The 486,492-nt window shown below is 40.8% G+C and overlaps 2 protein-coding genes across 2 annotated transcripts; both read left to right on the top strand.

The window, feature by feature from the left end:
* The first annotated feature begins 2,258 nt into the window (after positions 1 to 2,258).
* On the top strand, positions 2,259 to 350,148 carry CLSTN2 (calsyntenin 2). The gene is made up of 17 exons (XM_082221771.1): positions 2,259 to 2,580; positions 121,400 to 121,522; positions 241,795 to 241,990; positions 244,095 to 244,303; positions 253,620 to 253,769; positions 263,408 to 263,593; positions 267,111 to 267,359; positions 267,601 to 267,722; positions 298,707 to 298,869; positions 312,498 to 312,664; positions 316,344 to 316,492; positions 317,214 to 317,440; positions 323,320 to 323,490; positions 324,678 to 324,823; positions 328,420 to 328,543; positions 329,581 to 329,765; positions 332,871 to 350,148. Exons 1-17 carry the CDS (start codon positions 2,517 to 2,519, stop codon positions 333,075 to 333,077), a joined length of 2,838 nt encoding a protein of 945 aa, XP_082077897.1. The 5' UTR covers positions 2,259 to 2,516; the 3' UTR covers positions 333,078 to 350,148.
* Positions 350,149 to 428,284: 78,136 nt separating this feature from the next.
* TRIM42 (tripartite motif containing 42) lies at positions 428,285 to 443,003 on the top strand. The gene is made up of 5 exons (XM_082221790.1): positions 428,285 to 428,741; positions 430,314 to 430,996; positions 434,829 to 435,643; positions 437,447 to 437,677; positions 442,746 to 443,003. The coding sequence occupies exons 1-5, from the start codon at positions 428,359 to 428,361 to the stop codon at positions 442,830 to 442,832; spliced, it is 2,199 nt and encodes a 732-aa protein (XP_082077916.1). The 5' UTR covers positions 428,285 to 428,358; the 3' UTR covers positions 442,833 to 443,003.
* Positions 443,004 to 486,492: the final 43,489 nt, after the last annotated feature.

Raw genomic sequence — 486,492 nt, 5'->3', positions numbered from 1 at the left:
CATATGTGAAAAGTATATGCACAATTCGCCCCAGTTCCTCAGTGCTTCAGAAGGGGGTGAAAGAAAACTAGCAATGAGGCAAATTCTACACACATGTGAATGTATCCCCATGTGCATATGAGAACATAAAGATCTCTACTGTATCACACTGTACCAAGTGTTGAGTTATCAGGTTACATGTACAAACATATGTGAACCAGTTCCCATGGAAGTTCTACTTCTATTTCATATGTGTAAAGTATGAAGAACACACAAAAGAAGCTTGAAATATCCCTGTTCCATTGTTCTGGAGCAATAGATTGTGAATGTTTGGCACATTGCTCTCCACACCATCTGGACAAACTACAGTTGCCAGTCTTTTTAAGTCCATGTACACATTTCGATTTTTGAGTGAGTACTGTGAGTTCCATCCCTTTGGGTCACGTCTCTCCCATCCCCCAATCCCCCCCCCCAAGACAGACAGAAAGTACACCTGCACTTAAACAAAAAACCCCAAAGGATTTAGGTCATATTCAACAGAATTAACTGGAATCTTGAAAAGCACATAGAACTGAAAGGGGAAGTGTTCTTATTCTAAATCCCTCCTTCAACTCTATGTACTTTTCAGAAGAGAACAAGGAACACCACATGACCAAGGGTTCAGTGAATGGAAGGCTTAGAGGTTTCATGGGCACCAGGGGAAGATTTCGGGGCATCACTGCACCCATAGGTATCACATTGGTGACTCCTACATTAAGTTAAGCACCTACATTAAATTAAGCATATTTTGGGTTTTATTAAAGTGTGTTTAATAATGCCACTTCTATTTTGAAAGTCAAACAGCCACTTAGCACTGTTACTGGTTAGTGAAGGTGGTCAAATAGTAAATAGCAGCCATCCCTTCTTCTGCCCTGCAGCAGAGAGTGGATAAGGAGGGATGTCACAAGCTAGGGAGCACCCTAGAACCATTGGCAACACCTCCTGCTCTTGGGGGTGGGTGGGAATGGAATGCAAACAACAACAACAACCAAAAAACAACAACAACCAACCACCCACAAAAAACCACAGGGTAGCTATCTCTTATGCTTTCTAGGTAACAGCAGAAAACCTTAAGAGTCAGCACAAGCAGCTGCCTCTGTCCACTTGTCCACCTTCCCTCTCTGGGCATTACATCACACAGGGTCACCTCCAGTCTGTCAGTATTTTGCAGGAGGGATTCAAGTGTATACTGGCAATTTAGGTTTGCACAATTTAAGTGATTAAACTGCTCTGTCACCCTATTGCAACAAACCCACTTTTAAAAAAAGACTTTTTGCAGCCAGGAAAGTGACACGGGAATGCAATGATAAGTGTGGTGTGAACAAATGGGTAACAGGAAATGCAAACACAGTGCAAGTAAGGATAAATGTTTATTGTCCTACAGCATTCCTGCAACCATGATCTAGCATCTTGTGTAAGCTTTGTGCAAACAAATCTGGATGGATACTCAGTAAAGAGGTTGCTTAGGGAGTGGTCACGGAAGAAGCAGTCACCTCAACTTCATCTGCCCACCTGTGCTCTCCTGCTGGGTGGCAGCACAGCAGTGGAGAGTGAGCCCAGGGAAAACCCAACCCCTCGCCAACATGATGTTCAGAGAGAGCGGGTGAGTGGGCAGGCAGTCCCTGCCCCTTATTTCCTCTGCATAACTGGGCTCCATCCTTTCTATTGCTCTTCCGTAAGAAAGGGGACATATGAGCGGCAAGAGCTTAATTTCAGAGGGAGGGAAAGAGGAGGTAGGGAATCAAAGGCAGTGGCAACCATTAATGCCGAGAAGGGTGCGAGATTGTGCAAGGAGCAGCCACTGGGATTTGACTAGCTGAGCTGCAGTCTTCTCCTCCAAGAGAGAGAGCGCGAACTCAGGTGAGCAAGTGAGAAGATGAAGTGGCTGCTCTGTAGCCACCTTTCCGCGCTGCACCAACCCGAGATAGCAGGTGCGCAGCAGGAAGAGGTGGCTGCCCACACCTTCGCCCGGGGCAGCCAGCACCCGATCCTTCTGGCTGCAACATCCCGAGAAGGCAGAAGAGGTTAAAGCCCCCAACTCCGAGGCTATTCCTGCGGAATGAAAGTGGCAGCCTTCTGCAAGCGTGCTTTCCTTCGCCGTAGTTTGCGCGCGCCGAACCTCCTTCCAGCCGCGTCTCTTCTCCCCCCCCCCGCGCCCCGCCCCTCCTCCTCATGAATATTCACGCTTCTCCTCCCCGTGACGTTGCAGCAGTCCCGCGCTGAAAGCCCGAGAGCTGCTTTGGTCCTGGCAGTAAAGGCTGCGAATGCCTGAGCAGTAGCCGTCATCCTCCTCTAGCAGACGCCGCGGCTGCTCCAGCTTCTCCTGGCTTCCCTTTCCCTCCGCTGCCACAGCCCAGCGAGGCGAGCGGTCTGAGGGAGCGCGCGGCGCAGCCCGGAGCCTCCTCCGCCTCGACGAAGGGAGACGGCTGTGGCAGCAGCTGTGAGAAAAGCCGAGGAGGAGAAGGAAGCGCGTCCTGCTCGACCCGGTCGCCGAGAGGATGAGGCAGTGCTGGGAGTGGGCGCTGCTCCTGTGCGGGCTCGCCAGTCTCCTCGCCGCCAAAGGTAAGTGAAGTTTCCCTGCCTCCTTCCCAGCAGAGCCAGGCTGCGCGCAGGTGTGAGGGGCGCCGCCTCGCCGCCCGCGCTTCCTTCCCGGGGCGATTCCGAGGGCGCCGGCGGCAGCGTTTGTTGTGTCTGGCGGGCTTGTGGCGCTTGACGAGGCTGTGGCGGCGCGCCGGAGGAGTTTCCTTCGCTTGGTCTTGGCGCGGGTGAGGGAAGCGGGGAAGCTTCGTTGGCTGCACCTGGAAACGGCAGGTGGAGACGGGGAAGCTCGCTGGCCTCGCGGAGCGAAGAGGGGGTGGGGTGGGAGGCGGCGAGGAAGAGGGACTCCCTCACCGTTACGCATCCCGGAGGGAAAGAAGAGCCGGGGAAAGTTTGAGGCGTCGCGAGGGGAAGGGCGAGGGGAAGCTGCTGGAGTTGGGGGGCACTTGGGCAGGCGCGGTTGGGCCAGGAGCGAAGTCTCCGGGAAGGTGAAGTGCCTCGAACGCATCGCTCTTCGCCGACGGGCGCTCTGACCCTGGCGGGGCTGAAACGGATTGCTTGGCTGAGCGAAAGGCAGCCAGTGGCTGCAAAGGAGGAGGCGACACGGGGGCGGAATGTTTATTCGCCTGATGGAGCTCCAGTCTAGAAAGGAGTCTGTTTTGCGTGGACCTCTGGCCAAAGGGCTTCTTTGAAGGGGGTATTCGAATCGGTAGGGAAGATCGGTTGTGGGTACAGTAGTACACACTGAAACTTGGTATTTCGGTTCTTACATCAGCAAAGTTGAATACACCAAAACATTGACGTAGCCTTCCCAGCACAGAAAATACTCGTTTTTCATTTTAGCTGGGGGAGCCCACTTGGCCCTGGAGTTTCCATTCATTCCACTTTGCAATACTCCTCCTTGGTTCAGTATGAAACACATTTAAGACTTTTCACCCTTACTATGGTGTTGCTCCAATGGAAAGCAATGTTGTCAGAGAGAAAGGAAAACTTGGCAGGGAAAATAATAATAGTCTCTGTAGCATTAAACTGCCTAGATAACCCCAGGTGGCTTTTGGTATTCCCTCTATGATGAAACATGTTATTCATAGATTTATTTTGATAGTATGCATTAGTAATTTCTGTTTTTAACCCAACTAGTTTTGCTGGTGACATCTGTGGTTCACCTTGGCTCTCAAAAAGTAAATGATTTCCCTTTCTCTGTTTTGCGTTTCTGCTGTGAATCTTTCTCTAGGATGCCAACTGTTCAGTGTTAAGCAGAAGTGGTGAGAACTTTACTAAGCACTGCTTTGAAAATGTCACGGTTTCTGAAAGACAGTAAATACCATAGTTATGATTTGAAAGTTTGTTCATTGCTGTTTGTGTATTCTTAGGACAAAACATTAACATTAATTCACAGGAACTTGGAGGACTATACTCTGAGAACCAGCAGAAATATAGATTATTTGAGCACAAGGCACTGAGGTCATCAGCCCAATTACTATAATCTTTGTGTTTTACATACAGTTTGATTGCAATATAGATTACAAGCAATGGACAGAAATAGAGCAGCTGGCAGTTGTCCCTCTATTTATCTCCTTTAAAATAACCCCCATATGATTTCCTTCTGGCAAATGTGAGAGTTTTGTATGTAGGTGTTTGAGGAGTGCTATTCTATAAAAACTGGTACATATGAATTCTGTCAAAGTTACGAATTCTACTTTACCACTGGGGGGCTGCAAAGTGCATTGTTAGACTTCTACAATTTTACATGATGTTTAGTGCTTGATATGAGAAGACTTTTTAATGACCATTATAGAGACATAAAAAGATGTCAACAGGGTATTATGCTTTCATTCTTGATGACGTATTTAAATATGGAGAATCGCTGCAGTTTCCACCAGTTACTTTCCCATTGTGATTTTGTTTTCATTTGTGTAAATACGTGTGAGAATTTCAAGTTTTGGTTTCTTTATAAAGAGCAGCTGTAGAACATCTAGATGAAAGGTACTATGATCGCAAAGAATGCTTGATATGTTTAATTGATTTCCCCCCTCAAATATGCTATGTTTGGGGTCGCACATGTAAAGTGAGTTGCTTGGTAGCTTGAAGGAGGATATTGCCTACTTTGAGGTCTTTGTACAGCTGACTTACTGTTTGGTTTACCTAGCAAGAGAGAGCTGAAAGTCAGTCCACCTCTTGTTATTTCCTGCTGAAAAACACAGAGGCTTCAGTGTCAAAGAAGACATAAGTAACTGAGCAACTCACGTGCTCACTACCTGTACTGGCTACTGAAGAGAACTATCAGACTCTTTGGTTTGTTCTGTGTATGAACAAACACATCTCTATCTGCTGTGGTTCTGGGATGGTACCAGTTGCCACAAAGGTGCTCTGCCCCACTGCCATTCTGAGAATATCCTCTTAGCACCTAGCCTGCTAAAGTTTTGCGCTTTGTGTGATTCTGTCGGGATGATGCAGGAAGCAAACAGTAGCATGAACTGGCTATTGTTCCCAATTGTAGTTTGACTTACCCTCTTTATCTGTAAAGTGTAAGGACTCGGGATGTATGAAAATACATACTCTATACCTGAATCCTTTTGCTTGGAGACATCACAAGCATGTCTGCTTGCACATTCTGTGGCCTTGGAAAGAGCAATAACACCTTTCCAAAAAACAACTCTGTGTCTACAAGTAAATTTTGGTATTCTGAATTTTATGACATGGGTTATATTAATTTAAGTTATTGTGAATCAAGCTTTGAATGTTTGTTGTCTGGTGCCCTAGAACCCTTTGGGTGAAGGGCAGATCACAAATATCTCAAACTGTCCATAACAGCTGCAACCAAAAGGGAGCCAGTATAACTTTGAGATATATATTCACATTTCGGTCTGTATAATCAGATACATTTATTACAAATATTTTATTTGTCACCACCAATGTACTTGGCATTTCTCTGAGTAATACGGACAAAAATACACCTCTCTCCTTCAATGAAGTTGCAGTCTATATATCAATAAACTAGAATATGTCTACAGCCATCTTCCTTCTTCCTTATGCCTTGCAATAAATCTGTATGCAGGGCACTTCACTGACATTAGAGTAAATTGTTCACAGTAGAGAAATGTTTTGCTATCACACCAGTTGCTGTGATAGATGTTGCTAGTTGTCGCCATTAGATGAGGCTAATAAACTGGCGTTACCAAGACTTTTTGCCCTACTTTAATGTGATAAGTCTCATTGTTTGTAGATATTTAGCTTAACGCAGGCCTACTTGATTGCAGGATACTTCAAGAAGCCCCTATACTCCTACGATATAGGTTAGTGGGTGTTTTGGATATAATATCCTTAAAATAATAATGGAAATAAGAACAAAGCTTGAGGAGCTTAAAGCTTATTGCCTGGTTCATGAATGAATGTCTGTTTAATCCAGGGAATGTCTCCTGGTTTACCATGTCATAGGAACCAGACCACTGATTGTCTGTATTAGGATATAGTCTAGTATTGAGAACATAGGAAGCTGTCTCATATCTAGTCAGCCCACCTGATACATCTAGCTCAGTAATTTCTACAAACTGGCTGGCAGCCACTCTATAGAGTCACAGGTTCAAGGACCACCACCCCGTTCTAGCTGGAGGTGCCAATGGTTGATCCTGGGAACTTAGGCATTCAAAGCAGATCTACCACCACTGAGCCGTGGCTCTTCAGTATTACTGGAAATACTTAAAGTTGCTACAGTGTTTGGATTTCTTGAAAGTTAAGTTGCTGTACATCATGGGCTTGCAGTCATTGGCTATTTTTATATAAGACATTCTTACAGCAGCTCTTTTTGTATGGTAGATGTGTGACCTTGCACTATGAATCTTTTCCCTTGCTTTGTAAGCTATGCAAAAAGAAAACTCCTGGCGGGAGTTACTCAGCACTAGAGAACATCTGATATGAAGTGTCAGTCCCTAAGGCAGCTTACGATATTTTGTATCAGATACTGAAGAAAATACTTAGATTTGCTAAATCCTCATTTCAGTCTCTTTAAATTGCAACTTTGCCCTTGCCCTCTTTCTCAAAGTGCATAATTCAAGGTCTCTTGAACAGTAACCTCAATTTTGCCTTACTTGCCTCAAAGAAGATCCCCTCTTACTTTTAAGAGGATTATATTAAGAAAATATATAATTTTAGCTAGCCCAGTGCAGGGGTGATAGGAAATAGCTACCCTTAATAGCAAATTGTCCTTAATGCTATTTAATAAGATATCTGTGAGAAAAATGGACAAAAAATCAGTAGCAAACTGATTGGAACTGCAACTTGTTTCTTCATCTGGTAAAATAATTGGCTAAACTGTGAAATATTAATACAGCCTAAGGTTATACAATTTTAAAGAAAGTAGTACCTTTTAAAATAATGAGGTTTGATGTAGATGAAAATCAACTATATGTATTTCTCCCCACCAACACCACACAGATAGATTATGATGTGTCTGTTTTAATGACATTTTAAAATATATACCTAATCTTTCATGCAAAATGTTCCTGAAGCTACTTGGTCAGGCTGACATAGAATGCACACTGATGTCCTAAATACTGATCCTTTCTTGTGCTCATTAATGTATTTCTTGCTGAGCTTTTTTTTAATCTCAAAGGTAAATCTGACTTTCCCCAATGTTTAGAGAGCAATTTTGATCTATTGCCCAAGAGTAGATTTAGATAATATGTTGTAGGTGCAGGTTCTAAACTGGAGTAACAGGCACTCCAGATCAGTGGAAAAACCTCTTCAGTTGAACTATGGAAGATTGGAATGCTAACATCATCACACTGGGAATGAATCTATTTCACCTGAACTACGATAGTGGTGGCTCTTTGTGCCTAACAGAAGTTGCAGTGAAATTTTCATTTAGTGCACCATGCACACCTGTCCTATGGTAGCTTAGGTGTGATCCAACTTGTGCTTGTGGTGGGGCAGTGATGTTGCTCTAGCACAGTTCAGTTCAAACAAGCCATGTCAACTTGTGAATTGGTTCTTACTGGAATGATGGCTATGTGGAAATATGGGTATTATTAGAAATGTGAAAAGCAGGAATAACACAACAAATCATGGAGGATTCTATAAGTATACAAGGGATGTCTGAATCTGTAAGCACTAATGAAATATACTCAGAGTTGCAAAGTGATTTCATGCTCTTTATTCAGCTCATAGTCAGGTTGTGGATTCACTTCTATCTGGAGCAGGATTGGGTGGTTCCTGCCAACCAATCATACTATACTGCTGTATTGTTCTAGGACCAATCAGACTGCTGCAGTTTGGATCCTATTCAACTCAGTACATAACAACTAATAAATGTATACAGAATGTAGGATGAGAAATACCACTCTTGGGGAGAGATAATGGAGACTTTCTGATATTCAAAGAGTCTAGCAAGAGCAGCCTTTCCTGACTTGACTCTCTCCTGATGTTGAAGTGCAACTGTTCAGACTAGCCAGAATGGTCAATAATCAGGGAAGACTATGAGTTTGATCTGGAAGGCCGTGCTTGAGGAAGGCTGTGCTACAGGAATTAAACCAAATAATATTTGTGAACTGTTTTGTTCCTCTTGCTTTGTCTCCCTCATTAAATAACAATAATGCTTATATCTTGCTTCTCCTCATGAGTAGCTATGATATTGTGTCATGGATGTTTAAAAAATAATCCAAATATAAATATTACAAAATTTGTGTTTGTTTTTAAGAATTTGCTGTAGGGTGCCACAGAATGCTGTTGAACCTACAGCAGAGTCTGCACATTGCAATGCTTTTCAGTTAGTGGATGAAATATAAATCACTCCATCTCAGTTTTGTTATTATCACCTGTTACCTTGATACTTTTTAATCTTGGAGAAGCATTTGTATTAATATAAAACCAGAGCCATGAACCAGCAGCATTCTGAGTTGATGGTCTTCTTTCTTCCTTCTGGCAAGCCATACACTATGACTTGTGTAATCTTGTTTTCAGACACCATCTGTTGCAGTACTGGTATAATGTGAGTGTTCAGTCTGCATTGGTTGGAAACTATGATCCCATAGTGTTGGACCCAGACTTTCCTCTTGGCCAGTGGTAGCATTTCCTGAGAGGAGTTCAGCACCACCTCCCACAATACCCTAGAGGTTTGTTGGGTGCTATATTGAGAAATGGAATTGGCAAAATATCATTTCTGTCCTCCCAGCCAATGTGCTGTATGTGGGGCTTTCCTTGAAGACGACAACTCAGAATGTTGAAAGAAGTGGAGAAGGCAACTAGACTACTGACAGGTTTGGCTGGAAGAATTTGTATTACACTGCTTCCAAGAGAATTGCATTTTCTACCTATCCTAGTCCCAATTCAAGGTCTTATCTTTGACATACAAAACCCTAAACAACTGGGATTGCAAATACTTGAAAGTGCCTTGTCCTCTTGACTGAAGTAAGAGTTAAGCTTGGCAGAGGAGGTTATTGCCTTGTTAGCAATTCCATCACCCTCAGAAATCTGTGGGGTGGTGGCGTGTGAGAGGGCATTCTCTGCAGTAGCCCCCAGACTTTGTAACTTTTACTTTGTAGATGTGTGCCTAGTGCCAACTCTGCATGTATTTAGAAGGCATGCAAGTCACCTTTCCTCTAAAGCTTGTGGGGATATTTGATTGTTCATTCTGCTTTTAGTGATATTATATTGGTTGTGCTGTTGTTTAAAAGGTAAAGGTAAAGGTACCCCTGCCCGTACGGGCCAGTCTTGACAGACTCTAGGGTTGTGCGCCCATCTCACTCAAGAGGCCGGGGGCCAGCGCTGTCCGGAGACACTTCCGGGTCACATGGCCAGCGTGACAAGCTGCATCTGGCGAGCCAGCACAGCACACGGAAACGCCGTTTACCTTCCCGCTAGTAAGCGGTCCCTATTTATCTACTTGCACCCGGGGGTGCTTTCGAACTGCTAGGTTGGCAGGCGCTGGGACCGAGCAGCGGGAGCGCACCCCGCCGCAGGGATTCGAACCGCCGACCTTTCGATCGGCAAGCCCTAGGCGCTGAGGCTTTTACCCACAGCACCACCCGCGTCCCTTGTGCTGTTGTTTACTATTTGATTATTTATGTACTGTGTTGTAATGTGCTGCACCCTAACACTTAAGGGAGAAGGAAGGTTAATTAATGCAATAAATAAATAAATAAATAAATGGAAGGAGCCTTTGTATAGATGGAGCCCATTATCCTCTGCATTCTCTCACAGTAACAACTGCAATTCAAAAAGCAGTATGTGTGTGTGTGCGCATGCGCAGGATTCAGTTAGATCTGCCATGGAGCTGTATTTGTTCATCCATACTGCTCACTACATAGGAGAAACCTGATTATTTGGCAAGATTGCAGGCTCCTTCACACAACTTTTTGGTTTTTGAGATAAGCTCTGGATTATTCTCCAAACATGCATTTAAACAGCAGTGTTATGGAAATAGCAATCTACTTTGCCTATTAAATTGCCGTTAAAATAATAATAATAAATAGCCACACTATTTTCTTTCCAGTTCTCATGTTGAGGTTTTTCCAATCACAGCTTAAGTGCAGGCTGCTTACCTTTGCCTCAATGAATCCATTAGGTCTAACAAAATATTAAGTAAAAGTACAGCAGTTTAATTATGATTTTAATTATGTTTATGTTGTAGTATGTCTATAGTAGCATGATGAACATGCAATGTGGGCGTATGCAGTGCCCTCAGAAATCTCAAACAGACACTGTTTTAGCAATAGATATTTCAGGAATTGTAGCCAAGATAAAGACTATAAAGTATGTCGGTAGCAGGCTGCACTGAAGACCTAAACCTGACTGCTAATAACAACCTGACAGTTTTATGCACATTGGTCATGTATTGATAAATGCACATTTGACAAATGATTTTAGGTGTATAAATAATGAAAAATAATACGTGCAGTTGCTCTTAGCAGGCACACGAATGATGCTTGCTCTAATTATAAATGTACTGGAAACAAGCTCTGGGAACTTGTTGGAAGAGATACCACTGTATGTTGTGTCAGCAGGACTGTACAATGTACTCTAGTTAAATGAAATGGTGACTTCAACTTATAGATAGGTAGAACAAGTTAAGATGGCTTGCAGAAAAGGTTGATTTACTGTCCCCAGCTAAGCTTTTCAAAAATACTGCCAAAGATAAATATAGGTTAGAAGGCACTGATATTTATGAGGCAGCTGAATAGCAATCTTATTTAGAGTAAGGCTTTTTAAAAAAGACAAAGTTAACATATCCTAGCAACTGAAATTGAATAGTAACTTATCTACTATAGTTATTCATTTAAGAAATAAATAAATTGTAAAGGTCTTTGTTAACTTCACCCAGTTCTTTCACAGCTAGCTAAAATGTAAGAGATTCTCTATACTGCTTTGACATACTCTGGGCTGTTTATAGCTGTCTGTATTGTCTAAATGGTCCATGGAAACTAGTGAAGGGAAGGCCGAATATGAAAGCTTTAGTAGAGAAAGGAATATGCGGGTTTATGCTTGAACTGTTCCTTTTTCAATTAAAAATTCAACATAATAAACACCAAAAGACAACAATGTAACTGAAATTCACATTAAAGGTAAAGGTAAAGGTACCCCTGCCCGAACGGGCCAGTCTTGACAGACTGTGGGGTTTGTGCGCCCATCTCACATCTATTGGCCGGGGGCCAGCGCTGTCCGGGGACACTTCCGGGTCACGTGGCCAGCGTGACATCGCTGCTCTGGCGAGCCAGAGCCGCACACACGGAACGCCGTTTACCTTCCCGCTGGTAAGCGGTACCTATTTATCTACTTGCCCCCGGGGGTGCTTTCGAACTGCTAGGTGGGCAGGCGCTGGGACCGAGCAGCGGGAGCGCACCCCGCCGCGGGGATTCGAACCGCCGACCTTTCGATCGGCAAGCCCTAGGCGTTGAGGCTTTAGCCCACAGCGCCACCCGCGTCCCTGAAATTCACATTACGGATAGGAATTATTCTGATGAACTAAATTCCTATCTGCAATGTACAATGAAACATGTGAATGACCTGGGCCCTGAATGTTTTAAGGAACATCTTGCTCTGTGTTTTTATGTGTAATGTATAAATGCATTTAGATCCCACATTTGTAGTGGTGATACAGCACTAGAAAGTGGCTAACAACAATTAAAACCAGACATAAAATATAATAACATTCATAAAATAAAAATGAATGCAAAGGAATATGCAAACTATTTTAATTGAGGAAAAACGGACCATACAAAATGTGGATTTATGCTAGCATGTCACCAAACAATCATGCATTCTCGATCAAAAGCTTATATCAGCTTAAAAAATTGAAATAAACCAGTACCCTAGATATACCTTGAATATGACCTTGCTTACAATAGATGAATGAATGCCTGTGTTCATCTTGTTTTATCATTTGAAAAGGATGAATTGTGACCAGATGGTTAATATAATTTTAACAACACGGACTGCAGACCAGGAAAGGCTAAACCTATTTGGATGAATTCAAATCAGCAGGATTTGATGAAATTCACTCCAGGGTGCTAAATCTCCAAACAATTAGATATTTTATCTGGGAAGTCGTGGATAACAGATGAGATGGTTGTAGAGGAAAACATGGTGCCCCTTTGCTCAGAAACAGTAAACAGAATCATCCCTGATTCTTTAACATGTTGTTGGCAAAACATGTATCATTTTCTAATGTTTTTACTGTTTAACTTTTGAATGGTGTATACTGCCTTGTTGCATTTTTATGGAAGTGCAGTTATAAATATTTAAATAAGTAAATAAATGTGTGAGCGCTCGGAATGTCTAAATAGTAAACCAGCAAGGGCTGCTTCTTCTTTTTTAGTAGGCTCCTATTTGTAATGAACAGTTTAGGAGACCCAGTTTGGAGATGGTCATTTTAGGAATAAAGGGTAGAATCAAATCCATCCTCCTGTTCTGTGAAGTGCTGCTGCTCTAGGCTAAGAAGTCATATCTAGTAAGTAGAGAGAGAGAGCTCAACACAAGCATCTTTTTGAAGTTCCCACTAGCTATAGTTAGTTTATTTATATAACACATTTTCCACAAATACATTATGCTCAGAGCAGTTCACAGAAGGCAATTTAAGTTCACTAGAGTGAGTTCTTAGAGCAGGTAGTGAGTAAATCCCCTGTTTAATGCAACAAGGAAGCAGTTTCAGATCCTGGCATTGTTGTTACTATGTATTCAATTTCTATCCTGCCCTTCCTCCCGAAACTCTTTAAACATTTTAAAAACACGCCAAATATTTTCACAACTACTTTCAATGTTGCTTTAAACAATATATTTCAACCACCAAATACCTGGGTGAACAACAATTTTTCTAAATTCTTTTGATTCATTAATAATGGGGGAGAATTTGCCTCTCACCAGAGAGGACATTCTGTAAGTGAGCATCACAATACCTGGTCATGGGTCAGTGCCAGCTGGGCACAACCACCAACATGACCTTACCTGCCAGTAGTAAAACCTGAAGTGGTTGATGTTGGGGTGGGGGCAGTCACTACTTTAGGTACTTGGACCCAAAGTCATTTACAGCTTTGCATGTTAGTACTAATGCATTTAGTTCACTGGCAGCAAGTTGCAGCACTTCCAAGACTAGCGATTCATTGGGCTGCCTACTCTCTAGCCCAGGGGTCTGCAACCTTTAAGAAAAAAGAGCCACTTAGACCCATTTCCGAAGGAAAAAAAACTGGGAGCCGCAAAACTCGTCATTATAAAAATAACTTTTTTGTCACTTTTTAAAATTATTTCTTTGTTTGACCCCTCAGAATTACTCCTCCTCATAGAAATAAACGTTAAATTAACAAGTTACCTTTGTGTGTGTGTGTGTTCTTCACTCCCCTTCAAAACAGTGACCAGCGTACATGCCCCCTTTCAATGCAGTGACCAGCGTACATGCCCCTTACAATGTAGCGGGCGGGCGGGAAGGTGACGTTGGGACGGTGCGTGACTAACGCACGCACCGCCCCCATGCGACATCACAGCCAGTACAGTGCCCGCCACAGTGGGGAGTGTCGGGGCGCACAATGTGCCTCCTCCCCTCGCTAGTATCCGCCCCGGAGCCGCAGCAAAGGTGTAAAAGAGCCACATGCGGCTCCGGAGCCGCGGGTTGCTGACCCCTGCTCTAGCCTGACAGCTGCTTCCTGACCATCTTCCGCAGTAGGTTATTAGACCAGGCTATTCTGGTCCAGAAGTGGTTTTGGCTGGCCAAGCAGCCTAAGCCAGGAATAAGTGCTCAGAGGCCACTTGGGACTCCAGTGGAACAATGAGGAGTCCCAGCTATGAACTTGTTCTTTCATCTAGTCCATTGCTGCCTCCAATCACTTATCCAACACCTTCATAGCTGCTTCTGATTCAATTGGAATTTAGTTAATCATGTTTTTTTTCCCTTTCCCAGTAACACCTTGTCGGCACTGGAGATATCCCAAAATGCAGAACTCTTTAGTCCCATTGACATAAATGGGCCTTAAGTTTATAATTACTAATTTTTCCATTTATTTTGTTGGGAACAACTAAAGCATAACTAGCTTTGTCTGAATCCAAACCATTCAACTGAAATTTTTTTAGTTGTTTCTTTTTTGCATATATACAGTATTGAAACCAGCATACGCTGCAGTTTCTGGAATCCTGTGAAAACATGTATGAAAACACGAAGGTAAGGAGTGAGTATAGGAACAGTGGGGAAGGAACCAGACAACTAGTTAAACTGAGAATCTATGCAATGATTGTGCCATGGGACAGTGGGAGCACAGTAGGTAGGAGCCTTGCCATATCAGAGACTATTCGATTGGAGCTGTTCCATGTTGTAAACGTCCTACTGAGTCTTGGCCAGATCACTTCAATACCTATTTGCAGACAATTCATGTTGTGCAATCAAATAATTGAGATAGTTTGTACACATCACTATAGATTCTACTATATCCTCAACTATGTGGACTTTTTACAGTTACCTTTTCAATAATTCACCTCTATAAATCCCAAGATTCTTTTAAAACTCCTGGCACAACATCTGATGTACATTTCAGGTTTATTGAAAGCAGTATACTTACGCATGCTAACTCTATATTTGGATTTCGACCCCAAAGTTGAAAGCCTTTGAGAGAAAAAGTAGGGGCTAGTAAACATGATATATTTGTGCACGCTACAGCTTGGTGGATCCTAGTCTTTTACTTGATCTGCTGCTCAGAGCAGATGAGTTATCAAGGAAAAGCAACAGGTTTGCAGTCATCTGTCCTCTTCCATCAGGATGTCAAGGGCAATAAAGCTCATCCATCAAGGCAACCAAGGGCGATTCAGTCCTGAATCCAGATTGGAATGTGCCCAGATCTCTTCCAAGTGTGATTAAAGCTGAACAGCATCTTCCCTAAAAAGGGAATATTTATGTCCAGAGTTATTTTTTGATTTTTTTTTTGAGAAGTGGCCTTCTAAGGACTAGCTCTTCTAAGTGTAGCTGGTGCCACTCCTTCCCAAAGAGTTAGTCACACAGCCTGGTTAAACAAGCTCACTCAAATCAGACATGATGGATAAGGTTCAATGGAGGATGTAGCTTACTGAATGGCCACAAGTGCCCTGCCTGCATCACTAGGCCTTAGAAGCTGAAACTGATCTTATAATACTATACCAGATAATATACACCTCATTCAGACCTGCCACAGAAATGGCACCTGAGTTTCTATTGAGATGAGCAGCTTAAAGTGTCTTTCAGAATTGTCACAGCAGCCTTCTAAGGACACAGCATCCTGTTAACCAGGCTAGATATTAAAAAGCCTTATACCACCCAAAATAGCCTTTCTGGATGTATACTTTAAGATGAAAGTAGCTCTATTTTATTTACAGTGGTACCTCGGGTTACATATGCTTGAGGTTACATACGCTTCAGGTTACTGACTCCGCTAACCCCGAAATAGTGCTTCAGGTTAAGAACTTTGCTTCAGGATGAGAACAGAAATCGTACTCCAGCGGCGCGGCAGCAGCAGGAGGCCCCATTAGCTAAAGTGGTGCTTCATGTTAAGAACAAACCTCCGGAATGAATTTAAGTACTTAACTCGAAGTAAAGATAAAGGTAAAGGGACCCCTGACCATTAGGTCCAGTCGTGACCGACTCTGGGGTTGCGGCGCTCATCTCGCTTTATTGGCCGAGTGAGCCGGCGTACAGCTTCCGGGTCATGTGGGCAGCATGACTAAGCCACTTCTGGCGAACCAGAGCAGCGCACGGAAATGCCGTTTACCTTCTCGCCAGAGCGGTTCCTATTTATCTACTTGCCCTTTGACGTGCTTTCAAACTCCTAGGTTGGCAGCAGCAGGGACCGAGCAACGGGAGCTCACCCTGTGGCGGGGATTCGAACTGCCGACCTTCTGATCAGAGTCCTAGGCTCTGTGATTTACACCTGAGGTAACCTGAGGTACCACTGTACAATAAAACCTTAAGAGAAGCATTCTATATACAAACCACCACACCAGAAGAAAAGATATATAGAAAGTGAAACTCTGGCTCCTTCTGGCCTGTTCTTATAGTCAGCATGACCTTGACAGGAAGAGATAACAGAACCAGTTTGAACCGGCTGTTCAGCTTCTCTGAAGGAATAACCAAAACTTCAGGAACCTTCTGCTTGTTTCTAGGCAGAATAGAATCTTGCTTGTCAGCTGGAAACTTCCAGCTTGTATCACACAGAGAAGCTTCCAGAACCTTCTTGAATTGATTAGAATAGAAAAAAACTCTACAAATTAGATCAATACTTTCTGTAGCAAAACAAATGCATACCTAACATTGCAGAACATTTTTTTGTCTGCACATTTGTTCATGTACTCAAAAAGAATTCTAAGTATTTGGCAGTGTCTTCCTTTTTCAGAAGCCATGTTGACTTTCCTCAGCTTAGGTTTTGTTTGCTCTTGTTCTCTTTCCATGTTTGTACCCAGCAATTCTTTCACTTCATTAAAACAGACTATATTTTCCTAGCAATATTTCTGGACAAGCAGATTATTTCTGCTGAGATGGACTTCATACTCCCTGCTGCAAAGCAAAAACATACACAGCAGGTCATGCTCAGCAGCTAATCTTATTCCTTTAACTCTTATGTATGGTCTGCATAATGTTTAAGTTCTATAGCTCATATGAAAGATTCATTGGGTACAATTCAGTATCTAAAGTGCTTTGGGGAAGCAAAAAATATGAAAAATTATTGAAAATGAGTTAAGATACTGATTTCTTAAAACTGGTGTCCTCCCTACAGTTAATTAAGTTGTCTTTGTTTTTAAGATTTAACATAAGATAGTTATACACAATCCTTTTTTTCTAGAAAAATAGGTGTTGGTACTCACCATGAAGTTGTTACACTATGTGTCACACTTTTTAACCACAGCAAAAAAGAGGTGCTGGTGCTGCGTATCATTGAGAACCCCCCGAAAAAAGCACTGGTTATACACCTGGTAGACTTCCTTCCTTCCTTCCTTCCTTCCTTCCTTGCCTTTCACTATTCTCTCTTGTGATCTCATTAATAGAAAGCAGAATCCTGCCCAATCCCGTGAAGCAGAACCCCCCCCCCCCATAGCTATTTGTAAATTTCACCTACTTTTCACCGGTGTGGTGTAGTTGGTTGGCCCAGTGTGGAGAGTGCTGGTGTTCTTGCACATAGATGTAAAGCTGAATCATAGTTTGCTTGGTTTAACTCTGGGTTATATTTGTATGTCTGAACCTGGCTCGGCTCACTAACCAAAGTTTGTTTGATGTCAACGAACCAGAATCTGAAACCATGGTTTGGTTTGTGAATTGCAGTTTGTGCTACATGTGCTTTGCCACTATGTTCAAGTTTGGTAGTCTCGTTTAATCCTCGTTCTCTGTGTCACCCTGTCCTTGTTTCCTGCTGGGCTACAAAGACATGAGAAAATATATCAAATGAAACTGTTCATGTGACTGTTGTTGGTGTTTTCACAGACCTCTTCCTCACTTTGTCTGGCAACAGTGTTTTCACCTACCTCTTCACTAAAAAGTCATTCTCCAGTTTGGCTGCTTAGCAGTGCAGCAAGCCATGCAAATAATGTTTTTCAGAAGTATCATGGTATTTTTTTTTAACCAATTACCTAACAATGGATAAATGTTAAAATCACACTTCTGCTCTTATCACGCTATACCAACTGTTCAACAGATGCACTTGTACTTAAAAGCCTCCACAAATATTGCCACCACATCCACCACCTCACTCAGTCCCCACTAAGCTCTGTTTCTGCATCGATCTATTCACATAAACACATTTTTAATATATTTTAACTGGGGACACAAATTTGTGTTCAGAATCCTGTGGCTCTTGGAAATAAGAATCTGGATTTGCACTGCTCTTGGTATAATTTTACTTTAGAGTTCTTGCTTTGCATACAGTTACGTGCAGACCAATGTTCTTCCTTGCAGAATTCCCTTTGTCCTGCTTGCCCACAGAAAGTCCTGGAGTGGATTAGTCTGTACTTGACCCATGGCTTTCTGAAATTCTGATGTGGATGAAGAAATGGGTCTGCTATAAATACTATGCCAAATTATTGATAGTAGCTGTTTTTCCGTTTGTTTAGCACTAAAGTTTTAGTATGGAAAAATACCTGTGGAAAAAGGCTGCTGCAAGAAGAACTATTATTCAGGAGCGCTAGAAGGAAATGATTAACAAAGAGGGCTAAGGAAAGGCAAAATATTTATGTGATCTGAAGAGGAAACAAAAAAACCTCAAAGAGGACTAATGGAAGGAGGGAGAGATGCTTTAAGACTGAATTTACCTCAGCGGTGTTTTGAGAGCATTCAACGATCTGCTACTGCCCTTGTGTTTCTTCACACCTACATATGAACTTCTAACATACACGTTTGTTCATGGAGCAGTTTACAGATGACTGCACACAGCACATGCAACTATTACATGGTTTATCTTTGGGAAATTTAGCAATGCCCATTAACTGCAAATATTATCTTTGTGCTTGGGGAATTAGCAGTAATCACAGTTCATTATAATTATAATGTTTGCACAAAATGGCTGACAAGGAATAAAAGAACAATGCAACTTGAAAAGCTGCTACAGAAATCAGAGGAAATTGTAAGTGACTACCTATCCCACATTGCCTAGAAACCATGGAGATACAGAGAGTTCTGGGACAGGTGTTAAGTCCATCAGAACCAAAAGGAGATTAAGACTGCATACACACTATTGTGTGCAGTTTGGATTTAAAGCACTCTACCAAAGAATCCTGGGAACTATAGTTTAAGAGTGCTAGAAATTGTAACTCTGTGACAGGTAAACTGTAGTTCCTAGGATTCTTTGGGGGAGGGTGTTAGATTCCTGAAATTTATGGTCTGTATGCAGCCTAAATAAACCAGGAGTGGGAAAAGTTCACCTAGAAATAGTTTTGTGCTCAGGGCTTCCAAGAGGTAAAGGTAAGTAAAACTAATGAAATACAAAAAGGTAGGGAGAAGTGGTTACCTGTCCTGATTGTAGGGTGAACGCAGAGAAGCAAAAAGCACTTCTCACTGTAATGTGCTAGTATCCAGTCACGGCTAGATTTAGATGCTTGGCAGGATCCCAATTCCTTCCATCTTTTCTTCTCCCTATCCAAATTAGTGGTCCTGAAGGAGTGGCTGACAAACTGACCCCAGACTCAGACCATTTTCTCTGGGCTATTTTGGAACCCTCCTCACAGTATAGTGATACCTTGGTTTACAACCATAATCCATTCCGGAGGTCTGGTTGTAAACCAAAACAGGTTGTAACCCAAGGCACGCTTTCGCCAATGGGGCCTCAAAGAAAAGAAAGAAACGGCTGTAATCCAAAAAAAGAGAAGAAAAGAAAAGGTTGTAATCCAAAAAAGGGACACACACTTCTGGGTTTGACATAGCTGTAATCCAAAACGGTTGCAAACCAAGGTACCAGTGTGCTCAAAAATTCCATTGGACATTGGCTTGCGCCTTCCTATGACATGTCCTGGCTATTCCAAAGACTATAGCAAAAAGAGATAAGAGGCAAGGGAATGGGGCTGAGAGGCAAGGGAGAGATACTGGTGAATGCTAAAGAAAAAGTAAAGTCTGATGGGCTTCTCAGCAGTGGGTCACCATTGAATGCTTGCTCTGATGTGATGTGTCTGTCTGCCCCATTACCGACTTACAATGTAAGCCATCCCTGTTTACCCAGGCATTTAATGGCTGAAAGATCCTGGTAATGGGACTCTTGAAATTAGTAATTGTGAGCTTTATGATTGATTTAGGTGTCTCCAGATGGTTTTCAGTTGTTTTAAACATATTTTTATTTTATTTTAAATTGTATTGTAATATTTTGATGTTTGTCACCCTTGGTGCCTTTTGGATGAAGGGCAGGATAAAAAGATAATTATTTATTCATTCAGTTAATGATGATGATGACATGTGTTGGATTTTTTTCATTATGGTAATGATTTTCAGACAACTGTATATAGAAGCAGAGTGTATCTCTGTGGCACTGAATGTTTTTATCATGTCTGATATGCCGTATTTATTTACAGTTGCTCAACTTTTCATAAAGCTAGACCTGAAGAATTGGGTTTAGACTTGCTTGCAGTATTGGCTTGTCTGACTGGATCATTAAGGCTGCTGCTTAATTACAGTATCAGTTGCATGAATCTGGATGTGAAGCTTAGTGTAGTCTTTCAGGATGATGGATGGGAATTGATCCAGTCTTGACAACTTGGTGAGATAATGAGACTTTAGTGACATTCAATATTAACTGATTGCTTAATCAACAAAGCTTTGCATATGAGTGACTTTTTTTTAAGGCAGGTGCTGAGAAATCATGTTAATCATAGCAGGAATGCTTACATCAAATGCAGGCAGAAATATATTGAGGGGTTTTTTTGGGGGGGCAGTTTTAATTGATTCTTGGCTTTCAAAGATTTCGCTCAAATGCCATGCAACTAATTACTTGGGGCAAAGTTTCATCCCTGTTCTGCTCATCTGGCACCTTCTACTTTCTACAACTGTGACCCCATTGTTGGCATGAAAAGTGAATGGTGAATTTTGCATGTGCAGTGAAGCTTCTGCTATTTCAATTCATACACCCCTTGCTCTAAATAGCAGTTCACTGTGCTGCTTTACAGACTTGTGAAATTTTGGGGAATTCTAAATGGCACTTAGAATCATAGAACTTTAAGTCGGAAGGGACACAAAGAGTAACCTAGTCCAACCCCCTGCAATGCCGGAATATCAACTAGATCATACATCACAGGTGGCTTGCATCCAACCTCTGCTCAAAAACCTCAGAGGAAAGAGAGTCCACCACATCTCATGGGAGTCTGTTCAGCTGCCACAATTATTTAGTCGAAATCTCCTTTTTTGTAGCTTGAATTCATTGGTTCTGGTCCTCGCTTCCGGACAGTGGCATAGCGTGGGTTCTCAGCACCCGGGGCAAGGCAAGTAATTTGCGCCCCCTAACCTGTGGATTTTAGCACTCGAGTCTCTTCCGCGCCCCCCCAGATGTTGCGCCAGGTGCACCCCCCATGCTACGCCACTGCTCCCACCACAAGTCTTCAGGACAGCCATCCGAAGGCTGGTGCAGGGAGAAGGTCTCTCCGCCCCACCGCCAGGCTTCGGAGGAGGTCCGAGGACAGTGGGGAAGACGCGCTGCACTTCCCCACTGTCCCGGAGATTTCCCTATGGACTTTCGTCTTGCGAAGGGCCGGCCAAACGCGCGCCCCCCCCATGTTGCGCCCGGTGCGGCCGGCACCCCTGGCACCCCCCACGCTACGCCACTGCTTCCGGAGCAGTAGAAAACAGGCTTGCTCCATCCTCCATATGACAGCCCTTTAGTTATCTGAAAATGGCTATCATATCTCCTTGCAATCTTCTCTTTACTAGGCTAAACATACCCAGCTTGCATCTTGCAACCTTAAGTAAACTTGAAACGGCCAGGAAGCTTTTTAACCAATGCATCAGCAGCTGTAATTTGTAAGAGCTAGGCATTTCTTATGGACGTAATTGATGTAGTAGAAGGGAAGTGCAGTATAATTCTGATTTTAAATTAGATTCTGTATCAGACTCTAGTAAATTAATGTAATCTGTTATGATTTATGCTGCATTATTTTTTCAAACAGGTATCCACTGGATTCCTTCAGTTTATTCAATACAGCCCAAGGATGAAGCCATTGTTTCTCTGATGCTAAAGCAATATCATGGATAAACAGCTACTTTGCTCTGCCCCAGAGTTTTTAGGTCAGTGGAGTGAAGCAGCCAAGCCAAGGTTTAGCATGTCATGTGAACTTAGGATCATGGTTAAGGTTTCTCCTCTTCAAAGAAAATTTGTAGCCAAAGATTGTCCTATGGTTAAAGGTCCTGCTTAAGGAGGAGAGACCAGGTTCATAAGATATGCTAATCCAAACCTTAGGTTAACTGCTGTCCTGCTCTAAAAAGCTGAGGACCAAAGTAGGTACCAGCTCGCCACTGGAAGCCATTGTTTTCATGTGGTGATGGTAATCCATATTATGGCTTGCCCAGGCAGGCAGATTATGTGACCCATGAGAGCAACAAATTACCCCTTTCGGTAATTTAATTTATCAAGGTTAAGTGCAAGCTTGTGTTGTGTGTGTTCTATACATATAGGGAGCGGGTGGCGCTGTGGTCTAAACCACTGAGCCTCCTGGGCTTGCTGATAAGAAGGTCAATGTTTCAAATCTTCACGATGCAGTGAGCTCCTGTTGCTTTGTCCCAGCTTTCTGCCAACCTAGCAGTTCAAAAGAACACCAGTGCAAGTAGATAACTAGGTACCACTGCAGCAGCTGGTGTTTCTGTGCACTCTGGCTTCTATCATGGTGTTCTGGTGTCTTCTAGGTTGGCAGAAGCTGGGACAGAGCAACAGGAGCTCACCCCATTGTGTAGATTCGAACCGCTGACCTTCCGATCGGCAAGAGTGCAACTTTGCTCATGGTAACTCCACTTGGAGAGAGGCAATTTTTGCCAACCCTTCCTTCCCCTGGTGTCTCTTCAAAAGCTATTGTTTAGGAATAGAAAATCTTCTGGAACAGTAGGGGATATGGCATTGGGGGCTGCACTGAAACACCTCTGCATTTCCCCAGCAAAACCCTCTGCTGGATCTGAGTCTTTCTCTGAAACCAAGGTTCTTAAAAGATAGGAAATACTCCATACAACTAATATCATAATGTTTATTGTGGTATTTAATATCTAAGATGATACCTTAAAATTTAAATAATAGCTTTGATGTTTCCTTGGGCACATTTTAGATCCTTTTCTAAATGACTTCTATATCTTCCCCTCTATGTCCCCCTCCCCTTTACTCCCAGTACTTATTATTTCTGAGTAATGAAAGATTTAACAGAGGTGAAAAGATTAATGTCCCTGTAAGGAATTTTATTAGCAGTCATATGATGGCAAAATGTCCTCTTCATAATGTTATCCCTGTCTAAAGAGTTGAGTTAATGTTGAGTGTCCACTCATTAGGTTTTATTAAAAAAAAGTTATAAAGTCATAGTAACTGGAATCTGAGATTTCTATGAAGCTGCTGTGCGAAACAGAATAGCTGTTCTTGTCCTTCAAAAGTCATTTAACCCCATTATTCATACTATATTTTTTTGCTCCATTGATTTCACCAACATATGTGAATTTTTAACCAGCTGCAATAGGACTGTTTTAATTTTTTTTAAATTATCAAATGTAAATCGGGAAGAGAGATTTACAAAGCAGATCATCCGGCATTAATGGATGTTCAAATTACCTAGCCCAATGTCAACCATTAAGTCAGCCATTTAGTCCCATTCTACACACACACACACACACACACACACACTAAACTACAGAAAGCGGAATATAGCATGCCAATAGCAGGAGCAAACAATGTGTCCATTAACTGAGAGGCACCCCTAGTATTGATTACTAATACTGTATTGTTTTTCTTATGGGTACCAGAGTACATTTTATTTTCAGTAGCATCTCCCAAATACTATCTACAAGATGAATGATGAAAATAAGCCACACTGAACACAGTGGAGACTTACAAGAAGAAATTGCACTGTAAAGCAGAGTTTGAGGGTTGTGGGAACTGGGGAAGAATACTATTACTTCTCTTGGATGAGGGGAAATAAGCAAGGATTTAGAATGCATTCTAGGTTTTTAATATAGAGCTTATCATGAGGTTTGCTCTTGGATTAGGTGCCTAGAAATACATGAAGCAAACTTGCTGAATTCAATTAGGTCTTGCATGATGATTCCTTTTCAATAGTATATGAAGTATTTAGGTCTTCAAATTTCAGGACTATTTCGCTTTTATTCAAACAGTTCTGAAGATGGGGAGTTCAGACACAAATACCTGTTTATTACGGTATTGAGATAGTGATGCTCAGTTGTATTCCGTATGGGGAAATGTCTGAATATATACATATACATAGTTTAGATCAAGCATCCTGGAAGTTTTACCACTTGGCATCCTTTTCAAAAACACTTTAACTGCATTTAATAGCTCATTTAAATGTTCAAGGAAGGTATGGACTAAGTGCTATTACTTTGGGTTTTTCCTACAGCTTAATGGAACACCAGACATTAATGAAATGTCAATGACTCTTCCTGCCAGTTCAGTTTTCTGGTTCTATCTAATTAGAATTAAATGCTTTGGGAGGTTAGGCAGACTAAATAAAAGAACAAAGAGTCCATTCTCTGAAACTATGCTCTTGCATTTGCCAAATCAATTTTAATTAGCATCATAAAGATGTCCAGGTTGTTCTTTGAAGTACAGTTTTGATTTTTCTTCCTTTCAGTAGAGTAAGATGTTATGCTGCATTTTTCTTTTGTAATGAAGCATCTCTTGGTTGATTAGTTTCAAATACAAACCCTCCCTTCCAGAAAACAACACCCTTTCTCTGTGGAAATCAGTTTCTGTTCAGTACATCTTTTTGATAAACAATTAGATTTTAATTTATTCTAAGGCCTTAGAATCATTTTTAATAAAAGAAGTCTCTGTGTATAGTTTTGTTCATTTTGGAACAGTGGCTGTGAGTTTTCACCATCAAGTTATGCATTGTCCTTTTGTTATCAACTTTAGTGCTCGGCTTTATATTTTTTTTGTATTCTGAATAATTTTTTACTTGACACACATTCATTTTTTCTTTAAACCTCACACTTTATCCTTAGCCACTTCCTTCCTTCCTTCCTTCCCTCCCCCCACCCACCCACAGCTGCTAGAAGGTATTAATTATTTAAGTCTTTCTTTATAGGAACAAACTCTCACCTTTTTTTCCTTTTTAGCTTTTCTACTCTTTTGAAAGGTAAGATTGTCCAGTTGAATAAATACCCTTAACATGAATACATCATAGCTTATGTGTTTCATCTCTCTTCGTTTACATCATCACACAGTCAATCACTCTGATTACCTTACCTGGAATCTGCTTAATACAGAGAAATACTCACATGACACGAGAGATTTACCTTCCCTTCTGCAACATGACTGACTGCATCATACTTCCACTCTTTAGGGGAGTGCTGCTGTTCAGAACTCTGGCTAGTCTGGAACAGAAGCCTTGTAGTAGTGACCACAATTTGTGTGTGTATGTGTGTGTTGCTGGGTGGATTTCAATTCCAAACTGATAGCAAACTTTGGAAGTGCAATCTACACATGGGAACATGCGCACAGTTGTGACCACAGCTACAAGACTTCTCTTCCAACTGATAGCAGTCTTGGTTGCTTCAGTAGTGCCTGTTGGGGTGAGTTACATCTAAGTGAGTTACATCTGCTGCATTTTGTATTCCCATTACTCAAAATCTGTTTTGGTATTTGCTGCACTAGATACACAAACCTTTTCATTTCTGTTTCTAGTGTACCATTAGAAATGCAGCAGACTATTGGATATATTTCTCTGCCTTACTGAGCCAACTTCAAAATCTGTTTGGTGTTGGCAATTCTGACAAAGTCTTTCAGTTGCCTACATTGTCTCATGAGGTAACAGAGACAAGACATAATTAAAAGCAGAAGAATATAATGTATGCTTTGCCATTTTGTATTTCTTCAGGCCTGCACATTTACTTGTCAGCTTTATTTTGTGAATTTCTGACTGACAAGATTAATAAGTGATAATCCTAAATGTTTGTCTCTTGCTGCTTGTAAAAGCGTACAAATCTGTGAACTCCAATGTTTATCTAAAATGACCCAGTAGCTTTTCAATTTGATTGTGGTTTTGGAGAGAACATGTTCTTATTTTAAAGTGGTGTTTTTCTGTCATTCATTCCTGTTAATGCTTGGAGTCTGAAAGAGATAATTTGCTATTTGTCACAGAGTTGTTCGCTATAATTAGTTGAGTCCAATTGACAGCATCGTAACCATGGTAGACAGGCAAATGCATAACAGGAGGCTAACAATCAATTTGCAAGGTGTCCAATAGGGCTAGCCCAAAGTGACATGAAGCAATTCATTACTGTTTCACCCACCTTGAAATTTCCTAATTTTTTTACAACTGTTGAAATGGAGCCCTAAAAGAATGGCTGCTGAAATGCAAAAATGTATTTGCCACTCACTGGTTGGTCACTAGTTTGGTTTTTATGTGGATTACCCAGTGCCTATTTGCATCATTAAAATAATAGGAATACAAGTGGGATCTGCCACAGAAAGTGGGCGCTCCTGCTCAGGGTTCTAGCCAGTCATGCCCTCTTACACAAGATTCCGTAATATTTCCTTATCAAATATTTCCTCTCCACCCCGTGACAGCAGTCATTTGGCATTCCATCACCACTGGCTTTAGAGCAGGGGTGGAAAACCTCTCATTTGGGTATAAACCTTCACTCCTCAGGAAGTAGAAAAGCCCACAGTGATCATGTTGCAGGGAATGCCCAGAGAAGTGTAAATGCAATACTCGGGTACTTCAGGACTAAAGGCGGACAATATATACCTGCAGCCCTCAAACTGACTGAGGTCAAATCCATTGTGCAGCATGTGTATGGTGCCCAACTAGGCTCCCTTACCAACTGCGCACCAATGACAAACCTAGACAGCATCTTAAAAAGCAGAGACATCACCTTGCCAACAAAGGTCCGTATAGTTAAAGCTAATGGTTTTCCCAGTAGTGATGTATGGAAGTGAGAGCTGGACCATAAAGATGACTGATCGCCAAAGAATTGATGCTTTTGAATTATGGTGCTGAAGGAGACTCTGGAGAGTCCTATGGACTGCAAGAAGATGAAACGTATCCATTCTTAAGGAAATCAGCCCTGAGTGCTCACTGGAAGGACAGATTGTGAAGCTGAGGCTCCAATACTTTGGCCACCTCATGAGAAGAGAAGACTCCCTGGAAAAGACCCTGATGTTGGGAAAGATTGAGGGCACAAGGAGAAGGGGACGACAAAGGGCGAGATGGTTGGACAGTGTTCTTGAAGCTACCAGCATGAGTTTGACCAAACTGTGGGAGGCAGTGGAAGACAGGAGTGCCTGGCGTGCTCTGGTCCATGGGGTCACGAAGAGTCGGATACGACTAAACAACTAAACAACAAGAAGAACTGGTATGATCTAAATTCTTAAGATAAGCCCTACAAATGCCTGAACACATCTCCATTGCTACCATATGTCTCAAAACTGGATTTGTAAAAATTGAGGCTAGAGTATGCCTTGCCACACTAAATTACTGGCTGAGACTATCCTTAATTTCGTGTGGCCTTTATCCCTTAACTATTAAGAGCAGTTTCTAGACGACATAGTAACGTGCAGTGTTAGACATAATAACTCTAGGCTTCACCCCGCAGATCTTACTCAACGTGGCGTGTGTGTGTGTGTGAACAAGCCAAAAAAAACAATCAAACAGCATGTGGAAGATAGCGAACACCAAGCAGATTTAGCCAGGTCACCAAAAATTTTAATCAGTGAAACCAGAACACACTTCACCTACCAATTGCCATATATAACCAACCTTGAAATTCCGAAGCAGCAAAGGGCTTTCACTCTGGCCCACTGCCAGGCCCTCCCTTCAGCCATCCAGGAAGGCCACTTTCAGAAGACATTGTATGAGGAGAGGAAATGCCCATGTTGCTCTGGGCAACTGGAAACAACAGAACATGTCCCACCCCACCCCCCGCCAATACTATACAGATATACAAGCTAGGTTCATCTTGCCTATACTATATAATTTCCCAGGTCACACAGAACAGCTTTATACCTCCCTGCTACCTCAAGATGAAAACCCAGATGCCATGATGGATATTCATTGAAGGATGGTTTGCGCCACAAACTAGGCCCAAAATGCAAGACGTGTGCTCCTTCATGCTCCCTCCCGTATAGTCTCTTTTAACTGTTTGTCCCTGTTTCTATATTTTTAAGTATGTATGATATAATCACCTTTTAGTTTTTATTCCTTACTTGTTTTAAGCCTTATGTGTTCAGTTTATCCATATGTTTTATCTTATGCTGGTCTGTGACCGAAATACAGTTTGATACAGATACTATGGCTCCCATCAGCCCCAGCCAGCAGGGTGAATGGTCGGGGAAGATTAATTTGTTTTCAAAATGCAAAAATGTAACAGGCAGTAACAAGAACAGGATAAACCAAACATAATCCTCAAACCTTCCCAAAACAAAGGTAAAGTAAAGGACCCCTGGACAGTTAAGTCCAGTCAAAGGCGGCTATGGGGTTGCGGCACTCATCTCGCTTTCAGGCCTAGGGAGCCAGTGTTTGTCCACAGCTTTCTGGGTCATGTGGCCAACATGACTAAACTGCTTCTGGCGCAATGGGACAACGTGACAGAAACCAGAGCGCACGGAAACACCGTTTACCTTCCTGCCACAGCACTACTTATTTATCTACTTGCGCTGGCGTGCTTTCAAACTGCTAGGTTGGCAGGAGCTGGGACACAGCAACGGGAGCTCACCCCGTTGTGGGGATTTGAACCACTGACCTTCTGATCAGCAAGCCCAAGAGGCTCAGTGGTTTAGACCACAGTGCCACCTGCATCCCATAATATACATACAAATTAATCGTATCCAATCCGATGGGAGTTGTAATCCAACAACATTTAGAGGGACACATGTTCTCATCTGTCCTTTGAAGGGTGACATTCTTCAGTGACCTCCTACTTATTCTGCCCAAAAGAATAAATTTCTGCCACTTAGAATAACTCCTCTAGTATGGCACCCAGGATTCACATAAGGCCACGTTTACCAACACGTCTAGCAGTTGTCAATATGTTGTTTGAATTTTCTAGAACATGCAAAAGGTTCTACGGGAATAGGAGCCATTATGAATAGGAATGAATGGTCCAGGGGAGCTGGGATTTGAAAATCTTGTAATAAAATTCTGTTAAGATCACTTAGCATTATATTTGGTTGTACTCTGTCGTTGTGAGTATATTTCTGGCTTGAAGAATAGGTTATGTGTTCTTCCTGAGGATTCTTTGAATGTGTTATAAGTTCTACTTTCATACTGTGGCATCTGGCCTGCTCCAGTTTAATTAGTTGCTAAATGTAATAGATTTATTTAAGGAACAGAACATCATTCTTTTACGGGTTTTAAAAATTGCTTTGTAGTCTTTATTGTGCAGTAGGTGTTACACTGTGACAGTCACCTGTAGAGTTGTTATAAATATTTATATCCTGTGTTGTGTACAAAGCTTTGCTCTTACACAGTCAGTGTCTTCAAGAACCTTAATGACAACACATCTGGTGGCATGAGAGCCAGAGGTCAGTTCTTTTAATATGAAAACAATTCAAGGAATAAAAACAAATTTAAAAAAAAAAACAATTTCTGCATTACATGACTTTCATCTTTATGAATAGCTTGGTTGAGCTGACAAACTAGTAGTTAAGTTTGGTTGTGAGTTGGTATGGGCAAGATAAAGTGACTAACAAATTTAATAAATAATAAAACAATCAGTTATTGGATGCCCTAAGCATTAAGAAATACATGACAATTTTCATGACATCATTTTGTTTTTAGAGGAACATAAAAGTAAAAAGCTTAACATGAAGGACTTGTATGAAACGTGGCATAGAAATAAAATCAATCACATTGGAGATCTATGAAATTAATTGTTGCATTTTAAAATCAAAGTTGCATGATGCAATACTTCCTTGGTGTTATGTACTGAAGTTCTCACCCTGGGCCAGCAGGGGGATACTGTAGATAGTTTTCACTCAGGTCCACGTCAGTTATTTTAGGCGGGAAACCCTGGGTTGTTGTTGCTACAATGTTGACAGCCGGCTGCCTATAAAAGCAGGCCGGCTGAGCTGTTTGCTGTTCAGTTCTGTTCAGCTTACAAATAAAGAGGTGCTCTGGAGAAATCGCTGTGTCGTCTGCTATGTTCGCCCACAACTTAACACTTGGTAATATGTTGTTTTATATCAATGGAATACCCAACAGAAGGAACTGGATCTGAAATGAATGTGACATTGGAACTCAACCAAACTTTGAAGATTTAGGACAGAGATGACATGTTGAATTTGTACTGCAAATTAAATTTTATTCACAAACCTAGGCTCTTTCTGGAAGTTTTTAGTTTCCTGGATAGTTTTTGAATTTATGCTTCCAAATAAACCCTTACTGTAGCTTGTGGTTTGGATAAAATGCTAAAGCAAAACATGGTTTAGCTCACACTAGCATAGTATCTTCTTCCAAAACCCAATCATTTGTGCTAACCCATGGTTTGGCTTAACACAATGCAACCCAGCTCTGTGTAATGAAGTATATTGCTCATAAGTTCAAGATGGCAAAAATGATGCATTTCCTCATACTATAGTATTCACTGCCCCAAGATGTGACGTTTACCACTGGGTGGATGATTTCTTTTAAAAAGTTAGATGAACTCATAAAATGTATTGATAGTCACCCCCTGTTCCCAGTATCTGGTTATCTATATGACAACTCTATTCAGAGGAGTTCCATTGACTTACAATGGCTATCAGCTGCTCATAGTCATGCTTGAGAACTGCTAGAGACAAGATGCAAGATGGACATTTGCTTGGATCGGTATGGCAGATCTTGTGATCTTATATCCCAGAGAAGTTGCTGAGAAGGCAAACTGTTATTTTTGGAGTGATGCTCATTTTAAAATGCAGCATTCAGCATTTTTGCACCTTCTTTGATGATCATGCTGACTATACAATAGTTGTAGTATGTTGATGCAAGACATTTGTGACACACTCCAATATATAAGGATGCTGTTGAGTAATTCGGAGAATCCATTGACAAGCGTTTTGGCATGTGATACTAAGATTGCCAGCTGTCTCTTTTGATAGATGTGTACCAACCACAGCACTTTTTGCCATTTAATGCAAGAAGCACCACTGTCTCTTTTTTGAACTCTTATTGTAATCAATTAACACAGAGTACATTAAGAATTTCTGGAAATTGGGTTGGGGGCAGAGCAATAGATGAATCTGTTAATTTCTTAGCCTTGATAAGAAATTGCAAGCCAGCAGTTGAAGATTGTATTGTCACTCCAGCTCTGAGGTCGTCCAAAGGAATTGCAAAAGGCAAAGCATTCCTACTTTCTAATCTCTTACACCTCACAGAACCATACAGTTGAACACAGGCTAACTGGGATATAGGAGCCAAATCCCAAGGGCTGAGGTGCCTTCACCACCTCCCGATAAAATGCTTGAGGCCACCCCAAAAAAGTTGATAGGCATTGCCATTCAGATTGCGTGTGTACCGCGTCATGGTTGCAGATCTGGGCCATAGCTCTGGATTCATCTTCTCTAAATTATTCGTAAGTGTTCAGCTTCGTTAGTTTGAAGTATAATATGCATTACTGAAACCTAATTTAATTTGCTAGATATACTTTTATTTTTTAATGTAGCATTAAAAAAATCATGCTGTTGGACAATGATTACAATATTTTTATGGCTCTGTGTGCAAAGGGGCGTGGATCTTTAGAGGCTGGGGCCGGGATGGTGGGTGTGATCTTGTCTCCTCCATTCATTGATTATACACAGTTTCAGGCCAAGTATTGCACTTGAAATGAAAAATGATTTTATTTTTCTTTCTTTAGAAAGCAGGAATGATCTCTAAAGATTTTTGCAAATGTGTAATGGCAAATTGCTTTCAGCCTTCATTCTTCAAGCAGTCTTTTAAAGTTTTCTGTTGTAGTATGATGAGAGACAGACCTTAGGCCAGTTGAAAAGGACCAGACAGCATGCATCTTAAGCACAGAAACTCTGAATTTATAGGGAAAAGGTTTGATTTTGTTGTGCTGCACAGAATATTAAAATATTTCTGGAATACGTGTAATGGAATATGTACATTCTGTTTACCATAATTCATGAAATGAAAGTATTTTAAAGCTGTAGTACTTAAAACTTTACTGCTGCATAGAAAAAATCAAAACTGTTGCAATAAATTCTAAATCATAAAACAGCATAACGTGACCCTGACGTCTTTGAAAAAACCCAAATGTTTACATGCCATTTTGTCAGAACCAGAACAAATTGTGATTTGTTTAAAATCAAAGATAATGTTTCCAGTTGTTTAGTATTAAAAACAATTAAAATGTGCTAGAAGTGACCATAGAGTTATATGCAAACAATGCAACACTTTATTCATGTGGTGTCCGGGCGTGAAACTGATTTGCATACTCATCATCATTTTTTATTTGTATGCCACTTTTCCACAGTTAAAAACAATGCTCAAGGCAGCTTACAACATGACAAGATTTACATAATTACAAAAGTAATAAACAATAAATAAACCACATAAAAAAACCCAAAACCAAATGGAAAACAATTTCCACATAAATCAAAATCTAAAACTGAGAATACAGCATTAATAACACAGTTTAAAATGACACAGGTAAAAAATAACAGCAATTTTAAAAACAACAACAAACAAAACAGAGCCCTCTCTGCCCAGCAACAACAGCAGCCCTTTATGGAGCCCATCAGCCCCTGCCCCAGGCCAGGTGGTGAGTGGCAGAACTGGGGCCCTCAGGTGCTCAGCAGGGAAGTCTGCATACTAAAATAATCCAGCAGACCCGTTCCACAGAGGTTTCTGCTCCTACCATGAAATAATGTTGGTGAACTAATTTGATGTATCTTCTAATTTTTGATGTATCTTCTAATGTTTCCTGCTTGGCAGGGGGTTGGACTCGATGGCCCTTGTAGTCTATTCCAACTCTATGATTCTATGATTTTTGTTAATTTTTTTCCAAGTAAAGATGATGTGTAGCAGCTTGTATATTTGCCAACTGGAGCCTGTGTTTGTACTATGTAGCTCTGTATGTATTTAAAAGCAGTCAAGCATTTATCCCTGTTTCTGATACGTAGTGCACCTGACACCAATTTAGGGTAATTGAACATGTACATTAATTAACTCGTGGTCCTCCTGTTTATTCACAGAAAAAGGTAATTAATCAGCAGGCATTTGGATATCTCAATTTAAGCAGATGTCTGATAAGACCCCTGATGTCAGCATATGACAACTCTAGCCCAAGGAACTGTACTGTTGCAAACAGTAGAGATGGTGAGTGGAATGGGCTGTGCTTATTGAGAGCGTCATTGAATCATAACAAATTGATCCCTCCAGCCATCTGGAAAGTGACAAATAAAAAAGGAGAGAAATTGGAGGCAAGCATGGGCAGCAGGCAGGGATAGCCAGAACACAGCAGCATGATTCAAAGACATTTCAAAGTCCTTCACTAATAACAGCTTTGCACAACAATAGAAAGCGTAATTCTTTTTACCTAGTTTGTAGATTGTCGTGTTCATTTTTAATTTATTTATTTTTAGATAACAGTCTTGGACTGGCATTATGCTTTAATACTTTTCTATACCAGATTGCAGTGGCTCATGCAAATCCATTTCTCTTATCTATCATCTATGCAAATTATTAAATTTAACATTTATATAAAACAGTAGAAAAAATAATAAAATAATCATGAAGAATAAGAGAGAGAATAGAGAATTAAACTGATGTAAATAAACTACAAGGATACATCACCTGCTACTTTAACATTCAAAAAATGAATAAACATGGGCCATCTTTCAATAAATTTACATTGATAATTGTTATATTTTGTTTGTCGATTATGTGGCTCCTTTATCTGCATGAGTCTCCCGATTTTCCTTAGCCATTCTGTCATTGTGGGGTGTTTTTACTTTTCCAAAATTGAGCAATACAGACTCTTGTCAATAAACCTGAAGATCAACATTTGTTATGTCAGACAGGATCATTCTGGGTATAAAATAGCCTGTTGTTTCCCATATTGTGTTCAGTATTATGGACCAGAATTGTTTTCCTTTGTTTCTACTCCAAAAATCTGTATGAAACCTCTTTTTGTTCTTCTACCCTACTAGCAATACATACCTGAACTGTAAATTTCGCTCAGTCAATGTGGAGTTAAGTGCCATTGAAATGGAACCTTGAAGTAGTTTTCTTTAAGGTTTGCCCTTGGTAATAACGATGGAATATTTTGAAACATACAATCCCATTCTACTAGTGAGATTGTTAGATTAAATTCTGAGAGTTTTCTCTTGTATTGATTCTCTTTTTATGCCATCTGTGCCAAATTCTGAGTTTAATAAATAACAGCCTTGAGAAATGGCACAGTTCTTCTCAGTACTATTCAATGTGATATCTGATCTTGGCAATTTCTTGGCAAGAAATGCAGTTTCTTGGCTTCCAGTAGGGGAGTTCTGTTAAGCTTGGTGCAGAAGAGGCGAGGGGTCAGGTAGACTGGCTGTGTAGTACGCAGCAATTCTGTGCTTCCTCTAGTGGCTTCAAAGGTGCAAAACTAAGATACAGTGGTACCTCGGGTTACATACACTTCAGGTTATGTACGCTTCAGGTTACAGACTCCGCTAAACCAGAAATATTACCTCGGGTTAAGAACTTTGCTTCAGGATGAGAACAGAAATCGTGCTCTGGCGGCACAGTGGCAGCAGGAGGCCCCATTAGCTAAAGTGATGCTTCAGGTTAAGAACAGACCTCCGGAATGAATTAAGTACTTAACCCAAGGTACCACTGTATCTCTACTTATAGGGTATTTGGGATATTCTGCCGTGCAGACTTTTTGATATGTAAAATTAAATCTTATAAAATCTTTGGTGCTCTAGCACCATACAAAAGGGGATACAAAGATTATACTTTTCAACTCCTAAGTGTTTGGGGGTAAGAGATCCCATCAGCCCTGACCATAAGCCATTTTGATTGGAGGCTTATGGGAATTGTAGTCCAAAATATCTGGAGAACATCCTGTAGGTTATCTCTGAATTAGATATTCTGGCAAAAAGGAATATCTTAGTGTTGCTCTTTTAAATCCAACAGATTCAAATTTTATTAATTTACTGTATTGTGTTTGTTGTAACAGACATTTCCCATGTTGACTATCAGGGCAAAAAGATAAATGTTCCTTGTCAATCAAACCTAATTTTACTTGCAAATTATACCATAGTAATGTTAAAGTGAAAGAGAGAATAGCCTTATAATTTTTTTCCAAGAAAAATGCTCTGATACTTTTGTAAATTATAGTTTAGAAATTTGCAGTGTAGAAGAAAGTAAACACATGTGTGTTGGTAAAATATAGTAAAATTATGGGAGAGAAGTGAATTTAGAAGTGGTATAAAATCTAACCTTTAAAATGTGTTTCAACCGTACTTCAGTCTTGGGTTAAGGGTTTCAGTCATACTGAAAAATAGATGTGGCCCTCTGAATGTATGTATATATGGATCCAGGCCTCCTCAATATTCAGAGGACATTATTCAATGTCCCATCTGGCCCCCAAATCCTCTGAAGAAGCTTGCAGTTCTGGATGGCTAGGTTTTTCTTGAGCACTTGCTACTTGCTTCTTGGCTTCCATGATGAACAGCAGGACTGTGGAGCACTCAGTTTTGACTCCCAGTTTATATCAAGCAATTGCTCAATGGGACTTAATATTGATTTAAGATTTCATTACGTTAGTTATATTTATTTGTTTTAATTACAAGATAAGACTTAGTTCCGAAGAAGATAAGGTGAGAGGTAGCTCACCTAAAGATGATCTCCATTTAATTATTTGTAAGTGCATATGTAATGTTATAGCTAATGTTTTAACATTGTTACAGCTGAATACCTTCCTCCAGAGATTGAGGGTAGATTAGCAATGCCCTTTGCTTTAGAGTGCCTCTTGGCTGCACATCAAGAGCAACTGCCATAATGTCCCAGCTATGGTGATTGTACTCAAAGAAATTCATGAACCTGTATCAATCAGGAACACATTCAATCTGTATTTTGTATACCAACCTCTCATAAAATATCAAGGCAGTGTTCAACAATATGTAAATGGTAAAACATGAAAAACTATTTCAAGTCAATACAAAGCAATCATTAAGATGCCTAGCTAATCAAGATTTTAAGCAGCCTGCGAGCAATTTTTTTTAAAGCCATCAGAAGCAAGGATGCCTGTCAAATATGTGCTGGAATGGTGTTTCACAGCATGTGTTCAACAATGCCTTTTGGTTGAGGCCGCTCAGGCCTCTGTAACATGAGGGACAACTAGCGGCACTCCTCCAGGTGATCCCAGAGGTTGAGATGGGATGTAAGGACTCAGACAGGCCTTAAGGCATCTGGGGCCCACAATGTTCAGGACCTCAGATATCAATGCAAGAGTTTTTAACCTGGCCCAGTAGCAATATGGACAGCCAATGCAGATGTTTTAGCAGAGGTGTGGTGACACATGTGGCCAGCCGTCTGCTCCCACCAGCAACCTAAGTGCCAAATTATGCACTATCTGGAGCAGGCCTGCATTTATTTAGTTAGCTAAAGAATTATATCCCACTTTTCACCATGTAGATCTCAAAGGGGTGCACAACAATAAAATACAGTGGTACCTCAGATTAAGTACTTAATTCGTTCCGGAGGTCCGTTCTTGACCTGAAACTGTTCTTAACCTGAAGCATCACTTTAGCTAATGGGGCCTCCTGCTGCCACTGTGCCGCCAGAGCACGATTTCTGTTCTCATCCTGAAGCAAAGTTCTTAACCCGAGGTAGTATTTCTGGGTTAGCGGAGTCTGTAACCTGAAGTGTATGTAACCCGAGGTACCACTGTACACAAGGTTTAAAATGTTAGTTAACCAGCAAAATTTAGAAGCTCAAGAGCTCATTAAAAAGAAAGAGAATGCATTACAATAATTCAGTCTTAATATTGATTATATGCACCCGACTTTATATTTTCTTTGTCTTTGTGAGCGACTGTCCTACACACACACCCATTATAAGAAACAAAAACCAAACCCAAGCAGCTTGCAAGAAAAACTAGTTTTTATATTAATATACTAAACGAGTAAAAATCAGTTTAAATGATGGGGGGAAAGACTGTCATATCTGCTCAAAGTAAAATGCTAAGGGTTTTTTAAAAATAAAAATAGACTTTCCATTGTCTACAAATTCTTGTGAAATTGGGGTTAGTTATGTGTTGGCTCTGTACATTAACCGTTCCCTGGATTTGGTTCCTGTTCCTCCTTCTTCCTCCGCCTTATACTTCTATATCAGTTTCTGTCATACAGCTGTTGTGTGCATCAATAGTGATGGTCGCAGTTCCTGCTGTGAGGGCACTGAGTCCCCCAGCAGTGATTTACTGGATTGTTTGCAGAGAGAGGAGATGTGGGAGTTCTCTTCTGCACCCAGGCATCCAGATGTGCTTGTGGTGGAGCCACATCTGTTTGACAAAGTGGGGCATAGCCCTCCCCAAGAATATGACCCTCCCAGATCTCCAAAGTCATAGTTCAGTCTTTCTCCAGGACTGGCAGGCTTCCACTCATCTCTTCTGGTCAGCTAGTCAAAATAATCATTACCAGCATGTCACACCCCTGACTCTGGCATCTCTGTCCCATAGAAACAGCTTGTGTAGGGCGATAGATTCTGTTGTCTTTTTTTCCTCTGTTGTTGAAGTTGTTTTGTTATCTTTAATAACAGTTTGATGTATTTAGTTGTATTTATTCTGGAAGCTTCCTTGAAACACAGCCAGAAAACATTTAAGTAAACAACAGCACAGTCTAAAAATGGTCTAGTTTAAATTCTTGATTGTTAAAATGTTGCAGTATTCCTTTTATTCTTTTGAATAAGCAAATACGTTGACCCAGAGCTCACAGCATACTCAGTGAAGGACTATTCATGACAGGGTCCATTGTATTTTGTTTTAAGCATTTAATACCATACTTGTGGCTTTTTGCACCCTATTTTAAAAGAATGATGTATTGGTCATATAAATACTGCTGGGCCATGTATTTGATTGCTGCCTATTGTGCCCAGTAGTTATAGTACTTCTAGTTCAAATATACAATGTGGGTAAAAAATAGCTATTTGCCTTTTGATGCAAAGAATTGCAAGGGACTGCTGATCTGGATGTAAACTGTGTCCATACAGAGAGAATTGTTCTTGTCACTAGCATACCCTTGTCAAGGGGTGTCAACAATTATTAAAGCAAGTGGAAACTTGCAGAACACTTGCACAGTTTTGTGAGAGCTATTAGTCCTAGTGAATTGCCTGTCAGGTTATGGTTGACAGCTCTTTGTCAATGGCTTGCAAAGAATACTTGTTGAGCTGAGAGTAACTATTGTTCAAAGGCATTTCCCCCCAGAAAGGCTTTAAATGAGATCTACAGTGAATGGATTTAAAGAGGATAAGGCTATGCTTTGTACTTGATAGTAGCTTAGTTGTATTTGATATTTTGCAAAAAAATGATGATTTTGTAGCTTGCCTGCCCACTAGAAAAAAGTGCCTGCTCACAGGAGCTATGCCATATTCTCAATGAAGAAACAATGTACCAGGAAAGGAACTAATATATGTGTTTGCATGAAAGTTTGTGATTGGAGTTCTCTACAGGAAGTACTTTCCATGTTAACTGGATATACAGTACCTGGTTTGTAGACTTCTGCCTAGACGCCACTATTGTCAAAATGTGATCAGCATAGCTAAACTTCTACAAGAGCTGTAGCTCAACTTTCAAGCAACTCACTTTGATAGATTTGAGTGTGGATGCATCAGTGGTCCTTTATTACATAGATTTCAAGATTCCCTGCTGGCTAGTTCAGGAAATCAGGTTTTCCTGGCCAGTGCAATAATCTCTGTCTTTGTATCTACTATCGTTTGAATTACCCCATTGAAGTAAGTTTCAAATACTAATGTGGTCGGCTTCTGTTGGTAGGAGAGACACAACAAAATGTCTACAGCCAAGCTTATATATGGTGCTGAAGCAAGGCCAGGTTGGGAGGGCTCCACTCTTAGGCCTGGTTTTTTCTTTTTTCTTTTTAGGCAGCCCTACCACTATGCAGATTGGGACGCGGGTGGCACTGTGGGTTAGCCACAGAGCCTAGGACTTGCCGATCAGAAGGTCGGCGGTTCGAATCCCTGCAATGGGGTAAGCACCTGTTGCTCGGTCCCTGCTCCTGCCAACCTAGCACTTTGAAAGCACGTCCGGCAGGAAGGTAAACGACGTTTCCGTGTGCTGCTCTGGTTCACCAGAAGCGGCTTAGTCAGGCTAGCCACATGACCCGGAAGCTGTATGCCGGCTCCCTCGGCCAATAAAGCGAGATGAGTGCCGCAACCCCAGAGTCGGCCACGACTGGACCTAATGGTCAGGGGTCCCTTTACCTTTACTGCTATGCAGAGCATAGACATTGCCTTAAGCAAATTATTTTGTATGTAAAGACAGAGCAACTCCCCCCCCCCCGTTATTTATTATTGTATTCTTACTGCTGGGCAGAGGCACTCATGGGCTTTTCTGTCTCAGGTGCCAGAATAATTTTGCCATTTTTGGGAACTGTAGACTTTGACGTAGTGGGGGGGGGAGGCATTTGCTGATTTCACCAGGCAACTTAAAAAACTTGTATCTGAACTAAGGTGTGTTGTGTTGCAGATTGAAGATTATAGTTGTGTAGTGCATGGGTAGCCAAAATGGTGCTCTCCAGATTTTTTAGATTACAGCTCTCATAATCCCTGACCACTGACCATGCTACGTGGGGTTGGTGGTGATCCCTTTGAAATAGAGGGGAGAGGTGGTATATCGGAAAGATTGATGAAAGTTGGAAATATATAAATATGTCTGGAAGGTAATCTGATTTTCTACAATGATGCTGGGACTGTCTTTTTTTGCTCATGCCAGTAAAATAGCCAGGGTTGGCTCTGACAACTGAATTGTATGTGGCACTAGTAGGAAGCAATGCATTTGAATTCTGAGAAATGGATAATAAATCTTTTGAGTTGCATTTTGAAAGTGGCTTTGATTTATAGACCTTTTGCTCTACAGCCATTGTGTCTCTAAGAATTGCCTCATAGCACATTGCACATAATCAAATGATCCTGCCATCATTGGTACTAACACTGCAATAAACACAGTAACAAGAATCAAGAAGAGGAAGTAAGGTCCAATGAGGCAACAAACTAGCAGAGAAAATGTAAAAGCTTGGATGCGTTTAAGTAGATTTCAGGACTACTGTAGTATTATTTTTTTCTAATTTGCTACCAGGTACAGAGATGTACATATCTGCAGATCAGAAATAAGTTTAGAGCTGTATTTCAGATTCAGAGGATGTTTATAAGTCTCTCTCCCCCCCCCCCCATTTTATCAATACGGGTGGTATTGAACAAAAAAAAATTGCACTCAGAATTCTTTGGAACCAATGTTTTCATAATGCCTTAAAGTTTTAGACTCTAGTGCCAAATTAGTAAGGGTTTATTTTTTAAATATGACAACTTTGTGAGAGATCTGGCCCCAGCTTACTCCAATCCTCCTAATGAACTTTTAAGATCTCTCCATCCAGACCACACTAGCCACTGTAGCAAACCACTGTACCACATTTGTTCTACGGATTTACCATCACTGATTAATTATACAGAATTCTGCTTTGAATTGATAAATGTATGCCTTAAAAATAATAATTAAAAAATCCTGACCAGCAGTGCCTCTCCAAATATCTCAGGCAGCATTTTATCCCCCAGCCAGCTCGGCTATTTGAGATCCTTCTGGATGAACCATGGGCATTCTGCATTTAAGGCACATGTCTAACCTATGACTCCTCCCCATTTAAGGGACGGGGATAGTAGATGTTGAGTCAATTGTTGAAAATTATACTATAAACAAGAAGTGGGTCAAGTACTAAGTATTTGGAGTATCCATTCTTTGTAAGGCACTGTCAAATGAACTCTACCCTCTGTAAATGTTCCAAATTATACTGCAATAGTGTTTGGACTAACCGAATCCAGCTAGGCTTCAATTGAAAAGCAGCATGCCTTTTTGTCTCGTAGTTTGATTAATAGTCTTGCCAAATGCACATATCGCTAACTATATTGACTGATATTTGGCAGGGAAAAGAGCATGGTGTTTATTATATAGATAGAAAATGGCCATTTGCTGTAAAATCAAAACATTAGCAATAAACAGCAAAGTGTTTTAATTAGCTGCAAAAATTCTGTTCATGAAAATATGACTCAAGTGTAATGAATTGCCCAACTCATCTACAGTGGACGCTTGAGTTGCGAATGTGATCCATGCGGGAGGCACATTCGCAACCCACAGCGTTCACAACCCACAGTGCTGCGTCTGCACATGTGCGGGTCACAATTTGGTGTTTCTGCGCATGCGCGAACGCCGAAACCCGGAAGTAACCCGTTCCAGTACCTCCAGGTTCGGCACGGTGCGCAACCCGAAAATGCACAACCTGAAGCGTCTGTAACCCAAGGTATGACTGTATAGTATAGTAAATAAAGGAGATTTGGCCCACACATTGTTGACTTCAAACAAATGTAGCATTTTGGGATTTGATATTAAAAATTGTGGCGACATGCCTCAGATAAAGTTACAATTTCTTTTTTTTTCTTAAGTGGTTTGACTTATTGCTCATACTTGGGACTATTGTAGCTGACTTCTGTTTGAGTCATCCATTCATGATAGCCATACTATGCGAGTGGTCAATAAATCCTTTAGATCTTTTAAATGCTGGTTGCTATGATTTATCTTTGTCTCTACAGAGTGTGGTTTGAGAATACAAATCTTGGTTACTTGCTGATAGATCATACATATGTCTGCAAAGTGTGTTGCATGAAAAGGAGCCATCTTCACTTGTTAGAAAGCTGTTTACAAATCGATGTTATCTTTGCCCAGAGTCAGTCTTTAATCTCTGCCTGTCTTGAAACTGTCTAGCTGATATATATCCTGCTTCTCAAAGCCTGCTCAAAATTTTGTGAAATTGCATCACGGTTGAGTGAAATGTAACACAAATCCTATATGCTTTGCATATGTGAGGAGATTTATCTGACATTTTCCTGAAGTAATTTCTTGTGAGCAACGCCGAATTCAAGCAATGACCCGGAGCATACTCCTCTAATGATAAGGAAGAGATTTGGACTTCATGACCATTGAAGACAACCACTAGATCTGCCCAACATGTTACCAACCTGGTACACATAGCAAGTCAAGTTGTGCTCTTGCTTGCTTTTCTCACCTAGATAGAAAAATGGAACCCCTGCTTGTAGGACTTCTCTTCTTTTTTTGTAATCCCTTGTCACCTTCATTTCCTATTGGAGTTAAGACTAGCAAGAGATACCTTGTTTTGCAAGTGGGGCAGCCATTAGAATGATCCATCTTCAGGAGCTAATGGAATTTTTTAAATTATTTATTTATTTATTTATTTATTTATTTATTTATACATACCCCACCCATCTGGCTGGGCTTCCCCAGCCACTCTGGGCGGCTTTCAACAAAATATTAAAATACAGTAATGCATCAAACATTAAAAGTTTCCCTAAACAGGGCTGCCTTCAGAAGTCTTCTAAAAGTCTGGTAGTTGTTGTTCTCTTTGACATCTGGTGGGAGGGCACTCCACAGGGCAGGTGCCACTACCGAGAAGGCCCTCTGTCTGAAAGCTCTTGTGAGTTTCTCATGGAGTTTTTATGTGTGCTCCAACTTGGATCAATAGAAAATAAATATTGTGACTTGTTTTGAAGCATGTAAGGATGGAATTGAATGGTGAATGCAGTAGTCTTGGCTATCTTGAGCTATGCAGCTGCTTCTGAAGAAGGCCTCACTCTTGGATCCATATAGTCTAACATCTGTTGGCCAGTTGCTAATATTTCTTTCCTGGGCCTGGCATATTTCCAGATATTTTAGACAAAACTAAATTATCTTGTTTGATTTCAGGCCTGGCTCTTGCAAAGAGATGGTCTTGGTCAGCTGATAGATGGGAGACAACCTATGTTGGGAGAAAAACAGAAGGAATTCAATTCTACTAATTGTCCTGGAATTCTCTGTGGCTTTTGAAAGCTTTGGTTCTAACATCATTCTAGATCAGCTGTCTGGAAACAGGAGGAGGGACACTGTACTATGGCAGTACACTGGGAGACTATTGCTAATTTCTGTGATATTCATGATACCTAAGGGTTCCATCTTGTATCCCTTGTTCTTAATATGCACAAGAAACCACTGGATGAATAATATTGAAGTGAGATGAAATCACCATGGAGATAAAACCCAACATTGTATCTCATTTTTCATCAATCTCAGGTGAGGTTATGGAAGTGCTATGCACTGACCCTGGTTCAGCAGTGGACTAGATAAGTCACAATAAACTGAAGCCCGATTGTTTTTAGACTGTGTTCATGAGCAAAGTTAGTCTGATTTCAATGTACACTAATGGTGAATAGGAAATCTGGTTTGTCATGAGTCTGCTTTGAGAACAAGCTCAATATGATGTTTCAGTCTTTGAGGTAAGGTACTGGCAAAAACAAAGCAGTTTTGCATCTGGTCAGTGCCTTGATGGGAGATTCTGCCTTGAGTTCCATGATGGATGAAAGGCCAGATGTAAATCAGGAATGGGGAATCTCTGGCCCTCCCAGATGTTGTTGGATTCTAACTCCCATCAGCCCTGTTAACATGTCCAATGGTCAGGGATGATGGGAGTTGGGATCCAGCAACATCCAGAAGGTTGCAGGACTGTACAGGTCCCACAGGAAGTCATAGAGCCCAAATGTGCTCTTTATGAACAAAAATCCTATGACAGCGTCCTTCCCCCGATTCGCCTAGTGGCTCCCAGTAATCCCTGATATGGTTTACCACATCAGCGTAGCTTGAATTACCACATAGAACTCTTACCTGTGGTTTAAGTGATGAAAGGACCAAAATGCTCAAATGCCAAACATTGCACTGTAGAGCAAATGGCCCTTCGGCTTGTTGTCATTACATGCCAACTTATCACCTTTGGCAAACAGAAATTAGTCCCTGGTGGTGATTCAGAGCACTTGCTTTGCAGCCCATCCCCGGAATGAGACTGACCTTTTATTAGAAGAACAGAAATATATTGCTGATGCTCAGTTCTATGCTGCTTGAAATCTTGTCAATCTATTTTGTCCAGAAGAGTGTTTTGCTTAATAAAGAGCTCTAATTAGCTGTTTACATTTGTTGCATCTGCTGTAATAGAAAACAGTAAAGAAAACACAGCTAGCCAGTCCAAAAATATACCAAAATAACTATACTAGCCTATTCTGGTTTCCCAATTACTAATTCAGAGTCGCTTTTCTACACTTAAGTATGATGTTATGGTACACCATAATAATTTTACCGTTATATCCCACCTATCTGGCTGGGTTGCAGTTTATGACTGGCCATAGTCATAAACAAAGCATCCAGGAGCACAGCTGGGTCCGGGAGGACTTTTAATTAGCTAAGAAACTGCTAATATTTTACCTACCCAGCATTTAGCATTTGCTGTTAACTTCCCAAAGCATCTCCCACATCCAACTATTTGTGATGAGCTTCATAAACGCTTGATCAGTAATAAAGAAAATGTGTTTTGGAAAAGGAGTTTATGGGTGGTGGTGGTGGGAACCTTGAGACTGCCAATTGCCATTAGTCTAATGGCTGATGGTGTTGAACTACTTTATCCAATTTGAACATGATTATGATCAGTCAAATGGGAACAGGATAACATAGTGCTACCTATGCATGGCTGATTAGTCAAATAATATCAACAGCGACAGTAATTGTCACTGTAATAATATGTCTCGAACTTACGACAGTCTCTCTGGGGATTGTGTATTTCCCGACTCGCTTCTGTATTTGCATTTGCTTAAAACTGTTATTCTTAAATTGGCATCACATATTCACCTGTTGATTGAGGAAAATCTAATTTTTCAATGTGAGACATTGTGGAGCTTTGCAGCACAGCTTAAGCCTATGGAAAAGGGAAAGCATGCAAGAAGGGCCTTGCATGGCTTAGTTTCAAGTGAACGCTGCCTGATGTCTTGCAGTCTCTGGAGTTGTTCTGAGACCAACAGGAACAGAACACATAAAGCCCCCATTCCCACCTTTCCTAACCACCAGTTGAGGTAGGTAGGTAGTATAGCATGATTGCCTTACTGTGATGAAAAGGTGGTAGTTTCTGTTGGTCACTTTTACATCTTGAGATCCCCTGTCTTCGTAAAGTGAAGCACTCCTCTAAGTGACTGTGTCATGGCCAATTGAATCAGAGCAATTATTTAAGTTTGTATTTGAGTGTGTCATTGCAAAGACACAATGCAGAGGGATGGTTATGATTCCTGGGCAGAACACAGCCAAAATAGATGTGAGGTGCCTTTTTTTTAGCAGATGAAGGTATAGATTTTGGGTGGATAATTGGCTGTGTCACCTGACATTTCTAGAACCAATGGAAACAGAGTACATGTTTTTTCTATGTAGTCTACACACAATCTAGATACATCAAATATTTTTTATCATTACAAAGGAGTTATTGAAAAATAGGTTTCATTCTGGGGCGGGGGAGAGAAAGCTCATTGCAGATTGATTCTACATTACACAGCAGTGTGTCTGATCAAGGTGAAAGTGGTCTTGGCAATGGTGTGTGTGTCCATGCCTGCACAGTGATATTGTGGGTGGATATATCAAGAACACAGTCACCTCTTTCTTCTTCATTCACCTGGGATATTCAGGGAACGAAACTATGGATACCCTAATCAAAGGGAGGGCTTTTACATGTATACATGGTAACCAAAACCACCCATGTATACAGCAGAATCTAAAATCAATCTAGATTGAAAGCAACATGTTAACACTGATGAGCATGAATGATCCTAGATTGAGAAAAAATACAACTTTGTGCTATAAATGAGAGTATGTGCATATCCACTGAGCCATCTGCCGGGTTCTCGTTGTTGTTGTTTAGTCGTTTAGTCGTGTCCGACTCTTCGTGACCCCATGGACCAGAGCATGCCAGGCACTTCTGTCCTCCACTGCCTCCCGCAGTTTGATCAGACTCATGCTGGTAGCTTCAAGAACACCATCCAACCATCTCATTCTCTGTCGTCCCCTTCTCCTTGTGCCCTCCATCTTTCCCAACATCAGGGTCTTTTCCAGGGAGTCTTCTCTTCTCATGAGGTGGCCAAAGTATTGCAGCCTCAGCTTCACAATCTGTCCTTCCAGTGAGCGCTCAGGGCTGATTTCCTTCAGAATGGAGAGGTTTGATCTTCTTGCAGTCCATGGGACTCTCAAGAGTCTCCTCCAGCACCATAATTCAAAAGCATCAATTCTTCGGCGATCAGCCTTCTTTATGGTCCAGCTCTCACTTCCATACATCACTACTGGGAAAACCATGGCTTTTACTATACGGACCTTTGTTGGCAAGGTGATGTCTCTGCTTTTTAAGATGTTGTCTAGGTTTGCCATCGCCTTTCTCCCAAGGAGCAGGCGTCTTTTAATTTCATGACTGCTGTCACCATCTGCACTGATCATGGAGCCCAAGAAAGTAAAATCTCTCACTGCCTCCATTTCTTCCCCTTCTATTTGCCAGGAGGTGATGGGCCCAGTGGCCATGATCTTCGTTTTTTTGATGTTGAGCTTCAGACCATATTTTGCGCTCTCCTCTTTCACCCTCAATAAAAGGTTCTTTAATTCCTCTTCACTTTCTGCCATCAAGGTTGTGTCATCTGCATATCTGAAGTTGTTGATATTTCTTCCGGCAATCTTAATTCCGGCTTGGGATTCATCCAGCCCAGCCTTTCGCATGATGAATTCTGCATATAAGTTAAATAAGCAGGGAGACAATATACAGCCTTGCCGTACTCCTTTCCCAATTTGGAACCAATCAGTTGTTCCATATCCAGTTCTAACTGTAGCTTCTTGTCCCACATAGAGATTTCTCAGGAGACAGATGAGGTGATCAGGCACTCCCATTTCTTTAAGAACTTGCCATAGTTTGCTGTGGTCAACACAGTCAAAGGCTTTTGCATAGTCAATGAAGCAGAAGTAGATGTCTTTCTGGAACTCTCTAGCTTTCTCCATTATCCAGCGCATGTTTGCAATTTGGTCTCTGGTTCCTCTGCCTCTTCTAAATCCAGCTTGCACTTCTGGGAGTTCTCGGTCCATATACTGCTTGAGCCTTCCTTGTAGAATTTTAAGCATAACCTTGCTAGCGTGTGAAATGAGTGCAATTGTGCGGTAGTTGGAGCATTCTTTGGCACTGCCTTTCTTTGGGATTGGGATGTAGACTGATCTTCTCCAATCCTCTGGCCACTGCTGAGTTTTCCAAACTTGCTGGCATATTGAGTGTAGCACCTTAACAGCATCATCTTTTAAAATTGTAAACAGTTCAGCTGGAATACCATCACTTCCACTGGCCTTGTTATTTGCAGTGCTTTCTAAGGCCCATTTGACTTCACTCTCCAGGATGTCTGGCTCAAGGTCAGCAACCACACTACCTGGGGTGTACGAGACATCCATATCTTTCTGGTATAATTCCTCTGTGTATTCTTGCCACCTCTTCTTGATGTCTTCTGCTTCAGTTAGGTCTTTACCACTTTTGTCCTTTATTATGGTAATCTTTGTATGAAATGTTCCTTTCATATTTCCGATTTTCTTGAACAGATCTCTGGTTCTTCCCATTCTGTTGCTTTCCTCTATTTCTTTGCATTGCTCGTTTAAGAAGGCCTTCTTGTCTCTCCTTGCTTTTCTTTGGAAATCTGCATTCAATTTCTTGTATCTTTCATTATCTCCCTCGCATTTTGCTTGCCTTCTCTCCTCCGCTATTTGTAAGGCCTCGTTGGACAGCCACTTTGCTTTCTTGCATTTCTTTTTCATTGGGATGGTTTTAGTTGCTGCCTCCTGTATAATGTTGCGAGCCTCCACCCATAGTTCTTCAGGCACTCTGTCCAGCGAATCTAAATCCTTAAACCTGTTCCTCACTTCCACTGTGTATTCATAAGGGATTTGGTTTAGATTGTATCTTACCTGTCCAGTGGTTTTTCCTACTTTCTTCAGTTTAAGCTTGAATTTTGCTATAAGAAGCTGATGATCTGAGCCACAGTCAGCTCCAGGTCTTGTTTTTGCTGACTGTATAGAGCTTCTCCATCTTTGGCTGCAGAGAATATAATCAATCTGATTTCGATGTTGCCCATCTGGGGATGTCCATGTGTAGAGTCGTCTCTTGTGTTGTTGGAAAAGCGTGTTTGTGATGACCAGCTTGTTCTCTTGGCAGAACTCTATTAGCCTTTGCCCTGCTTCGTTTTGATCTCCAAGGCCAAACTTGCCAGTTGTTCCTTTTATCTCTTGATTCCCTACTTTAGCATTCCAATCCCCTATAATGAGCAGAACATCCTTCTTTGGTGTCACTTCTATAAGGTCTTGTAAGTCTTCATAGAATTGGTCAATTTCAGTTTCTTCAGCACCAGTAGTTGGTGCATAAACTTGGATTACTGTGATGTTAAAAGGTCTGCCTTGGATCCGTATCGAGATCATTCTATCATTTTTGAGACTGCATCCCAGTACAGCTTTCGCCACTCTTTTGTTGACTATGAGGGCCACTCCATTTCTTTTACGAGTTTCTTGCCCACAGTAGTAGATATGATAGTCATCCGAACTGAATTCGCCCATTCCCGTCCATTTTAGCTCACTGATGCCCAGGATGTCAATATTTATTCTTGCCATCTCATTTTTGACCACATCCAACTTACCCAGGTTCATGGTTCTTACATTCCAGGTTCCTATGCAATATTTTTCTTTACAGCATTGGACTTTCCTTTCGCTTCCAGGCATATCCACAACTGAGCGTCCTTTCGGCTTTGGCCCAGCCGCTTCATCAGCTCTGGATCTACTTGTACTTGTCCTCCGCTCTTCCCCAGTAGCATGTTGGACACCTTCCGACCTGAGGGGCTCATCTTCCAGCGTCATAACTTTTATATGCCTGTTGTCTTTGTCCATGGAGTTTTCTTGGCAGGGATACTGGAGTGGCTTGCCGGTTCCTACTCCAGGTGGATCACGTTTCTCCTTAGGAGAGTACTAATGAAGAATCACCTCTCTTTTTAAGAAGAAAAGGAAACTTGAGATTTTATTTATTAAATTTCTATACCACTTTTCATTTGAGGATCGCAGGGCAGTTTACAATATATAAAAACACAAAAATATATAAAAACAAAAGAATATATAACCTAGTAACAAACCAACAAACCCCATCTTATTTTTCCATTTGAATCCCTTAATTATTAATATAGAAGTCAAAACAAAATCTGTATAACAAAGTAATATGACAGGGAAGATTGCAATTGTTAGCTCTTCTTTGGGGTTTGAAATCCTCTAAAGCTATAACTTGAGGTACAGTTATATTTTCTATGTTGGAGTATTAATATACCTCACACTGTAGTGGTTTGTAGTAGGCATAGAACTGATTTATTAACAAAGGATAAAGCAGATTGCACTGGCTATCTCTGAGCAAATGTTTTTTGGTAGTGTTAAATATAAAGCAAATCAGACTGACACATCATGTTTATTGTTGTCCGATATGTCATAAGCTAGACAGACTTTTGCAAATGTCACTTCTGATTTGTAGTCCTACAACCAACACTTGCCATTGATCAAAGTAAACATTTTAAAGAAATATTAAAAGAGCTGTGTGACTATTTTGCACATATATTGATGGGAAAATAGGAGACAGTCAACTTTTCTAGACAGTAGGGCCTAGGGATGTGATTATCTCTTGGTAACCTACTGCATATTAATGAATATTGAACTCATTCTTTTTTTCTGATGACAAATCACAGCTGTCATTAAGCGATTTATTATGGCTTGTTTTACAGAAGTGTGAATAAATATGAAGTTTTGAACTAGTTTTTTTTATTAAAGCAATATAATAGCAAGTCAGTGCTTCTGTCCACTAAAGCTCCCCCCAATATGGTATGGGAGGCCCACTTGTAACTGATATGCTTCTCATCTGTCACTAAACCTAAACACAGATTATTTACACTTCTGAAAACCGCTATGTCTATACTGCATCAAGGTATGTTTTAGTTGGGGGGGGAGTTTGATACACTGTAGGAATTCATAATGATAACCTTAGAGCAGAATGATTAATCAGGGGACATAACGGACTAATTGCACAAATTACACAGGCTACCATTCTTGCAAGAAGCAAGGTGACTTGTGAATTACATTGCCAGATTCTTGTTTCAGGAGAACCAAATGTGCAGAATTATTTCCTCACTGGTTCTCCCAGTGACTTCATCCAAATGATTTTCTCTTCTGAAAAGCAACACCATAGAGAGACAGCTTGATGAGAAAATCCATCCTTTCCCCACATCTTCTGCCTATTTGGTCAGTTTACAAGAAAAGCAGTCTGTCTTGTGGTTCTCTAAAAAGAAAAAAGAAAAAGCTCTTAGGTGGTTGAAATGTAAACTAGTGGGTCTGTGGTGTTTGCAGCAGGAAGAAGGTTGATCCCCAAACATCTAGTGAGCAGTCTTAACACCTGAGGCTTCTTTTTTCATCTACATTTTCCTATCTTATCAGATAATTCTTGCTCCCCAGTATGGGGCAGACTCTTTGTTGTCAGAAGTACACTTACAGGTTAGGAAAACCTGAGAGTCCTATGTCTCTCAGCTACCTGGTGGGGCAGTTGCAGCAACAGAGAGGACCCACCCCCACCCTCAGCTTATGTATTTTATCCATGCAAGCAGGCAAAGACTGTGTTTGCTTGTAACTTGCTTCTGCTACTCCCTCTTCAATTCTTGCTTGGTCCTGGGAGACAGTGGAGCAGGAAAGATTGGGGCTGGAGGAGGAGGAGTCAAGCCCTTGACTCTACACCAGCCTGACCTATCTCTCCCTCCTCCTGCACCTGTTCTTCAATCCTGCAACTTCTCATGTCTCATCTCCAGGCTGTTACAGGCTCTAGCAGATCACCGATCCTTTCTTCCGTCTCCAATCCCACTTCTTCCAGTGCCCACTCATCAGTATCCAGCCACCACTCCTTAGTGTCCAGCCAGTTCCTGACAACAGTCTACTGAAACCAAATGTAAGTGCAGTGGTACCTCAGGTTAAGAACTTAATTCATACCAGAGGTCCGTTCTTAACCTGAAACTGTTCTTAACCTGAGGTAGCACTTTAGCTAATGGGGCCTCCTGCTGCCGCCACACGATTTCTGTTCTGATCCTGAGGTAAAGTTCTTAACCCCCGAGGTACTATTTCTGGGTTAGGGAAGTCTGTAAGCTGAAGCGTCTGTAACCCGAGGTACCACTGTATGTGTAACGGGGTGGGGGGAGCCTTACTCTGTAGTTTCCCCTGTGTAAAATTATAGATACTAAATCCTCTGGGCCAGGAGCTGGCCTCTTGTTCTCTAAATATGGATGGAGCTATATAAATAAATATTTCCCAAAGGCCCCAATAGGCCATTGAATTAACTTCAGCAATAAAGCCCATGTAAATTGCTTACTCTCAGTGCAGGCAGAGGTCTCCGTTGCATTCTGTGAAGTATTGGAAGTCCCTACACTTGTGCAGTAAGTTCTACTATGGATTGAAGATTTATCAGTATCTGTTGACTTGGTTCTTCTTCAGACTTGCAGCTTGTTCCATCTGGGATATGATTATCTGGCATAAATTCTGATCAGGCCAGGATTATTTATCTCTCATTAGAAGTACACTTAATTAAAACGTAAGCCTGAGTGAACCTTTACCATTTTCATATACTGTATGTGATACTCTTATAATGAAAGGTTAGTTGGTAATTTATCAGCTATTCAAGGCTGTGCACATTTCTGTGGATTTTAAAGGTAACCTAAGGGTGAAAATGGTAAACTGAGGAAGGTAACAAATGAGTTGAAGAATAAGTTTTAAGACAATGAAAATTGCGTCTCAAAAAGCTGTTGTATAAAAGCAAGCATCACAAGGCAAAGTTGTAACACTAGGAGGAATCTAAAAACAACAAATCTGTCAGATTTTCCAACATCTGCATTGAGGTATGACTCTTTCCGTTGGATATAGTTTGAATGCTATTGTAATTGAATTTGTATACTTCATAAATTTTTATCATTCAGAATGTAATTTATTATTCTCTGGTTGTTCCTAGTTTAGTACCTTGTAAGTCAAATTAAATGAGGCTGGGACAGATGCACCCACTATAAAGTTCAATTTTGTTCTTCTCATGCTGGATTCCTGTAGTTACTAAAATACAGTGCAATGAATCAAATATTTAGCTGCATCTCTTAGGGTCATGTTGTGGCTCTTGTATGCATCTGTGCATAAGATCAAGAGTAGCCAAGTATAGCAATTTAGTGATTTTTTTTCTCATAGCAGATAATAATAATAATAATAATAATAATAATAATAATAATAATAATAATAATTTATTATTTATACCCCACCCATCTGGCTGGGCCTCCCCAGCCACTCTGGGTGGCTTCCAAAAGAATATTAAAATAAAAGGTGTTAAAAGTCACAATTTCCCCTGTAACCCTCAGTAAATAAAATATATTGTTTGCCTCATTTTGTCATCGCTCAATTTGAATTGAGTTATTGAGTAATTTGAATTGTCCTGCCTACCATGTGGTAGTGATGGCGGTGAAAACAACACAGTTCTGTGAAACATAGCTGAATACCAACCTCTGAAATTTAGTGGAATTATACCTTATCCTGGAATCCTTTGGGATGAAGGATGGTGTAAAAATGTGAGAACTGAATATGAATATTGAACCAAGCCATATGTATAAGGCTGGAGGCAAACAATACATTTTATTTACTGAGGGTAACAGTTTGTATGTTAGGAGGAGTTGCTGTCCTTGATGTGCTCTGTGCAGAAGAACCTCACTGTTGTCTCTTGGGCAAAGTACATATTACATGTATGTGTCTCTTCCTTAAGACTGTGGGCATAGAAACTAAGGGACAGGTAGTTCAACAATACGTTAAATAGTGAAATATGAAACGTATTGTTCCACAGCAGTGAGTTTAAGTAACCCTGGCTTTTAGTCATTGATGAATTAGCTCTTTTTGCTTCTCCTCCTATCTAAACTGCACATTTGCTCATGGTTTCTGCTATTTTTGAGTTGCTAACTGTCCTGCTGAGGCCTTTGGGGATGGCATTAGAAATCACAGTGTTGTCTTTCAAATTAGCTCTTAATGTCTTCTGCAGTAAGTCAGCTATTGCATCCTAAATGCCTGAAACCATTTTTGAAATATGCAATCTTGAAGATGACAAGTGATAACCACCTGATAAAACATTTTTGTTCATATTTTACACCTTTTTATCCTGTGTGGCAGAATGTATACTAAACTGCACACTTTTGAGAACTAAAGAATAAATAAATGTGAAGTCCAATTGTGCAGACAATTTGGCATACAAAATCTTAATGCTTTAAAAAACAAGACACCTCTGAATTGCAGTGGTTCTTTGTAAGTGCCATACTGAAAAGGATCCCTTCAGAGAAGCTCCACATTTTTAATAACCAACTGGTTTATTATAGATTGTGAACAAATACTATTTATGAAAAAGTACCATCATGTATCTTCTTCTTTTTAAAAATTTGACAGCACCTATTTGATGCATTTTACAAACAGCAAATACTATATAGGAGATTGTTAAGGGAGCATATACATCTTGTTCTTCTAATGTAAATGCATTAATTGGAGCAGCTTACAAAATATAAGATTATTATTTCATACCCTTCAACATGTTGAGGCTGAAAACTGGGATGCACGCCTTTCCAGCTGTGATCCCACGTGGGGACCCATGTGAGATCACAGAGCCCAAAAACATGTGTTTGAGGGCTCCATGATCTTGCATGAGCTCATCTTGCACATTTTTTGTGCTGTGTTATCTCCCGATTTAATCAGGGCAGTTGGGGACTCCCTGGAAAAGACCCTGATGGGAAAGATTGAGGGCACAAGGAGAAGGGGACAACAGAGGACGAGATGGTTGGACAGTGTTCTCGAAGCTAGTTTGACCAAACTGCGGGAGGCAGTGGAAGACAGGAGTGCCTGGCGTGCTCTGGTCCATGGGGTCACGAAGTCTCGGACACAACTAAACAACAACAATTTCATAAAAAAGAGGTAGTGTCAACAATTAAAAATTGTCTGCCAAATAAAATAAAGGCCTGTAAGAATAAAAGGTATTCAGCAGTTGGCAAATAGAATGGAATATAATTCTTACATAAAACATACTTTAATGTGTTTTATATTTAGTTTCCCCCTTTTTGGCAGTGAGCAAGGGCTCTTCCAGGTTTGATGGTGGCAATGAAGTTTGTATCTCTCCATTCACATGTAAATGGTGTGTGCATAGTTTTAACATCAAATGGGGCAGGCAGTTGAGAGAAGCAGAACTTCTCCCCTACACATATTCCTCCTGGATCCATCATTGAAACTCATTTCCCCTTCCACATGCCCTCAACGCCAGTTGTAAGTTTTGGACTAAAACTCTTGAGGCTTTCAATAATGTGGGGAAAGAGGGTGGTTTGACTTTGATGTTAGCATTGGAATCCCAGGTTTTATATCAAGGAATCCCAGGTTTTATATCAAGGATGGGGAACCTTTGGCCTTCCAACTGATGTTGGTCTTCAGCTGTCACCATCCCTTCCCACTTGCAATGTTGGCTGGGGCTGATGACCTCTGTAGGCTGAATATTATGTGGAAAGCCACAAGTACCCAACTTCTGCTTTATATAAATAGGACAGGTGTATGGCTGCTGTGGTCAAATAGTTTACTGTTTTGTACAACCAAACATGCCATCAAGTGAGTTACCCAGTTTAAGTTCAGATCTGCTTGCTCAGTTCTTTTCCAATGTCCCACAGTTACTTGATTTTCTAGAGAGTTTCCGTGGCAGCTGCTTTAAGGGATACAGTGGGACCTCGGGTTAAGAACTTAATTCCTTCTTGAGGTCTGTTATTAACCAGAAGCACCACTATAGCTAATGGGGCCTCCTGCTGCTGCTGCGCTGCCAGAGCATGATTTGTGTTCTCATCCTGAAGCAAAGTTCTTAACCTAAAGCACTATTTCTGGGTTAGCGGAGTCTGTAACCTGAAGCGTATGTAACCTGAAGCGTATGTAACTCGAGGTACCACTGTACACAGAACTGATGTGGAGAGTCTGTCCATGTATAAAGGCTATCTTCGTTGTAATAAATGAGATTTAAAATGTTACAACCCCTGTGTGGATTATTGCTATGCATAAATGTTTCTCAAGAGCCTCCACCAGGGAAGTATAACAATGAACTTGCCCTTAATTACCACGTAATGAAGTCATTTTGGCCAACGGGGGATGTTTACGTGCTAGCCAATAAGGCAACAAGACTTTGAGGAGTAGGTACAAATTATACTATTTGTACAAGCCTCCTTAATCTGTAGATGTTGCATTATTTTCCCCTGTAAAGTTCACAACATTAAATTATTTGATCATTAGTGTCTTTCATCCTAATTCCTTTTTGTTCTCCTATATGTTACACTTTTTGTGTGGTAAAAATATCTTTATTACCATGTTATTTATTTTGTCCTTAAAATATCCATTACTATTTGACATGGCTAAACTCGCTAATTCAAGCAAGAAACTAGTGGAGACTAAGAAAGTAACCTAAATGTCATTGCTTTTGACTCTCCACAATGCCTTCTTAGTGCCATCATTAAGTCATTTTAAAATTAAAGGGTTATCTGCTGATATGAGTAGTTGCATCATTCAGTTGCACTAAAAGCAGCCTGAGACAATTTAGGATTTGGTTAATAACTAATTAATAAATGTAATTAAAGAATTATGGTGATTAAGCAGGTTTCCACATATATTTAACTTAATTACTACTTTCTGTAACTGTTAAGGTCCAGTCAGCTATGGCTCAGCACTCACAGGAGATAATGAAATGTTCTTTGTTTCCACCAGAGCTCAATGACCCTGCATAATTCAGATTTTGTGAAAGGTTGTTGACAGGACTTGCCAAATACACCAAGAAAGCAGCTCTCGTACTATTCATTCCTGTGTACACCCATTAGCTTTATTTTATTTTAATCATTTATTTACTATGCTTCTATACTGCCTTTCATCCAAGAATATCACAAGGCTACTTATAATAAGCATCAAAATAATAATAAAACCAGTTATAAAACCAATCAATATAATTGGTCAATTAAAATTGCACAGTGTAAGCAGCAGTATTAAGCTCTTCCAGTTAATTTCTACTGAATAGCAGAGTAAACTTGTAGGTCTTAAGATAGTTGGAAATCCACACCAACAATTTGGCTGTGCACAGTTCACAGGGGAGAGAATTCCAAATGTAGGGTGCCACAACAGAGAAGGCCCTGTTCAGTGTCCCCTCCCAGAGGGCTAAATTCATCAACGGGAGATCAAGAGTGGTCTTACCTGCAAATCTCAAAATCTGGCACTCCCAAATATTTGGGTCCTGAGTTGTTTAGTGAATAAAGTCTGAGATTTGCAGCCCTAGTAATACATTTTAATAAAGTGGATCACAAATGACATTTATTAAGGGGAGCAGTCAGTGGTATTTTGTCTTTGTCTAGAGTGTTACAAAAGTTAAAGATATTGCATGCATATATTAATCCTCTCCCTTCCACCTAGAAAGTTATGGAACTTCTTATACATAGTATTTATGTGTGCCAATATATGCCCTAAGTGAAGTCACCGAGTGCCTTAATTGATACGCGAGGCATAAACAGACTCTCATTGTATGCATGTCTAGAGGTGTAAATGAGAATAATATTTTGCTGATGGACATAATTTAAATATGCTTGCCTTGCAGACATACCAGAGATTGGATTTGTTTTGTGATGACTAAATAGAAGCACATTTCCAAAGGCAAATCCAGCTTTAGAAAATATTTTAGGACTCTGTTTTCATGTGTTAGTCATCAACCACACAGAAATGATGAATTAGTGGGAAATGGACACTTTGCCATTTATCCCCCCAACCAAATTCTGCAAAGGATTCAAAAATCTTGGGTTTGGTGCAAGCTTCAGTTTTTGAAAGGTGTGCTAGCTACTAGTTGTGATAACTGTAATTTCATTCTATTGAATCTCTTTGTATTGTATAGATCCAGTGTGGTATAGTGGTTAAGAGTGGTAGATTTGTAATCTGGTGAACCGGGTTTGCGCCCCTGCTCCTCCACATGCAGCTGCTGGGTGACCTTGGGCTAGTCACACTTCTTTGAAGTCTCCCAGCCTCACTCACCTCACAGAGTGTTTGTTGTGGGGGAGGAAGGGAAAGGAGAACGTTAGCCGCTTTGAGACTCCTTCGGGTAGTGATAAAGCGGGATATCAAATCCAAACTCTTCTTCTTCTTTGTGTGAACTGGCTTCTAGGGTTCCTAGCTGGCAAATAACCCATTATCACAAAATTTGAAAAGGGTTTTGGACCCCATCTAGTCCATAACCTATCATGCTGCTCCTTTGCCTCTATGCTGACCCTGGAATCCTCATACTGTTCATCAGTGGGTGAACCATCAGGGAAATTCAACCCAGGAAGATTCAACTTGGCCCAGATAAAGAGAATCTATTAAAGGAGACTCCGAATATAGCTCTGGACGAACATCAGACAGACTATAACTGTGACATAAAATAACTTACACCACATAGCCACACAGGCTGTGTGGACTATGAAGTAGAACTGTACACGTTATACAGATCTCACCATAGAAGCGAGCAACAGGAATCTGCAAACCTTAAATCTCTGGCACAAGAACTTCTAGAGATTGGTGAGCAAGAAGCTATTTTTCAAATACTTCCTGCTCAGCAAGAATAGCTACATGGCCAGAACCATTCTCAACAGCAATATAATCAGGAACGTCAAAAGGATCAGCTGATTCCTCCAAACAAACAATCCCAGGCATCTGAGCATTTCAAACCCCTTGGAAGATGATTTTCTTAACTCCTTATAGGAACCTCCCTCGGGAAGAGCAACAAACAGTCATGGATAGGCTTGACTCTATGAGGTAGAGTCTGATAATAGAGATCCAGTGTCTGCAACCATTTGACATCTATAGAAGTTCCTCAGGGCCAAGGAATATCAGATGAAGAAACCCAAGAAAGGGAGGGAGGTTTAACTTCTGGTGCTCCAAGAAAGAACCTAGTGGATCTACCAAAATGCCCCCTTACCCCAAGCTGCAGAAAATGGTTGTATTTGTGTAGAACAAAATCCTTCTCTCAATCTAATAACTGAACTTGATTGACTAAATTCCCCTAATCAGTCTCAAACCCAAAAACAGACTGTACACCTACTGTCCTGGAACATTGCTAGGTGGGAAAGCAAAGGCGGTGACCCAGATTTAATGAACTTCTTTGAAGATTTTGATATAATCCCTTTATAAGAAACCTGGTCAACTAGAGACATCAAAATTAATGGTTTTACCCCTTATACGATCTCTGTATCAAAACCTAACTCTAAGGGCTGGCCTAAAGCAGGGCTTTGTTATCTGTTTAAATACACCCTAGGGTTTGAAATCAAACAGTTGGAAAAAGCTCTTTATTTGCACAAGCTCTCCTTTTAACTTCTAAAAATGATTTATTTATTTTTTGCTGCTGTAAATATCTATATCCCCCTTACTACATCAAGCAATATCTCTGTTGAGAACTGGTCACAACTAAACTTTTATATTGAAAATTTTATTGAAAGATACCCAAACGTCTCATTAATAATAGTGGGGGATTTTAATGCTAGGGTGGGTATTGACAACTAACAATTAAGTAGCTTTTTAAATTGGAATGCCATCAATGAAATTGCACATTCACTGAAAATAGGAAGACTCTCTAGAGGTAAGGTTATAAATAGGGAATGCATATGCTTGCTCAAGCTGCGTAATAATTTTAGTTTACAAATTGTGAATGGTTCAATAGATGGGGATAGAAATGTGGAATTTACATATAACCCCCCCTCCCCCCACCGCCACTGAGGATGTAATGTCATCAACTATATGCTAGTCCCTTGCAACATTGTAAATCTGATAGTGGAGTTTAGAGTTGGGATGTGGACCGAAAGCGATCACCAACTATTGTTGATGTCTATAAATGTAAACTTTGATTTAGAAATAGCTAATTGTAACAACACAATATTTGTCAACATGAGCAAATGACCCAACTAAAATTGTCCCAGGAAATGAGTGTAACAGTGGGGCAAAAACTTAGTTGATTTTAGAAACCAGGTACTTTTAATCTAAAAAACATAAATTCTCATAGTGACATTCTGGAGGTCTATAGTGACATTTTCAAAACATTTGAAGAGCTTAGCACTCCACCAAAAGTCAGGACACTCAAAAACAGAACTAGTCCCTGGTTTGACAATGAATGTCTTCCAACTTAAAAGAAAATGGCACCAAATGTTCCAAAGATAACCATACCAAACTAGAACCTTGCTACTCTGATGAAAAAAGAAAATATCACCTTGTTCTGGCAAAAAAACAAAAACAAAAACATGCCACCCCAAAATGGTCCCAATTACTTGACTCCATCCAAAACAAAAACAACTAAGTGTTTTGGTTGATAGTCTATGGAGGTCTGAAAGCTGGCGACCAATCGGCTGTCCCATCAATTGCAGAATCTAAATGGTCTCAGTATTTCATTTCCATATTTAAGGATCTACTAGTAAATTGAATGGAAGGGAGACCAACGATAACAAACTAGATAAACTAAAGGAGTGGCGAAAGGTGAAAGAGGAGGAAATTAGAGAGGTAATTAATAGTTTCAAACCAGGCAAGTTGCCAGGGCTGAGTGGTCTACCAATAGAATTATTTAAGACATTCCTAGATTGGTGGGCAGAACCCCTAGCTCAACTATTTACTCATCGATAAATACAGAATCATCCCTGAAATATGGCTTAGATCAATAATTATTCCAATCCTCAAAAAAGGTGATCTGGGTGAACCAAAGAACTACAGACTAATAAGTCTACTGTCATTGATAAGTAAAATCTATGCTAAGCACCTTTTACTTAAATTACTTACCTGGATGAAAAGTCTAAACTTACCAGGGAAAGAACAAATAGGTTTTTCCAAAGGCTGCTCTATAATTAGACCACTGTCTCATACTTACACATCTGGTTGAAAAATATAGACTTCAAAATCAATCCAAGATTTATACAGCTTTCGTAGATTTTCATGGTGCCTTTGAATCAGTTGATTATGTGATATTGTGAAAGAAGCTTGTAGAGTTAGGAACTAATCAACACTTGCTGATATTAATACAGAATTTATATTCCTTTAACATCTGCCAAAGCAAACTCTGTGCCAAAGGTCACCTCTCTTCCGACATCCCTACAAAAGGTGTAAAACAAGGGTGTATTCTTGCCCCTTTTCTTTTTAATTTATTTTTAAATTAAATCCAGAGCATATTGAGAAAATAGAATCACATGCCCCCAAAATCAATCTAAACCCAGTCCCACTGTTACTGTATGTGGATGATGTGGCCTTGTTATCACTATTGTGAAAGCAATAAACTCTCAGTAAATTATTTTTACATGGCTCTTTATTTGTATATATTTTATAATTTAGTATATGGATGTTTTATGATGGCCTATATTTGTAATGCCTACCTAATAAAGGTTTGGCTAAGTAAATAAGGTTTGTAGAGTAAGAAAACGCAGTTAAAAGGATAGCAGATAGGAAGCCATGGAAAGAGTGGAAGGGGAGTAAAAGTTAAGATATATTAGAGTTAAATAAGTTGGAGGAATAAGTTATGATATCACTAATACTCGTTTATATATGTTCTATACATGTATATGTTCTATACTTATGCTATTCTGTTGTATTATTACCTTTTGTATGTCTGTAACACAGTATGTGTTGATGATGTGATAAAATAGAAAAGAAAAGAAAAAGATATTAATACTGCCATCCAGAGCAACAGAAGAGAAGTGTGCTATATGTGGGACTGCTGCATGCTTGCAACAGGTGTGGCAATCTTGGGGGTCTCCTTTGTTACAGCAATGCCACCCAACCTGCCTCAACAAACAGACTAAACACAAATTGGGGAAAAACAATCAAATAAAGGACAGAATTTTATTAATGTGTTTCTCTAACTTTACAAATATCTACTGTCTAATTCCTAGAAAATTTAACCTTTTTTAATTTCATGATTTCTCTTCCCAGGCCTTGTTTGTCTTCACACCTGGCAATGTGATTAAATCTGTCTGTGAATGAGCTGCGAGCTAAACCAGTTAAGGTTTCTGCAGCATTAATGTTTTTGTCCCTTTTTGATTCTTATATAGTTAGTTCAATCTCTGAGCACAACTGTTTGCCCTACAGCATCTATTCATTTTTAAACTGTTCTTCTTGTGGAGCCAACAAGATAAACAGTGTGAACTTGTTCTTCAAGGATGGTAAAATGTAATGCTCAGCATGGCAGAGGAATCATTTAGGAAAAGATGAATGAAAACAAAATGAAAGTATTTGCTTACAAAAGAGCTTTTTCTGCCTTATGCTTCGTAGCACAGCTTCCAGTGTTTTCACATAGACTGGGTCGTCTTACCTTTCATCGCTGGTCATGTCGGCATATGTTGTCTCCATTGGAAACATTTTGGAGTATGTTTTTTTCCCTTTTTACAAACTCATTGAATTTGTTGTTTTAGATAGATAAAGAATGACAGCTGGTTGAGGCACTAACTTCTTTTCTGATGGATGTTTGATACAGCAATTCCTTCAAAGCATGTACTTCACTTATATACTTGGGGAAAAATACAGTACCATTGCCCACCCCAGCCATTACTTTGTTCAAAGAAACTGGAAGCAGGTTTGCATGTTTAGTTATATTTGGAGAGCATGGCATTTTCTGTCACATGCATTGCTGTGGTTTTGGTCTTGTGAGGTTAGGCTTTTAATGTTTGACTAATGTTTGTGTGGTTTTGTTGTACCGGTATTTATTGTTTTAGCAGTTGTATAGCACCCTGGGGGCTTGACTGATGAAGGGAGGGTAATAAATTGAATGAATAAGTATTCATGGAATATATAATGTATGTATTTATACCGAAAGACTCTCTCTAGGTAATGATACTGGGGTTTATTTGCTATGGCTCAGATCTTAAGAAAAGTGAATAGAAGGAAGTTCCTGGAAGGACTTACAGAGAGATTATGGGGGGTGGGTCAGTAGGAGGTTCAGTTGTTCCCAGGGCTGGTTCCCAGAGGAAGGGCAAAGTGATCACCTCAAGCAGCAGGGTCCACAGGGGCAGCAGATACCAATGTTGATCTCTCTTCCCCACTCCTTGTTCCTGATGTAGATCTTCCTGTTGGGAAACTGCCAGGGAGATATAGTCCATCATGGCCCCAAGCCGGCTGCCGGACGTCCATCGATCTCCCGTAGACAGGCAGATCCAGCAGTTAGCGACACGAAGCCTCAGAAATAGATTGGCTGCATTCCGGGGCTTGTGCACACTGTTCTTTATCAGCAGAAAACACAGCCAGAAAGCTTGCACCGCAGAAGTGCATATTTTACAGACTTTATTTAGTGTTGAACAGAACAAAGAAAAACATGACCGTTCTCAGTCAGCGTCTCTGACCGGCTGGAGAAATCGAAAGGAACAGCAGAACATAAACATCCTGTGAACAGGACATGCACAGACTCTGTTACTCACAAAGCCTGCTCCCTTTTAAGGTGGAACGGAAATATCCTAACACTTCCCTCACCCTTTATTCACAGGTAGGGAGGTATCATTTTGGGATTGATCTCAGGGACCAAAATCTATTGGGCTGGCTCTGGTCCTTCTCTTAAGTCTCCTAGATGCTCCAACAGCAGGTGGTTGTTTAGTGTGTGTGCTGCATGGGCCCAGTGTTGAGGTCATATAAAATGGCTCCTGCACATATTGATCCTTCCCTAGTACTGGTTGACATTACTTAAGAACACAACAGTATCCCTACAGTATCAGAGAGATGCCTCTGGGAAGCCCACAAGGAGGGCATGGGTGCAACAGCTATCTCCTTAGAAATACTAATATTGGCTGTTTCCTTGCAGTATTTTATTGCTGAAAGATATTAACTTTAAATCAAGGAGCATAAAACAGATGGATTCAAGGAACTTTAAAGTACTGTGTTGTCCAGGGTATTTAGCTGTGTATTATCAGAATCTTTTGTAAAACTTATTGAGAATTCTGTTGTTGTTGTTGTTGTTGTTGTTCCATTTGAAATTCTTTCTCTTTTCTCACACTGCATGCAAAGTAACTAGATTCCATGTGTGTTTGTGTTGAAATTTAAGGTTTTTCTCACCAGGCTGCAGCCTGTCTAGTAAAGACAAATAACTGCTTTTTAAATTCAGTGCACTCTCCAAACAGGCATTAGAAACTACCCCGGCAATGCACACCCAATAAACACTAGGGTTTTTTTAGCCTTTGTCCTTCATGGCATGTCATAGTTTCAAGTAGCTGATGCATAAAAACTGGTGAGATTAGTAAGCCTTAACTTGAATTGACAACACATGCTAGAGTGCCAATTTCTGTATTAAGTATTTTTTAAATATTGTCTTCGTGATGCAAAAGTTTAAATTTTCAGTTGTTTTGGTGTGGGTTTGGAATGAAAGTGCTTTCTTCTGCATAATTTTGTATCTGTACATACATACATACATACATACATGGTAATTAGAGCAGTTAACTTATCACCTGTTTTGGGCAGACATATCTCATCAGACATACACTTTCCCTGCAGGACTGAACTCAAGCAAGCCAATTTTGTTATTTCTAGCAGAAGCTGGCTGTGCAGTGTTGATCGATTAGCTCTTGTGACATTACAATGTCACCTCTGTCCTTCTCCCAGAACAATACTTAAAGTTTTAAATGTTTTGGTTGGTTTGTTTTTAATGACCATAAGCCAACATTTGGTTGAATAAAAAGGGAAGGCACTTAGAACAACAAAAACTGGTTATCCTATTCAGCATGGTGTTGCAGGGGAGAGCAAAGAGAATTAGTGTGGTGTAGTGGTTAGCATCAGACACTCACATGGGAGACCAGGGTTCAAATCTCCACTTGGTCATGAAATTATGTGAGTGACCTTAGGCTAGTCACTGCCTCTCAGGCTAACTATGACCTTAGGCTAAAGGGCGGGTAATAAATAGTAATAATAACAACAACCTACCTCAACAGGCATTAAATGGGGAGGGGGAGAACTATATATGCCCTCCATGAACTCATTGGAGGAAAAAAGGTGAAATATAAATTAATTAAAAAAACAAATAAAGCAAATATTGATATTGGATTTTAAGAGATGTCCTATTTGAGAAGTGAATATGTAAGCAATCTGAGATCATCCTACAGCAGAAAAAGTGCTTTGATTCCTGTTTGTCCCTAATGTTGGTGAAAATCCTGAGTGTGTGGTAATGATGCCTGTCTTCAGATTATTAATCTTCTATTTATATGCATTGCTTTATATCAGCTGGAATGTGCAGATACATGTAATGCATTAAATATACTTCAGATCAGGACTGTGTTTGCATGCAGCATTAGAAATTGCTTCTCTCCCGCAACATAAATAGGAATGCATTACTTTTTAAGAATTCAGTTCCTAAGTATTTTTCAAAGTGTGCCTTGCTGTCTAGCTTGAGGTTTCCCTAAGGATGCATCATGATGCAATTCCGCCCCCACCCTCCTAAAATAAGCCTTGCTAGTAAAACTATGCAAGGCTCTCATGAAATTGCAGTAATAATTCCCATGTAGCTGAGATCCTTGGCTCTATGTTTATTTTTATGAGTCTTGCAAATGGAAAGAGCTTATGAATGTGCATTATTAAAAGAATCATTAGAATAAGTGAAAGACACTCAGCTTAGAACTGAAGCAAATTGGTCTCAAATATATTAAATTAGACTCATTCTATATATAGAATGAAGTTTAAATACTTGTTTTAATACCATCATTTCTAGCAGTACCTTTAAAATGCAGGGTATATTTTACCCTGGATTTTAGCCATGCTCAATCGTCTGTTGCCCTACAGCTCATGAGCAGAAATAAATTCCCTACATATATTCTTCTTATCCAACTAACATGCAATTACTTGAATTACATCACGTAGCTCTCTCCTGTTTCTTATCCCCCCCCTTTTTTGTTTTTTAAAGTGCAACAGAAGTGCATATTACATAGGCAGGCTGATATGATTATGGCCGATCTTTATTTAGTTTTTGTGTGTGATATAGCATAAAAATTGCATGCCCAGGTACAGTGAGCCTGCTGCCAGGGATGCTGTGTAAAGAAGCAAGAAGACACTGTAGGAATAACAGAGACGACGGGAGGTTGAATGCAGGTGAGCTGTGCAGAAGCACTATGGTAAGCATGCTCCAAAACAAGCTGCTGGCTAGCTCTGTAGAGGCTCCTTTTATTAACAATTGGAAACAGAGGTGAAACCACCCTGAACATGATGTATTTCCATCTAAGCACATTTCCAGTGTTAGCAAATACACATGTCAGCAGGTGTTTCTCTAAAATATTCCCCGATACTTGATTACGTCTGCATCCTCGGTCATGCTCCAGCCAAGCATTATGTCTAGTAAACAAAAATGTGAGAGGACAAACGGTCAGGGGGAAAACCCTGTTTTCTAGCCAAGAAGGCAAAAGGTCAGGTAGAGCAGGCGCAACGCTCCTTGACACACTGTTGCATGCCTGGTGGGAGGTTTGACTTTGCAAAGCGGAGCGTTACCTCCACAGACACAGTACATCATTTTTGGAATTAAAACAGGCCACAACTTTATTGGTTACAGATGTAGGAGAATTTCAGCTCTGGCATTGGGTAACTCCAGAATCAGCCAATCTGCCTGCTGATTGCTGTTTTAGGATTGGTCCTGTGATAGGACTGTCCTATGACATACATCAACTAGGTGCAGCCCAACAGGATTGCTGCCTTGGGGAGTGTTTTGATCCTTAGTCTATCTGGGCGTTTGGACACAAACACCTTCCCTAGGATCCCTTTAATAGGATACCCTGTTTTCCTTGGAGGTGAGGGCAAGACATACAACCCCACCTCCAATTATGACTAAGGATCACATCCAATGCCCTAACCACCAAAGTTATGCCAGTTGCTAAGTAGGCAAAAACCTTGAAGACTGGCCCAATTTTTCTAGAAACAAAATTCTTTCCTGGGCCTGAATACAGCAACCAATGAATCCATAGTAAGGTCTTCATACCAGTCATCCAGACATTGTGAAGTAGCAAGCCATGAAACGGAGGGAAAGAGAGTGGGAGAAACAAATCTGACTGCAGTACTGGGCGAGGAGCTGGGCATTATTTAAGCCCAGGGAGTGGACCTGAGTGAAAACCCTGACCAGAGTCTCCACCCAGCCTGCCGACTCTGAGCCCACCACCTGCAATTGACCAAATAGGCAGGTGGATCGGGTTCAATTTTCCTGGCCAGCGGTTTAGGCCAGGACATCCCGCACTGGCTGTTGGAAGTCCAGGGGAGCATAGCCATGGCAGCAAGCTGCTCTGCACCAGGCAAGGGGCAATATAAACAAGGTCCAGGCAATGACAGCAGTGTAACAGAATTTATGGGAATGGCCTAAAGCAGAAGCCAACTCTGTTTAAAATGCATTTCATAGGTACGCATCATGAAACTCCATTTCATGGCATTTTGTAACTGCAGATATCTAGATTTTTATTAGAGCAGAGCCAAAAGGCTTTTTACAGGTTTGCCACCACTTTTGCATGCCGCAAAGATTTAAGGTTTATATGAGAGGAGGCAAAGTCTGGAGTGAACATACCAGTTGTGATGGTGACAATGCTTCTTGGAGTACAAGTGGCGGTCGAGCGCAATATTTTTCCTCATGAGAGTAGGAAGTGTTATTTCCACTCTGAAGACAGACCATTGGTCCATCTAGCTCCATATTGTAATCACAGTGGCTCTTTGGTCTTTTGAGAAAGGGTCTCTTCCAGCCCTGTCTGGTGCTTCTGGGGATTGAAGATGGGATCTTCTGAATGCAAAGCAGATGCTGTTCCACTGAGCCACTACCCACATCATTACATTGCACCAGCATGAAGTCAACCAGAATGAGGATGTTTCATGTTCTTGTTCTGGAGTCTCCTAGAAAGAAAGAAAAAATTGGCTGCCAATTGAGGCTTTGAGGATCATCGCTGCCACCACCATGATCACAAAATGCAGCAGGGCCACTAAAATTGGTGAGCAGGGAAAAGGACAGTTTTGTAAAACTTTTCACCCATCCCAGAATCATGCCATTTTGAGCTAGAAAGTGCTTTAAAGGAGGTTTTGGCTGTCTCCTTTTTATTATTAAGTTTTGGATAATGTGCTGCTATCATTATATGCATTAATGATTTCTTAAGGAGATTGCAAGGCCCCTATTCTCCTCCTCTGAATAGGTAAAACAATGAACTAGATAAGGACCCTTTTATCGTAATGCAAAGCTAAATGTTTTACATATAGTATCCCAAGCAGATTATGATGGCTCTGATTAAAATGGTTGCTCTCTGCTGTAACAGGTCAACACCATAAGCTGTTCCCTTGCTTTGAAAAGGTAAGAGATTTATCTAAAGGAATGTTTTAGCTGGATGTGTTCTCTGGCTGAAATGTTATCAGGCAGCCAATCAATACGAGAGTGCTCTTTTAAAAGCCAGTCATGTTCTTGGTGGTCTCTGAAAAGAATCTGACAATAGTTGTTGTCAATATAGTTGTTTTGGTAAGACTAGCTGTCCATGCTGATTTACAAATGACAACAGGACTATGGGCTGGCTCACCTATTTTTCGTTTATGACGAGACTGAATGTATTTAAAAACAAGAAAACACAAGGAAGTATAACAGAAATGATTGATACATTTTGTGCCTTTCCCCAAAAAGCAGGTTGTGAACCTCAAACCCTACATAGGTTTTATACACCCACGCACCCACAAACCCTTATCCAAATTTTGTTTTGTTTCTTGCTCTGTCCTACCCGTATCCCACCCCAAAACACCCTTTTTTCTGTCCTCAGAATTGCAAGTAAACAAGATTAAACATTGCCAAATTTGCCACTTCCCCTCAACAGCCACCCACTGGGTAACTATGTCAATTAAGATGGAGAATGGGTTGGCTGACTCATAAGGCAAGCAGATTCAGATATAGTCACAGCTTCTGCTGAAGCTTATGGTGAAAGGGTGTTGCTGCATTACTTTTATGCATTTGGAAAGAAGGATCAAATGCCTTTCAGTTAAGATACAAGTCTGTAAGAGCTGCATACTTTATGGATCTCTCTCTGCTGCTGTTTCAAGATGCCAAAATAAATAAAACTTCTGCCTGTAACAACATTATGCCTTTGAGTATTGTCACATTACTTCTGTTATGTACCAGGTTTTACATCAGAAAACAGACCCTATGGTTAGACTTGCCATTTCTTGAGAAAGAGGCAGCCAATAAATCTGCATAATGATTATAAATGAGTTGTGTTCCCAAAATAGAAAATAATTTCTTAAAGCATAACTATACTTACAAGTACATTTTATTAGCATAGTTTAATTGTACCACCAGCAATTACAAATATACTTTATGTTAAAAGCAATTGCTGTTAAAAAAACCCCATCCCAAATCCAATTACATGCTGATTGTGCATGTCACTCAAGATGTACATTTTTAATTGATATGTGTGAACATTTAACACTACATTTTTATTTTGAACAAAATAGCACATGCAGATTACAGTATAAAAGCAAAGGGTGATGTGTACTGTCAAGTTTGTTTTTATTCTATTTAAATCAAACGGGTTAGAATTAAAATTTAGGGGGTCGGTACTGAACACAGCTTTCAGCAAGCTGTGAAAATTGTTCTGGTATGTGTGGAGCATCGAAGGCTCCTGTGGGACTTTAACCAAATGGTGAAATGATTAGCAGTTTAAAAATATGGTTCCATTACATAATTGCTAGGAGGAAAGCTGTTGCTGCATGGGCAATAGGTAAGCCTTAACTTTCAAAGATGTTGGAATATAAAATAAAACAGGGAATATGTACAATGCAGTGCAATATTTCCCTTTAATACGGAGATGTCAAAGGGACGCAGGTGGTGCTGTGGTGTAAACCACAGAGCCTAGGGCTTGCCGATCGGAAGGTCAGTGGTTCGAATCCCCGCGATGGGGTGCGCTCCTGTTGCTCGGTCCCAGCTCCTGCCAACCTAGCAGTTCGAAAGCATGTCAAAGTGCAAGCTGATAAATAGGTACCACTCCAGCAGGAAGTGTGCTGCTCTGGTTCACCAGAAGCGGCTTAGTCATGCTGGCCACATGACCTGGAAAGACTGTCTGTGGACGAACGTTGGCTCCCTCGGCCAGTAAACGAGATGAGCGCCGCAACCCCAGAGTTGTTCGCAACTGGACGTAACTGTCAGGGGTCTTTTACTGTCACCTTTTTACTGAGATGTCAAAATGAAAATGTGGCATGCACATTCAGCACACATTAATCTCATGCTTTAAAACCAAGTTCTAATCACATCTGCATACCCTCCAACATATTGAGTCCCAAAACTGGGACACACACCTTTCCATGCTCCCATGCAAGATGATGAAACCCAAAATATATGTTTCTTTTGGTGCTGTGTTTGACAGTGCCCAAAGACACTGCCCCACAAAACCATTTTTTGGGGGGGAAGAGATACCGGTGCCCCAAATGGCTGCCATGTTCTCGTGAGAGAAAATGGGATGCCCCAGTTTTTCCCCAGAAAACTTGTGGGGTATGCATCTGTATGGTCAAAACCTCTCAAAAACACTGTAACTTTAGTAGTATGGAACTTGATTGCTTTATACTTTAGCTAGGAAATTTTAGTGGAGTTAAGAGTTCTGTTATAAGAAACATTAGGTACTAATGTCCATAGGTACTAATATATTTTTGGGAACGTTAACATTAGAAAAAAGGGGGATCAGTGCACATCTTTAACCTGATCTTGTTTCTGCCTGCCAGCTATATTTTTTCTCCTCAGCAGCATCAAATTATATCACACTCTACAAAGCCTGAAAACATCAACCAGACTTCATTAACTTAAAGAGTTTGAGGCAATCCATAACCATTTATGTGTGTCAAGACAACGCATATCTGCAAGAAGCAGAACAATTCTTTGGGGTCTTAGAACATAAATGCATAGTCAGCTGCCTTTATGTTCATGGTTGTTATGTAAGAGGCATTTCACTGGATATTCATAGAATGTGCTTCTAAGTGTAACACTGTAGTAGTTGAGCAGCACACTGTCAGGTTGTAGATAACTTACTTGGGTAAAGTGGTAGTATCTTCCAAGAAAGATACAAATGAAAATGGCAGCCATAGTTAGTGAAAATACTGAGACACACATATTATCTGAAGTTTTGTTTTTGGTATAGTGATAATTTAAATGGTGTGATCAGTATGCACTATGCTTTACAAGAAGGCAAAGATATTTCCAGATCTGCTTGTTTGCCTTTACACATATACACTTGAACAACTTGAACAACTTGTGTCTTACATGCATGTTCATAGAGCTATCACTGAGGAACCTCACTTGAAACAATTGTATGCACCACAGAGGTTATTGCAATGGACCAGATTACTCTAGAAACGTCAGTTATTGCATTTCTTAAAGGAAATTAGCAAGAGCACACACTGATGATTAAAATGTTTATTTACACATAATGGTAGATATACTTTTCTCCATTTCTGTCAAACAATGTTAGATTGCTTTAAAAAATAACTTTTCTTTTACCAAAATTACCTCAAGGTCATTTGTTTAATAGCAGTTTGATATTGGCAATTTTCGATTCAACCCCTGTCCTTATTATCCCTAACATGGAATTCATTTTTTTTATGGCTGCCCCACACTAGGTTCACATTTTTGTTGAGCTATCCACTGACTCTACTGCCAAATCAGGCTCCATTTAGATTTTTTTTTTTTTGCCTTATCTATTCTTAACCTTTTCCGCACCTACCTGCCAACAATGTGACCAGCTTAACCATGAAAACAAATTAACCAAATCAACAGCACCAGCCTCTAAACACCCCTCTGAACCTACTACATACAGAAAAAGTGTTTGACAGAAAACCTTGCTTGCCCAAATGTGCAAGAAAAAATAATCCTCTCAGCCCCAAAGCAACTACTAGAACAGAGGACAGGCTGGGTGCAAGTGAGAAATGTTCCAGAGGCCCTTAGGGTTTCAGCCAAGGCGTATAAAGACTGTACCCACACAGAGAGAGACAGACACCAGTGGTTATGTGCATGTGTGTGTGTGTGGCAGGAATGTGTCTCACCAGAGCATAAGGGAAGAGTCAGAGTCAGAAACTGACCTAAGTGAAAGAGGGAGTGACTCTGCAGATGAGAGCTGGCTAATAGTCGAGACAGGGCACTTCAACTCCCCTTCCCGAGGAAGACACTGTCAGCTCTCAAGAGGAAGGAGAGTTGAAAGGCAGCCAGAGCATTGCTAGGCAATCAGCAGGTAAGCAGAGGACTGAGACTGTGTCAAGTGAAAGTGGAGAGGGTGAAGGCCAGCCTCTTAGTCCCCATTCTAGGAGTCTGGATAAGATCAGAGGGCAATGGAAGGGCAAGAGGGGAAAGGGAGGAATTTGGCATCCTACCTGCTGTGGGAGGGGTGAAGATTGAGACTGACCAACTATCATTAATGCGAGCGGGCGAGAAGCTGTGCTCTGGATGTGTTTGTTTTTTTAAAAAATAAATTTACATAAAACTTCCAGAGGGTCATTACTTCTTATCAGGGCTTGCTTGCCTGCCAGAGGGTCATTACAGTGCGCACACCAAGCAACCACGTCTCCGCACCTTATCCAGGGCATGCCACAATATTGCTCCAGATGCAGTGTTGGCAGGTGCAAGCTAACTGCAAAAGATGCATGGAAGCAAATGCAGAACCTCAGCTTGCATTCAAGGACTGTGCATGAAGTGAGCATCTCTGCCAGCTGAATCTATTACATCCTACTGAGTTCCTTAGAAAGACTGACATCTCAAATGAACACAAATACTATGTATTACTGAAACCTAAGGTCATATTATGGAGAAATTATTATGAATAATATCTTGATTTAATAGTCGTATTTATAGTGATTTAATAAAGCAGTGTTTTAATTTAATTTCTATCACACAGAGTTTCTTATATATTTTCCCCTCCACATTCATAGCGTTAAATCCACTGTATAAAATATTAAAATAAGGATTTAGCTGTAAATTAGCCGCGTTTATAGTTTGTCAAATCCATAGCTTTCTATAGGAAGGAGATTGTTACATTAAACAACGTCTATACTCCCCACCCCACATCAAGGAAACTAGCAGAATGGATGTTGTAAACTAATAAAATCATAGGCTTAGATTATTCCTTTCTAAGAAATACTTTCCATTGGGAATTTTATTTTCTTCCCAACATAATCATAATGATATTTTCAGGGTAGGGATTACTGCTGGATGCTTTGCGTTATTAGATATGCCCCTGCTGTCGTTACATTATTAGCTAAAGCTAACCCATTCAGTGATGAGACTAGTATTGTGGGAGTGGGCAGGCATTAGTTATTTCAGTCACATAGCTGGAATGGAAAACATAATGTGCTGCAGCAAGAGTCAAAATTAAAGGTGACTTTTTAATCAGTGATTTCATTATAGCCATCATATGTATCGGTAACTCAATATAATGAGCCTATCCTTTCAGGTAAGAGGTCCTGATTGCTGATAAATGGCAATTCACAAACATGCTTAGAACAAGAACTTTTAAAATAAATCCTCAGGTAGGTGATCCATTATTACCGCTGCGCATTCAGGATTAATAAGTAGGGAAAAGTAGGTTAGCATATGATGGTTTATCAAACATGGCTTATTTATACTGTATAGGAATTTGGCTTATTTATACTCTATGATATCAAAATAATGGCTGGAATCCAAAGAAGTGGTACAGGTATGAGCTAGTGAATTTGGAGCAGTTTGGAGGAATTCTGATATCTTTAACTTTGAACAGTACACCCTGTGCTGTGTTACACAAAGCTTGTGGAAGTTTCTGCAATTCTAAAAGTGGTTTGTCATGGGAGCTGGAATTCTGTGGTTTGACAATTCTCCAATGGCCCCTGAGCCCTATAGAGCTAGTTTAGTTTTTGGATAATATGCTATATACAAAGCTAGTTTTTTATTTTTGTTTTTATAAAATCACGTGTAGCTTTGTTCTTAGTCAGGAAGCTGTGGTTAGGGGCTAGCTAAACATTATTTATTTAAAAAAATCTTCAAAACCCACCCTATATAAAATTGATCATTTGTAAACAAGGAGTAGATCAATAAATAAATAAGCAACCTTCTTAAAACATAAGCATTTTTATCACCACAGAGTGAACTCAAATGTCTGAGAAAATAACCAGGTCTTAATGGGATGCTGAAACAAGGCCATAATTGGCACCAAATAATCCTTTGAGGAGGATTTGCAGAATTAAGGAATCGCTACTCTCCTGCATCATCATGCGATGTGCAGTTTCCAGTGGTGGAACTCTCAGAAACATCTACTCTGAATATTTTAATACCTGGGCAGGACAATGCTGTGAGGAATGCTCTTTCATGTGCCTAGGTTCCAAATTGCATATGATTTAATATGTCATCAGCACCATCAACATTTTTGGAGATGTTTTGGGACTACAATTCCTACCATCCCTGACTAGTGCTGTTGTTAGCTAGGGATGATGGGAGTTGTAGTCCCAAAACATCTGGAGGGCCAGGTTTGGCCACGCTATGCCTGGTTTAGTTGAATGTAGCCCAATGAACCTGCTGGTTTTTCCTGTTTATAATTAAATTTATTTTCTGCTGTTTTTATTGTACATTGCTTTGATTGTTCAGAAAGGGATTAGAAAATTTATTATTTTTAATTTGTATTCTAATCTTGCTTTAATCAGTGATGGCAATAATTACAGAGCTCCAGGTTTAATATCTGCATGTGTGAAGCAGCCTTAAAGGAACAAGTGAAGGGTGGTGGTCCCAGCCAGATGGTGGCTCAAGTCCGAGCAATGATTCTGGGAGGTTTAAGCAAGGGTTAAGGTTCAAGCAAGACTCTGAACAGCTTTAAAAGGAGCTGAGACAGAAGACATGCACATGAATGTAGCAGGCTCATATGTTGCTTCAGCAGCAGATAACGCTAGAGAGAGGTTTAAGTACAGTCTGTAATTCAGTCTGGGTGGCTAGCTCCACTCCAATTGGAACCAATCTCTTGTGGTTAAATGGGCCTTGTCTGATTGGCTGTAACAGCTTTGTGGGGGCTCTGATTGTGTTGTGATTTCCTTGAACTCTGGGAAAGATGGCAGTGAAACTTCCCCAGACCAGGAAAATGGAAATATGTTATCTTCATGAGCTGAGACTTCTGTGGGAGTGAGGGCATCTGGAGTCAGTGTTGAGGGCAATACCTCATAGTTTGTAGCCTCATCCTTTGGATTTTTTTTCTGTAATGGGAAATAAAGATGTAAGTAATCTTATTTCTTTGATTTCATAATTTTTCTTGCAGCACTACAGACATCAAAATTATATGTAATGGAGTGAAGTGCCAGATTGTAAAAGCGGCCTGGGCTGTTCATGTCATGAAAAGAGGAAGTGCTTAATAGTTGTGAGGATGCAGGGAGAAGTGATCCCAACAAGATTCAAAGTTTCATGTTTTATCATCATATAATGCACATCAGCTTATAAAATAAGATAATATTTTGTTGGTGACTTTATATAAGTGTAGACCTGGCTTTTATTTATTAATATCTACAGAAAGCTGCTTAAAAGTTTTATTTAATAAATGTTAAACAAAACTTTTTTTAAGGAAGCAAAGTACTAGAAATGAAAATTTAAAGCAGCTTTAAGATAGAATCACAGAATTGTAGAGTTGGAAAGGATCCCGAGGGCATCTGGTCCAAAGACAATTTACAGAATTTACCATTAAGAATGATCACAGAAGCAGCAATGTTTTGAATGTTCTACTGTAATTGAACTTCTCAGGTTCATATGAAAAGAGAACTCCTGCAAAACACTGGTTCTATTCCACTTAAGACTTTAAAGACTAAAACTAGTACTTGACTTGAATTCAGAAGTCAATTGGCAACCAGTGAAGTTGACTGAGAATTGGCTTATCTGCAAGCCCCAGACAAAACCCTGGTGGATGCATTATGTACAAATAAGTTTATGAACATTCTTTCAAGAGCAGCCCTATGTATAGCAGTGATCCAGTTTGGAAATGGTAGGACAGCATGTCAGGTGATAAACCCTTGTCAGTCAAGAGGGTCATACACTGCTTTGAATCTTGATTGATCCTGAACCTTTATTTCAGATTTTGAGTGTATAGATTCCCCTACCACATTTTAACATGCACTTTTATTGCATGCTTGGTTTTAATGCCGTGTTGCCCAACTAATATAACTTGTGTGTTCCACTTGCCTTGTATATTAAAATTCAATTGATGGGGCAAAATCAACTCAGATCAATTAGCCTTTCAAACCTTTTCTCAGTTTAGCTTCTTCATTTAAGTTAATTTATGATCTGTGCTCAGCCTGTGGTGGGCTGATTAGTGCAAAATGGCTTCATTTTCTCTCAGTGGACATGGGACTGCATAGCAGGGTGGCATCAGTCTAATTAACATTTCTTACCAGACTTCTCCCTATTGGTTTGGGTGTCTTTGTAGCCTCTCATTCTTTTCCCTCTGAAGAAAACAAAACATGGGTACAATTGCTTTGATAAAATAGGAACGTGATGAGTTTTATAACTGAACAAATGACATTATTAAAATACTGTGTCTCCCTTTGGAAACATTCTACATTCAAAGTGAATATTTAACAGGTAGCCATTAATAAAAGCATAGGATTTGTTTTGATAATAGACAATTAGTTTCAGTACAGTTTCATAATTGGCGTCCTTGCTCTTAAAACTAAAAGCAGCTGTGTTGGCCCATAAGGCAGTTTTATTTCTTTATTTTATTATATCAATAGTATGGAAAGGCTAAAACAGATCAACAAGCAGGAATAAGCTTGCACTACCCCTGTCCTGCTCCCTGCAAAGTGCATCCATCAGGAGGAGGCCCAGTCAAGGTGTTCCAATAATGGTTTCTGAATTATGGCATGTAGAAAAATATATACCAAGATGTGTAATTTCTTATGTGACCCCTGTAGAAGCTGGAGCACGGCCTTAATTGCAATTAAGTTGTTGAAATCTGATTTGTAATGGGCTACAAATGACAACAATTGACCCTTATTTCCTGAAGTACTGAGAACAGTACTTCTATGACCTATAGATAGTATGTGGCTCTTCACAGAAGAGATCTTTCACACACTTCACAGGAGATAAACATCATCATCATCATCATCATCATTAAGGTGAACATTAAGTAGTGAGGCTTCCAGGTAGTGGAATGGAGGGTTCCAAATTGACCTCCCCGCCCCCATTTAGAAATAATGAGCTTCTCACAATCTGAGCCAAAATCCCTTTCAATTCAGTTTCGCTCATCAAAACCAAACTGGCTTCTGCATAAGGGCTTGCTGGATTGGACCAAAGGCCTGTCTAGTTTAGCATTCTGCTCTCGCAGAGGTCAGCAAGTTTCCTGTGAGATGCCTGTAAGCAGGACATGTGCAGAACTGTACTTTCCTCAGTTTTGGTTCCCAGGAACTGGGATTCAGAGGCATGCTGCCTCCAGCACGGGAGGTAATACATAGCTATCATGGTTAGTTGTTGTTGTTGTTTAGTGATTTAGTCGTGTCCGACTCTTCGTGATCCCATGGACCAGAGCGCGCCAGGCACTCCTGTCTTCCACTGACTCCCGCAGTTTGGTCAGACTCATGTTTGTAGCTTCGAGAACACTGTCCAGCCATATCATCCTCTGTTGTCCCCTTCTCCTAGTGCCCTCAATCTTTCCCAACATCAGGGTATTTTCCAGGGTGTCTTCTCTTCTCATGGTTAGTAGCCATATCCTTATGCTCTGTGAATTTTCTGAACCTCTTTTAAAGGCATCTGAGTTGGTGACCATCCCTACATTATGTGGGAATGAATTCTATAATTAAAATACTGTATGCTCTCTGTGAATAAGTTCATCCTTTTGTCTGTCCTGAGTCTTCCAACATTCTGTTTCATTGCATGGCTCCAAGTACTAGAGAATCTCTCTGTCTTTCTCTACACCATGAGTGATTTTATATGGCTCTATCATGTCCCCTAGTTGCTAACTAAAAGTCTCCAAATGTTGTAAGCTCTCTCTATAGGAGCTGCACGCTAAGTTGATATCATCAGGCTCTCCATCACCTAGATCTTTTTCCTGGTCAGTCAGAAGCAGTTGAGAGCCTGTGTGTGTGTGTGTGTGTGTGTGTGTGTGTAGCTAGGACTTTTTTGTGTCAGTGTGCATCACTTCACACTTTTTTAGAATGACATTATTGATGTTCTCAAATAACTCTTAAAGGTTAATAAGACAGGAAACCATTCAGTTGCTCTTTCAGAAAGGCTTAGCCTTTAATATATTTGGTGATTTAATAATGCTTTCCACTTGTGTTCTTGGAACAGACTTTAAGCTAAGCAGCCTGTAGTTTACAGGCACATGCACAGTGATGCAGGGGGGGGGAAGCAGAAGAAGTACAAACATGGTAAATATCTGGAGCATAATAAGACCACAGCTTGATTGAGGAGTGCTGGCCGATACACCATCATTTCAGTATGGGGTTGCCTTATGTTAGGGTCCACCTCAGCATGTATCATTTTAGGCAAACCCTAAATGACAACCTGGTTAAGGGGTGCTATGGCCTGTCAGCCCCAAGCTGCACTTCTGGACAGATTGTTGCACCCTCTAATTTCCCTTAATGGGAACTCCCGTTGGAATGGGGCTGAGTGCCCCTCCCCAATCCCTTCTAAGGATCCAGTCCAATGCCTCTGCTGTCATTACAGAGTGGTGACATAACATGAAAATAAAATAAAAGCAGCAATAAGCATTAGTTATAGGATAGGCAAGCTGTTCCTAGACTATGGCGAATCCATCTGCCATAGTCTGGGAACAAGTTGCCTATCCTATTCCTCCCTTGCTCTGAGAAAAGGCAACTGACTGATGTCCATAGCAATGCTGTGCAGGGAATTTCCCTTTAATAAGGAATTCCACCCAACCCGTATACCAAAGGAGTGAGTGTAGATTAGGTACAATTTGCATATTTTTGTTAAAAGATCAGCACATTTGAGTTCTTTAAGAACAGTTGGGTGGATGCAATTTGGACCCAAATGTTGGTCAGATTTATTTTATCATTATTATTGGCTAATCAGTGTCTGCCAAAAAGAACCGCACGCAGTTACAGTAAAACTATCAGTTCAGTGTATTGTTCACCTGAAACAGAAACAAAGACCAAGCATGCAAATTAATGGGAAGATGAGAAAGCTGTGGGAGGAAAAAACTGCTTATGCCAGTTCCAAAAGCATGTGTAATCTGTTTTGCCTATCATGACATCCTACCACATTTATATGAGGTATGACAGACAGAATAGAAAAAACAGAATTGTAAATCTGGAAAGGACCCCAAGGGTTACCTAGTACCAGAGGCAGCAAGTGGTGCCGAACATGGGGGGGGGGGGGTAGGGAGGCGGCGACGGCAGCGTGTCATGAATGTGCATGAAAGTCACATCAGGAGGAGATCTATAGCGGGAGGAGTCTGAGTGCAAAGCCCGGTCACGTGGCATTTGGCTCCTGACATGCCAGCCATGTCACAGCTGACCCTGCGGAGTAAGTGAGCTTGGTGGAGGGGGCGGAGAGGGATGAGGTGTGATGGGACTGTATCAGGAGGCACAGCAAAGGCAATGATCCATTGGGAGACAGTGCAGCAGCAGGGTTGGAAAGGGGAGCCGCCATTTTGCTGCTGCTCCAGGTGACCTTGCAGGCCTCCCACTCCCTCAGTGAAATACCTGCGGGGCAGTCCTGGCTGCTGTGTTGCGAGAAAGGCTCTGGGCGAGTGGCAGAGGGGCTGTAGTGATGTGGGTCTTCCCTACGGGAGGGGGAGGGTTCACTTAGGAAACAAGGCAGTGCAGTGGGACCGGGGGCTAATTGTCCCACTGGAAGCAGGCTAATCACCCGAATCCTCAAGCTGGGGGGAGGGACTCAGCCCCCTCCCAACATACACTGGGGAGCTGAAGACATCTGAGACCTATAGAGTTGGCACCTATGTTTAGTACAACCCTCTGGAATGAAACTAGATAATACATGACAGAATAGACCATAGACATGCAATGCTTTTTGCACATGCAGTTGTGTATGATAGGCACATACAGTGTATGATAGGCACATACACATGCAGTTGTGTATGATAGGCACATACAGTATGATAGGCACATACAGATAGGCACATACAGATAGGCACATACATGTGTATGATAGGCACATACAGCACATACAGTATCATAGCCACATCTCTGGCTATGAACTTAATTCGTTCTGGAGGTCCGTTCTTAACCTGAGGTACCACTTTAGCTAATGGGGCCTCCCCCAGCCGCCATGCGATTTCGGTTCTCATCCTGAGGTAAAGTTCTTAACCCGAGGTACTATTTCCGGGTTAGTGGAGTCTGTAACCTGAAGTGTCTGTAACCTGAGGTGTTTGTAACCCGAGGTACCACTGTACATTTTCTTCTGCTTAGAAACTTGACATCTTATAGCTAATATTTTAAGATACCTGCTTGCAAATCTTAGATCAACATTAAGCATATTCATTCCATTAAAAAGCTAAGACTTTGAACCTTTCTTTAACATTTTTTTTGAGAAAACAAAGTTGTTCCATGTGTAGCTGCAGCTAAGTTTCTGTGTGTTTCACAAACTTTGGCTGAGATGTTAAAATTGACAAAGCTGGAATGGCTTTTCCAGATCATTAAATTTTAACATTTCACATTTTCGAGTGTTTGGCTACTAACATTGCATTACTTTTAATGAGAAAACTCCAAGGCTGATTCCTCGCCAGCTGTCACAGTTAAATAGCTTGACATTAGAAGGTATCTCAAAGAATGAGAGAAGAGACCCATAAAAGACATTAGTGACTAAATAAGACATGTTTGTTTTGGTGTGTTTTTTTTAACTCTGCCACTTGTAATATGTGTTAAGTGTTTCTAAGGTAACTACATTATCCTCTAGGGTTTTCAGTTTTTCTTGAAATATCTCAAAGTACTTGACACAGTCAAAAATTGTTTCTCTTTTATAATTATAAGTCAGGCATTCATGTTGTAGGAACATAGAACAAATTACCATGAGCACTTACATATATATTTAATATTCCTCTACTAGAACTTTGTGAGAATACTTCCAGATAAGTATTCTGCCCCCTCCCCATTTAAGGTAGATTTAAATTGCCCCCTCCAAAAAATCATTAAAAAAATCTATTTCATATAGGGTTGCCATACGTCTGGGAAAACCTAGACATGTCCTCGTTTGGGGGGGGCCCAACATACACATGGATTTTTACACCCAGGGAATGTTCAGGTTTTTTTTTTGGGGGGGGAGGTGTCCTCTGTTTTCTTGTCAAGATATGGCAACTCTAGTTTTGTATGAGCCATTTGTGAAATCTGAATGGCCAGTTTACAATATTGAGCGCCGTCTAGAAGTACCCTGAGAATGTTTCTGCATAAATGACTTCTACTTGGTATCAGCTTCATAGGCAGTTAGAATAAATTTTTGAACTTACAAACAGAAAATGTGGTTGTTTTTAAGGCTTAAGGTCCTATCTTGTAATAATTGAGTGATGTCATCATAATTTGTGATTTGCTCACCGAGTTATGAATCCAACGTTGTAAACACGGGTGCAAGTTGTATTCTGATATGTTGAAGCATCTTCAAAATAATCTTTCAAAATGGTGCTGGAATTGATCATTGGATTGCACAATGAGATCACAAGTGGTTCCAAGTGTTATATGGCAAGGAAGATGGACAGAATCATGTAGCAACATTTCCAGGAACATTTCTGGCACCATTATAAAGCCAGTCTTTTGGAGAGAGTTTTATTTTAAGTGGTTTAAAGAAAATGAAGCTTTTAGCTGCATTTTTTTTTTAAGGTTTAAATGAGGAAAAGCTACAAGCATATCTGGTTTTAGTTTGGAGCATTATCCATCCTCAAGGTGGCAGAGGGCATGAAGCACATTTAAAGCACATTCTTTCTCTCAAATAATTCTGGGTTTACTCTTCACAGAGTTACTATTCCCACCAGGCCTTAACAAACTACTTACTGGCTCTTTGTGGGAATAAGAAATAACAATGCAATAGAGCTTGTTCCACTCACCAGACTTTAGCAACTAAATCAGGAGTAGGCAACCTAAGGACCATGGGCTGGATGCGGCCCAATCGCCTTCTCAGTCCGGCCCGCGGACGGTCCGGGAATCAGCATGTTTTTACATAAGTAGAATGTGTCCTTTTATTTAAAGTGCATTTCTGGGTTATTTGTGGGGCCTGCCTGGTGTTTTTACATGAGTAGAATGTGTGCTTTTATTTAAAATGCATCTCTAGGTAATTTGTGGGGCATAGGAATTTGTTCTCCCCCCCAAAAAAATATAGTCTGCCCCCCCCACAAGGTCTGAGGTATGGTGGACTGGTCCATGGCTGGAAAAGGTTGCTGACCCCTGAACTAAATGGTTGTCTATAGGGCTGTGACAGATTTCAGATAGTAATAGATTCCACAGGTTAGAATAATGCAAAAACCGAAAAGGCTATGGTGAGAGTGTTGTAAGAAGGTTTTTCTCTTTGTGTTATAGGCAATGAATAGGTTCACATAGGGAAAGATAGTGCCTCAGATTTTCTGAGTAGAGCTAACATTGGATATCACCCACCAGAAACAGTTGAAAAGCATCCCTTGCTTTTAGCTTCAGCTGTTCATTTTGATTTTCCCTCCTATCGAGTTTGTGGAAATGTGGAAGAAGGAAAATTTTCAGAGTGTGCTATGCTATTATGAGCAGAGCTGAACTTTGGAGGGAAATGGTATTGCTTTGTGGATTGTGCACTTTCAAAACAGGAGTATGTCTCCAAAGCCCCTCTGTCACCAAAGTTATTCTTCATCTCTAGTTCCTCTACTTTCAGAAGCAATAGTATCTGTTTAGGAACTTCCCAGATGAGGAATGAATCTTTAGGGTTTTGTAGCTTTCCAGAAATTGCTTGAAAACCAGGAAGTCCTTTTGCAGAAATGAACAGACCTTGATTGAATTTCCATGATAAAAAGCCGTATTTATTTTGTTCTCTTTTTCCTTAGGGTAAACTCTGAAGGAACTTATGGAATTATTCTGCATTTTGCCTTCTGTTTGAGATGAGATATTGGACCTTAGCATTTTGAAATCACTTAATATATTTTTTTTTCCTGGGCAAAGTATAGGCTGTAGGGAGTTTCCAGCTACAAATGATGAAGGAAATGTTCTGAAATAAAATAAATCTTTTTAAATCGATTTTGTCTGGTTGGGGATAGTGCTTCTTTATGTTCTGCTTTGATATTTGTATGTGACTCTTCACCAGTAGACATCAGTATTTCTTTGAATGTCTTCTAATTATGTTTTTTATTGATCACTCTGCTGAAGATAAGGCTAGGTACAGTCAATGAATTATAACCCTCAAAGAAGTCTGTTGTACAGTAGTTTAAAGCTTTTGGAAAATTTAGAAAAAGAAATGGATACAGCCTTAGAATGTTTGTAATAGAATTAATACACTTGATGTTTCAAGCCAGAGGCAAATGCCAGGCTTACTTTGCATTAAGTAGTGGTCGGTATCACCTTAACAGAAGGCTGTAAAATTGCAGTACAGTATATCATATTCAAATGTCCTACTTTGCTATTAAAGCATTGCCTTAGAGACAAAACTACAAAACTGATAAATTGATTTTTCACGTGGTAGTACCTCTGGTGTGGGACACATCGTGCTCCTTCTAGGGTAGTTTGTCCACCTCTGGTCCCCACCCTGCGCTCGGTTGTCACCTGTGGCTTCTAGAAGCTGTCAGTATGTGACAGCAGCCACACCCCAAGAATGACTTTGACTGCCCAGCTAAATCAGGTGAGGGTAGCCAATGGGTCTCAACCCCTCAGTGATTTGGGGACTTCCTTGCATGTGAAGACAGGCTCTGGTAGACTGAGTGGATGAGACCAATAGTGAGTCCAGCAGTCAAGAAGGTAGCTTCTGCACATGCTGTAGAAGGGAGTGAGGGGCAAATAGTGCTTGCCAACCTGGGAAGGTAGCCCATCTAGAAGAAGGAAAACTCTAATCCTAAATCTCTGCTGCCTTGTGTGATATCTGTGGGAGAAGAAAAGGCTAAGGAATAAATCCTACACAAATCTGGAGTAGAGACCCTAAGATGGTTGGATGGTGCCTTTTTCACCTCCTTTTGTCAACTCCTGCAGCCAAGCAGATGCCAAATATATTGCTCTGCTTCCCTTTGGACCATATCAGTTCCTGTTCACAGTTCATGTTCACGGCAATGATATAATTAATTACATAACAATTAAATTAAATTACATAACAATTACTTGGAGTCGGTGGTCTCCAGATGTTGCTGAACAAAGGTCCCAGCTTTTTTTATGATTGACCATGCTGACCGTGGCTGATGGGAGCTGGAGTTCAACAACATCTAGTGAGCCATTGGTTTCCCATCTCTTACACAAATGGGGAGTGTGTGCATGCATGTCTAACCTAGGGGTATTAATTTCAGTGGATCAACTTTGTGTAAAACTTAGTTGAATAATACCCATTGTTTATAGTATCTATTGTGATTTATGCTGTGTGATTGTGTGAGTACTTGTAGTTATCATATTTGCCTTTTCCTGAGACTTATTCGTATGGCCCTGCTTTATATTTTTTTAAGAAGGCTGCAAGTCTAGCATGCTTACCTGAGAAAGTTCCACTGAATATTGTGAGTCTTGCTTCTGAATTAGCTTACGTGAAATACTAGATAATGATTTGTTGTTTAATGTGCTGGTTAGGAAACCTTTTCACTGTATAGGAAGCAAGAAGCACTGAATCTTGAAACAGATTCCTTCTTCTGTATAGGGTTATGAAAGGACTTTTTGTAGGGATAGGATTTTGCCTCATGTTTTCTCCCCCGCCCTCATTTTTCAATTTTTTTATTAGTTCACCATGACTGTCTCTTCAATAAAACTTTGCTTCTTATTCTTTCTACATCACTTGAAATCTTATTTTGAGATGACATTATTTCTCTTTGAGTATTCACATGCATAAATTCCATCTGTAGGACAGAGAGTGAGCCACAGAAAATGCTTCAAAGCTCCATAGAGCGTTGGCTGCTATAGACCTATTACTTCTGACATCTCATTTTGTAAATGTAGGACTCCCATGCCCATCAGTGTGTATGTGTGTGTGCGCGCCCACACCCACACACATAATAAAACACAAAACAACAGATATTTTTGTATTGCCGTGAAGTTTGTTCTCAACTAGCAGGATTTATCCTCTTATATGAAACCATAAAGCTAGAATGATAGAGCTAGGATTAGCTGCACAGAATAAAAGTAAATTAACGTTACAGAGAGTAAAACTAAGACATAAGGAAGAAATATTTCCCCCTTTTTCGTAAAGTAATACCAGCTGCTTCTCCACAGAGAAGCAAGAGAAGATTGGGCAAGAGACTATTGCACATACCAAGTAGAAATATTACACAGAATTTGATTTAAAGAGGTGTTGGAAACCTGGTTCTCTCAAAATGTTGCTGGACTCCCATCCTTGACTATTGGTCATGCTGGTTGGGGCTAATGGAGTTCAACAGCATCTTGAGAGCCACAAGTGCCCCGTCCCAAACTTAAAACTTCTTACAATATAATCAGGATTTTTTTAAAAGAAAAAGATTTCAAGATAGGTACTTGACCTTTTCAGACATTCCCCTGCCTTTGTACACTCAATGTGTGAAACAGAGAACAGGTATTCTGGGGGCCTCCTATCCATGTTATGCACCCTGCTGGCCCTGAACCCTAAGCCTACCTAGAAGGCCCTCTGCCCTGTTCCCTGTAACCTCACTTTTCACAGCAAGGGAACTGCCAGAAGGCCCTCAGAGCTCGATTTCATTGTCCGGGCTGAACTATGGTGGTGGAAATGCTCCTTCAGGTATATAGAGCCAAAGCTGTTTAGGGCTTTAAAGGTCAGAACCAGCACTTTGGATTGTGCTCAGAATCGTACTGCAGAGCTGATGTAGATCCTTTAGAACCAATGTTATATGTTCCCTGCCAGTCACAAGTTTAGCAGCCACATTTTGGATTAGTTGTAGTTTCCAGGTCACTTTCAAATGTACAGTGGTACCTCGCAAGACGAATGCCTCACAAGATGAAAAACGCGCAAGCCGAAAGAGTTTTCCGTTTTTTGAGTCATTCCGCAAGACGAATTTCCCTATGGGCTTGCTTCGCGAGATGAAACGTCTTGCGAGTTCTTGCGAGTTTGTTTCCTTTTTCTTAAAGCCACTAAGCCATTAATAGCCGTGCTTCACAAGACGAAAAAACCGCAAGACGAAGAGACTCGCGGAACGGATTAATTTCGTCTTGCGAGGCACCACTGTAGTTCCACGCAGAGCGCATTGCAGTAGTCCAAGCAGGAGAGATCTAAAGCATGTACCACTGGCAAATAACCCAGTTTTTTTTCTGGGTTATTCTGGTTTTCTACTGAATATATATGGTTGATTCTAGGCCCCAAAGTAATGTCTACAGTAATCACTGGTTACAAAGTTTTGTTTTGTTTCTTTGTAAAAGGAAAAAAAGTGGCAAATCTGCCTAGTTCTGTGGGATATGAATGGTACGATGAAAGTGTACATGGGAGATTTGGCCCAGCCTTAATATCAATATAAGCTTGTTTCCCTAAAACAAGAAAATAGTTCTAATTATTCAGTGCTAGTGGTATGCTAAGACTTAAGAAAAAGCAAATTATTAAAGTAGTAAATGGAGATGACTTTGATTAATTAGTTAACTGCCAAAAAATATTATCTGGTGTTCTTTCAGCACAATAAAATATTATGCCATAAGAGCACAGGCTTCCAAATGGAGATAAATTGCAACAGGTCCTCCTTTGTCAAATCTAAAAATCCTTCAAAAAGGAAGGTGTTCTTTTGGTATAAAAGGGTTTGCAAATGAATTCACTAGGCAGCCCCAGTATAAATACCTTGCATTGTCAATACTGCTATGCCACTGCCCATAAAAGATGCAAGGAAAATATGTATAAATATTTAACTGTTATAGAAGTGTAGGAATTGAACAGAAAGATCCTTTACATTACAACAATAGCTTATTGTCTCTCTCCATAATCTGAAAAGTAAATCAGCTACAACTCTGGATTCAATTTCATGCAGCGACTTTCTGTACTGCATCAATTAGTGATTCCTGAAGCATATATGCATGAAATGGTATAGACAAAAAAACACAAGTCATCTTTTAAAATAATCAAAGCCACATTTGTTAGTACTTAACCATAACACCACCAGAACAGTAAATGAATGAAATTTGGGGTGATTTGAACACAGTGCAAATTCCAAATAAGTGCTAAACTGCTAGTCTTCATTTTGATCATTTTTTAGCAATTTGCCATTCAAGACAAGTTTCAACTGAGCTGGTAGGAAATAACATTGTGTATTCTCTCAAAGATCAGCTGCTGTAAGAATACAATAAAGAGACTCAGACTTACATAACTAGAGTGAAAGTAAATTGCCTGATTCTGCTCAGTGGTGTGAAACAAAGCATAACTGTTGTGTAAATTTTCATTTCAATTTGTTGTTCTGTAAACATGTAATTTAAAGAAATATCCCTAATGTTTAACTAGAATTTGTAAATAATTTTTGTTTTGAACAAAGCAAGACTATGGGCTAAAGATGGAAAGGCTCATGTAACTTCTAAAAAGATTTCCAAATTTTTGGATTTTAGGGACAAGAAAAAACAGTGTCTTCTGTTTTGGAACTTTGCCCTCCATATGAAAGGATATTATTTTGTCACTATGTTGTCAAACCATATGAAGTATTTAATTGTGAAAACTCAAGCTAGTAGTCTGTGAACTCACTGATGGTGTTGTAAGTTTTTCATGCACTAGATTTTTGTGCAAAATCTGATATTAGCTAGTCTTTTTCAGCATTAATTAGTTTGGTATTTATCAGTTTTTCATATTAATATTTTCACTTTCTTTGTCAGTCTTTAATTGTTCCTATGGTTGGTTGTTAGGATAAATCCAATGCATATGCCACAACCTACTTAAATCTGTAATCAATAAAGTTGTGGTCTGCTTTGATCCAAAATCACTGTACTGTGGTTATTGCTTCTACCCAAATCCAGCTCTTTTGGAGGTTGGCCCATTGTTATGCCTGAACATGTGAAGAGGATGTAGTCTACATATGTTATTCATATGAAGGAAACATGAAGTCATATCAGTTCACTTCAGGGCATAGCTTGTAGTATCCCATGGGTTCGAGAAGGTTACTTGCTGTATGAGGAATTAAGAAGGATGCCTCAAATGATTATATTAAATTAGCTACGGTTAATGAAACCCACATTTGAAAACCTAAAATATCACTGTTTTAGTGGACCATTAAGAAGAAGAAGAAGAAGAAGAAGAGTTTGGATTTGATATCCCACCTTTCACTCCCCTTCAGGAGTCTCAAAGCGGCTAACAATCTCCTTTCCCTTCCTCCCCCACAACAAACACTCTGTGAGGTGAGTGGGGCTGAGAGACTTCAAAGAAGTGTGACTGGCCCAAGGTCACCCAGCAGCTGCATGTGGAGGAGCGGAGACGCGAACCCGGTTACCCAGATTACGTGACTACCGCTCTTAACCACACTGGCTCTACAGTCTAAAAAGTTGTAGACTGTAGCTGGGACTGTACAAGAATAGATTAATGAACAACTTCAGTATTTTCTGGTTCATCAAGTTGTCATTCATCACTTTTAGTAGATAATGCTCATTTCCAGAGTCCACATTGAAAGGAAACAAGCACAAACATTTATTGAATTGGTAACACATTTTCAGTTACTTTTGCTGGCTAATGTGACTCAGTATAAGCTTCATCTCTAAGAAGAACGGAACACTGATAGGAAGATTTGGGTCCTCGTAAACACCCATGTGAAATTGCCAAGAAAGGGCTATTTGTATACAGTATGTGCTTTTGGGCACTACGGTGAAACAATTTGAAACAGTGTATTTAATGTGTAACAGGACTGACAGGTATGTTCTTTCCTGTCTTTATGCCAGTGTTTTATGGATATGTGGCCCACACCAGACAGGGTTCGCAACCTATTCCAAGCTCTATTCACAAACAATCTATTCTGGGTATTATAACTCCAATGTGTTCATGTCAGAACTGACATCTGCTGTCACAGCTTCAGAGCAAATGTTCTTTTCTGTGACTTGAAATATACTACAGTTTTGTCAAATATTGATGACCGATTGCTCTGGAGGAAAAAAGCTCCAGTATTTTGGTAATGTTTTTCTTATCTTCCTTATGTAATGATGCAGAAAACACGAAGCTAACAAGTTCAGAGCACTCTTATTTGAAACATAAAAGAAACAATACTAATACAGCATTGTTCACTTTCCATTAAACTGTGAATGAACTATACACAGAAAGGATGATGATTCATTGCTTCCCAGAGTATTAAGATAATACCTGCATAAAAGTTAAGTTAGTATCCCCCTTCCATAGACACATTATGTACCTTTATTTTGTTAAAGGAATCGAGTGAAGTACTACAAGCATAGAATTTAGGATTATTTTCTATAAATATGCAAAATATTGCCCCATGGTGAAAAGCTGTAGAAAAATTGGAGTATATTTTGGGTACATGGGGGTGTTAACCATTTCAGATAGGTTTGATCCTCATACCTTCAGGTTGGTGTCTTCCTTCAAAATGTAAAGTATTAAATCTGAGTGTTTCAGTATTTTTTTTCAGATTATCCACCTCTCGGTACTGTTCTCTAACCATTTCCTATATGGAATCAAACATTTCATGTGTTAAAATATGTTAAATTCAAATCCAGGTAGGATTCAGCTAGATCATTGCCTCCATGATCTCCAGAGGTGTTGGTGGTAAAATAAAATAAAGCACTAAATAATATACGTACGTTAGAATGAGATTACCATTGAAGGCATTCGTAATGAAGTGTCAGGCGTCAGAGGATCCAATCCCACCACAGTAGGTTGCCAGGAATGGATAAGACAAGGAAAGATTTTACCAATGTTGTTTTTCAGTATTCACAGAGAGAGGCTTAGAAATGCAGCTTCTTGGAGTAATGGTGTTGCTCCAAGTAACTCTCCACCCCCCTTCTGTCCTACTTCCTCATTCGTCAACAGCACCACCCACCTTATGGTTGCTGCTTAGGGCCATCTGTCTCCAAGCCCTTTGCTCTCCTACTTTCAATGCTCTCCGGGTTCTGGGGGAAGGGGGGGGTCTGAAATGCATTCTAGTGATAATGTGTCAGTCAGCTGCTCCAGCTCTGCCTTCTCCTTCTCTCCCATTCTTTCCCAACTTTTCCCCTCATCTGCCTCTGAGCTGTGACCTCCCACAAACCACTGTTGTAAATAATGCCTTCCTCTTCTCTGGAAGGGTCAGGCTGGGGAGGTGGTCTTCACCATTCCTCATCTGTCCTGTCCCTGACATCAGGTTTCATCAGAAGCAGACTTTCCTTCCTTCACTATTGTATGCCTGTGTTTACAGGATAAAACGGTAAGAGCCATTATATAATATATACTAAATGATCAATGTCACCTTCATGTGATCTACTTTCTTTAAAGAGTTCACAAGTTTCACAGTGTTTTTACATTTCCATCCAACTGCCACAGATCAGGCTGTATCCAGTGCTTTGCCAGAAGGGTTCTGGTGGTGCAATGAGACGTCTGTTTTTTCAGCCTCCATGTGCTCCAGAAATCTGTTCTGACGGGCCTCTGAACTCCCTGAAGCTGGGTTTTTTTTGCCATTGCTGTTACTTAATACAGTGGTACCTCAGGTTACATATGCTTCAGGTTACATACTCTGCTAACCCAGAAATAGTGCTTCAGGTTAAGAACTTTGCTTCAGGATAAGAACAGAAATCGGGCTCAGGTGGCACGGCAGCAGCAGGAGGCCCCATTAGCTAAAGTGGTGCTTCAGGTTAAGAACAGTTTCAGGTTAAGAACAGACCTCAAGAATGAATTAAGTACTTAACCCGAGGTACCACTGTAGTACAATGTCAAATATACAATATCATTCAAAATAATATCACAATAGGGGTGGGGAAGACAAGTACAGATAATATGATGAGACCAAATGATAAGAATAGCAATGTATTTCTGAAGCATGTGTGAGGTACAGATATACAGTGTTTTAAAGACACTGTTTTTAATATAACTGTGTTTAAAATAACACCACAGATTTCTACATCTCACTCTCTATATAGAACTATTAAAAATTGTTATAAATAAAATATGTTCATATGGTATTCTCTCTTTGGTTTGTTCTTAAAAATAGGATGATAATCTATATTCTAGACAGAAAAGGACATTAAAATATATTTTTTACTATTCTGAAGTGTATTTATTCAGACCATAGTGACAAACAGAATGTTTAATTACCAATTAATTTTTATTTGTTCTGTTTGCAAAATGTTACTTTTCAGACAAGGTTATCATTGTAAGCTCCGTTTCACAAATAATCAGAAACAGTGAAACTTTTGGCGCTAGATTTTAATAAACAAACAGACATGCAGATATAGGATTTTCTGTAATGAATCTGAGTCTCACAATTCATATGTAAAAATATCCTTTTAGGCTAGAATCCCATATCCACTTAAGAGGGAGTGAATCCTATGGAAATCAATGGCACTTACTTTTGAATAGACATACGTTTGTATTGTTAACGTTCTGCTGTTTTCTGCCATGCAGTTCCTAAAGGGTTCTAGATGGGGACACTTTTGCAGGCATGGGGTGAGGAGGTTGCGTAAGAAGCCATTTTATCTCAGGAAGAAGCTAGCAATTGCCAGTAGTGGAGAGGAATCAGGGGAGGCTATAAGTGCCTTGGCTGCCCCCATTGCCTCTCCTTTAAATGAGAAAGGAGAGCTCCGACACCCAGCTGTCCTGTCCTGTATGCAGTCAGAGATCAGCTGGTAATTGTATTTGGGGCAGAGTACGAAACTTTTTATTTCATTCTGTGATTGGTTGGCAAAAGGGGCTTTATTTATTTATTTATTTATTTATTGCCTATGGAAGTTTAATAAATAATAAGACTGTGGGGGTATTGCTTTTGTTTATTATTAACTGTTATTATTAATTGTTATTATTAACCACCCTGTGATCTTTGGGTTAAGGGCGGTATAGATATTTAAACAGAAACATTAGGTCAGCCTTCATAGCACAAAACCCCTTGACATGAATTCCTTATCTTCATCCTCCCTGTGCCAATGTGTTACATCAGATGTTAATAACATGTATAATGTAAACCAGGGATGTGGAACCTTTTGTTAGGGTTTTTATCCACCCGTGCTGCTCAGTAGTAGCACTATGGTTGTTTATACTGTATCATGTGAATGTCTGAGAGCATGAGACAGGAAGTCTCAATACTGTTGGAGTATTGTTGGAGAGTTTAGTTTCACTTGTGTGTGTGATGTTTTTCTGTACTGCTGCTGAGAGAGCACAGACATGCTGATGGATTCTTTGTATACAGACTGTAAATAAAGTAGTTTAGGGCTACTAATTGACTCTTTCTTCTGCTATGAGATGCCTGAAGATGTGTGCTCCTCTCAGGAGGGAGTGGTCACTTATCACCGGTCTCTCTGGACTGAGGAAGATTTACAGCCAGAGAGTGACCATCAGAGAGATGCCCCGGTGTCTTGGGAAGGTGGTGGCCTTCCCAGGCGTTTTCCCAACAAATGGTAGCAGAGGATGGTTGCGTTCCATCGGATCTCTGCTGTTGCTTTGAGATTAAGCACAGTGTGTCTTTCATTCAGGGGAGAAGCTGCATTCCTGCCAGACATGGACGGCACTCACCACGGGGACTGCAACGCACCCGAACCACGCGTCTCGGATGCCCTCAGGCTCCACTATGTCCGCCTGCTAGCTCCCCCCCCAGCTGTAGGGTGGCTGAGGCCCTGGCCCCCATGGTGTGCCCCATCCCTATGGGTGCCGCGTGCCCCCTCCTGTCCCTCCCTAAGGGTGCTGCATGCCGCCCCTATGGGTGCCGCATGCATGTCCCTATGGGCGGTTTGCCCTGTCCCTGGTCACACCTCCCCAGGTGCCTGAGAGGCTTCCTCCGCTGCTGGATGGGAGTTGTGGTTCAGCAAAATCTGGAGGGCCAACGTTGCCCCTGCTCAGAGCCTTTTTTCCAGCCAGAACTCACTCAGTTCTGGCACCCCTCGGGTGGGCTCCACTGCCATTATAAAAAAACAAGGGAGGCATTCATGGCGAGTTCCGGCACCTCTTTTTCTAGAAAGCTAGCACTGCCCATGCCTTATGTAAACAATATACAATTTTACAGAATACTACTCTACCAACATCCTTCAATGAACAATGCAACTTGGACCTGTATAGTGGGCTTGAACTAGGGATGACAACAGGCATTTTGCTGCCTGAGACGAAGCTTCTGGTGCTACTCCTACCTCCTCTTTTTCTTCTTTCTCTCCCCATCTGCAGTAGAGTAGCAACTGACCTGCCACCCACTACCACAACATTCTTTTTTATGAATGCTAAGATGCTTAGGCCAACAGAGATTCTGTGAAACTGGATTTTTGGTTCTTTATTAGAGCTTTCAGCAATCTTCCTGTAGTTCTAAGACACAATATATATATATTGTATATATATGCTTTCGTAGATTTTCACGGGTACAGGAATGCAGGTTTTGGTGTCTTCGGGTGTCTTCCCGTGTAAGAGTCGGGGTGTCTGTGCGACGTTTCGACGAGGTCTCACTCGTCATCTTCAGGCTGGTGCTTTCGGCTTCTTGTTACTGGAACAGAGCAGAGTCTGGTGTTTGAGTTCCTATAAATACTGTTGAGGGGTGTGGTGTATAGCCTCCAACGTTCTGGGCAGAGAGGAAGTTCCTAGATTAGTGTGCCTTTTCTTCTTTTGTTCCTTAATTACTTGAGGGATATCTTGGGTGATTTCATGAGTGATATTCTGAATACCACTGGGTGGGTCATTAAGTGTAGATTAGTTGCTAAAGCTTTCGTGTCTTGACCTCTTGAGCTTGTGAAGAGTTTTTCTGAGAAGATGGCTGTGCTGCATTTAGTTGTGCTCTGGCTTGGCTTCGTGTATAGGGGCGAGCTGTGGTTTTGTGCCTTGTGCCAGCCAGATCTGTGTAGGGATTGCAGGGGGGTGCAGCATCCGGAGGTGCCACTATAGTTTGGCTACTGGATGGAGTCTGTAATATGTCTGTGGAGAGGGTCTGGGTTTGGGTCTGGTGTGGTTGATTGGTGACGGCGTTCTGTGTGCCTCTGGTTCTGGTGTCGGTTTTTGTGGGCACCAGCCTGAAGCACCAGCCTGAAGATGACGAGTGAGACCTCGTCGAAACGTCGCACAGACACCCCGACTCTTACACGGGAAGACACCCGAAGACACCAAAACCTGCATTCCTGTACCCGTGAAAATCTACGAAAGCAAATATATATATATATATATATATTCCAAGACACAAATCCTTGGCCATGCTGAAAATACATGGTTTTTCATTGGTGTATGTTTACCCCAATAAAATATATTTATTTTCCATACCTGTTATGTTAATTCTTTAGTAATAACCTGTGGTTACTAGATAGAGTGCCCTCTTTGCAGCCCTTAATTTCCTGTCCAGTAGACAGAAGCTGTTGGAGGAAGAGGAAAAGGGGTGGAAGATTTGTTTAAATTCCCACAAAAGCCACAATTATGGTGGTGATTTGTTCTTTCCTGTGCTAGGAATTTTCATTTCCTGGTAAACTGCTGAAGAGTAAAGATAAATGTTGGGGTTCAGTCCCAGTATGATGCTTTGAGGGAACCCTAGATTCAGCCTCAGTTAGGATGTTCATACAGTGGTGCCTCGCAAGACGAAATTAATCCGTTCCGCGAGTCTCTTCGTCTTGTGGTTTTTTCGTCTTGCGAAGCATGGCTATTAGCGGCTTAGCGGCTATTAACGGCTTAGCGGCTTAGTGGCTATTAACAGCTTAGCGGCTTTAAGAAAAAGGAAACAAACTCGCAAGAACTCGCAAGACGTTTCGTCTTGCGAAGCAAGCCCATAGGGAAATTCGTCTTGCGGAATGACTCAAAAAACGGAAAACTCTTTCGTCTTGCGAGGCATTCGTCTTGCGAGGCATTCGTCTTGTGAGGTACCACTGTATTTGTTGCTCCTTTTTTATGACATTTCCCCCCTGCCTTTTATCATATTGTCCCAGGGCAGGTTGCAGCAATATGAAAATATAATATTAAAATCATTTAAAACAATTTATAATTTGAAGACTAAGAAGATAATTGGAGACTCTAAAGTTGAAGAATCTTTTGGTGCTTCAACTGTATATATTATTTTCATGGGCATGAATTAAATGTAAAACAAGCAGTTGAAGAACTGCAAACAATTGGGGAAATTGAAAAAGTATAGATCTTTTGTTATATTTCAAATTGTGTTACTAGTTTATTTTGTTTTTCCTTGTTACGAAGGGTAAACTGCTTTGCTTCACTTGTTCCATTACTTTGTTTCTTCCTGTGCTTAACACCCTCCCTATTGTTTAGTAAGCTCAACTTGTCTACCAAGGTCACTGCTAGACACGTTCTGTTCAAATGGATTTTGTAAGTGTGTACTTTGACATTCTTAGTTATGTGCTCACATTTTATGGGGTGTGTGAATTGTTTTAATTACCTAATTGCTAGAGTAATTGGGGCTAAGACTCTTATTTTAATGGAAGCCTGAAGCACAGTGCATCGGCAGCAGCTTACGGGCTGTTGTAGTAAATAACCAGGCAGTGCTGCTGAATATGACAAGCCAATAAAAGTAATTTGTGTCTCTTTCATTTCATAGATCCTAACACCTTTCAGTATGTCCTTCCAAATTCCTCACTGCTGTTATATAGAAGGTCATCTTTAGAAACAGAGCTAAATGAATTTATTTACCAAACCCCAGTTAGATATGTAGAAACAAATTGGGTGCATAAAATTTTACTGAAAATGCATTACTTTAAAAGACCATTATTTCCTTCCAATTATGAACTTGCAAAGGTGGAGAAAACCCTTTTATCTGAATCATGGAGAAAAACAGATAATTAGATAGATGCCACTTGCCATTTGTCTGCTGGTGTTTTGGTTTTTTAAGAATATAACATGCCATAGCCTCCAAAGCCATTAATGGAAGGTAGAAAGTTGCAAAAAAAATTGGGTATTAAAGTGAAATATTGAAAAACACACACACCAAGACCAATAATGTTTTATGCAGTGAATTCAGTTCTAATGATTATACAATTATAGCTCTAATTTCTTTTCTAGTGTGATATTTTAAAAATGATATTTCTGATACATATTTCTTATAGGAAAATGATACAGTAGGGCAGATGCCATGATTCATACCTGCAACTTTATACTTAAATGAATAAATCATAAGAAATAAATATGTAAGAAACAAAGAGTTTTGGCGTATGGGGGAAAGCAATCAAAATCTATATTTTTATTAAGCTGTCAGGTGCTTCCTGGACTAGCCAATAAATCCATTTATTATCATTGATCTAGTGTGCAGAGCCAAGGTGGGTCACTCTGTATGGAGGCCCCATATGCCTCCCCAGTTCTGTATACCATCTTGAATGCAGTTAAATCCATTCTGTTTGCTGCAGATCCTTGTGTGTTGATTCTAGTTAATAGGGAATAGATTTTTTAACCCAAGCTTTTGGTTTTGTGTCTTTCTAGTGAGTGAATTTTGGCCCATCAGCACTGATCATGAGAGCAGGGGCGGGGGGAGGGAAATCACATTCTTTGCACTGAATATTTTATGTGATTTTCCCAACCTTGATCAGTCTATCAATTTATGTTGGGGAAGTCTTGGATTTCCCTGCTTTTAAGAATAGCTGCAAATGGGCACCATTTCATGAAAAAAGATGTAACAAATGAATAAATTAGTGCATGTTGAAATTATGCCATGTATTTGCTTTTTCTTAATGTCTGAATTAAAATTGACTTCAACAGAAAAGCAGAACTGAGTAAGACAAATTATTCATTTACATTTTTTTTTTTAGGAAATGGGAAATATGCAGTAGTAATAATTTTTGTACTACATTTCTTGATGTATTTTTTATCACTCTTGTGTTTTGGATCTTCAGGTAGGAAACGATGCACACTGTGAGGTTATTATTTTTTAATACTATCAACTCATGTCAAACTGAGCTTTAATCCTAAGAAAACTCTAATTTGCTTCTGACTGTGCGTACCCAAATCCTTCTTTTAGCCTTAATAGCATTTTTAGTGATTTTATTATAACACTGTAATCTATCCAAATCTCCTTGTAAAACAGTAGTTAGAAGGAGCAATTGACATAGCATACTAATAAAATAGCAGAATTGTTGATAGAATATATCTCTGGTAGAAAAGACATGGGAATCCACAGCTATTCTTGCCTGATCATATTCAAATAAAAGCAGAATATGTGATCTTATTTCTAGTACAGGTCTGTACTTCCATTTGTTGTTGTTGTTGTTGTTGTTGTTGTTGTTACTACTATTATTATTAAAATCCACAATGCTCTGTAGGGCTGAATCCATTGTTACATGAGCAGAATTCCATTTGTGCAGCAGGGGCTCATCTTCCTCTCCTCCATCCAGTGGCTCCCACTCCAAAAATCTGCTAAAAGGTGTCCCCCAACCTGTCAGAAAATATTTTGAGAGTGCACAGAGCAGCTGTGGGCAACCAGGGCCAATTCATTCATGAACCTAGGTCTGAACCCATATTGGAATAGACTGTAACCCCACTGAACTCAGTGGAAATTGTTTTGAAGTAGGCATGCATATAACAGAGTTGGATGTTACTTTACAACTTACTATATTTTTGTATTGAAGAACTTTCCCGTTTAGCCTCTTTCGTACTCTGTATCCTTTTTTTCTTCTCCGTTTTATATTTTTATTGTTTCCAATGCCTCAAAACACCTAGATGCACAGAAGTGACTGGTGTGTAGTGTGAAGGTGTGCTGGAGCTCAGCTATCTAGATATGTGCCTGAGGTGAACTTTGATGTTGATCTCTTAATGAGTATGATATGCCTGTCCTGATTAGCAGAATGACAGCTCATGCATCTTGTGTGCTGTGTAAATGTTGCTCACCTAACCCCTGCCTGGGAACAGCAGGATGTGAACAGCAGAATTTATTACCTGGTTCTGTCTGTGCTGAGTCAAGAGAAATCCATAATGAAGTAACTCACCAAGTGTCATGTTATCTGCTGGAGAGCTGGATGTCAACTGATAACTATCTCCAAAACATGCTGATTAACTGTGAGTTACTCCTTACCCCAGTATTTGTACAGATACAATTCCTGGGGAAACTATGCATTTATTTATTTTTGAAATAGATTATTTTAACACAAATGTTTGGACAGTTATATTTCATCACTCTCTTTCTGCGCGCGTGCGCGCGTGCGCGCACACACACACATATATAACAAAGCTTTAGCTGAATTTTGATTAAAATAGTTATTTTATTCCACCATTAATTTATTTTTTATTTGGTATTTATTCCCTAATAATATTTAAATTATCAGAATACTTTTATGAGAGTAGGGAACCTGCAAACAACACCTGTAGCTTGTACTGTATAAAGAAATCTACTAAACAAAGACACCTTTTCATGTTTATTTTCCATGCATTTATATATACACATATATACACACAAACACATACAGTATCTTACTGGAACTCAATGGAACTTATTCAGCCTCGACAACTGTTTAATAATTGTCCCATGTAGAGCAGTTTCTCTCTTTCTTTTTTAAGTGCTTGGGCACGCTGTGGAGTAAATCTCCAGACCATCACCCCTGCCATCTTTGTTTCACAGAATGTTATTCTTCTGGGCCTATATTGGATGCTGGATAATGAAGATGATGGGCTATCCACTTAAAGACAAAATTAAAACAGCTTGTTACAACGTTAGAAGATGGCAGAGGGAAGACCAACTAGGAAGCAGGCAGGAATGCAGGAAGGTTCCTGTTGCTTCCTCCAATAGTTTTTACAGGAGGTTTTGGGGGGAAATGGAGCCTGATAACCTCTGTAAAATGTTTAAAACACCAGGACCCCACTTTGTCCTTCCTTTTACCCTGTGACACAGTACAGGGTAAGAACTTAATTCGTTCTGGAGGTCTGTTCTTAACCTGAAACTATTCTTAACCTGAGGTACCACTTTAGCTAATGGGGCCCCCTGTTGCCCCTGCATCCCCAGCGCGCGATTTCTGTTCTCATCCTGAGGTAAATTTCTTAACCCGAGGTACTATTTCTGGGTTAGTGGAGTCTGTAACCTGAAGCATCTGTAACCCGAGGTGCCCCTGTATTGAGATGCTCTGCAAAAGGAAACCTGAAAGCTCTGTGATCCTGGGTGAAACAGGAAATTTGTGAAATGTTTTATGGATTTGCTTCATTTAGTAACATCATTTATATGCCACCCAATAGTGGTATTCTCTGGATGACTTATAAGACTACTGGAATGTGATCATTTTTATTTATGAAGAGTGATAAGGGATACATTTAATGTTTGCTTTTGTTATTAAACATAACTGTTAGAAATTCTTTTTTTGGTCATATGTTGCACCCTCATCTACATCATAAACTTTCTAAAACTCTTCAGGGGTCTTCAGCCACATGCCTTGGAACACTCCCTGGAGATTTTCCTCCTGTATCGTTCACTAAAAAGGCATTCTAAGAAGCTGGGGAAAACAAACTAAAAATAAAAGTAAAAGCAATAACAGACACCACTCAGCCCACTCAATGATTTTAAGGTAGCTGCCACAGGCAAATTTCTGTGCCCCCCCAAAATAATATCTCATTGGACTCCTTTCCTACTTCCATAAAGTGGCAGGAGGGGAAAAAATCCCAGTCTTGTGATGTATCTAGACACTCGTGAATTGGGGGAGGTGAAGACCAGCATACTGAGCTGATGAACCAAGGTTTTGATATGCTGAATTCTAGTCCAAATACTGAAGTTACAGTATGTGTGAACTTGTTAACAGTGTAAAGATGTTCTTTAAATAAAGTGGTTCTTCATTCAATGGTTGAGCAAGATGTAAGACAGATACTTGCTGATACATAATTCTTTTAATAAAGGTAAAGGTAAAGGTACCCCTGCCCGAACGGGCCAGTCTTGACAGACTCTGGGGTTTGTGCGCCCATCTCACATCTATTGGCCGGGGGCCAGCGCTGTCCGGAGACACTTCCGGGTCACGTGGCCAGCGTGACAACGCTGCTCTGGCGAGCCAGAGCCGCACACGGAACGCCGTTTACCTTCCCGCTGGTAAGCGGTACCTATTTATCTACTTGCCCCCGGGGGTGCTTTCGAACTGCTAGGTTGGCAGGCGCTGGGACCGAGCAGCGGGAGCGCACCCCGCCGCGGGGATTCGAACCGCCGACCTTTCGATCGGCAAGCCCTAGGCGCTGAGGCTTTAGCCCACAGCGCCACCCGCGTCCCCAAGTATAATTCTTTTAATATTGGGCCATAAAAAAAATCATTCAAAAATAATTATTTTAAAGCATGAGCAGTGGATGTTAAACTTTCTGTCTTCATAAACATTTTGTGTGAAAACTTTAAAATTTGATAGCTTCAAAACTTCAGAGATAGTTTATTTGCATTATTTGGGTTCTGCGTCATTTTTTTTACATATTAGACTTTCAATCTCTGTCTAACCTCAGAAGTAAATGGGGTAAATGAACTCTTTTCACAAAACAAGCTGTATTAGTAGACCTGACTGATAATGTCATGCTAATATAAACTAGTTTTATCATCATCATGTCAGAGATAAATATTTTATCTGCAGTACTATCTAATCATTAAGAATTTGGCGCTTTGGTTAAAGAGTTGTTCAGAATTCTATGGAGAATGTGGATGTTCACTGAATATTAGGTAGCCTAGCTTAGCAGAAGAGGGCATTGCTGCTGCATGATAAATGAGGATCAAAATACATTTACATGAGGGACTGAAACGCTGCTTTTCAAAGTATGATAAAGGAAATACCAATATATCACTCTGTGTGTACCAGTCATGAATGATAGATTTTGCATTCTGTTCTGATTGTCCGAAGACCTCTCTGCTGTGTGGAAACCTGGAGGCTTAGCTTATCTGTAATTTTTATTATGTGCATGAAAGTAACTGTCAGGCAAAAATTTCTAAAGAAAGATTGCAGTACAAAGTCTCAGTATTTTCCTGAACAGGCATTCTATTTTACTGCCATTGTTTGCTGCTAAATGTTTTCTCTCTGGGGCTGCTCTTCAGAAAATAAGAACCATACTGCTGGATCAGACCAAAAGCACATCTAGACTAGTGCTCTGTATCCAATAGTGGTTACAGAGAGTCTTCCAGGAGACCTACAAGAATGCAACAAAGCAATCTTGGTACTTATAGCCATCTCTGTTGCTGTCTTCCTTCTTCCAACAAATTTCCAAAGCAAAGCGGCAGGAACAAAGCAGATGTCAGGAAAGCCAGGGCATGGTAAAGGACACTTATTTAAATTCCCTTTGGTTTTTTCCTGATGATATAGGATTTTCATGGGAGGTGCTGTTAGTGCTGGAACACAGGGAGCTGTAACTCTTAATTTGGCCTGATTCAAGCAATTGAACCAGAAGGAACTGTAACTGCAAAGCTGAGGATTCCCATTGGCAATGGAGGCTTCTGTGTGCGCTCTAATAAAAAGTTCCCTTGCTCTTATAGTATAACAATAAAAGATGTCACAGATTTGACCTCAAATACTTCAAAAGGTGGCAAAGTTGCAGTTGTAATGCAGACATATTAGGGATGTTCAGAGAGGAGAAGCCTGTGCGTTCCAAGCCTTAACAAAACAGAGTGGCTCTATGCAGACAGTGCCAGGTTTAAGTGGGCCCTTTCTCCTCCCTCAGCGCCAGGGCCGACCCAACACATTTTGGTACCTGAGGCAGACCCTAAATGGTGACCCCCCCTTCCCACCAGGGAAGAAGGGCTGAGGGAAGATCTACATCAGGAACAGGCAGGGAGGGAGGAGAGAAAGAATGATATTGGGATCTTCTCTCCAGGTGGATACTGCTGCCTGAGGCGCTTACCTCACCTGGCCTCATGGGTAAGGCATGCTCAGCATTATGCTGGTGCCCCCTATACGTTCAGCAAGTAGTGGTGCAATGGGGATGGGCAGCAACAATCAGCTCAATGTTGGAAAAAAAGGGAACACCCAGTAAAGTAGCTGCAGCAGATGCTGCCATTTTCATTTCCCCATAATCCCTCTGGGACCTGGACTAGTTTTCACACTGCTCTGCTGAATGCTGCTACAGAATTTATTTTTAAAGTGAAAACATGTAGGCAATCAGCACCAGCGGTGGCCAGTCCTCTGGGAATGGTGAGGGGCACCCCCTTATTCTAGGTGCTGATGGTTGGCCTATCTACAGACCTGACTCCAGTTTTTTGAGGGCCCTGAGAAGCTGTCTGTAGTGCACCTCCAGCACTTACCAGCTGTGGTGCTTTAGCTCCCAATTTTGGACTTTCCCTCATATACAAATGGTCTTATTATCACAGCCCAATGCAGTTGCCATTGGATGAGGTTGGTGGGATGCAGAAACCATCAACCTCCATGAGGGCTTACCAGCAGTACCACCATTGTAGTGGTCTAGGATAAGGAATCAAGTGGCCACTTCATTCCTAATCCATTACAGCATTGTTACCTGGTTAGTCCAATCACAGGTACAAGGAGATGGCTGGTGCTGCCATTGGTGGATTAAAAACGCTGCATTTGGATGCGGCTCCTACATTGTAAACAAGGACTGCAGGAAACCTTTTTTTTTTTTAAAAAAAAAAAACATTTTGTTGAAAGATTATATGCATATATTTTGAATTGGGGCTGGATGGGAAGAAGAGAAGAGAAAAGCATGCATTGTAAATGAAGCATGTGTCATCTCGGACATTGTTGATTTATAGCCAAAATGCACACACTTCCTAGAAATCAGAACATGCTTTTTTATCTTGGATGATGAAATTAAAAAAGTGTGTGACTTCCTTGAAAACACACGACAAAAGAAAACCAAACTAGTTCTATCTATGACAGAGGTTATACAGAGTTTATACCTGTGTATGACAATGAAGCACCAAGCAATGATATCTCATAAAACAACTTCCAGATCTCACAAAATAATCTCTATACATGGGCAAGTGTCATATGTTTCTCCTGAGCATCTTTGATTCATCAAGACAAGCTGACACATAAGATCAAGCCTGTGTGGTGGTGGGGGGGACGCAGCAGCTGTGTACACTTGCCCCGAGCCTTGGAGGGCTAAGCCAGCTTGCGGGGCAGAGGAAGAGACATGTGCCAGCAGCCTACCACATTTACATTGCCATGCCAAGAACTGTCCTTGCCTCCTAGCTGACTGGGGATTTAATGGTTGAAACAGCCATGGGCAAAATGTCCATGCTTGTCTGTATGCACTGCAAGGTTTTAATAGTAAAATCTGGACCCTCATTACTGCATGTTAGCTGTGTAGCATCAAAGTAGGCACCACTGTGGTGGTGTGTGTCAAGGACTGCAAGTCTGTGGAGCCACATGTCTGTTAACAGCATTATCTTGTGTCAGCAAGGCTTGTATAAGAATGAGGAATGCACAAGCATAGTCGAGACCCCCGCCCCAGGCCTCAGACAAACTCTGCACGGGCTTGCATAAGATGATTTGATAGAGTAGACAATAGGGATGTAGGGGTTTTTTTTTGTCAGAATACTAGTAACATTCACTATTACTGTATTTTTAGTCAGTGAACATTATGAAAATAATTATGTCATTTTCTGCATTGTCTTTGATAATTCCCTTCCACTGAGATGCATTCAGATTGATTACCTAATTCGTAAACATGATTGCTCACATTAGTTTTGGCACAGCGGAAAGTGAGATAAACTATGTAGGTTTCAGCAGAAGCTGAACTGTAGCAGAACAGAAACAACTGATTGTTACGAACTCAGGTGATAAGATAAAAAAAACCCCAAACACTTCCTTATATCCTTAGTAGATATATCAGTTTTCCTGTGCTCTTTTAACCTTATCTTGTAAGAACCGCTCACCAGACACTAGTGGAAATCAATGTGAGTGGAATTGGATCAAAAACATCTGCAAGTGAGGCACAGCTGTGGAGGTCAAGGTTAATCAAAATCTGGTATAACAGCTTTTATGAAGGATAACATTTCTGAAAATAAGAAGATCTGATGTTTGTAAGCTTGAGAATGACGAGTTAACTGCATTCTAACATTGATGCAGATGCTTGGGAGTTGTCCTATAAGGTAATGGAAAGAATTCTGTTCAGTGTGAAATTGTGGCACTGGTTAATTCCTCTCACGTTTTATTTAAGAACAACCAGGATTTTACTTGATCTGCCTCAGTTTGACATCACTATTGCCTAATATTGAACAACAAGGTTCTGTTCTATGAAGCCATTTTATTTAACCTAGGAAAATATCCCAATCCATGCTTTAGTTCATCACCATATGAAATTGTGACTTTGACTGTCTTGCTGGTATTACTTTCTGTAAACTGCTTTGAGGGCCTTTTCTAAAATCGAGTGGTATATAAATTTTATTAAATAAAATAAATAAATAAATTACTGTTCTGCCTTTGAATGAAATATGAATTGATTTCTGGGGCAGTCCAACCTAGTTACTAAAGATTCAAGGTTTTCTACTCCCAATCAAAGGCATTAAAAAAAATATATGTTTTGTGACTATCCTTGAGCTGGATAAGTGCATTTATTTGTCACAAAAAACAATATAGCAGGGGCAGAATAATAACAATAACATTTGGAATTCTCTCCTATTGTGTTACAGATAGGTGCTGTCTCTATTTTCTATTGGCACATATTGAAGTCCCTCGTTTTCCAACAAACATTTTATATTCTGATTTTTATCCCATTCTGTATCTGTATTTAACATGAAATTGCCTTTATATATGTGCTCTTCTTGCTGATGTTTTTATCATTAAATCTTTCTGTGGGAAGCAGTAAATGAAATTGAAAATAGTGCCTCTTTATAGGTAATTCTGATCCACTCCCTAGGGCTTTCATGGCTGACGAACGCTCCCACACTCTCACACCCCCATCTGAAAGTTGCAAAAGTGAGAGTACCACTCACAGGGGCTGGCCTCACATTCTCTTTAACTTTTGGCAATAAAGGCTTACCTGGAGCAGTGATGGGAATTCCTTTCTCTTCCATTTTTCTTGACCCACCCAGCTCTGCCACTGCAAGCAGACTTCATAGATCTATACACGGTGGGATTGCATTTGGAGTCAATTGAGATAGTGGGCAGCCACCATGAATGGGGGTCGAGTTTTCCTTCCTTTCAAAAGTGGTACCTCTACTTGCTAAAGCTGTCTGGGGGTTGTCAGGTGAGTGGGATGGTTATGTGAATGTGGCAGTGGCAGAAATTCTGTGTAACCATGGCCCATGGGAAGAGTGTTAGAGGAGGCATTGATGGCATTGTGTCAAGGTACCCCTGAAGTTCACCTCTTGAGTAGGAGTTAACGTACTTGGAATGTGCAGAGGGGTAGCAAGAGACATGGTGAGTGGGGAGAAGTTCTTGCTGGGTTGAGCCTGTCTGCCATAGTCTTACAGCCCTTTCTGGAGCTTCTTGGTGCTGTGATACTGTGAGGCAGCGTAAAAAGACCAGGTATGCTAGCTGGTGCTTGTTTGGGTTAAAATAATCTTAAATTGCTTGATCTGACTACAATAAAAAATAATGCAATACTACTATTGCTACAGCCTGAATCTTACATTATTGCATTGTTTAGCAGGCCAGTCTGTTGCACTTTCGTCTCTTAATTTCTTGCCTGCTCAAGTATAGACCTTAAGCTGTTGTGTCACTAAGGAGCAGTGAGTGATTGCATGCAATTACTGTATCTCGTCTATAGGATCTGCTGTACTTGGTATCATTTACCATATGCTGTAGTGCATCCAGAATTGATTTATTTGACAGCCAAGAGCATGAGGATGTGAGAACAAACTTTAAGTAGTGTTGGTTAAATCTTTTAGCATGGATAACAGCATCCTGCCGGCTCTCCCTTGTCTTATGAAAAATAATGATGATAATATCTGGAGAGAGATATACACTGCATATAAAGTAGTCCCTAAACAGTTAATAAGTGCATTTCACTGGGAGCTCTGTTTTTACCACATTACCTTCCAAATTCAGACAGTATTGAAAGTACAAGGTATTAGCTAACATTTTGTCTGTGTACCCTGTGGGACTCTAATAACCATATTTTGTAAAGCAATTCGGTATATTCTGAAATACTTTTTGTTCATATCTTACCATAATCAATGGCAACTGCAGCCAACATATTGCTAGATGAAAAATAACGGGAATAACTATAAATATGTGAAAAACTTTTGTATTATGTTGATTCAAACTATGCAGTACTGATCATTGTGCTTTGGAAAAGGGAGTTAACACATTGCCGAATTTATTGTGCCCTTAATGTTAGGCGGTGCTGCGAGTGGAGCAAATAAATCAAAAGTTAGTTCAGATCCTTTTCATCCTGCTTTAAGTGCCCAGACACTCTCTAGGACTAAATATACTTCATTTTTGTTTAATTAAGGAGGCAAAACACTAGCTTTATTGCTTCTTCTTTTTTTACATGATCAAATGAGGGAGCAGGGAATGACCTGCTTAGAAGTTTAGTCAGATGCCTCTTCTTATTTCCACAAGAATTTTACACTTGCTGTGGATTAATAGGTCAAAAGGCCTTTCAAAATTTCAAGCTGTCTTGGGAAAATCAGTTTGCATTTTTGCAGATGTTCATTTCCACTAAAGGGCTTTTTTTATGCACTCATTGCCATAGCTGACAAATTCATTGAAGCTACAGCTCAAAGCTGCAAATCTCTTAAGATGTGCCCTCTTGGAACCCAATGCAATATAGTTTCATAGAGATTTCGCTTTCCTGAAGTGTACGAAGAAGAGATTAATGCAAGCTCTCATTTGTGAATTCCAGTTGTGTCTCTAGCAGATTTCCCCTTGGATCAGTAAAAGCACCCAACTGTTTCTTACCGACCCTATAGTCCAGTTCTGGAGAAATTACTGAATGATTGGTATCAATAAGAGACAACCCTGCATACAAGTTGCATTGATTCTTCTTTTTTAAAATATAACCAGGACTTTCTTTCCAACCAGAACTCACTGGAACTCAGTTCTGGCACCTCTCAGGTGGGTGCCATTGCCATTATAAGAGAACAAGTTTCATGGTGAGTTCCGTCGCCTCTTTTTCAAGAGAAATAGCACTGAATATAATGTATACCAAGGACAATATATGTAGAAACAGAAGAGTTTATTTCTACTCTCTATGTTCCTGCCAGATAACCTCAATATTTTACTTAGTTTATGAAAGCTGTTCTTTATAAATTTAAATTCGTTCAAGTCCTAACTAAATCTATACTGACAAGTGGCTATAGTGGTAAAACTGTTTTAAGTTGCTGTCTTAGAACTACAGCTTGTTTATTATGGGACTTTGATGCAGAGTTTTACTATAACAGGAGTGAGGAACTGTGGCTCTCCAGATGATGTTGAACTCCAGCTCCCATCAGCCCCTTGCCAATGGCCAGGGGTGATGGAAATTGAGAAAACACAGCACCCGGGCAGCTACAAGTTCCTCACCCCTATTTTAGAAGCACTGTCACTCAGTTATCTGAAAAGGAAGATGCTGTGGGATGGGCTTGGACTAGATCAACCTCAATGTCCCTTCCACTGTATTATTTTAATTTGATAGTACTGGTTGCGAGTTCAGAACATGAAATGGTAACCTCAGTTGCACGATAGCTTTAGTTGCACGGACTCCCATGTGCCTATTCCAGTAAACAGTCAAATTTGGGGTTGTCACTTTGTTACTGGCAGCCGTCCAGCTTCAAGCTGGTGGTGAAGCTCCACAGAATAGGATACCTCTCATGATTCAGCCCTGTACATATCTTGAACCTCCTTACATGAGGAGCAAGGGAAGCTGGACTCTCCTAATGATTTCAGTAGTGTTATTGATCCTAATATGCCTGTTCGTGACTAGAGATCCCCACATCAGTTGCCTGGGTTCCTGGGGGCTATCAGTCCACCCTCCATCTCCCTTAGAATCATAGGAATAAAGAAGATGATAAGCCAGAGGTGGGAATTTATGAGCCACTGCTGTAGTTCCTGGCTAGCTGCCTGGCAGGCTACTTGAAAGGAAGAGGGAAGCATACGGAAACACATATGTGGATCAGAGCCTGACTGAGAGCAAAGAACGGGTGTAGCCCCCAGTTTCTGTGTAAGTGCATTGCTGTTTTCTGGAGCAAGATCTCTCCTCATAGCTTGAAGTTTCCTGGCCTGGGAAAATGGACTGTACTATACCATATCAATATTATCTTAATATTATATTTGTTAATAGAGTAACCATTAACAGCTGCAGTTTCCCTGCACTTTGGAGCCTGAGTGAAAGCCCTTAACACAATTTGTTACACTGAAAGGTGTTTTTGACAATTGAGTTAGACTTTTAGTACATCTATCTACGTATTGTTTGCATAGTGGATGGCTGGGGTTCTCCGGGATTTCAAACAAGGATCTTTTATAGCTCTATTAGGGACTGAACCTGGGACTTTTTGCATGGAAAGTGTGTGCTCTGCTATTGAGCAGTAGCCCTTTCCCCTTTTTATATGGGGCTTTCCTCCTTCAAGTATTATTGAAGTGTGTTTAGAATAATCAGATCCATTATAAACTGTGGCATGAAAACAATTTTAATTTAACCTCCAGCTTAATTTAAAAGACGTTAAGTTTGCAAAGCAGGGCAAGGAAATTAAATTACCTGTTCCCACACTATTGCCTTGCTCAGTTTATTCTCTCAAAGTGCTTTACTCAATTTTAATATAACTCTTCCCATTACATCCTAGCGCTTAATCAAAAAGTGCAGCTGGGTAGAAAACAGCTCAGTGTTTGTCAGGAACAGGATTTACTGTTGGTGATTTTGAGGAAATGCTTGGGCTTCTAGTTGGTGGAAGCTCTTCTGGTGGGGTTTGCTGCTGAACTGGAGCTCAGTCATCCATCAGCTAAATCTAATTGAGTCCCCGGTAGTTAGGATGGGGGGTGGGAAATAAAACTTCTTCCCTGACAGCTGTGGAGCTGAGCACCATGCTATCTGTAGCTTGTTGATTTCATTTATGTTTTATGTTTTCAGAAATGTTTTAATAATATCCATTTTGCAAATCCCAGGGGGGGGGGAGTGCTTGCTCTATTAATGCAGTAATAGCTTTATACATGAATTTGTAAAATAGTGCTCAAGTATTTATTAGTACTGTGCAACCGATCGGGCTGAATCCTAAATCAGACCTCTAGCATGTAATCTACTGCTAGAATTTCATACAAAACTCCCCAATTACAGGGCTTTGGGGGAAGGATGTGCTTGGAGGGAGAAGTATACAAATGTACAATTGATTGATTGATTGATTGAACTGTTGTCCCACTCTTCCACCCAAAAGAGCCTAGGGCAGAAAACAACATGCAATAAAACTATAAAACTGGTGCTGGTATCGAGAATCTCCATGTGACAGGGTTAATCCATGGGTCAAGCCACTTATGTTGTTGCTGCTGTAGGAAGCTCCTGCTATGCAGACACATTTTTTGTCAGCTTCCACATGATATCTTTAATATAAATTGCTACTTGTAGACAGGGGTACCACGTCCCATTTCACTGCTGCTGCCCCCACCACCTACCTGCTTGCGCCACTGCTGCCTGCTCTGGCACTCATTTTCACACAAAATGGATGCAATCTTGCAAAAAATCAGAGGCAGCGGTGCTCTTCTGCTGGCGGGAGCAGGTGGGGCACCTGGGGGGTGTGCCACCTTGGGGGAGGGGTTCTCCTGCCTGAAGCAGTGGTCTCGTGGGTGAGATTCTCAGCCTGCCTAATGGCTAAGATGGCTTTGCTTGTGGTTTGATAAATGCAGCAGGTTCGAGAATTGGAGCCAAGCCCCACAAGTTCTGTTGGAAATCAGCCTTTTATCATTTTTTCAGAAAAGCAACATAAAAGTAAGTGTCATGTGTACAGAATAGACATCTATAGATCAGGCTACAAGTTAGTAAAGACATAAAATTAATGTTTCTTGCTGTTGAATCTGTTCTTTAACAGGGAAAAGCACACTACTTCTTTTTCCAAAGATGGCTTTATACCCCTTGTGGACCAATTCTGACAGGGAAGGGGATTGCTGGCCACTGTGGACCTAAGGCAGCCCTGTTGTAATTTTTTTACACCCAAGGTTTTTTTTGCTATAGGCCACATTTATTACAATCTATTGGCAAAGCATCACTTATTGTACAACTATCAATTAATCTTATAATTACCTTAGACTTTATTTCTAATATAACACCTCTCTGGAATCCAGTCTGGCAAATCTTTTAGCCCTGGCTCCCAGGAGCATGGGGAAAACAGCCTACACATTCAAATATATTTTTAGTTAGATGTTCTAAGAGACAGCCAGCAAATTCTGGTACTAGCTCTGGTGTGCCTTGTCATATTTTATGCTCTGTGGTAGCTACGCTGATTAGATGAAATTTTGGGATGCTACTGAATGCTGTAATTCCTTGGCGCAGACTGCAAACCTTGGCATCTAATTAAGACCCAGATTACTGCTCTGGCTCAAATTTAATCAAAACTTCGAAAAAGGCCCCCTTTTCTTCCACTCATTTACTTGGCTGCTGTTCCATAAGCTTCAGGGAGATGAGAATTTTTCTCTGCCCTTCTGCCTTGTGCTTGATACCCTAGGGAACATACCTTTTCTAGGGAGGACATTTTAATATTTGAAAAGCATTTATATAACACTTAATATCTGAAAAATAATTGCTAAAAAAACAAAAGCAATGTTGGGTGTCTTTGGGAAACTATATTTTATAGAGACCACAACTTCCTTCCTTGTCATCTGATCAAGAGCAGTTCCTCAACAGCAGGAGAAGGAGGGTGGTGAGAGTGCTTTCTTGCCACCAGAACAGCAGAGATCAGGTAATCAGAGGGGACTAACTTGCGGCCCTCCATATGATACTGGGCATGCCAAGTTTCATCAGCTCCAACCATCAGGGCAGGTGGTCAGGGATGAGGCAAGATGTAATCCTATCAACATTTGGAGGGCCACAGATAATCTGAGGTAAGGGGGTTTCACAGAGACAGAATATTTTACATTCACATTTAGAAATCTTGGAAGGGACAAGATTTCTTCATCAGTGTTTCCCATTTTTTCTTCTAATTGCTAGTCTGAATCAAGACTTGAGGCACTCACCCATCTCTGAAGAAGATGAGGTTCAGGTATACTCCAACAGCACAATAGGTAGTGTCTCATCCATATCATGCTACCCTATTAAACTCTGGAGACAAAGGCAGATATTTACACAGTTCTTTTCCCTTCACAATATCTCCACTGTTCTCCCCATTCATCCCTCATCACTGTCAGTTTCTTTGTACCACAAGTGAGTTACCATTGTAGTTTCCCCCACCCACCCTTCCCAGTTTCTGAACTGGCCTTGTGTGCTCTGTCAATCCCAAGCAAGCAGTTACTGCAGACTTCTGAAGCAAGTGATAGCACGGCTGACAACTTAATAGCTGTTTTCCTGATCAAAGGCATAGCTCTTCTTTTCCCTATAGCTCTTCTCCAGTCCATGTGAAATTAACATGTGTAGTGAAGTTGGTTCAGCTGACATTTAATCTCCCACATCTTGAAGACTGTTCTGCTGTCGAATACAAATGAAAGCTGTTCATATGAAATTAGATTTCAAAGAATTAACATGCTGTAAAGTTAAAAAGTTGAGTGTAATGAATGGTTTGCTTGCATGTACATTACTGTGAATGCCAGAGTAAAGAACTGTGCAGTGCAATGACATTGCAAATGGTTAGGAAAGCCAGGTGAAAGGAAGAAATGAGAACCTCCTGTTTCCAAACTGCCTAAAGATTTGCAGCCCTCGCCGGATTTCTGTTAGACAAATAATAATAATAATAAATAATAATAATAATAATAATAATAATAATAATAATAATATACCCCGCTCTTCTGGCGGGGCCCCCCAAACAATCATGAATTTGACAGGGATTAACATTTTGTATTGGCTCTGGAAGAATACACTTTCTTATGGAGAAGACTGAAGACTTGGAAGAGACATCATGTAGGGACATAAGGAACAGGAAGCCTCATTCATCAGAAACACAGAGATGTTTGAACTTACAGGGAGGAGCTTGCAGTACATTTGATCCTCCCTGGTATTGTTTACTCTCATGCCATGCTAGGTCAGGGTTTGGCTTAGTGTGTTGTTCGCATCCTGGCTCATGGTTTAACTTTCCCCTTGCCAACCATGAGCTGTAGCCAAGAATAAACATTTGGCTTATCACAACAGGGAAACCAGGCAAATCTCTTTCATGATTTTATTTATGAAATTTTAATCCTGTGTTTCCTCTAAAGAGCTGAGAAAATGGGTAGAATGTTCTTTATCCACACACTACCTTTTAATAAATAAATCACAACAACCTCTTGGGAGAGGCTTGAGTGAGTGTGACTGGACCACTGTCACATAGGAAGCTGGCTTTCTCCAAGTTCAACTCTCTGACCAGCACCAAACTGGATTTCCAAATTAACTGTCTAAAACATACCTCATTAAATATTTAATCACTGATTTAGAGGCATCTGAAGGCATACATTTTCCAATCAGGATAGGAATGGGGTAGAACATGTAAATACAAAAGGTGTTGCTTTATGCTGAGATTAAAATAATTTAGGTGGCAAAACTACCATAGGATTGTGCTACACGAGACAACACTGATCATATGCAAATACATACAGCCCACTGGGAACAATTGCATTGAAATTGTTACATGGAACAAGATAACATTTTATTTGAGGAACATATATTCACCACCTTTTTAAAAAGCATGGTTTTGTAGTTCTGTTATGACAGATGCTTCTAGATGAATATTCATGTTCAGATAAGTTTTCAATAAAGGATTTTCCCCCCTTTACCAGCTTTGTTGGCCAGTGGTTTTCAGAACGCATAAAATATTTAGGCCTTCATATAATTGGGCAGAGGGCGTTGGCACATCCTGCAATTCACTAGTAGCAGTAGACATTCCTAAAGTATAAGGAGGAAAATAATGGGGCTCTCGCTTTTCACATTTCTGCTATGACAGAACAAAGCTTCTATTGAGAAGAAAGAAACTATTGTGAAGGAAATATAAATGGCATGAGTTTTGGAGAGGGGGAGAAAGATAGAGAATGGTTGCCCAAACTCTCTTTCTCTCTGTCTCATTTTCCTCCATCTGAATCCAAAATTATTTTGATCTCAACCTATTATTTCCTTCTGAATTTAAATTTCCGTTATCTTTTTTCCTAAATATTTTTTCCAGTGGTATATTGAGATAGTATCAAAGGAGGACAGAAAGAAATGCATTAAAAACTATTTTAAAATGCAGTCTGGGTGTTTGGGGACTTACAGTGGTAGTAGAGGAAAATGTATTCCTCAACCTTGTTGCGGCTCAATATGATAGTAAGTATACACAAGCTCACCATCGCGAGGCACTATAATGTTCATAGGAGAAGGAGGGCCCTGTGCATATGAAGACTTTCACAATGCCACTAAGATTCCAGCTAATACATTTCCATATTTAGTACATTCACTCTTAAGTTTCTAGACCTTGGGTATCTCCGCACTGTCTCTGAGCCTTAGTTCCATACTGTGTGCATAGCATAGCTCGCAGGAAAGCCTTTCCGTGTCATTTGGAATATATGATTCGTGTGGTTTCTGATAGCTGTTACAGCAACACAATGGAGAAGGCATGATGAATATGGGCTGATGAACTAGACATGTAAAGTAGCAAAGGATTCACTTGATTCATTCCTGTTCCTGAACACAGGTGAACACACAGACCACAGCAATTCCTAACCTCATTTTTTAAAAAATTTCATCAAAATTCTCCATCATTCCTGTATGCCAGTATAACAACCTATGAAATAAAACTATGACCTGCATATACAGGGATAGTTTGCACATAACACTAATCCAAATTGGCTTACTGCGAGCATGCAGGTTCCTAGGGAGGAGGTCAAAGCCACTATGGTCCTCCTCTAGAGCTAAGCCATAGCTTCCATTTTGGATGGCCCTTGGATTTAATTACACTATGTTTATGAGCTACCGGCAATCAGCCCAACTCTTGTAACGAATCCTTATTTTAACCTTCCTTGGTTCAAAAACTATTATTAATTCTAGCTAGTATTAATGTTTGAAGTTTTCCAAGTTGGTGGTTTCACTGCACTGCACTTTATAAATGCCCATACTGATTAGAACTTTTATTTTTCATAATGATCCAGTAATGTAATGATAATGCAAGTAATAGCCCATACCTAATGATTTCTTGTCCAAGGACTAAAAGAATTAATGTAATATATTTAGTGCCAAGCTCTGAGAGGATTTTTAAGCTAGAGCATTTACTTGTGCACTTTATTACCCATGTGGTAATAAAAGTGAACCGTTTCTACCCAGCTGTCAAGGAAAAGCCTTGTAAAATGTGTGCAAGATTCTTAATTTTAATACAACCATTTGGCAGTAATACACCATGCAAAGAAAACAGCTGCAAAAACTTGTTCAGTAGATCCAGGGGATACACAGAAATAAATAAATACTTATAAAACAGACAGCAAAGCTCAGATGCAAGACAGGGAAAGAATCAAGCAAATTGTTTGTGCCCTTCATAGATCTGACATAAAGAATATAGCAGAAAAGAAAAGAAAAGACAGTTTCACTACATTGGGGCAACACAGGAATCACATTTTCAAGTGAATTTGAAAATAACAGCAGAACAATCCAATAGCATCTGGATGAACACTGTTTCAAGTGGGATTGCTAAAGAGCAACCCGATTCACAAATTATTTCTTACCAACTTGCATTTTGGTGACATAGTAATGGCCACTTTTCTCCGCTCGTTGCCTGAAAAATGATCTCTTCTGCACAGTAATTAAAAATATGAACTTTATTCAGATATTACTTATTTGCTGGGCATGCTTATTTGGAACAGGACCACATAACTGGTTGTACCACTCACATGGACCATCTATGGTGCCACACAGGACTGTTAACAAGGGACCCTATAAATTCCCCAAATCTTATTGAAATATTATTCATCTCCCTCAGGTTATTCACGTTTGCATCTTTCACCCCCAGAATGAGGTGTGCGCTTTTGCTCATTGTGGGACCCAGACACAGTGAAGCTTCAGGTGGCAGGGTCTAAGCTGGGAAAATTGCAAGAAAAACAGGGCAACCAGTTGGCCAACACTTTATTGATTACATATGTCAGCAGGTTTTCGTGCAGGCCTTGGGTGTGGATCCTGGCACAACTAACCCATCTGCTAGTTAGTTATGTTGGCAGCATTAACCTAGGTTACAGATTGCCCTATGACACAAACCATATCAGGGCTACCTCACCCAGTATCACCTTAATGGAGCTATGGCCCATCAGCCCCCATCTAGGCAGCTGACAGAAGAACCTCCACCATGGATCCCTTTAATGTGATACCCTGATTCTTTACATAGAGCGGGTTGTGACCCTGCTACCCATCTAGGCTCAGCGTACACCTCCAATGCCTTATCTGCTGTCAAGTTTTGACAATTGCTATGTGGTAGGGAAAATCCCCAGACAGTGGGTGGGTGGGGAGGCCAAGATCTGACTGATAGCAGAGCCCAGGAAGCAGACCAGAGGGGAGCCAGGGAGACAAAGTCTCCCCTCTCGTTTGCTCCCCAGGCAGTGCCCCCAAGCTTGCCCATGATTGGCTAGTATCGTGGGATAGACCCAGTGGATGGATGTTCGCTGCCAGAGCTCCCAGCAGACCGCAGACACCGTCCCTCCCAGCAGCCAACATGTCACATAAAGAATAGCAATAATCTATTTTGTGCTGTTTTTATAGTTAGATGTATCATTCTAGGAATGATAAATACACCCTTGATCTGATTTAATATCCAAATTTTGCAACAGTTATCCATGAAGTGCTACATGATAGCAGCATGACCTTCTGAAGTAGCACAAAGAATGATTTCTGCGTTGTAACAAAAGTGCATGGCAACTGCAAACTCAGATATGCTGTGAAAAATTGGAGTCAAAGTTTATTTCTATAAAACTGCATCAAGGTGCTTTTAACCTCTGCTGCCTTTTGTAACAATGATTTATATAGTATATTTATGACTGCATTTCCGGACCAGGTTGTAAGAGAGATGAGAAGTATGATTTTTGTCAATTATTTTTTTTGACAGCAACTACTAAAATTAATATAACATGGTAAGCTTTTTTCTTCTTCATTTTATGCTGATTTTACTTATAAAAATGAAAGTTAGTTGAAAGATGCAACTGGTTCCAAATGTAAAGTATCCCAAATGTAAAGGTAATCCTTTATATCCCTGCCTGATCATGGATCAGTCTTCACGGGAGTCACTGTTATCAGTCCCCCATGCACTGGCAGAGGAACGCGGGTGCAGAGGGAGCAGATCGCCACTGGCACCACTATTCCAGTAGGATGCCATCGCATTCCCCCATATGCCAGGTGCCACGCCCCAATGGGCGGTGCGCCACACCCCCAGAATGTGCGCCACTTCTGCCCAGGTGGCATACCACGCTCCGGGATGCATGCCACGCCCCCACAGGTGGCATGCCATGCCCCCGGATGCACACTACGCCCCTGGGGTGCGTGTCACCCCCCCCCAGGGCAGCAGCCATGCCCTCGGCTGCTCTCTGCCCCTGGTAGCGGAGCATGCAGCTTCACCACTGCCGCCATGGCTCAGGTGCACAGCTTGTATCCATCAGAACCCGTTGGCCCCTTCTAGTTGAGGTCAGGCAGCAACTGAACTTCTGGCACCTACTGAAAACTGTTTTTATTGCATCAGGTATTTTAATAGAAGTTTGATTTTGTAGTTTTAACAAATTTTTACTTTTTCCTATTGTATCCTTGTTGTGAGATTATTGTGGTTATATAAAATGTTTATTCATTTATTAATTATTATTGTTGTTGTATTAAGTCTGGTGAGATATGAGTACCCTACTGGAACTTACAGCTACATCAGTTCTTAATGTGTAGCATGAAAACTGGCCCTAGGAATATATGCAGCAGCATATCATAATGTCTGCATTAGCATTCCAATCAACAAAACTGTATGTGGGCTGCTAGCTCATGGGAGCAAAAAAATATGCAACAAACAAGCATATATACAGGCATCTGTATCTTCCTGGGGGTGTGGTGTTCTGTTTACTGTTAGTGTGCAATTGGATTTTCAACCTAATTAATTGCTCAGCTGTTGAGCCAAATATATACGTATGTGAAAGTAATTAAAGATTATTTTAAAGCAGTCAAGCAAATTATACAAGTTAGATGTTTGCTAGCAGCTCTTATCAGTGTTTTTGCCCCATTTTGGTTTCCACTGGTCAAGTTACTGTGCACATTTAAGAATTGTAAGCATTTGCTGTATGCTAATCCCTAGAGCATTAGTTGTGACTTGTTTGTTGTCTGATTCCTAATTAGCCTTGGATGCTATCTAATATATTAAAGCTTGATGCAGCTTGTAGCAGTAGAATTCCTTCTTAGAAAATGCATATGTCCTTTGTGAAAAGGAGAAAATTACCATATTTTGCGCCCCATAAGACGCTCCGGCCCATAAGACGCACCTAGTTTTTTTGGGGGGAAATAAAGGGAAAAAAATTATTTCCCCCCCCCCCCAGGTGCGGGGCTGGAAGAACCAGGTCGGGGAACAGTGGGAAGGCACGCTCTGCCTCCCTGCTGTCCCCCGAGCTTGTGGGGCTGGCGATGGGGAGAAGTGCACCAGTCCCGGGAGGGCAGGCAGCTCTGCGCCACCATCCCGAGCGGGGCAGGACTTAGCGCCCCGCTCGGGATGGCAGCGCAGAGCTGCACTGGTCCCAGGACCGCAGGCAGCTCTGCACGGCCACCGGGAGCGGGGCGGAGCTTCTCCCGGTGGCCGGGCAGAGCTCCGCTGGTCCCGGGACTGCAGGCAGCTCTGCGCAACCCTCGGAGCCGGTCTCCCGAGGGTTGCGCAGAGCTTCCTGAAGCCTGGAGAGCGAGAGGGGTCGGTGCGCACCGACCCCCCTCGCTCTCCAGGCTTCAGCGAAAGCCTGCATTCGCCCCATAAGACGCAGGCACATTTCCCCTTCATTTTTGATGGGGAAAAAGTGCGTCTTATGGGGCGAAAAATACGGTACAATATAAGGCACAAGCCATTAGGTAATTTCCATGTATTAAGAAAATAAGTGGACTTGCTAATGAGTTATTGTCAAATTGAACTATCAAGGTAAGGAACATCATAGAATAAACAAGCAAGCAAACAAACAAAACTATAGGCAAAATTTCCATTATAAGTACATTGGGAAGCATACTGCAGAATTCAAGGGCAAACATTGATTTTTAAAAATATGACAATAGTATCTTAAACTAAAATCATAAATTGCCATTAATAATTTTGATACGATCAGTCAGGGAGAATTTCTAATTTTTACAAATATTAATTAGTTTATTGTGATGAAAGGTTTGTGCCATTCAACCAAACACTACAGTTTCAGTTTCATGATTACTAAAGTTGCTCAGAAATAAACTTCAAATAATAGTGAAGGGGGAAATGACTTGCCCAGCTATATTCTGCATGACTAAACTGTATAAAACCCTAATTTCTATGCAAATAGACTACATTGTTGAATATTACCCAGAAACTGAGAGGAGCTGAATATGATGGAGAACAAACAGGAGATAAGAAACCATTTTGAAGTGCAGAGCTGGGAGGAATAGGTCACACAATACTGAATAAAGACTAAACCATTTAAGGTGTGTGACAGTTGAGTTCTGAAATTTGTAGATGTACTGTGAGAATGAAAATAGCCTTCAAGAACCTTTTTCTTGGAAAATGGAAGTATGCACAAAAAGAGAAAATTGCATTAAATATCACATTTAAAAGTCAGAACATATTATCATGGAGAAACACATGGTCATGAAGATACTCTGAACTCTGAACAACCTGGTGTGCATTTGCTGTCTGATTACTACAAATGGAACCTTCACTATGATTTTGTTAAAGGGACATCTAATGGGAGCTAGAGCCTTTGACCAGGCATAGGCAAATTTAGCCCTCCAGATGTTTTGGGACTACAACTCCCATCATCCCTGGCCACTGGTTCTGTTAGCTAGGGATGATGGGAGTTGTAGTCCCAAAACATCTGGAGGGCCAAGTTTGCCTATTCCTGGCCTTTGACAAAAGAATGTGAATGTTTCTTAGGCTGCAATTCTTTGCACACTTACCTGGGAATAAGTCCTATTGAACTCAGTGAATAGAGCTGCACAGGATTGCACTGTTAATTGTTGTGGATGATTAAGTTAATGTGAGTTCATCCGTAGGTTTCTTGATTCAGCAACTGGCACACAAAGATAAAGGTCCAAGTTGTCTGAAGATGAAGTTCCTTGGAGTATGGAGGAACTTTCTAGAGATCCAATGTGGGGTAACACATTAGATCTTTATAGGCATACTCATTTGCTTCCACTTATACTCTGCTTGTGCATACGTAAAAAACCCAAGTATTACAAATGGATGATAAGTCTCCAGTTCTGTCTCACTGAAAGGAAACTAAACAGTCACTTTGCCCTTGCAGTTGTCAGTGCTCAAGGAAGTGGAAAATGTGCAGCAGTGTTCTCATGTCACAGTAAACCAGTGTTAATGATTTACCCTGGACATATAGATGGTTCCAGTTTCACCCCTGTCATTGGTTTCACATCAAGATTTGTTTAGAGAAAAACAAACTGTGTTTCCCCAGTTTATGTGTAACAGTAACTCAGGAGTGATGTGTTTTGTTTTTTTGCTCCTGTGCACCCTACAGAAGGAACAGTGTGGGAACCATCTGCACATGCTCAATAGACCATTTAGTAAGGTTTATTGTGATGTGTGAACACAGCTGAAATGTTAAGTATGCTCCATGATTTGAGATGGATATTGATTTTCTGATCAAGCTTAAAATTGACACAGGTATCTGTGTTGTGGGAACAAGAATTCATTGGAAAGTTGATACTTCATTCTTGGTTGCGAATGTAAACTTGCCCTATTTGTGCCTATGTTACAATAAACCTGTAGATTTTTTAAAAAGGATTAGGCATATTGGGATTCTCTACCAGGAGAAAACAACCCCCCTGTAATTGGTTGTAATTCACAAAGCAATGGGCCCAATTCCACTAAGTAGGTGCTCTAGCAGGAGCCAATACAAGGCGTTCTGCTGATGCAACCAGACTTCCCCTCTACTTCTCCTGTGTGTCCCCCAGTGAGCTTGGCGAAAGGTCCAGAGAACCCCCAGAACAGCATGCAAGAGAGGGCAAATTGTTTCATTGTGCAAGATGAAATGCTTGTGCTGATGGAAAAAATGGAGGACCATGATGCTGAATTTCTCCTAATCCTTCCTTTCCCTCTTTTATGCCTGATTTTAATATTCATAGAAAACAATTCAGAAAACCCATGAAATATTCTCATTTTTAATTCAAGATGAGGTCAAACATGTCTCTGGGAGCAAAGAGCTGTGATGCACCCTCTATTTCATCATTGTTTTTGGCAGCTGACTCAAGGCTGATATTATCGGGGCTATAAAGTTCTTATAAAGTTCTTATAATGTCTAACAAGTCCAAGCCCAAGTACTGTTAGAGTTGCTATTAGATTAAAAGTCCACTAAAGATGCACACACAATACATTTTGTGTGTAGAATGGTGGTGGTAGCCGAGCATTCAGACTTCATGGAGTGGCTATTACTTGTAAAACTAGATGGTGTTTCTGCTTTAAAGGTAGCTCTCAGACCACAGTGTGAAATCTTGAAGTGTGGAATATGAAGGTCTACTACATGCTGATGTGCACATTATGGTGTGGTTTGTGAAGTTGATTTCAAAGTGTTCCCCATTTCTCAAACTTCTATATGGCCCTAATCAGGCCACTGGTCGAGCTCTCCAATGTCTCTAGCAGAGGTCTGTTTCATCACTTCTTACCTGGTCATTTATCTGGGAATTTGCAGAGTTGAACCTGGGATCTTTTACGTGCAGGGTATCTGCTCTATCGATGAGTGATGGCTCTTGCTCCCCCCTCCCTTGTAATATATACTCAGAGTCCCTATCCATATCAGCTGCATCATCATCTGCTTGATCAATCACCAAATCACGTTTCTGTACTTTGCAAAATGTTCTCGATTAATGGGCCTGCCTGACAACACAAGGATGGAGATGTTCAGTAAAACACATACTTTAATTACTTCCCAGAATATATGCCGTAAGGATCTCCTATGTGAAACTAACACTATAATACATTCTTAAGTGAGAAACTGCAGGTGCTCTCTTGAAAGTACATCCTATAATCAATTCAGAGGTGAAGGAGATATGGTAGCTGCATTTTTCAATACATTTTCCCCTCCATTTTGTTCCAGAAGGATTTTAATTAATCTTATCAGTAAATGAATTGCCTTTTTTTAAAAAATAGATTGCTGCAGTTTGACATTGATGAGGTTGAAAGATTGTTCTTTGTAGAGAGAGGAAGTAGCTCAGTACTGTACCACATGCTTTGCATGTAAAAGATTCTAGGTTTCATTCCTGTCACTTCAAGGTAGGGCAAGGAAAGACAACTGTCTTGCCTGATATGTCTATCCCATCAGAGCTCTTACCCCCTTGTTTGTTTCCTCCTTATTTCTCCCCCTGGTTTTTTAAATATGCTTTCTCTCTTTGTGTGTCGCTTCAGAATAACTAGAAAGGGAAGTAGTTTATTTGATATCTAATGTTGATTTTTCATTTTAAAAAAACATTTTTTTCTGGTTCTTTAAGTTGGAAGAAAAGACACACACACAGCTCTGCTTGGTAAGCACCTGCTCTCTGTGTGTATGTGTGACAATAATGTCAGAAAGGAGTTAATTTCACTTGGCTTTACAATACAGTAGTTTCAATCTGTTGTACTTACAAAAAATGCCTCTGCAAGATCTGGGTTTGTTTTGTTGTGTTCCAGTCCAATGCTGAATCCCACAGAGAAGGTGGAAAGGCAGGAGGTGAGGCAGGACAGGACTAGGATGGAGGCAAGGCTGGTCAGAAATTTCAGGACCACAGAAAGCTCCAAATGAGCAACTTACTTTGAGAAGGGTTGGGAGCAGACTGAGGCCTTATTCTCTGTTTCCAAACTTCCTCTGTCAGGTTGTACCCCCTTGTGGAGAACTTCAGAGCCTTAAAGGACCAATCCCCTGGTCTGGAGATGGGCATTCTTCCTCCATTCCATAGCCTTCCTCCCTGTGCCACTGGACTGGTGAAGTGGGATGTGAGGCATCTGGTTCCTCAGGCCCAGGGGAAGGTACTTGTGAGGGTCCAGGTTCAAGCTCTGGTGGTCCCCAAGGTCCCTTTGGAGAATCCTGTCTGCCAGCCTCAGTTGCTGTGGTTCCCTGATCTCTAGCAGTCAGCTTATAAGCAGAACTTGGTCCAGCTCCATAGGCGGTGCCTCTGCAGCATCTGACTCTGTGTCTGGATTGCTGCTGGATTCAGGGTTCATGGTGTTGCTGGTGTAATGCTGATGATGGGAATAATAATCATTTCATACCAGTTTCGCTTGCAGCTAAATTTTGGTTGAGGAGGGATTCATTCTATATTTTTCTAGTGATCCCCCCCCCATAAAAATCAAATCACGTAATTAAGCAACTTGAAAAGAGAAAGGGGAGGGAAAACTCTTATACTAATGAAAATTGTTTCCTTTCTTTTCCTAGTAAACAAGCACAAGCCATGGATTGAAACATCTTATCATGGAGTTATTACTGAAAACAATGACACAGTCATTTTGGATCCTCCACTGGTTGCTTTGGACAAAGATGCCCCTGTTCCATATGCAGGTAGGAAATATTTTGTTCAATGTCACCATAAACTTTGTGTGAAGCTCATCAAATGGATTTATACAATTTGTATGCAGTATACTGATAGCACATCACACAAATGCTATGCTTCAATGTTCATTTGCCGAACCATCTAACTTGAAACCTGGGCCCATAGAGCTTGAAATGAAGCGTGTTTATGATTGTTGTGCATTCACTATAAAGACAAAATAGATCATAAGCAATGTAATACAGCAAGTTTTTTGGTTGTGGCTGTTTAGAAACTACTTGTTAGAACATCAATTCGGAGTTTGTTTTATGTAAATTGTGTTTTATGATTGCCTACACTAAGCTCAATTGCTTGCAAGCAGTTGGTGAGCTACATAAAAAATATTTTACAATCACTTGCATTATGTTTAATGGTGTTTTAAGTTATTATAGTCAGAACCAAGATTGGAAGTGTTAATGGAGGGTTTCAAGATTTCTAGTGTCGTTTGTTTATGACAGATGTCTGTCTTCAGAAGTTTACAGTTGCAATTTATTTTCCTATATAGTTAATTATGAACTTCTTGAACAGAAAATAACTACCTTCTTTGTCGCATTAAATGATGTTACAAAAAGATGGGATAAAACTGCTGTCTGGTTAACAGTGCAAGAAATGTAGCATTTTATTTAAACCTTTAAAGCATGAGCATTAAATATGAGATTTGTGCAGATTTAAAGATGTATGGATTTGGAACATCAAGATTTATTTTTCACTTTGGCTTGAGAATCTCTGTCCCTTCCATTTATGTGATACCTCTAGTAGTAGTATTTACTGTAGTTGTTGTGCTTTCATTATCCAATTTTCTCCCCCTGTTGTGTTACAGTAGTTTCCTACGTTTGTAGAAGCTGTTACCAATATAGATGGCATGACTGAACTTCCCCTGGTCCCTCAAATTCTGCCATAAACTAATCAGTTCCTGCAAATGGATGTGCATATTGTTAGCTTTGAAATAGTGTTTTCGTATATTAGGATGAAGCCGGAGAAAACATTTTAAGTCTTGATAGAAGTGAACTTGAACACACATTATGAGTCCTGAAAACAAATGCTTCAGAGTGCAGTGAATGGTGTGTCCAAATTATTTCTGGCACACCTATATTTTTATATCAAAGGAGATTGTCTGGTAAATGCAGTTTCTTGGGCCTTGTATAGAAGATAATAATAGTTCCAGCCTTGATTCCAAGTGCACTTTTCTTTCTTTTTCTTCTTTCCCCTCTTTTTATTTTTATTGTGGAAATCTATTATGACTGCATTCTAGCTTCACATTTTTTTCCTCTTGTGACATTTCTTGTCAACAATTAATTGATGAAGCCACTTAACTTCAATTGCTGTACCTCAAATCTGTTCTGAATTTTATCAACCCTTTTATTGATTCTCTGCTGGATATCTTAATATAGTATTAGTTGGAAAATTGTAAGTATCTCTTTGATATAAACAAATGAAGCATATCTATTTTGGTATTGATTTTTGTCACAGCCACTTTTTATGTAACTACAAAATGTCCCTATTCCAGAAGTATGGTCTATATCGTTAATAAATGATTTAGATTTCCCCCCATGGATTCTTATTATGGAATTTTTGTTTTGTATAATTATATTGAAATATTTACTGAACTGTTGTATCATGAGTTTGCAACAAAGTCAAAAGTCAATCATTTCCTCCAACTAGAGGTTGGTCCATGGTATTCCTCTCACATTCTGGAGATACACGGTATTTTCTGCAGTGGCTTAGATTGTAATCCTAAACACACATACCAGGGAGTGAGCTCCATTGAATACAGTCAAAGCTACTTCTGAGTAAACAAAGAGAGAATTGTGCTGTTAATATATTTTCTTAAAAATCTAGAGCAATGTTTTTCAGTGGTGGTACCATTGGTTGAAAATAAATGGTGTGGACATTAGATGTGGGATAAATATTTATTGATGTGGGATAAATATTCCTCAGTTTTTTTTTATAAACTGTAAACTGATGGCTGGAATATATCTCTGTTGTTGTTGTTTAGTCGTTTAGTCATGTCCGACTCTTCGTGACCCCATGGACCAGAGCACGCCAGGCACTCCTGTGTTCCACTGCCTCCCGCAGCTTGGTAAAACTCATGTTGGTAGCTTCGAGAACACTGTCCAACCATCTCCTCCTCTGTCATCCCCTTCTCCTTGTGCCCTCAATCTTTCCCAACATCAGGGTCTTTTCCAGGGAGTCTTCTCTCCTCATGATGTGGCCAAAGTATTGGAGCCTCAGCTTCATGATCTGTCCTTCCAGTGAGCACTCAGGGCTGATTTCCTTAAGAATGGATAGGTTTGATCTTCTTGCAGTCCATGGGAGTCTCAAGAGTCTCCTCCAGCACCATAATTCAAAAGCATCAATTTTTCGGCGATCAGCCTTCTTTAGGGTCCAGCTTTCACTTCCATACATCACTACTGGGAAAACCATAGCTTTAACTATACGGATCTTTGTCGGCAAGGTGATTTCTCTAAGAAGCAGGAGTCTTTTAATTTTGTGACTGCTGTCACCATCTGCAGTGATCATGGAACGCAAGAAAGTAAAATCTCTCACTGCCTCCATTTCTTCCCCTTCTATTTGCCAGGAGGTGATGGGACCAGTGGCCATGATCTTAGTTTTGTTTTGTTTTTTGATGTTGAGCTTCAGACCATATTTTGTGCTCTCCTCTTTCAGCCTCATTAAAAGGGTCCTCCTCACTTTCTGCCATCAAGGTTGTGTCTTTTGCATACCATACACTTCAGTTATTGACCTGAAAATTTAAATCTTTATTTTGAAATAATGATTTCAGATTATGTTATTTCCAAGTAAGTATGATTAGACATACTATCAAGATTTCTTTTCTTTTTTTATCAAATAGGAAAAACATGTATATAGTCCTTAATGGGTGAGTTTGAATACACCATCATTTTATGATGCTTAGGAGCATTGCTCTTGGATCAAAGTACATTTCTTTTGGTCTTCTATGCTGCTTAAAGCAGGAATAGGGTGTTATCTCCAGAGCTTCGGCAGTGACTTAAACTTGTCCTATAGCTGAGTCTCTTACTTGGCCTCACATTCTTAATTCAAAGGCAGGACAACCACAATTGCTGGTTAACTTGGTTGCAGGTTTGTGGTCTTCACAATTACATATGAATTTTTCAATCCATCATTTCCCCCAAGATTAACACAAAAGTCAGTAAATGCAGTTGACCTATTGTACTTGCTAAATTATATGGACACCTCATTAATATAGTCATGCCATTTAACTAACTTTCTGGTACTTTCACTGTTGGTCAATGACTGCTTATTTGTCAGATGTGTTCTCTTGTTTCACAACTAATTTCCACTGGAGGTGTTTCCATTATCCACTACCTGTGACATACTTGATCTAAATATGGTTGATCAAACTACAGTCTGTGTATCTGAAGAAGTGTGCATGCGCACGAAAGCTCATACCAAGAACTAACTTAGTTGGTCTTTAAGGTGCTACTGGAAGGAATTTTTTTATTCAAACTACAGTTAGTTAGTTAGTTAGTTAGTTAGTTATAAGAAACACATACCAAACAGCAGTTTTGGATCATGATTTCTCAACTAACTGAAGTTTGAAATAAGTACAACTTTCAATATTTGCAATAATGGGAAACTGTAGCTTGTTACAACCATAAATTCAATTTATAAACTTTCTTGTCTGTTTATAGAGAAGTGAAGGCTTGCTCTGGCCCATTCTCTTAACAGAAAATCTTGTTAGTTTCTTGAACTGAACTAATCCTAAGGCTTGAACACAGCTTTGATAGACCTTATAAGGAAGATATTTCCTTGTGAAACAATTAGCAGTGAACAAGCTATGAAAGAGTGACCTCTGTCAAGGACTTATTCTGTTGTATATCCACCAATGCCAGAAATGAAATCACTTGTCAACATTTCCACCACTGCATATATAGTAGGAGATATGTCTGTATGTAGAAGAATAAACTTACCCATATCAGATAATCTGATAAAACATGCAGACCCCAACACTTCTTTTTCCATGCACATTCTGCACATTGAAGGTACACATAGTCTCAAGAACTTTCTCTCATCCTCTATCTCTCCTCTAACCTTTTAAAACTAGAACAAACTTGGCATAAAAACAATGGTGCAAGTTCATTTTGTGAAGCTTTTCACTTGAAACATGTTTCCCGGGACAATATGTTACTAGTGTAAAGCATGTAATTGTGCCCCCTTGTCTAATTTTCATTTGCCCTTAATATAGCAAGGAAAGTCAGTAGCCAAAGCAACAGTTTCAATTTTTCAGAAAGGCTGAATTCTCAGGAACCATATAACCCACTGATGATGTTTAGGAAATGTTCTGGATCACTCAGGTAATATGATTTTGATCATGAAAAATTCAGGTTGGAGTGAGCAGACTTTGGGGGGCTCTTCCAGATGAGGTTTCTGTTTTGTACTTGTCCTGCCTTATTTACTGCCTTATTTTAGAAGGTCATATTCTTAAATTAGTGGTTTGTAAAGGATGCTAAGAGTTGTTACTGCAAGTTGTTAATAATACTACAAGAGCTACAGCTGCCAGAGTTCCCTGGGAAGAGAGACTGACTGTTAAACCGCTCTGGTAATTGTAGCTCTATGATGGCAATAGGGTTCTCCAGACAATTCTCAGCACCCTTAACAAACCACAGTTCTTAGGATTCTGTGGAGGCAGCAATAACTGTTCTTCAAATGAATGGTGCAGACAAGGCCTTAGTGAAAGATACAGTAAATGGAATTGTTGTAGCATGTAGCATATGGGTACTGGACAGGAAGTGTTAAAGAGAAAATTAACACATGATCTATAATAAATATGCTATGCACAATGCTCTTGATATATTGTTCATTTGTTACAGTTGAAATGCTATGGTATGTGGGCAACTTGTTATGAGAAAAATGTGTCCTTTAACTAGATCATCGAATTCGGAGGGAAATAATTAAACTTATCTGGTTTTCATAGGATGGTCTGTTGTTTACTCCACAAGAGTAAATGGCTAACAGTGATAGAAATCAGGTGTGTTATTAGAATTCTTCAATGCCTACTGTTGATGGACTTGCCAGTATATAAACCATTTATTTATTCATTCATTCCAATTCTTTATATACTGCTTAATTACTGATGTTTCTCAGCACTAATAGTCTAAATTACGTCAATGCTCAAAGATAAATAACTGTGCATTTACAAGCATTTTCATGAATTTAAATTTCAACATAGGAGCTGTCAGTCTGTAATGGGAAAGGAAAGCACCTAAAGATATACTGTTGCACTAGACAATGATTCGTTTACAGGCAGCAGCCTACTTCACGATATAAAATTGTGGGATCGCTGCCAATGTTAGTAACACTGCTAAATTGGGTTGAATTAAAGCCTCCTACAGTTAATATTATGCAGGTGCTTGAGGGATTTCTAATGAACTTATGGGTTCACTGTAGGGAGGTGAAACATTTAGAAGGTTTTAAAGGCTTAAAATCTTGAATCAGATGCATTAAGATCTTGGAGATAATGGAGCTATGGTAATCTATGTTCCTTGTGAGCATTCTGTCCTTTTTCAAGGACACAGACTATGGAGAATCTATGGCACAATATAATTAGATTATTATAATATCCCTTCCATGTTGGAAAAATAATCATGACATTAGTATGGTTACAAAAAATTAATCTGAATTTGCACTGAGGATGGCAATTCCATTAGTTTTCATGAACTATGCTTATTACATTTTTCACTAAATCCGGTCTTAGGTTTGCTCCCAAGATTCAGAGGTCCTCAAAAAATAATTAGCCTAGTTCATGTGCTCTTTAATGGTAAAATAAAATTGTTCTGGAAACCTGGACTGATTTTCAACTAAATAAAATGGGAGATTTCCTGCAAATATTCGGTAGTGCAATGCAATCTTTAGATACTATACTGCAGTTATTGATATAGCTGATGAGAGGATTTTTACAGAAATTCTTTTGTTTCCATTTGTTATCTTTCATGTGGGCCATGAGCTGAATACTTGGTGCTCCTTAAGCCTATGTTATAATAAATGGATTATTGTCTCGGGAGAGTTCAGCAGTAAATGCTGCTGGCTTCTAAAGAGCATATTTAAGAGTTAAAATATATAATTCCAAATTTAGACATAAGTTAAAAGGTCAATTGAGGACTAATTAAGAACACAGGAAAGTTATCATAAACAACCAGCTGGCTGTGCCAACATACCTTGCAGCTAGTTTGCTACAGTTTCAGGTTCTTTCCTGGTTTATATAACCTTTTAATTAGATATGTTAGGGAATACTGGGTATTATTATTTATTATATTTTATTTTAAAACACTAGCAGTCTCTTTTTCTTTAGCTAAAGCCAAAATAATTTAAAACCTGTCTGTTGAAAATAACAATTGATATAGACTGTGGCCACCAAAATAAAGTGGCCGCCAGTACTTCCACTTCGTTGATCAGTTCCTCCCTGTTGGTGAGGTCCAGTTCCAAGATAGATTCTTGCAACTTCTGTGAGGGGCAACTCGTCTCTTGCCAGAATTCCTTCCTCAAGGAAGTGGAGACCATGGTCCAGAAGCCCAATCTTTCCTGGTGACGCCACATGTGCAGCTTCCTGGGCCTAAACACTCAACACCTGTGCTCCAAGGAAGTGCCCATAAATCTAACCTCCTGGGTGCTGCTTATGAAAACCTGATGATTCCTGACTTTGGGGGGCTTGTAGCCTAACAGAGTCTTTACTACTTCTCTGTGAGTCTAAAGCTGCAGTGGGACAGGCTATCACAGAGAAGTGCCCTTAACACATAGATCTGTGCAGGCATGTGAACCCTTCGTATGGTCACCAAGTGCATGTGGCTGCTGAGGTGTGTGGACTGTGGTAAGGATGTGCACCCCCTTCAGTGCATGAGAAGCAAATACTCCGATCACCAAACTGCCAAGGAACAATATATCCTTCATAACAAGTGGCATCCACTGTCTGGAAGATCATCGGACCAGGGTGTCAGAAAAAGTATGCCATGATTGGGAAATGCACTGCTCCTAATGTTTGATGGATAAACATGAAGTGTGTGGGGAAATCACACAAGGCTTAGGGCTTTTCAGTTTAGAAAAAAAAGGGAGGAAGAGAGGACATTAAGCGTGCTGTGGAAGAAAGTATTGTTGCATGCCTCCCTAGTCTCTCAACAGTGTGATATTCTAGGGGTTTCAGTCGTTTATCCAGGGTTCATGTTTTTTATTTTGGAAATGATGCACAGCAGAGACTGGTTTATGTACAACCTGAGCCTGCGATGGAGGGGTTCAGAGCATTAATAACCCAAAAGGATCTTGTTTCTCCTGTAGCCACAGCCTTAGATTTTGGCAAAACCTATTGGTGTTTTGCAACTTTCTGACCAGTTGCAAGACCTTAGCCAGACCTAGCAGAGTTAACGCAGAATCCATGGAAGCAATTGGCGACTTGGCTGCAGACAGGATAGATGAAGCAGGAACCAGGAACTTGTAGTTAGGTGTTTATATATATAGTGGACTATATACAGGAACAGAACACGGATCTTTTGCTAGCTCTCTCTGACACGACTCACAACTCCTACACTGACACGGAACTCTGAACTCTAACACATTCCAGTTAGTAGGCCATTAATTATCACTCCCTTGAGAGAGCTTGACCAAACCGGGAGCTGTCTCCATGTCTCTGTTATCACCAGGCAGACTTATTCCTTCAGATTGCCTTCTGGCTGTCTGCCAAACCTTAATCGACTCTGTGTGAGTAGCTGCACGTACTCAGATTCCCAACATTAGATTCAAACAGAAATCACATGTTGTTCTCAAGCATTGCTCTGACTCTCTCTCCAGCTTGCTGCTTTACCTCTAGGTCCCTGTTCTTCAAACTCTGGCTTTTTCTGTTGCTGTCTCACAACCAAACCTTTAACCCCCCTTAATGGCTTATCACCTAGTCCTAGGCTATAACCTCACCAGGAGGCTAGGCTGGCTATCCCAATAATTAGAAGTGGTTTTAACACTTGCTGGATCCAGGGATTAGAGGGATCTGGCATGCGGTTTAACACCCCAAACTCATAACAGTTTCTTGAGGGAGAGTTTTTCTCCTTCTCTTAGAACCCAGAGTCATCCGATGAAATGGATGGAAATTGACAATTCAAGACAGAGAAGAAGTACTTCACACCGTAAAGGAAGAAGATATCCTAGAATAAAAAAGTTTAAACACACTTTCAGATCTTTGGAAAAATCTCATTTAATTTCCTATTGAAACTCAGAATGTTGCTGCTAGGCTGATTTTGAACACTAGATGTAAGTCATACTTTCCCCATTTGATGTTTAATAGGACAGTTGTATTCTAGTATTCTATTTCTGTATTCAAGTATTCTGGGTCTCCCCCCCCAATTAACTGTGTAATAAAATTGTTGCTGCACAGCAGGTCTAGCAATAAAAGATGTGAGATAATGAAGCAAAACTTTTGGGTCAGCTCCTGGTGGATGAACCTATGGGAAGAAAAGTTATCCCTATCAGGTACACGTTCCAATTACTCTTTCTCTGCACTTGCTGAATCTTGCTGTTTGGTCCTCCTTTTTAAATTAGGACCGACAAGCCAGTCTCCCACTTTAGCAAGTGTGAAGGAATGTAATTGCCCCCCTGTTTTATGTTCCCCCCTTTCTTTTTTCTTGTAAAAGGTTGCTTTCTCTTCTAGAAGCTTTTCTGACCAAGAGGTTGAAAAGTTGACAGGAGAGTCAAGAGTTCAACCCAATAACTGACGTAGATTTCACCCTGCTCTTGAAACTGAAAGGGGGGAAAAGAAGCCAAATAAATTACAGTTAAGATAAATTTAATTGTAATGCTAACTCTATAGCTCTTCTTAATTGGGCAAGAGATGGGAGAGGAATAGAAAGAAGTGAAATCTGGCAGAGAGAGAAAGAGAAACATGGAAGAGAAATCTAAATTCAGGGGATAAAAAGGATCTTTCACAGAGATGGTTAGAAATTGCTTGACTGTTAAGTACTGGCTTACGTAGGGAAGGAGCCCAGACCATGCTTAGCTGGGTGCATTTTTCTATACTACATTCAGTTTTCTCTTAGTAAAAGTTAGGTTTGTTTTTGAAAAATCTTTTAGGCTTTCTTATTCATTTCACACCTAATTTCCGTATCACACAACCAGTATAAAGAGTTGGCTGGGCCTGTAAACAAGTTCCAAAGAACACCACCAGAGCAGGGAGAGTGAAGTCTGTAAACTGTGAACTGTTCAAGTGCAGTAGAGCATATTTCCAAGGCCATTTTAAGATGCTAAGAGGCCCAGAGCAAAATGGTCATTTTAGGCCCCTCCCTCAAAGAATCCTGGGTAATGTAGTTTTTTTAAGGGACCTGATAGTTGTTAGGAGACCCTTAACCAACCACCTGTCCCAGGATTGTTTGGAAAAGGCCATGACACTTAAAGTGGAATAAAAATGCTTTAATGTATGGTGTGGATGTCCAGTCATGCCCTACAGAATCTATACACTTACACACACACTATTAGCATTGTCGGTCATGTCCAATGAGAACTGAAATGGTATGATTAACTGTGTTTCTCAATGTAATAAAAGCTGCAAGAAATTAATTAAAACCATAATATTTGGAAAGGTTTCAAGGGGAGTTAAACAAATATCCCCCTACATCAGAATCACCAACTTTAAAAAGCATCTATCCTTTTAACATGGCCTACCACGAATAATTATGAATATCCATTTCTTATGTTGATTGTTTCCATTTTATTTGGCAGCCAATACTTAAATGAAGGTCTTTAAAATGTCTCTGCTCATTTGAAATTCAGTGAGAAGTGCAGTTGGGACAGCTGAGAGGAAATGGACTGTTTTAGTTAACTCTTCTTGGCAAAATGACTAGACTGAGTTGAGTAAGTACTTTGGCACCAGTTCAGAGCCATATTTTATTACCATGTATATGTATATGTATTCTTGATGCTGTCTATAATCACATGAAAATAATCAAAGGCCAGATGTCCTTGGTGAACCTTGAAAATTTATATAAGATAATTAATTTTTATGTGTCATTATCTTGGTTTTGGTGTGTGTGTTTTTGGAGAAGAGTGCATAACAAATAACACTCCAAATATTCACTCACAATGACACTGATATTTGTTTGTTTGTTTAAGCAAGCAGCTTAAATGTTTACTGTTAGCATAAGAATAACCTGTTAATTTGGGGAAAAGCTTAGTTACCAAGTGATCTTAACCATTAATTTCATATTTACTTATTTAGTGTCATGCTTATAGTAGCTCCAAAATAAGCAGGTAGTCTTGTTTCAATCTTTTCTTCTTCTGCCTTAATTAACATCAGTTTTATATATTCAGGCATTGGTTAGTGAGAGTCCATGAGCTTTAGAAAGCTGCATGAAAATAAAAAAGGCAGTTAATTAACATGGGAAACTGCCAGGGCTCTCTTCAGGGTACTTCTCTTCCCTTGAAGCTGTGGAATCAGAGTTGGCAAGGCTGTGAGAGACTGCACTGAAGAACGATGAGTCCAATGACCATAATGGGCTGTGGCAAATGGAGAAGGGAAAGATGGTCCGGGACAGGGGTTGGCAAAGTTTTTTTAGCAGCGGGCTGGTCCACTGTCCCTCAGCCCTTGTGGTGGGCCGGAGAAGCGGCACCGGTGAGGAGGGAGCTGGAAGAAGAGGTGAGGGGGGGCAAATAGTCTTCCTCCCCAGCCACTTCCGCCGCTGCTGCTGCTGCTACTGCTGCTTCTTAATAGGCAGAGCGAGCTTGTCCGCTCTGCTCTCTGGCCCACAGGAGCACCAGGGCGGCAAGGGCGATGGGAGGAAGAGGCCGAGTGGTGATGGGAGGAAGAGGTTGAGTTGTGGTGGCTCTGCCGGTGACAGGAAGAAGAGGCCAAGTGGGGGCAGCTCTGCCGGTGATGGGAGGAAGAGGCTGAGTGGCGGTGGCTCTACCAATCAAACCCCATGCCTGGTTTACCTTAGTGCTGCGCAGAGATGTCTCTGCCAATCAAACGCCGTTGAGGTAAACCAGGTGAGTGTTTGAGTGGTAGAGCCGCTGCTGCTCGGCCTCTTCCTCCCGTCACCATTGCTGGGAGTCTCGGCTTCGCGGTGCAGACTGGATTTAGGACCCTGATGGGCCTGATCCGGCCCGGAGACCGTAATTTGCCGACCCCTGGTCCAGGATATGCACCTTTAAATGGCCCTTTGGAGGGCAAGTTGTAGATGGATATGGAGAAAAGGAAATCACAAACTGAATAAAATTAAATGATGCTGGATAGAAAGCCAGAGAAGATACCTGGGGCATAGTGAGAGATGGTCAAAAAGGAAGTGCTGGCCAGAGGGAAAGATGGAGAGGCAGATAGCTAGACTCTGCAAGCGCCAAAAGAAGCTGCTACCCTTGTTCTGATGCATCTATGTCAGTTATCCATGCAGCAAGGCAGGACAATAATTGCATCCAACAAAGGCTATAGAACAAGAGGCTTTATGAATGTTCTTTTCCAGTTCATTTTTACCAAGTGTCACAATCCCCTGGCTTGCAGGTAAGCACTTCCTCACCTGTAGGGAACTGAATCTGTGACCGTCCTGTGTCAGGCTCTGGACTACTAGTCTTAGGTTCCATGTGCTCAGCATCAAATATAAAGGGATAAAAGATCCAGCTTTTATTTAAGACATATTTCTTGCAATTGGAACATAGTAGTTATATTGTTTTTTAAAATGGATATGATTTATACCAGAATGTCACAATTAATCTGAATGCATTTTTTAAAATAGAAGGGTAAAGGGTATAGAATAATTAATGTCACATAACCGTTCTCTTTGTTGATTTGATGCTATAATTGTTTTTAGACAATTGATGTGGAGTTATAGCTATTTATAGGTTATTTATTAATGTGGTTTTGAAAATAAATATATAGTTGCAATCTGAGGTTGTTCCTCTTGGACTTTGATGGATGATTAAACATTTAAAAGGTTCTATATGGGAGCACATGAATTAGACTCTAATGTGCTTTCAGAAAAGTCAAGTAGGCTTATAAATATCACACAAGTTATTTTTAAAATTGTTATGGATGAAAATATTCAGTGCAAAATAATTTCCTTCTCTAGGTAAATTTATTGGGCTGAATCCAAACCTTAGTAATGTTTAGAATAGACTCACTTGAAATTAACAGGGCTTAAGTGACAACTAACTTGAGTCTCACTTATTTCAGTGGTTCTACTCTTAATGAATAAGAGTAAATGCACTTTGATTTGGAAACTAACTGGCAGCCAGTATAGTCAGGCCAGGATCAATGTAGTATACTCAAACTGTCTTGCTCTGGTGAGCAACCTGGCTGCCAAATTCTACCCCAGCTGAAGTTTCTGCACTATCTTCAGAGGCACCCCCATGTATAAACATGTTGCAGTAATCTAACCTAGAGGTTACAAGACAACAGAAGTTAGGATATCCCTGTCCAGGGGCATAGCTGGGCCACCAGCCAAAGCTGATGGAAGGCAGTCTAGGCCACTGAGGCCACCTGAATCTCAAGTGACAGCAAAGGATCCAGGAGTAGCCCCAAGCTCCTTCAGAGGAAGTTCAACCCCATCAAGAGCAGGCAATCTCCCACCCATTTGGTCCAGGGAACCACCCACTAACAGTGCCTCAGTCTCATCTTGATTGAGTTTCAATTGTTGGCTCTCATCCAGTCCATTATCGAGGCAAGACAGTGCTCTAGCACATCTACTGCAGATATAAAGGAGAAGTAGAACTGCATGTCATCAGCATATTGCTGACAATGTACTCTAAAACTCTGGATTACTCCACTCAGCAGTTTCACGTACATCTTAAACCGCATAAACATTTAAACATGTTTTCTTCATTCATCTCCTTTTAGGCAGTAAGAAGTTTCCTTTTCATCGGTTGTGTGTATATTATATAATATTAAATCCTTACTTCTTCCCATCTTGGGACTAAATTGTGTATCAAATTCTTCACCCCAAATGTGAATTAGAAATAATGTGGTTCTTTTCCTATGCAATGATAAAATGCCACTTGATTTTAAACATTCAAATGTTTAAATGTTAACATTCATGTTTCCAAAAAGAAAAATACTATCCTAATCATGAATGAAATTGCCATGTATTCCAGTTGTCCCTTTGAAGACACACTGGTTATACCTCTAGGAAGCAAAATGTCTAAAATTACTACTGAGTGTTTATTAATAATATTATATCTATCTGGGGTGTGCTATTTTTATATTCATAACTGGTCATTTGATTAAAAACACTGTTTTATTTTATTTTTGGAAATGGGCACTCTACTAAATTATTGATTTGTTAGTGTGCCTGACAGGTGTAATAGGCATTTCTGACAACATTTCTGTTGCTCAGTGACATGGTAGACTTGGAAGACTTCCAATCATTTTAATGAAGAGAAGTTACGAGCCAAGAAAGAAACAGGCAGCATTTTGTTTAATGCTGAATTTGCAGCATAGAAATCAAATGAAGTACATGGCTACAATTGGCAAACTATGATACAAAATGCAGAAATATACTAATACCACGTTCACAACTATTCAGTTGATGATCTGACAATTTAACAGCACAGTAAAGAGAAACTTAAATAGAAGTTTACCTTGGATTAGAAAAAATACAAAATAATCCAAGGAAAAAATACAAAAGATATTAAGACAATTCTAGCATGGTTAATGAGCAGTCAAAGAAGCTATAAAAGACAGGAAGTCTAAGTGGAAGTCCTTCCTAAAATGAAGAAGAATGCAAATTCCAGAAAACCAGGTGTCAGTTATAAGGCATGTGAGAAAGTTTTGAGTATATTGCTAGATTTTTTAAGACAAACAATAAAACCTCTTAATCTATATTAAAAGCAAGAAATTAGCCACAGAGGTGCTTGCACTATATTTAAAATGATGGAGTGAGAAGATTACTTAAGGAGGACAAGGGGGCTGTTGAGGAGAGACTATACTAATTGTTTGCATTAGTTTCCAGAGCAGAATAAATTGGACAGATACTCACACCTGATCTGTACACGTGTCTTTGTGTGTGTGAAGACACTGGATGAATTCTGTCAATAACTAACAGGAGATGAAGTTGTATACAGATTTGTATAATTGAAAGTCGATAGGAATATATTTGAGTTCTAAAGGGACTCATATGTAGAATGATTAATCTTACACAAATATGCAGTGTCCCATATCAGATGTTTGGCTCAAAAGAATGTAGCACTAATATTAAACGAGGTGTGAAAATACTTAACAAAGTCTCTGGAGAAATATGAAAATGTCATATTTTCTAGACTAGAGGGTCAGAGGTAGAGGATCGGGATAAATTGACTGTTTTTACAATTAAGTGAGGTTATTAATTGAGTTTCCTAAGCATCTGCATTGTTATTTAATTTATTCATAACTAAATTAATTATGTAATGGTGTTAGAGTGACTCATGCCATGGACAAGGTTGTGGATGATACATGATTAACCAGGATAGTGAGGCACAAAGCAGTTTTATTTTTCAAAAAAAACCCCACCACTTTATCCAATCCAAAAAGTGATTCATGCTCTTAACTGAGTGCTTATCAAGATTATGGAGATTATGTCATATATTGATTTGTCTTTGTGTTCTCTTTGTGCCTCATACAGCCTGAATCATACCCCTTATGAAGCAGTCACATACTTGTTTTATGTGTATCCTTGATACATTAAATATATGTATACATCAGAGACATGTGTTTGATAGTGGGTTTCAGTCTACAGAACATTATTCCATAATGCATTTGTTAGTGCTGTGGCACGTTTAAATCTCTGTTTTTTGCTGCAGTGGAACAACATGGCTACCAGTGGGAGTTTGTCTCATTTGTTTAATACATTTAGATGCATTAATTTTACATAATATCTTTATTTAACACACTTCAGAACACTTCACCAAACAGACCCAATATACAAATTAATAATTATTAGGAATAACTATAATTCAGTATAACTGGAATGGTTAGCAATGGACAGCACCTTGAAAGTTCTATGAGAATAACTCATTCACTGTCCTGCTCCCACTAGCTATGTGATCATCTGTATTTTGTCACTTAGTTAGCACAATGTCATGGGCCAGGAATTGGCTTCACCTGCTGAGCCAGGTGAATTGGCTTCACCTGCTGCCTGAAGGTGCAGAAAGCAGAGTGTCTCCACCTGCTGCTGATCAACTTTCTTGCTCCTGATGTGAACCAGCTGGCTCCAGCTTTCTTAAGCAGGGTTTCCAGCCTCAGCCAGTTGCTGGAAACAACATTTGTTGTTCCTGGAAAGATCTTGCTGCTTCTTGTTTTTTTGTGAGCTTGGACTCTTGGCTTTCTTGACCATCTGATTGAACTGAGATACTCCTGACCTTAGGACTGGACTGAACCTTGCATTCAGACTCTGCCCCCAGGCAAGTACCCCTCTGAGACTTGGCTGGCCTCGCCCAACACACAACTCTGCCATGGCTGAGCAGCACAAGACTACAACACACTATAGGGGAAGATATTTACAGGTAAGGCATCAGTACAAACACTTCTGGTTACAATCTAATATTGCTTGAGGCTCAAAGCTTTAGGCTTTGCCAGTACATCTGACCTTTTGCAGTTTCTGGAAGAGAGCACATTGTTAGGATATCAGGCTCTTTAGAGGAACATATTCAACTTTAATGCAGTGCAACAATCTTCCTTTGTTGACACACTTGAGACCCTTCTCTGCTGAGTACTAAAACCTGTCTGTATATAAAATCAGTCTATCATCTAGTCATAATGGCAGGGTTATGAATTCTTAAATGTTGGTGTATTGATAATCCTGATAGGCTGAACTGTTTTCATAGACATACCTGTCCAATTACTTGGAATGACAAAGACCAGTTTATTGATTAGTGACAACAAAGCTAGCTTTGTTTTAAATGTTGATGAAATACAGTACTGTACAATATTTGAAGTTAGCTTGTAAATCTAAAATCCAGGGGATGGGGCGGTGAAAATTCAGAAACATTCAGAGAACAAAACAAGTTTCTTTGCACTGTTGATAAATTAGAGAAGGAACATTTGGTCAATAGCAGGTTCATATATTGAGGATGGTTAATAAAGTATGCATTGCTGTTTTTAGTAACGGTTTACTTGAGATAATCAGGCAGCATGCATTGTGAATAGTAGTGCTATGTTGAGAACTTTCTTTCAGTTTCTTGCTACAGCCTGATCAAGCAACAACAGATTTAGGTGCATCTGAATGATGTGTGATTGCTCACGTTACTTTCCAATCCTGGAAACAAAAACATCATAAAGTCATCATGAAAAGGGGCTTTCATTTGCTACTCTTCTAATATAAAGCAAAGGACTGCTTAATGTGACATATGTAAGAATTTATAAGAATGGCTAGGAAAACATGACTACAATTTTAGGGAAGAGTTTGCTGGCTGACATTCAGGAAACTTGGTTACTCTCAAGAGTAATTGCCCTCTCTAAAACAGCAGAGAATTTTAGAAAGGAGAATTCATTGACTTTAAAAAATAAAATGAAAAACCATACAAAATCAAAAGGAAATAATTTAGGAGTTACTTGTCTTCTATATGCATCATCTAATCTGCTCTTATGGCTGGAGGAGACAACCAAAAGTGTTAAATACAGTGTTTTGTCCAGATGCTCAGTTTTTCCCTTCAAAAAGTATGCCACACTGTGTTTTATACTAAGAGAATGAAAAGCCAGCAACCCTTTTGACCACAGTATATTTGTTCAGGTCTGTCTTTCAAGATGGAAAATGACCTCTGGTTCCACTATTACAGGTTGTTGACAGGGGTTTTTTTATTTTACTTTTGCTCTTATTAAATATACATGACTATGCTACAAGGAAACAAAACACACATTAAGCTCCTCAAAGTGCTACTTTCAGAGTGGTCTTAGTTAAGGGCTGTTCAGATGAAGTGTGTCAGGTAATTTGGGGTCACCCAAGGTAGCTTTGCTATTGAAGTGAAACAATTACCACTTTTCTGATGTTGACTGTAGCATGAATTTCAAAAGAGATAATGCATTGGTTTTTTTCCTTGTAAGTAATATAATATATTATAGTTACAGTACACCAGTCACAGAAACAAATTAAATTACATCCTTACAGACTTTCTCAACCTGGAGCCCTTTAGATGTTTTGTACTCCCATTGTCTGCTTAATCTGACAGATTTTAAAATTTATAAGAATGGCTAGGTAAACGTGACTACAATTATTATTGTAGCCATTATTATTCATAAGAGCAAAGGCGCCAATCTCTCTCTCTCTCTCTCTCTCTCTCTCTCTCTCGTGTGTGTGTGTGTGTGTATGGATGGTTAGCACTGGTCAAGAATAAATGAATTTTTTATCAAGCAAACCAAAATAAGTAACTACACAGTTGTGGGCAGTGAGCAAGAATAAACTGAAGACACAGAAATTAATATTTTAGTATTCTGCACTTAGACCATTACATGTTGCTTTTTCAGTGGCATTGAAAACTCCGCTTTCAAGGTGAGAAAAGGGCATGTGTAAGAACTTCTTTTATCCATCAGTACAAAAGAGTTACCTTCCTTATCCTTCTAACCAAGCTCACTTTTCACTCATTTCATTCACCAAGCATGATTGGTCAGCTCTTATTTACCTCATAATTATTTCAAAATTGTTTTTGTTCATATTAGGAGCTAGTGAGCACTGTTATTTTAATGTTATATAACCCTGACATAGTGTAATATGTTGGTCATTGAGGGCAACAAATCATTTTATTTTATTAAATCTACATCCATTTACAATTTGTTACATGTTCCCATTGGAGTTGTGATTTTTGTACAATTATTTGGGTTTTTCCAAAGGGAATTCCTTGTCACTAAGTCTCTCAAGCATGTCTGATACATAGTATCCCTAGGAGAAACTATTGCCTAGGAACTCTCAATCCTTTTATTGCACATTTCACAATGAATCCATCACAAGGAATTTGAAAAATAAATTAATATCCAAGTGCAAAAAAAAATTGCAGTATAACATTGCTTCCTCAGTGGTCTCAGATAGGACATTTAAAACCAGTTACAAAGCTGACCATTTTCTGACAATTTACTAACTACTGTGTCTTTCAGTATTTGGCATTGTCTATATCAGTGTTTTTCAACCTTTTTGGGGCAAAGGCACACTTGTTTCATGAAAAAAATCACGAGGCACACCACCACTGTGTGCGGAGAGGGAGATGTCAGAGCCCCGCTGCTCTCTATGGGGAATCGGATGAGAGCGGACCGCCTGTCCGCTCTCATCCGATCCCATCCGATCTGATCCCCACCCAGGATGGATGGAAAATAGGGTGGACACAGTCCGGTGCCCGCCTAGTGGGTGAAAATTTGACTTTTTAAAAATCTTTTGAATTTTTCAATTTTTCCCACGGCACACCAGGCAACATCTCGCGGCACACTAGTTGAAAAACACTGGTCTATATTACTATCCCAAGACAAAAGATTGTGTGATTCAATAGACAAATCATTTAAGATATATAAATTAGTATGGTTGCCTTCCTGTCGGTTAATATACTTTAATTGATATTTGCTGTATTTATTTTGTTAACATTATTTCCATGTTTGTCTGCGAGCTATTTAGCTTCATTAATTTAATATGAGCTGTAACAACACTGAGTCACGGTCTTACCTGTTCATAAGTCAAGGAGGGCTTTTTACTGTACTTTTTACTGTACGTCATTAGCACTCCTGATTGGAGAGCTGCGTTTGTCACTATCCACTTCTATACAACTATAATTGTATCAATAAACTTGGGAGTCCCTGGATGCATCTCATGCCCTACATGGACAGTTTCATCACACTTTCCAGAGTACTAAAATGCTCACATGCGATAATATTGATAGACAAGTGATACAGCTGTATAATTTAAATAGGACCCAGAAATGTATCTCAGTACAATGAAAACTAGTTTTGGAAAGGCCTTGGGTGCTATTCCAAACAGATTTAGAACCTTTCTGTTTCATAACTAATCTGAGGTCAGATATAAATAACCCCTTTCCAGTAATAAATGAAAAGGCCTTGCACTAGTTTTTAAAAATCAGATCTACCCCTTGGGTTTATGCAGAATAAATTTTGCTATTCTTTTTAAAAAGATGTTGGAGAGATTTCAGTTGTTGCCTATAGAACTTTCAACCAGGGGTGCCAATAAAATATTGGGGTGCCCAGGTAAGCCCCACCCTGCATAATTGATACAAGATGTGGCACATCCACACTATTTGAATGGCAATGCCCATCAACTGGGGATGAGTAGGGTGGCCCCCTCAAATATTTTATGGGTTGGGCTTGAAGGTACATCGGCCACTAGGACTTGACTCCTATGCTTGCAATAAAATATTTCTAATACAATGAACTCAAGGGTATCACAGTTACTGACTACCATGCATAGTTCCACTTGGAATTTTCACACAACGTTGTTAAGAACACTGTTTTACTTTTCAGAGCACTTATCACATATACTTTCACAATTGCTATTTATGGGGAGTACTTGCTATTTAGGCTATTTCCCTTGATTATGTTTTATTAATGATGCTCTCCATTTGAAACAGAGCCTGGCAATACCATTCTCACGCTCTGTCAGATTCCCCTAGCCCTAGTGAAGGAAATTATTTTCTGATCACTAGACCTAATCTGATCCTTTGGATGAAATATAGTCTGCCTTACAGAGGATGAATCCTTGATCATAATTTCTATCTGCCTGCAGTTAAGTTGCAACAACTACTGGAGGGATCTCAGTCAGAAAAGTTATAGCATGCTGTAATTTGAGTTCAGAATTTGAAAATTATTCCTACATCTCCGTCCAAAACCCATTTTGTTGGACTCAAACATAGTCATTTCTTAGAACAGACCCTTAAAACCAACTCATATCCTAAGTCCCATAGGTTTCAAGTAGCACTACCTCACCATCACAGTCTTTGAGAAGGGAAGCTGAACATAGCTTTGAAACATCTGCAAATTATACAGTGGTGCCTCGCAAGACGAAATTAATTCATTCCGTGAGTTTTTTCGTCTAGCGAATTTTTCGTCTTGCGAAGCACGGTGTCAGAAAAGTTTTGGAAAAGCTTCAAAAATCACCAAAAACCTCAAAAAAGGCTACCACACCGCGTTCTATGAGTTGCTCCTCGAAGTCAAGTTACACCTGTATTAACCGTGTTAAGAAAAAGGAAACAAACTTGCAAGACGTTTTCGTCTTGCGAAGCAACCCATAGGGAAATTCGTCTTGCGAAGCAGCTGAAAAACCGCAAAACCCTTTCGTCTAGCAAGTTTTTCGTCTTGCGAGGCATTCGTCTTGCGGGGCACCACTGTAAATCTAAGTGTGGTTGGTTCCGAAATTGCCTGTAGTGAGGAAAGAGTTAATATTATTGGAAAAACAATGTCTTATTAAAGGAATAGCCCAATTCAGTAGTTGTAGTAGTAGTAGTAAAAATAAAAATTCCAGTCCCCCACATTCAAAATAGGCTAACTCAATTTTCCAGAAAAAATATATATACAGGCATGATGTCCCTGCTTATAGCAGAATATTCTTTATACAATGAAGGTAATGTGACTCAAGGGCTACATTTTAACTTTGTTTTCTCTTTATTTTACAGCCTACTACATGGGTTGAAATGGGGCTGGAAACATCCTGGGGAGGACATTTATATTTAAAATATAAATATAAAAAATGAACATTCTCATTTGTTACTTGGGGGTAGCCATTTTTGCCCATACAGTGTCCCAGTGAGCAATGGCATATTCCTTTAATGTGCATTCCCTCACATGAGGGATCCCGCACATCCCTCTGAATTATCACATGGTCATTTCACTTAGTTGTTTTGTTTGTACAGAGTACTCCCTCCGGTGCTAAGCCATGAGCTTCACCATCACCCAAGTACCTATTTCTGTGCTCAATTTTTTTTTAAAAAAAAAAGATATGAAGGCAGAGTGATATAGTCCCTTCCAGCAAGCTTTGATATCCAAGATTTATATAATGCTGCAGCTGGTGTGCCGTGGTGAGCCATGGTTACTTGGAATCCTGTCCTCCATTCTAATGGTGGGTCTGCAAAGGAACAATTGTTGGTAGCCATTTGGGGCCATCCTTTGGTTTGAGTTGCAATTTCCCACCTTCTCCACACACACTGTTGCTCCACTCATTTCATCAGCCACCACAGTTATTATGCACCATTATCATAGATCCATGGCACTGGAACATCTTCATGTCCATTGGAAGAAGCAGACTTAATAACATTCCTGTCCTAGCTCAGCAAGTATTAGTTCCAGGTTGGACTCATTTGATGAGTTACTTTGCCAGATTTTTATGCAGTTCTGGGGACCCTTGACATTCAAAAGTGTGTATATGAAATTGATAAATGAGCAACCAAGTGTTAAATTAGCTTCTGCACAGAAGTATGTATTTTGGGAGACACTCAGCAAGAACAAGAAAGTCTGAGCAGCATCCATTTGCTGTTACTTGCGGAAGGAAATCTCCCATGTTTCATGCCACAGGGACCATATTAATAAATTTACCAGAAACCACACTACAGAGGGTGAGGGTGGGGCATGTTGATATCATTTGTCAAAGTGACTCAAGTCTAATTTCATCTGCATTCCATTTACAGAGTTACAGGGTGTTTAGAACAGTGGAAAAAGCAATTTGCATTAGCTTTTGATAAAAACTTTTCAGGGCTTTTTTATTTTTATAAAAAGCAGGATATCTATACTGTCAGTGTCCTTCACAATGTATTCCTTTGTAGTTGATGAAAACCTAAGGGTCAAATCCGTTTACTTAGAAAATATCTGTTTTCCCCCATTAAGACTCCTTAAAGAGTATAGACTTCAAAATATTAATACAAAACATGATTAGCATCTCTTTCTTCCCTTTGGGTAAAGAAATGCTTTGAATGCCTTAATGAATAAGTTAATTAAGACTAAAAAATAAAGTTAAAAGTTGAAATTTGATTACAGTATTCTACATTTGCTGCTTCATAGTAGTGCTTTAAATGTGGAAAGTTATAAACAATATGAGTATGTGTTCCTTAGGTTAAAACTTCTTATTAAGCCCTGCATTTTATTGTTAACAGTCCAAGTTAAAACTCACCAACTGAAAAACATGAAATTGTAGCTGTGCATTGTGGCTTTACTGTTCATGTGCATACAAAATACATGCTTTTCCCACTGAGAAGTTTAGCTTCTCAAGACCAAGGGAGGGAGCTGAACATTGAGGGATTACAATGTTAGCCTAAACAGGAACAAAAAATCAGGACTGCTCTGGCAAATTGCAATAATCAGAGCCTTAACTCTGTCACAACTGCCTCTCATGTGGTCTGTCCCAGAAAGATTGGATTGATTGTTTCTTGGGAAAGGTTTGCCACATCATTCTGAATCTAGTTTAGTTGCTTTTGTTGTTTATGATGACTATTTTGTTCACCCTTCCACATTAATGTCCCAAGACAGGTTACAACAATTTAAAATTATAACACGTCTTTAGTATAAAACAGAAACTTCAGATGCACCTCTGTGAGAAGGGAATTTCATAGCTTAGTGTAGTCACAGAGTATGCACCTCCCAAACTTCTGAGAGTGGTGGAACTACCCAGACGGCCCTCTCTGCTGATCTTAACACTTGAGGGGGAGGAAGGAGGTAGCCTTTCAGATATTTGAAGTCTAAGTAAGTCAGGACTTTGAATATTATAAAAAGTTGATGTGCAGAGAGTTCAGTCCTCATTTGTTAGGATACACCAGTGGATCCCCAGTAGGAACTGGCTGGCTTGTCAAAACAGAAAGCAGGTTTCAGTCCTGATTGGTTTCAGATTATTGGGTGCCAGATTATTGAAAGGTGAGTGGTCTACATCCACTAACTTGGTTAGAAAGGTTGTAGTGCTGAAGAGTTGATGGAACACTTAACAACTTTCTGGCTCAACACTACAAATAGCCCATCAAACCTAGACACAGCGCAGATTCCTGGCACTGGGTATATTCAATAAACAGTTGTCTGTCCTAGAATGGTGTTGCACCAAGTACCCAGGCTGACAAAGCTGTCTTATCCTAGTGCTATCCAGCTAAATCAATGAGGTCTCTGGTATACACCGCTTTGAGGTTTTCTACATTCAAGTGGGGAAAAAATGTTATGAAACAAATAACATACCCATGTCATGTTGGCCCACTCAACCACAACCAAACTGTGGATGATAAGTGCTTTATTATGGGCAGATCTGCTGACCAACACCCACAGATTCTGAAATACTATGAGTGAAGCAGGGTGTGTGTGTGTGTGTGTGTGTGTGTGTGTGCGTGTGTGTGTGCGCGCGCAAGTGTGTGCAAGAGTTTTGATATAACTAGCCATACCCACTCGGTATACCTTTGCCCAATCTCCATCCCTCCCCTTGCCCACCATCATGACAATGGCAGTTCCCCTCCTTCTCCTACTCCTTTCCCAGACACACAATCCCCCCAACTCACCCCTAATCACAGTAATAGAACACAGACAATAAAATGACAGATTCAACCAACCCAGCCACAGCCCCTCCACTGCTCTGTTGGGGCATTGCACACACTTTCCACCTGTCTCTCACCCATGGAGGTTTCCTTCAACACACCTGTAGACACCACGACAGGCACTCACCCTGAGTGGGTCAGGTGAAATTCCGATAAACAGGAAAACATATATCAAAACAAATATTCCAGCAATAAAAAAGGATGTTATAGGGTTGCAGAATTTTTGTCCGCTGGGTTTGATGTTTCTCTTGCTGTTGTTTTCTTTACTTTAGTTGTATTACAAGTCATTGAAATACATTCAAAGATTGTATTCAAAGTCATAATACATGCAACAAAGCTGAATGTAGAGAAATGTGACCAGAGTTCATAACACCAAGTTTTCAGAGTTATATCTTTTAAGTTATGAATAGTAATAAGACGTACTGATGATCTTTTTTTTTTCAAATGCAACAACTGCAAGCCATAATCCATTGAAAATCTCTTTGCAGAATGAAGCATAAAGTGTTTATTTCTGATTTTCAAGTATAGCTCCTGTCCAACCTGTATTATGACGGGATAATTCAATATCCAAATGTTGCATTACTAAAACTCATTTCCTCCTCCTTTAAGTCCACATCCCCCCCCCCCCCAATGTTAGGCCATCTTGATTGCTTGAACTTCACTTACATCCAACCATGCCCACAGTTAGATGTCATGGGCAAAAATCAATTTGCTTGGTGTCACAGGTTCTTTAACAGTATTAAAGGCTATTTGGCTTATATGATAAAATATGCCTCTAACTCTTAGCAAGCAATTTTTCTAGGATAGCTTAAATATAAGAGTGGAATTGGGCTTTCAGCTGTTAATATTTTTTCCTTAGGATTTAAATGCAGACATATCCAATACATTGGCATAAAACCTTCAGAATGATTGAGTACTAGTTGGCAATTTATTTAGCATATAACTGCCGTTAACGCCCAACTGAAATGTGTTGAAGAGTAGAAGCTTCAAGAAACGACCGTTTAAGGCCCTGACATCTATAAATTACTTTATAGAAATTTATGTAAAATACAGTGTTTGATACTTAAATCTTTTCCTTTTCCTTGGGGAAAATTTCTGTTTCTAAAGTACTTTTTGAAGTAATAGCAAATAATATTTTAGCTTTGCCACTTCATAAAATTTAAAAATACAGAGAATCTGAAGGCTTAGAGCTTTAAAGAATAATGAACAAAAACATGCTGACAATACACTTTCATTGTTGAAGCAGTATTTACTTATTAAATTTACAGACAGGCATTATGAGTGTTGCACATTGCAACAAGCACAAGGGTACACTTTGTGCATCAGGTTACAAACTGGCCTTTGAATAAAGACAATAATTTCCCACGATAAACAAAACTTCCTTAGATTCTAGATTCTTTATAATTAAATATTTGTGCACCTTCTATGGCTACATGTCACATGAAAAACAACAGTATTCTGTAGCATTTTCTCTCTCTAATCCACAGTCCTGCATGCTCTGTTTAAAGAGCTTGTTCTATGTTCCACACATCAGTACCCACAATTTTTACTCCATTTAATGCAATCAGTGGTGGCTCTTCCATGCACATCACCCTTGAATGCACATGGTTATTCTGTTAAGCAGTAGAAGCTGTTTCAATATTTCATTTTCACTATTGATGCCCTGGAATATCATCCTGTTCTCTTCAATATATAGTATAAAATATATTTTTAAAAAGTGATACCAATTTGGAACATCATTAGTTATTTAAAAGACTTAATTATTTTTGCACTAGAGATTGTTTTATCACCTATCTATCATTAAGGAATCTTATATAGCAAATATTGAATGGCATATTTGATCATGTAAGCCAAATAGCTTTTCATATTGTTAAAGCATCTGTGAATCCTAACAAATCCTTTTTTTACCTTTCTCTTACATATAAAATATTGGATGGTATGCTTTAAAAAGTTACTTTGATTACAGTTAAGTAGGATATAATTTGAAGAACCATTTTTTGTAAGTTATAGGTCATAAAGCTTGGCTATAACAGAACAAATGGTACATGTATTTCACTTTATGTGTTTGTAATTACAATATATGCAATCATTTGTTAAATCACTTGATGAGATAAGCTTTCTCTCTGGAGTTTCTGTAGAGCTCCGTTTACTATAACTTCATGATTTAGTATTTTTTGCTTGTGGAGCAGCTAATTTAGGTTGTAATTGTAAATGAGAACCCAGTTTTTTTCAGTCTCATGAGACTCTTGATGGTCAAACTGCCAGCAAAAAATATGCAAAATGGACAACTTTGATGGTAATTAAATTCTTCTTGCCCTTCCTCTCTTGTCCTAATCTATTGTCCCCATGCATATATACAAGCATTGCTGCTGACACTGACATTCAGGCTCTAGGAATACAGTCCTTCCACACTCTAGTTCAGCTTTCTTTAGGTCCCCAAATACTGTGGGACTACAAAGCCCATCATCCCCAGCCAGCATGGCCAGTGGGTGATGGGTGTTATAGTCCAATGACATTTGGAGATAGTAGTGCTGAGAAGGCCACATGTCTTGGACATATGCTGCATCTGCTGTGGAATCAAGTGTGGTTATGCACTTTCATTTCCTGGCCCCATGCAAAGGGGCTAGAATTGTGCCTATAAAAATGCTTTCTTATTTTGTCTTCTTAATTTACTGCTCAGATGTTAGGCAGACTTTATTTAATCAATCCTTTGTTTAAAAGTGATTTCAGTGATCTGTGAGAAATGTGCAGTTCCGAAGTGTCTTGGGACAGGCTTAAAGCAGGTGGTTCTGTAGGCTATCTGACTTGGTACCTGGGGAACTACTCAAACTTCCTTTTCTTTTCATTTTTCTCTAGTCTCTAGCCCACAGAGTGCCATGAATTTCTACTCTTCCATGAAGTGCCTGCCCAAGTTCATGGCTATCTTTCAGCTGTCCTGAGATCCTTTGAGGAAAGGAGAGATGTGATGAGGATAATATAGAATAGCCTTCCCATAAATGATGATCTAGAACAGCAGGACTGGTGGAAGTTGTAGTCCAAAACCATGTTGAAGATCACCATGTTGAGGAAGGCTGGTTTAGAACAATAATAAGAGCCCTTCCTATTGGTCTTCTTCCGTATTAGTTATGGCTGGTCCATAGCATCCTCCTATGAGCAGGTTTGAAATTAGTTCGAATTTGCCTAAGTACCAAATCACCATGTGCCTTTCAGCTTCTGCTCTTTTACCTAAGGGTTCTTCTCTTATGCTACCTGTTCAGAATTTCAGATAGTTCATTCCGTCCCTTGTCCAGTTTTCCATCTTCCACCCCCTAAAACAAAACAAAAAAGAGGGGAGTCAGCATTCCATGGCTTTTTGCATGCACAGTGGTCTATTTTGAGGATTCCCCTAAGGAGTTTTTTCTTCTGAAGGTTGGTGGCTTTTTTTGTTTTTAAAATCTTGCACACTGTCCACCTGTTTCTCTGTCACTCAGATCTCATGTTATCCTAGGGCTAGGAGGATAAAGTTCAAGTGAGAGGTACTATAGGAAAGGGTTATGTGGCTTGCAAAATAAACAAATATGCTTAATGTATTCTAAAGAACTTGATTTTCCCAGCTCTCTTTCTATGGGCTCCAAGTCCTGACCTTACAATTTTTCGTCTGGAAATGTACCAAGCATGAGCCCAAACTTGCAAAATAATAAACAGTATGTGCAGGTAGTTTCAAGTAGCACAAATACAAGTTTACTCTTTTTATATCAGGGTTATGGGTATCCCTGCTTGAAGAGAGATTACATACCGCCCTACAGTTCCAGCCTAAAACTGCTTAGTCAAGATACTCAAAAGCAGACTTCAAGATACTATTTTATGTGAATTTTTAGTGCATTCCGCTTTCAGCTGTTAGCATTCAGTGGGTCACATTTCACTGCCATGTTTCATGGTAATCAAATAGAGAGGCAATGGGAGCCTAACGAAAAAGCTGGTGTTACAATTTTGTTCAAATGCTAATTATGTAATTAAAATGTCCTTAAGATGCATAATACTGTAAAAAGAAGAGCTTTAATATGGCTATATTATAGGCAACAGTTGCTTACAAGAACTCGGTGTCAGCTCCTTTTATGACCTCGTTGCCCTTCTGATGTTGGAGGTAGATGAACGTAGCAAAGTTTAATTGGAGATTTAAGAGGGTCACCATTTCTTTTTATTGGTTGATTAAATTAATACAACTATTATTTAACTGTTTTAAATTGACACAGAAAAATAATAATTCATTAATCAATGTTACAAGTCACTTCAGTAAAACTGATCACTGTGTGGAGGTACCAGCAATAAAAATTAATCTTATTGGGGCTGTTAATGACACTAAGGTGCATTGAATGGCTTATTTGCCATTCAAACATTTTTAGAAGCATCAATTTTTTTTGTCTGATTTGTTTTTGGATCAGCCCAAATCAGGCACGGCTGGCCTAAGGATTTAAAGGAACTGATGATGTTACAGGAATTTGCCCATGTCTGCCTAAAAAACAAAATTGAACTGATTTCCACCACTCCTCATACCCAAAAATGTCTCTTCTTTCCATTTTTATTTCTGTTCTAATAATAATATTAATAATAATTTATTATTATTTATACCCCGCCCATCTGGCTGGGTTTCCCCAGCCACTCTGGGCAGCTTCCAACAAAATATTAAAATACAATGGTCTGTTAAACATTAAAAGCTTCCCTAAACGGGGCTGCCTTCAAATGTCTTCTAAAAATGCTTCAGAAAGAAAGAAAAAAGGTGCTGAGACAAACCTTAGATGCTTTGACCTGGGAAAACTCCCCTCAATGCTTAGTTTAACTCTATTGATCTAAAATTATGCTGCTGTTCTCCTGAACATGCAGAAAGCCTAGCTTTCCTTCTCCAATTTTTGGTAAGGAATATTATGGTGTGCTTGCAGATTGTACCTAGGAAATGTCCTCTATTTCTCCTAATGAAATTTGAATGAATATGGGGTGCTTGACCAGTTTGCAACATAGCTACCCATGTGACAGTCTTTTCTCTTCCCCTCCTAGAACATTGCAGCACCATTCTGTAACTAAGGGAAATGCTAGCCGTCAGCAATATCTGAACAACAACCATTTCTATTGGTGTCTTGTCCTCGGTCTTATAAATACCATGCAAATTTATGGATCATTTTCACACTCTTACCTTCTTTTTCATGATTTATGCTATAGCAAGAGAGCCCAGAGGCAAATGGAAGTGATACCTCTGAACAAGGACTGTAAATGAGTAGAATTCTTATAGAAGCTGAAATAACTTGAAAGGAAATAAGACAATGAGAAACGCCTAACAATAAGTTGCTAGAAGAAGAAATGATTAGCTGAAACTGTGTCAACATTTAATTGACAGAAAGTATGAAGACATTTTACTAGCTTAATAAGTCCAACTGGAATGTTTTAATATTCTATTCATAGAGTTCAAAATGGAATATTCCCAAGGGCAGAATTGTTCAAAGGAGGAAGGACTAGATAAGATACATTAGAAAGTATAGCGTTAAGGTCATTTCACATATATTTCTTCACTGTTTTACAGTTTCACTGGACGATAGAATTACTTCAAAAAACAGTCCTAAATTAGTAAAATTAGTGCCTTTTATTTTCTCTGTTTTGACACTTATGTCACATGCTGCACTGTCACTATCTGATTGTGAGCTACATTTTATTATGTGTCCAGTTAACAGTCTTTAAGAGAACCCACCATTAAACATTTCACTGAAAGATCTGGGTTATAATTTATTCAATGTTTATTAGCAGCTGTTGTATACCACTGAACAAATATTTTTTTGGGGGGTGTACTGGGCAGATTTAACTGGCTTGTTTCATTCTGCATGATTGACTACAATATGCAGGTAGATACCAAAGAATAGGATGCTTAAGTGTCATAACAAAGCAGGTGATTTTTAACTCGCCAAAATTTCTGGGGAAGAGCTGATTCAATTTCATACTCAACCAGGCTTGAGCAGGAAAGTATTATCAAATGGTAGTCAATGAACATAGAATGGCTGAGAATTATTTTCATGTTCTCCCCATTTATATACGTATATAATGGAAACAGAAATATCAGTGCACAAAGACATACAGTTCATATAGTACTACACAGCATAGTGTAAAACACTGTAAAACACAAGGTATGAATGGGTTGTGAAGAGATATCTACTGTGTCATGAAAAAAATAAATCATGAAGATGTCAAATCATTCAGCTAAAGAATATGGATTAGCAATTTTCCAGTACTTTCCTCTTCCTACATTGCTACTTTTCCAGATATCTGTGGTAATAGAAAGCTGTTCTCAATTATCCCTTTCCACCTAAAACTCAGCAGAAAGAGAGAGGTTTTCTTCTATCCAATAGTGAGAGATTAATCCTGACTGAGTTAGAGAGTGCTGTTTTCTCATTTTAGAACACAGCTTGTAAATTGGCCCTTTTCTGTTAAAGGTTTTTACCTGCATAACAATTGGCGTCCCTCCTCTCCAGCACTGTTGTAGATGGGGATTTGTGGTATTCTTTCTTCTTGTCCATCATTACAGAAGAGGAGATCACTGAGATATGGGAAATTACAGAAGGGACAAAGGTGCATGGATAAGAAATTGGGGTCATAGAAGGCATAGAGGTCACACACATCAGGAACCTAGACAAGAACTTTATTATCTCTCTTAAATGAGGACAGAAGAGTACCAGTAAACTCCTGATGCCAGCTAGTGACTAAACTCTATAATGATACTACCTGCATTATGGGAGAGGTCTCAATAGGATAACAAGATAACACAGTGAATAAGGAGGTAGTGGCACTGTGCATAGTATTGGTGCTTTCATTGCACAGTAAGGACCAGTACTCCTACAGGATAACAGATTTTCTGCTTGCTGCTAGGTAATAATAATCCATATACAGTACTGAATAAGCCTGGGTGCATTTTGACACATACATGCAAATGCATTCACATAGATATGCAGACAAACACCCCTTAAATGAATCTAAGCATAATAAACATTTAAATGGTGCAGAATACAGCTCAACTTATTGTCAGAGCCCAGGACCAAAGGAGAGGGCAAACAGTAAGATAGCTTTCATGGACTACTAGGAAGTAGCCACCAAAGTAATCACCCTGCTAGACAAAGGGGACAGTGACGACTCCATTATCTGTTCTTGAGAAGGTTGCCCTACTTAAATCCATTGACTCCACTGACTCTTCCCCAGAACTGCCTGCAGCTGGGGGCAGGGTTGGGGGAAACTTCCATTACCATGCCAGTGTACCATGCCATGTTAACCTCAAATCATTTTCCTTCTGAAGCAGTGGGACTTTGGACAAAACATCCCATAAGAACCACTTAGAAACCACCCACGTTTCTGGCTTGTCTGTTGGTTCTACAGCTGCCTTTACCTTAAATCCAGTCTCACATGATATACCCCTGAAGGCTTTGGCAGGAACAGAATCCAGGTTGGTTGAGTGCTGGTGTGTAGTTGATATTTAGCTAATACACAGATGAGTTCATAAGAATCAGCAATTCAGTATGCATTCTGCAATGTGTGTATAGTTCTGCAGTGTTTGTGTCAGACCTTAAACAATTTTGATGTATTAGAGAAGTAGTTAGAAAACAGTATCTATAATGTAGAGATATTAGAAAGTAGTTCTCCGTATTTTCTTAAATATATTTCCAGAAAGTTAAAACTAATGTGCCAGGCCCACCTGTTCCTGGAGATCTCTGATCTGGCTGTGGTGGCACATGCCTTAGTTGCATCCCTTAGATACATTGGATTGTTGTAATGGGGCATATGTGGGGCTGCCTTTCAAAAGTGCTCAGAAACAGGGCCAAACATCTGCAGTCAGACTGCTGACGGGCTGGTTGCAGAGAACACATGATTGTCTTTTACAATAGCATCACTGGCTATCAGTCTGTTTCCAGACATGTTTCAAAGGGCTGGCTATAATCTACAATGCACAATATGACTTAGGTCCAGGCTATCTGAAGGACTATGTTCTCCTATATGAACTTGCCTGGGCTCTGCAAACTTTGGAGGAGTTGCTTTTCTCAGTCCCAGCACCCTCAAAGGCATGTTTGGTGGGAATGTGGGAGAGGCCTTCTTGGTAGCTGCTCCCAGGCATTGGAACTCTATTCCTAGAAAGGCTAGGGTAGCTCCTTCCTTTTTGCGCTTCCCCCACATATACAATTTAAACTAGGGTTTCCATACGTCTAGATTTTCCCAGACGTGTCCACTTTGGGGGGGTAAAATTTGGGTTGGGGAGTTAAACTTGGCAAAATGTCTGGGTTTTTTTGTTTGGTAGCAGGCAAGCATTGGGAGCATAGGGCCCCCTTTGCACAGCCCAGCTGGGGAGCAGGAAGGCTCCCAATCCCCACTTGAGCCAGCCATATATATACAGTGGTGCCCCGCAAGACGAACGCCTCGCAAGATGGAAAACCCGCTAGACGAAAGGGTTTTCCGTTTTGGAGTTGCTTCGCAAAACGAATTTCCCTATGGGCTTCCTTCGCAAGACGAAAGCCCATAGGGAAATTTCCGGGACAGCGGGGAAGCGCAGCGCGTCTTCCCCACTGTCCTCGGACCTCCTCCGAAGGCTGGCGGTGGGGCGGAAAGCCCTTCTCCCCGCGCCAGCCTTCGGAAGGCTCATCCGAAGGCTGGCGGTGGGGAGAAAAGCCCTTCTCCCTGCGCCAGCCTTCGGAAGGCTCCTCTAAAGGCTGACGGTGGGGCGGAAAGCCCTTCTCCCCGTGCCAGCCTTCGGAAGGCTCCTCCGAAGGCTGGCGGTGGGGCGGAAAGCCCGTCTCCCCGCACCAGCCTTCGGAAGGCTCCTCCGAAGTCTGGCGGTGGGGAGAAAATCCCTTCTCCCCGCGCCAGCCTTCGGAAGGCTGCTCCGAAGGCTGGCGTTGGGGCGGAAGGCCCTTCTCCCCGCGCCAGCCTTCGGATGGCTGTCCTGAAGACTTGCGGTGGGAGGAGGGTTTTCCTTCCCACCGCCAACATTCAGAATGCTGTTCTGAATGTTGGCGGTGGGGAGGAAAAACCCTCCTCCCACCGCAAGCCCCGGGAACAGAGGAGAAGCGCTGCACCCCTTCCCCTCTGTTCCCGTACCTGTCCTGAAGGCTTGCGGTGGGGAGAAAAGCCCTTCTCCACACCGCCAGCCTGGCAAGCGGTTTCCATAGGAACGCATTAATTGATTTTCAGTGCATTCCTATGGGAAACCGTGCTTTGCAAGACGAAAAACTCGCAAGAAGAAAAAACTTGCGGAACGAATTAATTTCGTCTTGCGAGGCACCAGTGTGTGTGTGTGTGTGTGTGTGTGTGTGTATGGCAACCTTAATGTAAATACAATATGTAAACACACACGTGTGTGTGTGTGTGTGTTTACATTGTTTAAATTCCATAGATTGTGGAATTACTTTTTAAGCATAATCTTCTACATGTTTTTAGCCAAGTGTGTTTTATCAGTATTTATTTTATTTATTTTTGTGAGCCACCTTGAGTCTCAGTTCTGAGGGAAAAGTGGGATATAGGTAAATAAATAAAACTGTTTACTTATACTCACTTTCACTAGTTTATGAATACTGCTTCCCTTGGATTTGACAGGTTAAGCTTTCTTTTCTTTTAGAAAACCCCCTGAAAACTTTAGATTTGGTTAATATGATTGAATGCCTTCATCAATAACAGACTGGAATTGATGATAATGCCCTTCTGAATTTTCATATTCAGATGCTCTCACTTCCTCTTTAGCCTAAGTAAAATTACTATTTCCATTGTTTGACATAATTAAATAAGAGGTTTAAACTTTATTTTACTCATAGCATTCACCTACTGTATTTGTACATAAGAAACATTTAGCTAAATGGATGTCAGTCTTAGCTGAGGTTAAATTTCTGTGCCGTTAGAAAATTTGCTACTGTGCCAGCACAAATTATTTTCTGATCATTGTAAATGTTATCACAAGAATGCCTCCCCACAATTAATAAGATTTGTTCATGATTAAACTAGAAACTTGTACAAATAGTTGGAAAGGAATGGTATTTTATATAACTCTTTAATGGGTTCCTTGAACTTCACTGAATATGGAAGAAATTGGAAAACAGTATCACTCAGTTTAGCAATATCACTTCTGTTCTTTATTGCAATCTTACACAAATTGTGTAAAGGGGAGGTGGGTTTTTTAAAGTCTTTGGTGGAAACCGTTTTTCTAGGTACAGGATGTAGCAAAACCAAGAGAATGAAGAACATTCCTAAGCATGGATAAAAGGAAAACAACATTTTAGACTATCACAAGCCATGTGGGTATCATCTAAATGATAATAACACAGAGTTGACTAGCCAACCATACAACTCACCTTAAAGGCCCCACATTGGACACCAGTTTCAACTGAATGCAGCAAGATGCTTCTTAAAGTGCATAGGGAATATCCCAGCTGTTGCTATGCTACTTGTTCTGCATGTTAAGTGGCAAATATATTGAGGAAGAACACTAGCTTCAGTTTTAAAATATGCCTAAAATAAAGAGGGAAGGATGGCACATGTGCTCAAAAATAATAATTTGCAGTTCTGTGAAGCAATTAAAAATACATTTGATGGAAGGCAGTGTAGCCTTACAAGGAAATAAGTCTGAAATCTCTGTGACAAGTATAAGACCTATGGCTTTAACTGAATTATATTGTCTTTTTCTACAAAATATTTGGCTTTTCAGCAAAGATGTAAAGCAGAGATGGGTACCCTCTTATCAGTTTCAGCCCACATGAACAATGGTCAAATTGTTGTTGTTTAGTTGTGTCCGAATATTTGTGACCCCGTGGACCAGAGCATGCCAGGCACTACAGTCTTCCACTGCCTCCCGCAGTTTGGTCAGACTCATGTTTGTAGCTTCGAGAACACTGTCCAACCATCTCGTCCTCTGTCGTCCCCTTCTCCTTGTGCCCTCCATCTTTCCCAACACCAGGGTCTTTTCCAGGGAGTCTTCTCTTCTCATGAGGTGGCCTCATGAGCCTCAGCTGCACGATCTGTCCTTCCAGTGAGCACTCAGGGCTGATTTTCTTAAGAATGGATGGGTTTGATCTTCTTGCAGTCCATGGGACTCTCAAGAGTCTCCTCCAGCACCATAATTCAAAAGCATCAATTCTTCAGCGATCAGCCTTCTTTATGGTCCAGCTCTCACTTCCACACATCACTACTGGGAAAACCATAGCTTTATTTATAAGGACCTTTGTTGGCAAGGTGATGTCTCTGCTTTTTAAGATGCTGTCCAGTAGCTGAAATATGATACAGGCAGCAAACAATAAAATCATATGCAGAAAGTAAGCAATCATTGCACATTCCCAAAAGCATGGGTAAAAAGAACATCTCCAGTGTTGGGGCCAGACACACATCAGGTGAAAGGGAACTGCAAAGCTGGGGCATTACAAATTTGTCCCATGGAGCTCCATCCACCAGAGCCTTGTTGGTGGTGGAAGCACCAACAATATAATATGCTTCTGAATACTGGTTGCTGGGAATTACAGGTTGGCAGAGTGTTATTGCATTCATGCCCTACTTGCAAGCTCCCCACAGGTATCTAGTTCACAACTGAGATGGGCCATGAGCCTGATAAAGCAGACTCTTCTTATGTTCTTTGAATATTCACAACTGGTTAGGGTTGCAGGTAGTAATAATTGAAAGTGTTTCAAAATAATCAGGACAGTGTTCTGAATGTTCCCTCAGGATATCTACAACTTTGGTACCTCATTCTATGGGAATCCGAGCAGCGTTATTCTCAGTTCTTTTTTTTCTGGGGGTACGCAGGGGTACGCATACCCCTAAACATTTTGTGAATCTAAGTTTGGCCTCATTGAGGGGCAGTATTTCAATATGGGTATGAAAATGAGAGTACCCCTAAACATTTTTAAGGGGAAAAAAGCACTTCTTATTCTCATGGTTCTTTATTTATATGAATCTTTTATGCATTATATGAACACTATTCATAATTAGTTCAGGTAAACAAGTTTCATCTCAGTTAAAAGTTGAAGCTGCTCAGCTGGACATTGTTCAAGTATTTCAAGGGGTTGTTTAAGTTTTTCACAGATGGCATGTTATGCCTTCTAAGATAATTCATGATGAAAGCTAGTTGAAATAGTGGTTAGAGTCTTGAACTGGAAATGTTGAACTGTTCTGGGGGTTGCATGTCGAGGTCCCCAGGGCCACCCCAAATAACTCATACATCACACAGAAATTTTGTTTAAGGTTTTTGGCATAATTTTGGCCACAGCTTTATTAAAATACAAAAATGTGAGTGGTTGCTTAGGCATCGGTTGTGACTATCTGCCCCCCCAGTGGGGGACAGACTGACATTCCGCACACCTGCGAAAGTCAGAAAAGGGGAATACAATTGGGGGTAGTGATGGAGCAGGGAACCTGCCCTCAGCCCTCCCCAAATGCAACCAGGGGCTCTTGCGTGGCCCTAGCCCCTTGACAGAGTTGGACAAAAGTAGTGAGCCCCTGTATTCCTTTAACGGAATCACTTGCAGCATCAGCATTAGAGGGGAGGCACAGGCAATCCATGCTCCTCAACCAACCAAACCACAAACCAATGCCTAACCGCAACCTTACATGTTGTGACGATTTGCTACGCAGTAGGCAAAAACCAAATGGTCCCAGCCAATCAGCCAGATGGACAAAATTCCTACCGGGCCCCTGCCCCAAGAGCAGATGACCCCATGACAGGCATAGCAAGGTCAAAGCGAACAACCCTGAAAATAGGGAGGGTGGGCGGGTGATCCGATGCACAGGGCGAAAAGAGGAAGCTCTACTCTTCGTGCAGGGAGTTTTAACATTTCTGGCTGTCAGTCAACAAATGGCAACATTAACTTCTACCCAACAACAAGGGAAGCCCAATCACAACAGTGGCCAACGATCAATTAGCCCGCCCCACAACTTTGGAGTGTCCTGTCAGCCCCACCGCAACAGGTGCTCTCCATGAAGGAGAACACTCTTTCTCCACCAAGCCAATTTTGGGGGCGCACAAGGAGAGAAGAGGGGAAGCCGGTTATACAAGTGGACGTCCTTGTGAAAGATAGGGCTGGTGAGATGATCCCACCCTTTTTAATTATTATGATTGCTGTCATGATTGCTTGTCCTCAAATGATATGGGGACAATATTATAACAATCATTATATTGCATATCTGAATGGACAGGACAGTATGCTTTGTTTCTTTTCCCTTAGTTGCAGAAAGCTCTCAAAATGGCGTATAAGCATTACTTTACAACTGCACTTTGAAATATCAAATTAATAATTACAGGTTATCAAAAGGTTTTTAAAAGGATCCCTCAGGTGAGCTCTTGTGAGATCATAAAGAGTAAGTGACGTGATGACTCTTTCCCTTTGGTTCTTAGCAGCAGGCATTGGAGAGAAAGAAAAAGTTAGGCTGAAAAAACTGCATTGCATTCAAATTCATTCTCTTCAGGAGGTACTTAACTTGGGAGAAGATTGCAGCCCTGGGTAGATGTGGGGAGGAAAGCAATAAAGTAAACAATAAAAATGTATTTGTCACTGGCAGCTTTATTGCAAAGCATTACTGTGCCAAATGATCCAAGCAGAACATTTATGTTAATTAAATTGACCATAAACTAGAGGCTTTGCTAATGTTTTATTTCACCTTTCTGTTGGGACTGACTATTATTATTTTGGCACAGACATTTCTTTCATCAGAATTACACTGCTTTGTTGAAGAACTCACATTTGTTGTTGGTAGAGGTTTTTAATCTATATTAATTACAAGCCAGTATGGAAAATGCAATAATTATTTTTGTACATTTTCTCAGTCATGAAATGAAGCCCTGCCCTGTTCTGAAGTCCGAGTTATGAGTAATATGGGATCATCAAATGGAGGTAACGAGCCTGAAAAAAACAGGAAATGAGGCAAATTTGTGACTCTTCTGTTCATAGGCTTGCTTCCTTTGTCAAAAACAAAGATGAAAACTAAAGCAGTAACAAGGTGACCTGGAACAAAATGTTGTGGTACAGATTGTACAGAGTTTTCCAGGGCACTCCATTCCATCACCACCTATTTCTAGATCTGACCCCAACAATAAGTTAGCACCACCATACCTTTTAGGGGTCTTATTAAAGGGTTTTCTTGTTGTTCTATAAGCCTTGGGGTTTCCCAAGCTTCCTGGTACCCCCTTCTTGCCTGTGTATGGTACTAGAATGCTCCCTAGTAGAAGGGAGCCAATTGAATGGCAGATAGTATTTAAAGATGCTTTTTGCATGGTACTATCAGAGAGACTGTCAAAGTGCTCAGAGACTTGCAGAATGGATGGGTAGTGTTTTAGAAATGTCTCACCTTGAAATATGGGAAGGTTAACAGGGAAAGAGTGTGTTCTATTTATTTCCTTTGTAATTAACATTCTTTTAACAAACAAGTGTTAATGGAATATATAATTGAATTACACTGTTGACTAATTTTATTTTAATTATTTTGTTTGCAACATACTGTTTTTCGAATAACACACTCGGCAACTTAATAAATTGGAATGGTGATAGCAAGTGACAGTGTAAGAAATATAATTTATCTAGAGCAGCTTCATCATTACTATTGATTTTAATGCCTTGCTATTCACCTCACAGACACTGTAAATAATCGGAGTGAAAACTAAGGCAGCTGCGTGGTTGGTTATAAAATGCTTCATTAATGGGAAATAAATATGTGTGCACATGTTATTACTCTATGTCAAACATCTTTAGGGTTGTTTTCCAAAGAATGATTAACATGAGTTGCCAAACAATGAAGTCATGCTAATACCCCTACGTGGGAATCATTGAAAGTCATTAAAAAGTAGAAAGACAGCATGAAGTTCTATTTAAATTTTTAAATTAAGCTCAAGCCTAATTAGTTTTTAAAAGTTCACCACAGTGAAAACTTTCTGGGTTGTGCTTCCTGGGTAGTGGCTTTGCCTTAGTAGAAAGCTTCTGCTGATAGGGCTAGTGAGATGAATTCTAGATTGAAAGTCAGAGCACCCAATTCTACTGCATCCCTCACGTCCCAGGAGTAGCCAATGTTTTCTTCTTCTAGATGCTGTAGGGCTATAATTCTCATCACTGCTAGCTCTTGACCATGCTGCCTAGGGATAAAGGGAGTTGGAGTCCTGGAATAGCTCAGATGGTAGAGCATGAGATTCTTAATCTCAAGGTAATGGGTTTGAGCCCCATGTTGGGCAAATGTTTCCTGTGTTGCAGGGGGCTGGACCAGATGACCCCCTTCCAACCCTACAATTCTATGGTTCTATGAAATCAGCATAGAATCCTTCATACCAGTAATAGACCCATTTAGAGCCAGTGTGGTGTAGTGGTTAAGAGCGGTGGACTCGTAATCTGTGGAACCGGGTTCGCGTCTCCGCTCCTCCACATGCAGCTGCTGGGTGACCTTGGGCCAGTCACACTTCTTTGAAGTCTCTCAGCCCCACTCACCTCACAGAGTGTTTGTTGTGGGGGAGGAAGGGAAAGGAGAATGTTAGCCGCTTTGAGACTCCTTAAAGGGAGTGAAAGGCGGGATATCAAATCCAAACTCTTCTTCTTCTTCTTACCTGAACACAAGCATGGCCCAGACCAAAAATAAAAATAAAAATGAGGCTTTAAGCATTCTTCAAATAAATCTGAGTCTTCTGACAGTTTAATGTTAAGAAATTGCTTAAGTTGATATCAAATATATTTGTTGGCTGTTAATGGACATTCTAGCCTTTGCCTCCTACAAGAAAGTTAGGAGGCAAAGAATTTTAGTGCTGAATTTCATTAAGCAATAATGAGTATACCTTTATTGCAATATAGCTCTATTCAGAGAAAGAAATACTGCAATAGAGAACATACCTTGTGCAATATTCTTAATAAAGAGGCCTAGTATAATTATGACCAAAGAGTTTTGCTGAGACATGGTAGAATAAAAAATATTTATGCCTTTTAGCCGAGGTTCATTGGAACACACTTCTAAAGGTGCAAAGACATCTACCAGCCTTGCAGTATTTCACACTGCAAAGAGGTTTAATGTCTCGTCTTTACTGTGCTACTTGCAGAATGTCACCATATAACCTTATTTCAATCCTAAGTGGTTATGCCAAGCAAGACTGTATATTAGTCCTGTAAAGTGATGCTATCAGAAAGCAAACAAACCCCTAATAAGAGGGTCAAAATTAAAATCAATAGAAAACTATTGGTAACTGTATGAAAGATATCCCTCCCTCCTTACGGTGGTCTACAACCGTAATAAAGTGTTGTTATTGTTGTACGAATGATAACATTATTTGATACACATGTGCACTAGGTGGTAAATGTTGCTACTTCAAGATTTCTGCCTTTAAACTACTCCATGTAAAGAAATATTTACTATGATTTAAAATTTGCAATCCTTTGTATTTACCATGCAATATGGTCTCTTTCTTAAGGAGTATATTCTGCAATCTATTTTACTGATTTGCTTTTAGAAAACATATTTCCATATTTTTAATGAACATTATGACAATCACAATATTAATTTTCAAAAGCCACCCTTCAGATTTTTCTTTACTACTGCCCCCTGCATTACAGGCCACTTGCCATAGTTACTGAGGGACCAAATTGGATAAGCTTATATTACAATCTACAATGCAGAACCAAATATATTTTCACTTTTTAGGACTTTCAGATGAGCTGCATAAGGTCCAACTTGTAAGAAATTTATTTTCCTTCTGAAGATTCTGAGCATTTTAGTGGATTTTTTTTTTACTAAACTCTAAAAAATAAAACTAAATATTCTAGTGTTCAGAAGTACACAGAGAAATAGAATTCTTTAAAATGTCTACCACTGTGCGTGTAGCATTTTACCATATGAGCCTACTGCATACAACAGGACACAGCTAAGCTAAAAATTGGTTCCCTAGTGAAGTGTCTGAGAGTACTCTATTTCTATTTTCAGGTGAGAAAACCATTATGGGCTCATGAAATGGTTTTCAGCACTGAGAAAGTCAGTGAACCAGCACAGCAGTGAAATAAATACTGTACTTTGAAGTTCATGAACTTAAACAGTGAAAAAAGAACCAGAATATCTATGGCTGCACTTGTGAGATGCAAGGATTGCTAATGCAAACCCTAATTTGCTAATGCAAACTCCTGAAGGGGAGTGAAAGGCGGGATATCAAATCCAAACTCTTCTTCTTCTTCTTCTTCTTCTTCTTCTTCTTCTTCTTCTTCTTCTAATTGAGGAAGAAATAGCTTTATGAGAAAAGTTATTAGGTTACTGCTACTGCTACTAACTTACTGTTGAAGCCAACTGAATTAACTGAGGGTCAAACTAGATGAGACATTAATTGTGTGAAGGCAATTATTATATGCATTTTTGTTATGTAAATTTCAGTTATGGATTTGCCTTGGGAGTGGGAAGGGGAAGTTTAAGTTTTTTTTTCTCCTTACCATAACTGCCTGCCTAAGCAACAACAAAACTTTCCCAAGTTTTTGGTGTTTTTTTTTGTATTTCATGATATGTTTACATTTGCACCAATTAACATTGCATCTGATTTGACCCTTAAAGGGAAGTAAGTAGGCATTTGAATGAAGTATGGTTTGCAAACAAGAAGATGTGGAGTCTTTAGCACCTTCTGGGAAATTGTGTCCTCCATCATGGAGAGCACGTGTTGTGGTGAGATCACCTAAACTGCCTCCCTGTTGTGGGGCGGGAACGTTTGGATGGCCACAGCACCCCATTGGTTGCCTCTCGGTTGCTGGGGCAGAAATTTGGCCTGTTGGGTTGTCAATTGGCTACTGAGGGGCTATTTAAGCTGCTGCACGTTGCTGGGAGCTTTCTCTTTCTTGCGACGTGCATCGGATCCCCCGCCCTCCCACCCTATATTTAGGGCTGTTCTTTGGCCTTGCTATGCCTGTCTAGGGGGTCGTCTGTTTTGGAGCAGGGGCCCGGTAGGAATTTTGCCATTTGGCTAATTGGCTGTTGCCATTTGGTTTTTGCCTACTGTGTAGCAAATCGTCACAACTTTGTAAGGTTGGCGGTTAGGCATTGGTCCACTGTTTTGTGGTGGGGAAGTGGTTGGCTGTGCCTGCCCCTCCATTGCTGCTGCTAGGGAATTCCGTTAAAGGAATTCAGGGGCTTGCCTTGCTTTTGTCCAATCACCTTTCAGGGGTTAAGGCCACGCCAGAGTCCCTGGGAACATATGGGGTGAACTGGAGCCTGCACTCAATTCCGTGCTCCCCCAGTATGTTTTCTCTTACTGAACTCTGGTGGAGTCTAGTTGTCAGCCCTGTCCTGCCACGGTGCAGGGTCCGGTAGTCAGGAACCAATGCCTACTCACATGCTGTAATTCAATAAAGTTGTGGCCAAATTATTGCCAAAAACCTTACACTAAAATTCTGTGTCTATTGTGTATTTATTTTGGGGTTCTTCACACTCAAATACCAATATTTACTATTTCAGGTTCCCATGCAATTTTTTATGGGTTGGTTTTTAAATCTGATTTGCATTCTACTTTTTTTTTTACTTACAATGCACAATTAAGTTACAATGCACAATTTCAGGAAGCTTTCAAAACAAATATTGCTGTATCAACTGAGTCTTACCCCTAGACAATAGATGAGGATATGTTACTATTAGCTTAGAAATAATTGGATGATTGATGATTGAAGGCACCGTGACAAGAGGAAAAAACAGTGCTGCAATGCGATACTGGTCGTTCTTTTCTAGATAATATGCAGTGTAGATGTGAAGGCAGTTATCAGAAAGAAACACAGAGGTGAAACTTCATCATTTATTATGGTAATTTGTTCTATCACAAAGTTGTATGTCAGTGTCTTCTTTTCCATTACACTGATGATTAACGTTGGAATGTTTGTAGTTGATTAATGCCGATACAGGCAATAGCAACTACTACATATGTAATTCTTTCTCTCTCTCTCTGTTGCACTCTCTGACTCTTTCTCCCTCTCTCATACACACATATCCAAGCTTCTCATTCTGGTGTAGTCTGTAGCTAGACTGTTAAGTGATTGATTGTAGCTATAATCAGCACAATTAAATATGTTGCATTCTGTGTCATCAACTTAGTAATAAATGTTACTGCTGAGAGATATCTGGTATATTTATGTTTCAAAAGCAATATATAAGAAATGGCTCTTAGCAAAGACATTGCATACACATTCCACAACGTAGTCAAGGATTGTTGTTAACTATTTGTCTATCTAAGCCCCGTATTGTCTGTGACTGTCCTATATCTCACGAAGAGGACTTTCACGTAATCTAATGCCTAACACTTTTATCTATAATTGTCAAAGATTGAACTGTGGACCCTCTTCATGCAAATCACTGAGCTATGGTCCCTCTGTTTGTACCAAAACCAATTATTCATGCAAAATGTTTTCTGTGCAATTTCTGGTTCAGATACAGAATTTCCATTAAGCTTACACAGAGGTTCTTGTGCTTAATATCTAAAATGAGAGATGCTGGAACTCAAACATACCTGGAAATCCCAAAGTGTGTCCTTGAAACTCTTCCTCAAATCCCATATTTATGATTATTTATTGTGGTTTCTTAGTGGCAAGGCTACACTACATGTGTTAAGATGCATTGTCACATTTCCCCATATTTGAATTGTAGCAATGAAACTAGTTTCTTTGTCTAAGCTCTGCTGATACTTTGCAAAAAAATTAAAGCAGAATGTGCTTAGGTTAATATTTGATAATATTTTTAAAGCCACTGCAGAAATGTGTTACATTGAAATGTGGCGTATTTATAAAATACATAAATGGAAATTTGTTTGCATATAAGAAATATTTGCAGTATGGCTCACTTTCAATCTCATTGCTCTATCTACAGTATCTGTTCAAAAGATTAAACAATTAACACTTTTTCAATGCGTTCTGATGTGATTTTGGCACACAAAATTAAAATTAGTAGCATTATGTCATTATGAATTGCATTACATTATATCAGTGTTTTTCAACCACTGTTCCGCGGCACACTAGTGTGCCGCGAGATGATGCCTGGTGTGCCATGGGAAAAATTAAAAAATTCGAAAGATTTTTTTTTTAAAAAAAGTCAAATTTTCGATTGGGGCGTCGTCCCCGGAGGGAGGCGGGCGAGTCGGGCGGTGAGAGGCGGGGCGGCGGTGGCAAGGAGAGGCCGCCCAGCACGGGGCTCTCGCCGTCTGCCTGTCTGGCTGCCTGCGAGCTCGGCGGGCAGCGCCTCCGTCCGCAGCGCCCGCCTCGCGGCTCTCATTCCCTGCCCCTGCCAAAGCTCACCCAGCCAAGCCGCGCTCTCCTTCCTGCCTCGCTTTGCTGCCTCCCCCCCACCCCCAAAGCAAGTTAACCAGGACAGATTTTTTTTGTGTGTGGGGGGGTGTTAGTCATTATCTTTCTTTAACATTATGAGGGCAAGATAAAAAATAAATAAATACGCAAAGTACGTTGCAAATTTATTTTATTTTATAAATTACAGAGGGTCTGTCTTTTAAGCAGTTTGGGTCCAATGCTACCTTTGTCCTGTGTTTTTCTGTTGCAATCTTCATGTAATTTGTCTCTAAAACTTTATGCAGTCTGTTGTTTAGCATATGGGTTGACACTGCACAATTATTTTATCCCTATAGTACCATCTGTGGGGAAGTAGAAGATCATCAGTTCTACTTCTGTACTGTATGTGTTTTAATATTCTTTCTGTCTGGCTGGAATTTTTCTGTCTGAGAAATAACAATTTAAAATTGTTATTTCTTCAATGTCCCATATATATAAACAATATTTTTAACATTCAATATCACTAATTCTCCCTCTGACTGCTCAGATTGCTCTGCAGATGATTTACACAACAGAAATGTGTATATTTATTGCATTCATGCAAGAAGTCATGTCTAGTTTTTCCCAAGTTTTCATATTCTGCAACAAGTTTGTTAATGAAACCTTTAACAAATAAGCATTTCAGTTCCTTCCACTAAATGCACCAAAGGCAAAATATATTTAAGAAATTATTATGTAGGGAGAAACATATGGTACTACTTACCCTCTATTGCTGTTCCTCTAATTAATGTAACTGTAAAAAAGACAATATTGAAATCTAAGACAGTAATTGTTAAAATCCTAATTACAGCCATCTTAACATCAGCGGTAAGGTAATACTATTTTATTATTAGTTCCACATTTGAGGATCAATTAATTCACTGTCAAGGCACTTTTACAGTAATTTCTATGCAAAGCATTGCCAAGTACGCATGTCTAATGGATAATGACTTAGATATAAGCAAGTACACCAAGTCATTGTACCTTTAAAATAGGATACAAAAGAACTACATTTGGGACATATTGGGACTTTCAAATTAGTGAACTGGTCATAAATTCAAGATGTAGAAAACGAGATTTCATTGGGTCTGAGGAAGATCAGACCATAATGATAATGCTATTCTCAACCTTTTGCTGGTGGCACAGTCTTGGTTTTTCATATTTCCAGTCTTATGTATGTGTTTGACTACATTTAAGCATTTTGATAAGCACTCATGATGCCATGGAAGTTTTGTATTACATTATTATATTGGGTAAATGGCCTGAAGTTGGTTAGGAACAATAAAAATGGGTTGAAATGTACTTTTCAGGCTCACAATCTTGTTCCAGAACACAAATTTGCCATGAAATGTTTTTGTTAGCTGTGCATGTGGTACTGATCAAGTCTTACTACCTTTTTATCCAGTTTAATCCTGATCCTTCTGAAATATTGTAAGTATTGTTAATTAGACGACAATATACACTTCTTTGCATTTGTTTGGGAGATAAGATATCAGGACCACAGTGATGGTAATTGATTGATACAGTCACTTAATAAGACAAGTAGCTGTGGTAGTCTCTTTAGTGAGAACAACAAACTTTTGTGGTACCTTGCATATTCACAAAGGTATTATGGCATAATGTTACATGTACTACAGTTCAGTATCAGTAAAGTGTGTGGGTATAAACTGAGCTGTAAAGTGCGTGGGTATAAACTGAGCTGTAATATGTTAAGCAGGTTTAAGTATTATGTTTGCCATTAGTAAATGGACATGTTTTCTTTTCACCATGCTATATGCTGCCAGCAGCATTTCATTTGGGTTGAAAGCATTTCCTGATTAGACCTGTGCCTATTCTAGAAATAGGATGAAATTGGACATTGTGCAGCCTGGGATGTCCACAGAGCTGTGCTGCACTCTGCTTCTATTCTCCAAGGCTTCTGGGCATCAAAGTGAGGTCTAGCATCAACCTGGGAAATGCAATTAGATCCATTTAATAAATAGCATGGGAGATGGGTACAGTGTGGCCTGGATCACCCCTGGATGATTCCATGTCCCTCTCATATGCCTGGGGTTTCAACTGTACTGAGACTGGATGTTAAGCCTCTCTTCCCACATATATTTTGGAATCTATTCCAAAATCTGAAGTCTATCTAGCATTTTACCACAGCAAAACATGTCACAATTTTGCTTTCTGGTCAATGTGCTCTCTACTGGTAGTGGGGAGTTGATATTCTCTGGCAGCTCCCAGCCTCACCTCCCACACTTATCTGGATGCCCCTCCAATTCTCTGGAACTGTGTGTGATGAGATGGCACTGGGGGCCACGGGGAAGGAGAAGGGAATTGCCAGCTGTAGCATTTGCTGAGTGGAGCTTCACTCAGGATGATTCTGCCCATGGACCCTGGAGTCTGGTACTAATCTGTAGTGATGGTACTGGTAGGTACTGTTTTGTGTTCTTATTTTGTCTTTTTTGTGTGAACTGCCCTGTGATCTTCAGTTGAAGGGCGGTATACAAATTTACTATAAATGAAAAATAAAGGTACTGTAAGACTGGTGTAATGTGCACCCATTACTCCAGCTCCATGAAGAGATCATTTGTTTCTTCCTTTTTCAAGCAGTGATATTTGGGAACTTCTCCACCTTGAATACATAAATGCGGTGTTTACTAATTACCATGTCAATGCTCCAGATGTATTTGTATTTGTGACATTTGTATGCTGTCAAATAATATAAAGTTCCCTGGGCCTCTGTTACAGCTTCCAGTGCCATCGAGCAGCGCACAACATTTAATGATCTTCTGCCTGAGCAATTCAGCTTCTGGAAAGTTAAAAATTTATGTTTCACTGGTGTGATAGCGAAAGATCCCAAAAGTTCCCCTTATTTCTGAATTGTGCAGTGGTGGCATCAGCCATCACAGGAAGTGTCAGGAAAGTGACTATTAATGTCACTACACATGTCAGCATCAGACTATAAAACTGGCCATGTATTGCTGAGTCAGTTATCTTGGGAGGCTCAAGATGAAGCTACTTTGTTACCAGCATTAGCAAATATATATTGACAGATATTCTTGATATATTGAGAAGGGTAGAGAGTGCGCTAAGATTAATAATGCTTTGTACTCTGTTTAAAAGATCGCTTCCGTGTTACTGCTTCATATGAGGTGAATCCACTGGTGAAACAGCACACCCTTGCTATAAAGTGGGGTCCTTGTATTGAAGAACCCTGCAGCTTATGGCCAAACTGCACAATATGTTAAAAGTTATTTTTAATTAACATGCAGGCTTTTACAAATAGTATCACTTGGCATCAATAAGGGGGTCCCCGAATGCAAATATCAGCTTCAGATTAAATATTTTTCTGAAGACTGCTGTAGGACAGGAAAAGTTGAATTCCTTCTCCGTGGCCGCTGCAGTCCAAATAATTAATACCCTTTTCCATTTGGTGCCATTTGCATTTTAAAAAAACACACACACAGCAACTGCATATTAAATGCAAGAACACATTTAAAGACAGTTCTTCTTTATTAAAAGCAAAAGGCAGTTATAATGAAAAACTTTCTAATGTAATAGTGAGATAGTGTGATAAAATGTTCGTGTTTGAAGCTTAAAAGTAATTATAATGTATTATAAAACTAAAGAGTTACATCATCATCATTTGCCTGACAAACACTAAAAATTATTAATTTTAGAATTTATTATTGGTTTGGATGCATAGTTTGAAACTGGTGCCATCTCACCATCATTGCCATGCATGTGCAACACACACACACACACTCAATGTCAATGTGATATTATATTCCATGTCAATACATCTATATAAATGCAGAATAGCATCCCTGTTTATAGTTACAGAAGTGTGTCCTGCTTTGGTTTAAAGGTATGGCTGAGCCACATCCAAAGTGTCCACTTTATCTCTCCCAAGATAACTTATTCAGAAAATCTGAGCAGTTTTATAGCATTTCTTATTCATGTATGTTGTAAATTTGGGAGGGAATTGTTGTGGTCACATGTTTCCCCATGCCAAGTAAGACATATTACTCCAGTTTAGTGAGATTACCCTTTAGTGCATGAGTATTACTTCCACTCCTAATTACTTTGCCCTTAGTAATGATGTCATGCAGCTAAATCTGATCCATGATATGATGCTATATGATGGGATAATACCAGCAGTGATGAGAAACAAGCACTGGGAGCAAAACCCCCAGGTTTTTGTAGGAAATACTTTGAAACCCCCAACATAAAAAATAAAAGAAAAAATAAATGAACATCTGGTGTAGCACTGTTTAATAGTCTTTGTACACCATCCCCTCTTTAAATACCATAGAATTAATTTACAGGTATACACAACATTACATTCACCTCTAAGGAATGAATATTTGATCTCAATTACCTTGCTGTGTTCTGTAATAGACTGCTACTTTCAGTTTATTATTTTAGCAGATCAATAGGTACATTAATTCTTACAGAAAGCCCAAGCCCTTAGTTTGAAGCTAAATTTGCCAAGTATTTTTTAATTAGTTGGGTTCTCCCATATGGCTGTATTTCTATAGGAGAATCATAGACAGAAAAGCAATTCACAAGAGCAAAAGCAAATCGTGCAGAAAATGCCAATATCCATTGCTTAAACCGAGTTGTAAGGTGATTGCCAAGAATACATTTTCCAGCACTGAACTTTAATAATGCAAGTAATCATAAACAGTGATCAGGCAGGAGAATTTACAGGTGGATGGTTTAACTTTAAAAAGTGACCATTAACATTAAAACTATCTGAGCTTTAGCTATCATAATATTCTGGAACCACAAGGTCATGTACATAGGTTAAGTACATAGATTTGAAAATGCAGGATTATCATCTGGGAAGGTACCTCAAGAGTATGGAGCTCTTTAGCCTTAATGTAGTGATGCATGAACCACTTTAGGTAAAATCAAATCAAGTTATTTTTAGCTCATGAGTGTTTTATGACTAAAATGTTTTAATGTTCAGATCATGGTTAAAAAAATAGCAATAAAATATGTGTTTTTAGGAAAAAGCAGGGGAAACATAGAAGATGCATTGTACCATTTTCCCCCCTATATAAAATGGAAAAAATCTTTTTCCCATCCCTATCTCCTGAACCAGAGCCTATTCACAACCTTACAAGTTGTGACAATTTGCTATGCTGCAGGTGAAACCCAAATGGCAACAGTCAATCAGCCAAGTGGGGAAAATTACTGCCATACCCCTGTCCCAATGACAGACGACACACGATGGCATAGCAAGGTCAAGCGCAAAACCCTAAAAGTAGGAAGAGGTGGGTGGGTGTTCCAATGCACGAGCTGAAAGCGGAAGCTCTGGGTCCCATGCATGGGTATAAATAGGTCCCTTGAACAGTTTGGACTGCATCCCATTGGCCAGATTGTATTCAGCTACAAGGGACCTACCAATCAGGTGTTATGGCTGACCAGTCGTACCCACCCACAACACAGGGTGTCAGTTTCCAGGTCTCACCGGAATATGTGCCTTCTTTAAGGGAGGACCCAATGTACTTATGAACTATAGCTCCTTCTCTTCTCTTTCTTTGGCTCTGCTAGAGACTTTGGGATCATGGGAACTTCATTCCCCATTATATATTGTGGCCCTGGGCACTACCGCATTACTTCTGGCACCCTTAAGGACACAACAGGGGCGCCACTCAAAATTCACCCTGTACTCTCCTACTCTGTACCAAAAATATGCATCTACCCCAATATTAAAAAAACAAAAACTATATGATTTCTCCACATAGAAAAGCTCAGTATGATTTTATACTTTTAAAAGCAATGCCATTATACTGGATGTATATTTTCAGAATGTAATTACTTAACATATTTTGCTAATTTAATCATTTGATCCAATTACAATTACAAAAGTATAAAAATCTATAAGTTAACTGTAAATCCAGTCAGTGTACTTTCAATGTGCTATTTAGTCTTCTGCTGTTTTCATTTTGCTATGTAATTTTGTTTGAAATTAAATGAGTAAAAACTGAGGGGAAAAAGATTTCTCAACAGAGCCCATTAGGCTCCATTCTTCTCTTCGCACAGGAGTACAATGGATCTTGAATGTAAATGGGTCTAAATTTTTAATGGTTTAATTTCGAGCATCCATTGGACTGTAGTCACTTTAATTCAGAAATTGTGGAAACTTTTTGTACTTAGTAAAATGCAGGGGCAGAAAAAAGATAGGGAGCGTGTGATCCTGTTGATTCTTCTTGATGTCTCACTGGTTAGATTATTCTGGATCTCTCAGCAGCATCAACCATTGCATCCTCTGGACAAAATGTTCAGTGTGGGAGACATTGATGGTGGTTCTGCTTCTACTATGATTGCCATTTTCAGAAGGTGCTTCTGGAATATTGCTGTAGGACCAGGCAGGGAGAGGGCATTTTTGATAGTGGCATCCCAGTTATGGAACAGCCTTCCCAGCACACTTTGTCTGCTGTCATTTTGGCACCAGATAAAGATTTTTCTGTTCACCCAAGCACTTTGAAAACCTCATGTAGTCAGGCACTCTTAGTTTTTAATTGTGGATATTAATTTTGGGGTACCCAAGAGTTTTGTTATCTTCCTTCACCTATACTGCTTTTGATGTTACTGTTTTGTGTCTTTTCTGGTGTTCATGTTATTTTAATATTTATTATAACAGTTACTGTAAGCCATAACATGGAATAACCCAGGGCTTAGCCCTTTAAAACGAAATGCCCAGCAATTAAAAAATAATAATCTCCAAAATATCAAAGCCACACTATTTCCTGTCCCACACATCCTTCCATAATGCATATGAATGTAGAGAGGCTCTGGGAGCAATTTCTGGCATTCTTCCCTTCTCTGTCCAGTCAGCTCTCCACACCACTCAGCCAATCACAGTGCAAAAGTATTGCTATGGTCAGGAGGTCCATTACTTCAGACACTCTATTACTGTTTTACAGTACTGCTTCTTCCACCTCAATTCCTAAATTGAACCCACAAGCAGTTTTAGAATTGGTGGCATTCTTCTTTAAAGCAAAGTGCTGAAATGTACTAGGCAAACTTCTTAAATATAAAAGTGCACTTCATCATCATATATTATTTAAGTTAACTCTAATTTACTTTTATCTTGCCAAGAATACAATGTAAAATATTTATCACAAAAAGCATGTGAAAAATGAATTATAAGGCTCTCCCCCCCGCCCATTCTCTAAATTTCTTTATTCTGCATCTTCTTTTTGTATTCTGGATTAGTGATAAAATCTCCTTAGAACATCAAAATTCAAAAGCTGCATGGAAAGCCTAACTAAACCTATATGAATTACAATTAAATCACCCTTTCTTTCTACTGTTTACATATGACAGCAGCCTTTGAATAAGCCATACCTTCCTTGTCCTTTTGCCTCCCTCTCCAGAATCTCTTTGAGGTTCTGTCTTTTGTTTCTTATTCCTTCAGATCTACATATGTGGTAGAACTGAGTCCAGGCCATGCCTCTGGAAGTGGGGGACTCACAAGCTTCATAACATTTGATCAAAATGTTTAAACAACAACCTCTTCGCAAATCACCAAGTGCTAGGGAGAAGAGTTCTAGCATAGCCTTCTGCCTGAAATGCAGGTTTCCAATGTGCAGGGGAATTTTTACATGGCAAAGCATTCAGTGTTGAGTCCTCACCTGTAATCTGAGCTTGTACATTCCTGTTATATGTCACCACCTCAGTAAAAACTGAGCTTCTTTCAGGTGTGTCTTTTTGCTTAAACATATAATGGAAGTAATGGAAGTAGGGATGCGGGTGGCACTGTGGGTTAAACCACAGAGCCTAGGACTTGCTGATCAGAAGGTCGACGGTTCAAATCCCCACAATGGGGTGAGCTCCCATTGCTCGGTCCTTGCTCCTGCCAACCTAGCAGTTCGAAAGCACGTCAAAGTGCAAGTAGATAAATAGGTACCGCTCCGGCAGGAAGGTAAACGCCGTTTCCATGCACTGCTCTGGTTTGCCAGAAGCGGCTTAGTCATGCTGGCCACATGACCTGGAAGCTGTACACCGGCTCCCTCGGCTAATAAAGCGAGATGCGTGCCGCAACCCCAGAGTCGGCCATGACTGGACCTAATGGTCAGGGGTCCCTTTACTTTTACATTTATAATGGAAGTATCTTCTTCTAGGTTTATAAGCAACCAATCAGCCTGAGTCCCTGTGCTAGTCACTATCATGTGAGCTTCTCATAATGAACCGAGGATGCGGGGGGGGGGCTATACATATTTTGGGGCACACTACAGAAAGGGGCTTTAAATATAGCAATGTTATGTGAGTCATGGCTCTGAGATTATATAGGTCATATATTCTATATATTTTAAGAGAAAAAAGCAATGCACGTACATCCATCATTCCTCGTATATCTAACATGTTTAGATCTGCAAGTCTGTTGGTTGACTTTCTAGCGGATAGTCAATAGACCCAGACAACTGATCTAAAGCAGATAGGCCTCCACTTTAAGTACATGATCAACTGCAACAGTTGATTAAACAACAAATAATTGATTGGTTGTCATCAAAGCTTGGCCACTTATCAGTAGTGGTAACATGTAACAGCTGATCAACACTGTCAATATTGGATTTGCATTCAAAATTGGGTTTATCTTTCTGCCTTGCTGCATTTTTATGATGCACAGGTTTTCATATTCTTACGGCACCAGACTGCTGCAATTTGGGACAATTCAGTTTTCTTCTCCTATTCATCAATAATTTGGGGCCTGATTAAATCTATATTTAATTTGCCATCTTCCTTTTCAGCCACTAGGGCAAAGACAAGATGGCATTTAAACTATTATTATGATTTAATGACATCTTGAGAGCTGAAATATAAATATATTTTATTCTCAAGAGAGGATACCAATATGAAGAATGTTTGTTCTTCTACTGTATATCCTTTGATTTGTTAGATTGGTTTCAACTAGGGCCAGGGCCTTTTCAGCACTAGTCCTGACTTGGTGGAACGATCTGTCGGGATCTGTTGGGATTTGACATCTTTCCGCAGGGCCTGCAAGACGGAGCTGTTCTGCCTGGCCTTTGGCTTCGCCTTTCTCAACCTTGGGTCCCCAGATGTTGTTGAACTATAACTCCAATCACCCCTAGCTAGCAAGGCCAGAGTGAAGGGATGATGGGAGTTCTAGTCCAACAACATCTGGGGACCCAAGGTTGAGAAACACTGCAAGTTACACTCACTCTGACCCCTTATATGGGATTTGGTATATAAATTTTCCCTTGGCTTTTTTGCAGGCCCATGTAGGACCAGCATGGATAGCTGGCTCTGGTGAATATCTGATGCTTCTTCCCTTTATGGTCTTGATTTATGGGCTACTACTAAAATGAGGCTGCATTTTAAGCTGCAGTTTAAGCTGTATTTTAAGCCTTATTTTAATTGTTTGTTTGTTTGTTGTTGTTTTCTCTATTACATTTTATTGTAATTTATATTTGGTGTTAGCAGCCCTGAGCCCGGTCCTGGCTGGGGAGGTGGGGTATAAATGAAAAATTATTATTATTTCTTATTGTTCACTGTCACTTTAGAATTATGTAAGAAAATTATGCAGCTGAAAGAGAGCATAATATATAGACTGGATAAGTTGAAGGTGTTAGAGGAAGGTAGATACCAGATCAATCTATGGATGTGTGTTCGTTCTCTCTCTCTTTCTCTCTCTCTCCCCCTCCACCTCCACCCTTCCCCTTACAAACTGCTTTAATCTCATTTGGTTGTTGTATCCAATAGTGTTCCACATGCTGATGAAAGACTCTTTGATCCAAGAATGGAGGCTTTCATTAGCAGAATAGCATGGAGATGATTTTTGCCAATTCCCGGTGGAGTCCACCCTCCCAAGTTGTTCTGAAAGGCACTACAGATTTGGGAAATGCACAGGAGACTGTAGGGGGAATTGACAAAAATTGTGGCTCTCTCCATTGTGCTGACAAGGACCACTTACCTTCATATAATAGCAAGGGGTGATTGTGGCCTAGCATGATGAGTGTGACCATGATCCAAGCCTGGGCAAACTCCCAGACCCATGTGGCCCTTGGGAGACACTCCATCTTCCTCTGGCTGTGAGGATTGCTGGGAGGCTTGTATTCAAACACACTTATCACAGGCAAGATGCATTTTATGGCAGGCAAGCAGGGGGTGGGGTGGTTCTTTGTGGCAGACTTGGTTGAAGACTTCAGCCCTTGGTCTTCACTCACTAGGCATATAAAGATGCCTCGCCTGGACTCATCATCTCAGTCAAAACTGGATTCCCCCTACCCACAGAGTAACAGCTATGAGATACCTCACCAAAAGATGAGAAACAAGGGGATCAGAGCGCAAAAAAATAAAATAATAGGCAGCAGAAAGGTATATGAGAACAACAGTTTAAGGGAAGTGAAAATAAATCAGAGAAATGTACTAAAGTGAGAACACAGATACAAAATGGAAAGATCCAGGTGTGCTAATAGAATAGAAAAATGCTCAACTCAAGTGTAAAACAGGTGATGCTACCAAAACTAGCACCTGAAGGCAAGAAGAACAATTGTGTTATGAAAGCCGGGCTTTGAAAGGTTTGTCTCTGTCAGAATGTGGGGAATGGAAATGTTTGCTTTGAGTAAATTTGTTGTATGAAGTACCGTACTTTTGTAGAAGATATGAATGTATAAGAAGATCTTACTGCCAAATTGAGCAATTAATAATAGAAAGCTTGCTTTAATATAACTTTCAATTAATCAGTTGCAGTAATATTTTTTAAACAATAATTTTACACTATTAAGGCAGGGGTGTGTTATTTTGGTTGTATTAAAAATCTTTGTCTAGTCTTCGGATTGCACCCCCCCTCCTCCCCCCCAAAATCATATACTTTAATGAATCTAAGCCAATTTGAAACCTGAAGATTTGACGATGAGCAAATTGAGCTATTAAATGTTGGTGGGTCATCAATTTGATTTATGCATCTGTAACCTTTTATTATTATCCCCCTTTTTTTTACACTGACAGAACAAGTTAGTGACTAATGACAAAGTAGTCCGAAAGGGCACATTTTTACAAATGATTAAGATGCAGATTTGTATAAACCACAATTACAGTTTCATTGGCTTACAACTGTCTCTTTTAAACATTCAGAATCATCAGGGCAGAGTACAACTGTACTTGCAGTATTAAATACTTAAACTAGGACCCTTCTGATGCTGTGGGACTCTTTGCAAGCAACTGAAGATATTGTGGTGGATCAATAGAGTGGGTTTGTTGGCACTACTGCAGTATAAGATTTACCATATTTTTCGCTCTATAAGATGCACTTTTCCCCTCCTAAAAAGTAAGCGGAAATGTGTGTGCATCTTATGGAGTGAATCCAGGCGGGAGGCTCTGCTCAGTGCTCCCTTTAAAGAGCCGCATGAAGCGTGTGTGCGGCTCTTGGGGGCTTTCCCCCTTGGGGGCTGCCCTTCTCCCTCCGTGGGGAAAAGCCCCCAAGAACCTCTCGCACACTCCCAGGCAGGGGGAGCCTTCATCCCGCTGCCTGAGAGAGGCTGCATGTGGCTATCCCATAAGCTAGGACAGCCAGCAGGATCACTGCAGAGCGATCCTGCTTGCTGCCCTGACTTCTGGGATTCAGAATATTTTTTTTCTTGTTTTCCTCTTCCAAAAACTGGGTGCGTCTTATGGTCTGGTGCATCTTATGGTCTTATAGAGTGAAAAATACGGTAACTACCAACATATGCATTATTGGGGTAGCTGGAAAGACTGAAGACTGAATAATAATTGCAGTATACTTCTCTCTTTTTTGAACCCATAGCTTTTTTTTTAGAACACATCCTATACATGAACTTTTGAAAGTGCTGTAAATTAAACTGTACACATTTATACTTCATTATGTGTACAAAATAGTTCTAGCTAGCTTTTGAATACTTTGAATAAGCAGGATAATATTTCACACACTTTTTCAAGCATCATAATGCTTTACTAATATCCCATCTAGCTTTGGTAAAATTGAAAAACTTGCCTTCTGTTAAAGGATATCCAAATCATAATTACCTATCATGTTGGCATTGTTTAATTGAATGATGCCATATATCAACAACAATATCTTTCTGCAACCTCAAGTAAATCTGAATCGCAAGCAACTTCCGTTAGGGGTCATTGGACCCCTAGAACTTCAAAGGTTATTTTTTATCATCTTTTCTGGACACTAGCTTAGGCTTTATAGACCCTTTGTTGTTGTTTAGTCGTTTAGTCGTGTTCGACTCTTCGTGACCCCATGGACCAGAGCACGCCAGGCACTCCTGTCTTCCACTGCCTCCCGCAGTTTGGTCAGTTATAGACCCTAGCTTAGGCTATATCCACGACTATGCCTGGTATTTTAGAGCTTATTGCCAGAGTCTAAATCTGGCTTCCTCAACCTCAGCCCTCCAGATGTTTTTGGCCTTGAACTCCCATGATCCCTAGCTAGCAGAACCAGTGGTCATGGGTGATGGGAATTGTAGTCTCAAAACAGCTGGAAGGCTGAGGTTGAGGAAGTCTGGTCTAAATGGGAGGTTACTTGAGTGTGGACACTATGACCTGGTTATCCAGAAATGGCTGTAGCTGGCAGATCAGCTGGAATTTGAAATAAGCACTTCTTACCACTGAAGACATCTGTGCTCCCAGCAACAAAGTGGAATCTAGGAGTATCTCCAGACAATGGGACTGATCCTTCAGGCAGAATGCAATGCCAGCCAGAACAAGTCAGCCATCCAGTTCTAGGATCTGTGAACCACCAATCCAGAGCACCTCCATAATGCCAGGTATTAGCTTCCATTTATTTTCCACAAACCAGCCCATTACAGCCTCCATACTCTGATGCAACCTGCACAGTGGTGTTTCAGATGAAAAGCAGAAGTAGGGCCAGATGTAACCAGTATACTAGTTAGACCTCAACCTAAATCCTTGGGCCACCTTGCCCAACAGTGTCATACAGATATTACTTCTATCAATAGTCCACTAGACATTTTCACTACTGTACCTATTGAAGTGACGAGCAAACTGCACTGAAAGCATTGTCATTCCAAATGCTGAGAGTTCAGCGAAGTTCATTTCAAATGCGAAACCAGTTTCACTTTATGTTTTAAGAGTTTCAAGTTTATATGTTCTCTCTTCTGTTCTCCATTGGTATAGTTGTGAGATTATTGAATCTCATTCTCATTATGTACAAAGATGGATGAATTGTGGTTAGTCTTAACAGTGGTTTATTACAGGGATCAGAACCCTTGAGCCTGAATGTGGCCCTCCTGGACCCTCCATCTGACTGTCATAGCCCTACCCAGGCCACACCTACTCAGACCCTGCTCTTTGCCATAATTTTTGGGTGCTACTTGCCTGTCTAGAATTTGTTGTTGAATTATGATATTTTCTCTTGCTTGCATTGTTGTTTAGTCATTTAGTTGTGTCTGACTCTTCGTGACCCCATGGACCAGAGCACGCCAGGCACTCCTATGTTCCACTGCCTCCCGCAACTTGGTCAAACTCATGTTGGTAGCTTCAAGAATACTGTCCAACCATCTCATGCTCTGTCGTCCCCTTCTTCTTGTGCCCTCCATCTTTCCCAACATAAGGGTCTTTTCCAGGCAGTCTTCTCTTCTCATGAGGTGGCCTCAGCTTCAGGATCTGTCCTTCCAGTGAGCACTCAGGGCTGATTTCCTTAAGAATGGATAGGTTTGATCTTCTTGCAGTCCATGGGACTCTCAAGAGTCTCCTCCAGCACCATAATTCAAAAGCATCAATGCTTCGGCAATCAGCCTTCTTTATGGTCCAGCTCTCACTTCCATACCTCACTACTGGGAAAACCATAGCTTTAACTATATGGACCTTTGTCGGCAAGGTGATGTCTCTGCTTTTTAAGATGCTGTCTAGGTTTGTCATTGCTTTTCTCCCAAGAAGCAGGCGTCCTTTAATTTTGTGACTGCTGTTGCCATCTGCTGTGATCATGGAACCCAAGAAAGTAAAATCTCTCACTGGCTCCATTTCTTCCCTTTCTATTTACCAGGAGGTGATGGGACCAGTGGTCATGATCTTTGTTTTTTTGATGTTGAGCTTCAGACCATATTTTGTGCTCTCCTCTTTCAACTCTAGGGACGCGGGTGGCGCTGTGGGTAAAACCTCAGTGCCTAGGACTTGCCAATCGTATGGTCGGTGGTTCGAATCCCCGCGGCGGGGTGAGCTCCCGTTGTTCGGTCCCAGCTCCTGCCCACCTAGCAGTTCGAAAGCACTCTTAAGTGCAAGTAGATAAATAGGTACCGCTTTATAGCAGGAAGGTAAGTGGCGTTTCCGTGTGTTGCGCTGGTGCAGGCTCGCCAGAGCAGCTTCGTCACGCTGGCCACGTGACCCGGAAGTGTCTCCGGACAGCGCTGGCCCCCGGCCTCTTAAGTGAGATGGGCGCGCAACCCCAGAGTCGGTCACTGACTGGCCCGTATGGGCAGAGGTACCTTTACCTTTACTTTTCACCTCTATTACTGAATAGATATACATGGATAGATGCAGAAAGAAATCTGGGTCTTTGGCATGGTTGGGAATGTGGCCTATTGTTCAATTGTAAGCGTACCATCCATTGCTTCACCTACTTTTGCTTCTGTTTACATCTTTGCCATCTAATCATACCCATTTTTGCTGCCCTTCTTGAATCTTGTTGCACGGATTCCAGTGCCATGACATGAACCACATGTGCAACTCAGAGGATAAAACTCAATTTTCACTTTATTTGCAAAGCAAAATTATCTGTTAGTTGCTTATCTGACATTGCTGCAAACATCTTGAAATTGTGTGGAAAATATTTAAATCAGATTAAAGACTTTAAAGACTAAGCAATTGCTCACCCATTTATACTGTAAGTAGCCTGTAAATTTTCCCTTAAGGCATTTTTGATTATTGAGGCTTGAGGCAGTAAGACTGTAGTGAATCTAAGTTGTATCTTCACACAGTTATGCATGTATTATAGTGCTGTGTACTTCTGAAGGGGTGTCTCTATAATTATATTTTTATTGCACTATAATTTTATTTTATAGTGCTTCTTAGTTTGACTTTTAGTTTAGAGACCATGCCCCTAAAGCAATTTTGCAAAACTTTGTAATACTCATGTTTAATGGGATTCTTTCCAAGATTAGTATTTTGAAGACTGGGCCATGCATATAATTTTAAGAGCACATTTTTAAATGCAGTTCTGAATAAATTATGCAAAATCATCCAATACCTCTGCTTGATTTTGTTTTAATCCCAAATATCAGTAGCTTTCAGATTTTCATAATGAAAAGGGTGGGGGGGGGGAGAATGGTTGCATTTGGGCAACTTCAGAGACTGCAACAGAAAATATGACTGTATTCTTCCATATTTTCTGTTGCAGTCTCTGAAGTTGCCCAAATGCAACCATTCTCTCTCTCTCCCCCCCCCCCGCCCTTTCATTATGAAAATCTGCTTTGGAAGCAATGATTGAGATTCAGGAAGTGTGCTCTACTCTTTTCCCAAATGCCTTGGAAACATTAAAAATAAAATAAAAGGACAAACACTCTGGAAAAAGCAACCAGAAGGGAACATTTAGCCTCCTGGTTTTAACTTCTGTTGCTTTGTTGTTTGCTGTTGTTTTTAATTCTCACTATTGCTGCCTTATCTGAAACTTTAATATTGCCTTATAAATTATTTTGTGTTAGAATTGATGTGGATCTTCTTTCTTTAAGATGGGAAAGCAGCATGTGAAGATCAAAATAAAAATAAGCCTGTTTTTTGACTGTTGTTTCTCAGCTGTAATTGAAACTCTGTCAGTTTTCCCCCTGTGGTCTTCAAAACTGTGGATGAGGCAACAGGGGATGAATTTAGCAAAACTTTTTTTTAAAAAAAAAATCAGCATCAAATAGCACCCCACTGGTTTCCCCCAGGGATTGCTGTGAAAACAATTATGACAGGAGTGGTAGAAATATTTTGCTTCCCCGTCGCTATCCACCCATACTTTTTTCTACACTAAATTGAAATGGTTACATATTTGAATGAGTTGTGAGGACTTGGGTTGATTCCTTTGCCATGAACATGTATTACTTAGTGGAATTTGGACTTATGGAGGCTCTGGAACTTTGTAGAGTGCAGGACCTATTTGGATGTTAGTTCCACAGAGGCTGAGGGATCAAAATAATAATAATAATTGTTGTTGTTCTGAAAGATATTTGTGATGGGACTGGTAGTCCTGCTGAGGCTTGATTAGTTTCTGACACTGGAAGATGACTTGGCCATAGCTGTCAACTTTTCCCTCTTCTTGCGAGGAATCCTATTCAGAATAAGAGAATTTCCCTTAAAAAAAGGGAAATGTTGACAGCTATGCTTGGCTGATTTACAATATCACTCCTTGGTGTCTTCTGCTCCTAGGCAGTATTCTGGTGACATAGTAAAGTCTTTGGCAGGGCACTGAGATCATTTTGCTGTGGACTTGCAGGTGTTCGAACTCCATAGAAAAAGAGATAATGCAAAACATACCTGACATGCTCTGTATACTTTTGCATATGTGCAACCAGAGGACATGGAAAGGATGCTTGGTGGGGTGAGTTTATCACTTGTTCTCTTAATCCTTGCTCTTCCTGGCTGACTAAACCCTCCAGCTGTGGAGCTGACATAGTGTAATGGAAGACATGGACACTATCTTGAGGGAAGGGTTGATCCCAGCAGCCTTTGAAGGAAATGTTCAGATGTCTATTGAAACCAGTTTTTTATCTTAATTATGCAGTTGTGACCTTGAAGCATTTCACTTTTGCAATTTGTATTTATTTTTGTGTGACTTGGACTGTTATGGTTTTCTTGAACTATGCTTCTACAAAATTAATGATAACTGTATATAACAAACAAGAAACAGCTTAAAATAGAAACATTGAATTGATTCCATATGCTTTGAGAACTATTTTTTTAAAAAAATGTAGGCCACGGAAGCCTACTTATATCTTATTTCGGGAGATACTGACAGATCAATCTATTTTGTGTCTCTGTGTTGCATGTGCTGACTTATAATACCTTTCTATCCTAGTTTTTTTATTAATCTGCAATTTAAAAATATCAACGCAAAAATATATGTTTCAAATACACATTTTATTATAATGTACATAATGTAATATAGTCTGGTACATTTCCCCCCTAGAATTATATAGAAACATTATGTGAAATGTGAAATCCAAAAGATAATTATGTTCCAATCTGCCCGTTTATCCGGGAGATGCAGGGCAAGAGAGTTCAAATTAGAATCCACAGAAATTGAACTTGTAGAAAAGGTGTTGTTGCTAATTTCCCATGAATTGTTGTCAGTGTGAATGCCAGTTCATATTATCTTCTTAATTATCACATGATTTGAATCCCCCTCTGCTTATATTAGAATCTAATACAAACTTCCTTCCTTTACTCATAGAAGTTGTAACAGTTTCTACAACTGGCTTACCTTTCTCCTTTCCCTACTCCAGAGTGTTCCTTATTTCCTACTGTTTCATAATATCAAATCAAATCTTTATTACGGTCATAGACCAGCATAAGTAGGGTGGAGCACAATCATTTAGAATCTATAAAACATTTTGGAAAGTTAAACAGTATTAAAACAGAGGGTATATCTAAAGAACTATAAAAATCGAAAAGAAACTAAAATAATCTGGTACTGGTATCAGGACAGAGTTCTGCTTCATGAAAACCATGCTGTCCTTTTCAAGTTTCAAGTTTTATTGCGGCCAAAGCCAGTGACACTAAACCCCACAAGATCAGACAAGAAGAAATCAACAACAACCTCAGAAAAGGAAAATGGTTACGCAAGGGAACTTCACAGTGTGCCATTCAACAGAAGAGATTTACGCTTCCTAATTACTAAAGTGCAAAATTTAGCCACCTCATATGATATTGAGCTTGAGGAATCTTCCAGGAGGTATTTTTGGAGAATTTCAGGGCAGGATTCCAAATAATATTGAAGGGGTATAAATTTTGATAGAAGCGGTAAAATAAGTTGAACTCGTTCTTCACTATAAAATTCGCAGAATAGAAGAGTGTGTGTGACAGATTCTACCTTATTAGACATACAAGGGCAGAGACGCGCATACATTGGAACCCGCGTGAATTTGCCGTACAGCACTGCTGAGGGCATTGTCTCAAAGCGGGCTCTAGAGAAAGCCCATCTATAGGCTTCGTTAGTGATGTTGGTTAAGTAAGGGGCAGCTGCAAAATTAGGCCAAGCTTTTAAACATCTATACGTCTCCGGGAGTAGGGCGCCTTCTTGTTGTAATTCGATATCATAAAGTCTCCGAGTGACAATAGCTTTTGCCTTGTTCAGAGTTCCAATAAAAAGATTTTCAGGGTTTAGACCAATTTGTTTGATCTTGTTAGTTATTTGCATAAGCCAAGGAGGATAGGGAACTGCGGCCAGGAAACAAGGTAATAGACCCTTAGGATTGTAGTGGATTTTCAGCCAGAGGGATATTGCTTGTACCCAGACTTTTAATTCCACTCTGGGCAGTCCTGCCTCTTGCCTCAAGACTGCATTAGGTGTACACTTAGGAGTAGCAAATAATGATCTTAAGAATTTAGATTGTACTGTTTCAAGGGTCTTAAGGTTGGCAGAAGGGTTAATTTGAGAGCCATATAGAAGTTGGGCTAAAGATTTTGCTTGGAAGACTGTTAGGGCCATCGGGAGGAAGCCCGCACCTTTCCTTCTGAATAATCTAAGGATAGCATTTGCACTTCTTTCTGCTGATATAGCTGATGTGGTCAGGTGTGTTGACAATTTGGCATTATAAGAGAAAGTAATGCCTAAGTATTGGAAGGTCTTAGTCTGTTCAATGGCGTTTCCCTTTACGCTCCAATTATCCTTCCTGAAGGAGCGGTTAAAATGTACAATTTTGGTTTTGGCAAAGTTGATTGTTAACAGTTCAGTGTTACATTGGTCGCTAAACTTTCCTAGGGCACGTTTCAGACCCACTTTGGTTTGAGAGAGAAGAACAGCATCATCCGCATACATTAAGACTGGTACTTTTCTGCCGTTAGAGAGCACAGGGGGGTGGGTTTCAATTTCACGGCAGCATGTGGCCAGGGAGTTAACATAGATGTTAAATAGGAGTGGGGCTAATAGGCATCCTTGTCTAACTCCTCTTTGGACTGGGATTTCTCTGGAGAGTCTGCCGTCCTGTGCAAGTCTTATCTGGAGGGTATTGTTCTCATGAAGCTTAATCATCAGAAGTAATAACCTTCTGTTGATACCCATATTGGCCAATTTGGCCCAGAGCCTACTCCTGGATACAGAATCAAATGCTGCCTTTAGGTCCACAAAGGCCGCATATAATGACTTTTTCCAATGTTTCGCATACTTATAGACAAAGTAATCAAGCACTAAGCAGTGATCAATGGTGGAACGTCCGGATGTAAACCCTGCTTGTTCAATTTCTAGCAAGTTGTTATGATCTAACCATTCACATAGTTTTAGGCATAGGTGTTTTGTATAAAGTTTACAGATCACATTCAGGAGACTAATTGGTCTATAATTGGATGGATCAGAGGGGTTGCCCTTTTTAAATATGGGAACAATTATAGCTAGTCCCCAATCTTTAGGGATTTCAGTCGTCTTATCTATATATGAAAATAGATTTGCAAGGACCGGGGCCCACCAGTTTATTTGCGCTTTCAAAAGTTCAGCGACAATGAAATCACTTCCTGGAGCTTTGCCAGATTTCATTTGTAGGATTAGCGAAGTGATTTCAGTTTCTGATGTTGGGGGCCATGGTGTAGCATTATCTAAGGGGATGTTAAGCGGCGCAGAAGGACGATGTTCCCTAAACAGCCCTTTATAGTGCTCTTCCCATGAATTTGCAGGAATTATTGTGCCCTCATTAGGAGCTTTGGTTTGACTGGAGATAATTTTCCAGAAGTTGGAATTATCTTTTTCTATTGACGCTTTTATGAGGGCCTGCCAAATGAGAGAGTCTGCAGTTCTTTTTTTGGTTTTTAATAGCTCTTTGTAGTTCTTTTTTTTAAGTTGTAACTCTAATTTAGTGTTGTTGCTAATTTCCCATGAATTGTTGTCAGTGTGAATGCCAGTTCATATTATCTTCTTAATTATCACATGATTTGAATCCCCCTCTGCTTATATTAGAATCTAATACAAACTTCCTTCCTTTACTCATAGAAGTTGTAACAGTTTCTACAACTGGCTTACCTTTCTCCTTTCCCTACTCCAGAGTGTTCCTTATTTCCTACTGTTTCATAATATAAAACACATGAAGAAGAAATGAAGAGGGGGAGGGCTAGAACCTTGTTCTTTAAAGGTTAGCAGTATCTCACTGGATTTGGCTGAGACCTTCTGCCCCACCCAGTTGTCAATTTTGAAGAGTCAGGGGTGGAATTCTACCTCAAGAAGATGGGTAAAAGGTAAAGGACCCCTGACAGTTAAGTCCAGTCGCGAATGACTCATCTCGCTCATCTTGCTTTACTGGCCAAGGGAGCCGACTTTTGTCCGCAGACAGTTTTTCCGGGTCATGTGGCCAGCATGACTAAGCCACTTCAGGTGAAACCAGAAGCAGTGCACGGAAATGCCGTTTACCTTTCCGCCAGAGCGGTACCTATTTATCTACTTGCACTTTGATGTGCTTTCGAACTGCCAGGTTGGCAAGAGCTGGGACCAAGCAGTGGGGATTCGAACTACTGACCTTACAATAGGCAAGCCCTAGGCTCAGTGGTGTAGACCACAGCGCCACTCATGTCCCATAAAAAGATGGGAGGCATCCTCAAAATATAATGCATAGGGTGTCTCATATATCAAATTGTGACCACCTTCAGGGGTACATTCAGCTTTAAGCACCCAAGTCCAGCAAATATACAAGAAAACAGTTGAGGTGTTCTAAAATTTATAATAATCTAATCCAGGGTGATCTAACATACAGCCTTGAGGCCTTTTGGGGCAGACCTTGGCAACATTTGATACACACACACACACACACACACACACACACACACACACACACACACACACACACCTGCCCTTGTGCTGCCTTGTGCTGGGTAAGCAAGGCTCTGGGCTTGGGAAGGGGGCGTGAGGGCTCTGACAAGGTCCTTAATAATAATGTTAATGATAATGATAATGATAATGATAATAATATACAGTCTGTTTGATTGAAATGGCTTGAACACATACTCACTGCCATGAAGTTGTGTTCAAACTGCTTTTACTACTTTTTTAGTATGTTTTGCCTTCACAGTTGGTTCACAAAGTGTGGAATCTGTATCCTCCAAATCTGGAATGAAATCAGCCATGAATTCAATGAGTGGTCTCTATTCCCTTCACTTCGATTTCCCTCTGTAAAATAAGAAGATTAATGGTGTGCCTTCTAGAGGTACTGTAAAATAAACGACAGAAGATGAGTGATGTAGGGAAAGCTAGGCACATTTAAGCACTGATGTCTCATTGATTTCAATAGGAATTAACTGTGCACTTAAGTCACATTGATTTTATTTTCAGTGGGATTTAGGTAGCCTAACACTAATGCTCTGCCTCCACAGTCAGAGGCCGTATGCTTCTGCATACCAGTTGCTGAAAACTGCAGGAGGGGAGAGTATTCTTGTACTCAAATCCTGCTTACAGGCTTCTGGCTGGCCACTAGGAGAACAGGATGCTGGACTAAATGGGTCAGTGGTGTGATCCAGCAGGCTGTTCTTATGTTCTTACTATGTGCATTGAGTTAAATGATGCATTCCTGAGCCCAGCCAATGCAGAAATGACCCTTATCAATGAAAGTGCATCTATTGTTGTAAAAGGAAGCTCTCTACCAGTTGTGGACATTTCCCTCTCAGGAGCAAGAACACGGAGATCTATGCATGCATGTTGCACTATAAATGGGCTAGAATAGAAAACTGTACGCATTTGGAGTATGAGTTTGTACAAATTCTGGTACTTCCATAGTGGAAAAATAAATTAGGGGTAATAGTAGCTGCGATGTTATAATCTCTCATTAGGATTAATCAATGAAAGCTTCTACATATTGGATTAAATATAATTCTAATTAATTGCCAATAAATCTAAGTGATTATGTGCTTTGAAGTGGAACTGTGGATCAAATTCATATTTGTCTTTTGACTTTGTCAGACCTTCAAACCATGGATAAAATTGTGCTATATTTATTCTATGTGGAAAATACTGAAACCTTTTAATTTTCCTTTTCTTTTTTTAAGTACTGGTGCATTTGCATATATTTTTAGAATAATTGGATACGAACAAGATGCATTAACTTTAAAACATTTAGCATCTGGTTGGTTGAAGTTCAGATGAAACCTGAACTTATGAATTCAAAAATGATACCTTTCCAGTGACCTTCACTATGCTAAAATAACAAACCTCCTCAAGTTCAGTACATTTGTTAGGTTTCATGTTAGGTGTATTAATAGAATACACTTCAGACGGCAGAGGAATTTGCATTCCAGAACTATCTCACCTGACCCATGATGCAAGCCATGTTTTCTTCCCCATAAAAATCCCATGAAAGGACAGGACGCCATCACATCCTAACACTGCAAGAGACATAAACACAGTGAGGGATTATTATAAGGATATCATAAGCAGCTAGTGGTACTAGGAATCCAGTGCCATATAAGGAGGAGTGGGCTAGGAATGAAGGCCCAGATACACTAGGGGAAGCTTGAATGCATTTGGGCCACACAAGGACAGAAAGGATTGAAAGATCTGGGAAATGGAGACAGAAAAAGAGAGAGAGGAAAGAGTTAAAACACTAACAATTACTTGCTTCAAGGAGAAGAAAATGAACAGTATGATAGTATGAGCGGTATGATACCATTTTAAACAGCTGCGGCTTCTCCCAATGAATTGTGAGTTGCATTTTGTCAAGAGACCCTATTCTCTTCACAGATTTACAATTTCCACAGGTAGAAGAAGGAATGGTAAAATTAGGGTGGGGGACTACTGCCTTGTGAACCTTGCTCCAATCCTATGATAGATCAGGAAATGTGATAAAAACAGCTAAGTGCTGGAATAGTAACAAATACTTTCAAGCTGCAGAAGATTTTACTATTTGTGTTTGTATTGGTAGTCTATGGTCATGACAGAACTTTTGCTGGTGGCCACTATCTCTCTTCTCTCCCGCCCCAAATTTCCATATGTAGTATTATTCAGGGATGGTCTTGTGGGGGGAAATTAGCCATAATTATATCTGTTTATTATGATTTTAAAGGCTGATATAGAGATTGGCTGGACAGATGTCTATTACCTCCCCGCCACTCATATTGTGTCATTCTGAATGACCTTGCATTTTGATAGTTAAATTACCACAAGCATACGTCTGCATTCTGTGCTTTGTAGAGCAACTCCCCTGTCCAGTTATTGTGAATTAACTCTTACAGTCTGTAGCCAGCGTGCCATTTCTCTTAAAGACTTTGAGCATGGATTCTCTTTCTTAATAATGGAAATCTAACTGTGATCAATACTCAAAATAAAAAAATTCCTTCCAGTAGCACCTTAAAGACCAACTAAGTTAGTTCTTGGTATGAGCTTTCGTGTGCATGCACACTTCTTCAGATACATTCTTCAGATATATCTGAAGAAGTGTGCATGCACACGAAAGCTCATACCAAGAACGAACTTAGTTGGTCTTTAAGGTGCTACTGGAAGGAATTTTTTTATTTTGACTATGGCAGACCAACACGGCTACCTATCTGTAACTGTGATCAATACTGTTCTTCTATGTCATTTACAAATATCCATTTATTAGGTCTACCCACACATACCTTAAGCATTATCTGAATGTCTGATACCATGCCTCCCATTTTTAGCTCTGCTGTCCTGCAGTTCTTTATGATTAAGCATTGTAGAGTTCTGCCCACAAAAGTTTCTCCCAGGTATTACAGTGTAGTCCTTTTCACAGTTTTCCACAGGTCAACTCTTTTTGGCTGAAATATGCATGATTTTAACAGCATGACACATTTCAATTGTTTTTCCCAGTCTGAGGTCTATAACCTTCAACAGCAGGTCTGTCAGCTTGCAATTTGCATTTCTAGAACTTTATCCATATAATCTCAGACAGCCAGAAAGCTCTGCAGAATTACATGGCAATGTTGCTGAATTTTTGTATGGGGGGGGGAGATTTGTAACTCCCAACCCCTCAATTTTGCAAATACTGTACTTCTTTTGTTTATGATCCAACCTAACATTTCTTTATTATTCCATTCCCAAATATTTCTGTGCCTTCTGCTTGATGCTTCCGCTTTTTCAGCACAAGCCACTTCTCCCCTTCTCCAATGCAAGTTCTTGGACCTGAGAACACCCTTTCCAGGTCTAAAAAGGTAAAGGTAAAGGTACCCCTGCCCGTACGGGCCAGTCTTGACAGACTCTAGGGTTGTGCGCTCATCTCACTCTAGAGGCCGGGAGCCAGCGCTGTCCGCAGACACTTCCGGGTCACGTGGCCAGCGTGACAAGCTGCATCTGGCGAGCCAGCGCAGCACACGGAACGCCGTTTACCTTCCCGCCAGTAAGCAGTCCCTATTTATCTACTTGCACCCGGGGGTGCTTTCGAACTGCTAGGTTGGCAGGCGCTGGGACCGAGCGACGGGAGCGCACCCCGCCACGGGGATTCAAACCGCCGACCATGCGATCGGCAAGTCCTAGGCGCTGAGGTTTTACCCACAGCGCCACACCGCGTCAGGTCTAGGTTGGTACAAATGCACATAACAATTTTGGCACAATTAATATATAAGAGGCCTGAGCAAGGGGATTTCCCATGAAGATAGTGATGGACAGAGTGCAAGCATTCCAAGGGGATGTACTAAGGAAAGTGCATGCAAAGAATAGAGGAGGGCCTCATGTACTGCGTGTTTACATAGAAATGAGTCCCACTGAGCATACTGCCAAATGTGTGCATAGATGTGTGGCCTTAGATTCCCTATGATTAAAGGGCAACACTTCAGCCCTCTTATATTGAATAAATAATAACAATATTCCAGACTCCCCTTAATATTGCAGTCCCTGTTTTCCAATCCTGGCAGAACACTCTCCTGTGATGATAATGCTAGCTGAGCCTTCTTTCTCTTGAGCTATCCAGATGTGGAATCCAAAGGTCATTCAGTTGAAATATTCAAGTTGAGATGTGAATTTGGGGCACATTCCTTTGACCTTTTCCCAAGATAGGCTTGCCTTAAAATATTTAAAAACATTATATGGAACTGCTGTGCCTGCCATGGTCACATGGATTGGCAACATCTTCTAGGGGATTTTTTTTTAAAAAAAGAAAAGTTTAACCTATTGTTTTCCTTTGGATTACACAATGTATTTTAAATTATTTATTGATTTTTTTTATAAGCCATTTCTACTGTTCTGTATGGTTCCTCCAAAGAGCTCAGACTGATACTTCAACCTCATCATAGAACCTCTAGCAAAGTTAGCACAACTGTAACTTGTCCAATGCAACCCATTAAGGACCAGGGTTAATATGGGTACTGCTACCTAGGTATGAGATTAATGCAATATCATGATACTTGTGTGATTCCAGAGGCCTGGAAAGGATTGAGTCTTACTACTGCCAACTGCACCTGAGGCCTGAAATAAATACAGAGACACACAAAGTTGAATAAGGTCTACTTTATTAAATGTTAAACAAAAACCTGCAGATGGAAACAATAGGTGTGGAAACTGAATATAAACTTGGAAATCCTGCATCCATAAGGGTGACTGTTCCTCTGCCAGGCCACAGGCAAGCCAATATGCTTACTCCTTACCTCAGCCACACTCTGAAGGGGAGTAGGGAGGCCCTCCAAACTCTGGGTGAATGATGCAAGTTGGCCTCATATCCTATCTGCCCCTTACAGCTCTGAGTTGCAGGCCTCAGGCACTGCCAGTCACCCCAAGGGAGCCTAAGAAGGGGGTCGCCAAGCAGCCCTATTGAGTTCCTCTTCCCACATCTTCCTGCCAAAGTGACCAGATTAACCTGTTTAAGAAAACAGAACACTCAAATTAACCTATTAACCAGATCAACCTATTGGCTAGCATAGCCAATAATTAAGACACCAACCTGAAAGCCTCTAATCCCCAAATCACCGCATTGAGTAGGAAAAGATCCAACTGCAAACAAGGCAGGAAAATAAAAAAATCCTGCTTGGCCCTAAACTGACCATACCAGTTATGTTGTAATTAAAGGGATGAAGGGGTGGGGTGCCAGCAAAAAACAAAGGATTAGAAGAAGGCAAAGTGGGTTTAAAAATACTCCATCACCCATCCCAGCATGCTGACATGCAATGTTTGTAATGTGCATATGCATATCATCACCCAACATGGTGGCGGCGGCAGCAGCAGCAGCAGCTTCAGTGCTGTCCACAAACTATCCAAAGCAAGCTCAGGGAGCAGAACAAGGATCTTGTAGTAAAATTGGGATATTTATTTATTTATTGAATTTATATACCTCCCTATACCCGGAGGTCTCAGGGCGGTTCACAGAATATCAATATGTACATGCTGTTCTATCCTTACTCACATGTTACTTGCAGGTAGGGCATTACCATATTTAATCTGGAGTGGAGCTACATTTTTATCACAGCCACCAGCATTACATCTCATTCCCCCAACAATTGCAAGTTGCATGTGGCTGTCTCAACTGCTTGCATTTTGGGGTTTCTCTGTAAACAGTGCATGGTTTTTGTAGGAAGGAGAGTACGGTATTGGAATTGGGGTGGGCAAGTAGCAAAGTGAGCAGTGCATGCTTTGTGTTTGCCTTTCTGTGCTTGCAACAGAAGTAATGTCAAGTATGATTTGGCCCTGAACCTCCCAGCCAAGTGGAGATGTGAACATGATCTTCCTTTTTCCACCAGTCATTGTATCACACATGTTCTCTGGCTCACTACTGGATTGCTAAGCACAACAGGTCCTTTCTCATAAATCCTTAGTGTAGTGCAAACCTCATTAATTTCCCTTGTGCTGCCTCTTCCATATTGTTCTTTGTTGCTAGAAGCTATCACTTCTTGTCCTTGCACACAGTAAGCCTAGCCAGTAATTTGTCAGTTCCACTGTACTGAGGTTCCAAGAGCTCCCTTAAGGGTTGACTATCAAGACAAATGCATGCTGCAGTAATGTGATGGAATGATGTTTCTAAGTCATCCCCATACAACTGAACTATGTAGTAGAAGAGAGTATTTTTATCTCTTCCAAACCTGTTTTTGCTCTTGGGCACCATGCAGTGAAAATATACTCTCAACAAATTCTTTCCTTATGATGGGCAGACCCTGGCACAGAGGAAAGTGAATTCAATATTAAACACCTTTCACCAAAGATGCTCCCAGAGCATTCAGCTGCTGTCCCTGGCAGTAGGTAGCTCAACCACTGATTAGTTTAACTTAATGACTACCTGCTTGTGAAATGGTAACATTTGAGATTCAGGCATTCCATTGTGGACCAGTGCGAAACAGCTGCAGTTATGTGACTTTTTAGTGGCTAATGCAATTTTGTATGTCTATGTAAGATACCCTCATGCAAATAAATTTGCTGTTATCTGCTGTGACTAAGAATAAACTGCTTAAACTACTTTTAAAGGGCTTATCAATGCCTTTGGGGTTTGTGGGTGTTAAAAACAAAAACCTGACAACACACCAACAATCTGATTGCCTTTTAGGTTTTCAGTCACATCACAAGTCAATGGCGGTCGTTCCCCGTAGCCCCTCCGTGGGCTGTGAGGAGGTTCAGGCAGGGGAAAGCCAGGATTTATGAGGCACAGAACCTGACAATGTTACCCAGTGGGGTCTGGGGAGCACACTGCATCCCACTGTGCTGTGCAAGCCCATGTCTGCCAACTTGAAAGGTAGAACTGGTGCGACCTGGGAGTGTGTCCTTGCCATGGACGAGCCTCTGTCTCCAGCATGATTTGTGGTTGGTTCCTCTCTAATTTGGACAATTGGGATTAATTAAGAGGTGCTCTTGGACCAGCATATACTAATGAGCTGCAACCAGTCAGCTGCCAAAAGGACTGGGCTTGGCTCTTTCAAGGTATCTGAATGTTTTCTTTGAAGCTTGAGAATCCTTATAACAGCTGGCAAAGGAATGGGAGGACAAGGTGCTTTGTGATTTCTTATGGTTTTCAAATGGTCTTTTTTCTTCTTGTCTTCCCTTTGCATAATGAAAGAGGTGTGTTTGCTGCTGCCGCATTACTCTGTTACTTCAGAAAAGAGGGTGGGGGGGGGCTTTTGACATATGCTCAACAAGGAATTTAAGAAGGCCCTCCTCCCTCGGCCGAAGGTGAATGGACTTTATTTAAAATCATTCCTAGACTGGACAAGGAGTGCTGTTGGAGGAATGCAGTGGGGAAGGGGGAAGAATGAACTGCTGCCAAACAGATGCAGTAAAGAGGCTGAATTTGAGAAAAGATCTTGCTTTTAACTGTGTGCCAAGGAAGAACTCCAGAGTGGAATTTTAATGGCAGAGCTTGGATATGTACTCTGTGTGTTATTTATGGCTACAGCTCGTACACTAATCTGTAAACAGCGGGGGGGAAATGGAGTATGACCTTGTACCATCCAGATAAACACTGCAAAAAACTGAACAATGGAAGATAGTAATTAACTCTCCCAGCACACCAGGTCCAGAACAACAATGTATATGAAGGACTACGCACATGAAATTGATTATTTATTTATAATATGTAAGGGAGGTGATATTTGTAAGGTGAAAAAAGTGGCCAGCTGGACAAATGGTTTAATGACAAGTGAAGGATGTCAACTGGACTCTAAATAAGAAATGATGCTGCTATGCAAGGAAATGGTGATAATCATATGTTTGGAACTGGAGCGTGAAACCTGATTTTAAGAAATTGTATTAATTTAATTTGGTTTGATTTGTAATAATTTGGAAAAAATAATAAAAATAATTTGAAAAAAAACCATCTGATTGTGGGAATAAACACAACAAAATTTTCAGAATCTATTGCAAACAAGAGCTATACTGAGGATTATGGTTGACCTGTTGCATTTGCTGATGTACATGAACATAGGAAGCTGTCTTATACTGAGCTGGGCCCTTGGTCCATTCATCTCAGGTTTGCCTGCACTGTATATAATAGAAGGTCTGTTTATAAGGCCATCTCAACTGATCTGGCTGTTGTTAATAGCCTGATCCAGTGCTTTTTAGTCACACTATATAAAGCCGAAAGGGAAAATCCAATAAGAACAATTATTTGCTGCCCTCAGTTGCTTTACAGTGTTTCAAATGAAAGGTTTTTTTTTTTAAATATTGTTGTTGTTGCTTTGAAAAAGGTCAGTGAATATTGTTGTTATTGCCAGGGCAAATGACAAAGCTAGGTAGGGAACCATGTCCCTGCTACAGTTCACCTTTTGGTGGGGGTGGTACTGAATAGAGCCCTGAGCCTGCACAGCATGCAGATACTGGACAATGTCACCCTGTTAACAGTGCTGCTCCCATCCCCATCCTGGGTGGCGCTGTGGCTTAAACCACAGAGCCTAGGACTTGCTGATCAGAAGGTCGGCAGTTTGAATCCCCGCAACGGGGTGAGCTCCCGTAGTTCGGTCCCTGCTCCTGCCAACCTAGCAGTTCGAAAGCACATCAAGTGCAAGCAGATAAATAGGTACTGCTCCGGCGGGAAGGTAAATGGCGTTTCTGTGCGCTGCTCTGGTTCGCCAGAAGCAGCTAAGTCATGCTGGCCACATGACCCGGAAGCTGTATGCCGGCTCCCTTGGCCAATAAAGCGAGATGAGCCCCGCAACCCCAGAGTCGGTCAGGGGTCCTTTTACCTTTACCTTTTCCACCCCCATTAACAAGGAGGCACTGACCAATACCTGCATGTGGTTTAGGAGCTCTGCTAAGAACCACTGCTGACTTTCCCCTGCCGCCTCCTTACATCATCTATCTGTTATAGTAATCTGATTTGCTGCCATATTATCCTCCAAGCAAATATGACGCTGCCGTTTCTCTTTCACAAGGCCCAGGTTAGCCTGCTTACCCTGACTCTTTCCCCAAATAACTGCATAAATACTGAATTCATGTTTAAGAAGTACCACAGTGTAATAATCCACTTAACTTGCCCCACCCACCCCAAATCTCCACAAGTACATTTTTGCAGTACATTACAATTCCACGATTCTCCCTTCCTCAAGTGACACATATTTTCTCTTGAGGCAACAATATCACCACTTTGCCAGCAGAGGAAACTTTGGGGCATGTGAGTTATTTTATTGCACATGGATTATCTGCTGTCATATGTTGGATGTTTATCAAATTGTCTTCCTGCTTCTTGATGTGATTGTGCCTTTATCTCAATTTCAGCAGGCATGTATCCTGCTGTGATGAATACTGCGTAGTACAATAGGCTCAGCTTCTCATCTCCTAAGGTCAAGGATTTGGTCCTTGGAATTTTTGGCAAGATGCAAATTGGCAACAATTGTGGTGTTCTCTCTAACCCCAGGCTCACATCTGATCATATTAGATCAACGCCGTATTTGTACATATAGGCTTGAATGACAGGAGTCCACTAATTCAGTTAAGGGCAACCCCTGCTTGTAGATGCATTGATAGCACTGGTCAACAATAAATTTGTTGTCTGCATTTTTTCAGCTGATTTAGGATGAATCTGATGCGCTGAATCCAAAAATCACATTGGTTTTGCTCAATCAGGTCAAGTTTTTGAGCTATGGCCATATGTCTTTTTTTACATTTTTGTTCACATGTACGCTTGTGTGGAGCATTTTAGAAGAAGCTGGTGGGGGTAAAATGCCTTGTCAAATAATTGTTTTGATTGGAAATGATTATTTTAATGACTAGAAGTATTCAGGTCCGATAGTTCTGGGTGATTATGTCGAAAAGGGATCAGTTTGAAGTCATAAAACCTTGAAATCTTCCATAAATTGGTCCAGCAAAGCATAAAGTTGGGGGATCAAAACTATGTTAAATGTTGTCCAGTGTAGTCATTATTACTGGATTCTAACACACCTCATTGAAGAAGCAGCAGCCAGTACCTTTCCTTTAGACACTCAGCTTTGAAATACACAGGGAGCAGGATAAAAACTAGTTAGTTAGTTAGTTTTAAAAAGAACTACTACTAAAGCTGGGTTTAAAACAAGTAGGGGGAGAAAGCCAGGGGGGCATGCAGCAACAAAGATAGCTAGGGAAATTGCTGCTGCAAACCTGATCCATAAATTTAAAAGTACTTCAAGAATATGACAATGAAAGAGCTTTGGGAGATGATGAGGAATAGAATTAATGGCCCTGGAAAATAATCATGGCTTTGTTTCTAACCTCCACTTGAAGCCTCAGGGGTGGGAGGATTTTTAAAAATTTTAACATCTATAGGAGGCCATAAAGTGTCTGATGGTTACTTCTTGTGGGGAAAGAGCTTCAGTCTGAAGGGAGCTGGATGGAGATGCTTTCTGAATCTTTCTTTAGTGAGGTTAGTTATAGTGACCTAGTTTTTATTTCTCTGGAGGAAAGATGCCTTTTGAGTTGTAGTAATATGCATGGAGCTATTCCTAACTTGATGCAAGAAGGGATTTGATAGTGATAAGGATTTGGTTTATGGTTTGTTTGGGTTTATTGTTTTTGTTTTTTACAAAACAAATCCAGTTTCAAATTAATTGCTTATCTGAGTCTCTCCTCAGAAGGATTCCGTTTATTTAGTTCTGGTCAGGGAAAACAGTTGAGCATACTTACAGGAATTATATATGTAAAATTAATATATGCTGTCAAAATGGGTCAAACTGTTGTGCCCAGCAAAAACAGAAAAGAAAACTTCACACGATCACATAGATTGGATTCCTAGAATAAAGGGCAAGTATCTCTTACAGATTCAGGTAGCATGAAATCTTTTATCTTAAGTTAATATCCACTACACTCCATATCAGGTATCCTTTAAAGCAAAATTCTTAAATCAGTTTCCATTGAATATTGGAAAATACAAACACACACACACACCGTTTAACGCAACATCAGAGCTGTTATTACTAAATATAGTATATAAATCTATAATTGTGCCTGTTTATGCACCCATATATATTTATATATAACTCAGGAGCATTCAGAACTATTGCGGTTTCTCTTAGCTTTTTATCCATTAGTTTTCTTCATACATTTGGCAACTTGAGCCTTATGAATAACTTAACATACTAGTTCATTTTTGCTTTAAGTGAGTCACTATGGCCTTAAATATAGCCCTAGATTTAACTTAAGAAAATGGAGATACTGTGTGTGTCCAATCTATCCAATATGGTTGTCTGAATTTGTTAATGTCATTTTGTTGCAGACATTTTCATTTTTGGAGAGGTCATATGGAGGCATGTAGAATACAATTTGGTATGTGAGAGATTAGCGAGGATTCTTACAGAAACCTTACTATTTTGGTTTGTTTTAAAAAGTCATTATTGCAGAACTTAACAACATTGGCTTGAGCTTATCTTTATGTGTGCGTTAAGACCAACTATTACAATCCCTTTCCCCCTGCTTGATAACTTCAGTTTCAGCTCCAAGCGCACAGTTAAATATTACATTTTGTTGTAATTCTGACTTCAGTGGCGATCACTGGGCCACAAAGATATTCCTTGGATTGATGCTGCTTGGAATTTGGAACACCAGATATTTAAAATACATTTAAAGTGCATTTAAACTATGGGGACCATAGTTTATCTCTCATAGAGCTACAATTCCCAGCATAGTTACCAAATTACAGTTCCCTGGATTCTTGTGGGAAGCCACATGATTTAAATGTATGGGGTGGGTGGGTTTGTTGGGCTAGTGGACAGGCGGGGTGAGATAATTGAAACGTTGTTTAATTTCTTCCTGAACCCAAGGTAGGGTTTTTTGTGGGGGAGGGGTCTTATTTGGGAATAATTATTTATGGACCAGAACTGGGACTTCAGAAACCCTTGGCGGCAGGAGAGACAGTTCCAGGTTTGAGGAGGCTTTTGGCAAGGTGAATTCTATTGGGTTCCCTACTCTGTTAATGGGGCTGGTACCAGGCAGCAGGCAACAGAATGAAGTGGCATTTATATGTCACAGAATATCCAAAGTGACACTGCATCAGGGACATTGTGGGCAATTAAAATGGCAGATACTGTGCCCCCTGGTGCTGTTCAGATTACTAGGCCTGAAAAATGTAAAGGGTGGGCCCTGACAAGGGCCTAATGAGGACCGGATTCTGGCCTTGTGGGACAGAGATGGAAGGAGGACATACAGAATCCTTTTCTTCCTTTCCTTTGTCTTCTCTGTTTTTCAGATCTACCCATCACAAACAACTGCCAACCCCCAGCTGAAATTCTAGAATCTTAAGTAGCAGATCATTGCATAGTGTTTTGCATTCTTAGGGTATCTTTCAACATGACGCAAATGTCCAAGCTGGTATTTGTGCTGAACTCAGTAGTGCATAAAGAATGTTAGGATTTCACATTTTAGGTTTTAGTTGAGAAGGACGTATCTATGCTGTAAATTCAGCAAAAGAAAGCTGAATTTAATTTCTGACTGAAAAAATAAGTATCAAGTTGTTTTCTTCTTGCACTTCTCAAAAGAGGCTACTAACCTCGAAATCTATAGTGAAGACAGAATTACACAGTGATAATCAACAAGAAGTATCTTATTTGTGTCCCTACCTTTTAGTTCTGTTATTTTCTTGTAAAAATCAGGGTCAAGGTTGTTTCTGGAACCCTTTTTCTAACAGCAGTTGAGTATGCTATGTCACTGATTTTGAAAATGTTGCTAGTCTTGTCTCGTTTAGAAGAAAGAATAAGTGGAATTACTAAGTTTTATGTAAATTCTGTAGTCTAAAATAAAATGGTCTATACTTGTACACAGTGCCTTTTGTTGAGCTACTATTAAGAGTAAAATGGTCATGGGACAAACCCTGCTGCAAATGCTGATCTAACTGCACAGGTCTCTGGAATACGGTCATTTTTAAAAAAGAAAAAGATGTATCTGCAGAGAATCCGATGTGAGATAAGTGAAAAGACTGCTGTTGTGCCAGTAAATGGGTCCGCATCGTATTGTGCATCCAAAGGACTGTTTATCCAAGTATTTTGAATTCATTTAACAAACACCTCAAATCCTTCTAAAGCATTTCTGATGACATGCTTAATTCCGATAAACGTTTCATAGTTGCTGAAATGCATAAGAAGGAGAATCTCCAGGATTCCGCTTCTGACAGACTGCATAAAACCCATTTCATAAACCATAGCACACATCACTCATTAGAATTGTGATTAATTCACATTTTTATATTTGCTATGGGCCTATGGCTGACGTCAGCCCTTTAAAGCGTATTGTATTTGTATAGCTAAAGGTAAATTTAAACTCAAGATGTTTGAATCATTTCTATAGATAAGGGCTATGATAAAGGAGTAAATTTACAAAGACTCAAGTGTCTTATATTCCTCTGTCGTTTCATGGAGAAAGTCCAAAGTTTCATTATCTTGTGCTATAGATCAGCACTCACAATGTAAAGTCCTAAGAACAAAGTTCAATGTCTAAAAAAACATGATTGCTTTTGATGTCTAAAAAAACAAGACAGCTCTGTCGCTTTGGTTATGATGTGGGAGCTAGCCAAGAACTCATTCACAGTCTGTATTCATTATCAACAGGCATACACAACTTCCCTGTGGATTATGACCCTGTAATCAGGATCCAGAGTTGCTCTGCTCAGATCTCTACTAATTCAAAGCTTGTCATGTTTTTGTTTTGTGGAAGGCCATACTCATAAAACTGTTAACAAATTCTTTTTCTGGGTTGTTGCACCTTTCTAATTGTAATGGAGGATGTTAAGAGAGAAAAGACGCTATAAACATGAAAACTTTGTTACAAGACTCCCAAAAGTTTGTAAATTCCATAATATATGTACTGCATGTTGCAGATTGCTGCATGTTGTTCTGCATATTGTGCTAAACATTTTTGTGGAGATACTTTAATAAGATTTCATAAAATGATACGCAGCTATAAATGATTTATGAGAGTAGTAAATACTCTGAGAAGTTGTACATATTAGTTTCCAAGGTTCCATTTTGTGTTTTTTAAAAAAATTATGGATGTTCAAATGCTTTACATTCCTGGTTACTTTTGGCAGAATCTAAGAATTGCTTTGCCTTCCAACTTTAAAAAAAATACTTGAAAAAATAAAACAGATAATACCCATATCAGTTCTCTCTCTTTTGTTGTTGTTAGTTTTGCATTTGTCAGAGTGTTATAACTTACCATCTGCAGAGTCAGCCAGAATTTTTAGCCTTGCAGAGGGTTTTATTTCATTTGAACATTTCATCAAATCCCAACATGGAGCAAGATTTCTTATGCTTGAAATCTGCATTGTTAAACATGCCTTCAGTTTTCACACATCAGTAAGTGTAATCAAATGCCAAAATGTTTTACAGCAGAAACTGAATCTTTTGACTATTTTAAATCATTTATCATTTCAGGATATCTGTGGATTTCTCTGTATATCGCCCTTTCTCTCCTAAGATTTAAGGGCCAGTCACGTGATTTCCTCAAGTCTCATTTCTAGCTGGCTGCCAAATCCAATGTGTGCAGAATTCCTCATTTTTTTTTGAGTTAGCTGTTGTATGATTATCTCAACCCACAGTGAAATCTCACCCCAGGCTTACTATAAACAGCAGGTGCTGTGGCATGAGGTGTTTGTGTGAATAAGTGTGGTGAAATGCAGAAATGCAATATGAATTTTACTCAGGTTTTACTCAGGTGGTGCTGTGGTCTAAACTACTGAGCCTCTTGGGCTTGCTGATTGGAAGGTCGGCGGTTTGAATCCCCGTGACGGGGTGAGCTCCCATTGCTCGGTCCCTGCTCCTGCCAACCTAGCAGTTCAAAAGCACGCAGTGCAAATAGATAAGTAGGTACCGCTCTGGTGGGAAGGTAAACGGCGTTTCCATGCGCTGCTCTGGTTCGCCAGAAGCGGCTTAGTCATGCTGGCCACATGTCTTGGAAGCTGTACGCCGGGTCCCTCAGCCAATAAAGCGAGATGAGCGCTGCATCCCCAGAGTCGTCCGCAACTGGACCTAATGGTCAGGGGTCCCTTTACCTTTAGCTTTACTGCTAAGATAAACATGGATGGAAAAGCAAGTAATTTTTAAGGGCATTGGATCAGACCAAAGGCCCATCTAGTCAAGCAACGTGATCTCAAAGTGGCCAGCTGTCAAATACCAAATGAGAAGCCTGCAAGCATCACTTGAGTGCAGCAGCACTCTCAACTTGTGATTCCCAGTTTCTGGTATTCAGAGTCCTATTCCTCCCAACACCCTAAATGGGCAGTATCTTGTATGTTACGGCAGTGTTGTAAAATGTTGAGTTAGAATCTATTAAATATAAAATTTCAAAATACGACATACTTTTAAACGTAATTAAGTTTACAGTAAGCTGTATGCTAATATTTATTTCATTAATCGCTACCTGTGAGGCATCTCAAAGCATTTCACAAAACAATGACATGTGTGAAATGGTTACCATACATAAAAACAGTTGCATCTGAAATCAATTTATGGGGGGGGGCCCTATAAATACAAAAATGGTTTTAAACACCACCACATGCAAATCAATTCAGATCCAAGAAAGATACCAACTGGGATAAAGCTTTGATAAGGCTTTTTGAAAGCAGTAGGCACCAGAAAGCCAACACAGAGAGCATCTGTCCGATAGGCAATGGGAGGGCGTTTAAAAGGGTAGGTGCTGCCACACTAAAGGCCAGATTCTGATATCTTGTGGAATTAACTTCATGCTAGGATGGCCTCTCCTGCAGAATATAGTGATTGGTTGTGTATGTGGGGAATGAGGCAACTATTTAGGTATACTGGCCCCAAGCTGTTTAAGGCTTTGCATGCCCATACTAGCACATACCCTCCAACATTTCTGAGATGAAAATAGGGACAACTCTTTAAATTGCACAGAACAATTTGCTTTAATTTATTTTTCAGTACATCGAATGGAAAGAAAAACATTGTTAATTGCCTTTAGTTTGCTTTCCCATGGCTTCAGGACTAAACACATGGGTAAAGACCATTTACCGTAATTCTGACAGTGGCGGCTCTTCTAGCCCTGGATGGCTGCTGGGGAGCTGAGGGAGGGAGACAATTAGCTCCTGTCAGTTGATGTCAGGATTGGCCTCGGCCAGCCTCAGGTGGCTGGGGAGATTGCCCGCCAAATAATTTTAAATTTAAATGGGCCAATCACAGGCCTGGAAGGGTGGATGATGCCCAATCGGCAGACCTTACTGAAGCAGTTTTTGGTTGGGTCATCTTGCAGGGCATAGAAGCTGGTTGCGCTGGTATCTGGCTTTAGTTTGATTTCCCATGGCTTCAGGACTAAACACATGGGTAACTGTCATGCTGCAATAAGGCCTTAAATTGCCCATCTTCACCAAGATTACTTCTAAAACTCTGAAACTAAAATTTACAACCAAGAGTCAGTTGTGTTACCAAAAAGCAATGACATTTGTAACAGTAAGAGAACTACTGTTGAAAAAGGCACCCATTTCAGTCTTTCCACTTTTAGGTGTAATTGGTATTAAGTATATCTGAGACCTACTGCTGCAACAAAAATATCCTTTTATTACATTTCCCCCTTTAATTTGTCATCAGTGGCATCATGTTTGGTACTGTGTGCTTAGGAAATAAATGCTATGTGTTGTATATATTGTACTATAGGCAGTTTTATTTTGCTAGAAGTTCTGACGGCTTGGGAATTCTTAAAGCACGATAAAGATTTATTATTCCTCTATTTTGGTATGGTAATAGCTTTCGATGTGCTCTTTGGGTAATTTGTCTTGTGCTGACTACATTTTATGTATATCTGACTGATCTGTTTTATCTTTTAAAGCATTAATCTTAAAACATTTCCTCTTTGATGGACTGAGGGGTTTTTTTTTTAATCAAGCGGGGAGATTATTAGTATCCTCATTCAATTTTCTGGTTTATTAATTGGATCAATCTACTTGTTCTCTCTGTGTTTCTGCTGTGTGGTAATTTCCAAGCTATCTTCAAATGCAATTACCCATTCATAGAAGACATCAAGCAATGGCAACATGACCTCACGTCACCCTGCCTAGTAATACACTGTCTTCACAAAGTACCACCTCCTACCTAAACACATTCCCTGAAACAATGGACAGAAGTGCAATAACACACACAAAACTATAGGTCCTGGCCTCCTATCAGGCACTAGACTGAATCCCCTGAAACAAACATTATTTGAAAAATTATTATCTTGAGGTTTTGTAAAACCTTGGGACATGTCTTATTCTAATAGATTAATACACTATTAGGAGAACTGAGAAACATTGATAGGGGAAGCATTGCACACATTAATGAGAGCTAGCTAGCATTTGCTGCAGCTCCTAGTAACACTAAGGCTCTTCGACCTCACATACACACTATAATTATTCAGAAGAGAAAATGGAATCTGGCCACATTAATCTTTATGGACAAGAAAGCTGAATACCTTAAACTGTACTTGGATGGCTGGCAAAAATCTCACTCATGACTGAATATGTCAAGGTTGCTGCTTAATGCTTCAGATACGGTATACACAGTCTCCCTGCAGATTTTTGTAAATTAAATCAGGAGGGGATATTTTTGTAACATATAATCACTGGTGGAGCAGATTATAGGTTAACCTGCATACTGTATCAGCAAATTGACGTAATTTATTGAGGGCTGCACAATGACAGCAAAGGGAGGCAACAATTAATTTGTCATTACCATGTGTTGCAATTTGTACGTTTCCATGAGTTGTTGGCTTTAGTTTTTGTGCTTTTCACCTGTTTAAATTTATTTCACAAGATTTATATACTGTCTGATTGTAATAAAACCTGAAAGTGGTTACAGAGAGAACCAGGCGTTATTCCCCTCCCCCAAACAATATATTTCCATTAATGTAAACTTGTGGAGCAGACACATTAACTGACTGGATTAACACAACCAGTTCCCCATGCTCCTGGTCACAGAAAGTGCCTCTCAAGTTTTGTTGACCACCCCGTCTTATTTATTTATTAACTTACTGTCCTTCCCTTCCTCCTCTGCCCCCTACTCAACTGTCCTCTGGGCCTTAGGAAATTCTTTTTGCCTTGAGCCCCACAAGGAAGAAGGAGCAGGAAATCACCTTCCACCCACCCCTTTTGCATCTCTGCATGTAGGTGAAATGCCCACACAAGCCATGGTACAGGGCTCATCTCAGAAAGGCTTCAACCACCAGCCGTGGTTCACCAGTTTGTGGTTCACTGATTCTGCCAGTTTCAGTTTCCCTCTTATTCACATTTTTACAATCTTAAATTCATTTTTCCAATTTTCTACATCAGTTTGTGATCTAAAAGAAAAAAGTTCTCATGAAAATTCCTCAGCATTTTAATGCGGATTTTGACACACGCACACACACACACACACACACACACACACACTCTTTTGCAGCACAATTTTCTCTAATATAATGCATTTTGGTTGTTATTTCCACTAATATGTGCATTTCCACACACATTTTACCTCAGAATGCACATATTTGTACTGCACACATTTGGTTGAAGAACTGCATTGCAAAATTCAGAGAAGTGCAAATTTCAAAGGATGGCTGTGTTTCAGTTCCTGTAATGTTTCTGATAGTGTGACATAGCCTTTAAATGTGAACTGAATCAAAGATCTCCCTAGGTCCTGCTGGTTCATATATCAGCCTTGTGACCATGCGACAGTGGGGACTGAAGCCTCTGTCAGAAGAACACCATGCTGCTGCAGGCACAAATGGAGCTTTTTTAAAGACAGAAAATAAAAAGCTCAGAGTGTACTGTTTGCAAAGGTATCCACCACCTGATGTGGCATAGTGATCACAGAAAAGATTTATGGAAGTCTAGATTTACAGTGGAATTCATGACTATAGCACAGATGATATTTTACAAATGTGAATTTCAACCAAGAAGCAGATTGTTGCCATAAAATAAGCGCCAACTCCTCTTAGAAAAGGACTTCAGGATCTACTGGGCTAATAATCTAATCTCCCCCTCCTTTTGAAGCTATTTAAAACAATTAGAGAGGGACGTGGGTGGCGCTGTGGGTAAAACTTCAGTGCCTAGGACTTGCCGATCGTATGGTTGGCGGTTCGAATCCCCACGGCGGGGTGAGCTCCCGTTGCTTGGCCCCTGCTCCTGCCCACCTAGCAGTTCGAAAGCACCCCTAAGTGCAAGTAGATAAATAGGTACCGCTGCGGCAGGAAGGTAAACGGCGTTTCCGTGCGCTGCGCTGGCTCGCCAGAGCAGCTTCGTCACGCTGGCCACGTGACCCGGAAGTGTCTCCGGACAGCGCTGGCCCCCGGCCTCTTAAGTGAGATGAGTGCACAACCCTAGAGTCGCACACGACTGGCCCGTACGGGCAGGGGTACCTTTACCTTTAAAACAATTAGAACTCCTCCCAAGCAATGCCCTCATAATCGTGGGCCGGAAAAAGCAGCTTCAATTATTTCTGAGTCCGAGCATGGTACTCACATGACAGTGCTACAAAGAACTGGGAATTTCCCACACACAACCCATAACAACTCCCCCAAAGAAAAAGCAGGTCAAAATTTCATCCTCCTTTCAGCCTAAAGCAAACGAAGCAAACAATCCATGAGGTCTAAAAGCAAATCATGTGATCTTATGTAAATAAAAGTAAGCTCAAAACAAGGTTCTTGCCATGTTTATCTTAGAGGTAGACTGCAGAGTTCAACACACCCAATAGGAAAGGCTTGTTTGTTTTTTGCTTTGTAGAAATGCATCTTCATTGTATTATCTTCTATTAGAAATGTAGTAAATGAAAAAGAAATGGCCTCATATTGTTATCTTCTGCTTCAAATGGAATAGCACAGTCTTTTAATAGCATACATACACACACAACAAACGTACAAACAAACTACTGAAGTATTAAGATATTAAGAGCGCTGTAAAGGATATGCTGTTCAAACGTTTATGTAGCCTAGACAAGATCAATGTACATAAACCCAGATGGTTATTTTGATAAGTTATCATTGTCATGATTTCAGATAATTCAAAAAGTTGCATGAACTTATTTGAAGGGATGGGAGGGCTGTATGTCTGTTTTCTCCAACATATTCTTTTGATATAGTTATTCAGACATTACAAGCTTTAAGAGCTCAGGAAAATGACTTTATTCTTTGTTAAAAATGTACATTAATAATAAAAAATGTAGTTAACAAGTAAATAACCACATGATTAGGAACATGTAATACAGACTGGAAGGCCCCCATAAGTAGGCATGCCAGAAGAATCTGTCAAAAGTGAACTATCAAGCAGATTTCTTTCTCTCTGTCCATTCAGTCTCCATTGCAGCACAGACTCTGGCTGTCATAGGTATTTTCCTTGGTTTTACACAATTTTTAAAGCATGCACACACTATACACAAATAGCTTTGCAATAAATGTTCTTTACATATTCATTGATGTATACAGGTGCCTATTCCCTGTGATAACTGAAATTACCATTTCCCGTGGCCAGACAATACGACAATCTTCCAACTATTTCCTTTTAAGCACTGGCATTCAGTGGTAGAGATGAGGATGCTGCAGCCAATGTGATACAGTGCATGGAGGGTTGATCTGAAATGGATGCCATTTACTAACATTATTTATGTGATCATCCACTCATCAAACAGGCAGCTCACCACCTGTCATTATACCACAACAACCGTTACTCTTCTAACAGACCATCTCACTGGCTAGCACTATTTCCTAACTTTAAAAATCACTGCTAATCACTAATATTTCTATTTTAAAGAGTGAATGGTTTGCCTAAGCTTACCCAGAATGTGTGTTTTTTGGGGGGTGGGGGGTTCTGTCTTGAGCCTGTGGAGATGTCCTGGCAGGATTCATTTGAAGGGGAAGGAGGATTGAGATGAGATTGCTGAGTATGATGTCAAGGAGGGGCTGAGTAGTGCATTGGGAGAAATCATTGCCCTGCTAGGGCTGGACATCCCAGCAGAGGAGGCAGTGTCACCTGGTCTAGCCCCACACCACCACCTGTCAACATGGTTGCTCACACAACTGGGGAGATGAATGACAGACAGTGAGCTGGCCAAGCGTCCATCACTAAGGATGCACCATCAAATGTGTCAGCCCATGCCTAGGAGCACCAACTTGTTTACCCAGTTCCTTTGCTTGGGACAAGAACTGCATAAATGACTTTGCCTGTCCTGCACTTCAAAAACAAGAGCCCAGGGTGGGTGGGTGTCAAGTACCGAGTCACCACCTTAGCTTGTTCCTAGTCATGCATCATAGAGCTCTGTTCTGGAGCTTATGAACTATGTAGCCTGTAACCTGATCTGTGCTTAAACCATTTACTGACTTGTATAAAAGAGTATTTGGGAATAATCAAGCTGAGAGTGAGTGAGAGCCAGAACAGTTTATCATAGGCCATCTCTCTATCTCTCTGACCACAGTAGTTCTTGTTACTGCCTGCAATGTCATAGCATGATACCGTGCACATTTATTCAGAAATAAAGTTCAGTTTGTTCAATGGGCCTTACTCCCAGGTAAATGTGCAGAGGATTATAGCTTTATTTATTTTTTAGCAGCTTTCCTTCAGAAAAAAATATTTTTGTATGGGCTGAATGCCACTTAGTCTTTGCACACTTATCTTAATTATCTTCTCCTTTTATCTGAACTTGTGATGAGATTTTAAAGAATAATCCAGTAAAATAAAGGTCAGTTCCGAGACCCAACATATCTGCAGAAAGTACACATAGTTAAATTGCAAGTAATAGATTCTTTTAAGTACGGTACATCTTTGAACCTTTCAGTCAAGTATGAGAGTTGTTGCTAAGTTTTCACTAAGCATGAAGTGTAGCTCTTGTTCAAGCAGTCTTTCTCTGGATAATTAAGATTTAATCCAGCTCCTGTTCCACACATTTATCCTTGGGAAAGCTTTTCAACAGATTATGGAATCCTGCTGAAGGCATCTCTTTCAGAGATAGATAAAGGGAGAGAGAAAAAATATCCTCAGTTTGCTATATGTTATTTGCCGGGATTGTTCAAGTTGTTTACAGAATCAGTGATCCTGAAATGACAACTCTCTTCGATCTTTGCTTGACAAGATTAAGGCTAGAATCCTATATATATGTACTAGAGACTACAGGTAGAATTCAGTGCCACACTATGACAGACATTATGTCTTTGCAGGGATTTCAGCAGGGGTGGACTTGGGTAATATGGTGCCCTGTGCGATGGCCAGCCAGCTGCAATGCTGCAATGAGAGGCTGGTGCTATCTTTCCCCTCTTCCTATCCTAGCCTCTCCTTACTTTCTCGCTTTTCCTCCAGCCTGATTTCCCCACCCAGGCAAAAAACAAACAAGCATACACCAAAACCCACAATCTCACAAAGACAGATGGAGGGATCTCCCCCTCCCCCACCTTCTATCCATCTTTTTCAAGGAGAAAGAAAAATCCACAGTTTCAGAAATCCTTCCTTTCCCTTTCCTTCCCCTTTTTGAAAGGAAGGAAGGCTGGCTGGCAGGCCATGGACCTTTTTAAAATTTCCCATCACAAACAATTCCCCATCAGCTTCCCGTTTCCAAACCTGCCTTACTGCCCTCTAAGAAAGGGGTGCAGGGATTTGGAGGGTTGGGGGAGGTAGATCCTGGAATTCAGTCCTCCTACTGGGTGAAGAAACAGCTCTGCTTCTTAAAAAGGGAGGAAGTTGCAATCAGAAGAAAGGGGGAAAGACAGTATGTGAAGGTGGGAGATAGTGAGTCACCCTGCTCATAGCCCAGGAAGAAACACTTTTTGTATTTCCTGGACTTTCTCTTTACCCCTTTCTGTTTAAGACAAATCTCACTGTGACCTCACTGTGCAGGATGTGGGGGAGACTCCCCGATACAGCCAACTGCTGCCCTCTACTCCCCTCGGCTTGGCGCCCTGTGCAGTGAAACGGCCCACAATGCCCTAAATTTAGCTCTGATTTCCGCTTGGCAGATGGAATGGTCTTCTCTCTCCTCCCCACACATGCTGTTCTGGGGGTTCTAATGACCCCTCCTAGCCAATTTTGGGGGTCTTGCACAGGTCTTCTGTTCATGGGGCTCATTTGGTGAATCCTGCCCTAAGCTCTGGTGAACAGTGGGACATACCTATGAGTAAACACATGTATAGGTAAAGGTAAAGGTACCCCTGCCCGAACGGGCCAGTCTTGACAGACTCTGGGGTTTGTGCGCCCATCTCACATCTATTGGCCGGGGGCCAGCGCTGTCCGAAGACACTTCCGGGTCACGTGGCCAGCGTGACAACGCTGCTCTGGCGAGCCAGAGCCGCACACGGAACGCCGTTTACCTTCCCGCTGGTAAGCGGTACCTATTTATCTACTTGCCCCCGGGGGTGCTTTCGAACTGCTAGGTGGGCAGGCGCTGGGACCGAGCAGCGGGAGCGCACCCCGCCGCGGGGATTCGAACCGCCGACCTTTTGATCGGCAAGCCCTAGGCGCTGAGGCTTTAGCCCACAGCGCCACCCGCGTCCAAACACATGTATAGTATTCCTCAGTATGGGATTATATTCAAGGATAACCATATGTCCCTGATGGATCAAGCTATGCCCCCCCCCCCCGATTCCTCTAAACCTAGGCCTTGGTAATAAAATCCACATAACTTCAATGTGCTATATGAAATTATGCATCACCAGAACCACACAAGTCACATCCACTGTGGAAATAAATAGGCTGTTCATCAGAGAGCATTCAGTTGCATTTATTTGAATTGAGAAGCCCCTCCTAGCAGAGAGTTCTGTGTGTGCATTGGAGACCCTAAATGCAACTGGTATTAGTGCTTTGCTCACTGTCACTCACCCACATAAACACCACCATACTTTCGCTGCCTGGGTTGGACCGATGATCCATCAAACCTCAACATCCTGTATGGCATAATGTGTAATTATATAGATGCCTGCATGGTGGTGTCTATCAAACTGCTAATGCCCAGCAAGTTAAAGCATACCACATTTCATTTATTAACCTCAAGGTTAGATTACTGCAGTGAGTTATACGTAGGGCTGCCTTTGAAGACTGTTCGGAAACTTCAGCTGGTTCAGAATTCAGCGATTAGGTTGCTCACCAGAGCAAGACGGTTTGAGCATATTACACCAAACCGCACTGCACTGCACTGCACTGGCTTCCGATTAGTTTCTGCCCCAATTCAAAGTGCTGGTTTTGACCTATAAAGCTTTAAATGGCTCAGGACCACAATACCTCAAGGACTGCCTCTTTCCTAACTGGACCCTGAAATCATCTTCTGAGGCCCTTCTTTGTGTGCCTCCTCAAGAGGTCAGGAGGGTGGCAACACGAGAACACACCTTCTCTGCAGTGGCTCCCCATCTGTGGAATGCTCTCCTCAAGGAAGTTTGCCTGGCGCCTTCACTATACACCTTTAGACACCTGGCAAAACCATTCCTTTTTAACCAGGCCTTTGCCTGACTTGATCTACATCCTATACCCTTTTTAAAATGCTGGCTCTTTTTTGGGGGGGGGGGTATTGGGTTGTTTTTGTTTTGATTTTATGTATTTGATATTTTATGTGAACTGCCCTGAGACCTTCAGGTATAGGGCGGTATAGAAATTAAAATTAAACAAAATATCATCATCACCATCATTATTATATGACTTGGCCTTTGCCGTAAGACCATAGGACAGGCTACAAAAAAATTAAAACAAATGTAGGATCGATCCCTTCACTTTTCAGCTCACTTTCAGAAATGTGACAAATGCTGCCAACAAAAGCTGTTTTCTACTGGTAATGCTTTGAGACATCTGTCTGTACAGATGTATTTTATTTACTGTGACTTGTTTTGAGAATCCTTGATAGAAACCATGCGATGGATATTAACATGATTTTGCAAAGGTGGATGCAGTTCACAATTCGCAGCAAACACATTGACCTTAAATTACTCAACCAAGCAAAGCAATACTGATAAAACCATCCTGAGATTCCTTACAGCACAGGGAAACTATTCTGAATGCTCTAAATACGTTTGAAATGCAATGCAACATATTGACCGTTGGCATCTCTCCTGTATAACAAATGCAGGTTTGTTTACATGACTAGCTAGCTATTCTGAGATGACTGCTTCATAGTTGTGAAGAACTGAGTGAGAAGCTTAAGTAAGGAAATGGAATTAATTGTGGAAAGGGTTAATTGTGGATCCTTGTTTCATTTTGAATTCAGTGATAATGCAAAGTATGGAACACTCAGTGGCCCAGTTTCATACCCTCCACCATTTCTCCAGTGAAAATGGAAGTCTCCCTTCCAACATTTCTCCTATGAAAATAGGGACATCCTAAGGAAGATTGGGACATTCCGGGATCAAATCAGAAACCGGGATGGCTTCTGAAAATCTTGGACTGTCCCTGAAAAATAGGAGCACTTGGAGGGTCTGTGGTCTCCATGATACCATAAACCAAACTGTGACTTATTGCAAATGCACAACTGGATGCCTTCATCTGCCCCAGTTGCAGCAAAACATGTCCCTCCCGAATCAGTCCCCACAACCACAACAGGTACTGCAACCTTCCAACAGCTTGACTTCACCCCCAAATGCACACTCCTCCATTGTCTCCTGAGCCAGATGGATGCCAACCAACAGCTGTGCAGGCTCCTGGAGAGGAAGATGCAGCTATTTTTCTCCTTCTCAGTCTTTTTCTACTCCTGCACCATGCTGAGCATGTCATCTGAACCTGGACTTGTGGTTAAGCTGTCTCTCATCATGAGCTGTAGCCAAGAACAAACCTTCATCTTTTCTCCCAGGCCCTAAAAACCCATATAACTTATCAAACCCATGTTACCAGAATGGAACTGAACTATGCTACAAGGAATGAGCTATGTAATGTAATAATAGCATATCAGGACACAGCCAGGACATGAATAGTAGAATGTTAATATAATGCCACTATAAGATTACAAGCAGCTGATAAATGAGCACAAATACTTTGCTTTCACTGGGAAGGTTTGCTGTTATTTATCCTGTCCTCCTTGCAGCAAGTGACCAGGAAATACGGCCCCCAAACTACTGTAAGACTCTCTGTGCGGTGACCTGAAAGTAGCTGTATCTGATGTATGTAGAATATTGTGTAACAAAAGGGCAATGGAAGGTCTTGTCATCTTCCCTTTTGCCCCCATTCCATCATATGCTTCCCACAGTTTAAAAAAAGAACAAAAAACCTGGGTGCAAAGAAACATTTTTTGTTCTCTAGAGCATAAAGGCAGCTGTGAATGAGTTTTTCCCTTCCTTTGTGCTATGAACTTAGTCATACTGGTTTTCTTTCCTCCTGTTATCAGGAGGACAGTACTGATCTTTGTGTTTTCCAATAGGGAGGCCTAGTTTTAGCATCAACAAAGGATTTGGTTTATGTAACAGATTTTCTTCTTCTTTTGCTGGTTCTTCTGTTACCTACGTGCAATTAGGGAAACCAAAAGACTGCTCACGAATAACTTATGGCAACAATACCTGAAAAGAGGTGGAGTGGGGACAATAACCACGAAAAGATGTACTGAGTGCTGAGTCCCACCATGGATGATCAGACAAAAAGACTACAGTTGTAGTCAAGTCCAATTCTGTCAAGTCTTTGCCCTCCATCCTCCTCCTGGAAACAGTACCTCAAGGTTAGATTACTGCAATGCATTATATGCAGTACTGCCTCTGAAGATGGTTCAGAAACTTCAGCTAGTGCAGGATTCAGCAGCTAGGTTGCTTAGTGGAGCAAGACGGTTTGAGCATATTACACCGATCCTAGTCCGACTACACTGGCTACCAATTAGTTTCCAGGCCTTCTCCCTATCCCAATTTTTTTTTCTAGAAAGCGGCTGGGCCCACTCAATATCCTTTGGTGACAGACACACATCACTAGCACACACTGTGTGATGTGCTTGCATCACGCACACACACCATGCAATGTGTGCACGACACGTCAGCATGGCACGCAATGTGAGCATGTAACTTGAGCACTTTGTGCAGTGTGCACACATGACTTGAGCATGTTGCATGGCGCTGCCCCCTCCATCGCGTGTGGCAAGTTGGGGCACCTGGTATGCACAGTGTAAACTAATAATACTGTGCTGACAGCTACATATATTTTACAGAATAATTCTGACTCACAGAAACAAAACTTGTTTTTAATGTTTCTATATAGAATGCATGCAGAGAGACCAGGAGTATTTCAGTCAAGTGTTGGCTGTTATGACACTTGAATGTGAGCTCAGTGCCATTTTCTAGACAACAACACAGCATAACATGCTTGCCCACTGTGTAACAGTAGATGTCAAATCATTTCCTAGGATCTGAGATTAAAAGAGCTGAACTAATCCTTAAATCCTTATCTACTGGGTTTGTTTCCCTACCGGAAAAAACATGACAGTATGTGTCTTTCTGACAGAAAAATTGGAACATGCTGTCATATATATATTGGAATGTACATGGAACTGGCCTCTTACACCTCTGAGATATAATGGATATTTATCTTGCTGTTGTCACAATAAAGGAAAATAATACTGGCCTACTCATTTTGTTTTCATGCAGCATTAAGGAAATACTGTGTATCTCTGCCTCTTAAAAGTATGTGGTAGAACAGTGGAATTGTAGAGAGAAACTAGTTCTCAAATGCCATTGAAAGAAGCCCTTGTAATAAACAGATTTCCATTTGAGTTAGAGGTTATGAGTTATCCCTAAAATCAGTTTTTGCATTCGACTGTCTAGTGTGTTAAATAAAAAAACATATGATTCTGAGTAGACTTACTGAGTAGACTTGTTTTGTTCTTACAAAACAACCCCACATTTCAGCGATTTGAGAAAAGAGGGTCCACCACAGATGTTGTCACAGGTGTTTTGCATTTAAGAAACTTGAGCGCCAATATCAGCCACCACCATCCAGCAGAAAGCAGACACTACATAAATAAAACAATTTCCCACCAAAAGCATATGACAGAATAGTTCTCATACACCAGTCAGCTACACCTTGATCTTGTTTAAAAATACCTGCTAGAGTGTCTCTCCTTTTTTACCGTATGCTAACACTGCTGTTTTTCATATCTGCCATTCTTTTGTCTAAAGCTAGACAGAGGATCAAAGAAATAGCTGGAGGAAAGAAGCTGAACAGATTTGGTTGATTTCAGACATAGATTTCTTCCAATTACTTCATGCAAGTTACTAAAATAGGTTTAGATTAATGTTCTACAGATATGTCATTTCCCTCAACTGTTTCCACTGATGGAATCCCTTCTCCCTCTCTTTGATTGAACATTTGAAATTGCATACTTCATATTCAAGTCTATGTGTTCCGCCCTGAATAGGAACATTTTTTAAAGAATATGGAATCAGATTATAGAAAATGTATTTTACCGATTTTGTTCACTGTACTGAACTGATTCTTTTCACTGAAATTAATTCAGCAATTGGATCTCCCAATTACTTTTCAATCTGATTTGATGACAGGAGTGAAGGTTTCTAATAAATAAGCATAAATAGGAGAGGGTGCTGGTGAGAAATTGAGGCAGAGATAAAAAGCTCTTGCATGGATTGTCCATTTTCTCCTTCAGCAAACGTTCAATCACAGAAAGAACTCATGTGCATTAGAGCTTTGCACATTTTTTTTTAAAGCTAGTTGTTTCTTTCTGTAAATAATGTTGGGAAATTGGATGGTGGGGGACAATAAAAGACATGTCTTGCTTTAAGAAAATACAATCTCTGGTAGGTATATGAACATTTGTTGCGGTGCGTTTCTCTCAAGCAGCTGTGTTGAACTGTTCATAATACCAAAGTGAAAAGGACAGTTCAAGTTTCACATAGATACATCAAAACATTTTAATGAAACCCAATAGAGGCATATTAATGAAATGATGTAGGATTTTTTTAAGGCATATTTTATTTTTTTATTTTTAAAAGATATTTATTAAAAGTTTAATAGTTGCAGAAAAAAGAAGAAACAGTAAAAAGTTCACAATACATCAAAAATAAAGAGAAAAAAACAAAAAAAACAGCAAAACAACAAGAAAAGCAAAAACATTTAAAAAACACATCCAATATCTCTATATCTCTACCTTTCCTTTACTTGTATCATCGACCTCCTCACACCTCCCTTTTTTGTATTCTTGTTCAATTAGCTATTTCAGCAAATCCTTTCCATCTTTCTCAGTTTTTGTTCTATAATTTATCTTAACACAATCTGACCTTAAATTTTACACTTTGGCCCATTAACAATCTACAGTGGTGCCTCGCAAGACGAAATTAATTCGTTCCACAAGTTTTTTCTTCTTGCGAGTTTTTCGTCTTGCGAAGCACAGTTTCCCATAGGAATGCATTGAAAATCAATCAATGCGTTCCTATGGAAACCGCCTTCAGACCAGGTCCGGGGACAGTCTGTCCCCCGACCTCTTCTGAAGGCTGGGAGGGGGACAAGGGCTTTTCTTCCCACCACCAGCCTTCAGAAGGCTGTTCTGAAGGCTGGCGGTGGGAAGAAAAGCCCTTCTCCCCACCTCCCGCCCCGCAAGCTCCGGGGACAGGAGCGCTTTGCTGCCGACCGCCAGCATTTTAAAAGCCCCCGCTGTCCCAGGGCGATTTTAAAATGCTGGCGGGTGGCAGCGAAGCCTTCGCTGCCGCCCGCCAGCATTTTAAGATCGCCCGGGACAGCGGAGAAGCCTCCGCTGCCCCGGGGGCTTTTAAAATGCTGGGGGTCGGCAGCGAAGGCTTTGCTGCCGCCCGCCAGCATTTTAAGATCGCCCGGGACAGCGGAGAAGCCTCCGCTGTCCCGGGAAGGCAGGCGGGGGAGGGAGCAAAGACTTTTGCCCCCCGCCGGCCTTCAGAAGAGGTCCAGGACCTCTTCTGAAGGCCGGCAGTGGGCGAAAGTCTTTGCTCCCGACTGCCAGCATTTTAAAAGAGGTCCCCGGAGATTTCCCTATGGGCTTTCTTCTTGCAAAGCAAGCCCATAGGGAAATTCGTCTCGCGGAACGACTCAAAAACGGAAAACTCTTTCGCCTTGTGAGTTTTTCGTTTTGCGAGGCGTTCGTCTTGCGAGGCACCACTGTATTTTTACTTAGTTCTTTATAACATTTCTGCTAAAACCATGTAACTTCATTCCAGCATCCTTCTAACATTCATTAATTTTACAATATTTCTGTAAATATACTTTGAATTTTTTCCAATCTTCTTCCACCAACTCTTCTCCCTGGTCTCGGATTTTTTAAGGCATATTTTCAATACAAACCCAATTTTGGCAGAGAAACACTTCATACCCCATACACTCTGATGCTCCAGGCAGTAATTGTAGTTAATGCTTATTCATCACTTGTGATGAATAGTTGCTTTGCAGGAAACAGTGGAACTTTGTCCCTTCCCCCTCCAAGGCTCCAAATAATATGACACAAATAATTATAAAAAAGTTAAATTCTCAGTTCATTTGATCCAGAATCTGAGAGCTCAAACAGTGTTTTGGGATAATGCATAATTAGACATATCAAGCTTCTTAGGTTATGAAATATACACTCTTTGTATTTAAATATTAATTTATAATATGAATATATGAACAAATAATAAACGGGACCTTCCTTGTTGCTTTTTTATATATTGATGCTATGAAGTATGATGGTTGGCAAGAACTAATTCAAATGGAAAAGAATTCGGAATCGAAAAATGGTACATGGGGAAAGGATGATGAACCCTACCCCCACTACATCATTGTTGAAGTTTAATTACTGTATTTCCAAGGCTGCTATTCCTTTAAAAAAAAAAAATCCTTTATTGGACTATTATTTCAAGTGAGATCCAGTGTGGTATAGTGGTTAGAAACCAGAACCTGGAAGACGAGGGATCAATCCTCACAACCATAAAGGTCACTGAGTTACTTTGGGCAATCTCTCAACTTAACCTAATTCGGAGGGTTGTGAGAATAAAATTGGGAGGTTGAGAACCATGTATGCCACTTTGAGCTTCTTGGGGACATATACAGGTTATAGTTATAATTGGGATATAAATTGACAAGCAACGGGGGCAGTGGGATGGTGGAGTGTGTGCCCTATTTGCCCTCCCAAAATGTTGGTGGTATGGAAAAATGGTAAAACAAATGTAATAAAACTAACCATGGAATAAGAATCCATGTGACAAAAGATTTTAAAAAAACAAATGTTCTTATTCCATAAGAAAATACTCCAAAACTGAGCTGGGCAATACCTTTATTATGACCAGACCTTGCCACAATTTTGTGACATATTGGTTGACCCTAATAAAAATATTGCCCAACTGTGGATTCTGAAGTTTCCCCTAAAACATTAAGTGTGTAACAAATATGAACAGTAATGTTAATACTAAAAACATACCAACTATGTTGCTTCTACTGCTACTATACTTTATTCAAACACCAAAATAATTTATTCCTGAAGAATGGTGTCCTACCTTAATCCATTACTCATAGTTGAATAAATATAAGAAGTCTACTGAACTTGTCAATATAAATCAAAGCAATCTCATAAGTTTTCATTCTATGATGTGTCCTGAGGGAGAGAAGGACAAGGGTTTTGTTTTGTTTGCCTTTCTTGACAACAGATTGACTTGCAAATATCCAAGAAGCTGGCATAGCAATTCAAGCCCACCAAATGCACTTTTGGGACGCGGGTGGCGCTGTGGGTTAAACCACAGAGCCTAGGACTTGCCGATCAGAAGGATGGTGGTTCGAATCCCTGTGACGAGGTGAGCTCTCATTGCTCAGTCCCAGCTCCTGCCAACTTAGCAGTTTGAAAGCACGTCAAAGTGCAAGTAGATAAATAGGTACCGTTCCGGCGGGAAGGTAAACAGCGTTTCTGTGTGCTGTTCTCATTCTCCAGAAGCGGCTTAGTCATGCTGGCCACATGACTGAAACTGCCTTGGTCGCACTGGTTGATGATCTCCGGCAGGCTAGGGACAAAGGTGAGAGCTGTTTCCTAGTTCTGCTGGATCTCTCAGCGGCATTTGATACTATCGACCATAGCATCCTTCTGGACCGTCTTGAGGGGCTGGGAGCTGGGGGCACTGATATACAGTGGTTCCGCTCCTTCCTCCTGGGCCATGTTCAGAAAGTGGTGGTGGGGGATGAGTGTTCAGACCCCTGGGCTCTCACTTGTGGGGTGCCTCAGGGTTCTGTCCTCTCCCCCATGCTTTTCAACATTTACATGCAGCCGCTCGGAGAGATCATCAGGAGGTTCGGCTGGGTGTTCATCAGTATGCGGATGATACCCAGCTCTACCTCTCTTTTAAATCAGAACCAGTGAAGGTCCTGCGTGAGTGTCTGGAGGTGGTTGGACGATGGATGGCAGCTAACAGATTGAGGTTGAATCCTGACAAGACAGAAGTACGGGCAGGTGTGGAGGATTCCCTGGTCCTGAATGGGGTAACTGTGCCCCTGAAGGACCAGGTGCGCAGCCTGGGAGTCATTTTGGACTCACAGCTGTCCATGGAGGCACAGGTCAAATCTGTGTCCAGGGCAGCTGTTTACCAGCTCCATCTGGTACGTAGGCTGAGACCCTATCTGCCTGCGGACTGTCTCACCAGAGTGGTGCATGCTCTGGTTATCTCCCGCTTGGACTACTGCAATGCACTCTACGTGGGGCTACCTTTGAAGGTGACTCGGAAACTACAACTAATCCAGAATGCGGCAGCTAGACTGGTGACTGGGGGCGGCCGCCGAGACCATATAACACCAGACCTGCATTGGCTCCCAGTACGTTTCCGAGCACAATTCAAAGTGTTGGTGCTGACCTTTAAAGCCCTAAACGGCCTCAGTCCAGTATACCTGAAGGAGCGTCTCCACCCCCATCATTCTGCCCGGACGCTGATGTCCAGCGCCGAGGGCCTTCTGGCGGTTCCCTCATTGCGAGAAGCAAAGCTACAGGGAACCAGGCAGAGGGCCTTCTCGGTAGTGGCGCCCGCCCTGTGGAACGCCCTTCCAGCATATGTCAAAGCGATAAACAACTACCTGACATTCAGAAGACATCTTAAGGCAGCCCTGTTCAGGGAAGTTTTTAATGTGTGATATTTTACTGTATTTTTGGTTTTTATGGAAGCCGCCCAGAGTGGCTGGGGAGGCCCAGCCAGATGGGCGGGGTGTAAATAATAAATTATTATTATTATTATTATGATTATTATTATTACCCGGAAACTATATGTCAGCTCCCTCAGGCAATAAAGCGAGGTGAGCACCGCAACCCCAGAGTCGGTCACAACTGGACCTAATGGTCAGGGGTCCCTTTACCTTTACAAACCCAAGAACTACAGCTCAGTGTTACAGGGTGCTTTATTTCTTGCAGAAGATCACTGGTTTACTCCCTGGCATGTGCAAGTAGAGCTGGGAAAGGCTCCTGTCTGAAATTCTGGAAAGCCACTGTCAGCTACATGGCACCATGGCAGATTCAATATGAGATAGCTTTCTGTTCTCCTTCCTATTTATTACTACATGACGTAGGTTGTCTGTGTGACAGTGCAGTATGGCACTGTTCCTTCTTAGAATCTGTTCAGACACCTGGGAATTCTGCTCAGTTGTGTAGAGAAAGCTACCTCAAGCATCCTTCTCTTCACCCCTGCACAAGACTGCTAACTAGTATATTGAGTGTGAGACCAAAGACTCCAAGCATAGCATTGACTCAGTCTTGTGGCTCAGCTCTGTGCCCCAACACCACATGCTCATTGTTACTTAGCTCTTTGTACACCCAACTTCTAACTAAGGTCAGGGAATTTACTCCCATCACACTGCTGCTAACAGAAATTACTGACTTTCTGTGGTGCAGCTGGGTGGGAGAGAGGAAAATAAGTGTTTGAATATAAGTTTCAATTCAAATCTGAGAAGAAGATGTGTATTCCAAAACAAGCTTTCAAAGTATCACTCTGTTTGAAAGAGAAATGAAGTGAATTGAATATAGCAGAAAGCAAGGCCATATGGGAAAAATCAATTGGTACACATGACTGGGATCTGTAGTGAAATTAATGAGTCACATTGTCTGACATGCTTTTAAAGTAAGATTTAATCAATGTAGTTATTAATGGAATAATTAATTTTCACAGTAATTGACAGATGCTGCTTGAGTTGTCATTAATTTGCCCATTTATGTGAGAGACTGCTTTTCAGTGAGTGGGGAATGATTTTAATAAGTGTTTGTCCATAAAGTGAACAAAGTGAAAGTTAAAGATCTGGAAGGTTATTTCTAACTAAATTATATGCCCAGAAGCTAGTCAATATTTGTCAAATAGAGATTTTGTTACGTTATGTGACCTCTCAATCTCCTTGTTGGTGGTTATCACAGTCAGGCAGAGTCCTCAGAATAATGATGCTGACATGAGCTCCATCAAACAGCCAAACAATATCTCTTTGTTATTGGCAGGAGATAAGGAGGCACCTTCCCTCATGTTGATAGTTGAAAGAAATTGCTTCTCTTCCTGAGACAGTTAGCATATACAGAGCCCAATTTCAGCTTCAAAGCTACTTTCTGCAATAGAGGACAACATTCTTTATTGCCACATAATATTTGTGGATGCTAGTTCACCTTGCTGACTTGTACTGTACCCTTTTGGAAGTGTTACAAAGCACAGGGAGGAATCCAATGCTTTGCTCTTATGGTTATTCCATCAGTGCAAGCATTTCTGCTCACCAGACAGAACAGTCTCCTTTCTTCTCTCCCCACACTGTTCTAGGGGTTCTCCCAACCCCACACAGTCAATTTGGGACAGGGGTGTGTGGCTCGGGAGATGTGCAGGGGGGAGGGGCAAAAGTCCCATTGTGCTAGTACTAGCAGGACTTAAGCTGGGTCCCACCATTAGTTTTGCTTTCAAACCACACAGGTGACCTGATGTCTAGTGATGTTACTGGACTGACAGGTGCGCAACCTTGCCCACCCATCTAACTTGGTAATGAGGGCAATATAGATCTCTCCTGCATGCCAGATTCAGTTCCATAGCCTAATGTAGAGAACAAGACTCCCACCCTGGGCCTCAGACAAGCTTGGCAGTTGCCTGCCCAGGGTACTTTGGATGATGGAGAAACAGGAGCACCACAAGAATATGAGACATGTTGAATAATGGAATTTTTTTGACACCTTCTGAAATAAAAGCTCAGTTGAATTCATTCTATCAATACCTCCAAATAAGAATGTTTCTAATTAAAAAATCTCCGAGAAAGAAAGAAAATTAATATGGATCTAACGTGATTTGAAAAAGTAATAAATCAAGAAAGTGAGACACTGAAGTTAATGCCTAGTATATATCAATGTTTTATTGCCAAAGATGAAACTAAAGTAAATTACTTTCAATTACGATGGGAGAGGATGTTATAGATAAAGATCATGAAGGAGGTTTGGAAAACACATATTTACTATTAGTTTAATTGTCTCACCATCAATAAGTATGAAGAAGAAGCAATGCAAGATTCTTTATTGCTGATATTTGACTTCAAAGTAATTAGCAAGCATTTACCCAAACCTTCATAGAATTGTAGAGTTGGAAGGGACCCAAGGCTCATCTACTCCATGCTCTGCCAACCTTAGTGACTCTTGTTGGAAACGTAGACAAAATGAAATTCACTTCACATATGTTTGGTGTAGTTGCAGTAAGGTTAGAATTTACTGGGAGAAAATATTAAAGATAATAGAAGATATGGTTATTCCAAACCTTTAAATCTATTACATTTATTATTAAATAATAAAAAAGATGTCTATCCAAAACATTTGATTTTAGTAGGAAATCTATTGAGAGCAGCAGAAATTTTAATAGCCTCTAAATGGGCACTTCAGAACTACCCACAGAATGAGAATGACTCGACAAATATTTTGTGAAGGAGTGATGCAGGTGAGATAAAGGGAGAAGTAGTTTGAAAGTTGACAGCAGATATGATACTAATACAGTTTACTATATACCACTACCCTATAGTCCATAAATAACATATACCACTATATTTTATTTATCAAATATAGGGTAGTTGTATATGATATGTTTTGGTATGTATTTTGCATCTGTATGTTTAATAATAATAATCTCAAGCCACTCAGAGATTTGTGAAATGACAAGCATGGTCCTTCCCTTCTGCTATGCATTCCTGAAAGTGCATGCTGAAGGAGAGGGCATGCTTCTACTTCCCCACCTCCACCATGAGAGCGGACCAAATAACAAAATGACATTGGAAGTGGTGCTGTGTTTTAGTCTCGGACGCTCACTTGTGATAAGCATAATAACATACCCTATATTTCGCCCCATAAGACGCACCGGCCCATAAGACGCACCTAGTTTTTTGGGGGGAAATAAAGGAAAAAATTTTTATTTCCCCCCCCCAGGTGCGCTGCGCTACACCAGGAGCTTGGGGCGTGCGGAGCTCAGCGCGCCCCAAGCTTCTGCGTGCCGGTAAGGTATCTGCTAGCGTGGGAGAGCCGGGCGCCTCTCCCAGGGCTAGCGGACCCCTGCGCTAATCCAGAAGCTTGGGGCGAGCTGAGGTCAGCGCGCCCCAAGCTTCTGCGTGCCGGCAAGCAGTCCGCTAGCCCTGGGAGAGCAGTGGGGCTCTCCCAGGGCTAGCGGACCCCTGCGCTACACCAGAAGCTTGGGGCCTGCTGAGCTCAGCGCGCCCCAAGCTTCTAGGTGCGCGCAAGCAGTCCGCTGCCGCCCCAAGCCTCGTGCACCCGGTGGGACCTCCTGCCGGGTGCGCGAGGCTTGCAGACACTCGCCCGAAGCAGGGGGAGCCCTCCCGAGGTCTCCCCGTGTTTCGGGCGACAGGCTGCCGCCCCAAGCCTCGCGCACCCGGTGGGACCTCCTGCCGGGTGCACGAGGCTTGCAGACACTCGCCCGAAGCAGGGGGAGCCCTCCCGAGGGCTCCACGTGTTTCGGGCGACAGGCTGCCGCCCCAAGCCTCGCGCACCCAGTGGGACCTCCTGCCGGGTGCGCGAGGCTTGCAGACACTCGCCCGAAGCAGGGGGAGCCCTCCCGAGGTCTCCCCGTGTTTCGGGCGACAGGCTGCCGCCCCAAGCCTCGTGCACCCGGTGGGACCTCCTGCCGGGTGCGCGAGGCTTGCAGACACTCGCCCGAAGCAGGGGGAGCCCTCCCGAGGGCTCCCCGTGCTTCGGGCGACAGGCTGCTGCCCCAAGCCTCGCGCACCCGGTGGGACCTCCTGCCGGGCGTGCGAGGCTTGCAGGCATTCGCCCCATAAGACGCACCCCGATTTCCCCTTCATTTTTGGAGGGGGAAAAGTGCGTCTTATGGGGCGAAAAATACGGTACACAGGATGCTTCTGAGGGGGGGATGAGAAAAATAAAATGCTATATGCTATGCACATGCACAATAAGATCTATCTGGTTGTAAATGTAAGAAACTGTCCCTAGAGGAGTCTAGCTTATAGGCTAATTGGACATTAATGAATGGAAGGATGAGAGAGACTGAAGCAATTTTGCCTACCTCTAGCATAAAGCAAATCAGGGGTATAATACAGAATGCAGAGATGAAACAGTTAGTTTGAAACTGACATTGTTTTAAATCCTTTCTCCCTTGTGCTAGCTTTCCACAAGGAGGAACACTTCAAACAAGCAAATTTATTCCCATGCATAGCTGAGGTGAAACAGTATTGTAGGGGGAAGACTGCCCTTCTGACCATGCAAAACCACTCTGAGTTCTTCTTTGGCGATCACTCATAGCCGAGTAAGGTTATCTTCCAGGAACACGGTCTTACCAGTGAGTCCGTAAGTGACTGTGGAGGCCAATTCTGGATCCGCACGTCTTTCCATAGTGGGGACATAGGCTTCCAGGCAGGAGTTGATCATGGTGAGGGTTTGCCAAGCATGCCTTCCTCTCAGCTCGTTTCTCCTTTTCACTCTGAGTTTGTGCTTCTTCAAGGTCCATGACACCTTTGGTAAAGGCTGTTCTTCAGCTGGAGCGCTTGCAGGTGTTTCCCAGTTATCAGTGCTTGCGTTACATCTTTTTTAGATTTATTAGCAGGTGGCTGGCACATCCCTGCAGTCTTATTTTATTTGCCGTTACACTGAAATCACAATGCATCTCCAATAGTTGCAGATTGATTTCACTACATGGGATGTTGTTTATAAGAATCAGTAATCACACAGGAATTGTATGGAAGAATCTGTAAAATTTTATATAAACTGAGCTTGGTCCATGGAGTGTATCCATATAACTTTTTTCAGCTGTTTAGGGGAGGTCTGGGTCCCATTTCTCCCAGCAGAACAAACTCCATTCTTTTCCAACAGGATAGTAATTTTCTCTTGTTTCTGCATCATGGATCCTACTGAGTTATGATTTATGTATCAAGCATCAAGAAGTATGCATATGTATTGCATTCAGAAAGGAAATAATTTACCAAACATAAATGATTTGTGGGAAATGATGCTTTATATTAATGCTTGCATGCTACCTTTATAGCACTGAACAAATTAAGGATTATTTAGTACTGTGGTTATAAAAATGCATATTTTTATGTGGGGTGCCTCAGGGTTCTGTCCCCTCCCCCATGCTTTTCAACATCTACATGCAGCCGCTGGGAGAGATCATCAGGTGGTTTGGGCTAGGTGTTCATCAATATGCGGGTGATACCTAGCTCTGCCTTTCTTTCAAATCGGAACGAGTGAAGGCATTGAAGTGTCTGGAGACGGTTGGAGGATGGATGGCAGCTAACAGATTGAGGCTGAATCCTGACAAGACAGAAGTAATGTTTTGGGGGGATGGGAGGCAGGCAGGTGTGGAGGACTCCCTGGTCCTGAATGGGGTAACTGTGCCCCTGAAGGACCAGGTGCGCAGCCTGGGAGTCATTCTGGACTCACAGCTGTCCATGGAGGCGCAGGTCAATTCTGTGTCCAGGGCAGCCGTTTATCAGCTCCATCTGGTACGTAGGCTGAGACCCTACCTTCCTGCAGACTGTCTCGCCAGAATGGTGCATGCTCTAGTTATCTCTCGCTTGGACTACTGCAATGCGCTCTATGTGGGGCTACCTTTGAAGGTGACCAGGAAACTGCAGCTAATCCAGAATGTGGCAGCTAGACTGGTGACTGGGGGCGGCGGCTGAGACCATATAACACTAGTCTTGAAAGACCTACATTGGCTCCCAGTATGTTTCTGACCACAATTCAAAGTGTTGGTGCTGACCTTTAAAGCCCTAAACGGCCTCAGTCCAGTATACCTGAAGGAGTGTCTCCACCCCCATTCTTCAGCCCGGACACTGAGATCCAATGCCAAGGGCCTTCTGGGGGTTCCCTCCCTGCGAGAAGCCAAGTTACAAGGAACCAGGCAGAGGGCCTTCTCAGTAGTGGCACCTGCCCTGTGGGACGCCCTCCCACCAGATGTCAAAGAGAACAACAACTACCAGACTTTTAGAAGACATCTGAAGGCAGCCCTGTTTAGGGAAGCTTTTAATGTTTAAATGACTATTGTATTTTAATATTCTGTTGGAAGCCGCCCAGAGTGGCTGGGGAAACCCAGCCAGATGGGTGGGGTATAAATAAATTGTTGTTGTTGTTGTTGTTGTTGTTGTTGTTGTTGTTGTTGTATTATGATTGCTCAAATAGAAATGTCAAAACAGACTTCTATGTTTACAGCAACATTTCAGATTTAAAATTCATTAAAAGCTGATATGTAATGCTACTTTGATAATTTGCATCTCTTTTGAGTTATTTATTGTAAGCTTTGAAGGAAGTACACTATGTATATTTTCATTGCCCTTGGTTTGCCGACTGAAACTGAACATGGAAAGTGAATTGAAAATCAGTGCTATTTGGTCGTCTGTTCTGCCTCAGCAGTATGCGGTGTCAAATACCTCTTCAGTACCATTAACGGAACAAAGAATAACCCTTAGAAATGAATCACTTCTAGTTTGTCCAATAATATATTGAAATATGCATCTGTTTTCTGCGCACAGTTGATAGGGTGTTAGCAGAGTGTATGAATTGCTTACTGAATGATAATCTTCTGATTACTTCTGCTGAAAATGATATTGAAACTCTTGTTCTGAAAATGAGAAATCCTATTTCTTGATTCTCTTTATCATGGGGAATTGGTTGGTGACTTTCCCCTGTAGTTTTTGATTCAGTTTAATTGTTGACTCTTTCCTTCCACTTGAGGGGCAATGATTTGGTGGAGGCTAATCAACAGAAACGAAAATAAGAAGAAATATGGATTGAAGCGTAAGAGTGCTTACCTGAGGGCACAGGGCTAAATCTCTGTGAATCACAGTAAGAATTGTGGTGGCCCAGGCTTGGATCCTGTTAACCCAACACCTCACCACTTACTTCCTTGAAAACCTAAATGTATTTTTCTTGCCAGCTAGCAATACATTCATAGCTGTCAACTTACAGATTTGAAAATAAGGGACCAGCAGCCTTGAAAATAAGGGACCAGCAGCCAAAATAAGGGACCTGCAGCCTCACCTGTTCCAGGCACTCCAGTCTTCCTGTCCTCCTGCAGTCTGGTCAAACTCATGCTGGTAGCTTCGAGAACACTGTCCAACCAACTTTGTAACCAGAGGTTCAACTGAATAGAATCTGAATCACGTGCACCACAAGGCCTATGCAGCCTCAACTTAAGATGGCTCCCCGGCCTGGCTTTACTCTGCAGCAGCACGTGCAACAAAATGGCGTCCAGCATTCAAAAAACCCCTCAGCTTGCATTAACTAGCCGCACACAAGGCATGCAAGCTCCACCCCCAGTTGTTCTTAGACTTCTTATTGGGTGAGCAACACAGCCAAGCAACACAGTTGGAGCCTCCCTCCTCCCTGGCCGGAAGGGAGGGAGGGAGAGGAGTTGCTTCCTTTGAAATTTAAAGGACATCATTTAAGGGACATTTAAGGGACATCCATCAATAAGGGACAGCAGCGGGACATGGCGCTGGAATAAGGGACTGTCCCTTCAAATAAGGGACACTTGACAGCTATGTACATTGTGAAGTTTTGTTTGTTTGTTTCCTGCTAACCTCCATTAAAAAAAAAGCCAATTTCCTCTTTGACTAGCCCCTCACTTTGTTTCCACTGTCAGCATATAACTCTAAACCTTTATATTTTCCTATGCTGGTTAAGTTTTCAGTACCTATGCATGAACCCAGGATAAATCAAACCAGAGTACTAAGTTACAGGTCCAAAACAAGGCATTATAAATGTATTGACACTTATTTTATATATTAACAGACTATAAAGGGTTGTTGTTGGTTGTTTTTTTAAAAAAGGCTTACTTGGATGACTTGTGGTATCACTTAGTTACTATTACAATCATACCTCAGGTTGCAAACGTGATCCGTGCGGGAGGCACGTTTGCAACCTGCAGTGTTTGCAACCCGAGGTATGGCTGTACTTTAGAAAGCACTGGATATGTAATAAGATTATTGGCCCTACTCAGAAGGTTGCTCTGTAAGGTTGCAGTTCCACCCTCTAACCAAGTCCTATCACGCTCCTTTTCCAATTAACACACAACTCTAACCACACACAGAGGACTGTATGTGCAGTCTTCAAGGTGGTCCTCACTTTCTTCACTTCAGGCTGCTTTCAAGATTGCAGCTGTGGTCTCCAACAACTTTTGCTTTAGGTTCCAAACAACCACCTGTCACATAGCAGTAGCCCTTTCTTGAAAGCTGCCACAGAGCCTGGCTCCCTTCTTAGCAGACCTCCTTCAGTTCTTTGCCCAAGCTGCTGGGTTGGATCTTCAGCTTCCTTTCAGATTTGCCAGTGCCCATGGCTTCCTTCTGACTTCTGTTGCACTTCAGCTCCACCAGCTACTCTACTCTCCTTGAAAAGTACTGAATATGGCCTTTTATTTACACCAGCCAGGCTCTATCACCATCATCACAATTTGGGTTAAATTCTCCTATTGTTTACAGTTATGAGTCAATAAGATGAAGTAGAATGTCCACAAACAGATTAGTTAAAATAACAGACTTTTGATGCCTTTGATTCTGTATATAAAGTCAAGAACTTCCCCAAAACAGACCCATTCCCCTCTTGATACAATAAAACATTTAGTTTAACTGCCTGCTAGTTTGACTTCCATACAGTATACAATGATACCTCGGGTTAAGTACTTAATTCGTTCCGGAGTTCCGTTCTTAACCTGAAACTGTTCTTAACTGAAGCACCACTTTAGCTAATGGGGCCTCCTGCTGCCGTCACGCCACCGGAGCACAATTTCTGTTCTCATCCTGAAGCAAAGTTCTTAACCTGAAGCACTATTTCTGGGTTAGCGGAGTATGTAACCTGAAGCGTATGTAACCTGAGGTACCACTGTATACCTTTAGCTCCTTGCAGAAACATAAACCAGTTTTCAGTTAACCCTTTACAGACATTGTCTTGTTTGATATGATATAGCATTCTTATAACTTTATGCAGGTGAGCTTACTTCTGTTGCATGTCCTTGACCACACAGTGGACAAACTAAAGCAGGGTAGTGATAACACTGTGTATGTGTTCTTTTCTGAATGCTGAATTTGTTTTTTGTTTTTTAAAAGAGTTTCAGGAAATAAGCCTAAATATTGACGTCATCTTGGGAAACCAAGATACCTCGCATTGTAATCTCAAATACATAAGAAGGGGATTACATGTAGTATCTTGCTAATGTAGGTATATGGATCATTTGCACATACTGTAACATGGTGTTCTCTCTCTCTCTCTCTCTCTCTCTCTCTGTGTGTGTGTGTAAAAGTCCAGATTTTGTTGGAGGGTATATTATTTCTCCCTCAAGTGTGATATTCCATACTGTTTCACTAGTAAGCTCTAGGGTGTTGTCTGTTATCAGAAGATGCCAGTGTATTTGCCTAATACCTTGCATTAGGTGTTTTGTTATGGGACTGAGCTCTCCAAAATAGATTCTGGGGTTGGGTAAGCTTGATAAGCTTTAGTTCAAATTAATCTTTGGATGTGGCTATTTATAGTTTATTTGTTGCATTAACATTTTGAAAGTTGGCTACATATAATGGATGTGAAAGTCTGCTGAACTGTTAAGTTTTCCTTGTATCGTGTAAGAAACCTGACAAGGTTTCTGTTATGTTCAATTAAAACTAATGCATTAGCTAAAACAGTACATGATGCCTGTAAAGTCAACCCATTAAATGATGAGTTGCTGTGTTAAATCAACTGACAAAGGTAAAGAAGTCCACATACAGCTGTGCTATTGATTAAATGACTATCACTGTTATAGAAAATGGATTTTTTCTTTCGCTTTCCTGAGTTTAAATTAATATGTAAACAGGTCTCTCTCCCCTTTAAAGTGTTAGGATTCGCAGCTCAGCTGCCTCTGAAGGCATCTTGACACAGTGCAAGGTCAACACTTTCTGTCATTATTCTTCCTTGCTGCAGAAAGAAGTTTTGTAGCAATCAAGAGAGCATGAGGTGGGATGCATCATACCTGACCGAAACATTTAACACTGAAAAACAAAATGTCAGGAGTCTTAATTGATAAAAGGCATCAGTGAACACATGAACTGAATTCTAAACCAAAGTGAGGTTCTACAAACCAGTTCGTCTGGTCTATTTTAAACCAAATGTGCTGAAGTACATGCATTTGGACAGATTCATAGCCTCATAGGATGCAGCAAATCAAAACAGGTAACTAGTGCAAGTTGCTAAGCATGGCAGATGAAGCAGTCACACACTAAAGAAAATTTCAGTGTCTTCTTTCCTGTTACACCTCATATCTTATCCCTTACTCATCTACTAAAAATTTGCCACCAGCCTTTGGAATCTATTGTTACATGCCACCCCAATTTCTGAGCGATGAAATATTCCAAGGGTGCCAGGTGTGCTTACAGGCACAGCAGAGTCTGTGGTGTCTTTATGATATATGGTTTCTTTACACAGATAGACAACCTGAATCCAATGGAATCCAGCCTTACATTCTAAGAGGTTCTGGCCTCTCTCATAGTCACAGCATTGGATTCAAAACAGACATTAGTATCCTGCTTTTAACTGCCATTCTAAAACACTGGCATTCTAAACACTGGCAGTTGAGAGAGGCTGGAAGCCAACACATCTGCAAATGGGATTTGCCCTTTCATCCTTTGTGTCACCCAAATGGCTCATCCCCAGGCTAATACCTCAAAAGGAAATTTGCTGAGTTTTGTGAATTCACCAATAGCTTAGTTGGTTAAAGCATGGTACTAATAATGCCAAGGTTGCAGGTTCAATCCCTGGAACAGACAGCTGCATATTCCTTCATTGCAGGGGGTTGAACTAGATGATCCTCTGCAATTCTATGATTCTAATTATCTTTAGCTTAATTAACAAAGTCTAGAAGTTAAGATATCCACCCAACGTTTTATACCAAACCCAATGTTTTGATTTCAAAAACCACTGCCTCAAAAGCCAGAGAAATATATTCCCACCCTGGAATAGACAGATAGCTTTGGCTCACTTTTCCTTTGAATGAAGTGTGTGTTGTCTCTTTTTGTTCAGATATAGAAATGAACTACATAAATCATTAGGAATCATTATTTTTGATTTGCTATGAGAGCCAGACTTAAGTTAATAATCACTGGTTCTTGTGTGTTCTGTACTTACCTCAAGTTTTTCTGCCTATGTTGCTTTTGCTTCTACATAGTATTTAACATTCATACTTCTTTTGATGTGACTTCAAAGACTCCACAGCACCTGTTTTCTGTATCAGTTCTTTGATAGACAGTACTATATTGATGGGATTTTGGCAGCAGTTGTGTTTATCTAGATTGGAGGGGATTTACCTTTCAACATATTATATTTCACAAAAAGACTGGCACGTTAATAATTTTGTTATTGTTTTTAGATGACTTTCTGTACAGTGTAATTCTTTTTTGTCTGGAACATTTAACATTCGTTGGCATGTCTCTTGCTCTGCAAATTGCTCAGATGTCAGTCTTGAATCAATTCTTCAGCTTGTGCCAAATATTTTTCTTTTGTTACTTAGTAAGAGGGTATCACATGAGATCAGCATTACATTATGACACATCAGTAATTATGTTAGCACCAGAAGATCCATTACTTTAATTGACTTGACTCTTAACCAGTTTGTAACACCAGTAAATTATGAGCTGCATTGTGCATAACTGGCTGCTGGTTCTTGTTTAAAAGAAGAAGAAAAAATTATTTTGTTATATTTGCAGTGCCATGACTCCAAAGGACAATTTGAAGGATGTTTAGGGGAAAGCTATGGCTCACCTGATTTATATGCCAAAGGTCCCAAAATTGATCCCTGGCTTCTACCAATAGGCATGGGAGTGTCCTTGTTTGAAACTCTCTGGACAGAAAATTCTGAACTGGATGGACCAATGGTCCTCCATTCCATCCCAATCTGTTGCAGCCATGTAACATCATTTGCCCATAGCAGAATAGGTTGGACATGATGTTGGCACAGGAATGTCAACATCATTCCTTCTAATGTAAAACTGCCTAAGGCTCTTGAGTTATTACTTGGTGATAGCTGAGTAAGAGTTGCATGATTTAAGTAAACACCAAAGACATTGAGAAACCTATCACTTTCCTCTTGTAATTTATTCCTTTAAGTTTGTGGCTTCATTACAACTAATTGGGAAATAAGCATGTATATCAAATATATTGTTGTGGCTCTCAACTCTTGAAATTACCCATATTTTAAAATTCATCATGTTCAAGTCAAAGCATCATGCTTTCTGCCTAGAGAGTAAGGTTGGGGATATGAAATGCCTTATTTGAATGTTGCCCGTACACACACACACACACACACACACAGTGCAAACACAAAACAGTGCCTTTAATTAAAAACAGGGTGGCATTTTGGAGGGGGTTGGAAAAAGATAAACCTGAGCTAGTGCATTAACAGTTACTGTTAACAATACGTTTCATTTTGAAACGCATTACCATATTTCTAGTATCAACATGTTTTCCAATTTGAACAACAGATAGCTTCTTAACTTTTAAGAAGATTTAACATAAAATTGTGACTTGGAGAGACATTGTTTTGATGTTCTGGGGGCATTTTATAATGCTCAGCTTGTTTTATTCATCATAATAAAAGCTTATCACTACATTTCAGGAAGCCAGTCATGCTGTCTTGGTTGCTTGTGTTTAGTGGTAGAAGAACCTGAGAACTGAAAATGCACAGCACCAGAATTAATTGCATTTGTCTTTAGTGTCTCTTGTTAAACAAAGTTGATGAAACTGTCAGGCAAAATGATCTTGTAATGTTTGATCACCAGACAGTCTACAAAAGTGGGTAGTTGAAATATACTGTAACATGTAAGGAATAAATGATTACATTTGTAGCAGTAAAGCAAATGACACTTTACCTCCAACAATGACAATGTAACAATGTAAAAAGACATAATGGAAATCTTGACATTATTCCTGTAAAGCTACGCTCTTTGGAGTCTATGGACTTAAAAATAAATAAATAAATAACTAAAAAATTCTAGTACCCTGCCTAAATTCAGACTTGTTAATATAAAAACTGTTGTTCTGGATGTCTACCCATCACTTTGGAACAGATAGACTAGAGAGAGAAGAGGCAGAACTACCATTTTGCAGGTCCTTTCACTAATGAGATGACTTTGTTGGATACAACCCTACGTATTTATATCAAATACTTAAAGTGACACAGCAAAGATAAGATAAAAGGAAGAATAGATCTAAGTATGAAAGCATCATTTAAAAAAACCCTTTGCTGCTTTTTGATATACTAGGAAATGTTACATTCTGTTCATGGTTTTCTTCTAAGTGTTTACATTTCTGCAAATACATTAAGTAGTTAGAGTAGACTGACATTGTGAAAACAGTGCAACAGTGTTAATACAGATGTAAATGTCACCTATTCCTGTTTACTCAGAAGTATTATTCTAGTGGGTTCAGTGAGAATATCTCTAAGGTAAGTGTTTATAGAATCATCAGTGTAAGGTTTGTTTGTTTGGCTAACTATATAAATGCACCTAAATTAATTGTAAAGTGTGATAAAAATGCTTTGTTTGCATTTCCTACCGTTATGGTGGTAATTTATCTCTGAACCTTCAAATGTAATTTGCTACTTTACATTATTGAGGAGTGGTTAATTAAAAACTTTACAGATATGTCTCTTTCTAAACAGTTGGAAGAATTTATTATCATTGTGTCTTTTACACTATTACTTTTTATTGCTTTGTACTGCACATGTTGAGTTTTAATTGTTGTATTCTCCATTCCATTAATTTCAAATTAAATATTAAATTGTAATGAAGATTCAATCATAACGTCTAAAAGGTTGAGAGAGACTGCAGTCTAGAACAATAAGTAGATGAAAATATTGTTCTTTCTTATTTTGATCTTTTATATTTTATATAAAGTTACCTCTTCACAATCACATGCCTTTATCTGCATGTAACACAATTGATGTTTTCAGTGGTTTGCAAACTTCATTCCCAGAACTTTCTTCACCTTATTTCATCTCCCTGCATGTCCACCACCCTGCTGCATGGCAAAGAACTACTGGGAGTTGTCCAGAGCACATGAGTTGTCTCAGTTCACATGAGGCACTTCCCAGGCTTTGGGGCTTAGCTGTCACTTCTTGTAAGCCATCAGTGCATTCATTTACCCTTCCCCCACCTCACATCACTGGATGTCATTTGCAAGGGCTTGGCAAGCCATAGCTCAATAATATCAAGTGATATACAGTGGTACCTCTGGATGCGAATGGGATCCATTCTGCTTCACACAGATCCATTCTGCTTCACTTCATATACAGTGGTACCTTTGGATGCGAACTGGATCCAGCCTGCTTCACACATCACACTAAGCCAAGGCCAGATTAAGGTGGTTGGGGGCCCTGGTGTAATTTCCAAATTAGGGCCCCCTTCTATGGTACCACAAAGTAAGTCAATGTGGCATCTTAAAGACTAACAAATTTATTTTGGTATATGCCTCTGACATACAAAAATTAATAATGCTCTGAGTTGGTGGAGCTTCAGAACTAGGGCTGGGCAATATCAGCTTTTCAACATTGCGATGTATCAGCAGCTAGACATCGTAATATGGTGATACATCACAATGTTGAAAAGGAAGGCACATCATTTGGCCCTGGCCCTGTGAGGCGCTGGGGTGAAACCTCCGCTGCCCTCTCTGCTACCAGCCCCTGGCATGGAGGATGGAGGAAGGAGCATCATCCCAAGCCCTGCTGGGGTGAAACCACCTTAGCTTCCTACATCACCAGTGCCCAACGCAGAGGAAGGAACAAGCAGCATTGGTCGTGTTCCCATGAGGTACCAGTGTGAAACAGCCTCAGCTCTCTCCACTGTGTTCTCTTAGAACGGCACTTGAGAGGTGCTGAACTGAGTTCTAGTGTGAGCTTGCTGAAAAACAACAACCCTGTTTATATCCTTGAAGCTATTCAATCAGTGAACATTCAAAATGCAATTGCTATGAAGAAAGCCTCCCAGACTGAACATAATGGGACTTGATTGTGGGGCCTGAAGCAACAGGGATCTCCTCTCCTGGAGCCCACACATTCACATTTATGCTAAGCCACGATTTGGTTTGGTTTGGTTTGGTTTGGCTTAGCATGACATGCAAACCAGGCCATTGTATAGACAGAACTGTGTGCAATGTGATACCCTTAATATGCGCTTCTAAAACCAAAGCACCAGAGTAGTAGTACAAGAAGCATCTTAGACTGGGAAATGCATATGTATTTTCTTTCCCTTTTTGTATGGACACTGCTGCTATGATCTGGTACTCCAGTTGCCTGTTACTTCACCATTAAATGTCTTTACTTAAGATCCAGCTTAGATGGCTAAATTTACATGCACAACCAAACATTTTAACTAAACATAATATTTAACTAATTGAAACATAAACCTAGATTAACAAAATGCTCTTTGCTAGTACCAAAACTTTTGGATGATTATAGGAACAGCGTCCAATGTTCTTTCTTGCAGTATACATGGTTTTACAATTCCAAGGTTTTCTTGTCACTGTGGTTTTCTTTTTATTTGCTCCTACAAACAAACAAGCAGAAATATACTGAGAACGTGTGCTGCTTGCATCTTGTCTAATCTTTACTAATGTGTTAAAATTTTAGTCACAGAGGCAAAGAATACCTCTGATAAGGCTCTGCTTTTCCTATTGTATCATAAAGCTGTTCAGAACCAAATGCTATTGTGCATTTTAATAAGGGATTTACAGAGAACAACTACTGAAATGCATTATTTCTACTTCAGATGCTAGACATAGATTACTCAGAGCTACAAAGGTGATATAAAAACTTCAAACCTGCAAAAGTTAACTGCCCTTTATTCCCAGGATTTTGAGTGGGAATTATTTATAATTTTGTGTCTGAATCGTCATTTATCAATGAGGGTTAAGCACAAAAAACAAATGAAAAACACTCTGACAGTAGGTACAAAGCTGCCCACTGGAAGCATTTTATGCAGGGTATATGATATGGCATGCATCTACATCATCATCATCATAAACTTTATTGCACTAGCCAAAGGCCATGGCATCATTCACAAAGGAAACAAAAAGAAAAGCAGCAATAACCATAAAAACCATAAAAAACATCAGGCACTGCAAATACAATAAACCACAGTTACATCTCCTAGAAATTATTTGTTGCGTATGATAGAATAGCAGGGTGTTCTCAGAATGTGCCAGCTTAAATGTCTGAATCACCTTTATCATGCATCTACATGCTACTGAGATGAAGGGGTCATGGCTTGGTGGATTCCTTAAGTCTGGGCCCACTTTCCACTTCCTGTGTTTGTGTTCCAGCAGCCACCGAGCCCATCATAGGTTGCAGTGCTGGTCTTGCTGCCAGTCACTGTGGAGCTGAGCAGGAATTTTTTTGCCAGTCTGCAAATTGGCTTCTTCAGGAAAGTGGGGGAAGGGTTGTAAGATGAGCAGATGAGCACCCTTTGGCACCTTCATAAATATATGTATTCAGACTAGCTTATTCTAAACTGTGTGACCTGTGGGGTTGCCTATGGCATGCATTTGGGGGTAGTAGCCAGGAAGTCTCCCTTAAGAGTTGGGCTCGGAAAGAGGTTATGATCAAAGTCATCCCTTTGCCGTAGTCAAGGTGGTTCCTCCAAGTTGAGTTGACTCATAGCATTAAGCCACTGCTTAGACCTCTGTTGAATACGCTGTTCAACCCTCATATTTGTGTCTTGTCTCTCCTTTACATACTCTGGCCGCAAGGTATATACAGTATAGTCTTTTGGAGAAAGTATAGCTGGACCACACCTTGGAAATAGCCAATTTGCTACTAAAACAGATTTTGTTGACATATAAAGACCTATACTTGGATATTTAAAGGAACACCTGGTCCCACATTTGCTGAAATCATTGGAATATCTCCTGATGCTGCTGTTAACTGAGGTATGGCATCATAGTGCAGGGACTTAAGGAAGGTATTTTCTGTTGTGGATTTCTGTTATGGAATTTCTTCCCCTCTGATATAAGGCAAGTGTTGACTGTGGTGAACTTTTGACCTATCTGTTTACCAAACCCTTTGCTGTCTACCGATTCTCAGCTCAGAATAAGATTATTGCTGGCTACAGTGGGTGGAATTTTACAGTGGGTTAATCTTTTTAATGTGCAGTTTATCTTCCTGTTTTCTGTTTGTATTTCGTGAACTTCTCTGTTATTATTCGGCATATAAAAGCATATAAATGTTTTAAAATATGGAATTACTACTCTGGAAATACTTGTGTTGAAGAGTAGGATATAAATGCATTCACATTACAAGAAAGGAGATTCCGACTAAACATTCTTGTGGACTCTCCTTCATTGGAGGTTTTTAAGCAGAGGTTGGATGGACATCTGTCATGGATGCTTTAGCTGAGATTCCTGCATTTCAGTGGGTTGGACTAGATGGCCCTTGGGGGTCCTTCCAACTCTACAATGCTATGAAAGCCATGTAGTGAGTGTGGTCTATCCAATATAAAACACAGAGGGCCAAATTCATGACTGTCTGCCAGCTGGGGAGAGGCTATTGGGAATGTACTCGGTATGATGAGCTCTGGTCCTCACTTTCATATCTACATATTGCAATAGGTCAAATATGCTTTTTCTTTGCCCAGAACCTACTCTTCTTATGTTCTTAGATGACTATAAATTTAGAGCCCAAGTTGTGCAATTAAGAGTGAATGGTTAGAGTGTGATTGTGCATAGCAAAGTGTCTGTGGGTATGAATGCTTTGTATGCTGCCAGGAAAGGCACACACACAAAATAATTCTAGTGGAATAATTCTACCATTAATAGGAGAAATAAGAAAAGTTTTCCATTGATTCAGCTATTGTACTACTGAAAAAATATTATATTTGATAAATACTTAATTGACTTTGAAAAACATAGAATGTGACTAAAATTTATTGTTCTGAGGGAGCATACTGGTCCACATTTGTAGAAACCATATTATGTCTTCTTCTGCAAGTATTTTCTTCAAAGAGTCCAAAATATAATAAGGGAGAAACATAAATTGACTTGCTTCAGACAAGGTCATGTGATATAAAGCGGACGCTGTGAGACGTAGATTTCAAAGGCTCTGCTTCAAATTCCAGCTAACCCGTGGACAAATCTCTGTCAGGCTCAGTTGTGCATTTTCCCCATACAGAATAGTGATGTGATACCTCTATTAAAATAGGTAAGCTGGGGATAGAGAAGTATGACTGAAGTGCTGCCTGCTGGAACAATATGGTGTGCGTCCATGAGAGCAACGGCTGGTTTAGCAAGCTGGGAATGACTGTTGAGCATGAGCGCTCCTCCTTTAACAAGGCTGGCCTGCAACATTTTTCTGTCTGAGAGGGGAAGAACAAAAGTGGAATGGGTGGAAGCGCCCATTATAATACAAAAGCTAAGAAGTCTGACAGATGAATCTTACTTCATGACAGAATACCACATCTGAGGGCAGAAGACATAGGGTTCAACAGATTCTGTCTTCTGTGGCACTAGCTACCCCTTCCAGTTTAGTGTCATTTGCAGATTTGATTAGCATCCCCTCAATTCCTTCATCCAAGTCATTTATAAAGAGGTTTAACAAAAATGGGCCCAGGACAGAACTCTGAGGCACCCATTTGTTATTTTTTCCAGGATGATGAAGAACTGTTAGTGAGCACTCTTTGGGTTTGGTCAGTCAACCAGCTACAAATCCACCTAACAGTTACCTCATCCAGCCCACATTTTAGCAGCTTCTCCGAAATGGTATCTTGGGGGGCTGTCAAAGTCTTACTGAAATCAAGAGACCATACATCCACAGCATTCCCCTGATCTACCAAGCATCTATCAAAAGAAGAAGTGAGAGTCGTCTGGCATGACGTGTTTATGAGAAAAAGTTTCCACAGTGAGGGACTTTCAGTCTCTGTTGTGGCTGAGTCTATTATGCAAAAATTGTGATTATGCATTGTTGAGGTTCCGTTATATGGGAAAAGCTGAGGTTGCCTGGAAACATATGTATCATCTCCTGTCAAGTCCAGGTTAATTGACTAATTAAGTTTTCATTAGCGGAATATGTAGCAAAACCTCTTACTTGGGATAAGGCATCTCCAGCCCCATTTCTTGCACACGTCCATGTATGTTTCTAGCATTGGAAAGTCTCAACCTCAAATGCAAGCCTATGAAATAAAATATCATCTGAATTTTCTGGTTTCATGCTGGATGATGGAGAGTGTTAATTTCAGAAGAGAGCAAACATATTTCTTCCTATTCTTTAGTTGTTTGCATCCCCCTCCCCAATATTCAGATTTCTACTTCAGATTGGAATGAATAAACATGAACTGTTGACTAATCTTGACAGTCCTGTTACCAACCAGAATTACCATCTATGTTGTTTACTCCATTATTCCATTCATATATATCATTGTTGATTTTACTATGCAATGCAAATTGCACCGTTTCATCCAACACAATGCAAGGATAATGAAAATAAAGGTATTCTTGGATGTGAAAGCATTTATCTAGGATGATGAGTTCAACTCAGTTATTAACCATATTTTAGCTAAGATTTGCCGTGTACCCACCACCACCACATTCATTCACCATAAAAGTGGGTGGGATATTCAGAGACTTTCAGGACAGGATAAAACTCTAAATATTTTCAGGTGTGGGTGGTAAAACAGGCAGCAGCGTTGCAATCAATTTAATCCCTATATAATCCTGCAATCCTAATCCTTTTTACCTGGAAGTAAGACCCACTGAAATCAATAGAACTTACTTCTAAGTAGACATGGTTAGGAGTGTGCTGAAAGCAACAAGCTTTTCTGATCAACAACAAGCAGATAGATTCTAGCAAACACTTCTAATTTCTCTGTGTAACTGGACACTAGATAACCAAAACAGTAGATCTTCTGCCATTCTAGCTCTGCAAGCCCATTTCTGTCTTCATATAGAATATTGGCGACACGACCTTCAGATACTATGACATGTTAGAAATGCATGATGCTGAAAACATTTTTGTCCTCCCAGGTGTTAAGTACTTTCAAAAGCTGAACTGAAGCAAACATCACCAGGGGAATTTGTTGGAACCAGACAACAGGGCAACATTGTTTTGAGGGTCTATGCAGCTAATGCTATAGCTGTGATACTTTAAAAGAAAAAACAACAACTGTGTTTTATGTTTAAGAAATATCAAAGCCATCAGGGACTGGCCTTAAAAAGACCCCAATGTGTTATATAGGGTGGCTTATCTTTTGGAACAACAAGGATAGGGTTATACCCTGTAAGAGACCTATCTATATCTTCATGGTGTAGGTAGTTTCTGGAATCTTCCTAAACTATGCATATTTTTAACTTCACAGATAGAAGTGCAAAAATATTTTTAAATACAGTTTGGATGCTCAAGCAATGCAGGTTACATATTTTAGGGTTCTTAACAATAGTTATCAACTTTGTGTCATTTTTATTTGTCCCTAAGTTAATGAGCAGCCCTGTTCCTGGTTTTCACATAAGACTGGAGAAATGTTGGCACTGCCTCTGAAATAAACCTTTTTTAAAAAAATGAATTTACTCGCATAAATCAGTTTTTATATGAAAAACTGGCGTGCTTCAATTCCTGAGAATGTTGTATTGCTTACAAACTGGGCCAGAGGGTCGATACAGTAATAAAAACAAAACCCAGAAAGTCATGATTTGTATTGACGGATTGTATATCTGCAAAGAAAGCCGAGCACAAAAAAGGTTTCTTTTCCTGAATTTAGTAGATCAGATTTCTCTATTATGCTGCTGCTACTTACATATTAGTGTAAGGAACGATACTAAAGTAAAATGAAACTGAAGACAACAATATTAATACAAGGATGTTTCTGAAAGAAATGATAACATGGTTGCCTCCACTGTATACTGAAAAATGTCATTATCTTTCCAAAACAGCTTTATAAAGATGTATAAATACATACTTCAAATACAGAACTTCAAAGAAACTACTGTCTTATGAGAAGTTATTATGAAGGAGCTTCAAATGCACCTTCATTTTACAACTCTTGTAAATGGCAGTCAGAAGCTACACACTGATAACCGTGAGCCTTCTCGTGCATGATCCTCAGTAACTGCAGAAAGCACCAGGGGAAGCAAAAACAAAACTTACAAAATTAAGTTTGTAAGGGGATATTGGATCAATCCAGTACCGGTTTCCAGAGCTACATTGGGAATGGGTGCCTCTGTCTGTTCTGGGAATCATTTAATAGCACAAGAGCCCTAATTTAACAGGATATTTACTTTTTCTTAAAGATCATATCATTGGTCTAAAGACTGTCTGAATACAATTTGGTAGGAGGGGTGTATTTACACTTGCAAGTTCTATTTTAACGCTTTATTGTACATATAGAAACGTTGTGTGCGTAAGGTAGCTTCCAATCCTGTAGGTGGCAATGGACTGGGGAACGTAGGCAATTTTCCTCTCACCCCTAGAGCCCACAGCTCTCCCCTAAATATGTTTTGTTGTTGTTCAGTATGATCACATTGCATCTATATTATCAATATTATATAGCATCCAATTTGCTGAATCAGTGTGAAACCTGTATAGATTATATATTCTGTTAAACTGGGCAGACACAAGATATCCTCATATACTTAGAATGCACTTAGTATTGTTTGACTTCTTATTCCTTATACACGGTAGTAACAAACCACAAAACATAATAGTAATGTATAGAATATTCAGATTAAGAACATCTGAATTCTATAAAAATATTCAGTATAACAAAAGGAAAAACAATTTGTACTGTCAGAAAATCGCCATGTCGTAGTGAAAGTCTGGGAATCAATAGGGAATTGTGTAGGAAATATGGGAAAGATTCTGTATTAAAAATCCCTGTCTCAACTCCTGAATGTTTTCATTTTCTCAAACTGCTTTCTGAGCTATAAGCACATAATTTCCTTCAGTTGCTGATGCTTTCTTAAGTAAAAGAAGGCATACATCTCTTTTTTATATCAATAATGGAAAAATGAAGTGCCTAAGATTCTGATATCCATGATAGTTTTCCAGAATAAAACAATTATTTATTTCTGCTCTTTTGCTGCAGAAATACTGTTTGTTGGTAACTGTTGTTTACTGTTGTATTCAGAAACCTGTCCACCTTGACTTACACAGGGTGCCATAATGCTCAGCATCATTTAATCAGTAGCATATAAATCAGCCTGCCTCCCTACCATGTAATTTGTGTTCTGTTTATTCCTTACAGGTGAAATCTGTGCTTTTAAAATCCATGGACAGGAAATGCCCTTTGAAGCTGTGGTGCTAAACAAGACATCTGGAGAAGGTCGTCTTCGAGCAAGAAGTCCAATTGACTGTGAACTGCAGAAGGAGTACACATTCATCATCCAGGCATATGACTGTGGCGCAGGGCCTAGTGGAACAAACTGGAAGAAATCTCACAAGTGAGTGACAACTGGGAGAGTGAGGCAGGGACTGTTGAATGTATTTACAATTCATGCTGAAGAGAATCTTTTAATGCTTTGCTTGTCAATGCTAGTGGAAATCAGATCAAAGTACTTTTATCACAGGAGATGATTTTTCAGCCTGTTCACTTCTGTTCACTCTTCCTGACTGCCTGAAATTGACTTCTGTTTATAGTGCATTCAAATGACACATTAAAGGTCCTAATAGGACTCTGGATCAAACTGTCTGCTATTGGAAAAGCCCTACCATTAAATAAATTGGTGACTTTTTGAAACATAAATACTGAGTGTTAATTGATCTTCATGTAATCAAATCATATTGAATTTCCTTGCTTCTTCATCTTCCTTTTTATATTTTCAGCATTCCTGCAGCATTGATTATTATGTTGGTGGGCATTCTTATTTATGTCATATAATAATCATAGATAAGATGGAAAATGGTTATTTTGTGCAAGCATACAAAGTATTTATGTATGAAATGGAAAATATTGTTTGATCCAGATTTACACCTTCTTTAAGTGTGAGAGGATGGGAACAGTTCAAGAAGCTATGATGCTGTGATCCAAAGAAGCTTAACAAGTTATTGCCATAGGGTTCTCCCCAATCTTAGTTCTACTTAGAGTAGAACCAATGGAATTCATAGGCATGACTAATATGGGTTTATTCTAATAAATAATAATAATAATAATAATAATAATAATAATAATAATAATAATAATAATAATTTTATTTATATCCTGCCTTCCCCAGCCGAAGCCGGGCTCAGAGCAGCTAACAACAATAAAAGTAACACAGCATTCTAAAAACAAATTCATTTAAAAATAATTTCAAAATCAAATTAATGGCAACCATTGGGCTAGAGTTCTGTGAGGATTACCAAAGGAGGGGTAATGGCCAAAGGTCTGGTGGAACAGCTCTGTCTTGCAGGCCCTGTGGAAAGATGTTAATGGGTTTACTCTGAGTAGAAAGTTGGCTACAAACCTAAATCTCAAAATCTGAGTTATGCAAATCTCAAAATCTGAGTTATGTGTAGTTCTGGTGGCATCACACGTAGCATATACTCCAAAATTTCTCTGATGAAAATAGGGATATCCCCATTCCATAATGAATTAATTAATAATACTCCACCCATCTGACTGGGTTGCCCCAGTTACTCTGGGCAGCTTCCAACATATATAAAAACATAATAAAACATCAGACATTAACAAACTTCCACATACAGGGCTGCTTTCAGATGGCTTGGGAGTCAGATAAGTCCATACCCTCCAACATTTCTCCTAAGATCCTAAGGAAAAAATGGGACATTCCAGGATCAAATCAGAAACCAGGACAGCTTCTGTAAATCCAGCACCGTCCCTGGAAAAAAGGGAGGGGTATACAATTTGTATTTCCGACTCTGTATTTTTCATAATTTTGCAAGGCTCAACCAAAGATGGAATCACGGACAGGGAAAGAATAGCAGTGCATGGGGTGGATTCTGACCCCTATAGCAACAGAGGAAAAAGCTTTTGTAGCCAGAGTCAGTAAGTGTTCCACCCTTCCAGGCCAGGTGGAAATAAGCCAGCAAAGCAGGAAGATTTATTGATCGTTGGGGAAATAATTTTTTTTAGCTAAACTTGTTTCAAATCAGCATAACGGAAAGAAGCCCAGTGCCAAACTCTTATTTAAAATTTAGAAATTGTTCATAGACTCACAGTGTTTCATTTTCTGCAGCAGTTCTTTGTTTAATTTGAAAGTTGACATATTTGAGCACAAAGTAATGCAAATACAATGGAGTGCTGAAATGTAAAGTCAAGTAATGCAATAATTTATTTCAACAGAGCCTCAATTTAATGCATATATTTTAGTTTTTACAGCTATTTCTTGCATGGGTTCCCATTCATGTTTAACTTTTGCATTTTCTACATGTCTTTCCTCTTATTTGATTGTAAGGATTGGGTGAAACTTGCTTTTACATTTTATTCTACTTAAAATAAACATAAAATATGTACATTTTAAACGTTTACACTTAATGACAGGCTTGGAATATGCATTGATATTCGCATTCTATTGTGAGACTCAAACCCATCTCTCTTTGTTTTAGGGCTGTGGTCCATATCCAGGTAAAGGATGTTAATGAATTTGCACCAACTTTTAAAGAAACATCCTATAAGGCTACTGTGACAGAGGGAAAGATCTATGACAGTGTATTGCAGGTGGAAGCTATAGATGAGGACTGTTCTCCTCAATACAGCCAGATATGCAATTATGAAATTGTCACAACAGACGTTCCATTTGCCATTGACAGGAATGGTGAGTTCTTACCGTTGCACAGTTATGAATTCTGAGCCACATCTTTATTTATGGGTTTTTCAGCTTGCCTTTCAGGGCACACCCCTTCCCAGTTGACTCACAAATTAGAACTGCATAAAACAAATAAATTATAACAATTCCAGTCTGAAAGCTGCAAGATTTTAAAATTCCAGCACAGTACACTACAAAAATGTATTCAACATGCATTTAAAGACCCATACAGATAGGGCCATATGAATGCATACATCTCTAGGGAGAGAATGCTGTCATTGCTAAATTGGCCCAGTCTCTAGTACTCTAGTACTCACCAGCTTGATGAAACTTACTTGACTGATGTGCAAAGTAGTCCTAAATATAGGAAGCCAGTGGAACTCTTTTTTCAGGCAATCATGTTTTGACTTTTCTCAAGATAGTGTTTCTATTCTGGTGGGCACTGACTATATCCCTGGTCAAGCTATAATATTTTGTGACAATGAAATATGAATGTTTAATCCGAAATTACTTTTAACTGAGTGTTCCGTAGGAAACTGCTTGAGTTATTGTAGTGGGTATCTGTTTGACAGCATTTGTGATACCATTAGCATTTCTGTGAAATCTCACCAGCACCAGCTGGTTCCATGCCCATATTTTTTAATGCCCATTTTATAGTATATTTTTAGAACAGTCTTTATAGCGTCTGATGGCTTCAGTGCTGGAGTAGTGGAAGATATGAGAGTGCACATACCATACTTTTCTGTGTAAAAGACTAGGTTTTTAAATTTAAAATAAGGTTAAAAATCTGGGGCTGTCCTATACACGGACAGTGCATATGCCCATTTTCTAAATTTAGGGTCCCCAAAAGTAGGGGGCATCATATACATGGGGGGATCTTATACACAGAAAAATACGGTATATTCCTTTAAAAAGAGGTGATATACCTGAGGTCATCCTTGTGCCACTCCCATGACGTTTATTGCAAATTAATTGACTCTTCATTCATTATTTAATTATTTGCTGGCTATGCACTTTTCCTTCTTCAAAATATAGAAATTCCTTAACCAACAGCAATGTGCACTACACCCTCCTATAAACCCAAAAGAGTGCTGTAAACGTAATATATATCCTGTGCTGCTATTTCTCCTGTAGCAAATATATTTTCCCATCCATCATGTGGGACAAGATGTAGCGCTATTGTCTCATTTTAAAGAGAATCCATAGGAGCATCACATGAAGACTAAAATGTGGATTCTTGAGCTCTCTCTCTTGGCAAAAAATCATTAGTTCCATCAAATTTTAAACCCTCAGTTGTGTTTGTTTCTGAGAACCACCACAAGATGACCACTGTTTATATCCCTAATTACAGAGCAGGGAGTAACATCTCTTTTCCACCGGAACAATTTAATATTTGTCTAATTTCAGAGATGAGCATCTTTTATATTTGAAGTTCCATCTGAGGGTTGCCAACACTATAAATTAAAAGTGTGCACAGGGCTTTTGTTTTCTCTTAGCAGCCATTTCATGCTGCATTGCTTTATCAGAAGCATCTCCCCCATTTGACATGGATCTGTCTTTATTTGAGCCGATTTCTCACAGAGAGCAGCTGAGCATCAAATCATAATAACCAGTTAGCAACAGTAAAATGCAAATGGTGGTAAAGAGAATCCCTGCTCTCATTACAATAGCATGAGTGGAAGGGAAATGTTTTGAATATTGTATGGAGGGAGCAATCAAGATGATTGAAATGGAGTTTAAGTAATCAAGAGCTATTTAGTATAGCTGTTTTTTATTGGAGTGGATGCAATGACATGGAATTTTAAAAATGAAGTATAAGGTGCACGTGCTGAATAAAATGTGCACGTGCATGATTCCTTTTGTATTTCTAGATAATTTCTCTTTATTCCAAATTTTGAAGACAATCTGAGTATCTGGAGTTTTCAGTTTTGAAACATTTTGTTTTGAGTACTGCATAATTTCAGCATATTTATCATGCTTGCCTGGGACATGCATCTCAACACATCTGAAAGCAATTATCTCCATGTTCAGGAACATAACTGAATGAGAAGAGTAATTATTCTGATGGTAGGGGAACCTCTTCATTTTGCCATACCTGGCTTTATCTATGCCAGAAGACAGCATGCTGTCAGCCTGGTAGAAACTAGCACATTTTATCAAATGCATAGGGGTGCATCATGGCTAATGTCAGAAAAGTTTATCTTGATAGTAAAATCCCAGCAGCGCTGTTGCTTCCATTTACTGGGGGGAAAGACAAAGTGGCAGTGAGATTGGAGCTGCACTGGTGGAACCAACCAGACATGCTGGCATACTGAAAAGCCCCAATATCACCACCACCCCACCAATCCCCATCATAGTAATTGGCAGTGATGTTGCTGCTGGGAGGCTATTATTGCCGTTCTGCTGTGTATGAGCTGCTCCCCCCAAAATGAGAGCAGGAGTAGAATCCTTAGGAGCAGAATGAAATTTTTAAAAGGCAAAGGAAGTATGAATTCCTTTGCCATGGCAGAGCTTTTATGGGGTAAGGAGTGATGAGGTGCAGAGACAGAAAGCCCATTTAGGAGTTCTAAGAGACTGATTTCTTGTCACTTTGTTGAAATCACACTGTGTTCAGGGTTCAGAAACCAGTTATGATCTTAGAAGAAAAATGGCTGAAGAGGTGTTCCCAAGGGAACAAAAAGGGTGGTCAGTAGGCCCTGAATAGAGAACACTAGACATTTGGTGAGTGTGTGTTGTTGCTAGTCGAAATGTCACAGAGGAAAAAAAGCTAATGGCTCTCAGTTTTCAATGACTTGTGAGGTTATTTCCTAATTGCATTAGGAAAATTGGGACATTGACTCTTAGATGTCTTAAGATTTCCATAGCCTGAAGCACAGAGGGCCAGGATCACTCCTTTCCATTTCAAGCATTTAAAATAGGATCTTTTTCAGATAATAACAAACAAAGAATACACCCCCCCAGGACAGTGCAATATTATATTCCAACACCAAATATTCAAATGTTCAGTACAAGCTAGTTTTCTTTTGTTTTTCTATAAATCTCCATGAAATGCAGGTGGCCTGTATCCATTAACAGCATATGAAATAAAATATGGTTATGACAAGTCTCATAGCTGTCATGAGATGGATGAATTCCTGTACTTCTACAGCAGAAATGATTGCAACAGAATTTGAACTCTGATGGCATGTAATGTAAGATTGGACTGGTCATTGAAGGTTGAACCATGTGTCCTATCACTCTATTAGTGAGGGTGACCAGACTAATAGTATGTGATGTACTATGAAAAATGTGACACAGTTTATTTTATTAAGTAAACCCCCAAAGTAAAATGACTTTCTTCAACCAATGGATATTGCCAAATCCCACCATCTTTGGAAACAAAGGTACAGTGGAGGTGGTGAGGGCCTTGGTACAGCCCTAATAAAACTCTGCTTGCTTGTTAAACCCTCTGTGTGTCATTGCCATTCTTTGTTTCAGAGATGAATAGGCCAACTTATCACTGGGAATTGTTTTAAGAGCAGCTGGGTTACAATAGCAACAGCAGCAGTATCCCACCAGTTTTGGTATCCTCTCTGACTGTGACTACCCTAATCCTAACTCATGGAGCCTCAAACCTGGCAAACTGTCTGGCAGAACAATGTGCCCTGAGTCACATGCATATGTGGCAGGAACCAATTCTGCTCAATTCCTTTTAGTCTCCTTCACAGGATGAAGGCCCACATGTTTTTTTTTTAATTTTTTGGTGTGCAAATATAAACTCCAATAATGTTATCAATGCATACATTGATTCAACAGTCCAGGTACATGTTTTAAACCTGTGTCTCTGTGTTAGTATAGGTTGCTTGCTGCATTTTCTTCATCTGTAGAGGAATGTTCTATTTGTGTCATGGGATAATGAGCACAGAGCACTGACTCACATTTAAGAGAAAACTGCAGCCCCTGCAGCTTCACCTGAGCCCTGCAGAGCTGTGGATGACTGTTGTGGTGTTTTATATCCTTTCCTCCTAGGCACTCCATGGCTCGAGTAGTTTCCCTCCACCTGATTAAAAGTGTTTGTAGAACTCCATCTTGTACCCCATGGATATATCAGCTTGCAACTTTTTATTCAGCTGTAGGGGATATTAAGATTGATGTGATCATTGGGACTGTGTTTGTTAAGAGCACTGTGCAAATAGAAACTGTGCTTATAATGTAGCCCAAATGTACAGAGGACCTTTTTTATATTTATTTGATGGCTAGAGTGACTGCCAGACCTTGGGAGAGAGGTAAGTTGCTAGCTATTTAGCTGTCACAAGAATGAACTCGTTTCTGATATTGTTCTCCTGGAGGCTGTTTTCAAGCTGGTTGAAGTCAATGGCAAGTTGATGGAGTGATTGCCATCGACCTGAGTGAGTTTTGGAATGAGTGCTCATAGACAGTTACTTTTGACACGTGCTACTAAAGAAAAGTTGGGGGAAGGAAGAGAGAGAGAGAGAGAGAGAGTACACACACACACTTTGAATTGATTGATTGATTATATACCTTCACACCCATTTTCTCCTATTTCCTCTTCATGCTGCAGCCTCCAGCACTACATCCCGTACTGTTATGGAAGTACAGAAGTTGCAGTGGGAATGAGGAGCAGGCTCAGCTCCCTTCATCCCACAGAGGTTGGGATACATGACCCATTGTTCCTGTTTCTACCACAGGCTGCAAAATCTGTCCTAAGGGGTCCATGGCAATGCATGGCTTTCCCCTCCCTTTCCTGTCTTCATGATTGTACAGAATCTATTATACTTACACAGGGTAGGCACCAGAAGTGGATCGCTGCCACTTAACAGGAGGGAGAGGGTCAAGGCACATGGAGGTCTGTGCAGCTTAGGCCAGAGCACCAGACACGCTCTTCCACTGTTAACACAATGTGCCAAACTCCCCACCACCTCAACCGACACCCTCTCAGTAAGTGGCTAGGAAATTAGTGTTGCCATTGTGTCCCACTGGACAAGTGGCTACTGGTATTAGGCACTTAATGATGGTAATTTTTCTGAGATATTCTGCTACTGGCAAATGTCAACATTTGCTGAGTTTCCACTTACTGTATGGCCTACTTACCACTGATCTACACAGCTTCTGTTTAGTTTCAGATTAGTTATTTTGCATATTCATTTTCTTTACATGGATTTATTTAAATTCCAGATGTGTAAAATGGTGTATCTAGGGGTTCGCCAGGGAAACTCATGATTTACCTCTGAATCGGACCAAATGGCAATTGGGTTTTCTGTTGGTCCATGCTTTTTAAGCATGGGACAAGTCGAAGTATGGAGAAGCCATAAAATCCTATCAATTTCCAACTCCCTGAGCTGAGGTTCTTGGACTTCAGACTTTCTAAGCTTTGGAACTTGTACTAGATAAAGTTAATTTTTACCTGTATATATCATGTAAGCTGCCTTGTCAGGCTTTGCCCTAAAAGGTTCCCTAAAATACATTAAATAAACAAATACATCCAGGTGTTTTGCCTCATGGGAGCTGGGAATTGGGCCATACTTAGCATAAAGCTTAAAATTTAAAAGCTAAGTGGAAAAAAAATTAGTTAAATAAAGAACATGTAATAAATCTATGAGCAACCTATATTTTAAAAATCTCCAAATGACCTTCCAGAAAATCTTTTTAAAATACTCATAATTCTTGAATTGCATCTCTTTAAAAAAAAAAAGCATTAATGAACTTCAAATAGCTTTAATGAACACACTGATGATTTTTTAAATCTTGGGGGCCAGTTGATATGCCAAGGAAGTTCCAGAAAGCTGTTAATGTTGATTTATCCAACTTCAGTGTCTTGGGAATTCTCCCTGCAGATCACAGAGTAAAGCATTTGTAAAGCGAACACAAAGTAGACAAAGGAATATTTATAAAAGGAAATGTTAATAAAATAAATACACCAAATAAATAATAAGCAAATAACAAAAATATGATAAGTAGACCCGTTGTATAAAGTGCTAACTTGGTAGAAGAGAAGCATTATTTAGACAATTTGTGGAAACTATTTGCTTTTGTGATTTTAGTAGAAACTCAATATGTTTCTACATGTCTGTGAGTTCATATACCAAGCTAATGCCAAATGTATTGCTCTGATTTCCTTTGGACCAGATCAGTGAGGCTGGGGGGAGGGTCTTAGCATCTCGGCAGCCCAAGACCTCCATACACACTGCCAAGGCTTGTGTCCCGGGAGGTCATTTCAGTGTGGCAAACGCAGCAATTTGACTTCACCCCTGGAGGCGCACTCCATTCTCTCTTGAGACAAATAGATGCCAACAGAACAACATATACTATGGGTGCCGTCCAATGCCTCTTTATTGAAACTTCAGCTAGTGTAGAATTTAGTGGGCAAGTTGCTCACTGGGGCAAGACAGTTTGAGCATATTATACTGATCCTGTTCTGACTGCACTGGCTGCCAGTTAGTTTCTGGCCCAATTCAAAGTGCTGGTTTTCACCTGTAAAGTCTTAAATGCCCCAGGACCGCAATACCTCTATATACCGCCTCTCTATATATGAACCTACCCAGACCCTGAGATCATCCTCTGAGGCCCTTTTTCATGTGCCTCCTCTGCAAGAGGTCTGGTGGTTTAAGACTCAAAGCTAAATGCCATAGTTATTTTGGTTGGAAAGCTTAAAAATCATAACTATTTTGACAAAACTATTTTAGTCATGTAATCCACTTTAGTGAATATGTAGACTACAGTATATAGACATGAATACATGTTGAAAATGTTCACAGCTTCAGGATATGAGAAAGATTAAACATTTCTTTGCTACAGAAAACTTTAATCTGTTAGCACACATAATATGAAATGTATATTAAGGTAAAGGTACCCCTGCCCGTACGGGCCAGTCTTGACAAACTCTAGGGTTGTGCGCTCATCTCACTCTAGAGGCCGGGAGCCAGCGCTGTCCACAGACACTTCCGGGTCACGTGGCCAGCGTGACAAGCTGCATCTGGCGAGCCAGCGCAGCACACGGAACGCCGTTTGCCTTCCCGCTGGTAAGCGGTCCCTATTTATCTACTTGCACCCTATTTATCTACTTGAAATGTATATTAGAGTCTGCCAACATTCAGCTTGCAAAGGAACTGTCATTCACCAAAAATGGCCTGAATTAAAATGCTGAACTCATTAGTTAAAGAGACTACTTTAGAATCATAAGGTCCTCTACCGTTTCCGAAGGTGGGAACTGCAAGTTCCAGTTCCTCTCTGTTCCTTTTTTTCTTGTGAACACTGCCATTTCTTTGTTACCAGGACAGGTGATTTGTCACATTTATGCTTCTGTCAGGTTGATTTTGTTGCTGCAGGATTTTATTTTTCATCTGGTAGCACAAAATCCAATCATTTAAAAAAGCTGGGCAGATTCTCCAAAGAGAAGATAAGGGAGATGCTTTCACCACCAACTAACTTTTCCAGTGTATCCACACAGGTAGCAGAAAGTTTGATGAAGGATACTAGAAAGACAACAGACTCTGGAGTGTCCCTGTCACTTATTCCTGATAATCATAGGCGCCGACTCCATGGGGCTTGAGGGGGCTTGAGCCCCCTCAAAAAAATTTTGGGGGGGGCTCAGCCCCCCCAATAATCTCGGGCGCCATTCCAGCAGAGCGCCGCCGCCGTCCCCCGCCTCCTCCCCACCTGCTCCCTCGCCAGCCAGCCAGCCAGCCGCGCGCCCTAGCCGGAGAGCCCCGGCCGTCCCCCACGAGATTAGGGAATCCCCGGGGGCGGGGGCTCCTGCCTCTAGCCCCAGGTTTCCCGCATATCAGCTGTTCCGGAGCTGATTAATAGGCGCAGCACGCTCTCCCCTATTCGCTCACGAGGGGGCGGTGCCACTTTATTTGCATATTCATGAGCTTATTTGCATATTCATGAGCTTATTTGCATTTCACGAGCTTTCCCGGCCCCCCCCCAATATTTTTTATAAGTCCGCGTCCCTGCTGATAATCAATGTTGCCTTTGTAAACCAGGGCCAAAGTCCATGATATTTGTGCCGCAGCGGGAGTCAGGAAACAGAGGCACCATGGGCACATTGTTTCTCCTTGAAGACCCAATCACATATGCTGAGATTCCATAGGCTGTAGGAGGAACCCTAGCCTAGTGGAGCAGCTCAGATTTCATAGGCATGGGATCCTAGGCTTGAGTCCAGAATATAGCTTCTGCTTTGACATTATGATGTGGATGGGGCTGTTGATGGTCATGGTTTCCTTCTTCTTAATCAAGGGAATGGTGGTGGGGATTTTCATTCTCCTGGCACTTTAATCAGTGGAAGTTTTCATCATTGTCAGGGGTGTGCTCAGAGTATGTAGAGCTAAATGATTTGATATTTTTGTCCTGCCCTTTCAATGGTAAATGTAAAGGACCCCTGACAGTTAAGTCCAGTCACGAACGACTCTGGGGTTGTGGCGCTCATCTCTCTTTACTGGCCCAGGTAGCTGATGTTTGTCTGCAGACAGTTTTTCTGGGTCATGTGGCCAGCATGACTAAGCCACTTCTGGTGAAACCAGAGCAGCACACAAAAACACCATTTATGTTCCTGCCGGGGCGGTACCTATTTATCTACTTGCACTTTGACGTGCTTTCAAACTGCCAGGTTGGCAGGAGCTGGGACCGAGCAACGGGAGCTCATCCCGTCGTGGGGATTTGAACCACCGACCTTCCAATCGGCAAGCCCTTGGCTCTGTGGTTTACACCACAGTGCCACCCGCGCCCTACCCTTTCAATACCACCTATATATTCACCTCATCTGGGCTGCCCTGCCAATGAAGTTGCACTTGAACAATGGGCACACCACCATTTCAGAAAATCTGTACCAGTCTGTCTTTCACACGGCACCATATCTCACATTCCATAGCATGGCAAGAATTATGCCTTATCTCATTGCAGCTTTATTATAGCCTTTCAGCCAATGTATCTCATATCTAGATTTTTGCCCTTAATGTATAAATAACCATATGGGTTTTTTTCACCAGGGCGGCACTGAATATTTTTTTCAAATTACGGTATGTCTGGATTCTGTTTTGTTTCCTGTGTCTGTTGAACCCAGTCCTGAAAGCATATGCTCCATCCTGTGTAAGAAAGTAGTGTTATTTTGAGTGTTTGAAGGCGGAGGGGGGGGGGGAAAGGAAAGTTAGATTAATAAGAAGCATTTGGGAAGGTCAGATCTTTCCTTTTGTCCTTTCTGCCCCCACTTTCTGTTATATCTGAGTCCTTTTGTATACTTCAGGCAATTATTGCTGCTTTTATTATATGAACCCAGGATCTTGACAGTGAAGCAATTGCAGTTTATTGTCCTGTTTCACACCTGCAGGGAATATCAGAAATACCGAGAAGCTGAGTTATGACAAACAGCGTCAGTATGAGATAATGGTAACAGCTTTTGACTGCGGGCAAAAACGTGCAACTGAAGATGTGTTGGTACGAGTTGAAGTCAAGCCTGTATGTAAGCCCGGATGGCAAGGTAGGGATTGTGTATTGTTCTTTCTTTGGAAATGTTGATGATGAATCTTGAGATACAAATAAAATGTTAACTCTTTAAAGTTGTAGAATAGTGGCAATTTCTCTCTTTTTTTATGTAATGCGCTTTTCAAGTGATATAAATACTCAAAGCAGAAAGCAATGACAAAACCTTGAAAAAATACTTCAAAACAAAATATTTAAAATATAGGGGAAAGCAGGGGAGATAAACCAACTAGTTCACTAACAGTTAGAGGCTCCCCACATTCAGAGAGCAATCCTACAGCATGGTTCAGCTCTGTCACAGGACCTGACAACCCAGTGTAACTTAAGCTGGCAAAAAGGGTAACTCAAGCACTACGTTAAAGGCTTGTTTTTCCTCTGCTAGGCTTAGGTTGGCTTAGCCAGCAGCGGCCCTGTTCCTGGATCCGGCTTCTTGTGCATAGGTTTGCTCCCTTAATGACCAGGTGCCTGGCTAAAGCAAGAATGACACTGTTCCCGGGATGCCTCCTAGTATTCAAGGTCAGGCAGATGGGCAGCTCACAAGGAGCAGCAGCAGTAACAGTGATCACCGCTTCTTCCAGGAGAAAGCATCAATTCATGCTGTAGCCCAGGGCCCCAGCTCTTACTTGAGGATACCATGTGCTGGCAACAAGTCTGCCTGTTTTGTTTTTGTTTTTTAATTAAAGTTTTTGTTACAACTGAATAGTGCCACCTTCTAGCGAGAGATGCTGGGGTTTGTAGTCATAGCATCCACTTCAGCAGGATTGGGCTTTCAAACCACACCTGCTTCCTCTTATAAGCAGTGCCGGATTTACGTATAAGCTAAACAAGCTATAACTTAGAGCCCCACTCTCTTGGGGGCCCCTCAAAAAATTTAAAGGAAAAAAACAACCGGGTGTACATTTCCAAAATATCAGATAAAAAAAACAAATAAAATAAAACCTACATACAGCAACAGTGTTTTGTGTTGTGTATGAGGAGATTTCACCCCTCCCATATCCAAGAATCTGCTGATGAGTCTGGTGATTTTCCAGAGAGGAGGGGCGGTGTTCTGCTCTCTACTTATTCCGCTCCAGCCTAACGTCAGTCAGTCAGTGTGTCGGAGAGAGAGACTGAGTGTTAGAGATTGTGTGTATAGATAAGGTTGCTGCTAAGAGCAGCTGCACACTCAGTGCAGTTCAGCTTTTTCATTTAGCTCTGTATATAGTTGTATTATAGCTGTAGATAGAATAAAGAAGATATTCTACAGAGCTGCTCTCCGAGTCGTTTATGCTCTGCTATACTCTGCTGTGTGACGACTGTCTTTTTGTGGAAGTGAATCCGGCGCTCACAACTCTAAGCTGTGAGTCCACAGCACTTTGACCTGTTCCTGTGCAGAAGGTGGTCTCTGGAAGTGCTACCCAGCTCGCCTAGCCCAGTCGGGGCTGAAGTGTATGAGTCCAGTTGGTGGCACTGGCTCAAGGGTGATGCTGACAGTGTAGGCTCCTATGATGTAGTAAAGGGCCCCGTCTGCTAGTCTGCTCCCTAAAATATCACTTGTTTGCTCATATCTATATATAGGGGGCCTACATTCTGCATGTGCAAATGGCTTTAGATACCTATTAGGTCCATAAATTACCATATAGCATATACTCAACACAAAAAACAGCGACAATTTGTTGTTGACAAAGCACAGCTGGACATATAAAGGGCCCCATTACCTTCAGTAGCTTAGGGCCTCATCAAACCTAAATCCGGCCCTGGTTATGAGCCCCCCCTTTGTTATTGCTAGACCTTATTGCTACATTTTATTGCTAAAACTGAATGAATCTGAACACACATCTGGAAAAAGGTCCTCCCATATTATGTGTTCAGGATTCAGTTCCTAAAATGCTTTAGTTTGAGTTGATGGGTTAGCTTTCAGCCTTACGTACTACTGTTGGAGGCAGTATGCCTCTGAGTGCTGGTTGCTGGGAATCTGGGATCACAAGTAGGAAGAATGCCGTTGCCCTCAGGGCCTTCTTATGGAATTCCCATAGGCATCTGGTTGGCCACTGTGAGAACAGGATATTGGAACTGATGAGCCATTGCTTTTCTTCTGTTCTTATTACTCAGCTCAGGGAACACCAGGTACTGATCCCTATTTCAAAGGAGCAAATATGTGCATTCCTCAAAAGTTAGGATATCAATGGTTTTCTCATATGTTTTAGTATATTTCTCTCTCAATGCAGATGAGATGCTTTGTTTGTGTGTTTTGTTTCTGATGATTTGTGACTAGTATGTGGCACCACTCAAAGGTTCATTTTTAATATAAGACTTTCTTATTGCAACTGATTAAGTGTCAGATGTGACCTATTTAATAATCCATTGGGATCAATGCAGAGGTAGAGCATTTGAGGTAGGAAATCTAGGTCACACTCCTTTGTGATTTCTACAGGTGCTTAGAAGTTGTTTTCTTTTTTTTAACAGAGAGCAAGCATTGCTTTTAATGGATAGGGGCATACATCTGGAATATCCCCCCCCCCAATCCCATTTTGGAAACAAGAAACCTGTGTGTAGGTGCAGCAAAGTGTGTAGGTGGGAAAGTGCAGCAAAATATATTTGATGTGATTGTCCACTTATTTATTGTTATTTTATTTTTAGTATTATTATGGCATGAACAAATTCAAACTTCAAACAAATTTCATATCCAGGATTTTGAAATAGTTAAGTTAGTCTCCCCCCACCCCCACCCCAACTGCAAAGGTGATTGCTGCTTTTTAAAAATTCACAGCAGGTTTAGCCCTAACAAATAAATTACTGCAGGACAGAATCTGAGCACTTGTCTCTCAATTCTTCTAAGCTTTAGAATCTGCAGTCTAGTGAACTTTCAAAAAAATGGAAGAAAAGCAATGCTTATCTTAGAGATATAAACTTGTGACCTTCTGATCTCCTGATGTGCAGTGCCTCAAAATGGAATTCTATGAAATAAGGTATTCAAAGGCTGAAACACCAGAAGTGTTTTCTTCTTCAAGATGTATTATAGCTATTGATCCTTGACTACTTAGACATTCTTTGTGTATGTGGCATAGGCTCAGCAGGGCATTGATGACCTGTGATATGTTCTGCAACTTCCTGTTTCATTGATATTAATAGAGCCATAAAAAGCAGTACCCATCCTCTGCATTCTACTTATTTATCTTGGATATCTTGGGGTTATATTCCAGACTGCACATATCCTAAAATGCCGTTTATTTGGACCTTGTCAAGTTTTTCATTTTATCCAAGTTTCATAGAATGTATAAATCAAAACATCTGTAGGCTATTTTGTAAGGCCTTTCTGCATAGTAAACTTTCCTGATTCTCCAGGAACCTTCATAATGTGTCTTTGATAATTGGGTTGGATGTTTCCTTGATTTAATTCTTCATCTCAAGATCTCCCTGACCATTTTGATCAGGGGGACATTTGCATATCCACAGTACTAAATTATTCTTGGGGTATGATATTACCACCTGCAATGATTCTATAGAGGAATCTGCCGCTTTTGAGATTTCCAGCTTTCAGGACTCTGTGAATGCCACAGAGTAGACAAACCTTTAGTAGATAAAGTAACCAACAAAACCTTATGCCAAAGAAATGCGGAGCTAGTAATAAATGATGTGTTTTATGAAACAGAAAGGCAGTAACATGAAAAAGTATACCTCTTTAAGTCATAGGAAATATTATGTGCATTATTTATTCTTGTTTTGCAGAGGAATCAAATTTTGCTGTAGGACAATGATTGACACTTTACATGCTGTATTGTGATAAGGTGATAGAAAGATAGTGTCCAAAATCAAACAGCTGCTGAGTTTATGTATGAATTCATACTGTTGCTTATATGCGGTACTTTGCACTAACAAGTAAATACAAAAATTGCAGTGATCATCCATCACAATGAAGGGTGCACAACAGCAAATGCTCTTTTTAAAAAAAGTTAGGATGTAATTTTTAATCAGATTTATCAATATAATTCAGGTCTTGTGAAACTGGGATATAAGAAAATGTAGAAAGAACATGCCAGCTTGCTTCAGTGCCATGCTAGTACCATGGGGCAGCCCAATAGTTCTATGTATTGGGCTTTGAGGAGAATGAAAGGCATCAAAGTATGCAATATGAGACCAGACACCTACCTAGTCCAGAATCTTGTTTTCCACAGAGGCCAGCTATTACGAATCTGATAAATCTCTAAGAACATGAAGCAGCAACCCTGTATAACTGTTGCTTTCCTGCTGTTCAGAGGCATGATGCCTTTGATCCTGGAAGTATTATATAGCCGTTGATACTCTTATCCTCCCTGATCATTTCTCTAGTCCCTGATTCTACAGTATATTCTAACTTCTACATGTTCGGATAGGCTTGCCTAAACAAAGATGTTGCAAACAGGTGCTGGAAAGAATACAGTTGAAGGTGCTTGCCTTATGTTGGGGACTTCTAGAGCGCAGGAACTGCCAGGCTAAAAGACTGATATCTTACCACTGTAGAATGAGCATTATGTGGCACTTGTAACAGGGCCAGTTCTGCAGGTGGTGTACAGCAACATTAAAGCAAAAGACTAACAAACAAAAACCTTTAAAAGCAGTACAGAATAACTGCTAAAATGACTGGCCATATGTAGTTAAGCTCATAGCACAAGTAACTGTTTAAAACTATTCTGCAGCCTTTTGTGCTCCCAGTTAGGTAGTTACTTCTCCAGACCCTTTGTATGCACTTTCATTGCACATCAAAAAATGATGCTTGCCCCCTTCCTCACAACAACTAGGAACACAGCCTTGACTGAATGGATTTGGCCTGGAGTGATCTATGCATGCTCATCCTTCCCCATCTATCCACATACGTTAAACCTTTGCGTATCCTCTGGCTATTTCAGTAAATAAACTGGTAGTATCTTGACAGTGAAGAATAAGACCTTGACCTCCTTGCCGTTGAAGAACACGCCATTTCAGTAAAATCACATTGTCCCTGTCACTCAAGGCTTCAATGAATTTATTTGCGTTTATATAAGAATATTTCATTTTCCCTGGATCTCATTAGAAGCAGACATTTTAAAATTGCTGCAGAAGGGAAAGGTGGAGCTGAGAAATTCATTTTCACAAATTTCACTCAACATATCCAAATGTTCATGTTCAATTAGGGATATCACATAAAAACCATGTTCTCTGCTTTCTGTTTAAGCAGTGGACACCAATTGCGCCGCAGACAGAGCTGTTCAAAAGCCCCCAAAGGTGAAATAGTAAGGCTACAGAAACTCTGCAGCCCTTGAGCCATGGCAAAGGGCACATCCCAGGGAAATGGCAAGCCTTTTTCATAAGAGAGCTGTGCAACATTGAACTTGTCTGATCTAGCTCAAGGAAGATGATCTCTGACCTGCTTCAGGTGAAGCATAGACAGAATACCTTAGGCAAGAGCACTACCATCATGTCACATGACTATAGGTGGGGCCTGGGACAGAACTGGATCAGCACTCTTACCTAGGTCAGTTTATCTAAATCTTGGGTCCCTAGCTGTTGTTAGACTACAATCCCCATCATCCCTGACCATCAGTACAGGCTGGCTGTGTCTGGAGGGACTTGTTGTTTGGGGGACCAAAAGTTTGGAAAGGCTAGTCTAGGGAATATAAAGCAGTACTTCAGCTAATTATTATTTTGGGGTTCTGGACTTGGTGTGCATTGCTTCAGTTCTGAAGCACACAATTAACATTTCTCTTCTCCTTACCCCCACTCCCCAATTTCATGCTTTGCAATTGTTTTTACATTCCTGACTTGCTAAAGCAAAACAACAAACAGAAAGTATTTGCCTTCCCTTTAAAAAGGAAATGCTCAGAGCATGTGCAGGTTTGGCATTTTAAACTCACGTCGATCATAGTAGCACCATGACTGTAGAAATAAAATGGAGTTTTCTCCTGCTGTCTTGATGCAAAACTATTTACTTGAAAATAAGCACTGTTTCGTTGTTGAAAAGTTTGACATTTTTTCAAAGCAAAAACAGTAAAGTGTACATTGTAGCTGTGTATATTTCCAGCTGACTTCTGCTGACTATAAAACACTTTTAAAAATAAAAAGAGAGGTAGGATGTTGTGGTGACCTGCCCAGCCCCAGTGAGTCTCACCATGTCCCTCAATCCACTTGCTAATGACACACCCACTTGCTACTGCTTTTATCATTTGCTGCTCTCTGAGTGGGACCCCTGAGCTTTGGGTTCCTAGATCCCAGCCCCCCTCCCAGTTCTAGGCAAAGCTACAAAACTCAAATTTTATTAAGGAATTCTGCTTAAGCTATACTCCCAAGCTTTATTAGCCAAGTTTAGGAATTGCTCAGCAGCTTTGCTCCAAGTCTCAAGAACCTTTCTTGTACGTTGTTAGTTCAGGGATTGCATGGTACTCTGAACATTATTCAATCAGCTTTTGCACACTTCCTTCTTCAATTGAAAGTAGGAGTAAATTTTTGAGTGGGCAACAGTCAACTTTGGCTCATCCATCAGAAACTAAAACAATTTCCGCATGAATCTTAGAGTACAGTCCCAGTAAATCTTTTAAGAATGAACTAAGGAACTGGTCATAACTGAAGCAAGATTTGCAATTTAAACTCCATTTACACTTAAATAATCTGAGCACGTTGTTCTCTTTCCTCCTTGATACAGAAAGTTTCTCATTTGCGTCTTCAATCAAACCTTGAAGTGAATGAACATTTGATCTGAAATGAGTTTTATTCCATTCACCGCATTCTTATGTGTGCAAGGCTAAATCAGACTGACTAGATATGCATATTATCAATGTGCACTGTCTGGAAAAACCTTACAAATGAAATATCCAGATGCGCAGATTAGTAGAAGAGCTTAACTGGGATGGTTGCTTTAAAGAATCATCTGCAGCATCTAAACATCTCTGTGATAATTAAGCAATATGTTTGCACAAAACCCATTGTGCAAACCTGAAATACATGCATTTTTTAAAATAGTTTTAATAGACCAATATTTTGAAGGGATCAAAGTCTCTCATCTGAAACTGTTTGCAAATTCCATATTTAGTCAAATATTTGAAAATAAAACTCTCTGGTTGAGAAGGTCAGTGTGCTACATGCAGCACAGCGTGTGCTGTTGTTGATGGTTTAAATCTTCTGGGTCACCAGACGTCTGGCTGAACAAACTCTGGATTAGCCTGTGAAAGCTATGAACCTGAAGAATTCTTTCATAGACAGTTTGTAACTTGCTTTTATTTATGCAGTTATAGATAATATTTGGGGGAAAGTTTACACTGTTTTTGGAAGCTGAAGCCCTTTGTGACAGAGTCTGGATTTGAAATAATTTAATTGTAAATGTAGTTATTCTGGTAGCTGCAGACTAATCCTCAGAAGACTTTTGCTCATGCTCCAAAGAAACAATATAAACTGATAATTATTGTCTAGAGACTCTGCAAGTCCTAAGACTTCAACCCTGGATGGCTGAACGCCAGATGGATTTTCAGGTTTCAAGTTATATTAATAGCTTGCATATTTTCTCTTTAACAGCAATATGCTTTGTTTTCTTGGTTCTCTGCTGGGGAAATTGTGAACAACAACCATTCCAATTATAGAACTGGAAGAGAGATTGGAGATCATATTGTCACACACACCTTGCTCGGTGCGGGCTGTACCAGGCTACACCAGCCCTGTTCCACTTTCTATCAGCTCTCACTTTTAGGAGAAATGTCCTAAGAGCCAAAATCTGTCATTTTTGTATGTGGCAGGCCTTCAGATATTTGAAGGCAAGCTATCATGTGAGGTCTTCCTTTCATTTTCTCTTCTTCATGATAAACATAAGCAACTCTTTCAATTGTTCCATGTACAAATTGAGTTCCAGACTTGTTTCCTTCTGTTCCCTCTCCTCTGTGCACACTCTAGTACAGGGGGCAAGGAGACCTGCATGATTCAAAGGGAAGTAGAATTCTGGAAATGAGTGGAACTGTTCAGAGGGGTTAGGACTGCATAGGGGAGGAATAGAGGGCAGGGTGAGGATGGATAGGGGTGCAGCATTGTGAAGAGGAGGTGAGTCAGTGTAGAATGATCAGGGCTGTATAGAGGAAGGGAGACTGTGTATAGGATGGAATGGATAGAGGGGGTGGGGTGTCATGGCAATGAGGTTGTACTGGCAGCACAGTGTCTCGTTGGACTGGATTTTGGAGGTATGCTTTTTTATGTGTGGTTCCATTTTTTTGCCTATTCAAACCCCCATACCATCCTGGTCCCTTTCCCCTGGGCACACTCCAGGTTTTCAATGGCTTCCTTGAAATGTGGCATTCAGAAGTGGACATAATACTCCAGATGTGGCCTGATCACCAAAGAATATGGTCCAAATGTTATTTCTCATGATTGGAGACATTAATCCACATTTACCCAAATATGTGTTTCAGTACTTTTCTTTGGCTTGTACAAGTGAACAGTAATAATAATAATAAACACTGGATAATGGGCATTCAGATAATATGTTTTTGATACTTCTGCCATAAATTTATACACGTTTTAGGAGTAGGGCAGGTTCCACCAGCCTGGCCTTCTCTGTGCTGATTCCTAGCTATGCTGGTGCAATATGGGCAGAGTGGAGCAAACTAATTGTATCTACAGAACTCTGTATACATATACATTGCCTTTTGGTAAGGCTCTGCGTATAAAGTTATCCAAGGCTTTCACCAATATCCCAAAGTCAGTTATGCAAATTTTACTCCGTTTTTTAAAAAACAACAACAGCAAGCAATTATTTGAACTCCATAGCAGTGTGAGTGATGGGATGGAACCATGCTTCTGACACTGGAATTGCTGCTGCTTACCAAGATGGGGCAGGGCACCAGTGATGTTCCCTCACACCATCCTCAACCACATAAGCCAAAGTGATGCTGGTTTTGAGAGGGTGGCTCCATCCCATCACATGTGTTGCTTCAGCTGCAAATATATTGGCATTTCCTGTTTGTTTTCCTGTGTGGTATATTTGACTGGAAATGCAAACCAGCCACCAACAGAAATGGACCTGATGGGGCATGGCAGTGGTAATAAATAACATTTCCTGCAAGTATATTAAAGAAGAAGAGTTTGGATTTGATATCCCACTTTATCACTAGCCTAAGGAGTCTCAATGTGGCTAACAATCTCCCTTTCCCTTCCTCCCCCACAACAAACACTCTGTGAGGTGAGTGAGGCTGAGCGACTTCAAAGAAGTGTGACTAGCCCAAGGTCACCCAGCAGCTGCATGTGGAGGAGCGGGGAATCGAACCCGGTTCACTAGATTATGAATCCACTGCTCTTAACCACTACACCACACTGGTTTCAACCAGTGATTCAACCACACCACTCTGTGATTCAACTGCACTTTTTAATGTTCTGATTATGAGAAAAAAACAGCTGAGGGAAGTTGTGACATTCATTAAAGCAAGGAGTGATAATAGAAACTTCTATTGGAGCCCAAAGGGAAAGTGTTAATCATAGAAACATAGACACTCATTCTAAGTCAAGCCGTTGGTCCATGTAGATCTGTAATTTCTGATACTTGCTTTCTTGCTCATTCTACTTTTCTGTTTGCAAAATTTATAAAATACGAATAATTTTATTCTTGTGGAAATCATTTGATAGTGTTGGTCACAATACAGTGTGAATTAATGTTGTTATTCTTTCTAGACTGGAATAAACGTATTGAGTACAAGCCTGGTTCTGGGAGTATACCGTTATTTCCTAGCATTCACCTGGAGACTTGTGATGGACCTGTTTCTTCTATTCAGACCACCATTGAATTGCAGACTAACTACATTGGAAAGGGCTGTGATCGTGAGACATACTCTGAAAAATCCCTGCAAAAATTATGCGGTATACCTTTAGCATTTTCATGAATTTACTTGGCATTGCTATTTTGAACATTTTGATATTTACACAGGGGTTGCTTTCCAGGTCATTGAGCACACATTAGCCAACTCTGCCCTTTTACGTCTCCTTTTCCTGTCACTTCCGGGTCACAGTGATGTGTGCATGTGTGGTTGTGCAACAATTGGACACGCGCAAATCAGTTGTTGCCTGTGTTACAGACTCCCTAATATGTATACTTATGGGCTCAAAAGTGCAAGCTTGGCATTATCTCTAAGTTGAAGCAGGCAGAGTCAGAAGAACTCCTGCTTTCTCTATCTCCACTTCTGCTTTAACATGCAGTAAGATCTTCATCTCCAAATGTCAATTGAGGCTAAGGGATTCCTCTGCAAATAGCCCAAGGAGAAGTAACAGGCTGCTAGCTGTTACGCTATGCAACCTCTATGCAAGCAGGAAATGCAGAATTGTGCCCCTTGTTTCTGCCTCCCACTTCATTACTTTAGCAGCTCATATATCAATGAACTTGGTGAAGGGCAGTAATAAACCTCTGAACCCCTCTTTTTACAAAATCTGAAAAAATAAATAAGTTATTCTAGCCTGATGATCCTGCTTAATTTGCATTTTGCCAAATGTGCAAGCGTTAATAAAAGTGAAAGCAACTTCTCACAGAGTAATATTTAGGACAAATCAACATTAAACACACACACACAGAGAGAGAGAGAGAGAGAAAGAGAGAGAGAGAGAGAGAGAGAGAGAGAGTTTGGTGATGTGCACAGTATTGCTTATTGCAACTGAAGAAATAAAATTCCTTTTGGAAAAAAATTGTTTTTGCTGGGTAGAACTCTAGGCAATTTTGCAATGTTTATTATAGATTATGCCATCTGGGTAAGCTGAGTTTGAAGCTTTCCAGTAGGTAACATCTGTGTATTAGGGAGCACAAGCTGGTATATTACGCACAGTTAGCGCTTATAAAATAAATGCTGTCTTTGTACACGCTTAAAAATGTATGTAGTCTTATTTGTTGATGCTGTTAATTGAAATGACATGCAAATGAGGGAATTAAGTTCATTAAAAATTAACCCAACCTTTAAATATAAACCTAGGGTGGAAAACCTTCCAGAAAATTCAGTGGAGTGCATGTTTTGCATGTAGATGCTCCTAGATCCAATCTCTGGTGTCTCCAGGTGGGGCTAGGAAAGATTCCTGCCTGGAAAGCCACTGCCAGTCAACCCTGACATTACAAAGCTAAATTGCCTGACTTGGCATACGGCAGTTTCCTAATATTTCAGAACAGTGATACAGTTCTACAGCTCCTTCAATTAATTCTTTAGCTATGCATTTTGGATGCTAGCATCCCACATTTGGGACCCCGGCAGCAAAGCTGAGAAGGGGGTCTTGCCATCTGGGCAAACCAGGATCTCCATACACACTGCCTGGGCTTGTGCCCTGGAGAGGTCACTTCATTGCTGCTAATGCAGTGGTTTGATTTCACCCCTGGAGGCGCACTCCATTGTCTCCCGACAGGTGGATGCCACCAGCCAATCTGAATATCATTCTAAGCCATAGTTAAACAACAACTACTTCTTCTTCTTCTTCTTCTTCTTCTTCTTCTTCTTCTTCTTCTTCTCTCCCTTTACCATAAGGTCCTGGTCAGGTCACAACAATTGAAAATTAAACATTGAAAACAAATTACAATCAGAATAATAGAATGGGTTCTAAACTATTGTTTAAATGTAAACATGGCGTATGCTAATGCACACTGCCGAAATTGCGGGTGCTTCACTCCCCTTCTGCTGCTGCCACACTGCTGGGGAACAAGTCATAGTCTGGCTTAGCATTATGTCCAAACCCCAAGAACAAACCTTGGTTTTAGAACTCATTGAATTTTTTTTAGGGGATGAGAATGCAAAATGATGCAGAAATGTGGCAGACTGAATTTAAGATTGGAGTAAAGTGAGAAACTGATGGAAGTCAGTCTCTAAAGATGCAAAGGGCATCAATTCCTGGCCAGAGATTAAGGAATTTGTAGTTTGAAAACCTTTATTTCCCCATGTAACTGAAGCATCATTGCCACCTGTAATCCCCTTCCCTGAAGCAAGGGTCTTTTATTTACATTTTGGGGGGAAGCCAGAAGGGGCTAGCAGGGAAGAATATGAATTCCATTTCAAGCTGGACCCAGTAGGGAAAGTTTGCATTTGAATTATTTAGTTAAAATCTGACACCATTAATATAAAAAACATTAACACCTGCACAGTATTCAGCTGGTACCTTGACTATTCTATGTTTGCACATAAGATATATCTGTGAGTTCCACAGTTGGCTTGCTTTTGAAATATGTGAAAATAAACCGTTAGTCAGATAATGTTGCATGGCGGCAAACAATTAACCCTGAGGAATACTGCTTTTCCATTATAAACACAACTACACAAACCAATTGCTACTGGTTAAATATTCTGTACTTGCCACTGCAAGTCTTCGAACACTAGAAATAATTATTTTGAAGAAATACTGGGCAGCCAGTAAACATTTTGTGGTTCATTTGCTTTTTCATTCAGTGAAGGTATAGTTAATGAGAAGTGAGGAAAGAACTCTAAAGAATAGCAGCATGTCTTCCCAGGCCCATCACAGCTCATATGACTATAAGCATCCTTTTCCACAACAGTAATCTTAGCTCTAGATATATTTGCTTCAGGGCTCCATACATAGCACAGTGTGAATATGCTTGTATTCCATGAGTACCTTTGTTCACCTCCACACATTGGTACTTCCAGCTGAACTCTGTCTCAATTATTCCCAACCACACTAGTGGGCGATTGTTAATAAGATGTATCCACACTGTGTGGTGTTGTCCTCTCCCCTCAGGGAGAGAAAAGTTCTGAAGGGCTTCATGCATGGTCACTGTTCTCTAAACTGGCAAAAGAGTGATGGCCTGCATATTAAGAGGCTGAACACCTTGATGACATGGGCAGAAGTCCTCTCTACGCATTTGTCCCTAGTATATGTGAACTTAACATATGAAGCTGCATTGTAACTGTTGGTCCATGTAGCTCACTGTTATGTACCCTTGACAGACCATGGGTTTCCAGGATCTCTTCTGATCCTTCTGCTGCTGAGATCCTTTGAAGTGGCCATAACAGGGCATGAGCCTTGGATTTTCTGCAAGCAAAGGAAGAATCACTCCTAATCTATAGCGGGGGTGGGGAAAACCTGTGGCTCCCCAGATGTTGTTGGACTCCAACTCCCATCAGCCCCATCCAGCATGGCAAATGGTCAGGAATTATGGGAGCAGTGGTCCAGCAACATCTGAAGGGCCATAGGTTCCCCATCTCTGCTCAATAGTCTAGTAGCATGGACACGCTTATGTTTATTTTATGTTTGGGTATTTTTTCAGCACTTGAAAACAAAGGCACATTAGCAATAAATGAGAGGGATTAAGTGTGTCAGAGTGTCTCCTACAGTGAATTCAGCTGAACAGCTTTCTCATTAGTGTCTCATCAGACTGTTCATTATATATCATCTGCAGGGGCGTCATCAGGTGCCATTGACTTGTTACCAACTCCCAGTGCAGCAACTAACTGGACAGCTGGTCTTCTGATAGACAGCAATGACATGATTTTTAAATTTGAAGGGAAACAAGGAGCCAAAATCCCTGATGGAATAGTACCAAAGAATCTAACAGATCAGTTTACCATCACCATGTGGATGAAACATGGCCCAAGTCCAGGATTAAGAGCAGAGAAAGAAACTATTCTGTGCAATTCAGATAAGACAGGTGAGTCAGCTTTATTTAAAACTGCATTTTCTTCACCCTTCTCCATTGCTTGACATGTTGAATAGAAGTGCGTATTGATAAATGTTTTATATTCAGTCGTGAAAGTTGGCCTCAGGGTACTTCTGATATTGAAAAAGTGGACTTTAGAATAAGACAGGTAAAGTGAAAACACACTCTGATTTCAGTAAATAAATACAACCTAGCTAAATAATAAAAACCGTGAAATATATCTTTCTTTTAGAAATGAATCGGCACCACTATGCACTATATGTGCACAACTGTCGCCTTGTGTTCCTGTTGCGGAAAGATTTTGACCAAGCTGATACCTTTCGACCTGCGGAATTCCACTGGAAGCTCGACCAGGTACTTAGTTTATTTTTTTATTACGGTAATTCCTCAATTTCATTCAGTCACTGTAGTGGATTGAGTGAAGAACCGCTAATAGACACAAAAACTTAACTATTATTTGAGTACAGAAAATTTCTGTTGCACGTACAATCTTGCCACTGTTTTCCACGCCAAGTAGAGAGAGTTATTGCTGACATCCAAGCTAGATTACAGCAACATATTTTATGTGGGATTGGCCTTGAAGAACATCCGGAAACGACGACTAGTAACAATCCTTCATACAGCAAAGTGATAGATTTTCTGACTTCTGCTCTTGTTGCTGCCGATATTGATGGACACAAAGCAATGAAAAAGGAAGGAAAGGGATAAGGCAGAGAAGGCTTTGGACCAGGCATATAGAATAGACATACAAAAAGGAACTGAATCAATATTGGGGCTAACTGACATGGGACAGGATCTAGATCCACAGCTTTCTTACACCTTCCCCATCTCTCTCTCCTTATGGCCAATTGGTTAGAACACTGTTTGAAAGATAGAAAGCTGGATTTTTTGAGAAAGGCCTGTGTGTGTGTGTGTGTGTGTGTGTGTGTGTGTCTGTGAGACACACACACACACACGGGCAGGAGGGAGGGTTAATCAGGCCCTAATAGGCTCTTCGGTCGCTATGGGCAGCCCCACAGTTGGCTGATAGATTTTCAGACTGATTGCCTCCTGACTGCCACTGAATTTCATAGGACAGATTAACACTGAGGAAAGTGACATTAAGTGACAGTCCTAAATTGTACTTGTGGATATTAATAAACAAAGTAGCTTTATCCTAAAACAATATAGCAAAACAAATTACACACTAAAGCAAATTTTATGTGTGAAAGAGAACAATCCAAGGGCCCAGGCAGTTCTTCCATCATACATTTGCTCCCCCTGCCCATAAAGAAGGAGGTCTGCTATATCATCATCATCATTTTTTATTTGTATGCTGCCTTTCCACAGTTAAAAACAATGCCCAAGGTGGCTTACATGACAAGATTTACATAATTACAAAAGTCATAAACAATAAATAAACCACATCAAAAAAAACACAACCAAATGGAAAACAATTTCCACATAAATCCACATAAACCATATCCTATGGTTCGTGGGAAGCCATTCCAGGGTCCACAGAACTGCATTCTTAACAGCTCTAAACTTTACAGCTAGTACAAATTTTCTCCATTTTATATTTTTATTCCTAATTATTCTAGAAAATATGTGCATATGTATTAACACAGCAGTTTACTGGAAAATTTATACAAACAGGCCTACTATGTTAGCACAAAGTGGAAATGAGGAGAGTGGCTTTATCAGATATGGAAGAGCTTTCATCTCTAAATTACATTTTATTCAGTTTTTATGCCAATAGGAATTTTAATTGTTTGGTGCTTTTGAAGCTCAGATAATTTAACTTGATGTCTTTCTCCCTGAGTTGATGTGCAGCTTATGACACAAACCACATTTATAAGATACACAGAAGATTAGAAAGCTCCTTGTTTATACCCTATACAAAGTAGGAAAGAAATTGGTAGATGAATCATGGTAATCCTGCAATAGAGAGAAAATCATTTCAGACATAAATCAGACACACCAGCATACAAAGACTTCACAACACCTTATCTTTTAGATCCATAATACGTTTTCTAACCTAGATTATGTACTGTTCTTTATTAGTCTTCAAATCCCCTTTTCATCCATTTTGGAGGAATTGTCTTGTTTACCGCAGTATTGCAGAAACACAAACGGTTATTATAGTGATGCTGACAATTTTAGTTGATGCTTATTGTTACATTTATATTTTAAAAGGACGTGGTGTCTTAAATTGTTGTAAATGGTAGCTGGGATAGATGCATGCTAAAAATGTAATAAGGCAAATAAAAGATAGATGCATGATTTACTCAAATATTAGGGACGCTGGGTGTTTTGCCATTTTAAAACAAAAAAGAAAGCTGGATTTAAACAAGATTATGTCCTCTTCATTGATCTATGAAGCTAATTCATCTAGGCATGTTTAAATTATAACATGACAGAAGACAGACATGCTGCAGTTATGGTTCATGATAATCAGTGCTTTCAGGTACTTTCACTGTCAATGTGATAAAAAGGTTTCATTATTTAAAGCTCTAATTAAACCATCCATATTTCCAGGAATGCAACAGTGAGCACAGTGGCATCTGCATATTGTTATTCTCTCAGCATAATCCTCGCAAGACTGTAGCATCTATGTGCACTGCTAAGTGGTCCCCTTTCTTTTGTTTTGCTTATCCTTAGACATCAAAGGAAGGTATCTGTTTCGGCCCTGACACTTGTCAGCAATGAGCGAGTTTGGGAATAATAGACCACAGGTGTATATTTCTCAAACTTTATTGACCGATATTGTCCTCTTGTACGTATAGATTGCCTGGAAGAGATACTATTCTTAAATGAATAATACCGTTTAACCATGCTGGCTGTAAGGCAGTAAACAGAGGCTGCTTTAGTACTGAAATCAGTCATTGTTTGTTTTAATCTTCACAAAGTGGAGAAGGAGAGAGAACTCCACTGTTTCTTGACACCTTCAGAAGCCAACAACAACAACTCTTCCATTGTGTATCCTGTAGACCAGCCTGTTGTACCATATTCCACTTGTATTATTATTATTATTATTATTATTATTATTATTATTATTATTATTTTATTATTTATATACTACCCAAAAATGGAGGTCTCAGGGCGGTTCGCAGAACAAAATCAAAATATAAAACAACAACCCCATAACCCCCATACAGTGGTACCTCTAGTTACGGACTTGATCTGTTCTGGGGTGCCATTCGCACCCCGAAAAGTCTGTAACTAAAGCGCTGCTTCTGCGCATGCGCAGAGCACGATAGAGGCCTTCTGCACATGTGTGAAGCATGCAGAACACTTTTGTGCGCGCGCACACGACGAAACCCGGAAGTATACATTTCCGGGTTTGCTGCATCCACAAGCCAAAAAGACTCAACATGAACCTAACGCAACAAGAGGTATGACTGTATTCCCATATTCAGATGAGCCCATTTTTTCTCAAAACCCCTGAGCAACAATACTAATCAGACCACTAAAACCTTTATGAAATGCCATTATGTTGCCTTTTAACCCAATACATTTGTACAAATTGGAATAATGGTAATAACCAAACATCTAATCTTAATTTCTTCGTTGTAATTTTATATCCTTAGTACACTCCATTTATTTAGGAAAGTAACATGAAAATGACTTTTTAAAAAAGAAAAGAAAGGGTTTGAGATAAGTAATTAAGCTAATTTCACATTACAATGAAATCACGCTGACAATTTTGCCGTTCTCTTAATTTAACTTAAATGATGGCAGGAATATCAAATTCAGGTTAGCAATGCTGGTATGTGATAGCTGGGTTTTCAGTTGCTATATACATGATGCTTGAAGGGGTGGTGGAGCCTTATCCTATTTGATGCCATTATAGCTTCACTTTGATAACTGACTGCCCTAGAGAATTGCCTTTTGGCTGATAAATTCTCAGCTGCAGTTTTTGGTATGACAGATGTAGCGTGAATGTAATTTCCCACCCTGAGTGCATTCTGTCTTCACACCCTTCAGATAGTTTTAGTCATCCTTGAGAAGCATGCAGGAGGGGCCCCATAATGTGTTAGTCCATTCTAGATGTGCTGTCTCTGTAATGTCAGAAGGAGGTTTCTGGCTTTTCTGCAAATGGATAAATAGTGTAAAACAACTTATGGAATATCAACGTTCAAAACATACTGGCTTATCATAATGAGATTTATCTGTGTGATCACTTTTGAAACACAAGCCACTTGTTTTAATGTAGTTTGATGGGAGATCTGTAGACAGTGCACATCTTTTAAAGGAAAATCAAAAGTAGGGATAGGTTGTCTTTTTTTGCTCTGTTTTGTAACAGTTTGATAGAATACCTTTGGAAATATTGCACTCTGCTGGCTTCTGCTAATCTGATGGGGATTTCTTTTAAAGTCCATTTTACACACACACACATATGTATTTACATGTTCCAACATGTGATTTCAGTTATGTGTCTCTTTCCTTCAGCATTTGTTATAATTCTTTTAAGCGGATAACAGAATGATCCCATGCCAATGATGTGGTGAATGAGCATTTATTTTACAGAAAGCTGTAATTAACAAAATTTGTTGTTGAAAATGGCAATTTCACACACACAGGGGGAAGTATGTGTCCAGAGTGTGATTCTTTGCAGCCATCCATTGTGGGTGTTTTTTTTGTTGTTGTTGTTTTTTGGCTGCAGAGTATATTGCACCTGAACCAGGAGCCTGAGCTCAGTAGAACGTATCATATACACTGCCTGAAAATTGAATGTACATAATTTTGGAGTAGAAATAGCAATGTTTTCTTGGCAGCTGCATTTCAGAAGCACATATGAAAGTTGTATCCATGTGGTATGTGGTACTGTTCTTCTGATAGCATGAATTCATGTTCTGCCAAAGAAGAGGGTTTATTATTAGTAGTATTAGTAGTATTAGTATTTGTATTAGTATTTGGACAATGCAAATGGCACACAAATTATTTTCCTTGATAGATTTCATTTTCAGGCAGAATGAGAAAACAAACCAAGGAACAAAAAGCAAAAGGCAGAGATCCCCCTCATTAAAGCAATGGACAGACTCCTGCAATGGCCAGTATGTAGCATCTTCTGTCTTCTTGGTCTATGCTGAGGTTCATGCGAGTTTCCAAGAGACTATGTGACTAGACATCAGTGCTCCTTTCACAGGTGACTGACCTTGAAGCCCTGCCAGGAGCTTCAGCAGGTGTCAAAACACAAGATAAGAAATGTGACTGGCTAATAGTTAAAGGATCCCAGACACCCAAAATAAGGTGCAGACACAAAAAGAGCCATTGTGGTACACCACCAACTCCTTGCAATACCCAGGTCCTCCACATTTCCATTACAATTCATCCTAAACGAATAAACCAATGAAGGGCAGACTAGATAGTTCTACTACTAATGTTGGTTTAAGCTCAGTTTGGAGAGGGGTGTGTGTGTGTGTGTTTCTGTTTCAGTGCTTTTCAACAAAATAGGCAGCAGTGTATAACAGACTAACCAAACCAAATACTATATGACTTCTACGTATGGCAAATTTTCACACAATTGTTATATATGAAAAATGAAAAAAACAACAACACCACATTGTAAACAAATATGGCAATATAGAATGTGCTGGTCCATGTAGCTGGCAGGGACATACAACCAGCATTGCTTGCATTCAATGCAAGCATGTCCTGTGGAAAAGAAAGCAGCATTTTAAGGGTTTTTTCTGTAGTACATTATTCTTTAATTGGAAATGGGGGGTGCATTTTGAATGTGCTGTAAACTATGCTTATGGAGCTAGTCATGTCTTGTTAAGAAAGACTGGAATTCTGATCCATAAATTTGCACTAGCATATGTTTTTGCTACTCCAGTGTACCATCTCTGTAGCATAATGATGATTTTATGGCTTCTTTGTGGCCACATATAATCAGGAATATTCTGTCGTAAGCAGCTGTTTATTGGCAGAGCAATGTTGGTATCTTCATTCAACTTTCAGTCAGAAATACCGTCACTTGTATGTATACTTGCTTTTCTAAGTCGGAACTGCTAATTACATGATCTGAACCATGGAACTTCAGTCAAATGCAGATACTTTGTTTTCAGGGGCACTAAACAAGTATATACGAGTGGGGGGGGGATGACCCTTCTTTTTTCAAATAGACAGTTAGGGTCATGATCCCTGTTGAAAGCAACAGACATTTTAGAGAGTAATGGACAGAATGGCCACCCACTTAAGCATAAGCACTTGGATTTAAGCTGTACTGGCCCCCTGAAATGAATGGGATGCTGTTTAAAACTTAGGTGTTCCTTCATACATGGCTTGCATATTTGGTTGCAAATGTCTTCAGAATGTTGGGCTACACATGGGAGCATAGAATTGGCACTTAATTTGTGGCTATCTCTGCCATATCCAAGACGTCGCTGCAAACATCTTTGATAACCCATAGATGCTTATACCAAAATTGAAAGGAATTAGATTTCTAAATCCCAAGTTAAAGACTTTAAATATGGAAATCATTCTGATTCTCTGATTGGATGCATATACAAACTGCTTCAGATGCTTAGGTTTGTCTATGCCAAATCAATTAGATTTCCAGGAAACAACTTCACGGTATTGAAAAGGCTTTCCTATGAACAAACATCTTTGTAAAGTGGTTATTTCCTACAGAATACCATCTGTTGGCAAAGACTATACTTTAACTATCACACAGGCTTAACAGGTACATAATTACCTTGTCTGTGGCTCCTGGTATATAATCACTTTGTCTCTCTCTGTGGTGCTAAGAGATATAATTAAATAGCCAGAAGGTACCATTTAAGTAAAGTGTCCGTGCATAATACTGGGGATGTATAACTTCCAAATTGATTCCTTATTATAAACAGATAAAGTGAAGATCCACACTCATAAGCACACTGCCAAAGATTGTGTTCTGACTGCAGAATAGGATAAGGAATAGCCAAATATTTGTATGTGCCTAAATATATCATCATTACATAAACTGAAGTGCCATTTATAAAAGCAGCTCCTTCATGGATGCTAATAAATTGCCTTCATATAGTTTTAAAGAAGAGACTTTCCATTTATGGTTTAAACTAGCAGAGAATGTTGATCCTCCTTGTGTTTAATAATTGGCTAGCCTTCACTCTTTCCCAGCTTCATTGCTTTCCTTCCCTACTTTTCTTTTTAAAATTTTTTCTCTATAGTTCCTGGGGAGGAAACTTAACGCTAAATGAATAAATGGGGGCAGCAGAGTTTAAATAAAAATAGTGGAAGATATAAGAATACTAGGAGACAAAAGAGGCAGGCAACAGAATAACCATACTTCACTCATTCAGTTTCTGGATAACAGAGGAAGCATTCCCTACACAAACTTATCACATTCTGCACTTGTCATAGTTACAGTGGAAAACAGTGTGCAGATAGTGTGAGTATCATTTCACATGCTACTATTCTGACTTGGAGGCCACATCAAGCTGACTGTCACATCTTTGGCCACCTCTAAAATCTCATTTACATTTACTCCAATCAGCATGGTTACTTCTGTCATTGAAGGGCAGGAAGGACCATTGAAGGATGTGGTATGCTGAATATACAGTGGTACCTCGGGTTAAGAACTTAATTCGTTCCGGAGGTCCATTCTTAACTTGAAACTGTTCTTAACCTGAAGCACCACTTTAGCTAATGGGGCCTCCTGCTGCCGCTGTGCCACCAGAGCATGATTTCCGTTCTCATCCTGAAGCAAAGTTCTTAACCCGAGATACTATTTCTGGATTAGCGGAGCCTGTAACCTGAAGCGTATGTAACCTGAAGTGTATGTAACCCGAGGTACCACTGTAATTATGTTAAAGTAATCATGCAGGTCTATGTGCTAGGAATGGATGGATCAGTATAGCTTTGGTCTACATGACTTTTGCTTGTGTTCACTCATAAGTTATTCATAAGTTTGTCTGTCTGCCTGTCTATCTCTCTCCCTCTGTGTGTGTGTAAATATGCATTGAAGTACACGCGGGTGACGCTGTGGGTTAAACCACAGAGTCTAGGACTTGCCTATCAGAATGTTGGTGGTTCAAATCCCCACAACGGGGTGAGCTCCCATTGCTTGGTCCCTGCTCCTGCCAACCTAGCAGTTCGAAAGCACGTCAAAGTGCAAGTAGATAAATAGGTACCGCTCCAGCAGGAAGGTAAACGGCATTTCCGTGCACTGCTCTGGTTCACCAGAAGCAGCTTAGTCATGCTGGCCACATGACCCGGAAGCTGTACACCGGCTCCTTGGCCATTAAAGCAAGATGAGCGCTGCAACCCCAGAGTCGGTCACAACTGGACCTAATGGTCAGGTGTCCCTTTACCTTTTACACATTTTCTAACAAATGAAGGATTTAGTGGTAGTGAAACTGGCACCCCTGCCATCAGACATGTTGAGGGCAAGTCAGTACATAAGACTATATGAGTTGAGAGTAAGTGGTATGGAAGGCATTTGACTCCAGAAAGTTGGGCTTGGGTGGAGGCTTCTATGATGTTTCTGGCTCAGCTCCAGCAGCCTCCAGACCATAATCATCAGAATTTGCAGACCCATGACCACCAGTTTCATGCTCAGCCTCAGAAGCCTAACCTCATTTCCCAGCCAGGGATATAGGAGCATCTTCTTCTGACCTGGAGCTCAAGGACAGGACAGTGATTGTTGTTTTCTGGAAAAAAAGAATTCTCAACATGTTCAGATGTATTCTGCCAAGGTATTCTGGTAAAATAAGCTACCAGTCATTTCTATGACTATATTCTGCTGACCCTTTTTTCAAGATCAGAGCAGAAATATAAAACACCTTGACTGTTCTCTGGGGAGCATAAGAGCTAGGATATAGATGACTAAGAATCAACTTAATCCTGTTTCAAAAAGTAGAGGAGACTGAAAATTTCATTAACCCTCATTTTCCATTATATCTAAACTGAACCAAAACTAAAAGAAACTAATTTCATAAACAACTTTTGGAAGGTTCAGGTTGATATGCCACACTAAGCTGTGGTTAGGCAAAAATAGAACCAAATACTGTCAAATTCCTGTGCCAGAGGCAAAGGGGGTAGAGAAATCATGCGAACCTGAGGCCTGCAAAGGCTCATTCTCATAATGCTAAATCATGGTTTAGTGCAGGATTGGAGAAGATTTATTAGCTTGAGGCCCATATTCCCTTCTAGGCAATCTTCTGGGGACTGCATGCCAGTCAAACAAGAACAATGAAAATATGTTTTACCTTGGTATAGTAGGCTAGTTTCTAAACACACTCACACTTCCCTCTCTATCATCCACACAGGCAAGCATGACCATTATCAGAGTTAAAGGACATGTTCCAGTCAGGCAAAATCACTCAAGGATGATATGAAACAAAACTGGTGAGGGTTAGGGGAAAAGATGGTATGGCAGGGAGGGGGGCTGGATAGACTCCCAAGTCCAGATAGAGAAGCTTGGGGAGTGCATTTGGCCCCTAGTTTTGAGTGTTATGTCCAACAAGGCTATTGAGCATGGTCACTTGCTTTGTATGTTTAAAACACACTCAGTAGACTTAGAGACACTAGTGATAACTGGAAAAAAATGTATAAAGTAGTCAACACTGATCTGAGCCAACTTGGTTTTATTTCACTTGTAGATGGTAATCATAGGATTTTTGCAGAGTGCCCTTCCCCCCATTTCAGTGGTTCCTGCAAATCAAGATTTAAGTCTTTGCAGTGTTTCACCCTGCAGTGCAGATTTTACTTCCAAAGTCATAACATGTTTTGCTATTTCTGCTGAATCTTAGAATTAAAATTGGAGGTGGGGAAGAGCAGAAAATGTGGAATATTTTGCATAAAAGGCAAAACACAAGCAGCGGCTGAGTAACAGAAATATGAGTTCACCCGGTAGTGTGAGGATTTACATAAATAATACCTGTAGAGATTATAGCAAGGTTTAAAATTTATTGGTAATATCCCTAAGCACATGTCTCTGGAAATGAAAACATTTAACAAATTCAGAGAAATGAGCTCCATTTTCCACTGGGGCAGAATTTATTATTTGAATTATTCAGGGGAGGTTTATATATAGCCACAAAGATATGTGATATGCTAACTAATTTCTAATTATATTAGTCAGAAGCGCTCTACTGGGAACACTCTGTTTTCTTCAGTCAGGCTAAAGCAATTCACATATTACGGGTTCTAAAAATATATTTATTATATTACCAGGGTCCATAATGTAGGAGTCTAAAGAGAAAATTAATTTTCTTGGATCACATCTATTGAATATTTAACTTTATATCTGAGGAAATCATTTATCTAAGGACCAAATAACAATCTGTGGAGGGAAAAAAAAGATGCTAATCATAGCATTGGTCCTCTCTCTGTAGGAAATGACCAGGCAGCTTAACAGACATTTGATTGTCTATGGCGCCTGACAATATAGAGAATAGCTTTGAGAGGGACCATGCTGTGTATGAGGATAATAAAATTTAATCTTACCCTTCTTTCTTGGCTGTTAGCCTCCAGTCATTAAACCATGAGTGTGCTGTTAGCGAAAAGCAAAAGAAGAAGAAAAGAAATAGGTGCAGTTCTTAGAAGAGTATTTCTGTTCCTTTGCAGCAGTATCTTTATGAGAGCATTTTTTAAATTATTATTGTTATTTGCTATTCACGATAAGATTTCTGCATACATGAGTCTTACAGAAAGTCATTTTCTGTGGTAAAAATGAATTCTAGTGTGTCAAACTCCCATCATTGGTTCTGTTTATTCATTTCCCTTTCAATAGCTGAAGATGTGGTGCTAAGCACACATGGAAATAATTCCCACTGAAAGAAATTACACTGGTTTTTTTTTGTGTGAACATGGTAAGAATCTAGTGCTTAGGCTGCAATCCTAAACACTGGGGAATGCATTTGATTGAATTCATCAGGTTTTCTTCTGAGTAATGCATAGGATTAGGTGGTTAATCCTGCTTGGGTAGAAGGATAAGAGAGAGAAAAAAAGAGAAGCCAATTCTCATGGAAACCACTTTGCACGGGAGGAGCCAGAGCTACAACAAACAACCCGATTGCACATCCCCAGTTGAGACAAGTTTGTTCAGAGATGCTGGCGCCTTTGGACTATTTCTTTTTTAATGGACTCCTGCCTAATTGGCAGGCAAGCCTTGAGATCTTGTGTTATACGGAAGGAATATGATAGGCATTCTTTCTCTCCACATCTGGCATTTTTAAAAAGCCTATTTTCTTCGAGGAGGTTTACTGTACCTCCAAATGATTTACTAGAAAGGTTGGAACAACAGGGCAGTGTGTAATATGTATATCCTGGGTAAGGATGCAGGAAGGGGGAGATTTGATTTAATTTGCATCTAAAGGTGGACCTACCTAATATACACTTCACACTTTCCTAAATGGAGAAGGAATCCATAATGGCATGCTTGAAGGGCTAGAAATTGAATTGATATTATTTTTTAAAAAGCAAGCCTATGTGATGTAAATCTCTGGTGTAATAGAGCTCACACTGCAATAAATTCAGGCCTGTTATCAAATGGTGAGGCCTAAGTAGGGTTACCATATTTCAAAAAGTAAAAACCAGTACACCCGGAAAGTTGTTGAGTTGTTTTTAGGAAACCCCCATAAATTGTTGAGCTTTGATTGACTTGCCTAAGATCCAGGACAAAGTGCTGCCTTTTGTAAATCCCCCCTGGACGTCAATTCTGCCTTTGAAATACCAGTAATGTCCAGGAAAATCCAGACATATGGTCGCCCTAGGCCTGAACATTTTGCAGGAAGAAGAAGAAGAGTAGTTTGGATTTGATATCCCACCTTTCACTCCCTTTAAGGAGTCTCAAAGCGGCTAGCATTCTCCTTTCCCTTCCTCCCCCACAACAAACACTCTGTGAGGTGAGTGGGGCTGAGAGACTTCAAAGAAGTGTGACTGGCCCAAGGTCACCCAGCAGCTGCATGTGGAGGAGCGGAGACACGAACCCGGTTCCCCAGATTACGAGACTACCGCTCTTAACCACTACACCACACTGGCTCTCAACCCACCGTTGCTGACACACACCTCTCTCTCTCTCTCTCTCTCTCTCTCTCTCTCTAAAAGTTGCACCAAATACTCACACACCTTGATACTTTCCCCAGACCCCATCTCACTCCCCATGACCATACTCCTCTCTTTGCTCCATACCCCTGCAGGTGCTTTTGCCTGGCTAAACTAAAATAATGCCTTTTGATTGCTTGGCTGGAGAGACATGTGTGTCAATGGTAAAGAAACCTCTGGCTTTTGTGTGGCTGGAATACCGCCTGCTGAGAGTTACATCCATTGATGCATCCCCTTTTATCCCTGTCCCCACCCACCAGTGGAATGCAGCCCCTGGTAGGCTCTCTGCCTCAGTTTGAAAAAAGTTCCCTGCCTGTGCGGTAAACCTTCAAAATATATTTTATATTAAACCTTAGTGTCAGGGAACTGACATCGGAGCCAGAGGCAGAGGTGAGGCTCTCAAACGATGCTGGAGAAGGGCCCAGCAGGGGGAGAGGCGGCTCACCAGCTGGGGAAGGAAATCAGCGTAACACCAGGGATAAAGGGGGGCAGATGGGGGAATCGGCGAGGGGGCTCCAGGACTCCTTGCCGGAGATCAGCGAGGAGAGCATGGGTCCTCCGCTACCCACGCCCTCCCTGCACAGAAGACTTCCAAGCAGGGAGAGTAGGAGGAGACTTGGAGTCAAACAACTTTTATGCTGGAAAAGGTTTAAGAAACGCCCACTGACGGATTCTGCCAGCGACTGAACAGCCACGAAGTGTAGGGCTGTCCAGACAGAAAAGGTTTAACAAGGCAAACTAGCCAGGAGTGGCACCAACTTGCGCACGAGTAACCCCTACAGTTATTACACTTAGTGACTTAAATAATAATAATCAAATGGTGTATACATTTTGTTGAATAAGCTTTTTACACTGGTACTTGAATCTGAACAACCTGCCATTCTGATAAGGGCCACCAGGTGCCCGCCTTGCTGTGTCCTGCTTTCTTGGCTCCTTATGAGCTCCTGCAGCTCCTGGAGAAGTGGTGAGGATCTGACCTCCTGGTAGCAGCATCACTGTGACATACCAGGATGAGTAGGGCAGGCTGGTGGGGCTAATCTAATACTCCCGCCATCTTGCCTATGGTGCTCCAAGCTTACTTATAGAGAGCCAGTGTGGTGTAGTAGTTAAGAGCGGTAGTCTCGTAATCTGGTGAACCAGGTTCGCTTCCCCGCTCCTCCACATGCAGCTGCTGGGTGACCTTGGGCCAGTCACACTTCTTTGAAGTCTCTCAGCCCCACTCACCTCACAGAGTGTTTGTTGTGGGGGAGGAAGGGAAAGGAGAATGTTAGCCGCTTTGAGACTCCTTAAAGGGAGTGAAAGGCGGGATATCAAATCCAAACTCCAAACTCCTAGTGCCAGTAGGCAATGTCAACATTGGGAGGTGGGCTTCTTGGCACTATGCCACCCTACTAACCACTCCTGCTTATGAGACTTATCAGGCTCTCACCCATAACAGGTCACTCATTGGATGGGAATGCAGCCTCAGGCTGGTAAAAATTCCCCAGCCCTATTCTATGTGTTATAAAGGGGCATCCTCTGTATGTCAATTACATTTCTGTCTTTCTTTTGCTTAGGAATTGACCGTTGCCACTCAGTTTGGACAAGCTTAAAAAAACACCCAAAAGAAAAGAAACCTGAATGGTGGTATCTGCAGAATTTTTAATTGCTGTGGGTCAGCTATAAAAAAATGCATATCAAAATAAAAACATTAAATTGCTGCTGACAATAAGCCTGTTTTGCATATGGCTATTACTTTTTAGTAGGCTATGCATTTTACATAAGTATTACATTGCAGGTGCAAAGGCCATTTCAGTGCCTTTTGCAAATTCTTGGCTGAATAATGCATGGCTCAATGACCTACTTAAATATGTATTAACTTAGTATATCATCAAAAAGAAAATCTTTGGGTAATCAATATTACTTAAATAATGAATCTTTATTATTACTATTATAAACCTTATAGTGATGATGTGAGCAGGAAAAAAAATCCCAAGGGGTATTTGCTGAGCTCAGACAGCTTAAGAAGAGTAAATTAAATGACAACTTGTTTTAAAGATTATCTCTCTGTATGGAATACAGTGCAATTATGAATTTGCTCACCTGAATCTGAATATAGAAAGAAATACCTAGTCCGGTTCCTGTTTTAGGCTTAAATTAAAAGTTCCAATATGAACGTTTACATATCTTGAAGACTTAACATAGTATAAGCTACAGTTGATCTGAACTTAGTTTTGTTTTCATTATTTACAAAACGTGCTTCTGCTTTCTGTTAGCTTACTAATGCCCTATCAAAATTTCATCTGCCCACCCCGCCAAGTCCTCAGTACCAGAATAGAGTATTTTGAAAGCTTCCTAGCTTTTGTGAAGCTGAAGAAGCAAGTTCAGGAATTCCACAGCTTCCTTGCTCTGTAGGCTCAGGCACCTGAGATGCAGTCCTGAACTTGCCTGTCCAGGGTCACAGAAGCTCTCCAACCCAAGTAAGGTTAGGGAAAAACTCTATGTTACATTTATTGTGTGGTGTGTACATGGGGCGGCACATCCCTTTTTACCACTTGAGGCAAAAAAGGAAGTGCTGCCCTCCTGTTGCTACTGTTGCTTCTGCTCCCACCACCACCATACCTGCTGCTGTCTGAATTGCCTGCTCCCCAAGAACTTACTCAATTTTGGGCGAGACGTTACCCACAATGGACTCAATCTTGTCCCAAATCAGCACTGATGGAAGTGGTGGCAGGGCAGCTATGAGGGTGCTGCCCGGGGGTTTCTGCAGTGGTTTCACCCTGTCTAATGGCTGGGCCGGCTCTGGTGTGTACCCCCCCCCCTCTCTCTCTCTCTCTCTCTCGGTTAAATGAATTATAGGCAAGGGTGGTACAAGTCCTATTGTAAATGTGGTGTGTGGTTAGCAGAAGCTTGCCTGTTCCCTTCCTAGCCTTGATTGGAATGATAATCAATCCTTCTACATGGCTGGGACTATTAAGGTGGAAATTCTCATTGATGTCAATCAGAATTGCCCTAGCTCCTAGTCACTGTCTGTGGATTCTTAACAGGACAAAATTCAAATATGTATTGGAGTGTGGGAAGCAAAGAAAGAAAAGTAAAGCATGTTTCTTTACAAACCATTCCTTCTTCCATGAAAGGATAAGAAGGAAACCGATTGAGAGAGCAATGATAGCACACACGTATCTTTCGGGGAAGGGTCAGGTAAGGCAGCGCATGCAACTTTGATAATAGTCCTAAATTACATGTATTGAAATAAAATAAATAAAATTGTCAGAAGAAGCTCAGGAACTCAGATCTTTCCAAAAACTGCCCTGTCACCCCTTTCCCGCCATATTGAGTAGTAGTTTGTTAGTTCTTTTGTTGTGCTCTCCGGAGTTGCAAACATAATGCTTATAAATTCACGTGATTGGGGGGGGGGGTTAGTCTGGAAAATAAAAAAGTAATAAATCCTTGTAGTGTACATGTTATGTACTGAAGTTCTCACCCTGGGCCAGCAGGGGGATACTGTAGATAGTTATGCAAATGAAGGATCGAAAGTGACGTTCAGTGATTGGATAGTTTGTATGCAAATGAAGGATCGAAAGTGACGTTCAGTGATTGGATAGTTTTAGAAAATGGCAACAGTTACATTGTTCTGGAGCTCTATATAAGCAGGCTGACTGAGCTCCTCAGCCAGTTTTGTTCCAGCTTACAAATAAAAGAGCTGCTTTGGAAGAATCGCTGTGTCGTCTGCTATGTCTACCCACAACTTAACAGTACAGGTCCTCTTTGTGCTGAAACTTTAATGCCCACATTCAGAGTACCGTATTTTTCGCCCTATAGGACGCACCGGCCCAAAGGACGCACCTAGTTTTTTTTTTAGGGGGGGAAATCAAGGGAAAAATTTTTATTTCCCACCCCAGGTTTGCGCAGCCATCCCCAAGCTAGAAGAGGGAGACGGAGCGCTCCGTCTCCCTCTTCTGCCTTCAGGGACAGCTTGCCCCACTGTCCCCCGAGTTTGTGGGGCTGGCGGGGGGAGAAGCAAGCTTGCTTCTCCCCCCCCCCAGCCTCCAGATCAGGTCGGGGAATAGCGGGACGGCGGCGCTCCGCCTCCCCGCTATCCCCCGAGTTTGTGGGGCTGGCAGGGGGGAGAAGCAAGCTTGCTTCTCCCCCCCCGCCAGCCTCCAGATCAGGTCGGGGAATAGCGGGGTGGCGGCGCTGCGCCTCCCCGCTGTCTCCCAGTTTTGGGGCTGCAGGCCCCTGTCGCTCTCCAGGCTTCAGCCGAAAGCGTGCATTCGCCCCATAGGATGCACACACCCCTCATTTTTGGAGGGGAAAAAGTGCATCCTATAGGGCGAAAAATACGGTACTTTCCCCCTTTTTCAGATATTGCCTGTTCAACAAATAGACATTAAATGAACACATTGTTCTGGATACCATGAATTATATGAAGCAAGGGGAAATAATCATTTCTGCTCTTGGTGGGGTTTTCCCCCTGACATCCCATTCTGCCAAGTCCTTTAAGAAGAATTGTATTGCAAATGCCGTTCCCATTGAAATTTTGGTTTCAATAAGCTTTGTCCATATTCCTGCTGCTGCTGAAGCTGTCGGCTGAAAATGCTCCAGAACAGCACTAGTTTCCATTGAAGTTACCCTCAGCAGGTAGTCCTGCCTCTTGAGCTATTTTATTTAAGATATCTCTCTTGTTGTATTTATTTCTCTTCATACAAGTTTTTAAAGATAAAGCCAGTGCCTCTGGAGATCAGTCATAACTCTTTGGTGAACTTTGTTAGTCTTTTACTGCTTTAGATTTCAAGTGCTAAAGCAGAATCAGGAATATTCACCCATTGAGAAGTCTTTTCATTTGTTTTATTTTTTCAGTATTTAAATATTTACATTTGGGTCTTGTTTTCTCTTTTTGTGTGTTCTCATTTTGCCAACCAATAATCATCAGACCATTTAGACACTAATGCTGTGATTGAGTGCCGTACAGCAAGAAGCCATGCTATGCAGAAGAGAGCACTGATTTGCCACCAAATCCTTTAGCATATGAAGCAGCTATTTTAGGCAATACTATAAGTGCTTCCAGACAACCTGTGTAATGAAAATCCAGCCTGATTTCTTTTCTAGAGAGATTAGAGCACACGGGCTCTTTAATGAGCATTCATTCTAATTTGTTTGTGGGGTGATTAGATGGTGCTGCATCAAGCAGGTGTTATCCCAGACTTTTCACTGCATTTTCCTATCATTTTCCTTACCACAAAAAAAATGCAGGCTTAGGGGGAAGTGAAATTGGTTTGCAAGAGTTCCAGCCTTAATCGTACAACCTGAATTTGCCACTATGTGATTGAATCCCACCTGAAAATAATGACAGTCTGGAAGCACCTTATGGCTCTGGACCTTGCCTCTCAACTGACACTTTGTTTTGTACTCTGATTACTTGGACCCTAATCTTGGGCTGCCCCTGGATATTGCTTCTGCCCATATTGCTGCTGCTGGCAGGTACTCTGATCACCCAGGAGCTTAGTGAGAATAGCAAATTGCCCTATTTAAGTTCACGTGCACAGAAGGGAAACAACACTTGTACCCTTTTTTGTTTCATAAGCTGAATATTTATTTATGATTATTATGAGCATTTGCAAAGTAAACCCAGACTGAGGTGTACCCTGTGCATACTTTACTGGACGTTAACTCCGTTGAATACAGTGGGACTGACTTCCAAGAAAACTTGCATGGAATTGTGTGAGAAGGAATAAATCAATGAACTACAGTGGTACCTCGGGTTACATACGCTTCAGGTTACAGACTCCGCTAACCCAGAAATATTACCTCGAGTTAAGAACTTTGCTTCAGGATGAGAACAGAAATCGTGCAGCTGCGGTGCAGCGGCAGCAGGAGGCCCCATTAGCTAAAATGGTCCTTCAGGTTAAGAACAGTTTCAGGTTACGAACAGACCTCCAGAACGAATTAAGTTCTTAACCTGAGGTACCACTGTATTGGGAACATGCATTAAAAGAATATAAAAGAATAATCACACTTGGATTTCCTGTGCTATGTAAACAGGAAAGGTGACACAAAGAATATTCGTCCACTACTTGAGTAATGCAATTTGTGATGCCATATCTATCTATCTATCTAAGAGTCACTTTTGTTCTAGTGAGATTGCAAGACAGCTCTAATCTTGATTCTTGTTAGACCCAGTTTAAAATACAATTTCAAAATTCAAAGGAATCTTCTTTTTCCAGTCAAACATGACTGGCATTAATGCTGGGTTAAGCCCTTGGAGATGGCACAGGCAGAAGAATTGTCCTTCTGCTAGCCAGATAAGAAATTGAAGGTCACGATGTAAGACAGGAGTGAAAATTATGGAACAGGTGGCACCACATTCAGGGTTCCCCGTGCCTTCTCCCACCTAACCTGTGTGATCGACATTGTAAATTGGCTTTCCAGAAATGCACAACTTGGCCACATGATCAAGCTGCCAACCTACATACCTGCTTTGCCAGTATCTGAATGAAATCAGAAGTGTTATATCATACCATCCCCTTCTTTTCCTGCTTTAAGAATCAGCAAAGACCTCTGGACCTCTCCTTCACTTTCTACCTGACTCAAAGTGTGAAAGTGACAGGCACACATTCTAGGCTTCACATCTATCATCTATCTATCTATCTATCTATCTATATCTATCTATCTATCTATCTCTATCTATCTATCTATCTATCTATCTATCTATCTATCTATCATCTATCTTCTATCTATCTATCATCTATCTAATCTGTCTGTCTACTCACACAATTTCTGTTGCATAAACCCTTCTCATCACTATTAAGATACTTGATACCAGCCCTGTCTGGGCATAAGAAATTCCTGCTACCACTAATGGGGCCTGGGAAAACATGCCCTCTGTTTCAATTAGAAACTCTTCTAAATCAGCCCAGCAAAAGGCATGAAAGAATACTGCAGACTGAGGAGGAATATAAATATTTATAAATACAGATGCAGTACCAACTTTTCCTAACCATCACTTCTAGAGCCAAAGGTTGCAGAGTTTTAATAACTGCAGTTGGACCTTTGTATGAAAACTAAAGTGAATATCCAACCACAAGGAATAGGAAAGAAATTCAATTCAGTTCATATTAAAAGGTGAACCTACCTATTTTGCACTTTCCAAAGCAATATATGAACTGAAACATAGCCTGCCTTCAAAATTTGCAAATATCTTCATTTTGTGACACAGTTCTAAGTAATGTATACAAAAATGCATATATTAGGGTTTATTTTAGTGAAAAGCATATTCAAAATTGCATTGTATTAGGCGAAATCCCTTTTCATATTTTTTTTTTTTGTATTGGACAAATTTGCAGTAAAATGCTGGTAAATCTTCATTGGTCTTTTTTTTAAAAAAATCATGAACTGAATGAGAACTGGTGTCTATGACATAGTCACAGAATAATTTGCCAAACTGTTACTGGTTGGTTCTAAATGGACTGCAAAAAGTGAACAAATAAATGTGGCCTTTGTCCTAATGCTTTTATATTTTCCATTAATTTCTCACTCAGAGCATGGTGCCTACTCAATATAGCTTCTTTTTTATCTTTGGGAGTTCTTTGACTTAATACAACTGTGATTCATACTTTCCATATATTTACTAGACTATATTCTACCTAAAGGAAATGTGGAGAAATGCCCTTGAGATTGGAAAAATGAGAAACTGAAAATTGGGATATCTACCCAAACCAAAAGTAGAAACAGCAAGAGTGGCACATTTCCAGTAGTTAGTCTAGGAAGAGAACAGACTGCATCACAGGAGAATTGAACCTCTCAGCAGTTAGTGTTTGGGACAGTATTGCTATTGCCATCTCCTAAGTATAGGAGTACTGGACCAAAGCAAAGCAATCTGCCTATTCCTTTTACTAGTCACCACCAGCTGTCACTATATACAATATACAAACACAAACCCTTGTTACACAAGCTAAATTCAAGTGGTTGGTTTGATGTGTGGGAAGAACAGTGTGACTGTGTTCTTTATTGCAAGGAAAACCATGAAAATAAAAAAGAATGTGCCATCTTTCAATTCATATTCCTTTAATTGAAGTGGCTTGAGTTTATTGGATCTTTTTTATTTATTCTCCCGGACAAAAAAAGCCTACAGTCTTTATCACTGAAGTTAGATGGCTGTCACAGAAACCCAAAGCATGCTCAAATGTTTATAGGAGCTAAGTGGGGGAATAACTACTCCAGAACACTAATTTTAGCAGTGACCATTGCAGTATAAGTCATTGGGACTCACTTTCCCTTAAACACAAATGCTTGTTTTGTTTTTTAATTTATTGGACTCTGATAGAAGCTTTTACTTTCAGATAGCAGTTCAGATATCTAACTTGCAAAATTATAGCAAAAATCTGATACAAAATGTTGTGAAGGAAGTAAGATAAAATGACTTCTAAGATATTACAGATAAGTCTAGCTATTGTGTTTCAGGTATTGTTGCATATTCTGCACTTCCACAAATGGTGTAAAGTCCAGGAGCAATGCCATATAATTCATTTGTATTTGGATTAGAGAGCATTAGCATTTTACAGTGTTTGTAGTATCTGTTTTAATTACAAATATAAACACAAAATACAATTTTGTATGCTAGGCTACAAAATTTCTCATTATGCATCTTTTAATGAGTACATTTGTATCCTACTTCCCCCCCCCTTCCATCATGGGGCTCAAAGCAGTGTGCATGGGGTTTTCAATCAGTCTCCTATCCAGATACTAACTAGTTGTAGACTTGCTTAGCTACAGCAATGTGGCCGTGTCATCTGCCTTCAGAACATGCCTTGACACACAGAAACTGTGTGGACCCCTGCAGCTAATCTTGCAACTTCTGCCTATTTTTGAAATCAAACTACAGTACTGATTCTAGCTGTCTTTCTGTCCTTCCCTCAAACTCTCTCATGGGTGTCCCATTTTCAAGGCTGGAGAGAGATGTCAGATGTTATAGGACATCAAGCTGCTTGTGTAGCTCCCTTGATTGTTCAACAAGTTTGTCAGGCAAAACTCTTCTGGTCCTCAAAAAAAGATATAGGTACCCTACAGATCTTATTGAAAAAGAAGATAAACCGACAAGTTAACAAACAAACAAAAATATACATATTAGGTGATACATGGGTATACATAGTTATCTGTTTATATATTTACAATTTACTTAGAATAAACAATCCATGTACCAATATCCAATAAATTTTATTTCCCCCAGACAAAACTATTGCTGAAATGCCTTCTAGGCCATTTCCATTAAGGGAGGCAGGAGGATATTTACAGTACTACCCAAAGCCATTGTCCCAGTCTCAAATGCATGGTTGTTGTTTTTTACATAAATATAGACTTCTATTTACTATTTCGGGACGCGGGTGGCGCTGTGGGCTAAAGCCTCAGCGCCTAGGGCTTGCCGATCGAAAGGTCGGCAGTTCGAATCCCCGCGGCGGGGTGCGCTCCCGCTGCTCGGTCCCAGCGCCTGCCAACCTAGCAGTTCGAAAGCACCCCCGGGTGCAAGTAGATAAATAGGTACCGCTTACCAGCGGGAAGGTAAACGGCGTTCCGTGTGCTGCGCTGGCTCGCAAGATGCAGCTTTGTCACGCTGGCCACGTGACCCGGAAGTGTCTCCGGACAGCGCTGGCCCCCGGCCTCTAGATGTGAGATGGGCGCACAAACCCCAGAGTCTGTCAAGACTGGCCCGTTCGGGCAGGGGTACCTTTACCTTTACCTTTATTTACTATTTCAGAGTGGTTTGCCACTGCTATCAAACTGAATTTCCTTGTTATAACGCTTTCACTTTTCTCCAAGTCCTTGCACTTAACACATTCTCTAAGATGAATGGGTTTCTCTAGCATGTGTATGACAAGATCAAAGATAATTTACATGTCACCATGAGTGTATCCCAGAAAGCAACTGTCTAGTTCGATAAAGCCAGAAAGCTCTGGCAATGTTTTGCTACAAGAACAGGTAAATATTGGTTCTAAAACACCACCACACAGATTTCCCTACACGGGTTAATTACTTTCTTTGGAATCCTCCTCTAAACATTAGCTCAGCTTTCACAAAGATAACAAAAATCTTGCTATGACCCACGTGATGCCACCTTTCAAAAGCTACATTTCCCAATAAATAGTTTGCCCTTGTCAATTCATCCCAGTTTCTTTCTGCCCCAATCAGTGGGAGAATTCAATATGGCAGTAAGTTAAAGTTCCTTAGCTGTGCTAGCAGAATGGCTTGTGTAAGTTATTGTGGTTGTTTAAGGAACAGATTGTTTAGCCCCAATACTTCCTGTTGCACAGGCTGCTGCACAGCCAATAAGCTTCTGCTAGCACAACTGTTGCACTGGATTTCATATTGTGCAGCCATTATGAAACTATTAATTCATTGAATAAATGGTGCTTTGGGTTGTTTGCTGTGAAGCCTAGTGGGTGATATTTAAATGGACACTTTTTCAAGATGAAATGGAGACGTGGAAACCTAATGTAAAAATCAGCATATGAACTGTAGGCACTTGAGTGTTTAGGGCCCCTGTACTCATCCTCTGGATACATTTAATATTCACCAGCAGCATTTACACTTACATGCTGTTTTTGGAAAGAGCTTTCTAATAGAAAAGGTTGGCCAGGAAGAAAATAAAAGAATGAAGAAATTGTATTTTTGCCTTTTTTCTTAAATAAAGTCTAAAAGCTCATGTATTTTTTTCCCTAAAATATTCCTATATTCATGAGGAATGAGGCATTTAATCCACTCTAGGAGTGACAGAATGCCTTTGTGTTCTCACCTTCAGCTCACCTCCATGCAAAACTCATCAATCTCACACACAATGACTCATTTCACAAACAGAATAGTTACAGTTCTCATATGACTTCTGGGGCAGGTGAACAACATACATATTTTTAAGCTTAAAAATTCAATTTAAATTCTGGAGTCTAAGGAATTTCTGAAATGATAAGTCTGTATCACCTGTGCTGAGTTTCTTTTCAAAGGCCATTTCTATTCTTTGAATGTAAAACTGTCTGGAGAAGATACTGATGAAGCTGTCTTTTCAAATCTTGAGCATCATTTACCTCAGAAGTGGTAGTTTGTCTGGGGCACGGATATGTGTAGGATATTCTGTGTGTAGGATATTCTAATGGAATGAATATATATATATATATATATATATATATATATATATCACTCTCTCTCTTTGTCTGTTTGATCCATTCAACTGAATGTCATCTGCATAAAAGGAATAGTGCCAAATCTTGTTCACAAAGCTCTTTTGAAAAGGATTATTTGTAGTTTATAAAGCCTGATTCAATATGTTTCGCTCCTGCCCAATCATGATTATTTACATCTAATAATGGTCTTGCAACCGTGTCTTTGGCTGAAAAATTCCAATTAGTTTCAGACTTCCCCCATCCCTATGCTCCTGGCCACTTTTTGGACCCCACCCACAAAAAACAACAACCCAGTAGTGTTTTCCTTTGAAGCCAGTGCCACAGAATACCTTCTCTTCTAAGAATGTGTGGGGTATTTTCCTTCAGCCTCACTTTCTTAGTGGCTATCAGCTTCCTGCCTATGCCCTTCTTTCCTTCAACTTATTAGGTTCCTGCTTCTCCTGAAACTAGGGGTTCACCAATACACACACAACTGTCTTATGTCCAAGAAACAAGCAAAAACCTAGGCTAAAGATAAAATGGTGCCATATTTGCTTGGACGTCTCCACACCACAAATTTAAAAACACAGGACATCTCCCAAACAATCCTGGGAACTGTAGTTTAAGTTAAGTTTAAGAATCCTGGGAAGTGTAGTTCCCAGTTAAGTGTGCTGGGAATTGTAGCTATGTGAAGGATAAAATTTGGTTCCCAGGATTCTTGGCGGGTCATGTGCTTCAAATGTATGGTACAGATGTTACCTAACTTTAATAATCTGTTGAATCTTTGGTTATGTGAGGCAAATTCCCACCCCACACTTCCAATTAAGGAAGCAGGCTTGCAGGTCATATGGCAATAATCTCACACAGGCCTGAGACCCAGTACATTTCTTGTTAGAAATTTATGTATTCATGTTACATTTATATACCACCTTTATCTCCCGAGGATCTCAAGGTTCTCCTCCTCCCCGTTTCATTTCATCCTCACAACATCCCTGTGAGGTAGGTTAGGCTAAGAGATGGTGACTGGCCCAAGGTCACCCAGTGAGCTTGGTTGAAGTGGAATTTTGAACCCTGCTTTCCCAAGTCCCAGTCCAACACTCTGAAGATTATGCAACACTGGCTCTTCCACCACTTTCCCATCATAAGGTGAAACTAGAGAACCCAGTCTTTCTCAGCATGAAGTAGATATGTGCATGGGATCTTATTGAGATGGCTGCGTGGCTTTTCCATGCCCCTCCCTCTATTTTTACAACATTAAACAAAAGCAATCCATTGCATGTATTGTGGTGTAGTGGTTAAGAGTGGTAGTCTTTTAATCTGGTGAACCAGGTTCGCGTCTCCGCTCCTCCACATGCAGCTGCTGGGTGACCTTGGGCCAGTCACACTTCTTTGAAGTCTCTCAGCCCCACTCACCTCACAGAGTGTTTGTTGTGGGGGAGGAAGGGAAAGGAGAATGTTAGCCGCTTTGAGACTCCTTCGGGTAGTGATAAAGCGGGATATCAAATCTAAACTCTTCTTCTTCTTCCAAAACACAATGCACAGGGAGAAATGATATCTGACCCCACAGGCCTATTGGAGTTACTTTCCCAGAACCATTCTTAAGAGGTTTTTAAAGCAACCTGCATTTGGCTGCTGAGTGCACTGGATTGCCTTTAGTTAACTTTCAAAAAGAAAGAAAAGAGACAAAAGATAGAGTTTCTGGTCATGCCATCAAATAGTAAACATCCTCCCATCCCAAACTCTTTTGTCTCTCATCTGGGGAAATTCAGCAGGGTTGCATGTTCAAGTAAACACTAACAAAAGCTCACCCATGGTTCCACTCCACTTAATCCCTTGCTAATACCTCCTCACAGAAATGCTTTCTGTCCAACCCAATCTTCCTCCATTGCCGCCACCCAAAAGGCAAGTTCCCTGTTATCCCAGCAATCTCTGGTGCGAGAGCTCTTCTCAGTACCAGCACTGAACCTATGCTTTGCATCCACAAATTTGCTGCTGACTCCGTCTTTCACCCACCCACTTTCTTCTTGACAGTTCTCAGTCTTATTCCGGTCCCTGACACATGCAACTGTTGCTGCTGCTTCAAGTACATTACAATATAAGACGTTCTCTGGTGGCAGGCTCTGAAGCAGATTTACAGAGCATGTGACCTCTTGTGTAGTAGAGCAGAATGTTTGATCTGGGTGCTGTGGCTGAGAGGATAATGCTAAAGCCCTCCAGCTAAGGATCAAAGGGAAATTTTCCTAGCTGCTTGTGTTATTCGCTCTCTTGCAGTTAAATAAAAATGCAGAGCCTAAGCTAAACTGCATGTTTACCAACTTTTCACAACGGTGACATCTCAAAATTCTGCAGAGACAGGCTTAGCAATTGGAATTCTACGCCAATGCTGAAGATTTATGTTTGAGCAGTGTGGATGTGTTGTACTGCAAAGTCTAGAGGGGATTCAAAGCAAATGGGTTGCTTGGGATACACCCTGCTGCATAATAAATACTGTAAATGCACTGAGTTAAGACAATGAGTTTATGTCATTAGGTGTGATGCTTATTTTAGTAAGCAGGCGAGCCCGTTATCATGGCTTCTCATTAAGAACAAAGCCACTTTAGATTTCCCTCACCTTCCACGCTCTTTGCATGAGCATGCAGAAATGTGCCAAATGCATTAAAGGAGACGAAATAGGATATAACAGCTCTCCCCCCAGTGTCACAAGACACTGCTATTTTCTGAAATGGACTCATTCATGATCATGGCCCCAAGGGGTAAAGTCACATGGTGGTGCCTATAAAGCAGCTATTAGTATTCAGGCAAGTCAGAGGTCTGTGCTTGCTATTGATATTACTCTGTTGTAAATGGAGTGTTATACTCTCTTCCATTACCATCTTGATCGTAAATAGTGGCTCAAAGTACAAAAAGTATTACTGGTTGCAATGTCACTGAGCTGTTGGTAACAAATAGCTGGAAAGGACAGCAAGGAGAATATTAGAAGCCGGGCCTTTGCTGATGGGCAGGACCTACGCAGCCCTGCCCACAAATTCTTCGGATAGAAACATCTTGGGGGGGAGGGGCAGATGCTGCACTGACACCATTACTCATTACTGTCCTTGCAGTAAAGCTTTGGACATATACTACTAGAAGAGCAAGACATGTTTGGCTTTGTGATGACTGTAATAAGTGGAGCTTGATATATGACAGGTGGCCCTCCACATGTTGCAGAACTAAAATTCTCATTAGCCCTAGTAAACATGGGATGGAGGGCAATATGTGGAGGGCCAGAGTATCCCCACACCCGATGTATGCCTGGTTTAAGGATCTCCAGAGTTTTGAGGGTGTAGGTTTTGCAGTAAGGATATCCTCGATTGTCTTGCAGTAATTTAAATTGTCATGTATTTGCTTTCATGCGCAAGAAAGAGAAGACCAAGGATGTCTTCAAACACTTTTCGATCTCACAGCTGGCAAGTAAAAGAATATGTGATGTTTCTTTGCCACAGAGCACCTAAAATAATTACTTATTCAGCGTAGATTCCCTCTCATTTTCCATGGCTCTGCGTGCCATTGATAATAGTCTTTGCACTTCAGTTCATGTGGTATGGAAATTTGGTATAGGGTGGGGGTTTTCTTATCTAGTGGATCTTTAGCACAGAATTCTAGACTTGCTGATTTTGCAGCTTCCTTTTCATTTGAAGAGCAATTTTGCACTGATATTGTTCTATAATTTTCAATGCGTTTTGCCATGATTTAAATGCAGGAGTTCAAGGGAGACAAATCAGCCCCACTGTGCCAGTTATTTTATACAGTAGCCAGCAACTGGCATTGTATAGAAACTGTTTTATCAAAAAAAGTAAAAATACTGCAATTTATTTTCTCTGTATTTTTAACCTTAATTATACACTGCAGTACTTCAAAGAATTAAATACTGCAGGTGCATAGTGGGGAGAAAAAACATTAACAGTGGAAGAGAGAAGGAAAGGTAAAGGCAATTGTGAAAAGATATGTTGCCGGATAAGATCTGAAAAACAGATGGGAAGTCAACAAAGCAGAGAGAGAAGGGATGCTGTTATGCTCAGCAGGAGCTGAATAGGAGGTGTTTTTCATTTCAACAGTTAAAGAAGATAGTAGAAAGAGACTGGAGCTAGATAATCAAAGAGAGAATCTGATAAATAACGGAAAAAGCAAGGGCAGAACAGCATTAACTCATTAGATTGCCAGAATTCTTTTAGAAAAACTATAGTCTCAAAGGATATATTTTCAGATGGTATGCTCTACAGTCTAGTAGCTTCTTCACATTATTTCCATTGATTATTATGGGCTAATTTTAGCAAATGCCTGTAGTGCAGCCCCCAACTGGCACTGCAACTTATAGTGGTAAATTTTAGAAGGTAGAACAAGATACCCAAAGGATTTGTGTAAGAAGAAACGGGTATTTAAAATTAATGAATATCTTATGTAAACTCTCTTATTCTTCACAGCTTCTCTTTAATTCCAAACCCAAAACACAGTAACGCAGAACAAGAAGATAAGGAACAATCAGTGACATGCTAGAACTCCCTGTCATGTCCTCACTCCCTTGTTCTCTTAGAATGGCAATGCTTTTTTTTTTTGTAAGATATTTATTAAGATTTTCAAAATATTACAAAAGAAAAATAGAAAAAAGAAAAATACAAAATAAAAATAATTAAAAACAACTCAATCTTTCCATTACTTATTTTTCATTAGCTTGTTTCCCGGACCTCCTCACGCCTCCCTTTTTTGTATTCCAATTTAGTTTGTTGGTTCAACAAATCCTTCCCCTCTTTGTTTATCCTAATCTTTAATCTTAAAATATTATAACATTAAATCTTTACCTATTAGTAATCCATTTTTCATATTCCCTTATAGTATTGCAGCTAAAAACCCCTTAGTTTCTATCCAACATCGTTCTAACATTCATTAATTTTACAATATTTCTGTAAATAGTTTTTAAATTTCTTCCAATCTTCTTCCACCGACTCTTTTCCCTGGTCTGCCAGTCATTTCCGCCAGTTCCATATAGTCAGTCACCTTCATCTGCCATTCTTCCAGGGTGGGTAGATCTTGTGTCTTCCAATACTTTGCAATAAGTATTCTTGCTGCTGTTGTGGCGTACATAAAAAAAGTTCTATCCTTCTTTGGCACCACTTGGCTGACTATGCCCAGGAGAAAGGCCTCTGGTTTCTTCAAGAAGGTATATTTAAATACCTTTTTCAATTCATTATAGATCATCTCCCAGAAAGCCTTAGTCCTTGGGCACGTCCACCAAAGGTGAAAGAATGTACCTTCAGTTTCTTTACATTTCCAACATTTATTATCGGGCAAATGATAGATTTTTGCAAGCTTGACTGGGGTCATGTACCACCTGTATATCATTTTCATAATATTCTCTCTTAAGGCATTACATGACGTAAACTTCATACCTGTGGTCCATAACTGTTCCCAGTCAGCCATCATAATATTATGTCCAATATCTTGTGCCCATTTAATCATAGCAGATTTCACCATTTCATCCTGAGTATTCCATTTCAACAGCAGTACATCCTTGACAAAATCTTAGTTTTGGGTTCTAACAGTTCTGCTTCTAATTTTGATTTTTCCACCTGGAAACCAATTTTCTTGTCCGAATTATATGCCTCCATTATCTGATAATAATGAAGCCAATCTCGCACTTTGTTTTTTAGTTTCTCAAAACTCTGCAATTTCAGTCTATCTCCCTCTTGTTCTAAAATTTCCCAATATTTTGGCCATTTAGCCTCCATGTTGAGTTTTTTCAAAGCTTTCGCTTCCATAGGTGATAGCCACCTTGGAGTTTTACTCTCCAGAAAATCTTTGTACCTTATCCAGACATTAAACAATGCTTTCCTGACAATATGATTCTTAAATGCTTTATGTGCTTTAACCTTATCATACCACAGATATGCATGCCATCCAAATACATTGTTAAAACCTTCTAAATCCAAAATGTCTGTGTTTTCCAGAAGCAGCCATTCTTTCAACCAGCAGAAAGCTGCTGATTCATAGTAAAGTTTAAAGTCTGGCAGGGCAAATCCACCTCTTTCCTTTGCATCTGTTAGTATTTTAAATTTTATTCTAGGCTTCTTGCCCTGCCAGACAAATCTAGAAATATCTCTCTGCCACTTCTTGAAACAGTCTATTTTGTCCACAATTTGCAATGTTTGAAACAAAAACAGCATTCTAGGCAATACATTAATTTTTATCACAGCAATACGACCCAGCAGTGAAAGCTTCAAATTTGACCAAATTTCTAAATCTCTTTTCACTTCGGCCCAGCATTTTTCATAGTTGTCTTTAAATAAATTCCCATTTTTTGCTGTCATGTTAATCCCCAGGTATTTCACTTTCTTAACCACTGTTAAGCCTGTCTCGTTCTGAAACCTCTCTCTCTCAATCGGTGTTAATTTTTTCTCTAAAACCTTGGTTTTTAACTTATTCGGTTTAAATCCTGCAACCTGACCAAATTCTTGAATCAGTTCTAAAACCCTTTTAGTACTAGATTCTGGCTCCTGTAACATCAATACTAAGTCATCTGCAAATGCTCTCAATTTGTACTGTTTGGCTCCGACTTGTATACCTTTAACCAACTGGTCCCTTCTAATAGAATGGCAATGCTGCCCCACCTGAGAGGTGCTGGAAGTGAGTTCCAGCGAATTCTGACTGGAAAAAATCCCCGGGAACAATAATAATTGTACTGTTGGTCTTCTTCTGGGCTTTTAAGGATTTTATAAATGTATTCAAAATAATTTGGCTGTGATTTTTAGCAGTTCCATTATAATATTCTCCCCCTTTTAAAGCTCCTCCTCCTACTTGTTCTTCCTTGTTCTTCGTTTTAAATAAAAATCTAGGAACAGGGTAGGATAGATAAATAAATAAAGGAGAGCTATGCATGAATAGGAAAAACAACAAAGCATTCCGACTACAAATTTACAAGGGTCAAAAATGACATCAGTGGATCTGTTGTGTTAAGTTTTCTATGCATTATGTATAAGGTCTGTGCCATGCATTTAAGGCAGTATGATACCACTATAAACAATCTTGACTTTCCCCAAAAAAATTATGGGAACTGTAGTTTGTTAAAGGTGATATAAATTGTTAGAAGGTTGATTATTAAACAACTCTGGGAACTGGGAAGGGAATAGGGGCCTGGAACAACTCTCACCATCTGTACAAAACTGCAGCTCCAATAATTCTTTGGGAGAAGTCATGACTGTTTATTAAGTGGTATGATGCTGTATTAAACATATAGTGTAGGTGAGGCCTAAGTGTGTGTGCAAATAATTTTATTTGTATGCCACCTTTCCACAGTTCAAACCTTGCTCAAGATGGCTTACAGCATGTAAAAATACATAACTACAACATAACAAACATAGTCATAAACAATAAATAAAGCATTAAAAAATACAAACTAAACATTTTCAAGATAAATTACACCAAAGCCTCGCACAAAGATACAAAAAACCAACAGCAGCAGCACCCCAACCCAGCCTCAGCTTTTGCAGCTGGAGTCAGTCAGGGCTCCACCCTCCCTGGTCAGGTGGAAAAGGCCTTCAAGGCAGAGCAGCAGGTCTTCCAGGACTCACAGCCAAGATAGTCTCTGGCTTTTTCAGCCTCAGCTTCTGCAGCTGGAGTCAATAATAAGAAAGGCAGTATGTCTGGGCTATCTGTTCTAGTGTTTGAATGAAGAGGTGGGTATGGGCAGAGCCTGTATCCTTTCCTATGCATGCCTGTTCTGCACAGTGGATGAATGCCTAAAAGTTTTTGCAGCTGTTCTCCTAGCTGTTTATTAGGCCCAATTGCTGCATTCTATTTCTAAAAGATAATGAAATTGGCATTTGAATATTGAGAGGGTATAATTACTATAAGAGTAAAGTTTTAAGCATGTGGGGGTGGTATTGATTTTTGAAATGCTTTTGCATTTTATTTTATTTTATTTTTAATGACAGAATATTTTTTCATTTGCTTGGACAAGTTTGATGTGGGAAATAATTTTGAAGTAAAGCACAGTTCTGTATTAAAATGCATGTTTATGAACTGCCGCAAGATCACTGATACTTTTCTTCAAAGTTCAAAAATGTTATCACCCTTTTGATGACGTTACAAGACTCTGTGCATTAAAAACAGGTACTAAGTATATTTTCTCCCCTTTCCTTCTCTTGTTTAGATTTGCGATAAAGAATGGCACTACTATGTCGTAAATGTTGAATTCCCAGTAGTTACTTTGTATATGGATGGTACAACGTACGAACCTTACCTTGTAACAAATGACTGGCCTATTCATCCATCACACATAGCAATGCAACTTACTGTTGGCGCTTGTTGGCAAGGTAAGTAGAAGACTGAAATGTGTAAATTAAGATTTGAGGACATCTACTGTACAGTAAAACCTCAGTAATATTAACCAAAAGCAAGGTCCTATCATGTGTGTATGTGTGTGGCCTTTGCTTCAGAACAACAACACTGAGCATAGTCTTTATGTGGTCTCAGAAATGCCAAAGATTTCATATATTTTTTTAAAAAAGAAACAGTTTCTGGAGATAAGGATATAGAGTTAGGACACACCTATACAGCTGCAAATAAAATGTTTTAAATGTGTTGTAAAGTGCAATATACAAATATGGCAGTAGATGGTGAAGGTGAGTGATGCCAAATTCAATGTATTTTTCAAAACTTTAAAGCATCTTCACAGCATGGTTTTTTTTTAAAAAAAAATGTATGTAGATTCCACCCTAGAGATCTAAAGAGAGGGCTGCACAGGAATACAGTCATACCTCACGTTACGTCCACTTTATGTTACGTTTTTTCAGGTTATGCCCCACGCGACCCGGAAGTACCGGAAAGGGTTACTTCCAGGTTTCGTTGCTCACACATGAGCAGAAACGCAAAATGACATTACACGCATGTGCAGAAGCGGTGAATCACAACCCGCAAGTGCTGTGGGTTGTGCGCTTTTCATGTTGCAAACGGGCCTCCGGAACAGATCCCGTTCGCAACCAGAGGTACCACTGTAGTAAAGTGTCATAGGGTTGCTCCAAATCCAGCTCCTTACTGCCTGACCAATAAAGCTCCTGGCCAAAATTTTGGGGTTTTGTTTGTTCTTTTGGTTGATTTCAATGTTTTATTCTGAATGGCTTCATTTATGTATGTCACTTAGATATGCAAACGATTAAGCAGCATATAAGTGTATTGAGTAAGCTAACTTTTTATAAAGGAACCCTATTCTCTGATAGTGTCATCTAGTTTTCTGCCCTTTTGGGTGCCACTAAAGCAGCTGGTCTGAAGGAGCAACTAGAGGTTTATGGTACCCAGAGCCCAGCTGACTCAGTGGTATGTCAGGCGACCTGGGGAACCAGTAAAGTGGCATATTGATTATAAACCTTCAAAACACCCACCTGCTCTTTGGTCGGAACAACTGGTCATTCTGATGAGGGCCATCTGCTCCCTACCTTGCCTGACTCCCTAGGTTCCTTATAAGACTTACTAGGCTCTCACCTGTAGTCTTCTTTCACAGTTTTGGTTACAACTATCCCTTTGAGCACCACCACCTGGAATCATTGCATTTTCCTTCCCACTAACCTGATGCCAATGCAAACGTATGAACTGGCTGTCCATCGAAGCTGGCAAGAAAACAGACTTCTCTTTTTCTTTTCTCTGCCATTATTTCCATAATTTGCTGCTTAATCGAGATGCAAGTACTTTAACTTCCCTCCTTGCGAAAAGACTGAGCAATGTGCTGTGTTCATGCAGTAATCTGGCCCATAATAGATTTATAGTAGGGGGGATTTTGCAAACAGTGTGACAAAAATATTGGACATAACTTGAGCAAGAAGAGAGACGTACTGTTTGTTGTTTTGATGTCGGAAAAGCTTTTGACTGCCTGGAAGCAGGTTGCCTCGAGGTTGTCTTTTTAACTTACTGCAAAAGAAGAATTTGGGAATGGACTGCCTTTGGGAAGTCAGAGTTCGATGCTCTTAGTGAAGGTTAATAACTTCCAGTGTGGAAAATTTCAGATCAATTGTTGGAGCAGGTAGGAATGCCCACTTTCCCTTTGTGCTGTCAATTGAGCTTTTAGCTGTGAGTGTGACAGTCCAAGGCAACGCAAAGGCCAAGGGAATCCAAATTGAGGGTAACTGTCATAAAATTAGCTTATTTGCTGATGGCATAGTTCTATATTTGAACAAACTGTAAACACCAGCAGCAGCACTATAGGAACATGTTATGTGCCTGTTGTAGAAACTCCTTATGTTCTGCTAACTTCACAAAATCTTAAATGTTTCTGGTCAGTATCCCTGCTCAGTGTCCGACTCTGGGGTTGCGGCACTCATCTCGCTTTATTGGCTGAGGGAGCCGGCATACAGCTTCCGGGTCATGTGGCCAGTATGACTAAGCAGCTTCTGGCAAACCAGAGCAGTGCATGGAAATGCTGTTTACCTTCCCGCTGGAGCGGCTCCTATTTATCTACTTGCACTTTGACATGATTTCGAACTGCTAGGTTGGCAGGAGCAGGGCCTGAGCAACGGGAGCTCACCCCATCACAGGGATTTGAACCACCGACCCTCTGATCGGCAAGCCCTAGACTCTGTGGTTTAGACCACAGTGCCACCCGTGTCCCATTTAAGGTCTCATTTAAAGGTCTTATTTAAAGAAAACCCAGTTTAAAGATGAAGAACGGTAAGCAGGGAGAGTGGGAGACTTGAGGTTGCATATCAGCAGTTAGCAGCAGCTAGCCAGCTGACAAAGCTAGCACACAAGTCACTGATGTCTTTCCCACTATGGTCAGAGATAGTAATGGCTGGTGATGCAGCATGGGTGGGGCTGCCTTGCCCTTCCACCTTCCCAAACCATGCTAGGGGAGAGGACCAATGCAGCAGGGAGCATGGTGCAGGCACTGTGATGAAGCCAGTTCTTTGCTTCTGAATCCTAATGTGCCAATCCCACCCCCTTCACAGTAACGGGCAACAATGCACGGAAACCAGGAAACCAATGAAGCCCCATTGTGCCCACCACACAAGCTGCTGCTGGTCAGATGTGGTTTGCTGTTTTTGTATGACAATGATTGTTTCTAAATTTGCATAAAATATATATTAATATAAATTTATTCATATAAATTGCCGTGTACAATATTTATGCAAATTTATTTCCTCTTTTGGCGACGCCGATCCTCTTTTCTTTGGCAATGCATAATATCCCCCCTACTAAAGTGGTAGTAAATTTAATCTTTTGCAGCCTTGTGGGATGGACTGGAGCCTGGCTCCTTTTGGTTCTTAGAAACTGCTTTATCAAGAGGTTGGTTTAAAAAGCTGGGAAATTAATTCTGAGGTGAGTTCTTTGAAGATGGAGGAGAGTCTGAGCAGACTGCAGAGAGGGAGAAAAAACTATCAAGAGAAGGTAGAGGAGGAAAAGGAATCTGCAGCCTTCAGTGGAGGCCAATCCATTAGCTCCCTTAGGCCGGCCCCACCTGCTTGTCTTCCATTCCAGGAGATGACTGTGTGTTGCAGCTTCCTCCTTCTCCATCTCAGTGTTGTTCTTGTAGCACTTAGCAGGAAGGAGGATGCAAACAAAGCTAGAATTAGAATACAGTCATACCTCAGTTTGAAGTAGCTTCAGAATGAATATTTTCGGGTTGTGCTCCGCGGCGACCTGGAAGTAACGGAGCACATTACTTCCGGGTTTCGCCGCTGGCGCATGCGCAGACGCTCAAAATGACCACGCGTATGCGCAGAAGCGCCAAATCGCAACCCACGCGGACGTGCATTGCGTTCGCTTCTGGATGCAAACGGGGCACCGGAACGGATCCCATTCGCATCCAGAGGTACTACTATACCACAAATCTCAGAATTCCCTCCACAACAAGAAGTTGCTAGGAAGGAAAGCTGAATTGCACAAGATTAGCTACAAATGGATCAAGGATGCTTGGAAATACCCAGTGCTTTTTTTCTTTAAAAAAATGTTTAGAGGTACTCTCATTTTCCTACTCATATTGAAATACTGCCCTCAATGAGGCCAAACTTAGATTCACAAAATGCTTAGGGGTATGCATATCCCTGCGTCCCCCCAGAACAAAAAGCACTGGAAATACCTATGGGTTGCATATTCCAATAACCAACTATCCAGGATTCGAAATCATAGAACTGTAGAGTTGGAAGGGACCCTGAGGGATCATTTAGTCTAACCCTCTGGAATGCAGGAACATGCAGCTGTCCCATACAGGGCTCAAATCTGCAATTTTGGTGTTATCAGCACCCGCTCTAACCAACTGAGTAATAAGTTTAAAGGACAGCCAGGATTTTAAGAAAAAAAAAACTTGCAGGTGCAAGGTACACGGAATGCATCATTGATGGCATTGGAGGACCTGTGAGGATGGTGATATTTCTGCAGCTGTTATATTATTTTCAGACCATCCCCATCTGCATTCCACCAAAAAACTACAGCACTGGCAGAAAGTACTAGATGATTTTGTACAGAAGGGGTTTTATAGAGTCCCTTCTGTGGCTATAAAATGCTTACCTAGCAAGGTGAGACCCAGGGTAATGGATTTACACTCATATCATAACACAGCCCATTTAAGGCCTGTTATGCATTACGTAAACTCTGCCAAGCAAAATAAATGGTTAGAATAAAAGATAGAGCATTCCCATTCAGAACTGCAATTCCTAGGCAGGGATGAGGGCAAACTTAATTCAGTTTCCATTTAAAGGAAAGTCTATCTAGCTAATTCACGCTTCTTGAAATAATACATAAACCGAAACACAACCATCATTGAAGATTCACACTGCTCCAAATTTTGCAATGTAGTTCTCCAGCCAAGTAATGTATACAAAAATACATTTATTAGGGTAAAGTATGGATAAAAAAGCATAGCTTAGTGAAAGCAATGCATTATATTAGACAAAATTCCTTTGCAAAAATTTGCATTTTAGGAGAAATTTGTACTAAAATGCTAGTGAATTTTCATTAAAAAAAACTTTTTTAAAAAAATAACAGCTCACTAGCTGATGTGGAAAGATGGAGAAATGAACTTAAGATTCAAAAAAGGAAAAATTGAGAGCAACGAAACTTGATAGATTCACCTAACTCTAATCCTAGGCATATCACTTCATGTCTTTATAAGAAGTTAGGATTTTACAGGTGGAGTAGTAATTCATGATTATATGGCTCTCTCTGTTACAACTGTGGCTGAAATTATGTTCATCTCAGCATTGCTTATATATAGTTGTTCTATGGTCTATTGATCTGTGATTTTAATAAACTTTAATGGTTCATCTCCCAGAGAACTTTGATTATGAAGGATCTTGGATCACAAAAAGGGGATTAAGATTTGGCTCTCTGTTCCTCTGTACTGAATCTGCAGTTTCCAATTTAAAAGGAATTAGAGAAATGTTTTTTAATGTAATATCTCATTGGCACCAAATCCCACACCTACTGTTTCTCATGAGCAATCAGCATTCTAATTATTGCTTAAGTGCCACAAGGCAGGATCTCTCTCTCTCTCTCTCTCTCTCTCTCTCTCTCTCTCTCTCCCCCCCTTCACTACTGGTGATGAGATTCTGGAATGGAATTATAAGACATATCCCAAATGTTACAGGATCTCTCTCACCACTTGAGACTAGGGCACTTTTGCTGGGAATTCTGGATGGAGAGGGAATCTCCACAATTAGGTATGTTCATATCTTTCTCTTCTTGGTAGCAAGTAGAATTCAAAATGTGCTTAAATGGAAAGGTAAGACTCCAACTCAACATTTTGGTTGTTTTTACACAGAATGGGAAGACAAGATATCTACTCAGCAAAAAGTAATATCCATTTATAAATCCAAAGAGTGGAATTCAGTGTCACACTATTACAAACATTCCATTTACACAAGCATTTCAGTTTCCCAAGTGGAACAATCCCCATCACCTTCCCCTCTGCTCTGTCCTGGGGGTGCTCCTGACCCCCCTGAACCAATTTTGGTGTGTATAGAGGGGTGCACGGGGGGAGTTGGGGCTGAAAAGGCCCATTCCATAAACAGAAGACCTAACCGAGTTTGTCTGGTAAATTCTGTTGTAAGACATTTATTTATTTACTTATTTTCAAATATGAATTCTTTTACTTATCAGAAAAGTGCAAATACAAATGCCCATACAAGTTTTTGTCAGTCCTCGGCAAAAGCTGGTAGGAAGAAGTCTGCGTGCCATTCTAACTAACTCAACCCCAGGCCCCAACACAGATGGGGTAGGATTGTGTTGCTTTACTTGTATCAGTTTTCTTCATTATGGGACACTGTATCACACTATATCTTTGTTATATAAATGAAATCCACTAAATGCAAGGGGAAAGACTGTATTATCTGTGTTCAGCTGCAGAAAAAAAACAACTTTCCTTTTTTTGCAACTATTGCTCATGGCTAACAGATATACAGTCTTGTTTCATTGATTTGACCATAAACAAGACAAAACAAAACAAAACAAAACAAAACAAAACAAAACACTGTTGGCATAATTCTATTCCCTAGTAAACAGAAAGTCAACAAGTTTTGGGATAGATCTTCGAATGAGTCCTCACCACTGATGCCTTGAGATCCTACATGACTAAGACCGCAAATGGCATCTCTTTGAACCACAAAGAAGAGCAAAGTTTCATGACAGGAAATTTTGGTTGTACAAAAAGTATTATTGGTAAAATGTAAGGAAAGTCTAATAAAGTCAGCAGTCACATTCACACGATGCTTATGTAGTAAATCTGGATCAAAGCAGCATATAGATGTCATATTATTGCATTTCCAAACCTGACCTCCAAACTAAATGCCAACATTTCAAAGGACATTAATCTGTGATCACTATAGTACTGTTTTAGAGTTATTATTTTCCATTTTGTTGTATTTCCAGAACAGTGTTCAAGTTCAAAGCTTAATCTTTTGCTTTAAAAGCAGGTCATCCTTTTTCACCCATACTTATTTGCTCTTTCTCTCTTGTATGACCTTTTGTCATACAAAAGGCATTCACTGATTTTCATGGTTCCTATAAATAAATAAATAAAGCAGGCTAGACCCCTTGTAATTAGGATAACCAGCAGGAGAAGGACAGACAGTCCAACAGGTTAAAAACCTTCCAGATTTTCTAGGATTTATTAGGTTGCAGTTTCGTGAGAATCAGGATCAAAATCCATTCATGCCAAAAATAGTAATACTAGCAGTAGGAAAAAATGTAGGAAAGAAAGAAGAAAAAATCGGGATGAATTCTATTTAAAAATAAAAACAAAGGTTAAAGGAAATGTTTAATGTATTACTGTTAACTGTGAAGAAAAGTCTTTTTCCAAGATAAAGACATTTCATTTCTTGTCTGGAAAACAGGATTTGTTTCATGCTGGCTGCCTTCTTAACATGCCTTAGATCACAGGAGAAGCAGGGTACTCTTGCGACCGATACATTTTAATTCTGTTTACCATAGGTGAGCTCACTAAAATAAAGCTACTTATAAGTCTGTCTCTTTCATGAAAATATCATAAGCAAGACTGAGGGAACATATTTGTTCATAAGGTATTGCTTCTTAACAGTCTTTCGGTATAACTTTTTAATTTGATAACATTCTTTATATTATAAGATATACTGAAATGCTGGCAAGCTGTTATAAGAACCAATCTTTATGGAACAATGTGTCGTGCTTCCCAATTGAAATACAGGACTGCCAGTACTCCATTTGGAACCAACTGTGTACACAAAATGCAGTCTTCCTAAAGTTGTTGCGTGTCGAGGTCCCCAAGCCACCCCTCAAAATAACTCACAATTCACACATAATTTTTGTTTAAGGTTTTTGGCATAATTTTGGCCACAACTTTATTAAAATACATAATCTGTGAGTGGTTGCTTAGGCATTGGTTAAGACTATCTGTCCCCCCGCCTGGGACAGAACTGACTTCCGAACTCCCTCGGAAGCCAGTGAAGGGAAAGCAATATATGGGGAGCAATGGAGCTGAGTCACAGGTCCTCACCGCTCACCCACATGCTCCCCAGGGCTTGCCAGCCCTGGTCCCATTTCAGGGATTGGACGAAATCGTAGCAAGCCCCTGGATTCCTTTAACGGAATTCCCTTCCACACCATCATTGGAGGGGCAGGCCCAGCCTATCCTTACCCCTCCTCCAATGCCTAGCCACAACCTTACAAGTTGTGACGAATTGCTATGTAGTAGGCAAAAACCAAATGGCACCAGCCAATCAGCCAAATGGACAAAATTCCTACCAGGCCTCTGCCTACCAGGCGTAGCAAGGTCAACCAGAACTCATGGCGGGTGAGTGGGTGATCCTATGCACTCAGTGAAAGAGAAAGCAAAAGCTGAGTGCCCCAATATTTAAAGCCTTTGGTCCCGCCCACCACATTGCAACATGCAATTTGCCCCAGCAACCCGGCTATCCAATCGTTGCCCCAGGCCAGCTTGCATTTACCCTGCCTGGCAACAGAGGGTTGGCTTAGCAGACCCCACCGCAACACGTGCTCTCATTTCAGGGAGAACACACTTTCTTTCCCCACCCCCACACCCGTTGTTAAAAATGTAAGATAAGCCACACAGAGTGACCCACACTTATATCAAACTCTAGATTTCATGCACTAATTAAATCCATACTTTGTGAGGCTACCTTAGAAGACAGGAAGTCTCAATCAGTGCCAAATGTGACTGCCTGGATGCTCGCACTGTCCAGAAGGCTAGAACACGTGCCATCAATTTTGCACCAGATGAATTGATTATTAGAGTGATCATGTTAACCTTTAAAGCCCTTAACCATTTGGGTCATTATCTGCATGGTTTTTTTAAATGTTATGTAAGTTATTGATACATTTGTTGTTTTAAATTGAGTTTTATTTTACTTCACCCTAAGATTGTTGTAATGATGGATGGCTGAGCTATAAATATTTTAGTTATAAGCAGCTGCTTATAATATACTTTTCTATGTTGGTCCCAGGCAAAAGCCAAACATGGTGAGTGCCACTCTGTTTGCTATGGCTATTCCAAGAAATGGCAGAATAACCCGGCAAGTGTTTGATACCGAACTATACATGGGGCAGGAGGGCACTATATAAGGGTGGGGGGGGGTTTGCTGATGCACAGTAACAGAAAATATTGTAGTAAGAGAGTTGTGTTGCATCCTTTGCACTGTGGCTTTCAAAAATACATTGCCCACAAGAATTTATTTTTAATTAGTAGAAGCTTCTTCAGGATCCGCTAACGTATAGCTGCTTTCATCAAGCTGGTTTTTAGAACACAGTACTACTGTCAGTGCCTGACCTCCCTACTCATGAGGTTGTAACCTCCATACAGATTTTATTTGAGTCTTATTTACAATGTGCTCCTGAAATAGAGCAGCTTATAGACCTTCTGTGGTAGCAATGTATGGTAATGCTTGTCTTGACCAGGTGATAAAAAATAAGGAATTACTGTATATGCCTTGTTTTCAGTTTATGAAAGGCAGACTTCTTGAATACACAAATTGACAGTGATAAAACTTTGTTGGATCATGTGTAACATCTCAAAGGGTCTCATAGAGTACCTGGTGTCTCAGTATTGGTAGTGGTAACCAATAGAATATAGTATGTTCCTCTTCTTTAATGTTTGCAGTTTTTTTCTGAGCTTTCAGACAGTAAAATCAGATTAAGTTTGATTATCACATTGTTATATTTAATAATAGCACTCTTTGACATCAGTCTTTTAGTTGTATAAGAGGCCATTGTGTTCTGATAACAGTTCATCTGCCAATGTGGCAAAGAACCTCTCTTACTAAATGATGACTTCAATAATGCCAAGGTTTAGATGTTCCCTTTGGCTCTTTAGTTACCAACAATCATTTTGTGGCAAAGACAGGCAGAGAAGTAAGCAGTTTATGTGAACTCTTTTCCCACAGACTTCATCAGAGTATCTTTGAAAAAAGATAAAGTCTCAATTTCATAGTGTTCCCCTCAGGAACCAATCCTTTCTATATGTATAACTCTTTACCTCCTGTCACTATAGCCGTGACATGAGTTAATTACTGTCAAAAGGTTGCACTTCCATTTTCCATAGCTGAAAAGTCATTACTTCCAATACTGCAAAGCCATTTTGGTATCTTAAGAGTTGTGGTGAGGGATGAAGTAATTAACTTGTGTCATTTCCACAATGGAGTCAACACTGAGTAGCTCTTTCAGACAATGCCTCCTAACAAATTAAGTCACATTACCATATAAACAATGGAAGTAATTTTGCTGTTTTCTTTCCCTTCCTCTTTGTGTCCTGACAAACCATAATCCCATGTTTAAAACAACAACAAAACATATTAGTGAATCATCCTCCTTTGCTTTTTCTGCCTAAAAGGCATGGTTGGTCATATAATCAAATTAATTAAAACACAACTTTGTTTAGCATAATAGGACCAATAGTGTTTTGTAGTAAGTGTTGATGCTTCTAAGGACTGCTAACTATATTTCTGTTGCTCATTTCTGTCCTGAAATTCTCACATGACTACATGATACACAACAATTTTAATCCATACATATTTCAGACCATAACTCTATCTACTATAATCATAGTGTGTGCTTCTTTGTTTTTCCACTTCATATACACTGCAAAAATGTACATGATGAGATAAACACTGTACACAATGTGGAAAAAATGTGTATATGGGCTTCAGATATTACCATCTTAGTGGGTATGCTGCAGAAGACTAATATTTACCCATTAAAATTATAATAGGGGAAACACCCCAGAAGTTAGTGTACTAGCAGAGCTTACTAGACTAGCACACCTTTTTGCTCATACACAAAGAACACATGGGATTTGGGTATATTCTTGCAGGAGACAGTAACTGACACTGCAAGTCAGTGTCATCACCCATCTATCCAAGAAGGCCAGGACATCCTATTTGAATTTATAATTCCAAGCCCTAATCACATACTTAATAGTTGTTTAGTTTGTGTTATGTTGTCCTGAAGGTCATTATTTATTTATTTGACAACTGGCAACTTCATATTCAAAATTGCTCAGGATTTATAGGAATCCCCCCCAAAAAACAGTGCAATTTCAAAGGTTCAGTCTACCATCTTGATTAAAAATGGTGTCCAACTGGATCTGAACACAAGATGGCAACCTGCTCTTCAATCTCAGGAATGATTATGCAAAATGTGGTTATGTTATCTTAAGAAGCGTCCAAATACATAGAAAACAGATATACAAACAAACAGCTTCCCAAAATATAGATGTAGTAGATTTCAGTTGTATCACACATTGCCGCATAAATGTACCCCAAGTGGCTTCCAACACAACATCAAAACATACAAACCAATACATCATTGCATAATAGTCTAGATGCCACTTCATTTCAAAACATAATATGCCAATTCATATAATTCATCTCTATCTCTCTCTCTCTCTCTCCCCCCCCCCCAACTGGCCTCCTCATCACACTGAGGTAAGGGATGGACACAGCAGGAGGGCCTCCATTTGAAATCTTCATGTGTGAACAGGATGGTACAGGTGCAGGCCATTCAACAAATTATTTTTCATGAAGTTGCAAATAGAACCTGAGAATATGCATCTCCTGTGAGATGGGCATTTTGTGTCAGAATGCAAGATATACTGTCCTTTCTTTGCTTATTTCAATACAGATTAGTCTTTCTTGTTCAATTAGGTTCTCCTAATTAAGGTATGGGTGTGCAGTTTATGCTCTGTTGTTCGCCAAGTAGAATTCATGTGCAGTACTAATTCCTTGGCATAGGGTGTGATTTTATTTTTTAAGATACCCTTTGGAAATCGAAACTGGTGACATTTTTTGATACCTGAAACAGATTAAAATTCCGTTAGGAAAAATAACTAAAGTTTTATTTAACAATGTTTTTCTCTCCTTTCCAAAGCTGATATGGTACCATGAACCTAAGTGTTTATGGGTTTTCCATCATTGGTAATAAAAGGACAGAGTCATAAAGTAGGAATGAAGCCTTTTGGCAGAAATAGACTGTCCTTTCAATTGTTCAAATTGTTATATTTTTTTTCTAGGAAGTTAAAATAAATAAGCCCATCTGTGTGTCATTTCAATGTTGACAACACTGTCACTCCCTTTTTATTGTTGTTGTAGCTGTCCTTGCAAGTAACTAAATGGTTGTGAAGTTTGGCTACATTTGGTTGGGCTCAGGTGGTGCATCAACACTATGGTTCATCATTAATTTTTATGATGCAGGTGGGTTTGTCTTCTCTGCCGGATCTATAAATAAGTTTCAATTGGACTGTCTCTTTTATTTATACTTGTTGTCTGGCTGAAGCTGCTCAGGTGGACCTAGAAGGTGCTGCCAATGGCAGACGTGACCAGTGTCTGTACTATAACCCCTTGAGAAGGATAACTGTTCAGCTGGATGCTTATTTTTAAACCATAACGCTTCTGATGCATTTGTCAGTGCTGTGTACTTCTCTCTATTTGTGTCCCAAGGAGGGTGTTGGTTAGCTTTTGCAAGTGACACTTTAGGGGCTTGCATTTCTCTAGCAATTTAAAAATACAGTTAATGCATCTTGTGAAATGGGAAATATTAAAATATCTGTTGGCCATGTCTCTTTTGCTATTAGTATACACAAGTCTCTTTCTCTGTGTGTGGTTTGTTGTCAGTTATAGCCATTCTGACTCTCCCTCCTGGAAATGTGGCTTCTTCCTTAAAAGCAATAGTAGTTCATTGTTAATATGGAAATATACATCAAATGGGTTAGTATCATAATGTGGTGCAGATGTAGAAAATATAAAACCAAGTAAAAATGTTCTGTGAAATGTTTGGTGGTAGTAATTGCAGGCTTGATGCATATTATAAGGTACCGAGTTTCAGGAATCAGTAAGAGAATCAACCTCAGTATGCAATTATGATATTGATGAAATCAAACCAAAGCAGCCTATACCCCAATAAATCAATGTGCATGAAATCAATGTGCAAAATCCAATTGCTACTGATTCACCCATACCTCACCCACTGGCATGACTGAAATCAGATGTTAATCTTGAATGGGTTTATTTCCTTAATTTACTCCATAATGAGTCTGTTTTTCTTTCCTCTATCAGCCACTCATTTCTATTTAGTTTTATATATCACAGGCAGTCATTACTAAGCAGCATAATGTCAGTTTATATAGAAGGTAAGCAAATTTGGTAGGAAGGCCATTTTGTTAATTTAACAGTAACTAATTGCATATTGCTTTATAAGAGATTTACTATTCCCAGGACCAGCAAGCAGCATAGATGGCCTTTTCATTTGGTTGGTGCTTTGTTTTTAAACAGCATGTTATTTTCAGGTTTCCTTCTTCATCTACAGAATCACAAATATCTTATAAAATATAATAGAGTTTGATGCTTAGCTTTATGCTGCTTCTAAATTAAAATTGTAGAAGCAGCTTTTACATCACTTGCTGCAGGGCTGATGTTTTGCAGGCCATGTCTCCAACTAGAATGCATTTTCACATCAGACTCCCGTATGAAAGCAGGAGTTTTTAATAATATAAATGGTGATATTTAGACATTCTAATCCCTCACATGAGGGAAATGAGTGTGCTAGCTCTACCTCCCTCTGTCATCATACCTGACACCTTCCACAAGTTGGAGGAATAACTTCAGATGTGGGGAGTCTTTTCTTCCAGGGAAATTGCACGGGGAGTAGAGCACTGCACACATTTACCTTCAGCTTGTGACAGATGATAGGGTCAGGGATGGAGGGGGCAGAGCTAGTGCACATGCCCCCACTTTCCCTCATGCAATCTAATTGCATGGGAATTAGAATGTGCAGATAGGTCTGGAGCGTTATAACCATAAATAGTAACAATGTACGAGTCATTTTCTATTTGGAATTCTGTTTGGGATTACAACAGCAGCTGGATTGTTAGTTGTCTCAGACATTTAAAGACTGTGTTGGAAATATTGATAGCCATAAATAAAAATGTATCTATGAATTATTATCAGCTACGATTTGTGCTTCTTTTTTTTAATAGGAGGTGAAGTCTCTAAACCCAGATTTGCTCAGTTTTTCCATGGCAGCCTTGCCAGCCTAACCATCCGACCAGGCAAAATTGAGAGTCAGAAAGTGATTTCCTGTTTGCAAGCCTGCAAGGAAGGTTTGGATATTAACTCACTGGAGAGTCTTGGCCAAGGACTAAAGGTGAGGGATGAACTGACATCATTTTTGATAACATTTAAAGCTGATTTATGAAGTGAAGAGCACAAGGTAGAGTACAAATGTATTCCCAGAAGCCATCTAATATGCCATGAAGTCATGCAAGGAAGCGGCTGAGCAGAAGAGGAGCTATGTGGCGCTGAATGCTTACATTTTTGCCTTTATAACCCTATAGGTACCAAGTGCGCCATGGGTGTTTCATAACCCTTTGGCTTTTCAACATTCAATTCTGCTCATGGTATGTTTGAGACATTATATAGAAACATGCACGTTCCCCAGGAGATACAGCACACATGTCATCAGGCATGTGCTACAGTTACTCATCACCATTCAGGCAGTAACTCCTCACATGGTGTTACTCACAGTTTCTCTCCTGTAGCAGCTTCTTGTTGTTGTTGTTTAGTCGTTTAGTCGTGTCCGACTCTTCATGACCCCATGGACCAGAGCACGCCAGGCACTTCTGTCCTCCACTGCCTCCCGCAGTTTGGTCAAACTCATGCTGGTAGCTTCGAGAACACTATCCAACCATCCCGTCCTCTGTTGTCCCCTTCTCCTTGTGCCCTCCATCTTTCCCAACATCAGGGTCTTTTTGAAGGAGTCTTCTCTTCTCATGAGGTGGCCAAAGTATTGGAGCCTCAGCTTCATGATCTGTCCTTCCAGTGAGCACTCAGGGCTAATTTCCATAAGAATGGATGTGTTTGATCTTCTTGCAGTCCATGGGACTCTCAAGAGTCTCTTCCAGCACCATAATTCAAAAGCATCAATTCTTTGGTGACCGGCCTTCTTTATGGTTCAGCTCTCACTTCCATACAGCACTACCGGGTAAACCATGGCTTTAACTATACAGATCTTTGTCAGCAAGGTGATGTCTCTGCTTTTTAAGATGCTGTCTAGGTTTGCCATTGCCTTTCTCCCAAGGAGCAGGCGTCTTTTAATTTCGTGACTGCTGTCTCTCCTGCAGCAACTTCTTACACAACTACAAATTCAGGGGGTGGAATAGCTGGAAACACCTCTGTGCCTCTCCAGCTTGCATTGAAACTGCAAACAAAAGATAATTCTTTGGATCCCTGGCTTGAATTCAAGCTGTCCCTGCAATGGAAGATTATTTACTCTTTGAGCTTGAACTCAAGACCAGGATGCAAAAGAAGAATAAGGAACATTTTATAATTTAGTTTATGTGTTGCATTTATGTCCCCCCTTTTTTACAAGGTGGGGTACATAGTTCACCCCCTCCTCATTTAATCCCCACGACAACCCTGTGAGTTAGGTTAGGATGAGAGGCAATGACTGGCTCAAGGCTCCTGGCTTCTGGGCACTGGGAACCCCAGAACAAGGGATTTTGTCAGCCCTGTGCTCAGTGCTTTGGGGGAGTGCCCAACAGCACTTGGGCACTTGGAAACCCCTGTACAAAGCAGCAGAAAGCACACTGGGTGGTGGATGTGTGGGGATAGCAAAACTTTCTTTTTGTAAGCTTAAAATCTAAATATCACAGTCGTAGGTTAACAAATGGAAATGTTCCAAATATTTTCAGCAGTTGCTTTTCCATTGTAATGATGCAAACACATGATTTCCCAGGGTTTTCTTCTTCTTCAAAGAAACAGTAGCAGCTAAATTCACATTTATCAAACATAAATTAAAAATATTTTGTATAAAATCTTGGCTGTGAGCAAATATGTATAAAGAAATACGTTGTTTATTAAAAATGTATGTTGCCCTCCATCAGCTCTTGCTTATCTCGTGATCAATAGGAAACACAGTTTGTACACTGCTGTTTGCAGCTGACAATTCTTTGAAGCCTACTTGAGGAGTGCCAGCATTTCTTGTCTTCTGTTTTGCCTCCCAACGGCTGATCTAGTATGGACAAGCGGCTGTCTCTGTGAAGCAGCTGCGGGTGGGAGAAATAAATGCAAGAGTTTAATTTTTCAGCTTCAAAACATTCTCTGTCTCCAATCTACAAGCTGGCATGGCTCAAGTTCCTCCTTTCATTTTTACCTTTTCAGCTATTTTGAGAGTCAGTGTGACAGCAGGAGAGGAAAATGAGAGGAGCTGTCAGAAATAGGGTCTCGTGCAGCATTTCCTAGTTGGCCTGACAGTGACATGTCCTGATGAAAGAACTGCAGTTGGCCCTAGAGTTGAACAGAACAGTAATAAAGACAGAGTGTGCCTGTCTTTCAATAAAAATAAAAATAAATCTGTATGCAAATCATACCTGTTCATAGAAGCAAATCGTGTGCATGCATGCCAAGTAGCTTTTTCATAAAAATATAAAACACAAATCTGGAACAAAGAGATAGGAAGCATTGTCTGAAACTTTACCTAATTTGGGAATAAAGAACAGGATGAATGTGCAGGTGAGCTTGGTAATTAGATGTTCACTAGTCATCTGTTGTTACACTTGCCATTTCATATACATGGATTGTGCCATTTTGTCTAGGCCCATGGTTCCCAACATGGGGCACATGCCCCATAAGGGGGTGATTTTATTTTTAAGAGGGGCAATTCGAGAATGAGTTATTAACAGTGAATGGCCTTTTAGGCTTCCTACACATGAACAGGAGTTCATTTTTTGAATAATAAGAATTATATGTCATGGGGGGGGGAGTGGATCAGGATTTTAGAGATGCTTAGGAGGGGCAAGGCCAAAAAAAGGTTGGAAACCACTGGTCTAGGCTAATGAAGTAAGCAAAGGTAAATAAGGATACAGATATTGACATTTTAACAAACTTGAGCAAGCAAGCACAGTTTCTTTCATCTACAGCGAACTTAGCAATGTCTAGTGACATATATGTGAAGTAAAATATAATCCTGATCTCATATTTATTTCATTTATTGAATAAAGTTTATATTCTACATGATTGTTTAAAGCGGTTTACAAAAAAGGAGAAAATCAAGAGAAATTTTCCACCATACTTTAAAACATACAAATGCTAAATTACTAAAACAGAGTAAAATTGCCTCAACTTTCGAAACATAATTAACATATCATACAGCCTGCTGCAGGCGATGACGTTCCCTTCCAGCGTTTACATGCTGGATAATTTAAAAATATGGCACATCTTCCTGTAGTCAGAAGTTGTATGAATTAGTCTCTACCAATTCAGATACGCACACCATATTCTGCCTCATGTATGGACCACGAGGCCAATAGCATATTGTGATTTGGATTTACTAGACACTCATTGCTATAGTGGAATAAGAAAGCATCTGCACATTTAGAATAAAGATTTGGAAGGAATTGACAAAGTAGAATATTTTTGTTGAACTTGCAGAGAAAAAATGACCCCCATATTTCATTGTAATAAGCTGCAGTTATGGCAAAAGCACGATGGTTAAATATGAAGAGTAGAGGAAATTGTCTTGATTCAAAGTGCTTCCACTGACTTCTAATTTATTTTACTGTTAATTATAGCTGCAATAATTACTAAAAGGTATGGTAGATGAGTGCCTGGTGGGTGCTTGCTCATAAATGGCTTTTACATATAGAACAAACATTAGCTAATAAAATTACAGGGTTATAGGTTTGTTTTTTTAAAAAAAAATTGATGGGAATATAACTGGTCTCTGTGAAACAGTTTTTAGAAGCTTGTTATTCAAAATGTTCTAATGACTCATCCTATATTACTTCCCTAAATACTAATTATATTCTTTGCCCCCCACCCACCAGTATCACTTCAATCCTTCCCAGTCAGTACTTGTAATAGAAGGAGATGACATTGTGAATATAAATCAAGCTCTCCAAAAGGTCTCCTATATCAACTCAAGACAGTTTCCAACTTCAGGCATTCGCCGTCTTAAAGTCTCATCCAAAGTCCAGTAAGTTATACTCACTGAGCTTGATTCAACCATTGCTTATACTTCATTAAACCTCATATCAAGAACCTTACAGGTTTGGATGTGGAATAATGGCATGAAAATAAAATCTATCAATATAATTGGTCTTTTAATGAATTGGCGAATAGCTTAAGAATTACATTTACTTTTACAGTGAAATAATTTCAGCTATACAGTAATTTCCTAATTTCTGCATGCCCATTGACTTCAGATAGAGTTCTGGATGTGTGTGAAATGGCCTCCTGATGCATTCAGTATAAAATGGATGATTAGGTTCGTGATGCACATTTAACAAGATAGCTATATCAAACCCATTAAGTATCAATTTGAGTACCTAATGTAAAATGCCTAACAATTAGAAGCTATCTAATCAGATTTAACAATTGACTGTTGGTTATATGTTATTTAAGGGGTTTAAATGGTATGTGTGCATTGACCTTACTAAAGATCATGCCTACCAATGATATGCTCAGCTACCCTTTAAATAATTTGAGTAATTGTGCTCCTAATGTTCACAGGGAGCTGAGTAGGTTCATAGCTGCCCTATGGGTAGACAGGGGGGAAAGGCAAATGTGCTAACATTCCAAAGAAGAAGAAGAAAGAATTGGCTGAAATGTTTTTTCATGAGACTGTGTGCTTTTTGCAAAGGAAGAATGTACACTAAAACCTCTTCCATGAAGTTAATGAATAATATATTTTTCAGATGTTTTGGTGAAGATGTCTGCATTAGTATCCCAGATATAGATGCCTATGTAATGGTGTTTCAGGCCAAGGAGCCCAAGATTACAATAAGTGGGATGGATCATTTTGCAAGACCGGCTGCACAATTTGAACAAGGAAGAGGCGTGATTCTTTTACCGGATATCAGAATTGTCAGCACAGTCACTAAAATGGAACACCCTCCTGACTTGAAGGAAACTGAAGATAGAGGTTTGTGGGTTTTAAGAGTTTATGGTTTCTGTGACAGTAGAGACTCAGCACCAGGTAGCACTGAGGAGGACATATTCCTGAGACAAAACCTATTGCATGCTTAATATTAAAAAATAATAGACCCAGGTAGGTTTCCTCCAAACGTTCTGTAGCCTTCTATAATCCATGAAGCTTCTTAGGTACACTGAAAGGCAATATGTTTTCACCCTTTTTAGGCTCACAACAACAATTACAATTTAGGGGGGAAATGCTGCAGAGTAGATGTGGCTAGAAGAAGTACTGTACTCTGAATGCCTTGTCTCTGTTGTTCGTGCTTGATCTCACCATTATGTATTTTGGTGAGGGGCAGTAGCCTCTTTCCCATGACAGGAGCAACATGCAAAGAAAATGCTGCCTCATGTCTGAGTGGCGGTGGCAGCGCAGCTGCTGTACTCAAGACATTTGTGCCTGTCTCAGTGCCTCCCTCCTTGGACGACAATGTCCTGTCTCTCCAACCAGGCTTAGACAGTGCAGGATTAGCTGGTTTCCTCTTAGGAGCCAAGTAAGATTTTTTAGATTCCTGTCAGAATTGGCCAGATGAATGGTCCCTTTTATTGCCTGCACTGTTGCATGAGTTGCCAGTGTAGTTCCCACTGAGTCCACACATTATTTTCCATGGTGCTCACAGGATCCTGTCCTCGCGCCCAACATTAGGTTGAAAGAAACTTTTATCCAATAGAATTTTTTACAAGCTTAAATGTAGCATGGGTGATTTTTTTTGGAGAGGGGATTATAATAGAGGAGGGCAGAGTTCATGGAATCAGACAACTGTAGAGTTGGAAGGGATCCCAAGGGATATCTAGTCCAACCCTCTGAAATGCATGAATCCCAGCTAAGGAATCCCTGAGAGACCAACAGATAGACACCCAACCTCTGTTCAGCAACCTCCAATGAAGGAGAGTGTGCCACCTTCTGAGGTCATCTGTTCCACTGCCAAACAGCTGCTACTGTCAGGACGTTCTTCCTAATGTTTAGTCAGGAGTTCTTTCCTTGTCATTTGAATCCATTGGTTCAGGTCCTGCCCTTTGGAGCAGCAGAAAACAAGCTTGCTCTATATTCCATGTGCCTGCCCTTCAGATATTTGAAGTGTAGTTGTATGGCCAATATAGTTTCTGTGGCTTACAAATGTGCCCAAAGGCTCCCAAAGGTTGGTGGCTATTGTTTCTTGTTTCTTTCTCTTTTTTGGCCTTTATTGACATAAGTTTAAACATTAAAATCACACAAAGCCATCCAAATACACTGATAATCCAAACACATACAATATATAAAAGACTAGAGAGCAGCCACTGAATAAATCAGACAACTTTAGCTTTAAAGATCTCGGCTATATACCCCGAAACAATCTTGATAGTTTTGGGAGTACCACCCCTCAACAAATATTGGATTACAAACTCTTTGTAAATCAATATTTTAAACTGTAGGGGAGTCCCTAGGAGATCTCTGTGAAGGGTGTCGAAAAGAGGGCAATCTAAAATTATGTGATGTACTGTATCTGGTGGGTTCTTATTGTTAAGCTGGTTGTTTTTAACACAGTAGGTCTCAGTTGGCAGGCACAATACATGTGGAAGGAGGTAAAGAGAGGCTGGAAAGTTATAGTCAGCATCCTGATGAATCAGACTGCTGAAAGGAGGCTTACCTGACCCAACCTCTCACAGGAAACATGGGGAAGATGCCATAATCCTTAGGCTTATTACGAAGGTTGATTAGCTCAGTAAAAGGTAAAGGTAAAGGTAGCCCTGCCCGTACGGTGCAGTCGTGACTGACTCTGGGGTTGCGTGCTCATCTCGCTTAAGAGGCTGGGAGCCAGCGCTGTCCAGAAACACTTCCGGGTCACGTGGCCAGCGTGACGAAGCTGCTCTGGCGAGCCAGCACCAAAGCAGCGCACGGAAACGCCGTTTACCTTCCCACTATAAAGCGGTACCTATTTATCTACTTGCACTTAGGGGTGCTTTTGAACTGCTAGGTGGGCAGGAGCTGGGACCAAACGGCGGGAGCTCACCCCGCCGTGGGGATTCGAACCGCTGACCATACGATCGGCAAGTCCTAGGCACTGAGGTTTTACCCACAGCGCCACCCGCGTCCCCGATTAGCTCAGTACTCTCAGTCTAAAGAGCGTTCTCTGTGTATGCAAAAGTTGTGGGTGGTGAAGAGCACCAACCAGTTTAAGACTGTTTTAACTGATACTTTGAACTATGCAGGTCAGGTTCTGAAGGCTGCCCATCAGAAGCTAGTCATGGGAATGGATGTTCCTGACTTTCACCTTAGTAAAGGGTATAATTTGTACTGAAAGGGGGTAAAGTGGTTTTAATTGATCACACACAGGTCAGGCTTCCTGTCATCCTTATCTGGTGCCCATGCCTTCATTCCAGTGATATGGACGGGATGTTGGCAAGGAGTTACACAAACTCAGGCTAAAATCCTCTACACACTTAGGAGTTCCAGTGAGTCCATTGGAGCACACAGTGCTTCTCTTGACTCAGTAGAAGAGCCAAATCTTGCAGTGGGCTGATAACCACAGTAGCTCTGCAGCAAACAAATTATTGTTGTTGTTGTTGTTGTTGCTGCTGCTGCTGCTGCTGCTGCTGTTGCTGTTATTATTATTAGAGCTGAGGGACATGTACACTAAAGATAATTAAGAATAGTTAAAAACAGAAAAAACAGCAGATATATTTAAATAATGACAAAATAGTTTCTATTTCCTCCCATTCTCATTCCACTTCACCCCCCAAAAAGCTTTTCTTCTTGTTTATGCAAGGTAGTGAATGAGAAGCCCATAATCACACAAAATCATACAGATCAAACTGTACATACAATTGTTTCATTTTACATCTGATATTACAATAAAATCAAAGTCTCGGAATTCTTAGCTGCCCCAGTATAATTAAATGAGAGTCCAAATGAAAAGTAATGCTGTATATTTTTAAACAATTTTATATGAAAGAGATGTAGATGGAGCAGGAAATTACACTTTGAAGATATGTTCAGTGGTTGATGTTAATCCAGCACTGCTGTAAAACTAGAAAGTTCAATAAGAGAGAAAATGAAGCTAAGTGGGGAAATAATGAAACTTGTTCATTTTCTCTCTCTCAGAACCACTTACCTGTTTCCCCCTTTCTCTGTCATTGTAAGAGCAAATTTTGTCTTTCATTTCTGATTTTTCAGGCATCATCTTTCACTGTTTCCTTCCTTTATCCAAGCATTTGCTAAATTTGATGCTGCTTTTATCCATACAGACAACATGTGCATGTACATGAACACACCACTTTGCCTGCATCAGTAGCATTTTACCCTGATCCCTGCCTTGGTCATGCCCCATGCTCCACAGGACAGTAAAACAGATGACAGTGCTACTGAGCTAAACTGGGTCAGAAGACAAACATTTTTCATGGGCGGTTATGGCATTGTCAGTCCCTGAGCCATGTAGGAAATACTTAGATTACATCTAGAATTATGTATTATGGAGCTTGAGAGGGGCTGAAATGTTTCACAATGAGGAATTAGTTTCCTGAAACATTGGTACCACAATGCATCTAATTGTTAGTTGGCCACAAACTATTTTGAATACAATTGAAAGCATTTGCTATCAAATGTTGATAATCTAATTTTGAAAAGCATTCAAGTCCATTGTAGTTATAAGCTTATGCTCTTTTTAATTATAGCTGGAAAAAGTGGGTAAAGCAAATTGCTGTAAACCATGCTGCTACCAACATTAATCATTGGCTCACAACATTGAATTATATATTTTATCAGCGACCTATTTAAGTTGAAACTATTTTCTATATGTTATGTTTTCTTTGGTAGCTAAAGCAATATTAAAGTGCCTGTCTTTGCACCTGTGAATATATATTTAATGCACTTGAGGGAATCAGTGCAAATGTCACTCACCCTCAGCATAAAAGAATAAACGGACTATATTTTAGTGCAAACAAAGAAACTAGGATATAGTGCTATGTTAGGACTAGGCTTCCTAACGTATCCTGATAATTTTGTTTATGCTGGAACCGTGCAATCCAGTTTAGGCATTACTTTTCCACAATCAGATTTCTGAGAAACTCTTTCTCATGTTGCATTATATGCAATTCACTTACAAGAAAATTGCACGCAGGAACTTTACAGGAGTACCAGGGATATACAGACTGGCTTGCAGACCCTGACTTCGGTTCTGATTATCACAGACCATACAGTGTTTTTAAATGTTATGCCAACAATACAAGAACCACCATGGTGGAAAGGTTTTCAGCAATCACATGTGGGGGCCGAAGCCTTTCATAACTGCAGAAAGACTTTTCTACAAGAGACATTCCTTTTATATTTTTCCAAATGTATCCCATGAGAGAAACAGTTTAAGTCAATTTTCCAGCCACTTGATGCCAAGTGGACCAGAGAATTAAATATGAAATTTGCATACTCTTCCTTCTGTGACAAGATAGTTGTTATTCTCCGCAGTGAAATAGAGCAAGTTTATATCTCAAGTTTTACAAGCGTTGCCCATTAAGAATCATCAAGTTGCATAGATGGGTGGTACTGGATCTTGTCTCCTTCTTTAAGTAATAAAGTGACTGAGACAAATGTACTGGCAGAGAAGAAGTCTTGCTCCAGTTCACAACTCCTTAGGAAGAGAAGAAGAAGAGTTTGGATTTGATATCCCGCCTTTCACTCCCCTTCAGGAGTCTCAAAGCGGCTAACATTCTCCTTTCCCTTCCTCCCCCACAACAAACACTCTGTGAGGTGAGTGGGGCTGAGAGACTTCACAGAAGTGTGACTGGCCCAAGGTCACCCAGCAGCTGCATGTGGAGGAGCGGAGACGCGAACCCGGTTTCCCAGATTACATGACTACCGCTCTTAACCACTACACCAAACTGGCTCTTAGTTACATGGTTTCCATACTTCATACTGTGTAGGCCTTGTTGGTGTCAGTACACATTGACAACAGAACAGCAAAACTATCCACATGTAAATTTGTTTACAAGATTAAATTTTAATTCTGTGCTTTCCAAAAAATGTCCAGGGCCTATACTGTCTTTTAGTACACCTTCCAATTGGTGTATGACAGCTAGCAGTTAAATGGCACATTAAGCCTAGGTTATGGGCGCAACAACAGAATATCTAGGTGTGCTTATTTTTATAACCAGAATACAAAGCTGAAAATGAATAAACTGCAGCTAAAATATTATGTTCATTTTTCACACGGTCTAGTTCTTCCCCTTCCCATCCCCCTAATATTCTTAAGAGGGTTTCATCTCCAGTCTTCAGCTGGAAATGGGGAGGCAAAAAAAGGTCCCTCTTTCCTTCCACTCTGCAGTTTTAATCTGAAATCTTAGGTGCAGTACTGTGCCCAGAGCTCAGAAACTGCTTGCGCTAATGAAATTCCCTGTCACAAAATGCGACTAAAACAATGGGATTTCAAACACTGCTTCCAATTGTCCTAGCGCAAGGGTTACCAATGTGGCACCTGGGGGTGCCAGTGTGCCAACAGTGCCTCCTCTGTCACCTACAAAAATCTACGTAAATGTTTCCTCAAAAATCCAAAATGCGCAAGAGGCTGTTTGTGTTTCCTCCTCAGCCTACATTTGTATTGGCTAAGACTTTCCTACATTGAAACCTCTCCCCTAAATGGCCACATTTCACTGGATACCAGGGCTGGATGTCTACCCTCCCATTCCGTTCTGAATAGGGGAAGGCTGCAAAAAGCCACTTTCTCCAAGTGAGTGCAACGGTGGCTGATGTAGGTATATTTCCCCTATTAAGGGGGCAGCTCATGTTGCAGTGCATTGTATAGTATCACCATAAGTTGCTTTTTAACTTGGATCTTTTATGTGTGTCTCCTGTTTTATCCTCAGTCCATAAACCAGTTACCCTAGAAGAAATGCACCATAACTTGGATTTTTGTGACATTTTGGTAATTGGAGCAGAACTGGACCCCACACATGAATGTTTAGAACTGGATCGGACAGAACTTCAAGGAAAACACTTGGATGCTACAAACTCCACAGCAGGGTATTCAATATATGGTATGTTTAATTTCTTGATCTTTCCTCCCCTTTTCAACTTATTTTCTAAGTTTAAAATTAAATGTTCTTTTTTTGCGATTTGGAAGTTATAGCCTTTTGTTTAAGGAAAGAGTAGAATTCATTAGCATGGCGAAACTTAGAAAGAGGTGCTTCAAATTCATCATGTGAATAATTGTTCTCTGAAGGATGTGGCCTCCTCCTATGGGGGAGAAGACCCTGCCTCCATTTGGATGCAAATGACCTGGTTATTGCTGACTTCCAACAAGTAAATGCTTCAAGTTTTCTGTACTAGATCTTGCTTTTTATAAACCAAAGAAATAATAAAATACCTCAGATTTCTAAATACGGCTAATGTAGCACTTAGCAGAAAAAGAAGTGGTGTTTATAATTCGAATGATAGTCCCTAAATATATGTCTGTTTTCTTCAAAATAATATTATGAATGGAAAATGTTATATCCCTATAAAAAGATGCTGCCCTAAAGAGGATTGTTATTAGCCACCAATAGTATTTATTATTTTTGCCGGAGTTATGCCTGGCTTTTGTTCTGTGCATGTTGAGGAATATATATCTTATCCTGTACTACAAGATGGTGGGATGTGGGTTGATAATATGCCACTTCAGATTTTGGGGGCAAACACATATGGTTTCCAAGAGGAAAGGGAGCCCACCTGCAAGCTCGACCCCACCTCCTACAGGCACTGGACTCTGGCTCTGTGTTAAGGAGGAATGTCGGAAGGGGAATCTCAAGATAAGGGGATTTTCAAAGTAAGGCAGGGATCCCAGTCATGGGAAGGATTCTCTTTATATTCATTAGAACCTGCTTAGAATCTCCCTTCAGACCTTCCCTCTCAATGTGGGGACAACTGTGTGTGCATCTCTCCTCATTTTTAGCCCATGTTTGAATAGGGCTAACAAACTTCGATTTTCAGTGCGTTTTGTGAAACTAACCTTATTGATTTAATGCTGGTGATGACATGTCTGTTTGTTCCCATTATGATTCCTAGGCATATACCTTTTTTGTTACATGCGTTGATCAGACGCATGTGTTTTTAATGTCATATTTTAACATTCAAATAATTAAGCTATTCATTTGCCAAAACAACAACAGTCCTATTTTTATTTCATGTCTATAGTCTGTGCAGTGTATGTTTTCATTTACTTACTGATGATGTCTTATGGCTTCAGGTGTGGACACAATGAGAAACTATGCACAAGTCTTGCGACAGTTACGCTATCGTAATTGGCACACATCTTCCATCTTTGACAGGAAGTTTAGAATCAAGTGCTCAGAACTTAATGGACGTTACACCAGCAATGAATTTAATTTAGAGGTAAGTCTTGTGTAGAACGTATGTTGGCCACTGTTTCCATGTTAAAAAAGGAGTTTTATTTTTGCCTAACTATTCAGCACAGTAAATGTTTAAAATCCTGCATTCAAGCAGTGTGAAATTTATTCGTTTCTATAATGTGTACCCTGTACTTTCAGTGCATTTCCATGGATCACTTCAGATGTAACACTACCCAACAGGCTGGGACGATGCTCCATCTCCTCCCCCAGCTTTCACAAACCCACACACTGAAAATCTGTAATTAACATAACTATGATTCAGCATTACCAGAATTCATGTGTATCATAGTTAGATTTTAAACCAGAGATTGAAACTGGTCTTTTTTGCCTGTTGTGTTCATATAAAGTTTACCTCAGAAAATATTGCTTCTTGATAAGCATTCTCCAGTATTTACTGGAATATATGAATAAACAATGAACATAGCCATTTGTGGTCAGCTTGCATGGCAATTTAACCATTGACTTGAGTGGTTCCAATGTGTAGACTAGGCAGTAAATGATAGCAGTTGAAATGGTAGAATTATAATCAGATCAGAGGCACAGAGAGCCCACTATCTGTGAAGCAGTTCTATACATCATAAAGGTAAAGGTAAAGGTACCCCTGCCCGAACGGGCCAGTCTTGACAGACTCTGGGGTTTGTGCGCCCATCTCACATCTATTGGCCGGGGGCCAGCGCTGTCCGGGGACATCTCCGGGTCACGTGGCCAGCGTGACAACGCTGCTCTGGCGAGCCAGAGCCGCACACGGAACGCCGTTTACCTTCCCGCTGGTAAGCGGTACCTATTTATCTACTTGCCCCCGGGGGTGCTTTCGAACTGCTAGGTGGGCAGGCGCTGGGACCGAGCAGCGGGAGCGCACCCCGCCGCGGGGATTCGAACCGCCGACCTTTCGATCGGCAAGCCCTAGGCGCTGAGGCTTTAGCCCACAGCGCCACCCGCGTCCCCTTACATCATATTTTCCACCAATTCCCAACAACTGCATCAATCCTGTTATGTAATGCATTTTCCCAGTATCCTATTGAATAGAAAAGCAGGGATCATGGCAATAGCTTACTTCAGAGAGCTAATGGAGGTGTGCTATTTATTTATTTACTTACTTATTCCTCAGATATTACTTGATAAATATACTTTCAGATATTTAGCAACTGTGAGAGTGAATTTCATAACAGTAGTTTCAAAGGTAATGCATCTGATTGACATGGATTGGCAAGAAGTTCCAAATGTAAGTCCAGGAGAGGAAAGAATTGATCTCTTCCAAGTATATTAAGAAGACAGAAATGGGGACCTAAAAGCATCTATGATGCCTGTGATCATTCTTTCCTGGATGGAACCCACTCTGTACCCTGTTTTAGTTACTAGACACGATGTATGTGGGGGTCCCACCTAAGGAGGCACATAGTTGGAAGGCTTAGCCTTAGTTATTTCTGCACATGCATGGCACATGTGAAGTATCTGGAAATGTTATTTTATGACATATTGTGTTATCTAGTTGGTTAGAATTCCTCGTGCCAGGGTGCCATTCTGTTTATAATTAGCTCTCCTTCAGCCATCTCTCTCCTAAATTCAAAGGCTCTCGACTATTTGTCTTGTGCATACTAAACTGCTGTTCTGCACACCTCTCTGGCTCTCAACTTCACACACACCATGTAGATAGCATCTCACTCTAAGAGCAACAGCTGCTGACTGTGGCAGCTCTTGTCAGAGACATTATGCAGTGTGTAAGTGAAACTGGGCAAAGATGAGAGCAGGCAGATGGAAGGGACAGAAAACAACTAGAAGATAGAACTAAAATTGCATTCCCATCATGATCTTCTTTCATCTTTTTTGTGGGGTGAAACAGCATTTCAATAAGTCTCACTAAGGACTCACAGCATCCTCTCCTTTGTAGAGAAAAGGGATTTTCCATCACTGTGTCAGGAGTTTCTACTTGTGGACTTTGTATCTCCTTTCACTAAGTGACTGTCAATTGCTCATTACAGTCAGAGCCATCCTATTTTGATATAACAGCCCTGCCATTTCACGGTGGCACATGGCCACTTCTCCATCACCCTTCTATCACAGTCTTTTATCTATCTTAGCCAGCTAAACAACTTTCTAGAGTGCCCTCCTTTGCTAGAAACTCATATTTTGTGAACTCATATTTTGAGTGCCTGTATTTATGTAACCAAAACAGCAGATCAACACAAGAGGTAGTTGAAGGCAAGCTTGGGGAAAACCTGAGGGTTGCAGAAGTTCAGCAGATATTTCGGGGGCTAAGGGAGAGGAGTCTAAAAGCAGCTTACTGAATACCGAGGATGCTGAACAAGCATAAAATGCTTACTGACTGTTGTTGGGAGCAGCAGGGAAAGAAACTGATTATGACTATATACTGCTTAATGCCAAAATAGGCTTCTAAGCAGTTTACAAAGTATAAAAAATATTTTAAAAAACCATAAATATCCATAATTAAAATAAACAGTTAAATGGTACCATTAAAACAAATAGGGAAGGAAAGCTGAATTAATAAATAATCACACACAAAGTTGAAGGAAGAGCTACTTGGCTTTCTCTACCTATTGTTGGTCCTTCATCTTTCCTCTTAGGGAATGGTTATCCCTGCTGCTTATCAGAGTCTACTGATGAATATAATAACAGAGAAAAGGGAGTGGGGAAAACATTGAATGGAGAAAGGCAGTCAGTAGCTTCTCCATAGGTATGAGTGCTCCAGCTTTCTCTTACCATTGGTGGAGAAACTTTCAGAACAGTTATCGCATTGTGGGTTCTGCTCCCATAGACTGGCTATAATGTTAAGTGTGCCCAAATTGATGTATAGCATTTCACTGTTAAAACCTGAGAATGTTGAATGTTGTCATTGAAACTGACAATGTAGGGAAATAATTCTACATTATTTGAGTCCACAAATGTCTAAAATACTGACCAGCTTATGACTTCTCTTGTTGGTCATAAAAAAAAAACAGGAAATAGAATGCTATTATCAAATATTGCTCTGTGTGGAAGATTGTAGATAAGCCTCCTGCACCCACTGGATAGCAGAGCCTTTTTATAAAACTCTTGTTGTAAATTTATACCAGTGTAAGATTGTGCTGGACTGTGAAACTTCAGTCATTCTTTCAGGGTGACAGGATGCTGAATAGCATCTGGACCACTTCATGCCACCGTTCCACTTCAGATTGACAAGGATATTGACATGACACTGTAACACTGCCTTATTTACTGTTTTGAAATGTTTATGCCGCCAAACCATTCAGTCCAGACTCATTCTTCTTATGACTATAGCAAATGTTCCCCAAAATTCCCGCCACCCCCAAAGTACTGATGTCATAGTGCCGACAATCTGGTTTTTCACAACCTTTCCCTCTAAATGAGCATTTTCTTCTCCTAATGCATCTTTTTGGGCAAATTTTGAGGCTGATTCTTCACATCAAGCCTTGAATTAACTGCCTTCTCTCAGAGGAAGGGAACGGCTCAAACATCTGTTCAGTGATTAACTTTTCTACCAGAGTTTTAGACAGAGAGAGGCAGGTGATTGAACTGCCCACTTACTCATCTGCAACATCAATCCTCTTTTTCCTCTTCTAGGTTAATATTCTACATAGCTCCAACTCCAATACCATGGAATATGTAAATCATATGGTAATACAGCCGCAGTTTCTCCAATCTATTCATCACCCAGAGGAAAGCATAAACAGTATTCATGGCTCAGGTATTAAATGTATTAAGAACATATGAATTGCCTTGTTGGATCAGACCAAAATCTATCTAGTCAAGCACTGGGTTCCGGGTAGCAGCCAAACGTCATTTGGCTCTTATGAGTGGATGCGAAGGTGATAGCCTTTAATAATAATAATAATAATAATAAATTTTATTTATATCCCGCCCTCCCCAGCCGAAGCCGGGCTCAGGGCGGCTAACAACAATAAAAATAGTTCAACATTCTAAAACATTCATTATAACATTAATTAAATCAAATTAAAATCAAATTAATGGCAACCATCAAGCAAATTTTTGTGCAGATTGCCAGAGGAGGGGGTCAGGCTGCGCCCTGACAAAAGGCCTGGTGGAACAGCTCTGTCTTGCAGGCCCTGCGGAAGGATGCCAGGTCCTGCAGGGCTCTAGTCTCTTGTGACAGAGCGTTCCACCAGCTTGGAGCCGCGGCCGAGAAGGCCCTGGCTCTAGTTGAGGCCAGCCTAACCTCTCTGAGGCCTGGGATCTTTAGGGTGTTTTTATTTGCAGACCGTAAATTTCTCTGTGGGACATGTTTGTTGTCCTCAGCTTCTAATTCAAAGGTCAACTTCTTTCATATAGTCTACACATTCAGCTATAAGCAACAGGCACTAGTGAAAACCACTTTCCTTTTTTCTATATTAAAAAGTGGGGGTTTTTTTGGGGGGGGATCATATTAGTAAGTATGATGGGAGGTTCCATATGCAAGTTCCATGCGCAAAAGGCAGTTCAGATTTGTAACCTCCCTTACAGATGAAAACTATTATTTTTCACCAATTCGGTATCATGAAACTACACAAAGGGAAGTGTGACTGTGGCATTGACCATTGTTTTTGCTTGTTGCCATGGCCAGCAACAAGGGGGAGGGTCACAGTAAGCATTTTAAAATGACAGTATTCTATAATGAATATTTAGTTATTGTTGTATTTCTATCTGATGAAATTATGTGCACATATATCTTTATAGAGATGCTATGGGACAGCTACATTTAATTTTCCCATTTTTGTTTCATTTCAGTACTTCCAAGTGTGGCTACTATTGTCATAGTCGTCTGTGTCAGTATCTTAGTCTTCATAGTAGCTTTGGGAGTATATAGAATTCGAGCAGCTTACAAGCACAGCTCAAAGGAGAGTGAAAGCAGTAAAGAAAATGAAATGGACTGGGATGATTCAGCTCTGACCATCACTGTCAATCCTATGGAGGTAATTAGCAATGCCATGATGCCAGATGTTGGGAACCTTTGGGCCTCCAGATGTTGCTAAACCACAACTCTCATCAGGCCCAGGAAGTGTGCCCAGTTGTCAGGAATGATAGGAGCTGTAGTTCAACAATATGTGGAAGGCCAAAGGTTCCACACAACTAGTCTATACCATCTATTTATGATGACCCATACACAAATGGTATGAAAGAAGCACCTACACATGTACAAGTATGAAACTGCACAATCACAGTTTTAGATTGTCTGTGCAGCTGTACTGCACCTAGGCACTCATTTTAGACTTCCTGCAATACAAGTAGAGGTCAAGAGACCAGAGTGGTGGATATGTCAATGTTCTGCCCAGCATCAGTGGTGAGGAACTTTTGAAAACCCTAAATCAAGACAACAAAATGATCTGGACTCCTTGGCAGGTTTTGAATAAACACCCACAAATTTATTAGTTGAACACATGATAGATAAGACAAGGATATGTACAATTTTATAACATGCAGAGAACAATATGTGCAAAGAAATTAGAGAGGGGAGCTGAGGGAAGTCCTTGATGGGGGAAAATAATTTAATTGATTATTTGGACTGATAATTTGCTACATTGAAAATGAAAAAATCATGGAATTATATATGACGAAGGGTTCTCTCCAGTCTGCTACTCAGCTTTAGGATTAATCCTCTCCAGTTGTAGAGGAGGTGCAAGCATGCCTAAAAACTGCTTCCAATATTACAGCCATAGGCAAACTTGGCCCTCCAGATGTTTTGTTTTTTTTTTATAAAATTTTTATTGGTTTTACAAAAGTTTTTATAACAAACAAACATAAAAAAACAGACAAACAAACAAATATAATTTCATAATGTCCTTTCATAAACTTCTTTCCTCGGACTTCCCCATACCTCCCCTTTCTGCATCCTCATGTCCAAATTTTATAGCAACTTGTAAATGTTTTTTCCCGTCCTAATTCACCATAGTCCTTTCTTAGTCTAATCTTATATTACTGCAACCCTTTCTCTCTATAAAATCTCGACATTCTAAGCTTCATCAAGTTTATAATAGTCCTTAAGATAAATCTTAAATTTCTTCCAGTCTTCTTCCGCAGTCTCCTTTCCCTGGTCACGAATTCTGCTCGTCATTTCCGCCAATGTCATATAGTCAATCACTTTCATCTGCCATAGCCCTCCAGATGTTTTGGGTCTACAGCTCCCATCATCCCTAGCTAACAGGACCAGTGGTCAGGAATGATGGGAACTGGAGTCTCAAAACAGCTGAAGGACCGAGTTTGCCTATGTCTGCAATATTATTTTCAGCAGTGTAGCTGCCTCAGTGTGCCCCTTCCAGTTTTAATTGTATGAAAGATGCAGCAATTCAGCTTAATAATACTGGAGTCATATGGGATGAACCCATTCCGCAGCTCCATCCTAACACCAGCAAAATCTTAGAACTGGAGCCACAGCATGGGCTTCTTCCACATGATCCTGGCAATCTAATAGTAGTGATCATGGGAGGGAATAAACCATGGCAGCTGTTACACTACTGAAGATTAATAAACTGAAGAGGACGATGGCTTGGTCTAAAATTGTCTTGACTTTTGTCAATATGCAGCTCTTTTTTTCATTTACATCACTGAAAGGAACCTTGTTTGATCATCCTGGAGGAGCATATACCGTATTTTTCGCACCATAGGACGCACCGGACAATAGGACGCACTTTGTTTTAGAGGGGGGAGAACAAGAAAAAAAATTTCTCCCCCTCTCTGCCCAGCGCCCCTTCAGTGAAGCGGCAGGAGGCGATGCACAGAGAGGGGGAGAACTTTCCCCCTCTTGTTTTCCCGCTCTAAAACAAGGTGCCGTTTAAGGTGCGTTCAGGCGGCTACCTTGGAAGCCTGGAGAGCGAGAGGGGTGTGCACTGACCCCTCTCGCTCTCCAGGCTTCAGGTTCCTTTCGACCTGCTCTTTGGGGCTGGCGGGGGAAGCCAACCACCAGCCCCAAAGAGCAGGTCAGGGAGCAGAGGAAAGGGGCAGCGGAGAGGCTCCTGCCATAGCCGCGGGTCACCTCTCCAGCTGGGAGAGCGCGCGAGAGGCTAAAGCAGCCCCCCGCGACCCTCTCCCGGCTGGGGAGGTGACGCGGGGCTATGGCAGGAGCCTCTACAGCCCCGCGTCACCTTCCCAGCTGGGAGAGCGCGCGCGAGGCTAAAGCAGCCCCCCGCGACCCTCTCCTGGCTGGGGAGGTGACGCGGGGCTATGGCAGGAGCCTCTACAGCCCCGCGTCACCTCCCCAGCTGGGAGAGCGCGCGCGAGGCTAAAGCAGCCCCCCGCGACCCTCTCCCGGCTGGGGAGGTGACGTGGGCCTGTAGAGGCTCCTGCCATCACCTCCCCAGCCAGGAGAGGGTCGCGGGGGGCTGCTTTAGCCTCGCGCGCGCTCTCCCAGCTGGGGAGGTGACGCGGGGCTGTAGAGGCTCCTGCCATAGCCCCGCGTCACCTCCCCAGCTGGGAGAGCGCGCGCGGGGCTATGGCGTCTTCGCTCCATAGGACGCACACACATTTCCCCTTCATTTTTGAAGGGGAAAAAGTGCGTCCTATAGAGCGAAAAATACGGTAACACTCACAGAACTCATTTTTTTCAGAGTTCAGTCAAGACCTAGCATATTGGGGGTGGGAAGGACATTAATTATTTGGAGCTCTCTGTCAGTCATCCACTGGTGGATATTATTCAGTAGAATTGCTTTCTATAAATAATTATTTTAAGCTGAGTTTGCTATTTTAGAGAAGACTTCAGGTCATATGTGATTGACTGACACCTCAATTACCTTTGTTTTCTAGCTCTATCCTTTAGCTTGCCCCCTCTTGCAATGAACATCAGTTTCACTTATCACATGATAGATAAGTCTCCTATGCAGTCCAGCACAGCCCCATTAGGGTAATAGCAGCTGTCAGATTATGGATGTGTATTGTAGCATCTGAAGGCAGAATCCCAGCTTCTTAGTACTTCATCTCACTTTTAAAATCAGGAAACTTCTCCCCCCCCCCATTACCTTTTTAGCCTTTAGTAGTACAACTAATCTCTTACTAGCAGCTCTTCCCTGTGTTCCTGCACAATACAGAAATATGAAGAACCTCGTCATATACAAGAAGAAAGTGAAGAAGAGGAAGAGGAAGAGGAAGATACAACCAGTGCTGAATCAGATGAAAGTGAAGAGGAGGAGGAGGAGGAAGAGGAAGAAGAAGCAGCTATTGGAAATAAAGGAGACAAACAAAATGCAACCAGGCAAGATCAGCTGGAGTGGGATGATTCAACACTACCCTACTAGAAACCCTTAGTTTTACTGCTCCTTTTGTATACACCAATACTGTGTATTTCTGAGTCAATCCTACTGCGTCAACCCCATCTTGGATCTATGAGTTAATTGGCAGGATTTAACTCTATTGACTTCAGATGATAGAACTGCGTTGCCTGAATTTGATGTAGTTGTATCAAACTGCTCCAGATAGTTATTCCTTTCCTAGTGTATGGGTAATGGCACCTGGTAAAAGCACAGGGTACAACCGTTTATGTCTCACCTGTGATAACACCAACCTGACGCCATATGTTCCTTACCACTTCTCCCTTTCCAGGAAACTCCAGTATCTTCTAATAAGATAAATAAGAATATGCAAATGTCCTGTTTGCCAGACCATAAAGGATACAGTTCAGCTTTTCTTTTTCTATTTAAGTGAATTCAAGTCCAAGTAGACATACCCCCTTTCTGGGTTTGGTTCGACTTTGGTTAAGAATCCTATGTTCAGAAGGAAAAATGTAGGTGCTACTCATTAGGGCAACATTAATTTGCTCTCATTTCCACTGTTCTGTTTTAATTAATTGCCTTCTACAAGAGGGATTCAGAGTACTTTAAATTGGGTGTGACATACACCGAAACACACAGAGGAATGGATAATCAATTTCACTGCTAATGTTCAAATTCGGCAAGGGGAAAATCCTTATCCAATCCACCTACTCATACTCAACTGTAAAATCCTATAAGCTGATACCTTTGCATGTGATGACTTTTCCCTCTATCGCACAGATGAACCAAAATCATGCAAAATATAGGTTTGACTGGAGTGTTACTTGGGTTAAGACCTTTGCTTCTGATTTACACAGAAAATCTATTCTCTGCACTGTAAATCATTACTTTGTTGACATACCTTATGGCAGCATTATACAATAGCTGGGCTTGGCTGAGATTTACACAAGTGCTGTGTGTATGGATCTAAACATATGTAGCCTAGGGGAATTTTCCCTAGCACATATTAGAAAGACAGACCCTGATTTTATTTCTGCAGCTAGAACTGGTATGTTCTGTTTTCTACCAAAATATATTGGGCACCAAACAAACAAGGCTACAGCTGAAAGGTCTCTCATCTGAACCCCAGACTGGTTTCATTTTTGTGGTTGAAGGAAAGGCATGTTTGGAAAGTGCAAGATAATGAAACACAAAACTTTAAAGCAAAAACAACTAGTAGAGTTTGGGAGGAAATGCAGTTTATAGTATAGGGTAGTTTTGGTTCCCTCCCCTCAACCACTGTATTCTAAATGTTGAAAAGGCATTGGCATGTCTGTGTGGTTTGTTGTATAATTCCTCCCTTAATTTTCTCTGTCTTTGCAGCTACATGATTGTGGAACACTGCATTACTTGATGCTGTGCATATTTTAGACATATAGAAGCCAATGCATTTTGATGCAGAAGCAAAGAATGTTGTTTTTAATTTCCAATTTCTAATTTCATATTTTCCCCCTAAAGGTTTTTGTGTTTGCTTTTGATTTTTTTATCTCAACCTGAGTTTTGGAGGAAACCCTGTGACAAGAAAGCATCAACGTGTTAACAGAGGTTAGAGCAGTCTGTGGGGTTTGGTGGAGAAAAGCTTCTGCTGCTATTTTATTTTCTCCAGGAATAAGTTCTGAGCAAAGGGATTGCAGGAAGCTGCCTCTGATTAGGTCAGACTATTTGTACATCTGTCTTTCAGTATGTCTAGTCTGACTGGCAATGGCTCTCTGGGGTTTCAGGCAGAAACCGTCACTTGCTAGCAAATCCTTTTTAACTGGAGGTGCCTGGGATTGAAGCTGGGACATTGTGCATGCAAAGCAGGTGCTTAACCACTGAGCTGTAATATAGGAAGGAAGGAAGTTCTTTCCTGCTACCTAGCTGTCAGAGTTGAAGACCATAGACATTCTAAGGTTCATGGATAGGAGCATTTGAAGCTAGGATGGGCTAAAGAGAATCTGTCTGGGCAGCTGCATTGTCTCATTTGAGCACTATGAGATTAGCTTACTTTCTCCTTTGTTTAAATATTATCCAGGCATGAGCCCATAGGTCTTTCATACCTATGGATGAGGTCTGAAACATTTTAAAGCAGAAGCAGGGAAATGAGAGAGAAAGGTAGTGTGTGTGTATAGGGTTTGCCTTCTTAGTTAACCCATGGAGCTGTCCTCAATTAAATAATTTCTGTATTAGAATGTATCCATATTACTTTGTTAAAGTAAGCTGGGAGGGGGGAACCAATATTTAATTTTGTTTTGTTTTAGCAGCCTACATGAAATGTTCTGACAATAAATTAACACTTCCCAAATATGAATTGAATTTTTAAATTTAAGCTACACCAATTTCTCTACTAAAAAAAAGAAGTTTCCTTCTGATTACCAAACCAGCATAAGAATTGCCATACAATTAAGTTTGAGAACTGCAGCAAATTTTATCATCCCCATGTGGATTCATAGAGGTCCAGAGAGGGCAATGACACGCTTGTGTGTCAGAATTCTGATGATACTCAGAAGTGCTCAACCATTCGGATGCACCCGAAGGAAGCAATCCTGTACACAAGTGTAAGTCAAGATGGTGTAAAGTTACACACAGTCCAAACTCTGCTCAGCAGTGGAGCTACTTCTGAATGACAAGGCTTAGGCTTGGCAGAGGGGAAGCAAGCCTTTAAAAGAGTGTTCTTTGCCAGGTAACATGACTGAGCTGAATGAACTTAGGATCCAGCCTAAGTCCTCCCACTCTGGTCCCCCCCCCCCAGAACACCTGTTTTCTTATGCTGGTTTAAGGTGTGCCAGGCTAGCTGGAATGGGGGAGATACACCAGTATATATCTGGTGGAGCTGAGGTTGGGGGTTTAAGCTGGCAGAGCCTGACTAGCTCAGCTGGAGATCCGCTTACCTGACCCATCCATCCCAGTAGATCTTGAGATAGAATTGCTCTCTTAATCCGCAGTTGACTGGAAAAGGAAGGGAAAGTTCAGCTTCAGGAATAGGCCATTCATTGTTATTTTTTACATTCAGAAGTTTGTAATCAATTAGACTCTGTAGTTTAACAAGTGTCGAGTTGAATTGTTAAATCTGTTAACATTGGTTGCACTTCTTACATTAAAAAGGGAAAGAAAGAACGATGTCTTTCTCAAGAGGACTACATGGAAGAATGTTTTAATGTATATGTTGAACGAAAATGCTAAGGTACCTGATGAAAGTCTAACATGCAAGACTTGTATTAAAGCTGCACAGACAAGTCCATTGTAATCTACTTGCACTGGGCATTCAAACAAATACCAATAATCTGTAATTAGTTATTAAAAATAAATCTGTTCAGATTATGCTGGTTCATTATGGAAGGCAAAGTTGCTTTATTTTTAAAATTGTAAATATTTCCAGATTCTGATTTCAAAGCCAATACTCCCTCCACAGTAGCTTTACACAGTTGTTCTGTACTCTGCATATGAGTGCTATTTTGCTCATGTTCTGCTTATGGAGAACAGAATGCAGGGCTAGATAGGCCTTTGGCCTGATCCAGCAGCCTGATCCTTCTAGGTTCTTACGTTTAAATGCATTCTATATTATCATCCACATACTTTGCATGGTACATCCATGTAAATCAGGGTGTAGAATATTTGGCAGTCCAGATGTTGCTGGACTGCAAACCCCTGATCATTGACTATGCTGGATGTGGATGCTGGAAGCTGGAGCCCAACAACATCTCAGTTCCTTACGCCTGAGTTAAATGCTCTACCAGTTCTGCTTCGTATAGTGAGAAACTCTTATTTTCATCTAGAATTCTACAGTAATGGTGGAAACAGGAAGAATTGTGCTAAATTTTCCCTCCCCTGGTTCTCAGCAGTATTTCTGACAGTCATTGATTTATATTTCCTTTTCTTCATTTCTGTTTCCTTGTTTACAAGGTGATATCTTGATTCTTAGCTTAAAACCATCAATTATTTAGGGATCAAAAACAAAGAAAGGATTTCAGGCATCCATACCTTCTCAGAAACAGACAGCCTTTCTATTTAATGAAACACTTCAGTTGACCAGAGCTACTCCAGTTCTTTCTGTGATATCTATCTTAATCGGTACTGAGATTGCCTGTGCTTCATAGGAGTATCTGTGGTCTTTCAGAGTGAGATATACATTTACACTTTTGTGTGCTATAAGACCAATATAGTTTGCTGCATCAAAGTCTCAAGTCTTGGGATGCTTTGGGTATATGGTTGCTGTGTCTACAGAGCTGATTTTCTTCCCTGTGCTTGAGAGGGTGATGCTTGGCTTGATCGTGTTTATGTGTGGAGTGGTTTATAATCCTTGGGTGCATTAGCAGAAATGTTCCATTTGTAAATGCACAGATATGTAGTAGAAGGTACTGGACACACCAAATGAGTGTCATTGTCCATCTGGCCAACCAATAAATGCAAGCAACATGATGTGGAGGAAGAATAACAAACTCAAGTTTGTCTTTTCAGGTACAAAACTTGCAGCATTTAGGAACAAGAGGGCGATCAGAAGGCGGAAAGAAAAAGAGGGCTTGCAGCAGGAGGGCTAATGGCAAGTGTAGGCAAGGTATTTGGAACAAATCTGTGTGGAAAATACGTTTATCTGGGAAGCCCCTAAGCCAAGTGCAGACTTTGAGGGTTATGGCTTTTGCCAACATTTTGTTCCAATTAAGGAGCAGCATTAATAAATGCAGGCACATAGCTTCATGTTTGCTGATATCTAGATGCTCAACAACAAAGGTCCAAGGCTTTCAGGGACAGCACTTTCCAAGGAACCCCAGTTGTGTTAGGATACAAGGGAAATTTTGTGGTGCCTAAATAATTAAAGGCACTTGAGATATCATTGGTATGAACCGGGATCCTAAGATCTGTGTTACAAGGTGTGTCTGTGAATTTGAGTGGTCAGATAATAGGTCATGAGTACAAAAAGGGCAAGGTAAGAAAAGGAAAGGAAAAAAATCATTATAACTAATTTAGGCACAGATACACAATATGTATCAAATGATTCAGCAACTAAAATCACTTGTCCCATCAAGTGAATTTAATTCCTCTTCTTACAGCCTGTTTGAAGTGCAACATGTGCTACTTAGCAAAGCTGGCCTGATGGGAGGCTGGGCCATACCTAGGCTTAGTGAGACCATGCAAAAAGGACAAGGACTCAGGGCTCCAACTTGTGATTTGTGAGAAAAGCATATAGCCCTGAGTCATGGTTGGACAAAACATAAGCCAGGTGTTGGCTTAGCTTCATGCAGCACAACAGTAGGAAAGGCGAGAGAGGAGCAAAGCAGCTGAAAGTTTCCCTCTGGAGTCTGAGAATGCTTATTAAGCCAAGTTTTGCAAACCAGACCACAGGTTCTGTAATACCAAGCGATTAGAAAATGGGCACATTTTATGAAGGCCATGTTCTGATAATCCTATTGATTTATAAAGCTGAGGTATGAATGAGCTTTCTGCCTGCATAGCATATGCAGGTCCTTTGCTCTTCCCTTCATGGATAAGCAACCAAACCAGGAAGATTCTAATTATAGTTTCCAATTTTGTCTTAATTTATACCCATTCAATCAGCATGAGCTATCAACCAAGGACATTTGTTATTAACTGTAGAGTCTCATATCATTCAAACTGGGAAACTATGGTTATCTGCTTTGGGAAAAGCCCAGGTAATTAAAACAATGGTTTGAAGTTGATTCAATATCCTGACTTGCTTCATGGCTGGTAACTGAAGTTCCCAGTTTTGAATAATACGGGGAACTATGGCTAATCATATGGTTCGACTGCTCATGCCATGAAGATTCTGAGTAGCTGGACATAACTCTTGTTCCTATCTTGATTTATTAAACTGAGATATGATCATCCAATGCACACCCTCCAGGTAGCGGCTGATTATATTAATTATAGATGTGTGAGAGTTGTGTCTGTTTATTGAAAATAACAATGTAATGCTCATAGCGCAATTTAATTTTCATGTAGCCAATTTTCAGCAGCCTTGTTTGAGGGAAAGGAACCGCGTGTAGTAAATCTTGATGCCTGCCATATGATTAACATCCCAATTTTTGTGATTAATGTTTTCTCTGCCATTGTGAGTTGCTTTCTCTTTCCCTCCAGTGTTCTGTGCGCTGTTTTTCTGCTTCCTTGCTCAGGTACTTCTGTACCAGCAACAGATGGCAAATATCCCTTGGACAGGAATAAAGGTGTCGCAGCCATTTGAAATGTGACACATGAAATGTAACTAGGTATTTTTTTTTCCCCCTGTCAGTAACACAGCAGAAGAAAGCCTGCTTGTTTTATGAGCCTGAGGAAACTGGCAGCCAGAACCTCAGAGTACCGTAATCAGTCTTTTTAAAGTTATCACAGCAACAATAGTGAAATTTCAATGTTGGTAACGTATTAATATAAATATTGGACGATCCCCTTTGGGCAAATTATGGCGTATATTTTAAAATTATGCCTCTTTGCTTGTCTGCTTTGTCTTTGCCAGATTATTATGATTATTATTGTTATCTTAGTGAATAGGAGAAGCAGGGCCTTTTTCAGCCAGAACTCAGTTCCACCACCTCTCAAGTGGGTGCCATTGCCATTATAAGAGAACAAAAGAGGCGTTCATGGTGAGTTCTGGCACCTCTTTTTCTAGAAAAAAAGCACTCAGGAGAAGAATCATGGATGTTAATCAGTGTAATCCTATATGCAGGTTTACTCAGAAGTATGCCCCAATGAGTTCAATGGGGCTTAATTCCAGGTGAGGGGTATAGGATGGCAGCTGAAAATTAATTAATTGGTATCTTCTAACAGTCTTCCTGTGCTGCAGTCTACTTAAATGTTGGCTCTGACTGACCACATGCAAGTGTTGAATTAAAGAACCTCCAATGTCTTTTGCCTTCAATGGCTGTTAGGCAGGAGAAGAAAGAACTTGATGGTGCTCCAAGGCTAGGTTAATAAGTTATTGAAGTTGTGTAGTTACCACGTTCCTAAAGAATGCAGTTGTTATATTATTTAGTACTTTTTTGTATTGCACCTTTCCTCCAAGAAGTTCTAGAGAGGATATTAGAAAATGAGCTGAAGGAAAAAAATGGAAAACATAAGTTGCCTCTCTCTGTGTGTGTATTTATAATGTTCATAATTTTGAGTGCATGATTTGGACACTTATCCCCAAGACTTTGGGTGAAATGCTAGTGCCATTGAAGTCTAGGTACAGATCCAGTGGCCCTTGAAAACCTGGCTTTCCCATCATATAATACTGCATTCAGACCATTAGTATAATTGACAGGGGGGGCAGGTAAGCCCTACCCCACATAATCACATGATGCAGTGTACACACACCAATGGAATGGCAATGCACATCAACTTTGAGGGGGGCAGCCCCTCAAATATTTAATGGGGAGGGGAGCAAAGCGAAGGGACACACATTCATATAACTCAGATTGAAGCACTGCTGTCAGAAACAGTAACCACGACTTAGTTCTTCATATTCACCTAACCAAAGAAGTTCAATTTAAAGATAGCTACAGGAAAATTAATAGTGTGATTTTGTGAATGTGTTTCAGAAGATCTGAGATATGTTGTCTTCTGAAAAGAATCCCTAAGGAAATGAACATTTTTCAAGCATATTTGTGCACCAGCTTTCCTAAACACAAATCACAAAGTTACTTTATGTAGTCAAAGAATTTTTTCAAGGAGTATGTCAGGAAGCAGATGAATGCATAGGAAATTATCTATCCATTTTGCTATGAATCAGAGATTCACTGCGCTTCCTTTCTGTGCAAACTGCATCCAAATCCTTCTAAAGTTAGAGAAATATACACATATGGATAATCAGATCTAAACCCAATACTGTTCTTTTGTCCACTTTAATTGGATTTTGTGCAAAGGATATTTAACAAGATGAAATGCATTTCAGAATTACTAAAGAAAATAAAGAGGAACCAGGAGATATTGAATGCTCTTATTGATCTTGCCAAAAAGGAAAGCATCAGATGTTACTGTTTCATTTTTATGTTTATCGTTTTCCCTATTTTGTATTAAGGAGTTCTGGGAAACCTTATTAAATGTTAAGTGCTGTTTGGTACTGCCTGGCCACCCAAGTGAGAGAATTTTAGTCACAATTCCCTTGAGCAGAGTAAAAAGGCACATAGTTCTTATTTTGTAACATGTCATGTCAGGTATTAGATAAAGGTAAAGGTACCCCCTGACCGTTAGGTCCAGTCGCAGATGACTCTGGGGTTGTGCAGTCATCTCTCTCTATAGGCCAAGGGAGCCAGCATTTGTCCGCAGCTTCTGGGTCATGTGGCCAGCATGACTAAGCCGCTTCTGGCGAAACCAGAGCAGCGCACGGAAATGCTGTTTACCTTCCCGCCGGAGCAGTACCTATTTATCTACTTGCACTTTTTGGCGTGCTTTTGAACTGCTAGGTTGGCAGGAGCAGGGACCGAGCAATGGCAGCTCACCCCGTCACAGGGATTCAAACCGCTGACCTTCTGATTGGCAAGCCGTAGGCTCTGTGGTTTAGACCACAGCGTCTTTCGCGTCCCCTATGTCAGTTATTACTTGGCTCTTAATGTCTCTTCATGCAGGAAAGTCACAGTTCTTAATGAGTATGCATTTTGCAGTTTGAAATTGTTCTGTTTTAAAAAATGCCACTTATTCCTAAATATTCCAAAAGCAAGGGTTTTTTATTCTTTGTCTCTGACTGTATGCTTTGGCAACACTAGGTGCAGTAAAATGCTTCTTCTTTTCAAGTGCTGTGCCAAAAAAATGCTTCAACCTATTTTTTAAAACATTTGCCACTAGTTGATGAAAGAAGGTGCTGCATCCAAAAGCACATTAAACAATTCTTTTAAATTCTTGTAGGTAGAAGGTTTTGTGCTTACCTTACTTTTAAGGTGGCTAAGGAGTGTTTGCAAGTGTCGTTTCTTTCTTTCTACCAATCATCTTTCTGGTGGTCTACAGTGTACAGCCTTCCTGGGTGATTGCCTTTACTTAACTCCTCACGACATTCCCAGCTGGGCTTTTCTGTAAGCACAAGAAGACAGAGTGACTGCTTACTGTGCAGCAGTCAGCTGTTGTTGTTTTTCAAGTGAAGACTTTTCATTTTAAAATAAATCAGTTTGTTTCTTAGTTTGTTTTTAAGCAATAGGAAAGGCAAACCCAAATTGGCAAGCACACAATCCCAGGCATGAGAGTATGGCAAACCCTCCAGGTTTTCCAGACTTCAATCAGGAAGCCCAGGAAGTCCAGGCAGCTGTGGAGGCTGCAGAGTGCTGGGAAAATGTTTAATGGAATGAAACCTCACATCTGTAAAGTAAGCTTAATCCCAAGTATTGTGAAGAAAAGCAAGTGTTTTGGGAATCAGTGTATAAAAACAAGAAATTACATTCTTAGACCAAGAAAATGTGGCTGTCTGTTATATAGGATACTTAAGCGTGATGGGTGAGGGCATTAAATCCATAGAAATAACAGCTGCCACCCTCTCCTCACTCCTCAAGTCTTGACTGGTGCTATGAAACCTGGATAATAGATTTAAGAAACAGAGACTCATTCCTTCTCCATCCAATCAGATTTCATCAATGCATGCTAGTTGAACTGGGTTTTGGACAAAGATGCCAGCTGTATAATAATTTTTCTCCTGAGGCATAAATTTGACGTCTGACAAGTGAGACTTGGAAAATAATGTTATAGGGCAAAGTGATCCCTATTCAGGATCCCAGCTACTTCACTCAAAACTCCCTCTTCTTGTTTTACGTTTTCTCCCTCTCAACTATAGGGCAGCATTTGATGCCCACTAAACAGTTCTAGGGATGCGGGAGAAATTCAGCACAATATGAATTGAAGGCAAACTTACCTAATTCATTCATCCCCAAACAATATTCAAACAAAAACACAGTCATCTTTTGAAAATAAAACTTATTTGAATTGTGCTGTACAATTATCCAACCAAGTAATTTGCACAAAAATGCAAAATGAAAGAGTGCAAAAAAAAAAAGCATGTTGGTGAAAATAACATATGAACATCCATTGTATTTTTTAAATAACATGCAAAGATGCTTTGCAAAAAATGTAGCTATTAGGCAAGATTAAGTACAAAAATGGGTACATTAGGAGAAAATTGCAGTAGTATGTGGATAAAAAAGAAATGCAAACTGTTGTAGTAGTGTGGAAAACTGAAAGACTGGAAAAACGAGAAAGCGAAATTGGCACGTACACCCATCCCTACCCAATCCTCACTGGGCTCTTTTGAGGTATTCCCCACCAAAATAAATACTTTTCGCCCTAATGGTTTTGTTTTTCGGACAGCCTTGGGGTTCCCTCAAGCCTGCTCATACCTTTATTGGAGGATGTCCTTTGGTCTACAAAAGGGCACCAGAGATCCAAGATAATTTATTTAAAGTATTTTGAAGCCACTCTTTAGGACTGCATCCCGTCAAAGCAATGCATAAAGAAGTAAAATATGAGATAGAAAAATAGCCACAGCAGAACAGATGTCCAGATTAATATAAGAAGCTTTGAACTGCCACAGCCAATTGTGGGAGCAAATTAAGCCATAGTCTTAAAGTGCTCTTGTAAACCTGCTTGTAGTGTAACACAATAATGTGCAGTGATCAGATTCTTAGGCTCATTGTTACAAACATTTTAAGTAACCTTGGCAGAGACTTCCCCTTATAATTATTTCAACTGGTAAGTGACAGCTTTTATTAGTATTTTATCTTATTTGAAATATTGGCATGCTGTCTAGACTCCAAGGTGGCTTACAATCATAACCAAATGAAAAACTTCACAATATTCTTCAACAATGACATTAAAGAGAAACATAGACACTTGAAAACAATAATGGAAGCATTAGTCCCCTCCCAGCTCAGCTATTAAAACTGTAGACAAATTAAACAGTTTTAATGTTACAGCACGCAAGTATGTTCCATAAACACCACTAAAGAGCAGGTCTTCCCAATACATTTCACCTACTTATATTTTTAAATGTAAGCTCCCAAAGCAGATCCCCTGAAGATCTAGTAGATCCCCTGAAGATCGAGAAGGTGCCAGCACTCTGAATAGTGCCCAGAAATATACAAGAAGCCAGGCAGTATCTTTTAATAATGGAAACAGAGTGACAATTTTAAACTGATCTGCCTGCCATAATCTGACATTCCTGAACAATGTTAAAAGGCAGGCTCATGCGTTACTTTAATCTACAGTAAACACTGGTATTTTGGTAGTAACCTTTTGATTTTTGAAGAATCAGCAAGACCCAAGATTAATTGGGCAATGGTGTAAAGAGAAAGTAAGTTTATTGAAAGTTGAGTGGTGTGAAAGCAGGTAGAATGGAAGAGAGTCTGAACAATCAGAGTAACAAAGGTCAGGTTGGAATGTGTGCAGAGGAGGGTGACCAAGATGATAAAAGGGTCTGGAAATCAAGCCTTATGAGGAACAGTTGAGGGGTCTAGGGACGTTTAGCCAGGTAAAGAGGAGACTGGGAGGAGATGATAGCCATCTTCCAGTATGTAGAGGGCTGCCGCATGGAAGATGGAACAAGTTTATTTTCTACTGCTTTAGAGGCTAGGACCCAAACTAATGATTTCAAGTTGCAAGAAAGGAGATTTCGACTAAACATCAGGAAGAACTTTTTGGAAGTAAGAACAGTTTGAGAGTAGAACAGACTCCCATGAGTCAACTTTTCAGCAGAAGTTGGATAGTTCTCTGCCATGAATGCTTTAGTTGAGATTCCTGCATTGCAGGGGGTTGAACTAGATCAGCCTTTCTCAACCTGTGGGTCCCCAGAGGTTGAGAACCACTGGACTAGATGACCCTAAGGTTCCATTTGAACTGCACAGTTCTATGGTTCTATATGCAACCATTTGTGCTTCATATTTTTGGTTACACACGTTATTGACTTGATAATAAACTGCAATGGGAAGTGTTAAATTGATGAAGGTGATGCAGATTAGAATAGACTAATATTATCATCATCATCATCAAGAAAATTTATCATCATCAAGAAAATTTATCATCATCATCATCATCTGTATCCCTGCTGATCATCTAAAAAGGCCCCCAGAGCAGCTTACAAGCACTCTATTAAAACAAGCCCCTACCCACAGACGTACCAGCTAAAAACACTCAACATACAAGGGGAAATGGACAAGGAGGGAAGAGGAAAATGAAGAAAAGATATTTTCATGTTGATTCTTGTCTGTTCTCTGAAATGGTCTATGTGTACTACTTCAAATGGACAAATGTTCAATAGATGTTAATATGGACATAGATAGATATTTTACTATGAGAACAAATAGAGGGATATTTCAACTTCATTCCTTTGGTATAAAATTTCACAGGACTTTTATGAAATCTTCCCAAAGGTTTTAGCATCTGAACCACATGGCTCTTTAATAGGGTCAATTAATCTAGATTTGCAAGCATTCATTAATTCAAAGTGGAATCAGCTTGAGAAGTGGGAGTATGTTTTTTTTCCAGGCTGCCTCAAAATGCTTTTGATTCTACTTGACTAGGAATTAGACCATGTTTCTATCTGATCATTTAATTTTGTATCTTGTTTTTGAAATGGTATTGATATAAATCAAAAACATTGTTTCTCGTTTGTTATTTATTTATTTATTTATAACATTTGTTGACCACTCAGTCAACAAAGTCATTTGGGCTGTTCGCACCCAGTTCAAATAATATCCTGTTAAACCAATATTTAAAAATTGATTAAAAATATTAGAAACATTGACTATCAATCAGTTCAATTTCCTGCCTAAAACCACCACAAGCAGAACAACATTTTTTTTAAAAGCAGAAGTAATCTATTACAAAGGTAAAATATATATAGTTCTAAAACTATGCAGCTAGTTTAGCTATGGAGACATATTGATATGTTCTGTTTTATAGAATAACAGCTATTCAGACAAAGCCATGTCTAACTATGGCATCCACACCCAATTCACTCCATCCATAACAGTTCTTCATTTTGTTAGAGCTACACAGGAGTATCGGTAATTGGATTGTGGGCTGTAGGCCATGTTTGTTCTTTCAACAATAAAGTAATACCACAAACTCAAGCTGGTTTTGTATTCAGAATCACCTACTAAGTGGTAAGAGTAACGGTAAAAGAGTTAGTCATCCAACAGTAATGGTAGATTCACAAATGCTGACATCTTCCACATGCATCCTTATGCACAAAATGTATATTCCATCTATCTGTTCTATCACTTTTTTTTAGTGATAAACATAGTAGTATAACTTGTAAGACTTGCTTCTACTGTTCTCAGGATTAAGCTTACACTGCCTCAAATGAAATAATATTCAACATGATAACCTAGTAGAGTACATCATAAATATGCTTTTAACATTCTGTTTAACTTTCAATAGACTACTTGCATACTGGTTGTCCTAATATCTGCATCTCTGTGTGTTGTTAAACAGTAACAGTTCTTCATTATCATTTAGGCTGCAATCCTATACCTACTTACCTGGGAGTAAGCATAGTCTCATATTGGTAAAACTTTTCACATGAATATATATATATATATTCTTGTTGCTATTGCTTCTGCAAATATCTAAATTGTCTTCAATCCATGCATTCCTGCCTCATCATTATTGCAGCCTCTAGTAAATTATTTTCTTTACCAAACATGTACATCACTTCTTAGATACGGCAGCGCATCGTTTTGTATTGGAGATGATGTCATGTAGTGCCGTAGAAGGCTTAGGAGACACAGTGAACAAGAAGCTCATTGTCTTTCTCAAACAAGAGCAGTGCTACCTAGTGATTAAACTCTGTGGCAGCATAAACACCCTTTTCCAGAAAGCTAAAAAGAAAGTACAAAGAGCAAGGACACGCACAAACATACACATATTCAACATGCAGTTGAGCCCTAATAGCCTATCATTTACAGTCAATACGGGAAGAAATTCCCTATGCTGGGGTTATACATTGACTAGCCCATACTGCTTACAATGGGTCCAGCAACTGATATGATAGGAAAAGATGGGGTGACCTCTTTGCTCCTGATCTATCCAGGATTTTTCTAGCTTCTGAAGCATTGCCTGTGTGTGTTAAGTGACAAACAAGTAAGTGGTGCAACTACTCCCAAGAAGTGCTTTTTTTTCCCTAGGAAAAAAATGCTGGAACTCACCGCCTCAGATGCTAGCCCAGATGCCAATGTTGATGCCATCTTGAAACCAAAATCACGTGACAAGATAGGGAGGTTCAGATTATTTCCGCCCCTCAGTGTCTTCACTCATTAACAGGGAGAAAGATGCACATGTACACTCCCAGCCAGGCTGCTGCTTGAAATCCTCATTTCTTTGCGGGGGACTCACCACGCAAGGCCTTGCCATGCAGCGCAGATCCTCCATGTTGCATCTGGCCATGGTAGCAGCCAGCCACCTCCACCTTCATCTTCTGGCTTCAGAGAGGTAAGCCTTGACCGTTGGAGCCAGCTGGAGTGCCCCTGCCCCAGCCCACTGCTGCTGCTGCACCAGCTACTTGGAGCCCGTGGTTGTTGTAAACAAACAGCGCTATCATTGTCAGGAAGCGGCCCGCAATGGCGCCCACCTGAGAGATGCTGGAACTGTGTGTTCTGGCAGAGATGAAGTCCCGCTCCCAAGACAGTATGCTTCTGTAATGTTCCTAATAATCCTAGCACCTTCTGCCAAACAGAAGTAATGTGCGTAAGATGGCTGGTGTGGACACCAGGTAGCTGGATACCCTTCTGAGGTTCTGTGCCTAGCTTTGCCATGACACTAGAGAGAAGGCAGCAGAGACATGTTACCATGGCTGCTTGGATGAGCGCTTTGACGCCTCTGCATATTAAGGTCTTGAGTCCATTTCCTTACAGAATTACTTTGTATTCTGGCCTCCATGCTTTATTCCCAGCTGATTAATGTTCATTGTTCGCAGTAGAAAATGTTGTGATCTGAAAACTGCCTAAGCAGCGGTTGCACATAAACAGGATTGAAATTAATGAAGTCAAGGTCGCAGTGTATTGTTATTGTGAGCAGACAACAACAATGCAAAATAGAAGGGCTTCCTGTTGAAAAAGTAAAGAAAGCCACCATTTATTACTAAGAACACAATACAAAGGGGGAAAGGGGAAAGTGTAAAACTGAAGGAAAGAAAGGGTATGAGGATAGGACAAAAAAGGCAAGTACTTGTATATTTCTTTTGTAAATCACTGTATCCAACTCCTTAAAACTGCCCATAGTAGCAAACAATTGGATTGTGGATTCCAGCTGACAACTCAATACACAACTGGGATAAGCAGAATACTTTCATTATCACAGTTTTAAGATTCCTTTATCTCAGCAGGCATTTTTCCCCTCAACAAAAGATATGGGTGTGTAAATAGTGCATAAAAATAGGATGTTTGATAAGAATGGGGTGTCCAAAAATGCTGTCTAGAAAGCAAGTGAAGAATGCAAGTGAAGAAATATTTAAGTGAGTAGGATAAGGGATGCTAGGTCATGGTCCTTGGAGGAGTAATCATTTTAGCAGAAGTTGCTATGAGGTTTGCATGGAGCCGTCTGCTAAAACACTGAGAGGAACCTCTATTTTAGCAGGTGATTCGAGGCAATTGGGAAGGGTGTTACATGGAATCCTGCTGATCTGAGCAGGATTTAATTTCCACTGGTGAGCAGCTGTAAAACCCTGCTCAGTTGTCTGCTACCCCAGTTCTCTGCTGAGGAAAGGGGTTTAAACCCGCCTTCGCTTCCTTCACAGGATGCCACATTTTCCTATTTGGGGAAAACAGCCTTGTATACCAATTTAGATGCCACATAGACACTTGGGGGGATAGGCGAAGATTGGCCCCTGTGCCAGAGGTTCCCCACTCCAAGTCTAGAAGGCCCATGACATAACTACCATATTAAAGCTAAGTAAGTTTGATCAATACCTGGATGAGAGACTGCCCCATGCATGCTTTCTTGAGCTACATGGCAGATACTAGCTAACTAAATAACTAAACTGAGCACCACAATTTCCTTTGCTGTTTTTTTGTGAACAGAAAAGTGTGGGTTGGTTCTAGAGAAAGGCTAGCAGAATAAATTCTGGAGGTGTCATGCAGAGCAAGCGGAAGACATAGTGTGATTTTGTGTGGATCTTCTGCAGTCAGGTGTTTTGATACCCTGTGGCACATGTAGTGCAAGAAACTTTTCCAGTGCCTTCCACAAAAGGAAGCACACCTGGATATAACTTTTCTCATACAAGGATCTTGTATGTGCCAGAAAAGGCCCTTCTTAATGTGAAAAAGCCTTCCCCTTGTGGAAGGGCCCCTCTGATTCCAACCCATTATGATTTAGTGCATTGACCAATCAGCAGCCAAGAATTTCCACAAGTCTCCACATTGAAATGCAAGGATGTGGGAAGTGGTCAGAACAGCTTCATTTCACTGTATTTCATACCAACTAGACAGTAAAAGTGCTAGTTTGCCATGTTGGAGAATGCAGCATGTAGTAGTTTTTCACATAAGTTTTAATTTGTAAGATTTGCTTCCACAGTGGCCCGTTACTTCACGTTGATTAGCAATAATTCTAGCCTTTGGCATTCTTTTTTCAGTTTCTGAAGGTTTGATACCCTTTGCCAATTTAATTACTGAACGGCCCATTCACCATTAGAGACAAAACAAATATGATACAAAGGAATCTTGTGTCTATCATTGGTTTGAGCCCATTTGTGTGTCTGGAAATCATTCTCTTCTGCATTAATTTGTTCATTACACTTAAATATATTGTTGTACATGAGAGGCAATCAAACAACATCTGGAAGCATCTTGTTGCAAGTGCTAAATGAAATTTTAAAAGGGTAGATCTATATAATATGCAGGAAAAGGAGTTCAATGAGTATATGCAATTCAGATGGGGAATATGAATGCTTTTTTTGAAGATGACTATAGTATAGATCTGCAGCTTATTATTATTTTTTAAGAAAATTCTTTAACAAAATGTACAGTTAGAAATGATCACATAATAAATTACGATTGAAAAATTAAATTTGTTATGTAGATAGATTATGTTTCTTTATGCCCTTGCCATTCCTACCCGCAACTTTGTGATGTAAATCTTTGTCACTTTGAACAATAAATTCTGAATTTCAGATTGTAAAAGATTCTGGTTTTTACCACATGATTTCTCAAACGCTTATGGAAAACCAACCTGTGTTTTAAAAACTTGGCCTGTATATGTATATTTTAAAAAAAGAAAATCATATTTTTTTTGTGATCACTCTGGCACTTTCTGTGAATTGGCCAATAAATATGATTTTAGGATTTCACATAAATGGTTATGTTCGGTTTTCTTTGTCTTCCCTGTATGGGATTGCCATTCACATTGCATGAAGGGAAATCCATTTCCTTTCATAAGTACCGTATTTTTCAGTGTATAACATGCCCCCGTGTATAACACGACCCCTATTTTTTAGGACTCCAAATTAAGAAAATGGGGGGGGGGAGAGAGATTGCCCAGAGTTGTTAAGCTTTTTATGGGGGGGGGATTGCCCAGGGTTGTTGAGCTTTCTTTGGTGGGGAATGCCGACAACCGCTCACCCGCCTGACCGCCTGCAGCTGACAAGCGCACGCCTCACAGAAGACACCAATCGTCTGCCCAATCACATCCAGAAGCCACAAATTGTCTGCACAATTGCCACAATAACAGCCAACCCCAACCTGCCCTTGCCACATACACCAATCACCTGCCCAATCGCCGCTGTATATCTCTGACTCATGGCTGTCAACAATCGCCCTGCACTACCCATGTATAAGACCACCCCTAATTTTTTACATTACTTTCTTAATAAAAAAACCCTTGTCTTATACACAGAAAAATATGGTAAGTTGAATCAGACCAAAGGAATATGGTCCTCTTCATTTAAAAACATAGTCATATGTGGCTGAAGGAGGAAAGGAAACAGATTTAGGTGTGCGTGTATACATGAGTGAGAGACAAAATGTATGATACTGAGTGTGAGGCAATACTTACTGCATGCTTGGTATGGGGAATGCTTGGTATGCATGAAATGGCCAGCGAGAGAGATCAAATAATAAACTCCTTCCCCTTTCTGCCCCCCCCTCTACAAACACACCTTGTTTTATTAAATATTTCAAGATGTAAGTGGTACATTTGACTGAAGGAACAAATGCTTTAACAGATGGAAGGCAACTTCACTTCTGTCAGAGCTGCTTGAAGATCCTAGCTCACAGAGGATCACGCTAGCCAGCGATCATTTAGTAAAAGTCTTTATTGAATTACAGTTTCCATTCTCACGCTGCTGCGCGCAACTCTACGTCTAGTAGCTAGATCGACGAAGCTCCGTCTGAGTCTCCGCCCCGTGCGCACCAACTTAATATCCTAGCCCTGCTCCACCTTTTCCGCCTGACTGTCCTCCTCTGGGTCCCTCTACCCCCCGGGGCTTCTTCCTTCCGGGATTCTTCTGACGCTGACCCGGACCCTCCTGCCTCCTTGCGCCGGGCTTTAGGACCTGGCTCCCTTTCCGGGCTGCTTACTGCGCCGCCTTCCTCTGCATTTGAACTTGGCGCGCGCGCCCAACCTTCCACTTTCCTCTTAACCGTTTCTTCGCTCCCCGATGGAGGTGTGGCCACTCCTGACTCATGCCCTCCCTCCTGTGGTGAGCTGCCAGCGCTTGCCCCCTGGCTCCCTTCCTCTTCCCTGCTCTCTGGCGGTGACGCTGGTCCCGATTTCCAACTGCTCTCCTCTGAGTCCCCTCTGGCTCTATCTTCCTGGGGTGCCCCCCTAGACTCCCCCCTTGCCCTGGCCACTGGTGCTCCTTTCTGTGAATCCTCTGATTCACTGGAAAGACTCGGAGATCTCGGGTCGTCGTCATCGCTCATCTTTTCTTCTGCCTCCTCCCCTTCGCTCTCTGTTTCCTCCCTTGCCCTTGCCTCTGCTCCTAAACCCCTGACATCCATCCCCCCCTCGAAGCCCCCCATTCCCCCCTCCCCTCCTTCCGGTGCTGGAGCTGGGGTGTGCTGTTGCAAAGGGACGAACGTCGGATATCGTTCGCTTCCCGTGGCGGGCCTCCATCTGAAGTCTCGCGGGTCTTCCTCCCTGCTCTCGTTGACGACGGTCACCTCCGCTTCCATCTCTGTGCCGCCGTGCTCGAAACCAGGGTCGTCCCCGAAAACGTCCATGTCCGTCTCTCCCTCACTTCCTCCTGGCGGCGTTGCTCGTCCTGGGCCTTCCAGCCACCTTCTGCGGAACTGCTCCTCTGGTCTATCGTCCCACCAATACGAGGGTTCTGATGCAGATCCCGAGGGTGACCCCTCCGGGGAACGGACGTCTTGTGTCGGGTCCTCGTCCGAGTCGAACCCCCGGAAAGTGCTGGCCGAAAGCGTGGGCGTGAAAAGCCAGTCGTCGAAAAAGTCTGCTGGCATAGGTCTATGTGGGAAGAGGGCATGAAACTCGTCTTTGAGTAGAGGTTCGTCCAAGGCGTAGCCCGGCACCCAGCTGTTCGCACTGGCCAGGGTGCCCTCCTTGGCGAGAAAGTATTCTACCCCCTCTTCCCCCCATCTGGAGTCCAAAATCTCCGTGACGTCATTGATGCGCTCTTTCTGTGCCACTCCCGCGTGCCCCGTTCTGTCTCTGACCGGACTCGGCGCCGTTCCGGGTTCCTGGAACCTGTGCGGTGCCTTGTAGGGAGTGAGCACCGATCTGTGGAACACCGGATGCATTCTGGAACCCTCCGGAAGTGCCAGTCTGAAAGCTACCGGGTTGACCTGCTCTTCGACTTGGTAGGGTCCCAGTTGTTTATGCCCTAGTTTCTTCTTGGCCAACGACCTGGCCGGCACTGCGTGGGCTGCTAACCAGACCCAGTCTCCCACGTGGAGCTCTTCGCCAACCCTTCTGTGCCTGTCCGCTTGTACCTTGTATGCGTGTTTGGCCAGCTCCAGGTGGCGCCTCAGCTGATCGTGGACTTCCTGCAGCTCCGACGCGAACGCATCTGCTGTCTGCGGCTCCCCCTCCCCCATTCTTTCCAGTCCCGGGAAGGTTCTGGGGTGCCTCCCGTTGTTGGCGAAGAACGGCGTGACCCCCGTGGACACGTGCTTCGTGTTGTTGTAGGCGAACTCGGCAAGCGGCAGGTAATCCACCCACGTCGCAGGCTGTTGATTCGCATAGCATCTCAGGTACTGCTGCATGATGGCATTGACCCGCTCCGCTTGCCCGTTGGTCTGCGGGTGTCTCGCCGACGCCAGGTTGATCTTGACGTTTAGGAAGCCCATCAGCTTCTGCCAGAAATTCGAGATGAACTGCCGCCCGCGGTCGGACAGAATAGACCGTGGCAGACCGTGAACCTTGAACACGTGGTCTATGAACAGTTTGGCGGTTTGCTCCGCCGTGGCCACCTTCGCACACGGAATGAAATGTGCCATCTTGGAAAACAGGTCCACCACCACCAGCACTGCCGTCTTGCCCCTCGAGCTGGGCAGATCTGTGACAAAGTCCAGAGCCACCCTTTCCCAAGGTTCGACCGGAGTTTGCAGCGGTTCCAACAGTCCTGCCGGCGGTCTGTGCACTGGTTTGGCCCTCTGGCAGGTGTCACACCTCGCCACGTAGTCTGCGACCTCCCCTCTCATTCCAGGCCACCAGAAATCCCTGGCTACTAATTCCACCGTCTTCTCCTTGCCAAAGTGCCCGGCCGTGGGCGCGTCGTGCAGCTGCTGCAGCACCTTGGCGCGAAGGTCGTCTCCTGGCACGTAGATGGCCCCTTTACGGATGAGCAATCCATCTCGTAGCTGGAAACCGTCGGCCGCAGCCTTGCCCCTTTGCACCTCTGCCATCTTTGCTTGCGCGAAGGAGTCATCCTGCAACGCTCGTCGCACCGCCTCCAGGTCCACGGTGGCCGCGGCGCACGCCCATACTGTTGGTGCGAAGATGTGCATGGCGGCCGCTGGCGTTGCGTCCTCCAGATACTGTGGCTTACGGGAGAGGGCGTCCGCCATGATGTTAGTGTCCCCCGGGACATACTCTATGCGGAAGTCGAAGTTCGCAAAAAACTCAGCCCAACGTATCTGCCTCTGGTTTAGGAACTGTGCCGTGCGCCAGTGCTCCAGATTCTTGTGGTCCGTGCAAACCCGCACCGTGTGCTTGGCGCCGATCAGGAAGTGCCTCCACGCTTTGAACGCTGCATGAATGGCCAGCAACTCCCTGTCCCAGATGGTGTAGTTCTGCTCGGACTTGCTGAGCTTCCTGGAGTAAAACGCTCCCGGCCGCCACACCCCCTGCTGGTCCTTTTGCAGCAGGACCGCCCCCACGCCTCTGTCCGAGGCATCTGTCTCCACCCTCATCGGCCTGCTGGGGTTGACGTGAAGCAGCTGCTCTTCCGACGCGAAGAGACGCTTGAGTGCCTGAAAGGACTGCTCCGCCTCCTCTGTCCAAACGAACTTCTTTTTCTTGGAGCTAAGCGTGTCTGTGATGGCCGCTGTCTGCATAGCGAAGCCCTTGATAAACTTGCGATAGAAGTTCGCAAAGCCGACAAACCTTTGGACCTCTTTTCGGTTGCGTGGACTCTTCCAATCCAATACCGCTCGAACCTTGGCGCTGTCCATGGCGAGCCCCTTGTCAGACAACTTGTAGCCCAGAAAATCCACCTCCGTCACGTCAAATTGGCACTTCTCCAGCTTGGCGTAGAGCCTATGTTGCTTTAGTCTGGTCAGCACTTCCTTGACGTGTCTGTCATGCTCCTGCTGCGATTCCGAAAAGATCAGGATGTCATCTAAGAAACAGACGCACGTCTTGTAGAGAAGTCCCGCCAACACGTGATGCATGAAAGCTTGAAAAACGTGGGAGCCATTTTGCAATCCAAAAGGCATAACTCTGTATTCGTAGGTACCCAGTGGCGTGAACATGGCCGTCTTCCACTCATCTCCCTCCCGCATGCGAATGAGGTTGTACGCCCCTCGCAGGTCTAACTTGGTGAACACTTTTCCCTTCCGCACCTTCGCCAGGAGGTCGTCGATTCGTGGCATGGGGAAGTCCGACGGCTTGGTCCCATTGTTTAAAATGCGATAGTCCACGACCAGTCTTTTTTGGGGCGTGTCTCGCTTTTTAACAAAGAATACAGGACTGCCCCCCGCTGCCTTGGACTCTCGGATGAAACCGCGCTCCAAATTATGATCTAAGAACTCTTTGAGTTCCTGCAGCTCGTCCTCTGACATGGAATACAGCTTCCCTTTGGGCAGCGCCGCCCCCGGCAGCAGGTCAATTTTGCAGTCATATGGTCTGTGAGGGGGTAGCCTGTCCGCCTCCTTCTCGCAGAAAACTTCCAAAAATTCTGCGTACTTGTGGGGAATCGCTTGCAGCGTGCCTAGCTGCAGCTGTGACTCCTCTTGCTCCCCTTCCTGCTGGGGCATGATGCAGTGTTCAGCACAAAAGGAAGAGCCGAAGGTCAGCTGCCTCTGGTACCAAGCCAGCGCCGGGCTGTGCTTGTCCAGCCAACTCATGCCCAATACAATGGGCGTGTCCGATAGCTGAGTGACGTTGAAGCTGATGATTTCCCTGTGATTTCCAAGCCGCAGCACCATAGGTGGCGTCTGCTTCACCACTTGCCCCCCTAACAGCTCCCTGCCATCCACCGTGACAACCTGCAGGGGCAGCGTGGCAGGCAGCAACTGTATAGCGTGCTTGTCGACAAACTCCTGCCCTATAAAGTCCGCGTTGCTGCCCGAGTCGATGGTAATTGGCACGTCCATGGTGATTCCATTGGGCAGCTGGAGAGATGCGGTGAGCCTCACCACTGGTTTGGGCGGGAGGGGGTTCACGGGCTGTAAAATCTCTGGGGACTGCTTCACTGACATGTCTGGCTGGGCCCCAGTGCCTCTTCCTCCAGCCAGACATCGTCGTTTCCCTGCTGTGGTTCTCCTTGCTGCGTTGCTGCAGTCACCATTGCTGAGGCTGCAGTGAGCTTGTGGAGCCTCTGGGGACACTCTTTCGCCATATGCCCTGGCTCCTCACAGACGTAACACTTCCTGTTCCCTCTAGGAGGCTTCGCTTTCACTGCTGCCGGTGCTAGGGCTCTGGTTGCTGACTGAGCCCTTGCACCTCCAACCTCCATAGGTTCGGCTCCTCCTCCTGGCGGAGGCGTGGATTGCGCCCGCGCTGCTTCTCTGGGAAGGAAGGAGGGGCCCCTGGCTGATTCGCGCCCTCCACGCCCTTCGTCCCTGCTCCACGGACGTTCTTCCAGCCTCACCCCCACTGCCAGTGCCCTCTGAACGACCTCCTGGGTGGTTCGGGGTCTCTCCCCCCTCGCGATCTCATCTTTAATCAAGCTGTGCAACCCCTCCCAAAAGAGGTCTCTTACAGGGGCCGAATCTCTGTCCCATTCCAGGGCACTGACCAAGGCGAAAAAGCGGGCATGGTACTGTCTGACGCTGGCCCTCCCTTGTCTTAGCCCATGCACCTCCTTCCGGGCAAGATCCACGTCAATACTTGATAAAAAACACCCATCCATCGCTTTAATAAAGGCATCTGCATTCTGGAGCGCCGGATCCTTATCCCTCCATAAATTGCGTAGCCATGCTTTAGCATCCCCATGCAAATGGGCCATGATGAATCCCACTCTCTCTTGCTCATCTCTAAAGTCTTTATGCAGCAGTTGCAGTGCGCACAGTACGTCTGCTCTAAAGTTGGGATACTGTTGCAGGTTCCCATCGAAGTGAGAGACCAGCCCGCCTGTTCGTCTCGCCAACCCAATTCCCTCCTGCCGGGGTGTCTGCTTCGTCAGCACGTCTAACCTGATCTGGAGATCCCTGCAGGCGGCAGCTGCCTCCTCCTCTCTCTTCCTGGATGCGAGAGCCTCGGCATTCAGTTGTGCCACTGCTTTTCTGAGTTCCTCTATCTGCTGCTCAGCCGTCATGTCGTCTGCTGTTCGTGAGCTCACTAGTAGGCACCTGTTTCTCTCCCCTCCTCGGGGCTGTAGATGCCCACAATTTGGAGACGGAGCTTACTGTCAGAGCTGCTTGAAGATCCTAGCTCACAGAGGATCACGCTAGCCAGCGATCATTTAGTAAAAGTCTTTATTGAATTACAGTTTCCATTCTCACGCTGCTGCGCGCAACTCTACGTCTAGTAGCTAGATCGACGAAGCTCCGTCTGAGTCTCCGCCCCGTGCGCACCAACTTAATATCCTAGCCCTGCTCCACCTTTTCCGCCTGACTGTCCTCCTCTGGGTCCCTCTACCCCCCGGGGCTTCTTCCTTCCGGGATTCTTCTGACGCTGACCCGGACCCTCCTGCCTCCTTGCGCCGGGCTTTAGGACCTGGCTCCCTTTCCGGGCTGCTTACTGCGCCGCCTTCCTCTGCATTTGAACTTGGCGCGCGCGCCCAACCTTCCACTTTCCTCTTAACCGTTTCTTCGCTCCCCGATGGAGGTGTGGCCACTCCTGACTCATGCCCTCCCTCCTGTGGTGAGCTGCCAGCGCTTGCCCCCTGGCTCCCTTCCTCTTCCCTGCTCTCTGGCGGTGACGCTGGTCCCGATTTCCAACTGCTCTCCTCTGAGTCCCCTCTGGCTCTATCTTCCTGGGGTGCCCCCCTAGACTCCCCCCTTGCCCTGGCCACTGGTGCTCCTTTCTGTGAATCCTCTGATTCACTGGAAAGACTCGGAGATCTCGGGTCGTCGTCATCGCTCATCTTTTCTTCTGCCTCCTCCCCTTCGCTCTCTGTTTCCTCCCTTGCCCTTGCCTCTGCTCCTAAACCCCTGACAACTTCCAACATAGACAAGTTCACCAATCAGTGAGGAAGTAGTGGTGTATACGATTTAGTAAAAGTGAAATATGTCAGGAAGTAACAAACTAGCTCTTGAAGGTGTTAGGAACACGTAACACGAATGAACTCTAGTAATTTGCTGTACCCTCTTTGCTGCCATCTAGTCTTTTATTTGAACTGGGACTCGGTCCCGGAAAACATGAAGTCATAATAAAGAAGATGATAGTGTCTTTGATCATGCACACACGCACAATGGAATTCAACATCATGCTCTTCTACACATTCCATCTGTGTAAGTATATCAGCTTACAAAATGGAACGATACCCCCACTACTCCTTCCTCATGCTGTTCAGGAGGTTCTCAAGACTCCCCCAATTAGGGAGGCATGGGGACAAGAGATAGAAGATGTGGAAAAGCCCCATTGTGCAAGTGGACATCCTTGTACAGACCTTCCACTGACAGGGCAACTGACAGGTAAGGAAAAAGCGAGTTATATGTGTTGTCTGTGTAACAAAACACTTGGCCACCAAATGGCGATGTGGAGTCCCGTTTTTCTCTACCTGATTTCCCTGTTTAAATTTACAATGCTTTAAACTGAAATGTTTCTTTGATGTGTCTAGATCCAGCCTATCGACCATAATCCATTTCCATAATCCTAGCCAAGTTATTTGTAGTAGTACAATTGTAACAACACCAGTCCTTCCAACATATGATGTACTTCCTTCTCCAAATCTCACATAACTGTGAAGTTAAGTCATGTATCATCTGGAACAAATGATCTATTATCTGCTTTAATATGATATTTGCATTCATTAAAAAGCATGCTGTAGCTAAAAGTCTATTTAAAAAGCCATGTTTACACATAGACAGAAGAAAATATATAGAAAAATGACTTCTACCTGTTAATCATCAATGGTATTGGAAAAAAAGTTTTAATTTTCCTTAGTAAAAACTTCCCAATTGTTGCAACAGATTCAATAAATCGCATAACTGTCATTAAGCAAAGTTAATACCTGCAATGACAAGGGCATTACTGTCATGTTCTAGAATATTTATGAAACTAACAGTTTGTAAATGCTTCAAGAGATTGTGTTAATACCTTACCAAGCTGCCTTACTAAGTAGATCTGCTCCTAATTCTGGTTATATTCCACAAATTTTGGCAATGGCTTGAGAAAATTGAAAGAACAAATTAAATGGGCTGCGTTGGGCTCTTCGGCTGGAAATTGTATCAGGTTTCACTATTACATAACTAGTTCATATTAGAAAAGAGCAAAGAAAGGCAAACCTTAGCAGCAGCACAACAATACTGAATGCTATTAAAGTAGTTTCAGTGCCAGTCAATGCTGCAAAATTTGTGAGTAGCAGAGCCTGGAATTCTTGGAACGGAATACTCTTTCAAGATCAACAAAACTGGCATTTTGGTGCATAATTTCTAGTGAAAACAGAGGGCAAAAAACTAACTTACAATAGGGAAACATGGACTGTTAACTTTCCTTGACCAATTTGATCTATTCATGTAATGTTACAAATAGCCAGATAACAAATAGGCTGGTCATGTATCGTATGTTACAGAGGACTTGCAGCTGTCCTCTGTTTGAAGGAGTCCAGTTTAAACATAAAAATTGTAAGAAGGGTGAACAGTGGCCTTAAAGTTGCCCATCAACTGTGAGCACCTTGACAAGCAAACTGAGCGAGGACACAAGTTGCTTGATCCGTCTTGCCCCTTATGGTCAGACGTATTTCTATTTCAATTCCAGTAATTACTTTCAATTTTGCTTCTATAAACAGAAATTATACATTGGCAAGCTTTATGCAAATCTGTGTCCTCTTTTGGAGTGATGCAGCGCATCTTTTTTGGCAATGTGTAAGCAGACCACTCTAATAACAACCTTTCTACCTGCTGTGCTCAAGACCAAGGGCAGGGGGTGTGAACTTTGTTGAGGAAGGCAGTCTCCTTTTGCTTTTGTACTAGCAGCAGGACTGCAGTGTCCTCGAGTGGGTCAGAGGAAATATTTTATTTTATTCACTGTCCACACTGTCCTACTTCTTTTTTACCTTGTTAACTAACAGCATTTTTTACCAACATTTAGGAGTGACCTCTCTCTATTCTAAAGGGAACTTCTTGTACAAATACCTGGTTCAATTCAGGTTGTGATGCACGAGCAAAGGCAAACTGAAATCCCTCAAGTGCGTCACAAACTGGAGATTTGTCACTCATAGTTCATAGAACTACTGTTTCACTTGATACGTTGAATCCAAATTCCTATCAACTCCTTCAGATTTAATAGCTGCTATTAATATAGCTTATGCTTCATTAAGCATGGATTTGAAGTGAACCATGCTCCGATGACCTGGTTCAATAAAATGCTGAAGGACATCTAGAAGAACAACTATTTTTATTGCAAGAGGTGTTAGTAGAACAGGCTGGGATGAATTACATCCTCAAAGTCCAGGGAAACCATTTTTGGAAATGTAATTTTTATGTATAGATTCTCATGTGCACATTGCTCTGGGGATATTTAATACAACACTTGGCAAAGTCTTATTTTTGCTTGTGGATCTTATCAGAAACATTCTGTTTTAGCTAGTCACTATTCATTATTCACAAGTGGGGGCATGCAACAAAATACTGTAGTGATATATGCTTCCATTCAGTATTTTAGCCAGTCAGCTATGCATTTCCGTGACCTCCATTCCATTCCTCCTCCCCACCACAGCCAGTTTTTCTCCCCCCCTACCCAACAGATGCTCAGAATTTTTTATTTGTTATATAACTGTTTTAATTCAGCACTTGAATTCACTACATATATGGTGATAACTGTTCTGGCTTCATATGAGTATCAGTATTCTGCTTAGTGACACTTAAACATTGCTACCCGCCTCAACTTTTGTCTGAATAGTAAAACAAAATCCCTATCATATCATGAAGCAGCCATCCTTTTCAGGAGCATGTGTTCTAATAGGATTGCCATATGTCCGCTTTTCCCAAGACACTTTCTTTTTTTCATGGGTATGTAAAATGAGAGTAGTCATAGTGATCCGGTAAAAGTAGAAGTTGGCAAATGTGTCCTCTTTTTTGCTCTTCAAAATATGGCAACTCTACTACAGGTATATTAGTTGAACTGCATTCCTGTCAATTTTAATCTGATGATTTCAATGGGACATTCATTCAAACAACTAAGGGAGAAATCCTAACCTCAACCCCAGAGTGGCAGGGACTGCACTGCATCCACAGCTCTGCCATGGGGAACAAGCCTGAAGCCATTACATTATGGCAGTATGACCAACTCAGCCCAGTCCTTTCCCTGAAAAGTTCTCCTTTAGGACTTGCCAGTGCCTGCCACTGGCAAGGATCCTTCCAGTAGCACTACTGCTCAACAGGGCATTTGGCAAGTGGAAGCAGGAACTCCATGCCATTGGCCTCTCTCCACTGGTACTGGGCAGGAGGCCATCAGAGTTGATAAAGACTGAGTGGAGGCAGACCTTTGCCCAACACAGAACTCCAGCCCAACACAAAGGGGGTTTGGATTCCTCTGTTAGATTGCTCTGATCAAGAACTTTAGAAATGTACTATACCCCTGAAGAACACAGAAGTAGAATCTGCATGGCCTAAACACTGATGAATCAGAATGGCATTTTCCTGAATTCATTATGGGCCTTATGTAACTTCAGGTGTACACCACGTAAATATATTCAAACAACTGATTATTCATGCATACTGGATATCACATAGGCCATTTGTGTGAATGAGGCTGTCCTCTATATTTTTTAATGAGTTTTTTGAAATCTTGACTGTAATCTACAAGTTTAAAGTGTTTTCTTTGCACATCTGCTGGCATTCCATCCAGTTTACAAGAAGGCTCCCCAAAAGATTTATATGAAACCTTCAGGGTTTAAAAAGAATTAGAGAGTAACCCATGTTCACATTCATTGCATTGATGGATTGGAAGTAGGAATGATTTATTGTGGTTCTTAAAAACAAATCTTGATGATTAGGTTAGAGCACACAAATTCTGAAATCAGATCAAAACAGGAAGGTAAGATTGAAAACCCTACTTTGAGCCCAAAGGGTATACTTGTCAGAGGCCCGTTAATCAATTCTGCCAGAGAGAAGCCCATACATCAAGGTGGTAAGTTGTCTTGGGGGCTTGTGATGCTGTATATACAATATACCCTGAAGCAAATTGGGGTTAAGGAAGGCATACTTTGGGTAAACTACACAGATTGTGTATCTCAGATTAGCCCCAATGAATCAATCTGGATTAATCACTTTGGAATTACCGCTCCGTGCAGCACTCCTAACCACATTCAACTGAAAGTAAGGATTGGTGCATAATACAGTATACATTGGACATTGTGCATGCAATCAATCTTTTAGAATCAATTTCTGAGCATAGTTTTGCACCTATAAGAAAGATCAACTCCTGGAGGACAGTTTCAGACACGGGAAGCCACCACAGAAAAGTCATTGTTGCTTGGGGGCCAGTTATGCATTGCCAAAAAAGAAGATCTGTACCACCAGAAAAGAAGCAAAAGAAGAAAACAGTCTCTATTATATTTGCATGTGTTAACTTATTTGTATAGATAGAAGTTTAGAAATAATTGCTATAATTAGAATAGAAATACATCTCATCATTGTGGGGACAACAAATCAGATGTCTTATGTGCCTGCTCAGTTTGTTTACCATGTACTGCTAACTGTTGACTGGCAATTTCAAGGCTCCTGATCAACCTCTTTATGGTACCTTATCTTTAAACCAGGCGTGGACCTGACAGCCTTCAAACAGAACACACCTTCAAACAGTCCTCTTACAGCCCTTCAAAACAGAGGAATATCCTCTGTAAATAAGCCACATGGACACCCTACACTTAAATCTTGCCATCTTATGAGTACCCGTAGGACAGCAAGAATGGTATCTCTGGAAGTTCTAAATTCCTGGACAAGATCATACAGAAAAAGGCAATATTTCAGGTAAGCTAGTCTCAAGCCATGCCAACTACAACTCAAATGGTCTCTCCAGTTGACCTTAGTGGATGGGCAAGAATGTATAGGAAGACGGTCCTTTACTTAATTCTAATCCAAGTCTTTTAAAGCTTTAAATATAATAACTAGCATTTTGAATTGAGACTGGAAATGGATCAGTAGCCAGTAGAGTGACTATAAAAGAGCAGTCAAGTGCTTCAAATCAGCAGCTCCTACCAAGACTTTAGCAACTGAATTTTTCCTCTTACAAGTTTGAAGTTTCCAAACACTTCTTAATTTCACCAGGTCCTTTACATTTATTTATGTTAGTTATTTATCCCCCACACTTCAAAGAAACTTTCCCAGAGGCAGCTCTTAAAAGTTCTTACTGTGAAAGTTGATGCATCTTGTAATGAAAGTATGAAAACAATGAGAGGTAATCCAGTTTTATAGTACTGAATTAAAATCATGTTTCAATAGAAAACCTTTTTTTGCTTCAGTACTTTAAAAAATTATCTTCTCTCTTTCCTCTTTGCTGCTTTATTGTTTAAATGCCAACAGCACATAATACGGAGCGAAGCCTATTTACCTGGGGAGCTTCTGACACTTCTTTCATCCATGTCTAACACCTTCACATGTCAGCAGGGAGAGAGATTTATGGTCTGTTTTAGTGTAATACTTAACTCAAATCACTCATATTTTATTGCGCCTGTAAAAGAACTGTTGATCCTTAATGGCCCAAATACCAATATCTTCTGATGTGCATCTTTTCAGGTACCACAGCTCTTCATCTCATTGCATTAATACCCTTTATCCTATCCATTAAGATGCTGCCTCTCATTTCCTGGAGTTTAATACCACCTTGCATTATAATGTAGCCTTTCCTCGTGCACAGTAAATCCTTGCTCTTCAGATGAAGCCTGTCTCTCAGTTACTATAATCTTCATAATAGGGTCTGTTCACTCATTCCCATGACTCATCCAGAGTGTTACACAAATGCCATCTTATTTCTCCTGGTCAAACTTCCCCTCCTCCCCCTTTGGAATGTGGTAACATGGCAGAAATTCTCATTCTGTCCATTATGCACCAGCAAGCCCTGTCATGTTACCTTTCAAGTGAGGTGAGATTCTGGCTCATGAATTTTACATTTTACAGTACTGAAATACTCTGAATTGTGTGTTGCAATACAAAAACAGTACAGTTTTGTTTGTTTCTTATTTAATGTAGGGGTGGAGAACCTCTAGCCCATGAGCTGAATGAAACCTGCCAAACCTCTTAGTGCAGCTCACTTGACTCTCCCCAATCTGCATTCCCCATGAACTCTGTCCTGTGACTGGGATGTTGGAATTGGGTACAGCATGCTGGCAAAGGAGAGCACACTTTCCCTGCTTCACTTGCCTGATCTGATTCCATACTGGCAGCAGAGAGAGTAAAGGCACTTCTTCTGCCAGGACAGGAGTTGATCAGGCTGGCAAAGAAAGTATGAAGTCCACTGCTTTGCCAGTCTGATTGGCTTCTGCACTGGTTGTAGAGGTAGTGCCTTTACTTTCCCCATGGTTGGTATGGAAGGTGACTGAGATGGTGAGGCGGTCATAGAGAACTCTGCTTCATCAGCTTGTCAAGGAATAAGAAATCACTCTCTTCCTCCATGGCCAACTCACTTATTCAGTGCACTGTAGAGAAGCCAAGTGAGTTAGCCTACCAGTATGACATCCCCAAACACTTCCCTCCAAAGGAATTCAGGGTTCAGGGAGAGAATGGTCCCCCATTCCTAATTTAAAGTATTTGAAATCCTGCTTTTCAGCCCAAGAGAACTCTTAGTGGTATGCCCAAACTCTTGAAATAAGCAAACAAAATTGTTACCTGGGAACTTCCACAAACTTTTTCCAGATATCTCTTTAATAAGGGCTACAGCTGTATCTATGTGAACTTTGTTTCATTTAATATTCTGGAAAAAAGTTCAAGCAAGAAATGCAAAATAAATAGTTGGTGGAACCCTCACCTAATTCTCTGCAATCCAAGCACTGCTCAAGTGGTACCATATTTTTTGCTCTATAAGACGCACCAGACCACAAGACGCACCTAGTTTTTGGAGGAGAAAACAAGAAAAAAAATATTCTGAATCTCAGAAGCCAGAACAGCAAGAGGGATCGCTGCGCAGTGAAAGCAGCAACCTTCTTGCTGTTCTGGCTTCTGTGATAGCTGCGCGGCCTGCATTCGCTCCATAAGATGCACACACATTTCCCCTTACTTTTTAGGAGGGAAAAAGTGAGTCTTATAGAGCAAAAAATATGGTATTTTCCATTCTCTTTCACATTATCACTGATCAGCTGGTGACCGAAATTTTCCTGGCTCTTCTGCTGATGATTGACTCCAGTTCTCTTGCTGCAGTTATTTTGGGCTCTCCTACAGGCAACCCAATAGATCAGAAGAGACTAAGAATATTAAAGATAAGGAATAAGAAAAAAATGGATGAAGCATATTTTCACACTTTATTAACTTTACAACAGAAAAGTTAAGCAGAAGAACAGACAGCTGCTTCAAGAAACACCTAGCCAATATCCAATGCAAAATTGGTTCTTTATTTAGTGCTGCTAAACTAGTGGCCAACATTGTGGAAACCTTTAGGAAAAGTTGTATTTCTAAGGTTTGATGGCTCATAACATCAGTCTTTTTAAAAAAATAATACCATAAAATAATACCATAAAATTATATATCATTAGAAAGATAAATTAATGTAGAATATAATGCAACAAAAAGTAAATTACCTTTATTCTATCAAATGTTTTAGCCAAATAACCAGAAAAATAAAGTACTTGTTACTGCCTTATGCAACAAGAAATGGATTTCCATTACTTAAAACAGACCAATGACAGAGTGGAAAGAATTGAGTGGTCACCTATAAAGCAGCCATGACTTGAATCTGATAGAAATTCTGTGGAGCCGATTACAGAAACCTGATAGTCAGAAGCAACCAAGGAATAAAGCACAATTGACAGAAGCAATCATACAATATTGGTTTCACATTACGGCACCTAATATCCTTGGTTCACTCCATGGGATGACACTGTAGGGCTATAATTGTGGGAAAGGATTTCCACACTAAATACCAACAGAAATATAAAGGTTTTGAAATACCCTTCATCATGGTTTTGTGTTTGTAACGTCTTTTATTTGGTTATAACTCTTGATAAAATAAAGATAAATTCAAGCCTGTGACCGTGGGACTTGGCGGGCACTTTTAGCGCCCCCCCAACCCACTAAGGAACCCAGAAACGGACTCTGAAGTGGAGAGGGGGAAGTGGCGTTGTGCTGTGAGTCAACTGCTTTTTCTGCGGAGCGAAGCCGCACAGCCGTTGCCGGAGAGCGCTGCCTTTTTCCTGGGACAATTTGGCATTGAAAATAACTAACCGTGAGTACTGGAACGCTAAATACCTGGATTTTAAACAAGCATTGGCGAAATAAAAGGAACTTGGACCCTAAAATTTACCCTAATTTGGTACTGAAACGGAAAGGCTAAACAGGAAGTCATCCTTCCGCTTTCTTGTAGTTACAACAAAGCAAAGACAACGTAAACTAGAGCCTTAAAAATCACTTTTAAAGGATCGTCTTTCATCATTCACAATTGTAGAACCCCCCTTCAGAAGCAGGAGAAGAAGGGGGATCTTTAGTGAGTTGTTTAAACCTGCGGAATTAAAGTTAAAGTAATTTTCCACTGTCCTGACCCTGGAGCGGGGTGTCAGATTTGACGTTTGAAGCTCATTGACCAGAAATAAATGGTTTGACAGATAGTTAAAAGGAGGGAAACATTGTGATTCCATTGTTTCCTTTCGCTTTTTTAAAAAAGAACAAATATAGACAAAATATCTTAAAGAAGAAACTCTGTTGCTATTGTTTTCAAGGAAAAGAACAATCAGAAGTCTCTCCCCCTAGAGGGGAGCTATGAAATTGTAACTAAACCCTGGGAACTTGCTGCTGTTTACTGATTACAACTGTGGGAAAGAGTTTTGTGACCTTGCAGGACAATGCCTTCAGAAGCACTGTTGGGTACTTTCTGTAATGTACCGTATTTTTCGCTCCATTGGACGCACCGGACCATAGGACGCACTGGACCATAGGAGGGGGAGAACAGGGAATTTTTTTTTCTTGTTCTCCCCCTCTAAAACAAGGTCCGTTCAAGGTACATTCACTAGAGCTTGTGGGGCTGGCGGTGGGGCAAAGCGCTGCTTTCCCCCACCGCCAGCCTCAAAGATCCCTGAAGCCTTTGGAGCGCAGCGCCCCGCTGCCCTGCAGAGGTTTGCGCGCAGCTGTCCCCAAGCTAGAGCAGCGAGACGGAGCCCTCCGTCTCGCTGTTCTGGCTTGGGAACAGCCTTGCTAGCTTCTGCAGGACAGCGAGGTGAAGGCACCCCGCTGTCCTGGAGAGGTTTGCGCGCAGCCGTCCCCAAGCTTGAGCAGCGAGACGGAGCCCTCCGTCTCGCTGTTCTGGCTTGGGAACAGCCTTGCTAGCTTCTGCAGGACAGCGAGGTGAAGGCACCCCGCTGCCCTGGAGAGGTTTGCACGCAGCCGTCCCCAAGCTAGAGCAGCGAGACGGAGCGCTCCGCAGTCCTCCGTCTTCCTGTTCTGGCTTTGGGCTTAGTGGCGCAGCCTGCATTCGCTCCATAGGACGTACACACATTTCCCCTTAATTTTTGGAGGGGAAAATGTGCGTCCTATAGAACGAAAAATACGGTAAGTGCCCTATTGGATCAGTTAAGTCAGAAGATGGACTTTATGACAAAAGCTGCCAGTGCCTTTGATCAGGTAGTGGAAATTGATATGGAGCCCACTCAGGAACTAAAACAGGAGTGTGCCACGACAGAACAACAGAAAGAAGAGGACCCTGCTGAATCTGGGACGCCAGGGATGGAGGGACTCTCAGCACAGCAGGAAAGTGAGCTTTTGGATTTGACAAATGAACTTGGAAAAAACCAGACTTGGAAAGATAAAGTTTGGATTGAACTGGAAATGGGGGGTTGGATTGACCCCCCCAATGCAGGGAGGTTTGGACTTTCCGAGTCTGGAAATGGGCCGCCAGAGGTTTGGAGCCGTTGGGACTCCCAATTTTGGAGGGAATCTGAAATATGTTTTAAAACACCATATGGAGCTTAGTCTGGACTATGAGAAAGGGGCTGATTTGCAAAAGGGTCAAAAACACTACAAAGCTGGAGTTCCCGCGAGTGAAAGGAAAATATGAAGAAGAGCTGCGAAAGGGACATGGAAGAGACTTGAAGGCCTTGGATATAAGGGCACCAGGTTAATGTGCCAGACTAAAAAAAAAAAAAGAAAAAGACTGACAACCCCGGGACCGGGGGGAGGGGACGCTGGAAGAAGATTGGATTGTTTTTACTTTATTGTACTTTTTTGTATTATTATTAATAGAAATGTTTTATGAATGCTGGGAAAATGTTGAAATGAAATTACTTGGCTCTTGTTAAAATGTTTAAAGAACTAGGCAAAAAGGTAATGGTTATGAGAAGTTGGTAAAAAAGATTTAAGTTTTAAGCTCTAAGGTCGTTTTTATAAGATAAAATGAGAATAGAGTAAGGTAACGTAATGATAAAAAATTATGAATTATGGAAAGGATTTGCTGCGACAATCATTAATCAAGATACAAGAGATGGGAGGAGGAGGAGGTCATGGAAAGAAGGTAATGGTAATGGAAATTGGAGAATTTGATAAGGATGGTTTTATCTTTTCTTTTTTTCTCATGTTTTTGTTTTTTTGTAATTTTGTCTCTTTGTGTGTGTATTTTTTAAAAAAATTCTTTTGTCTCAATAAATATCATTTAAAAAAATAAATAAAGATAAATTCAACATACTACGCTGCATTATATTCAGCATTAAATCATCTTTCTAATAATTTATCGTACTATTCTAAACAAGACGGATGTGATGCACCATCCCACCTCAGAAACACAAATTTTCCAAAAGGTTTCCACAATTTTGGCCACTAGTGTATTTTTCTTCCCTTTTCCCTTTTCCCCCTTTCCCCCTTTCCCCCTTTCCCTTTCCTTTCTTTCTTTCAATTTTTATTGGAATTTTATTTACAACGTAACACAAACCCCCCAGCCCTCCAATACACAAATCCACCCTCATTAAACGTGAACATAACATACAGTGAGAATAACATACAACAATACAAAGAACCAAATAAAAGACTTCTTTTATCCTGTATCTGGCCTCCTTATGTTTCCTTTATGAATAATTACAGTGATACCTCGGGTTAAGAACTTAATTAGTTCTGGATGTCTGTTCTTAACCTGAAACTGTTCTTAACCTGAGGTACCACTTTAGCTAATGGGGCCTCATCCTGCTGCCGCCGCACTGCCAGAGCATGATTTCTATTCTCATCCCGAGGTACTATTTATGAGTTAGCGGAGTCTCTAACCTGAAGCATCTGTAACCTGAAGTGTCTGTAACCCGAGGTACCACTGTATTAAGATTTTTCTAATTATAACTTAAATATCCACAAAGTCTCCTGCAGACATTAATCGAAACAAATCCACGTGTGTATTTTAGGGCACTGGCCACTATTGTATTCAGTCAATACTATTCTCCCCCCACCCCAGCAAACAGTGAACAAAACACCTTGAAATGTTGGCATGACATTTTAAAATTCTCAGTGTAAAGACAGTGGGCAGGCATGCCATAAAGGTCATTAATTATTGTCAGCCCCAAGCAGAAGCAGCTCACTGGGAGGGGAAGAGCTAATAATCGTGCTTCCCAGCAGCTGACTCCATGTGGCCTACCAGGAGGGAGAGGTGGAAGGTGGAAGGGAGATGCCCCACACCAGGCACAGGCACAGGCAAACTTGGCCCTCCAGATGTTTTGGGACTACAGCTCCCATCATCCCTAGCTAACAGGACCAGTGGTCAGGGATGATGGGAATTGTAGTCCCAAAACATCTGGAGGGCTTAGTTTGCCTATGCCTGCCCCACACCAACCTCCCTACTTGCTTACCATGAACATGTGAAACAACTTTAGGCAGGTTACTATTTTGGAGCTAATGACCTACTTTTAAATACCTGTTCAGGTAATGTACATGGTCAGAATACCTGACTAGGAATGTAACAGCGATGTCATATGTCAGCATTTCATTACAAACAACTGTACAGATTACAGGGTTGGCATATCTGGCATCTTCTGTGATGTTTCATATCCTTCTAAACCCATGATAAATCTGAACTCCAGCAGCATGTTTGAAAAGGACACTAGCCTTTTCATTAGATCAGAACAACATCTTAAAACTTTATCAGAGACACAACAAGGAAATTATATTCTCTAGTTATTTGAATGTTCACACATGCACATGTGTATGGATTGATTAGTATCCTGTCCTGAAAGATAGAATCAGGACAATGTAACTGTTACAAGCGCTTGAAAGAAAAGAAAAGAAAACTCTATTTCATAGCAGCCCTAGATAGGAATGGACCAGAAGGAAAAAACCACAAATATTCCAAATCACGCCACACAATACTGCAGGCAAACAGCAACTGTAAACACATTGACCACGGTGCTAATCACTCCAGCATGTTCAGGGGAAATGAGCAAAAAGAAAAACAGCCACCAAAAATAACAAACAGGCAAATTGGCATCAAGTTCCCAATTAACCGAGTTGAAAACAATAACATGAAATGAAAACTCCACCAGCTTCAAAAACATACTGTTTCTAAGGGGTATCTTTCTGAGTGGTAACTTATTACAACACCTTGAATTTCTAGTTCTCAAAGAACACACAATATATGGACAGGAAGGTAACTCATTCCGTTTACTAAATTTTGAATGAATAGCATTTAGAACTGCCCCCCACCCCCCAAGATAAAGGTGCCAACAAACCTTTCTGGGTCTTAGATATTCAGTGAGAGTACTAGCCAACTATCTGAAGGAAGAGGGAACAAAGAACTATGTCTAACCCTCTCTTCCAGCTCCTAAACTGCTGTTGCCAATTTTCTAATTCAGGCTATGTGTTCACAGCTGCAGCAGATAATAAGGGGAGCTCTTCATTCAGATAGGGAACATCTGCAAAAGAAAATCAGGAACACTGTATAACAAAGAATACAAAATGGAACTGCACACTTCTGTAATAACCTTACTACAGGTTGTATCCAACTTTAGTGATTTTTACAGTAGACTTAATGAAATTCATGGATGTAAGTCATCTCCATTAATTTTAGTGGGTCTACCCTGAGAATCACTAATGCTGGATGTAATCCTATTCTTGATGCTGATATGCACTGATATGCAAGTTCCTAGACATTGTAGAAAGGTTAAAAAAACAAGACAATCCTTACACATAGGTGTCCAAACTAAGAAACACAATACAAAACAAAAGCTTGATGAGTTGGGCACAAGAAAGCAAGGAAAATTATGCATCGGTTCTTAAAGGTACATGCTTGTTTTGCTGATGATCAGCTTCCAGAGCAGGAAGACAAGGAGCCAAGCAATAGGTGGTCTCTCAGCCAAGCTGACAGAGTGGGCCCCACTCACTACCATCTCTTCCCTAAGCTTTAGCCAGATGCAATGAATGCCATTAGCTATAGCTTGGGGGGAAAGAGGAGCCAAAAGTCAGGTGGTTTCAGGCAAGCTGATGGAGTCTGCTATCCCATCTCTCCTTCAACTGCAGCTAGGTGAACCAGCTTCTAATAAGTAATAAGAATGCAGTGTATAGACGGGTTCATGTGGAGATAGGTAAAGAATACTCAGCCAGCTGATCACTCAAGTTCTGTTGCCTAGAAAGCCCCAGACACATCAAGGCTTCATTGTATATGGATATAAACACTTTCAAGCATAAACTGGGTTGTAAAACGGGTATACCAACAAGAATACCCCCTGCCCCCCAAAAAAGGTCTGTGCTCATAGTATAACAATATGTTGTTTTTTGGTTGTCATATTTCAAAAAGTAAAAATAAAATAAAAATCTCGAGCTTTTTTTAGGAAAACCCAAAAGTTGTTGAGGTTTCTTTCTTTCTTTCTTTCTTTCTTTCTTTCTTTCTTTCTTTCTTTTACAAAAAACAACAAAAAATGCGATTTTTGGATTGACTTGCCTAAGATCCACCGGACGTTCAATTCCACCTTTGAAATCCTGGTAATGTCCAGGAAAATCCGGAGGTATGGCAGGCCTACTGCTGCTTTTGCACATAATGCTAAGTGATGCCATTGCTAAGTGTGAACATGCAGCATGCTGAGAAGGCACTTGCGACTGCTTTGCTCATCCCCAGTCCTCTTAGTTTGGGATGACACAGATGAGTGTGTCAGCCAAACCCAAGACCATTTTTGAGCTTCCATTTCCTTAACCATGAGCCAGGGGTGTATATTTAGGGTTCTGGTATGTTTCTTAGGGTTAATTAATTTTCAAATATCAAATGGCAAGACAAGAGCCAGGAGTGCCACACACAGCCTGGGAACCTGAAACGATCGACATTAAAGCAGCCAAAGTGAAAAGATTTTTCCCCCCATGGCAATGATATAGGTTTCAGTAGCAGAGAAAATTTAGAATAAAAACTTAACTAAAGGTATTTCTAACAGAGAATATGGATTTTTAAAAAATCAAACCCATGGGCATTCATACTCTAAAATACATATTACATAAAACAATTTAAACTAGAGGAGGAAAGTCGGCCTATAAAGTGATATTCTTGACAAAACTGTAGAAAAGCTGCCTCAGTTCTGTAAAGCCAACTCATATCACCTCAAATAAATTATCTAAATGCTTTCCGTAATAGAAATCATTTTGAAGATATTTTTGCTGACATTCTCATCCTTTGTTCCATCAAAATATTCATCCTTATTGAAAAGTGGGTTGTGTTTCTGCTCCTAATGTATAGTATATATTTTCTTTTTGACATTTTAAAACTCAAAAGCCAAATGGTCACAGCAAGCTTGAAAGGACATTGAGTACTCCTCTATGTGATAGGATATTTGAGCTGGAAGTAAAGAGGTATGGTATGACAATCCAGAAATTTACAAGAGAAAGTGGAATGGAAGAGACACATATCTGCAGCAGACCCTGTATATGTGTGCTGATAGGGAGCTCTGTTTGCAAACACTGAAAAACAACAACATAGATTACTCCATTTTAGTGCTAATCATTGTGTGTACTTTTCCTCCTCCTTCTGAGTCTCAACAATCTATTTTTCTGTTGCACTTTTCCCACCTTGTTGCAATTGATGAGCATTAATTCCCATGTAATTTAGCCGAGGAGTCTGGAGCAAATTGAATTTGCTTTCTTTCATTTCCTGACATCGTTTGTTATGTCAACTGTCTTAGAGGAGATTTCAACTTAACTCTGGGGCAGTGACTGAAAAACTGGGTTTCGACATAAGATACCAACTCATTCAATGAATAGCTGACCTTGCAGAATCTTAGGCCGAACTGAAAATTGTCTGGGGTGGACATTCTTTTGCTTTCGTTCTATGGTTTTCATTTGGTGATATAGCAGCCTTCTGAGAAACTTCATCATGGTGATAAAAATTAAAGAAAAATAATCACATTGCCGCACAATGGAAACTTCACCTTGAAGCCTTTAAAAATGTTGCTCCCCACAAAAAAGTGACCCCCTGCCTTTTGCCAGATGTCATGGAAAGTTCCAGTGTATCTAAAGGCACCCAAATTATCTATTAATGAAAAACATATTAGAATTATTTTTAAAAATGAATAAAGGATAAATATTTATTCCTGTCTCAAGAACCAAGCTGTACTGTAGAAAGCCAAGGGAAAGAAAGCTGCATCAACGGAAGTCTAGTGTCCAGATCAAGGGAAGTAATAGTACCACTCTATTCTGCCTTAGTAATACCACACTTGGAATACTGTGTCCAATTCTGGGCACCACAATTTAAAAAGGATGTTGATAAGCTGCATCGTGTGCAGATGAGGGCAACCAAGATGATCAAGGGTCTGGAAACTAAGCCTTATGAAGAGTGCTTGAAGGAGCTGGGTATGTTTAGCCTGGAAAAGACATAAATCTGATATCAGGAATCACAAGACCGAGAAACCAGTAGGAGAGCACTTCAATCTCCCAGGACATTCTATACAAGATCTCAAAGTAGCTGTCTTATTTTACAAAAGAATTTCAGAAATAGACTGGAAAGAGAAGTTGCTGAATTACAACTTATTACCAGACTTAAAACCATGGAGAGACCTGATCTAAATAGAAACATTGGATTCTTATCTCGTTATACATGATAAAGCTATTTTAGCCATTCCACCCCTTGCTTTTTCCTGTAAGACCAATTGCAGTCGTTAACAGTCGTCAACAAGTTTACCACACCTATCAGCCAACCACCGATTCCCACCACCCTACTGAGTAATACCCCTCCCCACCCTCTCACTATATATAAGGGTCTGGTGACTTCTGTTTCAGTGTATCTGAAGAAGTGTGCATCCACACGAAAGCTCATACCAATAACAAACTTAGTTGGTCTCTAAGGTGCTACTGGAAGGAATTTTTTTATTCTGGAAAAGGGGAAACTGAGAGGAGCTATGATAGCCATCTTCAAATATCTTAAGGGCTGTCACATGGAGGAGGGAGCATGCTTGTTTTCTTCTGCTCTGAAGGGTGGGACATGAACCAATGGCTTCAAGTTGCAAGAGAGGAGATTCCAACTAAACATTCAGAAAAAACTTTCTGACAGCAAGAGCTATTCAGCAGTGGAACAGACTCCCACAAGAAGTAGTGGACTCTCCTTCTTTGGAGGTTTTTAAGCAGAGGTTGGATGGCCATCTGTCATGGATGCTTTAGATGAGATTCCTGCATTATAGGGGGTTGGCTTAGATGATGCTTTGGGTCCCTTCCAATTCTAAGATTTTATGATTCTATGAATTAAAAGAAACTGGCAATTTTTTTTTTAAAAAAAAGGCAAACACAAAACTTATTGTGAATTTATGAGATGTTGATAGTATCTGGGCTTCAGGGATGGGGAAAACATGTACTTTCTCTACTCCAGAAATTCACCCCCCTTCCCTTGAGAGAATTGAACAGCACCAAGCTTCCAGACTGTCTGGAGACAAGAACACACATCAGCTTGCATTTTGTGGCAGATCACATTTGCTCCCTTCATCAGAGAACTTCGGTGGTTTGGATCATTTCAGATTCAAGTGAAACAGGGTAGGCCAAAAACCAGTTAGTGGTTTTCTACATATGTGGTATGTATGCAGTGATATATAAATGTACAAATAAAAAGGGTCATATTCATTTTCAGGTCTTATGGAATCTCTTTATGATTGTTGATCCTAGAGATATAAGAAAACTTAGATTAACTCACCCCATTGTCATTCACACTCAACACCAAGGACAGAAACTGCTTGCTTTTTCAAGTGGACAGGATAAAATCTTGTTGGCCAACCACAGATAACACTTGAATCCTAAATTTCTCAACTGTTTTCTGTGGGCAGCTTTCTGTGTAAGGTTACTTCCGAGGGAGTCTTGAATCAGGGCCCCCAGGATCCAGTGTTCAGCACCTTACCTGAGTGCCACCAGCACTCTGCATCTTTGACTAGCTTGTTTGTCTTGTTTGCCATCTCAAATTTGGCAGTTGGGCAGGAGAGGCAGTGCTTTTTCTCTGGCAGTACCACAAATCTAGAATGCTCTCCCTTTCACAGTTTTGTATATTTCCTCTTTGTGTGTCTTTTTCCAGAAACTGAATACACTATTATTTCACTTGCCTTTTTATATGTAATACCTCACTTTATTGCTGCCAGCTTTAACATGTAAACATCTGTGAGGTATGTTTGGTTGAGAGACTGCACCTGGCACCTGGCTGCTGTTAGATCTTTATTTTTGGCTTTGTTTTTAAGTTTTGGTTGGAATATATGTTGGTTCTTATTGCTTTTTAACACCATGCTGATCCAGAAAACCGCATAACATAACCATAAGACCCATACTATTAAAATATTATTATGCTTAGGTTTAGTATTGCATTATTATTATTATTTATTTGGCATACATTATTTTTTAGAATGAGGCAAATTTAATTGAAGTATCATAATGCCAGTGAAGGTCCACTTATAACATGCAGCATGCCACTTCAAAACTGCTGGCTGTTCCTTCATTTAGAGGCCTGCCTTTCCAAAGAGATGATTCATTACAGCCAATTACCGTCTGCTTTTCACTTCCTGTTTTGCCACCCCCACCAAGGTATTACAAGCTTCCAGGCCACTTTCTGGCTGTGTACAAAAGAGATTCACCCAGAGTTTTCTTCCACTGTCAGGCGAGGCTTCAATTCTTTTTTTTTTTTTATAATAATTTTTATTACATTTTTTACAGAAATAACAAAGAGATCAAAAAGTAAGAAGAAAAAAAAAAAAAGACCAGAAAAAAAGGAAAAAGAAAAACACGACCATTTCAATAACTCATTTCAAATTTCCATTGGACTTCCCCCATCCCTCGCAGAATGCATTTCTTAACAATAAATTTATCAGCAAATTATATCCTTATTTCGTATGTTTCTTTCTATTTTCAATTACAGTTTAAATTTAAATCTCTTGATCAATATATACTCTGAACAATATACCATAATATCGTTTTTACCCATTTAAACCTTGATTCTTTCATAAATCTTGTCAAATTTCATAAATAATTAAGTTTTGTTACTGGAGCTAGATTCCCAATCACACGACATCTTATGTTTCATATAACTTATAATACTTTTGCAAATAGTCTTTAAATTTTTTCCAGTCCTCCTCCATTGCTTCTTCTCCCAAGTCTCGAATCCTTGCAGTCATCTCGGCTAATTCCATGTAGTTCATCAGTTGCGTGTGCCAGTCCTCCAGTGTGGGCAAATCTTGGATCTTCCAATGCTTAGCGATAAGAATTCTTGCTGCTGTTGTAGCGTACATAAAAAAAGTTCTATCCTTTTTAGACACCTTCTGGCCGACAATGCCCAGAAGGAAGGCCTCTGGTTTCTTGGGAAAAGTGTACTTAAACACCTTTTTTAACTCATTATAGATCATTTCCCAGAAGGCCTTCAGTCTTGGGCAGGTCCACCAGAGGTGAAAGAATGTTCCCTCAGCTTCCTTGCATTTCCAACATTTGTTATCGGACAAATGGTAAATCTTAGCTAGCTTAACCGGGGTCATGTACCACCTGTATACCATTTTCATAATGTTTTCTTTCAAAGCATTACATGCAGTAAACTTCATACCGGTGGTCCATAACCTTTCCCAGTCATCAGACATAATATTATAACCAATGTCCTGAGCCCATTTTATCATTGCTGGTTTAACTGTCTCATCTTGAGTGTTCCATTTAAGCAGCAAGTTATACATTCTCGATAATAACTTGGTCTTTGGTTCAAGCAACTCTGTCTCAAGTTTCGATTTTTCCACCTGGAAACCTGTTTTTTTGTCTAGCTTAAAAACCTCATTAATTTGGGCATAATGCAGCCAATTTTGCACCTTATCCTTTAGTTTTTCAAAGCTCTGCAATCTCCAGTTACCTTCAATATTTTCTATTATTTCCCAATATTTCGGCCAATAAGCCTCCATATTGGTTGTTTTCCGAGCTTTGGCCTCTATTGGTGAGATCCACCTCGGAGTTTTGCTTTCCAATAAGTCTTTGTATTTTTTCCAGACCATATATATTGCTTTTCTGACAATATGGTTTTTAAACATTCCATATGATTTACCCTTGTCATACCACAAGTACGCATGCCAACCTAACGAATTGTTGAAGCCTTCCAGATCTAGGACATCAGTGTTTTCTAATAGAATCCAATCTTTCATCCAGCAGAAGGCTGCCGCTTCATAGTATAGCCTTAAGTCCGGCAGGGCAAACCCCCCTCTCTCTTTTGCATCAGTTAATATCTTAAACTTTATTCGGGGCTTTTTGCCCTGCCAGACAAACCTAGAAATGTCCTTCTGCCACTTTCCAAAGCATTCCACTCTGTCCACAATCTGCAAGGCCTGAAACAAAAACAACATCTTTGGCAAAACGTTCATCTTTATAGCTGCAATTCGGCCTAACAAGGATAATTTCAGTCTTGACCAAATTTCTAAATCTTTTTTAACTTCTAACCAACATTTCTCATAATTATCTTTAAATAGATTCAAATTCTTGGAAGACAGATTGACCCCCAGGTATTTCACTTTCTTAACAATATTTAGTTCTGTCTCTTTCTGAAACCCTTCTGTTTCCATGGCCGTCAAGTTTTTCCCTAAGACTTTAGTTTTTTGCTTGTTCAACTTAAAACCCGCCACCCGACCAAATTTCTGGATCAGTTCTAAAACTCTTTTTGTACTGGGTTCTGGCTCCTGTAGTGTTAAAACCAGGTCATCTGCAAATGCTTTCAGTTTATATTGTTTCGCTCCGACCCGTATTCCTTGTACCTGCCGATCCTCCCTTATCATGTTCAGCAAAACCTCCAGGACTGAAATAAACAATAAGGGGGATAGGGGGCATCCCTGTCGTGTTCCTTTTTCAATATGAAGTTCTTCTGTCACCACATTGTTCACTATCAACTTAGCTTTTTGTTCTGAATAGATTGCTTCTATTCCATTCTCAAACCCCCTTCCCACTCCCATCCCTTCCAAATTTTTCTTCATAAATTTCCAGGAAATGTTATCAAAGGCCTTCTCCGCATCAATAAAGATCAATACTGCTTTGGTGTTAATATTTGTTTGTAAAAGTTCCAAGATATCAATAATGTTCCTGGTATTGTCAAACAAATGTCTGCCTGGGAGAAAGCCGGCCTGGTCTTTATGGATTATCTCATTTAATACTTTTTTTAATCTGTTGGCCAGAATATCCGCAAATATTTTATAATCCACATTTAGGAGTGAGATGGGACGGTAGTTCTTAAGTTGAGTCTTTTCAGTTTCCACTTTAGGTATCAATGTGATGAATGCTTCTTTCCACGTATCTGGTGCCTTCCCTCCCCCCATAATCTGGTTACAAACCTCCTCTAGTGGTTGTATCAAATAGTCTTTTAACGTCCTATAATACTTGGAGGTGAGTCCATCAGGTCCTGGAGATTTGCCCAGCTGCATATTCTGAATGGCATCCTCGATTTCTTGTTGTGTTATTTTACAATTCAAGGTTGATCTCTTCTCTTGAGATATTTCTGGAAGACCATTTTCTTTCAAAAATTGTTCTATCTCGGTTACATCCTCGGGTCCTTGTGTATACAGCTTTTTAAAATATTTCTGGAAACACTTTCTAATTTCTCCCGGTTTCTGAATGTTCTTTCCTTCAACTTCTAGATTGGTAACATAGTTTAATTTTTGTCTCTTTTTCAACTGCCAAGCTAGCAGTTTCCCACATTTATTCGCCGATTCAAATGATCTTTGTTTCATTTGTTTAATTCTCCATTCCACTTCTTGGTTAATCAGTTGCGCATATTGTGACTGGTGGAATTTAATTTCTCTTAAAGTCTCTTTGGATTTTGGGTTTAATCTTAATTTTTTCTCGCCGTCTCTTATCTTCTCCAATATCTTGTCCTTTTTACCATTCCAGAGTTTTTTCTTAATCGTATTCTGTTGTATCAGAAACCCTCTCATAACAGCTTTGCTCGCGTCCCAGATTGTTCTTTTTTCCACCGAGGTGTTCAAGTTGATTTCAAAATAGTCCTTTAAAGCTTTTTGGGCCTTCTTTACAATCTCTTGATCTCTTAGCAGGTTGTCATTCATTTTCCATCTGAAGGAGTCGGCAGTAGTAAATCTCATTTCCATTTTCAGAGCGTTATGGTCGGAGCAAGTCTTTGGGCAGATTTCTATTTTTGTGGTCTTAGGTGCCAGCCCTCTAGTTGTCCAAATTTGGTCGATCCTTGTCCATAACAGGTGGGCCTCAGAAAAGAAAGTTCCTTCTTTACCTAGGGGGTTTCTCGTCCTCCATGAGTCAATTAAATCCATATTGTCAGTTAATTCAAAGAAAGTTTTTGGTAGTCTTCCATCTTTAGTCAAATTCTGGTTCTGTGACTTATCCATAAAAGTAGAGACAACCCCATTCATGTCTCCCATCATAATGATGTTAGAATAGTCCAGATAGTCCAATAATGTCTCATGCAGCTTCTTATAAAATTCTAATTTCCCCTCGTTTGGTGCATAAATTCCTAATATCAAAATTTTCTCTCCTTGGGTCGAAATCTCAATAGCCAGGATTCTTCCTTGTTCATCTTTAAACAAAAATTTCGGTGAAAGAGTCTCTTTGGCGTAAATCACCACGCCTCTCTTCTTGACTCTGTCTGATGAGATGAATTCTTGGCCTAATCTTTTATTTATTAACACCTTCCTGTGTACCCTTGTCACATGGGTTTCTTGCAAACAAATTATATCCAAATTCTCTTTCTTTAGGATATGGAAGATCCGTTTGCGTTTTTCTGGGGAATTCGCGCCATTAATGTTCCAACTATACAGCTGCAGAGACATCTTGTATCAATCTGTTGTTACTCTTGTGGGGTGTCCTCTTTTTTGTCCGAGTCCGAAGGTGGTAACTCTTTCCCTAACTCTGGTGGTGGCCAAATAGCTGCTCCTTTCTGTAGGTCTTCTCCGTGATCGTGTAGGAACTTCTGGCAATCCTCTTTCGTTTTGATTTTTATCTTCTTTCCTTTGTATTTAAATAAGACACCTTGTGGGAACTCCCACCTGTAAAGTATTCCGTTACCTCTCAAAAGTCCAGTTAGGTCAGTGTAGTTGGCTCTTAGATCCAGTAATTGTTTAGGGATATCTTTGTAAATTTGTGCTCTTCTATCCTGGATCACAAGTGCTTTATTGAAGTGTAAATCAAGTAGCTTGTCTCTCTCCTGTTTAGTCCTTAAAATAATCAAACAGTCTCTAGGCCTGTCCTTCCCAACGACTCTTCCCAATCTAAATGCAGTCGTTATTTTGAAATCTGTGTCTTGGTTTATACCCCAGAATTTGGAAAATTCTGCCGTTAAAAAGCCGGTCAAATCCTCTTTCTCAATCTCTGGGATAGAGCGTAATCTCAGGTTATTTTCCCTGTTTCGCAGTTCCACCAAAGACAGGTAGGCCTGCTGGTCTGTAATATGTTTGTGGAGCGGTCTTACCTCTCCTTTCAGTTCCTCCACTCCTTTGGCTGCAGCCTCTGCTTTTCCAATCGCAGCCTCCGCCAATTTTCGATTTTCAGATGTTGCGTCGTTTAAATTTCCAATATCTTGTGAATGCTTGGCCACCTGTTCCGAAAGTTTGGTAATTGAAGATGTGGCTAAGTCAATTTTTGCAGTTTGATCATCCACTTTTTTGTTCAAAATTGCGAATTGTTGTAACATTTCCTCTAAAAGAGTGTTAGATCCTCCAGATGCCATATCCTCACCTATTGGTTGTTCAGCTTCTTCAGCTGGTGTTGTTGGCGAGGGTGCAGTCTGTAAAACAGCAGGGACTGAAGATCTACGTCCCTGAGAAAACAGGGTTGTTTGTGTCAGTTTGCCTTTCCCTGCCTTCGACGCAGCTCTTGTTTTTACCCTGTCGCTCATTCCACACCTGTCTTTGGATTCAAGGTCAGACTGTCAAAAGTTTCATGAGAAAGGCAGGCGCAAGCGTAAACAATCTAACCACAGAAAGACAAAGCAAAGTTGGTTCTCAGGAAATTGTAAGTCCCAAGTTCCACTAGAGGGAGTAATGTTGCAATTCAGGGAAGAAGAAACAAAATTTCAGACGCCATTAAAGTTCCTTAAGTTAAGTAAATTAACGATGATCCTTGGAAAAGACCTTTTCCCTCTAGCAGAGCTCTCACAGTGTTGCCATAAGTTTCTTAAAGGGTGCAAAGTACAGTTGTTTAATTGTATCCAACAGTAATGCCTCTAAGTGTCCATTTCAAATTTATAAGTGTATCCGCAAAGTAGCCTTTTGTCCCACTGCAAGTCCGGGACTGGGGGTTTTAAAGTCTTTAGAATTTAGAAAAGTCCAGCAGAGGAGAAAGTCCCCAAATAAGGTACAGAAAATAGCAAGGAAATAAAAGTAACTTGCCTGCTTCAGTTTCCGACTTTTCCGAACGTATGATGTCTCACTTTAAAATCTCTCCGCACTGCTTCCAGCTTGTCAAATCTTTGCTTTTGATCACTAGCATCCTCGGGAGACGGACTTCCTTTTTCTCGCCTCCCGCTTTCAGCCAAATTCATAAATTTGTAATCCAATTTTGAGTAAATCTTACTCACGAGTAGTTGGTTTGTAATCCAATGTAAAAGGAAGAAAGGTCGGCGCTCATCCGCAACAGCCGCGCGGCTTCACTCCCGCAGAAAGAGCGATGAATCCACAGCACCGCTTCCCCTCCGCGCTTCCGGAGCCCCTTACGGGGTCCCTTCTTCGTTTTGGGGGTCGCTCTAGGTGCCCGCCGGATCCCACGGCCACGAGCTCACTCTGCTCGTGGTTTTTCTTAGTGGGTCGTCGCTTTGCCGCAGCGAACGACCCTTTTCTGCGGAGCCCCTCTTCGCAGCGCAAAGAGGACCGCCATTGCTTGCTTCGCGCCGCCTCCGGAAGTCCCGCGAGGCTTCAATTCTAAACCTGTTACTGGAGGACATATTTCAGGATTGTCTTTTAAGCCGCTCTTCACAAACTGATTGACAAACGGCAGCCCAATACCTTAGGAATTCTGAACTGACACACACATACTGGAATGACATGGAGTAATTGGCTGGCTAGAATAGCTCAGCTTGCAGGCAAATTTTAAAATCACGACTGCCTCTGGGGAATGCTTCTTATCATATGTCATGTTGATGTCATCAAGCAGGTTCCAGGAGTTTCTAAGTATTATAAATGAATGGTTCTCCCTTGAATAATATCACACAAATGGTATGTATTTATATCACTAAGTCTATCTCCACAGTTCAAAAGACAAAGGTTCCTATTCATCATTGCGTTTGATACCATCAAGGTATTCCTGATCAAACTGACTGCATGGCAGGTTACTTTATTTTTACTTCATTGTGTGTTTACTTCTCTCTAGAGCTTAGGAGTTGACTCATTTGCTTGAGTCATCAGGAGAGATTTATTCTGCAAGGTCCTTTCCATTCCTGTTGTGCACCTGTCGTTGGGATTACAGGCAGTAAACATTTTCTCCTGCTGGAAATTGCCTTTCTTTTTGGGGGTATGGAACTGTTCATAATCTCAAGATGAGCATGAAATAGGAGCTGAAACCCCGTATAAGTAGCCATCTCCTCCACCTGTCAGAGAAGCCTCTTCATTTAAATGGGCCCAGCCTGCATTAGCATTTATTGGCTCTGGCAGAATTGGAGAGATCCATTCCGTTAGGGCTTCTGAGCTGGAGTCCTCAGACCAGAGATGGACCAGCAGAATGGGTTCCTCTTGGCTGGTCATCTGTCAGAGATGTTTTAGATGTGATTCCTGTATTGCAGGGAGGTTAGATGAGATGACCCTTAGGGTTCCTTCCTACTCGAGAGTTCTTAGACTGTGTGATTCTCTTGCACAACTGGTTCTGAGACAGTACAGTCTTCTCTGGGGAATTTCCTCTCCCAGTATGAAACTCTCAAAGACATAAACTCAGCCAACATGCATTTTCTACATATCCAAAAACCAGATGTCATCAAATTTAAATAGGGATGGGGAAGTGATGTGATTCAGGATGGGGAAATACCGTATTTTTCTGTCTATAAGATGCCCCCATGTATAAGACGCCCCTTATTTGGGGGGACTCAGATTTAAGAAAATGGGGGGAGATGTACCAATGTATAAGATGCCCCCTGATTTCTGACATTATTTTTTAGGGGGGAAACCTAGTAGTAGTAGTAGTAGTAGTAATAATAATAATAATAATAATAATAATAATAATAATAATAATAATTTATACCCCGCCCATCTGGCTGGACCTCCCCAGCCACTCTGGGCGGCTTCCCAAAAAATTAAAAATACTGTAATAGATCAAACATTAAAAGCTTCCCTAAATAGGGCTGCCTTCAGATGTCTTCTAAAAGTCTGGTGGTAGTTGTTCTCTTTGACATCTGGTGGGAGGGCATTTCAAAGGGAGGGCGCCACTACCGAGAAGGCCCTCTGCCTGGTTCCCTGTAACTTGGCTTCTCGCAGTGAGGGAACCGCCAGAAGGCCCTCGGTGCTGGACCTCAGTGTCCGGGTATAATAATAATAATAATAATAATTTATTATTTATACCCCGCCCATCTGGCTGGGTGTCCCCAGCCACTCTGGGCGGCTTCCATAAAAACCAAAAATACAGTAAAATATCACACGTTAAAAACTTCCCTGAACAGGGCTGCCTTAAGATGTCTTCTGAATGTCAGATAGTTGTTTATCGTTTTGACATCTGCTGGAAGGGCGTTCCACAGGGCGGGCGCCACTACTGAGAAGGCCCTCTGCCTGGGTCCCTGTAGCTTTGCTTCTCGCAATGAGGGAACCGCCAGAAGGCCCTCGGCGCTGGACCTCAGCGTCCGGGCAGAATGATGGGGGTGGAGACGCTCCTTCAGGTATACTGGACCGAGGCCGTTTAGGGCTTTAAAGGTCAGCACCAACACTTTGAATTGTGCTCGGAAACGTACTGGGAGCCAATGTAGGTCTTTCAAGACCGGTGTTATATGGTCTCGGCGGCCGCCCCCAGTCACCAGTCTAGCTGCCGCATTCTGGATTAGTTGTAGTTTCCGAGTCACCTTCAAAGGTAGCCCCACGTAGAGTGCATTGCAGTAGTCCAAGCGGGAGATAACCAGAGCATGCACCACCCTGGCGAGACAGTCCGCGGGCAGGTAGGGTCTCAGCCTGCGTACCAGATGGAGCTGGTAAACAGCTGCCCTGGACACAGATTTACCCTGTGCCTCCATGGACAGCTGTGAGTCCAAAATGACTCCCAGGCTGCGCACCTGGTCCTTCAGGGGCACAGTTACCCCATTCAGGACCAGGGAATCCTCCACACCTGCCCGCCTCCTGTCCCCCAAAAACAGTACTTCTGTCTTGTCAGGATTCAACCTCAATGAATATAGTATTATACAGGAAAAAATATGGTAATTTGATTCAGTTCACTTTGTAATAGGACCTTATGTAATTCATCCCTCTCAAAACAACATTTGAACTGAAACAATTATTCTTCAATATTTGCAGTTCTCTAAATTTTACAAATTCTGCATTTCTCTAACAAAAAAGACATCAAAAAAGGAGAGTATATGTTAGGGGAAGCTGCATAAAAATGCATATATTGTCAAAAATAAAAGACAAAAATGTATAATATATGGGGCAAATTGCTTTGCAAAAATGTGTATACAGTGGTATCTCTAGTTACGAACTTAATTCGTTCCGGAGGTCCATTCTTAACCTGAAACTGTTCTTAACATTAGCTTTCGCTAATGGGGCCTCTTGCTGCCGCTAAGCCACCAGCACACGATTTCCGTTCTCATCCTGGAGCAAAGTTCTCATCTCGAAGTAACTCTTCCAGGTTAGCGGAGTTTGTAACCTGAAGCATTTGTAACTCGAGGTACCACTGTATTAGGGAAAGGTGCATTTAAATGCTGGAAATGTTTTGTGATAGCTTATTTTTATAAAAAAGTAGTGCAAATTTATGTGGAAATGTGGCAAACTGAAGATAAGATCATAAAAATGAGAAATTAAGAGAAGCCAACATTGATGGATTTGTCAATTCCTAAATTAAAATGGGATGTCCATCCAAACACACACACACACACACACACACACACACACACACACACTATGCTCCACAAATAATGTGTGTCTACATACAACTAGAGCTTAATTTTAATAGGATTCTTGCCATGAAAGCACTGATGCACAATGAATTTTCTCTTCCTGTCCCCATCTAGAGTAATGACAATGGAAATAATTTGTTTGCCTCAGCAACATTGGCTACATGGAATCATGACATCGTCATATTCACGACATGATCCCTAACTGGCTGAGATCATATGGCGAAGAACACATTTCAAATGTAAAATTTACACCAAGGAGCTTATTATCTAGAGCTTGCTTGTAAGTGGAAGGGAAGATTAGTGATAGATTTTTCCATCCTTTAGGTAGGCGGTTTATTTTGAAGGCCTTTGGTTCCCTTCTACTGTATACCGTAATTGTCATAGGAACATAGTCAAGTGTAGGGTAAAACCTTCACAAGGAACCTGAGTATATCTGTAACTGTAACACATGTTGTTGTTGTTTAGTTGTTTAGTTGTGTCTAACTCTTCATTACCCCATGGACCAGAGCATGCCAGGCACTCCTGTCTTCCACTGCCTCTCACAGTTTGGTCAAATTAATGTTAGTAGCTTCGAGAACACTGTCCAACCATCTTGTCCTCTGTCGTCCCCTTCTCCTTGTGCCCTCCATCTTTCCCAACATCAGGGTCTTTTCCAGGGAGTCTTCTCATGAGGTGACCAAAGTATTGGAGCCTCAGCTTCAGGATCTGCCCTTCCAGTGAGCACTCAGGGCTGATTTCCTTCAGAATGGATAGGTTTGATCTTCTTGCAGTCCATGGAACTCTCAAGAGTCTCCTCCAGCACCATAATTCAAAAGCATAAATTCTTTGGTGGTCAGCCTTCTTTATGGTCTAGCTCTCACTTCCATACATCCCTCCTGGGAAAACCATACCTTTAACTATATGGACCTTTGCAGCAAGGTGATGTCTTTGTTTTTTAAGATGCTGTCTGGGTTTGTCATCAGTTGTCTCTTGCATGATTATCTTGTCTTGCTGGAAGATGATGGACTGGCATGGATTACAATGGGCTAAAGCTGCTATCTTCCAGAATGAAAGATTCCACTAGGCTTTTAAGGTGATGGGAAACACTGGCAGTCCTGTAATACATCAGAGAGTAACCGAAGGGGAAGATCAGGAAAACCTTGCTACAAGTCATTAATGGTCCTCAGCTGGATTCTAACTGTAATCATTCGCACTGGCATATCTTCATTGAACACTGACAGAATTTCATGTAATTCTTACACTACATCACATTTTTTGTAACATTGCTTTGCAGTTAATACCCTTTATATTAAATTCCTGTTGGGTGTCATAGCATGGCTAACATGCCAACAATTCATCTAGGACTTTAGTTTTTACACTAAAAATGGTGTGTCTGTGATCATTCTCGATTTAGTAGGAATATGAGGTGTTTCCCCCTCTTTAAAATCAAATCTAAGTGATTGCCTCGACTGTAACAAACATTTTCAGCTTAGATTTCTTTCTTCTTTCTAGGGATCTTGAACTAATGTTTAATTTAAATTTTATCAAAAGACATTGACACAATAATTTGTCTTACTGAATAGTTACAGAATGGTTCTCCAGAGAGATGAATGCCGAACTGTAGGAACCTGTGGAATACTTGTAGCATTGTGACCAGGGCTCTGAAAGGCACTAATCTTCCTGCACATTTAAGAGCTCAAAATAAAGGAACATGTCTCTTGTGTCACTGGCAATATCCATTTAGTAGTCCCAGTGTGCTCATTTTCTTCTAGGTTAGAATGTCTCCCTCCCCCAAATATGTATAGTATGCATTATCTTGATATTTTCCGTCAAAACTCAATTTTTTGATTAATTTATTGGGTGATTAAGTTTTTTTTTCTAATTAATATGTATGCCAGATAGGCTATCATCCATATATACTACAGTTGAATTCCCTCCCAAACAAGGTGTTTGATTTTTTGAAGTTGTCATGCATTGAAAATCAAGAGGAATTAGTTCTTTTGAAAGTGACTACACAGTTTATTATATATTAGACAAGCTGTGAAAATCCAGATTATACAGTGATTTGGGCTGCAGACTTAATCTGCATTGCATGCCTTTATACACATTAGCTCTACATGATCTAGTGTCTGGTTTGGTGACTGTAAAAGCAAATGCTCATTGGGGGGAAACTGCTTAAATGAGGGGTGGCTAACCATTTTTGTCCGAGAGCTGCATTCACAATTGGTCAGTCTTCTAGCTTTGGATATGATTTTCAAGCTGTGGTCAGGAGCATGATAGCACCGTTAAGATTGGTGTGCAAGCAACATCCCTTTCGAGAAATTCCCGGTCTGTCTGTCATGTTCCATGTGGCTGGCTTTGAACGCATTTCATAAGGCTTTGCTAATTTCTCTCTTATTTCCCCCACAACCCAGATGAATATAAGGGGCTACTATGGGCAGTGCTTTTTATGCCCTCACTTTTTTCCATCAGACAATTGCCGTTTTCCATATTTGACTCTGAAATTGTCAGCTATGTCACCTTCCTTTGGGTTAAGGATAAACTCTTGAAAGATCTTCTCTTGGAGAGCACATACTACAATTAAGATCCCTGCTCAGAGTGGGCAAGGCAGCAGGAACAAAATCCATTAAGACCAAGTGGTATGTGCTTAATTGCTTTCATCGAGAATGCATAATGTTGTCATATTGAAAGTATTCTCTTCATCCGATGTTTAGGTTTTTAGAGGTGAATCCAGCATTCTGGGGACCATTGATCTGTTTTTGAAGCTCTCTCTGAAATACATTGCTTCAAGCTTTATGCCGTCTCTCCAATCATTACATTTTTTAGTGATGTTATCACTAAAGTATAATAAGCTCTCTCAGGATTCTGTCATTGGAGGCTAATGAGAGCATGACAGTTGTAGAGGTCATTTTGTTAATGGTACGGTAATGTGGTTGACTGAAGTCCAATTCACATGTTCCTGAGTCAGCATAGTAGTTACCAGGGGGTGGAGGAATGCTTCACTGTCATTCGGGCTCATGTTGCCTTGGTAACATATGAAAGTTGGATCATTTGGGAATGTGCTGATCATGTTCTTAGTGGAAATGGCAGGAAAAGATGGACAAAATTCAATATGAACTGGCTGAGTCCTGTGTACATCCATGGGGACAGGCAGAGAAAACGCTTTGTGCTATTGTAGCAGTGTATGACTGATCACACTGCTTTTGCTTTAAACTGGTATTTTTGGGTCTCTTGCTCAAAGATGGCAAAGTTGTGGAGAGGAAGCAATAATACTGAACACAACCACAAAGCCTGCAACTCTACACAAATGGTGTGCTCATATAGTGTTCTAATTGCGTGTTGAGTTCCACAGTGCCACCCCCCAAATAATTACACACTTCACACATCAATTTTGTTTAAGGTTTTTGGCATAATTTTGGCCACAACTTTATTCAAATACAAAAAATGTGAGTGGTTGCTTAGGCATTGGTGACTATCTGTCCTTGCCCCCACAGGACAGAGCTGGCACTTCCGGACTCCACCGGAAGCCAGAGTGGGAAACAAGTATTGGGTGAGAAATGAGGCTGGGAATCAATCCAACACTTCTCACCCTCATGTTCCGGTGGGGCTTGCACGGCCCAAGCCCGGCTCCACGGACAGGACGAAAGAATGGCAAGCCCCTGGATTCCTTTAACGGAATTCCCTTTCCGCATCATTTGGAGGGGTAGGCACTTACCCCTCCAAGCACCAATTAACCAATGCCTAACCGCCATGGAGCCTCCAGCTTACCGCCAAACCACTCACAGCCCCAACCAAGACCTCAGCTTGGCAGCCACCGCACCTAACCAAGCCTCATTCCCTGAAGCAGAAAGGTGCACGCCATCATCTCGGAAAAAGGATGGCATCTTAAAAAGAATAGCAGGGTGAGAAATCACATCTCCACCCAGCTCAGCAATCCGGTGTGTCACAGCAGAATTGATGCGCTTTCTGGCCCTTTCTGTGGTGACTGGGCAATGACTGCCCCTCCAGACGCATCGTTGCAAAAGCTGAGACCAAAATATCATTGCTGTAGGCACCATTGCCCGCAATGTCCCCAAGTCCGTCCAAATTGCAGCACGCAGTGAAGAACGGCCCATAGCCACCAGGTCGTTCTCTCCCAGCTGTATTAAACCAAGACCTCAGCTTGGCCACCACCGCACCAATCCAAGCCTCATTCCCTGAAGCAGAAAGGTGCACGCCATCAGCTCGGAAAAAGGATGGCCTCTCAAAAAGAATCTCGGGGTGGGAAATCACATCTCCACCCAGCTCAAAAATCTTTTTTGAAACAGCAGAATTGATGAGTTTTCTGGCCCTTTCAGTGGCAGCTGGGCAACGACTGCCCCTCCAAATGCGTCGTTGCAAAAGCTTTGACCAGAAAATTTTTTGCTGTTGGCACCATTGCCCGCAGCGTCTCCAGGTCACCCAAAATCGCAGCACGTAGTGAAAAACAGTCCATGGCCACACAGGTCATTCTCACCCAGCTGCACCCCAACAGCAGTGGGCGGCCCTTCCAGCAGCACCTGCCTCCGAATCAGCAGCAGGAATTCTGGCCAGCTCATTCCCCGTCTAGACAGCCAAGGCAACTGCACATGGAGGACGGCCGAGACCCGGTCCCAATCCGGACTGCTGTGCACTGATGCCAGCCCAATGCATGATGCTGTGCCCCACCATCCAGATGCGGACAGCTGCTAAACCTAAGATAAAACAAGCAAAAATTGTAAGACACCAATAATGTTAACGAACATAACCTTTGAATGTCAGTACCAGCAAACATTGTGGGGGAGCAATGAATCCCAAGGCAATCGCATCCCGCCAGGTGTCGTTCCCCATAGGGGACAGATGCACCCCATCTGCCCTAAAGAGGGCAACAGCCTTGAAGAAAATTAGGAGGGTGCAATATTACAGAACCACCTAAAGCAAGGACCTATTTTATTTTATTTGTTATTTTATCAACTTTATTTATTTTCTTTATTTTATTCTATTATCCACCGCCTTATTAACATGCTTTCTGGCCTGCTCGGTGGTAGTTTGTCTAGGCATTGGGTCCCAACTAACTGCACCTGACCTCAGCAGGGCAGCACTGACGACTGGGCCCCACCATATTGTCAGTTCCAGTAAACAGCATGGGGGAGCAATGAACCAGGATCAGACTCAAGCTCACCCCAAATGCTCCCAGGGACTCTTGCATGGCCCTACCCCTCAAAAGGGGTCGACAAAAGCATGGCGAATCCTTGGATTCCCTTAATGGAACATCTTTGCGCATTGGAGGGGACAGGTGCTCCAACCCCCCCTCCAGACCACCTTGAACCAATGCCTTAAATTATTTTGAGTCCAGGGAGAGCTGCCATCAACTCAATCCAAGCCCTCTTGCATGCAGGAATGCAAACTTATGCTGGAGGAAGACCGCAAACATTCTCGCCCAGCTGTACCACCAGCACTGCGGGAGGACCTGCACAGGTCACACTCGACCGCACCAAAGGAAGGATCTCCTCCCAAAGCATTCCCCATCTAGACATCCTGTATATGTTCACATGGGCAGGAAGACTGAGATGGCGCCCCAGTCCAAACTCGTCAACATGCTTGCCAGCCTAGTGTACAATGCTGTGGCCCAAATGTGCACAGCTGCTCCTATGAAAAAAGGAAATAACAGACAAGCATCAGCACAGACATCATTGTGACACTTCCTGATATAACCCTTGTCAGCGTCAGACTTCCAATGACCCGTATTCACAATCCTGTCTACTGGCAGGCCCCCAGTGTGCAGCCTTTGCAGCAGCACGTAATCGTAAGGAATGAGGAGTGTTCAGCGGTAAGCAAGCCGCAGGCTGTAATAACTGGTGCACGACGTAAGCACATTGGTGCCTGGCTAACGGGAACCCATTTTAATGCACTAGGAGCGGGCAAGCCCCCAGGGAATAAAAAGCCAAATATTCTGTTATCCGGGCAAGGGCCCTCCTCACCTGTGGCGGGAAGCCTGATTGTGGCACTCCTGTCCACTAAGTCTGTTTTAGAGTTACCAACTCTAATGACAAGCTCCAAAGGATAAGGAAAAGTCCAGAAGCAATAAGCCTCCAGACTCTCAGCCCCGTGCTGGCTCCAACAACCATTTTCCCAACCCTCAGTGCGAAAATGCAATGGACTGCTGAAAGGAGTCTCACCTTGATCTTTAACCAGCAGACAAGTTTTAACTTGTTGCAGATACTGCATAGGTAAAAATTGACTGACTTCCCGCCCACTGTCCTATGAGGTTGGAGGTTCCAACCTTCCAAGGCCCTGTGCACTGCAAACTTTATACAAGGGTCTCTGAAAAATAAAGCTTCAATGTAACAGACATTGCAGCGGACTGAATTCGGATAGTTATAACCGCATGCCCAATCTGCAGCAGGTGGACCAAATACTGCAGGATCTGCTCAGAGGATGGGGGCCAATTCTTCTGAATGGCCGAGAACTGCCAGCTTAAGGCTAAGAAATCCATCCAGGCCTTCCCATAAGAGGTAAAAGCAAAAGGGGAAATGGAAACTGCCGCTCTCTGTAATTACTAATTGTTGTCAAAATGCCACAGGTGGTCTGGAAAAGTCTGGCAATAGCTGAGTCTGGAGCCCAGGATCTGAAGCGCTTCATCTGAAAATCGGATAGTGTTTCAGTGTAATTTGGAGCGTAGAAAGCACAATATTAAACCTTAAGTGGCGCAGCTTGAAAGCATGAGCGGAGGGGCGGAGACTGTGCTAGAGTGTGAGGACTGTTTAGCCAAGACCTCACCACTACCTGGTTATCAGACCAAAAGCAGATCCGATGGTCACTGAACTCCTCGGGCCACATGTGAACTGCTACTACAATGGGGAAAACTCAAGAAAAGTTATGTCACATGATTGCCTCACCACACCTGGCTTGAGGCCATAGCTTTGCACACCAGCAGCCCTTGAAATAAAAACCAAAGGGGAAAGATCCAGCAGCACCAGCATGAACCTGAAAATCCCTGTGCGGGTTCAAGGTATCCTGCCATGGCGAACTACTATTGCATACATTCAGGAATTGCTACCATCGCCTGATATCTGCCTTCACCACGCTTGGTAGGCATACACAAAGGTAAGGGGACCTCTGTCAGCATCGCCCTTGAGCCAGTGCCACCAACTGGACTCATCCACTTCAGCCCCGAATGGGCTAGGCGAGCTGGGTAGCACTTCCAGAGACCACCTTCTGCACAGGAACAGGTCAAAGTGCTATGGACTCACAGCTTAGAGTTGTGAGCACCGGATTCACTCCAACAAAAGGACAGTCGTCGCACAGCAGAACATATAAACAACTCGGAGAGCAGCTCTGTAGAATATCTTCTTTATTCTATCTACAACTATACAAACTATATACAGAGCTTAATAGGTCTAAGCATAAATAAATGCTGCACTGCACTGAGTGTCTGCAGCTGCCCTTAGCAGCAACCTTATCTCTACACATGATCTCTAACACTCAGTCTCTCTCTCTCTCTCTGACACTGACTGACTGACTGATTTTGGTGCTGGAGCAGAATAAGTAGAGACCAGAACACGCCTCCTCCTCTCTGGAAAATCAGCAGACTCCTCAGGAGATTCTTGGATATGGGAGAGGTGAAATCTAGGCAGCCTGGCCTAGTGGGAAGATTAGTTAAGTGACCCAGCAAGATCGGATCTGGTGAAGCATCACTTGCTACAGAGGAAGTATTACAAAATAACTTCCTTCAAGGCAGACAGCTTCTCCATAGGCAAGTGGTATGTTTTAGCAACGATATCCAACTGGATCCCTAAATAAAATGGGAATATGGGCAAAAGGTATTGAGCTATTGCTTGCCAACTTCCAGCCCCCGCTTGGGCAGGGGGCATCTTGTGCTGCCATCATGATATGTAAATTTACAGGGCCGACGCTGGCCAGAACCCCTAAAGAAGTCCCAACCAAGCTGCCGCCGAGCCAGCTTCCTTTTCAGACACACACTCTGTGCAATGCAAAAAACACACTCTGTGCAGTGCACACTCTCCATGCAATGCAACTACACACTCCGTGCAATGCAAAAAACACGCTCTGTGCAGTGCAACTACACACTCCGTGCAATGCACACACAAACCCTCCGTGCAATGCAACTACACACTCCGTGCAATGCAAAACACACTCCCTGCAATGCACACACCCTTCATGCAATGCAACTACACTCCATGCAATGTAACTACACACTCCGTGCACTGCACACACCCTCCGTTCAATGCAACTACATACTCCGTGCAATGCACACACACTCCGTGCAATGCAAAAAAAAACACACTCTGTGCAATGCAACAACACACTCCCTGCAATGCAACTACACACTCCGTGCAATGCACACACACCCTCCATGCAATGCACACGCTCGGTGCAATGCAACTGCAAATCTCCTAGCAATGCAATGCAATTGCAGCCCGTGCTCTGCAACGCAAACTGCAATGCGGGCACGCAAGGTGCTTTCTCCCAGTTGCATATTGCAAACGTGGCGCCCGTTACATCCCTTGCAGTGAGGTAACCACCAAAAGGACCTAAGTGTCCAGGTAGAGCAATGGGGGAGCATGCAGCTGTCCCATACAGGGACCAATCCTGCAACCTAGGCATTACCGGCACTATCCGCTGACCCAGTGAAACCAATGCTTCATGGACCACATGGGGACACTATTCAGGCCGGAAACACTTCCAGGCCATCGAATTCTAGGGCAAAGCCCTAGGATCACCTGCTAGGCCAGGCATAAATGTTTCCAGTGAAATAGCAGAGTTGATGTAGCCCCCAGCTTGTCCAGGTACCCCTGCTTGCCCTTTTTGAGGGAAGCACCCCTTCAAGAAACCCAAAGTTCTTTTATCACAAATGGGCCGCTTAAGGAAAATAAACTTGTTCAGAAACAGCATAGTTCAAGAGCATATACAGAGTGCTCATAGTCCTTGGAGGCACAGAGAGCCATAAAGCCAACCTTCGGGGATACTATAAACGAAAGTGATACCAGCTAAGCTGGGAACAGCCCTGACTAGCCCCACAATTTCAACAAGAGAAATGGGGGAAACCTTTTTGCGAAAGAAAGCCCCTAACGGGGGGCTCTCTCCCTATTGGGAAAGGCAAGCCACAGATACAGGGAGAATCTTCCCACAGGGCAGGGTAAGGGGTGGGGTGGGAAATCGAACAGGAAAAGGGGAGAATTAAATTATTTAAGGGACTAGAGAGGATTAAAAGAAAGGGGGAAATAAAGGGGGGAATTAAATTATTTAAGGGACTAGAGAGGATTAAAAGAAAGGGGAAATAAAAAATAAAGAAATGTAACCAGACAATGAGAAGATTGTCCAAGTGCTCCATGTGATCCGATGCAAAACGGCCAAGAGGACGTCCCTACGTCTGGCCCTTCTATTTATAACTTCTGACTCCTCCTCCAAATTGGTAACAATCATATTTCCCCAGCAACCCGATTAACCCTAAAGGCCAGGGTTGCAGATTAATTTGCCTAGTCATGGCTGGGCGGCCTGTTCCCCAACCGCAACACGTGCTCTCTGTTAGGGAGAACACGCTTAATGGAAATGTATTTGAGAAGACAAAAATATGTAGCTTCTTGCACCAAGATGCAACTGTAGCTTTTCAGACTTTCTGTGGGATCAAAGTGCTAGGTACTTAAACAGCAGTTAAAAATCAGTATATTTTGTAAAAACAACACACAACTATTTGTTACTTACCATATTTAAAACATTTACTACCATATAAATCTGAAGCACATGTGACTGATAATTGTTTTTCATTTATCATCATCAATCATTCACCACCAAATCACCTTTTAAGCATCGTGGGATGAAAAAGGAAAGTAGTTAGCTACAGCATTTTCAGCAATCACGATGATATTCATTTTAGTTTTCAGACATAAGGGTTTCATTCAGAAGGCAGTTATTAACCATTGACATATTAGCTGCATAATTATTCATAATCAGTGAACACAGTGAGTCAATAAATGACTATCCAGACATTTCTTGCTATTTGTTGTGTTTGCCTTGCTATTTAGGAACCCAGGGAATCTTTTACTTAGCGAAAACATTCTGTATACACAAATATTTTCAGGCAGTCTGCATATAAACAACAGAAATAGTAATGCAAGGATAAATATTCTGAATTGGATCCAGAATTCATTCTGGGCTGGATAAAGATATCAGGGCATTAAGCACTGTGAGGGAATTTACTAGAACACGATATCACAAAAAATAAAGAATTGGAGAGATTGCCTGGTGGGCATCAGAAATAAGCTGAATGTACAACCAACCACACAGGTCTCTGAATTCCCCGAAGATACTTTGGAATTTGGCTTGATATCCTGGGTTGAGACAGTAGCAACAAAATTTGCTTTAAGTAGGAGTAACAGTGGAAGTGTTGCATTCTAAGTGAGAGTAGGTCCCTCTTTGCTAGCACTGGAAAGGTTTTACGCCACAGAAAACTCCTCCAAGGGGAATTGAGGATTTCTAGGGAAAAGAGGGCAGAATAACAAGCATTGCCTTGCTTGCCCAGAATGAAATGCTACCTGAACTCCCTGGCATCAAATAATAGTCCATGCTTGGGGTTGAGACTACCAAGGAACCCAAGGTATGCTTGGCTGAGTTCACAGAATAATATATGGATATAAATAAATGTAGATAAATGAAGTGAGCACCATATGAATGAACAGTGTCACAGACATATTGTACAGTCTAAGGGGCTTGCTGAATGCCATAGGGGGTGGCTAATCTGTGGCCTTCCAGATCATGTTAAACTCCAACTCCCAAAATTCCTGACCATTGGCTGTGCTGAGGCCGATGGGATTTGGAATCCAACAGCATCTGGAGGAATACAGGTTAGTCACCTCTACGGTATAGTAGAGTCTTTCTCAGAGGCACAGAGATGTTTATGGAACTTGTACTTCCTTAGGAACTCAAGATATAGGAAAGACCAGGGACCTCATGTGATTTTATTAAGAATATATACCTGTATAAAGATGACCTTAAAAGAATCTAGAGCCCAGAACAACCCCATTTAGAACTGGCTCCAAATTCAAAGCCATACCTGTTTGCTTCTGTGGAATGAATCCACATTTTTGCTTATTTGTTTTATTTAGAATATACTGTGGTTGCTTCAGGTTTCTAGTCCCTAAGTTTGTAGGATGTAGAATTAGTGAGAGCACCTTAAATGCTCTAGTCTGGGAAGATTTTTCTCCAGGCTTCCTGTGTTGTGACTGCTTGCTGATTTATTTATGGCATTCTATTGTACTATCTTGTGTATTTTGTTGTTTTATTATGCAAAAACAAAAAAAAATTGCAGCAGGAACAACATCAATGTAATAAATATCCTGCAGTTTGGGTATAGCAATGAGTAAAATAAGAAGAAGGTGATGTTAGCACAGGGCATGCCTAAATGAGGAATCTGAATTAATTTAATTGACTCTGCATGCTATCCCCATAGTCCTAAGTCTGGAAACTGTAATCCTGTGAAGGGCATATGAGGTCTCTAACAAAGCACCCCTAGAAGGCATTAAATGCTGCTTCCTCCAGAACTGAGCAAATGCTAAGCAAGAACCTTATCTAACAGAATTTGCTTAGCAAAGCTGTGCTGCTAGCAAGTAACACTCTGAAGTCATATGTTATTTCTCTGAAGAATGGAAAACGTGTATGCTTTTAGAAAAAAAAGCATTAGATAACTATCAGCAAGAGAGAATTATTTTAAAGAAGTTGACAAGGCAAGTCAGTTCAGATAATGATCTTGGTGGGTAATGATCCTTTCTAGAGACTCCCCATTGTTACTTTCCCGGGTGATCAAGAACAGTGTGACCAACATTTGAAAACACAGGGAAGACAAATGAGAGAAAGAAATCCAGATTGCATAAACTTAAGGGAAGCAAACAAAATAACTTTTTGTATAAACTTTTGAAAGCCTGTATTTCAGATGGCACCCCCCCCCAGTTCTGCTATACCTTTTATGAAAGAAAGCACAGCAAGGCATCACATATAACAGGGCTGGGGTAACCCTCTCCCTGTCATTCCTAGGCATATGCTCTCTCCCAGGCCACACCCTCTCTCCCCAGATCACATCTCTCACCAACCCCACTTCATGCCCTCAAGTACTCTTAGCCGGCTAAACTGTGAGCCCTCATCTTGCCTACATGGAAGATGGGTGTACTGCACAAATCCATCACTCAACCTACATTTGCGTCTGGCCCTATCCACATTTTTCTCTCTCCCTTCACATTGGCATGCAACTCCTGGAAGGTTACCCATGAAGGAATGTTGCTCTATGCTGAAAAGCATTTCCCATGCCTGGTTTATAATGTGGAAGATCCCTAACCTCTCACATTGTCTCCTTGCTCTCATTCAGGCTATGTTCTGTCTGAATTTCTGCCCTTTTTAGGAGAGGCAAGCATTTACCATGACTATTTGCTACAATTGCCCTTGACTTCATCCAAACACTAGGAATTTCCTTGAATTTGTGAAGTTTTTCAATGTAACAGAAAGGTATCTGACAATCGGTGACTGCTTCTTCACACATCAATACAATAATGGGAATCTTCACTGTGGATCTACGGGAAACAATTTGTTGTGAGCAATACAGTACTTCAGGGTTGTGTGCAGTGTTATCCACCCTGTGGGAACAGCCAAGACTGAGCTTAAAGGGAGCGGGGTAGAGTTATTCATAAGGCAGGGTGGCAATAGCATTGCTCAATGAACTGAACCAGGACACATTAGAAACCATGGGTTACATGTTTTCCACAGGAAGGAATACATCCACATCTTAAAGATGAGCCTACTGTATGAAACAGAACAGCAGGGATCATTCAATGTGTGACTTAAGGGGTTAATTCTGTCATTGGCTTAGCTCAGGGCAGGCTCTGGTTATTCCAGTCAATTGGGTGTTAGCTGTCAAGGAGCAAAACAGTTCAGATTTGACAGCTGGAGGGAGAAGGAGTTTTGAAGAAGACTCCTGTGTAGGGTTGACCTAAGAAAGATAAAGCTCCCTATTTATCCTCATATTATGTACTATTTTTATTCAGTAAAGTATTATCAGTTTCTTTTCTCTCTGGCCTACCATCTACTTTATTCCAATCACTCTAACACCTACAATCATTTTCCTATGACTATCCAGCACTCCCTGTTGTCAGTTCTCTTCAGAACTGTATTGGGAAGGAACCTCCTCTGCAATTCAAGGAGCAAGGAAGATGTGTCCCCCCTGGGCCTTGCCTTTTCAAGGTTTCCTGAGTTTGTCTCAAAAATAGCAAGAAACCTGTAGCAATTATGAGATGACCTGGGGGAAGCTAGCTTATCGCTAGCCCTAAGCAGTGTTGTGGGCCCGTGATGGGAGATTCAGGCAACACTGCTCATGAGGAAAGTTGGTAGACAAGATATGAACATTCAGTGTTCAATATCCAATGTTAGAGTCAAAGGCTGACTGAATCTCATTTTAAGTCAAAATATTCAGTTCACATTGTATAGGTATGTGAAAGATGGAAGTGAAGACAGCTGAAAGCGTGTGATTAAGTATGACTAAAATGAAAGCGTGTGATTAAGTATGACTAAAATGAAATGATTATTTTTTAACCATCCTCGTTACTTGATACTTGGGCAGTTGACTGAATGTGGACTTGAAACTGGGCTGGTATCATTACCATGTTAAAGATTATAATTTTGATAGAGTATGCATGTTTCTGATGTAGCAAAATATTAGTATTCTAGATTCTGTTAGATGCTGAGATACGTACCAGCCCACATAATAAATAAGCTGGTCTTGTCAGAATCCTAATCAAGATCCTAAATGAAACATTAGGACCAAGTCAAAGCCTGCAGCATATTCCTTGAGAGCTGAATTTAGTAAAAATAAAAATTGTTTCCCATCAGTTATGTCAGCCAGATAGAAAAAGTGCACTGGGGTCTTTATATTTCAGCAATGAAAATAACCCAACTGAGAGTACACCGCTGTTCAGTAATAGAAGAATATGCTGATTTAGTGATCCCCCTTGACTAATACTGAAGCTTGGTTTTTCCCTTAAAGCTAAAGCTAGCACTCAAAACTATAAAGTTACAACTCCTCTCCTATTCTCCCTGGAGCAAAGCAAACTGAAAATAATATACTGCACACTCCTAACTATATCTATTCAGAAGTAAGATCTATTGAATTCCATGGGGTCTCCTCCAAGAAAGCAGGTTAGGAGTGTAGCACTGGGCAGCAATCCTGCACCTACTTTAAGCCTCATTAAACTCAATGGGACATTTCTGAGTAAACGTGTATAGGACTGCATTGTTAATGCATGACATAATCCTGAAGGTATAGTTTTTGCAAACTACCAAGCAGCAAAAACAAAAAATAATATTCTGAAAGCATTTTAAATTTGGAGAAATTATTAGATAGTCTACTCCAATCCTAACTATAATTTTATCTTTGGCGTGAAATGGCGCCTAACTTAATTTTGAACAGCAACCAAATCAAACTGAGGAAGCTACCTGTTCCATCCATGAACCTGCTTGTTTCTAGAAACACATTTTGCAAAAATAACCTAGTGCTACACTTTATGAGATATATTTTTCATTTGTTGAACAGATTTTCAGCTTTCAGCAGTCATAACAAAACAGTCTTGCTCTGAGATTTCCTCCTCCCAGCCAATTTGCTCTGTGCCCTACATGTTTTTCCTGCTGAAGAAAACATCATAAAAAGATGGGTGAAACAATCAATATAAAGGTAAAGGTAAAGGTACCCCTGCCCGAACGGGCCAGTCTTGACAGACTGTGGGGTTTGTGCGCCCATCTCACATTTATTGGCCGGGGGCCAGCGCTGTCCGGGGACACTTCCGGGTCACGTGGCCAGCGTGACATCGCTGCTCTGGCGAGCCAGAGCCGCACACGGAACGCCGTTTACCTTCCCGCTGGTAAGCGGTACCTATTTATCTACTTGCACCCGGGGGTGCTTTCGAACTGCTAGGTGGGCAGGCGCTGGGACCGAACAGCGGGAGCGCACCCCGCTGCGGGGATTCGAACCGCCGACCTTTCGATCGGCAAGCCCTAGGCGTTGAGGCTTTAGCCCACAGCGCCACCCGCGTCCCTACGCAACAATCAATATACTTACCCAAAATAATAATGAGCCAGTCACAGAAGCAGGAGATTTCTTTGCAAAAATTCCAGACCACCTATTTACAGAAATGAAAACTCTATTTAGCTGTGCTATCTTTAAGCTTAAATAATGTATTTCCTAGCAACAAAGCAACAATAGCAGTGAGGATACAAAAAGGAAAAAAATGTGTTCCATCTGCACTGATTTGATAATTATGTCTGGGAAATTGTTAGTGTACATGTCAAGTGTGTGTGTATCTATAGCTCTCTCTTAGCATCTACAGCCTCCCAAATAAATTGTAGGCCGGTAGTGTTAACTGGCTTCATATAATTCTGGGCAAAATTTATTCTGTCAAGAATCACATTCCCCCAGGAGTAATCTGTCAGAGGCCACCGAGCAGCATTAGTGGGGACCAGTGGAGGCTAAAGTAAAAAATGGATGAGGTCATCACAGTCAAAGTGGGTGAGCGAGGCAACTCTTTCTATCTCATTCTGTTGCCCCCTTTCCTGCCTCTTTGCCACCTGCATGAAATTAGGGCAAAGGCTGCATAAAATTGGGTAAGAGCCACATGCTGGCCCAGATCTACAACCTGAGTAAATTGACCCAGGTGTGATGGTCTCTCAAGTACACCAGTAAAAACAGATATCAGATTTCACCAATATAATGTAGTTTTGCTTATTTTACAATCAGAGGGTAGTTTTAGTGTTTCCTTTATCATAGCCCTGTCTGTGCTTGCTGCCTCACATGTTTCTCATCAGCAGTTTGCCTCTTGTTGAGGTGCCACCCTTCTACATAAACCTCCCAGAGGTTTTCCCTCCAAAACATAAGCACAAAGCATTCATAGCAACAACAAAAGGCAAATGGAAGGAAACTTTCTTCTTCAGTTTGGATATGGAAAACAAAGACATTATCGGATTTCAAAGGCAGCTGGAACTAGTGTTCAAATTGAAATCTGAACTCACATTTGGTGAGTTAGAGGAGCATGAATCTGAAATTTTGAATGAGAGGAAACCTTTTTGGTTTCACTTGCACTTCCATTGATCATTCTTGGATGAAATTCCTGAGCTTAGAAAGCTGCCTCAGATGGATATAGGCCACCAGTCCAACTGGCTTAACATTGCCTACACCGATTTGCAGCAGCTCTCCAGGATTTCTGACAAGGAGCCTTCCCCAGAGTTACTTGGCAATGTCAAGAGCCTGAACCTGGAACCTTCTGCAAGCACAGCATGTGTTCTGTCACTCAGCTACAACATTTCCCATAGCTCAGTGTCAGAATGTCATCATTCAACTTGCAATTTTATTTTAGGAAATATCCACTGACATTTTTTTTCCTCATTTATCTGAAATAAGCTACCAATTTTGAATCCTCCACAACATTTACATAGAGGATACCCAGAATATGGAGTGAGTCTATACCGCTGACCCCTCCCTAATGTCTGCATGACTGAGCTAGCCCCACCTCCATGACCACACATTGAATGCTAGCATCTGAATAAGAACCGCCAAGTGTGAGAAGCTGCTCACATGTGGCAGTGCTAGGCAATTGGGGTGATTGCACAAATAAGGGTCCCAATTGCAGAAGCTCCTGTGTAAGAACAGCTGCCCACCAGTAGGAGCTCTCCTTGGGATAGCTATGTTCAATCCACTCTTAGCTCAATACAGAGATGCCAAAGGGAGGTGCTAGCTAAGCCATATGATATTGGGGAGAGACTAAGCACATGACACATCCCACTCCGTGTGTGTGTGTGTGTGTGTGTGTGTGCGCCTTCCACACAGGTAATGTCTGAAGACAATGTGTTTCTTTTATACCACAGATTTCTGTAAAATCCAGCAAGTTCACACATTTAAAAGTAGCTTCAGTAAAGCTGCCTGATGTTTTCTTCCCTTGCATTGTTCTCTTCCCTGTCTCTGTATCTTCCATAATCTCTTGGATAAATTGGATGAATGCTTGCAGCATACAAAATGGTCGCATGCATTAGCTTCTCCCTGAAATCCTGCCCTTCCAGGTGATTTGTCTTGGGGAAAGGTGGACAGGAAGAGTGATGATAACAAAATGTATGTGCCTAATGACAATATGTGATTGTGTTTATCTACACACTCATATCAGGGGGAGTCTGTTTTCTTATGTTTTTCTTGGGCTGCATGGCAATGGAATTCACAATATGCATTTAGGACATTTCTTCACTTGTTTACCTGAACTGATCATCTCCATAGTCCATATATATTAAGGCTCAGACAATTCCAGTGTTTGTTTCTAGAGATCAGTTTTATGTCATATATTCTGATGAACAATGTCAATAATATTTAAAGGCCAGGGTCCGAATATATATTTAGTTTCAGAGGTGGTTTTCCCTGGGACAGAGAGACACATTCAAACTTTCCTCAGGAATGCAGGAGTCATTCAGTTCAATAGATCCAGTTCATTAGATCATCAGTTAATACATTTTGAGAATGGATGTTAAAAATCTGTACAAGAAAATGTACACTGTAATGTAATCTTAGCTAATAGAATAACCAGATTTCCTAGGCATCAGAAGACTTGGGTGTTCATAAACTCAGTAACTGAAAATTGTATTTAACCAACATTACATTTTTTATTTATATACAATCTGTGACAAGTATATTGTAAACATAATTTAATGGTCTTTATTTATTAGGTGAACCTTAGTATAATTCAACAGAGAAGTTACTTTTTGTTTCAATACTTGGGTTTTTTTATCTCTCGCATGCTATTATCAGTGAGAAATTGCTTAGATAAAAATTGGAAAGAGTTTCTAAAACACGGGAGAATATGACACTGCTCTAAAAAAGAAATCTAGCACTCTTGAGTTATATTTTTAATTAAGACATGACAAAGCCAACTAGCAGAAAGAATGTTCACTTTACTTATAAAGAAACTACATGTCATTGCAGTATGATACAAAGATATATTTAACTAAAAATACAGTAGAACGTATTCATTCTGATGGCTTATAATCAGTATGCTCAGAAGAATCTGATGGTAAAACCTTCCTTAGTATCGGGTGCTACCAATGGTGCACAGTTGCTGCTGCCACGTATTAAATTCCCCGTCACATTAGCAGTGTTAGAAAGAGGTATATTTAGTTTTATTCTATTCTATTTATATGGATGCTTACATTCCATAAAGGCCTATTATTGTTATATTTGCATTGACATTCTTCTTCTTATGCACAACTCAGGGTGACCTACAACCATTTGAAATCACAATTGCATGGTTTCCACAGCACTAGAATAAACCTTGGCTACAGCTCATGATTAGTCAGGACAGAGCTTAACCATGAACCCAAATTTGGATGACACACTAAAGCAAACCTTTGCTTAGTCTCAGTGTGGAGTAAAAAAAATCTGATGATTCTTCTCCAGGAGCCCCTAACATTTGCACAGTGTCAGTAAGCCACAGTTTAGCTTGTACAAAGCAGGCCAATGGCATAAAATAACAGCATGGTCAGTGCCTTGATGGGTAACTGCCTTGAAACCACATGTATAGCACCTTGGACTCCATGACAGAAGAAAGGTGGGGTTTAAATGCATGAAAATTGGAAAAAGAAAATTAGATGCATCAATGCACAAGTTCCACTGCAGTATAGAAATAAAATGAATTATTGTTATTATTCTCAGAAAACAGGAAAACCTTTTTCCTAATGCTGTGGGGAGTTAGTTTAAAATAAGGGACACTATGGCGTCTGCTCTTTGAGGTTCCATGGTAACATTTTGGTCTGAAATAAGACACATTTCATGTCTATGGATATGTTATTCTATAAAATAAGTGATGCTTCCTTAATGTAAGAGATACTCTAAGTACAAAAGGGCTGTCATATACTTAATTATTAGCACCCTGCAACATTTGCAGTAGAAGCAGGGATGAAGTGGGCTGGAGGCACTATATGCCTCATTTCAGATAAAAGAGAATTATTGGTGTTACTAAATTATAAAATGCATGAACAAAACAGCTATAAATCTCCAGCTAGCCGATATCTGAAGATTTCAGGGTCATCCACAAGAGGTCATAATTCATGTCCATACTTCCGGTATCATTGACAGCAGATGGATGAGTCTAAGCTTTTGTTACTATTAAATAAGACTTATACAGGAAATAGACTCATTTATAATGTTCTAGAGTTGCAAAAGGGGAGGGGGGGTTTCTACAGCTTGTATTTCAGTGGTGATAAATTGTGAGCTGGTCCATAAAAGGTCAATAGGATATCTAGTCTAACTAATGGAGGGTAGGAATATCAATAACTATAATTGTGGGTGATGGAATACAGAATGCCAAAACGAGCCTGTGAACAACATTTCATAGGATACTTCCATGCACTGTGTTCTTGAACATAATAACATCTATTATCTACATCTGTTGCATATATAGCGATCACCAAGAGCCTCATCCATCAAAGCTATTCATATTGTCTTAGCACAATTTTATATGCAGTAAGATCTGAACTGGACACAAAGCAGATCAGTCTGAAGCGCCACTGTTTTGTACCTACATGTGTTGAATATTTACTTGTACCGCTTAGTGCAAACATGCATTTATAATTATTTACTTTTGGAGGTGGAGAGGGATCCTCAATGTTGCCTTTAAGTGACTGGATATTTTGAGAACTAGGCTGCAGTCACTAATGAGAAGGCGCTACTGAATATGTGCACATTTATTTATATTAAAATGTAAATACCCCACCTTTCTAGGCAAAATTCTTGCTCATGGCAGATTACAATATCTTAAAATAAACTAATGCAACAAAACAGTGTTGAGTATAATAAATCAAGAGACAAGTCTAAATAAAATTCAAATAGCAAAACCAGCAGCAGAAATTAATACTGCAATCCCAATCATGTCTGCTCAGAAGCACATCCTGTGAAATTCAATAGGTTTTACACCAGAGTTTTTCATATCTCTCTCCCAAAAGTCTTCACAATGTTTTGTCTTTACAGTTGTTCTATCAATTTGCCATGCTTCAAAATTATGAGTGTAGGATATAAAACTGGTTTGGGCAGAGGGTTGGCAGTACTTGTGAAATACATTGTTCCCTGAAGCTTTAGCTGTCTTTTATCTCATGCAGTAGACTGTCACATGTTTACCTACCTTATCCATTTACTTATTAAAATGATGGGCTTGGACATTTACTCTCGTATTAGGTATTAAGTTGTGTCCTTTTCCCTCTGCATATCATCCTTTCCTTTCAGTCCCCCACCTCACCTTACCTCACTTTACAACATTTCCGTAGCCTGTGTTTCCCCCTCGCCTTCACCTTAGAGATTACTGAATTCTAGGAGTGAGTGATGGGTTCTCTTTGAGGTGTTTGCAAAGAGGTCAGGAGTGGAAAGCAATATGAAAATTTAAGTTCTTATCAACATGGTATTGTTCTAAATTATGTTGTTCTTCCCCTTAATATATTCCATTTTCTTTTGCATTTGTCTCCGCTTCTCAGAGTGCTACATCTTTCTGTCTCTGTGTCGTTCTCCATTCAATCAATCATCCTCTTCACAGTGCTCTATCGCATCTTATTATTCTACCTGGATAGTGTTTTGCCTTTCTCCTATATGGAATCTTTGACACATACATTCACAAATATACAGTAATAATCCATCGCCAATTCAAAGTGACTTTGAACATTGACGAAAACACCAAAGCCTGGCAACTTGAAGCATCTATCTGCATTCTGAGGAAGCTAAAGTAATTTCCTGAGGACTAATGGAATTTCCATGAGTTGAAGAGGGCTTAGGCTTCATCCTAAGGTGGGGAAGGAAAAGAGATGTAAGTGGGAGTCTGTTAGACTTTAAGGGAGAGAGGGAGAAAGACTAGGGATGAGAACTTTCCTCAAGAGGCTTGTTGAATGTTTGATTCAAATACTTGAAATAACCTGGCAGCACCTGCCATCACTGCTGCTGTCTCCAAGCTTATTTTGAAGAAGGATTATGTAGAAGAAGCTCACTCAGCAGCAGTGGGTTTCCCTGTATACCTGTAGGACCATCTTTTCTCACCAAGGAGTGGAACTGCAAACTCTAGAATAGAACAGGAAATTAACACTGACATCTTCTCAAAGAACAACAACAACAGTGGGTGGTGGTTTCCCACTGAGGATCCCGGGGCTTGTAGTTCCTGTGCCAGTTCTTGGAATGAAAATGCACTATGGCAGGTGTGTGGGGGTCACATCTGCCTCTACCTTCCCACTCCCCAAAATATAGTGGGCAGGTTGACTTTGGGAAAGAGAGAAGAGAAATGACAGTAATAGGGATGGGAGAGAAATTGGGTTCAGTTCGCATTTGTAATTCAAACTTCCTGAAACAATATGGGCATTGAAGTGCAAATTATCCTTTGACTTTCATAAGTGTGATACAGTTCTCCAACCAAATAATGTGAACAAAAAGATGTGTGTTGGGGAAAATGTACATAGTAATCCATATATTAGTGAAAATAACATATAATGCTTTATATTAGGGGACTTTGCTTGCAAAAATGTGATATAAAAAAGTGTATTGGGAGATGTTTGCACTAAAATTATTAAAAATTCAAGCCACAACTACAATTTCCTTTACACCCATGGTTCGAACACTTCCATGCCTGATGTCATATGAGACAAACCTAGGAACATGCCAGTAAAGTCTCTACAGGTTATGTCTCCTAGTGTGCAAGACTCCATAGCAAATCCACATAGCTTTGCAGGGTCTAAGCTCATGATGTGCCAAGAATCATGGATTTACTATTATCATCCTAGGAGTAATCAGAAGTCCTAAAATGCTCCTATCATCCTCAGAATGATCAGATGCATTAAGCAACATTATCATTTGTAACTCAGAGAAGCATTTTTTAAGGGACCCTTGCTTGTCTGTCATATAAATGAAGTCTGCTATTTTTAAATCATAACACTACATCATTGAGAGCTATTAGTGTTTATGTTATTAATTGCTAAACACATCTGTGCCTTAACAGTGTGATGCCACTGTTGTTGCTTGCCTATTTTATTTATTCATTTAAAAAGACAGAAAGACACCTGTCTCGTTTTATTGCTATTAGATTTACTTGCAATACAAATAGTTCACAAACTGAGGTGATGCAAGCACTCAAAGTAATTTGTATGTGGAATGCTCAGGTTTGTGCAATGTTTATTTTTCTTCTTATAAACTGCATTCAGTTCCTTACTGAAAATAGCCTAGAAAATTATATATGTACAAACACTCACATATACTTTATCCCTTCACTTAACAATTTGTATACATTATTTACATTTTTCCAATACATATTGTCAGGCAGTCAGATATTTTTAATTAAAAAGTTGTTTTCATTTAAAACAAGTATTGACAAATTATGATTACACACTGAAGTAATATTGGCAACGTGCTTATAGCATGGGTCTCTGTGTTGCATTTTATAAACACATTTTTGGTCCAACTGCTTTTGAAGTAATTAAAGAGGCATGAATGAATATTAGAGCATTGCATCTGCTATGCTTGAGTGTTAGACCACTGCATCTACCATACTTTTTTTGCCTCTTATAAGGAGACCCAGCACCAGATTTTGGGGGTTGAGATCTGCTTGAAGATATGACACAGCATACGGCCAAGTTCATACACTCAGCAGAATCAAATGGGCAAGCTTTTCCTGGACTGTAGCATTTCAGATGACCAAGGAAAGTGAAAGAGTTCCACGCTTGAATATTTCCAACAGACAAAACATTTTACACATGGAAAGCTTTAGTGCCCTCCTCAAAGCGTCCCTTTTCTTGTGCAAGGTATTCTATATCCTAAAATAATGCAACCCCTCCCTTTCCCATTCTTCATACCACCACCAGATGCAGCGTAAAGTTGTATGTTCACACAGTCACTGAATTATTCTGGCTGCACAAAACTGTCTATCCCTTGTCTGAATGGAGGTACAGATCAGCATATATGTGTGTGTGTTCTATGACTCTTTCACATGCATTCAATCATAAGTCAGAACAACACTGTGCTTCCTATTTTCAAACTATCCAGTCAGAATTCTGTAAAGTCTCTATTCATGGTGACACCTTGATCCAGAAACTAGATTCATTTTGAATCAGGTTCAGAGACTCCAGATGTCCAGAATAATTCTGTTGTGAAGGGTGGGTACAACTGAAATCCATCACACAATATATTTGTCTATCTGTTTAAGCGTGTTCTCCCTCATGGAGATCACGTGTTGCGGTGGGGGCTGACGAGACACCTCACTGTTGCTGGGCAAAAGGTTTGGCCATCTTTTAAGCAGGGGCGGGCTGTTACTGGGGAAATTTATATGTTGCTGTTTATTGATTGACAGCCCTATTTGTTAAATACATTGCACGCAGCGACAAACTTCCTCTTTTCGCTGCGTGCTTCGGATCACCTGCCCTCCCTTCCCTAATGCTAGGCTGTTTACTTGACCTTGCTGTGCCTGTCATGGGGTCGTCTGCTTTAGGGCAGGGGCCCGGTAGGAATTTTGTCCATTTGGCTGATTGGCTGGTGCCATTTGGTTTTTGCCTACTGCGTAGCAAATCATCAAAACTTGTAGGGTTGCGGTTAGGCATTGGTTTGGAAATTGGTTGGTGGAGGGGTATGGATTTGGCTGTGCCTGCCCCTCCAAAATGCTGCTGCTGCTGCAAGGGTTTTCCATTAAAGGAACCCAGGGGCACCCCATGCTTTTGTCCGAAACCCCCTGGCAAGGGGCTAGGGCCACGCAAGCCCCTGGGAGCATTCTGGGGAGAGGTGAGGCATTGTTCCCAGTCCTGTCTCTCTCCCCAGGTGACTTACCCTTGCTAACTTCGCGGGGTGTGTGAATGTCAGAGCTGTCCCCGTGCGGGGTTAGTTAGTGCTACCAATGCCTAAGCAACCACTCACATTGCTGTAATTTGAATAAAGTTGTGGCCAAAATTATGCCAAAAACCTTAAACAAAATTAAGTGTTATTGTGTTTTTATTTGGGGTGTCTTGGGGACCTCGACAAGCAAGTATTGGCTCCAAAGAAGGCGACAAGCAGGTTTGTGGAAGATGGGTCCTGTTATAGGTAGATACTACTGCATGGAAAAGGCGGTCCAGTTTTGGCTGGGAAGTCCATGTCACTCAATGCTCGGGCAGACTCCAGTGAGAACTGCTGAGAGTTCCCCTATGCAATTGCCTCATTCAGTTTAGTTTGTTATGACTACCATCTCCCGTGTCATGGTTTGGCTCACCTAAATTCCAGTGAAAAAACATAGGACTGTGTATAAGTTCTACTTGGGGTACACTCACTGAAACAGACTTAAGTTTGTAGTAGCAGTAGCAGGGTTTTTTTCACCCTAAAGTCCCAGGGTGAGTACCTAAAAACAATGTAACACAAGTTAAAATCACAGTAATAAGGTGAGTCCCAAAAATATACATCTGAAGTTTTCAAAAGCCAGGGTTAAGGGATGCATCGTCAGCATTCATCAAAAGCTGTATAATGAAGATGCCAGATGCCTCTTTGCAGGAAGAGAGTTCCATAATTTACCCATGTTCATGCATTTCCATGGGTCTAATCTGAGTAAATTTAGACGTAACCCAAAATTTTTGGTGTCAAAATAAGTAATCTGAAGAATGTTTTGATGTTAGAGGGTACCGCTACTGAGAGCCCAATTGCCTCTATTGTGTGATTGACAGTAATGCCAACCCTACTACAAATGTCATGAAAGTGCAATGTAGTTTCAGGAATCTGATTAATTTAGAGAAAATTAGATTAGATTTAATATTCATACCACACTTTCTTAGGCAGCAATTCCAGCCCCACTTACATGAGAGTAAGCCTCATTGAACTCATTAGGGCTTGTTTCTGAGAACACATGGCTAAGATTGCACTGTTAGTATGTTAAAATTGTATGTGTCAAATACATTGCTAATTGGTATAAACATATTCACAGTAAATCCTTTTAAATAACCATGAGCAATCCTTTGCTCTGCTCACCTTAATAAACCCAAAACAAATAATTAGAAGCACAATTTACTTTTTTGTACCAAGAAAGCCTAATCACATGACTATGCAAACCATAATATCCCCAGTATTTGTTGCTGTTTTGCTAAGGGCTAATATAATGTTGTGTTCCTATCACTTCTCCTTTTAATTTTCTATCCCTTTGCAAAACGATTTTGTAATATTATTAAGGTAATTACATTAAGGTATGTAATACAGTTCCAGAGCAGTAAAAACATTTCCCCCCCCCATTTATTGAGCTAGTGGATAGTGAAAATATTTATATGCATAACATTATAGCCCATTGTAAATCTTTTGCATAATAAAACCTTTCCACGAGCTAAAAATATAAGCAGAAGTGAGAGAAGAGAAAAGTCAAGTATTTTTAGTCAAGTTTCTCCCGTTTTCTGGAGTCATTAGTTTTTAGCCCTTAAGAGGTCAACATTTAAAAATGTGCAATGTTGGTTAATCTGAGAAATAGCTAAGAATATATATATGTGTGTGTGTGTGTGTGTGTGTGTGTGTGTGTGTGTGTATATATATATATATATATATATATATATATATATATATATATATAGGATTTAATAAACATTGGAAAGATGATCATATCTAAAATGCAGGGGCACTAAAATCAAGGATGCATATCAAGGAAAGTAACCTTGGTCTAGGTTACAGTATGAATGCAGTACTGATGCTTCCTTGATGGATTAGAAAGAGGACAGCTGATTAGATAACAGATTAGAAAGAGAGAGATTATTGGCTGTGTCAACATTACTGTGCAACTGGGACTAAAGAGGTTTGGTGGAAGCATGTAACTTCCGTTTTTCTAGGAGGTCAATTCCAAAGAGTTCAAATGTGGCTTATGATTTTATCTTTTTTCCTGACTAAACTAACAGAGCAATCCCAAAGTAATATTATGCCTGGGAGTATGGGGGTGCATTGGTGTGGCAGCTGTTGAATCCAATAGGGTTCGGTTGATATTGTTATGGGTTGGGGGTCAGATTCCTCTAAATTCCTGGATGCCAGATCCTCCTCATAAAACCTGTAGTTAGTAAAAGTTAGAATTTATCCAGGTTTGATTAAACTTTGCCAAACACTGAAAGCCCTGGATTCAGTTATGCTAAGGAGCCAAGCCAGTTTTGCAGAGCTAACTGGATGGCCTATTACCAGGGGGCAAAGGCCAATAATGGTTTCTCCATCAAGGAAACCATCAGAGAACAAGACTGCCAGGCAAGGGGGAGTGGGGCTGGTGGGTAGAGGCAGGGGGCTGGGTGCTATAGGGCAGAGGCGGAGATCAGGTTTAGGGTTTCAACTTTGAATGATGCAGGTTGGTGGGAGGCCCTTGGAGAGAGAAAGAGAAAGGGAAGGGACAGAACTCCAAGTAAGTGGGAATAATAATAATAATAATAATAATAATAATAATAATAATAATAATATTTTATACCCCAGGTTTCCCCAGGCTAGAACTAAGAGACAAAGAAGATGGCTTTTTGTTGTCCATTGCATCCAATGTTGCCCATTAGGAGGAAGCCGGACACTCCTGGGACATGAATGCTCTGCAATCACTCCATCTAGGTGCAGGTTGTGTAGATATGTTTAAATAAAACCACATATCATAAGGACACCACAGTCTCTGTTGTGCCTCATTGTCCCAAAAAGGAACACCAACCCCGGCAAGCACATCTGCAACCACTCAGGGAGATTGGGATGGCATGTAACAATAGTTTGCCCCAGCTTTCTTCAGGAATTTGATTGGTTAGTGGTGTGAAAAGATACTAGGCAGGATAAATTCTGTGAAATATTCTTTGAGAAAGAGTTTGGTTAAATAAGGTGATGAGTCCCCCTCCCCAACTGATTTCTTCTTCTTCAAAATTATCATGCAGCCACTCAAAGCAAGATTAAGATGCAATAGAGCCCGCCAACCCTGCAATGTTTATGATGGAGCATGGTGTGTGTGACTAGAATGTCCATCATTCCTTCTTAACTGTTTACTTCTTTGGAAGCGCATTTCAGTAGACTTAGGGTGCTTCCAGAAACTGTTGATGCTTTGCAGGTAGGGTGCTGTCTTATACCAGCAAATTCAGATTGTTCAGTTAAATGTGGATTTAGTGCTTTTGCTCAAAAAGCCTGCTTTCCGCCCCCTTTAAAAATAGATCATTTTGCAGCAAGGAAATCCCACTAGAAAATGTGGGATAATGATTGCTTGACATAATGTTGAATAATTTTCCTTCAAAGAAACCAGAATGAATGCTCAGTGGGTGCTATATAACCTTCCAGAAAACTTTGTACAAACAAATCAGGATGAATGCTCAATAAATAGGTAGCAAGCTTGGACATAAACTGAATCATTTTCTCCTGAAGGAAACTATTTTTATCATTCCAAGTTTTATTCCTGCCCATGACAATTTCATAATCCTCTAGCCTAGAAAACCTACCAGTGGAAGCTTGGACCCATTCTGAAACAAGAAAAATGAATTTGCCTGTTAAAATGAAAAGGGCTGCACAGATAAAGGATGGAAAGTCCCTATTCAATTGTGAGCAGTTTATTCATCTGCTAATGAAGTCTTCAATGATAATCTCAGAAGCAAGCATGCAAGCAATATGAGAGGCGTCTGATTCATATTCAGGACGTTGCATGCTTTTCCATGTGGAAGGCTTTGCAAGATTAATGCTCCACACTGATCTGTTTACTTGTTTGATCATATTCACAGTTGAATGCAGCCATGCAGATGTGAAGACTAACAGATGAAATGTTTGTAAGGAAACATTACTGTCTATGCTGCACTAATTGTTCACATACGAAGCAAAGTGGAAAATGGAAACATTACGTTCACAGCAAACAAAAGAAAATTCAACATTTGAGGTTATGAGAAATTGTAAGTTACATGTGATACCTGCTCTTGCAGGTATGGGTTCTTGCAGATTTATTGCTCAGTTCCCTGGACTTTGTCACCTCCACACTGCAACCAGCCAAGCAGCAACTCCTTCCACAAAGAAGTTAACTAAGGCCTAGAGAGGTGACCAACAACTTCACACCAACCAATTGTGAACAGTGGTGGCACTGAGGTAGTTGACGAACAGAAACTGCAGGGGCTGTGAAGCAACTGAAGAGAGAGGGAATTCCCACCCTAACTTCAAATGCTACAAAGTAAGAGTGGGACCTTTTCAGCACTGTACAAGCATATGGTTACTGGATGGATGGATGCACCAGGCATGACTTTTCTGAAATCAACAGGGGTGACTGTCCAGACAGGAAATATACATGTGGTGGAGAATTCTAGACATTACAGCTCTTACAGAGCAGCTGCTACAAGGAGGCCAGCACCTCTCACTCATCTGCCTTAGTTACCTAAGTTGGTAAAGTATGATTAACCCTACAATAATTAGAGGTATGCCATGCTGGCAAACAGTCATTTTGGATTCCGTAAAGGAAAGCCAAACTTCATCTGCCTTTCTGAACTATTTATTTGTTGCAAAGTGTGTGCAACGCCAGCCATACAGATATAATTGTAAGGCCACAAAGATGTGTTGAAATAAGTTGTTCCGTGAATTACGTTAGTAATCAAAATCTAAGAAAATAAATAAATAAAAAAAGATAAAAAAGATAAATAATTTGATAATATAATCACTAATATAACTGTACAGATGTTTATTGTTTAAATGAATGCATATATCAAGTGTAACCCCCCCCCCAGAACTAAAAGGTATTGTGTGTGTGTTTCAGAATGATGGCCACTTTCTTTCATGTTGCAGCACTACGAGTTGTTAAGTGTTATTGGCAATAATGTCATCCTTCCCAGGCTCTTAGTTGAATATTGAGGATGATTTTGGATAGCATGAGATAGATGGGGTAGTTATGAGGACGTGATCTGTGTAAATAACAGAAATCTCTACCCTCTGGTGAATGAGTAGCAGCTGTTCCAGCCTGCCAGGTAAAACTAATTAAAATATTTTACAAGAAGTGAACTTTTGCATATAATTAATAGTGTTTACAAAAATAAAGATAAATCAATGAATTCCTGGTGGTGTTAAGGGGGAAAGAAACAACAACAAAAAAGTGACTTCAGATTTGTATTTACAGAATATTAAGCCTCATTCATAAGCCATTCATCTGAATAGTGGTTCCCTCTGTCTCATTCAGATCCACAATACACATGAGAGGGGCCTGGTGCAGAAAAAATTCTGGCAATTTCCTAAAGTATGTGATGTGTCTGTTACTCGGTATTTTAGGTATCAAGACAAGATCTGCATGGCTGAAGTTCTATAGATGGCATATCACATAGTTGTATTGATCACATGGCTAATGAAGTCATCCAAATATGCCAAAAGAGATGAAATGTTGGCTGAGCCAAGACTCTGCTATGTCCAGCCTACAAAAGCGCTCACCTGAAGGAACTTGGCACATCTTATACACAAAGCATGGAAAGATCTCTCTAAAATAAAAATCCTCTAAGCTATGTCTCAGTGGAAGGTCAGTGTCACAAGGCCTTAATGGACTCCATTTATCACCCAAGGTAAAGGGCACCCATTTGGGAATGATATGTCATTAAGTCATGTGGCAGAACTTCTAGTCATGTGGGGTTATCTTTGAGCCTCAGTTTAACAGCTGTCTTGGAGAAGTTCAACAAGGGGAGAAAGGCATGTATATTAGTAAAACACATTTAATTATAGGCACAAAATGGCCACCAACTCCACATTCACATCTGGGGGATGGGGAAGTAGTACACCATCCTAAATGCACACCTACGTGCAGAGGAAGGAAATATCTGTGAAATGGTAAGTCATTCCTGCAGTGGGAGATGGCAGTCTTGTTGGACAGACTAGCACTGGCCTTTACAAAGCTGCTCTTCTATAGGAAAAATGACAGAACCAGGCATGCAAACTAAGTCTTAACACTGCGGTGTACACATTTTGGAAGCGTTCGGTACAGCACTCCTGGGATCACACAATTTCAAAATGTAGGTAGGAAATAATGAGAATGCTCCTTCAATCTGCTTGACAAACTAGCTTTCTACAGGCAGAAAGGTTTTAGCATTTGTTCCCCTTCCCCCATGGAGGAAAAATAAACACTCAGACATGTAGTCTGCCATTTGCTTTCTGAAATGGTTCAGTCCCGCAAGCACTGTAGCACATGTCTTTTTTGCTTAACAGGTTGATTGGAGATTACTTCTAATCTCCATATGCAGTTTTACCAGTCCCGTCCCTCCAGAGTGCACAAATGCAAGACATCTTCACCACAAATGACAAGTGAAGATGTTACTCCATCTGAATTTTGAGAGGTTTCACCAAAGGATTGAACAGATGATTTCCCCCCGTTGCAGATCAGTCTCTTACACACCTTCAGCTAGAAATGCAAGTTTTCTTATGGGCAAAATAATGTAATGAGAAGAAACTGCTAACCTATCCCTGGGCCCTTGCTTAACAAGCCAGAGGTTAGCTTTATTATTCAGGGTGGTCCATTCTTGAAAGTGACTTATGAATTTTATAACACCCCGCCAAAGCATTCAAGCACTGCTGTAGCAGTGAATTAGCAGGCTTGGTCAAAATGCCCAATAAATATTTCAGACAATTGCATATATCCTCATTTCTTTATCCAAGAGTTGGCTGTTGTGTTCTGGAGCGATTTCCAGCCCTGTTCCTTGTCTACAGCATATATTTAAAATCCAGTCTGGTGGAATGTAAGCTGCTATCAATATTCAAGAAAGGGGTTAGCAAGCAGGTTATAGAATGGAAAACAACTATTCATAAATAAGCTCTCAGAAAACACAGAGAAATTTGATAGGCGGTTGATAGCAAACAGAAGAAACAGTTCTTCTTTGACAATTGAGCTGGGGAGTACAATAGCAGATAGGCATTAAACTGACTCCCTCGGCAATCTGGGATGCAACTCCTGTTTGTGAACATGGCCGCTATAACAATATGTTTTGGGGTTTTATCCTATTGTCACAGAGGAATACTAGTAAACTTTGAGCTATGCAGATCAGTGTTCAGCTTGCAATGATTATTGTTACAAGTGGGAATTCACACAAAACTTTCAGATTTCCCCCTCCCTCGTTAATCTATATAGCCTGTTCATTTCGAGAGCTGCTGCACTGACAGCAAATAAAACAACAACGTTTTATTTATATCTAGCTCATCTACTCAGCATACAACATAATCATAAAACCATATAAGATGGAAAAACCCTGTTTTCCTGAGGTACAATGTTACTGTTAGAGTGTTGCCTTGATTCAAACACCGATGGGTATGTAAACTGTTGCCTGCGTGAAAGAAAAACCTTGTATTTTACCCCTGGCTGGAGCCAGCGAGATGCTTCTAGAGGTGTGCATCTGCTCTATATGAACCATGAATCATGAGCAGAAGCAGGAGAGAACTATGGTGGATCTCAGCAAAGTAAAGAGGAGCTCCCAAGAGGTATGACAGCACAGCAAAAGGGATCACATACAGTGCTTTGTTGCACTTCATAATTCAACTTACCTATATATATTTAAGAAGCCTTCCTGAGATACATATATCAATCAATCAGTTTATTACAGTCAAACACCAGCAGTTAAGATGCATATAATATCTTGCCATGTCTTGTTCTCTAATCATGAGGGAAAGGTCAGGCTGGGGTGGGATAAATGTTGGGCTTTCTGTACAGGAAATTTACAGTGCTTAAAGGAAATGTCTGCTGAGCAGGAGATAAAAGGATGTCCTGCTTTCAATCAGAGGGGAAGGTTTACTGTGGTTCTCCAATCACAGCTGTTTTGGGGAAGGATAAATAAATATGGAAACAACCCAATGAAGGAAAGTGATTCCCTTTTACTGCTTCCCACCACAACAGCCGCACAGCAGGGGCAAAGGAGAGAAAGAAGTGTTTTTCCTCTCCTCTCCACTGCCCCTTCATAATGGTGGATTGGGCCACATTCAGATTTGTAATCAGCAAAATTTTGCAACTCCAATTTACCTGAACATACTTTGTATGGCAAGTGGATTCATACCGACATTTAGACACTGCTTAAATAAAGATATCATTTCTGCTTCATTAAATAGTACAAGCTTTTCCTATAGCAATTTAGGCTTGTTAGTTCCCTTCTGCTTTCTTGTAATAAAAGTTATTACTTAGGGAAGATTTTTTTAAAAGAAGGTACTGTACTTGAAAATGACAACGGCAGATATGGATTTTAAATGCACCTTAAGGGTGCTTATCTTCTAAAGTGTCTAGATAAAGTCAATTAATGTTAATGTATTGGTACAAAAGTAAATGGATTTCAATAGAAATCCCTTATGTTCCGATTCATCTGGTTTATTATTAAAATATTTGTTATTCATAGTTTCTTACAGCATGTGTGTAAAATCATTGGCAGCACTTATCTCACCGAAGTCTAAAACATCCTTCTGAGAAAGATCAATTATTTCTACTTTATAGACAGCAAAGTGAGGCTGAAAGTCTTAGGCCACACTGTGAGTCTGTGGGGAAATTTGAATTCAGGTCCCAAGTGCCCAAATCTCTTTACATTCAAGACTCAACTTGCTCGGAAAATGCCAATATAGGCATCTGAGCACATTCAGTTCCTGTTTATCTCCACTCATTGACCTTAAACCTTCTAACATCCTCATTGCAGTTGTCAGAGATGTTCACTTTGGGGAGGGACATCAGGTTCAGTTGCAATTGTTCCGCTTCCATGTTCCTGCCAGGCTCCTCCTTTATGCTGTTCACATGTTGGGTAAAATTCTGAAAGGGGAAAGCCTGCTGAATGTGCTTTGACTCAATCCTTGAACTAGAACCCAGAGGGTGGAATTCAACACAGTGCTAAGGAGATTAGTTCCATCACTGCATGCATTTCTGTTGGCCTGATGGAACTCTCTCTCCTTCCCCCTGCCTCACTCATGATGTTCTGGGTCCCCCCCCCCAACCTTTCAGAGGAAATTTGAGGGAGGTGTGGGGGCACATTGGGGAGGAGAGGGGAGAAATCCCTGATGTGCCAGTGGGAGTCATTTTATTGGCTTTTGCTAATAAAACCCAGTAGTTGACTTCACGGGAGTAAATTAATTCCTAGAAAGTATTCTTAGAGACAGATAGGGAAAAATGATATCCCTCTGTCCTTGGTATACAGTAATTTTCCGCAGTTTTTAATGCCAATAGTGATGAGAGAATCAGGCAAGGTTCAGGGGATGGGGAACAAGTTCAAATTCTCAGTTGAATCTGCAGCTCCCTTTGGCTCATTTTCTTTTAATCCAACCTACCTCAGAGGGTTGCCGAGGAAACAAAAACTGGGAGGCAGGAACATGTCCTGTGTGCTGCATTGAGCTTCTTGGATGGAAGGAGGAATACCAGTATAATAAATAAGTAATAAAGACGTGCAAAGATTTGTCGGTCAGTCCACTGCAAGAGTGAGTTTTAATAGGACTCTTCTGAAGTGGTCTAGTTTATTCTTAGCAAGAATATCCCCAAGGGCCCTATGACGACATATCATAGTCCTGGACATTTCTGTTTCCCACAGGGTTTTATATCTGTTCAACTTGTACAGGAGGCTACTGGGCAACACTATACAGAGATATGTTTGTTGCCAAAAATATAGAAATGACAAGTAGGACCTGCAACAAGATTTTTCAATCTGGAATGCTCCTGTTCCAGGCTACTCCATTTAAACCTTCTCCCCATTTCAGTCTCCAACCTTGGCAACAGAATGTCAGGACTCTGTGGCCATGGAGCACGCTCAGTCTTACCTAGGCTGTTTTGGCCCCTCCCTCCCATACAGATGGGTTCTGCATCCCACCCACTTGTGCTTGTGTGTTTCTGCAAACAATGGTTCCGATTCTTCTTTATTCTGAATGGATGGTGGGGTTTTTTGGCTGCTTAAAGACTGGTACATGGAGAATTATTTTGCTATTAGTGTATGTGACGTTCAGGCACACCCCTCATTTTCATTTAGCCCAAATCTTTCTTTGTTGGTGCTTATTTATTTATTATTGTTTTATTTCTGTGCCACCCTTTAATGTAATTCTCAGGGCAATTTACAATAAAATTCAGTTAAAAGTACAATTTATATTTCAAAAGACCCTATAAAACAACAATTAATAAGGCAGTAAAACTCAAGCAGCATAAAACAGTTTTTAAAAAGGCCATAAAAGATTTAAAGTCTTTTTTCCCTCATGAGCAAGCCCAGTAAACAAAGAACAGTTATGAAGGTAGAAAGCCATCCTGTGTGGCTATCTAGTGTATTGCATAGTGTCACATGAACTGCTGGGCAGAAGTCTTGGGTATGTGTTCAGTGCAAAGGACTTTTGGCTCTCATTGAATATTTGTTCCCTTGAGCTGAGCTGAGGAAGGCAGAGAGGATTCCAACTATGGAGGCATGATAGCAGTGTCCCAATTTCTGGATGACAAATCCTGGTCTCTCCTGGAGAATGAGGGCCCTTGGGATGGAGGACATTTCTCCGAGGAAGAGAGAAATTATCTCTTGGAAGTACCCATTCACTGCAGGATGAGCTGATATCTTCTTGTACCTACATAGACCACCTGAGATGGATTGTGTGGTATTTCTAGTAGTAGACAGTTATGTAATTAGAAACAAAGAATTGAGTTTGTTTCATTTGAAATGATTTTTTGATTGAGTTTTCAAGAATAAATATGTAAGCAAGGAAAGTTATGTGTTCAGTAAAGTATGTTGATACAGTTGTATTTCACTATTGTAGTTCCCTCACTCAGCAAACATACACAGAACTAGGTTTGGAATTACTGTATAGACTTCATGGTGACTTGATTGTATTAATTGAACATAGTCATTGTGGCTACTAGCCACTGAGGCTAGTAGTACCCTCCATGAATTTTTCTAATCTTATTGTAAAGCCATCCACATTAAAGGTGCGCAATTCCAACAACACTGTTCACCATACCTCTAAAATGATGCAATTATTTCAGTCATAGAATCTTTCTAAGTCCAACTCTCTGAGACTGTGAAAATGTATCCATATCTGTTCTGAGAGCTATAGCTCAGTCAGTAGAGCATGAGACTCTTAATCTCAGAGTTGTGGGTTTGAGTCTCATGTTGGACAAAAGATTCCTGCATTGCTGGAGTTTGGGCTAGACAACCCTTGTTGTCCCTATAAATCCATGATTCTATGATTCATGGAACTTATCTGTTCATCAGTCTACATCCATGCCCATGTTGCATCAGATGCATTTCAGCAACTTAGTCAATGGAGTTGGCATCAGGTTCTTGCAGCTTAAAGGACAATGGTCCCATTTTATAAATGCAGTAGCTTGCAGAGCTAAAACCCCTGGCTCAAAATGACAGAATAGGCTCATACCCAGAGCTTCTAATTTCCTCATCTGATTCAACATTTTTGCATTTCCATCTTGCTTTGTTCATTGGCAATTGATTGCTACTGAATACATAAGCCAGCACTAATTATGTTGACAGTTCCTTCCCAAAATATGAATACATGATCTGTGACATATGGTTGTTCATTTGGAGAGCAGTTTCCAATGATCCCTCCTTGCATTATGTATATTTTCATTCTGAACAACATATTTTCCATAACAGCAGGCAAGCCATTTAGTCATAAACAATGATAATTTGTAGTAATGAGGCATTTTCAAGGGAAGAAAACCAAGGTAGAAGTGACTTACGCAGAAGCCAGCAGAACTGGTTGATTCCAGTTTAGTCTTCCCCAAAAGGTGTGCACTGTAGTGGTAAAAGTAGTATTGTGATATGGGTGTATCATCTTTGATTGGATAGGCTAAGTATTTCTTCTGCATCGTTACTCAAGTTGCCTTTTAGCAGGTCAATAATTAGAAATTTTGCACATAAACAATGGAGAAGAGTCACATTTTTACGCAATTTCAAAATTTCTACACTTGTAAAGTACAGTAGTTTGTAAGGTTACAATTTGGTACCTCTGATTAAAGATAGTTATTTTTTACTATTCTGTAAAACATGTGTGCAGAAGCCATGGCCTTCCAGATGTTGCTGAAGTCCAACTTCCATCAACCCAGCAGGCATGGCCAGGGATGATGGGAGTTGTAGTTCAGCAGCATCCGGAAGGCCAAAGATCCTCTACTTGCTGTGAAATGTACACATTGTCTACTTTTATTTCTCTCAACCAAAAATTGAGTGAGAGGAGTTGGAGATGCTTACAAATGCAAAGTTTAAACTTGGTAGCAATCATCAGGTTTTGCTACTTCCTCTGCTATAGTAGCATAGTGCTAGAAGTTGGATAGTAGTTGGATAGTAGTAGTGCTAGAAGATGCTGATTAGCAATATCTGGCAGTCAATCACTTTGTAAGCACTTCTTCTCATTCCTTCCCTGATGTTGCACAGAACACATGTGTAGAACCATCTGAGCCAATGCTGCCTATCTGGTATCATCCAGTCAACACTTAGGAATATAGGACATGTTGTCAGCCTTAGGTGCTTTCTATTATCCTTTCACCAGGCATTAATCTTATTTGCCATGTCAACGAAGATCCACTGTACTTTCGAATGTGTTAAACAGCACAGCTTGCCACAAACTCAGAATTCAATGAGACTCACTCCCAGATAAGGATCATAAGATTGCAGCCTAAGGCTTCAGTCCTTAAGACACTTTGCTGAAAATAACCCCCCTGACCTTGCACCTCCCTGCTGCAATCTTATGCATAGTCACTTGAGAGCAAGTCCCATTAAGCTTGATGGGCATACTTCCAAGAATGTGTGTGCAGGACTGAACTGTATTTCAAAGATAGCGGCCAGGATCTGAAGTACCATGCAACAGGACTTGTTTCGCCCCATGTGTGGCTTCAAGGCTGCTTTTTAAGACTGGGACCTGGAAGAACAGTATGCCTTTTTGGTAGGACTGGGATGGTCATCAGATTGACTCAGGATTCCCCCTGCAACTGTTTCCAGCCACTATCAGGAGAAATTCAAAAACTAAATAACAAAACATCCACACCCCAACCTAATGCAATAAGAACTTCAGAAGGCTTGCCCATCCCTACCGTAAGGGCAAATTTCCACATCTGTGTCTCAAATTGTGTCCTGCAGTGCAGTGTTCTTCTGCACATAGCTGCCAACAAGACACTTTTAAATTCCATTTTTAAATATGCAGAATGAATACCAAAAAAAAAGGCATCATGCCTCGCTTTGCAGCAGAAGTTCAGCTTTGATTCAGTGAAGAGCTGGAGTGTTACAGCTATGAATATGACAGTAAATAAAACATCTAGTTGGTATAGCAACCTTAAACACTTGAAAAGAAAAATGCCTCCACCCATCTGTCCTTCTGAGGGAAAGCTCTTCACAACAGAGCTTCTATCACCAATGATTACAAGAAGTTTCTATGCAGGAGGCCTTGGTGTGCAAAAGCACAAGATCCAACGAAAGATTTTGAACTTCAGTTTTAGTGATTTCATGATTCTGACTCAGGAAAAGTAGGCACCACAGACATGCCTGAAAGAAGTGCTAAAGCAATGATAAAAAAGCATGCAAACTCAACGAACCTATGGCAATTGCAGTGACACCCTCTAGCAACAAACTATTAATTAGAATTATGAGCTTGTCAACCTTGCTTCAGAATGCAACCAGTTCCGCAAGCCAAGCCGACCTTTACTGAGAACTGCGCAACTGACTTAAGAAGAACTTGGTGGTGGGAAGTGAATCAAAGTATAAAAAAGGAAGAAGCTATTTGACCATTCGGAAATTGGTTTCAAATTGCATGGATCCACCGAACTTACATTTTCAAAGTTACCATGTGGGGGAGGGGTAGTGAGGGGCAAGTTCAGTCACCTTCCAGCCAGTGGAATGTGAATCCTGTGGAGTTGTTTTTATCCATAGAGACTCCCTGTGGTTTTTTAAACCTTTTCCCTGAAAGCAATGGCAATGGCACTACTCTTGACATAGTGCCACTGCCATTGCCTTCTGGGGTGGGGAAACAGTGGATTAGAGACAGCCATAGCCACTTTCCCCCACAGGAGAACAAGTGAGAGAAGGAGCAACCAGCAAACAGATAAGCTAGACAACTTAAGAGAGAGACAAGGGAAGCATCAGTGTTCCACCACTGCCACTAAAAACTTCCACTATTAAGGTGGCTGTTTCAGCCAGGGTGGGTACTATCTATTCCAAATGGCAGTGGCTGTCCAGGGTCTAAGGAAGAGATCTTTCACAGTACATGCTGTTAGGATATTTCCGTTCCACCTTAAAAGGGAGCAGGCTTTGGGAGTCACAGAGTCTGCGCATGTCCTGTTCACAGGATGTTTATGTTCTGATGTTTCCTTTCAATTTCGTCAGTCGGGTCGAAGACACTGACTCAGAACGGTCATGTTTTTCCTTTGTTCTGTTCAACGCTAAATAAAGTCTGTAAAATATGCTCTTCTGCGGTGCAAGCTTTCTGCTGTGTTTCTGCTGATAAAGAACTGTGTGCACAAGCTCTGGAATGTGGCAATCTATTTCCAGACCGGCTTCATGTTGCTAACTGCTGGATCTGCCTGTCTACGGGAGATCGATGGACGTCCGGCATCACGGCTTGGGCCATGATGGACTATATCTCCCTGGCAGTTTCCCAACACATGCAACCTAAAGCTTTTATAACTAGTGATGCCAGACATTGAAATTGGTACCTTCTGTACACAGAACACATTATCTACCCCTAAGCTACAGTCACAATGGAGATTTCAAAGAAAGGGGGCATTAAGCTTCAACTCCACTTATTTTCAAGTATTTTGATTTGGAGTATGAAGTTCACTAAACAGGAATGCAAAAACTGAAATACTGTTCCTGCATTAATTCAAAAATGCTAATGAAATATTGTCACTATTTATTCATGCATCCTATTTATAGGTTGTCCCACAACAAAAAGTTATCTGGGTGGCTTACAGAGTAAAACAGTAAGATTAGAAAACCATGTTACAATAAAACACAGCAAACAAAACACACCAATTAAGATCAAGGCAGATAAATTAAAAGCAGGGAACAGAGGAATGAAACAACAACAATGCAGCTAAAACAATATTAAGACCCACAGCATAATTTAAAAGGCCTGGAAAAATAAGAAGGCCTTTGCCAGGTGCAAAACTGATATAAAAGAGGATGGCATGCAATACTTTCTGGGTAAAAAATTGTGCAGTCTTTCATCCCTGTTCTGGGCCAAATGAAATGCATTGCAGTACTCAAAAAGTGGCAGATTATCGGGGAATTGATCATTGAAGCTAGACTATCAATGTGCCAGTAGGGTCATAAGAACATAAGGAAAGCCCACACCAAAGGCCTATCTTGTCTAGCGTCCTTGTCCCACAATGGGCAGCCAGAGGCCCACAAGAAGCCTGCAATCAGGACTGGGTGCAACAGCATTTTCCCCACTTGAGATTCCGAGCAACTAGTATTCCAGCAGTGGAGGTAGGCAAAGCCATTGTGCCTAGTAGCCACTGACAGTCTTATCCTCCATGAATTTTTCTAATCCACGTTTGGTGGCCATCACTACACTGTGCACGTGCAAATTCTGTAGTTTAACTAAGTGTGACAAAGTACTTTATTTCATCTCTGCTGAATCTTCTCAAATTCAGCTTTGCTGGATGACCTCAAGTTCTAAAGTCATGACAGAAGGAACAAATATTCTCACTATCCCCTGCCTGCACACCATACATAATCTTACACATTCCTATCCTCAAATGGAAGAATATTTTTTAACTGTAACTGCTTTATAAAAATTGCAACTGTTTTAGAATGTTTGCAGCCCATAAAGTACTAGGAAAAAAGGTATGCCTACACTTACTCAAGTTAATTTACTGGCAAACCATGTTAGTTATGTATCAAGCCACCTGAATTTTGTTTTTGTTTTTTTTCTTATCTATGTTTTGGAAATCTTCCTGCTTTTTAAAAATGTGAACTACAGGATGGGGCGGAGGAGAGACATACAGACAAATATAACCATTATTTCTTAAAAGTCAACAGGATGATTCATCAGATATATCTGAATGAAACGGCCCACTCAGCTTCTAATGAGTCTGTGGCTTCAGGGTCAAGGAGGATCAGGCGTCTGCACTGTATCTATTTTTACATTGGTTTTAAAGTGTTTTAGTTTGCTTTTGTCATTAAAGCACAGGCCTCTGCCTGGAAAGAGCAGGGCAAAGGATAAGCGTGGATAAGCTCTGGCACTCTAGCCAGTATACCTGTGAGGCTGTGGCTGCATGGGTTTATATTCTCTGGTATTCTTTGCTTTATCTGAGGCTCACGTATTGTTCAGGAATAGTCCATGAGATACAGAAACTGAAACCTATGCACAGACTGTGCTCGTCAGCCCCCTACAATAAAAGACTAAGACCAGGGGTAGTTAATGCGGTGGCCTCCAAACGTTGTTGGACTCCGCCTCCCATCAGCAGCAGCTAGCCTGGTTGATAGTTTGGATTTGGATTTGGATTTGATATCCCGCTTTATCACTACCCAAAGGAGTCTCAAAGTGGCTAACATTTTCCTTTCCCTTCCTCCCCCACAACAAACACTCTGTGAGGTGAATGGGGCTGAGAGACTTCAAAGAAGTGTGACTGGCCCAAGGTCACCCAGCAGCTGCATGTGGAGGAGCGGAGACGTGAACCCAGTTCCCCAGATTATGAGTCTATTGCTCTTAACCACTACACCACACCACACTGGTCAGGTATGATGGGCGACAACATCTGGAGGGTTTGCAATTGGGGCTGAACTTCTTGAAAACCCTGGTTCCTGCCTTCTCCCCCATGCTGCCGCCTGCACTCGGCTTCCTCCTCCTATTCCTCTACTGCCAGGGCTGCTCCAGACCTGAGTCCGGGCTGCAGGGCAGAGCGGAACACAGTGAAGCCATGGCTGGCCTCCGGGCAGTGGTCGTGTCATCTGGAGGGTACTATGTCGGCTACTGCTGGGCTAGGCAACAGGCATAAGAAGTCCACAAGAAAGAAGTTCTGGCTGTGGGTGTAAAACCCAGCAGGATTATCCAGCAGCCTTGGAAACCCTTTGAAAAGCTGCTGCTCTGCCTGCAGCTGACGTTCATACATTATCTCTGGCAGCCAGGATGATTTCATCTGTCTGTATCAGTTAAAGAGAAACAGAAATGCTGATCCGCAGTCACCCGAGTCAGGTTCCATCCAAACCAATCATAGTGGGCCAGAGGAGATTGTAAAAGTACCTGTGTAGAAGTGAGGTGGCACTGAAGTGTTTGCCAGGAGGCAAGGCAGGGGAGATTTTGTAGGTTCAGAGCATCATTAGCTTGCTGACTCACTGCTGCACTGCCAATACATCTGTTTTAGTCTAGGTAGACTACACTTCTGACCGAGTGTAGAAGGAACATGCCCTCCCTTCAAGGTCATGTCGCCATCTTCATTTCTGCAAGCTTATCTTTCCCTGCTGTATCCCATCATGTATTGTTCTCAGTGTCTATAACTTTGGGAGAAAGAAGAGGAGCATATTTGCATTATAAAAGGTATTGATTAAAGTACTGCTGGCTGTGAGTGCAACAGTGCTCTCTCCAAATATCAATATCAAGTGATGGTCTCCTCATGACGCCATAGATCACTGAGAGTTCAGAACCAGAAGATTCAAATAAAGATTCCTGAGTGTTTGCCAGAACAGTTAAGAGCATCTCCCACCGGGTTCCCCACAAGATTCTAGAACAGCAACAATGATGAAGTGCAGCAACAAGACATAGGCAGCAACAAGAAGAGCAAAACAGACTCACTAGTTCAGAGGTGGGGGACTGCAGCCTTAGCACTGAATGATGCCCTCCAATCTGCCCTATTCACCCTTCAGGGCTCCCCTTGAATCACAGCCCTCTCATCTGGCCACAACCTTCAGTGACTCTGTTCCCTGTGCTCTTCAAGTGATTTTATGAGGCTAGAATGTAACATTGGAAGGTGATTATGTCTCTTGTTTTGCTGGATTGAAGATGGATATCTACATAGCTGGAATGTAGTCTACTGCACAGAGGTAAGAATCACATCCGTTGCCTCACTCAGTCACATCCATTTTGCCTCTGGTCTCAACCACCACGGCCAAGTGACTCCCAGAAGGAATGCAGCCTTCAGAATGAAATAGTTCACTTCTCCCTGTAGTCTTCTGGGTGGTAAATAGCACAAAACATTAATGTATATGAAACTTTCTACCGTGCCAAAAAGTCCAGCTGACGCTTTCCAAGGGACATTTAGGGGAAGAACAAATAGAGAAACTTGGTGCAATGTTGTGGGCAGGGATACTTGTGCTTCAGGGTACAAGCGGCAGAGTCTTGTCTCACCTCTTTGTTGTTCTTATTGAAGGAGGAATTTTGTCCCCACTGGTGGTGGCGACACCCCCAGGATGGTCTGGCAAACATTTTCCCCAAATACATCTCTGGAAGAAGGCAGTACTGGTATTGTTGCATCCTTTGCCTCACTCCCATTTTGCCACCCTGGGTTCCTTGGGGGAGGAAATGCAAATGTTGTTGCACATTTACATCATGGTTGTTATATTTTAATGGGGTTGCATTGTTCTGTATTTTTAGTTATATTGTGTTCCAACAATGTTGTGCAGTTGGATTATATTTCTGTACACCACTTATAAGCCATCTGGGCATTGAGAGATATAAATAATAATAAGCCATTCATCTCCAGAAAACAATTCCCCTTGCCATGGTGATTCATAAATGATTTAATTAGGAGTGAGCAATGAGGTAGCCCAGTGTGTTGATGATACCAAAGGGACTGTGAAGAACTCCAAAAGGAACTACCTAGAATGAGTGAATTTGTCCCATGAAAATACATTGTCTGGACTTCTCAATGCTCTGTGTTGCATTCCAGATTTTTCTGTATGGTTTGACCATATGCCTCATATGAGTACAAGAATTTGAAGCATTAGTTGTCCTAGTCATTGTGACATATTTTATGATGCAACTGACAAGCCACTTTCATATGTGAAGAAAACCCATCCTCATTGGTAAAAGCCATTGTGATGTCATCATTAAGCAAGCACAGCTTTCTAGGACCAAAAGGGCCTGGAGAAAACCAGTATATCCCCCTGAAAAGTCATGCCTCGCGCAACATGTCACTGTTGCTTGACATGTCCATGTTGCCCAGGTTGTCCGTGCTGCTATGAATTAGTTAGGTTTCGGCGTTACTTGTTCAGCAGATCCATATTCGCATGCTGCTTGTGTTGGCGTTTTCTATTCAGCGATGAACGGAACTGTGACTGCTTCTACTGTCCACACAGCGAAGATGAAACCTGTCAGTGCTGCCACTGCACATGCTCACAGAACCCAAATTGCCGCTGCTGCTGCTGCTCCTGTGCTAATAATCCACACTGCAAGTACTTGTGCTGCACAGATGAGAATGATGACTGCCAGTGCTATGAAAGCACGTGCTGCAACTACCTCAACTATATACCTTACAAGCATCGGTACAGACTTAGAAGGTAAGAGTTTGACAGAACTATGGTTTCTTTTAGAAGCTAGTAATCATTAACCCATTTAGGAGCTTAGAGTCCTTTGAAAAACTACTGTGGAAAAACCCCAATGTTAGCAATACACATTTAGCCTCTTTCCATTTTAAACCTTCGTTAATACACATACATTTCCATTTCTGCGTCAATTAAATCAATTATACTTAACACTGGGGACTGACCAAGGGGCTTTCTACATGCCCTTCATCAATGGGGTATTAGGCAACACAGATATGGCATCCTATCTTGTGGTTAGTTGGGTGCTGTCAGTGGCAAGAGGGCCTTCTCAGTAGTGGCACCAGCCTTGTGGAACTCCCATCAGATGTCAAGGAAATAAACAACTATCTGACTTTTAGAAGACATCTGAAGGCAGCCCTGTTTATGGAAATTTTTAATGTTTGAAGTTTTATTCTGTTTTAATGTTCTGGGAGTTGCCCAGAGTGGCTGGGGAAACCCCGACACATGGGTGGGGTATAAATAATAATAATAATAATAATAATAATAATAATAATAATAATAGATCTGCATCCTAGATTTAAGTCCCTATTCATTGGACTAGACACAGGGAATCTATGCAACTGAAGCTGCCATCTCATACAACACGTACCAACTGATGACCAATACTACCTATATAGAATGATATAGGGTCCTTGAATGTTACCTAGTCCAATCTTCTGCTCAGTGCAGGATAGTCACAGGTGAAACATTCCTCACTTCTCCTGTGCATCTCTCAAGCAGGGTTTTGATTAGTTTTGTTACCCTGAAGCAAAAATACTGTGCAGCGGGTTATTTACCCATAGCACAGAATGAGCAAAAGAGCTGAGAAAGAGAAAGAGTGCCTTACTTTAAGGGTTTTTTTGAGTTTGTGGCACAGGAAAGATTCACGCCACATATCTCTCCAAACTTCATATGAGTCTCATCCCACGCAAGCCTCCTTGTCTTTTCACTTGCAGACCTAGTAGCAGCAGGACCAGTGGGAAAACCTTACTGCGAGGCCTCCATGTAAGGCCTTCATCCCTACCATCTAGGACATTAAACAACATCTCGGGAATCCTGGGAAAGCTGTATTTCCCAAGGTCAGTAGCACCTTCAGGATTGCCATTGCAGGATTTCTGGTGATACTGAGATTGCTAACAAAATCACCATTCTGCACCTGCCACCCCAAACCACAAAGTAGGGAAAACATTTGACAGGAGACAGGGAGGAAAAAGGAACATAGGAATTCTGGATTGGGTTCAATCTAATCCACAGATGCATTTTAGGGGTAAAAAAATATAAAGGTCCCTGACAGTTAAGTCCAGTCGCAGACGACTCTGAGGTTGCGTCGCTCATCTCGCTTTACAGGCCGAGGGAGCCGACGTTTGTCCGCAGATAGTTTTTCTGGGTCATGTGGCCAGCATGACTAAGCCGCTTCTGGTGCAACGGAACCCCACAGCCAAGCATTACTCATACATAAGGACATATTACAAGTTGGGTAATTATGAATGTTGGTGGCTTCACTCTCTACAACTGAAAGTTTTCTTGGTTGTTGTTTTTTATGCTCAGACGCAAGTTGATAAGCAACTCATCTGTCATTTCGCTGGATAAGGAATCATCGGGACATGCTTTTCTTGACCAGCTTATTTGCCCTTTGTGCCAAGAGCTGTTTCTCCGACCTTTTATGCTGCCATGCAATCACTGCATTTGCGATAAGTGCATAATGAAGAGCCAACTTCAGGCTGAGATCACAGAGAACTTCTTCATCATCACATGCCCCATTTGCAACAAAGCCCACTGCCTTCCGTTTGCTAAGAAAATCCAGCTGAGGATGAATTACCTAAGAGCCAGATTGGCCAGGAAATATATGCGCCGATACGGTTTTCTGCGGTGGAGGTTTGACAGAAGCCGGCTACCAATTTATTGCCAACTTTGTGACGAGCGCCGGAAGGCCACCAAGAGATGTGTGACATGTCAGTTGAATTACTGTAATCTTTGCCTGAGGAACTTTCACCAGGATATTTCGTACCAAAATCATGTCTATGCCAAAATCAGTGACGAAGTTTGGGAAGAAAGAAACTGTTTGATCCATGGTGATTCAATGATCTCAAAATACTGTCTTGATGACCATGAACTGCTTTGTGAATACTGCGCTGATGCCCACCACACGGATCATGACACAGTTCCTTTGCCACTAGCATGTTCAAAACTGTCTGCTGCATTATTCGGTTCTATTGCAAAGTTTAAAAAAGGTTCCTGTTTGTATTTAACTACTTTCCTTCTGCTTGATTTGTTATTGTAATATAGGCTTTGATGAGTCTCAAAGTGCAGTTATAAACACACCGGTGCAATGGCACCCACAATGTGTAAATCTTAGGTTTGTATGTACATTTTATCTGAAAACCACTGAAAGAGTAGTGAAATAGACATAATGTAGGGACATCTATAGATGCATGCACACTATACCTTTAAAAGACATTTGCCTCCTTCAAAGGTTTCTGGTTACTGTAGTTTACCTCACACTGATTTACATGTCCCAGCAACACCTTAACAAACCACAGTGACCAGAATTCTTTGAGGGAAGGGGAAAGCACTTTGTTTTTTTTTTTAAAAAAAAATTTTATTGGTTTTACAGATTTTTTTAAACACAAACAAACACATAAAAAAAACAAACATACAAACACGTATAATTTCATAACATTTTTTCATAAACTTCTTTTCCGGGACTCCCCCATACCCCCCCTTTCTGCATCCCAATGTCCAAAGTATTTTTTAGCAACTTCTAAATATACCTTTCCAACCTCTGTCATCTTAATCTTTTCTATGATCTTATCTCTTAACACTGTATCCCTTTCTTCCTGCAAACCTCAACATTCTAACATTCATCAAGTTTATAATAGTCCTTAAGATAACTTTTAAATTTTCTCCATTCTTCTTCCGCCGTCTCTTTTCCCTGATCACGGATTCTGCTTGTCATCTCAGCCAATGTCATATAGTCCATCACTTTCATCTGCCATTCTTCCAGAGTGGGTAGATCTTGTGTCTTCCAATACTTTGCGATGAGTATTCTTGCTGCCGTTGTAGCACACATAAAGAAAGTTCTATCCTTCTTTGGCACCAATTGGCCGACAATGCCCAAGAGAAAGGCCTCTGGTTTTTTAAGGAAAGTACATTGAAGTACCTTTTTCATTTCATTATATATCATTTCCCAGAAAGCCTTAATCTTCGGGCATGTCCACCAAAGGTGATAAAAAGTACCTTCAGTCTCTTTACATTTCCAGCACTTATTATCAGGCAAATGGTAGATCTTTGCTAGCTTGACTGGGGTCATGTACCACCTGTAAGTCATTTTCATAATGTTTTCCTTTAAGGCATTACATGCCGTGAATTTAATACCTGTGTTCCACAACCACTCCCAGTCAGCAGACATAATGTTATGGCCAATGTCCTGTGCCCACTTAATCATAGCCGATTTAACTGTTTCATCTTGTGTATTCCATTTCAGCAGCAAGTTATACATTCTTGATAAATTCTTAGTATTGGGTTCTAACAATTCAGTCTCTAATTTTGATTTTTCCACCTGAAAGCCAATTTTCCTATCCTGTTTGAAAAATTCCATTATTTGATGATATTGGAACCAATTTTGTACTTTATGTTTCATTTTCTCATGACTTTGTAATTTCAGTTTATCTCCCTCTTGTTCCAAGATTTCCCAATACTTCGGCCATCCGACCTCCATATTGAGTTTCTTCACTGCCTTAGCCTCCACAGGAGACACCCATTTAGGGGTTTTGTTTTCCAGTAGATCTTTATATCTTATCCAAACATTAAACAATGCTTTTCTAACAATATGGTTTTTAAAGGCCCTATGCAGCTTAATTTTGTCATACCATAAATATGCGTGCCAACCAAATGCATTATTAAAACCTTCCAAATCCAAAATGTCTGTGTTCTCGAGGAGCATCCACTCTTTCAGCCAGCAAAACGCTGTTGCTTCATAGTACAATTTTAAGTCCGGCAGGGCAAATCCCCCTCTTTCTTTAGCATCTGTCAATATTTTAAATTTAATTCTGGGCTTTTTGCCCTGCCAGACAAATTTCGAAATATCTTTCTGCCACCTCTTAAAACATTCCATCTTGTCAAGAATCTGCAAGGTTTGAAACAAAAATAACATTCTAGGCAATACATTCATCTTAATTACTGCAATTCGGCCTAACATTGACAATTTCAAATTTGACCACATTTCTAGATCTTTTTTAATTTCTGACCAACATTTTTCATAGTTATCCTTATACAAATTCACATTTTTAGATGTCAAATAAACCCCTAGATATTTCACCTTCTTAACCACCGTCAGCCCTGTCTCCTCTTGGAATTTCTCCTTCTCCATATCTGTTAAATTTTTTCCTAAGACTTTAGTTTTTTGTTTATTCAACTTAAATCCGGCTACCTGGCCAAACTGTTGGATTATTTCTAACACCTTTTTCGTACTAGTGTTTGGCTCTTGCAGTGTCAATACTAGGTCATCTGCAAATGCTCTTAACTTGTAGTGTTTAGCTCCGACCTGTACACCTTTGACCTGCTGGTCATTTCTGATCATATTCAGCAACACCTCCAGAACCGAAATAAAAAGCAATGGGGAAATCGGGCACCCCTGTCGTGTTCCTTTTTCTATCTTGAGTTCCTCAGTTATTACATTATTTACAATCAGCTTAGCTTTTTGTTCAGAATATATTGCACCCATACCATTCTCAAAGCCTTGGCCTACCCCCATCCCATGAAGATTCTTTTTCATAAAACTCCAAGAAATATTGTCAAAGGCTTTCTCCGCGTCCACAAAAATCAACACTGCTTTAGAGTTTATATCCACCTCTAACTTTTCCAAAATGTCTATTATATTCCTTACATTGTCTGCTAGGTGCCTTTTTGGGAGAAAGCCTGCTTGGTTCTTATGAATCTTTTCCATCAACACTTTTTTAAATCTTTTTGCCAAAATGTCTGCAAAAATTTTGTAATCCACATTAAGTAATGATATTGGGCCGTAGTTCTTCAATTGAGTCTTTTCAGTCTCTGTCTTTGGTATGAGTGAGATATATGCTTCTTTCCACGATTCAGGTGCCTTCTTTCCCTCTAAAATCTCGTTGCAAACTTCCTTTAACGGTTGGATCAACCACTCCTTCAAAGATTTGTAGTATCTGGAAGTCAATCCATCTGGTCCTGGAGATTTGCCCAATTGCATGTTCTGAATGGCACCCTCTATCTCTTGTTCTGTTATTCAGGGGGAAAGCACTTTGAATGTACTTTAATAGTATCACATGTAGACGGCTCATCAAGGCCTTTCTGAAATTGCAAATGTAGCTGCAGGGCTCAGATTGGGGCAATGCTGCAAGTGTTAACACACTCCCCGTGATTTCTGCATTATGTAATCACTCCTGAGCTGCTGTTTATTCTTTGAGGGTAAGCACACAAGCATGGTCACATCCATCCCGTGCATTTATAGCACATTTCTGCCAATTTAACAGTCATCATTTAACTTTCCCACAAAGGATCCTGGGGACTGTAGTCCACTCCTCACAGAGCTACAATTCCCAGCACCCTTAAACTACAGCATCCAGGATTCTTTAAATATATGGTGTGAATATGACCAATGTATGTGTTGATGCACAGATCTAATACTGTTTCAACAGAGAGAGTTTATATATGGGGAAAACAGCAAAGGAGAGCATTAATAGCACCCACAGCTCTGCTCCCCCCTCCCCCCACCCCCTGGTGGATCTCTTCACATTTAAAAACACTGTGGGAAATCTGTTCATTGTTTTCCAATTTTTTTATTTACTTTGAGGAATTGTTCCCACAATGCTGTACATTCAAACCCAGTTTACATTGGGTTAATGTGACTCCAACTTATCATCTTGAACTGAACCATAGTGAAGCTTCTGTTTCCAATACAGATCGTGCCAAATGTAGTCAACTTATATTAAACCCTATCTCACTTTTAACTTTTACTATATTTTGTGAATGAGTAGATGGACAGTGATATCATGATTATTTTTGTGATATAATGATTGTTTTTGTGTGTTTCAGTACGATTTATAATTGATAATGATCTAATGGAAGTCCTTGTATTAAAAAACAATTTTAAGTCCTATAAAGAAACAAAAAGGAGGGAGATCAGGAACGGTTTCATGAGGTTACAGAGCATCCTTCAACAACGGGAGAAAGAGCTGATGGAGGCAGTAGAAAACCTTGAGATTCAAAAACAGAAGGCGCTTTACGAGTTTGCCGAATACACAAGCAAGAGAATTGATCAGATGGACAGCCTTATGCAGTACTCTAAGGAAGCTCTAAAGGAACAAAGCCAGCTTGCATTCCTGCAGTCTGCATATGGGCTAGTAGTTGAAATAGAAGATGCAATTGCTAATATTTATCAGCCTAGCCCACTTCTCAGGGAAGACCCTATTAAGCACCTTAAAGTCAACTTTGAGGAACTTGCACAAAAGTTACAAACCATTTTCCCAGCACTTTCAAAGAAAGTGTATGATAAAACAGGCAAATTTCCTTATCCTTGCAGATCTGACATAATGATTCCAAGGGATGTTTCCAGTGCACACGTCCCAAATCCATTAGGAATGGAGCGTAGTCAGTCTTTAGCATCATTTACTTCATTAGATCAAGAAATAATGAACGACATGTATCTAAGACCCAAATCCTTACCTCCTAACTTGAAAGATAATGGGATGTATGCAGTTTGGGACGCAGCATCAGATACTTCAAGAAGCGATAGGAGATTTCAAAACCAAGGTATCTACTACAATCCAGAATTACATGAAGCCCAATCTACCACTGTTCCTGGCATTGTTATCGTCTACCAAACACTTGTATTTCCAACTCTTGCTAAGGTAAGATTTTTTTACATAATGTTTCATACACATTGTACATGCACTGAGAGCATTTGTAGGCCAAGGGCTCATCCCCACTTCCGGTTGTGCCATTATTTTTAGGCACAGGCCCGTGATTTCTAGGCACGGGTCTGAGTGGTTTGTTGTTGCCATCCTGCCAGTTTTCCTGGGGAAACCTGCTGATTACTGCTGAATCAGAACAAACATCACTGAGGACTGACATTTGTTCTGATTCAGTCGAAAACAGTGGGTTTTTCAGGCAAAATAGCAGGAAGGGGGGGGACCCAAAATACCTGTTCCTACAAATCACCTGTGCCCTGACACCCCTTTCTGAGAAACTCCTCAGTATGGAAAAGATGTGCAGATGTTTTGTTCAGGTATTTGCTTGAAAATGTGATTTCTGCATCTGAGAACAGGGGGCTCCCAAGCCAGTGCATGTTGCCCAATGCAGTGGTCCCCAACTTTTCCTGTGTTGAGAAAGTACAGTGGTACCTCGGGTTACAGACGCTTCAGGTTACAGACTCCGCTAACCCAGAATCAGTACCTTGGGTTAAGAACTTTGCTTCAGGATGAAAATAGAAATCTCACGGTGGCAACGGGAGGCCCCATTAGCTAAAGTGGTACTTCAGGTTAAGAACAGTTTCAGGTTAAGAACGGACCTCCAGAACGAATTACGTTCTTAACCCGAGGTACCACTGCACTTGTTTAATTGGGGGATTTTCTTTGTCAGGCCTGCTTTCCTCTCTCTGTGATTTCCTCCCTTGTGCTTCTCAGCTGAATGGAGAACAGCAGAGGGTGGTGAAAAGGAAATTCCCCCCTTGGAGCTCCATCTGTTCTTCCTGTTGCTCTGCTGGGAGGGTATGTTGTGAGCCCTGTAAGATTAGGCTGTGGACCAGAAGCAGCTTGGTGGCTGCAGATTACAAACTTCTAAACTAGAGGTAGAGGGATCATGTTTCTTGGACACCTGAAAGCAGCCCTTTTTAGGGAAGTTTTTAATGTTTAAGGCTGTGTTGTGCTTTTAATATTCGGTTGGGAGCCACCCAGAGTTGCTGGGGAAACACAGCCAGATGGGCAGGGTATAGGTAATAAATTATTGTTATTGTTATTGTTATTGTTATTGTTATTGTTATTGTTATTGTTATTGTTATTGTTATTGTTATTGTTATTGTTATTGTTATTGTTATTGTTATTAATTGGGGACTGTGTATACTAACCAGAGAATGTGCTTATTTGCCTGGAGAATGTACAAAATGCAGCTCAGATGCGCACATTCCCCAAGGTCTGTTGGAGATTATGCATAATGTCATTCTTTTTATTTATTAGCTGCTTGTCTCCTGAAGGTCTCCAAACATAAATAATAAAAGCAATAACCAGACACATTAATTAACAAATAAACAAAAATAAACAAAACTCCACCTAGTCAAAAAATCAGTCACATGAAACCAACAATTTTTCTCTCTTTAACCTCTCCACCCTGCTCATCAACTGGACAATTGGAATGTTGGAAATGGGGGGCGGGTTTGAAAGGCCTTAGTTAATGTGGAGTGTCCCTGTGGCTTCCTTGAAAGGTTATTAGATTTAAAGGTTGCAAATAGCAAACATTGAGATGTTGCTATGTGATCCAAAATACTGGTATGGTAGGAGAAGTTTGCTACATATATCATTGACATATTTTAATGGAAATTTTTTTTTTTTACTAAAAAAATTAAACTCTGTGAAACTAATGGTTTTAGCTCATTAAATGCAACATGAAAATATGTTCAGTGTTATCTTGATTCTATGATTCTATCTTTTTGTGTGTAGATTTACTGGACATGTCCTACAGAAGAAGTTGATAGCTTTGAGGTTGCTTATTATGAAGTAGTTGATGAAGAGGCAGCTGAGAATTTAATTCAGCCGCAACTTGTAGGAGTGCTAACTGGGATCGCCCAACAGAATCTGGAAATACATAATCTGACACCTAATACAGAATATCTCTTCAAAGTCCGGGCTGTCAACGAGCATGGTCCAGGCCCATGGAGCGAAATTTGTAAGGTACAATCTATCTACTCCTTCCTGCTTGTACTTTTCCACTGATGTCATACCATGCATACAAAGGCAATAATAAAATAATAAAATAAAATATTAGATAGGATATGTTTCTCAGTAGGTTATTTTGCCCCAGCTCCATCAGTCTCAAACCATGCTTTGTCAACAGTTATTAGTGAATTGTTTGTAACAATCAGATTCTGTGCTTTATTGTAGCTAGCTGACTCTTGTGTGAGGACCATGTAGGAGAAAAGGAAAATAAGGTGTTCTTTAAATGGTTGGTTGTGGTCCAAGAAAAATCAGCCACCAAACACTTTTGATACCCATTTTTGTGCTCCTATCTAGGTTGCATCTAAGACAATCCTATTGCTCCCCCTATGACAAGAGAGGTATAGATGAGGTTGCAGCCATCTCCTCCCCCCACCCCGCTTGCAGTTCCTACACACCATACCCCACAACTGTCCCGATTAAATTGGGACATCCTGGTTTTGGATGCCGAGCTCTGAAAAAAAGACCCCCAAAAATGCATGTTTTGGGGCTCAGTGATCTCGTACGAGTCACATGACTCACACAGAAGCAGGGTCGGGAAGAGAAGTGTCCCAGTTTTGGGAGTCAATATGTTGGAGTGTTTGACTGACACGGACACGCACGCATCATGGTGTCTTCTGGAAGCACCATAAATACTACCATATTATTGTGGCATAGATTTTCATGGAACAGAGTGCCCTCCCTTTTATTGGTCTAGGAAAGCTCAAGCCGCACACAAAGTTAAGTTTTAGGGTGCAGCAAGACTGTCAGCACATCTGCTTAGTCAAAAGTCGCTTCCTTAGAGTTCAACAGGGCTTCAGTATGCATGAATAGGATTGCAACTTTCAGCACAATGAATCCACTGGGTGTGGTTTCAGAACTGACATCTCAAATCAATCTGAACGTATGTGCTATTTTTTGTTTGTTTCTTTATGGTAGAAATTGCTTGTGTATAGCAGGGGTCAGCAAACTTTTTCAGGAGGGGGCTGGTTCACTGTCCCTCAGACCTTGTGGGGGGCCGGGCTATATTTTTTTTGGGGGGGGGGATGAATGAATTCTCATGCCCCACAAATAACCCAGAGATGCATTTTAAATAAAAGGACACATTCTACTTATGTAAAAACACGCTGATTCCCAGACCATCTGTGGGCTGGATTCAGAAGGTGATTGGGCCGGATCTGGCCCCTTAGTTTGCCTACCCATGGTGTATAGAATAGGGGCCCTGAGAGACAATTCAATGTGTCTCTTAACATGAGAGCTTCCATAATGGATACATTTTGTGCAGTATTTCCCCCACTCTTAACAATTTGGGATGCTGTGTGGTCACAGTAGCAGGGGGGCATGTGGAAGACTTGTGTTCCACTCCATGACTTATGGGCAGCTGACCACAGAGTGTTATCTAAAGTGCAATACAAGCAAAATTGGAGGTAGTCCTTCAGGCTAAATATCTAAGAAACTTTGAGAAAAGTTAAAATATGTTTTAACAAAAATTCCTCAGAGAAGTGGTGCATATCTTTGTCAGTCACTAACTGGAATATGTGCATCTTCAGTGGGGACTGAGTGAGGGTACAGAAGCACTGTCCATTTCTATAGCAAGGGCAAGAAAATCAAAATCTCCAAGCTCCTGCTGAATTCTTGTCTAGTACTGCACATCTTGCAGGCACAGGAGAATGTCTAGAAGACAGTATTCTAACTTATTTGTCTTCCTCACCCACTCTCATTCCAGCAGTAGGGTAGGCTTAGGAATGGAGATATGAAGGAGGCTGCAAAGTAAAAGGAAATATTATCTGCAACCTCTTAGCAAGAACAGCATGAATTTCCTTTAGGGAGTAACAGCTAAAGTAGCACCTGTAAATGCAGGATTAGGGATAAAGACTAGTCCTCCCTGCATCTGTGGAGCAAACATACATGTACAGTAATGTGTGGACTTTAAAAAAGAAAAGAAAAATAGCCCAGTCAATTATATCCTGATGGATATTAGCAGGAAAGCATAGTCTACAGAATTTCTCAGCTGCAGACAAGGGAAGAGGAACTTGAAGTGCCATTCCTCAAATGAAACAGCAATGAACAATGTTGTATCAAAACAGAAGCTATTTCATTTGGAATAAATTGAAGTATACTTTTTTTTTTACACAGCAGATTGTGAAGAGGGAGTTATTTAAGCCATTTTGTAAATTCCTAGATTTGAAAACAAGTCTGAAATAAAGTGTGTGTTTTGTTTAGCAGAAACAATATTTTTCTGGTTCTTATTCATCCTTTTTCAAACGTCAAAACATATTGAATAGATTCCTTATTTTTATTGCCCAGCTGTTATTGCAGCTAGAACATTCACCACACTATTTGATTTAAAAACCCTGAAGCTGCAATCTTATCCTCCCCCCCAGGCAAAGCATGATGTCAGTTTCCTCCTCCTCTCTGTTGCTCGTTTTTTTTTTTAATCCATTCTGTACAGAGTAACTTATTGATTTTATATATCTCTATGTTCACCAGTGGACCTAGATTCTGAGCTTTCACTTATAAAAAAAGAACAGCTCCTAGACCTCTTTAGAATGAACATTGTTGAGCAAAATATGCAAGCAAAATTCAAAGCAAGTGTTTTGTGAGGTATGAGCCTGCTACCACCTTTCAGTGGTTTGCACAACTGGATGAAGTCACAACTGTGATTGATAAGCCCTTAAGATAAGTTTAGAGTAGCACAGGTCGTCCCCCCCCCCCCGGCTTCAAAATTACTCAGGAAATCCCTTGTCCTGCCTGGTTCATTTTCAAGATATATACTTAGTCATTTTGAAGTTCCCTCCCCTTCTTCACCTTCCCTGATAGAGGGGTGACTGTTACCCAGAGGAAATAATTGAGAAATTCAGCATGTTAGTATCTCTGTGATTCGATAGTATGGAAAATATTAAAATTGTGAAGTGCATTCCAGCATTGTTATCCACTCTCTTGCTTTGTTAAGTTCTCCTTTCCTTTCTTTCCCTTTGCTTTTTTTTGGAAAATGCAGTTGGGCAGGGCAGGCTAAGTTGACTACATTAGACTTGACCTACCTCTGGCTGAGTTGCTGCTGAAGACTGGGATGCGCAAGGTCAGCATGGTGCAAAAGCACTAGTGGAGGCAATCTAGCACTCCTGCCAGTGTTTTTGTACCACACTGACCATGCTACTATCTCACTCATTACTCTCTTGATCCTGGTATACAGCAGCAATTCAATTGGATGAGCACTGAAGCCTCACCATGCCCTCTGGGACTGGTTGATCATAGTAGCAATGCAGTGGGAGAGGAAATTTGTTACTTTCCCTGCTTCAGAGGAAAACAGAAGACTTTGATGCAGCGCAAATCCTTTTTGCTTGGCCTGTACCGATAAAGGTTGCTGCAGTTATTATGAAGTGTAAATAATAAATAACCACAACAAAGGCTCTTAGAATATTCTGCTTGCTTTTTAACAATTCAATCCTGACTTTATCAAAGCAGGGGTATCTGAACTTTGGTTGCTACAAATCTTCAATCTCTTTTGACTGCTCCAGCCATCTGAAGCAAAAATGTCTGGTCTTGCCCTGAATATAGACACGTCACCCTAAGATCAACTGATGAAGTACCTACCATCACATAAGTGGTTTACAACTCAAGAAACACGATTTCTTTGTACAGGTTAGGGTTAAGATTGGGTGCTATTCATGCTATTATGTCTTTTAATAGCTGTGTGTGGCAGGCAGAGATTCTGCATATTAAGCATTTTCAAGCCTTTTCAAATATGAATGCTATTATAGGGGAAAGCTTCATCTATTGACATTCTGGCCTTGCCCGCCCACATTTCTGCATTAGTTCTGCACACACTGGAATTTGTATATGAGGAGCAAGATTTGTCTTCCCTATTCATATCATAGCCATTCCCTTTTGCATTTGTCCCCACCTTCTGATTTGTCAGTTCTGTAATACTTATTAACAGTTGCAGGAATGAAGGATGCAATACCATATATGGATGGGAAAATATCATGAAAAAAACTGTAATGCCGGTTAAATACCTACTGACAGGGTAGGCACACAGATAGCTGTACACAAAAGGTGGCAAATGTAAATTCTCGGCACACCATTTTTATTGTGTTTTCCTTCTGCAGTTCTTTTTTTGGTTTTGTGTAAATATGATGGGTCAAAAGATAGATCTATATATCTGTATGGCTATGCTCCATTCAAAAGCGTGCCAAAAATAGTTACGAGAATCAAGGAGGAAATGAATTCAATGGGCTGTTGAATTGTCTGAAGGCATTCCTGGTTGAGAGAAAGGACTACCAGGGAGGATTCCTGACTCTAAAGAAATGTGCAGTTCTACGGGTCCTTGAGTACAAAATAGCAACCTAGGCAGTAGGCAGATTGCTGTCAGGAAGAATGCATCTATGTGACTTGGTGGATGACAATTGGTATTGTTATTAACGCAGTTCCGTCAGTAAATGGTCTCATTGTCTCCTTGCTTTTCACAGTACATTGTTGTTGCCTGGAATGTGTGACTGGTAGTAGTGGTCAATGATGGACTGAGATATTGGAATGATTGGGCTGGTGGTGCATTTGTGTATATTGGTGGACATGTGTGGGATGCAGGAGTAGAATGGGGTGGGTGATATTGAATGGGTAATAAATATGTTATGATTAGTAAGGCATAAATTGAGCATGAGGTGTAATATTTTGTGAGTCAGGATGCTTTTGACAAGAGGGAGGCTGGAGAGGGAAGGAATTCCTGACTCTAAACATGTTTCAAAATGTGCTGCTGCTGTTTTTGTTTCTTGAGATATTTTATTGAATTGTGTTGTAGTGTTCTTTAATATTGCATGGCATTATATTGTAGTTACCCAGTTTCATTGTTCGGTATATAATATTGATATGCTGTATCGTCTAAATTGCTTAGAGATCATTTGAGTATTAAGTGATATATAAATACATAAAACAAATATTTAAACATGCCAATATATGATTTCCTACCATGTCTAAGACCTTTATCATATGCAGTTACTATTCTTATTAATAAAACTCAGCATGGATTGCATATTGTGTGTTCCACTAGGTGGTGACTCCAGAAATTCGTGCAAAAGTCAAAGGCAAATGGGGATTGCTACGAAATGTTCAATCTGCTTTCCATAAACAGTCCTGACCTGCAAGCCAACCAACCAAATTTTTAAAGAGATGACTCAGAAGTAAGCCACTGGATAGAAAGCAATTATATTTTCTCAGATGCCTTTCCTTTTCTTCTAAAGTGAAACTAACTTGCAAGCTGAAATCTGAGAGTAAACCCTTCAGAATAAAGATCTCCTAGCAAATTAAAGTCTCAGCCCTTTGTTTTATTTTTTTCTACATTCCGCTGAAACTGGAGGAAAACATTGCATTGTACATGAAATATATAATGAAAAATCCCTGAAGCCAACTCTGTGGTGTAGCAACCCTTCAAAGGAATGTAGCAAACATTTTCATTGTTGAGAAAGTACTTTCTCAGGGGCCACTCCTCATGCTATATAAAGCTGGGCATATGGCTTGCAATATGTGTCATTTGGAAATGGGTATATAGCATAAAAATCACCTTCCAGATAGACACCTGAAGGATGCTTGTTATGCCTTTAGCTCTGGAGTTTACAAGAAACTCATTTATTGTGCTGGTTTTAGTCTCATGCTTTGGCTATTAGTGGAGAGTTCCAGGGTCTGTTGCCACCAACATTTAGCAGAGTCCAGTTCCAGTGTCCATTGCCACCAACACTAAGTTTTGTCCCAACTTCTTTATTTTTTGTCATCTAGAGCAATGGAGAACAAGAGCTTTGTGGCTAGAAGCAGAACAAGGCAATTTGATCCCACACAAAATAGTTCAGTCTAAGAAAGCTTTTAACAATCACTCTAATAGTGAGTTCTAATACAGTGGTACCTCAGGTTACATACGCTTCAGGTTACATACGCTTCAGGTTACAAACTCCGCTAACCCAGAAATAGTGCTTCAGGTTAAGAACTTTGCTTCAGAATGAGAACAGAAATTGTGCTCCAGCAGTGCAGCAGGAGCAGGAGGCCCCATTAGCTAAAGTGGTGCTTCAAGTTAAGAACAGTTTCAGGTTAAGTACGGACCTCTGAAACGAATTAAGTACTTAACCTGAGGTACCACTGTAGTGAGTTCTGATAGATATGGAGTCATGATGGGGTCACTGAGAAAGAAGAGAGGCATTGGCATGCACAGGGAAACCAGATTAGAAGCACAAAAAGCAAGGGGGACCCTAGGGCACATTCCCATCCACCCTCCAAAAAGAACAGCACCAAACTGAGCATGCTCAGTACCTAAGAAATGTTGAGTACTGTATTAGAAAAGGAAAATGGAAAGCCTTGCTTTGAGCTCCTTGTATTATCCCTGAGAAGGACACAGCCGACTAGAAGGAATCTGAAAGAGGAGCACTCTCCTTCAGAGTTGTGAATAGGTTGTGATGTTGCTAGTCCTGTTGTACTTCTCCGGTTGTCATGCTAGCATTAATATGGAGCAACCACCATGTTACCATCCAAATATGAAATATATTTTGGAGATCCAGAGGAACTTCTCAGCAGTTTTATGGGGATCTTTTGCAGGCTGCCACTCTGTGCGTGCCTGGGGAGAAAGTATCTCAAAATCAAGCTCAGTTGATTAGAGAGTCATGCTGATAACGCCAAGGTCGCAGGTTCAATCCCCATATGGGCCACCTGCATATTTCAGCAGTGCAGGGGGTTGGAGAGGTGTCCCTCAGAGTTCCCTCCAGTTTTGCAATTACATGATACTAAGCTCAGCAAGACCTTTTTGCCTATGATAGTCTCAATTATTTGGGTTCATTACTGAGCCAATCTGACAGGGCTGCCTGGACCCACCCATAATTTTACTGGCCCAATCAGAAAGTTGTCTTTCTGGCCATTTGCCAGAATCTGAGAACATGAAGCTAGGAAAGAAGTCCTGCAGAAAGTTTGCATCACTTATTCTTTCCTGCGTGTGACAGTTTTTTTCACGATATTTTCCCATCTATATATGGTGGTGTATCCTTCATTCCTGCAACTGTTGAAACAGTTCCTCACTTGAAACTTTATATATTACCAAATATACCAACGCGAATAGAAATCACAAGACTGTTAAATAAGAGATGGAATGTAATGGAAATTATTAAAATTTTGAAACTCGGAAAAATGTAGAAGAATGAAGCCATCAAATCTAGCACACGAGGAGGCCACTTTAATTAAATTATATAATTTGATATTTGAATAATTGGCATTAATAATGGTATTAATTGGATAAAATTGGTATTATTATAATGAGGCTGCTATTGGAACGATATTGGAAAATCAATAAAAAACATTTTTTAAAAAAGATAAGAGGATCATAAAAGTAGATGGTTAAATTTTCCAGGGTGCATTTTGTAAGATTGCACTGTGTAAGTAATTAACAGCCCAGAGTAAAACCCAAACTCCTTGTCCTCAATTAAATGGCTTCCTGAGCCATCACTCAGATCACTGCTGCCATAAGCAAGTAGACACCAAATTCCTCAACCTGGCAGGGCAGTCTTCACAAAGGAGAGGCACTCCCTGCACATGTTTAATGAAGAAACTCTGTACAGGTTCAGAAGTCTTGTGCCATAGGTAGCAGTAGAATATAAAAGGTAAAGGACCCCGGATGGCTTAGTCCAGTCAAAGGCGATTATGGGGTGCGACACTCATCTTGTTTCAGACCAAGGGAGCCGGCGTTTGTCCACAGACAGCTTTCCACGTCATGTGGCCAGCATGACAAAACTGCTTCTGGCCCAACGGAACACCATGACGAGTGTCAGAGTGCATGGAAACACCATTTACCTTCCCGCCACAGCAGTACCTATTTATCTACTTGCACTGTTGTGCTTTTGAACTGCTAGGTTGGGAGGAGCTGGGACAGAGCAATGGGAGCTCACCCCATCATGGGGATTCGAACCGCGACCTTCCAATAGGCAAGCCCAAGAGGCTTAGTGGTTTAGACCTCAGCGCCACCCTCACCCTTACAGGTAGCAGTACAGTGGTACCTCGAGTTACAAACGCCTCAGGTTACAAACTCCGCTAACCTAGAAGAGTTACCTTGAGTTGAGAACTCTGCTTCAGGATGAGAATGGAAATCATGTGCCAGCAGTGCAGTGGCAGCAAGAGGCCCCATTAGCAAAAGCATGCCTCTAGTTAAGAACAGATTCAGGTTAAGAATGGCCCTCCGGAACAAATTAAGTTCATAACTAGAGGTACTCCTGTATTGACCTAAATAAGGTTACAATCCTATCTGTGAGCCTTTTCCTTTCTGCCTAATTCCATTCTCAGCTACAACAGCATGGTATTCTGCCAAGCGTATGCATATTTTTCCTTTCCCTTGTCCCAGTTTGTTTTAACGGCTTCTGCTCAGACTAATCTTCATTTTTTAAAATCAAATTTAGAACACTTGTTGAAAGGTCAGCTGTAAATCTTAAACAAACAAAACATTCATGGTTGTTATGTCCCGATTTTTGCTTAGTGATCTGAGTTATTTGCTGAACCATCTCATGCTCTACATTTAATATTTGACTTTAGCTTGCTCTCTGTAGCCCAGACATGATATGAATATTTCCATTTAGTTGTATTTATAAATTCTGACCTATTACCCCCACCCTGCATACGTATATTTTGTGGCACACTCAGTGGACAAAGTTGCCTACTCGATAGCCTAGGAAATTTAATATTGCACTGACTTATCAACCTTCCTTTTCCTAAATGTGAAAATGGCTTTCCCCATCTCCTTTTGAGACTTCATTCTCAAAATCATTCACATTCATTCAGTGGGAACTCCCTGACTGCTTTCCCAAACAGAAATGGTTAGCACCATCATTACCAACCTTTAGGCACCAAGCAGAAATTTTCCTCTTCTCTCAATCATTTTAGATCTTAACTGGGCCATATGGCCTAACTATACCCAAGTCTGTATTGGTGTTCATCATTAGTTGGGTGGAATAGGATTCATCCTTTTTATGTTACGGCAATGTAAGAACTTTTAGTTAATTAATGTTCTGTTATTATTTTTTAAAATATATTTTAAATTTTGTACCGTGCATGCTTTTGTCATTGTGGCTTGCTTTGAGACATTTTGCAACAAGTGAAAAATAAATGTTAATCCATTTCTGGGCCATTTGTGAAATCAACCTCGGCATAGGTTTAAGGCAGTTAAAATATTCATTTTGGTATATATTTTGAGCCAAGAACTACACTGCAACATTCAGGAAAGTGTGAAATATGATGGATATCTATGCTTCTATTTGCCCAGAAGGTGTGGGTCAAATCTGTTCATTCTTTAATCTGCAAAAGGACTAATTCCTCAAGCATCCCTAAACAGATGTCAACTGACATGCTAATGGTGATGATCAAAGGCAGCCCTCCTCACTTTCCTGCCCATCTAGCCAATTGGCTTTCCCGGAGAGCTCCCAACAAATGAGCACAGCCTCTACATTTTTCTATTGACGGCTCTGGAATCTGAGCTGCCCAACTCACCTGGCACTGCAGCCTTGGTATTCTGAGGAAAACACATCTTTTCATATTAGCCTGTCTTTGCTTCATCTCTCCCATCTGCACCCATCTTATAATAATAATAATAATAATAATTTATTATTTGTACCCCGCCCATCTGGCTGGGTTTCCCCAGCCACTCTGGGCGGCTTCCACAGAAACCAAAAAAACATTAAAATATCATACATTAAAAGCTTCCCTGAATAGGGCCGCCTTAAGATGTTTTCTGAATGTCAGGTAGTTTTCCATCACCTTGACATCCGATGGGAGGGCATTCCACAGGGCGGGCGCCACCACCGAAAAGGCCCTCTGCCTGGTTCCCTGTAGCTTCGCTTCTCGCAATGAGGGAACCGCCAGAAGGCCCTCGGCGCTGGACCTCAGTGTCCGGGCAGAACGATGGGGGTGGAGACGCTCCTTCAGGTATACTGGGCCGAAGCCGTTTAGGGCTTTAAAGGTCAACACCAACACTTTGAATTGTGCTCGGAAACGTACTGGGAGCCAATGTAGGTCTTTCAAGACCGGTGTTATGTGGTCTCGGCGGCCGCCCCCAGTCACCAGTCTAGCTGCCGCATTCTGGATTAGTTGTAGTTTCCGAGTCACCTTCAAAGGTAGCCCCACGTAGAGCGCATTGCAGTAGTCCAAGCGGGAGATAACTAGAGCATGCACCACTCTGGCCAGACAGTCAGCGGGCATCTTGTATTTTTTTAAAATAAATAAATAAAGCAAAATAGGAAAATGTGTTAAATTCCTTAGACATAGCTCAGCAACTGTCTTCTGTGAGCACAGCTAAATCCCATGGTGATTGGTTGTCTGCGCCCAATTTATTGCGCTCCTTTCCTCAATAAACAGTCAAGGCAAAGCATGGCACATTTTTTCTTATCTATTGCTAGCTGCTCAATTTCAGTGGGGGCGGTTGCGCTCCCTCATAGCCGGTGCATCTGGTGGTGGTGTTTTTTGTTTTTTTACTGCTGCATGCCCCCAAATTGAAATTTTGAGCTGTTTATAAATAAATAAAACCCACAGCAAGATATTTGCATAATTACTTTTCAAGGTAATGAGTGAGACAAGAGGCCAAAACATAGACGTTGAATATCTTCCAAGCAGTCTGTGCTGCTAAATAAACACACCGCTCATGTAAGTGCTGAGCTGTAGGGCAGTCTTAGCAGAACATAATTTATTTAGGGGACAATGAGCAATCTATTTGAGTTAGATGCCACACCAAAGGGAACACATGAAAGACATATAGGTAATTGAATATTAGATGAAGCATTATTGCAATTCAGAAATGTTTGTCTCCTGGAACCTCTATAACCAGCCACATCATTAAAAGAGGTCTCACATATAAGGTGTTTAACTGTTTATCATATCAGACGCATTCCAAAGCTGGGAGTTTATTGGTCTGAACAGCAGGCCTGAATGAGGCAATCCCAGCTGAATGGAAGTAATCAAGCACTTTGTGATATGCTCAGACAATTATTCACCCAAGTCTTCTTTACTGACAATAACTTTGATTCATTTGGCCTGAATTGACGATTTAGTTACCTTCTCTTAGCATGTTTTTCTCATGAGAGGTTATGCGCTGATCTCTATTTCAAAAGCAAAGAAAAAGAGGTGCACTCCATCAGAAGGCAGACGCACACCCGTCCACTTTGAACTCATGAAAAGAGAAAATGCAAAAAGCGGTCTCTTACAAGACCTGCTCGTCATAGACTCAGGTCGCTCATGCTTTTATAGTGTCGTAGAAAGCCTTCAATTCAAAATGCATTTACTATAAAATAAGTCCCATTGGGCTGGGGAGACCAGAGCACAACATACTTTGGATCAGGCTGAAATCCTGCCAATTTCTGTACCCAAGATGTACTTATATGTGCATATTGATACATGTACAGCCGTACCTTGAAAGTCAAACAGAATCCATTCTGGAAGTTTGTTCGACTTCTGAAACATTTGACTTCCAAAGCATGGCTTCTGATTGGCTGCAGGAAGCTCCTGCAGCCAATCAGAAGTTGCGGAAACCCCATTGGACGTTCAGCTTCCAAAAGAACGTTTGAAAACCGGAACACTCACTTCTGGTTTTCGATCATTCAGGAGCCGAGGTACGACTGTATATGAGCTTTAGGTCAAGAATAAACACTCTGTCTTAAAAATATGAAACTAGTTGGTTTAATAAATATGTTGCATTAATATGGATTATTGAGGAAAGAAAAGCTATTCTAGTTTCCCCACAAAAGCCCCTAGATTTAATTAATCCTACAGGCACTCCTATGTCTACAAATTCAATCTATTTCTGCTGAAGGTATTCAAACAGATCAGATTTTTAATTTAATTTAATTCTATTTTATTTTTATTTTTTTAAAAAACACAGTGATACCAATACAAGCCCACTGAAGCCCATGCAAACCTCTAGTATATGGTTTTAGGGCTGAAATGCATGGGTGTTTATTTTACTGCGAACCCATGGGTGATAAGCAGAAGACTATTCCTTGAGTGCCTCGTACTCATATAAATGCAAGCACACATCCAGGAGATTACTACAAGCACAAATCCCCTAAAATTTATAGACTCCATGTTAGTTAGCATTGTGGAAGGAAAATAAGTGAACTCTATTAAAATGATTGATGAGTTTGCTAGGAGACACTGAGACGATCAGGATTTTTCTCTGTAATGATGTTTTTAAAATGTGCTTATGTAAAACATTTAAGACGATGTTTTAAATATATTTTTATTTAATGTGAGAAATCAAATTACTGAAGTATTTATTTTAGGATTCTAAAAAAAACCCCCAACCCTTGGATTTAACGGCACTTACAAAATCATTCTTGCATTGGAAAATGAATGTTGTTTTTAATTAAGATGTCCCTATACACTTCCACACCATCTACAGAACTATCCAAGCTCCTGATCCACCATGCTGGAAGGAGTGGGGTTGTTCTGCCAGTGAGGAGCTCCGAAAACATTCACTCAAATGGTGGGTAGATAGAAACTGTATCCAGCAGCAGGCCCTCTGATGGCAGTCAGTGGAAATCCCAGAAGACAGACATTTTGAGGTCAGAAAGAGAGGGGTGGGACGCTCTGTGTCCCGTGTAGTCCCTGCTGCCTGCCATCATATCATGATGGGAACTGGCACATAGAAGGGGCATTTCTCTTGTCCTCAGCATGCCAGGGTTGCCGACGTGGTGCTGACTATGCCACTCTATCAAGCCCTGCCACTCCTGGCCACGGGTTAGGATGGCACCCTTTGGTGCTAAATGGACTTGATTGGATCTGGAAGTTTCTTTCTGCCAATACAGCCTTTCCCAACCAAATGTTGGTGGACTACAATTCTTGTAAGACTCAGCCAAGAGCTGGAGGTTACTTAGCTGGGGAATGCAGCTCTAAGAAGACTCATTCTATTGGTGGAAGAGAAATTTTATATTTAACCCATTGCACACTGTAGCATATTAAGGTCTTTAAAACATCATAATTTTATATATACACAATAGATTTTCACCAAACCAGTGAAGGGCAGTCCTCTGCATTCTCATTAAATGTTTGATAGAATCTAAGCTAGCAAGATGCGGGTGGCGCTGTGGGTTAAACCACAGAGCCTAGGACTTGCCAATCAGAAGGTTGGCGGTTCAAATCCCCACGACGGGGTGAGCTCCCGTTGCTCAGTCCCAGCTCCTGCCAACCTAGCAGTTCGAAAGCACGTCAAAGTGCAAGTAGATAAATAGGTACCACTCCGGCGGGAAGGTAAACGGTGTTTCCGTGCACTGCTCAAGTTCGCCAGAAGAGGCTTAGTCATGCTGGCCACATGACCCGGAAGCTGTACGCCAGCTCCCTTGGCCAATAAAGCGAGATGAGCATCGCAACCCCAGAGTTAGCCACAACTGGACCTAATGGTCAGGGGTCCCTTTACCTTTAAGCTAGCAAGAGCAAAAAGCTGGTGGGACATAAAAACAACCATCTCAAAAATAGGATCCCTGCACTTCACAGAAAAAGCTTTGAGCTACCATCTAAGCCGTCTTATTAAAGAAGATTCTTATTATAAGAAACATCTTATATTGAATCTTATTAAAGCATTTTATTTATGGAAATATATATTTACAGACCATTCCTTCATATAAAATCAAGCACTGTGTAACAAATTTTACAAGCACAATAAAAGAAAAAATATACCCCAAAAAAGGCAATAGAAAATAATGATGGACTCAGCTTGAAAAAGCTTACAGCTAGCATAGCTGTATTGCTAGCATAAAAAAAAATTCAATTGTTGTCTGAAAATAAGTAGCGAGGATGCCTGCAGAATATCCACTGGAAGAGTATTCCACAACATGGGACCAGTGATGCTAAATGCCTGGCTTCCATCTGAAGCCAGTTGGGCTTCTGGAACATGGGGAGTAAATAACAGTGCACCTCCAAATGATCTCAGAGATTGAGCTAGGATATAAGGTCTCAGGTGGGTCCTTGAGGCATCCCAGACTCTGGTTTGTTCGAGGCTTTGTATAGTAATACAAGAGCCTTGAAACTGACCTGGTAGTGTATGGACTGCCACTGCCTGCCCCCAACAGCAGTCCAGCTGCTGCATTCTGCACATCTACATACTGATATAAGAAAGCTGTCTTCCACTTCCGACTATCCAATGAGGCAGGACTTCTAATTAGCTGCAGAATCTGGTTACTCAATGAAATTATCAGCAGATTTAGGACAGATAAAAGACTGAAAACTCTTTCCATGGATACATGATCTTATTATTTCTCACATAACTACTGGAGCACAAGCTAGCAATTGCGCGCGCACACACACACACACACGTTCTCTTTCATTCAGTGTTTCCACTTTTCTCACAAAGAAAACAATGGTGTTGAGTTTTCTTTTTTTAAAATGTTCTTTTTGGTGTCCCTTGATAGAGCAATAGGTGGAGGTTTGCGGACAGCATGCAGAAATACTTATTTATATGCTATATTCAATGAGTTGTTTACCTGGTTCAATTACCTGTAGCTTTAATGGGGTTGTGTTTTTAATGTTGAAATCTTGTCTACGTGGAAATTGTGAGTGTAATTTAGAGGGACTTTGATGTGTGCTTTGTGTTCATCAATCTGCTTTGATGCCCTGTCTTTCCTGTGGACAGGAGAACCGAAATTAGCAAACTTTGTGCTGTTTTTGTTTTAAAAAACAACTTATAATAATACAGAAACCACTTATCCAAATTTAGTCCTGCATTACATGATAGCATATCATATGGGTGTGCAACTTGCTTGTACTGGGCCTAAATAGCGAGACAAATCAGATGGGTTCAGGGTTTTATTTTCTTGTTATGGAACCTCTGGCATCTATTTTGAAAATAGTTTCATTATTATTTTTTCTCTTCAGTGCAAAAATTATTTTCTAGGTACTTGAAATCCCCTTGGTTGATTTCTAGGCATGGGATATCCAGGGTTAAATAAAGTATCACGTAACATCCAGCCACCAAGTTTAAATTAGCTCTGTAAGAACACAATCTGCCGCACGTCAATTGCAGATGAGTTAAGAGTTCATATTTTATTTTTATTTTTTATTGCCTGACTATAAATCCTTCTGTGTTTATTTTTATTTTATTTTAAATCAATAACATTTCTTTCTCATTTTCAAATGCTCCGATTGGTGAGTTTGCACATTCAGATTTACTAAGGAGCCTTGCAGTATGTAAACAATAATAACCTGGGAAATACAAGAAAACAGGACAATAGAATCTCTATGCCCAGGTAGAAGGAAGGTGGTCAAAACCTACCCAGAAAGGGACTCTTGGGATAGCTTCCAAAAGGAGCCCTCCTACTTGAGATAGTAGTAAGACATGTGGAACATGGTGTCAGCTATGTTTGTATCAGAACATGATCCTGAGTTTACACCATCTTGCCCTTCTCCCTAGTTGGGATTTGAGGGAGCTTACAGCATGTAAAGACATTTCAGATCTTTCAAGCAGCCTGGGCCCAAGCCATAATGAACCTATCCAGTGCATTTTTTCTTTTAAAAAAAATGCTTACGGGTACTCTCATTTTGACTCAAGAAATGTCACCATTTTATAGCTCAAATAGGGAAAAATAAATACAGTAAATGAACAAAAGTACAAAGATTCACAAAATGCGTCCACCTCCATCCCGCCAGAAAAAAAGCACTGGACCTATCATGTTCATTAATTTCAATAGTCTGCTCTGAGTAGGACTACCACTGAATACCACCCAATATAAGAAATAAAAGCAGTTAAAACTATTTGAAATCAACATGAATATTGAATGTGATGGACGTGCCATCTCCTATCTTCAACTGCAGATCTGTAGGCCAACTGAATGAGTTTGCAGATCATTGTCTGGGAACCTCTGCCTTTAACAACACAAATCATTACTTCTTAAATATATTACATATCCACTGCACCTTGATTTTTGTCATTCAATAACTCCAAAAGGAAAATTCACTTTCTGGTACCTACATTTGTTGCCTGTGTTCCTTCCACGCACAACTGATGGATTGTAGCATATTTGTATATAGAGGCAAGATCCACTAAACTCCAGTCCTTTGCACAAAGGATTCTTGCCACTGTAGCCATATATAAAATCATTTCCCTATGTGCCTGTGATTTCAGTGCAAAACTGCTCCAAAATAAATGTCTCTAGGACTGCACTTTTACCTGAAGTCTACTAAACTAGAAGAGACAGCTTAATACAAGTACAGTATGTAAGAAACATGAGCTGCGATCTTCAATTTAACTAGAAATACCCCAGGGTAAATTCTTCGAACACTGCACTGTGTCTGTGTGTGTGTGCTAGACAGACAGAGGTGGAAGCAAACAGAGGAAATATTGTTCTCTGCATTTTCTTGCAATACATAAACACTGCAGTATCCAAAAGCTGTAAATACAGATGGCAATAAACAACTCTTATGGCATCCAAAGGAACATTGATGAGAAATTTTAAAAGTTGCCTCTTTTAATAACCCAAGGCGATATTAGTTTTAGTCACAGAAATGTACAAAACACATGACTACTGACAAGACGTAAATATATTCCATATAGCAGGGACAGCCTTTAGACCCCTTGCAAACAGTCTGGCAGGTATCATGGGTACTGCAAGGAATAAAACCAACTATTATTTAAAATGACCAAATAGGGTTTATAAAGACGAGACAAGCTTCAGATAACATCAGGCTGGTAGTGGATTTGATAAATTTAAACAGGAACAGTGAAGATTTAGCTATACTATCTCTAGATGCAGAAAAAGCTTTTGAAAACATCCACAAGCAATATCTGGAAAAAGTATTGCAAAAATTAGGTTTTCCATTAGACTTTATAAAATGGATAAACGTATTATATTGCTGAAAACAACTGTCCAAATTGGGCTACTTTGGAATATTCCTGTGAAGCACCTTTAGGAAGATGGGCAGCACTTGGGTCTAAATACATTAATACTCAAGATGGTTTTGAAACATTAACATCAGTTTGAATGATATGGCACCACATGTCCACCACATGGAAGATGTGGATGAATTTGGGTATACAGTGGTACCTCAGGTTAAGTACTTAATTCATTCTGGAGGTCCGTTCTTAACCTGAAACTGTTCTTAACCTGAAGCACCACTTTAGCTAATGGGGCCTCCTGCTGCTGCCGCGCCGCCGGAGCATGATTTCTATTCTCATCCTGAAGCAAAGTTCTTAACCTGAAGCACTATTTCTGGGTTAACGGAGTCTGTAACCTGAAGCGTATGTAACCTGTGTTAGGATATTTCCGTTCCACCTTAAAAGGGGAGCAGGTTGTTGTGTCACAGCCTGCGTATTTCCTGTTCACAGGGGCATGATGGCCTTTGTCTCCCTGGCAGTATCCCAACAACCTGAAGCGTATGTAACCGAGGTACCACTGTATTAACGTTAGAGCAGCTGATAAATGAAGAGAATAAATTTTACATCTATTCCGTCTTAAGAGACAAATGCAGGTTACCTACAAATGCTCAATGGCAATATATCCAGATAAAACACTTGCTAACCACCATCTATGGACCAGCAGCGTCAACAGCCTCAGAGACCCCCAAAGATATTGAAGCAGTTGATTAATTCTTACACAACAACAAAAACGGCCATCAACATATATAAATCTTTGTCACTAGCAAACCAATTTGATATACAGGTACTGAGGAAGGAATGGCATAAAGAATTAGAGATCTCAGTTTCAACCACACAGTGGGAAACTGTTTTAAGTGCTATTACAAAGGTGTCTCTGGACCTTAAATTGAGGCTCATACAACAAAATAATGTTTAGAATCTAGTGGACCCCATTATGTTTGTTTAAAAAAGGGCTATCTAAGGTATCTAACTGTTGGAGATGCTATAGGGATAATGCTTCTCTAAAACCTATGTTTTTTCATTGTCCTATATTGAAAGATTTTTGGCAGAAGGCTGGGCTGGGTGAATTCCAATCCGGAATTAAGATTGCCGGAAGAAATATCAACAACCTCAGGTATGCTGATGACACAACCCTGATGGCAGAAAGTGAAGAGGAATTAAAGAACCTTTTAATGAGGGTGAAAGAGGAGAGTGCAAAATATGGTCTGAAGCTCAACATTTAAAAAAACTAAGATCATGGCCACTGGTCCCATCACCTCCTGGCAAATAGAAGGGGAAGAAATGGAAGCAGTGAGAGATTTTACTTTCTTGGGCTCCATGATCACTGCAGATGGTGACAGCAGTCATGAAATTAAAAGATGCCTGCTTCTTGGGAGAAAAGCAGTGGCAAACCTAGACAGCATCTTAAAAAGCAGAGACATCACCTTGCCAACAAAGGTCCGTATAGTTAAAGCCATGGTTTTCCCAGTAGGGATGTATGGAAGTGAGAGCTGGACCATAAAGAAGGCTGATCGCCGAAGAATTGATGCTTTTGAATTGTGGTGCTGAAGGAGACTCTTGAGAGTCCCATGGACTGCAAGAAGATCAAACGTATCCATTCTTAAGGAAATCAGCCCTGAGTGCTCATTGAAAGGATGGATCCTGAAGCTGAGGCTCTAATACTTTGGCCACCTCATGAGAAGAGAAGACTCCCTGGAAAAGACCCTGATGTTGGGAAAGATGGAGGGCACAAGGAGAAGGGGATGACAGAGGACGAGATGGTTGGACAGTGTTCTCGAAGCTATTAACATGAGTTTGACCAAGCTGCAGGAAGCAGTGGAAGACAAGAGTGCCTGGCATGCTCTGGTCCATGGGGTTATGAGGTGTCGGACATGACTAAATGACCAAACAACAAACAAACAAACTATCAACAGAACTGTACAGAACAACCTTACATTTACGGAGCAAAATATCCTTTTGAATTATATACCCAGCACATGGAACCTTACAAAAGAACAATATGAGTAAACTCTCCGTGCCCTTACCGCAGCAGAAAGACCAATACAGATGAACTGAAAAAATAAAAGTGCGGCTCCCTTCTATAATTGGTTTGTGGGCTAATACAAACTCACAACATATGAACAACTTGCATATAAATGTAGACTTGCCATGGACAAATTCAGTGATATTTGGAATCCACTGTAACAGGTGAAGTAGAATAACAACTTTGTAAAGTTTACAGTTTTGGGGTCCCCCCCCCTTTACTTTCCCTTCTACACCGGTGCTGTTTCTCTTTTTCTTTCTCTCTCTTTTATTTACGTCTCACCATGTTTAGTGCACATATAATTATGTACTTTGTAACTTTCAATAAAGATATCTGGTGGGGGGAAAGGTACAATGGGTCTTAAACCAGGCACTGGGTCAGAGGTCACTGATCAGAGGTTGGGGGCAAAATTCAATTTAAGGCAGGGGTGTCAAACTCAAATTCATTGGGGGGCCGCATCATCAGTTTGGTCACCCTCAAAGGGCCGGTTCGAGTTCGAGTGTCTTCAAAGCCCATGACACCTTTAACAGCTGGATTAAGTAATGCAGAGCTTCTGGCTCATGGAACACTACACCTTGATTTCATTTGAATACATATATGAATATAAAAATTGTTTCCAGTTTGGCTTGGTGTTTAAGTTACACAAAATGTGCAGGTTTTAATTTTTCTCATTCCCCAAATTTTAATTGAGCATTTGTTTGGATTTTTTCCCCTTTGCTACCTACCCTAAACCTTTGAGGAGGGTGGGAACTGATGGCCAGACCCTGTAATAACATTGAGGAAAAAATTGCATGATGTGTAAATAACCTAAAAAATAAACCAATTCCTTATCAGCTTTTTTCCATATATAAATTTTTGAAATGCGCACTCTGCGGAAGCCGCGCCTGACATTATTTACAAAACATGCACTTGCGTATCGAATTTGCTTTTGAATCGTGAATCCCCAGAGGCAGAGGATGCTGTTCATTGGGCAGCGGGAAACGCGCCTAAAGAAATAAATAAAGAAAAGCAAAGCAAAAGCACGCCGCCCCGAGTATTCACAGGGCACGCTCCCGAAACACAAGCGCGCTCTCAGTCTCCCTCTCTCCAACGCGCGCGAAGCCGGCTCTGCCCTTCTCTGCGTTCCACCTCGCGCAGGTGCACTGGGCTCCCGCCGGGACTTATTTCACCCCGGCGAGCCCGAAAAGAAGTTGAGAGCAGCAGCAGCGGCCTCCCATATCCAACCCCGCCCTCGCCGTGTCAAATAAATCTCGGCTAGGTAGCTGGAGGAGGGGGAGGCCTGCGCCTGCGCAGAAGGGACCCGAGGTGCCGTGCGCGCGCCGTAGCCCAAGCTTCCCTCACAGATATTTATAGACCAGACTACAAGGGCCACATGATGAGGTCTGGCGGGCCGGATTCGGCCCGCGGGCCTTGTGTTTGACACCCGTGATTTAAGGTATACCAATTGTGCCACAGCCCAGAATCCATCTGGTCTTAGGAATCAGATGATTTATGGAGCCATTTCTATTCTGCTTGCTACAGAGCTCTGACATCCCCTATTTTGGTTGCTGGTGAAAAAGCCACTAGGCTCGCCATCTGTCCTCACTATCTCAGGTCACTGTTAGTGCTTGGACCTGAGTATCTGACACAAGCAAGGCTACCAGACTCTATTTTTTAAGAGGTCGGAATAGTTTCCTTTGTTGTTTTGAATCCTGCCGTCTGCTTTAATTTTTTTCTGCATGCCAAGATGATTATATTTCTTTACTTTCCATTTCTCACAGGTTATATTTTCTTTCCTCATTCCACTTGAGATTCTATGCTTTACCTTGAAATGCATTCCTGCTTATCTGTGTATTCTCCTGCTCAGTCTCTGAATTGCTCAGTTTCTTTGTTGCCTAGTATCTCTCTCTATTCCTCATCTTTCTGCTTTGTCTCTTATTTGTTCTTGGGCATTTCTCCGCCGTTGTTTTAATAAATTTCCTATTTTATCTCTTGCCAGTCGACCGTGTAAGCCATGGGTTGCCAAAGCTGTGCCTCGCAGGGGCCAACCAAATGCATATGTGAAGCTCAGAAGCTGCAGTGAGTCCAACAGATCGCTCACGTTTTTCAACAACTGATATTTATAGGCACATTTCCACAGATACCAGAGGTGGTATACAGCCATCGTGATTACTGACCATTATAACCTTATGTGCTATTCTCAGTTTAGGCAAATCCTATGATCCAGTGCTCTGCCAAGCACAGCACAGAACTCGGCTGCTAGTGAGCTAAATAATTTTTTAAAATTATATTTAACAAATATGTATTATCTGTCTCTATCTCATCATCCTGTTAATTTGCCAGACTAGACCGGCTGTTTTTAGTGTTTGTGATCTTGCTTGGTGTCCTTGCAAATATCTTGAGAGCCAAGCAGAAACCTGTCTTTTCTCTCAATAATTCTCATTCCTCAGGACATGCAGTCTGCATGAAGTTTAAAATTACGACCAATGGTTTAGGTCAATTATATAAAAAATTGAAACTAAATAATTTGCTTTCATTGTTACATCAATTGGTAAGTATGCATATAGGTTCAGGAAATAGATGGATTTCAAAATGGGATCGGGCTGTTGTTGTTTTTAAATCTTGGTTCTTAAAAAAAAATCATGATTTTAAATGTTTTGATTTTAGGTCTATACCCCCCCACCCCGATTTATGATGGCCATTCCTTCAGGCTGCAATTGAGGGGGAGAAGAAAATCAGTTACTCCACTGACAAGCCAACTACCTGTGACTCTTCTTCTGCCTTATCAGGCACCTCACAATGGCCATCCCATCAGCCAACCTCAACTATTATTATCCCAGCTAGTTGTTATAAGAATTGCAACTCTAAGAACTGGTTTCTGGGTTGTTGTTTCCTCCTCCTGCCCTATCCTTTTTTCTTTGGTGTTGTGTCTTTTCAGCTACAAACCAATGGCAGGGACTTTCTTTTTATTATCATAACTGCTTTGGGAGTGGTATAAAAATGTTTTAAATAAATAAAACAAAATAAATGTGCTGTGAGCTATGAAACGCTATACATTAGGTATCTTTACATATCACTGAGTGAACAGTCCACAAGGAATTCAGTCTGAAAACAAAAGTCTTTTCCTTTATAGCTGCTAAGAAAGTCTTTCTTCAGCAGTCAGAAAGGGAAAGCAAAAATCATATAATGAGATTTCCTGCCGTTAATAATGCTCTGTAGGGCCTAGAGAGGTGATTTGGGAAGTGCTGAAGAGACAGAACTATTTGAAAAGTCAATGTTAATCCTGCTCAAAGTTGGATATATATTTTTTCTCTGTGGTGAATTCAAATAACCACTTGTAGCTTGCCAGAAAGCTACATCTATTTTCCTTAGCAACACTAACACCTTTGAGAACAGCAACTAAGACTTATTCCATCACCTGCTACAGGTCCTGGAATGAGACACAAACCAAAAGTAATTCAAGAAAGGTTGTAGGAGAGTAAAAATTGTGTCATTCCCATGTAAAAAATATTAATGCACACAGTAAAACCTGTCAGGGAACTGACATCGGAGCTAGAGGTGGAGGGAAGGCTCTGAAATGATGCTGGAGAAGGGCCCAGTAGGGAGAGAGGCAGCTCCGCAGATGGGGAAGCAAATCAGCGCAACACCAGGGATATAGAGGGGCTGATGGGGGAATGGACGAGAGGGCTCCAGGACTCTTCACTGGACACCAGCGGGGAGAGCACGGGTCCTCCGCTACCCACGCTCACCCTGCGCAGAAGACTTCCACGCAGAGAGAGTAGGAGGAGACTGGGTGTCAAACAACTTTTATGTTGGAAAAGATTTAAGAAACGCCCACTGACGGATTCTGCTAGTGACTGAGGCAGCCACGAATTGAAGGGCTGCCCAGACTGAAAGGTTTAGCAAGTCAACAAAGCCTGGAGAGGCGGCAACTTACGCACGAGCAACCCATACACATTACAAAACCATTTAAAGAAGCTATTGTAATTTGTATTGGGCAGCATTGCTAGAATATTAATTTGGAATTCTTAACCCAAGGCCTCAAAAATTTCAGGTTTTGCTCAGAATTATTGTATGGGTGGGTGGAGGGAGGGATAGGACTCAAACACTTGCATCCTTTGCTTCTCCTCCACTTATGGATTGTAATATGCTTTCGCTCAGGAAAGTGCTTCAGAGAAACAGCACAGCTGTGATACTCCTTGGGGATTTTTGTTTCTTATTGAGTCCTAGCCCTCACACCAACCTAAAGAGATACAAGATTCCTCCACTGCTCCTGCATTTCCATATTTCTCTCTCACACACACTGCTGCTGTAAGTGCTTCTAGTGGAGGGTGACGAGACACTGATCCTTCAGCTATAGATCCTTGCTTAGGGTGGACAGCAGCCGTAAGGGGGGAAAGCACCCTGTACCTCGGTTTCCTGCATGCATTCTCCCCTTTTGCTTCAGGCTCACCAACCATGCTAAGAACTAGGAGTGTGCACTGACCACAATATTTGGTTCAATCTCAATTCAGCATTTTTTTTTAAAAAAAAACCAACCAAACAAAAAACAAACACAAATTTTGCTCAGTCTGATTGAACAGCTGCCTGGTTTAATACAGTGTTGTGAGTCTGCTTCATTCCATCCCCTCCCTCATTCACTTTTTGGGAAATCAAAATGCAGCTGTAATAATTTTCCTGCTGACAGAAGTGGGTGAAATCTGCAGGCATAGAAGCCCCTCCAGAGTGGATAAAACATGCCAAATGACTAGCAGTTAGGTCAATGGGCTTAGGTGCTGGACACCTAAAAAACAATTTTCTCCCCCCAATTTTTTTTTGTGGGCAATTGGTCAGAATATTGTAGGCATGATAGAAGTGCTTCTGTCAAATTGTGGGCAAATATGTTTCACAAGGCTTTTGCGCTAGGCTTCCCTAAAGTTGATTTTGGGATGGGAAAAAACTAAAATGCTTTCACTTTCTAGGTAAAAATCATGCCCTCTCATTACAAACTAGACCACCTCATCCCAGTGTCTTCCTTAAATTTCACAATTGCAAAGCTGCTCATTTCTCCAAAGCACTAAGATTGCAGAGTGCTGGTACAATCATTCCCTCTGATTACAAGCTAAACTTGCTAGTCATGCTGAAACTTGTCCTCCTGACTCTCTTCCTACTCTCCACCCCACCCCACAGGTTTGTGGGATTTTAGTATGCTTAGAGATATTACATTCACTTTCAGAAGTTGTTAGCATGCAGCCTTATTTTGATGCCCGGATTGCAGAATTGGCATAAAGAAGCTGTCCCTGCTTCAGATTGTGCCATCTTGCTGAGATCGTGCTTCACCTCAGACAAGCCCCAAAATACCTCTGAGGTGTCCCTCTTCTTTTCAGAATTCATCCAAATTCAGTGCCCACAGCAGGCTTCCTCAAACTCGGCCCTCCAGATGTTTTGAGACTACAATTCCCATCATCCCTGACCACTGGTCCTGCTAGCTAGGGATCATGTGAGTTGTAGGCCAAAACATCTGGAGGGATGAGGTTAAGGAAGCCTGCCTGGCCTACACCAACCATGAACAGCTGGCAGACTAGGGTTCCTGTTACTATGATATCTGGGTTCCAGGCAATGCATGGGTTTAAAGGTCAAAAGTAGCCATTTTAATTTGCCTTGGAAGCATGCTTGCAGCTATAGCAATTAACATAATACAGGCTGAAGATATTCTCCCAGTCCATAAAATAATGGACTGCTTCATTCCATGGCAGTCAAGGTTTTGAAGGTGTGTTTAAGGGCAGCCCCATTTAGATGACATTAAAAAATTCAAGGCTGGCAGTTACAAAAGCAGGAGTCAAGGTGAAAAGGTCCGTTCTTTTCTCAAAGGGGTGGCACCTGTATAATATGTGAAAAGGTCCATTCTATTCTTAAAGGGGTGGAGCCTGTGTAATATGTCAGCACTCTTAGCAGTTGCAGCAATAAGAGACAAATCTGGAACAATTGGTTAGATAAAACACCTTTCTGCAGTGCAACTATTCTCTGATTGGGCCCTGAAGCAGAGAGGCTAGGCTAAATGACCCTTCAGTTCTTTGCAGTCCCATGCTTTTGTGATTTCATTTCTGTAGACTTACAAGATAGGTATACCTAACCCGGACATGAATGAATAACAATTTTATCTTCTCCATTTGTAATAAAACCACCTCCAGGCCACCCACTGCAATGTGTGCCTCAAAAACATCCCAGTAGGATAATTCAGAATGTAAACACTGGTAAATAGCAACCATTCCTTAGCTTGAAGGCTGCCTATTTCTCTTCCAACCCAGTAGGGGATGGCTGTAAACACCACTAATTGGGGAAGGCAAAAGTGCCAGCGATTTGCAAACAGAACAGGTGACAATTTCCTTGGCAATAATTGAAGGCTAATTATTTTGAGTTTGCAAATGGTCACCAGGTGGTCTGTACTGCTCAAAAGGCAGCTACTGGAAAAGGAAAAATAGCATGAGGTGGATTGTTGTTGTTTTAGACAAAATTTCTGGTAGGAGTTATTTCCATGTGTTTTTCTGTTATTTTATGTCTCTAGGCCCTGGGTCTACCATGAAGGGCTGGTTAGGATGTAACAATAAACCATAGTTTAGTGTAAGAAGAATGAGTCAGTTGTGTGCAACTTCTTGTGGTGCAGCTGCAGAAGAGAAATGTGTAAGCTTTTGTTTCCATTTCAGATCAACTGCAGTTTGCTGTGTTGTTCAGTCTTGAACAAAATGTGGTTAATGTTAACTACAGTTAATGGAAATGAACCAAGTTCAAACCATAGTTTATGAAACTTAGCTTGTTAAAATTAACCACACACCTATTAAACTGTTATAGCTAGATGAACTCCTTTCAAACTGCACTGGAGAGGAAGACTATGCAACTCCAAGGCTAAACTAATGTGTGTGAAATAAGCCACTGCAGGGAACTTGTGTTTTTTGTATTAAAAAAGAAATGTTTACTGCAAGTTTAGATAACTCTTGTTTCTGAAACCATTTTAGCAATGTTTCTCTTTCTTGCTACAACACTTGAAAGATCCCGCAGGAGGGGTTATATACAGTGCTTTTTTTCTAAAAATTGTTTAGGGGTACTCTCATTTTGACTCAAGAAAATCACCATTTTATAGTTCAAATTGGGAAAAATAAATATAGTAAATGGACAAAAGTACAAAGATTCACAAAAGGTTTAGGGGTATGCGTACTGCTGCACCCCCCCAGGAAAAAAGCACTGGTTATATGCAACCAAAACCAGTATGCTGGTGTCAGGAGGGTAGCTCTGCCTTACCGCACCATCCACTGCTGGTGAGCAAGGCAATATAAAGTCACTATATAAAAGGCATTTCAACCAGACAATAATAGAGAGATAATATCTGGTTTGGACACATTCCAGATAGAGCTTGGGTAAATTAAGATTTAGATGATTGCTTAAAATTGCTTAATACTGATCATGCTTGCTCAATATTAACAGGAAGTTCCAAAGTATCAGTCCTGACACACAAAAGCACTATCATACCACTTTAACTGTCATGTCTTCACTTAAAGGATCGTAGGAACTGTAGTTTGATAAGTATGTAGAGAGTTATTAATGACTAGTCCCTCTTCCATGGGAACTCTGGTGTCAAAGTGGCTGGGGAAACCCATCCAGATGGGCAGGGTATAAATAAAGTTAATAATAAAATAATAATAATAATAATAATAATAATAATAATAATAATAATAATAATATTGTGCCATAGTCTCATTGCTGAGCAACAACATGCAGAATTCAGTGGAGTGGGAGGCCAGCCAACCAGAAGAGTCTCTAAGGTGTATTTACCTGGAGGCAGAGTCAACATCTGATGTCGGGTCCAGTCAAACAACAATGGTCAGATAATCCAGGGGGCAGGCAGCGGCGGAGCATATGTCCACACTGCCCAGGGCGGGCACGCTCCTGAAGGGGGCGTGGCTCGGAGGGTGCCCTCCCAGGCACAGGATAGCTGCTCGTGTTCCTGGAGCGGCGCGTGTGCCCTACAGCCAGGGGCAGAGCGACCTGCTCACGGGGGGCGGAGCAAGCAGCCCATGGCGGACATTCGGTGCCCCGCCTGCCCACAACTCCCAAGCCTCCCCCAGCTTTCAAAATGAAGGGGGAAGGGGAGAATACCACCAGCAAAGCGGCACAGCTCCCCACCTTACCCCAACAGCTCAGGTTAGGCTTGGGAGTCGCGGGCGGGCAGGGTGCCAAATGTCACCCCCCTCAGTGAGGGCACCTGGGGCTGTCCGCCTCCTTTGCCCCCCTTCCTACACCCCTGGGATCAGGGAAGCCAATGGTCAAGAGTCAAGACAATCAGGAAGCAGCAAGGTAAATCCAGGAGCTACAAGCCTTGTTACCAGCACCTGACTGCTGTCGGAGGTTCTGCTGAAGAAGGCTGAAGCCAGCTGGTTCTCATCACTGCCTTCTCCTCTGTGTCCTTGAAGGCTGATCAGATGCAGCTGGAGTCAATCTTGCCTTCTTCCCTTTCAGGCTGCTGTTCAGCAGGCAAAGCTGACTCCTGGCCCATGACATCTGGGGATTATAGCTCTGTGAGGGGAATAGGAGTACAGTGGTACCTCGGGTTAAGAACTTATTTCATTCCGGAGGTCCGTTCTTAACCTGAAACTGTTCTTAACCTGAAGCACCACCTTAGCTAATGGGGTCTGCTGCTGCCACTGCACGATTTCTGTTCTCATCCTGAAGCAAAGTTCTTAACCCGAGGTACTATTTCTGGGTTAGTGGAGTCTGTAACCTGCAGCGTATGTAACCCGAAGCGTATGTAACCCGAGGTACCACTGTATTCTAACAACTCTCAGCACTTTAAGAAACTGCAATTTCCATGATGGGGGGGCTGTAACTGTTAAAGTGGTAGAACAGTACTTTAAAAGTATGGTGCAGATGTGGCCTCGAATTCTCTTAATGCCTGATGTGTGAGGCCTGTCAGAGGCTCATTAGTGCTGAGAGGAAAAGGGACAAACCATAGCAGCTTACTGACACATTTCTTTTCTGAATTTTTCCTTCTCCTGTTCCAGGAGAAAGACCCAGCATGGAAAACAAGTACATAGTAAAAGTAGGAAATAATTTCTGTTTTATTATTGCTTCTGCCACTGCCTCCAGGTGCTGCTGTCAAAAAGGAAGCTTCTTTCTAGTTCATGTTGAAATATAATAGGCACAGTCTGTGGAAAGTTTTCTTACATTGTAATGAATTGGAATTGAACAAAAACAGCTGCTGTTTCTTATTTGTTCATGTATGCTTTTGGTTCTTGGTTTTTTTTAATGACACTTAATTATTTTAAAGTAAACCACTTTGAAGATACTTGTATAGGAAACCAGTATATAAAACTACAAACTTATACATCAGAGGTGGGGAATCTTATTATCTCATTCATCCTGGAGGATGCACCTCCCACTTGCCCTGCTCAGAGAGAGAGGTGAATCTGTCAGTATTGGTTTCTCATTTTTCCAGTCTTAAATTCAGTTCTCCAGATTTCCACAAATTGCTATTTTTTTATTTAAAAAATCAGCATTTTAGTGCAGATGTCTTGTAATATACAGCTTTTTACATGTAGTTTTGACTAATATATGCATTTTTGCAAGCAATTTCCCCTAATATAATGCATTTTATATACAGTGGTACCTCAGGTTACAGATGCTTCAGGTTACAGACTCTGCTAACCCAGAAATAGTACCTCAGGTTAAGATCTTTTCTTCAGGATGAGAACAGAAATCACACGGCAGCAGCGCGAGGCCCCATTAGCTAAAGTGGTACCTCAGGTTAAGAACAGTTTCAGGTTAAGAATGGACCTCCAGAACGAATTAAGTTCTTAACCCGAGGTACCACTCTATTGTTTTCACCAATGTGCACATTTTCATGCATACATTCCTCTAATCTATACATGTTGGTACACTGTATACACTGATGTGATACACTGTATAAACATGTATAGATTACAGGAACCTGTGCATGAAAATGTGCATTAGTTATACACATTAGTTGGCTGGAGATCTGCACTGCAAAATTTAGAGGTGTGAATTTCAAAGGATAGCCGTACTTCACATGTTGGTTCAAAAGGTTTGAATCTCTGGTAGTTTATCATCAAAATGCAAATAAAATATCTCTCCCATACTTACCTGCTCTGCACTCACCTTGTGTGCTATACCCTGGCTAGAATGTTTCTTTCTTTCTTTCTTTCTTTCTTTCTTTCTTTCTTTCTTTCTTCCTCCCTCCCTCCCTCCCTTCCTTCCTTCCTTCCCTCCCTCCCTTGCCAGGATGCAGAAATGTATATGGCAGGGTGGTGGTGTAGAAAGCTGTGACTTCTGCATGACTGTATCTTGCTTGACTTGCAAACCCTGGAAGGTTTCCCATTAAGGAATGTGGCTCCTGGGCTCAAAAATACTTCCTGCTCCATTATACATACTTACCTGGATGTACATCTAATGGATGTCTCAGGAGCTTACTTTTGGGAAAACGTGCAGGATTATAGCATCAGGGTCACAAATGGCACCGGCAACATTCATTTCAATGAGGTGGCAGAGTAGATTTTACCCTTTGGCTTCAGAATGACATTCACTTGACACTGCCATACTTGTTTTTGGTTTGATTTACAACACCAGTTGGAAGGCCCCCGGTGAGTTTTAATAACACATATTTTATTCACTCTAGGTTCTAAAAGATTAAGCCAATGAGGGGTGGCTATCCGTAACAATTACCAAATGATGAATCACTTCAGCTTGTAGTATTTCATGAATGGGAAAGGAAGTTTTAAATTAAAATGTCATGCCATGGCTGTGTGATCAGGACTCTCGTCATCGATCATCAAAAATTATTTCATTTTTGTGGGAGAAGAAAAGTGAGTTGTGCTATGTTTACAGATATTTTAGAGTTGTCTTCTACTTAAGGCTGAAAATGTATGGTTTTGTAGTAGCGCTGAAGTGAAATGGGAGGACATATCTGGTGAAAAAAATTGCCTTCCCCTCCCCGCTGCCCCAGTGAAACATTCCGTTTTCAGCTTTCCCTCCTCTCTTCCATGCAAAAGAGTATGAAATTATCTGCAAGGAGGTATTCTCATGTCCACCATTTTTGGCTGATGCAACTCACCAAGCCAGAAAATAGGGTTCACCTGCTCCTGTCTCTCCCCTTGCTAATTCGGAAACCTTGGCTAAACAGAAGTCTCGTGTGTGTGTGTGTGTGTGTGTGTGTGTGTGTGAATTTCTAATACATTTCTACATTTCTACATTCTACATTTCTACATTCTACATTTCTACATTCTACATTTCTACATTCAAAGGATATCCAAGTAGTCCTAAAAAACAGACTATTAAGCATATTGCAATATACAAATCATAAAACTGTCATTTACAGTGATAAACTTATGCGAAGAGAGAACACAGAATCAAAAGCATGAAAAGCACAGACCTAATCTTGTCCAAAGTCTTTAGGGGTGTGACTTTCTCTTTCCGATCTTACTTGCATGCAGGCTTCTTATCTGCATCTGCCTGGCCACTGTGAGAACACAAGGCTGAATTAGATGTGTCTTTGGCCTGATCTAACAGGGCTTGTCTTATGTTCGTACCACTGTGTTATGGCTCTTCCTTTTCTCCTTCTCTAATGGGAACATTGCCATTGAGAAATGACATCAACATGTTGTGAAAACTTCCTTGGGATATGGATGAAAGTTGTGTGTGTGTGTGTGTGTGTGTGTGTGTGTGTGTGTGTGTTGCACATAATCTTTCCCTTTCACCAGACCCTAATTCTTCTCCAAAATAGATGTCCTAATCCCAAGGTCCTCAAACCAGATTTTTCCACTTTTTCTTTCTCTGAATAAGTTGTCACACACAATATCCTCTTGCAAAGTTCCATGCTGTTAGGCTATAAATCATTTAAGCTTTCTCACCCACTCATATTTTCCTTAATTAATCATGAAAGCTGAACTTCTGTATCATAATTGTCTTGGCAATCAGTTACCCTCTAGGTGTCCTATTGGCTGATTGTTGTGTGTCTCAAAATAAGATCTTCAAAGCCCTATTTCATGACTTCCTCGGTCTTTGAAAGTATGACTGTGAGAAAACAACTTGTGCCTGAGAGCTTTAGAAAAATCTGGCCCTCTAGGGCTTTATTTGGTTTCTCCATTGATTCTAATTAACTTTGCACTGACTTGCAAATGTGATCTTGAGTAAAAAAGTATATTTCTGCCAGACTTGTTTCTGTGACTTTAATAGACATGTACTGTTCATGTCTTTATTCTAATGAGTATGCAAATAGGGCAAAATAGGAGGGAAACTTACTTCTCTGTTTTAGCCAAGAAGAATGAGAAAAGTGATTTGTAAGGGGAAGGAAGTAATAAATCATGACAACTGATGCCATTTTAACTCTTTTGCTCGGAAGTATGCCATGTGTTTACAAACTGATCCTTGCAACCTGATATATAACAAAGAATGTTTTATAAAGGAGAAGCAGCAATCATTTCTGGTTTCTTGTGTTTCAGAAGAGTTCTCCAGTTGCTTCATTCTCTCTAGTAGTGCTCCTAAAGCAATAGATCCTTGGACATAATTAAGGTATGTTTTCATCCTGTGTGAAGATTGTGTCATGTAATTACTCAATATTATTATATTTCTCCTAGTGCACACTAGTGGATACCGAGCAAACATTGTAGAGTTCTGTCAGAGATTCCGTGGATTTGGGGGAGTGAATAATCCATTTTTTGCTCAGGAATGGAACATTCAGAATTCGACAGTAGGATCTTAACTCTTAGGCAGCAGCAGATTCCGAACTTAGGGTGAAGGGACAAGAGGCAGATGCAGAATGAAGAAATTATCAGGGCTTAGGTCATGCTTGCCTTGCTGAGGGGTGTTGCCTTCATTGTACAAATTATCTCAACAGCAGTCTATACTAGGGATAGAAGGATCTGTTGGTTCTTCCAGGTTCTCATTTTTCCAACCACAAATTCAATTTCCTATATTTCTGCAATTTGTGATTTATTTATTTTTAAATCCTCATGAACATTCTTCAGGATTTTAGTGTGAATTTCTCCCAGTAAATACATTCTTGTATGCATTTTTGTCTGATGTAAAAAATTTTTGCAAGCATTTTCTCCTAATATAATGCATTTTGGGGGTTTTTCCCTCCACCTAATACATTCCTTTTTGTCACATTTTCCCCTCATACATACAGGAACACGGTTTATGACTGGAATATAGGCCAATGTGCAAAAGTAAGAATCACATCCATTGGTGGACTCACTTTTGCCTCCGGCCGCTATTTTGCCTCTTGCCCTGTACAGCACCAGCAATGCAGCTCCTGGGAGGTAGCCCACAAGGAAATGCGACCTCTGCTGCATCAAATGTTATCACCAGCAACTTTAGTTAATCCTAGAACAAACTGGCAGCCAGATCAGTACCAACAAGACTGGTATGATCGACTCAAAGCAGACAGCACCCCTTAACAAACCAGCTGCAGAAACCTAAATGGTTTTCAGAAGCAGAGCCACATAAGGCTCATTATCGTAACCTACGCTGAAAGCCAACAGGGTATGAGGTACCGTGGCAAAGTCCAACTTTCTGTCAGGAAGGGTTGTAGTTGGTGACTCAGCCAGAACTGGAAAAAGTCATCACAAGGCTGCCTACCTACCACTGATTTAAAATCCAAGAGGGGGAACTGAAGGAAGGCCGACAATTAAACCCCATACTCGGCAAGTAAATGCTCATTTTGAAAAATGACACTCAAACCCTGGTTGAGATCAGCTATCCTTTGATATATGATAGAAAAAGTTCTAAGGCCTGCAAATGTAACAATAATAAGAAATAACGCTTCCGTCACAGAGTTGTGATATGTGCTGGAAAAGCCTGAATTCTATAAAAGAGGCAGTATCTAGTTTGCTTTATTCCTTAGAAAGGGTTGTAAAGAATATTTGTACATTCTTAGCTGTGTTATACTAATGGAACTAAGATATTTATGCTGGCTTCAGTTCCACCCAAATCCTATTATGCAAGCTTCTATGAACTTACACATTTTTCATTTAGCTGTGTAAGCCTTTTTAATAAACAGACCTGTACGAACCTTCAAAATGAATAAGCTTCTAAGCTTCTTATTCAGGATGTGAATATTATACTTTTCTTCCTTACTGTTAGATGACAAAAACAGCAAAATCAGTATTCAGCAGAAATTTGGATGGTGGCCACAGTATTCCAAATAAAAGGGTAACTATTCAGTGCTGTGCAAAGCAGAATGTTGACTGCAGCCATCTAAAAGGAATGCAAAACAGACCTTTAATACTGTTATCTTACAGTTTTATGTTTTCTTTATAAAAGCATTTTTAAAAAGTCAAATTAGGAACCCACAATACCAACATAAAATCCAAACAACCAACACTCAGATTAGTTCAATTTAATTATGTTACTAGGGCCCGACCACTTCACTCATCAACCATGGCTAACCCACCACCACCACACACCTTGCCAAACCAGCCACCCCCTAGGTCTCACCAATGCCCCAGCTCCTTCACTCAGCAAACCCCACCCGCCCCCTTGCTAAAAGCCCATCACCAATGTGTGTGGTCTGTGTGCAAGGGAGAGTTGAAAAAAGGAGGCAGGATAGTAGGGGAAAGGGCTGAAGGTAATAACAGCTGGTGGCTATCACCAAAGAACAGGGCATTAGTACATTGCCTTTACAATGTTTTAATAAAACAACTGAGCTAGAATATCAGAAAAGAATAGCCTTCCTCAGAAGTCAAAGACTGGACAGAAAGTCCAGAAGTATAACAAAAGGAAGTCACATATTCAAGAGGCAAATGGTACCCTGTGCCCCCCAAAAAGAACAACATCCTGACAATGTTGGAGACCCTTGCAATTAAGACACTAATGGAGATGTACTGTGGGAAGAGGAAGTGGCTCAGGTGGTCAATTTCTTAGCCACTAGAGGCAGGAAAATATATAAGAGGGGCAAAGCCATTCTCAGGCAAGACCTTTGCACTCCAGAAGCATTGTTAAGCTTCCATCACAATCTGGTGCTTGTCCACCACTCTGTGCTACTAGACTGGTCATCTGCTTAGACACTGATCCATAATTATAATTATAATCAAGCCCCCTGCAATGTGTTTGTGTGTGTGTGATTGTGCTCTTGTTTTTCTGTATTGTATTTAATAAACCTTTCATTTTGCATTTCACCCCATGTAAGACCCTCAATCATTTTTTTTAGCTTGGGTATAATGAACATATGACCAACGTTGTGCCACATCCATAATTCAGAGGGTGTCAGTAATTAAAGTGATGGTGAGGCACCAAGATCACAATGCCAACAAATGAGATACGATGTTGAGGCCATGGACCATGCTGAAGTAGTGGAAGGCATTGTAATTCCCCTTAGTGCAATGGGGCTTTCCCCTCTCTCTTTCCTCCATGAGCCTTCTCTCCTCCACAGAGCTGCTTTGAAGGGTCAAGGGAACCCCCAGAACAGTTGTGGGAAGAGGAGAGGGGAGATTATTCCTTAAGGCAAACAGAAATGCTTGCACTGATGGAACAATTCCACACATCCCATTCTTCTGCGGCTTCAACATGACAATCCTTTCCCAAATAAAGATTGGACGTGTGCTCCCAAAGTTTTCCATATACAGTGGTACCTTGGGTTAAGAACTTAATTCGTTCTGGAGGTCTGTTCTAAACCTGAAACTGTTCTTAACCCGAAGCACCACTTTAGCTAATGGGGCCTCCTGCTGCTGCTGCACCGCCGCTGCACAATTTCTGTTCTTATCCTGAAGCAAAGTTCTTAACCCGAGGTAATATTTCTGGGTTAGCGGATCTGTAACCTGAAGCGCATGTAACCCAAGGTACCACTGTATTCCCCTGTTTGAACAATAGGTCTAGATTTTATTGAACTTTTTCCTAGGCTTTTCAAAAGAAGCCCAATCAATATTAGTTCTCCTTTACTATTCAACAGTTGTAACTTGTAACTGTTTCACATGCATTCAACAGCATTCAACAGCAATTAAGCCTAAAACAACATTCACAAAAACTGAACTGTAGTTGGTACACAGTTATTTGTATAATGTTGACACAACAAGGCTACAGATATGTTCAGGTGTGATATATCTGAAATTTTACAATAAAGCTTCCGTACTGGAATGGTGAAGGACAAAGACAGTTGCATTATCTTTTGAAATATTGTTCAAAAACATCTTTCTAGCACATACTTCATTGATCCGCCCTGCCCACAATGGTCACTACAGCAAAAGCATCTTATTGATTAATTTAGATGCTGAGGTAGTTTATACTTTCGGGTAAGAAATACTTTTCTGTGCTCACTGTTAAAAGACAAAGGGGGATTTGAAATCAACTTAATGCATGGTTATTAAATCACCTCTGAGATGCATGGCATAAGTGAAGGGTTGTCTGGCTGTGTGATAGATTGACAGTGAATTGGCTGGAGAAGAGATACAAACAACCTAAACTGCGGCCCCTGGATGGATTTATAATTTGGTAATTTGTTAACTTATTGGCATGGGGATGGAAGCGCTGCTCCCATATGCTGATCTCCACATCAACAGAATAGCTCAGGTGAGGCTTGACCCCTTGAGACTGTCCAACGGCTGTGTGAAGATGCTGTCAATGATTAGTATGTTATTTTAGTCTCACAGATTGAGTTATACATAGAGGTGGAAATGATTAGCTTTGTCAGAGGCTGTCTCTGGCATAAGAAATTGGCTCTGCTGCATTGAACAAATCTGTTTTGACTTCAGCATTTCATAAACGGAGGAAGTCAGCACTGCAGAGTAACAGTTTACTAATTTTCCAGCTGATTCCATAGGAGTGCTTCTCAGGGGGAATTGTGCTGGCTATACACATGGTACAGTTTTAGATTAATTGAATTTGCTGGATTACTGTTTGCAAGCAGGGATTCAAAGTGAAATATATTTTCATTATGGCAGAGTTTGAAAGAAACACAGTCATACACAGATCTCTCTCTCTCAGTCACACACACACATACTTCTTTGACCTTTTTTGTATTCAACACCAAACTCTGAGGACCTTCTGGCAGTTCCCTCCCCCGCGAGATGTGGGGTTACAGGCAACCAGGCAGCCCTGTTTAGGGAAGTTTTTAATGTTTGATGTTTTATTCTGTTTTTAATCTGTTGGGAGCCACCCAAAGTGGCTGGGGAAACCCAGCTGGATGAGCGGGGTATAAATTATTATTATTATTATTATTATTATTATTATTATTATTATTATTATTATTTTATTATTATTATTATTATTATTATTATTTGTTGTTGTGCTTAGGGTCATAACTAGGGCATGAGCAAGGGAACATGACAATGGGGTTGAGAGAGTAACTTGTACCAACCATCAGAAGTTGAGCTCATTGTTTTGTTGAAACAAAAATCAACATTTAACGTCCCTTTGTCTTAAATAAGGGGGGGGGGATAAGATATTAATGACTAGTCAGCACAAATACAATCTCCCAATACCCACATGTAAAGATTCCTATATGGCTGAAGGGAGCCCCATTTCCCTCTCTCATTTGTACCCAGACTATTTTTCACTTCAATACAGGTTATCTGCAGCTTGCGCTGCACATAGAGCAAAAAGCAGCTGGAAATAAGGAAGGCAATACAAACCATCCCTTGGGGATACAATGATTGCCTGTCTCCATGGGCACTGCAGATAAAAAGGTGGGGGAAACTGGCCTCAATTTACATTCTGGTGGGAATTTTCCATATACAGGGACTGCAAGCACTATGGGACTTTATCATTCCCATAATCATTCTGATTAAAGATTCAGAAACATACTTTTTAATGCATCTAAGACTTTGTGCATTTCTGTGCTTTGTCCTTTAGTCTACAGCTTACTTGCATTGTACAGATGTCTCTGGTTTCCTTCATTTGTGTTACTGGGTTTTGCAAGACCTGATTAAGATACTGAGTTAGATCAGCTATTAGATCAGTATAATGTGAAATCTAAAAAAGAATGGATGAAATTTGCATATATGGCATCCCTTCCAGAGCAATTAAACCTACTAAATTTTAGGCAAGTACATCCAAGTGGGCTTGTTCAGGGCGCCTTTAGTAGTAGTAGTAGTAGTAAACAAAGGGAAAGTTTATTTTGGATGCAGTTTGCAGGCACGGCGATCAATTCTGAGAATATGAAGCCTGACAAATTTCAAAATTATTGATTACTGGCATGGGGCAAATGTCACCCTCAGCAAGGCCATGGTTATACCAAGGGTTTTTTGGGAAGGGAGTTATGCTCCCCTCAGACTTTTGGGGTACACTTAAGATGTCACTATTGACTTCTATACCAGAAAATATTCCCTGAATCACCTAATTCATCTCATAATTTGGGGTACAGGCAAAGCACATCTCTAATATTTATTGGCTATGTAGTAACTTGGTGGGGGGCATCTTGAGAAATTTCTAAGCTGTTCTCAAATTCACATAAACAGAAATTTTCAGCATTCCTGGATGTGTTGGTTGGAATTGTTTTATTTAGCCTTGTAAACAAGCTTCTCCACATGCTACAGTTTGGCAATTTTCAATACAACCCAGGGGAAAGTAATTAGGGTAAATATCGCTACTAGTTGTTCACATCACTTAATCATACTTTACACAGCTTTGAGCAAAAATGATTTGTCATAATTTCCTTGACATGCCAAATGTAATGCATAGTGGTTCTCATTTTAAGAAGCGGGTTTTATTTTCCTTCAAGTATTAGTCTTTCTTTGAAATGTTCCTACTCAGATTGCTGAGTCTACAGATGAATCAACATTTATTGGCAGAGATTCTGTGATTCAAAACAGAAGCTGCTGTCGTTTTGAATCTGTGGAGGAATATTTCATTCTGGAACACTGAAGAGTTTCAAGTTCCATGGTAATTTTATGAATCAATTGATAGGTTGTTCCTCCTCTCCCCAGCATATTAAAATCTAAAAATAAAAAGCTTTGCAGTTTCATAACTGGATTTTTATTTTGTTATTTATTAGCTTTAAATCAATATATGGAATTAATGCAAACTTGAGTCCAATTGTTGATTAGGTATGTAGCTATTCTATTATGCTGTCAAGCAAATGAATAATTTATTTTATAATTGCATGGTAAGTATTTTAAATTGATTCTGTTTGCATTAAATTAAATAATTGTGACATAGCTATGGTCTTCAGAAATTGCTTTCATTCCTTGCCTTTTATCTTTTCACTGATTGGTTAGCATTCTTTAACAAAGAACTGAAATGTTTCTGAAGCATTAGCAGATTGCATTTTCAGGTGATATCTGAATACGACATCCAGTAACATCATATTGGAGCATTTGTGTGAATGGTTTTTTCAAAGTAAGTTGCTGGCACAGTAAGCAGGCAATCCAGATTTGGACACTGTGGCAGGTGGTTTTCACCCCTTTGTGACTGCTGTGGTTGAAATCTGGATTAGACCTCCAAAGCTTTCATTTGCACTTGGGACAGGGGGAGCTCCCACTAGAGCAAGTGGTTGTGTTTGGAATTTGAGAGAGTCCTGCGGAAGTATTCTCATAATTTAAAAATATACTCCTTGATCATTGATGAATGATAAGTGTATAGACACATGCATACACACCTCCCTATTGGCTGAAACAAAAGTGCATTCTCAGTGAATCAGACACCCTGAAATCTGAGACACAGAAGGCTGATTCAGTGGTTTCTTGGAAGGCTGAGGAACCAGGGGATAGCATGCCAAATAGGCATTGTGATCCAAATTACAGGTCTCTGTGCTTCCATTTCTAGAGGACAGAATCAGGTGTCTGAGCCATTTATCAACACATCCAAATGCACAATGGGAGAGGTAGCCATCCAAGTCAGTAACTGGTCCACGTTTTCAGCTTTTGCATAGATCAATTCGTGCTGATAAGCAGGCAGCTCTGCAGTCTGCATTGCAACACAGCTGTAAAGTAGGACTGAACTGGAGTATTAAAAGAGCTCAGTGTGTTCACCTGCACAAGAGAGCACTCGAGCCTTATTCAGATGGGTTGCTCATGTGTAAAGGCTACATATTGGGAGAACAAGTGGAGATTAACATACTAAATTCTGCCCCTGTTAGCAGTGCTGGTGCCAAGCTATTCTGTACCCTATGCAAGGCAAGCTACTTACACACACACACACACACACACACCACGGAAAATACCTAATTGCTAACATCAATTTTCATAAACAGGTGTCTCATAGAAAAGATGGAAAGAACACTTGAACCTGCTACATTTATTTTACCTTGCAAGAATAAGTAATACAACCGTCTTTGATTATCTTTCTCAAATACAAAAGAAAATATTTTGGCACACAAATCATGTTGAATATGTTGGAATTCTGCCTGGGTCAGAGGAATGTGCCACAGCGTAGGCACCGGCAGATATTCCTGTCGACCTCCCCGCGTCTCCACTCTGCTGATAAGCAGGCGAGGTCCCGGCGATTCATCTCAGATGTGTGAGAGGAACACACCGTTCATCCTCTCTCCCCTTTGGTGTCCCCCAGTGAGGGGAAAGAAGCAGACAGAAAACTATTTACATCTTTTATTTCTGTCTCTCATATCAGTACAGAGAAACACGTCTGCACTCGACAACAGCAAGAAGAAACTCCACCCATGTACTTCCAGTACAGGTCATATGACACACACACTGAGCTAACATCCGGTGCTCAGTACAGAATGGACTGCCCCTTTGTTTCCATGGCAACAGTCACAAACATCCTGTCTGGCTTTCCAGCCACAAGCAGCTGACTGAGCTGCTGGAGCCTTTGCTTGCTGCAGCATTGGTGCTTTATGGTAACATACTCCCCCTAAAGTATCAATGTGTGCTGCGAGCAAAGCGTCATCCAGAGAAGAAAACAAACAGTTGTTATACTTATAACATTCCCCTGTTGTTTCAGTTCCACCCTTGGAACTACCCGCCACTGGTTTAACCAATGTACCTCTCTGGTTGTGTGACTTCGCATTACCTTGGTTGACAACTCTCTGTTGTGCCTTTGTCTCTGACTCAGACACAGCTTCAATCTGTCCTTGGTCGTTTACAACAGCAACATATGCAAGGTTAGCAAACTCCTTTGAATACCTCTTGGGTGGTATACCCTTCGTTGCTCTCTCAGACCTTCGTAAGAGCTGCTGCTCTTCTCTGCTTTCTGGTTCAGCCTCTGAACTCTCTGGAGAACCAGTACTAAGCTTAATCTGTGGTTCATCCTCCTTTTCTGAGGGTCTAGTCTTTATTTGAGATTTCCTCTCAATAACTGTGACAACTGAGCTGTCTGAGCTATCAGTGTCTTCATCATCAGTACCACTGAAACTCAATAAGATCAAACTCATCATCATCATCAGAATCATCTGTGGAAAAAGTTTGAACAATCACTCTCTCCTGTTCAGGAGCACTTTCTAGAAATTTTGTGAGAATCACCTGACCAGATTCAGACAAAATTACTCTGTAGAGACCTTTTTCATAACCTACAAAGATGCCTCTGGCATTCTTTACCCCACTTGGAGCTTCTGTTCTCACATGAGATCCGAAAACCTTAAAATAGGCAACAGAAGGTTTTCTATTAAACAGCTTCTCAAAAGGAGAACATCCCAACTCTGTTGAGACTTTCCTCAACCACACATGAAGATAGGACGCTAAAGATACGGCCCAATATTCATGTGGTAAATGTGAACTTAGCAATTGCACATGCATCCCCTTTTGCAATTCTTTGTTCACCCTAACACAGACACATTTCTTCCATGCTTCTTCGGAAGTAGCAAGTTTGTGTCTTATCCCTTTCTCATCCAGGAACCTCTGGAAATCCTGTAAAAGAAAAACTGGCTTGTCATCTGTGAAAAGACAATCAATGTTAGCATTATGCATACTTTTAACCTTGTCACAAAACTCCTGAAACTTTTCTAAAGTTTCCTGCGGTTTCTTCATCATATAAACCCAAGAATAATTAGTGTAACAATCAACACACACAAGGTAATATTTTGCACCGCCTCTAGATGGTTCTAGAGGACCAATCACATCAGCATACACCCGCTGAAAAGCTCTGTGGACCTTCTTAGCCACCTTCTTGGTGTTCACACTGGTCACACCTGCAAGAGAAATTTCGTTAGAATCAGAAGTATTACATTTCATGTAATCACTTTGATCAAAAGTCAACAAATACAGTCCATCTTTCTCTTTGGTAGTAAGAAACAGTTCTCCATCTTTGTAGATCTTGCATCTTTTAGCATCATAGTACAGTTTTAGTCCCTTCTTTGCAATCTGCGAAGCACTCAGCAAATTAAATCTCAGTTCTGGAACCAGGTAAACATCGCTTATAGTCAAGTTCAGACTCTCAAGATACACAGTTCCAATTCCGGTCGCTTCCAGTTCTTGACCGTTGGCTTGTTTCACAGTGAAGCTTTGCTTCTTCAACGTCGAAAACAGTTCTCTGTGTGGGCAGAGATGCTTCATGGCGCCGGTATCGATTATGAATGCGTTCCCAACATCTGGCGTGGTTCCTTTCGCCATCATCGCCTTTGCAGGTTTCACCTGGCAGTTGGTACGGCTTTTGCTTGACGCCTCAGGCTTCGTAGAGCTGTTCTTGGCTCCTTTTGACTGTCGTGGCTTTTTACAGTTTCGCTGTAGATGCCCAGTCTGTCCAGAATTATAGCATCGGACGGCACTCAATGCTATGGCATGCTCTCCAGTAGATTCAGCAGTGGGAAGATTTGAACTCTGTTCTTGCCTCCCTCTGTCTTTCACTTCCAGTGCAGCAAGTCTGTCGTGTTCGTTCAGGACGACGGCAGACACTCTTTCCGCGGTTAACTGCGCGGCAGGTAGGGAACCAAGCTGACTGGCAACAACCTTGTAGGTCCGGTTCAGGCTGTTTATCATCATGAAGCAAAACACTTCCTCCTGTAGACGGAAATTGCGTTCCACCATCTGTTGACGCAGGAACTTCATTTCTGTCAGGTGCGCTTGAACATCTCCATCAGGCGCTAATCTCAGATTGGTCAACTTCTCAAAATACAGCAACGCTGAAGAACCAGCATCTCTCTGATGCGTTGTACGCAGCGTGTTCCAAACTTCTTGCGCAAATTCCAAATGCTGTATATGCACAAGCTGCTCATCTGAGACACACAGAATTATTGCAGTCCTAGCCTTCACATTCTGTGACTCCCAAGCACGCGTTGGTGCTGCTGGGATGGGATTCTCAATCACCCCAAACAGTCTCTGATTCTGCAGCAGGGCCTTCATCTTTACAGGCCAAGATGAATAATTGTCATTGGTCAGGAGGGGTGGAGAAGGCAAGCCTCCCCCCTTCTTGGCATCCATTTTGAGTCCTTGCATTGACTCTAAAACAAACACAAGCCTCTAAAATCCAATAGCTGGCTTGTTTACTCTCTTGACACCTGGCAACTCTGACACTAGCTGTGTTGGAAAGTCCCTTCCAGCAGTTCGTGAGGACCTAGTCATAACAAACTTTGTTTTCGCCTCTCTGAAGCATAGTCTGACTGTCCAGCCCTCTCGAGTAGCTTTCCATTTCTCCTCTCTGAGGCACAGCCTTTTGAAGGACGTTGCCTAGCAACAGCGCATTCCTTTCCTCGGACAGGAAACCACAAAAATGCCTGGAATGCAGGCCTCTTCTAAGTTGGAGCTGCTTTCCCACACACGCTCTCCGTGAAGCAGAGAATGAATCATTCTGCATTCACACTTTTAAGCCCTTAAAGTCTCATACCTTGAGCATCGGCTTGGCTGTCAGCTTCTTCTGGTCAGCTTCTGGCTGCAGAGAATCAGCCTCTCCCAACAGGCTTCCATGGAGCAGAGGAGGACAATTCACCAGCCTCTCATGCAGATGTCCGATGGACAGCAACCATCCGAAGGCTGCCACTGTTGGAATTCTGCCTGGGTCAGAGGAATGTGCCACAGCGTAGGCACCGGCAGATATTCCTGTCGACCTCCCCGCGTCTCCACTCTGCTGATAAGCAGGCGAGGTCCCGGCGATTCATCTCAGATGTGTGAGAGGAACACACCGTTCATCCTCTCTCCCCTTTGGTGTCCCCCAGTGAGGGGAAAGAAGCAGACAGAAAACTATTTACATCTTTTATTTCTGTCTCTCATATCAGTACAGAGAAACACGTCTGCACTCGACAACAGCAAGAAGAAACTCCACCCATGTACTTCCAGTACAGGTCATATGACACACACACTGAGCTAACATCTGGTGCTCAGTACAGAATGGACTGCCCCTTTGTTTCCATGGCAACAGTCACAAACATCCTGTCTGGCTTTCCAGCCACAAGCAGCTGACTGAGCTGCTGGAGCCTTTGCTTGCTGCAGCATTGGTGCTTTATGGTAACAGAATAATCTTCTGAACTGTGATGTTAAAATTTAAGTCTCTTAAAAGTTTCGCCTCCTTTCCTTTGCAAATTTTGCATTGGATTCCTTCAGGTCAAGCGCTGATGCTTGGGCACGTTCAACCGATATACCTGCAAGCCAGCTAGTCTCCTTTGCAATATTGTTGAGCATAAGTCAGTTTTTATAAGTTTGAGCTTTTACAAACTGTGCTCACCGCTTTCCAGAGCAAGAGAAGCATTAGGAATGTTATCCAGGAATTTTTATTACAGTATGGAGAGAAGTACTTCTGGTGGTGGGATGGACTTTGGAATTCTTTCAGTCATTGCTATAAGTTCACAACACAGATCTTCAGCAGCATGTAATAGAACTGTAGATTTGGAAGGCAGTATGAGGGCCAGCTAGTCCACATCAGTATCAATATATTTGTTTCCATTGTGCATCAATCGTTTTTCCAAATTCTTTCAGGTCTTAAGTACATTTTCAGTAGATTTTTTGCTGATGCTGTATATATCATACAGAATATATGTTTTAGCAGTTGGAATCTTTCTTCAATGGATTTTATGGTCATGTCTAAGACAACATAGCAGAAACCTACTTTGAATTCTGCTTTGAATCTTGTTGTGCTTCTTTTTGGGCCTCATACTCAAAAACTGCCATTTCTTTCCAATTTTCCAACTTGTTCTGCCTCAAAGTTTGGTAGCATCTATCTCAGTAGCATCTATCAAAACTTGTTGAAAACCCTCATCACAACCTGAAGCCCACAAGGTAATTCTTGGTCATTTGCAATTGGCTTGTAGCTGAATTTAAATCTGCTTCCTTGTTTTGCAGTAGTTTGCGTGTAACAAGTGATATCACAAACTCGAACTTACAAATTACATCAGCGACAGCCTTAGCTTCAATTCAGGGTGTATTTCCAGATAAAAAAATTAGGCTTGTGTCATCAATGATCTCTAGTAAAGCATCATATATACTATCAAGATGATACCTCAGAGATATCAAAACATCAGTCCAACTCCCCATCTTGTTTTGCTCAATGGCTTAATAGGTATACCTGTCTGATACATGGCTGGTTAGAATTTTCCAATGCTGAGTCGATGCAGGTAAATAATTAGAATTTGCATGCGCTAAAAGAAAAAAATTCAGGATAAATTTTGGAAACAGTAGGGTCTTCTCACTATGTAAAACAACTTGCTGAATGGACCACTGAATAAATCTAATGTATGAATGACGGTGGTACCTTGGTTTATGAACTTAAACCGTTCCGGAAGTCCGTTCTTAAACCAAGGTGTGCTTTCCCATAGCAACGGGGGACTCAATTTACAAATGGAACACACTCAACAGGAAGTGAAACATCTTCCGCTTCCAAGGCAAAGTTCACAAACCAAAACACCTACTTTGCAGCGTTCTTAATTCAAGTTGTTCATAAACTAAGCTGTTCTTATACCAAGGTGCTTAAAAAGTGATAAATTTCTTCAAAATATAAAACAAAGGTAGCATATATAATCAGAAATTTATAAGATATAGCAAAAACTAATCTGTAGAAAACTGTGTCCCTCTGAGGTCTGCTCCATAGACAGCTGCCTAGTTTGCCTAGTGATAGCCCTGCCCCTTCCCATTCGTCTTCATGAGCTGGAGAGTGAATTCTGATGCACTACTTTGCTTGATTGCTTCCAGGCATCTCTACTTGCCACCTTTTTCTCCAAGTAACTCAAGGCACATGGTTCTCCGCCCCCCCCCCCATTTAATCCTCACAATAACTCTGTGAGGTACGCTAGGCTGAGAGACAGTGACTGGCCAGTGTGTCCACCTAACATTTATAGACCCATTTCCAAGTGTTATTAATTAATTAATTAATTTAACACATGCATACACTACCATATTATTTGATTGAAATAGTATTTGAAAAAGTCCATAGTGGAAGATCTGTGCTGGGATTCATGGCTCTTTAATATAGAAATTCCTTTCCCCCCCCCTTCATGCTTTTTATTAGTTTTCTTACTTGATAAACACATACAATAAAGTAACCAACATTAAAAAAATGACAACAAAAACAAGAAACATATATACAACCATAAATCTGTAAGTTTTTACACACGGACTTATGTGGTCATATTCTTTATTCCCAACTCCTTTTCTTCTCTGACAGACTTCCGTCTTCCTCAAAGCGGGTCTGTTTTGTCTATTTGTTAAGCTGCTTCTTTTATCATTTCACCATTTCTACTGTTTTCCACATACTCTACTTACAATCCATATTATGGTTTGCGAAAATTAAAGCAAATCCAGGTTTTGACTTGGGGGCACTGCTTTTTTAAGTAATCTCTATAAATTTCCCATTCTTTTTGGAACTTTTGGTTAAGCTGTGTCCTAGTTTTTTCCAATTCGAGATATTCAAATAATTTATCCTGCCATTCCTTTTTTGTTGCTACTAATTTACTAATTCACTGGTACTAATCCTTGCTGCAGTTGTAGCATATAAGAATATTCTCTTTAAAAAAGGAAAAGGAAAATAATAATAATATAGGACTTCAGCTGCTTCTAAGAAAGTTGACATAAGTAACTGCTTCATTTTTGTTTTTATGCAAGAATCCTAACAATTTCTCTCAGATTTATCTGTGCATGCATTTTATTACATACGGGTTGTGTTACTCGCCCCCCCCCCCGTAATTCAAAGTGAAGAGCTCTTTGAAATTTTAACGATGGATTCTAAAATGCAGTGAATTACCATATTTATCACAACATATAAAAAGTGTGCCACGCCATATTCATCTCAGAAAGCGTTAGCTAAATAATTACTGATATTTTAAAGGTCCCCCAAAATATCACTTTCAAATTTCCTTCTTTTCCCAGGTGATCTAGTTGTTTCTCACTCTACATTTTAATGTGAACTGAAACTATATTCCACAAAAACAGATGCCACTTCCTAGTTAATTCATAGACAATTACTATTCCTATTTCTACTTAATGTGACTTCTTGGCAGTTTTTGGTATACCACATTTATCCAATTAAAGGACTGAAGGTCTTGATAAGGAAGGTGAGCAGGGGCTGGCTGGGTAATTGCTATGCATTAAGGCAAACAAACATTCAGTGTAAACACTTCATTTTAAAACAGCAATGCATGACATCTAAATTTATTCCTGTAATGTGGTGTTTGATTTGGCTTTATCACTAATGACCTGGTTTGGGTGTTTAAGAATTCTGTTTTGATAAAAAGGAAAACAGTTCTATGAATAATTTAGGCTTGACCTCAGCTTTGCATTATACATATAAAGTAGCAACATGAAAGAAAGTAGATCGGTGTTAAAAATAATCTATTTAATGCCATATTGATGAAGTGATCTAACTTTCTAATTGATCCTGTTTTTCATTACACACTTTATATAGCTCAAGATTGATTAAGTGATAATTGCATTTGATGTAGAACTTATGAAGAGGAACAAATGGCTCATCAGATGAAAAATGATGAGATTGCAGGTTGAATCATTGACTGATTCATGCAACATTTATCTCAAGCTTCCCCACATTTAGGACTATTACTATTTCCATTAGAAAATCACAATATTTGGGTGGTTTCAGAACCACCTTCAGTTTCAACCTCATGCAGCATGGGAATATGCCAATAGATTTTTAAAACTTCATGAAATTGCTCAACTATTGCTCACTAAATTAATTAAACTGGCACTGCGGCTTAGTAACAACTGAATTTAGGGACAAATCCAGAGGCTTCTTAGGAAGAGAAATGCTTCAACATATTAAAGGTTCATGGTTTGAAATCATATTATTTTATATTCTGCAAAATGGTATATGAAGCTGAGATCTGTGTCGTAAAGAGATGTTCCATGTCCACTGTGTATTCTCTTCCCTAGATTCTAGAGACAGAGGATTTTGAGCCTTCTAGTATTGTCAGTTTGCAAAATGCATGAGTGGAATGTACTGTAATAGAGTCCCTTTCTTTGTGGACAGGAGAAGGACCAAATGGTGCGTTGGAAACAGATATATTGTAAGACTGGTGTATGCTAGTAAGCACAATATAGAAAGGATAGCTATTCCACTGTGAAGTCTCAGATTTCATTGGAAGCCAGTGAAAAGAATTCATAATAGATATACAATATTGCATGCATCCCACTGCAACATTGGTGTGCATTTTTAATAATGCTATGTTTTTTTAAAAATCATTTTTAAAAAAAAAAAAAAAGAAACATTTTTTTTTCAATTGATAAGAAAAGAAACTGCATTAAAAAAATCATCACAGGGAATGTGCGAGGAGGGGAATCGGTGAAATTTGTCTGGGTGGGTTTACCTAGGGATGCTTGCTACTATTCTTTCCTTCATTCCACAAATCATTTCACCAGTGATCTGAACTCTGTGTCTGTGCTTCCTTTAAAGTCCAGGGTGATACATCTTCCCATGTTTCCCTACCCACCCAGATCAGGAAGCATGGCCAGCTAGCGAGATTGGAGAGTCTGGATAAATGTTTAGAGGAAAAGCGGGGTGGGTGGGGACCAGGCACCATCCTTCAACTCTTCATAGTGATTAGGTAAGCTCAAAACCTGACACTCACTCAAATTCTGAGGAAATTGTAAAGTACCCTGAGAATGGGAGGGGGAAGAAAGCTTTTGAAAAACTGGAGGACAGATTTTGGCACACCACTAACTTCAAGAGACATAGACCCTGTGGCCTTGAAGTGGGACAGTGTGTTTAGTAGAGCTGGTTGTCTCCAGTGTTTTCTTCGCTGAGCATAAGAATTGAAAAAGAAGAGGACGGCTAGAATTGGCAAGGTCTGCTCTAGTGGATGATTAATGCTGCAATCCTATACATGTTTACCTGGAAGCAAATGCCATGAACACAGTGGGACTTACTTCTGCATAGGAATGCATTTGTTACTGTCCAATGCCCTTGATAGTGCTTGGTATCACAATAGCTCTATGTGGTGGGCCACTATTCAACCCAATAAATAATGACATGCTTAATGCTAGCAAATGAGTCCATGACTGCGGGTAAAAACAGCATTGGCCCAAGATTTCCAAGGCTTTAATTCTTCTTCCACTGACCTGCGTGGCTAGGATAACCAGATGCAAAACATGGCAGACTTGTAACTTTAAGAGTTGCATAGTTTTCAGCTCATCCACCTTGTCACCACCACCACCACCACCAATTGCCTTCCACACATGTCGAAAAATGCAGTAAAACAGCTGAAGACACAACATAAAAACAATGCAAAGTAGACACTCATAGAAGAGACTTATTTACCCAGCTGAACAAAAATGAGGGCTTACCCAGTCAGAGAGTGGGCAGCTGCTGCAATCCAATGTGCCAGCCTCCTTCCCTTTAGGAGCAACATCAGGATGAGGCAGCCGGTCATGGGGAATTCCCAGCTTTCCCGCCATCGTCTTATTTGAATCCTGGCCAATCCGGCTGGTCCAGGTAGGAGGGGCTTGGGACCCAATAAAGAGTGGTTGCGGCTGACCCCAGGCACTGCTGAGTTACTGTGGTAGGCTTCTGAGATCTTTGGAACATGAAGGAGAAGCTCTCCTGAAGATCACAGTGACCTACTGGATAGATAAGGGATAAGACAATCTCTCAAGTAACCTGGTCTTAAACTGCATTTTTACACAGCAAAAA

The sequence above is a fragment of the Podarcis vaucheri genome (genome assembly GCF_965113315.1).
Source record: "Podarcis vaucheri genome assembly, chromosome: 5".
In the NCBI taxonomy this organism is placed as follows: domain Eukaryota; kingdom Metazoa; phylum Chordata; class Lepidosauria; order Squamata; family Lacertidae; genus Podarcis; species Podarcis vaucheri.
This window is presented reverse-complemented; position numbering and strand designations above follow the sequence as displayed.

Excerpts from the sequence above, each read along its gene's own strand:
- CLSTN2 (XM_082221771.1), top strand. The coding sequence starts at position 2,517 with ATGAGGCAGTGCTGGGAGTGGGCGCTGCTCCTGTGCGGGCTCGCCAGT. Across the intron at positions 241,991-244,094 it reads AACTGGAAGAAATCTCACAA|GGCTGTGGTCCATATCCAGG; the intron begins GTGAGTGACAAC and ends TCTTTGTTTTAG. Across the intron at positions 323,491-324,677 it reads AGCAGGGTATTCAATATATG|GTGTGGACACAATGAGAAAC; the intron begins GTATGTTTAATT and ends TTATGGCTTCAG.
- TRIM42 (XM_082221790.1), top strand. The coding sequence starts at position 428,359 with ATGCCTCGCGCAACATGTCACTGTTGCTTGACATGTCCATGTTGCCCA. Across the intron at positions 428,742-430,313 it reads CATCGGTACAGACTTAGAAG|ACGCAAGTTGATAAGCAACT; the intron begins GTAAGAGTTTGA and ends TTTTATGCTCAG. Across the intron at positions 430,997-434,828 it reads TATTGCAAAGTTTAAAAAAG|TACGATTTATAATTGATAAT; the intron begins GTTCCTGTTTGT and ends TGTGTGTTTCAG.